This window comes from Helicoverpa zea, chromosome 13 (genome assembly GCF_022581195.2).
Source record: "Helicoverpa zea isolate HzStark_Cry1AcR chromosome 13, ilHelZeax1.1, whole genome shotgun sequence".
NCBI classification, from domain to species: Eukaryota; Metazoa; Arthropoda; class Insecta; order Lepidoptera; family Noctuidae; genus Helicoverpa; species Helicoverpa zea.
In genome coordinates this window covers 11,007,707-11,528,565 of record NC_061464.1, presented here as the reverse complement: position 1 = coordinate 11,528,565, position 520,859 = coordinate 11,007,707, and the positions used below count along the sequence as shown (strand labels likewise).

Here is a 520,859-nt window from a genome sequence, read left to right as displayed (position 1 = left end):
GATTACGTACCTATTTATTTGAGTCATAAGTATACACATGTATGTACAAAAAGAGCAATTCATTTTTATATTTCTCATATAAAACGTGTTTGTAGCTTATCTATTCCACGTGCGGTTTGGCCCTTGTAATGCGAAATGAATCATAAATTAAAATTGACAGGTGTGGGTATTATCGCACCTATTTTAAATCTATCTTTATTTTGACTAGATTCTTATATCTTTTTATTGATTTTATAGCTTAAGATAGGATACCATAAAATGTCATCAACCCGGTACTTATGTTCAAATCTGAGGTATGTTTGGACACATACTGAACTTACCTGTGCTCAAACTAGACTCGTGGGATTGTTCGAAAGAATCACTGCGTCCCTGCGTACACGATTGGCTCAAGAATGAATAGAAGTGAGTTTGAGTCAGCCCCCTAGAAAATAGACCCCTGGATATAACCCCTTTAATGACCACTTTTCAAAGAAGGTGAGGAATCTCTCGCTAAAATGTTTGATAATCTTGCAATTTGTGACATCATTTTGCACCAAATGTAATTCAATTGCTCTTCAAAACTGATCATCCGTTTAAGACTGATCGATTAACATCGCTTTCGCAATTACCCTACTGATATCAGTAACACAGTAAAATATTAAACTGTTCCAAGAATTCTGCTGTAATTTCCTAAGGGACGACCCGTATATTATGCAGACATCAGAAATTGCAATGAAAGAATTGTATAATATTTACGATATTACAAAGTATAATGTTACATTTTCATTTGTGACTTTGAATAGCAGATGGAATATGTATGTTAATAGAATCATTGATCTACTTAATTAAAAATATTGATTTTTGTTACTGGAACAGAAATTCATAATCAAGAATCAATATAACGTAACAATTGATCATGCAAAGATGCTTAACGACTTGTAAGGCTTTTGCCATTCACTCCTGAATGAATTCTGGCAACGGGAGCCAGCCATCCTGTGCTTGGGCAAACTACTATTCTTAGGTACCTAAGTACGTCAAACTAGCTTCTCGGAGCCATTCCACTCGCGTACCGAGGGACCTACTTCCTACTAAATGCTAATACCAATTTCGTTTCATTAATAGAAAATTCGTGACTAATCCAATCTTCAATTAGCCCCTATTTAATCGATATTGTCCAAAAATAAAAATTAAATTTTTCACAAGAATTTTAAGGTAGGTATTAACTTATACATTACTACACTTATGTTAAAAATCGATTGAGATGAATCATTACAAAGTCGTTATTTTTAAGTAACATGGTATAGCAGCAATAAATTAAAACAATCTTTTATAAAAATAATAATGCTTAGCATTTAATAGAGTATCATTATCAGGTATCTGGCATCAGAAATTGTCCTCGTATTTTAATCGATGGAAGAGGTATCGATCTCCATGTCCTCAGTAAAGCCACACTTGGTCCTCCAGGTGTCTTCATCCAGGATGTAATCAGCGGTGATGGAACGGAAGCTCTCGTATTCACAACGGGATCCACATCCAGTTATCTCCAGGTAGGTGATCACATCTTCGCTGGGAGTGTTCAGGTATACTGGCTGGAATATAAAGTAGGCTGGTTAATAGAGATTGTCAAAAAGGTTGATAACGAAGCCAAGGAGTATTAGGTGACCCAGGTCAGTAAGGAGTCGCTCCAAATTAAAACACTGGTTCTCAGCTGAATCCGGTGACAATGGAAGCCGATCTAAACATAGATGATAGTAATTTGTAATTGCTGACGTACCATTAGATACGCGGATGATTGCTAATTTCTTAATTTAGGCTTAAAGTGACATCCTGGAGGAGGAACAATCTCCTACATTTCCAAAATGTTTATAGCTTGCAGAACTAGAATAAATGATTTTTTAGACTATCCTTGACAAATAAAAACTTACCACAACGACATATTCTCCAGTCTCGATCACCTGCCTCAGCTCCAAGGCATACATGGAAGCGTATTTGGGAGCGCCTTGCCTCTTCACAACCCTGGTGACTCCCTCGAAGGAGAATACATTAGCATCATGAGCGGAGTACACCTGGACTCTTTGCACGTCTTCTCCGGCAATGATCTGGTCTGCTACCGTGAAGAACTGGTTGAGGAGAACACCTGGAATAGATTAAATGGTAAAGTTTTGCTTGTTTCATGATAAACTGGTGTTCAAAGAAGTTATTGAAAAAGAAGATGCGGTAGCTGAAATAGTGATTTAAAAAGGTTTGATAACTTACCAGAATCATAGAGGTTCATCTCACTGTTGAACATGTATTCCCAACCGATGCCAGCGATGGCTTCTAGTTGAGGGAAAATAGGTTCAACTCGTGGGTCCAGGGGTATTCCTAAGCTTTGCTGTGGAACACAAAATAGTTTAGATTTTTAAGGTCTTTCTTAACCGACGATAAAGTAATCTCTATTATCGTAAAGCAAAATAATCACTTTGAAATTTTCTGTACTAATAAAATACTTTTACAGTAGGCATATGTCAAAGGATACAACGATATAAGATTTCACTGATCAACTTATAAGTAAGTGTGAGTAAGACTTACCTGGCTAACATAAACATCATAAAGTTGTGTGGCTATCAAAAGATTGCTAGCATTGAAGCCCGAAATGTCGCTCAACTCGTTCAGAACATCAGTATATTGATCCAGTTCAGCTGGGTAAGTGTCATCATAAGTAATTGATAGGGCAGCTGGGCAATTAACTGCCGCTAGATTCTGTAATAAAAAGCAAATCAATCAAAATTCATCGTCATCATCCTCCTGCTTTTATAGAACTTTTATTTGGGGGTTCGAAGAAGCCAAGACTACAAGGGGTTGTAGAGCCAACGGAAGAAGGAGAAGTATTTGGACTCTTCATATAAAAGAAGGAATTAGTCTGATTCTTACTAATGTGTATGCGATGTATATACAAGGGAAAATAATGACTTCACACAACAATACACTGAAATAGTCACTTACAAAGTCATATTTAGCAGGTACAGTGGTGTAAGGCACAGGGGTCCAGTTGACGTCAGCGCTCCAGTTGTCCTCAAGCGCGGGGTAGACGGCAGCCATGGCGGAGAGGACGGTCATCTTGGCCCTGGTGGAGTCGGTGGAGCGGATGTAGATCTCCGACCTGTTGTAGGCGGGGGACAGGAGACCATCGTACCGACGACGCAGGAACTGACCGAGCTGGTAGGCACGACGTCTGCCGTTCTGACGATGGAGATAAAATGGTTCGCCGAATTGAAAAATTTTAAATTCCAGATTGCACTGGTGATATGATCAAGTCTAATGCTAAAGAGATAGCTTGTGAATACTTACATCAGTTAGTTGTCCATATCCGTATCGAGCAGTAGCGTCCTCCAGAGCTTCCACGTCATTGCTGAGAGCGACAGTTGATGATATTGGTGTCCTGTCTCCGTGACGATGTGTCTGAAATAAGAAGTCAAGTAATTAAAGAAATATCACTTTTACGGTTTATAGAAGCTAGATTCTACTAAGGCAAACATTAAACGTTATCCTTTGGATATATTTTTTTCTTATAAAATTATTCGTCCTGGTTCGGAATCTGAAATATTTGACGGTTTTTTTTATTTCAATTAATGGATTTGGATTTTTTAATGGATTTCTTTTTTTGTAACTTACCAAGAATGTGAGCAGGAGCTCGGTACCGTCAGTGACGGAGTCTTGGCAGTAACAGACTGCACTTAGAGATATTAGCAGCACGCAGATGTACTTCAGCATATTGTCGCTTGTACTTCTTGATATTAGTCTACTAGGCCGAGTCAGCTGCTAATATTACTACTGGATATCCACCGTCGAATATATATCTGCTTTGAAAGTTTAGCTTCAATGACTTGCCATAGATAAAGTCAAATCCAAACGGGTCCCACGTGAAGAATAAATGTTGGGATTTTCAAACATAGCAAAACAATGATAAGTTACACACTAAAAATGCTTTCTTTGTTTGTTTAGATAATTCGTTGAACTTTGTATCGGTATTTTGGTGCAGTGTTCTATGTGTAATAACTGCTTATTTGATCTCTTCCATACATACATAATTTGGGCAACAAAGTTGCCTCTTGGTTTATTCTAGTGAGGCAATGGAAAGTGTTGATACCTGTATCTGCAAATGCTTGTGCTCAATAATATGTCCTGCATAGCTGGCTGATATCCATAGATAAAACAGCAGCCCATAATCTTAAATTGATAAAATGATGATTAGTCTTAATATTCTCTTAAATTGTTAAACAATAAAAGTAACAAATATGTGTACAAATGACAGCAAGGTCTAACTAAGCACAACTTAAGGGGCTTTTTGTAACATGGAAATCGCTATTCAGCGACGAGCTTCTTTTGCTCCAACGAAGTCCAAGAAAAAAAAACTTTACCAAACACTTCTATCCGATTTTCAAGATGAGGAATAAATAACAGTTCTATGTGTTCAGTGCTTTAAGAGCTTGATTAAATTAAACACCAAAGACTGCGAATCATTGAGTGGCTAAGCCTATCTTTCCTTCCTCCCTGGTCTAACTCATGCAAGTCTGACGCAGCTGTATGCAAATATCTTTTTTCTCAAATGTCCCACAGGATGACGCCCATAGTCAAAAGTTATTCCTAATTACTAATGCTACCATTGGACACCAATTTCATGGGTAGCCTCCGATAGACCAGCAAGACCCATTCTCCAAAGAATAACAATAAAACTGACGCACTGTTTATTTAGATACCTATATCTATTATTGCCTAATTAAGATCTACTTAAGCTTATACTGAAACTATGATAGTGAATATAGCATGGTGAGGGAGTGACAGATATCGAATAGCTGGGTCAGCATGACAGTCCTATATTTAAACTTGTTAATCCTAATTATATGACTAACGATTGTTCTAGCTGCCTTTTTATCTGTTTTGAGTATTTTGGAAATAAAGACAGAAAGAAATATGTTTTAGGTAGGAATATGATGATGTCTTTGAGAATAGAAAAAGCTGCTCATTCCTTCTCTTTGTGCGAAGAGGTCGGTGTCATTCAGTGGGACAAAACAAATATTGGTATGATTGAGATACTAATTTATAAATCATGTCCCTGACACAAAAAAATAAGTCAGATTTCCTAATTCATTTAACTACATATGTTGTATCAACTACCAGGTGAACAAAAATATATATTCTAAATTATACATAGAAACGTATTCGTTTTAGACATTATTGAACTCAACTCATAACATTATCACACTTCGAAAGATTGATTGATTGAAGAAATTCTTCAATAATTATTTTGAAACAAAAATACAGGAAGAATTATTGTCTATCAAATGCATTCATGAGGATATCATGGATTAATAGATAGTCACGCCCCCAAACAGCTTATCTTCAGTGGTATTATCAGACTGCCGTCATAGAATTATAAAGATTATGTCTGAACATTGACTGTTGAATTTTATTGAGGCTCGTGGCTAACAAGCAAATGCACGATCGATCGATCATAAGGTTAGACGCTTGGTGCTGTGGTTCCGTGGATAGGTGACTATCTAACATAATGAGTTCCTCCGTGAGATTTGGTGAAGGTCTACAGACATTTATTAGAAATAAACATTTATTTTATTAGTTGCTCTGTCAATGTACATAAAATTTCACTTTTGAAACAAACTTCTGGACGTGTTGGCAGAGTTGGAAACTGAAAATCCGGATACGAAAACATAATGTCGCCGTCAACACGGGTCTGTCATCACTAGACAGATAAATTGCGAGGTAATCCATAAAACTTCCTTGTCAAAATGCCTTTATGGATAAAACTCATCTCGGAGGGCCCTGGGAATGAAACGAAAAATACTATAATCTCTATTATGACGAAACCTCCACTGATTGTTAAAGGCGATCCAAACGGTTGAAACACCTGGACCCTTCCTCCTTTCCTATCCGATACATTGACCTTAAAGCACCCGTGCCCGGTGGGTAACGGTAGTGTACTTCGGTGCATTTCAAGCCGCTTCTCAACGAAGCTGCTTCCATATAATTGCTAACGAGAACATAATTGAATCACAATAGTAGGTCCTTTAGAGCTAAATGCAATTTGTGGTTAAATTGTATGTGGTCATTTACAAGGCTATACGTTTACTTTGAAACACTCAACTACCTACGGACAGGACTATATAGTAGCGATGACTGAATAAGGGAAAAGCAGATAGAATGTAACAGAATTAAATTCGAATTTTCATTCAACAGTAAAAGTTTTATCTTCCTTGACAACTTCGTAAGTATTAAAGTTGATTCCAAACTGATGAGGATTGTGTATATTTCGATTTATAATGTTGTGAAGGCAATGGTTGTGATATTAATAAATTAATATAAATGCTCATAAAAGAACAATTTGATAAAGAAGTGACATTTAGATTGCATGATATTAATGTAGTATCGAATTCAAAATTATCGATATACATGAGAGGAGAAACATTACGCAAGCTGATTGTCCATAAAAGAAAGTCAAAAAAAGAAGGGTAAGAATGAAAACAATGGACAACTAGCAATGGTTGCATAATATCCAGAATAGCTTGCAGTAAATGTTTCGAGGATCTCATGAAAGGAAACATTTTAAAATAAGAAGAGAAAATAATTAGCTTGTAAAAAAATCTTTATTTGAGAATCATCATCGCATAGTCTTAAGGTTTATCCATGATTTCCATAATTCCGTAATCTTAATCTACAGAAGAGGTATCGATCGCCATGTCTTCGGAGAAGCCACACTTGGTCCTCCAGGTGTCTTCATCCAGTCTGTAGTCAGCTGTAATGGTGCGGAAGCTCTCGTATTCACAGCGAGAACCGCATCCAGTTATGTCCAGGTAGGTGATCACGTCTTCACTGGGAGTGTTCAGGTATACTGGCTGGAATTAAAGATAGACTGGTTTTAAAAACTGCAAGTTGTCTGGTATCCTTGGGATACTATTGTTTCTGCCAAAATTCTTGGATGTCGAGGATGGCTGTGATTTTTTATTCTGAAGACAAGAAGTTGGAATTGCTGATGATAATAGTGGTATTCTATTAATTACTTGAAGAATCTTTGAGCTAACTTACCACAACGATGTACTCTCCAGTCTCAATCACCTGCCTCAGCTCCAAGGCATACATGGAAGCGTATTTAGGAGCACCTTGCCTCTTCACAACCCTTGTGACTCCCTCGAAGGAGAATACATTAGCATCATGAGCGGAGTACACCTGGACTCTTTGCACGTCTTCTCCAGCAATGATCTGGTCTGCTACCGTGAAGAACTGGTATAGGAGTACACCTGGAATCAAATAGCAAGTCAGGCAACGTTTTTGCCAAAAGGATTTATCATCCATTTCATTTATGGCTGATAATGAGCTCTGATAGAATTTTACAGCCCAACAGAGGAACAGGCCAACTAAAATGAAGTGATATCATATAATGTTTCAAGGGAAAATACTCACCAGCTTCAAAAATGTTGGTTTCATTGGAGTACATGTATTCCCACCCGAGGCCGGCAATTTCTTCAATTTGAGGGAAAATTGCTTCGATACGGGGATCCAGGGGGATTCCTAAACTTTTCTGTAAAATACAAATTCATATTTAAGTGCTTAAATTATTTATTGCCCATCGATAAAATATTTACTTGCACAATATAATTTTTAATAGTACAAAAGTGGTAACATAATATGTTTTATTTAGATAAGTATTTTTTATATTTGTTTTGGGGATCCACTTACCTGGCTGACATACACATCGTAGAGTTCTACAGCATACAACAGTTGAGCAGAGACGTTGTATCCAGATATCTCAGTCCACTCTTCCAGAACATCAGTATACTGCGCCAGTTCAGCTGGGTAGCTGTCACTGAACATAACATCACTGACTGCAGGGCAATTTATCCCTCCTTGGTTCTGTAATAGAACAAAATCTTTAAAAAGTTCTTCTTTATTAAAATTCAATGTTGTTGTAACTTTAACGGTCGTGTTAAGAGAAGGTGGCTGATAATCCATTTTTGAGGTGGCATTTATAATTGAACACATTCACGACTACTACACAAAAAGTATTATATTCAGTTAAAGCTCATTTATCACTTACGAAATCGTATTTAGCAGGTACAGTGGTGTAGGGTATAGGGGTCCAGTTGACGTCAGCGCTCCAGTTGTCCTCAAGTGCGGGGTAGACGGCAGCCATGGCGGAGAGGACGGTCATCTTGGCCCTGGTGGAGTCGGTGGAGCGGATGTAGATCTCCGACTTGTTGTAGGCGGGGGACAGGAGACCATCGTACCGACGGCGCAGGAACTGACCGAGCTGGTAGGCACGACGTCTGCCGTTCTGAAAAGGAACATAAAATAGTTAACCTATTTACCTTCTAAAATAGGCAGAGCCCTAATAGACGGACGGGTAATCTGGCCAAGATCACTAGTAAGCATTGATTGCGGGACGCTATTAACCGGGAAAAATGGTGAAGTTTGTGGATGTTAAGCAAAGGAAATCTCTTAGCTGAAAGGACAACTTCCCCAGACGAAATAAACTAATTTTGCTTCTAAATGTGGAGGTTACTCAAAGTGAGCTCAAATACTTACATCAGTGAGTTGTCCATATCCGTATCTAGCAGTAGCGGCTTCCAGGGCTTCCACGTCATTGCTGAGGAACATTGTCGATTCTATCGGTGTCCTGTCTCCATGGCGATGGACCTTCAAGTAAAAACAACTGATTAATTTAAAGGAACCGTTTCTCTGCTTTCAGAAAATTGTGTCTGAAGATCTCCTTGTCTTCGGGATAATTTTTAAGAGAACTATTTTTGTCATTACTTAGAAACTTACCAAGAATGTGAGCAGGAGCTCGGTTCCGTCGGTGACGGAGTCTTGGCAGTAACAGACTGCACTTAGAGATATTAGCAGCACGCAGATGTACTTCAGCATCTTGTACGAGTCGCTTGTACTTCTTGATATTAGTCTTCTAGGCCGAGTCAGCTGCTAATATGACTACTGAGTGCTCGCAACCGAATATATATCTGCTTTCAAAGTTAAATGACTTGCGATAGATAAATTAAAATATAAACAATTGCCCACGTGAAAAGCTTATGATGAGATTATGACTCAATTATTGAAATAATCAGTTAAATATTGTGTTGTTTTAATGTCTGTGTGTTTTGATGATTTTAGTCTCGTTTTCGTCGAACACTTGGAACACTTATTTATGTACTCCCCTTATGTACTCTCATTATGTACTCCCCTTATATACTTCCTATACGGGGTGTGTCGTACCTAATCACATTAAATTAAATACGTGAATGTACTGGTTAATATATTTTGATTAGCACAAAAAAACCGGCCAATTTTGAGTCTGACTCGCGTACGAAGGGTACCATTATTTATAAAACCGCATCTACTTGTTGCCGTTATCGATATTGAGCAAAAATGAGCAAAAAAATCACGTTTGTTGTAAAGGAGCCCCCCAAAATATTTATTTTATTCAAATTTTCAGTATTTGTTGTTGTAGCGGCAACAGAAATACATCATCTGTGAAAATTTCAACTCTCTAACTATCACGGTTCATGAGATAAAGCCTGGTGGCAGACGGACGGACGGACAGAGGAGCGAAAACAATAAAAATATTCTAAAAATAACTTATTAAGGTGACCAGTGGTTCAGACATCAGGATGGACGGTCAGACAGATAAAAAGGACGACTGACTTTGCTATACGATACTTTTTCATTAAGCTTTACCTCAGCTTACACTCAAATGATAGTGAATGCAGCATGGTCAGCCAATGATAGATATCAAAAATTATTTTAACCAAGTCAGCATGACAGAAGTATATTTATGTTTAATCTATAGTTCTATACTGATATTATAAGAGCCCCCTCACATTAAAGCTTTTAATCGACCGATATTTTGATCGGGCTTATAAATCAGTATGGAGATGAGTGATAGCAAAAACATGTTGAGTTCTGACACTTACGCGAATATTAGACATTGATGGCAACGTATCTGTCATTTTTTTAGGACAAGTGTTCAACAGACGTTTAAAAGTTTTTGTGGTGAGACGGTTAAATAAAACTACTTTTACAGATTTTATCGCGGTTATGTTAATTTAATATTGCTTGGAATAACATCACAGAAATAATTAAATCCAAATCCAAGCCATAAACTGCGAGACCCAAGGATACAGTGAGCTCGTTCTATGTGAATCGGATTGTCAATAATAAACAAAATGTAGGATAGCTGTTTGTAACTAAAATATCAAGACGACCTACACTTTAGTCTGCCCGTAACCAAGGATACTGTAAGGATCCGAAACGTCGGGATTAAGTAATATTAATATAACCGCAATTAAATCCGTAAAAGTAGGAGTGTTATTTAAATAGAAAATAAACAGAAAGAAATATTTTTTTTTTCAGTAAATGAAAACCATAAAGCTTATGAGAGTTTGTGTGCTTGAGTGCACGCGCTTTTTCTAAGAACTCCTGGTTCGATTTGAAAAAATCTCTCAGTTTTATTTTCGTGTGCTTAATGTACGTAAGTGATTACTTGTCTTCAAAGGAAAACCGCGGAAAAAGCAGGTACGCACTGAAAGGGCTTTTTATTCATTTAAAACTAGCGACCCGCCCCAGCTTCGCACGGGATCATAGTATTTCCCCACTATTCAATGGATGATATTATACATATAAACCTTTCTCTTGAAACACTCTATCTGATAAAAAAAACCGCATGAAAATTGGTTGCGTAGTTTTTAAGATTCAAGCGTACAAAGGGACATAGGGACAGAAAAAGCGACTTTGTTTTATACTATGTAGTGGCTAACAAGTGTTACAACAAATTTTTATGAAAACTGTCTGATCTGCTGTTTGGGATTATTCCCTTTCGTTTCTGCCATGCAAACAGCCACATAATACTATTAATTTTTTTTAATAAACTAAATTTAATTTAATAGTCATGCGGAGCCACTGATCAAATAGTTACTTGTTGAGAGTTGTAGATGTTTTTTTCTTTTTTTCTCCTAATTAAGCTTGTTTTTTTTATGTATGATCATCCACCCATATCTCTCTTTTTTTTTGTTGTCTGTTCTCAATTTCGTAATGTAAACGGGAGTCAAACGTTCAAGCTGAAAACCAGCGCTTAGCAACCCTCTTGGGGGACCTAAGCATAAAGCTGACGCTTGAACCTTTTGCTTCCAGTACTATAGTTCTGTGTGTATTACTACTCCTAGCTGCAGTACTGGAGACAATAAACGTTTATTCTATTCTGTTACTCCAAACCGCCAAAAAATTGACAATCAAAATGCAACTTATCCAAAATTACTGCATGTTAAGTCAAGCCCCCAAAACCACCATATCTAATAGAATTAAATCATTATTAATATCGCTTGATCACCTATCTACCGTCATAAAGATATCCTCGAAAATTGCTTGTCTACTTTTATTGCGGATATATGTATTTATTACTTTGTTCGGATAACTGATGAACTGACCACGCGTCGAGTGACTAATTTTTGATGTAACCTTTTTTCTTTTTGTAAGCGAATCTTTGTATGGGAGGATGCATGGATGTTTGTTCCTCTTTCATGCAAAAACTGTTGGATGGATTTTGGTGAAACTTGGCAGAAATATACATATGTATGTAGACATAAGTATATCAGAATGACATATAGGCTACTGTTTGTTCCTGTCTGGGAAGAAGTTTCCTCGGACGTGGGTGAAACCATAACTGGAAATGAGCAATTGATGTGGATAGAATGAGAAGGAGGACGGACCTTTGTTCTTTTTTTTTCTCTGCAGTAAACGATGCGGGACGAGCGGTCTAAAATTTAAAAGATTTTATTTGATTATAAAGATTTTCCTAAATCAATTACAAATTAAATCCAGATTTATGTAATCATTTATACAAATTATTTAAATATGGTCCAAACTCAGGAGACATGCCTTCTGCTGATCTGCTGAAACAATTGGTAGATAAACAACAGACAATGCAAAACAGTCTTTATTTTTAAGTCGTTTAAAAATTTAACCCCCTTACTTATAAAATCTCTAATCACCTTCTAAGCAACATTTTAACTAATCACTACTTAAAGTCTTAAGTAGTGATTAAATGTTAGTTAAGACATGCTTAAGCAACGTTTATACGTAAGATTTTTTTTAAACAGCCCTTAAGTATTACTTATATTTAATTAACGTTTATAAGTAAGGCTGTAAATTACCTTGCATTGTTTTCGTGATAACTTAAGAAACAAATAGGCCATAAATATAAGGCATTATTTGATTACAGGCTTTATATTTAATCCATTTATTACGTCAATTGTTTAAAAAGATTCTCTTAAACAAGGTCGGGCAGGTATAATGACACGCCTCCCCGGTTCATGCAACCCCCTATGGATTGCTAATTCATTGTTTAACTTTACCAATGAGCCATTCTCAATAAATAATCTCCAATAAAATGGGAAAATGAAATCATCATCTGCCTTTTTCCCAACTATGTATGTTGGGATCGGCTGCCAGTCCAACCAGATGCAGCGGATTACCAGTGCTTTACAAGGAGCGACTGCTTATCTGACCTCCTCTACCCTGTTACACGGGCAACCTAATATCCATTATTTAATTTTATATACATACGTAAGCATTTTATGAACAAGTACACCGTGAAGCTAAAACGTTGATTGTAAAATCAGCTCTGTGGAATAAATTGGTCAATTTTGCTTATTTCAGGTCAATTTAGAACAATCCGCCATTACCCTAATTTGTCTAGGCCATTCAATAACCGATTCGATAAGTGGTAAATTTTACCGCTTATCACCATATCGTTTTAGTATCTGGTAAATTCTATGCTTTCAAGATCAATTCAATTTCAAGCCCTGCCGGGACTACGGGATTGTTCGAAAGGGTTACCGCGGACCTAGTACGGTAGTCTGCACATCAGTGGTAACTGTCTGTCATGCACCTTAATTCAATAGTAATAAGTACGATTTTCCTATAAAACTGTTACCACTGACCTGAAGTTGACTGTACATAAAGGGCTTCAGAAGGAACATGATGGGTTTCGTTTTGAATACTTTTCTTAGAAAACAAAGTCGCATAGGTACCTACTTTACAAAATTTTCAAAAGCAAAGAAACGTGTACTCAAATGAAGAATTTATTATATTCCAAAGAATTTCTTTCACTCAAAACAGATTGAATGAAAACTCAACCCCTGAGAGTTGGGCGTGTTGAGTACGTGACAAACATACAAACTGCTATCACTTTTCTTCTTATTTTAGCGAGGTTTTCAGCGTGTCTTCACTTGCTATTAGTCTTGGATGGGATTTTTATACATATCTACAAATGATTATGTTTGGAATGAGGAAAACTCGGGGCGAAATAACATTCCCTCAGATCGATCCATCAAAGTAGGTGTATGCAATGCTTGGCGCGGTTCGTGCAAGGGACCATGTATGTCATATTAGGCCTCTTCCTTCTTTTAGCAGACCCTTTAATCGTGGGTCCTGTGCTGCCGGTCATTTTATTAATATCTTTAGCACTCGTTACGGGTAGTCAGGAGTCAGGAAGTATCTACATATATACTTATCTTACAAAGAGTTTCACAGGCACCTGGGTTGAGGACAGATAGGCAGTTGCTCAATGGAAAATACTGGTACTCATATTTTTGAGAAAGGCCAAGGCAAGGTGATGATATTTTCGAGGTTTTTGCTGCATCACAATATCTTAAACGTGAATGGATGTTTGTTAACCTTTTTCGGAAAACCTACTGAATAAATTTTGAAGACCTGTAAAAAAACCGATTGACTGTTTGAAAGAAGTCACAATTCATTCTGAACTTCGACTATCGCAAATCCGTTTCGATGATAAGCTAGGCATAAGGTATTAATGTGCAATTGGTGAAATTCTACCTAACTCTTATCATTTTTAACTGCTGATGATAATTTTTTACATTACTTCCTCACGAAGACTCAACGTGAGCGTGACGTGAACGACTATGACGTCACGCCACACCCGCTGTTTGGCTAAGCCTTTGTTTCTTGGTAGGAAATAATCAAATGACCCCTCCCGCTGTGGGTGCAGAATGAGGGAGTGTCAGACTCTTACTGACTAAAACCCATCATGTTCTTTCTAGAGCCCTTTGTGTACCAGGGCCGAGGTTATTCTTTTGAACAATCTCGCAGCCTGGAAGGTGTATGGTTAACCCTTTAAGTGAGGTAGTAACTGCCTCATTGGTCTAGTGGTCACATAACGAGACTGCAAATCTCAGGTTCAATCCCCGTGTCGAACAGAAATAGCTTTGTTTGTTTTAAGAATCTTTTAAACAGCCCGGAGTCTGGAAGTTGGTGATTGATACTCCGTGCATCAGAAAGCTCGTTAATGTCAGTCTGTTTAGAATTTTAGGTTAACCAACAAACATACTTATATTATAGTTAAGATAGTTGGTGTAAGATGGTAAAATAGATATAAATTATAAGTGACACAGAAATGAATGAATTTGACGTATGATTTTCGTTCTAAGTAGGTACCTATATTTTGAGCTAGATCTTGGAAAGTTTTTCGAATACAGGTGTCTCAAATTAGCACATTTTTATGTCTAGACTTTATTTCATATGACGAGGCGTGTGAACCTGTGATATTATGTACTGACAGACAAATTGTATTAGTTAAATATTCTAGGAGACTTTTCGTATCCAGTAGCCGTTCCCGCGGTTCCAGGCGCGTCCCAAACTAATTCCCGCATATGGATAAGAATATTGTATATTACTTAGGTATTATTCTTGTGTAAAAGCTGCGAGTTTTATCGTAATCCTTTGTTTAAGTAGTTTTTGGACGGAACAGGAACAAACAACCACTATTTTGGCACCATCGAAAAACATTCAAAGCTGAACGAAGGTCCATGCTGTGTGGATTTACCCATAATCATCGCACGAGCTTGCTTGTTGGTGAGCACACACATAGGTGTACCTATGTAATGAGAATTTATGAAATTTCATATTAAGGCAATCACCTACTAAAATCTGAAACATGTTATTTATTTTATTTTATCGTGTCTACATATTTATCAAGTCATATTGTAAAACAAAGTCCTCCGACGCGTCTGTATCTCTATTCACAATAAACTCATAAATTACTGAATACAATCCGTGGGTTTTTGTGAACAGATAGTGATGATGATGATTCATGAGATTTGTAGTGTTTAGTTAATTATTTGTAGGTTTGGGCAAAGCCTGACGATGAAAGACACATCATAGGTACTGAGCATAGTGCGCCACTAAGAGTCCCTTATGGGGTCCATCTAAGTAGTACCAACCCTTACCTACCTTTCTTTGGTTAGAAATCTTGAAATTACTTCTCTCGTTGTGGGTGCAGCGTGAGGGAGACTCTTACTGACTAAAACCCACCATGTTCTTTCCGTAGCCCGATGTGTACCAGGGCTGTGGTCACTCGCGAGAACAATCCCGCAGCCCCAGCAAACTTCGGCCCTAGGGGTCCCGATAGATACACTGCTGTTTCTTCGCTATATACTTCCTTATGTACTCTCCCTACATACTCCCTTATATACTTCCTTATGTACTCTCCCTACATACTCCCTCATATACTTCCTTATGTACTCTCCCTACAAACTCCCTTATATACTTCCTTATGTACTCTCCCTACAAACTCCCTTATATACTTCCTTATGTACTCTCCCTACAAACTCCCTTATGTACTCTCCCTACAAACTCCCTTATATACTTCCTTATGTACTCTCCCTACAAACTCCCTTATATACTTCCTTATGTACTCTCCCTACAAACTTCCTTATGTACTCTCCCTACAAACTCCCTTATATACTTCCTTATGTACTCTCCCTACAAACTCCCTTATATACTTCCTTATGTACTCTCTCTACAAACTCCCTTATATACTTCCTTATGTACTCTCCCTACAAACTCCCTTATATACTTCCTTATGTACTCTCCCTACAAACTCCCTTATATACTTCCTTATGTACTCTCCCTACAAACTCCCTTATATACTTCCTTATGTACTCTCCCTACATACTCCCTTATATACTTCCTTATGTACTCTCCCTACATACTCCCTTATATACTTCCTTATGTACTCTCCCTACAAACTCCCTTATATACTTCCTTATGTACTCTCCCTACAAACTCCCTTATATACTTCCTTATGTACTCTCCCTACAAACTCCCTTATATACTTCCTTATGTACTCTCCCTACATACTTCCTTATATACTTCCTTATGTACTCTCCCTACATACTCCCTCATATACTTCCTTTTGTACTCTCCCTACATACTCCCTTATATACTTCCTTTTGTACTCTCCCTACATACTCCCTTATCTACTAGGCCGCCATGACAAAAATATCCGCGTCCAATACGCAGGTAGGCTACTTATCAAAAAAACCCTTTTGTAAACATGATTATGAATACCGACATACCAAAGAGTTTGCAATAAATAAATTAGCAAGATTTATATACGCAACCCTTGTCAGTTGGACGTAACTGACAGTTAGCTGGTTATTAAGCAATCCCTGTTTGTATAGATATGAGTAATCAATTACGTAGGTACTTAATAATTATGTTTTGGAGAAAGCGTGGGTTGAATGTTTTTTCAATTAGATAAATTACCTCGAAATATCCAAACTAAAACTAAATAGAACGCAAGTGTCCTTTTAACTTTCCATTTTAATTTTTGGTTTTAAAGTTATTTAAAATTTCAAGCTAATTTAAACTAGAAAACAGTGACGTAAAGTTCAAAATTACATATTCATATGGAATAGACTAGATAGTATAGATACCGTAATGCATCTACGTGATAGATCGCCATCGTCCTTTAGTATAATGCATCGTTTCGCAAAACTTCACACCTGTTCAGATACCTTCAAGCTACTTTCTCATTATAGATAAGTACCTATTTAGCTCGGTACATCCCATCGGCACGATCTGTTGTAGACCCGAGTGACAATTTATCTTGTCTTTTTAATCGTAAAAAAGCAAGTTAAAATTAGATCTAATCTAATATAATAAGGAGGAAACATTTTTTTGTTTCTACCCTGAAGGCCTCGAAACCACCAAACTAATTTGAAAAATATTTCAATTGGGAGGCTACATTACGCCCGAGTAACTTAAGCTTCATTTTGTCCCGGTACGACAAGAAGTTTCCCCGGGACGCGGGTGAAACCGTGGGAAACGGCCAGTAAAAAATAAATCATTAGGTACTTCGGTACCTATAATTACTTTCCTAAGGTTTAAAAAAACGTAGGTATTTAATTAAGATGACTACCTTAGTGCATATTTCTACGATTTCTTAGATAAAATGTAATCACTGTCTCAAAACCGTACAATTTCCTCGGCAGAATGAATTCTCAGTGCCTATGTGATGGGCATAGAAGTCAAGATGTTACTCTGTAGCTTTACTAGATGTGGCAAGGAAAGATAGGAAATTATATAGGCAGCTCAAAAGTTTGAATGTTTCTAGATAAGTATGTTTCCTTGCTTCCGCCCGCGGTTTCACCCGCGTACCGCTATGACTGTTTCACGTAGCCGGATGGCAAATCCTATGTCCTTCTCCTGGCTCTAAACTACCTCCCTGGCAATTTTTAGCTAAATCGATTCAGCCGTTCTTGAGTTATAAGTGGAGTAACTAACACGACTTTCTTTTATATACCTATATCGATATAAAAATTCTTAGTGCCTATTTAACTAAATATTTATTTTAATTCGTTGTAAGTACTAAATATTTTTACAAGTTCCATTTGCATGTCTGTGCTGTCATCGCTGTGAATCATTTTATCACAGCGAAAATTCTCAATCAAAATTATATAACTAATCAAATGTGATAGGTACCTACCATTAAGTAAGTACATATTTTGGTAATTGGAGAGACAATGAAATGAGTAGGTACTTACTTTTTTTAACGGAAATCATCAAATGATCCCTCCCACTGTGGGTGCAGCGTGAGGGATGTTAGACTCTTACCTACAGACTAAAACCCATCATGTTCCTTCTTAAGTCCTTTATGTACCAGTGCCGCGGTAACTCGCGCGAACAATCAGTTCATTTCTATGTGTTCCGGAAGAATGCAATAATTATATAAAATTGTCAAATACGTCTTCTACAATTCTCCATATCAACATACGTAGCATCAAAAAGAATTTTGACGAACTTCTTACTTTATTATCTACAATCAAGATCTTTATAAGTAAAAAGGTTGTCTTTTGTGTCAATAAATAAATTATTATTATTAAATTATTAATCCCGCAGCAAGTACCTACTTAGACAAACAATACATACTTACATGCCGTCTTTTCCCTGCCTCTTCCATTGAATCCACATCTTAGTATCTGAAGTAAAACAAAAAAGGCTCAGGAAATGAGTCTGTGATGGTTCTGGGAGAGCTATCTTCCGCCCACTAAGCACGGTTGCATGCATATGCGACGTTCTTTGAGAGATAAAACCAAATCACCGCTGTATCTATGTGTGGTGATGTTAATCATTGAAGGAAATGACCTATGTATATGCTTTGTAGTTTGGGGAACCGGGGGCCCGATTCTCCTAAGTTAATAATGTCAAAATTGAATAGAAATCGAATCGCAATAGCAGTTTTAACTATATCGGGCATTCTGTTACTAATATAAGACCAATCGTATTTCAACGACATTCGATTGGTTTGCGATTATAAAATGATTCATTATTGAATGACAGAAAAGGATAAAAACGTTTATTTAAAAGAAAACATACGCTTTAATCGTAATTGAGTCGGGATTGGATCTCAGTCGAATGTCGCATGTCGCTTAAGTATAAAATAAGTAGAATCGCGCCCCAGATGTATTTTATAGGCCTCGTGTGACTAGCTAGTAGAGGGATTGGTTGTTTTAATAAATGTCAACGCCTCAAGTAAAACACAAAAACAAATTTAAATAATTTTATTTACTTAACCTTATCATAAATAGTTTAACATGCATCCTCGTACGACTAACATGAAAATAAGCGTCTTTTATGCTACACAAAAACAATTACACAGTATTAAATAAAATTGTTATCAAAAAGTTCTCATACACTGCAGTGCACTCTTATCGACACACCGTAATAAATAATTCGTTAAAAATAAAAATTGTACATTGGACTCACGAAATTATAATAAAGATGATTTTAAACCTAAATATTGATGATTTTGATAAGAGGAAATGCAAAAAATATGAGAGTCAATAAATATTTAAATAGAAATTCTATTTTATTTTGTGTCTAAGTACCTTATTATAAAACGTGGTCCTAAGAAAGTACCGGCTTTAGTACTAGGTATAAACTACCGTCTCGAACACAGTTGAAACTACCTAGTACTAAATAAGTTACTTTTTAAAACCACGTTTTATAATAAGGTGATTTATGTTATAGACAAATGGGTAAAATAAGTCTAATTTTCTCACTGGTACAAAGGCTTAAAGTTAAACCATGTCGTCAATATATGTTTTACAAATGTATTGAGCACAAACATTACTTTAATCGAAAAATTTCATAAAACTGTTCACAAATGAAGCGTTCGTAAATAAAAGGGATACATTTTTTCAATATATTAAATATGGCACTATTTTACAAGTAAATGTAATAAAAGAAAACACTATATCCCTTTAAATAGTTATACAAAAATGTTAAGATGTAAGAAACGTATGGAAGATGACAATGTGCCTAGTTCCAACGCACTCTAAAAATATTTTTACGAACTTAAAAAAAGTAGTTTATTTTTTTCGATTTTTCAAAGAGTTTTCTAGACTTGATACTGTGTCCAGATAATTTACACTGCAAGACAAATAAAATGAGTCTATATTATAATTTACAGTGCACTGAAACTAGCCACTTCTAGAAGTATACAGTTTACATAGTTATGGAGATTTTAACGTGTGAATGTATACATATTATTATTGATGATGCACAAGTGTAAAAATATACAGCCGTGTATCTATAGAACCGGTGACGCACGGTATTATCGTAATATCAAAACACTATGCGATCCAAAACTACTAACTATTTTTATATTTATAGTCAGCGCGAATACAATCCATAGTTAGTAATTGTCATAATATTAACAAAAAGTTTTTATTTTATGTTTTTTTTTTATTACATTTTCGAGACTACTTTTTGTCAACTACTAACTTTGGACATAACAACACACGCCCCGGTGTGCAGTTTTTGTGCCAGCAAGTGTAAACTGTCCTCACTAATCCACGTGAGATAACATCATTTATAATATTGCACGAATCTTGCACTTAGGCCACTTAAAAGTAAAAACAGTCAAAAATTAAAACATTTATTTAAAAAAATACCGATTATTCAAATAATAATAATCATTAATAATATCGTTGTAAAGCAAAGTAATGGCAAGATTAGCATCACTAGATTTCATTTTAATATTTAAATTAAAAAATAACAATTAATTTTAAAATAATGAGTATTAGTGGAATGAAAGTTAATACCTTCTTCAAATAATAAAATATCAATTGTCTTTTTACACTTCAGTGCAAAATAAAGTACATTCTGACCGTGTTTAGTGCAGTTGACAGTTTCTGTCAATTGTCAAACTGGCAGCTGTCAACTGCACATAAAACTGGACTGTAAGAGCGATTTAACATTTCAGATTACAAACCTACGTCTAGTTAGTAAAGCGGTTTTAATATTTACACGATGTACACTCAGCGGCACGGAATTTGGTCCAAACAAAAACAAGCAGATATCAGCCCAGATACCTGTTGTAAATTCTAATTCATACAAAGCAGAAGTTAAGTTTAAATTTTGATAGAATTTAAAGTACTACGCACGTTCCAAAAAAAAAAAGAATTGAAAAGATAAGATAGAAAAAAGTCCGATTTCTCATTTAAATATTGGTTATAATAACCAATGTAGGACCCAAATGTGCTTGGGCCAGATTCCGTGCTGCTGACTGTATTTTAAGTTACGTACAAAATCATGAATTTTGTTTGTCTTACTAAGTACGGAACGCTTGGTGAAGACTTTTAATAACACACAGTGTAAAAACGAGCCAGTGGATCAGATCCAATCACGCAAAATTTCAAATAAAAAAAAAAGTAAATTTCATATTTAAAAAATCCTAATTCATTAATTTCACTGTCAGGGAATGTAATTTAGGTCCCACAGCAAAGAAATTTAAATTTTATTAATATCCTAACTAAATCAATAGATCTAATGCGAAGACTGAAATTTATTATGTTTTTGTCTACCAAAGGTTTTCTAATTAAACAAACATACAAGCATTTCTTAATAACGTATAACTGTCGCACGCTAAGTTAATAATTTAGCATAATTAATTCATCTAAATTAATATTTATTTGTATTAAACATAGTTTTTTATATCAAAGAGGATTCACATCTAATCAAACCTTTCAACATTTTCAAGAGAATTTTAGTAAAAAATTATGAACATTAGGAAAGTAAAATTTGTAAAAATCTAGTATCAGTCGTAATTCTATGTTTTTGGGCGTTAAAAACTAGGGATTGCCACTCAATCGGTCAGTGAGATTCGCATACTCGGAACGTGATTTTTTTAAGTTTTACATTTAGGTATAAATAACAACTACGTTACAACGATCGATATTTTATCATTAATGATTAAAAAAATCATTGCCTTTTTTACAAGAGATTTTTATACAATAATGATAATGCCTTAAAATTTACATTCTACGTGATATATCCTTATCGTTAGCAAAAAATGTAAATTTCGCAAAACGCTTTTGTAAAATAAATAGAAAAAACAAACAAATACCTAAGTACATCTCACTAGATTTATTGCGAAATCTACAATTTTATTTATTTTTTATTACAACTGTGTACTTATACTAGTTTCTGTCAAAATAACACTCGGTGCGTTTCGCATTTCTATCGCATATATCTTAACCCGGCTGAATATAAAATTGAATAAAAATGCATACAGTTTACATTTATTCGGCCGGAAGTGTAATTTCTAGGAGTATATTTTAGTGTAGTAGAAAAAATATTAATACTTAGCTATTTTATGTGTCTTTAGCGATATAGGCCTAGTATGTAACTATTTAAGTTTTTCGTCAAAAGTACCAAATGTAATTAGATCATATTCCTTTATAGTTAAAGCTGATTTTTGCAAATTCTACTTTAAGAAACTGATTCTATCTGCTTCATTGTTACATTTGGTACAAATTCACGTGAAGTCCAAAGTTTTATATTTCATTTGTTTATCTATTGTGTATCTTAACACATACATAAGTAAGTCATTTTTGCAATCCTTTAAGTTTACTTCCGTACGTATAATTTCTTTCTGTCAATTCAATACATTATTTCTTCAGTTGGTAGTTCATATTTGGGTTCATAGTAAAATGACTCTTATGTCCATATTTTTACGCTTCCTTTCAAATGGTATGCCTCTAAATTGTATTTAAAGCAATTGGCATAAAGTTGAAAATGGCATACATTAACGAAAGCTCAAATTTTCGTTCAAAGATGAGTAGGTATTATTTTAGCACACATTTTTTTTTGGTAATGTTTCGAGCACCTATGTATGGCAGTTACCATTGCAGTTCAAAATGAGAATTTACTTATTCCAGTAGTATCAGTATTTGTGAGTGAGGTCGAGTAAAATGAGCGCTAAAAACCGCTTTTATTATCCAATGTGCCCAATTTTACGAAAGGGACGTATGTCAAAAAATAAATCATAAGACTATTACTGAATTTTAGTTCACTGATCAATGATGTTAAGTATACATTTTTCGTTGCCAAGTTTTTTTTTTCTTTATCGACGTAAGTAGCGACTGACAGTTCACGAAGTTCAGCGCCGAGTTTTTTTCATTGTCAAACTATTATAGACTCTTTCTCTATTGAAATAGAATCTAAAATCAATTAACATAATTTTTGTATACAGTTGTTTCGCATAGCTGTGTTAGTTAATTTGAAATTGCATTTAAATATCAATACAGTCAATTATATTACGACAATGTTAAACGATCTTCATCTTTTAATACCGGAGTTAGAGGAGAAGTCTGACACCAGTCTAACCAAGGGATATCAGGTTGCCCGGGTAACTGGGTTGAGGAGATCAGATAGAGCAGTCGCTCCTTGCGGGACACTGGTACTCAGCTGCATCCGGTTAGACTGGAAGCCGACCCCAACATAGTTGGGAGCAAGCTCGGGATCATGATGTTCTTCATATTCAGTGGCGGAGTTAGGGATGTATATGGGCCCCCTATGTGATGAGGCGGGGTGCATGCAGGCCGTAGAGTCGTCTTGCCAGCGGGGGCCGGTGTCGCGGCTCGTCGGTGGCGCGCGGGGCCCAGTCCTGCAGACGCGCCCCGGCGGCCAGGCGATGCGTCAGCCGGTGCGCGATACTGAATCCGCCACTGCCTTCCAGTTGTGTTAGCACGATGATTACTTGTCTGTGGACAAAATTCAACACACATTTTTAGCCAGCTCAAAAAAGATGATTTTTTCATTTATTTTTAAAGATATTTTAATTTAACCTATTTTTATCTAAAAGGAAAGAAAAAGACTTTCAATACGTTGGTACTCGGCACACACCACACCATAATTTGGTCTCAATATTTATATTCGACCGACAACGCTAGAAGAACTTTTGAGTTAAAACTCTCAAGCAGACATCAACTTTATCGTTTAAATACCGTAACAACAAACTTTCAGATCTATAATATTGAATTTCAAAGTAAAATAACTTATACAATACCTCGACAGGAATACTTCAACGCCCAATCAATGTTCTTTTATATACGTTTTTGTTTTCTATATACTATTTTATTTTTAGTAAAGTAGTTTACATTTATAAATATAGTGTACATATTCTTATTTAAATAAATCTGTAAAAAACCTTACACACTAGCCTACACTATTATGTATATTTACTAACCTGTGTAAAGGTGGCACGGAATCGATAGTTTTGAGTTCACCTCTAGTGGACACCACATTGTAACTCTCTTGACAATCACACTTCACGTGAATCCATTTATCTGTGTGACGGTTTTCTACCATCACTACTAGACCTGCCCAGCCCTGGAAATAAAAAAAAACGTTTAATTATCTTCAAGAAATCCCACAACTAAAACTTGCGATCAATTTTTTAACCAACTTCCAAAAAAGAGGAGGTTCTCGAGTCAACTGTTTTTTTTTCTAGTTCGAACTTTTTAAGGAAGTTATCAGACGTGAAATCAGATCAGCCCATAGACTAAATTTATAACACTGAATATCTCAATAAATATTGTTCAGAGAACCTATATTTTTTTTCTTAAGTGTTCTTAATAAAAAATAGAAAGGACAATTTTCATATATAAAGGATACTAAAAATCTTCATATAAAACCAGCTCAAGTCTCCATTTATTTTAATAAATTAACTATAGTCTTAAGAAGATATAGACAGTACAACTTTCTTCAAAAAAAGGCTACATACCTTAGTCAAATAATAGGCAGTCATGCCTTGCCTCCCTTCATGCCTCTGGCCTCTCGCTAGCGTCAGGCCTATTATCGCGTCGGCCAGTATATGCGGGTGTAATGAAGGCCTCTCTACAGAGAGAGGCTTGGACGAATGGGCGGCTAACACGTGCCTAGGCCAGGCCGAACTGTCGGCTAGTTCTAGGCCTGTGTGCCAGTGGTTGAAGGCCAGGCATACTACTAGGTAGAAGCCTTTTTCTAACATCTTGTGGCAGCCGACGAAGCCCCGTACCTGGGAGGAAAAAAAGCACAATCAGTTTTCGAATTCGTTTTCTAAATCTATATTTACACAAAAAAGAAACATAAAACTAATAAAGGACATTGAAAAATTAATCTTCGTCGCATTAGGCTGGCGATATTGTCGTGGTGGCCTAGTGGGCAAAGAACCAACCTCTCGAGTATGAGGGCGCGGGTTCGATTCCAGGTCAGGCAAGTACCAATGCATCTTTTCTAAGTTTGTATGTACTTTCTAAGTATATCTTAGACACCAATGACTGTGTTTCGGATGGCACGTTAAACTGTAGGTCTCGGCTGTCATTGAACATCCTTGGCAGTCGTTACGGGTAGTCAGAAGCCAGTAAGTCTGACACCAGTCTAACCAAGGGGTAGAGGGTTGCCCGGGTAACTGGGTTGAGGAGGTCAGATAGGCAGTCGCTTTTTGTAAAGCACTGGTACTCAGCTGAATCCGGTTAGACTGGAAGCCGACCCCAACATAGTTGGGAAAAGGCTCGGAGGATGATGATGCTGGCTGGCGATGTAAATATTGATTAAGTTTACTTTAATTTTGCGATTTGAATAAATTAAAGCAGTTTTTTTACCAAGGGGTATAGAGTTGCGAAGGTAATTGGGTTAATGAGGTCAGATAGGCTGTCACTCTTTGTTAAACACTGATACTTAGCTGCATCCGGTTAGACTGGAAGCCGACCCCAACATAGTTGGGAAAAGGCTCGGGAGATGATGTCGTGAGTCTTACCTGTCTTTTGCTATGCGCAACCAGTTTCCCAACTTGCGCACTAGGTCCCGACTTCGTACGGAATACGACCACGCATAAGTCTAGCTGCGATCGTTGACTCTTCGCTGAGTTTCTGTAATAAAACAAATTAAGGAATAACTGATAGTATTTTGCATAAAAATGCAAAGCAAGATTTTTTTATGAATTCTTCTCTATGTAATATAAGTACTGAACAAATTTTATGAGAGAACTATTTCTGATGCCCCAATGGCAATAAAAATGGTATCTTATGTCTGACAGCAACCAACTTCAGCGCCCATTTTCAATAAGATTGTGAGTTTGTATAGGTGTCCAAAAACGTGTGATCAAAATTCAGTCTGAAATTCCAAAGCTGTCTAGAAGACTGACTCTTATATATTTTTAGGTTAATGTTAGTAATAATATTTTAGTTAAAGCTTCTTTTCTTTTTTACACACTATCTGCATCTCTGCTTATTCTAACTTTCCCATAACGGGCCTACTGGAAGAGATTTCTTAGGAAATAAGCTGTGCTTATGTACTATGTGTTAATTTTTTCTTCTTGTCTGTATTCTGTGTGTGTACATAAACTATTAAATAAAATAAATAAATGAATACCTCTGTCCCTCTTGAAAGAGCGTGAAGTCTACTTCAGTAGGCTGGCTGGCAGTCAGCAGCAGGCAGGTCAGGTGTCGGGTCGAGGACATGGGAGGCAGGATTCCGGCGAGTCGGACCTCGTGCCAGCCCACACGGACCTTGCATATGTCTATACAGTCGAAGTATCTGTGGAGAGAACGAAAATGTCATTATTTATGAGGTACCTATTTGAGGTACATTTTGAAGGGTGAAAAAGGTTAGTTCAGTGGTGTTTTTTTTGTTAACAACTGTTTTACATTGGTGGATTTTTTGAGCGGAAAATTCGAGCTATATTGCGCGGTTCGTAGGGTTCTTGAAGCGTATTTATGTGATAGCAAACAATTGACAATCGCAGGTTTAAAAATGCTGTTATAAAACCAAGCGATATTATCTCCACGAATTGAGCGGAAAATTTGCTAGTGTGAAAAGTTATTTTAGTAATTAACAGAAGTGTATTCAAAACTTATTATTTTAATAATAATTATTATAAATTGAGATGGAGTTTGAAATGTACAACAAGAAGCACTATCAAATTTTCAATAGATTTTCCTAGTTGCAGGTTAGTTCTTGGATTTTTTTTATTTCCAAAAAGAAAATCTCCCGTTTTCAATAAAACATATCTTTTCAAAGAAAGTGGTGAAGGTTAGGCATTTTGGGGGCTGACTTATGTAAATTCCTGACGTTTAAAAAGTGCTGTCTTGTAGCGAAGTTTGATTAAATGATTTTCAAACAATAGGGTTGTTTCCTAGTATTCAGTCAATTAAAAATTTGTATATGTACCGAATGTTTACAAAACTAGAACCACGATAAGCTATATTATATTAATAATAACTGACCACATCATTTTTAAATAATTTATGAAATTTAAATTTATCGTCTATTACGTCATGCCCTTGAAAACGGCGAATCGGGTCCGATGTCGTCACTTTACATTGACAATGACAAGTATTTGACAGTGACAGTCTATGACAGGTATAAACTGAGAATAGATGTGATGTTTTCTTTAGTTTTTATTTGTATTTGAGCGAAAGAAAGTTAGAAAAGAATTATGGAGAAAGGATTTATGAAAGATGATAGTTTTTTTGTGGCTCAATTCTTTGCTAATAACCAAGATGACACAAATATAACCTCAATAACAAACACAAACTTTACGTTCCTGTGCACAGTTTTATTTTACCCCGTACACAACTCAAAACATTACAGGTATTTTCTTTTGTGCCCAATGTTTAAAAATAATGTAAATGTTTAAAATGTTTGTTTTTGTATCTATATTATAAGAATGCATTATTAGAATTTAAAAATTAATGACTTCTTTCTAATTAGTTTCTTCTCTTTAGATGTGCAAAGTGTAAAGGAACACATAGTATACTCTGACGTCACAGTCACGTGATCGAGCGTTTTCTGGGCAATGTTTTAAGAAAAATAGAAAAAAATCGAATACATAAAAAGTAAAGAGATTTAAGACGCAAAATCGTAGGAGGGGTGATCTTTAAATTATTTGGAAGCTATTTAAATAGATTTTCGAAAATTGGAAACAACCCTATTCTGATAACAAGAAGTAGTATCAAAATTTCAATAGGAGATTTTCGTAGCTGCTGGCAAATTTTTGGACATTGTTTTTTTTAAAGAAAACCTACCGTTGTCAAATTTTAAAATTAAAGGTAAAACCATACTCACTTCAACACATCATCAAAACTGATCCAGAAGACGCCCTGATCCCTATCAATATGGTGTGGCTGCTTGAGCTGGCGCAGCGCGGCGCGCGCGGCCGGCGTCCAGCGCGCGCAGCCCGCGCCCCACGCGCCGCGCCACGTGTAGTGCCCCCACGGGTTGCGCAGCCGCAGCAGCCGCGCCGGGCCCGCGCCCTCCGCCGACACCTCCGCCACGTCCAGCACGGAGTACGCGTGGCGGGGGCGGAGGCCGAGGCGTTGGTATTCTTCTTCGTCCACCTAAGGATGGATGGAAATTAACATTGTAATGTCAATTATAGGAATGTCCAATGTTAAACATAAGTAAGCCTAAATTTTTTTGACGTTACGTTATTCAAGGATAAGTAATCTTCATATACTTTTATTTACATCGGGTGTATCGTCCACAATCACATTAAATGAAATGCGTTAATATACTGGTTAATCTCTGTCGATTATCATCCTCCGAGCCTTTTCCCAATCGTGTTGGGGTCGGCTTCCAGTCTAAACGGATTTAGCTGAGTACCAGTGCTTTACAAGAAGCGACTGCCTATCTGACCTCCTCAACCCAGTAACCCGGGCAACCCGATACCTCTTGGTTAGACTGGTGTCAGACTTTCTGGCTTCTGACTACCCGTAACGACTGCCAAGGATGTTCACTGACAGCCGGGACCTACAGTTTAACGTGCTATCCGAAACACAGTCAATGGTGTCTAAGATATACTTAGAAAGTACATACAAACTTAGAAAAGTTGCATTGGTATTTGCCTGACCTGGGATCGAACCCGTGCCCTCATACTTGAGGTTGGTCCTTTACCCACTAAGCCACCACGACTTAATCTCTGTCTCTGTCTATTAAAACAAAGAAAAATAGGTTAAAAAAGATACAAAATAAATACAATAAAAATGTACGAAAATTAAAACACCATATAAGAGTTATGCATTACAAACAACGGAAATTCTCCCTTGAAAACTAACAACTGTCAACTGTCAACTGTCAAAACATTCAATACTCCTAACTTTATCTCTGCTTTACACATAATGTTGAACACCACGACCACCGCACCAAACGTGACTAAACCACTGAATAGATTAGGTTATTTTTTTACAATTCGCCATAGAATATCATAAAGTATATGTGATAGGATTTAATGTGATTATGTACGACACACCCGATATATGGCACAATGCATACACACCTTCATATTACCCCCGCCACAGCTAGCCCCCATAAGAAAGCAGGCCTGTCTAGAAGACAACAGCTGTGCCCATACTAAGTCTCGGTCCAACTGCTCCAGGGGTGCTCCGCCCCCGGCGCCGCCCGCCCCACCAGCTTGTAGGGAGACAGACTCGCATGGAGCACCCGTCAGTGTGCATAGACCTGGAAATATATAGGTAAGACATTTTTAACGATGTGTGAGTACTTAATCATGATGATGTCGTGAAAATCGAGGAAAAACATATGACAGTTTAAAAAAATTGTGGGATTGTTCGCCTTTGCAACTTTACCCAGAGTACGGAAGCGGAAACGGGTGCGGACGTAGGAACGGACGCTGGTTAATATTAACATTAGCAACAATTATTGTAAAATTATATTATTCTGTGTATTTTTGTACAAATTATATTATGGTAAAATTATGTACAAAGGAAGTTAATAAAAGATTTATTCATTTACAATATGAACATGAAATCGTGGCGATATCGCATCTTAGCACCCGCAACCGCGCCCGAGCATTACAATTCTATGAGCTAGATATATATTTGTTGAGTCGGGTGTATGAAGGAACAATCTGTTGCGCTTCCCAGCCAAATTACTGAACAGAATTAAATGAAATATTGTACACATAATATAATCTTATATGCTGACAAGGGACATAGGTTTTAGTCTGGGTACGGGAAGAAGTTCCCTCGGTATACAAGTGATACCGGGGGAAATAGCTAGTAAAAACGTAGTAAATACCTTCAATAGCTCTTCCTGAGACTAACGCTTCGTAACATCCATGTAACTTAGCAACAGCTTTCTCTATTAGCGGCACCCATAGCTGTTTTCTTTTTGCCTGTAAACCAAAAAAGGAAATTTTGTATTTTACAATAAATTACTTTAGTGCGGAACTATGGACGGGTTTTGAGAATGTCTATTTAGCCAGACAGGGTTTTAATTATGAGAGATATCAGAAAGACATTTTATAGAGGAGGAATAAATGCAGGAAACATTTTTTGTACAGAAATGGTCTTATATAATTCTCATTTATCATATTTGATAGATGTTTTAATATAATTAGAATACTTTTTAATATACTTTGAAAATTGAACGCAAAAACAGTTGTTTTATGAAAACTGACGTTTCTCGATAAATTCGAGCGTTTTCCCAACTATGTTGGGGTCGACTTCCAGTCTAACCGGATGCAGCTGTGTACCAGTGTTTTACCTTTGGCCTTAATATTATTCCAAGCAAATAAGTCTTACCTTTTTTTAACAATGGCAAAAATCATCAAATTACCCCTCCCGCTATGGGTTAGCAGCGGTAAGGGAGTATCAAACTTTTACTGACTAAAAACCGTCGTGTTCCGTCGTAGGCCTTTTATGTACCAGGGCCGCGGCCTTTCGAACAATCCCGCAGCCCAAATAAAACTTACCTGAGAATATACAAGGTGTCCTTTCTTATTAGCCGGCAGTAAGTCATCGACAGTAACAGTAAGCCATCTCCCGTCCTTGCAGAGTCTGAGCTGGTACGCGCCGACACTCGGCTCGCCGCGTACCACTACGCCGCGTACTAACGACGAACGTTCTGCGAGGACGGCTAGAGCTGATAGTAGCCAACAGTTGCCGAGGACGCCTGGGGATGGAAGGTAAGTTGGCATTTTTTATCTTCAAAGAACTTATTTGACGACCTCGATGGCGCAATGGTCACCATGCCGGACTGCCGAACCTGAGGTCCCGGGTTCGATTCCCGGTTCGGTCGACATGTGTGTGATGAGCATGTTTGTTGGCCGTGGTCTGGGTGTTACAATATGTATTTATCAATATGTATATATGTAGCTATATGTAGTTTATCAGTTGTGTTAGCACCCATAACACAAGTTAATTAATAACTTACCATGGGGCTAACCGACTGTGTGTGAAAATGTGTCCAGACATTATTTGTCCAGACATTATATAGAGTTTTAGATCACACTGCAAGCTTTTAGTTGGCTGATAGTTTGCTCATAAATCAATATTAGATTAATGTTAGTGCGGACATTACAACGATCAGGTATCCGGCAGGTTTTATACTGGTTAAGTTTGAGTGGATTTACACTTATTTTCCAAATAAACTCACAGTTGACAGTCTATTTACAAAACTACTGGGTATTAATAACAATACACAAATATTAACAGCACTTTCATACTAGCAGTACCCAATTATTACACGCTATAGGAAAACCAATTATAAGTACCGCTTGACTTGATTTTGGCTTTGGTTCAAACGATGACACTTAAAACCACACGACACGATTTTGATCGAACGTAAAAAAATCGCACGACATATTTTTGTCGTACGGAAAAAAACCGCAACAAAACCAACCTTGCGAGATATCCGAAGGTCGTGGATCCCGGAAGACGACCCACGGCATCCGAGGGTCGGCATCTACGTGTATCTGATGAGGCCGCAGCCACCGCGCTGCCGCTCCCGCCTCCAAGCCTCCCACGTAGTATAAAGACCGAGATGTGGCCGGGAATGTTGAGTCTACGTATGGTTCTCCCGTCTGGGTAGTGGAGATAGAAAAGTGTTTAGTTGAAATGAGATTGAAATTAATAAGAAACCAAAACAATGCATATTGAAAATTAGAATTGAGAATGTCCTCCTTTTTTAAAGAAGTAGAGTTAAAACTAGCCATGTCAAACTAGCGCATGAAGGGTTCCGTTATTTACATATAAAAGTGACAAAATATTGTTTGTGGTCCCAGAAATATATTTACTTTATTCTAATTTTCAATAACTGTTGATATAGCGGCAACAGACATACTTCTATGTGTATTTCATATGTTTAACTATCGTGATACCCTTTAGTGTCGGACAAACGATTAGTAAAAGGGTCCCGTTTTACCCTAAGATCCTGAACTCTAAAGACAATACCGACCTTGCTACCAACGACAGCGTGTTTTAACCGACTTCACAAAAAGGAGGATACTTTCAAATCTCTTCTTACTTTCACACTTACCGAGGCACACTGTGCTAAAACTTCTTGCCATTGCGTCCACGCGTGACTCTCTTCGCTCAGTCTCAATATTTCCATAGGAGTACTCTCTTGTCTTTCTCCGTCTGATCCTTCAGCTAATAAAAAAGAAATATAGCTTAGCTGCAGCTTTAGATTATTTTCTTATCATTATTGTTTTACTGTTGGAACTGAATCATCATATCATTATCCCCTTGGTAACACTAGTTGTCCATGTTTCTGGCTTCTAGCTACCCGTCACAACTGCGAAATATATATAAATGGCAACCCGGACCTACTTATTTATCGATACAAGTTTTCAAAGACTTTCAAAACTGAAGGTGGTCCAAATAAAAGTAATAAGAGCTGTCCTTAACTAATTTACAAACTAACTGTTAAGTTAACAAGGTTATTTGCTGCATCTTCCAATTTATTCAAAACCAATAATATAAACTTAAAAAAACTGATAAAACTCACGAGAATCCTCATCATCCAAGGACGGTTGATCTGGGGCTGCCGGCAACAGCCTCGTCTTAGGCGACTGGCACATCTCACACGACGCCGCAGAACCACTGTTCACGTACGTGCATTCTGAACATGGCCATTCTGTTGTTTCTGGTCTGGAAGTAGAAACATATTTACGTAAATATTGAAAAAGTACGCAGGATAGGTACCTATGCAGCTTTTTAGGTAAAAATAAATAATATATAATTTTCATATATCTAAAGACAATAACGGTCCTTCACATATGCCACAGAATGATCGCTTCGGTGGGAGAAAAAATTGGTTCTTTAGCTTTGGTGACTGTTGGGCCTAAATGAATAGAATAAAGATATAAAATACTAGCTAAAGATAAAATAAAGTACTAATTGTTATTAGCTACAATACACCGTCACCAGTGATCTGAGTTCCTGTTTTTAACATGGTCTTTATTTTAAGCAAAATAGCATTAAAAATCTTTCTCCGTATGTAATCATAGCTGTATTTCTATGCAATAAAATAGACAAGTTAAGAATAAGTTTACCTATTAGACCGACCACAGATACAGCGATTACCCATGAAGGTAATTTCAAAAGGAGGTTGAATATAATATAATGTATGTAACTGCAATTTTCAACTGCGACAAAGGCCAAGATTATTTTAGTCAGTGAAGGTTTGGCACGCATCTCAGATACTCGTTTTCAATATAAATTGCTGTAAATATTACAGCTAGAACATTTATTCTCCTTCTACTAGATAGACAGTAGCTTTTTGCCGATTTCTCAAAAAACTGGAGGTCCTCAATTCGGATGCTGATTTTTATTTTTTCTTATTTAAAATGTTTTCATTTCTTTCATTTTCATTAATATTTTTCTTAAAAAGTCTTTTGTGAATGCAAGGATATGTGTATTTTTTTTTTTGCAAACGTTTTATAAAATAGAGAGAAAAATAGTAAAGAGATCATAACATCAGATTTTACACGCTTTTTATTAGCTTCACCTGTATGTTTGTAGGTTTGTTTGTAACCGACTTCTTTGGGCGCGATTTTGACCCACTTTAAACGGCCAGATTTCGTTCAAACTTTGTAGATTTATTGAGGACCGATGACAATACACTAATTTGATAAAATTATTGCATTTTTAACCGACTTCCCAAAAAGGAGGAGGTTCTCAATTCGGCCGGTTTTTTTTTTCTATGTATGGACATCGATTACTCCGAGGTTTATAGACCGATTTACGTGATTCTTTTTTTGTTCCACTCGGAATAGCTGCCAGTTGGTCCCATAGTCATCAGATCAGGATCTGATGATGGAAACCCTGAGAAATCGAGGGCAACCTTCGAAAGTTGTAGGCATACGTAGGATAAAAACTTGACACTCAGGTGTACGCCTAAAAGCACTATTCAACTGTGAAGATTTGGAGCTGACCTGATGATGAAGACCAGAGAGGGTCGAGAGAACTCGACAACTGAATATGTAAACTACCTCGTGTTTGGGCTTAAATTATTTGTATTGACAAGACCTTTGCAACAGTGAAGGTTTGGAGCTGACCTGATGATGGAGACCAGAGAAAGTCGAGGGAACTCGACAACTGAATATGTAAACTATAGTATGGCCATAACCGCTGTGCACTCCCTGAGGTATGCGCGCGGAGAGACGGAGGGGTGACGGAGGGTGACGCGCTCTATCTAGAGATGGGTAACTAGCCGAAAATTCAATAACTTAACCAGCCGGCTATTTGTAGTGGAATAGCCAGCTACTTCATTGATTTCAGCTACTTGGTTATTGAACAAAAATGGCTTACGACTAGCGTTACCTGGCGACGCATTAGCTAGCTAAGCAGGACTTGAATTGAATAACGCTCAACTAACTGTCCTTGGCATCCGAGTTCGATCCTAACAGCCGCAACAAGTTCGGATGATATAATAATAATATATTAATGCCATAATTTAGTTCATCATTATTTTTATTTTATATTATAATCTTTTGAAAATAAAAAAAAAATAAGACCAACGAGGGGACCGTTCTCTAAACCTATTTTGTGACTATTGTGAGAAAGAGACGTGTGATACGAATATGAAGTAAGCACTCGCTAAGTCTACCACAATTAACGAGCCTCTAAATCTCAGCCACTCGTTATCTTCTAAGTAAACCACTCTAAATACAACTCAGTATAATGGTTATTTTTTAGCATCTTTTTTTGCATGCATTCTAACAGTAAACTTCTAAAATATTATAACCTAAATGTCATCATAAAATATATTTATTTAGCTTCTAATTTTTTAACTCAGTACGTTTAAAATATAAGCATGCAACATGCAGCAAGCATGGCTTCTGTCACGGCTCCGGTGCTGCGGGGCTCCTGCGGTCCCATGCGAGCTTATCGTCGCAGATGGTTTTCACGCTCATCACCGCAGCTTCGGCTTGCTAGCCGGCACCCTCGCCCCTCCGCGCCTAGGCGGTTTTGAATTGCACTCTAGGGGTAGGGCAGACAAGACTATGTGGAGTCGGTTTTGCAGCGATTCGTTTTCGTCACTAACTTCAATTTTTAATACAATGTTTTTTAATTGAAGGTTATAAACGGCAATATGCTAAAAACGAGGCCGAGTTAGTAAATTAGATGACAATGTGTAAATAAGATGGACAAGTCACAATAGTTGATGACCCTTACCTGAAGCTTTCTATAGAATATTTAGTTGGCGTTGTAAAAAAGACGAATTAGTTTATTAGAGGCTATGTCCATTTCCCCGTTGCTTAGTTATAAAATTAGAAGTTTAGTCATGTGTCCAATAAAAATTTTTGTGGCTAGACTTATAATTTCCCTTATTTTTTTAGTAGCCGCTGTTTGGCTATTTATTGGAATAGCTACCCATCATCACTAGCTCTGTCAGCCCGCCGTCAACGATCGTGGTGGCAGGTAGTGTCAATGGTATCGGACCGTCAATGTCAGATGCACATGAGTTAAAAATTCAAAGATGGGTCGTGCGTTATCTCGTGATGTAAAAACCATAATTTTTAAAGTGGCTGAATATTTTAAGAAAAGAAAAGCAGACAGAGAAAGCTTTGAATTCAAAAGTAATGCAAATATTGCCAACATTGTTGCAGAGGCTACGGGGTACTCTAAAAGAACCGTACATAATGTAATTTCTGCGGGTCATTTATCTATAGAAAATTCAAGCCGTTTAAAGTTTCAATCGCCGAAAAAACCAAAAATTATAAAGAAAAAACACGTTGTGGATGATTTTGACCTTGGAGTTATAAGAAGAAAAATTCATCAGTTTTACGAGGTCGAAAAAAAAATACCAAGTGTCCGTAAGTTGCTATCAAGTTTGAGGCAGGATGGCATCTTGAATTGTGGACGAGAATATTTAAGAATGCTTTTACACAAAATGGGCTATCGTTACAAAAAATGCAAATCAAAGAGACTGCTCCTTATTGAGCAGCCTAACATTACAGTGTGGCGGAAAAAATACCTTACACAAATCAGAAATTACAGGACGCAAAACCGCAACATATATTTTCTTGATGAAACATACATCAATGCCAGTCACCATGCCAGTAAATGTTGGCAATCATCTTCAGAATCCGGAATTCATGCTGATATTGGGAAAGGACGGCGATTGGTAATTCTCCACGCTGGGAGTCGAAATGGCTTGGTGGATGATGCATTGACTATATTCAAATCAGATGCTAAAACTGGCGACTATCATGGAGATATGAACGGGCCTACTTTTTATAAGTGGGTAGATGAAAAGTTAAAAGATAAGTTGCTGCCAAATTCTGTTGTTGTAATGGACAACGCGTCTTACCATAGCGTTCAGGTTGAGAAGAAGCCAACTATATCAAGCCTCAAAAAAGAAATGCAAGACTGGTTGCTATGCCATAATGTAGAATTTTCAGGAACCATGACAAAGGCTCAACTGCTACTTCTTATCACAAGTACACAAAAAGAACCCGTGTATAGAATCGACGAACTCCTGAAAGCCCGTGGACACACTGTTCTGCGTTTACCACCATACCATCCAGATTTAAATCCAATTGAGTTGGTCTGGGCTGATGTCAAAAATAACATAGCCCAAAACTATATTAATTCTTCTCTAGACGAAAAGATGATTGTATTGGATAAATTGTTTTCGGAATTCACGGCAGAAAAATGGCAGAAATGCGATGATCATGTCCAGAAAAATTAAAATGATTACTGGAATCGTGATTTTAGGTTCGATAATATTATCGATTCATTCATAATAAATTTGCAAGATTCTGATTCAAGTTCCAATGGCGATACGGACGATGAAGATGATGACGAAATCGAAGATGAAGTTGAAACAGAATCTATGTCGGAATAACTTTACTTTTTATACTTTCTACATATATCTATTTGTTTGTAATTATAGTAAATTTTCGAGAAAACAAATCCTGATTTGAATTTTAGCTTTAGTTCTCATTCATCAACTGCCTAGGTATTTTAGTACAATATCGAGCATAATGTAGATTCCGACCACCGCTCCGCCAAAAGTCTTGCCTTAGAAATGTAAACTGATATCGTCAGATTTGTCTGACGTGTATTGATCTCATGTGAACTTATGCTCTTTTTTCCTCGGCTCCCACCTCGCCTTGCATACCTCAGGGAGTGCACAGCGGTTATGGCCATACTATACCTCGTGTTTGGGCTTAAATTATTTGTATTGACAAGACCTTTGCAACAGTGAAGGTTTGGAGCTGACCTGATGATGGAGACCAGAGAAAGTCGAGGGAACTCGACAACTGAATATGGAAACTACCTCGTGTTTGGGCTTAAATTATTTGTATTGACAAGACCTATGCAACAGTGAAGGTTGGGAGCTGACCTGATGATGGAGACCAGAGAAAGTCGAGGGAACTCGACAACTGAATATGTAAAATACATCGTTTGGACTTATATTCTTTGTATTGATGAGAACTTCCCACTTGTATGGATAGTGACAACTATTCGTATCACTGAAAAGCTTTAAATAAAAAACTTTTTTACAAAAAAATTAAACCGACTTAACGACCGACCAAAAAAACCGACCGAAAAAAAATACTAATTTTAGGTGGATTGGCCTAGAAGTCGGTGGCAAAATTAACTTAGTAACATCCATTAGACACCGACTTCTAGGCTTTTCAATTTGCAAAATATGATTTTTGTTAATTTATATAATTTTTATCTATAGTCGATATGGTAAGAAAATTAATTAAAATTTTCTATAATTTTTCTCTACAGTCGATAAGGCAGGACTCGATGTTAATTTCTATTTCCAATAATTATCTTTAGCCGTTTTCTCTAATATTGACAAATTTTATACTAAAGAGAATTTTAATTCTACAAAACAAATAATAGTTTTAAAACAAACTAAAAAGTAGAAAATAAATAATAGTTTAAAAAAACTAAAAAACACGCTTTTTATAGAAAACCGAACTAAAAAATAGAAAATAAATTTTAATGAATTTAAATTAAGAAAATAGTGTTAAAATTTTCAATTAATATAAATTAATAAAAGTGTGAATAAAAAAAAATATTTAAAAAAAGCGTGGGGTGCTTTTTAAGGTATTATCGAAATGAAAATCACTCTACTCATATCTGTCAATAAAATATTTATAACTATTGACACCATGCACCCCACGCTTTTTTTTTAAATATATTTTTTTTGTATTCACACTATTATTAATTTATATTCATTGAAATGTTTAACACTATTTTCTTAATTTAAATTCATTAAAATTTATTTTATTTTTTAGTTCGGTTTTCTATAAAAAGCGTTTTTTAGTTTTTTTTTTTAAATTATGCACAAGGAGTGGTTTTTGGGTCCAAGGAGAAGAACCAACAAGACACTTCAAACACTCTTTTCAAAATAAAAAAGTTTACGTGTGGCTGGGGCAAGTGAATGACAGTAATGGTAATAATAATGAATAGAAGTAAATATAAGCACAATTTACCTGAGGTTGACGTACTTGGGCTCGGGCGGGTCGGGCCGCCGCTCCGCGCGGCGCCGCGCCGCCCCGCCCGGCCCGCCGCCCGACCCGCCGCCCGGCCCGCCGCCCGGCCCGCCGCCCGACCCGCCGCCCGGCCCGCCGCCCGGCCCGCCGCCCGGCCCGCCGCCCGGCCCGCCGCCCGGCCCGCCGCCGGGCCCGCCGCCGCGCGGGGACGGACTGCGACCCGCTAAACAAAACATACAATGTTACATCATCTGCCTAGCCTTTTATAACTATATCCGGAGAATAAAAATCCCATCTTGGAGGAAACATGCTGCGCCGACCCCAAATGAATTTGGGATAAGGGCGATAAGAATGATGATGAGCCTTTTCACAACTACATATTGAAAACTGGATGCAAGTGATTACCAGTGTTTTACACGGAGCATCTGTCTATCTGACCTCTTCAACCCAGTTACCCGGGTAACCCCTTTAGTAATAAATAGCTTCTGACTACCTGTACCGATAATTCCGAAACTCAGAAAAACTCTTCTTGACATGATGGTCACCCATCCACGGACCGACCCAAGCATTGGTTAACTTTATGATCTTACTGACCTAGCCACGAGCTATGAAAGTGAAGGAATAGTGAGTGCACCCGTATCTGCGCAAATGCTCGTGCACTATAATATAACCTGCGCAGTTGGCTAATGTCCTTACATGAGAACAGCCGCCGTGGCCGATAATCGGTTAGGAAGACATCATATTTTACTTACCAGCGCCATGATTAGCTTCAGTAACGGGTACAGTAAGACCGTGCTTGGGTACGGGCGGCGTCTTGCACGCCAGACATAAACTCGCGGATAACGGGTTTTGTAGAGTACACGAACTGCATGACCTGGAATGTAAAGTGAAAATGTAATATAAAAGAAAGTGATAAGAAATCATTTTCTCCAAGTAGGTTGAAAACTTCTTGGAGGTCAATTTTACTTGTGAAGGCCAATTTTACTTTTGAAGGTCAGTTTTACTTTTGACGGTTAATGTTACTTTCGTATATCAATTATACTTCTGAAGATCAATTTGTTGCTTTATTCGGACTATTTAGTAGATGGTTTATGTGTTTTTCAAAACATTTTTTGTAACAAAATGGTGGACTTTCTATATAGTGAAACATGTATCGCGTAAAATTATTACCAGAAGTTATGCGGCTGCGGTCTGGAGCCTGCGCAAGCGGCGCAGGACGCGGCGGTGGACTCATTGACGAGCGTACACCGCGAACACGACCACGTCACCACTGGGACAGTGGGGGCCGGGGTTGTATCTGAAGGGAGAAATATTTAAAATAAATAGAATATAAAAAATTGGTTGTCTGTAAAGTCGGTTTACTGACGATAGTTGAACGTGACAACGTCATAAGAAAATACTAATGGAATGGTTGCATTTTTCAAAAGAAAATTTTCATTTTATTTGTTTGATAGATATTTTGTATGGATGTAGAGAAGGAGGTTAATGGAAATCATAATTGAACTGATCAAGTTACATTTATTTGTACGCATAAATACAATTATGTCAATTTTTTTTTTAAATATATTTATTTATTTTTTCCTAAGTTCCCTAAGTAATTTCATACTGGCTCAGTGATTTAAAGAAAAAAAATATATTGATTGATTTAATTGAGAAATGGAAATTGGGATGGAATTAGATAATCAAAAGTGTTTCTAATTTAAAATATAGGTTAAATTTTCTGGTTTGACAAGAAAAAACTACTTCGTACCTTGGTACTTTTCTTATTAACATTTTTTACCTCGTTTTTATAAAAAAGAAAAATATATTTTATAAAAATTGGTGTCAATTAAATTGGCCCGAAGTGTTTCGTCGTCCTGACGTACGTCAACCGCAGCTAAGAACCAATCCCGAGTGACGGCTATGACGCGATGCGCTGCGGGCCAATCACCGCTTTACCGCCGCCCCCGCGCTCCCTTCATACCACCAAAGGGACCCAATAAATCACTTCTGCGCAGGTGAAAGTCAGGGCTCGACTTCCGTGCCGGTAACTGTACTTAACTAGCAAACGACAAGTCAGTACATGAACGCGCGATTGATTATTTAAAATGTGTAGGTAGTTATAAAAAGTAATCTCGTAATCGTGATTGCAACTACAATTTGTAGTTAGTAATCAAATTTTTTAACTACTTTTTACGATTATTTAATGTAATTTGCAGGTAAGTAATTTGATTACTAACTACAATATGTAGTTGTAGTTAGTAATCAGTAGTTAGATTTCATTTTGCCCAACACTGGCTATGCTCCATAATTATTTCGATCGAATAGTAAAGCAATTGATTTTTTACTCATCGTGAAATAGTTCTATTACCTTATTATTATAGTTTTGTTATAGCATAACCTACAATCGCTGCACTAGCGGACTGATGCTATTTATTTTAATTATGAAAGCACGAATATTCGACAATATATCACTGAACATATATTTAATATCGAAAGAATCATTACCTTTATCGTCGCAATTATCGTTGCTATAAACAATTTACACCACATTCACTTTTCACTGCACTTCATACTTGACGAAAATATGTAAATATATTATTGAATAGCAGCTCTTTACGCGGACGCATCGCTCACTCAAGTGGGAGAGAGACAGATGTCGAACGCTGCCGAACGCGTAGGCCGATTGTGCGATCGAACGCCTCAGAGCGAGGTAACGCCTCAGAGCGAGGTAACGCCGCATGAGTCATGTTTTTTCGTGCGTGCAGCCGGCTCCATCGATTTATAAGACGTTGTCACGTCAAAAAAATTACAAGCATATTTAGAAAGGTTTCAGACTTTTTGCGACTGCTTGCGCTCAGACCCCGGATATCCCGCGCCAAAAATGTATTTCAGGTGTCTTGTTTAAATCGGTAGGTACTTTGAAATAATTATTTGTGACAACGCAAATGCGATCCGAGTAATCAACAGAAAATTCGCTGGTGTGACAACACTCTCAGGTTCTCTATTCATTTCTTTACTGCTGGATGCTTTATCGTCACTTAAGTACTAGCAAAACTCGACAGCGGTACCTGATACCGATGTAACCTTGTAATACCTTGTAACCATGCGCAGAATGTATTCTGCGCATCGTTTCGCGCAATGTTCCGGGAGGACAAAAAGCTTGGAGTCAGCTCTCTGTTTATCTCCACCTTACTGCTGAACACTACTGTTGAACATGTACAGTAACACTTACCAACAGCAAACAGCAGCTCGTCACTGTTCAGATCATGATCTAGCGAGGCGATCGGCACGGTCAGCTTCTTGGGCTCTCTGTTTATCTCCACCTTACTGCTGCATGCTTCAGATGTGGTATTTGTTGGTCGCGCACTGAAATTTGGAAAAAAACTGATCGTAAGTTTCATAGGGAAATCCGATCATATAATGTATCCTCGCTAAAGGTCTTCAGTCTGTAAGTATTGGATTTTTTGTTGTAGGATTATTCCACAAAAATGCTTCAGTATTCTTGCAACGCTTTCTCTCTAAGAAAAGGCTTATAAGCTCGACCAAAGATGGACAATGTGCTCCGACAACTTATTTCATTGTGACAGATATTTTAAGCTTCCTGTCACTAACTATCGTTCCCAATATTTTATTTACCATTTCATTTGCTGACTAGAAATATAATTTTAACATTAACATTAGCCGCCTTCAAGTACTGTCAAATTCCCATCCCCAGTAAGCAAACCAACAGATAGTTAGAATATTTGGAACGGCCAATACTTATCTCTTCTAGCACGGGTACCTATTGGCGATCTATTAAATAATAGGCTTATCTCTTTAACCCATTGAACTCAAGGTAAAATATATAGTTACCTATTATGTGGAGCATCAACAACATCTCTAGTGGCTAGCGTGACGGCGGCGTGAGGCGGACGGCCACTGCGGCAGACATCGCAGCACCGAGCCCACCACGCGTTGTACGCGAACCAGCACTCGCTGCATTGCCACATGCGGCTCTCACGACTGTGGGGGACAGGCAATGGATGACGAGTTAGTTATAAAAGTCGATCATTAGTACATTTAACCTCTTGTATCTTGCGGACGGTGTGCGGATCCACGCGAGACACAATTGATTTTTTATTGTTCTTTAATTAGCGGCATTAGGTGCCACCGGCATACAAGAGGTTAAGTCTGATTAAATAAAGTCGAGAATTCTTTGAGTGGACAGACCAGCACGTTTGTATGCATTGCCACATGCGGCTTTCACGACTGTGAAAACCATGCAATGGATCATGTCATAAAGAATGGATGAGCAAATATGACCCTTAAGTTTTATTGAATAGAGGCGAAAATTCTTTGAGTGAAAAGACCACCATGTATGAGGAGCCAACGATATTCGCAAGAAAAGAGCAGGAAATAACTTAAAACATGTAAATCTATGAAGTTTGAAAATAAGGTAATCGAAGCTTTAAATATTATATAACGAAACATCAAATGAAAAAGTATGTAATTATTTTCGTATCAAATGGAAATGTAAATACGAAATACTGGTCTTTAGTATTTAATGAGGACACGCTTGACTCCAAAACTGAATCAAGGATTATTACTATACAAAGGATTACATTTCACATTCATAACAGAACAAAAGAAGAATTCTATTCAAAACCAAATGATACTGACCTATTTCAAAAACTCTTTTTATAACATGTGGTAATCAAAGAAAGCAATAGTTTGTACTCACGTGGCTTGCTGTGTTGAAGGCACTTTGTTCGGCTCCCTCGGGTTATGGGACACTTTGCCCACAGAAGGGAGCATGTTAAACACCTTAGGATCCCTCGCCGGCCCTATATGCGACGTCCTTATATTGGAAGCCACTTCATTCACCGGCGAAATGCAGTTCTCAGCACCTAACAACTCGTCTATGCGAGCATAGTCACCGTCACTTATGTCGTTTTGGTACAAAGCCTCGTTCTGCGAGTTACTCATCACCGTCTTCGTGTCCTGAACCGACACATAGGAGTACCTCGTCCCGTTATTGTTCACTTGCAGCTGAAGATTCAAGTCCTTATACTTCCCTTTGTTCGGAAGAGCGTAAATCACCCCTTCCGCGTTCGTATCCCAACTGCACTCTTTATCTATCAATTCGGCACTGTTCTCGTCTATCTTCGGGTCTTTCCGTACGTCAGTCTTCGGTAGACTGCCGCAGTAACTAGCTAAAGACTTCTGATAGTCGTTCAGACTTCTCCGGCTAGAAATAACTTTTCCGACTGGTCTTTCCGCGTTTGTTTGTTCTGAAAAAGACCGTCGGTACGTAGGGCGGATTTCTGGCGAGTTTTGTGCGCTAATTGACCTTCTGAATGACGCTCCTAGCGTTGTACTCCCTGTTGGCCAGTCTGGGACGGTGATCATGACGCCTCCAGACGTAGGCAGTGACGTAGCACCATCTTTGCCCGCCGCAGTCTCATGCCTGCCCAAAGTGGTCACACTAAGACCTCTCGCGTTAGGAATCCTCGCTAAAGGCGACACTCTAGGCGACAGACACGCTTCACAATGCGTCCTGATCCCCGAATTCTCCAGTGTACACTTACTACATGACCACTTCTTCAAATGCAGACCCCTACTTTGTTCCCTTTGGTACTCTTTGACATAATTGAGCTCCCAATTGGACTTGCTTTCGTTACACTTTTTGGGTCTTCTGGTGACCGTATGTAGGCTTCTGAGGAACGACTCTCGGGGATTGCACTGGCCGTATCTTTCGGAGACCATTAAACTCGTGGGTCTGTTAATGGTCCCTCGTCCACTCTCGTCGACTTTCCACCACTTCTGCTGGGAATTGATGACGGAGCCGTGAGATAAGGAGCGAGTCACGCCATGCGCTTGGTCCGTCAACTGCGTGGGGGATAGTCGGAGAGACTGCAAATCTAGGTTCAGTCGTCTGCCATCTGAGTAGCTTGTTGTGGGCTTATAAGATGATGGGACTGCTAGGGTGTTGGACCTTATCATAGTGTTGTCTGAAAAGATGGAGTACCGTATTTAACTTTACTGAACTTTCAATTTTGGATTCTTATATATATTTTCCTAAAATATACCTTTAGCAGACTTTTCCTTGTCCGTCATCCCTGAAGCTTGATCCTCATCATCAGACAGCCTGAAATACAACAATAACACCAATCAGTCACTCAAGTCACTTACTATTGCAAAACCATGTTACTGTCGTAATATTCGCCGTATGTTTTGTTAGATTATTGCTGATCATCGAGACCTTTACACACCAATCGCCGTTCCATCATGCTGTGACAGTAAAGGAACATTGAGTGCGCAAATGCTTGTGCACTATAATATGTCCTGCGCAGATGGCTAATCTCCTTACATGAGCGCAGCCCCCGCGCCGTAGCCGATAATCGGGTAGGAGGACATCATCATATTGCGGAAACTCACGTCAGGCCAAAGGAAATACAGTTGCAAGCCCCGTATGGGCCACAGTAAAGGGAGGTAAGACTATTGTTACCTGTAGACAGGCGCATGTGGGGCGATCGCGTCGCAGGCGGCGCAGCGCCAGGCCGCGGACACGTTGCGCAGCCCGCAAGCGCAGCGCCACGCGCGCGACGCCTCCGGGGCCGAACCCACGCACGACCATCCGCTGGAACAAAGTTATTATGATACTCCACGTAAAAAACCGTCAGAGATTCGAGAAAACACTTTAGGCCATTTGTACACTAGGACAAGTGCGCAGTAACTGTCCGTGCCTTGCATGCCTCACGGTCTAACAGGTTTTTGCTTACCTTGCACTCTGTCATAGATACTAACACGTGTCCCTAAGCTACTTTAGTAAAGGCAACTATAAACTTTTTGAAAGTTTCCTATGTGGTTGGTTGTTTTCAGCGGGTGATACAGGTACGGTTGCCGCAATTTTATGGCAATCTGCATAATTCATCATATACGTACATACTTATGTCAGATTCTTCAGACAGGAAATCTATATTCATTTTATATGTATTTGACTGTAGCAACTATTCAGTACTTATATGAAATGAACTCATTATCCCCACAAACTATGCTTGCATCTGGGGAATGGGTTCACTTGTAAATTGGTTTAGAATAACTGATTTTAAGGGATGTAACTCACACATTACTTGTTATTGATGATAAATAAATACCAGAAGAACATGTGTAGTAAGGCTAAATACTACCAAACACCTTTCTAAAAATGCTTGATAATGATAACGCAAAAATAATGTTTGAAAATGTTGCCAAACTTTAATTTTATTTGAAGTATAACAGCATCCTTCCTTCCTTCTCTGTATGAGAAGAAGCTTGTTCCTAGCAGTAGGACAGTATAAATACTGACAATGATGACAATAATAGTCTAGCAACAAACACGCACATAGAATAATTACTTCAATAACAATTTCCTTTCAGGAACAATAGTACTGAGTAAATTAGTCTACATAATATCACATATCAAATAATGAGCCATTTCCTTTCATTTATTAATTCAATGTTAATGTTTTGCTACTAAAATTTCATAGGTATTATTACATTTAATAATAGCAAGCAGTTTCTCACGGTTTAACCGTGTCCTTTGAAAAGTTCTTCCCGTAAACAAATAAAATATATCTTATGTCACTCTCGGGCAAGATCAAATAAATACGAATTCTGTTGGGATTAATGATTTTCGTGTTCATATATCGATGGAATTTATATAAGGTCAAATGTTTCTGAGTGGGTGTCCAGGGGATAAGTATATTTAAATTATTTAGAAGAATAATATTGCCGCAACTGTGTGAAAATCTTTCACCAAAACATTTATGGAGCTTTTTTAGAAACCATTTTTAGAGCTATTATCAGTAAATCATTTCAACAAAACTGTCTATGACTAAATAGAACATTAAGATTTATGTCATAATGTACTTCATTACAATTTACCAGATATTATGTCCTACATATTAGGACCTTTTTTGAAATAAACTGATGTTAATTGTTTAGTATGCTTGTGAACCACAATGTACAAAGCCTAGAATTATTGTGATAGAAAAAAAATAACATTGATTTTGAATGAAGAGTTACCAAACAAAAGGTTTGTATGAGACTAGAAAAGACACAAAAACAATGCAAAATCTATCTTTTTGGGCCTTACCTGTTTATTATACTGTAAAGTATACTCTTATAGGGGAACAATGGTTTAAAATAGGCATTTTTCACCACTAAAAATTGACGTTTTAAAAAATTAAAATTGAAAATGACTTGTTCCTCCCACACTAACTTACCAACATAAATTACAACACCTACAGGCACTGTTCACATAAATTCTACTTCGAATTACATGAGAATACTAATCAAGGGCCGATCGCAACGAAATGAACAGCTAATCAATCGAAAATGCCCAACAATACATACCTACACACATCGCGATACAACAGCACATACAATCACATATTTAACACAATTGCTGACACACAAATGCCCAAAACTGCACGTTAACATCTAATTTAGTTAATGAACTAGCTTCAACTGCGCACAACAATGTAATACAATAGAAATATAACCTAAAATACGGGTCACGAAAAATCGATAATTTCCTGACAGAAACTGAAAGACGGCGACTTACAAGAAAAATAAAACACACCTGTTAAAGCTATTTTCAGTTGGTATGACGATCGCTTCGGAGCCAGGTGTAGTTCCTTCGCTTTTTCCAGTTCGCGAGGTATATTCCGGTGATGAATCTCGACAATTTTCTTTAAATACTTCACTGTCATGACTCGATACTCGCTTTGTACCACATTTTAAACACTTCACACTCTCTGTTGGGTTGATCTGGCCGCACGTCTGACAATGCCATTGCAGCACCGATGCGATTGAGCCCATTTTAATTCACACATGGCTATGATACCATATCAAGGCGTCGTTTTATGAAAACAAATTCAGATTTGAGAAAAACGAAAACAGCTGATCCACCATGTTGTTTGTGTATAACTTTTTTTTATGTAGGCACGCGACGCGTCGTCGAGATAGGAAATTGTTTTCGGTTTTATCGGTTTTTTTATTCTTTTTTTACAAAGTAATTTTGATTCACATTATTTTCAATAAAGTTATATATTTTATCATACGCGAGGACTTTAAAGTTTAAAATAAATATTAACTTCATCCTAGCTAGTGACATCTATTGATATTTAAGCGAAACATGTGTTCGTATTTAGTGTCTAAAGATGTTAATAGATGGCGCTTCTTTAAATATAAACCTGAAGCCATTTAATGAAATTCGCTTCTTTCGTTACTTAAAATAATACTTGAGAGTCGTTTTGTAAAATATTAACAACTCAAATAAAATGCCTGAAACTTCCTCCTGAGTCTGACAGATACTATGCTGACCGCATCAAGTCGGATCAGCCAAACGTGAGATTATCGCGCACAAGTACCTATACATACTTACCTACGTACCTACGTCCAGGTCAAACTGAGAACCTCCTTTTTGAAGTCGGTTAAGATATATGGTATAAAATTGCGTACTATTTATACATCAAAATAAACTTTTCTCTTGGCTGTGGCCTCTTTTTGTAAGCCAGTGCTCTAGCCTCGCCTAGCCGTCTTCAATCCGTGCCCCGTAGTAGGACTTAGCTCCTAAAATCCATTAAGGCTAGTCGCACAGACAGACTAATGAAATTGATAACATAGAGAGGGTACGTCCCTTTGCGTGTAGTAAAAAGTAGATCATTTATTAATACTAAGATACAATTTTATTTTTAGTTAGTTTTAGGTACTTACATACTTAGGTACCTCTAGGAAAATGAAAGTCAAATTCAAAATATAAATAATCACAAAATATATAAGTAGGTAAGCCATTTTTATTACATGTTGCATTTAATTAAATGTACATAATTAAGAAGCTATAGTACCTACATACAAACAATGAAACTTAACAATAACTACAGTACTTTAAAACCGTAAACCACTGCAAAATAATAATTCGGAGAAAAGCTCCGTTTTAATAATAAGCAACTTTGATTATTATTGATCTCGACACGCAACAAAAGCTTCGCAAAATAAGGCAGGTATTAAAATTAACAGCAGCATTTATTTACACTATCCATCATGAATGATTAAAGGCCCAAAGTTTCATAAAATAGCCGTTCATATCAATTCCAATGCAATAACTTAAAAAAAACCGTCCGTAATATCCCTATATTGCCAGCTGATAAATTTTGAATTATCGTCATTTCTCATAGAGCATTGAACTTACTGGAACCGCAATCACTTCTTGAGGCCAAACCCCTTTATGAAATCGTCTGCCAATTTACAGGATGGGGGCGAGGCGAATCAACAAATAGTGATAGCTTTTTTTTTTAACGACGTCAAAAATCATCAAATGACCCCTCACGCTGTGGGTTAGCAGCGGTGAGGGAGTGTCAGACTCTTACTGACTAAAAACCGTCGTGTTCCGTCATAGGCCTTTTATGTACCAGGGCCGCGGTATCTCTTTCGAACAACCCGCAGCCCCAAATAGTGATAGCTCACTTATACATTTTCGATCACATTGTCACTCACACACACGACAAAATTGACAAACATAAACATAAACTTGACGCACATATACACTCTTACGAGTAGCTATGGCTGACGATCGTACCGTTGGCATGGAAGAATGCATAGCAATGGCGTCTCCGATTAGTTTGATGTTCCAAGTTCCCCCACTACGGTATTACGGAATTACGGATGTGCAAACGGATTTCATAAAGTACTTTTAGGGGGTGTGCACATTTGCGTTTAACGGTTTCGCAATAAGTCTTCAGTTCTTGTTGGTAATGTGTTCCGGGGTGGTTGATAGCTGATATTTCTATGCTTATCGCTTTCCTGGGAAGTTAGATAGGAATTTAATGATTTCTTGTTAAGTTAAAACGGTTTATAAAAACGTCACATGAAAGTAAAGTTACCTATGTAGATGAAACGTTAACTTATCAAAATCTAAGCACATCATTTTATTAGTATCATAATTTTATTTAGTAGGTTACTTGCCCACATATCTACTTACATAAAGTTAAGAAAAAAAACGTTAAGCATTTCAGATTCGTACAATAACACGAAAAATTAATATAAATGGATTTCTTTTTTTTATTTTTGGAAATTAAACCTAAAAAACAAGTTTTCCAAGAGTAGGTAAAACCCATGAACAGAGCCAATAGTTCCCAATGATTGTCATTGGCAAAACTTCACGCACCACAGTCCCTCTATGAAATCCCGAAATCCCATTACCATTTGCATTTCCTTTACCGTTAAGCATAAACGTGATTAAACAACAATTCTGATCTAAGCTTAGAGCATGTAACACATCGGAGACGCCGTTGCTTTACCTTCCCTTCTGTCAAAGAACGTTGATCATAGGTATGCCTTTTACTGAAAGACTGGTAATTGAAGCCGATTTACTGGCGCTTGTCTGCGCTTGTCCATTTTGTTTTTCTGTCATTTGCTTCATGTTGCCTTCATCGTAACCTGGTCCTTTCTTCCAGAACCAATTTGAATTCGGCTGCCAAGTTTCTTTCTTTTTACGATCATACTCGTACTTGCCCAATGTGTACTTTGAGCTTAATTATTCTTAAACGTGGTCACAAGTGTGAGCCGTCATCATTTCTGTGCATTATTAAATTAAATTGGCAACATTTCTACATACAGATTTGTGCTCATAGCGGCTCCTGTTGGTTAAACGATCTAAGAACAATTGTGATCTAACCACGCAGTCAGACCCGCATCAGACTAAGTTCACAGACCGTTAAAGCACGGTTAAAGCTAGTGCACATTATCGTACTGAAGCACGACAATCAGAGGGTATTTCATTGCAATCCAGCAGAATCGTGCAAACAAACGAGCCATTACTTCGTTCCAAATTCAAATTTGTTGTTGGATTTTAAGATGATTTTGATATTAGGATGAATGTGATTGCCTTTGCTTGGTGTAATAACCGGTATTTATCGATTGAAAAACCGATTTTTTTGCAGCAAGTTCTGAATATTTGCACCACAATAAAATTGCTACTACTGGATTAATAAGTTGATATTTTACGGATCTGACTCGTTTAAATCATATACCGAAATACACACAAATCCCTACAAATAAACCAAAACAGCATAATATTAATGTGATCACAGCTTATATTGCAATTTAAGCCGATAATTATGCGCACTGTCCACTGTAGCATACCTAAGTGGATGTGAGAGGCCATTCGCTACAGAACCAGCGATGTTACTTTAAATTATGTCATGCAACTGTCAAACGCATGACGTCTGTCAATGACAGTTATGGCGCATGGCCCACTAGATTTGGTGAAGCGGCCATGTTGCGTGATTTCATGTGTATTAAGGGAGAAGTGATAAATAAAGGTAATTAAGTCAATAGTAGATGGTTTCTCGAGGTTCTATCTGCGTTACAAGGGTACTTACCTACTTTGCACACCAGGGTAAAAAGTTACCGTTCTCAGCATCTAGAATATGTTTTGGCATGAAAGCGTGTCAGATAGATAAGAGCTACTGTCGAATTTATAGGACCTAACATATTTTGTCCATATACAAAAAGTTGTAAATAAATAACTTTTCGTACTATTGGCAAAATGATTTTCAAAATCGGTTACTTAGACCCCCCACAACGTCACAAACTATTTACTTCCAATACCTAACCCATTGGCCCAATTCAATATACTTACATAATTTATTCAAATTATGAACGCTATGAAAAATTATACCACTACGAAAACAGATGGGTATGAATGAAATTTCCCTGTAACTCACAAAGGCTTATTTAATCAATCTTACTCAAATACAATACAGAGTGGGTTTTGCATATTTTTTTATGCCAAAACTAATCTATCTAAAGCCTTGCATGAGGCATGAAAAGCACCTGTGGATTTATTATCCTGAAAATCTTTAATATACTAAAACCAACCTTATTCCTTACACGCTAGAGTTGAAAGTTCATTGCAGATTATTGTTTAGGTTTTCGGCAACCATTTTGTCCGGTAGTATAATCCATCTTTATCAGATGTTGACGCTTTTGTTTCTGCGAGGAAATGCATCGCTCAAAGGGCTTTTTGATATCAAAACGTCATATTTTTGTGAATTTAGGTTATGTAGAAAAGTCACATAAGGACTAGGTAGGTCTAGGCTCTAGGTCTGTTAAGTAGAAGACATTTTCAAATCATCATATTCATCTCCCGAGCTTTTTCCTAACTATGTTGGGATCGGCTTCCAGTCTAACCTGATGCAGCTGAGAACCAGTGTTTTGCAAGAGGAGTGACTGCCTATCTGACCTCCTCAACCCGGTTACCCGAGCAACCCAATACCCCTTGTTTAGACTGGTGTCAGACTTACTGGCTTCTGACTACCCGTAACGACTGCCAAGGATGTTCACTGACAGCCGGGACCTACAGTTTAACGTACCATCCGAAACACAGTCATTGGTGTCTAAGATATACTTAGTGGAAGGTATGATGAATGATATTTATAAATCCCCTCAAAATCCTTAAATCTGATTACCACGAATAACAGGAACAAGCTTCTGCTTCGTCACTGCGGTGTATCGCGTCCTTTTTCCACAATGGATGACCCACGCTTTGTGCAACTGGCCTATATTATGAGCTTTCTTGAAGAATGTTATCAGCATTATAACACTGATTTGTCTTTTTCTGTTTACTAATCGATATGAATAAATACTTCTGACTGTCTACCATGTTGTCAACTGCCTATCGAGTTATGTTAAAACTGCTTTTCTATCTTGAAAAACGGCTCAAAAATCATCTGCTTAGCCTTGTTCCAATTATGTTGTGGTTGATTTCCAGTCTAAACTGACGCAGCTGAGTAACACGGATACTACGTTTAGACACTGAGGGGTATAAATATTATATAGGTACCTGATTATAAAAGAAAATAAATATTATCATACAATCTCGATGACTAAGTTACTTTGAAAAAATAAAGGATAAAATAACATCTATCTAAAAAGAAAAAGAAGCCATTATCTTGATGCAATACACTCAATGTAGGTAGGTAATCAATCATACAATATTGTATTTGTACACATTATTCACATACGGGAATACTAGCTTATTCCCGCTGTTCCACCTGCTTCCCGGGGAATAACATACGTCACTGGATAAAAAGAAGTCAGTATTTTAGTAGGTAGATAGTAGACTTTGTCGATATGATACCGGCTGGATACTTAATCGTTGTAATGAGTGCACTATCATTCATCTCCATACTGATTTATGAGCCCGATCAAATTAGCCGATTTTTTGTTTATTACAGATAGAATTAGAGCCCCATACAAGTCCAACGGGGCTCAGCTTGTCCAAGGCCTGCGGGATTGTTCGAAAGAGTTACCGCGGCCCTGGTAGATAAAAGGCCTACCACGGAACATGATGGGTTTCAGTCAGTAAGAGTCTGACACTCCCTCACCGCTGCTAACCCTCAGCGGGAGGAGTCATTTGATGATTTGCCATCTACTATCTCTGGTATGCAAAACAAGCGATGAATAGAATATTAAAACTAAATAGTGTGCTGTACGTGTGATTTTAAAACTGTGTGTGTTCCCAATAAAATCAGGTGTAAACACCATTGAAGTAGAAAATTACTTGAAAAAAAAAAGAAATTGGTACGGAATGAAAACTCGAGAAAATCGAAGGCGGTACCTATGGGGCGGAAACAGTGATTCTTTCCATTTTGTTGTAAAAGGCTCCGGTGAAACGCTTCGACCTGTGGTCCGCGATTTCTTGGTGTTTATATAGGCTTGGTTTACATGCCTTGAAAAATATTTTGGTGTTTAAAACAAATACATATTTTGATTATAATGTTATGTAAGATATAAGTCCCAAATACCTACATTGAAAATGTCTTAGTCACGAAGAATAAACTTTTAAATAGAGAAATTACGGTGTTTTTACTTAATTGCTTTGTCTAGAAGTCGTTTTATAACATGACAATTAAATGGCCCACGCCAGTTATTCATACTATTGTAGGAGCCTAGAAGAAATTACTTTGAAACCATTTTTATTTGACCTATATCTATAGTTAGGTACAAGTCGTCATCACCTACAATGTCGGTTTCATAATAACAACAAATGCAGTCCACAAAACTATAGTTTCGTGTCGAAACACAAGTGGTATCTTAAAACCGTCATCTGTCAAATCTATGTAGAATCTTCCTTAAGTCTGTGGTATCCCAACAACGACAAAGCTAATCTAAACTTTACTGCTAGGAGTTAAGGTTGAAAATGGATTGGTATACTTGTCTTAAGGGATAAGTCTTGGCCCTCGGTCATTAAAAGGGGATGAAGGGATGATGTATCAGGCTGGTATTAGCCCTTTGTGTTTCAGTGTTACAGGAACAATGATTATAATGAAAGCTTTTTATATGCGGATCGATTTCAATGTCTTCTTACTTACATACTTAAGGAGAATTAGTTTCAGAGGCAATTTAATTGAATGCTGTCCCGTATTTATTTCAATTGTTTACCTTTATTTTATGTAGATTGTGTCCATAGAAAATACAATACATAATTTATTATAGTGCATACAATTTATGAACACAAACAATGCTGTAATCATATAACCTAAAATACAATAGTTTTCAGTAAAACGCAGCCAAGCATTCAGATTTGATTTTGTCGACATTTCGACATACAGCTGTTTACTACACATAGTTTGAATCCTAACGCATACATATTTTCATATTTCAATATTCAACTTATCAAATGATTCATTACTGAATGACAGAAAAGGATAAAAATGTTTATTTCAAAGAAAAATGGCGGAATGCCACATACGCTTCAATCGTAATTGAGTCGGGATTGGACATCATCGGTCATCGTACGATCGCTGTCAATTAGGACGACGCCCTAGAAGAAAAACGCATCGCGCCATCGTACGATCGCTCCCAATTAGGACGACGCCATCCACGGGTGCAGCGTTCTTGATGCGAAGCCTTTTCTGCTTAATGTCATCGAGCCAGGCTTCGTCATATTTTGCACTTTGTTATAATGTCGATGATAAATGAATGTGAAACAGTTATGATAAGTTGAATATTGAAATATGAAAATATGTATGCGTTAGGATTCAAACTATGTGTAGTAAACAGCTGTATGTCGAAATGTCGACAAAATCAAATCTGAATGCTTGGCTGCGTTTAACTGAAAACTATTGTATTTTAGGTTATATGATTACAGCATTGTTTGTGTTCATAAATTGTATGCACTATAATAAATTATGTATTGTATTGTCTGCAAATGATTTATGATTGCAATATGATTGTAGAGCAAACTACCGTATAGACCAAAATAGCAGACCAATCGCAAACCAATCGAATGTAGGATATCGAATCGAACCTAGTTAGAATACGATTGGTCTTATATTAGTAGCAAAATGCCCGATATGGTTAAAACTGCTATTGCGATTAAATTTCTATTCTATTTTGTTATTATTAACTTAGGAGAATCGGGCCCCAGTTGCCATGGCAACTCTATAAGCATCATAGATTCCATGGCATAACAACACAATTGGTTCACAGGTGTGTGTCATAGCCATAGCGAATAGCGAATCTATTGCTATTATCCCTGTGGGGTAATTACGCCCTAGGGGATTCGAGTATGGCAACTAACCGCAGACGTGGTTCCACGGTAATTGGATCTGTAAATATTGCATTGAGATTATACTGTAAGTAAAGAAAGCTAGCAAGAAAAAACTAGCTTCGTTGAGCTTTGTTCGTGAGAACCTTCTCCTTTTTGGGAAGTTGGTCAAAAATGTATGTAAAAAGTACATAGAGTTTGTAAGTGGGGTCTTTATATACAATTCAGGCAAATTATAGACCTATCAGCAACTGTTTAGATTTAAGATTATGTAATAAAATAATAATTAACAACTTATTTATTATTTTTATTTATGTGTCTTTATCAGTTATCTTATATAAAGAAATGAATTGCTGTTCCTTAGACTGGCTGAAACTCGAGAATGGCTGGACCGATTTGGCATTGTTTTTTTCGTTTTAAAATATTTGTAGAGGTCCAGAGAAGGTTTAAAAACGATATGAAGTTCGCGGGATCAGCTAGTTTAATAATAAAAAGAAGCGTGACGTTAGTCAAAGTCATCCATATGGTAGCAAAATACGTTCCGATTGGTCTAAGCCATAAGCATACCCATCTGGCTTCGTCTATCGTATTTACCATAATTCGACGTCCCGATATATCGATTAACCCCACGAGAAAAGGGGTAAATTTATGCAAGTAATATTCTTTAAAGTAAGGGCCTGTACAATAGATATGATAGGATTACCCAAACCACCCCGATATACCCTCGGGGATCATTAGTAGCGATTGAAGGGTAGTTGGCCTTTGGCCGGCTCACCTGGGTGCTAATTTAATTGGTGTATGTATGTGTGGGTGTATTTTATCATAATCATCACCCCATTTGCTTCCTAAAGTGAAGTAAAATCATATTTAATAGCGTCCAGGCGGAATATTTATTTTGACAAGCATGATTAGGCCAAACACTAAGTAACTGAGGCAACATGTTGAGAAAAATATCGGAAACGACATTATTTTCTCTGTAAATACCTGTTTTTGTCTTTCTAAGTATACCTTAGACACCAATGGCTGATGAAAAGGTGAAGGAAAACATCTGGAGGAAATCTGGACTGATTGATTCAGCAAGCGTGGTGATTAACGCTCAATCCTTCTCTGTGTGAGAGGAGGCCTGTACCCAGCAGTGGACGATAAAAAAGCTGTAACAGACAGACAGACAGAAATATCGGTTTATAAACAAATATTTTAAAAAATATTGATTTCGTATTTTTCATATACCCTTAACCTTCATATGGTGAACAGGCTTTGGGATATTTCCTTCCTCCCCATTCTACGTCATCACAAAACACCCAGCGCCAAAAATGTAGTCTTCAGTTCGAATAGGGCTCCCATACAACAAACATGATGTTTTTGTCCGTTTTATAAATTATGGTACATGTATTACACAACAGATTTTATCTCTAATGTTGACGCGTCTCGGGCTGGACGCTAAACGCAATCATATGAGTACCTAAACATAAACCGTCTTACCACAAAAACTTTTTAACGTCAGTTTAAGACTTGTCTAAAAAAATGTCAAATTATGACGTTGACATAAGGTTCATTTTGGAGCCACATTTTTTTTCGACAAGTGTAAAACAGTTGTTAAAGTTTTTGTAGTAAAGCCAATAATGTTATTTCTTGTTTTACATTGTGTGTTCCATGTAAGCCGTCCCTAAAACTTTGGATTGCACAAACACCGATTACACACAGCGTGGGCCGATTTCAAAGAAAAGTGAGGAAATAACAAATTGTTACATCTTATTGGAAAAGGTGCCCAAATAATATTGCACCAAAATGTATGTTTGTATGTAGGTATCTACTCGAAGGCATGTGTTTGGTAGGTGGGACCTATCTATTTCTTTTATGGCAACGTACCAAATTGTAACTATTAAAAAAAAAAAAACATAAACTCTATGGTGTCTTTTTTTAATTCGCTGAATAATTCGAACATAATAATACTTAGGTCCTTAAATCCCTAACATAAGCTGGGAATATGTTACGCAGACTGAACGATACTTAGGCAATTCGGCAATTTCATATTCTCAACACTTTATCCTTAAAATATTCAACTACCTTACAAAGAATCACAATTGTCCGTACCGCTCTCAATAAAAGCTTCCCTCTAAATTATAAATAAAATTCTCAATAGGGATACATGGACACTAGGGAAATGCAGGTAATGCACTACGTAGTAAGGGGATGCACGGCGATGTAAGGGGATGCAGGGGGATGCACAATTTATTGCGTCGTAAACGTCCGATGTAATCCCCTTAAATTGCACGGAGGTGTAGCAAGTGAGGCAATTTGTTTTGTATATGTGTAATTAGCCTGTCCGAGGGTGGTTTAATATTTTTTTAGAAGAAACATAGTTGGGTTGTTGATTTGTGTTCCTAAACTAGAACGTAAGATGTCATATCGTTCATGTGTCAGAATATACTTTTCTATTTCTTAAGAGATATTTTAAAACCTTATTATTCAAAATTACAATACAAATATGGGACAGAAGTTTATTTATTTATTTATTTATTTTTACAACAACATCATCACTATCATTACAGGTTTCCCTAATTCAATAGTGTGGTACAAAAATTATAATATTTTCATTGGCAAACTATCATCATTGTGATTTTTGCGAACTCATTCAGAGAGCAAGTAAAAATATCGATTCTGTCCGCTACCTCGTTGAGTACACGTAATGTACGTGTTAATGGAGCTTTCCCCAACAAGTTCGTCCTAGCAGCCGGTATTACAAACAGACTCGGCCGTCGCCTTCGCGACACGTATTTGTCGGGCACGCACAGTTTAAGTTCCTTTAGAACCCCTGGATTTGATATCTTACCGCGCCATAATTTAAATATGTACGTGGCAAGAGCCATGTCCCTCCTAGTTTCCAATTTATTGTATCCAACCATGCCTATAACAAACAAGGTCGGATACATCAAAGGATAAAAAGGATATACACCATAAAGATTCAGGTACAGAAACCTAGCATATTTATTTTGAATACGTTCCAGCATGAGACTATACTTAGCTTCATGTGGAGCCCAGATGATTGCGTTACTCTCTAGCTGACTTCTTACCAATGTATTATATAAAGCAGATAGTACAGACACATTTGTAAATTCTCCTGCTCGACGAAGTACAAAACCTAGACTCCTATAAGCTTTTTTGCAAACATTTAAAATGTGATTACGAAATGTCAGCTCAGCGTTAATATTCACTCCCAAATCTCGTACAGAATCGGTTCTTTGAAGCGGTGTATCGTCCAGCTTGTACTTGTAGGTTACTGGGGCTTTCATACGACCAAAACTGATAACCGAGCATTTAGACTTGTTGAAAAACAATTTGTTTCTCTTGCTCCATTCAGCTACCCTATCCACGTCTTCTTGAAAGCGCTCACAATCTTGTTCTTCCCTTACTGCTCGTAAGATCTTAAGATCATCAGCGTACAACAGACAGATGGCACCCCTGACGACGTCCGGCAGATCATTGATCATCAAAATGAATTGAAGAGGTCCCAAATTGCTGCCCTGACTTACGCCTGATCTGGTATAGTAGGGCTCCGTAAGTTATAAAAGAATACAGGAATTTATACAAGACAGTCTATAATTGTACATATTTGTATCGGTTTAGAGACAATATACTGAGCTCGAGATAGCTGAAGTAAAATCTTTACACTGTCAACGAAAATACGGGAATTGAACACAATTCCTCTGAACCTTAATTCAATAGAAAATACAATCACACCACTGCGAACCTAATTCAATACAAAATACAAAACACCTGTACCTACCAAAAACAACCTATTCCCGTTCACACTTAATAAGTTAATATTAAACTCACACTAGCCCAAACCAACCGCTTGCAAACTAAAGCGACTTTAAGTATCCTTAAATACGAAAGTAAGCAACCTGGCTACACCTGGACATACAAACTTACCCGTCTTTAAAACAAGTTGTCGCAAGTTACAACTTAGAACATAATTTAGCCTGGAGCGATGGTTCTTGGGTGTTCGTACCAAGTGTTTGAATTTCACAGCTGCATTTTCAGGTTAATATTGAAAGGTGTTGTTTGTTTGTGTGTTTAGTGCATTTAGAACACATAATTGTTGGTTTATGAACAGGTAACTTGATTGTTAATTAATGTTCAAATATCTTGTGCTAAAATATGGTGCCTTTTAAGTTCGCTCACGTGAAATGGTGGCACATAAGGGTGCGTCCACATCTGGCGAATGCGCCGCGAATGCGCAGCACGCGAGCCGATCGCGAGCTGTCCGCGAGCTGCGCGCGTGCATTTTTGTTCGTGCGCCGCTTCTGCGCCGCCCGCGCGCAGCTCGCGCGCGACCTAAGCGCCGCACGCGAGCGGCGCGCAGGCGGCGCGCGAGGTTTGTCATCTTCGATAGTACTGAGCCAATATACGGAACTGTAAGGGCGAGAACTGATTGCGCGCAGATCGCGCGCCGCTCGCGCGCTCTATACGAGCCTTGCGTGAGTTGCGCTAAAGAGGCGCACCGAACTATTGCAGTGACTGCACGCGCGCAGCTCGCGGACAGCTCGCGATCGGCTCGCGTGCTGCGCATTCGCGGCGCATTCGCCAGATGGGGACGCACCCTAAGAATAATTCGGAAGCTAGAAATGACGAAATAGTTACTCTATCTATCACATGACCAAGTCACATTAGTATTTGTCTGACTTAAAATCGAACCCGCACACTAACTTGAGAGGCTACTGTTCTAACAACTAGACCATAAATACAAATACGCATTTAAAACAAAACGTAAAAGGCTTTTCTAACAATCACTTTAGTTCTGATAAGCTAGCAACATTCATAACCACGCGTCAATTCGCAAAACTCATCTAAAAAATGGCACGACGCTACTGGCGCCCAACGTGGGACACAGATTAGTAACACACGGTGTCGCAGATTTATCCAAGTCAACATTTGATAGATCGCGTTAAACCATTTTCAGACTTCAGTCGGTTTTTGAAAACGAAATGTGCCTTACTGCGTTGTAATAAGAACTACAAAAAACCAAGTCCCATTTGGGCGCCAATAAATCTTTTATACGTCTCTTCAGATGGAATCAAATATAGTGGAATTTGGGCAAACTTGTTATATTTGACGTTTCTATAAAATATTTGTCCCGAAGTTATATTGAAAAAATGAGGAACTGCTTTTTCAGTCGATTTAACATCCATTTGGAGAACATGTCTCAAAGTTGGTATGCAAAAATTTTGCTTCTTATCTACAATAGTCGGTCCTATCTCAAATTTTATCAAACCATCTATCTTTAGTTTATCCATGACCTTTCCTTATCCGTATAAACAATCCAAGATGGACGACGAGAAACGTTTCGTGTCAGCATTTCCTGTAACCCCTAAACAAGATATAAACGTAGAAAGGCGATCAATCGTCAATTTATCACTGCTGACTAAGAATCCGTTTATATGACCATTTGTCTGTACTGTGGGGATCATAAAACTATTATGATGGGGGTAATTAGTCTTTGCTAATTCTCGATAACTTCCCATATACTGATTGTAACATGTACAAAACAAAGATTTTCGGTTTCATTCGTCGTCGCGCGAACTCAAAACTTATTTCGAGTGAGCTTTTAATTACAAAATAAGTATTAAAAAAAAAATTGCGATAGTTTCAACTTTTCTCAAATCCGCCAGCATGACATCCTCTGGCATGGAATTTAAAACCTAGAATTTTCAATAGAGTGATTTTTAATAAACACTTTATTTATTGTGCGAGCTGAGGAGGGTCGTTATTTAGTAGTTTTAATACACCTGTATCTCTGTAGTAAATAAGACCATTTGTAGGTACAAGAAATGTTGCCAATTTATTCAGTTTTGGAGTGGGTGAGCTTCTTTGCCTGTGTGAGCATGGAAGCGTATAGTAGAGGCATCCGCATTCTTGAAATAAAACATCTATATACTTATATCAGTTCGATTATGGCAATTTATTTAGCCAATAGCCTACTTTTTCCTTGAAGGATACTGAATAATTATACCCACTTAGAGTTCGGTTATATCGCGTTTCCAAGAGAATTCTTCAAAAGTCCGGGATAAAAACTATCCTCCTATGATCTTTCTCAACTCTATCTCTGTACCAAATTTTAATAAAATCAGTTCAGTAGTTCAGGTTCAGGACAAACAGACAGACAGAGTTACTTTCGCATTTATAATATTAGTAGGGATAATACCAATAGCCTTCTTTTTCCTTGACGGATAGGTAATTATACTAACATGATGACCATACCTAAACACCCCTAATAGAACAACCATGTTTAAATCCAGCTAGAATTAATGAAGTAGACTGTGCCATGCCTGGCATCATGCCAGTCCTCGTGCTAAATTAACGGAACACCTGCAAGGCTTATTGTTTTCAGACACGACTTGCCAGGTTGCCAGGCTGCCACTCTGCCAGATTGTAAATGCTAATTTACAGTATTGGGCTTAGATTTAGGAAAGTATGCCAAGTATTGATTAACTTGTAGTATTTTAGTATTCTTACAGCCTTACTTATAAAAATCTCTAATCACCTTCTAAGCATCATTTTAACTAATCATTATTTAAATTATTAAATGTTAGTTAAGACATGCTTGAACAACGTTTATAAGTAAGAATTTTCTTAAACAGACCTTAAGTATTACTTATTATTTAATTCACGTTTAATAAGTAAGGCTGTGTATATTTTTAAAATGTGCAGTTTAAAATGAAAATTGAGAGATACTGAATTTGATAATATTTTGCAAAAAAAAGATCCCGACGAATTGTGAACCTCCTTCTTTTTGGGAAGTCGGTTAAAAAGATCTGAAAAGGGCAGATTTCTGGTCGGCTAGCATACCGTCTATAGAAAAGATTTTATGTAGGTACTGTTTTGACATAGAAGACAATTTTAACAAATTAACCAGTAATCTATTCAATTACAATAAACCCATAAAAGTACTGTATCAAAATAAAAACAAAAGACTCCTCTTTTGTTTTTATTTTGATACATCTTTTATTAATTCCCGGTAAAATAAATTATAATAATTGTACTTGTAAAATAATCTCCGTTAAGTACTTACAAATTAATATTCAATTGTTGACCCAGAAACCAGAATTATAATTATTATTGTAAAGCTTGGTTGCAGGAAGTTATTGCAAAGAAAATTCCTTTTAATATTAAAACGATAAAAATAAATTTTTGTTAGCGTTAATTCCATCATCCATTTGTTACTGATATAAGGACGAGGGCTTACTGTTAGCGATTTTTTGCGATGAAATGTCAACAAAATTATAATCTACACCTACCTACACATTTATCTACCTACCTACGCTTTTATCTGTCTGTTGGCGATGAATTCAAAAAACCGCAAGAAAATACATGCATTAATTTTTGAGTTCATCGCAAAAAGATTGACAGACGTACAAACGCGGCGTAGGACTTCGAGTAACTTACAATTATATTGACACTTCATCAGAATCAAAACCGCTTATGAACCAACCCGCTAATCGCTGACAAACTGACCAACAAAAAAGCGGGGAAAAATGTATATTTTCTGCTCAATTATTCGGCAGGGGTTGTAACGCAAAATCATTAATTCAAGGGTTGGTTGGTGGACGTTGAAAAATTTGTCAATGCAAATGGACCTTTCAAATGCTTCGCGAGTAACTGACGCCTCGTTTATGTACTGTTGGTTATTTTTATATTGTTTACTTCGTGTCATTTTGGAAATAAATTATAGTCGCTCGTAAAGACGACTAAGGCCTCAAGAAACAAGGGTTGGAAGAATATTAATGACGTTTTAAGAATAAAAGAAAAAGTTTCTCAAAAAATATACATATAGGTACATAATAATAAGAATATGAATACATAGTGTTGTTATTTCTTATGCTCGCCATTAAAGGTAATAAAATATGGAATACGCCATTAAAATATAGAACAGTATAAGGGATTATATTCTGACTGTACACTGATATTTTTGAGTTTAAACTAAAATATAGTTAAATTTAGTATTTTACAAAGCATTACATAAAATTGTGGATTGTTAGATTTTGGCTTAATTCATATCTGAGCTTTTCAGGCCCTAAAAACCAAGTAGTTACTTATATCTTACGTATAATAGTTGTAGACAATTCTGTAAATGTTTGTCATAAAGTCTGGCTTAAGTGAAAATACTCGTGCCTTATCTAAACGAATAATATAAAACTGAAGAGTTTATTTGCTTGAACGCGCTAATCTAATAGCTACGGTCCGATGACAAAAATATTTCAGTATTCGATAGCCCCGTTTATTTTATGAAAGGCAACTTTCTATCTACACGACACGAGCGAAACCGCTGGCAAAAGTTAGTCTCTTCAATAAAATAACTAACCCTTACAAACAAAAATAGACTCAAAAACCAGAAAACCCAAATTTCTTCGAAAAAGAAATAAAAAGGTTTGTACTTATATACACGAGGAAGCACAAAGTCAATCAAAGTGTTCTTGTGTGAGAACATCAAAGTACACCACTATGAACTATGATATTATGTCGAATTCGAATGAAACGCCGCGACCGCGTGCCGACGATCAAAGAATCGCTTCTGCGTTTATTGCTCCTCTCTGAACTTTGAGTGCCGTGTAATCTAATTTTTTACATAGATTATTTTGTAGACGCGACACTTGGTTTTTTGACTGAAGATTTGAATGAAAGGATGTCAATACTGATGTTAATGTCTGTATGTTTACATTTATTTTATGCCTATTGACACGTTAAGGCATTAAGTGTAGAGCAACTAGAATCAAACTTATGTACACACACGTTCATAAGTGTTTGTAAAGGCCGAAATTAAATAAATGATTTATGATTTGACTTTGTCATTACTTAAAGGCATTATTAAATAGTAACCGTCTTACCACAAAAACTTTTAAACGTCAGTTTATGCCTTGTCTAAAAAAATGTCAAATTATGACGTTGACATACGGTTCATTTTGCAGCCAAAATTTTATTAGACAAGTGTAAAACAGGGGTTAAAGTTTTTGTAGTAAGGCCATAATAGTCTACTGCAATAAATTTCAACAGAGTTTCACAAAATAAGTACCTCACTGTTAGAACTGTCTTCTCTATACTTACCAAACTTAATCTATGCCCACAAAAAACATAAAATCTAAAAATACCCTCCACATCGGTGCATTAAACAAGCAGATCATTTACACTAACCGAATTTAATTTAAACGCATCTTGCTTCAAGTAAAAATACTTTTTATTTTACCCTTCCGTGATAGAAATAGTATGCGGAAGGAATGTTAGATAATGTTTATAGTAGACTATCGTGCTTATTGCGTAATGAAAAAAATATGTGCAAGTCCTTACAAGTTAGTGAAACAGTGCTATTACAAAAACTTTTTACAAATAAATTAATAGTTAAGAAACCCCTAGAAAAACAGCATTTTATAAGTGCACTTAAAGAAAACACTTACAAGACTGTACCGAAGTAATAAGGTAATCTGTGACTTTACTAATAAGTCCTAACATGGCTATGATACGATGTTCGATTATGAAGTTCCAGTTCATATCTTCCAGCACCATCACCAGATCGTTTCGACAGTACCCTTTTATTGTATTGTCATCAGAATTACACACAGCTAGCAATTTCATGACGCTACGATCCTTGAAAAATAGTGAAATTAGTTAAGTTACCTACAGGTTGAAATAATAAAATTAAAGACTTCACAAGAGAGACAGAAAAAGAAGAAATAAAACTAATACTGGAAGTCGGTGTCTGCAGGTCTGTCAATTTTGTGAAAAGATTCGTTTTATTGCTGAGAAAATTTGTAAGCTTTAATTATGCCAAAGTGCTAAGAAGGCCAGCCTTACCTCCAACGGAAATACCTAGGTACCTCATCACCCATTTCACCATCTTTAACCGACTTAGCAAAAAAGAGGAGGTCCTTCATACTCAGGTAACGAACTGAAATTATTCATCAAGCTAGCACTACGTGACAAAGACAGATAAATTGCCGCCCTACCGTCAGACTCCAAATTAACTGGAGCTGACAACTAATTTATTAAACAGCAAACAATTAGTGCGACATAGTTACAAACGTGTGCTGAATGAAAACTTCCTATTGGTCTACTGGTGTTGTAGGTGCAGCTCGCATTTTCAATGAGAATGGTGTTTCTATAGGAATATAGCTTGCTGCATATCTATCTATATTCTCTCTACATATCTACTATCTACACTAATATATTAAGAAGAAAACACTGTTTGTTTGTAAGTACCCTAAAGGCTAGGTAATTTTTTAACAGATTTGAAAAAAAAACACTGTTAGGAAAATACACTATCACCGGGTGATATAGGCTATATTTTATCTGACGTACTCACATAAAATTTCGACGAGACGCTTATGAAAATTCTAGCTTGATGTACCTAAACTATAAAGAATAAGGATAACTATAATTTCATGGGTAACCATAGCCATGTATAATTTAGTATGTAATTAGTATTATTTAATACTACGAACATGGTACTAAATATGCATGTTTAATCAAAAGTTCAGTCGGTAAATGTTCCAATTTCTACAAGACAGAAGCTAGACAAATCTATTTTGAATGTTATAATTGACAATCGTCCCAGTAAAAGTTAGTTGAAACTTACGAAGGAGGATCAAAAGACGAATATTTTAAAGTTATTGATATTACGCATCAAAGGTTCTCCTTCGAATACATTTACATAGTTGTGGGTGTCACAGTGTAGTTTATACAGTAAGTCAAAGTATTATTGTACCTCTAGATACACCATAAGTACAGTATACTGCACATTCGTGGTAACTGTCATGCACCTTCACTCTATAGTAATAAGTACGATTTTCCTATAAAACTATTACCACTGACCTGAAGTTGACTCTATATGGTATAACCCTTGGTATGATAAAGCAGGTTGAACTAACATCTTTTGCATAGCGTGAACTTGTAGCGTTGCACCTAGTCTAATATATTGTTTGCTTGAACGCACTATTGCTGGGAACTGTAGGACCAATTTCTAAAATTATTTCAGTGTTCGATAGCCTATCTATTATTTTATCCGAGTGCGCTGAGTAGTTCCCACGCATCGTAGCTAATATTGCTGGCTAGAGCTAGCAAGCGCATAGAATGAGACGTGAAGGTTTTTTTACAAAGCTTACTTATTAGAGGTAGAATTTTACCATTTAGCAGCATAAGTAGGTATATCAAACTTTTATCTCTGGATGGAAAATCCACAAATATATAGGTTGCTGGAATCTGTCGTTAGTAGATTTTGATGTGTCTATGTGTTGATCTTCGCTGACGAGAAGAATTAAACAAAATTGTCCTACTGTTTGCTCTATACTACGTCACCACATTGAAGCGAGACAACTTATAATTGGTCCTTTGTCGAACAAGTTAACTTATATTATAAACCTCATATTTTGAACCGACTCCATTTGTGAGTTCTAAAGTAAACTGTTGTTACTTTAAGAGAATTATATCTCCAGCCTTTGTAGAATACGTCATGTATGGAAAAAGTATTTAGGGTCTTACACAAAATTGATGTCTTACACAATTTCAAAAATGTATTTATATACAAGGTGTTGATTTGCATTTGTGCCATACTTCAGGAGGAGGACATACAATACGTAAATAATCGATTGGAATTACAGTAGATGGGAAATAACTAATATGCACTGCTTTTTTTGTCATTGTAATGTCGTGGTATTTCCGAAGTAATCCAATTTTATGAATGAAATTTATGAGTGATCGTTGAGTATGCTTTGTGTTTGTGTTTGTGTGAGGGTGCAGCACGGTTTTAACGCCAGTAACATACGCGCCAAGTTTAAATAAGGCTAGATGACATTTACGGAATTCCGAAAAAAAAATAAAGAAAAAAAATTACGTACCAATTTTTTTATTGATTTGGGTCGAGAATCATTAGCATAATTACCTCCTTGAATATGGCACGGATGCAAATCAACAGCTTGTATATTTTTATGGAGAATTCTGGGAAACCGCTATCCCTTTTTTAAAAAAAAAAAAACTTTTTATAAAACTGATAAAAATTCTCACTATTGGAAAGCTACACCGTCCCCGTGTAACATATTAGGTTTTATTTTATTTTATCCCAATACGAGAAGTTTCCACGGCACATGAGTCTTTCCAATAGTGCGAATTTTTAATTTTTGAAATCGGTTCAGTAGTTTCGAAGTAACCAATATAAACAAAAAAAAATAATGTAGACATAGAGGTATGATGATGATGATGATGTCCTCCTAGCCGATTATCGGCTACGGCGGCTGTTCTCATGTAAGGAGATCAGCCAACTGCGCAGGACATATTATAGTGCACAAGCATTTGCGCAGACACAGGTGCACTCCCTATTCCTTCACTCTCATAGCCCGATGGGACGGGAATCCGACACGACCGGAAAGAGATCAGGCGCAGGACCGACATTTACGTGCTCTCCGATGCACGGGTGAATCAATCACCAACTTCCAGGCTTCGGGCTGCTTTGTGAAAGTCTTCTAAAACCCAGAAAGCGATATCGGCCCGACTCGGGAATCGAACCCGAGACCTCGTACTCAGCAGCCACACTTGCGACAACTAGACCAACGAGGCAGTTACAAGTAGGAGTTGTTAGTTAGAGGTATAGATAGTATAGAAGAGACAATTTCAACATATCCAACACATGTTAAGAATCTTTTTTCACGACAAAATAAAAAAGCTTATAGCTACTTCCCGGTCCCCACATAATACGCCGCGATACTAAAATCAGGGTAAATTGAAAAGTCTTTTCTTTATTACAAAATGTTCTACATGAACATCAACAAAACAGAATAGATTAGTATCGTAAATTTTTACGTTTTGCAGTAAATTTTTCGAAATTCCTTTTATGAACTAATATGTCGTTATATGCTGAGATTTTAAAAACAACCTTTATGAGAAAGGATATTAATCTAAATTTTATTTTTAGGTTTAATTTTGCTATTAACCAAAGATTTTTGTGATCTTTTAGCTGAAAGAAAAATGGACTGTGAAAAGGTGCTAAGATTTTCGAAATATACAAGCTTTAGACACGTTATAAGTTAAGTAATTATCTATTCAAAAGGCCTACATCTGTCACATACATTTTATGATATAGACATATTGAGTGGCATTTTAGTTTTAGGCACGTGTACCTGGTAAAGCATCCTACTAATATTATAAACGCGAAAGTTTGTATGTATGGATGTATGGATGTTTGTTACTCTTTCACGCAAAAACTACTGAATGGATTTTAATGAAACTTTACAATAATATAGCTTATACATCAGGATAACACATAGGCTACAATTTGTAAACATATTGTTCGAAATACTAAACCTGCGCAGACGAAGTCGCGGGCACCAGCTAGTACCTAATATTTCTTGCACGTTAATATGACTTTGTATTTGAAAATCACTAGGTATACTTACAGGAAAATATATAATAGTAGTTCAAAAACTAAAAAACACGCTAGTCATGCATTGTCATCAGAACTCAGAGCGTGTGCAAAATTTCATTCTAATCGAAGACCGGGAAGTGGGTCCAATTAAGATTCCAAGATTTTCTTACATACATAGTTACAAGTGAAGCTATAAAATATAAGCGTGTTAAAAATAATATTGAAAGAAAAATTACCTACAGACTTCGAGTTCCTACCTAAATACTTGAGCCCCTTAAAAAATAGGTCAGCAAAAAAACTGTACCTTAGTAAGTACAGTCATCATTACGGTACACATTGCAGGGCAGCCCAACGCTCGGACAGTGCGGCCCGCTAATTAACTGCGGCTGCGGCCCGCAACCTTTCCATTAGAGCTGGGAAACCGGCGATTTGGTTTTAGAATCTTTTTTCGTGATAAAATACTCTCGTAGGTATTTGAAGTTACGTTTTTCTTTGCACGTCTGTTAAAATTGAATTTGTTTCTTTGTGTGAGGTTTTCGGTGTAAATGTTTGAACCAATACATGGCTATAGATTAAATCTGTCAAAAGACATACTTTAATAATATTTAGTGGTCTTCTCAATTTTCAGAAATTACAGGAATCGGGTGAGAACCATCTTTAACTAATTAGGCTTCATCATCTTCGGAGCCTTTTCCCAACTATGTTGGGGTCGGCTTCCAGTCTAACCGGATGCAGCTGAGTATCAGTGTTTTACAAGGAGCGACTGCCCTATCTGACCTCTTGAGTCTAATTAAACTAATTGGGCTTAAGTATACTAATATTATAAAGCAGAGACGTTTGCTTGTATGTACTGGAACTATTTGAAAGAATATTTCAGTATTAGATAACTCTTTTATCGAGGAATGCTATATGCTTGCGGGATAGTAGTTTCTACGGGATGCTGGCGGAAGCTACTCTGATTTTATTTTGAATCCATTTGCCAACTATAATCGCGACTACATATTTAGTAAAAGGGTAGTATAATCCGATATAATTATCCCAATCGCTGTGCTAAAAGCCCCATAATACAAAGAGAGCGAATTTAATTGAGTAGCTGTTGAGTTTTGTACAAATTACATCTTCAAAGCGTCCGCGTTCGTCATAATATTTAAATTACGGAATGCACGTAACATTCACACCATTTAATCTCTTTCAAATAACGTGGTAAATGGTGTTTTTAGAATGTTAATCCTATGTATACTTTTAAAATAAAAAAAACAAATGAATGTTTATGTCTTATTTTCACATCTTATTTTCACTGTCCTATCCAATGTCCAATGTAGTTCTATTGAAGTATATATTAAACACAACCTATTTCCCCAGGTCCTGAAAGAATTACTAAAGTCATCTATTTAAAAAGTGTCCTTCCTCAGGTTCTATAGTATTTGTGTACCGAAGTTCATCTTAATCAGTTCAGTGGTTCTGGCATTAAAGCACGACTGACAGAATTACTTTCACATACGTACCTAGTAAGGATTTTCATATTAAGAAAGGATTTCTAAGTTTCAATAAAGTAAACTACGCAACCTAACTTAATAGTACTAGGCTAGACAACTTATTCTTGATCCTACATTCCCAACTTTCACCTGCCCACGTCGAAATTCCCAGCACAAATCAAAATAAAGAACCCTACAGGCGCCAGACTGTAATAAAACCTAACCTTAGGCTCACACTTATAATTCACGAACACGCCTACACGTTTCACCCAGCTCACATTGTAGACCAAGAGCCAGAGACGGTCAGATCTTCGTTATTTTATATAGGTTGTAACTTTGTGTAAGTAGCTTGAACACTTCTTCTTCGCGAAAAGTCGATGGTAATTGAGCTTAAATTTTAGAGGTATTTTATTAGAGTTTATTTCGCTATGCACACGGCATTATCAATTATCAAGTAGATTTAGGATAGGTACCTACAGTACAGTAGTTCTTTATCACTGGACGCCTCACGCATCTGAGTAGTGTTTTGTTAGTATTTTTTTCGATTATTGTTGAGCCAATAGGTTGAAGTTTTGCTTGTCCGAAGGTAGCTTCCTTCGAACAAGCAAAACTTCTCGACAAGGTCTGTACGCACAAATTCGCAAGAAGTCTTTCTAATTACAGGAACGCAAAATTAATTTGCGCGAACTGTTCCTTCACACTATCTATTTTAAATAACAATTTCTCTAAAAAGAAAAAATACTTTACCATTTACAGTTGTTATTTAAGGACGTCTCGTTGTAAAGCACTGATACTCAGCAACAGCCGGTTAGACTGGAAGCCGAACCCAACATAGTTGGGAAAAAGGCTCGGAGGATGATGATGATATATAGAAGTTTTGCCTGTCACAGGCTCTCCATCTATAAGGACACCTAACAAGTCGAGTACAGAATTGTAAGCACTAAGTATAGGCTAGTCTATAACGGAATACCATTGTCTAGTTAATAAGGCGATGGTTATGCCCTAACGGATTGTCTTAAGATGGCTTTGAACTAGTTAGAAGTATTTTGCATTGACAATCGTGTTTGTTATGTAGGTGATCGGTACAGAATTATAATAAGGATTGTACTTATGTGAGTAAAAATAAAAAAGGTATTGAATCTCCGAAAGGATCAGTAGCTAAATCCTAGGGTTGATTAAATTGCTATTTTAGCCTAATATCACATATATGATATTTTTAATACATACACACACCTGTGTAATATGGGTTTGTAGTGTCGTTAGTTAGGGTATGTAGTGCTATTCCATTAGTCTAATTCAATAAACGGCACGTAGTGCAGAAATTATAGTTTTCGGTTAGAGATACTGAAATGTTTTATGAAAACCATTTGCTACACCCACGTATACTCATTTACAAAACAATAAAATACTTATAAACCACCGCCAGTTAAGATTCTGTCTATGAAAAAATATTCATAAACAAATTGAAGTTAAGAACGTTAGTTCCATAAAAATCCGCGCGGCGCTAGTATCGCCCCCAAATAAAACTTAACACTAAACTCCATGACTATATTATAATGAAAAATATTGCTTTCTTGTTACATTATTGACTAGAATTATAGATTGTTTTTCAGGATAATAGGCATGATGACAAATTTTTAAATTCCTTTGTATGATGTAGGTATACGTCTATTTTATATGAAAAATTATTAATTTTAAGAAAATGCGAAGTTTTTTTATCAAATAATTGCATTTTTCTCTGTCCACTTTGAATCCGGCGCGAAAACGCTTGTCAGTGTCATGTCGTCACTTGTGACGTCACGACTGAAATTACAAGACGCAAGTAAACAACGCTCGTGCAATAATTAAGTTTTTTGTGTTATTAAATATGAATTCGAAAGTGCATAGGTGTTGTGGGGTCCCCCAGTGTAAGAACACATCCAAAACAACTCCTGATAAGTTATTTGTGTACGTTCCTCACAATAAAAAAATACGAAACAAGTGGCTTAAACTTGCAAGGCGAGATTCAAAAGCAATATTGCCCAGGGTACATCTTTTTTTTTGTGAAGATCACTTTGATGTAAGTTATTACATAGTTCTCTAGATTCTAGCATAGTTTATAATGTAAATAACTATTTCGAGGTTAGGTTTCATCTCTCATTGTTTTTTAATTAAACTAGTATACTTACATGGAAGTTTTAACATTTCTAAATTCAGCTGAACAAAAATCTTTATTTGATGCCAAAAACTTTCCCAGCATTATGATATCAATTCTAGGCAAATTAGCGCTGTTTGCCTTGATAAATCCGGGCTCCATAACTCGTGTTATAAACAATTAATTAATTAAAAACAAAGATCGCAGTGGAAGTTCACAATAACGAAATGTGACGTTCGCGCTTTCGCGCGAGTTGTTTTGAGAAATGACGTCACGAGCTCTGATTGGTGTTCAAGATATCATGGCGGATTGCCTTATTTCGTAATTTTATTTTATAAAAATACATATTAATCACATTATTAACAAAGAAAACAATGCGCGTTTTATATTCCAAGCTTCAAGTTTAATTTAATAAATATATTATTTTAATGATTTTTGATTACTGTCATCATGCCTATTATAAATATTCGTTTTTTTTTTTTAATATTTACAAGGCCAGATCGCTTCACCGGAACCGCTCGCAAAGTAGGCGAACAGTCCACAGGACGACCTATACCTTACAAAAATACGTTCGCCCTAATAGGACATTGCCAAGAGTTACCAAGGCCCAATAATTTCCTTACTCAATAGATTGAGGCACGAAGAAAATGGCGTGCGCTGTCTGACGTATAGAATACGCGGTAACGAAACCATAGCGCGATTCAGCGGGGTGGTACAACGCCATCTATCGAGCGAAGGGTAAAACTTTTGTTTTAATTTTAGATGTTGTTTTGTTTTATTGTTGTTGTTTACTTTTATATCTCTGTGAATGGGAATTATGATGTGGGAATGTTTTTTAGATTACAAATATAATGATTAGATAATATATTTTTCGTATATGAGATTTCTAACTCAATATGTACCTACATACAAGTTTGAGCCTGTGGTTTCGTTAGCGTCTTCCGTGAGATAACTAATATAATAATGGATAAAATTTAGCCGGACCGTCATCAGGATATAATGCCATCTCATTTAGTTGAGTCATTTTTACTTTGAAAGCGTAGGTACCTAACACATAGATTTACGTTTAATAATAATATTGGCAAGGGTTTTTTACATAGTAATGTTTAATAAATAAATATCATATATTAATCTTAAATACGAGTTTGAATACATACCTAAGCTTCTTTAAATACCTACTATATACCTAAACATAAATAACTTAACTTTACCAATACAAAATCGTAACAATAATGAAAACAAATGATTGTACCAAATACCTAGCCCATTAATTAAATAACTACCCACCTTCGTACCAACTTCATTACCAACCACTTCCGTAGGGTCCAGAGTTCGGTTCCCGGGTCTATCAGTTCTCTTAGTTAGTAAGATTACGTAATAGGTAGTTAAGTAAAAATCGATAAGTTTAACTAAGGGTGAAAGGATCGCAGGTTAATCTTGAATTAGTGGTTTAATGTCTCTTCGGTAGTTCGTTTCTTAGTTTTCTGGCTGTAAGTTTAAGGCAGTTAGGAAGATAGTTATCTTTACTAATATTAAAAATAGGAAAACTTTGTTTGTTTTGTTGGTTGTAATGAATAGGCTCAAAAACTTTTTTAAAAATTCTTTCACCATTCGAAAGCTACATTATCCACGAGTAACATAGGCTATATTTTATCCCGGTACGGGCAGTAGTTACCACGGGACGCGGGTAAAACCGCGGGAAAACGGCTAGTTTTTTATATTTTAACCCGTGTATCTAACATTGATTGAGAAATAATTAATCATATCAGTGCATTAGTTCCTGAAAATAGGAATTAAAACAAATTCGTCAGCTTTTTAATATAAGTAAGCAAAGATATACCTATGCTAAAGTTAACTTTTACACATAGTAATCTGTATTTACTTACTTTGAAGTAGATACATTCATTATACCAATATTGATAATGTTAATTACTCTTTAAAAATAGTAACTCGTGTGTATGTTATTTTATCACATCGGTTAAAATAACTTTTCCGACTTCCGTAAACAATAAATGAGTTTATAAATACTTTAAGTAAATATACTTTTAGAGTACCATTTTACCTCGTCTTACAAGGTCTCAAGAGAAACAAATTAAGTCCAGTTTATGTGCATAAATTGTACACGGAAATAACTAAAAACAAGCCAACTGACGTTTAGAAAGAAAACAGAAGCTTGTTACGGTAAAACTTTCCGGACTTTTGTAATTATATCCGATTTTTATTGTTCCCGTCACATGGAGTTTTCTCTTATTTGCTTAAAGTTTCTCTGAAACTGTTAAAAGGCCGGTCTAATTACTTTAGTTGTTCTATTTTATTTATAGTGTTTTGTATTGTTAGAAATTATGATTCAATTAAAAAGGGTAGGTATGTGAAATTAGCCAGCAGTGTAAAAATAGATGCTTTGGGGATTTTTTTTAAATCAAAAAATTATATATAAACTTAATACTTAAGACACTTTTTATCAGGTTGCTGCAAATATTTATGTATATCCTTTAGGACGCGCTGAAAAGCGCCTGACATTAACCGTCTTACCACAAAAACTTTAAACGTCAGTTTTAGACTTGTCTAAAAAAATGACAAATTATGACGTTGACATACGGTTCATTTTGCAGCCAAATTTTTTTTAGACAATGTAAAACAGGGGTTAAAGTTTTTGTAGTAAGGCCATTAAAGTCGTACCACAAACACTTTTAAACGTCTGTTGAACACTTGTCTAAAAAAATATAGATTTTCGTTTAAATAAGGTCCGTTTTGCACCCACACTTTTTTTTTGGAAAGTGTTCAACAGATATTTAAGTTTTTGTAATAAGGCTGTTATTGTTTGTACTGATTAAATCATTAATTTGTAAATATTTTTAACACTTAAAATTACTTCTATAAAAGGGCCCTTACAAAACTTCACCCAAACCATTACCGTTAAAGATTTAAACCAACAAATTCATTTCACAGTTAAATCTAACCCGACTATTTAACAGATGGTAACTGCAGATAAACCAAATGTTTAACGATACCTTTAATTGGTGGCCGACAGATACAACACAGTTACAGTTAAAGTAATCTGTCTTAGGATTAAAAGGGTGGCTCGTGGTTAAATGGGGAACTGCTATATTTGTGTATTTTTGGTTAAGCTATGCTTTCCATGGTCAATGCATGGATGGGTTCCCATGTCTATTATCATGTAATTTGTGAACAGTGCTGTGGGCTACTAGAGTATTGTTCTAAACTTTTATATTTATATTTCTGTACTGTATACCGTATATTCCAGCTGTTTACTGTTCCTATCTAATAAAATAAAAATTCTACATATATTAAAAATGCAAAAGTAAATGTCTGTATGTCACGCTTTCACCGCAAAACTGCTGAACCGATATAAATAAAATTAGTTTCACAGATAGTATATAGCTTGAAAAAGGTTGAAATCTAGTTTTTATCCGGGTGCGGAAAGTTGTTCCCTGGGAAACCGCGGGGAACAGCTAGTAAATGATAAATGATGCCTGAATTACAAATAATGTCATTGTGAATATAAAATGAATCAATTGAAGTAATTGGTAATTAATTCAATCCTTATTATGATATGAAATGAAATGAAATCGTTTATTTTGCAAGTTGGACATTACATCACTTTTACACGTCATTTTAAGAACGCTGAGGTCGGCATTTCCTAACTGACTGATCCCTGAGAAGAAACGCCGAAACAAACTCAAGGGTCATAGTCTCTTTTAAAGTCCAAACATGTTATAAATCAAGTAATATCATGTGTGAGTGTCACCATGTACGCGGTCTCGAATGGCCTTTTGAGGAAAGAGCCACATCAGGCTGGAGCTGACTAGTCCCAACAGACGGCACGCATGCATCAGTCGTCGTGTATCTCAAACCATATCTTAGGGAGCTCAACGACCTGTCACACGACGATACCAGATCTGCAGAACATTTGCGTAGGCCATTCAAAAATACTCAAACCCGCCAGACAGTATTTATGTTATAAGAATATATAATGTTTCTCGCATACACGATACTCACATTCACAATAATAATAAAAAAATATTTTTTGGGTTCCGCGGTACTGCCTGATTTATGGAGCAGATGGGTAACTCCTGTTGTTAGAAACTGTGGGAGCGACCCGGCTTCTAAGGATGACTGAAACTGTGATGCTAAACAGGGGTGTGAACTTTGCAGCCACTTTAACCAGAAATTGTGCAGTCCATCCGGTCCTGGTGATTTCCAGTTTTGCATCGGACGAACTGCACAGGCTACGTCGGAGGAGGTAATATTGATCTCCTCCATTTCTGGTATTTGTTCACACTTCCGTTCAACATCACGTGTCCAGTCACCCTCCTCGTGAAATACGGGCGTCGACCAGAGGTTGCGCCAAAACGTGTTTGTGGCACCAAAATCCGGCCGGCTCCCGTCCATCACGTATTGCTCAGGTCGCTCCCAAGTTCTATATACCCATCTTTGATCACTCTGGAACATACGATTCTGGGTGTAACGTTCTACCCGTCGTTTATACCTTCGAATACGGCTAGCCCATGCACAGACTTTTTGCTTCAGGAAGTCGATGCGCTCCGCGATACGCGGCATATATTCATGAGGACTGAGTCCAGTCCCCATGAATGCACGTCTCACAAAGCGCATCACCCGTGGTCGGGTATTACCCTCCCTGAAGCAATATAGTTTGCCGATGAGTACTCTGGCCCCCTCGATACGACGCTCAATCCTGCACTGCCAAGCTGGTACCGCTGATTTTGGTCGTGTAGCTCTGTTACTGTCAGGGAATTTGACATTAGCTACACGACATGCCGCAACAGCCGCGCAATACATAATTGAGTGTGTATCAAGGAGGTCTTCGCTGTTTTCAAAATATTTTTCCAACAGCGAATCCAGAGCACACACCAACGCCCTATTCTGTCTGTGCATAGGCAAGATATGTCAGTTATATGCTTGAAAATAAATAAATACCATAAAAAAATATAAAAAATACAATTATAGTATATAAATGTCAATAAACAATGTCATTAATAAAATGTTATCTGATGATAATATATATTTAAATGTCAAAAGTAACAATACACAGGCATTTGAAAAGATATCACTCACTAAGCGAGCAGCTCATTCCCAAGCTTTTTTATCATTTAAATAATCAGATATTTTGTAATATCCTTTTTTCAAAAGTTTGGATTTTATATGATTTTTAAATTTCTTGATAGGCAAATCACGAACCGCTTTGGGAAGTTTATTGTAAAAGCGTATACATTGACCCATGAACGAGTTGCTTACTCTGTGGAGGCGAGTAGCATGTACAGCAAGATTATGTTTATTCCTAGTATTTATGCTATGAACATCTGACATTTGAACAAAGTCAGTTATGTTTTTACGTACGTACATTAAATTTTCAAAAATGTATTGAGAGGCAACAGTCAGAATATTTATTTCTTTGAATTTCTCTCTGAGAGAAACTTTTGGACCCAGATTATAAATGGCTCGAACAGCTCTTTTCTGTAAAATAAATATAGTCTCAACATCCGCACAGTTTCCCCAAAGGAGGATCCCATACGTCATTGAACTATGAAAGTAACTAAAATAAACTATTCTGGCTGTGTCCACATCGGTGATTAGACGGATCTTTTTAATAGCATAGGCGGCGGAACTAAGTTTTCCTGACAGTTTAACAATATGTGGGCCCCATTGGAGTTTGGAATCAACGGTCAAACCAAGAAATACCGTTGACTCAACAGGCTTCAACTCTACTCCATTTAGTTGTACATTAGTTTGTAACTGCCTTACGTTGGGCGTTGAGAATTTAATTAACTTCGTTTTAGACTCATTTAAAAGAAGATTATTGACATTAAACCAATGAACAACCTTAGAGAGTGCATTGTTAACTTCGTCAAAATTGTCGAGTTGGCGCTTGATTTTAAAAACGAGTGAAGTATCATCGGCAAACAACACAATCTTGTGATTATCCCTTATGTGATAAGGGAGGTCATTAATATAAATAAGGAACAAAAAAGGGCCTAGAATTGAACCCTGTGGAACCCCCATGGTGACCGTAGATCCAGAAGACCTCTTACCGTTGACATCTACCTTCTGAATTCTATTATGCAAATAAGAAGTCAGAAGGTCAAGAGCCTTATTTTTGATACCATAGTGGTGAAGTTTCCTGATGAGTATATCATGGTGCACGCAATCAAAAGCCTTGGACAAGTCGCAGAAAATACCGAGCGCATCCTGCGAATCCTCCCAGGCCTCGAATATATTTTTAAGCAATTCCACGCCCGCATCCGTAGTAGAACGACCCTTGGTAAATCCAAATTGTTTAGTGTGCAACAAGTTGTTTCTATTAAAATGGCTCAACAATTGACGTAATATTAACTTCTCAAAAATTTTACTCAAAGTGGGTAAAATTGAAATTGGCCGAAAATTTGGTGGATCGGTTGTACTACCAGATTTAAACAATGGAATTACTTTACTAAGTTTCATCAAGTCAGGAAAAACACCAGATGCAACACAAGAGTTAAACACAGTTGCTAAATAAGGTGAAATTATTTCAATTATCGATGAGATTATCTGAACTGACAATCCCCAAAGGTCAGCAGTCTTTTTTACATCGAGATCTTTATACGCTTGAATAATATCCTTAGAGCTAACAACTGAGAATTCAAAACCTTTGTCACATTCCGCAACACAATTTTTTAATATTGTAAAAGCCGAACTGGAAGACGACATAAGAGTTCTGGTTGTTAAAATAGGGATATTGGTGAAAAAATTTTTAAACTCAGATGCTACCTCCAAGTCCGACTTAACGTCTACATTGTTTATTTTTAAGTGGAAGTCTCGATTCCGTACAGTGGATCGGCCTATTTCTGAATTGATTTTATTCCACGTAGTTTTTATTTTATTACCAGAAGCTTTTATTTTCTGTTTTATGTGTATTGATTTAGCGGAGGTGCAGGCTCTTTTAAATATTTTTGAATAGTTTTTAACATACTGTTTAAATGTTTCATCTTGATTGAATGATCTTTCATAGTATAATTCAAATAACTTCTGTCTACTTTTGTAAATACCCGGCGTTGCCCAATCACTAAATGTTACCTGATCACAAACAGATATGGACTTAGTAGTAAAAACTTTTTTAAATTCACAATTAATTAAGTTGAATAAAAGGGTGTAAGCTTGATCAGGATTATCATGATAGGGCAATTCAGGCAGTTTTTCAATCAAGTTATTTTTAAAATGTTCCAACCGATGTTTGTTTACAGGAATAAAACTTACATTTTTTCTCTGAGCTCTGATAGTTTTCATGGGAAAGGTAACTAATTGACCAGAGTGATCAGAATCTAACACATTTAAAATATGTTTGTTTAAAGGTTTTAGGTTTGTAAAAATGTTATCTATACATGTAGCACTAGTGCTAGTTATTCTAGTCGGCTCGAGAAATGTACTGTACAAGTTGTATGATTGAAACAGAGTTATAAAATTATTAACAATAGCAGTATTTTCCAGTATATTAATATTAAAGTCTCCACAGACGACAACTGTTTTATTATTGTTAGAAATTTTGAATAATACATCTTCCAGATGCTTCTCAAAAATTGTATATGTTGCACATGGGGGCCTGTATACACTCATTACAATGAACTGCTCAAGCTCAACGCATGATATCTCAATTACTCGCTCAACAGAAAGGTTCACAATATCCTTCCGTTCTTTGAATTTAATAGTATAGCGAAGAATTATTAGAGAACCACCACGTATTATATTTACTCTGCTGTACGAGCTGCCTACACAATGGTTCTTGAAGCTAAACATGAACTGATGCTCTTTAAGCCAATGCTCAGTTAAACATAAAATATCTATATTATTACAGTTCATGAACAACTCCAATTCCAATTCTTTACCAATCAAACCTTGAATATTTTGATGGAATATATTCAGATTGTGTTTGTTTCTAGTATTTATACTCAAAGGGTTTGATGGATTAGAAGTAACAACATTATTTGTGGTATTTACATTTGAACATATAATTGCATTTATGTCACAATTCAAAATAATTGATTGACTGCTAGAGATTAGCTCTATTGTCTGGTGGTGGAGTTTAAATCACTTGGAACTAATTCCAAGTTCTGTGAAAAAAATAAACTAGACTGCTCAATAGGAGCAGTATCGTTAGCCAAGCATTTGGCTTTGTTCAAAATACAATAAAATAGCGATTTTGCTATTTGTCCTTTATAAAAATTACAAATATAATAATTATCATTATATGATAATTGGAACAATATAATAATTGTGGTGTTTAATTATTAATTGTCATGGAATAAATTGCACTTTTATTATTATTGTCGGTTAAACGTCCTTATTAATTAAATGTTAAAAGAAATTCTGTATTTCACGTATAAACGGCTCAAACGTTTGAGATTAAATTACGAACATAAGGACACAGAATCCTTGAAAAGATTGTAGAGAAATTATCTAGACATTTTTAATATTTGTAGCTGTTTTCAACCAGGCCCATCACAATCTTTAAAATCTTTAAATCTTTATTGAATCATAAAAAAATATTTGTTTACAATATCATATGACACTGGATCTCACACTAGGATTCCCTGTGTCGCAAGATCCAGTCTCTTCCGACAAGCAGGTTATCACAATACAAAAATAAAAATACAAATACAAGAAAAGTTAAGGAACAGAACAATTTTAGCCATTGCATGTAAGTGTATGTACACATACATTAATGTGTGTAATGACTGTGTGTGTGTGTAAGTGTGTGTGTGTGTGTGTGTGTGCGTGTGTGTGTGTGTGTGTGTGTGTGTGTGTGCGTGTGTGTGTGTGTGTGTGTGTGTGTGTGTGTGTGTAGGTGTATGAGGATGTGGGTGTGTGCAAGTGAGTAGTTTGCATAAACATGTGCTGCCAAGTTGCAGAGTGAGTTTTATTGAAGTCCTTTTAGTGTAGAGAACCACGCAAAAGGTCTTCGGTTTGTGCATACTCAAGAGTAACCAGCCATTCGCATACACATTTTTTACAGCGGGATCTAGTCAAATCTACAATGTTTAGTTTCTTGTTGATCTTTTGGTACAGGTGTGGCCCTTGATTCATGAAAGCTTTATTCCCAAATTTAAGTTTACTGGTGCTACGATTCCATATCCGATGTCTGCGTGTGCGGTGATCTGTCCTCTCAGTGGCTTTCGCCGTTTTATGAAATTTAAGTATGACAGATAGGATGTATAATTGGCGCACCGTTAATAATTTAGTTTCTCGATATAGTAAATTCGTGGGATATCGAAACTGTAACTTGTTGGACACTTTCAAAATGGCTCTTTGTGCACGTTCGACCTTTATTAGGTGACATTTGGCGGCTGCACCCCAACATAATATGCAGTAGCAGAGTATCGACTGACATAGAGTGAGGTATGTCATTTTGAGAGTTTTAGAGTCAGCGATTGCTCGTAGTTTTTTAAATATATAGAGTAGTTTCCTAACTCGATTATTTACTGATGCTACCTGATTGCACCATGTCAAGTGTTGATCGATGATTACTCCAAGGTACTTAATATGATCAACCTGCTCAAAAACAGCGCATTGGCAGCTGCCTCTTATGTTATCTTTGCAAGTGTGTAATTTTACTGCGTACTGTGTAGGTGCAGTCGTCTTTTTAGTAACAGAGAAATTTACCGTTTTCGTTTTGGTGACATTCAAGGTGAGTAGATTTTGTTGCAACCATTTAAAAACTTCAGCCATTCCAACGTCAGCCGCATCGTAAGCCTCTTTCCAGGACTTACCATGGAAGATGATACAGGTGTCATCAGCGTACGCAAATACTTGCGCATTTTCTAGTTGGAGGGAGCAGAGTTCATTAACATACATAATGAATAACGTGGGTCCCAACACACTGCCTTGGGGTACGCCATAAGATACGCAAGCTGGATCACTTTCATACTCCCCTAAGCAGACCTTTTGATAACGTTCAGAGAGATAGGATATAAACCATTCCAAGGCAATGCCCCTTATACCCAGACGTTCCATTTTCTTCAGAAGTATTGGCCTTGAAACGGTATCGAAGGCTTTGGCAAGGTCAAGAAAGACGCCAACACACCTTTTCCCGTTATCTAGCTCGCTGACAATGTGATCCACAACGTTTGAGACAGCATCCTCCGTAGATCTGCCATTACGAAACCCATACTGATTCGTAGACAGTAATTGATGTTTCTCCAGGTATGATAGTAACCTCTTGTTGACCAATTTTTCTAATATTTTAGATAGTGATGAAAGCAGAGATATCGGTCTATAATTAGATGGCACCGTCGCATCACCAGCCTTGTAAATTGGGCAAATATTTGCACTCTTTAATTGCGCTGGAACTATCCCTGATGACAGACTTAAATTGCACAAATGTGTGATGGGACCAGTTAAACATTGTACAGAAAGTTTCAGAACCCGGTTTGTAATTCCGTCCCACCCAGGAGCAGACGCATTCTTTAAACTCATAATAATGGCTTTTACTTCTTCAGTATCGGTTGGTGCCATATAGAACGATTCCACAGGGGAAGGAGTTGTATTATCCAGTGTAGTCGTCAGATTAGCAAGTTCTGCCTCCGTTTTGTCCATTTGGGTCAAAGATTGATTGGCAAGTTGCACGCCAACATCTGCAAAATATCTATTTACCATGTTCAAGGAAGTTACCGGATCAGTATTTGTGTGCAGCAACTTTAAGTTAGTAGATTTGCTTTTACGTAGATCGCATATTTTTTTTATAGCTTCCCAAGTTCCTTTGCAGTCTCCTTTTGATTTGTCAAGCATTTCCTTATCATAGGCATTTTTAAGGTTCTGAATGATATTGTTGCAATAGTTTCTGTAGTTTTTATATTTTTGTTGTAGAGAGTAGTTGTCCTTATTTTCTTCTTTTTTAGCTTTATAATGTAGTTCATCTCTTTTACGTACACATTTGAGTAGATTTTCAGTCATCCAGGGTTTTCTGATAGTTTTTGAATTTCGCAACAGGTCTTTTTTAGATAATCAGTTCAGCCGTTTCATATTGGAAGCAAAAAAAGCAACTAATAACTTCACTATTCACCATAACAGTTTTTGTCTTTATAACAGAATATTTTATCCTAACCAAAACCTTTAGTTAACTGACCTTAGCTTTAACTACTAACCTATTGCCTAATAGTCCTAAATATGTACTTTGTAGGTAATAATTGCTATAATTTTTGCTAATTAACCTTATAGTCTTAACCAATTAGTAGACATAACGTAACTGCCCTACTAACTGTGAATATTGGGTAACGATGATCATTTAACGGGTTAACATGGCGTTGTTGTAAGTTTAAAGTAGGTATATATAATTATTGCTTTGTACATGTTAACTAGTATATAGGTATATAAATAAGTATCAAAAGTTTATGCATAAAGAGGCAAGCAATACGTTGAGATAATAAGTCATTAAAAAACTGTATTTTATCGCCAAATATCACACAATAAGACCACCCATTGTGAACGCGGTTCTACCAAAACTTTAATACTTATAAGGGCAAACAAAACCTGTAAGCTGTTATAAGGTTTTCAATAGTTATAAACTTCTTACATTATCATTATGTACATGATACTTTGCCTTTTTATATAAAACTTATATTTCCATTTTGATATAAAAACTGTATTTCACATAGCAATAACCCTGCCATATAAACTCAAGTTAAACAAGTCAGTTCAACTCACTAACTGGTGGACTGATTCCCAATCATAACATTGAACCATAGATATTATTGACTTAACCGGCTCTTTGATTACAAATAGCAGTCGTTTACCTGGAAATTTCCGGATATATCCGGGAATAACCGGTAATATTGGCATCTGTTCTGCTCCAATGACTATGATGATTTTCAAAGCTGTGGAAGTGGTGATTTGGAAAGCTCGTTGTACTGTGGGTTCCGGCTGTCATTTGTTGCCAGTTGAAGCCAGAAAGTTTAATACTCGTCTTTCCAAGGTTTATCAGGTTGCCCGGGTATCAGTATGTATATTTCCATGCACCCAACTGAAAGTCTAACTAGACTGAAAGGTGATCCCTATGCCTTTAGGCGAAGGCTGGGCAAATTATGATGATGTCTATCTAAATATGGCTAAGAATGATCCTATTTGAAGTATCTTGAGACCTATTGAGATACTAGATAAAACAGTTTTAGAACCGGTTCAGAAGCTTAAAAACTATCTTGTCTTCTTCTCCCTTTGAATACAAATATTTAAGGTTACATGACTCTTAAAGCAGACCAAATCTACCGCTATCTTCAAGAGCATCTATCTAGACATTTAAACTCTGTCATTTAGCAACTAGCAACTAATTAAAATGTGGACCAAAACAGGCATCAAACTTAAACCAAAACATACCACAACCTACCTACTTATGAGACCCGTTGCACAAAACCACAGGCCCCCATAGATATAATACTTAAACACGAGAACATTATGGCATAAAATAAAAGTGGCCCACTGATTTACCGTGTGAATAAAAGAGATTCAACATTTAATTATGCCCCGCAAATGATTTATGGCCAAACTCCTTATTAACGGCACAGTTACGTGAGAGACATACAGACAGACAGAATTGGCAGTGCCGCATGATAATGTATAATTGACTTTAAAGACCGTTAGGCATAAAAAATACAGTTTAAAAAATAAAACCTATATTGTGAAATAGCCTTTTTTAACAAAATAAATAAGCTAAAATGATGACCAAAAACAGTAAAATCTATGAAGTGGGTTATCCACTTCATAGATTTTACTGTTTAGAAATATATAATTAAATTATATAATTAAGTTATTTGGCGATAAAACTGTGTGTACCTCGATACTGTGACCATTTATACCCTACTACGTAATAAGTGTTCTTTATACCTATGCTTAGATAAGCGAGTTTAAAATAACTAGTTGAGGAGTAAGAATTTCTACTAACGAAGCAGTTTTTAGAATATTTTTGTGATAACAACTGTGTCATTATACTTTTAAATTAATATTTTTTACCCTAGTGCCAAGAAAAAAAATTACAATGTAAAGTTAAAAACAACCCTTCTTCAACTTTGCTCTTCATAATTTTTGGACCCCACAAAACATTTTTTAAATATTTAAATCGCTCCCCGTTCTACGCATCTGTATGTCACGGCAACGCATTACATATTATTATAAGTTATTATGTCACCCTTCAGATTTATGGCTAAAGAAATTAAATATTTACAATTTGTTGAAGAATTAATCTTATTGGTACGACGTTAATCTAATACTATAATGAGTTATTACATTTTTTCAAAAGATCCAAAATTACGCCAAGTTTTTAATATTTTATTTCTTCAATTAAATTAAGTGCTGTTAATTGCTAATTTCTATTACAGCAAAGAGATTAATGAATTGTATTTAATTAATACAAAAATAATGTAAATGTAAAACGATTATTTTTACTAACCCTCAGGCTTTTAAACTGTTTTTCTTTTACTCATTTGTTTTAAAAATGTTTACATAATTTTTTTAAACTTTTTTATGACATACATATAGTTGTTTAGTTTACCTAATAGTAATTATTTTTAGTTGTGAACTTCAAGATCCTAAGTTTGTAAAATTAATCATTTCTAGCAAATAAACGTTGGAGTATACCATATGGTTTATTCTTAGTTATATTAAAGGTTACGATCCTAAATAATTATTCAGTTAAAAATGGGCTTAAAAATAAAAACTATTTTAGCCGCAGTGCGCACTTTTGAACTTTTCTGGACGCTGCCATGCCCCCAACCAGATGTTGCCATTCACAAAATATAGCAAGGGGAGTCAGTTTTTATCCTAATGTTATTTTTATAAACAATTTAATTTCTATTACTTGAATTTATATCTTTTTAGGTAGACATAAATTTTAATTGACCTTTCAAATACGAATTGTTAAGACATAAAGTTATTTATGTTTTTTAATAGGCTTGTAGTGATATATTTTGAAGATTTTTACAACTAATGAGTAATTACTTACTGAAATTACTGAATGTTTAAGTGTCTGCCACCAGGCTGTACTTCATGAACCCTGGCTGTTAAAGAATATGCTAGGGGGTTTTTAACATGATTTTTATGGTCGTCCTAAATATAATGGGGCACTAAGGGTAGGTGCGCGAGTTTGACTCGCACTTGGCCGGTTTTTTTCTAATGAGCTTTCTAAAATTACTAATTCAAGCATTTCTTTATTATTATTATCCATTAAACACTCAACAATATTAGGATAGATAAACGATGGTGATAGATACCAGGCTCCCGGTCTACAAGGCGCTTACAAACAATAGCACCGCTTTGTGCCGCTAGTTATCCATGTTACACGCAATAATATATTCATGTTGGTACAGTCAAGTACAGATGATCAGCGGCGGCCCTAGCCATTGCGAGGCTACGTGCGGCAGGTCTATGCGAGGCCCTTTGTCCTACGTGAAAAGTATGTGTTGCGAGAGTAAGCTGGTGTTTTGATTTAGCTAAACGTCATGTTTGAGGAGAAATGGTCAAGTTAAACAAATTAATAAAATTTTATTTTTACTACAGTTTATATTTAAAGAATCACAAAATTAACAAATATTAAAAAACTTTTTTACAAAAAAATTAAACCGACTTCCAAAAACACTACAAAGCAAAAAAAAACTAATTTTAGGTGCATCGGCCTAGAAGTCTGTGTCTAATGGATGTTACTAAGTTAATTTTGTCACCGACTTCTAGGCCGATGCACCTAAAATTAATTTTTCTTTTTTTTGCTTTGTCCATAAGTCGAAAGTTCTCATCAATACAAAGAATATAAGCCCAAACACGAGGTAGTTTACATATTCAGTTGTCGAGTTCCCTCGACCCTCTCTGGTCTCCATCATCAGGTCAGCTCCAAACCTTCACTATTGAATAGTGCTTTCAGGCATACACCTGAGTGTAAAGTTTTTACCCCATGTTTGCCTACAACTTTAGAAGGTTGTCCTCGATTTCTCAGGGTTTCCATCATCAGATCCTTGACCTGATGACTATGAGACCAACTGGCAGTTATTCCGCGTCGAACAAAAAAAGAATCACGTAAATCGGTCTATAAACCTCGGAGTAATCGATGTACATACATAGGAAAAAAAAAACATACCGGCCGAATCGAGAACCTCCTCCTTTTTGGGAAGTCGGTTAAAAATGATCTGATGCTTGCGACTTTTCTTAAGACTAAAATCTTTAATTAAAGCAGAATAATCGAATGAATGAGCAACGTCATTTTCGATCGAAAGAATAGCAAGGGCTGAAAGTCGATCTTGTGTCATCGAATTCCAACATGTTTTAATAATTTTAAGCCTCGAAAAACTGCTTTTTCGATATTATTATTTTATTATTCGAATTCTCAAGACTATTTCAGTAGTGGGATAAATTTCAGTTAAATTCTTTTCTAATATATATTTCAGCACCGAGATAATATTTAGCTCTTCGTATAACTGATTCAGGGCCGTCTCTAGCTCATGTAGCGCCCGGGTGCAATCATGACCGTGCAATCACTTTCATATGAAAACTATGAGTTATTTTCTTGTAAATAAAAGGAGTTAAGGCGGCGCTACCTTCCAGGTTTGGCTAAAAAAGGATGAAAAAAAGAAAACAAGTGGAAAGTAAAGCACCCGCGAGCGTAGCGAGCGCAAAAAATTTTAAGGTTTGGGTCACCAAAGCACCTAAACTTGTATAACAAACAACAGTGCAAGGGGAAGTCGCGAGCGTAGCGAGCGCGAAAATTTTTGAGTTTTGGGACATAAAAGTACTCTAATCAATTTAGAAGGAAAGGTACTGTCAAGTGAACAGCCGCGAGCGTAGCGAGCGCGAATTTTTTTAAATTGTTTATTTAAGGACTCTCAAATTAAACTCGGAATTAAGCAAAAATACAAAAAAACCGTGACTGGATCGAGAGCCAGTTGTGGGTTGTAGCGCGAGGCCCCCCCAAGCGCGAGGCCCTGTGCGAGGGCACAGTTCGCACACCCCTAGGGCCGCCACTGCAGATGATAATGCGGAACTTTGAGTTATAGGAATTAGATAGAATGTGCCACTTGTAATAAATCATCATCTTCCGAACCTTTTCACAACTGTGTTGGCTTCCAGTCTAAGGAGCGACGGCCTATCTGACCTCCTCAACCCAGTTACCCAGGCAACTTAATATCTTTGTAAGATTACCACCTTTATACATGTGGAATGACCGAGTATTGAGATCTGACCAGGATGAACTTAAATCAACGAAATTAAAATATAGTTATATTTTTTTAATTAAGAGCGGATTTATATACTTAGCCACGTAATTCTCTAATAGCCATATACAAATCTGTGCTTGCCCGTACCAATTTACTAGTGGACTGTACCAGTATCGATGAGTACAACAATTTATTATGCAAATTGAGCCGGCCGGCCACAGGCTTGCTGATCTGTGCATAAAAACAACCTGATACTGAATATATTAGTTAATTTGTATTGTTTTACTAGCAGTTTTAACTTGGTTTACCTAGTTTTCTAAGGATTGGTTAAGGGCAGTATTTTAAAATGATATTCCCGAAACCTGTCAGTTCTACGTGCCACCCATGCACATGTAAACATGCAACGATAATATATAATTTAAAAGAATTATCGACCATTTTTTGACCATTTTATTAATGTTAATTTTTATTTATTCTTTAAAGAGAACAAAATACATTACTGTTATTTTTGGCAGTAAGGTAAATAAATAATAATAATAAAAGTACCCCAAACAGAATTTGATGAACTTAAGCATGAATTTTAGTTGGATACTCCGAAAACAGCTGCTGCACAGTCTACCCAGGTGTCATGAAACAGGTAAAAGGACTGCGCAAATATAATTTTAAATCTTATACTTGGCTTGCTATGAATATGACATTGTCATTGTAGTCACAAGCTCTCCGTCTACAAGTGACATTTTATGACTACAACAATAAATAATGACACATTACTTGTCAAGACAACCTGTTCGCGACAGACGCATCCGTGCGCCGCGAGTGCAAAATCATAATGCCTGAGTGTTCGTGTATGCGCGTAACTATTTATACTCTAACAATTTTGTGATGAGGGTAATGAGCAAAAAGTGCCGTGAGCCGCGCCAAGGTATGTTTTTCACGTGCACCCTCCTTCTAAATTGTTATAGAATTGTGTTCAGATTTTGATAGTGATTTAATTTGTAAATTATAGCGTTTTTTGATACCAAATTGTAATAGTCTTGTAGCGGTAACCTTAACCTACATAATTTTGTATAATAAACCTAATAGTTCTGCCGTTTAAGGCCTGATTTACCTATGTAAACATTTCTCGATAGTAAAAATCCTAGACTTTCATTAGTGAAATAGTGTTTAACTGAAAGCCTAGGTTTCATTGTATACAAAATAACTTAATTTATAGAAATATTGTTAATAGTTTAAGTTATAGAGCAATAAATAATGTCTGTGCTTTGACTTTCATTTCACATGCAAATTAACAATACTAGGGCTTAGGTCACATTGTTAGGATTACTATCGCCAGATAGCCCATGAAATGCCCTAACACACACTACCTTTCGTATTGAGATAACCCCCATAGTTTGTTTTTTATCTCAAGATAGTCTTCACCTAAGGGCCGATTTCACATAGTTTTTTATAGTTATTCGGTTATAGTATTTCAGCCCTGAAGGTATGCAGGGTGTGTGTGGTATAGTTCAGTGGCGCACTTCATGGGGCGTCTGACGCTATGTGTCCTGTAATGATATCATGTACCAATTGTTTGTAATACGGCTGTTAAATTGAAAGGTCAATAAAACTGAGTTGGTCAGAGGGACGAGAAATCGAGGTGCTCGTCACGGTAAAGTTTCGAGCTCATTCGGTGCGCAAGCGCCGCCGTACAATCGTAGTCATCGGTATAGATTTTTGATAGTGTAACAAGTAAATAGTGAAAAGTAAATAGTGTAATTATATTATGGTAAGTGCGTCGAAGCTCGTCCCTTCAAGACTCCTGAAAAAATATATGAAGACTTATTATTTCACCGGCATCCCTGAACCTATAGTAGCAGAAAGTCTAAAACCCGTCTAAACGTATTCTTGTTTCTGAAATTCCTGTTTCTCGCCACATCGTAAATACAGTCCACTCGCCCAGACGTCCAAGAACCAGCGACCGACGGGGCGTCAACGTCTCGAAGCCACCCCATAGTACCTGCTTCTGAGCTACGTCCGTCCCGCACATCTGTTTGGTCCTTGCGACCCGGATCGCCTGGGAAGCGAGCCAGGAACTTCAGCTGAAGATACTGAAGAGTTGTAAACAGCAAGTATGCCTGTGACAAGATCGCAAGGAAGAGCCGCTCAAGCCTGGATCATCGACGCCAGACCGGGCCGCCCCACACCCCCCATCGTGCACGACCAGCCGCCGTTCTCTCCAACCACCACCGAGGGGAGTGAGCAGCCCCCCCCTCCCCCGAGGGGGGGTGAAGACCTACCCTGCCCCGCAGCTGTGAGGGGAAGTGAGGCGCCGCCCTGCCCCCCTGCCCCGCGGGGGGGTGAAGACCGACCGCGCCCCCCTACCCCGCGAGGGGGTGAAGAGCGACCAGCGCCGTCGTCGTTGATGCAGACTGAAGCGTCGTCATCACTGAGGCCGCCTGGAACCAGTGCTGAAGAATATAGTTCAGGAGGAACACTGAAGGCTTGCGACAAGACATACAACCGAGCTGTACCGTTGACTACCCGGGTTGACGCCCGTACCGAACTTAAGGCACCGTCGCACAGATCGACGGCATCAAATAGAAAAATTAGAAATGCGCGTGAAGACTTATTGAAGATTAAGTTGGAGCTAGCGCAAATAGCACTTCAGAGGGCCGAGGAAGAATCGGACGACGATTATATGGACGATAGAAATTCCAATGAAGAGTACATCCGTTCCTGGTTGGAGGAAGCTCCGGAACCAGACCCGCAGGACGCCGCCGCTGAGGGAGGACATAGACTACCAGGTACCCTGGACCTGCCCGAGCCCCCCCCCTCCGCGGTTATAGTGAATCCGGTCCTGCGTGGAATAAGTACTGCTCCTGGAAGAGACGCCGCCGCCGAGGGAGGACATAGACTGCCGGGTACCCTGGACAAACCAGAGCCCCCCCCCTCGAAGACCATCGATACTGAAGCCCTTTCATCAATGAAGAAACCAGTTGAAGATACCGCAGGGGGTGAAGGGCTCCGTCCGTTTATCACGGAACTCACCTCCGCCATCGCATCGCTAGCCGGCAATAGAAGCGAAGAGAAACCGGTGTACCACAACCCTGCTGCATCGAAAGTCATCATGACGCTGCCGAACTTTAGTGGATTGCATACAGAATGGCTATCGTTCCGCGCCATCTATGAGACAACGCGACCATATTTCAACGATGTGGAAAATACGGCGAGGCTGAGAAGAAGCCTGCGAGGAAGAGCGCTTGATACAGTTAGTTCCGAGCTCATCGGCAACGCCAGGCCGGATGACATCATGAAGGAGTTGGAGCTTCAGTTTGGCCGCCCCGACTCAATAGCGCAAGCGGAGACAGACAGACTGCGCGGGCTGCCACGCTGCGGAGAAGCACCGAAGGACATCTGCACTTTCGCCAGCCGTGTACGAAGTGGCATCGTCACACTGCGAGCGCTGAAAAAGGAACACTACCTCATGAACGCCGAGCTTATGCGCATCCTCACAGAGAAGCTGCCGAACTCGCTACGTGTACAGTGGTACAAGACATATACTGAGAAGTACCAGTCAACGCCGGACTTGGGTCTCTTCAGCGACTTCATCACCGAACAAGCTCGCTACTGCAGCGCGTTTGCACCGCCTGAAAACATCAGTGAAGCTACTGGACTTAGACGTGTGACGCAGAGAACACACACCACTATAGACAAGAAGCCCGCATCGAAGTGCCGCATCTGCGAGATGGATGGACACCGATCGCTAGACTGCCACAAGTTCGTGAAGGCTTCTGCGGACAAGAAGTGGGAACTTGCCAAGCAGCACAACCTGTGCTTCCGCTGCCTGCGCCATCGTCAGCACGGACACAGATGTCAGAAGAAGAGATGTGGAATCGAGGGCTGCACAGCATCACACCATCATCTGCTTCACTACAAGAAGAAGGCGAGCACTACTGAAGTCGCACAAGAAGCGCAAGAAATAGTCGCAAGTTCACGCAACCACACAAATCAAGCGTTCCTGAAAATCGTTCCGGTGCAACTGTCCGGACCGGCGGGAGAAGTGCGCACCTACGCACTGCTGGATGACGGCTCAACCGTGTCACTGATTGACGAAGAGCTAGCAGACATGATCGGTGCAGAGGGACCAGTCGAGCCGATGAAGATAGGCGCCATCAGCGACGTGACTATCGACACGCCCACGTCGAAGAGAGTTGACCTCACGCTATCGACCTGCCATAGGAAGAAGATACCCTTCAGGGCGCGCACCATACCACGCCTGCACCTGTCGCCGCAGTCAATCAGCAAGGATGACATCGCTGACTGCAAGCACCTGTTTGACCTGGCAGATCAGCTAACGTACAACGCAGGGACGCCGAAGATTATCATCGGGCAAGACAACTGGCATCTGCTCCTAGCAACAGACATCAGAAGAGGGCCCCAGCATCAGCCGATAGCATCGTTAACTCCCTTGGGCTGGGTGCTGCACGGTGCCCGCACTAGGATTCTGGGACAGCAGGTGCACTACGTCAATCAGCTGAACAGCGCCGAGGAAAGCATAGACAAGCAACTTCGTGAATACTTCGCACTCGAGTCACTCATCATCAACCCGTGCCGACCAGCTTCTGACCCGGAGAAGAGAGCGGAAGATATATTACAACGCAGTATAGTACAGCTGGAAGATGGACGTCTTCAGACTGCGTTGCTATGGAGGAGTGACGAGATACAGATGCCGGACAGCTACGCGACTGCGATGAATAGACTCGTATCAATAGAGAAAAAACTCGACAAGAATCCTGCTCTGAAGACTAGATATATGGCGCAGATGGATTCACTAATAGAAAAGGGCTACGCAGAGAAAGCGCCCCTTGAACGTACACCGGGAAGAACGTGGTACCTGCCGCACTTCGACGTCTTCAACCCTATGAAACCGGAGAAGCTTCGTATAGTTCACGACGCAGCAGCGAAGACAAGAGGGATGTCACTGAACGACTACCTGCTCACGGGTCCGGACTTGCTGCAGTCACTGCCCGGCGTGATGATGCGATTCCGACGTCACCGCGTCGCCGTCTCCGGAGATATCACTGAAATGTTTATGCAGGTGAAAGTAAAGCCAGAAGACAGAGACGCTCTCCGATATCTGTGGCGAGGAGAGCGGCGGGAGGGGGCGCCGGAAGAGTACCGAATGACGTCAATAATATTCGGCGCAGCAAGTTCACCGTGTACAGCAATATTCGCTAAGAACTGGAATGCTAAACGCCATGCGAACGAACATCCAGAAGCAGTAGAAGCAATAGTCAAGAATCATTACATGGACGATTACCTGGATAGCTTCAGAAGTATAGAAGAGGCGACGCACACAATCAAGATAGTACAAGAAATACATAGTAAAGCGCGCTTCGACCTAACGAAATGGGTATCCAACAGCGAAGAAGTGCTGCGTGAATTGGTACCGGGCCAAGAAACAACACAGATTGTTAATCTTGGAAATATAGAAAACACAGAGAAAGTACTCGGCGTGATATGGAAGCCACACACAGACGAGCTGAGCTTCAACTTAAAACTCGCGCGCCTACCTACTGGCCTGCTCGACAAGGAAACGCCCACCAAGAGAGAGGCGCTCAAGATAGTTATGTCACTGTATGACCCGCTGGGCCTCGCCTCACCTATAACAATCAGGGCGAAACAAATACTGCAAGAAGCCTGGAGGCGGGGAGTCGACTGGGATCAACCTCTCGATGAAGAACTATCAAGCCAGTGGAGGGCGTGGATAAGTCATCTCGAACAGCTGAAGAACGTAAACATACCGCGCTGTTATCCTGGGTACAGCGAGGCTACAGAAATACAAGTACACGTGTTCACCGACGCCAGTGAGAAGGCCTACGCTACAGCGGTGTACTGGAGGTCAACGACCCGTGACAACAACGTGCACGTCAGCCTCGTCATGGCGAAGGCGAAGGTGGCGCCGCTGAAGCTGCTGTCAATACCACGCCTCGAGCTGCAAGCCGCGGTGATGGGTACGCGCGTCGCAGCCGCAGTGATATATGAACACAACGTCAAGCCCGCCTCCGTGACCTACTGGAGTGACAGCAGAACCGTTCTGACATGGATAAGGAAAGGAGCCAGATCGTACAAGCCATTCGTTGCACATCGCTTGGCCGCCATAGAGGAAAATAGCAGAGTCGAAGAGTGGCGCTGGGTGCCTACAAAAAGCAACATAGCCGACGCCGCCACCCGCGACGTCCCGACGCACTTTCATACCGACCACGAGTGGTACTGCGGCCCTAAGTTCCTCTACGACGACCCATCGACATGGCCGACCGAGTCACCAGCTGACAGTCAACCGACAGGCGAGGAAAAAACAGTCACGCTCATACAAGCAGGCGCAACAAACCTCATAGACGTCGTTCCCGACCCCGCTCGATTTTCAAGGTGGGAGCGATTGCTGCGCGCCACAGCCAGAGTACTACAGTTTATATCGTTATGTAGAAAACAACATACAGAAAAAACGTTCTACAAGCGAACAAGGAAAAACAAAGAAAACGATCCTGATTGGTCGAGAGCGGTGCGAGCGCCCCGCGCGCCCGCCGAAGCTGCGCGCGCCCAAATATACACACGCAAGTTTATTATATTGGACGCGACATACATTCAAAGAGCAGAGAAGCTGTTAGTTCGTGTGGTGCAACAGGAAGCCTTTAAACAAGAAATAGCCAGTCTCGAGAGCAACAAAACAGTCGCAAGTAGTAGCCGGCTGTACCCGCTGCGCATAGAACTAAACGACGGAGTTATAGTACTGCGAAGCCGCATAGCTGCTGTAGATAAAGTCGCTAAAAGCGTGAAGAGTCCACCTGTGTTAGACGGCGATCACCGTATTACACAGCTATATATAGACTGGACACACCGTAGTCTACAACACAGCGGCACCGAGCTCGTCGTGAATGAGGTCAGACAGCACTACTGGATTGTGCGGCTGCGCCCGACAGTCAAGCAAGTCATCGCGCGCTGCCTGCACTGCCGCATACGTCGCGCGCGCGCGCCGACGCCGGCAACCGGCGACCACCCCAAGACACGCCTAGCTCATCACCGCAGGCCGTTCACATACACTGGGCTTGATTATTTCGGCCCGCTGTCAGTCACCGTCGGTCGTCAGCATCATAAGCGATACGTGGCGCTGTTCACGTGTCTCACAACAAGGGCAGTTCACCTCGAGATCGCGCACAGCCTCAGCGCGGACTCAGCTGTGTTGGCGCTGCGCAGGTTCGCAGCGCGACGCGGCTGTCCCACCGAAATCTACTCCGACAACGGCACCAACATGCACGGTGCTGACCGTGAGCTGCGTGAGGCCTGCCAGGAGGAGGCCAGCCGACGCGGCATCGCCTGGCGCTTCATCACGCCTTCCGCGCCTTTCATGGGAGGCGCCTGGGAGCGCTTAGTGCGGTGCGTTAAGACCGCGCTAGGCGCCACGCTGCACGAGCGCCACCCACGCGAGGAGGTCCTCGCGACGCTGCTCTGCGAGGTCGAGTACGTCGTCAACAGCCGGCCGCTCACCCACGTATCTGTGAGCGGCGACGACGACGAGTCCATCACACCGAACCATTTCCTGCTGGGCGGCTCGGCACGCCTGCCGAGCCCCGGCACGTTCGACGAGCGAGACATCGACAGCAAGAAGCACTGGCGGCGCGCCCAGATACTCGCCGACATGTTCTGGCGCCGCTGGGTGCGCGAGTACCTGCCCGAGCTCCAATACCGGCGGGAGCCGCACGCCCGCGGCCCCGCGCTGCAGCTGGGCGACCCCGTCCTCATCGCCGACGGCAACCTGCCTCGCAACACCTGGCCGCGAGGCCGGGTCGTGGCCGTCTACCCGGGCGCTGATGGTGAAGTTCGGACCGCTGACGTGCGCACCGCAGGTGGCATACTAAAGCGTCCGACGAAGAAACTCGTGCCGCTGCCTAAGTAACCGGGCAGTGCGGCATCACCGGCGTCGCGGCGCCCTGGCGCTATCACTGCGCCGTCGCTCACCGGAGATGCGGCATCGCTGCGAGCCAGAGCTACGAGTCATCGCTACGGGTCAACGCTTCGAGTCCCTACATCGTGTCATCGTGTCATCGTGTCATCGTGTCATCGTTTAATAGACTAAATAGTGATAGTGAAAGTGAAAGTGATAGTGCCTACGCTCTGCCGCACGGCAGGAGAGATGTTCGCGACAGACGCATCCGTGCGCCGCGAGTGCAAAATCATAATGCCTGAGTGTTCGTGTATGCGCGTAACTATTTATACTCTAACAATTTTGTGATGAGGGTAATGAGCAAAAAGTGCCGTGAGCCGCGCCAAGGTATGTTTTTCACGTGCACCCTCCTTCTAAATTGTTATAGAATTGTGTTCAGATTTTGATAGTGATTTAATTTGTAAATTATAGCGTTTTTTGATACCAAATTGTAATAGTCTTGTAGCGGTAACCTTAACCTACATAATTTTGTATAATAAACCTAATAGTTCTGCCGTTTAAGGCCTGATTTACCTATGTAAACATTTCTCGATAGTAAAAATCCTAGACTTTCATTAGTGAAATAGTGTTTAACTGAAAGCCTAGGTTTCATTGTATACAAAATAACTTAATTTATAGAAATATTGTTAATAGTTTAAGTTATAGAGCAATAAATAATGTCTGTGCTTTGACTTTCATTTCACATGCAAATTAACAATACTAGGGCTTAGGTCACATTGTTAGGATTACTATCGCCAGATAGCCCATGAAATGCCCTAACACACACTACCTTTCGTATTGAGATAACCCCCATAGTTTGTTTTTTATCTCAAGATAGTCTTCACCTAAGGGCCGATTTCACATAGTTTTTTATAGTTATTCGGTTATAGTATTTCAGCCCTGAAGGTATGCAGGGTGTGTGTGGTATAGTTCAGTGGCGCACTTCATGGGGCGTCTGACGCTATGTGTCCTGTAATGATATCATGTACCAATTGTTTGTAATACGGCTGTTAAATTGAAAGGTCAATAAAACTGAGTTGGTCAGAGGGACGAGAAATCGAGGTGCTCGTCACGGTAAAGTTTCGAGCTCATTCGGTGCGCAAGCGCCGCCGTACAATCGTAGTCATCGGTATAGATTTTTGATAGTGTAACAAGTAAATAGTGAAAAGTAAATAGTGTAATTATATTATGGTAAGTGCGTCGAAGCTCGTCCCTTCAAGACTCCTGAAAAAATATATGAAGACTTATTATTTCACCGGCATCCCTGAACCTATAGTAGCAGAAAGTCTAAAACCCGTCTAAACGTATTCTTGTTTCTGAAATTCCTGTTTCTCGCCACATCGTAAATACAGTCCACTCGCCCAGACGTCCAAGAACCAGCGACCGACGGGGCGTCAACGTCTCGAAGCCACCCCATAGTACCTGCTTCTGAGCTACGTCCGTCCCGCACACAACCCTTTAATTTTTCACCCATACATGTTGACTTTTGCCTGTCGACTGAAATCAGGCTAGACTGTAATTTATGACTAGAATCGGAAAGTGCTAAACAATAGGGTGTTTGATTTATAATTTGTAGGGATGTGAAAATTATAGGGCTTGGGAAATTTCTGGTGTTCAGGTAAAGAGTTTATTTTGAAATGTCTGTTATATTTCAGCGTGTGGTATTAAGTCGCGAATGAAAATAAAGTTACATATTTTACAATAAGTATATAATTCTTTTTGTTTGTTTGCTCCGAAACCACTGAACCGCATTTGAAATGTGATTCCGTCAGGACTTGGGTGAAACCTGCTAGTCAGAAATACATACATATAAAACAAAGGTAATTATTATCTATGGCAGTGTAGATCTCTTTTCACTATCAAGATCGTACTAACATTTTAATGATTATAACACTTAAGTAGATTTTCCAAGTAATATTCAATTCTTGGCACCATTCACTGCCAAGAAATGAAATGAAGAAAATACCTCGAGCGGAAAATTTGAATTTCGGTAGGTAGTTGTAAAATTTTACAAGTGTGACATTTTATTAGTTTAGAAAAGTGAGTATGATTACCACAAATTCTTTTAAACTAACTTTTTCTTAGTTTCATTTATCTTTAAGGCGAATTTCATTGTCATCGGTCAGGCCAGTTTCGAAACCGATACAGTAGACTTAAATACAGGCATAATTATTTTTGTACTAGCTTCCGCCCGCGGCTTCGTGCACGTGGTGTTTTGATAAAGTAGCAGGGTATCGCCTATCTACATACCTAATTTCAACCAAATCGGTAAAGGTTATTAGGTGAAAGAATAACGAACATACATCCATACATTCTCATAAACTTTGACATTTATAATCATGTGATAGTAGGATCTAATAATAAATAATATTTTTTGTAAAAACAAAAGTTCGTTTAGGGCAAAACCTTACTGGCCTATCCCAATACAATTCAACTTGAACCGTTTCGACTGTTGTCGAGACAGCATAGCAAATAGGTAACTAACTTTCGCATTTATAACACTAATATATAATTATAAATACATTTTTGTACTAATAACAAAAACTAAACTGCCTCTGCTATATTGACATACCAATTTTCTTTACCCGACGGCGCCATTTTCCAGACCTCGCTGAACAATGCCTGGATAGTTCCAGATAATTCCAGATTGTTCTGGATTGTTCCTTTGTTCCTATAAACATTAGTCTATTACCTGAATGCTTGAGAAGAAATCGTCGCACTGCAGACAAGGGGATAATAGTGGTGGGCATTGTCCAATAAAAACTTATTAAAGCTATCGATAGAATTGATGATTGTGTATGTCAGGCATTTACAGTGTTATTACAAACAACAGGTGCTTAAACAAACATTCGAATACAATTTCTTAATTAAGTGTCTAAGTTTTTTGTAATAGCGTCATTAGCCTCTATTCTAGAAACGAAACATAATTTATGGATATTAAAACTGCGCAATCTAAATCTATGTACCTAACACCTGTAACCTACACAGTCAATACAATAAAGATTACTCTACTTTACTTTACTTTACTTTCAATCAAACTTTATGCTTTGAAAACTAGAATCCACATTAAAAAAAAAAACAAAATATGTATCTTGTTACTCTTTGGTAAGTTATTGGCAAAATTATATTACGTCGCCAAACGTACTCCACCACCTTCAAGCATCGAAGAAAATATCGACATCTAAGTTTCCTCGAGCATTCCCCATCACTATTACCTACAGTTCAATACCGATGCACTGGCGGTCCCTAGAGAAATACCCCGTTAGACCTCTGCCAAGCTATTTACTCAATTGTTTTGCTGATTTCGGACCTTAGGGTCTATGGAGAAACAATGGGAAAAGAAAAGAAACTAATTGATTGTATTGTGATTGTTTTGGAAAGTTTTAAAGTAGAGAATAGGGTCATTAAAGTTGCATTATCAATGAGAATACATTATGGTGCCATTATAGTTTTGAATGTTGCTAGCTATTTTATTATTTCTAAAGTCCACTTTCAATAGTTCATCACATAAGCCTATTAACGTCACATTGCTGGGCACAGGCTTCTCACACTGAGAACTGTTACTGTTACAGCCTTTTTATCGTCCCACTGCTGGGCACAGGCCTCCTCTCACACGGAGAAGGATTGAGAGTTAATCACCACGCTTGCTCAATGCGGGTTGGTGATTTCAGACTTTATAGAACACTCAGAAGGATTGAGGTTATTAAGATCCATATTTACTTTGTTTGTTTTATTATTTCAACTAAGTGCAATTCAATAAAAATCTCAAGTCCATATTTTCTACTATTATAACAACATATTACTCACTACTCAACTTCAAGCTTCTGAGAAAATCTGCTGAAACCCATTTTATAAAGCCATGTACATACAACATGAACACGAAGACATTGTGAGCCTAAGGCGTTCTATTTCACGGCGCATCAGACACGGTTTTAGCTCAGAATAATCTTAGTAAACGCAGACTGCAAACTTTTAGTCGGCCGACAGTTAGTTCGGGCTCATAAAACAGTATGGAGATGAATGTACCACGGAGAACAAAATGACTAGCGAAGATGTCATAACGCAAAATCTCCTAAGAAAGTAAAGCGCCAAAATGCGGGCGTACGAGGGACGAGGAACGTTACTAGCTCCGAGGAACGCTACTTATACGCATTCTATGGAACCCGTCCATTATTTTGAAAATTCATCAATCACCCAAGACCAATCTCTGACAGATTGATTTTGATTTGACAAGGAAACCGAACGTATCGTTGGTCCTAGTAACTGATCACGTCTTCCGTACGTTGCTTGACCTAGAACAAGGCGCCTGACCTACCTGCATTATGGCATTATCTTCGCTCATCTTTCCTTACTCCGTGGTTAGAACTTACATTATAACGATCAAGTATTTATTAGATTTGGATCAGGTATTTTATTATAAGCTTGTTTAGTTCCAATCACCAAATAAACCAATTTCTCGAGTATATAATATATGGGTGTGGTAAGTTTATATGTACTTAGTATATCATGGACACCAATGGCTGATAAAAAGGTGAAGGAAAACATATTGCGGAAACCTGAAATCACCAACCCGCATTGAGTAATGCTTAATGCTCAATCCTTCTCCTGTGAGAGGTGGCCGCAGCCCAGCAGTGGGACGATAAAAAGGCTGTAACAGTAACAGTTTCAACCCACAATTTCCTTAAAAAACCCATCCATCGGTCAACTGTCAGCCGACTGTTTAGTCTACAGCGTGCGGCTACTCCTACACTGAAATCTAGACTTTCAGTCTGTAGTGTGAGGATGAATATTTAAAATATTCTTCAGTACATTATTTATAGCGCCCTTTGCGAAGTGCCGATTGTGTTAGCATTGTTTTACACTTTTAGACTTTTCGCCTTTTCTTGTGTAGACTGGGGTTTATGTAAAACGAGTGAGTTTTTGTGTGAATGATTTAGGAATAAGTTTTATTTTTTGTTACATAGTAGTGTTTTGTTCTGTTTATTTTTAATCTCCGATGTAAAATGAGCGATGTTGTTTGTAGCGCTGTGTCTGTCTGAAGCACCGTAGTTTTTAAACGGATGAACCGATTTGGATGCGGTTTTTTTGTTGGTGGTTTTCCAACCGTGTTTCTTGGATACTTACGTTTCATCAAAATCTTACCAGTTAAGGCCAGGCATTGTATACATTCTACAATCTATCGCGCTTTTTATTTTGAAAAAATAATACAAAGAACACATGTTTACAAAAGCATTTTATAGGTGTCAGAGAAAAACATTGAAAAATATACTTCTACATTAAAATATTGATTTATACAAACAATAAACAATTCCACATAAAACAGACATTAAAAATAATAAAGAAACATAACGAGACAAGACTAAAACGTATTAGCTACACAATACATAAGTCTGTATGCGGCACAACTACCCTCGGGACGCGATGCACTTACTTGCGGAAATAGCTTCTGAGATCTTCACTAGATAATGATTAAGAATAAAATAATACTTTTATAATATAATGTTACTGTTACGGCCTATTTATCGTCCCACTGCTGGGCTGCGGCCTCCTCTCACACGGAGAAGGATTGAGCATTAATCACCACGCTTGCTCAATGCGGGTTGGTGATTTCAGACTATTATAGTCCAGGTTTCCTCAAGATGTATACCTTTATCTTTTTGTCAGCCTTTGTTGTCCAAGATATACTTAGAAAGTACATGCAAACTTAGAAAAGTTGCAGTGGTACTTGCCTGATGGAATCGAACCCACACCCTCAGACTCAAGAGGTTGGTTCTTTACACACTAGGCCACCACGTATAGTATTATGTGTCTAGTTATAATTCAACTAGAGCTATTTAACACTGAAAGAATTGTTCATATCAGATTCTTGAGATTAGCGTGTTCAAATAAATAAACGAACTCTTCAGCTTTATAATATTAGTATAGGTAGATAGATTGGTTTGTAATGCGGCCAAAACGTCGAGAAAATAAAAAGGTATCGTACTTCCACCATGTGTGTGGATTTTTTATACCCTTTTAAGATATTATAGTAACACATCCAAATAAGGGGGATTTTATACAAATTCTGTAAGTTGTCTAAACAATAGTTTAATACTTATACTCCGCGCATCCGAATAAATGTAAGTACCTACTACACATATCTGTTTACTTTTTCAAATTATTTTAATAGATCCTAAGATTAGCGTATTCAAGCAAACAAACTCTTCAGCTTTACACTTTTTAATATTACATGCAGTACAGATTCTTTCATGAGCATTTTTCCGGCAGATACAACATTTTCAATAAGTCTATGTTTGTTACGTTAAAACTCAGCCATGGGCTCTGTAATTATTACTTAAACAATAAACAATCTCTCAAATTCATCAACAAACAAGATAACTAACTCAAAATTACTCGAAACAAAAGTTAAACTTTACACAAACAGGAACCAAGGATTAACAAACATAATATTTGCTAGAAATCCAAAACAAATGAAAACAAAAATATATATCTCACTTGAACTCCGCTCGTAACGTTTCCAGTAATTCAGTTCTTTTTACAAAAGAGGGGGGATTTATTGAAAAGCAACCAAAGTTTTTAGGGTTCCGTACCCAAAGGGTAAAACGGGACCCTATTGTTTTCGCTCCTCTGTCCGTCCGTCCGGCCGTCTGTCACCAGGCTGTATCTCATGAACCGTGATAGTTAGAGAGCTGAAACTTTCACAGATGAGGTACTATTATTGTTGCCGCTATAACAACAAATACTGAAAACTAGAATTAAATAAATATTTTGGGGGGTTCCCATACAACAAATAAACGTGATTTTTTGTCCGTTTTATTAATCGGTCCGGAACCCTTCGTGCGCGAGTCCGACTCGCACTTGGCCGGCTTTTTTTTTGGGGGAAGTGGATAAAATCGTTTTATAGTGGAGAGAAATGTACCTATGCAGGGAAACTATGCCATAACTACGCCCCGGGGAATAGTTACCTTGATAATAATCACTCTAGTTTTGCAATTGACTAGTATGCAATTTCAATTAATAATCGAAAAGCCTTCAATCTATCACTAAGGCCGGCACATAGGTATATACCTAATTCTTTAAGTTATAAACAGTGGTTCATTTAAACTAATTAATACTATCTACCAAATAGGTACTTTTAGCCAAATAAAAAACCATAAAACTTCACAATGAAAATACAATTCTTTAACAAAATATTGATAAACCTACGTACGGGAGTAGAAATAAATATTATGATGGCTGTCCTATGAAAATATGGGGTTTCCAACATACACTTTAAGTTCTATCGTGACTATGAGTTAGTGTATTCAAGTACCTACGTGTATTTTTTTTATAGAAAACTAGCTTCCGCCAGCGGCCTCGCCCGCGTGGTGTGTTCATAAAAAGAAGCCTATGTGTTAATGCAGGGCATCAACTATCTACATACCAAATTTAAACGAAATCGGTCCAGCCGTTTTTGCGTGACAAAATAACAAACGTACATCTATACATTCTCACAAATTTTCACTACTATAATATTAGTAGGATAGTAGGATTATAGAATGTTTTATTAAATAGCTTGGCAGTCGCTTAAGTTTTTTTTTTAATTGGTAAGGTTGAACGAAGAACAAAGACACAGTAAAATATAGGTGAGTATGTCATTTTACTTTGGACTTAAAAAAAACATAAAAGTCATCGCCATCTTGAAAACCATAAAACTCTGATTATCTACGCTGAAGCTAATTTGAAAGAAACCTAAGGTAATAAATAGACCATTTGAAGAATATCCGCTGGTCCCTAACGACTTGGTTTGATTGCCTTGAATACATGGAGTAGGCTATGAATGGAGTACTAAGAGAAGTATGTAAAAATAGAAAAAAATATCAAGTTGTAAAACTACTTAAATTAATATTATGCTAACCTTAAATTAATCACCCAATAAACCTAGAATGACACGCTTAAGACATGAATATTTCCAAAAAAGGTTATATGTTGAATGATTCACTAAGTTGCAGCCATTCATTCATAATATTAGGCATATTGCCTATCATAGTATCTGAAAAAAAGATGACTTCTATATTAAATCTCACAGATCCATATATGCATAATGTACTTGTCGTCTCTGTGTTCTCCATGCTCCATGTGACTCAGGTAGCATTTCTCTTCATCCCCTCGAGACACGAGGACGTTTAGAAACCTTCGAGCCAGCCCCGAGAGCTCGCGACTCATGCATGTCAATCAATTGCAAATAGATTGTTTGCATTACAAATGAGCTGTGTTGTTTGTGTCATGAAATAACGTACCTGCCTACCTGTTTCTAGTTGAAAAAATAATAACATGCTTGATGTTTTTCTTCTTGTTATTACGGAGGCAGGATTATCAACGTTGTTAGAGGCAGTGTTAAGCAAGATCCATCTGTTGAGACTGGAAGCCGACCCCAACTTAGTTGAGAAAAGGCTAGGCAGATGATGATAAGTCGTAGTGTTAAGGTGTATGCAGATAAAAGGAAAAAATAACTAAGCTAGAACAGGAGGATTATTTTGCATAATTTTAACTCTATTTCCCTATGAAATTCTGTGGTTATTCTCACTTAAATATTTTGCTAAGTAGGGTTACGATTATTGGCATTAACAAAGCATTCCTTACTGTATAAGCTTAAAAATATCCTTATTTTGATCTACATACCACCCTCAAAACTACATCATAAAGCCAGGAACCTCAGGCAAAGCCGGAAGCTATAACTAGCGAATATCATACATAGTTTATCAACAGTCAGTATTTTTATGTCGACAATAAAAACAGGTGATATCGCATGAAACTGCAAGTTTTATGTTGATGCCGAAGAAAATAGGATTCTGCTTTGTATGTGAAAAACAATAGTTTTGTAACCTTGCTGATTTGTGAATATAGTGGTAGGCGGATAAATAGAAATTTATCATCAGGCTTACTATTGTCCCTCTGCAAGACACAGGCCTCATAAAGACAAGGAATGAGCGTTATTGACCAAGATTGCTCAAGGCGGATTATCGATTTGAGAATTATAAAGCCCCAGTTTCAAAGACACAGTCTTAGAAGTATTTATTTGAGTCACAATATAAGTACCGCAAAATAGTCAACAGAGTTTCCATTGATTTCTAATTGCGCAAAAGGCACAGATATCTAAAAGTAATATTATATGTAATACCTATGTCAATGTTGCAAAAAATAAATTCTAAACTTGTAAAAGAACCTCTATAACTACATTGTCACTCCATTTGAGTCCCTACAGAGTTGTAAAGCGGCCTCCAGTCGCGAACACAAAAGGAATCTCAAATTAAATCTGGATACGTCTGATAGTTGTTTCATGGCTACAACTATCTGTATATTATAACGGTTTATAATTGTTGTAGCTGCTATTTTTTTTTTGTAAGAACAAAAATTTACTAACTCCAAATGGATACTAGATACGGATAGTCTTGTCTAACTAAGGTTTATATACCTATCCTCTTTGGAAAAAATATATTTTTCGAAATAACACTAACTCACCCGATAAAACGATTTTGAAGAGTTAGGTACTGAAATATTGTTTCAAATAGGCCCAATAATTCCCGAAATTAGCACGTTCACACCAATCATCTTCCTCAATCAAAAAAATCTACTAAAACTTCGCAAAAAAGTTTTACAAACGAACCTACATCCTAGTACTCTAGCTAGAAATCAGTTAAAGGGTAAAAATCACTAAAGATTGAGCTTCGAACGTGAGCTAAATGGACGCCTCTCGCCAGCCCAGATGATCCCTTGCTAGTTAAAATGGCGGCGAGAGCTGAAAAATCGAACCTATCCAGGGTTTAGACTGGTGAACTAAAAGAGTAATGTCGCTGTTAGACTAGGAGTCAAGGGGTTAAGTGTTTTTAGATGAGATCGATTTAGTTTGGCGTAGACTTTAAAATTAGGTAAGTAAATAGGAAGATTTTTTGACTTAGAAACTTTTGGAAGTACTTTTTTATTTAAAACTAGCCGTTTTCCCGCGGTTTCACCCGCGTCCCGTGGTAACTACTGCCCATACCGGGATAAAATATAGCCTATGTTACTCGTGGATAATGTAGCTTTCGAATGGTGAAAGAATTAAAAAAAACGGTCCAGTAGTTTTTGATCCTATTCATTACAACCAAACAAACAAACAAACAAAGTTTTCCTCTTTATAATATTAGTGTAGAAAAAAAAAACGGAAATATTGAATCCTTCTTTAGATATATGGATTTCAGCTTCCACCATAAAAAGAGGATGTCAGAATGTCGGATCTGTATGCTCGTCTGAAGCATTGTAGCTCCCGAATGTATGAACCGACTTTAATTTATAAAGAACATTTCAGTCGCTTTTCTCTGTAATGCTAGACCAGACCATATGACCATAAAATTCTATAACGATAGAAATAGATCATGAAGGGCGGGCGTTTTGGGGACTGTGATCTTCAAAAAGTGCTGATTTTCAGCTTACTTTGAATAAATGACTTTTTATCTTTATCTTTTCATAAAAGTAGCTTTCAAAATTGTGACTTTAGTCTTCAATTTTGGAATATTTATCCAGTTTTTGAACCCCCACATTCGTACAGTTAAAAGCGTCTTGCACACCCACCAGGTCAGCTAAATACGACGCAGTGTGGAATACAAACAGTAATATTACTACATCGGGAAATAGCAGTCACGTTCGCCATAATATTTATATAAAAATAACATCATACTGATTGTGAGCTTAGAGCATTTGACCAACAGGAGACGCTTGTCAATGTAGTCTCGTTTCCCCCTTTTTTTGGTTCGCTTCTGCCAAGGGTTATGGTCGTATGTGTGCATTAAAATACTTTTGTCTACGTCTATGCTTGAGTTTGCCAATTTTGTTGTATACATGATTAAGCTATCACTTTTGTATTGCCTCGCCCCCCTCTCGTGGCTTGTCAAATCTTTTGCATATCTTTCTCGTGACTTTTTACGCCCAAGTTGACGGATAATACCAATAAACGTCAGTGTTTTTTAAAACAACTGCTTAATACTAATTCCACAAATCATTTTCGAAGTAAACAGTTGTAATAAGAAGAACGGGTGTTTATTGTTGATGGTAAAAATGTGCCCGATGCTCATGGCGTGTCCAGTTAGTTAACCGCTCTAAGATAGCGAGTGCGATTCGAACATTTCTATTAGTTCTGCGGCCATCGGTTTAGTATTAATCCAGCGTTTTGTGGTATTATTCCGAACAGAAATAGCTGAATAGAAACTACGTATTTTAATTATTTATTTAGTCAGGATTATGGTGTACTAATTAAAATGCGTGGACAGGTTCTGAGGGTTTTAATTTACGTGCATCTGTACTCTAAAATAATATTGTAATTACTGTATAGAAAGCTATATGTATACAGGCTATTTATACTCGTGCTTAGTTCCCATACGACGATATGCCTTGGACACTAATACTGAGCAGAGGTGATGGAAAACATCTTGAAGATACCTGGACTTTAATATCTGAAATCGCAATTGAGCAAGCGTAGTGTTTAACGCTCATTCCTTCTCTGTATGAGAAGAGGTTGCACGCAGTCCTGCAATGGGGCAGGAAATAAATGTACCAAGAGAAGAAAGGTTACGTAGCGAGCACTATGCTGAACTTTAGGTAAATACATATTCCACAAAATGCACCAAATATGTTGTAAGCCACTTAATAGTTAAAATCAAGACGAAATTCCTGAGTTACAAGCTTCAAACTGTTGGCTTAGTGTCGCGTCTGCCAACAAAATCACTAACTATCTAAAGTAACTTGTACTATGATACAAATAGTTTAACATCAATAGTTATTACGTAACTTAGGCTAACTATGTTGCTAAGATACCAACTTAGTTTGACGTAGACATACATTATTTTATGGTTCAGGAATTATTTTAAGTTTATTTAGGACTAGCTTCCGATTGCGGTTCGTTCCTTCTGGAGCCATTTGTGTACCAAAGCCGCGGTAACTCTTTCCAATAATCCCACAGCATACTCAAATACCTAAGTGTTTGTTCATTTAATAAAAAAATACTACAAAAGAATTCTTTTAAACTATGAACAATAGTCGATGTTTTTAGTATCTGCTATTAATTAATATTGAGCACTTAAATCTGAGCCAGTAAAATCGAAACCCACTTTCATCGTCGTCCTTTTATTAAAGTTTTGACCTCGGACTATTTTTGGAACGAAAATAAGAACACAAAATTAAGGAGTATAACTTCAAAAATTACGACTCAAAGTTCTCAGAGCCCTTTGTTATTTTATTAGTAAGAATAAAAAAAGTTATTTAGTTTTTATTGGCTATGGTGGGCTCAGACAATGGCCACTACATGAGAGAGAATATTTCAAAATGGCGTCTCGAATTTTTGAACGCAGCCGTTGGCTTTTATGAGGTGTAAAAATATTGGGTGTGAGTTTGTTGAAATTTTAAAATTTCTGTGTTGTATAAAATATGAACAACAACTGTGAAAAACGGGTAAACCATATCACTTGTATAAAAACGGAAATCGCCAATTATTCTTCTCTCGTCTATCTGAGCAATTTTTAAAGTTTATGATTACAGTTATAACTCGTTTATTCAAATTACTAAAGCTTCAAGAAATTTCGTTTACAAAAGAAAACCACTAAAACGCCCACCCTTCATTTAACTTTACTTCCTATATTTTTGGTGAGAAGTGCCGCAACAAACTCCCCGGCAACACATCAAAATTCAAGGAACTTTGTAAATATACTTTTATGTTTGAAGTACACTTGATATTTGTTATTCGTATTATGTTTACATTTCATTACGAGGTTATTACGTAAATTAAGTTAGATACTGTGTAACGTGAAGATCAAAAATAGGATTAGGTATGTAAAGCTGTGTCTACGCGTAGACCCGCCTTTAGAAACAAAACAGCGTTTTTGAAATAAGCTTATAAACGTGAAACGCTTTATCATAGGGGTATTCAAACTAGCTAGGACTGTTAGAAAAAGTGATAACTCTTTAAGCCCTGGAATACAAAGTCTTAGCTATTTCCTGACGGGTTTGGTTATAGTACGAGGCTGACACTTATTGTTTTGGCCATCATAATAGGGCCCAAGTTTACCGAAAACATGAACGTTAGTATTCTTAAAACATCTGTTTACCATGAATTTTTACGTATAAGTTTCAAAGTAAACAGTTTTTTAGTTGTTGAAATTTACTATCCAGTCAAAAGGGTATCTAAACTGTCTTTAAATATAAGGAAAGTTAGAAGGTAGTACCTATTTACTATGTACCACCACTCTTATCAGATTTACTCACTTAAGGCTCCGTCACTTTGTCAAAAAAAAAACAAACCAGCTATTTATGTATTTCTACTAGCTTCTGCCAGCGGTTTCACCCGCATCCCGTGGAAACCTCTGCACGAACCCGGATAAAAAGTAGCCTATAGCCTTCCTCGATAAATGGGCTATCTGACACTAAAATAATTTTTCAAATCGGACCCGTAGTTCCTGAGATTAGCGCGTTCAAACAAACAAACAAACTCTTCAGCTTTATAATATTAGTATAGATATACACCTATAAGCATCGTTTAGTCTGTCTGTTTTAGTTCCTGTCTTGTTCCGTAGCATATAATTGTATTTCCCTGTTAAGCAGTCAGTTAACTTTGCTGAACGCGCTCCGATTTATTTAAAACAAAACAAAATGGAAGTTAGTTGACTAGTTTAATATTTCCTGGTTCTTCTACGGAAGATGGTTCTGACATGTTGTTTAAATTGTTTCGAAGATATTCTGCGGGATTTCTTGAATAGATTGTTTGCTATGTTTTGATTTTAAAGTTCAATGAACTGAATGCAGGAATCGTTGTGATCAATTATTCTTGTAGTATACTATCTATGCTTCTTTAGATGAAATTAGATTTGATGAGTGTGTTCGAGTAAAGAAATAAAAACCAAAAATTATGAAATATAGCTTTAATCATTTTCAATAATGTATCTATTTACATTGGACTTAAAACTATAAAAACTGGATTTCTACAGTAAACATTGTAAAAATATACGAAGTACAATTTACAAAATAAAATAAGTGGAATAACGCGACACGGTATAGCAACACAGGTTTAAAAACAAATGATAAATACAAAAGATTACATTTAACGGTTTTTAATAAACGATTCGTTTCGTTAACGATCCGTTTGTAACCACAGAGGGTATTTGTGAACCATTTCATTTGTACAGGCGGTAACATGATTGGTTTTAAAATCATTTATATAAAAAAATCCTTTTACATATACCAATTTGAATACATTTATACATAATCTTCATTTTGGTTCGCGCCCGTTTTTAAATGCGTTAATTAAAACACTAAACAATTACAACATTTCATGTGAATACAACTTTGTCATGTACTTGTTTAACTTAATTAAAATAAAATTAGTCTCCTACTTGGAAAATGCTTGGAACAAAACTTATGAGAAATATTTTCCATTTTGATGAAAAATCTATTTACAGAAGCTGCATCTTTTATAGCGCATTTTGTTGTTTATGATTTTAAGAACATATATTATGTTCATAGCTACCAGTAGGCAAGAGAAAAATATTAATTATTTTTGCAATAATACATGGTAGGTAGGTACCTAAATTCAATATATTGTAGTTATTTAAAACCCAAGCATTTTCAAGTAACATACTAAAATAGTATACAATTAAAAAAATAAAAATAAATAGACACATAATAAATGTATGTAAAAATATGCACCAGAACTTTAAGCGACCTTGAAAAGGGTTGTTCCCATGCGTTCCAAAAATCTATTTACTGAAAAAAATCCGAACTTTCAAAGAGTTTTTGAGATTGAAATTATTGGGGCGCATGGGAGCAAACCCTGGAAACATAACATGATATTTAGAGCTACGGATAAGCTAACATATGGTTACAAAACTTTTAGGAACTATTTCTCATAATTATGGGTACGCTGGTTGGCATATCAAATTATTGGATAGGCAGATAATTTAAGCCTTTGCAAGTACAATATTTTAATTAAGATCAACATTTTGGTGTCTAGTTGGAAAATAAAACATTCATAATCCAACATGAGATTTAGTGATTGTCCAAAGAAAGTCATATTGAGTAAAAAATCTGTCTATTTACGGTGTTATCTGCCTACCTTCACAGCAAATGTAGTAGACATAATACTACATGATATTATACAATTTATTGTGACTCTATTTCTTTTAATTGACGCTTCCTACGAACTTAATTACAGCAAGAAAATGTCAAAATGTAAGAGGGAATACAATTCGACATTATAGATGAGACTTGCTTTCCATATAATAAAATCAAAATCAATTGAAGTACTAACAAAATTTATTTGTTGCCTATAGCCCGGTCAAAATAGACATTTGAAATAACAAAAATTCTCACAAAGCTGATTTTTGGTGGAGAGCTAGATTTGATCATTATAAATAAAATACTAAAAGTCCCCATCGATCCCATGTGTGCGTAAAAAGTTATTCGAGGTCAAATGTCAAAATTTTTGGTTTTTTGTGTTTTTTTCGAAAACGGTAAGTTTTATCAAAAAAAGACACCAGACCAAAGTTGTAGATCTTTAAATTTTCTACAAGAATGGCATTAACAGTTTTCTCATAAATCTTACCATTCCTGAGATATCGCGATTCAAAGAGTCACACTACACATGATATGCACATACAAGCCACGTATGTACGACGGCTGCCTTTAAGTTTTGTCGTTTGAAATAAGTATAGACAATCTAATAGGTTAACACCATTTATTGTTTTTCAGAGAATTCTCCGCAATATTTAATGCACTTTTGCATGCATTAAACCCAGTTCTTGAAATATTTATTCCATTCTGAAGTGAGGGTAGTCAAATTGGCCGATTTGTATGAGTCAACAGCTTTTTCAGGTGTGCTGAAACGTTTACCACGAAGACTTTACTTAATTTTGGGGAATGTAAAACAATCGTAATGCCCACGGATCCATGTCACGGTATGTTACATGTTGGTCTGCGACAATTAACTGCCGCATAGCCTCGATATTATCTTGGGTCATATGGGGTTTTGAATTACCTTCACGTGGCTTGTCGCTAAGGCTAGATTGCCCACTTTTAAATCCTAAATATCAGCGTACTGCAGTCCTAAGGCATGGTTCTGCATTACTAAACACAGAACAAAATTTTTTCAACCGCTGAAGTCGCGCACAATCCGCTTTTAAAGTGTAGAAAATTATCGCATGCTAATTTTCCTTCGACATTTCCATTTTTATCCAGAAGACTGGGGTTGGAAATTGATACATAATATCTGGACCCTATTAAAACTTTACTCCCACCTGCTCCAGAAAAACTACTGACATTATTTTTTGCAATTGCAAAAATGATTGTAGTATCAAATCATCCTCTGAGCCCTTTTCCCAACTATTTTGAGGTCGGCTTCCAGTTTAACCGGATGTAGCTAAGTACCAGTCCTTTACAAGAAGCGACTGCCCTATCTGACCCCCTTAACCCAGTTACCCGGGCAACCCAATACCACTTGGTTAGACTGGTGTCAGACTTACTGGCTTCTGACTACCCATAACGACTGCCAAGAATGTTCAATGACAGCCAGAACCTACAGTTTAACGTGCCATCAGAAACACAGTCATTGGTGTCCAAGATATGCTTAGAAAGTACATACAAACTTAGAAAAGTTGCATTGGTACTTGTCTGACCTGGAATCGAACCCACTCATACTTAAGAGGTTGGTTCTTTACCCACTAGGCCACCACGAGTTTTTGTATGAATCTGATAAATCTAAAACAATCACAATAATAGTTAACCCAATATAGTTAATATTAATAATGACATCATATTAGAACTTGACGGCAATTATTCCCTTAAACTATCCTAAAATTGTCATGACAGTTAGTGGAGTAGGTCTACAGGGGAAACCACGATAAAAAAAACGCGCCGAGTATACTACCTCACAGGTGGCGTGGAAATGTGTGCATGTCATGTATGGAATATACTTTGAAGCGCGATATCTCAGGAATGGTAACATTTAGGAGAAAACTGTTAATGCCATTTTTGTATAAAATTTTATAATCTACAATTTTGGTCTGATGTATTTTTTTGATAAAACTTACCGTTTTCGAAAAAACATAAAAAACCAAAAATTTTGACATTTGACCTCGAATAACTTTTGACGCACACATGGGATCGATGGGGACTTTTAGTATTTTATTTATAATGATCAAATCTAGCTCTCCACCAAAAATCAGCTCTGTGGGAATTTTTGATATTTGACTATTACTTTTATGTCTATTTTGACCGGGCTACTACTTTGGTTTTCCAGCTGGCAAAATCCCAATTATACATTGGTACACAATTCAATCCTATTAGCGTCATGTATTTTGAAAATGGCAGGCTTGCTTACCAAAATATTGTAGGTTATTTATTTTTTGGCTAAGAAAAAGGCTAGTTCAAGATACTGACAGCTGTGACAGCGCGGGAAAATATACATGACACTGACATAAGTGACAGATGCTGGGTAATATTGTATTGTAGCCTTTTTTGTGCAAACCTTTTTAATTAGCTTCATTGATAGTTCACATTTATTGTGACATCCATATCTTGTATACGGCTGACGTAATTAGCATGCCAGATTTGAGAATACATGGTAAATTAAATATTAGGAAACAGCTACGGACTAAAAACTAAAATGTAGTTAACTTAGAATGTACGAAGTTAAATATTTTAGTGCTGGCTGACCGGAGTTTGTTGAAATATGTTGCACATTTATATGTTAACTAAAATAAAAAAACGTTGTTTTGTGACCTCTTTCGTGATATGATTTTTGTATTTCCATTGGTGGTTGAATGAACACAAATGTACTGACTACAAAACAAATATACAGGGCCCATGCAATAAAATATGCTTGGGTTGAGAATAAAATTTGCCTATAGCACCATTAATAAAGTATTACAGATGTGCAACATACAAAAACAAAAACAAATAGAACATAACAAACATGAAACGCTTATAACAAACTATTGACATCATCAACAGAGTAAAAGCGAACATTTGCCTCAGTCTTCTATAAAAACTATGTGAAAATCATTCTAGCAATGTGAGTCGATGCTACTAAGAATGCTTTAAGGAATGTCAAATTATATGTGGTATATGAACAATTTCAAACAAACAAAAACAATTGTGGAATGATATAAATAAAGATTTCTCATGTCTAGCTTGTGTAAAAAGAAATTCAAAGTTCAATTACAGTTACTTTCCTCTTTCTTTCACATTTGAATAATGCATGTTGTGGAACAAAATCTTCGAGCACTGATAGAATCGAGCAAGGCAAAGCTAAAGATGATAAAACTTTTAATTCAGTCGATGCGACGGAATAGTGTCAGCTTCAAACGGTTCATATACCACAAAAGCGTGTCAATTTAGAGTAATCAGTCTTGGAAATTGATGAAACAATCGTCGCAGCAGAAACCATCAAACACTTACCATCCATGTCTTAACCAAAGAGTACCACAAATAATAAATACTTAAAATCAAGATGAACGCGACGTCCAATTGCGTTACAATGATTATAATATTAAAATGGTCCATAATTTTACGCGACAAGTAAAAAATCTAGCACAAATGTCTATTTACAGGAGCACCGCGGAAAATTAATTGTAAAAACACGTCTTTTCACTGATATCGTGACGTAGGTCTATCTCCTCTCACTAAAAGCTCATTGGCACTTTGGTTAACCTTTAGTCTAAACTATTACACTTCCGTACCGTCCTCTCCTTCGTCCTCAAACAGCGGTTCGTTGGGGTTCACTTCTGTACTCGGCTTTTTCTTCGGCTTCGGCGGTGGTCGTGGAGGGATCTTTCCACTCCTGCCCAAAGTCCCCGACTGGTTCAACGAAGTTTCGTTCTTCTTTGCTTCGTCTTTCGATGGCGAAGTCGGCTCCTCCTTGCTATCTACCCTTGGAATCCTTCTGAGCGATCCAGTCTCTGGCTTGCCTCTTCGACTGAGGGTACTACTATCTGACACTTGGGATTGCGCATCGCTTTTATTGTCACTGAACAGTACTTTCCTGGGCTCAGGTTGTGGGGTCGACGTATTCTTAGCTGTCCAGCTCATTCTCGGGTTCACTGGTTCCTGGGGCCCTGGAGTGGAGAGCTGGTGTGACAGCTGAGAGCTGATACTGTTTCTATTTGCTTGCTGTGGGACTGGTGAAGGAGCTGGCTCTTGTTCTTCAATAGGTGCGTAATATACTGGATGCAAGTTTGGGTAGAGCGTCGGTGTAGCTGGCAAGGGTCTGTTCCTCATTGGCGAGAATTGGGGTTCTAAGCCAGTTTTGTTTAATGACAACACCGAACTACCATCGGCCGTAGTCCTAAGCCCTAGATTATCATACAAGGGTTCTTGAGCTTCAGAACTTGGCAAGATATTTGTGCTCGCTGTACTAGACCAGCTAGGGACTCTGGGTCTTCTCGGGATTGTCACATATCCTTGCCGAGGAGTTACGACGGGAGGAGTAATGGGCGCTGTGAATGGAGACTGAGAACGGGAATAAGGCAAAGTTCTGAAGAGGTTTTGGTTGGTCATGCCGTAAATTGGTGAGTGTATTGGACTGATTGGGTTAAGCTGTGGTGGTAGCCTTGTAGTGTCAGGAACAGTCGAAGCGTTGCTGGCTGCTGGTGATATCTGCGCAGCTCTGGGAGGGAACGAGAGAAGATCCGGAGGGTAGGCTCGACCATCGGTGCGACCGTATTCTACATTGAGAGCATCCTGCGACCGTTTGGATGGCTGGTCGAAGTCTAGCGAGCGTTTCTCGTCTTCGTTGTGGGCTGCAACAAAATTATGAATTAAATACGGTTTCGAATAACCCAGGTTCTGAAAATTTAATGTATAAAGCGGTATTCCACTTTGACGATCGATAAAACTAACAGTTTTGTGATTTCAATTTTGTATCAGTTAAAACCAACAGTAAAGCTCAAGCTTATCGGAAGGACAAGTGCGGATTACCTACATAGCTTTATTGGAAAGCTTATCGCTTTAAGTGATTGCGACTATCAGTCGGAGTGACTGAACTTTGAGAATAAGGGCACATTGCTATGGAAACTGATAATTTTATAATTTTTACGTGTGTTTCTAAATTAGGAGCTGGAATTAAAAAAAAATATCCTTACCAAAAACAGAATCATTGTCCAGCAATGTTTTGTTAAGTTCAGACATCTCGGTCGCTCCGCTGGTGATCGATGGAGGTACGTCGTATCGTCTCGGCGGCTTGGTCACTGGGTTTACAGCAGTAATTAAGCTCTTCTCCATCTCAGGAATCACAGACCCCTCAATCAACGCTTCTCCATTAGAATTCTCAGCTTTCTTCTTGTCGGAACCTCGACGTCTACAGCAGCAGTAGCAGAGAATCACCAGAATTATCAACAAGATTGCTGCGGTGCAAGACACGCCAATAAGCACTGGCATCATGTTATTGTCCATTCCTTGGGGAACCACTCCACTTTCAGGAAAGGTATGTGCTACAGCTAAAGTGAGACTTCTTTCTTCAACACCACCGGCATTTTTAGCGACACATAAATAATCTCCATTGTCAGTGCTACCAAGATCTACAATAGTTAGGTTGACCCATTTAGCATTCTCTGTACTTTCCTGTTTGATGTAGTACTTGCGTTCTCCTTGGAATCTATATTCACTGTCTATGATTTGTGCGTTGAGTACCCAGTTTACTTCAGGCGAGGGGTTACCGTTGACTAGACATGAGAGAGTTATGTTAGTATCTGATGTTCGGATAGTTGTGCTAACGGAAGGGTATACGATGCTGGGTTTGCAAGCAAAATCTTTGGAGTCTAGGTCTTTCCAGAGTCTTCCATTCACTTTAGGAGGCTCTACACAAGATATGGGGGATGTGTAGAAGTTTTTGCTGATAACCCAATTTCTAAAGGGTTGTAGGTAGCAGTCGCATCGCCACGGGTTGTCGTGAACGTCTAAGTTTGATAACGATGTCAGTGCACTCAATGTATCAATTTTAAGATATTCCAATTTATTACCATCCAACCTAAGAATATTTAATTTGGGCACGTTCATGAACGTCTTCATTCCAACTTGTACAATTCTGTTGTTGCTTAAATCTACTTTCTGTAGGAACGGTAAATTGTTGAAGAGCCCGTCTTCCAACTTTTCTATACGATTGTCATTTAGTAGGATCCATCTTATTTTAGCAGTCTCCTTGAATGTGTCAGCATGTAAAGTCTTCAAGTCATTCTTTGATAGATCGAGTTCTATCATGATAGCGAGTCCACTTAGACCGCTTCTCTGGATGGTTATTAGTTTACACTCTTTTAGGATGAGCTTCTTTAAGTTAATTAGGCCGACATCTTGGAAGGCGTGTCTTGTCACCTCGTACAGCTCATTTCCTGTAAGGTCGAGGTTTTGTATCTCAGAGCTGAGGTTTCTGGGAATAGCATCTAGATGTGAATGTGAGCAGTCTGCCTGTTTGTTCCCGCTTGCCCAAACGCATTTGCATTCTTCTGGGCAGTTGGTAGTGAAGTCTGCTGCTGCTGTGGCGAAGAAGATGCTTAATAGCATCCAAACTTTCTTCTCCATTTTGAGGTCATGTGCTTTTGAACCTGTAACAAAGAGAAAGGCGTATTAATGTTTGTTTGGTATTGTGGCTGGATTTAGAAGACGTTTGAGCACGTTCGGTAGCTTTAATGGCAACATTACAAATACTAACGCTACCGTTTTATGTATCAAGAGTTTGTACACTCATTATTAGTGTGAAATGTTTTGTTTGATCTTTGAGGAAATAGATTTTGGTATCACAAATATAGCTAAATGCTATTAACAAACCGTAGCGAAAATATTGTTATTCGATATTTAAAACCATCGCTGCTAAAACAAGTAAAAATATCAGATATTCAAGCAGAATTTTTATCGAAGTTATATTTTTCGATATTAGTTAAAAGCCAATTAAAGCTGAACTCATTGTTTGAACGTAAAATTGTTGCTTCAACAAAATTTGATGGAATATATTTTGTTTATACAAAGGTTACATTTCAGGCTATTATTTTTAATGATATACATACGTATGGAACGAAATCTTTCTGTTATATTATATTATTCGTAATTGTGTGTTATTCTAGGTCATGTGTGTTACCCGTTAGCAGATGGAATATTTTCGCATGTATGGCATGATTATATTTAATATTGCGTTGTTTCTCATATAGCTGTGTCCCCTTGGGTGTCGTGATGGCCAGTAAGGATAACTCTTGATGCTTATTTTTAACATCTTTTTATGTAATTATTATAACATCATTGTTGCCTTCTGAGTAAATGGACGTAATGTCCTTATTCCTACTGACCACCATTAACAATCCTGAAAATGATTCGTCTCTGAATACTTTGAAGATAACAATTATTAACATATGTATGTGAGTAAACAAGTCATATTTAAACGTTAAAGCATAACAAGAAAATTTACTATCCCATTAATAACAATAGTTTATATTAAACAAAATTGACGATAATGGCCGGCAAAATATGGAGAATAAAGCTGAAAAAATTAAGATTTACAACTCAATAAGGCTTCGAAAGATTTATCGTAGTCGAGTCTCGTTAGAGCGACAATTTGGACTCGCGATAATTACAGACAGCGAAGTAAGGGCGCGCATAAACTGCCAGCAATTTGGACGTAAGTGCGTTCCACAGTGTGATCTGTACCTTATGTTCCTTTAGGTCACGTGGTACAAGTGAGAAGGAGGAGCGATTTCGATACTTCTGATGTGGGCTCTATGGAACACAGTGATATCAACTGAATCAGCTGTATGCGGTTATATCGAAAGTCGACCCAACTGGGAAAAGGCTAGGCAAATGACAGATGACGTGGGCTGAAAAGATGTCCGGAAAATGATACCTATTTAGAACAAGTTTCCAACCCCGATACAAATCCATTCAATAGTTTTTGCGTGAAAGAGTAACAAACATAACAGACATTCTTGGAAACTTTGATTTGTTGATTGGAACTTGACTGGATTTCCCATATGTCGCTAAGAACGCTCAAATCGCTTTCCGCTCCTAACTTAACTTCCTTAAAACAGTGCTCCAAAACGCCTAAATGTTGAAGCACAGTAAAACTGCCATCTCTTTCTTATGTACAAGTGATATTGCTCTGCTGTGCCCGCGATTTATATGCGTGAAGATACGCCAGACGCCGTCAAACGGCAAATGTGTGTGTTTTAACTTTAACTTTGAAATTTTAACTTACTTTTTTGGCTTTTTTGGCTGCAATAAAGATTTGAAAGTTGATGGTTTTCTTTTCAGGAAGAAGTTGTGTGTGAGTATGAGGCTGTGACAGTAGAGAATAGTCATGAAACAGTAGTATTTTATGAAATCTGTGGTTATACATAAACGTCTGTTTCTTTAAAACGATATTTTACTATGAACTTTTACGTACAATTTTCAAAGTAAACAGTTGTTTTTTTGAAAGTGATCTTGGGCCATAGTCATAATTAAAAGGACCATAACTTGTTTACATCAAGTAAACATATTTTCATCTGTGTGTTCCTCTGTACTAAGTAAAAAAGTAAGTACTGAACAATGCATTTAGACTTAAACAGCCTTACAACAAAAACTAAACATCTGTTGAACACTTGTCAAAAAAAAGTGTGGCTGCAAAACGGCTATTTCAACGTCATAATCTGACATTTTTTAGACAAGTGTTCAACAGACGTTTAAAAGTTTTTGTGGTACGACGGATAATGACGAATTTTTAAAGAGATTTTGAATGATAACATAAACTTTATGTTGGACAGCCATCTTGCATTTTATAACACTACGGATTGAACGCTTGACATTTAATTTCAAAACCAGACAGAACACATTTGTCTTATTCATGCACATAGACTTTACTACAAACATAAAAGCAATATGCTACATATTTTATTTTTAATTTTAGTCTCAGTATAGTGTAATTTGTTAAAATATATCATTGAATAGAGCAGATATAAAAGATATATAGCTATAGGTCATTGTCTTAGGTTAATCCCTACTATCCCTACTAATATTATAAATGCGAAAGTAACTCTGTCTGTCTGTTACGCTTTCACGTCTAAACCACTAAACTGATTTTAACAAAATTTGGTACAGAGATAGAGATTTCATGAGAAAGAACATAGGATAGTTTTTATCCCGGGCTTTGAAGAATTCTCTTGGAAACGCGATATAACCGAACTCTACTTCTTAAATTTTTTAAAATCTGTAATCAAAAATTATTTCATTCAATAACTCCTGTAGATTATATTCAGGTTATAAGCACATTTTATTCGCGAATGCATAAATATTTAATACGAAACGCGAGTGTAAAAGCAAGGTAATTTAATATGGTTGATATTAAGACCATAAAATGCCCCGAAAGCTACGAAATAGCCTAACACAATAATAACATTTATTTGGCTTATATTTAAAGCTTACTTTAATCTATAACACCTACATACAAGATTATCCCTGACAGCACAACTATGATCATAGAATCCATCATCATCATCCTCCTGCCCTTATCCCAATTTTATTTGGGGTCGGCGCAGCATGTTTTCTCCTTCCATACTCTTCTATCTGCCGTCATCTCACAAGTAACATTATTTCTTACCATACCTACTTTCACACAATCCATCCATCTGCATCGTTTCTTTGGTCTTCCTCTTCCACTATATCCGTCCACGTTCATACTCATCACCTTCCTCACAACATGACTCTCATTCCTCCGCATCACATGCCCATACCATGACAGCCGATCATAGAATCCAATCAATTCACATTTTGATGAGCCCAATGATATAAATTCACTATCTAACCCTATAAAGTTCAATACAGCACACAAGTACGAGTATACATGGTACAAAGAGCCAGTGTGTTAACCCTACAATGGACAGTGCCGTCAATGAGGGCCTGTTGTACCGGGGTTACGCTTTTATTGACCTAGCCGAGTTATTTACGGGTTAGGTGACGTAAGTATAGTGTGGATACGGTGGAGTAGGTTTTAGAATTAGATTTGTATTGTGTTCTGATTTTATTGTGGTTTTATTGAACGGAGAATAGTCTATGAATGGTAAATAACTGATATTCAATGACAGAATAGAGTGCATTTCATTGTCATTTCGTGGTATATTTAGTGACTTATTCTATACTCATTGGATATTGGCGATTAGCTGTTTTGCGCCAAACTGACATTTATAATTATGACATTGTGTACGTAGATTTTGAATAGTAAATTAGTATTGCTTGCTTACTAGATCAATCACCTAATCTTTAGTCAACTGCACTAAAATCAGCTTCCTGTGTTAAAGGGTGTAGCCGAACATCCAGTACGCATACCTATAAATAAAAAACATTATGTGAAAGAGAGAAAGTTCCAGTCTTATCCACACAAATCATACGTCTGTCTGATTGCCCCCACATTTAAGCAAGCGTGTATGTTAAATGAATCAATTCTAACTCGTTAGTGTTCGCTGCATACCATAGCATCGCATCATGAGCTCTTGGCATATTTTTTTATAAACCTTAAGTTTTTTTCTTCCTAGACTTTTCCCGACTAAGTTGGTGTCGGTATCTAGTCTAACTGGAAGCTGCTGAGTACCAGTGCGGTACCTATTTGGTGAATTATTTCTAAAAGTTGTTTTGTAACTGCTTATTACGGGTTTGCTAGTGTCAGTTATTGAAGATCGCTGTTTTCACATCTCATCTAAATCTGAACAGCCATTTACTCTGATAGTTCCAATAAATATCATTTCATCCTCTCCTCTATAAAACCTGCTGTGTTCTTCCTTCTGTGCATTGTTCCTATACCAACTGTTGTACACTACTTACATTATTGAATATAATAAACTATTGAGCATTAAAATATTTAATATTTTATTTTACTTTCATTGACATTAAACCCGCTGACAGTCCACACAAAAATGCTGAAGCCTGAAAAAAATGCTGATCCTATCCCCTATATCTTGCCAGACATGTGGTTCCTTACAATTTCGTAGTACTACATAACATGAGGCCTGACTGGCATGAGGTGGTTCCCGAGGCTGGTGATGGCACTGTGCCAGGGAGAAACCCGACTTACTTACATAGGACATACTGGGAAGTAAAGTTTAGAGAAAGTTTAAGTAAATGAGTTCAATTTGGTTTTATATTTGGAGCAAAACATTTGCGGAAGTGTTTGAAATTCAAGAGTGTTCAAGTCGCAACGACATACAATAATTATTATTTCTTGAAATAATTGTAATAAGACCATTTAAAGTTAGAACGTTCCGAACGTCCAACTAAACAATAAAACGATTAAATAAATAATAAAGAACGAAAAGAAGTTCAGTTTGCATTGCCGTTCAAAAAAGCAAAAAAAGGCATTACGAAATGCAACAAGAAATATTATAGAAGCGACACTCGATCTAATTGTTTAAGAAAATTATAAAGTAAATGTGGGATTGTTAACGAGTATAATTAGAAGATGGTGTTACAAGATCAGAATTATTGCGATCCATGATATTAATAAACTGTTTGATTTCTGCTGTTTCTATTCGTAAATGAATTTTCAAAATCGGTTTTGTAGATACAGAAGTCGTGGTGGCCTAGTGGGCAAAGAACCAACCTCTCGAGTATGAGGGCGCGGGTTCGATTCCAGGTCAGGCAAGTACCAATGCAACTTTTCTAAGTTTGTATGTACTTTCTAAGTATATCTTGGATACCAATGACAGTGTTTCGGATGGCACGTTAAACTGTAGGTCCCGGCTGTCATAGAACATCCTTGGCAGTCGTTACGGGTAGTCAGAAGCCAGTAAGTCTGACACCAGTCTAACCAAGGGGTATTGGGTTGCCCGGGTAATTGGGTTGAGGAGGTCAGGCAGGGCAGTCGCTCCTTGTAAAGCACTAGTACTCAGCTACATCCGGTTAGACTGGAAGCCGACCCCAACATAGTTTGGGAAAAAGGCTCGGAGGATGATGGTTTTGTAGATACCTACAACGTCAGAAATCGGCTATATATAGCTTCTGGGGAACGTTTCTATTCTAAACTATTCTTTATTCTATATCACAATAAAATTAAACGTAAATAAAGCAACTCACCCACCGCAGCGATCGATTCTCTCGATAGCCCTGTTAAATTGCAGCGGTATACAATATTATTAACCGCGGCAGACGGAGTTCACAAGTGCTACTTCAATGGACCGGCTACCTATTTTCAAGATAGAACTTTGGTTTGCTTCGAGTGCTAAATTAAATTGTGGGTTTACTAAAGTAGCAGTTATTATTAAAATCAAGCTGCGTCTTTTCAATACCCGAAACAAAAAATTAAGCATTGCCATCCAACGTGGCAATGCTGCCAGCCTCTTGGGTACACTCCCGGTGGGCAGCGATGATGAGTTTTTTGATGCTATGTAATATGTAATTGTTTTTAGTTGTATTTATAAATAAGATTATTTTTAGGTCATGAAAACATGTGTATTACAATAAAATATAATTAAAGGAAAGTAAAATATATCAAAATGACAGTCGAGATCCAAAATTGAACGTGCCTTTCGAAAAACAGACGTTATAGTCTAGAGGTTTAGAATAAAAAAAACCCTCCTAGCTCAAAAGTAACCAGAATTTAAAGTAGTTCATTTGTGCTCAAAAAGCCTTATTTTAAACAATATTTTAATTTTATAATTTCGGTCACGGAACTTCAAGTCCTATGCCTTACTTCAAAGTCGATTACAAAACAAAAGATATTTAGTAAATAATACAGAGTTCAACTATAAACAAAGCTTTAAGTTTTAAATTATAAACTAGTTAAAATTGCTAAACTAAATTAACACGATCATTTACTGTGCAGTTATCACACTATTGTAAAATATTGTTAAGACGTTTAACATCAGATAGGAAGTCGTTAAGGATTGCAGTACAAATTGATCACAGTAAACCCACTTTGCATGGTGTTCGAATGATCTTCTCTTAAAGATAATTTTATTATATCTATCCGTTCTTCTGTCTGTTTTATCCTAAGCCATCATTGAGACTCAAAAATGTTTATTCAAATTAGGCTGATAAATCAGCACTTTCCGAACGTCGGAGCTAAAACGCATCGCTAAACCGTTTTAAATCCATTTGGGTAAAGTTAGCCTTATGTAAAATATTTTGTTATTATAGAATACAATTGTTCTTAGATCGATCCTTTTTTGTATCATCATGGTAAATAATACAAAATAATAAGATTTTTGACTTTGAAACGGTCTCCGAATCTAATTTAAGAAAAGCATGTTTCTCTCTCAAAACAAAATCAAAACATAATATTACCCAACTTCAAACTACACTATTGCTATTTCTTCTGCATTTCCTCTGCATTCTAATTTGCAATATAAAAGCTAATAGTCCAATGAAACATTAACAGTTTCCGATCTACTGGCCCGTTCTGTATCTTATCATTAAATATAACTGCCAATCAGAACTCGTTAAGAACACTCGATATTGTTAATGATAATTTTATATCGGATGGCCGCCATTTTGTTAGGTGATGTCATGAGCACTGGGGATTAGTAGATTGAGTAGAATAAGCAAAATAAAACTTTAGTTATGTATTTTTTTTATAGACAATGGGATTTATGATAAATATTTAATATTTGCTGGGTTCCTTATGGTTTACCTATTTTCCGTGGGAACTAAATAATGATGAGGCATAGCACTGAAAGATTTTTTCAATAAAGTCCAGTTTTTTCTGAGAATATGTAAACAAACTTTTCAGCCTTATAATACCATAACTTCAGCATTACAGAATAAATATATCGTAATCGAATAGTTGTATCGTAAAATTTATCTCCATAGATCAATTCAATTTTTTTATATTTTATATTTTTATATGCTATCTCCTAAATAATAAGTATTAAACATGTTTTTCTTAGAGAAACTGTTAAAAAGAAATAATAAACTAAGTGGTAAAAAACCTTGTAAATATGCATAAATTACTACCAAAGCCACTAGCAAAAGCTAGTTATATTACATAAACAATAAAACAAGTGATTTCTAAATCAACCCTCTGTACTGTACCCACATGTTCGGCTGTCGGAAACAGGGATATAACTCAGTTCCGTGACGTCACTTGCGTTGTGGTGACGTAAATACTGAACTGTCACATGGCTGTCACATCCTATCTGCTTAACCGAGGAGAAAATACCAATTAACTTGCTGAACACTTCTTTGGATAAAGGGGGTGAATGTTAAGATTTCTACTGAAAAAAAAGGTTGTTTTTTATTGCGATTGGTTTAGTTTATTAAGGACTGTGTTTCGGATGGCACGTTAAACTGTAGGTCCCGGCTGTCATTGAACATCCTTGTCAGTCGTTACGGGTAGTCAGAAGCCAGTAAGTCTGACACCAGTCTAACCAAGGGTACCTACTGGGTGGCAACCCAATATTGGGTATTGGGTTGCCCGGCTTCTTTTGAAGTTTGAATAATATTTTTCGATAGAGGTATACCTACCCCGCCGTATTACCCAGGTCCCACTTGTCACGCTTGGTCAAAAGTAGCCTATATTTGAAACTGATGTTCAAGCTATTTTACTGCCAAATTACTTACTTCTAAATAACAATCCGTTCAGTAGTTCATGTGTTTTATTATTCAAACCAACACAATAATTTTCTTATTTATAAAATTAATGAGTGAAATTAGTGTGATGTGTAAAAGCACTGGTACTCAGCTACATCCGGTTAGACTGGAAGCCGACCCCAACATAATTGGGAAAAAAGCTCGAAAAAAAATTATTACAAACTGTATTTTGATTGAAAACGAGATCATATTCATTTATATTTCCCTTCAGCAGAAGTTTCGTTCTCTTTTGTTTCTCTTTAGCCATTCAAATATTCACCACGATATTCTTTCAGTAGAGTTTCAGACTTCTAGGAATAAGGAAATCGGAAAATTGTTGCAATATTGTTGGAATACAAAGAAATCTTTGATTGTTGAAGAGACATTATTGTTGGAAGCTATTTTGAGATCTATTATTTTGTGGTTATTTTTTATACGAAGATTTGAGAATTTAGTACTTTTGGGAACTGTTTCAGGAGATTTTATTGTTTTCAGAATTTCCGCTGTTGCAACAAGAGCAAGTGTTCCGAAAACTTCATTGTGTGCCATTTTTGATCGACACTCAAAAAAGAGTAGTACTAATTTTACTTTCGAAAGCGAGACTAACATAGCCTCCCATTTTTAATGTATTTTGACCTCAAAATCTAATAAAACAATATTTCGGCCACATCTGGGCACTAACCAACAATTGTAGCAAAAATAAAAAAAAACTACCCTTACAAAAGGAACAAGAACTAAGTTGTTAGGAATTATAACAAAAACGATGGAATCGAAGGCGGAAACTTTACTGTTTCATAAATATTCTATTAGTTGGACGAAATCGTAGTTACAGTACTGTATTATAAGAAGACACTGGGATTATTTCTCTATTCTTAGCGTAAGTTCCAAGTTGAATAGCGAATCTGTTATGGTAATGGTAATTATGACAAATTATACGCTTTACCTATATTTATTTTGGCAGTCAAATAATTTTATCATCCTAGGTTGAAAGCTGAAACTCGGCTCCAACAGGTATCTGTGGAGATCTAAGGGGGAGGCCTATGTTCAGCAGTGGACGTCCTATGGCTGAGATGATGATGATGATGAGCTTTTATATACCTATGGCCGTTGCTTTTATATGGCTTAATCATATTTTTTTCTAGTTTTCCGCAGCAGATGGTTTTGATAGCTACTATGAAATATTTCTGTTTTACCGTGAATGGCAACACTCTCACACTTACATAGCTATATACATCACCACGCATCAGAACGTCAAGCGTGATCGAGTGTAATCTAGCATCCGGACAATATTTTTCATAAAATTCCTATACAATAATCCTAAATCCTCTAAATAAAAAAAAAAAAACAAAAGGCATATTTTACGATTCCGTGTTTATAAAACAACCTCTCCGAACCAATTCACGCCTGAGGGTACCCGGTCATGGTTTACGTCCATTAACTAAATCCCCTTTGTTTAAACTGGTATTAATCAGCTTGTTTGTCTGTCTGTCATGTGCATGGTGGTTGTGAGATTGCAGAAATGGGCTTATAATATTAGGCGTTATTATTTATTTAGATTTGATGTATTTAGAACTAGCTGTTTCCATCCATATCTCGGGACATCTTCCCGAAACCAGATAGAGACTAGCCTGTGTGTATGTATGTACCTAAGTCTTTACTCCTACATAGATAACTAAGGCTCTAGACTATCTATGTACACACTACCTTATCTATGTCTATGTAGAAAGTGTTCTTAATGTAATTTTAAGCGTTTCAGTAGTTTCAATGTGAAAGCGCAACTGAGAGAGTTACTTTAACGTTTATAATATTAAGTAGAGATGAGTGTGAAAAGTCACTAATGGAGCCTTCTTTATTTCACCAGCTATAATTTAACTACAAAATCCACTACAAACGCAAATCCACATGAAAACCATTGAATAGCCATCGGAATGACTTCCAATTTCCCCGTTGACGCGTCAATGTAAATCTGGCGCGTTGGGCGTAATGTTCGCGTTATCGAGTCTACGCGACTGAACGCACAGGTGCGCTTGCTGTATGTCGATGATGAGTTTGAGGATATATTACTGGTATAATGTACTGCTTTCCATACCCCTGTCTCATTGGTCTTCTTGTTCTAAGTTGCCTCCACACATATTTTAAGCTAAATTATTAAGTACATCAATTATCTACAATCACACTTTTTCAGAATCAAACTAGGATTAAAATCAGAAGTTTTAAAATTAGAAAGATAGCCACTTTACCATATTCATTATCATATTATCGCATTGCCAAAAAATCAACATTCAACAGTCAATATACTCATTACTGACCATCATAACCAACATAACAACTTATAAAACTTCAATAAAACCACAAAGAAACATTTCCACAATAAACAGGATTATAAGCAGGTAAACTACTCTGTAACATAACTCAGTCTAGAACAAAATTATCGCCCTATTACCGTAGTTTGTTTTGTGACCGCCGAGTCTATTACGATAAAATAAACAGCCCTTATCTGAGGGTAGCGAGAGATCACAAAGATCCTAATGAATATTATGATGATTTTCGTGGAGTTTTTTGAGTGTTTTGTAAATTAATATAAGTGATAAGTGGTAAGCCTGATCTCTCTCCGGTCGTGTCGGATTGCCGTCCCATCGGGCTATGAGACTGAAGGAATAGTGAGTGCACCTGTGACTGCGCTAATGCTCGTGCACTATAACATGTCCTGCGCAGCTGGCTGATCTTATATGAGAACAGCCGCCGTGGACGAAATCGGCCGTGGACGCCATTATTATAAGTGATAATAGATATTCTGTAGTAACATACTATTATGTTGAACATTTTTAGACGAAATAAATATGATCCTTATGTAAAACTTGCGAATTCATGCAGTTAAATACCTACGCACCTCGAAAGGTACCACAACTGGATGTTTAAGCTATATTAACACGCTTTTTTAGAGTATAGTTTCATCGAAATCCGTCCTGCAATTTTTGTGTGAAACTATACCAACACACATTTTTCAGATATTAAATGATTCTAGACACATCATAAAGCGGAAACTTTCTTTTTACAAGAACATTTTTTATAGTTGCATAAAAAATAGTCTATACTGAAAATGAAAGGCCATGCGACTAGCTTAAACACAACAAAATACGCTAAAACAGACCTCTTAAACATTTCAACGAGTATCTACACTACTTTTCCTCACATACCCACAAGATAAAGAGGCGTCTCCGACTGCCAGAATTCCCGCAAAATGAGGTTCTCGCAAGATAGAACAAGCTTACAGGATCGGCCTCCCAAATAGATAAACATAGTATTTTTACGCGGATTCACTCGCTCTATTGAGTCGGCTGAAGGGTTTTGGGCGTTCCTATGTCAATCAAACGCTTGGTAACGATAGAGGAGGTTGAGGAAAATGGTACAATGACGTAGTAAAATGTATGTTTGATTTTTATCAGTTTCTGCACTGTTTTTTGTGGGTAGAAACGGGAACTTTGGTTGCGTTATCTTCGTATTAGGAGTTGTTAGGTGTACTTTTGAATATTTAATGATCTATTTGCAAAAAAAACACCTAGATTTTACAAAAGCGTCAGTTTCTATCGCTTCCTAAAGAAACCGCTTCTGGTACCAGAATAAAAAGTAGCCAATATGTTATGCTGTTTTATAAGAAATATTATTGTCAAGTTTCGTCATAATTCGCTCGGCTGTTCACGCGATAACTTGTTACAAACACATACTCAAAAACTGTCACCTCTATAATATTAATGTGATATGTACCCGGTTTTCCGGCTGAATCCGGTTAGACTGAAAGCCGACCCCAACATGATTGGGAAAAGGCTCGGAGGATGGATGTACTTGGTTTTAACAAAATTAAGCTTTTTCAGTACGTGGGTGGTAATTATATTGAAATGGCAACACAATTTTAAATTACATTTTAGTAAAGGTCACAGCTATATTGTTTCCCATTGAAATTATACGGTGGACACAAAATAGGTGTCCTAAATACCATGAACTTTGGTATACAGTTAAAATAACTTACCTAACAATAAAAGTAGTGAAAACCTTTTTAATTGTAAGAATGGAAATTCATCATCCTCCGAGCCTTTTCCCCAACCATGTTGGGGTCGGCTTCCAGTCTAACCGGATTTAGCTGAGCACCAGTGCTTTACAAGAAGCGCCTGCCTATCTGACCTCCTCAACCCAGTTACCCGGACAATAGGAATGGAAATGTACCTATACTGTTATTTTCTACATGATCGCCTTCGTACAAATGTAAATATGTATGTTCACAATACCATTTAGAAGATATGAGCTTTCAGCGATTTGATCCAGACAGAAATATCTACAAAATTGGTTATTAAAAACTTTTACGTACAAACACTGTTAGCCAGCGGTTATATCGGAAAATTTAATATAAAGAGTATCAGTTTATTTAAGAAAATCGTGAACCACGTTATAAATAGTCCATTTATGATCAATTTCGTCTTCAATAAATTGAAACATAATTGCTTTTAAATATTCAAGTTTGGTATTAATATTTGGATATTAATAGCCACAAAATGACGATCCTTAAGTTAAATAAAATATAAATATCTTTAAAGAAAAGCGTACGGAAATTTACAAAAAGATGAAAGAGGATAATTCAGTAAATATTGTCTTATTGGAGGTTATTTCTATACATTCTAAGTTCTTATGACTGGAAATTTTTCCTTAAGGTCTTTAGTTGTATGTGTCCTGATGAGGTAGACCTCTTATAGACCGATATTTCTAGCAATTATATCTCGTTCCCAAAGCCTTGCTATAATCTGCCGGTCAAGTTTACTCAGGTCTCACATTAATTGTAGTTACAGCTTACGTTAATAAGACCCATCAACTCATTTACTACTTGAATTCTACGATGTTTTTCTTTGCCTTCAGAATGTGCAATAGCTTTTTAGTAAAACTATATATAGTGCCCAAAAATCTTTTATAAAACCGTAGATATTTTCATTATTTAAACGTATATCTGCATCATTATTCAGACAAAAAAAAAACTTGACAGATCCCAATAAATTGTAAGTTTCCTGTTTAAGATGCAGCTTAAATCCTATTTTAAAATTTCATCTCTTTTAAGAAAACGAACCCACAAAAATGTACTACTGCTATAAAATTCGTGACAAAAACTTGGAAGGGAGCCTAATGACATGGCTGAAACTATAACAAGCTTTCTGCTTACCCTCTAATTACTGAAAGCATGAATGAATAGCGTTCAACCGGCCGTGGACGTTGTAAAATGGCTGGTTTCTGATTTCTATGGCTTCACCAATGAGTTCAGAATAATTTTCGTTTCCAATGATTTTGTGTGTTTTGACCTGTTTGTCGATTTGTATAGTTTTTTTGTAAAATGGCTTTAACGTGTTAATCAGCTTTAATTTGCGGGTAAAAAACTTGAGCCTATTTTCAGATGACGCTTGAGATAAAACAATTACAATATGCAGAAGAATAACACATAAAAAAATAGAAAAAGTGTTCAAATTCTGATAACAGTCTGGGTTTTTTCCTTGAGTTACCTATAACCTAAGTAGTCAACTGCCTCGTTGGTCTAGTTGTCGCAAGTGTGGCTGCTGAGCACGAGGTCTCGGGTTCGATTCCCGAGTCGGGCCGAAATCGCTTTGTGGGTTTTAGAAGACTTTCACAAAGCAGCCCGAAGCCTGGAAGTTGGTGATTGATTCACCCGTGCATCGGAGAGCACGTAAATGTCGGTCCTGCGCCTGATCTCTTTCCGGTCGTGTCAGATTCCCGTCCCATCGGGCTATGAGAGTGAAGGAATAGTGAGTGCACCTGTGTCCAAGCAAATGCTTGTGCACTATAATATGTCCTGCGCAGTTGGCTAATCTCCTTACATGAGAACAGCCGCCGTAGCCGATAATCGGCTAGGAGGACATCATCATCATCAGTCATAACATAGATGTAATTTAGAAGATTAATCAGACAGACAAAATAACCTAAATTCAAAACAGACGTCTTAATTTTAATTATGTCTAACCCTCAACCTGTCTGAAAAGGCTGAAAATTGTAACATTCTCCGAGGTGTTTCAGTTTTCAGTAGGCTGAGAACAATCAACCTTAAGGGCCTTGGGGAAATCTTGGGGTCTTTAAAAAGTAATGATAGGGTGATTTCTCATGGTATTCTTTGCTACAGCCAGGGGTCGGTTTAACAAAATGCAAAAATACAAAGTTTGGAGTCCGTCTATTGTTAACTGGGTAATATGAAAGGACATAACATTGGAACAGATTTAAATAAAATTTAGATTCAGAGAAGATTTTTTTTTTCAGATTATAGCTGACACCGTGACACCTGGCTGAAATCGTGGGAAATATATAGTAGGAGGTATTCAACAAGTAAAAAAATACAGATTTCCAAAATGATATAACCAATCTCATGTTACATTTCACGCAAAAAATGCACGCGCAAATTAGGCTTCGTTAGTTCGACACAAAAACACTTTTTTGAGCAATTTCATTTCTTTATTGCGAACATTTACAAGTAAATTATCATGTTTAGGGTCCGTTGGTATCGGATGCGTACCGAAGTACCCAATAGCGGATATCGGAAAGTCGTCAGGGCAGAATCGTGATCATTAATTGGGAGGTACCCCTATAAGGACACGTTTCCATTTTGTCATGACATCAGTCAGATAGTCGTGCTATTTAAAAATAATGTGCTCAAGAAGACGTTTTTTTGCTATCCGTAATATACGCTGGTTTGAAGATTGCTTGCATTTACCAGTGCCAAAATGTAACCGGCTAGTTTTTAACCGACTTCCAAAATAGGTCAGGCCTTTCTTATCGTCCCACTGCTGGGCTGTGGCCTCCTCTCACACGGAGAAGGATTGAGCGTTAATCACCACGCTTGCTCAATGCGGGTTGGTGATTCAACGTTGATTGATTTGATTTCCAAAATAGAATCAATTTTTGTTGATGATTATCTCAGCACACGATAACAGCGTTAGGTGCTCTCATAACACTTTTTGGTAGGTATTGAAAACAGATTATCAAGAAAAGACGTAGAATTTAAAATGGGACGAGAACAGGATCCCAGGAACGATAGTCATTATCTCCCGAGCCTTTTCCCAACTATGTTGGGGTCGGCTTCCAGACTAACCGGATTCAGCTGAGTACCAGTGTTTTACAAGGAGCAACTGCCTATCTGATCTCCTCAACCCAGTTACCCGGACAATAGACGCCCGACAACAAATGACCGGCACGACATTGGAAACGCATCCTAACAAGCGGTTAATGACCGAGATTGTTATTTCGGGGATAATAAGTCATCTCTGGAAATGGAAAATGTTTAGTGCCTGTTTTTATCTAGCTCATTGATTTACTAGCAACAGATATTGGTATAGCTATGGCAAGTTCATGAAAGACTAAAGGCTGAAGAAGGATGCTTCAAATTAAAGCTCAACTATTTATAGAAGACTAATACTAAATATGAGAATGAAAGAGAGAGTGGAGGAAAAAGGTCCTTGTTTTTCGTTCTGTATAGCTTTGATAAGTAAATTAATTTTCCTACAAATAAATAACTCAATGGCTAAGGTATCCTATTGACAAGAAACCACCGCAGTTAGACACATTTATTTATTTCATAAGCCTAAAAAGAAAGTCCGAAATCCGAAATTGTAGCAAGTCTTTTCACGACCTCTTTCAAGATCAAATCTGTCTTAGTTACCTAATTCAACAGTATATCAAGTTCGTAATATCTTCTATTTGAACTAGAATTCCCAGGGCGCAATTCTTGCTGAAAACCTAAGGCTTGCCTGTCAGTTGTTACGTGTAATACATCTAGTAAGAGTAATGGATCATACAACCTTTGTACTGTGACAGCCTGTCTGTAATACAATTGTAAGAAATATTATACAAACGTATGTCAAAAGACCTATTTTCACTCTGAATATAGGACACTTACGTCCTTTTATTAATGTTTGTAGTTCGTAAAAAAAAATTGTGTTTGATTACACTGCAAACTAAACAGTCGACCGACAATTGACCGTTATTTGTCAAAAAAAAATATTAAAGACCGGCTAAACAGTTCATCTTTGTAATGTGCCATTCATCTTCATACCGATTTATGACCCCAAACAAACTATCGCGCGACTAAAAGTTTACAGTTTGCCCACTAAAGCTTAACGTCAAAAAACGAGAAACATTTTCACTCAACATGATATTCGCGAGAAAATCCCAAAAAATAACAAATGGCGACCATAAGGTCGACGCGAGGGTAAATTCAAGGCATTCACGCCCAAGGCAAGATAAAAGACGGTGGAACCGACCGGAAGATATGACCTATTATAAACATGTACGGGTTTCCTTGTAAGGACTCAACTCGTATTTTTCTCGGAGCCTGCAATTTGTATGAAAAGTTAAGGAAAACAATTGAACAACACACAGTCCTTGCGAACATATTACTTCCTAAAAAATGTCTATGGAGTTTCTTGCCGGCTTTTCTCCATGAGACCAACTGTTTGGAACCGTGCAACTAATGTGACGTTTTATAAGGACCTTCAATGGCCTATTTGGAATAAATACATTTGACCTTGACTTCGATACCAGACGTAAATAAAAGATCAATTGTATAAGAAATCGTAACTTTAGAGCTTCACCCAGACTGAAACCCTTGAGTACGAATTCTTGCAAAGTAAAATTGCGAATACCACTTTCGAAAAATGTTGTAATGTAATGAAAAGCTCTTTTTGAACCAGATGGCAACAAAAGTCGTGGCTAATGTGAATGGAGCTATAAGATGTTGGCAATCACACCCTTTGTACATATTTTAATGGAAAAAAAGGATCAGTTGTTTGGCCCAAGTAATGGAAATAAGAGGTTTCGATATCAAATGGTATTTTTAACTGCTAGATACTTAATTACTTTTTTTCTTACCGAAATATGATAATGCAATAATCCTATGTCCTGCATAAATATATGTCAAAGAGACGCATAATATTAAAAAGTAACTTATCGTATTTTAACACACCAATACACAAGAAAATCTACATACATGTATCCCTTATTATAAATATCTACGTCATCTTCTCCAGAAATACTATTTTGACTAAACAAATATGTATGCAAACACGTGGTATATCAATTTGCATGCTTATTAGTACCTACTGATAACATATTCCTTTAGCACGACTCATGCTTAACCATATTAGACCACTGAAGGGGTGTAGTCATTTACATAAAAAGGTTTACATAAATGCCTTCTCGTGTTTGTACAAATCATATTTTGTAATGTGGTAAGGATAGTTATAAGCAGACTATGAAATTAAGAGGAACTAATATACATAGATAACAAAGATTGTAAGTTTCAGTTCAGTTTCAGTTATACTAATATTTTATTTCGAAAAATTATTTCACTGTTGGGAAGCAGTTTCCCCGAAACGCGGGTAGCACTGGGAAACCGCTAGTTTTTTTTTATGTCCACAAGCAAATTGTGAAGTTATCGTACCATTACTTTTTACCACTGATAAGGCATAAGATACTTATTTAAACCAGACCCCGACATCTCATTCAGCAATCACATACGCACTAGTCAACAAGACAACTATTATACGTATAACTATCCGCTTCAGCTTATAAATAACACCACACAAGAATCCCCAAGCAATTTGTCTCCAATTTACTCTGATAAGAACGAATCTCCCGAGCAACTTATGATAGTAATCCTTCCAGTGTCCACGGTAATTGCGTTAGGTACAATTAATTGCTGGAGGACAGCTCTAAACGCAATCTGTCTAGACTTGAACCTTTATGGGCTAGGTTTAAGGTGACGGGTGAGGTAAGGAAGACTGTTATGTAGGTCTTTAAACAACTGCTTCAGGTCTTTTCACCTTCATAGTATTTGAGGTAAAGATTAGGGATCAAACGTGGAAAGTTTGTTCAAGGATTTCAAAAGTTTTGAAACGAATGTTTATTTTAAGAGATGTACAATTTTGAATAGAATAGAATAGAAATTGAAATGTAAAATACTGTTAACTATGTATGCATAAAGTTTCGACTTGCATAAGTGCAAGTCATGGATAAGAAAAAAATATAACAAATATATATAATGGCATTCACATCCCTTGGGTGTCAGACGTATTTGGCCATTTATAACAAATATCATGTTGAGTTCTAATCTAAATATATTTATGTTATAGGACAGGTAAGTCCTTCTACTGGCTCTATGTTATAAATTAATGGCCGACCTTAGCTATAATCGATTCAAAAAGTCACCGTATACCTCTTTCACTTATAGTTACAAAACTTGAAAGGATCCATGCAATCACCACAGCATCCCAATTCTAGAAACCGATGAACCAGTTCTAAATTCGAAGCAATACCGATCACAGCTCGTAAACCACATCAGCACAGTTATGACAGCTGCCAGTTACTGTACGACTGAAACGGTTTATGTTTCTACACATTTCAGTCCATTTCCTGTTCGAAGATTAGCTGTAATAGGCTCAAAGCTAATTGTAGTGCATCCGAATATACTTGATGTTGTAAAGCTGAATAGTTTTTACTACTCAAGTGATTTGAAAAATAATTTAAATGTTCTTTAAATAGTAAATTTTTTCGATGAAGTCTACATGGTTACAGGTTTATTTAGGTACGTTTAGTAGTTTCCGCTAATCGATACCATGGGCGGAAGCCATTAGAATGTCATAGTGTCATAAATAAATAAATATATAAGAAAAACCGGATTTTAAATACTTCTCACTAGGTATGATTTTTTCTTCATATTCAATTCATTCAATTATACTCGCACTATACAAAAGTAGGTGCAGTATGCATGCAAAACTTAAGGTCGATTTATTCTCACAAACATACGGCAGAGTATGCAAAATATTCTAGAAGCAAATATGAAATGTCTTACACAGTAAAAATCGAAATATTCTTCTCATGATATACAACAAAGACGAGACTAAACATTTGCTTTTGAATATTTGTTCTGAATCACGGAGAAGAAAGAAATAGAAAAATGGAATACCCAATAGAACCTATTGCGTCACTTCAAAAATAAATAACACACGGGAACTTATTCTATTGACTTCAGTAATGTAACTAATTTTGATTTTGCAATTAAACGATATTCTGTTTATGATTAAATTAACATAGCAAATATGTGTTTAATTTTTCATATGTAAATAGTTGTAGATTGAATAAATATGTAAATAAAAAGAATTGAAGTAAATATTAATTGTTTCATAAACTCTTCATCGTATCTATTTCATTATCATCATCCTCCGAGCGTTTTCCCAACTATGTTGGGGTCGGCTTCCAGTCTAACCGGATTCAGCTGAGTACCAGTGCTTTACAAGAAGCAACTGCCTATCTGACCTCCTCAACCCAGTTCCCGTGCAACCCAATACCCCTTGGTTAGACTGGACATCGTATCTATTTAGGTTTAAACATAAACCACGATACCAAAATCTCCATTTATTCACTTCTCCACACAAAATGCAGAATTCAGAAAAGCAACTATTATGAAAAACAAACGGCTCTACGTGATGTTGGTGCAAACTGCTGTCTATTTTTGTAAGCCTAGTGTTTTGTTTCAGTTCTGAGCGAGCGAGATTGTTATACTAGATTGGGTATAAGCTACCTAGTACTACAGCTATTTTTAAACAGCCCAGTGTTTGTGAGCCTCTAAAGTGAAGGTTTGAAGCTAGCTTTTAATAAAAAGTGACTGCATTTTCAAGATAGGACAAAGGATTTTATCGATGGCTTAAATGTGAGGGGTTTCCTAGAATAAAATGTGACACAATATTTCTCTATATAAAACATACCAGTGTTTTACATAGAGAAATATTGTGTTAATAGAAATAGCTGCTTCTGGTATGATTGGGAGCCGAATCAATGTACCTACATTATAAGGTGACAGCTAGGCTAAATAATGTACGTTTTATATAATGAAAACATAAATAGTTTCTTGAAGATTCAAACAAACCTGGTTCACGATTTTTTTCAACAATAAAAGGTTTTAAGCAATCATATTCTGTAACTAAAGTCCCAAGGCTCACGTCATGCAACAATTCCCGGAACATATTCTTTGGCAATTTATTAGACAAAGGTAAGACATAGGCATATACTCCCTAGGGGGGTAAGCAGAGGTATAAGGCACTCTTTTATTTTCAATATGAGAGTTAAGCTCATGTTATGTTTGTAATGTTAATACTGTTCTATTTTTGGCGATCTGCGGGCTTGTAATTAAAAAATATATATTTTTAACCCTTTTAACACGCTTTTTTTGTCAACCTTTATGTAACTATGTAATGGAGTTACATAGCTACATACATCTTAAGGTATCTAATTTAATCATTTTCTTTTCCAAGGATTGTAGCGTCATAAAAATTGACAACTGTATGCAGTTCTGATAACATACGATAATACGGTACTGTCGAACTGATCTGATGACGGAGCGACAGATTCATTCAAGTACGTCATATCATAGCTGCATAGCATTATGAAAGAGTGTGGGGGTTACGAGCACCAAACTCTGAAAAGAAAAAACTTCTAAGTCTGAACTCGCCAATACACCTTGAGCAAGCGGGTTGATTAACGCTCATTCCTTCTCTGTATTGAATATAATATGCTAGAATACGACTAACATAAAAAGAAGAATGAAGAAGATGAGAAGCTGGAGAAGTTACTGCAATCTCCGTTGAAGTCCCCGTTGAAACCCAGTGACTCTCTGGATGAGTGGAAAACACAAACTTACCTGCGAAGAGGGAAGTGGACGGGAAAGAATCTGCCAACGACGGGGCACTCGACACCGGCCGGCCAGCGGGAAACTTCCTCCGTACTTGCTTCAGTGAAGCCTTTCCTCGGGCCTGAGTGATACGGGCACTAGCGGACAGTACTTCAAGCAAGGGTTTTTTTTAGTTTTTTACGGACCACGGGCGACACGTGTATTTTGACAGACCAGTAGGTACCTAATAAATAACTTTTTAATCAGATCTATTGGTATGATATAGGCGTCACAAAGGATGGGCTGACGAGCGCAAGCATTAGCCCCGAGCCTACTCACTTTCAATTTGTTGGAAAAATTCGTAACTCCACGGTACACGAATTGAAGAACATTTTTTTACTCTTTTTTAGCAAGATTTTATTAGATGACTATTGAAAAAGTTGATGTTTTATTTTTGGTAACTTTTATATATATTTTCTATAGTATCATAAAAACTAGAGACGACAATAATATTGCTACCATTAAATTAATTAATTTGACTTATCTACAGTTAAATTAACCAACAGCAAAGGCCACCGATTATTACTTAACGCATGAATAAACTTTAAATTATTGAAATTACAGTTAAATATAGACCGTGTTCTGCGGTTTTTAGGCTTTCTGATTTACCCAAATGCAAAATGTTGTTTTACTATAATTTGCTGGGATCATTTAACTTTGATGTGTAATTAGTTCATATAGAATAATTTTATGTATTCATCTAATATTTAATCATGAATATTTTATCAATAGGACTGGATTCGTTTTAGAAATAGATTTATCATATTTCGTACACCAAATTAATTTGTTCGAACATAGTTATCAAGTGTTGGCTAGCTCCATCGGTGATAATGGAAAAACTTAAATTTACCTACTTATCTTTATTTTCGTTAATTAATAACTTATCTAAAGGTCTTCTTAGGCTTTGGAAGTTATTATCGAAATCTACTTTTTCATCAAAAACATCAAAATCCTTAGCCCATCCATACGTGTACCGCGCCATATATAATAAAATACAGAACAAAGAATAAGGCGCCGCTATCCATCCGAGGAATCCTCGTGAATAATGAATCCTACTGAATTTACTCAACAAAATACATAATAAATTAAATACTCGTGAAATACTTCAAACTTACATATAAATGTATCGTTATTTGAGTGCCTATTAAATGTATTTGGTTAAGGTTATGTCCATTACAAGATTTTTTAGGCTCTAAGTAATTATAATTTTGATCAACTAAGGCATACGATACTTGTGTACTTTTAATTTCCGTAACGCATGGTATTGGAGACTAGTTTCCGCCAGAGGTTTCATCTGCTCAGCAGTCGTATCCAAAAAGAGCTATTTCTCGAACTCTTATGAAAAGTAACCTTTATGATATCATGAGTAGACTATACTACTGGTACCTAAGTTTCATCTCAATCCGTTTAGCTATTTGCGTGTGACGAAGTAACAGACAAACTCTCGTGAATGTCCTTAATATTATTAGTGTGTTCTAAATTGTGTTTTGAAGCATTTTTTTAAACAGTTTCACATTTTTTTTTGAAACCTAAATCAGCTGCGGGTTGTTCGAAAGAGATACCGCGGCCCTGGTACATAAAAGGCCTATGACGGAACACGACGGGTTTTTAGTCAGTAAGAGTCTGACACTCCCCCACCGCTGCTAACCCACAGCGGGAGGGGTCATTTGATGATTTTTGACGTCGTTAAAAAAAAAAAAAATCCTAAATCAGTCAAAGTCATATCATACGGCCATCTTTAAAAAGTGCAAGTACGTATTCTCTAGGTCATTGCTCTATGACATAAACGGCGTCATAGTGACAGATACGAGCTGACCTTATACGGTACCTTGATAAGCGACCCACATCGAGACGTGTGTCCAGTATAGTGAACGTACGGTAGACTGCACATCAGTGGTAACTGTCATGTACCTTAACCCTATAGTAATAAGTACGATTTTCCTATAAAACTGTTACCACTGACCTGAAGTTGACTGTACATGGTGACGCCTTAGTCATTACTCTACAGTTACTGGTTAAGGAATTGAGAGCGTGTGTTATGGATTTGTTAGCTAATTAAGGGTTAGGTTTTAATAATAGTGTTCTAATTAATGTAAATAGGCATGTGATATTGTTTCTTTAGTACTTTTGCAAAGAAAATCCGATGCATGATTTGATTTGATTAAGCGACTCACATCGGGACTCGTGTCCAGTATAGTGAACGTACATGGTGATGCCTTAGTCATTACTCGTGTTACTGGTTAAGGAATTGTGAACGTGTGGTATGGATTTGTTAGCTAATTAAGGATTAAGTTTTAATAAGTGTTCTAATGTTCTAAGTAATATAAATGGGCATGTGATATTGTTTTTTTTTACAGCAGTACGGAGCACTATTTGTATGACATCATTCATGCATCTTTTACAGGAGAAAAGGTATGAGCTAACTTTAGTGCTAAGAGATGAGTGATTGCTGTTATATAAAGTCATCTGTATGAGAATCTTATAAGTAAAAGAACCAGCATGCTGCAGTATAGACAGTTGTGAAGCAGCCAATTTATAAGCTAACTTATAAAACCGATTAATAAACTACAAGTACATATCAATTTATGCACCTATCACCAATCGATTTCCCAAAAACATACGTTCTAAATCCGTCCTGTTCGTTTAGTCTATCTAAAGGCAAGCGTCACAGTTACGTCGTTTTCAAAGCACATTGTACTTGACAGAGTACAACATTCGAAACTCTATTGGCATCCATAAAACAACGGAACGGTGTTGTCCCCGTATTTTCGGTACAAATTCTGAACATAGGTACTGTATCCTTTCAGCTAGGGGCTTAGAGTAACTAGGTGTGACAATGTTTTACCGTAAGAGATTTCATCTGTCTAGACTTTTCTCAAAATATGTCAGGGTCGGCTATCGTCGGCGTCGTCAGTATTAACCGGGTACAGCTGACTAGTGTTCTACATGAAGCGAGTGCCTAACTGACCTCCTCGGTCTGGTAACTACCAGGGCTATGTTATCGCTTTGACTGATATCGGAAAGATTTAAGTTCACATAAGACATCTTTGAGGTATAAAGTAATTCTTCTGTTACGTTGATCTTATCCAGGCAGGAGTAGTGCACTGGAATCACATTTCCTTTGAGTGCGTTTGAAAAACTAACTACAAGACCACTTGCAGTTTTTAAGTAAATTTATATCGCACGCCAAGCCCTGTTTGTTTACGCAGATGAATAGATCACTCTTCAACATCATTCAATACAAGCTGTACATTATATAGCTTAACTTATTTGCTTCCAAAAGCTTTACTGATTCACCGCAAAACCTATAATAAAGTGTTTTCATAATGATTCTGCGATTTCAGCCGATATTGATTGATTATACCTTCAAAACCATCTGTGGTAGCGTTTTTTGCTCCAAATTGAATACGCGGGCGAAATTAAATATCTGGATATATTTAGTCTAGGTTTCTGCGGATGAAAGATGGAATCTTTTTAAAATTTCGCCGCTTTTTTGGGAGTAATTGAGAGTGGGTGGGTGATTTTAAAGTGCTCGAGTGTGCTCAGGGTGCTATATATAAGTACATATATTTCTTCGAGTTTTTCTGCTGCTTATAAGAACCAGATTACTGGTTAGAACCAGTAATAGGACACTAGCATTAGTGTCCAGAATGCATAGTATACAGAATCACTAATAGAGTAGATACTTATATTTAGAAGTGGCTAGGAAAAGTTGACGACAAAATTAAGGAAAAATAAAATTTCAAAGATATCAGGTTACGAACTAAGTACACTGTCAGTAGGCATATCGCTTTCATCTCGTAAAATTCAGGCGTTATATTTGACATTGAGTACACCTACAACCTTCATACAACAGTATAAAGATATTGTTCAAAACAAATCGTACACTACGTTGCCAAAAATTCAACCATTTTAATAAACCATAGAATAAGAATACAACAGATGCGCGATCCCAAGATCCGAGCTGAGCCCGAACTATATGTTATTCTGTTTGTCCCGCGTCGCCCGGGATCCCGGGAAGCCTGGGATTTGGCACATCGCATTTACATATTAGCACCTTGGATGTGCTGATAACTTCGGCTGATTTGTGAAGGTAGCTGTCTACGGGATATTGGTTGGTCGATGGGTTGGTATATTCATTTGGCTGGCGGTGTAATTTTGGGGGCTGTTTCATAAAAACCTTTATTAAATATTTTGTATAAATGTTTATAAGGAGTCTTCCTTGTACGAATATAGGCGAAGGCTGTATGTCAATAAACAAGGCTCTGGTTGTTTATTAGTTTGTTTAGGACAAACAAACTTCCCTATATCTATTGCAGTTATAGATGTTTTAACTCACGAAAGTGGGTGACCCATACCCCTTAGACATCTTCGAGTAACAGGCCATATTTTATCCGGGTACGAGTACCAGTTCCCGTGGGTAAAACCGTGGGAAACTAGCTAGTCTATTATAAATATCAGCACTCCCAATGATTAACGAATTGAGTGATAAAATGCAAAGTTATTAATTACTACACGTAATTACTTATATTTGTTAGTAAATACATGTAATATGATAATTCCGTAAAGTTTGCGGCAAATATAATTACTGTGAGTGGTGTGCTGACGATTTTAATTATTATTTGTCATTTATTTTGTGTCCTACTGTGGTTCTGCGGTAATTAATGAAAACTAGCCATTTTCCAACGGGAGGCGGGTGAAACCGCGGGAAATCGGCTAGTAGATTATAGTACTCGAATGAAACATGACATTCTTTACTCATCAAATATTCAGTATCAATATTCAGTTAAAGTACTCATCATCCTCCGAGCCTTTTTCCCAACTATGTTGGGGTCGGCTTCCAGTCTAACCGGATTCAGCTGAGTACCAGTGCTTTACAAGAAGCGACTGCCTATCTGACCTTCTCGACCCAGTTACCCGGGCAACCCAATACACCTTGGTTAGACTGGTGTCAGACTTACTGGCTTCTGACTACCCGTAACGACTGTCAAGGATGTTCAATGACAGCCGGGACCTACAGTTTAACGTGCTATCCGAAACACAGTAATTGGTGTCTAAGATATACTTAGAAAGTACATACAAACTTAGAAAAGTTGCATTGGTACTTGCCTGATCTGGAATCGAACCCGCGCCCTCATACTTGAGAGGTTGGTTCTTTGTCCACTAAGCCACCGCGACTTCAGTTAAAGTACTAAAAGTACATACACACATAGTAAACAGTGAAAATTGACCTCCATTAACCATTAACCTTACCTACGAAGTTTGTATAAGCAATCCAAAGCCTAATATTTGACCTACTTATCAGACATAAAAAGAAGTTAATTTTCAAAGGCCAGAAGTCGGATGGGTGGCTTCACAACACATGCCTTGCAAACAACAGCTGCCCACCACAATCCCTGACATAAAGATTGTAATAATACTTTAAAAGAAATATAAAATGTACATGGTACATTTCTGCAGTACAATCAGGTACAAAAATCTTAAAATAATAATCCTTCTGTATTTTCATAAATGCGGAAAAAACACCACATTTTTCTATATCTAGGGGATTTGTTTCCTTAATACGGAAAAATTCCATTTCAAGAATGAAATTGATTCGAAGCAGATATTTTTAGCGTTTGCTCATTATTTTTAACGATTACACTGTAATATTAAATACATTATATTCCTGGGTAGGATACATTATTATTTTAGACATTATAATGAATATACCTGAATTTTACTAACATTTGTAAAAAAAAATACAAAAAAAAATATAGCTTTTATTTCTTTGTAATAGGAACACAATACATATAATTATTATTTCCATTCGCTGCTAAGCTGACGCTTGTCCAACAAAAGAATATTTCCGAGTTTGTTTACTGTCCACATCTCGTACATAATAACGAACAATACTCGATAGGAGAATAAAATCAAGATTGTCAGTAATATTGAATCAATAAATTGTTTCCCCTTACTACTCTTTGTTCAGCGAATAAGAAAAACATGTACTGTATATATTGTGTTAGAAGCTGCGGTATGAGTGCTTATCTAATGATATGTGGCTTGGTAATAGACGTTTCTGATAGAAAGTGATATTCTTGGAGAAATTCGGCTAACTGTAATATCCCGGGCTTCGGCTAACTGTATATATATAATAATAGCCCGGGTAACTGGGTTGACTCCGCTTCTGACTCTCGTCGTGTACGGACGTGTCGCTCTGCGCTCGCCCGTTTACGACTTTTGTCTTTGTTACGCCCGACGTAACGCTCACCGTAGTCGCTCTGCCGACTACAAATATATCAATCCAAAGCTGCTTTTTTCAAAGCGGCGGACGATTATCCTGTTTCTAAAACGTTTGTGTCAAGTAAATTCACTTGACCCCTTCTGGGTAAAAGCCACAGTTTCGTGGTTCTCGGTTGAAACCATACGGTGCCAACGAAGCCGAGAGGGTGTTGACCCAATCACACCCGCCGAACCCCTTCAGGGCAAGGCAGTCAATTGGACGGGAGCTCGGATTTCGACCTTGGGGGATCTCCTAGTCGTGCCTTGCATCTGGTTTGCTTTCACAGCTACACACCTGGTGTCGGTTGGGTATCTCTATACCCTTCGCACTAGACTGGCTAGGGCCCGTTCGCACAATAAGACTGGCGAACGGTTTACAAGCTTAGGGCTCACCAATAGGTACTCACCTCCCTGCCTATACCCGGCAGGGAGGATTACACATCCCCGGGCCCATCCACCCGGGGAGATAGGAAATAGGTCTTAGGTTTTTATAATTAGGCCCCCATCTCTTTTAGCTCGGTAGCCCTCTTCCCTCACGGGAAAATGACTACCGAAGTCTATAAATTCTTCTTCGAGGTCCTCCTCAAGGACCAAGACATTGTCGCCAAATATGGAGACATGATCAACAACCTTGATATCAAGGACCCGCGCCTAGCGCGCTATTGTATTATCACCGATAACGGCTCAACAAAGGAGGCCGGCGCAGCTGTGTCGCGCCCCATTGTTGAGCCTATAATCGTCTCTTCGGGGAAAACCGCCGCATTAGCGGAAACGGTAATCCCCAATACAATGGTCGATGCCCAGCTGCACTCGACCATTGTTCCTAATCCCATTATCTCACAGACAATGGAATTAACTCAGGCGAGTGCACCTGCGTCAAACGTCGACGCCGAATGCATGGACACCTCGTCCTCCCGCTCTGCCTCACCCGTCCCAGAGGATGCTCAACCCTCCGAGCCCTCTGACTCCTCTTCCTCCGAAGACGACTTCACCGTCGTACAGGGAGGTAAGAGGAAAAAGATCAAAAACAATGACAAGGCGCGCAAGACCATCGCCCTTGCCGCATCTCCTCTCCCTAGCCCGCCCGCTGCGTCTACAGCATCCCCCGCCCCGTCACCCTCGACCTCGCAGGTCGCTTCCTCCCAAGGTGCCGCTAAGCCCAAAAGCGCACCTAAAAGCAAACCTCCGCCGCCTGTATACTTACAGGACAAGGCGAAATGGACCGAAGTGTCCAAGCTGTGTGTTGACCGTAAGATCAACTACAGATCGGCCTCCAATACCGGCAACGGTATAAAAATCGTCCTCCCTACGTCAGACGACTATAGGGAGATAACTAAAGCGCTAAGAGCGAGGAACATTTCGTTCCATACGTACTCCCTCCCTGAGGAAAAACCTCTCCGGGTCGTCATTACCCGTATTCCGAAGGAAATCCCTTCGGATGACATTTTAAGTGACCTTAAGTCACAAAACATCCCCGCGACGCAAGTCCATAGGATGCACCGCGCCCGCAGCGGCCACGCCTTCGACATGGTGCTCGTAGTATGCGAGCCGTGTCCTTATAAAATCCACCCGATTTTTAACATCAAATCGGTGTGTAATTTAACCGGCATCTCAATCGAGAAGCCAAATAGATCTGGCATTGTATCCCAATGCCACCGTTGCCAACTGTGGGGTCACTCACAGCGCAACTGTTTCGCCCAGCCTAGGTGCGTGAAATGCCTAGGCCAACACGGCACCTCCGACTGCCCGCGACCCAAGGACCGCACTCTGTGCACCGAGCCTCCGAGCTGTGTACTCTGCGGCGCCTCAGGCCATCCCGCCAACTACCGCGGCTGCCCAAAGGCCCCAAAAACGTCTCCCAAGCTGGCCAAGCGTGCAAACGCCCGCCAGTTAAGGGAAAGCCCATTAGCGAGGCTACCTACCGCTCAACTTCCCGAGCGTCTCAGCCCACAACGGCCCTCCCCATGGAACCCTCTCAACCATCAGAGAGCCTTTCCAACCCCGAGGCCAACTCAGCCCCAGCCAACTCCCGCCCCGGTGAATAATTCCACCGCAGCGCCCGCGAGCTTACCTCGCGTCCCTCCCGTCCTTCCCTCCGCGCCCTCCGTGGCTCCTATAGCCGCTAAGCCCGCGCAAGCGCAAGCGATCGCGCCCTCTTCTAGCCCAGTATCAGCGCTCAGTTCCATGAACGTTATACTGAGCACGTTCAGTGTATTCACGAGCGACAGAGCTCAACAACTTTCGAGGGAGATAGTCGCCAGCAATGGCGACCTTATCAAACTCTACTCCGTTATGCAGGAGTATTCAGACGTCGCCCAGGCAGTTCAAAACCTGCCTCACTTTAGGAAATAGAAATGGATAATACATCCAAAATTAAACCCCATTCCCTTAGGCTTGGCTATTATAATGCCAACGGTATTCTCGGCCAACGCGACGAGATTTCCGCCTTCCTACAATCCCATAAGATAGACATTCTTCTCGTACAAGAGACCTTCCTAAAGCCGCGTGTACGCGGCCCTAATATAGCTAACTATAAGTTAATTAGAAATGACAGGATCACACGCCACAAAGGCGGCACGCTTATCTATTATAAAAGATCGCTACATTGTGTAGAGATCACTCCCCCCGACTTAAGCTGCATTGAAGCCTCGATCTGTCGACTAGCCATGTCCCATCACCAGTCGATCACTCTCGTATCGGCCTACTGCCCTCCCACGTCCTCATCCTTTCAGTCCTACGACCCGATCCTTTTCACGAACGATCTCAGAGCCTTACTAGGCCTGAGCGACTCTGTAATAATAGCAGGCGATCTAAACGCCAAACATCCCGCCTGGAATAGCAACACTACTTCTCCAAGAGGCAGGTTGCTATTCAACCAGTGTGAATCCCTCAACTTCGATGTCATCGCTCCGATGCATCCCACTCACTTTCCTAATATAGTCGACCACCTTCCCGACGTTCTCGATGTAGCGCTCCTCAAGAACGTAAACTTACGTTTACATTCGATAGAGGTACTACACGAGCTCACCTCCGACCACAGACCGGTTCTTGTGGAACTAGCCTCGCGCTCAGGCCCACTCGACCCGGATCGCCCTCCTCCCACCCAGATTGTCACGGACTGGAGAATGCTAAGCGAAAGCTTGAAATCCTCCACCGCCCAGTTAGAATCAATTCCCGATGAAATCAACTCAGTCGCTGACATGACGGGCGCGATCGGCTCGTTCACCGAACACGTACAATCCACCGTGGACAAGTGTTCACGTAGAGTTGAAGCGACGAGCTTTCATCGCTTCAAGCTCCCGGATGACGTGCGTGCTCTGGTGACCGAGAAGAACGCGGCTGTCCGTGCCTACAGTACTTTTCCCTGCGACGCTAACAAGTCTCACATGCGTAACTTACAGCGTGCTGTAAAGGAACGCCTTGCTGAGATGCGTCAAACGCGCTGGGACAAGACGCTGAGCGAACTCGAGCCGACTCATCAAGCCTTCTGGCAGCTTCAAAGGAAACTCAAATCCGATGAAGTAGCTTCCACCCCGCCGATCAAACGCCCCGACAATTCCCTCGCCTTCGAGGACGATGAAAAAGCGGAATGTCTGGCCGACAGCCTCGAGGCTCAATGCTCGCCTAGTACCCAACCGGTCGACCCGGCTCACCTACTAAAGGTCGAAGCCGAGGTCGAGCGCAGATCCTCCCTACCACCGCAAGAAGACCCCGACGATCCCTTGCCTCCCGTCACTCCAGACGAAGTGGCAGAGATCATCAAACGTCTCAAACCCCGTAAAGCTCCGGGCCCAGATAGAATAACCAATAAAGTTTTCAAAATCCTACCCGCTTCCCTCGTAATGCTCATGACCGCGATCTTCAATTGCGCCATGACCCATAACCTGTTCCCACAGGCATGGAAAGAGGCAACCGTAATCGGTATTCCCAAACCCGGTAAACCAAAATCAGACCCGTCCAGCTATCGCCCTATCAGTTTACTCAATGTGTTCGGCAAGATCTACGAGATACTTATCTATAAGCGTCTCAAAGATTACGTCGAAGCAAAGAGTCTTATCCCATTAGAACAGTTTGGTTTTCGAACCCATCACTCTTGTGTCCAACAAGTCCACCGCATCGTGGAAGGTGTGAGCCACGGATTCCAACGTGGCCAACTCACCGGTACGATTCTCTTCGATATAGCAAAGGCATTCGACAAAGTCTGGCACAAAGGCTTGATTTACAAGCTCTACCAACTCGGTGTCCCAGACCGTCTCGTCGTCATCTTACGAGACTTTTTGTCGAATCGCACCTTTCGCTATCGCATAGACGGCGCTCTTTCTTCGGCCCACCCTATAAAAGCTGGCGTCCCACAAGGCTCGGTACTCTCCCCCATCCTCTTCACGCTATACACTAGCGATATTCCTAAGAACAAGCATGTTCAATTAGCCCTATTCGCCGACGACACGGCAATCTACTGCTCAGGCCGCAGCCCAGCCGCCATAGTGAGACATCTCCAAGCCTATTGCAACACCTTAGGTGTCTGGACTAGGCTATGGAGAATCGAACTCCACCCCGACAAAAGCCAGGCCATACTCTTTTCGAGCCCTCGCCGTAGGCTTCCTCCCGCGCCCCCGTCAGTCACCATGTTTGGTAGGCCGATTCCTTGGAAGGAGCATGCCAAATATCTAGGTGTAATCTTAGACCAGCGTCTCTCATTCGCCGAGCACATACGTAAGGTGCGCTCTAGAGCAGCCTTTGTGTACGGCAGATTGCACTTCTTGCTCAACTCAAAGAGCAAATTATCTCTTAAAAGCAAGTTACGCCTCTACGTATCGTGCATACGCCCCGTCATGATGTATGCTTGCCCTGTGTTCGCACAGGCAAGCCATCGCCGCCTTCACAGAATGCAGGCCCTTCAAAACCGTGCTTTACGGAAAATCACAGGAGCTCCCTATTATGTTCGAAATGAGATTCTTCATCTCGACTTAAAAATCCCTACCATCCGCCAGTATATGAAGCGTGCCGCCATACGGTACTTCGAACGCGCTGAGAAACACGATAACTCACTTATCGTGTCAGCCAGTAATTATACTCCCTCCCGCATCAGTAGGATTCGCCGCCCTAGGCATGCCCTTCTAGAACCTGACGATGAGATAACTGTCCTCCAAGAGAGTAGTAAACTCACTAGCACCCTACACAAACACAAACCGCGTTCGTACAAACCTCGCCGCCGAGGTCCGCCGCGACGTCCCGTTCTCTGTCCTCCCGACCCTTGCTCATCGAGCCAGCCCGCGAGCTGAGCCAGTAGCTTTAAATTCCCCATTTAATAATAATGATCATATGATCCAGCCTGTCCCTTTGCTGCCTCCCCAGCGACGCCCTAAGCCGAGGTCCGACCCCACAGGGGGTACCCTTAGCGCAGTCGCTTAGTTTATAAGTTGTTTTACGCCCCTGGCTGGAGGCCTTAAATTCTAGGCATCCACAGGGAAAAGTCCGGTTAAGCAGTACACGGCCTCCTAGGCTGAACTGCGAGATGCCATACCAAAAAAAAAAAAAAAAAAAAAAAGGTAACTGGGTTGAGGAGGTCAGATAGGCAGTTGCTCCTTGTAAAGCGCTGGTACTCAGCTGAATCCGGTTAGACTGGAAGCTGACCCCAACATAGTCAGGAAAAAGGCTCGGAGGATGATGATCAATAGCCTTTTCCTTGCCCCACTATAGGGCAAAGGTCTTCTAATTTAGTGTGGGATTTTCATCAAAGAGTGTTTAGCTTGATCAATACATCTCAAAAACGAACGTTAAATAGTTAAGAAATACTGGGATACAGTCTGATTTACCATGGTCGCATACGAAATACAAATTGAGGTGAACAAAAAAGAATAATTAGAGGTAAACTCTAGCGCTAAAAGTCACTATGAAAATCTTAATTCTAAGAACTTTTAATCCTTGCAAAACTTCACAGGTAGGTGTATCATAGAGCGTAGGCACAATTCCCAGCAGTGGGCTTTATAAAAGAAACTTAGTACTGTTAACACCCACTACCCACTGTTTAAAAGAGATCGTTTATTCTTTAACAAAGCGTAGGCGTTTTGCGTGCTATCTCAAAGCTTTGCCTGATTTCAGCAAAATTTCAGTTTAGTGGGAGGAATATTTAGATGAATGAAATATTGACAAGCAATTTCTGAAGAGAGTCAGCACTTTTATAATATTGCTAAACAAATTATATTTGGATTATGTCAATATTTAAACACTCTTTTATACAACCTATTTAAACATCTATCTAGGCGGTAGGTTGACGCTTCTCTTGACCAAAAGCCGCCTATTACCTCGGATAAAGGATCAGCACGGCCATCCAACGAGGTAATGCTGCCAGCCTCTCGGGTACGCTCCCAATCGACAGTGATGCGGATGAATTTTTTGACGCTTTTTAATTCCAGTTTTTTTTTATATATATATTTATTGCAAATATGTAAATGTCAATAGAAATAAAAACTCTTACAAAAAATATCTCAAAAAAAATAATTCTTGCATTTTCTACAACTATTGGGAATAGGAACAGAATTGTATCCGACTGAAATATACACCCACATGCTTTAAGTTAAGAACTTAAATGTACTCGCGAGGCAGCTGCAATAAATTCACTAGTTACGTCGATATTTCCTTGAATTTCATCCAAAATTGAATTCTGGAACGGCCATAATTTTACCTCCTACCATAAATGTACTGAACATTTTATTGTATCTGCTGGGAACTTTAAAAAATACTTTAGTTTTAGTTCGATTTCTTTTGCTAACATTTTTAATCATACTTTATTAGAAAAAAGAAAACCAGATCACCTGAAATTATCAGTTATGAAAATTGACGACCCACAACTTAACACCGTGACCTCTGAACCATTTCCATTTCATACCTTAACACTCAGTCTTAAAGTTGAAAATCGTTCGTTTTCATTTGTTTTAATAAAACCGCACAGAGAACCTAGTATGTCTTCACTCATTTTGTATTAGAATCATCAATTTGACGAATGAACTTTGGTCGCGACTGTACCGGCTTACACCTGGTGTTTCCGCTCAGGTGTTTGATCTTGTGTGCGCGATTGTATTAGGTATATTGCGTGCTATCTCATTCTTTGACCATATGTGAGCGTACAGACACGTAATGTCATAAAAACTAAAGTATAGTTATTGGTGTCCAGTTTAACTTGCCTATTATTTCTTGAAAGAGAGAGATAAACTAGACGAAAAATATCTTAAAGGCATCGGGAACAAGGCTGTTTTATGTAATACGCGGTCATTTACTTTAAATAAGTTTTAAAAGAAATATATATTTTACAGACAATCAATTTCAGAATACGTCTGTAAAATAATACATTTTCCGTATGTATTTCTGGCAAAATCAAATGAAGCCCTACTTATACAAAAATAATATATATATAAAATACATACTTTATGTATATTCGTCGACTATTGTATAAACGTTGTGTCTCTGTCGTTATTTTTTATTCAATACACAGACTTACTCGGCGTTTTTGTATAGGCATTTTGTGATAAAATAACATATAATTTATAGCCAAGCTGGAGCACTAATGGTTTCAGATATGAGGTCAAATCTATTCAAATAAATATTATTTTTTCATACATTTAAAAAATTCTTTGTATGTAAAATGTAGGCTCAGATTTCATGAAATCATTAGGTTTTTTGTGTGGTCATTTTCTCTTCACATACTTTGTGAAGCATTATTTAACTATAACGATAAACAAACCATAAGCCATTTGACAGCTGAAAATTGTTCGGTTTTAGTAGTAAATGGTGTAACTCAAGTACCAATGAAACTTACCAATGCAAGTACCAATGCAACTTTTCAAAGTTTGTACGTACGTTCTAAGTATATCTTGGACACCAATGGCTGATAAAAAGGAGAAGGAAAACATCTTGAGGACAATTGGACTATACAGTCTGAAATCACCAACCCGCATTGAGCAAGCGTTGTGATAATGCTCAATCCTTCACCGTGTGAGAGGAGGCCTTTGCCCAGCAGTGGGACGATAAAAAAAGGCTGTAACAGTAACAGGTGTAACTCACCATAATCGTCTTTTTGTTAAATACAGCCACTTACTATTTATTCTACAAAAATAACTTTGCCTTGATTGAAAACCACTTTAGTTCCTAAAGCTAATTTCTCAAAACCAGCTACTTAAATACTCTTTGTAGAAAATGGATCATAATTTCTTAAAGCCATAAGGTACACTTGAAAGAGAGTCCGTATTTCCTCCTAAGTGTCTATACCCTAAATCTGAAACTATCTGTAACATATATAATGTTTTGGCGAAGTTCCAAGTGATAAGAACATTTCAGGGTGAGTATAGACTATAACATTTATTTGTAACGGAACAACGAGCCGCTCTATGAGATGTTCTAGTGTTTCATCCTTTTACGAACAAAACATCGAGCACGCTTGCCTGTTTGTTACAAACCAACGAGCATATTGGTGTAACATTTCGTCGAGCCAAGTCCGGGCGATGCGCGGTTGCGGGGTGACACGAAAGACTCGCTCGCTGTGAGCATTTACCCATAACATAACGCCGAGCATTCGCACGAACGTTACATTACATGGAAATGCTTTGGAGACTGAGCTTTTGCCTGTATTGTACCATTCGCTAGAATGTTACATTACACATAAATGCTCGAGAAAATGTTGTAGTCTATACTCACCCTTAGGTGTAACTAATGTTTATGTTTTATGAAAGTCCATTAAAACTTGACCTTTAGGAACATTGGAGAAAGCAATGAAAATGGAGTTTCTCAGAAGTTTCAGGTGTTGTTATAAATAGATACCTGATATTGTTCGCTGCAATAAAATGTAGATAAAAATATGACCTTTTGAGGAAAGAAATATTTACTTTTAAAGAGCGTATTATTTACCCATCATTATGTTGTTATAGTAATATAATAAAGATACATTTGTTTGTTTGTTTGTACCCTCAAGGCTCTGACTAACTACTGACCCGAATTGAAAAATTATTTCACTGCGCTGGATAGCTACACTCTTTAAGTAACATAATGAATAATGGCGTCCAAGGCCGATTTCGGCCACGGCGGCTGTTCTCATTTAAGGAGATCAGCCAGCTGCGCAGGACATATTATAGTGCACGAGCATTTGCGCAGACACAGGTGCACTCCCTATTCCTTCACTCTCATAACCCGATGGGACGGCAATCCGACACGACCGGAAAGAGATCAGTTAAGTTACATAAGGTATATTTTACTATACAAATAAACAAACAAAAAAACTGTTTCCTCTCTTTAAATTAGTAAAGATAAACATGAGCATAAAACTTTATGATTTTATACTAAAAATGCCAAAAATATCTAGGATAATATTAAGATACGACCAATGTTTAAGTTAAGTTAACGCCCGTGAAATTACTTACATAGTTTTTGTAACAACTACTTACTTTCACAGGCAATTAGCAGCTTGACCACACAAAACAGTAAAAAAAGTGCTCCACCGTTCTTACAGGAAAAGAGTAAATAATTAAGCCAAGTTTTAAGTACAAAGTCTGGACTTTCTGTGTAAAGGATAAAAGTCTCTACACACGAAAGACTAAACTGTCGGCGATAGTTGGCTAACAGCTTATGTTGAAGGTAATCGTGAATAAAAAAAAAATAGTTTAGAAAACTAAAAAAACCCGCTTTTTGTAACGTTTATTAGCTAGTCATGTATTGTCATCAGAACTCAGAGCGTGTGCAAAATTTCATCTTAATCGAAGGCCGGGAAGTGGGTCAAATTAAAATTCCAAGATTTTTCTTACATACTTAGTTACAGGTGAAGCTAATATAAGCGTGTTAAAATCAAACTTCTACGTCTACTATCGGCCGATATATTTATTACTTGAAAGAGGACATGAATAAGAAGAGAGTGGATGTTAGTATGACGTCTGAGAGAGAAATGGAAGAAACATACATATTGCGTCGACCCCTAATGACTAGACAATAGGACAGGAAGAAGATGGTCTAAAACCGGTCCGATATCTGATCGTTATAGTATGCGCAGTACAATCCATCTTCATACTAATTTATATCGGGTGTGTCGTTCACAATCACATTAAATGAAATGCGTATTAAATAAAATGATTTTTTCAAACAAAGTAAATATAATAAAAATGTGCGAAAATTAGAACACCCTATAAAGGTCAGTCATAAAAAACAACTGAAATTCTCCCTTGAAAACTGACAGCTGTCAACTGATCAAAACATTCGATACTCCTATCTCTGCTTTACACATGATGTTGTAAATTATAAAAACGAAAAATGACTCCTGTGGTTAAACCACTGAATGGATTAGGTATTTTTTTTTTACAATTCGCCATAGAATAATATAAAGTATATGCGATAGCATTTACCTAATGTGATTGTGAACGACACACCCTGTATACCCGACCAACTATCGGCCGACTAAAAGTGTCCAGTGTGAGGGGTCTAAATTCTTTCTTTGGTACTAATTGACATCTGGATTGGCGGGGCTAAGCGATTGCACTGCAGGACTTCGATTCCTGAATAGTGTAAGTAATTGCATTGGCTGCAATGTTATTTGTTTGCCAAAGGCTTTTACGATTTAAGTGAGGTGGAAAATCCCAGAGTTTATAATTACGACTGCATAAGTAATCCTTACAAAAATATAAGAAAATAACTCTTTTTTAGCACTTTCACGAAAAACCTACTGAACCGATTTAAATTAAAGGTACACAGATACAGCTTGGAAAGACATAGAATACTAATTATCGGGGTGCGTAGTTCACTCTGGACGCAGGTGAAACCGCGGAAACAGCTTGTACGTAATAATATTACTATATCAGTATAGGTATCCCAATATTTGGATCATTTCAGGCATTCATGTCCCTACGAGATTCCAGCTCAATCAGCTTATTATTAAACATTTCCTTGGAACACAGGAAAACCTTTGGGGAAAGCTAGTTTGCCGCATATTCTGTCTTTAAATGACACATACCTAAGACAAATGATATCTATCATGTTTAATTGTCATTGATCAGTAGAAATTACGAAGGTACAAAACAAAGGGAATAATTTGGGGAATTCCAGACGTTATAATAAATTCAACGCGACTGACTGTGAGCTGGGAATGTGAGCGTTTATCGCCAACTGACGTGAAGACTTGATTTACTACTAGGAACCTTTACTTATAGGAATGTGCCAATCTACAAGGATAATGGTTGATTGATTCCATACAAATAATACATAATTATATTTATCTAACTTTATTATAGCGTTTTCACATAAATGGAGGTTCCGCGGTGTAAACGAGCGTTCGCGAGCTCTTATGAGTTTGTATCAATGAGAGAAAACATATGGTACTAACATGTAGTAATAATGTGGTAAATACTTATCTCAAGTTTTCACTGGCTTTATCTGAGTCTAGATAAACAAAAATAGTTTGAAAGTAATCGTGAATCCCAAGAAACATTTTAGTCAAACTTAATAGTCGTAATGTGACAGTAATAATGTAATCATAGGTATCAGCCAGCTAAAATGGTTTTCTTATTATTTATCTATATGCTACATTGACGATAATAAAACCGTGATAAGCCTCGAATTTCCATGCGTGACTACACAATATTGTTGGAAAGAGAAAGCACTAAATGATAGGACGTCGTGATTTAATCATATTTACCCAATTACTATATCGTCCGTAATGTCTCTGTGATTGACATAATAGACGGTATACAGCCGTTTTGGTGTTGATTGTTTTTATGTAAACTAAAAAAACTAGGTCTTTTACGGGTTTTTTTAAACAAATAATTTGCTTTTGTATTTTGAGATAGAAGTAAAGAACTTTATAGCTGTGTTTTACAACTTACCTACATGACTTGTGGAATCTCAATACTCAATAGCTTTATTGTATCCCATAGTGTATACAAAGCTGGTCAGCAAAATAAAAGAGAAACAATTATGGACCCTGTCGGGCACAGCAAGTTAGTTTTTAGAGGAGAGGATTATATATAAATGTGTGATGAGAATCTAAGCCTGGACTGGCAAAGATTATTTTTATTATTTTTCATTTACAAAATGTTGCATTACTTGTGCTGTATAATGATAAGTATACACCAATGCAGTCACATAAAAATGTCTACGACATACTCAGAAACTGTCCAATCGTGATGTTTACGATTTACAAACGTGACAGCAGATAAGGATCGCAACATCTTGACAAGCATGATATACTATCTTTTACATTTTGATACTCTTTAAGTAAGACCGTGCTTGCAGTTTAATTCTTATTATTTACCTTAAATACCTAAGTTATCGGTCTGTTAATCTGTACAATTACAGATACGATTTAGATAATATTTGATACCATTCTAATTTGCATGCCTGTGGTTGCCATTATATCACATAGCGCTCAGGCTTAGGTATTACCTATTATAAACACAAGTTGCTGGAAGTTGGTGATTGATACACTCGTGCATCGGAGAGCACGTAAATGTCGGTCCTGCGCCTGATCTCTCTCCGGTCGTGTCGGATTGCCGTCCCATCGGGCTATGAGAGTAAAGGAATAGTGCTCCTGTGTCTGCGCAAATGCTTGTGCACTATAACATGTCCTACTAATCTTCTTTCATGAGAACAGCCGCCGTAGCTGATAATCGGCTAGGAGGACATCATCGACATCATCATTACCTGATTGCGTAACTGATGAAATCGTATCGAATTTTCGTGAATCCAAAAGAAGGTTTTTAATTGAAATTGTATTGTATTGAAATGTATAGTCCATAGCCACTAATACAATACACATTATAGATTTATCGCGCTGTCTGTAGGGTTGTCACGGCATATCGCAATTAGTGCTCCCAAACAGCTCGAATTAAGCGCCATTTTAATTGCAAAATGTTCGTAATTGGCGCTATAGATATTTTTTTCGAAGATCCAGCGTATAGTTGCGATTGGTCGTGAAGCATTGCGTTTATTTTAAAAGTTCTCATCAACTATTTAACTACCCATCACCACCCTATTTATCTAATTAGGTACGTACGTAAAATATCCTGATCACAAAGTTCAAATTTAATTGGCACTTAATAACACTTAATTATTGTGCACTCATCAAATCAATTTCAAATATGATTTTGGAATAATTCACTATGTGGGAATATTACATAGAAAGATACGTATGTACTTGTTGGGGTCTTACCTATTTAAAATTGTTGTTTAATTATTTCAGATGTAAACGAAATGATGGATTGATATTTACCTGAAAACAAACAAAAAATAAAATTAGAATAAAAATCATAATATTTACGTAAGACACTAGGAAGTGATGAAGAGCGTTTTCTGACTGTCTCATGTTCTAGGTATTTGACAGTAGAAACCAACTTTTTCAACTAATTCTGATTTTGAACAGTTGCTAGAAACACTAGACTAACAAAAACACTACCGATTCTCAAGTAAAAATCAGTCGTGTTATTTTTTCCCGTGTCGATAATATGCGCCGTATCTTACGCATAAAATTCCGTGGAGGAAAGTGTCCCAGTTTCATACCGCCCATGTTTTTATTTCAAACCGCAACCGTATTCATACTTTACAGTAAACACCTAGCCGTTTTATTTAAACACATTTTACAGTAGTGTTCAAATTAATGAGCAGAGGAATTTATACAAATTTTAAGCTCTTTAAACATGGGGACTTAATTATTCGGTTGTTTTTATGTGGTAATGCTAGTTGATATTTTTTTAAATTGTGGACTTTTTAAAATGGTAACGTATTTAGTTATATATCTGTCTATGTTTAGGTTAAAAAAAAAACAATAAAAATTTACAGAACACATTACAACTTAAAACATCAAATCATAGAGGTTTAAAAAAAAAATATGGTTGATTGTTATAAAATTAACTAGACGCTTGGCTCTTACCAGGTTCTACAATCACATATTTGATTACATTATTTTAATAACCTTAAACGTAACAGCCAAACTTTCACACTTCATTCTTTCTTAAATTTTAATTGACAACCGTCTACCTCATTATTAGTTCAAAAAACAGAGCAAAATGCATTTTAACCAACAATAGCAAATTGTAGTGACAATAAGAACACAATGAGTTTATTTGCAACGATTTGTAGAAAGTAACACAAAGCATTCTGACTGATTTCTCGCGATCAATCAGACTTTCATCTTAGTTTGACGAATCAAATGCAATTACTTGGAATATTATAGGGTAATAGTTGATTCTCGCAGTGTCAACAGAGTCCAGAGGGAACTACTTCTCGTACTGGGATAAAATATAAATTACCAGGCTTAAAATTGACGTAGCTTTCTGTTGTAAAAAAAAAGTGAATCCAGGGTTTACCCCCTATAACGTCGCAAATACACTTTTGTATCTCTGCCTGTGTCTGCCTAGCTTTCACGCCAAAAATACAGAAGCGATTTAAATCAGTACATAGTTTGTTTTGAGCCTATGAAGTGCAGGATTTTTATCCAGGTGCGGGAAGTAGTTTCTAAGGGACGCTGATGTAACCGCGGGGAACAGCTAGTAAACTATTATATCTAACTTATATAGGTACTTAAGTAATTCCATGTGTCTCCTGTATCGATTGAAGAACTGTCTCGGGTAGGTATCGAGTTACTGGCGTATCGATCTTCGTCTAGTGTCTGTTTTATTGAGATATCATAAAGTGCCATATTAAAGCCGTAAAGACGAAACACACTTAGCTTATGTCACGGGAGACTGTATGAGAGATGTAGTGGTTATATCGAGTAACATAAAACGTTGGTTATTTAAGTGTTTTTAAACTAACCGGCCGCGGCAGCTGTGTAGGTAGAAAAAGTCCGTAAAATTTAAGAGGTTGCTAATTTAAGAAACGGTTAAAATCTGCAATCGCCAATCATTCGTTAGCGAATTCGTAATGTTCATGCATTTTTATGTATAGGGCAATGCCTTCTCCTACTGTGAATACGTATGTCGAAGATTATGATTACAATATGCCTCTATATCTGTTGATGATCTAGTTGGCGGAAACCATTCCTGACAGCCGAACAAGGTCACAGGTTTGATTCCCAGTTCGGTCAAAATTAGCGTGATGAGCATGTTTGTTGGCTGGGAGTTATTAATGAATTAACGTGAAATATAAGTATGTAGTTTATCAGTTATACTTGCACCAATAACACAGGCTGATCAATATCTTACTTTGGGGCTATACTATATTATCGGACCATATTATATTATCTCATGTGTAGTAGCGTATCCTAATGTTGTTAGTTCAATATTACCGCATACGGAACACCTGAAGACGAGTTACGACTCATCTTTACGAGCATCAGTTAATTTCACGATAACGTTATGAACATAAAAAAACTTACCTGTGCTAGAACGTTAATATCATAACACAAGATAGAGGATTTATTACCCGAAGGAAACAGCTAGCACTTAATATAGTTCTAATACTATAATTCGGTTTCACTTGCGTCCTAAAAGAATAACCTACTTCCTTACATCAAGAGGAAATGTTAGTGATATTGTCAGGGGTAATCGCTAAACCTGCTGAACATAACTTACTAATAGAAAAAATATTAGTAAAACAGCTAGTTCATGATTAAGAACCAGGTTTTGATAAAACCTTCTATAAAAGCTATCTATAAAAATTGTGTCATCGAAATCGTTACAGCCGTTTACTGTGAAGACCTCACAGAAAGACGCCCTATACATTTTGAGAATCAAGTACATCGAGAGCGGGCAGGATAGATATAATTTGACCACTAAAAAAACAACTTAATGGAAAGCGCATGTGTCATAAAAATGTACCAAAAACACCGCTTAGGATCCAATGAAGACCATCACTTTTTCTCATAAAATAAGGTAAATAGGTAACACATAATAAAATAAAATAAAATAAAATAAAAATAGCCTTTATTCTCTGACCTTATGAAGTAACATAACAATTCTTCTTAACAAAACTTATAAGCTTATCTAAATCCTTATTAATATATATGATACTATTAATATAATAATATTTTGTTTATTATTCGAAGCTCAATCAGCTACCGGGTCAGGTTGTCTTCCGACATAGGCCTCCTCATGTTCTCTCCACTTGCAGCGATCCAGCGCTATTCTCCTCCACCCTTTCGGTAGATCATCTTCCCACCTTTTACACTGCCTTCCTCTACGTCTTTTTCCATTTCTTGGATACCAATCTGTGACTTTCTTGGTCCACTTCTCCGTTTGTGTTCTCATCATGTGGCCTGTCCATTTCCACTTTAGTATTCGTGTTTTTATCTTAACATCTGCCACTCTAGTGATGTTCCTAATTTTTGTCGCTTTCCATTTATCTATTAGCCTTAAGCCCATCATGCTTCTTTCCATGCCTCTTTGACAAACACTGTGTCTGTGTTTAATTTTTTGTGATAGAGGCCAAGTTTGACAACCGTATGTGAGACATGGTAGAACGCATGTGTTATAAACCTTTCTTTTTTCTACCATAGGTATACTCTTATTTTTAACAATTTCTTTAAGTGACCAGTATCTTTGCCAGTCGCTATGAATTCTTCTGTCTATTTCTTTATGTGCTAGATCTTTTGGAGATATTATTTGACCAAGATATATATATTCATTGACATATTCAATCTCGTTTTCGCATATTTCTATTTTGGTTTTGGTTTTGTTTGTCATTATTTTAGTTTTGCTAATATTCATATATAATCCTGCTATCTGGCTTTCGTATGCTAGTTGTTGTAGCATTTTTTGTAGAGTAGAAGGGTCTTCTGCGAATAAGACGGGTAATAAGACGATAGACGAAATAGGTAACACATAACTATTATCAAAATATTCCATTATGCCAATACAATTTTATGTTCATTTTTGTAGCAGAGGTGTGAAACGACCATTAATAGCCGGCCTATATAAACTAGGCTATAAATTGTGTTTTATTACTATGTATGCATATAAAATAACAATATAGCTATTTGGGTTAGCCTTTATATTGACAAAGTTGAAAGGCCTAGGTTAAAACGCGTTTATATAAAAATGGCAGGTAAATAGGGCAAATAATGATGGCTTTTTTTGGGTGTTAGGAAATAACCTCGTTATGTATAAATAGTAGTTTTTTTATGTATTTTTCTTCCTGAACTTAATAGTACCTTAAATGCGAAAGAAACATCTTCCGTATGCCTTAGGCATGCATATTAATACTGCTCAAAAGATGTTCAGTAAAAAGATTCATTGTCTTCAAGTTCGTGTCTACAATTTTCTAAAGTTACCTTCCATCTCTTGGGAATCCCATTATCAGATTCTAACTCAATAGCAATCAACCAGAGAAATGTAATATTTAAAATCTGTGCAAAAATTATAGAGGAAACAGTGATGCTTATAACCAAATTTACATAGAACCTCTTTAAAGTCGATTAAAAATGATCCACTCTTCGTCTCACAGACGGACCGCGAACCCCTTTACTTGACGTACCTACAGAGAAAGACTTAAAGAGACATTCGAATATACAAAACAAAAACGGACGCAACCACTGCAGGTCACTATCCTTAATTAGCAGACATTCAAACTGAACATAGCTATAAATGGCTGCAGCTCACGTTAATGGCCTATTCACTAGAAAAGATGCCCCTTGTTAAATTGATACACATGTATGCTTCATGTCAAAAAGGACATTGTTCAATTTTGGCCTAAGAACCGATGTGAATATAAATTATACTATAATTTTTATTTATTTTTATATTGTTTGAAACATATTTTAGTATTCCACGGACACTTCAAATAAATAAATTCCAAATAAAAAGTAGGGTCACAATTATTGATGCCTTATAAAATGTTTCCGTCAGCCAGTGCTGCCAGTTTCGGAAGTTTTCGGGATTTCGGTAAATACGGATCGAATTGAGAACCTACTTTCCGAAGTCGGTTATTAAAATTAGTTGGTAACACTTTATTCATTTAAATACCTAAACTGACTAGCTAGAAAAAAGCTAGTATTCTGTATAATGTTTTAAGATGGTTTTGAGCGAATCGCGAATTTCTAGCTTGGCATTCGAGTAGGATTATAGTTTTCGTAATTGGCAACACTGGTGTACTTCAGTCAGTTTGCTAGAAGTCAGTTTGATTGATTTGATTGCTTTGCGACTATCGTTTCTTTTGTGATTTTCTATGCGTTTCATGGTTTTATTCTAACAACTTTGGCTTGATTACGGACTCCGATTAGATTGCGTACTTGGTAGACTCGGCTTTGTGTAAAGAACTGGATTTTACTAGCATTTTCGGATATTGCTGTGTCTGTGATCGAATTTAGTTATATTATAATTACAACAATGGATGCAGAATATAGTATATTGTATAAATTGTGGATCTGCTGGAGGTTCTTTGGTATTAGAAAACGAAGATATACTTCGTTGCATACAACAATGGACTGTTCCCCGTATGGTAAGTGGTCTACGAAAGTGTTTTTCTAATTTTGATAAGAATGTTACTACCTACTTATGTTTTCATAAGCACACAATTTCTCGGTTTTCAAATCAATTGCCACAATTGCAAGTTACTTGATATTTACTAATGATTTTTTGTATTTATTATTACAGGTTGAAGCTCATGACCTTATATGTACGACGTGTTGGTCTGAAGCAGTCGAGCATAATAAGATGCAATGCACTGTTGGACGCAATTGTGTACTTTGTAAGAAGCTCCTACCATCAGGCATACTGTTGCAATTGTATCGTTGGGCGTAGAACAGTGGGCTGTTGTGCCCACATAATGACTATTATCTGGTATTTAAGCTGGGCGAGATACCAAAGCTCAGTTCTTAGATATATTATTGAGAAATATTGATGATTAAAAACCTTTAATTGAATATAAATATTGTTTTTATTGCACATCCTCGAAAACCTCTTTCATTGTTATTGGTAAACCTTACTTTAACTGTTAAATTATTTTGTGTGGTAATGACATTTTTAGTATGGTCTGTGCCTTCTTGGTAATAGACCGCGGGTTCGATTCCCGCCTTATGGCATGTAGATAGCTAGGTAACTGTCTAATATAAAAGTAGTAACAATCATTTAAATAAATAATTCTCCATCGTAATAATATCGATATTTTATGAATTGTGGTGAATGGAACTCTTCCATTTTGGAAACTTATGCGTTTTATCACAAATCCAAAGTGGATTCACTATATATTAAGAAACGTAACGTTGAAAGCAAAAGCGTTTAGGTAGTTGTTTTTCATAAAAATTCTAAGCATTTATGAAAACTAGTCACACGCCCCGTCTTCGCACGGTGGCAATGTAAAACCTTGGTGTAAACCTTCATCTTGACCTACTCTATCTATTAAAAAAAATCGCACCCAAATCCATTGCGTAGTTTTAAAGATCTAAAGCATTCAAAGGGACAGACAGAAAATGCAACTTTATAAAATGATCATTGTCAAAGAATTATCTTAAACTTGACTATTTACTATCTCTTTTCCTAGTATCTAGTAGAGTAGTCTTTTCCTAGATCTAGAAGAGAACATATAGAGCTGTACATAGTATTGTTGATTTTTTGTATAGTGTAGTTTGATAATACTACTCTGATATTTCACGCAAGCTTGGTTATTTTTTATTTATAACCTCAAAATATTAACTTTTTTCGTAATTATTTTAGTTTCCTGAAGTGTCCGTTCGTGAAAACTTATTTCATAGGATTCCATATAATTTTAAGAGTTTATAGAAGTCACTTTCCATTCGAACGGTTCTTAGGCAGAACATGTATGGAGCCGGAACAATGTCCTTTCCGATACTTTACATTCCTATCCGCAATCACCTCTAATGTGCCTACCTTATTATAAAAATCAAAAAAATCCTACTTCTACTTATATTATAAATGTGAAAGTTTGTGAGAATCTATGGATGTATGTTTGTTATTCAATCACTCAAAAACGGCTGGACCGATTTGATTGAAATTTGGTATGTAGATAGGTGATACCCTGGATTAACTCATAGGCTACTTTTTATCAACGCACCACGCGGGCGAAGCCGCTGGCGGAAGCTAGTATATTATAAATGTGAAAGTTTCTGAGAATGTATGGATGTACATATGTTTGTTATTCAATCACGCAAAAACGGCTGGACCGATTTGATTGAAATTTGGTATGTAGATAGGTGATACCCTGGATTAACACATAGGCTACTTTTTATCAACACACCACGCGGGCGAAGCCGCTGGCGGAAGCTAGTATATAATAATGCGATATACATACATAATGAAATAACTAGTCGAACGTAACACTTCTTTAAAGTCGGTTAACCCTAATCCACTCTTCGTCTCACAGACAGACCGCGAGCCCTTTTTCATGCCGAAAAGAGACATTGAAACATTCAAAACAAAAACGTACTGCAGGTCACTATCCTTAATTAGCAGACATTCAAACTGAACATAGCTATAAATTGCTGCAGCTCACGTTAATTATGTATTTTGCTTATTCAGAAAAGATGGCGTTTTGAGCTAGACAATAGAGTTCATTTAGTTGTCTAAAGTAATGTCGGGTTTTGCTTTTGGATGAATAGTATACCTACTTTAGATTTTGTTTGGAATATGAAAAATTAATTTTAGCATGTCGTCAACAAAGAACACTGTATTGTGAATTGACAATTTTTTAAGCAATAATCATTTCACTTAAGTTGTCTCAAAAGGGTTTTAGCTTGTTGGATTTGGCTCCACGTTCGCTTTCCAAAAATCTGGGACTTTACTTTAATATACCGTGGTCTGGTACTTACTAATGGCTTCTTTAAATTAGCCCTAAAACGCGACATACATTTGACACTATAAAAATGTCAAGCGTTTCTATCAACCTTCACAGCACTGAATACCATAAAAAGTACATCCATAGTGGAATAACACGCCTAGGGAATTCAGGGATCGCCTACAAAATCAAACGGTCGCATAACCGAAGGTTTTATGTGCAAATATAAGCTGCGTCCACATCGCTCGGTCCAATTGACCCGGCGGTAGCAACGAAAGGGTTACTCGAAGAATCTTGTATGTATATACATATGTATTTTTGTTTGACGAAATCTGGGGCACTGTTTGACATTGAATTTTTGTAATGATTGCTTTTTGTTTTACAAAGTGGTGTTTGAAGACGAAAACTGTGTATGTAATATGTAATGCATGAATATTTTACTGTTTCTTTGCGTGTTGCAAATACACACGCAATGAATATGTTTTGCACGATTTAATTAACGAAAAGCTCAAAAAGAAAAGCATAAGCTTTATTTTAATTGTATAAAAACAAAACCAGCAATTTACCGATTACAACGTCTCGAAACATTATTTATATAAGTAAGTTTATTTTAAAAACTAGAAAGGTGTACTTAAGCCTAACAAAGAAAATATTCTTGGTAAGACAAAATAAATTAATAATGGGCTAGCAAAACTCGTCTAAAATATTATTACTTGTCCAGCAATTTAATCATACTTTTTGAATACAAAAAACAAATGCTTAAAACTAGTTAGGAGCCTTTACAAACAATTAGACTGGTCGATAAAAAGTTGGCGTGTAAATCAAATTACTTTCATAAAGAGCTTTCATTTCCAACCGCAATTACTCATTAGAATTACAATTGAGAAATCTTCAAAGTCATATACCCCCGCACTCAGAGACATTTAATGATACTTAAGTCAATCCTTAGTGACAGATTCTCATAGAAATTCTGCACTAAGGAACGGCTTAAGCAACCATTAAAGTATCTGAGTGTGTCCATTTGTCTCATAAAAAAATTTGTAACCTACTATAAACTTGTACCAAAAGTAAAAAGTAAACATTAGACGATCCAAAACAACACGGAACTCATAATTTCTTCCTCTCCATCAGAAAAGTCGCGATAACCCTCCAATGCGGATGGGCCAATTCTGGCCGTCCGTTCAACAAACAAGTGACCTTAATTACGCGGTCCGTTGTAATCAATCAGCTGTGCCCGGCTTGTTGACACTGCTCATATTTACCCCGTGCGCGGTGAACGGGTTACGACTGATTTTACAAGCGTTCGGTCAACTTCGGCCGCGTTCGGGTTATTTCGTGTCTACTTAGTGTGTGGTTTTAGATATTTGCATAATGTCATTTGGATTAATTTGTAGACTTTGTTTGTTTGCCTTTAATTAGTATATTTATAATGATTTAGTGAATTGAAATTATAGTATTATATAATTAAACTGCCTTGATGGTCTAGTGGTCCCAAGCGCGGCTGCTGTGCTCGAGGTCTCGGGTTCGATCCCCGGGTTCGATTCCCGGGAAATTGCTTTGTGGGTTTTCTTAAACTTTCACAAAGCAGCCCGTAGTCTGGAAGTTGGTGATTGATTCACCCGTGCATCGGAGAGCACGTGAATGTCGGTCCTGCGCCTGGTCTCTTTCCGGTCGTGTCGGATTGCCGTCCCATCGGGTTATGAGAGTGAAGGAATAGGGAGTGCATCTGTGTCTGCACAAATGCTCGTGCACTAGCGTTTCTCTTCCAGAACTGTATTTTAACGACTATATGTTCACAGCTACGTTTTAATATTCTACATCATTTAATAGTATTTTAAAAGACCATAACATTATTATGATAACGGCTATTAAATTCCATCGTTTTATGCTTGCTTCTGCACTGAGCGATAACTACGCGTATTATGGTGTTTTTATGGCTAACATAAAAACTACTATGTATCGTGTAAAACAGCTTTAAGTGTATCTTTATTATTATAGTAATAATAGTGCAGGTAATGATAGATTCATCAGTTTCAAGAGACAATGTTTATTTGTCTATTAAACTCATGTCACTTATTGTATGAAGATAGCTTGATTAGGCAAGGGAACTGTTGTTATTTTTCCTGCGGCGACACAGTCACTACAATTGCGACTGGGACAAAATAGTTTTTCATCATTATGTAGTAACTCATTGTTACTTTCACAAATCTATTTTTTTTAAATTATATCATGATAGTAAAAATTGGCTAAGTGCGAGTCGAACTTGCATAGAAAAAGTTGCATATCATTATCTACAAAACGGTCAAAAATTCACCGGCGACTTAGCAATAGTCCCGTTTAAACGTCCTTAGAATCGACAAGCATAACGATGTCAGTTCGAAACCATTTTGGACACAATTACAATAGCAGATGTAGGGCCTTTCTCCTCGTATAAAGCAGTGAGTTTCCCCAATATCCCGAATGACTAACAGTTTAATTTGAAAGCGTGACGTGTCTATCACGGCTATCCATTCACCCCACCGTGTGTTGTTTATGTGAGTAAGTAACCGCATTACTTATGCTTTGTGTATAATGTGAACTATAATATAAATAAGGGGTGAAAAAACAAGAATAAGTTATATACGTCAAATCATCTGTCAAGTCTTTTCCGGGCTTGTTTTAACTATGTCGGGGTTGGCTATAAGTAAGTTATATATCAAATCGTTATTTTACTAAATTCCTCTGATATGACCAAAAACCAAAACAAGTTTATTATCGGCTAGGATTAAGTAAGTCCTTTGCTACATACTCAACTCCCTATTTCGCCACGTTTCACTCCAATTACTCCCGGTAACTGGATTGAGGATGTCAGATAGGTTGTCGCTCCTTGTAAAAGAATACTGGTACTCAGCTGCATCCGGTTAGACTGGAAGCCGACCCCAACATAGTTGGGAAAAGGCTCGGAAGATTACTCTTTTTAATCCAAATGACTGTTTGCACCAGAAAAAATTCTACTATACCCCATGAGTATTCCCAGTTTTGAAGATCAATATAAAGATTACCTTCCAACAGACATACAAGTTCACAACATTAAAATCTATTATTAAACTGACTAAACGTATTAGTAATACATTAATAGCAACAGATAACATGGATTTCAAAGCTACTGTGTGATAGAATTTCAAAGGCGATTCAACGCGAGGCAATGACCTTACAGATTGACGTACAAAAACACACACTGACCTAAGATACTGGTGTGCTTCTGTTTTTGATTTTAGTTCTATAAATAGGAGGAGAAAATGTATTTTTGTATGAATTAATTGTGGCCATGTGTTTTTTTTTATAATTCAAAGGAGATAACGCATTTATTTAAATTCACGCGAGCTTTATAGTGTAAAAATTATTAGTATTGACACACACATCATCTATCTACCTCTTACACGCAGTCACACAAATCACAAGTAATCAAAAGTTTCTTGTACCTATTTTTACTCCTAGGTACAAAAATAACTCACTCCTTTGGATTATTTTACAATTTTTTATAAAAATTGCTAAAAACTCGACTTTATAAATCAAAAACAAAATTACTCCCCATCGCCCAAATAATAGGGTTGCCCAAATTCAATAACAACTTTTCACATTACGACATCAATCTAACTTCTTTTCCGCGCTCAGTGAATCCTCGATTACCTTTTTGTCTCTTCTATAAGTTCATAAATCTGTGGTTTTCACTTGTTTATTTTTTTAGTGAAACATGAAAGACTAAATTAGTTAGGTATGTTATGTAGCTCGTTTTTGTAGTGGGTAAAAAGTTAATTTCGAATGAGTGGGGATTTGACGGATTTGTAAAGTTAGTTTAGTAACTCAATAACTTGTTTTTGATCTGTCATTGTTGTTCTAAATACTAGGTAATATTTTAAGATACAATTTAATAACACACATATGCCACGCATATTGACCTAAAGGTATGAGTTTCATTTTCCATTTAAAAATTCAGAAATACATACATTTTATAAGTATGGATAAAATATTAAATACCTTAAAAATATAAGAGAGTTCTATGTTTCGATGAAAATTCAATAGTACCAAACAATCGGTTCATTAGTTTTTATTTTAGTAATCTGATCTCATCTATACAAACCAATATTCTAAACTCTACAGTTCATTTGTCAACCCTGAATCGAACAGGATGTTCACAAACACAAACCTCTGACGTCATACCCATTCCTTACATTCTACATCTGTGTTTTACTTTTTTAAGTGTTTTATTGGTTCTCCTTCCTGTAAACTTAGTTGTTTTATGACTTGTACAAAAGGAACAGCTTGTATATGAGGAAGTGTCTTTGCTTTAATATTTTAATTCAATCCCTTTATGGAATGGAGTATCTTAATTATTGAGTAGTTGTGTCAAGTTAGAAATTTCTTTGATGGGAAGTCTGCTTTTAATTTGAATTGGAATTTGAATTTACTTGCTTTTTGGAGATTTAAGTGTCAAAGTTCGTGGAAGTTTTGCTCGGGATAAAATGTTTTTAAATAATTATTTAGATATAGCCTATTTTATTTTGTGTAATTTAAGAAATCTTAAAGTGATATAGCAATCATCTTTGAGTGTGAGTGCTATGCCTCTATTCTTTCTTGTATGGCCATGTTAGGTGAATACGAGGTTATGCTTAACAAATTCTTCAAGAGTAATACAGTGTAGCGACTTTCGTAAAAACTAACCACATATCGCTTATTTTGGAATCTTTAATAACATTTCCCGGGTTTCCAAAAAATATTATCCTATTAAAAATCAACTAGACAATACTAGGGTATGAATTGTAACCCATCGGGCATGTAACCCAATTACATGTAAATGTGACAGCGTGTGACATCCGGCCGCTTTATTTGACGGGTGACGCCGCAATTTGACGCTGTTTGCGTTGATATCATACCGCCATCGCTCACGCATCGCGGTTTGACGCAAGTCTTAGGAGGCAGCGGGTGACATTTGACGTATTTGGCAGCCAGAAGCCCCGCAAAGCGGTTGAGGAAGACCATTATTGAGGAAAAAGTTAGGTAGGTGTTTAAATACGTTAGCGTCTTAAGCATTCAAAAGCCTGATTGTCTGACTCTCTGTCTCAGGACCAGTCTTAGGAAAGGAATTGAGGATAAAAAAATCCTTTAATGTCCTTTTTCGGCACTCAAAATTCAGTTCACACTAGTATCAGATGACATCTACTAGATAAACTTATGACCGCATTATTTCTAGGAACTATACTGTTTAAACTGTATCGCTGCCTGGGGGAACTACTTCCTTCACCCGGATAAAAAGTTGTTATAAGCCATGTACTGTCAAGATTCATATAGCCCATTCAGACGCGCGATATGTTTAGCTTCCTTAAGCTGCACATATCGGTCGGTACACATACCCAGACACACACTTTGACCTTGATTTACCGCAAAATCACAAACAGTATTCCATAATTAAAAACCAATTAATTTAAGTCGCCTCTTCCAATCCCTTGTGCCACCACGGGACATACAGTCCGTTTTTTTGTCCATAACGGGTCACATATTGGGCCCGTCGCGGGTTGTTTGTGAAACTCCGACGATTTCCGCAAACATAATTGATGAAATGGGTTTGTGTTACAAAACCTACGTTTCTATATACATTTCGAATCGGAATTAAAAACTGTTTTGGTGGAATCCTACTATTATCCTACTTCCTACTAATATTATAAATGTGAAAGTTTGTGGGAATGTATGGATGTATGTTTGTTATTCTTTCACGCAAAAACGGTTGGACCTATTTGGTTGAAATTTGGTATGTAGATAAGTGATACCCTGGATTAACACGTAGGCTACTTTTTATAAACACACCACGTGGGTGAAGCCGTGAGAGGAAGCTAGTGATAAATAAAATTATGAAAACCAATAAAATTTTTCACTAAGTCTTGTCATACTGACCTGATCATACTTTCAGCCGTTTAAAAGTTTGCAGAGTGTGAGGCTCTTTAACTATGATACAGTTCTGCTAACCAATTCATAAAGTTAAAGTAACTAAGTTTTACATGTTAAATCATAATATTTCTTCACGTGTTAAACTTGCTCCGTTTAACAGTTAACTAACTGTTGTTCTTATTTAACCGCTTTAGTTCGGAAACTGAAAATATTTGCCTTTCAAGTAGTTTTGTTTTAATGTTTAGTAGCGCCTGAAGTGTTGGAATAATAAATAAGTAAATATTGCAATATGAAAATTAATGTGAATTTAATATAAAAGGAAAGCCGACCCCAACATAGTTGGGAAAAGGCTCGGAGGATGATGAATATAAAAGGAAAACAGGATTTTTTTTTGTCACACTGTTTATTGATTGCCAAATTGAAGACTTTGAAGTCTTATTTGCAATGTAACTAAAAAAATGTATTTAGAGCGAAAAAGCAGCCTACTAAAAATATACCTTACATATAATGTAATACATATATTTATAATTTGTATACAATCTGAAAATTCAACCTCATACTAATTGACCAATAAACAAGTGTAATATTTTATGTTTACAACAGTAAAAAAATTCGGAAGAGAAAATTGAATTACCTGTTAATTAGTGATACTTTTTTTCGGTAAAATAAAAAAACCGGAAGTTGTCGAAAGAAAAATGTCGGTAAGGTAGAAATTGAATAAAATTGTACAAAAGAGGGTAATCCGAGAAAAAAATCTCCACGAAAATTAATTAGAACGATAGACAGGAAGTGTAGGGGATTTAAAGAGAAGCCTTAAACGTTGTATTAAAGAAAATATCTCTTCTCATTTCCTTGCTTATATTTTTCTTTTCCTTCAATAACCATTTTGTTATTTTACTTGTATTATTTCTGTGTTCTGTGATAATAATAACACAATAGTCTTTAATGTTTAAGGATATTCTAAATTTGGCTACAAAATTATTATAATATCGTATTACTGTCTATACTTGTTCTATTACAAAAATGAAGAGTTTGTTCAAACGCGCTAATCTTTGAGAGTTTGAATACGATTTGAAAAAATATTTCAGTGTCAGTTAACCTATTTATATGGTAAGGTGGTGGCTAATTATTATCTAGGTGCATAAAGCAGTTTCAACACCTAAAGTATAGCTGAGTAATAAGAAAAATAAATAACATTAGAATCTCACCGTCATTTTATGACCATACCCACTGATGTGACTCGAACTACACAAGACCCGGTATTTCCCCAACCAACCACATTTAATATGAAAACTACCCACTTCAGAAATAACAACAGAATAACGATAAGAGCTGGGGCGTCCATAAATAAAGATAGAAAAGGAAAAACACTGATATGCATATGAGGGTGAATACAAATCAGTTTGGGAACGGACAATGTAAGCCTGTGACGGCAACAGTTAAATTGTGGACAAACATGTTCAATAAGTGGTTTAATTTTAAAGCCTAGATTGTAAGGGGTGAAAAGTTTAACTGATGGTGGTTGGTTAAAAATGAGTGCTGTAATGTTTTTGGAAGAAATGATTTTGATGTCTGGAAGTTCTTTCGTGGTTTTAAGAACTAGACCTTGTTTAGTTTTTTATTCAAATTAATTTATTGCACTATTTTTATGTCGAAAAACAGATCGGTACAAGACAATTTATTATATTACACTAAGGGCCGTTCTTTAAGTAACCATTACATGTCTCTGCGCGTGTCCACGATATTATATCAATTGATGCGCACATTTTAATCTCATTCAAGTAATAGTTTAAACAACTTGTGTACCCGTACCCAAAACGTGTAGTACTCAATTCGAATACCTTATGTATGGGATGGGGAAAAAAATGGAAAAGAACAGAGCTTTTGCAAGCTACCCAGTCGATGTTTTAGTAAAAATCTTTTAGTCCCAGTTGGGCGCCAGGATTTTTGGACTAGCGAAAAAGTTGGGTTTGAATTTCAAGCTTCGTGACACCAAGCTCTATTGATGTTAAAAAAGCTTGAAAATTGTTTTTTTTTTGTTAAGACTTGTAAAAACGTCGAGAGTATTCTGTTGTTAAGGGTTTCCGAGTTCACGACTACCAATTTTTCAATAAGATTATCGTTTAGTACCCATGCCAAAAAAACTATAAAAGCATGTTGAAAAATTACATAATGTGATGGATAAAATATCAATTTCTAGTAAAGCAAGGAAGTACCTACACCAAATCATTATTTTCAAGTAGAGGCCTAATAACGTAAATTAATAACAAACACTTATAAATCTATCTGTTTGCAAGTATATTTTATACCAAGAAAATATTTATAATAGATCTTATTAAACCAACAAGTACCCAAGTCATACCATAATTTCATAATGAACAATGTTCTTAATCATTGTAAGTAAGTACATACCATATATTTACCGAGCTCAGCAAACTAAATAAAGCTATATTAATTAGTCTAGCTAACATATCTGTTTGAGCACACAAGATTCTTTTATAAGGCCAAATATTATTGATAGGCGATGATACATAGTTCATTATGTTGAACACTATAAATGTATGCGCAGAAATACATTAGTAATATTCTAAAATGTAATTTCTGTTTTGATGGCTCAATCTATTAATCTCTGAAGGAATGCTACTTATCTTGTACATCAATCAATAGCTGGACCACACATATTTTTTATAAAACGTTCACAGGTAGGTACGTATATCGCCAAATAACTTTAATAAGTACTGGCTCTCCGTTTGGCCGGTCGCAACAGTCACAAGCGTGACAGCCGTGCACTAGGTCTTGCGATCGATTCCTGGGTCGACCCAAAATCGCTTTATAGCCTTATTACCTCTTATTGATTCGGCTGATTCGATTTGGATCTTCGAATCATTCACAGACAGTTGTCAGCTGTTTAGTTTATACAGATACAAATTCTCTCACGATGTGGAATGAAAACGCTAGAATCTGTAGTTCTATTCATTTTATACTTCTGTTAGAATTTCTGCTTATTTCCTAGGATCGTCGTCTTTATACCAACCAATAAGCAAAGTAGAACACCCGATATAATACGTGTAGTACGAATAAACACGGTACTGTATAAACTAATTAAATATACGTATTATCGCTTCCAACGATATTACCGCTTCTAAGGAAGAGTATGTAAAACAGGCATAAGCCAGCGATGAACGCAACTCTTGATCCATCAGGTTATTATACTCGTTATTATATTACTAAGAAGATACTAACATATAAGATACTAGAGTTTGATATCATCTGCCTAGCCTTTTATAAACTATGTTTGGGTTCATTTTCAGTCTAAACGCATGCAGCTGAGTACCAATGTTTTACATGGAGGCCTATCTGACCTCCTCAAACCAGTTACCCGGGCGATATCTTTTGGTATAATCATCGGCAATGATATTGAGCCCTGACCTTCACCTGCGCAGAAGTGATTTATTGGTTTATTGCCTTAAGTGTACAGTGCGCAAAGCGATCCCCACTCTTCCGCCGAGAGCTCATTATCCGTGCCGATAACTATAAGACGTTAGAGTATTTTAATGGATATAATATAAAACAGTTTCAGCAGTAAACAGCTCGGAGGAGGAGGAGTTTATAGACATGATTTTAGAAAACCATTTGTACTGGAATAGAATTTGTAAAAAGAAGAAAGAGGTGCACCCACCACCTCTACTTTGGTGTAAAATAAAGATCATCATGTAGGTATGAAAAGTGACCTTTACACTGACCAAACGGTCCTTTAAAAATCCATTGACCCACTATTATAAAGAACCTTTGACACCATCAAAAAAGGTTTAATCAGCTTGCAACATCACAATCACATAGGACATTATAATTCCTAAGTGCAAGGGTTGAAAACCCCATAGTGTGTGCTAAACTACTTTATCAGACACTTAATAAGTAGTAGAGGAATAGTACCTACTTATATAACGGAGTTAAATGACCTCTTTACTGCTACTTTCGGTTATTGACTCATAAAAAAGCCATCAAGAGTAGATATGGCAAAAAAGGTACAAACAATTTTTTGGGCTAGTTGATACCACTTCTCGATCGGAATTATTTACTAGAATACAATTTTATTTACAAAGTAATTAGTCCTGAATATCATCATCGTCTCATTGGCGTAGCAATGTCATTTTCTCTTTCCATTCATCTCTGTCTGTCATCTCTCAACTAATATTCTCCCTAACCATATCGTCTGTCACACAATCCATAGATATCTTTTCATTGGTCAACCCTCCACATTGATGCTCAAAACCTTTCTTACAATATCAATACGATCTTAATTCTTCCGCATCACATACCCTTACTCAAAGTCCACAATAGGCATGTAAATACATAGAAAGTATATTCACGAAATCAATACACAATTCTCATGGCCCGTCAGCCCACAGAAATCCTATTATTTATGTCCTTTCCCATCGTAATTTGTCACTTTCGGATATCTTTTATCAGGCCCCATGGGGACCGAGTTACGGATAGAAACGTTGCCTTCATTATATCAATTTAGTGAAAGTATATTGAAAAATGTGCTTGACTTTATGTTTTATATAATAAAAGGGAATTTTAGATGAATACGAAATTGAGTAATATTTTTGGAATTTTGTTATGTAAATGTGATGTAGATGTTTTGTTTTTGCAAGAATGTATGATTTAATCTGCTACCCCGGAAACAAAGTTAAGGTACTTACTTACGTAATACTTAAATCGTAGAGGATTATCTCAGGGACCTTGCTCATCTGCTCAAATATTGTACTTGAACCAATCGACTACAACAAAAATAAACAGAGTAAATATAATCGAGGAAACAATGATTTTTTTTTTGGTGTCGACTTCAATCCGTCAAGTTTAGGCCTCTAGAGAAATCTCAGTTCAAAAATCAGTTTGAGGAAACCTAAAATATTTTCCTCGATCTGATATTATTTTCGCGAAAAATCTTAGCCAATACCCATTACTCCCCATTCTCCCCGCAAAACTATCAAAAGTCCTAAATATAAACAGAACTACTTTCAGTTTCTAAACTACAAACTGGTGTTTATTTCCTAAGTTCCTTTGCGTTGATAGAAAAACTTTTTTTATGATCATCATGCCGATACAAATAGGACTCTTACTGTTTATTGCACGGCCAATAATACTGCCTGAATTTGGGCTGTTATTTTTTATTTAACTTGAAGTTTTTGGGCTTAGGAAGGGTAGAGTACTTTTATATTATCATACTAAGTACTTGCTGATGATAATGATTATAGGTCATGAACAGTAGATTGTCATTGCTAACCAAATAATTTAGACAGTAAAGGAACATTCCAAAATTAATAAACAGTTTCCCCGTGGCCATCTGCCCAAAATGAATGACTCATCAAACGAGATAAAAAATCATGATGCAACCCTCGAAAATAAACGTACAATCCTGAATATATATTACAAAATAACCGCGGCCACTAGAGCCAACCAGGGCATAAAATATTTACGCCACAGTGTAAACAATTACAGTATACCAACTCGGCTTTTGAAGTGGACAGTAACAACAAATTAGGTTTGAAAATTTCAAGTATGTTCTGCTGGGACAGTTTGCTGTGCGCTTGGTAATTTTGTTAAATTTTCGTGAAGCTGTAGGCTAGGGGAAAAATATTGAAATATGAGTATGCCAGTTTGAGGAAAGTTTTGATGTGAATTTAAAATTTATTTTATAGAAGACTAGCCGTTTTCCCGCGGTTTCACCCGCGTTCCGTGGGAGCTACCTACTGCCCGCACCGGGATAAAATATAGCCTATGTTACTCGCAGATAATATAGCTTCCTAATGGTGAAATAATATTTAAAATCGCTCCAGTAGTTTATCCATTACAACCAAACAAACAAACAAACAAACAAAGTTTTCCTCTTTATAATATTATAAGTAATAAGTATAGATATTATGAAAGCCTGGATCCCTCTAAAATTGATGTGTAACTAGGATACCTAAAACTGAGTGAATTTGAAGGACTACACTGATTTACTTAATTAAATAACATATGATTTACTTAATTAATCTAAGTGTAGTCCCAACCGGTTTTGGATATCGATTAGGAAGTCTTGTGTTCAGTAATGGACGTCAAATGCTCAAGGCAGAAATGAAGAAAGTCTGAAATCGTCAATCCGTCTTGACCTATCTAAGCTTGTCATCATCATCCTCCGAGCCTTTTTCCCAATCATGTTGGGGTCGGCTTCCAGTCTAACCGGATTCAGCTGAGTACCAGTGCTTTACAAGAAGCGACTGCCTATCTGACCTCCTCAACCCAGTTATCCGGGCAACCCGATACCCCTTGGTTAGACTGGTGTCAGACTTACTGGCTACTGACTACCCGTAACGACTGCCAAGGATGTTCAATGACAGCCGGGACCTACAGTTTAACGTGCCATCCGAAACACAGTCAATGGTGTCTAAGATATTTAGAAAGTACATACAAACTTAGAAAAGTTGCATTGGTTCTTGCCTGACCTGGGATCGAACCCGCGCCCTCCTACTTGAGAGGTTGGTCCTTTACCCACTAGGCCACCACGACCACCCTATCTAAGCTTGTCATACTCACTAAAACTATATCCTACTTTATATGACACTCATATTTTTTCGCCTACATACACAAAAATATTACTCTGTCCCAATTCCTCTTACAAAATCAAGTTTCGGAAAATATCTGACAATCGTATATTAGTGGTATCCGAATATAAATCAAGAGTACGTCGGAATACTTGGCCGAGGGTTCTCTGAGGATACATCAATGTCATAGCATAATGTTTACAGGCCATGGTGAGCTTGGCTAGGCAGAATCCTTAATGGTGGATATTATTTTAATGTAACAACGTAATTTGTTGGGACAGGCTTCAGTTTTGGGGGATTTTTCATGGCTCTGCGGTAATTCTGCAGATTTAGCTAAATAATGCGGTTATTTATGTTGTTAGGTGGAATGGGAAGTGATAAATCGGGGGATTTTTAAATATCTTATTGGAAGATAATGATGCAAAAAAAATAGCTTATCACACTGTTATCTAATGGTATTGCAAATATAACGAAAACAAGATAGGTACAGACCGATGAGGTTTTTATTTTCGTATGTGGTTTTTAATTTTTAAAAGATAAGTAATTTAATGTTATGTTGTATTTAATGTTTCGTTCCATTTCCCATAATCATGATTTCCTAAACAGTAAATATTAACAAAAGCAATTACTTAGAAAGCTAACACCCAGGTTTACCAGTAAAACCGATTAAGCAATGTTAACCGGAGACTTACCATCGTGTCACACCTGGTTAGTATTTCCAAGAAACTGTTAGCAATTTCACTGTTTCGTCGTATGTATGAAAAATAACGCATGTGGTTCTGTAGTCCTACCTACCATGTTACTTTTTACTTATCATAAAATAGGAACCTAGTTTGCTACACTTTGTACGCGTAATCAAAAACTGATTTAACGAAAAGCTAAGTCTTTTTCTTTATGTTCTTTGCTTGAAATAAGTTCAACATATTATTTCGTCAACACAACGCAGTGATCCAATCACTTAAGATACACAGATTAAATAAATGCACAACTTCCCCCGAGTAAGTTTAACGTAAAACCGCGAACTTGGAACATTTAGGTACACATTACAATGAACTCAAAAACTCCATCGTCATCAATCTCATCCCACAACAGTTAAGAATCAATTGGAATGATAGCTCTAGCTGTACAGCATCGTTTGTGTAGGTTATTCATTACACAAATAAGATAAGTTCGTTCCGAGCTAAACAGAGACGTCCGTAAACAAAAGACTTACTATAGCACAAAGTAGAAGCGACAGCGAGTAGGAACTCCCAGAACCACAGATGCTAAGGTTCAAAGATGAAATTCCGATCCAAGCATCTGTCGCGTGCGGTCGTCTATCGATAGGTAAACGTCAATAACAATACACAAAAATACATATGCAGAGTTGCTACCAATTGCTACCCTCGATGTTTTGGAGACATTCAGCATCTAAAGGTGACAGCAATTCTGATATCTGAATTTCTGTGAACTAATGGTAGCTGGTAGCAATTAGGTAGCAACTCTCTATAATTATGTATTTCGAGTGGATCGGTGAGGAGTGACATCGATTCTGACGTTAACCAATATGGAGAGAATGGAAGTTAAACATACCATTACTCTTAAGTGGCGATGAATTAGAGGAAAGTAGTTTAAAGGGAAAGAAATTGTTTTGCGAGTCTGCACGAGTTTCCTATATCTGAAGATCTTGTACGCGTCTTGAAGAAAAACATCGCTCGTCACCCATTAAAAAGTTTCGCTATCGCTTATGCTTTTAGCGTCTAAAACCTCGAACATTCATCAAGGCCCGCCCTAAGACTAATTACACAGAATGATTTACTAACTGCATTCTAAATGTGGATTTGCTCATTTTAAAATGGGTGTTTCAAACTTGAGTTAATCACGTACAAAACATGTGTTCGAGGCGAGGTTGCACGTGGCGGTTTTAAAACAAACAGTGGGATTTTGAGTAAAAAATGAAATGTGAAAGGATTTTAATGGCGTGTATGGTAGATTCTTGAGCAACCGTGGTGATTAACGGTCATTCCTTTTCAGTATGAGAAGAGGCCTGAGCCCTGTAGTGGTATTATGAAATGGCTGATGATTCTAGATTTTGGTCGGGGCTCTGTACTGGTCTTAATTCAGTGAATAGTGATTCGTGATAGGCCAGTTGAGGAAGATATTATTGGCCTGAAGTATGAACGATCTTCAAATAAAAAACTTCGCCGAGCACCTAAAGCTTCTTATACAGGAAGTCGTCCGTGACATATCGATATTCATAAAAGTCTTTGCTAATAAAAATTTAGAAAAGACAGTATATAATCAAAATCGGTATAGCGAGAGAATAGTAACATCACAAAAAGTGTAAGACGACTTGAAGAAGATTGTTTTGACAGAAAAAATATACTTGAACGAATATTTTTATTAGGTGACTAGAGCCAGTGATATGAAACTGAAAAATAGAAATCATCCCGAAGCAGATACAAAAACCAGAGATAAGGTAAACATTAGGATAAGTGTTCTCGTTCTAGTTTTATTCAACAAAAAATATGGATTCTGCGTAAAACTAGGTGCTTTGACCTTTTCAAAGGTTAAAAGTAAAGCTGAAATAACAATCGTGGGATATGGAACACATATTACCTTTTATAACGTTCAGTTCCTTTTTAAAGCATCCTGTATGCTGAAGGTAACATATGAACCTAGCTTCACTTAAAGAATTAGCACAGACTACTTAATAGGTAGTAACATTATTATGGTGATTCAGTTTCTAGTGAGTAAATGAGGTGAGGTGGTGAGGTAAATGAATTATTTCACCTGCATATATATCTGAACTTGACATGTCTGAAATCACCAACCAGCATTAAGCAAGCGTGGTAATCAAAGCTCATTCCTTCACTATACATAGAGAGAAAGAATCTGTTTCAAGAGCCTACAAGCGCTAATGCCATTTCACAATCAAGTTCTTTCAAACAAACTTCTACTCCACAGTCGTTTTCAACACCACATAGTAATATCGCATCAAAGAACCTTTTAACCACAATTTCATCTTCAAAGGTCGTCTCGGTCTAGATTCTGAACTTTCTTCCGTCGATAGTTATTACCGTCGTTTGCCACTTCCCGACCTTCTAAGATTTTACGAGGCGTAACTTTTAACGTGTCTTCTCCAACTAAGGGTGCATCTACACGGTGCAAGTAGCTTGCGCATGTTGAGGCACATGCGCCGGTTACAAAAACGGTGCGGGGCCAGCGACTCGCGCATGTACGGAAGACTGCACATCAGTGGTAACTGTCACGCACCTTAACTCAATAGTAATAAGTACGATTTTCCTATAAAACTGTTACCTACTGACCTGAAGTTGACTGTACCAAAGCAAAATACCCACCCACGTGCTCTTGTCACTTGTCAACTAACATGTTAACTTGCTCCAGCTACATGCGCCTTGTAGACGCACCCTTATGATAGTAAGTGTCTAAAGTGATGTAGGAGGACTGAAAGTGGAACATTTTTGGTGATAGGCGGAGCTGAAATGTGTTTGGGAAGATATGATGATTTGGGTATTGATAGTGAAGCAAAAACTGCATGATTTTTGTGATAAAAGCATTGGCTTGCTTATTAAAGCATTTTGAAACTCCTTATTCGAAAACTTCCAAAGCAAATTCCGTTTGAATTTGGATTCTAGCTTATCATTCATGCAAAAGAGGCTACATTAACCTTTGTAAGTGACCATATCGCAGTCTTGTTAAAAAAATATTGTTTTAGTAACTTAACCTACATTCTTTGCGGTTAAGATCAATAGGCATGATGACAAATTTTTAAATTCCTTTGTATGATGTAGGTATACGTCTATTTTATATGAAAAATCATTAATTTTAAGAAAATGCGAAGTTTTTTTATCAAATAATTGCATTTTTCTCTGTCCACTTTGAATCCGGCGCGAAAACGCTTGTCAGTGTCATGTCGTCACTTGTGACGTCACAACTGAAATTACAAGACGCAAGTAAACAACGCTCGTGCAATAATTAAGTTTTTTGTGTTATTAAATATGAATTCGAAAGGGCATAGGTGTTGTGGGGTCCCCCAGTGTAAGAACACATCCAAAACAACTCCTGATGAGTTATTTGTGTACGTTCCTCACAATAAAAAAATACGAAACAAGTGGCTTAAACTTGCAAGGCGAGATTCAAAAGCAATATTGCCCAGGGTACAACTTTATTTTTGTGAAGATCACTTTGATGTAAGTTATTACATAGTTCTCTAGATTCTAGCATAGTTTATAATGTAAATAACTATTTCGAGGTTAGGTTTCATCTCTCATTGTTTTTTAATTAAACTAGTATACTTACATGGAAGTTTTAACATTTCAAAATTCAGCTGAACAAAAATCTTTATTTGATGCCAAAAACTTTCCCAGCATTATGATATCAATTATAGGCAAATTAGCGCTGTTTGCCTTGATAAATCCGGGCTCCATAACTCGTGTTATAAACAATTAATTAATTAAAAACAAAGATCGCAGTGGAAGTTCACAATAACGAAATGTGACGTTCGTGCGCTTTCGCGCGAGTTGTTTTGAGAAATGACGTCACGAGCTCTGATTGGTGTTCAAGATATCATGGCGGATTGCCTTATTTCGTAATTTTATTTTATAAAAATACATATTAATCACATTATTAATAAAGAAAACAATGCGCGTTTTATATTCCAAGCTTCAAGTTTAATTAAATAAATATATTATTTTAATGATTTTTGATTACTGTCATCGTGCCTATTGCGTCCACCAAATAATAATGTTAAAATAAGCGAAGCCCGAGTCCAAGTCGACGTAGACAACATCAAGTTTAACATATTTCTAAAGCCCGCATATTTTCAGTTCACTATAAAGACTGCAGTATAAAAAATATCTGCAAAAGATTTCCATATACAAGCATGCATCGTGATACATGTAATCATTTTAATGCAAGCTCCATTCTAGTCTAGGAAGCTAAAACACAAAGTGCATTAGTTTTATTGTGCAAAACTGTTCTGTCTATACTAATATTATAAAGTGGTTAAGCTCGTGAAGATGAAGGGGATAATTTCTATATCTAGGTACAGAACCGATTTCTATTTTTTTTTTCACTAATAAAAGGCAGGTTATTTGAGAGCCAAAGCCGCCCCGGCAGGCTTTGGCTCTCAAATGCGGGATTGTTCGAAAGAGTTACCGCGGCCCTGGTATATAAAAGGCCTACGAAGGAACACGATGGGTTTTTAGTCAGTAAGAGACTGACACTCCCTCACCGCTGCTGACCCACAGCAGGTAGGGTCGTTTGATGATTTTACCATCGTAAGAAAGGCTATATTTTATACTGATTCGCGAAGCAGTCGTCATATCACAGGTCAAACCGCAGCCTGAAGCTATAGTTTCAAATAAACCAAAATATTATCTATCTAATCTTCAATTTTCACCATTTGCCGTTGCCAGAAGGCTTTAAGATGATCGCTTAGAATTAATACTTTCGATAATACCTACATTTAGCTGAGCTGTTCATGAATAATGCAAATAGGTTCGTTCTCATATAATCCTTTAGCGATCCTAGATAGATTCTTCAGGGATTTATTAATGGCCGCTGCGGAATTTAGAGACACATTAAAATACCTATTTTTATATAGTGGTGATATTTATCCCTGAAGGTATACAGAGGTGGACCTAAACGTACTATAGAGACACTCGTGATCAACTAAGTAAATTATTGCCTATCTTCAAGAAAGGATAGGTCTTAGCTTTGTCTCGTTGACCTTAAAAATAAAACACTACGATTTCGTTATAGGAGAAATCTTTAAATAGAGCCACACGATGTAAGCTCAAAACTTGTAAATGGCCAATAACAGAGAAGTAAATGATTGATTTTTATAAGTCTCTTGAAGTGGCGAATATAGTAACATCATGTAGCCAATCATAGGATTGCAATGCAGTATGGAATTTACCATCTATATTCCGACCAGAGATTCAAACATAAAACGCTCAACATTAATGCAACCAATAAACTACTTAAACAGTAAACTCAATAGCTTAATAACACAGTAGAACAAGATTAAGCAAGACTGCACTTAACACAAATAGATAATGTACAGAGAAAGTTGGCAACACTCTCACTTTCCTAACTAGTGGAGTGCGAAGTGAACTTAAGTGTATCGATAAGCAAACACTTCTTATGTTACACCAGTCGCGTGTTAGGTGAATTCTGCAAAAGCTGGTTTAAGAAACTAGAGCAAATGCTGCAACAGATTTTTTATTTTTTCTGTATAGTTATCGGCACGAATCTTGAGCTCTGACCTTCACCTGCGCAGAAATAATTTATTGGGTCCCTTTTGTGGTATGAAGTGAGGCACGGGGCGGGCTAAAGCGGTGATTGGCCCGCAGTGCATCGCGTCATAGCCGTCACTCGGGATTGGTTCTTTGCTAATAAATCACTTCTGCGCAGATGTAAGTCAGAGCTCAAGATTCGTGCCGATAACTATTAATATTACAAAGAGGAAAACGTTGTTTGTTTGTTTGTAATGGATAAACTCAAAAACTACTGCATCGATTTTAAAAAAATCTTACATTGTTGGAAATTACACTCTTTCCGAGTAATATAGGCTTTATTTTATCCCGAAACCGGCAGGTAACCCACGGGTAAAACCGCGAGAAATCGGCTAGTTATTAATATTTGAAGTCGTTGCTATTCGTTGCTTCATTGAAAGTGTCAAACAGATCAGGAATAGCAATCAGCTCAAAATGGCGACCACCGGAGCGATAAATACTAAAGAATAATAACTTAACCATCCCAATAGTTATGTTCACCCATAATCATCCTCCGAGCCTTTTCCCAACTATGTTGGGGTCGGCTTCCAGTCTAACCGGATTCAGCTGAGTATCAGTGCTTTACAAGAAGCGACTGCCTATCTGACCTCCTCCCTCAGCCCAGTTACCCGGGCAACCCAATACCCCTTGGTTAGACTGATGTCAGACTTAGTGTATGTTCACCCATCCGTAAACTAACCACGAGAAACACAGTTAAATTCAAATCAACACCAACGCTATTAAACCAGTAAGCTGCTAAACCAAAATTCCAGTTAACTTTTGCTAGCTCAGTTTTTGCAAACAAAACTTTATGATAATCCACAAAAAAGCTAGTCTGACTAAGCTTGGCTTGAAACAGAAAACAGCACAAAACTAATGGATTAAAAAAACTCTAGTACGCCACTCAAAGTAATCAGGCTTCGCTTGTCAGGCATAAAAAACGGCCAAGTGTGAGTTCCCCGCGAATAGCGACGGTTCCGAGCTATGAAAGTAAAATATACATATTAATGTGCTGAATTTCAAACTTCTAGTATGTTTTAAATATTTTTTTTATTGTTATAATATCAAATTTTATTTACATAGATATTTACAATACATATTTACAATAAATATCAAAAACTATCCTAGTAAAAAAAAAAAAAAACTAAAAAGCGTTTTAAATTGACATCTAATTATGTGTGTCATTTCATTGCTATTTAAACTGTGTATGTATGAATTATTATCATAAATATCACTTGCCAATACTTTGGTCAAAAAATGTGTATTGGTAGCCAACTAGAATAAGTACGTAGTAAGAGCTACTAGCCTCTTGGGCATACCCACAGTCGACAGCGATAGGGAGTAATTTTTTACTTTTTTTTATTAGATTGAGCACAAAGTCTATGTTCAGCTGTAACATTGCTGTGTCTAACATCAGCCTACTTTTTGTCATTAACTCCGTGGCATCGGTTTTTCTTTGCATTTTCGGTAGGGAACCCTAAAAACATTAGACGTACGAGACATACTTTAGGACTGTAAAAATGTGATCCATTTCTGCGTATGTAATGTTAGCTGTATCGTAAGTCAAATTGTCACATATTTCTGCCTGAGATGGGTGTCTTGTACACTTCAATATCTTTTAATATCTTAATGTACTATACTAGGTCCTACACACAGTTTTACTTGTACGAGTATAATCATCGGCATGAACGCTGACCTTCACTTGCGCAGAAGTAATTTATTAGGACCCTTTTGTGGTATGAAGTGAGGCGCGGGGGCGGGCTAAAGCGGTGATTGGCCCGCAGCGCATCACGTCATAGCCGTCACTCGGGATTGGTTCTTTGCTAATAAATCACTTCTGCGCAGTTGAAGGTCAGCGTTCAAGATTCGTGCCGATAACTATATATAAAGTACGTTGATGGAAGAAAGAATTATTCAACCTACAAATAAAAGTAGAAAATACATATAATTATTAGAAGAACGAACTTATTCTAATTTGCTATTGAGTTTCTAGGCAAAAACTTACCTTATTTTTATGAAGAATTTCTTCCGTCACGAGATAAGTTCACATCTGAAACGAAAAGAAAACACTACATTTAGTATAAAAAAATAGAAAAAATCTAGTTAATTATTAATACTTTCTAAGCATTACTCACTGACGTAACTGAGAACTTTATTTGTGTTCGTATTGTCTATTTATATGTTTTTATTTAAGTATCGATGATTGGTTTAATTTTGGCAAAGCCTCTTACCATTACTGTGGTTTATTTTAGGTAAAATGTTGTGTCTATAAATAATAATTATACGGGTATTGTGTAGGTAGAAATTACTTGGTTTGCGATCAATTTATGATTTATTTATGACAACTTTATGTAAGAATATTGAGCTCGTACAAACTAAGTTGTAATCCATTAAGTTACTAATAAATTATATTGAATCAAAACTGACATTAATCAATCCTACTAATATTATAAACGCGAAAGTTTGTATGTATGGATGTATGGATGTTTGTTATTCTTTCACGCAAAAACTACTGAATGGATTTTAATGAAACTTTACAATAATATAGCTTATACATCAGAATAACACATAGGCTACAATTTGTAAACATATTGTTCGAAATACTAAACCTGCGCAGACGAAGTCGCGGGCACCAGCTAGTATTATATATTCGTAGCCTTTTACATCCTTTCTAAAACCAACTCAGTCGATCACATCATAAAATTACTTCACTCTAAGAACTTATATACTATGTATGTATGTATATAGAACAGACAAAAAAACTATGAACTCGATTCTTATGGAAATTACCATCCGACTACCAGGGATGGTCCATTCAAGTCCACAAAATTATTAATTAATGCGGCAACACGGTTCAGTGTAATCATGTGCAGGCGACTCCATGGTTTTCATTAGCCAGCTCTCAAAGGCGTGATTTATGCCACTTATATTTTGTAGGAGCCTTTTAAATGCTATGGAGTAGTTTGTTGTGAAGTAATTAGTATATCTTTTACTTAGTATCACAGCTGTATAAAAGGAAGGTCCTATGCGTTTTAGATTAAAGGCGATTCAAAGATGGTTTAAATATGGAATTTGTCTAACGCTTATTTCTTTACCTACTGTACCAACCCATATGTGTTTGTTACGACTTTCCTTGTTTGTCCTATTGGTTTATGTTGGTCCTATTGGTTCGTTTTATATCCAGTATTTGAATGACCCATGGCTAGTGGCTAGTGGCTTTCAAGACACTCACAGACATCAATAATGGTTATATGATCAACTTAAAGCTCGAAGCCAGAGGGATAAATATTAAAATGGCCGACATTCTGAACTTAACTATGGAATCAACCGAGACAGTACCTACATTAGAATAGCCTTCACGAAACTACTTAAATGTGCCTTCGGCGTTCACTAGGCTGCCAGGTCCTGACTATACTTATAAATATTTCGCCTTTACCTACATATTTCACCTGAGCTAAGTTTGACGTGAGCAAAAAATCTGAGACAACTGAAAAATAATAACCTCAATATTACGTTGTAAGGACTATATTTTATCAAGTAACAGACTTTTATAGTATTTTCTTAACCGTTCTTTAAGTACAAAACTAAAAAAGTCATATATGTACTTTTGATAAGACATCGTTTTGACAGTTATAAAATAATATAAGAAGGCAATGTTTATTCTATAACTGACTTTTACGATTTTGCTTAGCTCTAGTTACCTATATTCCGTAATATATTTTCGCAGTTTCGCAGTCGAAATTGATCGCAATAATAGTAAATTGAAGGAGAAAAGATAATTGCTGGACAAAGGCACACTAACGAGCTAGTTCTTTTGAATATAGAGAAATGGTAATGGCCAGGGAAAATGCTTCGAGAAGAATTGTTGTGCAAATTGCTGAGTAACTGCTCGTTTTTTCCTATTGAACTTTTATTTCACGTGTATTTTGATTACGTCCATGATAAAGATATGATAATATTACGTATTAGGAACATTTTTACTGGTGGCAATACTACTCGAGAAGTGTGGTACGTCTCACCATAGACTGAACATAGCGCACTATTTTAATTTCAAGATCTAAATTTTATTTTTACCTATGTTTTACAAATAATAATAATTTGACAAAATAGGGAGGCCTTTGACCAGCAGTGAAACAATACTGTTTAAGGCGAGGAAGTGGTCAACAATAATTCCATAACCGGCACGCGCATCTAAGGCGCCAAAAGGGGTCGGAGCGTCTGAGCGGGGCGAGGATAACAATACGCGCGCTAGCTTATAACTAAAAGTCGTAAGCGACAAAATGGTTTTGTAATTTTAATATTTAGAAATGATAATTTAATAAAAATTCCTACTACCATTTTAAAGAGTATGTATATACTCAACTACTAAAAAAGTTAAGAGGCTTAAATCGGTCCCGTTTGCCCATAATATGTGAATCTCTTTTTAAAAAGAGGTATGTTTGATATATTTTTCTCTGTTATAAAAGTTACCTAATCATGTTTCTACAACTAACAAAATAAGGCTTATATCATGAACTTTCAGGTAACCAAGTTGTATTTTGATCCGTTTTGTATTTACTGAGAAAAATTGACATCCTTGGCGCCAAAAATTCCAATTCGTCCTCTTAAGATAAAAAAATATGTATGAGGAATTTGCGAAGTAGTTAATTTTAGAGATTAACAAAAATCTAACAGGCATTGACGATTACCATATGGATATTAGACTTTTTTGATCTCCACTGCAGTATAGTTTTTCTCTCTACAAAAAAAACTCTCTTAACACATTTTTTGATGAAAATATAAAAATATATCGATAGCTACATAAAAAGAAGCTCTTTCACCAGTTCACAATCTTGCCATAGATAACACATTTCTTTCGCAAATGACTGATGAAGGAAGCACAGGTAATGTGACTCGAGTCAGACAAATCGATTCTTGGAAATTGATGGTTTTCCTTACATTTGCAAAGATAAAATATTCTGAGCAAACAATTTGTTTAGCAATATGGATTTTAGTTCTTAGAATAAAAATTAATGCTTCTTCTCAGTTTTACGGGAATAATATTAAACTGTTATTTTACTTAGAAATCGTGAATAATGTGAGTTTATTTAATATTCAAAATTCCAAGAAAATTTCTTCCATTAAGTTCTTCTACCACCAGAAGAATAAGTCCCCACTCAAAGTATTACTGCCATTTATTACGGAAAGGACTTATTATTTTCTTATCAATCATTCCAAATCTTAAAAGTCCCATCGCATTAATTCCACGAACAAAGTACAGAAGGACCAAATCAATTTACATTTCTAATAGAACGAAAGTCAAAAGGCTTGTTATCTGGGGTCAACGATACACCTTGTTATCTTCCTTCACTAAGACCCGGTGTCGAGTTGTTTGCAAAATGAATTTAACATATCATGAGCCTCGGGCCCCAGTTTATACGAGATCGATTCCATATATTGGCAGCCTTCAGTTTATTGAATACTCGTGAAGACGACGTTTTCGCAAATTGCGTGTTTCAGCGTGCAAGGGATTTTTAAAGCTGAATTTTAGGTGCTTTTTCGTCCTTTGGTACGATTGAACGCAAAAGGGTCCTTTTTTTAGTAAATTGATTCTGTCAGTCTTGAAATGGTATTATGGTACGGCAAACATTGCTTAAAAATAACGGATGTTACTAAACCATGTGTAAAAATGTCAGACCAAATAATAGAAATTCCTGCGTTTTCCCATGAGTTTACGGGGACCCCATATATAAAGAGCTACGTGCCTTTCGCACCTCTTTCACATTGTCCACATTCATTCATCTTTTCACGCATGCGTGCCGATCGCTAGTATTAAGCGGATGTGCGCTTTGAAGTCCTCAGCAATGGCCGTTCGTGCTAACACCATAATATAAACATTTCAGAAAATATGAAAACCATCTGGCAACAATCGGCGAACCGTTCATTCATACAGTATTTCTATTGCCCCTTGTTAATAACGGTACTAATAATTCCCTTCAGATGTCGAATGAATTAACCTCCAATTTATTTGCGGAGCAGAAAACAATCAAACATCTGTTATAATTGATTACTCGTAGTTTGCAGATTATTAATATACCCGACGACCGACATTTACGCCGTTCCTAGCACGGAACAAAGACGATTTTGCTCTCAATACTTTGCCAATTAATCTTGCCTCGGTACCGAAAATATTCGCCCGAAAATAGGCTTAAGGTGGCAAGGAAGTTTCCATGGCTGGTGATTCCGACAAATTAGAACCACCTATAAAAATCTGAACAGGTATCGAAACCAAATTCCGAAGAGGTTTTGCGGTGTTACTTGGAAAGTTTTGAGGAAGAGAGATATCAATTTATGGCCGAAGGTTTTATGGCGATAGTAAAAAGAACTTTTGGGTCATCTCCGGGTATTTTGTTGAAAGTTTCAGCGTTCCGCGGGTCCCGGCCGCAACGGGATATACAGAAATGTCACTTGAAAAGTTTTAGGCTGATGCTCTACATGTTGTTTGCACTAAGTGCACAGTAATGGGTTATTAATGTCATGAAGGCTTTTATCTTTGATGGTTTTCTTCAGCTTCCTTCGTCATACTAAATTACGTTGACACAGTTTGTCAATTTCCCTCAGTATACATCATTAACGCGTGAAGTTCCTACACATTTCCAAGAACATGTTATCATGGATATAAGGAACATGAAGTACAAAGACGATGAAACGTAGAAGCCGTTCAAAGTAATTTCAGCTATAAATATAATATTTTCTGTTCTACGTTTTCTCGTTTGCTCAAATTGGGTCTCTAAAATACGCCCAACATTATTTTTAATGGTGGTGCCATTTCGTTACTTTAATTCACGTCTTTCATAATCAGTTGGCTCGTCAAGATAATCCTCGCAATCGTGCTTTGTAAATGAAACGTGGCGGGAATTTACCAGAGGTATTATACGAAAATGTTGAAGCTTAGTAGCAAACTAAGTAATAGTATAATATTCGTAACCTTTTATATGAAAACGCTGAGATTAAACAGCCGCAAATTTGATATCGTAGAGACTGACGCTAGTCCCTCGGTTGTTTTAGCCGAAATCTTTCCCTCAAGGCTTTCAACAGTAAACCGGAGCACCAGTAAAATATCACTATAAATAAAATCGTAGCTTCATTGCCCTCAAAGGGGTGGGAGATATTGCACTTAGTGAGGCTCGGAGCGTCGTTATTTCATTATGATTTTATTTATTGTGTTCAGCAAGTGTCTCTCTTATTTGATTTTCCTCTCGACACTAAGTTTTATTGGCTTGCCACTATGCAGGAGTGCCTTCTGTAGCGACTTCGAGTCTGTAATGACTTCAAGTAAAGTTGAAGAAGTCGCTTCGTTGCGAGTTTGTCTTGTATTTGAGTGCTAAGAAAAACAGAGCGTTCTGATTGGTTGACTTTCTAAACTGGCAACTTGATGAGGCTGACTTAGTTGTTCAGTTCCGTATATCAATTACTTTAATAACATTGAATGTTAAATGTATTTCTTTGAGTAAATTGAATTCGTTTAACTTTAACTGCCCCAGTGTTTAATCATACTTAGGGCTGATTTTTCAATCATCAGTTAAACTTCTATCTCAGGAATAAATATGGCGGTTTGACATATTTCAAAATCTGTCAAAACGTCAAACATATTCCTCGGATAACAGTTATCTGGCGTTTGGGAAATCAGCCCTTATGAGACTTGTGTTTACGTGGACTTCGAATTCTTTCCTGGGCAAGTTACTAGTCAGGCAATTTAGTTCTACTATTTACATCAACCCCCTATATTTGCATTTAAATAAAGATTCATAATGCACCCTATATTAACTTTGAAAATGATTAATGACCTGTTTGTTCCAGAAGGAAGTTTATTTCCTCTAACAGTTTTTTTGTAAACCATATTTTGTAGGTATAGCAAATAGGATAACATTTAATTTAGATACATGCATAGATTAAATGCCTGCATTACTGAAAATGAAATAACAGATCCCATTACGCATTTCAAACTATTATTTTAATAAACGATTCAATAACACCGGTACTGTTGATTTGTATCTGAGTTGGTTTAAAATAATAATTATAACAAATTCGATTAAACCATTACAGGTAAGGTACGAATTTATTCGTGGAAATGTGCTCTCTCAACTTTAATGTTTCGTGAAATAATATTTTCCTGTAATGTACATACGATATTTCATGATTTTATCAGAATTCAGAGGAAAACTGTAAATATTTGCTATTTATACAGAAAATTTACTTAAAACGCCATGTTGGACGTTAAATTATATCTGTTATATCTTAATCCTACTAATATTATAAACGCGAAAGTTGGTATGTATGGATGTATGGATGTTTGTTACTCTTTCACGCAAAAACTACTGAATGGATTTTAATGAAACTTTACAATAATATAGCTTATACATCAGAATAACACATAGGCTACAATTTGTAAACATATTGTTCGAAATACTAAACCTGCGCAGACGAAGTCGCGGGCACCAGCTAGTTATGTAATAATATATTCTTTGATCTGAAGTGACTTTTGGTTTATTTTATTTATATGGCTTAATTCTATTTTTATGTCTCTTTCTTCTTATTATAACTTCTATTTTTATTTTGAAGCATTTGGTTTATATTTTAAATATCGTTATACATCAAACTTCGCTTATCAAAACTATCAATATTTTTAACTGTTCCTGTGTAACAATTTATAACGTTTGTAATATAAAACAAATGGTTGTGGTTTTTATTGCGGATCATGTTTTATGTCCGTTTTGCTATTGTTTTCGACAGTTATCGACAGGTTTTGGTTAAAGTAATTACTGGTTTACTATTTGTTTTATAGTTTAGTACTAGCTTCCGCACGCGGCTTCGCCCGCGTATTATGTTGATCAATAGTAGTATTTGTGTTAATGCACGGTATCACCTATCTAGATACCAAATTTCAACCAAATCGGCCCAGCCGTTTTTGCGTGAAAGAATAACAAACATACCTCCATACATTCTCAAAAACTTTCACATTTTTAATATTAGTAGGATTTGTAGGATTGTGTTCAGGGTAAGTTTGATTTTGATTATTGTACCTATATGTAGCTTAGACAATTAAGTAATCCAAAGTATATGAACATTCAATTTCTGACATCATAAGTTCTAATCTAGGGCTAAAAACTTACGATAATAGAAATGGAAAGGGCTGCTAATTTATAACAAATCATAACAAAAATACCAGCCTTATGATGTAGATGAACTTTAATAATTAATTACGTGAAAACACTCGTTTGTTGAGAGTGTATTTGTGTAATGAGTTCCTCAAGTTTCAATTAGTAAAGTTTTTGAAGTAAAGAGGTTTCGAAACATGCCCCCTAATTTACTCCATACGGGAATATCAAAACGAATTTAAGTATGGACCAACAATTTCCGATAATTTTGATTCCAAGAATGTCTTCGAGTTTCATCATCCTCCGAGCTTTTTTCCCAACTATGTTGGTCGGCTTCCATTCCAACCGGATTCAGCTGAGTACCAGTGTTTTACAAGGAGCGACTGCCTCTCTGATCTCCTCAATCCAGTTACCCGGGCAACCCGATACCCCATGGTTAGACTGGCGTCAGACTTACTGGCTTCTGACTTCCCGTAACGACTGCTAAGGATAAGAGTTCGAGGTAAGGTTCGAGTTTATTATGTGTTATAAGGTATGTTCAATTTTAGTTATGTTTTGCACAATAGTGCTTAAATAAAATTCAAGATGCTCATTGAGTGTTTCTTCGAACATCGATAAAATATAAATAAAAGAGAATCTCAGGAATCATCTACAAGAGATAAAGATAAATTTAAATACGGAACCCTATCGCAATCAGGTACGGAATCAATCTCAAACAAGGACAAAGTCAAGTCAGTTCTTCAGTCTAATTTGAATAAATGATTTTGACTTTTTGACGAAACCGATTCACTGTTTTCAGTTTTGGAATAACTTGATACTTCCTGAATATTTTAGTTTTAAAGTTCTGCTTATCTGAAAAGTTGGTTTGATTGAACACTCGTATATCGAAAACTACTGGTCCAATTTGAATAACTCTGTCATTGTCGGATAGCCTATTTATTTAGGACGATACATTTTATCCTTCTCCGCAAAGTTGTTTATCACAGCATAGGCGAAACTGTGGGCTAGTTAAAAATAACCTTTATAGCTTATCTTTGAGTTTTTCCTCTGAGAAGCCGCTAAATACATAATACATTTTGAAGGTTTACTTTTACCGTTGGATCTATTTATCGAACCCTTTATTTTTCTAACGTAAATCTAAAATATGTTTGAGACACCCATGTAAAAACGGATTACCATAGAATTGTCGTATGTTAAGGAAGAGGGTATATTTTACTATTTTATGAAAAGTTTTTCTGCAACTGAGTGATCTTAAAATTACTAATTACTTTATTGATGGTTCGTTTTTTTTTTATTGTAAAGAACACATATCTGATCTGGTTTTATAAACATTACCTTTTTTATAACAAAAAAAAAATACGCAGTCTCTTTCAAAACTGTTTTACAGAAAAGCATATAACCCAGTTATTATTTATGATACAAAAATTGCTTACATCTCAAAAACATCTAGAGTGGTTCCTGCAAGAGCTAGTCTAATATTTATAGTGTTACGTTTGCAAGATTCCCGTTGACATCATAAGCTGGGTACTCACTTAGAAGTGTAGCAGGTAACGTATCAGATACGGTATCAACCTGCAAGTGGATACAGCTCGTCCACGGTCCTCGCGAGCACACTGCGAGCCGCCTTTGTATTCGCAGTGAAGCCGCCACTCGGCGGGTCACTGCGAGCTTACAGCGCTCCACGCGCGAGCGGCTCGCATCGGGCTCGTGCCTACGTACTCACTTGATACCGTAACTGATACGTTACGTGCTACACTGGTAAGTGAGTACCCAGCTATAAAATACAATTTCGGAGCACGTTTAGCCGTTGGCAACTTCCCCAAGTGGGGATTACCGAGTTATGGGTGATTAATCTTTGGTAGTAAATATGAGTTATTATAGAACAGGTATTGATAGGTATATAGTTAAGGCTAAGGGTTTGAATTTGATGTTTACATCAAAATTGTTTCCAGTATAGCGGGTGTAAAATTTAAGTACCCAGGATCCAATTAAGAGCGAATTATTACTCTGGTAGAAACTTAAACCATCTTAGCTCGTGGTAAGTAATAACCTCATGGATCAATCATAAGGTTGAGCAACGTTTAGTGCGGTCGGGCCGAGGATGAATGACCATCTATCAATATCATTAAGAGTGTCCAAATGTTTTGGGGAGGCACATAAATCGTCTCTTAGTATTGGTATTACTAGACACATCATCACAATCTGAATTACTTTAAGCCAACTACATTTGGAGCTGGCTTCCAATCTGTCTATATTGTAGTGGAGAACCTTTGTTTTACATAGAGTGACTGCCTATAAGACCTCCTCAAACCAGTTACCCGGACAACCTGATACCATTGGCAATACGATACTAATAAATCTTTCAAAAGCCCCCATAGAATCAGTTACAAATAGATATTCGATTCCAATTAAAAGTAAAATACGTATTTTACAGCCATACCCAAGTTTTTCCATTTCAGGCACATATAGGTACATAAAGTTTAACTCTAACAAGAAGGCTTACACTTAAACCTAGTCATTATAACTTAGTGAAAACCTGAGTTCTAAAAGTTTCAATTCTTGTTATACCTAAGCGTTTACTAGATCTATATTTTAACTAGTTCCTTTCAGTGGTTTCACTCGCGTTCCATCGGTGTAAAAATAGCCTAAAAGCTATCATAAGGCCGGCAATACACGGACCGCTTGAAGCAGTCAGGGGCGACAGCTTCAAGAGTGCACAGTGAACGGCACGATTCTGCTAATTTTACTTATGCGACATACGATTCACATCCGACTGAAATCCAATCACGACTCAATTAATTATTAATAGAGCAAACTACCGGATTAATCAAAATGGCAGACCAATTGTAAACCAATCGAATTTCGTTGGAATACGATTGGTCTTATATTAGTAGCAGAATCCCCGATATGGTTAAAACTGCTATTGCAATTCAATTTTGACACTATTAACTTAGGAGAATCGGGCCCCTGCAGAATTCTATGGACGCACATACACGAATCGCTCGAGCAGTTACAACTGAATCGGGCGGTCGACGGCTTGAAGCCACTGACTGCTTCAAGCGGTCTGTGTATTGCCGGCATAACACTGAAAGGAATTTCTAAATCGGTCCAGTAGTGCCTGAGGTTAACAGTTCAAGTAAAGAAACAAACTATTCCGCTTTATAATATTACAGTTTTTGCCCGCGGCTGTCATTGAACATCCTTGGCAGTCGTTACGGGTAGTCAGAAGCCAGTAAGTCTGACACCAGTCTAACCAAGGGGTATCGGGTTGCCCGGGTAACTGGGTTGAGGAGGTCAGATAGACAGTCGCTTCTTGTAAAGCACTGGTACTCAGCTGAATCCGGTTAGACTGGAAGCCGACCCCAACATAGTTTGGGAAAAGGCTCGGAGGATGATGGAGGATGAGTTTTTGCCCGCGACTACGTTCGCGTGGAATAGTGACTTCCGGCAGATTTTTGATTTGACCAATAGATGGCGCTGTATGTCCGGAATATTTTTTTTTTATAATCAAAACTATCCTATGTCCTTTCTCAAGTTCCAAACTATGTTCCTAATTTCACACAAATCGGTTCAGTAGTTTAGGCGTGAAGAAAAGACAGACAGACAGACAGAGTTACTTTCGCATTTATAATATTAGTTTGGATTAGATAGATATAAATGCGGATTAATTAGAATTATTGAAGGGAGACAGAATTGAAGGATCCCTTTCAAGTAGAATTAAAATTGTGATTTTCGTTATGCGGGTGGACACTTGTCTTGATCAAACCATTTGCTTGATTGGTTCTTTATATTCGACAAAGATATATTTTTTTCTAAAGTTATCCTACCTAATATTACCATCAATTGTGTGGTGTCACCATTAGGTCTGAAATTATGAAGCCAAAATTAGCAATTAAGATTTCTGGAACTTTTAAGAAGCTTATAGGTACATAGAAAATTCAACCATAAAATGCGTAGTTCACAATAAAAAAAAAGTTACAACTACATGAATCCCTACTGTATCATAACTTCGTTTTAAAAAATGCAAACATCAGAATTTAGAACCTCCTCTTTGGGAGTCGGTTAAAAAGGACCAAAAAACTGCAAAACCATAAAGGACCAAACTCACGTAGTAGTTGATAACGAAAAACGTTCGGAAACGTTCAAATAGTTGCGAAGTGGCATCCAAGTAATATAGTGTGCAACTTTCAACTGTTATTCGTAAAGTTTTCTCAGAAACTTATGCATTCATAGCTTGAGTGTACCTACTTTTGAATTTATATACTATAATACCTCGCGTCCCGAAGGAACCATTTTGCGCACTCGGATAATGAAGTCAAATTTAAAAAAAAAATACTTACTTAGTTCTACTCCTGATTCTAAGCCTCCCCACCAATTTCCACCGATATCGGTTGAAATTGGTGGGGAGGCTTGAGTTATAGGGTAACTAAAACGATTTGTCTTTCGGTGATGATGTCTTTAATGTACAGTGTGAGGAGTCTCTAGCCTGAAACATGAACTTTTAAAAGAACCATTTGTATGACATAACCTACCAACCAAGGGGTATTATTGGGTTGCCCGGGTAACTGGGTTGAGGAGGTCAGATAGGGAGTCGCTCCTTGTAAGGAACCGGTACTCAGCTACATCCGGTTAGACTGAAAGCCGACCCCAACATAGTTGGGAAAAAGGCTCGGAGGATGATGATGCGTTTATATGACATAAGACAACTTGATGAACCAAGTTAAATATATTACAATCGTTGATATAAACAAACCATTTCCAAATAAAGACCGACACTGAATTAAAACAAAACATTATTAAACGTTTTCCTTTAACTATCTTGACAAATAAACCTGTTCGACACGTGCCGATCCGCATTGAAAACAATAAAAAACTGTAGTTTATCTCTACCGGTCGATGGCAATACTATAGGTACAGTCGCGGACAGTAGGCAGTCGCAGACTCTAGGTACAGTTAAATTGAATCGGTTGGCCACTGGTGGTATTCTAAAAGTTAAAAAAAATATGGAATAAATGTATAGATTAATCATTGTTATTTTTTAGGTTCCACAAGATGGACGAACGATCTGGCTAAGGTCGTCGGAAAGCAGTAGATGTGGGTTGCTGAAGATCAAGTGGCGAACCTTGCCGCTGGGAAACCACCAAATCGCGCAGCCATGAGAGAGGCAGTACTCAATTAGGGATCCAACCTAACAATTGATCCTTAAAGAGACCTTGGTCCAGCAGTGGACCTCATTCTACTGAAACGAATGAACTTATTAGGATCACGCATTTGTGAATTACGAGAATCCGGTAACTTTGTTAGAGTTCATATTTAATTTATTGTGTGGTCGCGATCGTATTTTGTTTAATACAAAATTGCAGGGTTATGAAAGTGGATTGACCGTTGTCCACGACTGTACTTCTTGCATCTATACCTTGATCTATTGATAGGGCAATGACCGATTGATGAGCATGGAGACTGAGTTAAAGCCAAGATTTTACTGATGATAACCATTGAGAGGAATACTTTTTTAGACTAGGATATATACTTGATAGACTTCTTAAAATGTTTTAGTAACTATTATTAGATAGAAAATATACTTAGCATAGACATTTACAAACACCTATATACACTAATACAAGGTGACCTTAGCTAAGTTCAAAAACAAAGTTATAATCCCCTGATCAAACTCATCTAAGTTTGCACACAGCTTTTCTGAATTACCCTAAAATATCAAGACTCATTTACACGCAAAATCACCTTCATAACACCCCCATGTTTTAATAAAAACCATCTGAGAAAATTGCAAGCAACAAAGAAAAAATATTATGGTCTGTTCTCATGATAAACCATTTGAGCCCTTCGGGTCATTATTTAAATCACCATATTAAAATTCACGCAAATTGTCTAAGATTTATATCGTGTCAGACGTATTTTCGGCCTAGGCTCTATCTTAGAATATCTGAAACGTGAAAATAGGTTCAGAACGTGGGTGGCATGTTATTTTCAGTTGATGTCTGGATAGATATTTTGGATAAGTATTTTGGAGTTTTGGTTACATGTTTGGACAAAAATAGGGTAACGTGATTGTATGTCGTTCAAATTCTGATATAGTTCTGAGTAATAGTTCTGAGTGTTTTCAAAAAGTATTTTGTCGTAATAGTGTCATGGGACCTGCCTCGTTGATCTAGCTGCGCAAGTGCGGTTGCTGCGCACGAGGTATCGGGTTCGATTCCCGAGTCGGCCCGAAATCGCTTTATATGTCTGTCGTATAATATGTCCAGCGCAGTTGGCTACATACCTTACATGAGAAAAACCGTCGACGCCGATAATCGGCTAGGAGGACATGATCATGGGATCTCCTTTTTGCTGATCGAAAGGGATGAATAATAATCGTCTAGCAGTTAACCGATAAACTCATGTTTTTCCGACACAAGTAAATACGTGTGTAACTTGTAGCTAGCTACGGCTATCAAAACTCAAATACTCGTTGAATCCCTTCTAACAGTTACGATAAAGTTAATATTTGACTTTCAGTGTTAGTTCGGCCGATAGTCGGGAATATATTTTTTATTTCTAGGAATTGATCCTGTATGAGTTTACTAACCAAAGTCTATAGTAAACAGAAACGTAATATCCAAAAGTAATAGACGGTTCAACCTAGCTTGAAACAGTTTCGAAATTCGATAGTTTTATCCTGTGAACCATACATGTAAAAGTTTTCTGTATTTTGGAGCCATTTAGTAGGAAAACGAAATATAAGATGCCAAAGGAAAGCAGGAAAGGTGAAAGTTGGCATCTGTCAAAAAATATGCTGATGTAAGCACGTTCAATGTGATAGGAATAAGGTAAAGAAAAGTATCTTTTTAACATGCACTACCCCCTCAACGTCAGATTTGTGTCAAGAAATAATATCCTACAGATATTATAAAAATGCGAGTGTTTGCACGAAAGTTCGATTGTTATTTTTTATCGCAGAAAACACTGCATATACATAGGTAGATTTTATAATACTGTCCGAAGTACAAAATATATTTATGAAAATATCTATTCATATATTTTAGTTATTAATTATAAGACATTTTTGTTATGAAAAGAGCACCGACCATTGCTCAACTGTTACCCGCGACTTCGTCTGCATGGGTAATATAGAATTGCTACTATACATACTGTAGGTATGTTCTTTCATATGACAGCATAATATGTAGATAATTATGCAATTTATCATGACCTATAGGTACGAGCGGGTTCGGCTTACCCACGAGCTTACGAGTTAGAAGCTAGTTATAACATAAAATTGACCATGGACTTGTCCGTCCGTCCGTCAGAGGTGTTTGACACCGCACGTGTGCCCTGCACGTGTAAACAGGAATAGATTGGACGCCGTGACCGATAATGTACTCCGCGGTTTACTGGTAACTCGAGCTTTTAAATAGGTAGGTAGTTTAACTGGGTATAGTGTGGAGGACTCATGTATCTTGTGAATTATAGGAAAATTGGAATTCAGGCATGTGAATCTTGTGTAAGTATAATGTGTGGGTGAAAACCAATCTTGTATTAGGAAGAGGATGTTTTTGTTTGTGGGTATCCTAAACGCTCCTAAATTATGAAAGGGTACCTATGAATATTTCTTAGACTAGTTAAGAGCCCACTGAAAACTTATTCGGCTGATAGCTTGATCGGGCTCATAAAGCAGTATATACCGATATCAGTCACATAGATTGACTTAGTTTGTATTCTTAATCACCTTCAAAATAAACTGTCAACCAACCGCCTAGTCGATAGTGTAAAGTGAGGAGTAAGCGGCTTGCAGTTTACCGTGAAGAGACCAGACCAGTGTTTTATAGTTACCATTGGCAATGTTACAGGCACCCTTCTAAATTACTATACAAGGACCATGTTTTGGAATCTGCAGTTGGATGCCAACAGGGTGACCTCCTTGGGCCGGTCATTTTCAGCTTGGCTATTCACCCCATAATTGAGAAACTAAATTCAAAATTTAACGCTTGGTATTTGGATGACGGGACCCTAGGAGGAGATAGAGAAACTGTTTACCAAGATCTCATATTCCTAAAAGAAAAATTTCATTCGATTGGACTGGATCTAAATTTATCAAAATGTGAAATTTTTGTTCCTGACATCCCGGACAGACAGACAGTCATATCAAAATTTAATGTCATAGCACCTCAAATTAAAATTCTGGACGAAACATCATTGCACCTCCTAGGTTCACCTATTTTGGAAGAAAGTTTCACAACATTCATAGATAACAAAATTTCAAATTTTAATGACATTTCGGATAGACTTTTTAAAATTAATCTTCATTCGGCTTTTACCTTAGTAAAATACTGTTGTTTTGGCCCAAAATTTATATACAACCTTCGCTCCTCTCCCTTATGGAAGCAGCGACATCTTTTAGACAGAATTGACCAAATTATCCGTACTACTCTTACATCTGTTTTTAATTAGCCTTGGACGACCGAGCGTGGCTTCAAGCCACCCTTCCGATCAGATTCGGTGGCCTCGGCGTCCGCAAAATTTCCAGTTTAAGTCTAACGGCGTTCCTATCCTCGGTCTGCGGCACTAAGGAGTTGACCAGCAAAATTTTATCCCCTTCACTGGTCGATTCTGAGGTGCCGTGTCTGACTGATGGCATGAACGCCTGGAAAGTGGCTTGCCCAAACACAGCCTTCCCTGACAACCCGGCTTCCCAGAGACAGTGGGACGAGCCGCTCTGCAGATTGACGAGAAATAAACTAATTGAAACATCTGTCAATACTGCTGAGCGTGCCCGCCTATTGGCTGTGGGAGAGTGGGAGTCAGGGTTATGGCTTCACGCACTGCCGTCACCCAGCGTTGGGACCATGCTGGGTGACACAACATTCCGGCTCGCTACATGCCTACGCCTCGGCGCTCCCACTGCGGCTCCGCATCGCTGTCAGTGCGGCGAATCTGTGGACCGCCTTGGGCACCATGGTCTTTCCTGTAGCAAAAGTGCTGGTCGCATGGCACGACACGCCAGCATAAATGACATTATCCGTCGTGCTCTTGTCACCGCCGGAGTGCCAGCTATTTTAGAACCCAGAGGCTTGGCACGCGACGATGGCAAGAGACCAGACGGGATGTCTATAATGCCTTGGAAGATGGGAAGGTCTTTGGTGTGGGACGCAACCTGCGTCGACACCCTTGCACCTTCCCACCTTCCCAGTACGGCGAGCTGTGTCGGTGCAGCTGCTGCAGCCGCGGAAAACCTCAAACGGCACAAATATGTAAACCTCACCGGCAATTGCATTTTTGAGCCGTTTGGGGTTGAAACCTTGGGACCATGGGGCCCAAGTGCCCACAGACTCTTTCGAGAAATCAGTAAGCGATTAGTGGAGTCCACTCGTGACCAAAGGGCTGGCCTATACTTCGGTCAAAGGATATATCAAAGGATAATGTCATTTAAGGATAGGTCAAAGGAGCCTTTTGGGCACGATCCCAGCTGACAGCGATGCGGATGAATATTTTGATACTTAGTTTTAATATTTCCCTATCATAAGACCAGACCTAATAATAGAATCCGATTCAGTACATGCTATAGCAAATACTAGGAATATACTTTATTTGTTTATAACACATTTGTCAAGCGTGTAACAGGAACTTAACAATAAATACAGACGGACACCAACGACGGTGCATTCGAAGAAATATATCGAAATATCAGACGAATCGTTAATATCGAGCAGTTGTTACCGAAGTTTTGGGTAACGTTACGAAAACGGATAAAGGGTGTCGAATTATTGACGCGACGAAGTTTTTTTTTTCTACGAATTTTCGCGTTCAATTTTCAAAGTAAACAGTTGTTTTAAGATAAACTGAAGTTTATGTCGTCGATGAAAATGGGTCTTAGTAAGATTAATTGTAAATGCAGAAGAAATTGATTTCATTAATAGCCATCATTATTCTCTTGCCCTTAACCAAATTTTTGTTTGTAAGAACGAGTAAACTCAGGAACCACTTTTCCACAAAATATTTCAGAAATATATAAATTTGTCACATTACCATAAAGATATTTAACAAAATTACAAATAAACGAATAAATACATCATCAAATTATCCCGGTATACCATTATCTACATAAAATTAAAACTGATTTATCACCCGGAGCGAGCCGAATGGAAAACACTCGTAATTGTATGCACTTTATCCGAAACTCATTGATTTATGCGTTTCACACAAATAAAATTACGATACATATTTATCAGCCCATATCTTACACTATGAATTAAAACATTACGGCAATACGTATACTACATATACATATACTACATTACATAGGTACATACATATACTACTTTTGTAGATGTTTTTGTAACATTAATTTTAGTATTTCAATTGAAATTTCACACATTAAATCATTTGCACATTGCACATTTTAAATCAATAGGGTAAATTATACCCTGTTTACAAACGTAAGAAATAATTAAAATATCGAACCAAAAAGTTAATAATAGTGTCGAATACTCAGCGAATGAAACTAAACATTAATTTTATCATTATAAACATTAAAATCAGTATACAAAACTGTCAAAGAATATGGGCAAAAACAAACAATAACAACAAACAAACTTCAAAAACCATACGAAACAACAGCTGTCCCTATTCAATGCCACGCAGTGTAATAATACCGAAATTTCAAATCGAAATTACGATCACGCTAAAGTGCATTTTGTTGGGGTTACAAAATGCACTGCAGTGTAACATAGGGTGCGTTTGACGGAAATATAAGGGGCATTTCAATAGACAAATTCTTGGGTCCGACTTGAAGGTGGGGATGCATTTACACCGTAGTTTTTCGGTAAATCAACTATTGTATAGTTACTGTAGTTTTATATTTGAAGGGATTTGTTAAAATATCAGGTAAGAGAAGCTAAGTCAACTCTATGTGAATATATATTTTTTAATTAACTTATGGCTTAATTTGCAAAGCTTTATTAGAGGTAAGTATACTGTTACCAAACATTAAATTCATTGGTACCCTACTGCGCCTACTGCACCTAGTTACACTAGAAAGTCGACCCTATCTTAGTGGGGAAAAGGTTAGACGGATGATTATTTCCAAGTATTCTAAAGATTGCATTAAACTGAAAAACATCATCGATTAAAATTGCAGATAATTACTAAAAAAATCTCTTACCGAATTCCCTCCACATACATCGCCTTCTAAACTATTGTGGTATCTGAAACAAAATAAATAACAATTATTTACGAATATATTAAAAATACATAAACAATCAATTGGACTAGAAAAACTACGTAAGTGTCAAAGTTTATCATTACTTCAATAAAGTGTGGTAACAGTCACTCATTTTTACACTTTATTTTGTTTATTGTTCGGTAATTAATTAACTAAAGGGTATCTAATGTCATTATGACAGTTTTAGTGTTCTGTTATTGGTGCAAGTTAAGTGTGTCAAACACTTATTGGTTTAAGAAGTAGTTTTTAAAGTAAATAATTGTTTCCGTGTTCATTGCATTGTCTTGTGTGTTTAACAATGTTGGTAAAGTTTTGATTAATATAGTATTTACAGTTCTTTATAATTTATTTGTTTAATATTTTATGTACACATTTACACACACAGAACACAGACAAGAAGCACACAAAGGCACAGCTTATTTCATATGAAATCTCTTCCAGCAGGCTTGTTCTGGAAGATTTAGAATAAAAAAGAGTCAAAGATAGACTGTGTAAAAAAAAGAAAATATAATCAATTTTATAAAGAAACTGATGTAGGTTTCTGTTACAGTAATTAGAATGACAATTCTATGGCAAAGTCTACGTACTTTAAAAACAAATGAAAATAATTTAAGTACCTATTTATTTTAACACTTTTAAATTCCTGTTAACACATAAAGTACACTGTCACTAATTTTAGAAGATATCTTAGAATTAATTTTACCATGTAACTTTCGTCAAAAAAATCGACCACAAATAATTTTAACAGTCAGTAACTTTTTCTGTCCAGACCCCACAACGGTGTGACAGACATCCCTTACAAGGGCTGATGGATAATAGGTATACGTGGGGGTAAGGCGAGGGGATGAAAACTAAAATAAAGGGGATTATACGGGAATTACGTTGCCATAGCAACGGCGTTCCCCCGAAACCTAACGACGCTGTTCTTGAATAAAAATAATACGTAGTAGACTTTATTTTGTAAGAAACCTGAATAGACGGTATGAAATAACGAAATCGTTACACAATTTTGTATAATATAATAGGTTTTATTATTGTTAAAATGTGATCTTGTTTTCTATGGAAAGAGCTGGATGGAAATCGAATGTTTTTTTTTTACTTTATTTTATCTCTAATAATTTTGCAAGAATATCCTTTCGTTTTAGTCTTTATTGTCGGGCCAAAGTGGCTTCATAGACATTCAATTTTGCTTTTCCTCCTCGTCTCAATCAATCCTAAGGTTGTCTGGAAGAGATTGCTGTTAGCGATGAGACCGCCCATTATGTCACCTACTGTAACTACATAGATTAAGATCAAAAATGTAAAATTGGTGTACCTAATAAAGAATATCTATCTATCTATTCAGAAATGTTGGATATTCAAATGTTGGCCTAGTACATAGGGCAATAAAAAGTATTAATTATCAATGGATCACGTTTCTTAACTACACCGTGAAAAGAGGGTATAAAAGTGATTCAAGTACCATTTCAATAGAAAAACAACATTTTGTAAATAATTGTACCGTTATAAAAAAGCTTCCTCATTAATCTGAAGTGCTGTCAATTAATTTGGAGTCAACGGAGAAGAGAAAGTAATTATTCGAACCACAAACAAAGATAATTGCAAAAAAAAAATAGCTCTACAAAGTAAGACTGTTGTAAATAAAAATATATTTCAATAGGCCGGATGAGAACTTGTATATTGTCTATAGTTAAGACCAATTTATTATTTACGTGAAAGAAAAATTGCTTTCATACATCTTCAGTAAATATGAGGATTGTCAAAAGGAACTAAGTGCCCGCTTGCAACAGACCGGTGAGCTAGTGGACCTGGTGAAGTATAGTGCTGAGAAGTATGAGGCATTGGCCAATAATCTTTCCTGCAACTGTACACAACCTGAAGCAGTGCCTGAACCCCGGCTTGCAGCTAACCTGCCTGAACCCCCTCAGTCTGTTGAGGGCCCCTTTTTTTACTTACTTTACTTTACTTTTTTTTTTGTTTATTTGTCTCTACCCTACAGGCTCTGAAACTATAGAACCGATTTGAAAAATCCTCTCACATTTCTAAAGCTAGACTCTTTCCAAGTAACACAGCCATATTTGTTACCCCAGTACCGACAGCAGTTCTCACAGGACGCGGGTGAAACCGGCGGGAAAACAGCTAGAACATCATTCAACCTATCACAACGTTACAAGTACTAACTCGAAGTGGCAAAGTTATTTAACGAGACATGCACTAATAAATCCTTTCAGACTTTCATCCTTCATCCGACTCCTCAAAAGCCCATAACCGCTAAACCCATTTTTTACGACCCTCGTAAAGGCAACACAATTAAGTGGATCTCCGTACGTCAATCACGATATCCTCATTGTCCAAGCTATGAATATTTAATACGTGGCCAGATTAACTTGCGAATACATTGTGTGGCTGTAATTACTACCACATGACAAACAGGTAGGAGTTTTCTGATAAAGCTCGTGAATTAAATTATTTTTTGGTAATACCGAAAACGTGATAATCTATAATGAATATTATAATGCTGAAGAGTTGTTTGAACGCGCTAATCTCAGGAAGGAAAAAATATTTCAGTGTGAGATAGCCCATTTATCAAGGAAGGCTATAGGCTACTTTTTATCCTGGTTCGCGCAGAGGTTCCAATGGGATGCGGGTGAAAGCGCTGGCAGAAGCTAGTAGCTAGTACCTAAATAATAAGTAATACTGCTATATATTTACTATAGTTAACTTGTTTGTTTGAAGACTTTATTCTCAGGAACTTCTGGTACCGTTTGCAGTATTCTTACAATGTTAGTAGCTCATTTATTCCGGAAGGTTATGAGGTATTTTTTATCTGGGTGCGCGAAATAGTTCCCACGGGATACGGAAACGTGAAGCCGTTGCCAGGAGCTAGTTAAATTATGTGACGGTTGAGAGATTAGGCCCTGGACACGATTCTTCTTTTTTGGACAAGTTTTAGTCAGAAATAACGCTTTGCGTCAAAAAATCTTCCTCATGGTTGCCAACCGGGAGTGTACCCAAAAGACTAGCTAAATTGCCACGTTTCTATAGCAATGTCTACTACCTATTTTCATTAACTAAAATAATTTTGATTCAAAAATATTAATGTGTATTGTGTCTTGGAAACCTCTGTTTTTCTTTAAGTTACCTATAGTTTTAGGTATATAGAATATTCAATGTGCGTGCGATGTCTGAATTTCTCAGAACCACTCTACAGAAAGCGTTTGTTCCATAGAGAAATGACAAGGTTTGCTCCTAACTTGCAAAGGCGAGCGGCAAAGCTCAGTTACTTCTAGATGTGGCACACAATCGGATTAGTCCTGTGTAGTACGTCACTACGATTGATATTTGAATGTACACCCTTTGAGTCGCATCTAGGAATAACTGGTTTTGTGTTAAACACAGATTTGGTTAGTGTTTGTTACGTACCTTTTGTAATACCCTTCGTGGTAATACCTATCTTATTGTGTAATAGGATTGAAGACTGAACTGGTGAATTGGTGAGTCTCACAGTTGGTAGGTAAATTAATCCGGAGGCTAAACAATTAGTAGAATTTGATACTATTGAACGTTCTATATTATCTTAAAACGTAAATAAAGATGGTACCTACATTACTTAAAGGTAATGTGGCGATTTCTGAAATCAAGTGTCTTCATATTTGTTACGATTTTTATTATACTAACTTATTTATAAAAAAAAACCTTTAAATATCACTAGAAATAGCACTTTTACACCAATGGAAGTTTTCGCTCGCTTTTTTTACACGCGAATATTCCGAGAATATCCTGTCGCGGTTTTACACGTCATCCCTTCAGTTGTCAATTGTTTACCCTAACCACACGTACGATATTCCTCAGTGTGAAAGTGCTGTGAAAGCAAACATACTTATTCAACACAATTAATTTTATAACGAGCGTCACAGCATGAGCTAATAGTCGTGGTGGCCTAGTGGGTAAAGGACCAACCTCAAGTACGAGGGCGCGGGTTCGATCCCAGGTCAGGCAAGTACCAATGCAACTTTTCTAAGTTTGTATGTACTTTCTAAGTATATCTTAGACACCATTGGCTGTGTTTCGGATGGCACGTTAAACTGTAGGTCCCGGCTGTCATTGAACATCCTTGGCAGTCGTTACGGGTAGTCAGAAGCCAGTAAGTCTGACACCAGTCTAACCAAGGGGTATCGGGTTGCCCGGGATACTGGGTTGAGGAGGTCAGATAGGCAGTCGCTTCTTGTAAAGCACTGGTACTCAGCTGAATCCGGTTAGACTGGAAGCCGACCCCAACATGATTGGGAAAAGGCTCGGAGGATGATGTCACAGCATGAGCTAGCTCGTTACTGGCTTCACAAACAGACTATACGTCAAACGCTAACTTCCACACATTTGAAATGTGATGTTGTGTATCGTGGGTTTTATACGTAGCTGGAAAGCTGATTTCAGTGAAATATTTTCAGGTACACTAATATTGTAAAGAGGATTTGATTGTTTGCTTGTACCGTAGAAGCTCCGAAACGACTTGATCGATTAGAAAAAATATTTCACTGTGGGGAAGCTACATTATCCTCGGAGAACACAGGTTATACCTACTTTATCCGGGTACGGGAAGAAGTTCCCCATGAAGCGGTTGAAACCACGGGAAAGGTTATATTGTATTTATATACATGAGTACCTGTAAAATTGTAAACAAAATAACAACTCTAATCAGTCAGCCAGTCAGAACGCTTCTAAAAACTATAAATATCCGAATTGAGGACCTCTCTTGTGAGGAGTCGATTAAAAACTAAGTTCTTAAGTAAAGTAGCCCCGCTTAGCCAGTTGTCTTGAAGATTTAAAAGACAATGATCCTTAAAACGGATTTAAGTTGTCCGAAGCAGATGCACTCTAATTTCAAGCGGTGGCATTTCATTACAAACTTCACGGCACTATTTTGTCTTTGAGGTAAGCAGAATTTCAGTGTAAAACTAGGGTATAAAGACTGTCGTTTGCATTGTTTGGACTAATTATTTGTAAGAAGGAGTTATCTGTAGTTAGAGAAAGTTATAAGTAAGAAGTTCCCTCTTTCTTATTTTTATTAATATCAATCACGATCAAGAAGGCAAAACTGGCAAAGGGTCGACAAAATCATATGTACCTACTGTAGCTAATACTAGCTAAGCGCAAATGTACGCGAATGATGATGTATCATTCACGACGAATATCCTACAGCACACTACTAAACCGTAAAGGCCAAATCGAAAATACAAAAAAAAAAACACCAAACATTGATTAAACTCGACCAAATAAAAAAAGGCTTCCAAAAAGTTCCCCAAACGACCTAACTCAATAACTCTGTCCGAATCAAGACCTCCGAAAGAGGAATAGCCAGTCTTCTAATAAAACTAGCACTTAACTTAAAGATAAATGCTCCTCACATGGACTTCCCCAATTACCTTCATTGGAACTTCAGTCGTTACCCTCGTTTTTGGGGGTGCATCTATAATAACCTCAACTACATTCGAAAAGAAACCTTATGGTGAGGACCTAGTGCTCAATTTGCCTAAGCAGTTTTGGGGAACCATCTGCTCACTTATTAGATTCAGGAGTAAGTTAATTTCTTACATACGGAATAGATCTTGGACTACTTGTGAGGTCTTAAACGTAGGGAATAAATGAAGAAATGTGTTAATTATATTAAGTTTTTGAATTAGTTACTTTTGTGGTAATCACTCCAGTAATGGCAATTGCTATGTTTTTAAAGCTATTTAATTTCTTATAGGCACCAAAATGTTCTTTATTCGAAGAACATTGATCATAGATTACTAACAACTTTGAACTGCACGCACTTGTTCTGTCCAATATCTGACGATGAAATCAACAACATTATCATGATTAACTTAAGTTGATATTATTACCCAATCAAGGGCCAAAGAACATGTTAATTCACCTACTTTACGAAAAATCTTATTAGAGTCAACGCAGTTGCAGGTATGTATGTATTATATTTCAAGCACTTTTCCTAACGTCTCCAAGCATCGCATAACACACCTACATAAGAGCATAAAAATAAATAAAGATGATCCTTTGATATGAGCACGGAAAATTACATTTAGATAGAAGATGGCGGACTGCGCTTTCAGCAATGAGGGTGTGAAGTTGCATTCATTAGCTGCAGTTCCATATTAATATACCCTTTTTGATATGAAGATGGGAAAGGAAGAAAGTAAATTGTGAATAGTAGCAAGTGAGGCGTGAGGATCCTGAGAAGTAAGTTTGATAGACGAATCATAGAATCACAATATGTACTTATAAATATGTATATGTGTAGCTATATGTAGTTTATCAATTGTGTTAGCACCCATAACACAAGTTAATTAATAACTTACCATGGGGCTAACCGACCGTGTGTGAAAAGGTGTCCCGGCAAAAATAAAAAATAAATTAAAAAAAATAGAAGGGGATGAATTAGACGTTTGTTGGAAAAAGATGCGCGAAGTCTCCACTCGGGGAAGAAAGCTACGAAGTTTGTTTACAAAGAATTCCAGTCAAAATGACTTTCTTTTAATGAAATTCTACTTAAACTTTAACTTAGCTTTAAAAACTGTGTAGAGGAATACTACAATAAAGATAGATACATAAAAAGTTTCTTAAAGCACTTAAAGCAGCGTTATTTTTCAACGAAAATATTTTGTCTAAATAAAATACCCTTTAGTGATTTTTAATGGAAAATAAGGCACGGAAACTCTTCCATTCTTCAATAACACAGACAAAACCAAGCGCAAAAGGCTCAACATAAAACTATAGAGACACGCAACTACGCTCCATCGTCCAAGTCCCTTTGACATAAAATACACTAGTGATAACTTAGTTCTGTTTAAAGTTGAAAGTGCCTCGGGCGTGTGATTATGTCGTCTGAATTCTGACTGCAAAGTCTGTCTACAAAGAGCAGAATAAGACCTTTTGTTTACCAATTGGCTGACAATAGCTGTTTGTTAGACTGGCTCTAATGTAGACTAGACAAGAGAATTTTTGGACGATAATTTCGGTCTTTTTATTCTAAAATTTTGGAGTGCAGTGTTTCTGTTTTTTATGGACAAAGCTTCCGCTTTTGGGTAACTTTGTGCGAATTTTTAACATTGTTCTAGTGATGAAGGCTTATGTCATATATGAAAGCTCTTGAAGCTCATTTTATTTTGATTTCTATGGTTCTCAATCTAGATTTTCATCACTGTAAAATGTGGTTATGATATTCATACAAAGGTGGTCCTTTGGAAGCAATCAGGTATTATCTCCATGGGTATTTTAAGAAGGCATAAAATGAGTCCTTATGTACAGTTGTACAAAAATATTATAAGATCGCGCTTATAGTAAAAACCATACAATAGTTTTTTGATTAATGCACAAATTGATGAATATATTGATACCTGCACAGGGCAGGAAGAAAAAGACGACAAGGGGGTCAAAAACCTCGCTTTCTTAACTTGATTAAAAATACTGACTCTTGGTGTTAATATTTCAAGCGAAACTTCAAGAGTTACAGGTACGAGTAAATCCTGTAGGTAGGTACTCTTTGCAACTTCGAAGTCATTATTAAGTACAGACTTCTAAATCGACCGTACGTATTCTTAATAAATACTTTGGAAAGTTCAAAAGTTTTCTATTAAAAACCAATTTTAAAGTTTAGTCATACGACCTTTGGATGCCCTGCTTCACCTTTAAGTTGAAATCAAGGCTTTGGAAGGTTCTCGAAACAATTTGTTCATTTAAAGCTAGTTCGCAAGAATTCACCATCTATTGCGTTTATTTGTCTGATTTGAATTCTTGCTCAAAAGTATTGATGACTTATGATTAGATAAAGGGACTGTTATGTATGCTTTGGAGGAGTCTTGCTAGTCGGCTAAAATATTCAATGTGACATCCAGAATAGTAGTACTAAAAACTATTTCCAACTTAAAGAGGAATAAATTGATATTGAAACAATTCGTATTGCTCACAATTGTTTGCTTTTTTAAAGTCACACGTTTTTATTTTGTATAGACTGATGACAGGTGCATACGAAACTATTTCTATTGATAGCTAGGTGCAAAGTATGATAAAATCCATAGTATGATCATAAAGCAGCCTCAACGTTAATTTTTCTGTCAATTAAGATCATGGACTGCGGGGCTGTAGGCCTAACCACAGCTGCAGAAATAGGCCACCTCTTCTCTCCCAGTAACCTAATCCTGATATATACTCTCAATACAACCACTTACTATTCGCCGCAAGTTCTTAGCCTTAACTGCGGAAACGGTTGCTGCACTAAGAGCATTTAAATATCTGGAACAATCCTGAACACGAAACTAAGCGAAAAAGTTTGCCAAATGATGCAAGGGACGAGGCAATGCCACAAATAGAGATAGTTTACTCATGTATCTTCGATCTTATCAATTGACACACAAGCTTAAAGTTGTTTGATACACACAGTGATGAAGAAGAGCGACCACGATCTTCAGGATTGAAGAATACGACGCAAGGAAGAGGAGGATATACGAGTATGAACTGCGCCTTCTTTGGTTCAGAATGGCGTGTCCGGTTAGCTATATGCTCTAAGTTTACAGTACTTAGTTGCTTGTAGCTGATCGGAACACAAACTTCTGTATTATTGTGATTCTTAAAACTGGCACGTTTTGCTGTTCAATGTGTATGCAGCCTTATTTGTATTGCGAACGGACCGTGCAATAGTTTTGAACGGAAATGTTAGGGTTGGTTTTCAATATTCATTGATATTGTTGTAACTATACTGCAGTTGGTTGAGAGGTGCTCCATTCTATTGAGCAGGTTTGTGGTCAACGGTAAAGTTATATCAATCGCAAGTTTCCTTGTAATCGACATTGCTGCCATTAATGATTCGCTTCCTTGTAAATTGCCAAATATGAGTATTTCATGCAGTTCCCTCACAATGCTCCTAAAATTACAGCAAACAGCTAGTTTTTATAATTCGAGGCTGCACTTATTTTTGTTCTAGTTATAGTTGCCAGCACGAATTTTTCAAGCCAATTTACAATTCCTCCACATCATTATTTGATGGAGACGCGATAACTCCAATTACAGTGCACCAGGACTGGAACGACATTCGGTTAGTTTGTAGGAGAATTTTTTGAAATCTAAAATGTATGAACATGCAAGGAAAGCTATGGTTGAAATAACTACCTATAATAGCAACTTTTCAAAATAAAACATAATTAAGCAGTTGAAGCAACCATACTGATGTGATTTGAGTGTGATGAAGACAGGTTGGTAGACTTAAAAAAGTTAAATAATTTCTAAAAGCATACAAGACCTGCCACGCCCGAAGATCTAATTCATTAAAACCAGTTGATGCTTCAGTTGATGATTGTGTTAACCAATTAGCATAAACAAAACTGGATTATAATAAATAATGAAAGGAGCATGAAGATTTCAGCGTAATTAACACGAACAATTCAAAGAATTAACAAGACAGCGAGACAATTATATAGAATCCATCGACCAGTAAGGGGAATTTGAAAAAATCCAGCTTATAAATAGGTCGTCTGATTGTTTTCATCACGCGAACAAACAGTAAAGTGATTCGCCCTTGTTATTGATTGCTTGTTAATATAAATGTTGTTTGTATAGCATTTTATTTGTGTTTAATTGTTTGGTGACAGATTGCTGGAGCGTGTTATGTCGCTTGTTTCTTGGTAGTAATGGATTTCGGTGTTTTGGTGTTAGGCGAATTGTGGGTGTGATTGAGTGGTCTTTTGAGAACTTCTATAGGTTAGGTTTTCATTGGGTTAGACAGCCTCTGAGAAGGAATGTTACCTAAATCATTTGAATCTTTTCACTGTGTGGTACTAATGCTTTTTTTGCATAGAATAGAATAGAATATTTTTATTTGTAAAACATAGGTATTGACAAAATAAAGATCTTACGTATGTATAATTAGAGCGCTATGTTTTGTCATTAAGACGTACAAATGTAGTAGAGATAAAAAAAGCGTTAAGCAAGCTTTTAGCGTATAAGTACATAATGTTTCTAAATAAACAGAAAATTATAAATCCCTCTGCAATTCCTAATGAGTAAAGAGCTATAATTTAATGTACACCTAAAATACAGCTCATTATAATACTTATTCCATCAAACATATGTGTATTGTTTCTAACATAAAATATGCTGACTTAAAGCACCTCGCTACATCCCAACATCTGCTTTCACAAAAACAAAATAGTTTTGCCAAAACTAGGTTAGTGTTGCACTAGAAATTCCAGACAGCCTTTCATAATCCCGCCCATACGGTCATTGTTTTCATTTGTTCGAGGAATAAAAGCGAACCAGTGTCGTCAGTTGAATGTAAAATAAAAGACTGCGTAAAACGGATTGCATAGTAGCTCTTGCCTGCTTCCGATTCGCTGGACGCCTGTCACCTAAAACCCAGTGGTTTGTGAAAAAATACTACCGGTGTAGAGTATTTTAGGAAGGTTGCAGTTTCAAATTTTGGGTTTGGGAAGTTCGGGGATTTTTGTTTTAGAGATTTGATTGTCAATCTGGTTTTAAGTAAAATCTAACATGCTATAAGAATATGCAAAAAAACCCACATAAATATATATATATATATATATATATCTTAAAGGACAGATCAGAAGGGGTAGACAAACATTAAAAACACATAATTCAAAGACATACAACCGTGCAAGTTTTATTGCTTACAAACATTACTTTTATAAATGATTTAACGATATCAAAACGAAGTTATTAAAAATACAGCATTGAAGATAATTTGGAAATCATGTCAATTCTGAAGGTCTGTCATCGCAGTCGACGTCTTAACTTCTTCTTCTTGCCAGCCTGCTCGGTGCAGGATGGGCGCAAGGAGGATTGACATCTAAAACGGCCGTTCCTGACGGCGTGGCGTCCTCGACCGCATCTTCATCCCCGTCGTTGACTGCACCTTCATCCACGCTTTCGGATGCACCATCATTCGCGTCATTAGCCTCAGGTCTATCTTCCCCAAGGGAACCAGCATGAGGTTGCTCGTATTCTGAAACATATGTGGGAAACATATCAATATTCTGCCCGGCGTCGTGAATAAGACTGAAGCGTACATCTTGAAGAAAATAAAACTTCTTTTTACTTTTAATTGTTACTCGTACGTACCATGGGCGCATGTGTGCACTTCAAGCGCCCACAGACAAAAATGTATAAAAAATTTTTAAAACAAAAAGAAAAAAATAGCTTCAGACTTATCACGAATGGAAAAATATGATTCAGTGCATAGTGAATGACAGAATCCGGATTTCCATCACTCCCCATACACCGCCGGGTGACAGAGGCTCCCAGTTTGCATGTCATTTTACGCCTTCATAGCATAGGCGCGCAATTAAGCCATTTAGGTTGCATACTATGACGACGTGAAACAGAGACAGAGGCTCCCAGTTTGCATGTCATTACACACGCTCATAGCATAGGCGCGCAATTAAGCCATTTAGGTTGCATACTATGACGACGTGAAACAGAGACCCATGCCGTCGCATGTTCTCTCAGCGGCCTCCAGAATAACACCGCCACGGTAACAGAGACCCATACCGTCGTATGTTCTCTCAGCGGCCTCCAAAATAACACCGCCACGGTAACAGAGACCCATACCGTCGTATGTTCTCTCAGCGGCCTCCAAAATAACACCGCCACGGTAACAAAGACCCATACCGTCGTATGTTCTCTCAGCGGCCTCCAAAATAACACCGCCACGGTAACAGAGACCCATACCGTCGTATGTTCTCAAAGTGGTCTAGACAACTGGCACCACCAGTGTGTCAAAGTCAAAATCAAAGAAAAGACCATTTCCAAGCTAAAATTACAGTCAAGGTCAAAATCAGTCATTGAAAGTAGGTCAATTAGATCAACACATCAATATTCATGCACCCTTTCATGGCACGCACACAAAGACTCATGTACATTCGAACGTCCTCAAAGTCCTTGTCATTGTCAAATTGCCTTGCAGCTCTCAAACAAAGCCAAGGAGGTCACATTTCGCTCGGCCACTGCTGACCATTCATTTGAAGGATCTAAGTTTTCAAAGAAATAAATCCATGACTTAATTATAACTTTGACATCATCATCATCATCATTGGCCACATAGCATCTTGGTCAGACGATTGTGGCAGTGCTTGTCTATGCGGTTATTAGTGCCGCAATCACTTTCTTTTATGGCTAAATAAGCCAATAGCTGCACGACACACATAACTTTGACACATAAAATCAAAATAGTAATCCAAAATATCATCGTTACTCATCGTTAATCACGTGCCAACAAACATAAGAGATCAACGGTTAAAATTGACACGTATGCAGTTTTAATCATCTTTTATAAAATAATGGTAAAAGGTCATGATGGGATGGGGTCAACAAATTGAAAGAATAAAAGATCAGACTCCCCTTAAGACTCCATATAAGGTTATTTCGATTGACGTTGCCACCTTACAACACCATGACGACCACCAACAAGGAATTAGCCAGCAATATTGGGCCGCGCCATTCTGCGCTTTACACGTCCTCGTGTAAGTGCACTGTAACAGAAATAATACCAAGGAATATCTTTTCGTTCGGTCACTTCTGACCATAACAAAATATCGATTGGTTGATAGTCCCCAACAGTTCCCCATTCCGTGGACACACTAGAACAAACAAACGAGTACGTTTCCAGTTGTTCGAAAGAACCGTAAGCACACGGTATTCACTAAGTAGTCAGCAAAAACGTAACTCTAAAGGTCGGACGTAGCGAGATATATCTTTAAAGCCACACAGGCACTCTTCGTCGCTTAACTACTAGTAACACTTGCAACTAACAGTAGTTTTTGCATGGGTACTTGCTGCTGAGCATTGATCCAATGTAACGCACAATATTTACCAGTGCCAGTACGAGCCACATGAGGAATTACGAGGACTTAACTACCAGGCCTACCTAAAACTTAGTGAATTTTAACTTAGTCTGTTCCATAATTGAGCTCGGCTCAATAATCTTATTCGTAAATGCATTATTATGTGACGTCATCTCACGGGTATCACAATTCAAATACTTATTTCAGCTAAGAGAAAAATTGTCTCGGATGTATGACTGAATAGCGTCTAAACCAGTTGCTGGTCATAACAGCAATTCTCTCTAAGTTGATCAGCCAGCTGCGCAGGGCACACTATAGCTCACAAGCATTTGGGCAGACACAGATGCACTGTTACTCTCATATTTCGTTGAGACGGTAATCCAATACAACCGGAGAGATATCAAGCGCATGATCAACATTTATAAACTCACTGATGGATAGGTGTCTATCACGAACTTATAGATTTCGGGCTACTTTTGGGAGTTTCTCTAAACCCACAAAGTGATTTCCGCCCGACCCGGGGATCGAACCCGAAACTGGACAGCAGTCGTGCTGTGCGTCTGCCAGACAAATGAGGCCAATGCGAACTCAACTTGAGAACCACATGGAAAATAAAACAGATCACCTGATCGCCTGAATGCATGATATACCAGGCATACTATCCACTCGCTCTCATCATTCGAGCAATGTCGTGCGATGTGCTGACCGTCGGCACTCCGTAAAGCATGCAGGAATAAAGCAAGCGCAAGAAGTGTGAAACTGCAGCACATACGTCGTCAAATTATGTGCTTCTCACGTAGTAAATCTCATTGTGTTTTCTGGTTTCAGTTTATCTCCGATATCTGTAGACAGAAGGTTAAAGAAGTAGGCTTTGGGCCAGATTCAGGCATCTGAGTACTTAAACATGAATTGACGAACTCTCATGCATTATTAGTAAAGAGTATAAGTGAACATAATCATTTTAATAAGAAAGCGAAAACTAAGCTGTCATTGTTAGTCAGGCTTCCAGATTGTTAAGAATCATTGCCATTTACTAGGAGTAATCATTTCAATTAATGCCTTCCTCTAAACAAATCTTACATTAATGCTGTCTTCCATGCCTCAGCTCTCAGTCCTCCAAACCTTCCAGGGACTTTCCCGGGAGGCAACAGAGCAAGAGTATTACAAATATGAAACAGCTCTATACTCAATACTCAATTCTTTAATACACACCATCATGTTTACAGTTGTTGTTCTATAGGTAATTTATGTCACAATTATGGACCCTGTTGGGCACAGCACATACAATAGTAGGAGAGAGGAGGAAGCGTACTGAGTGTTTAATGCTAGCTCTATTCCCGGTCGCCGCGATGCCAATGCAAAGGCCTTACAGGGGTATATTCCGAGTCACTCCTTAATTAAACGTAGGTACACCAAAACATAATGTTAAGTAGATTTATGAGGTTAAATGTTAATAAAGTAAAAACTCGTAACAATTAGTAGTTGGTAATGTACTGGACGTGAGACTTATAAATTTGCTAGAAAATTAAGCTCCCAATTTCAATATTCCAGAATTCGCGCAACTTAGTGCACACTTCTGCTAAGGCCATTGACATTTTCCTTTGTCAACTATAAAGTAATCTGTGGCTAAACGGTGAAGAACCAGTAAGGCTAAATTGTGAGCTTCCTAGCAAGTGATGTCGTAACAACAAACTTGTTTAGTGATTGTGAGTGTGTGACTGTGAGTGTGTTACTGTGAGTGTGTGAGTGTGTAACTGTGAGTGTACGATTGTGACTGAGTACTGAGAAGGTATAGGTAATTCTACACCACAATCTGAAGTCTGACGCACAATTTGAAGTATACTCAGTCAGTGTACGTTATAAATAATAGGTAAGCAATTGCTCAAAACTGGTAAGCAATTGGCTAAAACAACGTAGTTACACTGTATTTTCTGTATTTAGTAGAAAGTGTCATAAATGGGGTAGTATATGAAGCAAATTCATTGAGCTCTGTCTAGTCTAGCTTGCATGCAAAGACATTTAGTTAAATGTGAGAAGCCAAAACATTTCAAAAGCAGATAGAAGATGTATCTCTTTGCTTCTACTATTTAGCCATCATTATTGCAGTTTCCAGTGTCATGCAAACAATTTCGCAAACTTCAAAACATAGGTTTTGTATTAAGAACTAAAATTAATTGAGTATTTCTGGCGCATTTCGAGAATCGAACCCGAGTCGTCGCGCACTGCAAACCTATAAGAGGATTTACCATAGTTGCGTATGACTGAACATAAGAACATAAGAACTGGATTGATCTCACCAGGCATTATCACTCCATGCTTCTTGTAATATCTCTGCAAACAGCGCTAGGTCTTTGCGCTTTATAATCAGCAGGGAGTCACATTATGTGACACCACAGCGAGACAAGAGTAGAGGTTCCTTCCACACGAAAAGCACGAGCGACCTCGCGATATGTTGATGAGCTGCTCCACTCGACAGACAGGATACATGTTCCCAGCTTACGTATTAGATACTATTCTCGCCTTAAGACAAATTAACCACATGAAACATAAAAACACAATAACTGGATAACAACTTTGATATGTCACCATGGAAACCGGTGATTGAGATGAGCCTCTGTCTTCGAGCTTCAGTGCTTTACTCATCCTGAAAAAGAAATCCAAGAGGTTCACTCTAAAACACAAATCTGCTGCTGTAAGGAATCTTCGTAAGATCGAACTGAGGCAGTTCCAGCTGGTGGGCTATCTTCAGTATCTCCAGTATTCGATCGCTTTTTGTTTTACAAACAAGACACAGCAGCTGTCACTTTTCCTCTCGCAATTTCTAGTCAAGACTTCGACCAGTTCTCCAATGTGCTGTCGGTTATTTCGTGGTTGTCTCACAGCACATAGGGATCATTCATAGAATCGCAACGGTATTGGAACTATAACTAGTTCATACTTTTTCATGAGAATACTCTCGAGCGTAAGAATAAAACTTATTTACGGTTGAGATGTAGTTTCAATAACAGAACAAATAATTACTGAATTTAGACGGCAAACGAAACGGTAAAGAACGCGTGGCTATCCCACTTCTGATCTTAAAGGACAGATCAGAAGGGGTAGACAAACATTAAAAACACATAATTCAAAGACATACAACCGTGCAAGTTTTATTGCTTACAAACATTACTTTTATAAATGATTTAACGATATCAAAACGAAGTTATTAAAAATACAGCATTGAAGATAATTTGGAAATCATGTCAATTCTGAAGGTCTGTCATCGCAGTCGACGTCTTAACTTCTTCTTCTTGCCAGCCTGCTCGGTGCAGGATGGGCGCAAGGAGGATTGACATCTAAAAATATATTAAATTGGAATTACACTCTAGACTTATATACCATCAAAATACCTGGTTTCAAACATGTGTTTGAAAATGATAATCATATTTGTTTAAATTGATAATTTCCACACACTCAAAAGCTCTTAAAAATACAAAAACCTTGACAAGTAGCCCTCAATCCTACTACAGAGGAAACTAATAGAAAACATAAATAACTTCAAGAAGGACATAATGGCCGTCCTTGAGGAATTAGGACAAGTCTGGACGGACAGTCTTAGGAGTGACGCTGCGGATTTATAGCTAGACTTCAAGAAACGGAATCAGGACATGCTGGGCTTAGTCATCTAGTTTCTAGAAAAAAGAAAATCAATTTGGTATTTTTATTGGAGGATATAGGACGGCTTTGGTAGAAGTGGTTGAAAAAATCCTAGTTGATGGTATTTCTGGAGTAGCACAGATCAATTTGACCTTTAATGGACAAATAGAAATAGCAAATTCCAAAAATAAAGAGTGAGCGTAAGTGCTGAAAAAATATTAAGAAAGGTGACGCTAATGTTTAAAACTCCGTTCTAATATGATTGGTCCGATCGACCATCCCATAAAAAGTTTGCAGTCAGCCTTCAGTCTTATAAGAATAAACACCACATACAGTTTTGAGACAAGACAAATACCTAACGGAATCTGATATAAAATTATCATAGTTCTATTGTAACAGTTCTATCAAACAATCTCAATACTAGACTTAACTAATAGAGGACATAAATACGAAATTAAACTTGTTTCGCTAACACGAGGTACATACCCGATTGGTTGGTCCAAAACTTTGGGACACGCCACAAGATTAATAAATCAAATAAATCGCTCCTGAATGTTGACGACTGACTTTCGGGACACTTTCAGGACTTGTTAGGAAACTGTTTGTATGCAAATTTTTGAAAAACAGGGGTTTTTGTTTATCTTTGTGAAGGGCGGAGAAAGTTGGGAGCGATACTTCCATATTGATGGTGTAAGCGGAAAAGTAGAAGATATATAAAACAACTTCTACCAACAATTTTCAATCAATTACTCGTCAAAACGTTCTTCTTTTTAATAAAAAGTATGTTCTCCTGTAAATGGCTCTGCATCAATTTTTTACTAGCACTTTATAACGCTTAAAGGACTGACTACTATCCTTATTTCTAGACATCGTTTAGAGAATACTATAGGTAGGGTATTCTTGGCTTTTTGAGATGGAGATGTAGTGGACCCAAGACACATAAATATAATTATAATCTTTGCTATAAAAACAGAATCTGCTATGGAGTTCTGCTAAGATCAGGCATTCTTGAGACCCCCATCCGTATTGGTCCATCTCAAAACTGATGAAGTGTGAGAATGATCTGAACCTTTCAAAACATTATCTCATGTTCAGTCATTTGTCTTTTACTGTTTAAAACAACTGCTTGCGCTTGAATGGCTTTCTCAAAACAAAGGGCAGACAATGGTTGGTTTGTTAAATATTATGTAGGACTAGATTATGTTGTTATCCTAGCGGTGAACGAACTCTCACAGTTTAGTTTTGCTTATAGTTGGGCTTGTTTCTCTGGGCCTTGTGAATCAATTATCGGTGATCTGATTAATAGGTATGGTAATCAAAGTTTGGGAACATTGTAGATACATGACTTATGCTTTGAACACAAACACGTGCTCTTAGACATGTAACATAATTGGTTATTTGTATATCTGAGACTTTTTGTAATAGCTACATTCTAAGCTAGCTGAGTATATTCTATTCTGTTCGTATCGTCAAGGCTATTTAGAAGAGTGATCTTCCCATGATGTCTGAGAAAAATCAGATGGTATGTATTTGCTTTAACAATAATACAAAACTTGGCATCCGGCACTTATTAATAGCCAATTCCCTAAGAAAATTTAATCGAATACTTTTGCTTAACTACATAATACAGAACACAGCATAGTTTTTGTATCTTTTTTTCGACATTTCGATGGTCCAACTAGCTCACATGCTAGTGATAATGTAAACCATTTGTCGCTAACTGGAATTCAGGCAATTAGTTATATTTTGGATCCCAAAATATAACTAGCGTGGTATTAGCCCGGCTTACAAAAGGTTTTCGTGCAGACTAAACAACAAAACATATACCGTCTTACCACAAAAACTTTTAAACGTCAGTTTATGCCTTGTCTAAAAAAATGTCAAATTATGACGTTGACATACGGTTCATTTTGCAGCCAAAATTTTATTAGACAAGTGTAAAACAGGGGTTAAAGTTTTTGTAGTAAGGCCAGTATTGTTTTACTGTGTTAGTAAAGCTTTTAGAATCGGATAAAAGGGAAGAATAATTTGATCAGTATGTCAAACAAATGAAAGTCAATCCAATCTTGTGTATCATGCGAAAGCAATAGCTCATGCTATATGATTTTTTAATCAGATTTTTCCCCCGAGTAAGTTTTTACTATGAATATTCTGATCACGATGCTGAAACCTTAAAGAATGTTTTAAGTTTTATATGATTGAAGAAGAAAGTATGTAAATCAACCGATAACGATTAGTTATATGTCATGTAAAATTAGTTTTATGTAAAATTGTTGAACGAAAACTCTTTCGGAGGGTTTAATTATGTCTAGATCTAGCACATTTTTAGAGACAGCTGGGTCACCCTTTTGAAGGTAAGTAACTAGCTAAGTTGAGTAAACTGAGGTAGCCAGCCGGTATATATCGCTAGTATATAAGGTAGAATTCGCTTTCTGTCCACAATCGTGGAAGTGGAAAAGCCTTCTTTGAGATTCATAACTTTCAAACAATTATTCACAATTTGTATTAACAGAAACTGGAAGAGGGCACTGACTTCTAAAACACAGGTTTTAGCTCAGAAGTCAGGGTTTTCATTGGATTTTTGTAAAAAGTTTCTTATTATTTTATTATTAATTTTGTCATAAACATGAAATGTGACGTCACGGAACTCTTCATCATGTGTTTAGTGAACACGTGGTTCTTACGCGTAGCCCCTCAGACTAACAGAAGTTGCATAACATGAATAATTTAGTTGACAGTGCTAATTGTATGGGTCAAGCAACGGTCGTTATTATGGTGTTTAAGAAAGACGTGCGAAACGGTATGGTGTTTGTTTAGAGTGTTAGCAAGTGAGTTACTAATTACTACTGAGTTAGAGGACATATTGCTGCGGCGATTGTGGAGATTTTTTTATCTGAGTAAAGAAAATTATTACAATGACTGTTCACAAGCCATGATGTTTTTTCGATTACGAAAATCTTTAATCTGTGTAAAGAAATGAATTTTCCCAATTACTGTTCTAGCCATGTTTTTTTTATTCTTCATTTGCCTCGTGCAGTCCTAACTACGTCTCTGTCGTATGTATACCGCATTTCCATTGAACATGTCATATCAGTAAAAAGATATATATATACATCGGCGCAATAGTTTCAATACTGAATCCCATCTCATGAAAAGCGTATATTGATACAAAATTGAATACAAAGACATAATATTCGTTTTACTTTTGTGTGTAAAGTCTTTGTCCTGCAAAGCGACAATTATAGCCTGATACTTCATTATTTACGCTTGTACACTATCATTTCTAAAACACTACACCTTTTTGGTAGAAAAAATATCTTCAAGTTAGACCAGCTGTTTCAGAAATCAGCTTCAACAACCAAACAAAAATCTTTCTTCGATATTTTTTGGACTCTCATCCTCCGAGCCTTTTTCCCAATCATGTTGGGGTCGGCTTTCAGTCTAACCGGATTCAGCTGACTACCAGTGCTTTACAAGAAGCGACTGCCTATCTGATATCCTCAACCCAGTTACCAAATTCATATCAGCTTCAATAACCAAACAAAAATATTTCTTCCGTATTTTTTGGACTCTGTAGCTTTAAAATCACAAATAGCCTACGTCACAGGATTTGACGCAATTAGAGCAAAATTCAGCGACGTACACAAGTAAGTAAGCTGCGGTTCAATGCCTTCCCGTCGTAATGTAGGATTAGTGTCGGCTTACCTCCCCTCCCTTGTCGTGGCGTGTCGTGGCGTGTTGCCGATATGTTTATCTGAGGATGTATTTATTTTATTGCTAGCTTAGGACCGTGGTTTTTCTTGAGGAACTTGCAGTGTTAGGTGGAGTGTGTTATCTTTGCTTTTTTTATACGGTATAGTTTGGGCTGGGATGAGTAGGTACTACTGTTGGATTACGTTACTATCTTATGCTATTAGAGTTTAAACAAAAATCTTACTGGTCAAAAAAAAGGCAGAAGATAATTTTGGAGTTTGGCTCCGAAATGTTTGCAAATGTTTTTTACAAAGCTTCAAGCAAGGATAACATGGTTAGAGGTCAGCCATCCTTTTAGAGGCCTCACACTGTACTGTTGAACCTCATCATCATCATGCAATAAGTTTCAAGTTTTATATGAATGTAATAATTAATTTGATTATGTAATAAAATGTTTCAACTAAAATAAACAAAAATAAAACGAGACAGACTTAACATTTAATTAAATTATAATAAAATACAATGACGAAGCTGTTATAATATCAAATTTTAAGAAAATTTACAAGCACGAGTAATAAGTAACCCTTTTTAAAATAATTTCATTAAATAAGAAAATTCTTTAATTTTTAATTTTCTCGTTTTATTCTGTACTTCTACGAAGTTAAAAGTAATGGAAATTGTGATTACATTTATAATTATTTCATAGACAGCGTAATAAAATAACAAATAATGTTACTTATCTGTTCTTGTTAATATAAAAAGATAAGGGCTTATTTTAATTGGTCCATTGTTTGTGGTATTCAAACAATAGGCTAGTCTAGACCACCCCTTACAACCTGAAAGATAATAAAAACTATGAAAGTCTACTGATCAAAGAATAGGTGTTAATCTTTGGTTACTTTAACTGTAGTTTTGATTAAAGGGGGCTTGACAAATTGGCAAGTAACTACAGTATGTATACAGTATGTTCAATACTAACTTGGCTTAAATTTGGGATAGGTCACAGTTACGATCCTTATAAGAGCTATTTAAAGTAATCGAGGAAACCCGTCACTTGAAAACTTAGCCCTTCAATAAATCCCGCAATTTCACACACATTTACACCAAAGCCGTGACAATTGACAATTCAGTCAGTAAAGCTCGCCATTCATTGCTCTACAACTTCTACACGACACGCATACGATAAACAATCGATGCTACAAAAATAAGCTATGGTAGGCAATAAGTTTATTTATACACTAGACAGGCATCGTCGCGACGCGCCGGTAATTTGCATTCAACCCCCGACGACTGGTTCAAGATAAATCGGAACGGCACACGCTCCGATACGTTTATTTTGTACGAAAGTGAATAGGGAGTTTTATGGATGATATTTTTGGAGAATTTTTGTTATTTAAGTTGGTTTTATGTGAAGGTTAATAACTATTGTAACTAGACGGGTTACATTTGATTCGAAAGCAAATTAGTTAATATTCGTCCCATGCCCCGATCCCAAATTTCAGAATACTGGAATTTTGTTTATATGTTCATGTCTGTGGAGAATATAAGTAAGAGATGTATTTTGTTCATAAAAAGGACATATTTGATACCACGATTTATGAAAAAAAAAGATCATAAATCAACTGTCATTTCTTATGATAGCAGAAAATATGACTTCAATACCAAATCTAATTTTTAAAAGAAATTGGTCTTGTTACGCCTCAATTCAGAATCATGCAACCACTATTGTATTTATTAACTTAGTTTAATTTTCTTTTACAAACGAAATCGCGAGTATTTGGATTCTCAATAGAATTGATCCTTTACTCAATAATTGCAAAACTTTTAAAGCAATTCGATAAGTCTTCGTCGACCGACCGTCTGTCGAGGACTTCCCCAAGACACTCCTGGTTTTTAAATCCCAACTTTATGTCTTAAGAAACTAAGTCGATATTTGACTGTAACTAGTTGAACTACCTCACCAAATGCTGCTTAGCCTCAATCGAGTGTATTGGATGGAGTTCTAAGAAAATTTAATTTAGAGTTTATAAGGATTCTTTTTTAATTTAATTTAACACGATATTGTTTCTTATAGGATATAGTCGTGGTGGCCTAGTGGGTAAAGGACAGACTCGCAAGTATGAGGGCGCGGGTTCGATCCCAGGTCAGGCAAGTACCAATGCAACTTTTCTGAGTTTGTATGTACTTTCTAAGTATATCTTAGACACCATTGGCTGTGTTTCGGATGGCACGTTAAACTGTAGGTCCCGGCTGTCATTGAACATCCTTGGCAGTCGTTACGGGTAGCCAGAAGCCAGTAAGTCTGACACCAGTCTAACCAAGGGGTATCGGGTTGCCTGGGTAACTGGGTTGAGGAGGTCAGATAGGCAGTCGCTTCTTGTAAAGCACTGGTACTCAGCTGAATCCGGTTAGACTGGAAGCCGACCCCAACATGATTGGGAAAAAGGCTCGGAGGACGACGATTGTTTCTTATAGGATAGCGCGATCAGAAGTTCGTTGTAGTGGAAATAATAGCATTACTTAACGGGAGTAAGTCACGTAAAATAAATAAAGTTTTTTATGCAAGTATCATCAACAAACATTTTTCTTCCTATCAATTGTATGTCAAGATGTTTCCTCTGAAAATGATTCACATCAAAATTCACATGATTAACGTCGAATCTTTTTTGTGTATGATCGAGGTATACAGATATATGTATTTCCAGATTGTTGACTTCATTACACTACAATAAGATATACCTACATCTGTGGCATCGTAGCTCCTAAGAAAATGAACTAGCCTTTTATGAAATTTATTTTTAACTTCAACATCTAGCAACAAAAACCAACTTCTTTTTAAGGCATATCCAATACCTAAACCTGAAAATAATTGTCTACATTTTGAAGAACTTAAAAAAGGATTCCTCCCCCCTAATTTGGAATGTCATGACCCCCTAAGATTAAGTGTTGTGTCAGCTGTACAAATTACCATGCCTTTTCCATTGCGTGTAATGAAGGTATCAAATTGTAAGTCGTTAACATGACAGGTAGGTAATAGTTGCTCAATGTGACCCACCCCTTTACCGTAGCGAAGACCATAACCATTATGATTATGCTTACTATTAGTCAGAGCAGTCTTTTGACGGGTATAACCCTTGTGTTAATGAGACAGTGACTTTGTCTGTTTGCTACGGTTCTATAGTAAAATGGCTGAACGGAATGAGACGAAATATAGGAGTTACCGGAGTTACACGATCTTAACGACTTCTTATGCTGTGGAAACCGCAGAATTATCTAATTTTTGTTTTCTAGCGCTGAAACTGAAAGTGCTTTTACAAATAAGTGCTAACGTTGATTACTTATAAAGATCTTCAATAAGTAAAAACACTAGTTTTTTAAGTAATTTATCTCCACGTGCCAAGTTTTATGAGCAAGAAAATCTGAGTTGTCTATAGCATTAGAAGACATTTTTTACTCCCCATTCTTCGACTCAATGCTTAGTCACCACATCCTGTCTACAGAAGCACATATCAATTTAAATACAACCAAAAATATACAATAACCAACCTTATTATGTACGCCGTAAATCCTATTATACTTTAGCAATATCAATCCAAAATCCAGCCAAAGAAATAGTGATGTTATTACTATATCGATTTCAAATAACACTCGCGTGCGAAAAGCAACTTTTTGTGGTACTAATAAAGTTTGAAATCGCGTGATTGAAAGATGTTTGTTTTTTTTTTGTTATAACTAGAAAGAATATTAACTAAGTCAACGATAACAATGCTATTGTGTTGGAAGTGACCCCGTTATTTTCTAGATAGGTTTGTTTGGCCAGTACAGTTGACGACTAAAGTGTTATCGGCAACCTCTAGACGTCCATTAGGATTTTGTTTACAAATTACACAATAATAAATAAGGATTAACATAACATTATTTTTCTTTTAAATAAAAATACCTAAAGACCTGTGTAATAACATGCATTATTTAAATGGATGTGTTTTATGTAAAAAGCTTTTAATGTAAACGAAATCTCATTTCATTTCAACTCAAATCATAAAAATATTTTTTTCTTGTTTTTCTATAAAAAAAAACAGCTTTTTCTAGCAATTTTCCTTAGAAATGAATTTATATGTAGAGAGTCTATAAAAAATAGGAAGGATTATTTTAATGATTTACCACTACAGCTTTATTTTATAACTTACCCAGGAATCATTAAACTGAAAATCTGCCAAGATGAAGTGTTATTTCCTTACCTGGAACAAATAATACCGTTCATTAGTTAAAGCAATTAACTATATCAATTTCTCAGAAGCTATAACTTCTGATATTCTTAACGATACTGAAATGTGAACAACAATAGTTTTCGAAGTAAATTGCAGTTAATATCAGGTTCTAGTTTAATTTAACACAATGGATACCGACCTTGTTAGAACAGTAAGGTTAACTGGGACAGTTAATGTAACTGACAGGTTTAATATCTAACGAATTGTTATTGTAATTTTCTGCGAGAATTTTCTTTAGAACAGTTAATTGTAATTTCAGAATGGCAGAATATAGTTTATGGGTCAGCGTTTGGTTCACTAGTATGGAGATGACATTAGAAGGGAGTATGGTGAGATGAATGATAAAATATACACATAAAAAAATAATAAAACAGAAAAATAAACAGAATTAAAATATGACACGGGAAATAAATTGGCTTCTAGGCAGGCAGCGGATGAAATATCTACAACTATAAACTATTTAATTCGCATCTGTATCACTGCACCAAATCAAAACTTTTTTATAATGCAGCAAAACTTAAAAGATCATGAAATTTGAAAACAAACATCATCCTATCCTGTGCCTTCATAAAAAAACTTTACTAAAAATAATACAAAAAAATCGCCACATTCTATTAAAGAAATATTAACTGGATATAATATTTCGAAGAATTTCTGTATCGAAACTAGAACTCTCAAATGCTGAAACTAGTCTGCACACTTCATACCTGCATATTATATTAAATTGTGAAGACACCTGAAATGTTCACGTTTTGAACAATTGAATTTCTGCATAAGCTGTTGTCTGGATTGTAATATGTTTTGTTATCACGGTAATACGGGTAAACTGATTTGCCTAGTTGAAAATGCTAAGCTATGAAGTTACTCAGATGGAAACTTGGTAGAATGTACTTGAAAGAAAAAAATAGTACCTTCTTAAGAATCTGACCCAGAATGTGACTTTCAAAGTAATCTGCCCAGCTTTTTACCCAATTAATATGTTGGTGTGGTCATTCAGTCTACTCCAATGCAGCTGAGTAGGTACCAGAGTGCACAAGGAGCGGCTGAAGTGCACTACGTATCAAGGTATCATATACTGTTATTTAACTACTGATTCACTTAAAACTATGCTAGCTTCAGTGCCTATTTCTAGTGACATGTCAAAGGGTGAGATTCCTCTGGTCGACACAGACGAAAACAAATGTTTTTTTTTGTCAACTCTACAAGTAAATAGTAGCCAATCGCAGACGAACATTTCCAAAATGTTCTCGAAATTGCAACCCTTTTCCACGAAGACATGCTAACTATGGACTCTTACCGCCACGTACCTACACTTTTTGTGCGCGATATTTTTGATGAATTTCGCCATAAGACCAGCTCTAGTGCTTACCCTACAGAACCAAGCGAGATAGGTATCATACTAGTTAATATCGCACTCGGTAAGCGACCCAGTTCTCTCAATTGACCACGAGCAGCAATGACGACTATCCGACGCAATCCACATCGTATTTTGTTTTTATTCGCTCATCATTCATGTGTGTGTTCATTTGTTTTTATTGAAATGTAATTTTGTTTATTACGATTTAATGTAACAAGCTGTTTTCTGTGGTTTTTGGCGGTACTCAGTGGTATTCAGTTCATGAATTCAGAAAAAAGAGTAACATTTATTTTCATACCAATTTATATTAGGTTAAAATAGATATTATAAATCGGTTAGTATTTGAATATGATTTCTATATGAATTCACATCATCATCTCCCGAGCCTTTTCCCGCATGTATATTATTATATCATATTCTATCCATTAAATATCATTGTATGTGTATTCTTCAAGCACATTTTGTTCTGTCTTACGGTATGGCAACGTCTATTAGAAGTCAGCTTGTTCAATTAAATTGCAGTTTCAAACGACCTTGCCAATGGTCAGTTCTAAGAGACTGTAATTGGCACATGCTATGTCTTTATTAGTACAGTATATAGTGGAATTATTGAGTTTTATCTTAGGACTTGTAGAATATTCGTTTTGAAGATACAATTTATAAAAATAGGCGTAGAGAAAAGGGCATACGCTTTGCAAAAAAGTCCTTCCACTTTTAACTTACTGAACTAATTAAAAAAATAAAATCAATGATTTGAATTCCTTCGAAAAATACTCTATACATATAAAACCCCTGATTTCATTAAAAACACACCTGTTTTGTAAACACCACCAAGGACATTTATGCACAAAAACGGACGTTTACTCACTCATGAAACAAAAAAGCATCAAGACTTTTGTGCTTACCCATACCACATGTGGTGTCATACGTGTCCGATATCTATTTGCAACCGTGAATCATGATACGTAAAGCACACAGGATATACCTCATTAAGATTTCACTGTACAAATACGTACACATTAGTGCATGCATTACTGTTAGTTGGATTTCGGTGATTCACTTTCTGGGTATTTATTTTTGCTCGCAAGTATAATCGTGTGGCTGCGTCATGTTGGATTTATGTGGTTAGTATTCTGTTTTGTTTTTTTGTTACTAACTTTAGTCTACTTTTATTGGTCCATTGTTGCTTTGTATGCCGTCATTAATTCGTACTATATCACTCGGTCTTTACTTTTCCATGACATCTACGGTAGAGGCATCAAATATGATGTCCTCATGTAAGGAGATTAGTCAACTGCGCAGGACATATTATAGTGCACAAGCATTTGCGCAGACACAGGTGCACTCACTATTCCTTCACTCTCATAGCCCGATGAGACGGCAATCCGACACGACCGGAGAGAGATCAGGCGCAGGACCTACATTTACGTGCTCTCAGATGCACGGGTGAATCAATCACCAACATCAAATGTTATCCTACTATGTATATTTAAAGTTCTTAAAATAAAAATAACAAGGATTATACCCACTACAAAGATCCGGGCCACTAGACCAATGAGACAATAGATGTAAATATGATAATATGTACGATGATAGGTCACTTCCACTTTTGAAAACATCTACGTCACTGCGTGTGCGCAAATGTATGACCGACAGATGTGAATAAAACGGCTAATGTAACGAACACTACCTACTACTTTTTGTAGCAATATGCGATCAGATAATATTAGTAACAATCAAAGATTTTTTACTGTCACATTCATTGGAAATGGGATAAATAAATGTAAATTAACAAATGTAGGTACATTACGTTCTAACAAAAAACCGTTTGCTACTCCAAGGACATAGTTCTGGTCGTTTGGACGTAAAATATAATCAAAGTTTATTGCCACTTACTCTGCATATACTCTTCATCTAGTTTTGCCACTGTGAAGTTGGCTACAATTGACATTACCATAGTCCACGTTTAACCAAACACTACTGCACATGCGTCAACAGTCAAATGGCTTTCTTCAGACCAGCAAACTTGTTAGAAAAGTACTGCACATGACGCCTCGACTTCTAGTGACTTCAAACCAGTATCAATCGTCAAGTGACTAACTTCAGACCGGCAAAGTTATAAGACAAGTGCACATGATCGAAGAAGCTGTGTCCCTAATGGCTGATTTACATTGAGTCAGTAACTGATGTCAGTCCACTGACAAGTCAGTGCTGACCCGGCACTGCCATCGTGTAAATTGATTTGAAGTCAGTACAGTACTACTGACGAAACACTGACACTACACTGACTTGGTGTAAATAGCACGCGTCAGTTTTCGGCGCCTACACTGACGTCAGTTACTGACTCAATGTAAATCAGCCTTAAAGGTGTTCTTTTAAAAACTAGGTCAGAACAATGAAGCAAGTAACAGTGCAGCACAAACCGTTACTGTCAGCTGCTAAATATGGATGTTCCCAGCTGACCGATTGTATAGGACCTCAGGGGTTCAAGAAGACGATACGCAAATAGCCTGCACTTTGTATTGTTGAAATGTTTATTTGTTGGGAAGAAAGTGGTGATATCTTTGAATATAGTAGGTACAGTTTTGTTGTAGGTGTCCAATCAATTCTGTTAGATAGCTCTACTGAGAATTTGTGAAGAAAATTAAGTCATTGAGCCATTGGAAATGGGTGAAATTTGACATCGTTAAATATAGTTTACATAACAGCCAGCAAGGCTTGTAAACCACTTTGATTTTAACTTCCATAGTTAAGTAGTCAAAATTATGAGTTTTTTCGACTATTGACTCACATACTGTACGCACTTCTAAAATAGTCTAATAATACAAATTACAGGACCCGTACCGAAACACGGTCGTCTCCAGTCAGTAGCCGATATTACCCAAACAAATGTACCGTCGTAAACAAATTACCGTGGCGTGGTACCCCCATAAAAATAGACATCACGTCCCCCGTAGTCACACCCTATAACTCAGCTCAAAATTGAGCCATACAGCCCCCCCATTCAATCAGGCGAGCATTCCCCATAACATTTAAGAGACGTTTGAGAACGAATTCCTTCACAAATCTACTTAGGAATGTGATGCTGAAGATTTGTATATGTGAGCCTTTTACATAATTAAGTTGGAGATTTATGTTGTTGAAAAGTAATGGGGTGTAATAGGTAAACTGTTTTTCAAGTAGTCCTGGTAGTATGTTATAGTTATTTTTGTTCTTTGGGGTAGTGGTTGTAAGTGTGAGTATCCGGAGTCTGGAAGTTGGCAATATTTCACACTATGTGCCTAAAAGGGCAGGTGAAGTCTTCTAATGCTACTCAGCTGCAAACGTTTATAAAGGCGATAGCCTAAGTAACAGAAAAAAACATGTTTTGTGTGCAAATAGAATAATATCATTTGTAATCACTATTTTTAAGTTTTGTTACTAATAAAGACCTTTAAAAATCAAAATCAAATCAAATCAATGCTACTCAGCAGTAATTGTTGTTACAACTACACGTCAGAGGCCACCTATACGAGAAAACCTATTTCGATTGAACTCTCAAACCTAGAGAAAAAACATCAAACTCTAAACATCTTTAAGATCTATCTATGGTTTAAATAAGGTAATTTGGTTAACTTATTAAATAAATAAGTGTCTGTTCATGTTTAATTCGCTAAAAACCCCTCAAAAGTATACCAGGCGTCGCAAATGTCTCAATAAATTACGGACCTGTAAGTCCCGACTTTAAGGAAAACAACACGAAATGAATATAATCACTTCAGACATGATTTAGTAATTTGAAGATTATATTAATCTTTTGACGTTTGTATTTCCAGGACATCTATTATGATAAGTTATTCATTGGGACATAATTTAGCCGTATAAATTGTTACGTATCTATTTACTTAATATTATAGTTATATAGTTGTGTAGGTATTTTGTTAGTATCTCAAAAAACTAGCTGAAAAACAAACACGAATTTTAGATAGTGAGTACCTACTTACTTTTAATATATTTTTTTTTGCATAAACTATCTCCTCTTACTATACAACGAAATTGAAACCCATAAAAAACAAAATGACAAAATGTAAACGAAATCAATTTCAGAAAAACATTCTCTTCGTCTGATTAAACTATTCAAATATGTATTTCAATTTCATCAAGTCTAAATGTAGTTTGTGTAAGAAATAACAATATCTATACTAATACTATAAAGCTGAAGAGTTTGTTTGTTTGTTTGCTTGAACGCGCTAATCTCAGGAACTACTGGTCCGATTTGAAAATTTCTTTCAGTGTTAAATAGCCCATTTATCGAGGAAAGCTATACTTTTTATCCCGGTACGGGAAGTAGTTCCCACGAGATGCGGGTGAAACCGCTGGCAGAAGCTAGTATTTATATATAGTCTTATTCGGTCCCTGTCTAGACATCATCCGCTACGCCACATCTTTGTAATAAAAGCTAAATATACATCAAGTGAATGTGACTGAAAGCTGGACTAAGATTAAGTAGGCAATGGAGAGGTGGTTTACGCGTTATGGGTGCATGTTTAGAGCTGTATCATAGTAAGGAATATGTTCAGAGTTTGTTCACACTTAAACCACAAAATAAATTAAATACATATTTATGTAAGCAATGCAGTATTGAAGTCAATAAGGCCGCATATTGCGACCGTTTTACTAAGACCGCTTAATTACAGATAAATCGATTGGCGCTTGAAACCAAAAACAATTTTGTAAGTATTAGATTTTTTATAATTATAATTTACGAGTAGGTACTACAAAGCCACACTAGTATACTAAATGAATATGTACTTCTAACGACGTCACACTAATTGCACAATTAGAAATATATAGGTATATAACAATTCTTGTAATAGAAGTACATTTACCTAACACGCTACTCCATTTTCAAACTCCTCTATGGCACAGTAACCCGAGCAGAGTGGAGACACAGAGTAGGGTATAACAGTAACTCAAGTGGGATATGTTCTTCCAATTAATCGCTCGTCTGCGCCGTTTGTCACTAGACTGTGGCCTCACCTCGCCCATTGGTGTTAAGTGCTGGGCTATTTATTGACCTATTGTGTAACTCTAGTGAGTGATGATCAATTTGGATTAAGAGGTTCCTTTTAGGCCCAAGTACATTAACAACATAAATGACAGTTTTCTTAAAACAACTGTTAACTCATTCGTTCGTTACAGCCTTTTTATTGTCCCACTGCTGTGCACGGGCCTCTCACATGGAGAAGGATTGAGCGTTAACTATGAATTTTCAATTTCAATTTTTAAAGAGCCGTTTTGAGAAATTGGATGTTTATGCTGTCAGAGAACTCGGAGCTTAGTTCCTAGGAAGTCATTTTTAACCCCGTATGTAATAAGTGGGAGTGTTATAAGTTTGATCGCTATTTTTGATTATCTACATTCTATATGAGTACATACAAAGATATACAAGATGAAATATCATCTAGAATCTATTTATGTGTGTGTTATCTTATACTTTTGTAGTCCTTATTTGATTTTCTTAAGGACGTAATACTATGGCTTCGTAGAATTTGTTCAACGTTAGATCTTGAATAGAACCTTATTATGTTTCGGTTGATTTAACTTGTTTTAGCGAAATAAAGCTTAATACCTGAAAGCTTCTTTTGAAATGGGAATTTTCCTTTTTTAGGCCGAAGTCCTTAAGATGTTCTTACATCAACATTGACGTTACAACTATTCTCGAAAATACACTCTGACGTTGACAAGTTGGTTTTTTTCCAAAATGAAAGTTCTAGACTTTCTTGGTCTTACTACAAAAACTAAAACATCTCTTGAACACTTGTTTAAAAAAATGTGGCTGCAAAACAGACCTTATTTCAACGTCATAATCTGTATTTTTTTTAGACAAGTGTTCAACAGACGTTTAAAAGTTTTTGTAGTACGACGGTTTAGGTTTTGATCTAGATAGATTAAACCAAAAATCAAAGCTCAAATTCGCCAGTTTAGCTAGAAGTGTGATTCGCTTGATCTATTTGTTAAAAAACCCACCCCACGGTACCGTGAATAGTGTTGCAATAAATGTCGATAGGCGTAGCCATATTGTTCACTAGGGAATGGACAGAGTATCGAACACGGAGGCAGGAAATACAATGGAGTTGCCAAAGGAAGGTAGGTCAGGCGCCTTCCTGTAGGTCAAGCAAAGTACGGTTGGCGTGATCAATTACTACAACTTTTTTTTAACGATGCCAAAAATCATCAAATATCCGCCGCCGCGCCGTGGGTTAGCAACGGTAAGGGAGTGTCAAACTTTTACTGACAAAAAATCCATCGTGTTCCATCGTAGGCCTTTATGTACCAGGGCCGCGGTCAATCCAGCAACCCCGGACAGTTACTAGAACTAACGAGACGTCCGGGTTCTTTCTTAAATCAAAGTCAAACAAAGATTGTTTGATGATTTCATTTTGAAAACAATGTGAGGGTTCCACAAAAGGCGTGTAAGCTAGTAACGTTTCTCGTCCCCCGAATTTTGCTTTATATTCTTAGGAGATTTTGCGTTATGACATATCCGATGTTCATTTCGTTCTCCATGGACTAAACAGAGTATCGAATATCGAGCTCGTGCCACGTCTAGGTAGCCTTGAATAGCTCTGTGTACTATAAGTCTATTATGTGTCACATCTAGTATGAGGGTCTTAGTGATCATATTAATCCCTTGTCGGCCTTTAATGTTCAGAATGGATAAATTGAATTATAGTTTTCTTTAGGGTTGTAATTCTTTTTAGTTTAAGAGGCGAAGTTTAGACATTATATTCAAGTGATATACAAAGTAAATGTCTTTGCGATTTAAAATTTATTTTTTAAGACATTATTGATCTGCATTACGCAATTGCTTTTTTTATTCTCACAGTATCGAAAGTCGTTTAGATCTTAGTTTCAAATACACTCCTACATGCTTACTCTATCATTATCCAGACATACCCACACAACAAAAAATACATACCAAAAGCCAAGACCCCCAACTCCATCAAAAATCTTGTATCAGTTATTTATTGGAAGCCATAACTACTAGTTCATTTTTCACAAAAAACTCATCCGCTCTGAAACTGGGCTGAAACTGAACGACCTTTGACAGGATACGCTGAAATAGTTGACTATAGCGTTTTATAGGAATTTATAGAGGATCTTCATGTAGTTTATTACTAGCTGAGGCACGCGGTTTTGCTCTGTAGCCTACAAGAGTGGAGGTGGAGACTTGTGGAACGATGTGGCTATTGGTACATAAAGGAGAGGAGAGGCTTTCGAAGAAGGATGCGGCATAAGTTGAGGGACACCTATGTATGTTCAAGGATGGACTGACGTAAAATAGGCAGATAATATTGACCATATGTCCTGCAAAAAAGTGTTTTGTGATTGGTCAGCTTTTGAGTGGCATAAGGTAATTTTATTAGATGAAGTGAAACTTTCTTAAGATCACCACAACATTACCTATATGTCTCATATAATTTCCTCTGTTTAACATATATGTACCTCATTCACCAACTCAACAATATGCCTACCAAAAGTAAAAACAATTTCATGACCACCCAGTAATAATCGCATTTACACATACATACAAAACTTCATTTTTTATATCCACTATCCACTTTAAATGAAAAAGTATGGTAAGGAAAGATAAATGGGTACATAAACCATGGGTAGTTACAAAGTCAGGCTCGTGAAAGCTTTGCACCTGAATAAGGTATTTCTGTGATAAATATGGCGGAAAGTGGACGCTCAGGATGTAAGGATAATATCAACGATCTATGGAATAGTGGAGGTTTTGACCCCTGGTGCTCGAGGGTGAATTGGGGTCGTTTGTTTGGTGTAATGATGCAGTATTTTTTGGAGAGGTGGTTTTAAGAAATAACAAGTATGTGGTAACGACCATGGGTACTGTATTAAGATGATATGTACCTACAACTGTCGCAAAAAAAAAAGTAGGTGTCTAACAGTCTATATCTTAGTTTGTCTCCTTCCGTTCAGTCGATTAAAAGTGAAAGCATGGTAAACACACATTTGCGTTTAAAATTAGTACTGATTTCACATCTGAAACTACATTTGCGTGGGCCCAAAAGCAGGACAGTGATCCTCTTAGCATGATTGAACTGAAATCATAACTAACCATATTCGGGTAAAAACAAACGTTACCTCTGACCTATATGATATAATACCAAGGTGCTTAAATTGTTTTTAAAGAACACAGAAATAGATTTAATGGACATCAAAACAGCCAATCAGACAAAATACCAAGAACAGTCTAATACAAAAAAGTTGATCTTAACAATCAAAATGTCGATTCAGATACGACAAAACAAAAGAATTATTTACATAACAAACAAATACTATATGTACGTACCAATTACGTAAATATTTTCTCTTTCTACAAAAGGAATAGTCCCAATACAGTTTTATTCGTGAATATAGGATTTATGCGTAAAGCGTGTACTGACTACCGCGAGTGAGAATAATCTTTGCGAACGGTTTTGTTATGTGGGTTCCGTAGCCCACATTTCAAGGAGGAAAGGGTTAGTTACCGTACCAAGACTTTGCAGACTGTAAGTTTTTAGTCGCCTGATATGTTGTTTGGACTTATAAAACAGTATGAAGATGAATGGTAGAACTCCTATTACAAGGCTCAGGTATTTAGCCGGTATGAGACCGACTAAAAACTTTCATTGAATGCACGATTTTCTAAAAAAAAGTCTGCTGTGTGTGCATAGGTTTACTGTATCAAGTAAAGCCTTTCATGTATAATTTCTATGGAACTGCCTAGTGCTACGCACACAAAACTGAATAATCGCCTTGCCGCAAGACAATAGGTCAGTATGGGAATTACGGCAAAATTCCACTGAAATAATTCAGCATGTGTTCACGCACAAAGTTTGCAGATTCGCGGACATTTAGGTGAGCTTGCAATTTGTTATTGTTTGAGAGTAGACCAGAAGAAACATGCGTCACAGTGCTACACACCGGTGGAATCTTTATTTTTTAAACGATGCTAAAAATCATCAAATGACCCCGCTGTGGGTTAGCAGCGGTGAGGGAGTGTCAGACTCTTACTGACTAAAAACCGTCGTATTCCGTCGTAGGCCTTGTATATACCAGGGCCGCGGTAACTCTTTATTTGTACATATTGCCTTTTCATATTCAGTAGCCAACAGATTTGTCCAAAACCGTTCAAAGTTGGCCAAACATAGTCCTTACAAATCGCAGTAATTGGATCGCGGCGAACATTTCACCGGACACAATGTTCGTAAAGTGTTGTATCATGCAACGTCACGCGTTTGTTCTGTAATGCGTTAAGCGACAGCGACGCGTTACTGCGGGAATATGGTAACCAGAATAATTTGCTGTATATTTCGGGGATTTTTTATTGAGGCGCTGTTCTTTGTCGCCACCGATACCACTGAATCATGTATTTAATAGTTACAATAAACACTTCAGAAACCATGAATAATATTAAGAAAATACCACGCTCTATACTAATATTATAAAGCTGAAGAGTTTTTTACTTTGCTTAAACGCGCTAATCTCAGTAACTACTGGTCCGACTTGAAAAATTGTTTCAATCTTAGATAGACCATTTATCAAAATAAAATAAAATATATCTCCGGGTATAGGCAAATTTATCTCCGGGTTCGTGCAGAAATTCCTTAGGGAGGCGGGTGAAACCACTGTCAGAAGTTAGTGCTAGTGTAAAAATAAAGCAATTTGATTTCGCCTTAAAACCAGATTGCAAGTTACCAGGTTATCATTCTCAAACGACAATAAACATTACGTCTAAATTCAATGCATCAGTTGTACTTAAGGCAGTTCTCGTTTCATGTCATTACCTTTCGGCAGACTAATAAATATTAATCAAGATAATGAGGTGGGGGGAAGATAGGAATTCCTTAGAGTGTGACTTGCAAGTTGCAGCTGAGTGCTGCTGATGAGTTCATTGTTGTACACTTGCGATTTTTTGTAGTAAGATTCGCGTTTATTATTAGGAGAGAACTACAGTTGAATATATTACTACCATTAAAATCTAGTTGAAAGTAACAAACCAAACGTTATTTGGTATTATTACATTATACACTAGCCGTTTGCACGAGGTTTCACCCGTATTCCGTGGGAACTGCTGCCCGTACTGAGATAAAATATAGCTTTTGTCAATGGCTTTTCAACAGTGAAAAAAAAAACAAATCGTTTCAGTACTTTCGGAGCCCTTAGTATACAAAGAAACAAGAAAATGTTTCCTTTTTATTTTACTTATTAGACATTTTCCCATTAGGTACTGTAACATTCTTATCAACACTAGGTACTCTAAAAGGAACACAATCATTCATAACTTCATTTCATAATAAATAATGCGGCCAATAAGTTTAACCACAATAAATGTGCGGTTTATATAAATCCGACGTAATAATGACTTAAATATTCATCTAGGTATTGGTAACTCCCTTATAACAGTTGTAAACAATCTTAGTGATTCAATCAAACCTTTGTTTTAAACAAACAAATAAAACTAAAAATATAGAGGACTACTTTGACGCGCAATGTTTTAGGTATTTATTTTTAATTATACATACTGCAAAAAAAGTGATAATTAGGTTTTTTAAAACAAAATATCGATGTCCATTTCCTACAGCTTTAAGGGTCAAAAACTCCCTTATTTATCACATGTCACGTTACCCGAAAAAAAAAATCAACTGACAAATCTCGCGTCTTCTAAAAGTGACAGGCGTATTAAAATCGCAAAGTCGCAAGTCAGCGCGTTGTCATCCGTGTCTTAGCAGTTAAATTATGCAAAGCTAGGGGGCGAATAAGTGGCGGTATGGGGTGACAACTTAAGGAATATGCATCGCGAGCCTTAATCTTTCCGTATTATCTATCTGTGAATTTGTACTTGGGAAGTTAATTTTTGAAGGCTTGTTTGCCTTTTTTTGTTTTCAAATATTTTGAAATAATGTAACAGACGTACCTACATATGCCAATATTATACACATAATCTTGGCAGATGATAAAATTTGGCTCTTAACATATGCAAAGCTAGGAGGTAAATAAGTGGCGTTATGGGGTGACAACTTAAGGAATATGCATCGCGAGCCTTAATCTTTCCGTATTAGCTGTAACTGTATTTCCGGAGCTGAATTTGTACTTTGGAAGTAAATTATTTGAAAGGTTTGAAACTGTTTTTTTTTTCAATGATTTTAAAACAATATAACAAAGGCACTAATATACAAACTTGTAATATCCCGTCGTTACTGCATCGGCGTTTAGAAGTGCACTTATTAAAAAAAAGAAAATTGCACAGTCGATAAAAGTACCAAACGGCTGTTAACCCAAAGAAAAAACTAGATAACAAACAAAACAAAATCAAAAACTAATATCAAAACAAAATCTTATTTTGATATCATTTTAAAGTTGAAACCAGTAAAGAAAGGCGAAGTAGTGGAACTAACATTTAGGTAAACTTCAGTTATAAGAGAAGTTCTAAACCCAGGTTTGCAAGTCCGATCACGTTTGCAAGTTCAGTCATGGCAAAAGTAGGTTAAGATGAGACGGTTCAAACAGCTGTATATGGTCAGGTAGGCGGATCACACAATGACACGCGATATTCGCTATCTACAAGTAATATTACTGCATGAAAGTACCTACCCACTTAGTTCGCAATAAAGATTTTGAATTTGAAAGACGAAGTACGTAAGTACTTAGGACATAATAAACATTAATTGTTATATGCCCTAAATAATTTACAAAAATAATGTAATTAACAGCAATTTATAAAATAAATAGAAGTTAGAATTTTGCAATTAATACCAGCTAAGAGTGTTGGGTTGTTTATTAAGCGCCCGCCGTGGTGAAATGGCTGAAGTAATTTAAATATCTGATATTGACACCAAAAGGATGAGAAAAATGATGATTATTGGACTGAGAGACAGAACTCCAAAGACGCATAGAAGCTTATTTATCCGTATCCACGCATTTTTACCCTAAGAAAACCAGTCAAAGTACAAGGACGGCCAGTCAAAGTACGCTGACATATTATCGCATCTCTCCGCGTACATACACGCCACATCAGTGTGAGACCCGCCACAACTTGGACTTGCTACAATCAACTGTATATGGTCAGTTAGTCACGATTTAGAAGGACGGAGTTGACTAACTTGGTATTTGTGCTGATCTACGCTCGAGTGGTGTAATGAATCAGTTTGTGAGGTATCTGCAAGAACTTTAATGGTCTGTGGCTTGGAATATGTCGTTTATATTTTAACCAAGGTAACTATGGATCTTAAGTTTTCCAAGAACTCGTCAATTAACTGTGGAGGAATTTTTATTGGAAAAGTGTCAGTCAAGAAAGAGTCTTCATCATCATCATCTCCCGAGCCTTTTCCCAACTATGTTGGGGTCGGCTTCCAGTCTAACCGGATTCAGCTGAGTACCAGTGCTTTACAAGGAGCGACTGCCTATCTGACCCCCTCAACTCAGTTATCCGGGCAACCCGATACCCCTTGGTTAGACTGGCATCAGACCTACTGGCTTCTGACTACCCGTAAAGACTGCCAAGGATGTTCAAAATGTGAATGTGAGGATGTGTGAGTCTAAGAAAGAGTATAGGCTAAATTTTATCTAGGTGCGGTCAGCAGTTTCTTTAGAAGCGGGTGGAGCCGAGAAAAACAGCTAGTACATAATAAAAAGGCATTATTTACAAAAACTTTTCGTCCCAAGGAGCAGCGATGAAAATAAATATAAAAACAAATTGTATTTTAACGACTGTACATTTGAATTACGGGAGGGCATAAACTTTCAATTTGTTTGAGTATTATGACGCCTTGTAATTCAAATAAAGTACTGTGCTTCAGCGTGCTTATGTTAACGATGGGTTTGCCTTGCGAGATGGAAGTCCTGGGTTTTCTGGAGTATAAAATGTTTTAGTATTTTAAAATAGGAAAATTATTTACCAAAAATTTTAGAAAATTTAACTCAATTTGCTTTTAAAATAACTGCCACACCATAGGAAATCCATTTTCGAAATGTAGTGTCAATTTAACATAGGCCATAGTAAACTACATCAAAAGAGGTTTGCTGTCAATTAACCCGTACCTACCACAAATTTCAACCCGTACCTAATAAAGTGGAAACATTTTTTAGTTTGTTTGTTTTTTAGGCTCCGAAACTACTAAACGGATTTTTAAAAAATGTTCACTGTTCGAAAGCATAAGGTACTCCTCCCAAGTAATATTACAAGTTATATTTATCCCGTCAGTAGTTCCAATGGGACGCGAAAGGAAGCGGTAAAACGGTCAGAATATTACAAAAGAAGTCACAAAAGATTAAATCCTAAACCCTACAACTTCTGACACCATCAACAAATCACCTTCTATTCTACCATCAAAGCAAATACTTGAAAAAGTCTACCTGAAAAGAGGTGAAGCTAAAATTGTCTATTGACCTTTATTACCGAACTCTTTGTAATGGGACCTCGGGATTTACCTTTCAATCCGCATTGAGCATGCCTCTTGCTCGAGGTAGGGTTGTCATTGATATTTTTGTACCGGTAATGTTAGCTTTAAAAGGATTTAACTTAGGTATATTGTATCATGTTGGGGATAGTTCCAAAAAAGGGACTTTGTCTAGCTATTAATAGGTTGCTTGTTTGTTTAAATTGCTGGTCTACTAGAAGTTACGAGGTCGTAATTCGATACCAATAGTATTGTCTCAATTTATATCACGCATATTTTTTCACGCGGGTGTGACACATATTTCCCGTTATGTACCTTCTTCTCGTGTCGTGTCTCTTGTTGTAATTTCCGTACTCTGTGTTGTAATTCGTTTTTTTGTTTTATCTAATTTTTTTTTTGTTGTTGTTTTGTTTTGTATTTTTCTTTTTTTTCCTTGTGTCACTCGCGTGAATAAAACGTTTTTCTTTCTTTCTTTCTTTTCTTTCTATATTTTCAGGTACCCGAATACATGAAGTTGTCACATAGAACTTAAGCATTTATCTCTGATTTTTTGTAAAGATACTTTATTTTTTTAAACAAGTTACTAAGCATAGGTTTTGGAATCAGTAGTATAAAATCATGTTTTGCCTTATGATGGCGTACAAAATTTCAAAATTTGATTAAAATAGGTGTTATATTACTCTCTTTTTAGTAGCAAAACGAAATGATTATTTTGTTTATTCACATACAATTTGAAAACAATTTAACCCTCTCTAGGCACTTCGTAATAACCGTAACTTAGGTAACAAATAATAAAGTACTTATGACTAAGTACTGACTAAGTTGTAGGGCGGGTTATGAATTTATAAACAGCCGCTTTGTTTACAAATTTATATCTACCGAATAGATAGGGCAATGTCGTTTGATTTTGTTCTGTAAGTGGGTCAGGATTTAACGTTATTTTGTATGTAAACTTTGTATATTGTTTTGGGTCACATTATGATAGAAAACAATCTATATTACAGAGAGTGAAAGGGATAGTGCTACTTGAAATGTATAGTTCCATCTCCCTTAAACTTTGAAATCGTTTGTAGCTAGTCAATAGACTGACGGCCATCAGAACTACTTTAAATGGAGTAAATATTGAAATAGTTTTCGTAAAATTCATATTCTGTAATAAAAGCCAGCACTATGTGAAGGGCACTCGTTCAAGGGATTTTCGTCATAGATTTTAGGCAACCGAAATAATATCGATAATTCCCATAGTGTTACATCCCTAAACAGCACAGAAGTCGATAACACAAAAAGCCTATCTAATAGACTATTAATTTACCGCCGGATCAATGCGCCCCTGTTTACTGAATAGCTTTTTAATTACCCGCTAAAACCGGTTCGTTTCTTAATCGCGCATGTGGGTTAATGTCGCAACTTTGTACATTAAAACGTAAATCACTTATCTTAAGTGCGTTTGTTTGATGTATTGTGAATTTGGTAAAAGAATGATTTATTTGGGCTCATGAACTGGCTCATGAATGCTCGGATAAAGATATAGTCTGCCACCCTGTGATCTTCTAGGGAAGCGTAAATCCTAACGATATACCTCTCGATGTAGAATGTATCGTCAAAATTAGCTGACTTTTTTAGCTGACTGTACCTGTATAACTGGCTTAATATTTGCAGTATGTTTAAGTATGTTAAGGTGTTTTAGGTGTTATTCAAATGATGATTTAGATTAAAATATGCACCTGTTTATGTCTTTGTTTTTGTGTGTAAATAAAACTGGTACAGTGTGGCTTCGCTAAAAACCCGTAACTTTTGTCCAACCAATATCCTATAAATAACAGCCTAACTTGCTTTTACCACTAATGAGTTTCCTATTTACCTAATTGCTTTTTAATTATTGTGCTAAAAAGTGGCAGCCCCATAAGTTCGGCTTCTAATCGCACATGTGGGGCTCTAGAACTTAGTATGGCAACACTATGTAAACTAAACATTCACAGGTGTTTATCTTTAGTTTTGGTGTAGCAAGTTTATACTTATATGCAGTGGTTGGAATGGCTTTTGTTTACCATGTTTAGAATCTCTATCAGAAACAAAGAATATGGTTGAGGAGGTCAGATAGGCAATCGCTCCTTGTAAAGCACTGGTACTCAGCTGAATCCGGTTAGACTGGAAGCCGACCCCAACATAGTTGGGAAAAGGCTCGGAGGATGAAACAAAGTATATAGTTAAGTGTGTTGTGTACCATACTATCATAATGTAACGATTTAATTAATATATCATTACAACAATGATATAAAACAGTATTTGTAGAGAATGAAATTAGTCTGCCCATCTTGACAAGATTTTCTGTTCACAGTCTTTTGACATACTTAAAAAATACTAAATATTTAACTACATAATTTACCCTTTTAAGGCAGTAAAATCACACACCTACATACCTATTACAGCAGCTAGTTAAGCCGTGTTCACTTACAGGAAAGTTGGTCGTAACTAATGAGGCTCTCAGGACACTGCTTATTTCTTACTTGAGAACAACTTAAGACTTTATCCCGGTGTGGGCGTATTGCCAGGGTCTGTTATCTGGTACCTTCGAGATAAGCAGTGAAGAAAAGCTAGTTTGTTTTGTATATATTTTGGGTCAATAACAGTACATTTTTGAGTAGGTATATTTTTAAACTCTACGTTAGAAAGAAATTATAGAATAAACAGCGTATGACGCAATGCTTAAATTAAAAAACACAGTTTAGTCTCCCTATTTATTTATATCATAATTTTTAAGAAATTGCTATTAATAATACATATTTAACTTTCAACAATAATATCTACTTACTATAATCTTAAGAAGGCTTACATCCTATGCAACGTAAAAATAAGCAAACGCGCTTTTTATCGCGAGCCTATTGAAAAATGAACCTGTCCAGTAAACTTAACGAAAAGGTCTATTACAATATCGCTAGTAGCTAATATTTCAGTATTAGATCTATCATACTGTTATTTACTTGTTCTTCTACATAAGACACTAAGATATTTGTCACAAGTATCACTACAAAGAACTATTATGATATGCCAATCACCCATCGTATGTTTATCCTCTTATATTATGCGGTCTCATTATCAATGACAAGTTATAAGAAAGCTGATCAGGTTTCTTGTACAAGCATATTTGTTTACATCTTAATTATTTTATAAAGGCCGGGTGTAATTATAGGTCTTAATTATGATATGATAAATCAATTAATAAGCTATATGGTGTCATGATTTGATTTGATTTAATTCGTTCTGCCGGCGGTCAATTGCCCATACTTGGCAGTAGTTACTAGTAGTATGTAGCCAGAAAGTGTGACTTTCAGTCTTACCAAGAGGTACCGGGTTGCCCAGACAAATGGGGGGAGGTCAGATAGGCAGTCGCTAATTATACTGCACTTGCACTCCTCTGCATCCCTGGAAGCAACCCCAACATAGTTGGGAAAAAGCTAGACCGTATAAACTCGCATATCAAACAGTCCAGTCCTATCTCAATTTTCTTTATATCTACAACACAAGTTACCAACAACATAAAAAGACTCGAAAAGCCCCTAATATAACCACCTTACTACCCTTTTATGAGATGTAAGAACATGTCACGTTTAACCGATACTTAGTACCTACTTCAGATGTAGGTCCATCACGTTTACTAAGGTGTTTCACATAAACTCTTTTAGTGTAAAAGGTTGCAAAGACATTAGATAACCCTTAACGTTATTTGGAGCATGTAAAAAGGCCTTTTTTATGAGGAAACTACATTTCACACGAAACTACATCCGTGTGGGTTTTTTCTGTTAGCCGCTTTCCGAAGGTATTCTAGTAATCTCTGGGCATTTCGTCAGAATTGACGCAGCCGTTTTGGTTACGGATCAAACAATAAACAATGTAAGAAAATAAGGAGTTTTACATATTTATACATAAAGCTACATATAATGAAACAAAAAATGCTGAAAATATAGATACTTAAAAGGAACCAATTTTTGCACAAAAAATCTCCAATCTAAATCAATAAAGATCAAAGGGAGGTCAAAATACATCGGCTTTGAAATCCGCTATCAATAAAATACACATAATAATATACCGTGGACGCACCCTCGTTGGGATTTTCTCACAAAAGAACTATAAAGGCCCTTCGATACGATCTGTAGGGACGAGGAATGTTCACAGTTATAAGCGGGTGCGATTTACTTAAATCATTCATTTTCGTTAATTTGCTATTGAAAAAGTTACAAAAAGTTATTTTTAGGGTTCCGTACCTCGAAAGGAAAAAACGGAGCCCTTATAGGATCACTTTGTTGTCCGTCTGTCTGTCTGTCTGTCTGTCTGTCTGTCTGTCTGTCTGTCTGTCAAGACCCTTTATCTTAAGAACGCGTAGACGTATCAAGCTGAAATTCACATGAAATACTCGGGTCTATTGTCCCTTTAGGCTGTGAAAATATCAAGCTTCTAAGCCAAGCCAATCAAAAGATACAACCGATTATGTCGATATTTTCAACAAATTCTCGACACTCGCAAAGGAATCAAAACCTACAGGGTACTTCCCGTAAACTCAGAATCTTGAAATTTGGCATGAAGCATTGTTATATAATGCAAATATAGGAAAAATTGCGAAAATCTCATTTTTTTTTTGTTATATAATATAATAAAAATATTTTAATAAAATGAAACTTACTACCTTATTTCTCACGAACGAATAAAGGTACCAAATTGAAATTTATACCAAATACCTAGGTCTATTGTCCCTTTAAGCAATGAAAAAATCAAACTTCTAAGTTAACGCGATCAAAAGATACAGCAGTTTTACCGACACCTTAGACGAATTTCCGTCACACGCTAGGGAATCAAAACCTACAAGGTACTTCCCGTGAACTCAGAATCTTAAAATTCGGCACGAAGCAACGTTATATAGTACAGATAAAGGAAAAATTGCGAAAATGATAAATTTGAAGTTACATAAAATATTAAAATATTATTTTTGCTTACATGACATAAAATATTTTTTTAATAATTATAAACTTACTACCTACCCTTTTTCACATGAACGCGTAGAGATATTAAAGTTTTGAATAAAAAGTGAAATTCATATCAAACACTTCTTAAATATAATGGCCTCTAAACTGTGAAAAATTTTAAATCATTCAAAGGTCATTGGGCACCTTAGTATGAAAACCATACCCACGGCGGATACGAACGAAATATAGCACAGTATAATGATAAAGGCTCTGATTTACTATAGCATTAGTCGCATCAATGTGAACCATGGGAATCTAGAGAAAATCAGGTGTAAACATCAAATATTTTCCTCATTTCAATGGGGAATTTAAACGACCAAGTTTGACGGATCTGAGAAATCATTTCTTTGTAGTGAAAGAGTATACTCGCCGTTTACTTCCATTGTCATCAGGTCAGGATCTGATGATGGAAATCCTGAGAAATCGAGGGCAACTATCAGAAATTGTAGGCATGCATAGGATTAAAACTTGATTCTCAGATGAATGTCTGGTGAAACTATCAAACAGTGAAGGTTTATAGCTTATCTGATGATGGAGACGTGAGAAAGTCGAGAGAATTCGGTATGTTTTAGTTACGTCGTGTTTGGGCTTATATTATTCGTATTGACGAGAACTTTTCACAAAAGTTAAAAATAAAAACTTTTTACAAAAAAAAAACAACTTCTAAAACAACAAGAAAACTGTTTATATGCATCGGTCTAGATCTCGGTGGTTAAATAAATATAGATGCATCCTCTAGACACCGACTTCTAGACCGATGCACCTAACATCTTTTTAATTTCTTTCTTGCTTTTGTTTTCTTGTTGCTTTTTTATATGATTGAAGTTGGATTTTTTTGTAAAATGCTACAAAATAAAATAATGCCGACTTTATAAAACAAAGAAAGGGACAGAATTACACTTTTGTCAAGGCTCTAGAAACGTAAAGCCAGCAGCCCCGAATCCTACTCTCTAGAAGTCGTTGTTACAATTCGACAGCTACAAGTCGTCAGGCGGTTTCGAAAAAAACCTGAAACTGGGGCTCTTTAGGTGATTAATCCCTCAAAAATAAAAGATCCCATTCCTGCAATGGCTGCTTTAACCCAAGTTAGTAGTGAATTCTCATCACCTAAAATAAAATAAGCTCCAACACAAGGTTACGTTATAAATTGTAAAGGAGTTCCCATAACTATATCTGATCTTAGCTGTCGATCCCACAATGGCAGTCAAACCTATCTTTTTGGAAAGTCTTCGTCAATACGAATAAAATAAGCCCAAACACGTGGTAGTTGCAACATACCGTTCGGGAGTTCCCTTGACTCTCTGTAGTCTCCATAATCAAATCAGCTCCAAACCTTCACTGTTTACCAGTACCCTCAAAAATACACTCTCATGTCTGGTTATGACTCGATGCGTGCCTACAATATTCAAGAGTTGCCCTCGATTTCTCAGGGTTTCCAGATCCTCATCAGATCCTGGTCATCCGGATTGGCACCTTCCTTCTTTATGAAATGTCTTTAGCAATAAAAACTAGCATTGCAACCTGTACAATCCTCTGAAACTGCTTGTCTTTTATATTTTTCAAACGATCCTGGACATTCGTCTCCATGGAATTTTAATAAAATATTTATATTCAAAGAAACGTCATACCATTCTCCACGATTTAAAACTACTTTGATTCATGTCCGCCACTTTTTACAAAGCGGGTCAGATATGCCCCATGACCTTTAAGACATAATTAGTTATTTTCAATCAGATTTCTGAATGATGACTATAAAATGTTGTATATAAATAACTTCAATAAAATAACTTTTACAAGGTACTGGCCAACGAATTCCAACCACCGGAGCAGGCTGGGTTTTGGAGCGGATACGGCACCATAGACCACATCCACACAGTGCGGCAGATTATACAGAAGACCGAAGAGTATAATCAGCCCCTGTGTCTAGCATTTGTGGACTATGAGAAGGCCTTTGACTCGGTTGAAATCTGGTCTGTTCTGGAGTCCCTGCAGCGTTGTCAAGTAGATTGGCGATACATCCAAGTGATGAGATGTCTCTACGAAGCCGCTACAATGTCCGTCCAAGTACAGAATCAGCAAACAAGGCCCATACCGTTGCATCGAGGAGTGAGACAAGGGGATGTTATTTCCCCGAAACTGTTCACTAATGCAATGGAGGATATGTTCAAGACGCTGAACTGGAAAGGACGCGGCATCAACATCAATGGCGAACACATCTCTCACTTGCGATTTGCTGACGATATCGTCATCATGGCGGAAACGCTGCAGGACCTACAACAGATGCTGAACGACCTGGCTGAATCTTCTCTACGCATCGGCCTACGGATGAACTTGGACAAAACCAAGGTCATGTTCAATGAACATGTTCTACCGGAACCGATTGCGATACACGGCGCCGTTCTCGAAGTTGTTCGGAAATATGTATACCTCGGGCAGACATTGCAGTTAGGTAGAAACAACTTTGAGGACGAGGTGAATAGGAGAATTCAGTTGGGTTGGGCTGTATTTGGGAAGCTACGTCGAGACCTAACATCGTCGATCCCACAGTGCCTAAAGACAAAAGTCTTTAATCAGTGCGTCCTACCTGTCATGACTTACGGAGCCGAAACGTGGACACTGACGGTACGGCTGGTCCACAAGTTTAAAGTCGCTCAGCGGGCTATGGAAAGGGCTATGCTCGGCGTTTCTCTGAGGGATCGCATCAGAAATGAGGTAATCCGTCAGAGAACCAAGGTCATCGACATAGCCTATCGAATCAGCAAGCTGAAGTGGCAGTGGGCTGGCCATATTAGCCGAAGAACCGATAACCGTTGGGGTAAACGAGTTCTAGAGTGGAGACCGCGCCTCGGCAAACGTAGTGTAGGACGTCCTCAGGCACGGTGGAGTGATGACTTGCGCAAGACGGCTGGCAGGAGCTGGATGCGAGAAGCCGAAAATCGATCTCAGTGGCGTGCACTTGGAGAGGCCTATGTCCAGCAGTGGACTGCGATAGGCTGATGATGATGATGATGAAGGTACTGGCCTACTATTTTAGTTATATTATAAAATAAAAAATATTAACTATTTTGACTGAACGGTTGGCACGAAACTCACTTTTTATCTATACAGCATTTGTACGGAACCCTCGGTGCGCGAGTCCGACTCGCACTTGGCCGGTTTATTTATGTAACTGAATATATCACATAACTATGTATTTTATGTAAAGATATAAAAATATCAACCCTTGTACCCTTGCAACAGCCCTTTTATCGTCCCACTGCTGAGCACAGGCCTCCTCTCACACGGAGAAGGATTGAGCATTAATCATAAAAATATATCAACATTTAAGTAAAATTGGATAAAGATATCTGTGATCAAACACTTACTAAATGTTATTTAACAATACAAAAGAAAATAAGTTTAAGTAATGTTTTAATATCTTGCTAGAATAAAACAACAAACAAATTAATGTTTAACTTGCCAAGCTTTGAGAGGTTAATTAAATCTACGTGGATAAATAAGAACACTATTTTCTTTGCTCTAACGGTAAATAAATAAGTATTTTTTTATTTTCATTTTAAAGAAATCACTTTAATTTCCCGTTTTATATTTCCTTTTGAGGATTTTTACGTCTCGTAGAGATTTAAAAATATCTCGTTTTATGAAGCTACACTTTCTAGAAACAGAAAACATTATTGGCTATAAGCATCTCTGCCAATTTAAAATTATATTTAATAGAACTATGTTTCATCATCATCATCTCAGCCATAGGACGCTGAACTCAGGCCTCCCCCTTAGATCGCCACAGATATCTGTTGGAGGCGACCTGCATCCAGCGTCTTCCGGCGACCTCTAGAAGGTTGTCTGTCCAACTATGTGTATTGCCAATTAAAGCAAAAAATATCCACCCTTGCTTTCTAATTGCTAAAATGTGCCATACATATAATCATAAGCTGACTCGCTCCCGCTAACGCGCCCGCTTCACCCACTAAGTGCCGACCCATTTTCAAGCGCTTCCCTCAATACGAATGAAATGCAATGATTATTACTGCCTGAAGGACTGATGAAAGAACACTTCCTGCTTACATAAAATGCTAATATTTTAGCAAAGCGTGGGTAGAACCAGGCTAATATTTTGTTGGAATCTAAATCCTCTTATTTTTCGGGGTATTGAAGGTGCGTAAATGGTTTATAGACGATATTGAATCCTGAAGTAAAGCTTCGTTCTGGTAGCTTGATTGTGTATAGGAAGTTGTAGAGAGTCGAATGATTGCTTTACTACGAAGCATTCAAAACGTTACTTTTTGAGCAGCACTTAAAATTGCATGATATTTCAGTATTCGGGTGTCGGGAGACATATTCTCTATTTAATTCAAGATACAAGTTTTTATTGAGTAACTCGTAGCTACTATGAGCTGATTTGCTAAACGTTTCTAAAAGCGATTTTTGTATGCAGTGATGATATACTTTTTTTACCTCACTAAGTCAACAGAATATTACCTCATCTAAATTAGTGTCCATGTATACATATGTGCAAGACTCACATACAATTGTGTCCTTTATATACCAATCAGAAGAAACACACATACGTCCTTATCTGGTCACCCCAGGGAAATACCCCATAAGACAAGAAGTAATACAAAACGGATCATAGAAACCCAAGCTATATTAAAAAGGGGTGTTTCTTGAAGGGTAAAATAAGCCAGTGCTATGGTCTAAATTAAGTGTTCAATGCACTTTTATGCAGAACAGGCTTCGTCACTTATAGGGGTTAAAAAAAAAACAATGTTTTGTATTTACTAAATAAAAAGTTAAGGGGAAAGTAAATTGCATTGCATTGCATGTAAAAAAGAAATACTATAGTGAGTAGAGAACCAACCTGTCGAGTATGAGGGTGTGGGTTCGATCCCAGGTCAGGCGAGTACCGATGCAACGTTCCTAAGTTTGTATGTCTAAGTATATCTTGGACACCAATGGCTGATAAAAAGGTGAAGGAAAACATCTTGGGGAAACCTGGACTTTAAAGTCTGAAATCACCAACCCGCATTGAGCAAGCGTGGTGATTAATGCTCAATCCTTCTCCGTGTGAGAGGAGGCCGCAGCCCAGCGTGCACCCAGATTCAAGCCTTTTTTTTTGCCATAACGATAGTCTATTTGACACAGCGTGTTAAAACTATTTACATTATGTCAAATTATTTTACTGTTTAATCATGATAAATAAATACTTGACCAAATAATAATTTGATTCACCAAATAACAACATTTATAAACAAATATTTGCTCACAAAGTTTTTTGAAATAGCAACAAACTGGCAAACTATACATTTTAGACTAGCTTTTTAAATAATATTGGATTTAAATCCAAATGCAATTTCATAGTTTTGATTAAAATTGTGTGTTTTTGGTTTGTTACAAATGGTATGTCGAAAATAATTTAACTTTAAATAACTTTTACTGTAGTATCCACTAAAAAGCTTGTAAACTAATAATATGAGCCACAGAAGTTTCCTTGCCATTTTTAACCGAATTTCCAAAAAGGAGGATGTTCTCAATTCGGATGTTTATATGTTTTTATCAGACTCTCTATTTAAGCTTATCTGTCCACACGAAACATTTTCAGTAGGTAAAATATTGATTTTTTTTTTCAGATTTACTCACGCACGACCTTTTTCAACTCAAACAAAAATGTTTAAACTGATTTACTCCTAGGGTCAAGATACGACCCTAATTACTGGCCACGGACCTCCGAATGATTAAAAATTAAAAACAAAAACTTTCCGGTCCACAATTCCGTTTTAATTAGAAAAGTTGGAAATGAAGGGATATTTTCGAAAAAAGCGAGTTTTTTTGGAAACCGCAACGGGATGGACTGTCGGCCTATTTTCTTATAGACAGTGACATGGGATTTTTGGTGTTGAAATTTAACTAGAAGCTGTGACAGTCATTTGTTTTTGCTGGGGTTCATTGAAACTGTGTGATGGACAGTAATATTGTTTGAGTTAGTTGTTATATTCTAAGCTTCTACTAGACGATGGCAAAGAAGATTGAAAATAATTTATGCATGGAAAAGGCATCAATTTTCCGGACGAATGCCTTTATTATGTCTGAACAATTCTTCATCTCGATTGGTACCTTTTTAAATACAGACCTACACTTCAGAAAATTTAATAAATTGACAGCAAATAACTCACTACATTGCAACAAAAAATTGAATAAAATTTAACTCCAGTCTCGAGCGCCATTTAATCAAGCGAAACACCTCAATAAAAAGCGTATCGTTATCCATTGCGAAAGAAATAAAAATATTTTGCGTCTCATAACTCTAGTTCATCCCCCGACATCACTTTATCGGTGTTCTAGACTATAATGCGCGAGGGATCCACCCCAACTTTGTTTAGGACTTGACTTATTGTACGGGACCCTAAGCAGGGGTACCAAACGTAGGGTAGATTTGAATTTATCGCCGATATGTAGGTATTTATGTGGCACTTAAGTTTGAGTATTGTGCCACTACCGATTTCCGCGATCTATCTCGCGAACTTCGTGGTAGGCAAATCGCCTTCCACACATACTCCCTGCCGGAAGATATCCCGGTAAGGGTAGTCATTAGACGCGTCCCTAGGGAGATCTCCACCGAGGAGATCCTCCAAGACCTCCAGGCCCAAGACATCCCGGCCTTAAAAGTGCACCGCCTACACAAGGCGCGCGGGGGTGACCAGTACGACATGGTACTGGTCATTTGTGAGCAGACCACCGGCCCACACCCCATTTTCAAGATAAAATCGATCTGCTCGCTCACGGGCATTAAGGTTGAAAAGCCATACAAGTCCTCAATTGTAGGACAATGTCATAGGTGCCAGCTGTATGGTCACAGCCAAGGCAATTGTTTCGCCCCTCACAGGTGCGTTAAGTGCCTAGGGGCCCATTCCACGGCGGACTGCCCCCGCCCCAAAGATGTCACGCAATGCACGGAGCCTCCAAGCTGCGTGCTTTGCGGCCAAGCGGGTCACCCCGCCAATTACAGGGGCTGTCCGAAAGCCCCCAAGTTAGCCCAAAGGAGGCTGGCCAAACGCCACAGCGCGCGGCAACAGAGGGAGAGTCCTTCGGTGAAGGCCTCCCAACCCCCCCCCGCCAGACTCAGCCCACAGAGACCGTCTCCATGGAACGCTCTCAATCACCAGAGAGCCTTCCCCTCCCTGCGTCCCACTGCAACCCCATCCATCCCGGGGTTAATGGACACCGCTGTCCCTCCCCCAGTTGCAGTTACCACTCCAACCTTGGTCGAGCGGAGAACCACCCCCGCCCCGACACCCATTGCACAAGCCCCAGGCCCAGTGCGCAATTCCCCTGCCCCCCCCAACGGGGAACGGGCAATAGATGTAATTTTCAACGCCTACAGAGCGTTTTTCACCCCTGCCGCCGATCGCATGGCGGCGGAAGTCAAGGCCGCGGGCAATAATGCCCAAAAACTTCTCGAAATTCTGGGTAGATACCCAGACATTGAACGGGCCCTAGGGGCACTAAATTACGACTAATATGGATAGGTTCCATACAAAGTCGTGTTTCAAACCGCGTTCCCTAAAATTGGCCTACTTCAATGCAAATAGCATGAATGACAAGAAGGAGGAGATCGCAAACTTCCTTTGCGATCACCAAATTGACGTCTTCCTTATCCAGGAAACCTTTCTAAAACCTCATAACCGCGACCCCAGAATTGCTAACTACAGTCTAGTGCGCAATGATCGGTCGCGCGGTCCAGGCGGAGGCACTCTTATCTACTATAAGAATTCTCTGCACTGCATTCGATTAGACCCACCAGTCCTAGAATCAACTCTAGAAGTATCTCTATGCCGGCTAGGCATGACGAACCACCCGCCAGTGACAATCGTCTCTGCGTACATGGCTCCAAAAAAGGGGGAAACGGAAAATCACTCCCTTCTCATAAAGGACCTCACCACTCTCTTCGGCCTGAGCAACTCTGTTATCATAGCAGGAGACCTCAACGCCAAACACCCTGCCTGGAACAGCAGACTATCAAACCCCAGAGGTAAAGTTATTTTCAACCATAGTGGTATACTCCACTTTGATCCGATAGCCCCAATGGAGCACACCCACTTCCCTCATCTAACGACGCGTCAACCTGACGTTCTTGACATAGCTCTACTCAAGAACATTAACCTCAGGCTGAAGCAAATCGAAACCATCCACGAGCTTACTTCAGACCACAGGCCAGTATTAGTACACCTAGAGTCTCGAACGGGCCAAGACCCGGACGCTCCAACTCCTACCAGGGTGGTAACTGACTGGAAGAAAGTAAGCGAAAAGCTGGAATCTACCACGTCACCCCACCTGGATAAAATCCCCGATAATATTAGCTCAGTCGCGGACACGACGGTCGCAATCGACTCGCTAACAGAGCACGTGCAATCCATAATTGAGGATTGCTCACGGGAAGTCCCAGAGTTGAGTGATCAACGATGGAAACTGCCCGTCGACGTACGTGAATTGTTAACCGAGAAGAATGCAGCCACACGTGCCTACAGCGCCTTTCCCTGCGAGGAGAACAAAACCCACATGCGTAGATTGCAGCGTGCTGTCAAGACACGCATGGCGGAGTTACGTTCGAGCCGCTGGGACAAGACGTTGAGCGAACTTGAGCCTAATCACCTCGCCTTTTGGCAACTCCAAAGGAAGTTACGTTCCGTCGAGGACTATAACATTCCTCCCATCACCAGACCCGACAAAAGCATCGCCTTCGAAGATGCCGAGAAAGCGGAATGCCTAGCCAACAGCCTAGAGTCCCAATGCTCTCCCAGCTCACAACCCTTCGACCAGCGCCACCTCGAAAAGGTGAACGCAGAGGTCGAACGTAGAGCAGCCCTCCCACCCATTGATGACCCAGATGACCCCCTACCCCCCGTCACTGTAGACGAGGTAGAGGACATCATCAAAAACCTTCAGCCGAGGAAAGCTCCCGGCAGGGACGGAATCACGAACAAAGTCATCAAACTTCTCCCCGCCCAAATGATTGTTCTATTGGTAGCCATCTTCAATGGCGCCTTGAACAATAACATCTTTCCCCAAGCCTGGAAAGAAGCCACAGTCATCGGCATACCCAAACCAGGCAAACCTAAATCGGAGCCTTCGAGCTACAGACCGATCAGCCTCCTCACCTCTCTCGGCAAAATCTATGAGAGACTTATTCATAAGCGTCTCAAAGATTATGTCGAGAGAAAGAGCCTTATTCCTAACGAGCAGTTTGGATTTAGAAACCAACACTCGTGTGTCCACCAAGTGCACCGTATCGTTGAGGACGTAAGCGTTGGGTTCCAACGTAAACTCCCAACGGGGGTGCTCTTCTTTGACATAGCGAAAGCCTTCGACAAGGTCTGGCACAATGGCTTAATATATAAGCTATACCAACTAGGAGTGCCGGATCGTCTCGTACTCATCCTGCGAGACTTTCTGTCGAACCGCACCTTTCGTTACCGCATCGGCAAGTCACTATCTGACCCACACCCGATCACAGCGGGAGTCCCTCAGGGCTCTGTCATCTCCCCACTCGCCTTCTCGCTGTACACGAGCGATATTCCCAAGTCCCAAAAAGTTAAACTCGCACTCTTCGCTGATGACACGGCCATATACTATACAGGCCGTGACATTAAAACCATCACCCGAACCCTCCAGGAGGCAGTCAACAACTTAGCTGACTGGTTCAGGAAGTGGAGAATCGAAGTGAACCCAGACAAAAGCCAAGCGGTGCTGTTCAGTAGACCACGCCACAAGCCTGGCACTCCCCCCCCTGTCACCATGAACGGCAAGCCTATTCCTTGGAAAGAGCAAGCCAAGTATCTAGGAGTAATCCTAGATAAACATCTCACGTTCGCTCCACACATCAAAGCGGCCCGCGGCAGAGCCGCCTTCGCTATGAGCCGCCTCTACTTCCTGACCAATGCGTCAAGCAAATTAGCTCTCAAGGCTAAACTGCGCCGCTACACAGGAGTGATCCGTCCCATCATGACGTATGCGGGAGCCATTTTTGCCCACGCAAAGCCCCGCTTCATCCACAGAATGCAGACCCTGCAGAACAAGTTTTTCCGTAGAATAACCGGAGCGCCCTTCTACGTTCGTAACGAAATGTTACACGTCGATCTTAAAGTGCCTACCGTGGCGCAATTTCTCAAACGCCTCACCAAGCGTCACTTCGACGGTGCAGTCAAGCACCGCAACCCATTGATCGTATCGGCCGTCCGATACGAACCTTCGCGGATGAGTAAACTCCGCCGGCCAAGGCACACCCTGACCCTTCCTGACGACCCCATCACAGTGCTCCAAGAGAGCCGTAGGGAGACTAGCACTCTCAGGAAACACAAACACATCCGAAAACTTCCGAAACCTCGCCGCCGAGGTACGCGTACGCGTAGAAAATCAAACTCCCCCCCCGACCCTTGCTTAGCCAGCCCGCGTAGCTGAGCGTTAAAGTTAAAACGCCCCTTAAATCATGATCCAGCCTGTCCCTTTGCTGTAGTCAGCGACGCCCTAAGCCGAGGCTCGTACCCCACAGGGGGTGCCCTTAGCGCAGTCGCTTAGTTTGTAAGCTTTTTTGCCCCTGGCTGGAGGCCTTAGCCCTAGGCATCCACAGGGATTTGTCCGGTTAAGCAGTAAACAGCCTCCTAGGCTGAACTGCGAGATGCCATTCACAAAAAAAAAAAAAAAAAAAAAAAAAAAAAAATGAGTATTGTGGGTGGAAAAAGTTGTAACGATGACGGGTGTGAGGGATGATGGTTTCTTGGTTTGGAGAGATCTGAGGGAATGGTCCTATACTTGGTATAGGGATAGTCATTTGACACCACGAGATCAAAATTTCACATAAGAGTTATACGAAACAACTGATAAAAATGTACACAAACAATAACAAGGTGGTTGTGTATATTTTTTTCGCATACTCTTCTGTTCAAAAATATTTGTCATATCGTTACGCATTCAACATATTTATGCTATCAAAATGTAGGTTCAACTCAAATTCCTTCTTTTAAAAATTACGTTGCAATAGCTGTATTGTTCATTGAAAATTCTTCATGCAGCCATAGTAATGACAACAAAAAATTATCCATCAAAGTTATGCCTTCACAAAGAACCTTTTATAAGTAGCATTTCGATTTTAGAATTCATTTTCCTATAGACAGAATTTTGAGGAAAAATATTTTAAACAATAACTCGTTAGCCGAAAGCCACAATTCTTGATACTTGAAATATAACAATACCTGTACGAGGAGAATGCAAGTTATTTATGTGATAATCGCCTTACCAAAAGTCTGGTTCCAAGAATTAATTTGACCACAGAAAGCTAAAGAGTATCTCCGTTATATTTTGATGCAAGAAATATCAACGACTAACAAGGAAAATGTGTGAGATGTTTTTGGAAATATGACAGGAAAATAGTGGTATTTCTAGCAAGTTACATGTGTCACGTGTAAAGTACTCGTAAGTTAACCAGTCGTTAAGATGCCTGTTTTTCTCAAGAATTCCTTTGCCTTTATGAACTCGGCCATCACGAAAATTATATAGGAATATGTTGTAGTAGACCATGTACAGAAACTGATGTGTTATATGCATAAAAATTGATATCCATGATTACTTCTCCGAAAACTCAAAACTAATAAGTTTTGTCATATTTAAGCCCTTCAATTTTCTTAATGATTAATGCTCAATCCTTCTCCGTGTGAGAGGAGGCCTGTGCCCAGCAGTGGGACGATAAAAAGGCTGTAACAGATAACAGAAGCCCTTCAAACACTACGCTACGCTAAATCATGATGAAATTTGGCTACTTAGCAACAACCGCAATAGATTTCAGAATTTCATACAAAGGCACGAGTCGTCAACATTTTGTTTTATTTTCTGCTGCTTAGTATACGAAGGGTATTTAAGTCTTACAGTACGTAGGTACTTGTGTAATCTAGTGTTATCGCGGAACCTTATTACAAGAAATGCATGCGACTGTTGATGTATGTGTAGGGGAGCCCTTATCTTATGTGTTGGAATGTTCACGACCCCTTGTAGCCTTGGGGTGAAAGGGTGCAGTGTAGGTAAAAACAATGAGTGTTCCCTGTCTAAGACTATGACCAAGTAGGTCTTATACTATGGTGTTGATTTTATGGCAATGTTTTCTATCTATCTTTTTTTCTCACGTCTTCAAACTTACTATATTCACCTTTACGACTTTTGACTTAGTGTTTACGCACCAATTTTTTGAAGTATCGTTAAAATTCTGTATGCTTCTATAAATAAATCGAATAAAGTCCTAAGCTGTTCTTCTTAATCTTTTTTATTTAGAAGTTTGGATGACAAAAGACTACTTAGAGTTACGCCTTCTTTTTATTAAACTGCTGATCGTCTGCTTAAAAGTACTCGAGACATAAGTCCCCGAGCACATGGCAGAAATTTTTAATGCTGTCTAAGTAGTTACAGCCAAAAACTCTATTCTCAACTTTTAACCCTTCTGTATTATTAAAAGAGATTACGTAAGCATCCCCTTAATCCCTTACTCAGACAAAATAATACTTCGCCTACAACCCTACTTTTGGAACTTCAACAAAATAGGTGTCTTAAGAAAATGCTGGTTCATCAAAATATATTTTGTCGGGACAAACTAAAGCAATTTTGCAAGACGACTTTTGTTACACTGAATGTTTTAATATTAGGCAAATCTTAGGAACAGATTTAATCTAAGCATGAGTCAAAAGTTTGATCTCAAAATGGATCTTATATCTTTTAAATAGGACTGTTATACCATGTTTTCTTGAGAAGAAGACGTAGCCTAAATATACCTAAGCTATACTTGAGTCAAAGAGAATTAAAACTGGTTCTAAGAATGATGATAAAGATGTATTTTGGGAGGAAAATCGCTGTTTACCAGTAAAGAGGTTTAAGCTTAGCGAAAGTTTCCTCCGAAGAGTTTTGATGGCAATCAGCGTAATCGATGAAGTTCAAAGATTTTGAGACTTTGGGTAGATGCTATCTTGTAAGCATGTTTGGGTAAATTAAATGATGTTTTGGTTGTATGTTTAGTTATTTTAGAAATGATAAAAATCTCGTTCGGATTATCAAGTCGAGTACTAAAATAGTTAGGCTGAATGTCACACTTTGCCCTCTCTGTTTTAGATACTATTTTGAGCATACCATAAAACACCTCTTATTACTCAATTCCATCAGCCTATTTATAGTCCCACTGTTAGGCACATGCCTCCTCTCACATGGAGAAGCATTAATTCTAAAGTGTACTAAACAAATTATTAAAACAGTTATTAACCCACTCCGACAAATATTATAATACAAAACACACATCACGACACACAGAACAATTACACACGACATCATTGTAAAACGGCGGACAGAAACCATCTTTGAATATGAAAAACATATTTATAGACTTAGGAAACCATGCACGTCCGTCTGCGTACACTTGCGATACTAGGGTTGCCACCTTTTTTAAACAAGTATACTTAGTATATTTTATTCAAAAATATAGTATCTACATTAGAAAAAACCTAGAGAAAAAAACTACATAAAAGTTAACCATTAGTTACTCTATGAATATTTTTTGTTGTCACAAAGGTTTTTCGTTCTGAAATATCCGTGCGCGACAGTTGGATAAATGTAGTGTTATATACTGTATTATTTTTCTATAACAGGTACTAGCCGTTTTCCCGCGGTTTCGCCAGCTTCCCGTAGGAACCACTGTCCGTACCGAGATAAAATATGGGTAGCTTATGTAAGTCACAGATAATGTAGCTCTTAATGGTGAAAGAATTTCTAAAGCCAAGAAGGTCAAGTAGTTTTTCAGTTTATCCATTATATACATACAAAATTATTTATTTTCTCTTTATAATATTAGAATAGATATACTTAGTGCAACTGACTTCAATACAGCACTATACATATTTTATAGTCCGCTGGCAACCATACTTGTGGCCATATAAACTTGACCCGCGCATTTCTTTCACCCACAATTGTCACTGACGGAATAAAGTCGTAAGTACAAGTATAGGGGTCGTATATAACTGGTCGTGTTCGAGCGAAGTCACGAACTATCAGAACACGGTTACTTAGATCATATCTGAGTGGATTTATTTAAGTAAAGTACCGTTTTGCCGTAAGATGGCCGGTATGCCAAAGCCGTGCTTTGAAGTTTGAAACTGTATTTTAGAAGCAAAATTACGACTTTGTGTTGTATTTAGTAATATTTTGTGGTAGTTTCTGGGATGACGCTTTTGAGGTTTTAGTTTGCATTTTGTAAAGCTGCAATGCGTACGTTCTTGGTAAATGTGAATTTTGGGTGAAATATACGGTCTATTTACAATGATTTTATAATGGAAATGATACCTATTATTTTTATTAAATATTCTCTCACGTAAAAAATACGCATTACAAAAAGAGCTCCAACTAATATCAGTTAGGAAATAAATCTATATATTGCAATGACACACCATAGTTCAAGCATCATATTCCCCGTTCACACACGCCATTACCCATAAAAAGGTTAAGCTCCCACTAATTAATTACAACAGGGCCCATTTATAATGGCTGCCACTGTAAGTCTGAATAGGCGCCAAGGATAAAGGCGTGTTAATGGTTTATTTCCTCTACAATCGTAATATTTGGCTACTATACTATTAAATCTACTTATAGTACTAGGTCCTGATGGTTTAACTTTGAGGTTTTGTACAGGAATATGGACGTTATGTACTTGATTATAAGGTTCATAATTCAGCTATCTGGATTGTCTACTAGGTCTAGTTGTCTTACAAGAAAAAAAGAAATCCTGATTAAATTAAATGTTTTTATATTTATATTTTTATAAGTTTTTTGATAGCAAAACTAATTATAACTAGCTTAATAAGTTCTTTCAATCCCATTACCATTCAATTTAAATGTTTGAGAAATTCTATTAACATAATTTTATACCGCCAACTTATAATCTGATTGGTGAGCAAGTTGAGAGCGAGTGTGAATTCGATAAGTTAATCATCATAACTCGAATAAATTAGAAAACGCTAAATCGATTTGAACAAGCGAGCGAAGTGATAAATGCATCAACTTACTGAACTGAATAAATAAAAAACATAATGAGCATATGTAATTTAATAATCAAACCATTTATCAAAGTCCACACGAAAATAAAACATTATTTCTTAAAATCTAGACATATGTGCTAAAATTATAGTTGCTTGAACTAGGTTAAACCTGTGTCTCAAGCGAAAATTATAATGAGAAAACACTGCAATCATGCTCTTACGCAAAAAAAAATACAAACATCCGAATTTTCAATCTCCTCTTTTTTATGAAGTCGATTAAAAATAAATCAACTTCAATTAAAGAGAAAAACTGGCGTAGTTTTTATGCGAGAACAGTTTAGGGGGATAGATTCAATCGAAACCGAGCAGCCAACTACTTTCCACTATATACGTAAAATATCCTTCAAAAGAAACCAAAACCTAATTTAACATTGTAAAACATCCCCACCCATTTCCAATTGTACCCAATTTTCCTTGGTTTAATAAAATTGTGGTTTCTCTACCTTCCCCGATAATTGCTAAGAACATAAATTGCCACAGCATTTGCGTGTTTTCTCCATATTCCCTATTATTAAAGAAAAAATAACCCAATATTAATACTTTGTGCACAATAAAGGGTAAAATCTAATTTTGTACCAAAGAAAATTGTTTAAATTTCACTCAAAAATGTTTCTTAAAATTTAGTAGACGGACCGTTTTTTTTGGTTGGGCTTAAACTTTCATTATATTTAAGTGTACTGGAATTAATTACTTCTAACTCTTTTCGTTTATAACTGTAAAGAATTATATTTATGTTACTTTTCTATTTAAGAACGAAATATACATAAGTAGATTCTGAAAGGGTCATTGAACTTAGCCCTGGGCGTTGAATGAATTTGAATTGTCAACGACCTGAGTAAAAAACAAAACAAATGAAATTCGCTGAATAATTTTGAAAATGGAGTTCTTAGAGTACCCTCACACTGCAGTCTAAACTGTTGGCCGACAGCTTGAATTCAATACCTATGGCCTTACTAGAAAAACTTTAACCCCTGTTTTACACTTGTCTAAAAAAAATTTGGCTGCAAAATGAACCATATGTCAACGTCATAATTTGACATTTTTTTAGACAAGTCTAAAACTGACGTTTAAAAGTTTTTGTGGTAAGACGGTTATATAATCTTTGTAATGTGCGTACTACCATTCATCTTCATACTGATTTACGAGCCCAAACAAACTATCGGCCGACTAAAAGTTTGCAGTGCGAGGGTGCTTTTAATTTATTTAAAAGTTCATCATACATTTGAAGTGGAATACAAATATTCCTCAGAAGAATAAGCTTTTGCACTTAATTATTTCTAGTCTAGTGGTTTTTGTTAATTATAAATTCCTCACTAGGAGTTCAGGTAGCTAAACCATTAAAACACGTGGAAATAAATGTCCTGAATTTTATGCGGTAATGTAATTACTAAGGGTCTTTTTTAAGGTTTTAGCGGGGAAACCTCTTTAGGAATTACTTGATTATGTAGTTTTATCAGTGTTACTAATCTACGCTTAATATAGTAAAGAGGAAGCATTGTTTTGTTTGTTTGTACTCTTAAGGCTCCGAAACTATTGGACCGATTTGAAAAAAAAATTCACTGTCTCTTCCCGAGTAACTTCGACAATATTTTATATCAGTAAGGGTAGTGGAAACCGCGGGAAAACAGCTAATCAATAATAATTAAATATTAAGTCCTTAAAAGAGGTAAAAGCTATATGCTTGAAACATGTAAATAGAAATATAAGTGACAATTTAATCATCAGTTCGCTGAAAAATTTAATAAAAAAAACGGGAGTCCATTTTCTTTTTTAAAAAGTTTCGTGAACAATAGTCGTTCGTGTTATCTTGTTTGTGAAAGGAAGATCTTTTGAGCAGTCTGTCCATCCTATGATTACGACTGAGCCGACAAATTAACTTCAATTAGTAACATCTGCTCTAGATGTATCTACTTAGCTTTATGTCTAGTATAAGAATAGGATTTTTTCAATGGGTGATTGACAGTATAAACTTGAGGATATTCTATAATTAGGTACGTATTTTTTATTATATCTGAAGTCATTCATCTACCTATCGTTATCCCAACTATGTTGGGGTCGGCTTCCAGTCGCACCGGATGGAACTGAGTACCAGTGTTTTACAAGGAGCGACTGCCTATCTGATCTCCTCAGCCCAGTTACCCGGGCAGCCCAATATCCGTAGTAAGACTGGTCTAATGTGTAATGTCTTTATATCCTACTAAAAGTGTGTTAAAATGTTAAAATGATCTTGTATAATGCTTATAGATATGTTCTTATGTTAAGTATGTTCTTAACTTAGGTTTCTAGAGCAGGATAAATAGTACGTACGTAGTCTTTTGTTTTGTGAAGAAGGCGAAGAAAATGAATAAGTATGTTAAGTTAAAATGTTGTTCGAAGTATATAAAGAGATTGATGAAGTTTGTAACTTATTTGCTTGTTACATTGTCGTGCAGATCCCATTACGTAATAGAAAGTAAGTATCATCAGTGTAAATGTTTTTGGATCAACGAAATTGAAGAAATAACATATGTATGGAGGTATAGTTTATCAAATCTGGTACATTGGTAGTACGGTAGACCGCACATCAGCGGTAACTGTCATGCACCTTAACTCAATAGTAATAAGTACGATTTTCCTATAAAACTGTTACCACTGACCTGAAGTTGACTGCCTGCTTTAACTGGATATCCAAATAAACCTCACACTGTTCTATAGAAGAACCTATCTACATAGATATCTATAGACACGTAGTAACAACTATTGAGTATCTGTGAAATACATTTACTTAACACAAACAGACAAACGACTCTTTGACAGAGAAATGCAGTGAAACAGAAATCAAAGACCAAATGAGAATTAACTAGAATTAGCGTATCGTATTTCCAGCCAAAAAGTGCTTGCTTTAAGCTGCAAACTTACCGGCTTAGTGAAGCTATGTAGCGCTTCAGCGCTGAATTTCAGCAAAACTTCGGTGTTAACTTACTTGACGTAATCTAGTTAGCGCATGAGTGTTTAAGTACCTGAAACAAAATATTATTTACATTAGTGAAAAGTTTATGCAACTGTTTTGGTAAAATTCTATATAAATATGTACACATTCTGAAACATTGGTAAACCTAATTAATTCTTCTTAATAACAAAATAATAGGTTACAATATATCAAAGGCACATAAAAGGCCTACGAAGGAACACGATGGATTTTTAGTCAGTAAAAGTCTGACACTCCCTCACTGCTACTAACCCACAGCGGGGGGCCATTTGATTATTTTTGCCATCGCAAAAAAAATACGATTAACAATCATGACCGGCTCAATATGATTCGACCAATTTAAAATATAATAATTTGTTAAGTTCCATAACATTTCTTAATTTATGTACTAATCAAGATTTATAAAACCAAGAGTGAAGCCAGTGTATGTATGTACTATCTGCTAAACCCCGAAAACTAATGTTTTACATACATACAGCTATACATACAGCTGCCAAGATGAAAAACTAGCACTTCCAACTATTATTTCGATACATAATATCAGTACCAATTTACAGAAGTATATCTCAGAATCGCGAAATATAAATCACGTCAGTAAAACAAAGGCGAAGACTCAAGATTTTGGTACATCACAGCCAAAGATGGAGTCGTTTGGGGTTGGTTTAGACGCGCAACTATTTGTTGCCGGTAAACGTCGACTATTGTACTTTTTGGTCAAAATAACTTAAAATATTTAATATGTTAAATATCACACATGCTGTTTTTTACTTATAAGATTACAATATCCAGCAAACTGTGTAAACTTCATAAAAGAGCCGCAAAAATTAACAAATGTGTAGTTCCAAATAATACGGTAAAGGATTCTTAGCGGTATATGTTTACAGATAGGCAGTAATGTGTTGTTAATTATAAGTAAATTATGTCAAAAAAACTCCATTATCCACTCAAAACATACGAACAGACACAAAAAAACTAACAGCTATAATACGTTACACTGCACTGCAATAAGTGGCTCGTCTGCACCGAATTTCAATTGCGGCACGAACAGGAATGTAAAGGATTTGTAATATCACACGAATATTGTAACTTACTCAGCGGTTAAGTTAGCGTTCAATTGAATTACACAGAATTACAGAGAATTTGATTGAACACAATTATGTTGTTGTCATAAGGTTATTGTTCTACATAGAATTTTAATTAAATTTCAATACAAGGTTTAACCTTTCGCGGAAATTGGCTAAAATTATTTGGTACACTCGAATTTTATCCACCTATGAATTCGAAGTTATGTTATAGAGAACAAATTTTGCTTTAATAACGAGTATTATATTAATGTTTAATTTTAGATACATAATTTGGTTATAGAGAACAGTATGTTATTGCTATGTAGGATAATAAATATTGATGTAAAGTTCAGTCAAATTCTGTTTTGCTTACATCTTAGGCAGGCCAACTTTCACGTTTACAATATTAATATAATTACAATCAAGATCATTCTCTTAGCACACCAAGAAATACACCTTACTACGCCTATTTAAGGTGAAACCATTTTTCACTTTCCTCAGTCTTTGGTAGCTGTACGCTTACCCACGCTAAATGTTTGACATGCTCTTGTATGGTTTCCGATACCTTTGAGCCTATGACGACAGCTGGTACCTGATGGAATCTTCACCATTCCAAACAAAGTATTCAGTCGTTCTAATACCGTCTAAATCTGATCGTCAGAACCATTGGCACTGCTGGAGTTGCTACCTAATTGCTACCAGTTACCATTAGTTGCTACCTAATTGCTACCCTCGTAGTTTTGAAGATAATCAGCTTCTTAAGGTGACAGCCACTCTGATATCAGGATGGCTGACACTTTTGCCCGTGTGAAGAATATTGAGTTTTTTTTTCACGAAGAGTTGCTACTTTCCAGTATTAAATGGACCACAACCATTTACAAAATACTTACTACATACTACGTCAAATTTAAGTGAAACCATTTTCCACTTTCCTCAGTCTTTGGTAGCTGTTAGCTGACCCCCGCTAATGTTTGACATGCTCTTGTATGGTTTCCGATACCTTTGAGCCTAAGCACGACAGCTGGTGCCACCTGGTGGAAACGCGTTCAAGTGGAAGATAGATAGCAGTGTTGTGTGAATTAAGTGTCTATGTTTTTTTGGGGTAGCTGTTGTTTTTATTACTTGTCAAGTATAATTTAATTTAATCTAGAATGTCAAAGTCAAAAGCAAATCATTTATTTAATGTAAGCTAAGTTTCATTTTAGTATTTCTAACGTTTCCCATTCCTAAAGTAGCTTCCTACAGAGAAGAACAGGCAAGAAACCATAGTTACTCTTTTAACTATAGTACCTATGGTATTATAAAAATAGTTGATAGATGGATTTTATAGTTTACTTTTGAGGGTTGTTCTTTTGAGATCCAATTAATGATGTAGTATTTTTTAATCTTTAACAGTTAAGAGCCCTTATAAGTTATTAATTTCATACGATACACTTCATCATCAGCCAGGACATAGGCCGTTCAGCATCTGTTGGGTCCTGCAGCGTTTCCGCCATGATGACGATACACTTAGTTTTAATCTAACAAAACATTTTTCCTTTTCAAGGATTCATAGGTACATGAAACAACATAGAGTGTATTATATTCTGAAATACGAATATTACATTGTAAGTATCAGTTGATTACAGAAAATATGAGATTACCGTTATTATTCAGACCACGAATTCATTGTGAATTCAATCGAAGAAGAAAATAATGTGGCAATATTGGCAAATCAGAGAAGTAATTTGAGACATTGTTCAAACAAACAAACATCTATGTACTTTACCTATACGGATAAAATCCAGTAGTTTTCTGTTTTTTATCTGCGTCTTAACGCGTAAAATTTTGGCGTTACACAAATGGGGCCAACGTTTTAATGGCATTTTATACAAATAGCATTATTAATGGCATTAAACGTTAAGCGATAAGTCGGGTGTCGGTTTAAGTGTAGCCAACGCGCATTTTTAATGCCCTAAGTAACTTGTAGTTGGCCATTGACATTAACGTTAACGCTAACGCAGATGGAGCAGTAGCATTAAGAAATAAAAAGTCCTAACTTTTACAAACATACACAAAACTTCACTTTTAAAAGATGGTAGAATAAATCAAATGACGATAAAAAGGTATTCACTTTCGTTTAACTAACTTCCAAAAGCTGAATAACAATAAATTATTAACATTAACCGCTCCCTACTTTATAAAAATAATTTAAAAAATACTACAATACCTTATACGAAGCACAAAAAAAGTTTCGAAGTAACTCACAACAATGGCGAGTCTTTTTACGTTAGCACTTTTTTGAGCGGGTGAACACTACGCTTCAGTAAGAGTTATAATAATATGAGGAACTTGTTTGTATGTATGGTCACGTACGTTTCCCCGTAACTGAATTTTAAGCGGTTTTTGTTAAAATATCGTGTAAAATATTCGCGTCATGGATATTACCGAAATAGGTCGCGCATGTGCTATTAAGTCTTAAAATATAATTTTAAGACTATTTTTTATTGTTTGTTTTACTTAATTTTACACGTGGCTTAACTATTTACCAGATATACTATATGGGTACTTTTCTTAATTTCTAGTTACATAATTATTCTTTTTTCTACAATATCCTTTCATCATGACTTGTTCATACGACTTCTTACCTACAAACCACTTTCACAATAGCATTGCTAATAAGCAACACTCATAAGGCATACAAGGCATACATAACATACTGGCATAAATCACACGAAATTCTTGTTCGATATATTGAATGAAACTGCAATATTAGATATCTTTTTAATCACAATGACAACACAATTAATGAAACTTTTCTTCTTCCTGCCGTATTCCCAATTAAAGCCTATAAGTGGGCATTTTTCTTACAAGACAGATACATATACAATAGACAACGCACATTCCTGGATAGCCAATGGCAATTTTCCTACTATTACACCACAATATCGCTTCAGTTTCATCCTATCGTTCTCATAAAATGTAATAATCACCTGATAATCGTCCATTTCCACGCGGAATGGAGTTATTTCATAATGGCTTGAAAAGCGTTCACATTTTTCCAATACTTAGAGCATACTGCATACTAAATAGTCGCCCGACAGTTGACCCGATCGTAAGCAAATTCTTTTTAAAGAATATCTTGATTTCAATCAAAGTATTCAGATCGTCTAAGGCCCTCCGCACATGGAGCTACTGAAAAGGAACTAATCACAAACTCACATTACTAACGAGTTTTTTGAGCGTCACCGCCCATACATTGCCATACAGGTTCGCACACGACGCGACTAGTCATTAACCAGTTAGTAACGCGTTGGCAACTGATCGCGCGCGACGCGTCGTGCCGGTCGCCCAGCTACTAGTTACCCGAGTTTACTATGTTTTGATGTGAAAAATGAATGATCTGTTTATCTGTTTCAACGGACAATCTGCAGTTCACATTATTTTGGATATATGGGTGAATCCAAAATCTGCGTCGATTCCTTCGGCGTCTGTTATGATGATGATATAGTATAATGACATCGTCATCTTCGCTCGATCAACTCGACATTTTTATTGCTGCCAATATTTCCCCTTGCTAGGTTTTTTGCACGTATTTATTTGGTAGTAGAAATAACAGGAGTGACTGAAACCTTGCAATGTGAGTAGCGTCGTGTGCGAAATACAGTTTATAACTAGTTTGTAATTCTAATTACTGATTAATTCCGTCATATTTGAGTAGCTCCATGTGCGGAGGGCCTTATACCGGCTAAATACCTGATCTTTGTAATGTGCATACTGATTTATGAGACCAAGCAAACTATCGGCCGACTAAAAGTTTGCAGTATGCGGGTACTGTTAAGCAGCGCTGCCTTTTCCCGAAGTCGTGGATTCGATTTCCGGACGGAACAAACAATTTGTATGGCTTACAAATAGTCTATACCGTTCTGAAAATGTGTATGACATGTGCTTTCGAAAATGCATTTTACCATACCTGTGCTTCGAAATAAACAAATTGTTTCCGTTTGATAGATAGATCAACGCCAAAAATATTTGAATAACTATCTCGATTTATTTCAGCATCCAAAACATTTTGCGAAACATACATAACGTTCGTACCTCACAAACAATGTACCAAGCTGAAATAAATCAAAGCTTTTAAACATAGTTATGCTTAAATTAAGTCGGAGAACAAATCTTTATTTTGTTGTCTCTTTGTTCACTAAAGAAAGCGAACACAAAAGGCATGGAAAAACGCTCAAAAGAACTGTTTTGTCGCTTTTATAATACAAAATGTTTATCAATTGTAAACTATTTAGCCGACTTCACTCTATAAAAGATTGTGGACGATAAAACTTTATTTTGGTCGAAAAGATTTCCAACGGGAAAGAGCGTTAAAAAATTGGCGCTTTTAAAGAATTTTCTCGACCACTCTTCCCGTCTTTAATATTTTAAGAGGCACTACATTTTTCATCTTGTTTCTTTTTATTATAAGGAATAAAACAAAGAGTGTTGCCGCATTGTATATTGTTTAGAGTCTACTTAAAACTCTGGCTGTTGCAGCAATTTTCCACAACAAGAGAAAAGTTTCCCAAACCCTGTTTACATGATGTGCAAAAATTCGTCGAAGATAAAAAAAAGTGAAGGATCATTCTCGAAGGGTAGTCGGAGACACTTGATCATGTGTCAGTCATCGTGAATAATTGAGGCGATCCTTGTGTAGTACTTGTTGAGGATCTATGGGAAGGAAATGGGTAACTAATTACTATGGTGCTTAAGGGGAACGAGCCCTTAAGGGAATCGTTGGTTATCCCATTCGATAACGGAAGGCGAGTGAATTGTGAGTTGATTTAGTTTCCTACTTAAATTAATGGCGTGGTGAGGCTGATGAAATAACTATTCTGAGTTTACATAGGGGATAGATTGTTAGACCTAACAAAATAAAGGGATGTGCAAAACAAAGCTCTTATAGTGCATAACTAACTGCTAGCCTTTGATCTAGACAGACCGTATTGAAACTAAAACCAGCCTTAAATAATAGAACGTGTTTCACTAAGCAATTAAACATTTGATACGATGAACCAATCAAAAGGGCTCATTCATTATCCCCCTTTAAAGCCATCACGTCGTAATTACAAAACAACATACATTTGAGGCTTAAACCCGAGGCCCAGTTGGGCGCCAACAGCGTACCGGCTTATATCAATATGCATTGATCAAAATTGAATGCAGTTTACTGCACCAGGTGTGGTAAAGTTTCCTTTCGGAAACCAGGTTAATAGCTGCTGTAGATTCGATATAATTCAAGACACCAATAACCTTTCTAAGCTCGTTTTAGGGCCTAAGTTATCTTCATGCAGTGTATGAAAGAAGAGTAATAATACTTCCACCTTTACAAATACCTTGTTGAAGAAAACCTATAGACGTGATCTCACAATATATGGAATGCTATAATTACGTTTTGAAATAAAAACCTACTAATAGTGCTCTATTTTCTTCCAAACACAAAAATCTAAACATGGTTCATTAGTAAAATAAAATTCACTATCAAAATCTACTCAAAAGAACATTCACTCGGCTAGAATTTAGTTCCTTTTTTTTTTCATATTGGAGGAGAGTCGGTGTAAACCTTCAGTATTTTGAATTTTAATTACTGCTTCAAACTGCAATACTTTTATTTCTATTGAGCCCGATGCGAAGTGAAAAAATCTTCACTATTCAGCAAAATTATTGAGGTAGATCTTTCATCTTCTCTGTTGTTATTTAGAATTCATGCATCATTGTATTTACGTTAAAACAATGCCATCTTAGTAACGGAGCAATAAAAAAGAAGAAAACTTGCAAATGCACACCAGAGAAAATAGAGACGAAACAGGTAAATAATGATGATGATTCTTATCGTTATAAAATATCCCTGCACGTACCTACCAATGAAAATCGATTACAGAACGGCAGACTGACATCAGAAATTTGAACTCTCAGACAGCAAGAAGCTTACATCTTATACACTTAAAAATGCCTTCAGCAATGCGGAATTGAGCGCCTTATATTTACTCGAAGCAACAGGCTTATGATAAAAGACTGGAGAAATTCTGGTCCCACAATCCCCAATGGGAAGGTTTCCCGTTAAATTGTTTCCAATCCACTTGAGTTTTTGTTTGTTTAAGGCCCCACTTCTTTTCTACCCCTTTTTGTTTTCATTTTAAGTAAAAGGCTTAGCGGTCCTTTGGTCTCGTCTGATGCAAAAGGCATTAGAGACGCAGACTTTGGAACGAGTTTGAGAACGAAAGCTCGTGTTTCCAGAATTTCTGCCGTATGAAATATTGCCGCTGGCAGTTTTATCATTTTGAGAGAAATATGATTTACGTTGCAATTTTAGAAAACAATGTACACAATTTTGGACAAATATTCCACGTTACATTTTAGGCAGTCACTTAAAATGTTATATGATTTGTGAGTTAGGTATGTAAGTAAAGACAAAATTCAGTTGGGACTACATTTCTGTCTCGAGACGCATCTGGAGGTAGTATAACACGTAGTAAAGCTTCTAGAATGCACTTAAACAATAACAAAGTGCTCACTTAGGGGCTATTCTTCGTGGAAACAAAAGGGGTTTTTGCAACCCTCTTGAAACGAAAGGAATCTCCATTGTAAGGGAGTTGTCGACGGATTTATCAACAATTGACACAAGAGACATTGTTTCTTATTCTTTTTACAATGCGGCGCCTCTAAAATTGTGTTGATCAGATTTCGCGCTTTATGAATAAAACTTTTACGAGTACCTAATATTAGGACAATTTTTTTTGGATGCGTTGCCTGTTGTTATTCATTCCATGCATTCTAAAAATATATCACGTGCAAACAGTATTTGCTCAGTTATTTCATTAAATACGACGCGACGGGAAGAAAGGTGCAATATAATGCTTTTTAGATGTAATAAGCAAGTAAAATCCACGACTCCACGAGTCACATTAGCGAACATTCTTCTCCATTCATGAATTTTACAAACAGAAAACAAATATTCCTTCAGTTTTATTCACTGATCTCAGATTAGCCGCTCTGATTGGATCTCAGATATAAAACAACTGAACATATGAGTTAACAAAAGAAAACTTAGTAGTAAATATTTTTTCTTTTTTTCTTTGAACCTATCTCCGAAAATAGAATATACATGCCTTAATCAATCTCTTTTCGGTGGACTTCTTTGTTCGTTAAAACGGTACCCTCGTTAATTTATTCCTTTTATACGCAGCACACAGTAATGTGATGTTACCTTCTGTTAATATCTTTTGTAAAGCCATTAAATTGTAAAAAGAGCTTTTTGGAACAATTTCCTGTGGTAAACCTTAGGCGACGGTAGGAAATATGTATGAATGAGGTCGGATAGATAATTATTTTAAGGGTAACTTACTGTGGTTTTAGGCAGACCCGTAGATCACATCATACCTACATTACAATTTACAATTTCAAGTCTATGTATTCCGAACAAAACGACCAATTTCAGTTTTTCTTAATAATATTTTTTTATATACTAATCTGCATTGCTTGTTGTAACTGGCGGCATGTGCTGTGGTCATATAATCTGCAATAACAACGCCTCACTTCTAATGGAAAGAAATAAAGGCTTACTAATAAACGTTTACTAACACAAGACTTATCATTCAAACTTATAGATATTGTTTTACCCTAAAATAAAAATTGGTCCTTCTGACCCTTTTGATAAATACAATTAATTTGTGACAAGGAGAAAGAACCCGATCGAACTACTTTCTACCCCAGACTGGGATTAAAATTCTATGTCCGTTTCCTGTTTCTAAGCTAGCTTTCCTGCAATTTTCAGTCAAATCGGTTAAGCCGTTCTCGACTTATAAATAGTGTAAGTAACAAGACTTTCTTCTATGTAAATAGATTTTCTTCTAGACTAATGGAAGTCTTTTAAATGTTAATTTGGAGCAGTTGCTTAAAACATGAGATTTCTTAATTAGACGTTACGTAGAATTTGTGACCGCAAGTCTTCTCACCCATGTAATAAGCTCGTGTCAGTACCACGAATTCCGTCTTAAGTCCTTATCAATGTCTCACGTAAGTAATTATAATGCTTAACTTAGCTAGACACTTTAGTCTGAAAGGTTTCGGGCCTCCTAACACGGATCTCATTAAAGTTTGTTCAAACATGACCAATCAAAGGAAGACTGCATTTGCTGTGATAACCAAAAGATTTTTGATACATCCCTACTAATATTATAAATGAGAATGTAACTCTGTCTGTCTGTCTGTTTCGCTTTCACGTCGTAATTTTCACTGAACTGATTTTAATGAAATTTGGTAAAGAGGATAGTTTTTATCGCAGACTTTTGAAGAGTTCTCTTGGAAACGCGATATAACCGAACTTGACGCGGGCCAAGCCGCGGGCGGAAGCTAGTAGGTACATAATTATTATTGTAAACTAGTTGAGCCCTGCGGTTTTACTCGCGTCCCTCGGAGGTACTTCGCGCATAAGATCATTCTGATGTCTAAACTACGCTACGTTACTGTAGTTTCATCCAATCAGTTCATTACTTTTTGAGTAACAAACATTTAAATTCACACATTTATAATGATATTCTGATTTTCAAACCCTCGCTTTCACTAACATGACAATATCAACATATTAAACAAGAATTATCTTCAAAGGAAACCAGCACACGTTTAGTTTTACAAAAGGATTATTGTACTAAGACGTGAACAAACAACTCGACATACAGTTGCAGATCATATGCATCGTATAATCATATGCATCGTATATGCAAAGACAATTGCATTCAAGATATGCGCATAGGAATTAGTGGCCGTTATATTAGGCAAATAGTACCGTTAGTGGCAATGGGAAATAATGCTTGCTTTGGTAGAATTTTAGCGTCAGTTTGTGTACTGTAAATGTAAAGCGAATGGCAGTAAATCAGACTGTTTGGGTTACGAATTTTTAAAGAGGAAACTAAAGATTTTTAGGGTTCCGTACCCAAAGGGTAAAACGGGACCCTATTGTTTTCGCTCCTCTGTCCGTTCGTCCGTCTGTCAACAGGCTGTATCTCATCAACCATGATAGTTAGAGGGTTGAAATTTCACAGATCATGTATTTTTGTAGCCGTTATAACAACAAATACTAAAAACTAGAATAGAATAAATATTTTGGGTGGCTCCCATTCAACAAACGTGATTTTTTTGCAAATTTTTGCGGTTTTAGAAATAATGGTACGGAACACTTCGTGCGCGAGTCCTACTCGCATTTGGCCGGTTTTTTGATCAACAATGGCTTAGCTTAGTACCCACTTTACACAAAGATGTATTAATGTCGAACCTAGGTTATACGAAGATGCTAAGATACAGCAGCTTGTAAAGGCAATTTCGTCAAAAATAAAACGTCAATACAGGTAAAAATTCAGTACCTTCAGCACTAAAAGCTTCCACGACGTCAGATGCAGTCAAACTCAAAATGGTTCCCGACATCACGTTGACAGGTGACGGTAATGTTCCTCTGGAAAATTCACATTATAGACTGCATAAATGCAGTATCTTATGTAAAAAATCGTTATAGTAATCCTTACTAAAGGATGTCATTAACATACCCAAATGTGTCCATCCGTTGATATGCGATCAGATTGGTCATAATTTAGGTATATTTGACTAATTCAATACCTAATCGTAAAACACTGAATATATACATTATAAACATACGAAATAACGCAGCATATTTAAAATCCCCAAAATTAATGTAATACTCTTTCTGACTAAAACCCTTTCGTGCTCCTTTCAATTAAGCTTTGCGTTTGCGAGGTCATAACTCGTTCGGACAAACCCACAACCTGGGAGGCATTGATCCCTACAGTTACAGACATATTTATACAACTTCCTTCCTAGTTGCTACTGCTACTGCTACTGCTACAGCTTTTTTATCGCCCCACTGCCGGGCACAGGCCTCCTCTCACACGGAGAAGGGTTTAGCATTAATCATCACGCTTGCTCAAGGGTTGGTGATTTCAGACTAGTCCAGTCTCCAGTAGTCTAGGTTTCCTCAAGATATTTTCCGTCAACTTTTTATCAGCCATTGGTGTCCAAGATATACTTAGAAAGTACATACAAACTAAGAAAAGTTGTATTGGTACTTGCCTGAACTGAACACCAACTTCAAAAAGTGACCAACTCCAAAAAGAACTACAATAAGCCTAAAATGGGAACATCGAAAACGCGAAAATGAAAGCCATGAAACAGATATATGGAAACTGGAGTGAACATAAAACTGAACATTGGAAGCCCGCCCATGTCAATGTTGATATCGCACAGGACCAAATGGGATTGGACAGGAAAGTCGATAGAAAAGTGACATTATATTATATGAGAAGTGCATTTTTCTGTTGACCTGTAGCGTCAAAATGGGTTTCGATCGCCTTTTTGTATGAATTGGTGTCGTGTTCTTACTCTTTTAAGTCTTTGGCATATTTATGCTACCATAGAAATTTTATAATTTCCAAACGGGGCGTAACGGCCAATGATATTTAATTCAGAGTTATGACTTTCAACAGAGCACTATTTACTCAACTGGACCAATCAAAGAAATATATATATCTCCATTTCCCAGCAAAGATATCGGCCACCGTAGGAGTCCACTCCACTTTAATCCCATCACAACTGAATATGATATTCTATAGAAATATTCCATTTCCCTCACGGACAAGGCCGATATTGACCCAAATATCAAGAATTCAAGATTGACACAGAGCATATCCGAAGAATACATGATGTTAATACAAATTACTCGCAACCCCAGTTTTAGAGGCAACAGACGTATCGTCCCATGAAAATGGTGTTTACATATTTATGAGATGTCGGGACAGCCTATTTGTCATGGTAAATGTTGCCAAAAATATGGATTAATATATTGAAGACTATAGAAAATTAACTCAGTGTCGGCGTGAATATAACACGAAGCCAATCTTTCTATGGCATAAAATCCCCGAACCTTTCGAGTAATATGTGAGGAAATCATATAAAAGGTTCCAAAGGTTTCATTGTTATACCCAGTATAAATTCTCGGGTTACACGGGGGACCGGGTAATAGTCTAGGTTAGGTTATATCCGCGAAATAGCATGGATGGAAATAACTACATGATAGATGACTTTGAACATGACATGAACGTGACTGAAATAGATGGATGTTGAATCTGTGTTAGTCTTTTGTAAAGAGTTTAAAAGGGCTGTCCTATTTGTCATACGAGTTCTATTCTTGAAAGGAAATTTGAGAACGTTTGTTCCAAGTCAATGAGGATACGTGGTGACACGGGTTGGTAAACAACTTGATCGATGGTTTTAAATGTGGGTCCTGCTTGTGGTTGGTTTAATTAAATTGTGTTTGTCATCACGGTTGTGTTTGAAGGATTACTGCAAACTGAATTTGGAGACAGCTGAATTGTGTAAAGGGTATGACATATAGATAATATTTCTGAGTCATTTTTAATAAAATGCATAAGCTAGGAAGAAATCGAGGCACATAAGCCTGGGAGTAAGTCGAAGGCTCTAAAAGTAGGGCACACACAAAATACTGCGCGGAAGTTGGCAAGACAGCAAGTTGTAAACATCTTAACATCGCGAAATTCGCGAACATTTCTCTTAAAACCTGGACGTAAAAGAATTGCCTCAGCATTCATGAAAAAGGGTCTATCGTGAGAAGCGTAGAACACCTATAAAAACGATTCCTATTCAAGACCCGTAAATAAACCAGTCCAGGTATACCTTTGGCTTGTATTTTTTTAGTCCTAACTAACGTAGTTTGGACCTAAAAGCTTGAAACTATCCCCATTTAGTTCTACGCAGTTCGCTTATTAAAACTTTTAAAGCTTGCATTAGAGCACTGAATAATGGAGAAAAATGAAATATGAGAGAGTTTTCACATGTAATTCGTTGGTAGATGTACAACTTTTTATTTCCGAGCTATTTCCAGCGTGCACAATGAAATTCCTTAAATATTTGTTTCGTGAGAAGAAAATGGTTGATGCCGAATTTTAGACCCTGTTCCAACTTGTGAGGGAAGGTTTTTATTTAGCTTGAAATGGGACATGAAAAATTTGCGACAATTTAAGGCAATTTGTAAGTTACATATGTATTGAGGCTTTGTATGTTTCATACCTGACAATTATGTGAAGTACATCTAGCAGCTCAGATAAATCCTTCGTTCCTTTTTGCCTTTTTTGCGGTCCAGGCTTACGTTTTATGTCAGACTGACCGTAATTTGGGCTGTCTAGATTAATTCGGTGATATCTCAAATATTCTGGGCTGGATTTACGAGGTAGCAAATGAAGCATCTCCTGCAATATTCACTATTTCCTCATTAATCCGTGTTTTACAAGTCCAAAGGTTACCAAGTTTAAAAAGAGTGGAAGAAAATTGTCTGCAGTTATTACTTGGAAAGTGTGGCTACTTTCTAGATATGCAAAGAATAAAAATGCTACTTTAATTAAAGTGATCTCGGTTTTTATAGGGGGAATAAAGAGAAATAATGTTGTAACAGGGTTTTTAATATCATTGAGCTGCATTTCTAGTGTTCAGTAGCTTGGTCGGAAGAACTGAAGATTTTCATTAAGAAACCTTATGGATTTCATTTCTTGGCGCTTAAATAACATAGCCTATCTTAGCGGACTTTCTTTATGTATTCGGATAAAAGTGCTGCTTCTTTTACTACTTGAGTATCTTTGTGTTCTGAATTGGTTCTGACCAGTTCAGTAATTTCAACTTTTTTTTTGGTATTTACGTAAGTTTTATGACGTCCACAATTTATGTTTTCATTCAGAGAATATGGGTTACAGTTAATTTTATATGATTTGATTAGGAGAAGATCGTTAAGATTTAGTTGAATCATCATCCTCCGTGCCTTTTCCCAAGTATGTTGGGGTCGGCTTCCAGTCTAACCGGATGTAGCTGAGTACCAGTGCTTTACAAGGAGCGACTGCCCTATCTGACCTCCCCAACCCAGTTACCCGGGCAACCCAATACCCCTTGGTTAGATGCAAATGCACTTTGGAAAAACCCGAGTGTAAAACTTAGTCTACCAATCAATAGCAGTGGTGTGTGTTTATTTAATTAAATGGATCGTACAAGTCACTTATCGCATTCCTCAGAGCCAAGTCAAGTTGGGGACACAGGTCACTTAGATTAGTACTCAAACGTAAAACCGATTAGGTAGTTACATTATTATCTGTTGAACTTATTATGTACAATGGAAGTGTTCTGATCAGTGTTGCTAATGCTACTTAAAACAAAATTGGATTAATAGTTGTTACTGGTACAGCCTTTTTATGATATGCCTCTCACACAGAGAAGGATTGAGCATTAATTAATTTCTCAGTAACAGCCCGTAGTCTGGGGTAGTGGACCACAAAATCTAAGTTACTATAAATATCTTCCACTACTTGCAATAATTTCCATTTATGAACTAAACACAATTTCGGATAATGTAATGATCCTCTTTTTGTTATCCAAAACTGTTTTTCACTTGGTTTCCGATTGGCTCATCCTATAAATAATGACCGGAAGCCGTGAGGAGAGGAAACAATGTGGAATGCGCTGCCCTTAGAAACCAGGAAGTCACCCAGCAAACAATCTTTCAAGAGTGCTGTGCGGAAGTACTTGCTTAAGAAATCGTTGGCAGAATCATCATCACAATAATTTATTGGTATATTATATGTATATATGTATGTATGTATGTATTTATTGTTATTTGTATTAATATTGTTGTATTTAATTAGTATTTAGTGTTTTATTCTTCTTTATGTTTTCGTTTTATTTTCTAATGCACCTACCATGTTTTTCTCTGCATCACCCTAAGGTTGACTGGAAAGAATGCCTATGGCATTAAGTCCGCCTATGTAATATTTTTGTTGCATAAAGTTTAAATAAATAAATAAACAATAGATCCTATTTATAAATCCGGTTATCTTTTGGTATAAGAGGCTTTTATGCGTCATGAGATCATTAGCCTACATTGGGTTAGGAAAGAAAGATAATTATTGTTTCGAGTATAGACCTACCTAAAAAGTCGTGGTGGCCTAGTGGGTAAAGAACCAACCTCTCGAGTATGAGGGTGTGTGTTCGATTCTAGTTCAGGCAAGTACCAATGCAACTTTTCTAAAGTTTGTATGTACTTTCTAAGTATATCTTGGACACCAATGGCTGATAAAAAGGCGATGATTACTGCTCAGTCCTTCGCCGTGTGAGAGTAGGCCTGTGCCCAGCAGTGGGACGATAAAAAGGCAGTAACAGTGACAGTATAGACCTACAGTTCTGAAGAGGTAGCCTCGAGGGATTGTCATATCTACTACCTACAGTTCTAAATAGTTCACCTAGTTTTGACATTGTTGTAGTTTAATCTTCATTTCGGACAATGACTGGAGGCTAAGCCATGAATACGGCTTTATTCAGCGTGGCTTGTTCATTATTCATTCCTTTTACAAAGTCTAGATGGCTTTACGTAGTTCAAACCAACATCAACAAGGCAGACCATATTATTAACATATCTGTCAATATACTATGTATACAAAAATCGTTTAATTTAATATGTACAAGTATTTAACCAAGTGATAAGTACAAATAAAGTGATAGGATCTTCAAATAAATAACTTTTAATAATGGGAAAAACAAGAATCATCAAATGGCTTCCACGAGGTAAAAACATTTAAGGACTTTGTCGGAAGTAAAAACTTCGATCAAACAATAATAAGCTGAATGGGACTTAATACTTTTATAGCTAAAGTTTAAATAACACTTGATAATCACGAAAAACGAAGCTTTAACTTTCTAAGCGAATATTCTACAAATTTTGATAGGTTTACCATTTTGAAAATTCGACTTCTTGTCGTTACTACGTTGACAAGGTCGGATAGGTAGCTTCATGTAAAACACTGGGATTCAGCTACACCTGATCAGACTAGAAACCGACCTCCAAATAAGTTAGACAAAGGCTAGATGATATCTTTGTCTTCGTGACATTAAGTAGCTTGGGGCTCTTTCACTCATATTCATCATCTCAGCCATAGGACGTCCACTGCTGAACATAGGCCTCCCCCTTAGATTTCCACATAGGCGAGACTCATATTATGTATTTTTAATTTTACTCATTACTAGTGAAGTGGATCAGAATAACCCACGGAATCATTAACCGATTTAGTCTATAATTACATTCGGTAATGACACGAAAAGTAGGGTAAGTAGTTACCGCAGTATCAGCTTAAAGTGACGTAAGTATTAACTATCTAATTAGTTTCAAACTGGGTTATTTGACGATGTTAAGTATTCAAGTAAAGTTAGTGCACCTTATTATAGTATGGATATTAAGTAGATGTACCTAACCTATATGTGATGAAATAATACCTTTAACCAGGTGCGGAAAGTAGTTTCCAAAAGACTCTGATGATATTGCGGTAAAAAGCTAGTTTTTTAGAACAACTAATAGCGAGTTAGGGCTCATAAATGACTTTAAAGTATCTGTAAGTAAAACGTCATACGATGTAACGTGATAATTGTTTCATAATAAATCATTATCATTCACAATAATATCAATGACATAGTAAGATGGTGCTTAGGTCATTAGCTAGGTCAATTGATAATACTATTAAGGTTAGTAATCTAGATTTATAGGATAGCGTTACAGTCTAATTGCTTAGGGATACAAATCTACTAACGTAATGAAGGACGAAGCAGTAAATATGTACCACTAAGAAGTCATAAGAAATAACCTTAAAAGTATATTCTTTTATGAGCATGTTTCCATCTACGTCTAAAGATAGGATAAAGGCTGGAGGATGCACATTTACTTTATAAGCAAACTAGCCATTTTCCCGCGGTTTCACCCGCGTCCCGTGGTAACTACTGCCCGTACCGGGATAAAATATAGCCTATGTTACTCGTGGATAATGTAGCTTTCGAATGGTGAAAGAATTTTTAAAAACTGTCCAGTAGTTTTTGAGCCTATTCATTAGAACCAAACAAACAAACAAAGTTTTCCTCTTTATAATATGAGTATAGATATCACAGTCGCCAAGTTACGTACGTATTGCAAACCATCGGGATAAGTCTACAAATGGGCACAGGTATTTGAATCCAAACATCCCAAAAGCCATATAAACACAAATTGAGTTGTCACATCACATACGGAATCAAAGCAGCAATCTCCATCAAAGCAGATATAAGATAGCAAACCGGTACATTAAGAAAATCAAAAGCTCAATTTGCAAGCGGTTTATCTGTCTTATGCAGTTTTTGCATCGACTCGAAATAGGTGGTGTACCGACGCGAACTGCCTACGGCCTATCAGCATCTCACTATTAACGAGCTTACATTTACCTAAAGACACCCTTAAACCTTAACCATCAAAGTTCAAAATCCTTTGCATGGTCTTCGATAACACAAGTTCTGTAGCCATCAACAACAATACACGCTCATACATTCTGAACCCAACTTTATCCCGTAGCATTAAAGTCCAGTTTTGACTGTAGAAGTTGGTGATAAGTCCTTTTAGATAGTTCAGCGAGAAACCGGTGAGACCAGTGTCTGGCCGTCCGTTCAAAGCGGTTGCTCTGCATAGCGAAAAATAACCACACAACGCTTTGAACTCAACAGTTTAAGTTTCACGTTTGAACGGATAAGGATTTCTCAATTATAAGGAACTTGTATTGTACTTCTTTGTTGTGATAGGCCTTTAGAAAACGTTTTCGTATTATGAAGAGCTGGTTAATCAATTTTGCAAATGTTTTCAACACGCCAAATGAGTTTTGGAATAGGCTTTCCTTTTATAAAAGCTTACTAGCTAACTTCTTGGCTTTTGGATTTTAGGCATCAAAAAAAGCTTTATCACCTGTCTGTAACCAGACAGTCCCCTATGAATTAGCTCGTCAGTAAATCATGATGAAACGGACATGACCTAACAAAAGAATGCTTAACAAACTTTCAAGGTCTCCTCAAAAGTCCAGACATACCTTGTGGTGCAGAATTATTTGGAAACAATGTGAGAAATCTCCTTTTAACAAAAGGTTCCCTGAAAATATTCCGTTTTAATCAAATTAATGAGAAAGGTAAACAGATTTTTTTACTGGAAGAGCAGGAAAATTCCAATATTCAGTGATTATAATAATATCCGACGGAAAAAAATGTATGAATGTGGAATTGACATGTCCCCCATGGGAGGAAATTGAGATTTGTATAAATATTTATGGCTTTGCATGAATCTTTTGCATTTTTTTGGTTAACATTGTAAAGGTGGTCTTATGGTCTACAAATATTCTGACTGTATTGTGCTAATTCAACATCATTACTGTCATCTGCTTCTATATCAATATCTTATTTTCGGTTCGTACACCACAGTTTCTTCCATTCTTCTCTGTCTGACGTCATCTCAGAAGTAACATTAATAGGTACAATGGCTTAGAGAAGAAGTTATTTTAGACGAGCCACTGAAACATTTTTTTACATCGAAAGTTTAATAATTGGTGTTTTTATCAACCAAGAAGTCAGTTTCAACAATCTAAAAACAAAATTGATGAGCTTCAACGCAAAACTAATGTTGAATGGTTTAATTTATTAAACAAACAAATTGTGGTTTTTTGTTATAGTAGAGTTAACAGTTTTGGAAGATTTGGAACAAACTAAAATGTATGAACATGACACCAGTATTGCAATTAGTGTTTGTAATTAACATCGCGTGCATGACAACGTGTAAGCTGAGCATAAGCCTAAATAACCACAATTATCTCGGTCGGTAGCTTATACACAACGAGTACTAGGTTAGTTTAGCTATAGGACTAGTCATGTGATCAAAATCTGCAGTTAATGCTTCAAATATTACAAATCTTTGAACTGTTTTGGTAGTTTACATCAACGTCATACTCCAATTTTCGTCTTCTTCTTCTTTTTAAACCAATTAATTACAAACTAAGAAAAGTTGCATTGGTACTTGCATGACCTAGAATCGAACCCATATCATCAAACTCGAGAGGTTGGTTCTTTACCCACTAAGCCACCACGACTTTTAATATCTACACCAAAACACATTTCCTATATAATTTATCACAGAACACATACAAATATCATCCATCTCCCATCAGAATACCAACTTACATTCCCAATAAATGCTTCCAAGTAGTGATTCAAATTCAATCAAGATGACCACTTTATTTAAGTTGCCATTTAATGGGAAACTTGCAGACAAGGGCCATTCAGTCCACCAGCTCCGTTTAATTGGTCCCGTAGTTGTGGAATTCAATACGAACGTTGATAGTCGCCATAACATTCTTTCTTCCGCGCCGTTTCATCTTAGTGGAGATACTAAGCCCATCCCGTTATATTGCAATGTTATATTGCTATGTCTTTGTGTGCCATTCCGATGGTGTGTTCTGTTTTCGGAAAAGGTATTCTTGTATCAATTCTGCCTTGTTCATAGGTTATTTGTTTGTATCTGTACGGAAAATATAGTCGTTTGAATGTTTTGTAAGCACTTCACTAGAGTTTTTTATAAAGCATAAATTCTCCATTACATTATTTTATTTCCGATCCGTGATGAAAATATTTTTGTTTGCTTTTCAATTGGAACGTATTAGACCTTTGTATTTCAGCTGGTATTTATGTACATAAGAGGATTAAAACTTATCATCGATTCAGGGTAATAGCCCTCAGCGAAATTCAAAAGCAATCAGCACAAACTCATAATGAAATCCTCCAATAAATATAACAGAATAACATTCTTAGAGTTAATGGCTACAAATAAGTCCTAGAAGGCTTTAAAATGCTAAAAGAGCTATAATCCAGATTACTTTAAAGGCACTTTAGGGAATGCCAAGTAGAATTTCAGAAGCGTTTTCGGTAAACGCCAAGAAAAGGCCACATTTCTGAAGATCATTTGAACTGAAGTCTGTTAAATAAATCCTTATGAGAGACTCTCGTTATAAACAAGAGTTCACGTTCAATTTCGTGTAAAATGAAATAATTGCCAAATAACTTTCTGCTAAAGGAAAGTCTATCAAGGATTTTACTGTTAATCAATCAAGCGTAGCAAAGTCCTCGTAACAAGCTTATCACTTTGTTTGTTCAGTAAAACGTTAAATTGTAATTCTTGTTTTCGTTCATCTTCTCAACACAAAAAAATATTGAATACATTTTCATGCCCCATATTTTATAAACAACTAAGCATTTTCGTTTGCTAACATCAAAAGTCATATTGTGCGATGTCAGCACTATATTTCGCAGAAGTTTCAACGAATGCTAAATTCAGTGTAAAACTTCTAGCTGACATTATGACGCATAAAGAATAAACATTTCCCGGGCAGTCGCAACTCTCCACAGTTTTGGTCGACAATTTTCATTTATTCATTCAAAATTCGTATTTAAGCTCAACTGTTAGTGTCCGTCCAGGTGCCGCCGAACTTGTTCCACAAATAACCAAACTTTCATCATTACAATCCTTGGATTCAAGTTATAATGTATATTTCATCTCATTGCGAGTACGAGCGACGCCAGACGCATTCGTAACACCTAATTTTGCAATAAAAATGTAGTCTCATTGAACTTATGCCAATATTCGGGATATTGACCGTTTTCGAAGACTCACGTCCTTTGGAGAGTACTACTTTTTACGCGAAAATATTTTTTATAGTTAGCTAGTCAAAAGAACTAGAGGGAGGAGGAAAGAGAGCACAAAGGTCTTTACTCAAACGAAATTCAACGCGTGCCCTCAAAAGGAACGCGATGCGTACGATACTCAGTCGTAATTGATGGCAAACTGGGGCAAACTTAAACAAAAGAATATAACATAAGCCTGCCATCACTTCATCGGAAATTAATTTATAACTCATACCTTCTTAATAACTTAGTTCTTACACAAACTTCGCGCTATAAAATATTAGACACCATATTTTAAGGGTCTTTGTTTGAGGAACAATGGTGTACCAAGATAGAATCTTCCAGAAAATTGGGTGATACGTATGGAATTGACGAAGTTGGTGAATAACTCGGGTCTGAAGCGGGGCCAAGAAACTTGGCCGTGTGAACCAATTAAGTTCTTCGTAGTGAAGATAAAATATTATTGAGGGAATGAAATACGAACGTTTATACGAAACAATAAATAAGAGGAGATAAAAAAAAATGAGTTGTTTTACTCCTTGAGACGAGGAAGAATTATTAATGGCTAGTCATTTATTGGCATCGCTTTGTTTTTCATAGATGGCCTGTTTCAAGAGTTACTTAATTTATTTAGATGAATCTTAAAGAATTTCTTTTTTTATTATTGTTGCTAGTCGTTGTGATTTACAAGCCTCATTTAATGGAGTAGGAAGAGTACTTCACGTGCGAGCATATTTCGCCGCTAGCAAAATATCCGGTTTGAAGGAGTACCGAGGAAACAAGGGCCGTATCAGCCTGAGTAATTTCAACTTTGCTTCGTGTAGTGCAATGACACGAAGGTATGCTAGCAGTCTGCAGCTTTGCAGAGATAGACGAGAAAATACTGATTGATGCATTATGCAAATTTACTAAATAAGGTAAGTAATATCCGAGCTTTTCAACGAATCACCCTTTAGCAATAAAAAAAGCTCTGATAAAACTCCAAATAAGAAAAACAGTTCAAATTGTATCACCCATTTAACACAATCAGCTCTTAATTAAAGAAAATATCCCAATTGACCTAAAAACAAGGACGTTGGATTAAACAGTTAAGTGTTCACAAGAGCTACTTATTACAATCAGCTTTGTGATAATAAATTCTTGAAGAACAAACGCCCGTTTGATGAGCACTAATATTTAAGATATTAAAAACACTTCAATCCCTACTAATATTATAAATGCGAAAGTAACTCTGTCTGTCTGTCTTTTACGCTTTCACGTCTAAACCACTGAACTGATTTAAAAAAAATTTGGTACAGAGATAGAGTTGACCTTGAGAAAGAACATAGAGTTTTTATCCTGGAATTTTGAAGAATTCTCTTGGAAACGCGATATAATCGAACCCTATGCGGGCGAAGCCGCGGGCGGAAGCTAGTATTGATCATAAAACAAAAATAGCAGAAGTGTTACATATTTTAAAATATCTATGTTTCGCTTTTAAATGCAAAAAATATACAGGTTTAGGAATGGATTTTTCAAACAAAAATGCAACGATTTCAATTCCTGTTTTATTGTGCATGAGTCCATTTCACACTTCTGTTTTATTTGTTTTTGTTTTGTGTGTACTACGCATTTTTTGAAACAAAACAAATCATTTATATAGGTATCTAAAAAAAATAACTATACATTCTACTGCATGTAAATAAAAGTTTTGTATATTTTACATACAAATCCGGGTTCTAAACACTTTTATCAGAAGTTTGTCTATGTATAATCAGCCTTTTTACAGTCCAGCAGTTAGGCTGCGGCCTCCTTTCACACAGAGAATTGAGGATTGAGCGTTAATCACCACGCTTGCTAAACCTTCTACACTTTATCTTCAATTTGTCACTTATTAATACTTCATCTATAAACTTTGCCATTAACGTTATTATTTATTTACAGTTCGTTCTTTTTGTTAGGAAGTAGTTTGCATGAACGGTTCTTGTTTACTTTTAACGGGTTTTTAACTGCTATTTTGTCATAACTTGGATTTGTTTGCTTACTATCTTACCGCGGTAAAAATATATAAATTTGTTTCCTATTTTTTTATTAAGTTTTAAGGTTTTTATAATTTTCCCTTTATATGTAGCTAATAATCTATCTTGGTGCCAAATTTGAAAGTTCTAAGTTTGCTAGAAGTACCTTAGACCAGCGGTTCCCGAATTCTTTTGCCTTCGGAACCCTTTTCGTTTCACCATTTTTCGGCGGAACCTTAGCTTAAGTAAGAAGTAAACTAAAGACGTAAATACACTTAGGTACGGCTCGTGGCGTGTAGTAGCGCACCAAATGGTTATATGGTTATAGACATATTCATTATACTCAGATGTAGCATGGCTATCTGCCACATGGGCCAGAAAACAATTTAGCTGCCCTTGACTTTGTGTATTATGTGAATAGTTTTCAGTTTGAAGACTGACAAAGTAAACGCAAAAAGAAATAGATTGGGTTTGTACAGGTGCGAGGCGAGCGAGCGCGATTTTTTTTAACTATAAGAAGAAGTTCTCAGCACCCGCTAGCATTGAAAGAAATTCAGTGGTGGCCTGTATCGCGAGCGAAGCGAGCGCGATTTTTTTTTAGTTTAGGTACCTACATACACAAAATAAACAAAACCACTGTAAATTAATAAGGTCTCAAAAAGTACAATATCCACACAAAAAAGCAAATTATGCAAATTAATAAGAAGCAGCTAGAGTAGAAAGCGCTATTGCTTTTTCTAAACCAGAGGAATAAAAAATAAACATCAAAGGAAACCTCGACGGAAGAGCGTGAATTTTTTTCGGTGTTGGATACTTGAGCAATTAAACGAATATAAAAGCATCACACGTAACATGGAGTCGCGAGCGAAGCGAGCGCGAAATTTTCGGATTCGCGGAGGTGCAAAAATTGGAAATGTCACACTTTGATTCATGGTAAAAATAGCCACTGGCAATACTGTATGCCGTGTCAATTCACGTCCTGTCAAATGTAGGAAAACGTATAATCCTGGCGATGAAATAAGCCCAAAAAATGCGGTGATTTTTGGCCGACTCGCTACTTACTTTTGCCGATTGCCGAAGATCTGGAGGTATTAAGTTAATCTACAATTTGTAAAAAACGGAATTAAATTATCTGCTGCCGAGGCCTTCCCCGCCACTTGTCGCGAAAGTACGAGAGTTACACTCCCGAGTACAGTACCCACCTACAGGCTACATGGTGCCTAAATGGAATTTTGGAATGCAATATTTAAAACAATTTAATTGAAAATGAATAATAATTTAATATTGTCAACAGTGAAACGATTTACCATATGGAAATCTTGAATTTTCCGCGGAACACCTGAGGGCCTGTCACGGAACCGCAGGGTTCCGCGGAACCCCATTTGGGAACCGCTGCCTTAGACTTTTGATGATCGGTCAGTGATGTAACTTTGATCGCTCATAACTCGTAAACTATTTATTCAAATGTCTTGTGATTTTGAGACTGAGCTTGTTCTAATACTTTCTCTTGGTCATCGAAAACCTAAACTCCTAGCTTTGTTCACATGGAAGATACATTTAGTGTACCTACAAAATATTTGGCTTAATCTACTTATAACTATGCACTATTTATATTTATAAAAATTTATGTTTTATTTTTATTATACGATTTACTTTTTATCCAGGTCCACATAATGCCAGGACATACTTCATACTGCAGAAAGAGCTACCCATTTCATATTATTATTATTTTGAAGGCCCAATCATCAAAATGACCCCCTCTCGGACGAAAAGATAGCCAAATTACTAGGTAACTATCACATGAAGTCCTTAAAGGCCTAATACAATCTGTTCAAATACCACAAGAGACCACACTTCTAGAGTAAATGGAACAATGTCAACAAAACGCATCAACAGCTGCAGACGGGTTAGTTGCATACAGGCCAAACTTTCCTTGATACTTGCCATTGTAACTTCGACCGCTGTCCGATACGGTCTGCTTGTTTCGTTGTTATACTTGTTCGTGTATAGATAGTATAGATTTATTACTACTAGGCTCAATTTCACTGACAACTGAAACGTTGGTTCTTCTTAAAACAATGGTCTACTTTGAAAGTGAAGATGAAAACTATAGCAAACAGATGTTTTAAGAAACTGACTTTATCGCTGACGGTGAAGAGATTATAAAACTTAGTAGAGATTATAAGCCTTAGTAGAGCTTATAAAACTGAAGCTTGTTTGTTTGAACGCGCCAATTTCAAGTACAACAAGACCTATTTGAAATGCCGCTTGAAAATTCCAAAAATCTATCTTGCCTATTTGGAAAATCTCAGAATCACCCAAAATGCTCTTCTCTATTAAACCCAACCTATACCAGTCTTCAAATACAAGATGACGTCACCATGCAACAATGTATATCACAGCACAGAATGCAGGCGCAGTAGCGTGTAACGGACAATCTTGCCTTCACATGATTGACTAGATGGAATTTCACGTTGAAGCTATTGAGTTTGAAACGGTTGTATTGAGACTGGAAGCTGGTATAGGTGGGACTTGGTAAATAACTTTGTCACACTAAGGGACCCTCAGTAACACTGTGATATAGTAAAATTAACAAATATTTTAGATAAGCCTTTTCCAGTCACAAATCAGTGTCAGCAAATGCAACAGACAAAGCTAACATAGACATAACATCCGTAAAAAAATGCATACACCTACAACATCCTGTTTACAATCGCCAAAAAAACACCAAACCATTTCAGGTAGCTCCCAAAACACGCAGCACGCAAAAGAAAACATTTACAAAAAATACTATAGTAAGTAAACAAGAAACTTTGACAGAACCACTAATCGTAGCCAAGCTGTTTTCTTTAGAAGTAAATATTTGGACAAGTCTAGCCATATGTATGAGACCAGGTGCCGATGACTGATTGCATGGCGGAACTTTTACTAATATTATGTACACCTGGTTCAGTTGGTTAAGGAAGAAAAGAGTTGTTCTAGTTAGTTGTTTTGTGTTATTTGACTTCTAGTTTATAGGGCGTAAAATAGTTGAAGGTCTACCCTTTAAACAGGCATTACTAAACAGAGTGATATATACATAAGTTAAAAACGTTAAAAGCAAAACCAGAGCAGTTAAAAAATGATGGTATCTATGGTCTGCTTTTCTCTTTCTTTTGCTGAACCATTCATCGTCATCTTCAGTTTTACTTGCTTTTGCAATTTCTTGCAAAACAATTGAAAATGTCAAGCATTCTCATGAGAAACAGATCCATCATTATTGGCAATTCCAAGATACTTCCGTATACTGCCTTCATTTATAACCACAAACACTATTTTATGACTCAACCGACGTAAAAACAGTTGTATCGCTAACGAAACGTGGGCGACATCACAGTAAAATCTAGTTATATATTTATAACCTTACCTCCTACCAACCAGTTTCAAGGGCGTGTAGAACCCTAGTTATATAAAATGTATTATGCATTACATATTATTTTGATACACAACGAATGAAAATCAAGGATTCATGTCACGTACAATCTTCAATTAGGACCCCAAATCTAGTCTAGTCCAAAAAACTCAATTACAACCACAAACTAGAATCTAATTCCAAACTAAAGGAAGAGAAAATTTTCGCACCTGGCTTAGATCTCCGGATGAAATATACATGGAAGCAATTCCAATGATCTGGCCTACAGCCGTAAAGTTTCCGTAACATTTGATGACCCAACTAGAGGTTGGAGGTCTCAGGATCCCCAATTTGGGCAGGAAACTTTGGCAGACGTGTTTGGGCACAGGTTTAAATTCCGTACGTGTGAATTGTGAATGATCTGAACGATTTATGGCCAGGATAAGGCTTTGGATTTTGGGAGGCTTAGTAAAGCGGCCATGTTGGGTATTGTAATTTACATTCGTAAATATTTGACGGCCAAATTGATATAGGATGACTATTTGAATAATACTGGGCTTTAGTTACATTAATTTAACGAATCGGATTGCTAAGCATTTAAAGCTACTTACGTGAGAATTAGTTTATTATGGACTTAAAGTAAAGTCTAGTTAATAATGAAAAAGTTGTAAAAGAAGAAAGAAAAAATAACAGTCACAATATTCTTAGAACACAATGTCACAATATTGAAAAGAAAAATCAAACAAAGCTATAAAATTATCGTCAATAACAAATACTCAGTAAGGATAAGATAAAATAGCAACACATAACTAACCAGACACGTACTGCAGTAAATAAAGACAACGGGTACAAAGAACCCGATGTAAGAATAAAAATATTGAATCCCTATCATAGATTGCAGACGAGAGTCGCGCAGACAAAGTCATTTCCACTTCATATTTACGTTCCACTCACACGAGAAATACATACATATTGATAAAATGTAACTACACTTGAAACCAATCAATCTGGATATCTGAAATTTTTGCATCAGCAAAAGTATTATATGTTTAGGAATTTAATATTAGATTTTCATACACGTCCCGAGTAGGAGATAAAAAGGGCTAGGTGCCACCTATTACAATGCATTTTCATCTCATTCCATCTTAATCGATTCAGTTGGTTAAGCGTCAAATCTTAACAAGCAAACCCAACCCAAGCCTTTATAATGGACTTTAGAACATAATTCAATTATGCCCATTTAACTTTTTAAAGCTCATTTTATTCCGCTTTTTCAATGTTCACATCAAGTTTAGCAAATATTAGAGGTATGATTTTTATAATTGACTTGGATTCATTGGCTCCAAGAGTACATTATCCTTCGGGAGCTCACTACTCTGCCCAATTTCATTAAAACCGTTTGAGTGTGAATGCACATCAATCTACTTTAGCGTTTGTAATATTTTGTGAACATTTTCGTTCAAATATTTTGTTCCTCTATTTTCTTGCTGCAGGATGGTAATGGACTTTTATGTTAAAAGGTTCATTTTTAAATAACATAGCACGTATAAAAAGCATTGTGGCTTTTATGCCCATATAGGTACTTCAATAGATTTAATTGCAAGATCCCAAACCAGTTTCAAATAGACAGATGATGGGTAACAAGTCTAACAAGAATAACTTAGCAAGAAACTCGTTAGGCTGAGCAACGTAAATCAGAATGGCTTTCAACGGACAGACAGCAAATAGCTTACTCAGCACAACACCCAAATCTAACTTGCACAGTTACGACTTCTAAACTTCATATATCACCTTTTACAACCGTACCGAAATCTTGCGAAGTTCAAAGGGAACTGAGTACTCGCAACGAAAAGCTATTAGCCTTGACCGACGTGGCCTCCTTGAGGAACGTAAAATTAGGCACATAAATGCCACTTCGCCAACCTACTAAGAAGTTATTTCCGAGTGACCTATAAAGATCATGTGTGACGACATGTGGAAGGGAGGACTGGAACGTGTCTTAGAAAGTGGAATAATCACTTTTGGGGTAGTTTGGTGATTTGCGGAAGGCATAAACCGATCGGCCTAAATTCCGCCTACAATGTCTGTGTACACTATTCTCTAAGATATTGATAGTTTGAAACTCTAGAATTATATGAAGATGCCAAGTCATGTTGTAGATTGTATTTATATTCATCTTTAGATAAACCATGTTTTTATTTGCACCTACACATTACGTTCTAACCGGTGTGGTTACGGCCTTTTATGGATTCAACTCGAAACAGAAGTAAAAAGAGTCGCGGTCGGATTACAAGAAAAAGCAGATTAAAATATCCAAGAACAAAAAATGATTAATCCCCAAAATAGATTTTCATCTAAAGTCACTTCAATTACAATTTTAGTCCTAAAATATGACACCGCAGACTTATTCCTAAAAGGACCATCCCCTTTTACTCTGGAATAAGAAATGTCGGCTCAAATAACTGTAAATCACAATTACCATCTTTTATATTTTCAATTTTACCTTTTACAGAGGCGAAGACAAATCTTAATTTGTTTTCTTTGCTTCCAAGGGTTATTTTTCAAGGTACACCATTAACATGATAGGGTTTTCCTCTAACGATCCTTTTGAGTATCTTAACAAATCACGGAGCGAAGAAAACGTGCTTTATCGCAGTTGGAGGGTTGTTAGATAAAAAACTGTCGGGTGGCGCCGCTCTATAGTTTGCTTTCGAGTAGAAAATTTAATAGACTTGAGCTCTATTAATTTCTGTTATAGATTCTTTGTCTAAGAATAATTATTTTTATGAAATAAGTGAGAAAATTTTCTCCCATTTACAAGCGTCATCACCATTATCTTTTTAAACAATTACAGTTGAAGTACCGTTTATTTAATGTCCCTCCCACTCTTTTGTTATTTCAGCCTCTTCAGTTTCAGCTGTATCTTCTTTCACGTAATTTTCTCTCTTCACACTACCGAATTTAAAAGGACAAAAAACAAAACAAATACCTCTTTAATCCTACGTAATGTTTCCCTAATTTTCTTACTTACCGCTAAAGAAGCAAAAAGGACATTGTGAGAACACGTTTTGCCAGATTACATCAGGCGATAGCTAAGCTTATAAGCTATTTTACATTTTTTCCAAGGTTTTGTAACGAGATTACATCCACTTCGTGGGGAAGGTGGCTTGACGGCTAAGTAAGCTTTTATTATATTTTTGGTTTTAATAAACACCCACCTTGAATGTTCTGACGGTTAGTAAAGAGGTCTATATATTGCTTTGCGTGAAAAAAGGGCTATTAAGATAAACGGTAAAAAATCGTTGGAGTTTTTGTTACAAGGTTTCTTTGATATTTCTAAACTGAGTCAACTATATAACTGGAAGTGATTAGGTTTTAGATTGGTATTTCTATTTGTCTTATCTTAGGCTTGACTTGAATACAATCTCAGTAAACCATATTCAATTCATCATTTTGTGGTTTATGCTCTTAGGAGTAAATTATAATCGTTTAAAATTATTTCTAAGAGCTAAAAATAATAGCACGAGCTAAGGAACTTAACAATAATTTTATTATTTATGATAATGAATTAAGTCATGTAAATTGCTTAGGTATTTCCAGGACTCGTCTACTATCTAGGGTTCCTCACGAAATATAATTTAGCTACAATCGTTCTCATTTGCCTTGCGTGTAGACAGGCTAATTTCCATTATTGAAACAGTAGTTTCGTGTTAATGTGATTCTAGAAAATATTTTTGCAGCAAAACTTTTGTTAAACGCTGTAGTTTGTTTGTTGTTGTTTTTAGTAATTTTGGCTTCAAATATGTTAGTATGGAATTGTATTCTAGACGTAAAGTAATTGGTTTATGTCAAACAATAATTAATATTTCCTTATGTTAATTTTGTTGATATGGAAGGCAAGGAGATGGCTCACTCTTTATCCAGACTTAGTAAGTCGGTAAGCGAAATATAATCTCCAATAATTTCAATAGTGGCTTTAATTTGATTATTCCCTTTATCTATGTTCTCTATCTAGACTTTTCTCTATCTATTTAATTAACTGATACAGACTTAAAATGATATCAATTTTATTCCTGAGATAGGGAACCCCAATTACAGGTAAACCTCCCCAGCTAAAACGTTAGAACAAATTTCACCTTGAAACAAAATCTCATATTTAGGAACACGATATGAAAGTCTAATACAGGCGTAACTTACTTTAGCACGAAGTTTCAGATTATATTCCCAAAAAGTTTCAAAGATAAATACAAAGGTTCACGCAACAGACTAATAGTGTTTTAATGTTTTTCTTTGAAAAAATCTACCTGAAAGAATGTTGTTCTTGTTATTTAAGAAAAAAAATACTAAAAACAAATGTTTAGGTACATACCGTATAGATTAAACTGAAGAAGATAAAGACAGCAGAAGTCTTACCTGAAACAGAAAAAAGTACATGTTTAGTAAATAAAATAATTTGAAAAAAAATCTTGCATAATCTTTTGGGAACATATTTGTCGCTTTATTACAACGCAGTAGGGTACAATAACAAAAAGATTTCTGTTGTCATTTCTAAGACTCACGCTCTCAAAATTATTTATACTCATACGATTTAGTAGATGACTATTAGAACCATAATGGCAAACAGTTCAAACCCCATTTTGGTTGGCCAAGACTTTAAAATCAACAGTTCAGACGCAAGCACATTCCTAGCAAGTAAACAGAGAGGGGTAGGTTCATACATGCATAATGTCGCTTGACGTTCTATGAGCAATTGTATACAGATCCGACCCTATTTGAATCTGTCTTGCTGTAGATATTGTGTAGGTCTTAAACTGATTGAATATTACTTTTGGGTGTTTTTTTTTTGGTTTTGATGCTACTAAGCATTGACATTACAAACAGGTTTCACCAAATAGCGTTACTGCTCCGATGTCATACATATTGACTGTTTCGCAGACACTAGTAGCCAGAATCGTAGGAAGCGTTTTGGGAAGTCTTATCCAGGAACATAAAATTAGCAGATATTGATTACTTGCACAATGCTAAAGGTATTCTTTGTAACCTTGCAACCCATTTGATGTATACCACCTATTATTATCTCAGGTTATATTTTATACAGCATATTCTCCGCCTACGGCAGGCGTTGAGCTAGTCATGTTTATCTACTAAACGATATATTATAGCCTAAGAGGCGAGCCTATTGTTATTAGCAGCCACAAATCATAGCCCTAAGCTATTACTACAATATTCCTAGCAAAAAAAACATCCTATAACCTTTGACCCTGCTTAAGTATCTAAAAGGAAATATCACAAATATGCTTTAGAAGATAATATGATCGGGTCTACTCTTTGACCTCCAAGAATATTTTACACAAGTTTTGCTAAACCTTTTTGGTACCCTTCGAAAATTAGCATCGTAAAAAATGTATATGAAGTTGCGTTGTACTTCATATGCTTGTATTTAGAACATAAAGTTGCCCTGAATGCTGTATTGGCATAATTACCAGTGTGAATTAATAGCCTGCAGAAATAGGGCAACCATTATTAATGAGGAAGTGTTAATGTTTGTTTTTCATTCACGCGGGAACGAAACTATGGGCCAATCGACATGATTCATAGGCAGTAGGTACTTATAGACACTGGTGTTTTTGTAATACTATGAGACTATTTTCTGAAATATTTGGCAAGACCTTTGAGATTGGGGACCAAATTTTAAGAATTGGTGAAGCACTCATTTAGAGAAATGGCTGCAATTGAAGCTTTATAAATCTGGAACCTTCCACATACAGTGCATCACCCTTTTGTCAGACCTAGAAAAATTTTCAGCAAACCAAACAAGCAATTCCAACATGGGTCACACGTCGAACCAGTGTATGAAAAATCGACCACAGAAGCAAAACCGGAGACAAAAACTAGCACCAAATAATTTCTAGCTGCCACAATAAAGGATACAATCCGGCACAATTTGGACCTCCAGCATTTTTCTGGCCCATCTATTTATTATCCATTGTGGCCATGGGTCATTGTTGGCGACCATTGTTGTTCAGATATTGGACCAATAACTCAGTTGGGCGGTTTAATATCTTTTGTCTGTGGTACGATCATAAAAATATGCGACAATGCTACACTTCGACGCTGTTGTTTAGGATTTCTGCGGCTATAACAATATTTGAGGCGAATTTAATGTACTGCTTTATGAGTTGTTACTGAGAGATTTTTTGCAGAGAAATTGTAATCGTTTTATCGTATTTTTTGTGCTTCATAATAAAATAAATAATAACAAGATTTTGTAAACAGAACATTGTTAAAACGAAACCATTCAAGACCAACCTAAACTTATTTCACGCTTCAATGAGGTGCTTACAGAGCTTAAAGAAAATAAGAAAGGTTATAAAACTAGAAGAAGGCCAAACGTGTGTTAGGAGGATTATGTGAAAGAGGATATTAGTGAAAAGATACGCAAGTCTGACAACAAAAGCTGATTAAAACGAAATGTCTAAGTATCAGGTGAAGTTGAAAGACCTGGCGTTATGGTGAGAATTTGAGACGAACCTATGTCTAGGCTTGGATTAATCAAAGCCAAGCCTTGGTTGAATGACAAGTGTACTTAAACTAATCACATCAATCACTTAAGACCAACACAAATCAATGGTTACAGTACAGATTAATCGGATGCAACATTAAATAGAACCGCTGAGCATGAGACAATGATGTTTGCATTACATTACGGTTCCAACCATTTGTAGTGGGACTCTAAGTGGTAACGGAAGGTAGATATTATCAGAAGATCAGCGAACAATGGATGGAGGACGTTTGAAAATTATTTGCATGTCAAGATGATTTCCGGGGCTGTTAGATTGTTTTGCTGTGGTCTATGGGCTCTAAAATGAATATGATGGGATTAGGAAGCAAGCAAAGTATACATATAGAACTAGCATTTTCTATAAGCCGTAAATGCAAAAACTATAAAATCATGAGGAAAAACGGGTGAAACGTTTAATAGATGCACATGGAGATGCAAAAGTGAAATTAAACTACAGAACAAAAAACTGTTAAAAATTTTGGTTTGTTTAAATAATAACTGGTATACGGATCTATTAACAATCGATGTAGTTTTAGCAAATCCGATTGAGTATCAGTAATCATTACATAATCCAGCTTCTATTCATACTGAAAGCTTGAATGGTCCTTTTGGTTGAACTTTTATACGGCTTCCAATATAAACGACACATCGTTCGGTTACGCTTGGTTCGTCCAACAACAATCAGTGGTATTGTTGTCTAAAGTAGATCTAACGAGGGTTACTGACCTATCTCTATGAGGTTCAATTGAGACTTTCATAGGTAAGGTTTCCTTATGACTGTTCAATTTGCTATGATAGCCGGGAATCAAATTTTGAATGAGGAAAAGGAGAATGTTTGGCGATTTCAATTGTCATTGAAAAAGATGTTAAATCATATGAAGGAACAAGCGATTTTTCATCAGTAGATGCTTTACAGATACACATGTATGTCAAGTATTGAAGTAATTAAATTCGGTTAGTATAATATAATACGGGTCATCAGATAACTTTACCTATAAACCATTGCCAAAGGCCATACATTGTCATCTTAAAAAACACGGGCACACATCTAAACTGGAAGATAGCAGCATAATTTAACATGAAAAATACCTGAAAACCCATTCACAACACCTGTGACAAATCTACACATAAAACGTGCCAAAAATCTTTCATACGAAAACCTTTTTTATAATAAATCGGCAACCTGTACTAGTTACGAACTCGTAACATATTGTACGCGTAAATTTAAAACGCAAACAACAAAACCCGGGCCTAAAGTCCCCTGACACTCGTCACACTTCAGAAATAAATTGCTTCGGACATCGAATAAAACCTTCAATAATGTCCACTGTGTAGGTTCGGGTAGAAGGACCAGTATTGTATCACTAAAATGGGGAAAAGGACCAACTTATGTATATGAATCCAACTTCAGATTGAGACCAAGATACAGGAAAATATTGTTCTGCTAACAAAAAAAAAATATTATGAATTCAGACTCTGATGATTCAGTCTGGAATCACCAACCTGCATTGAGCAAGCGTGGTGATTAATGCTCAATCTTCTCTGTGTGAGAGACGGTCTGTGCCCAGCAGTGGGACGATAAAAAAAGGCTGTAACAGTATTGTGAATTCAGATCAGTTTTTATACGCTTAGTTTTGCGATATAACTATGACCTCGAAACTTTGCTAAGTAAACAAATTTCCCCTTCGTGGCAGTAGGAAGACTTTGCTAATAATTATAAGTTCTTAATTACAAGAAAACGAGCCTTCTAAACTTATTTTTTAACACTCTCAAGAGCGAAGTCTTAATAAGATTACAAATTACAACGACCTCTACTGGGAATCGAATCTGTGGCCTCGGAAACTAAACACCTGAGCTTAATAAAGTTTACCGCAATTTGGGACCTACAATTTGTATAATTAATTTTTATTTATGCCAGGTTTTGTTTAAAGACCTTGGCTAAATATGAAGAGTCGAGTTTGGGTTGAAAACGGTTCTGCGCAATGCGTAAGTAGTAAATCATTTCTCTATCATTATCATTTGGTGTGAGACAAAGGGAGGTGGCTATAGTATATCAAGTGCTCTGCCAAAATCAGATGCTAACGAATCTGATGTTTGCCGGGATAGTGCTGAAAAACTTAAGCATTACACAATGTATGTCTGTAGATGGCCTTTTCTGTTACATATGTCACACTACTGAGTCTATCCCTAGATCTTTTTTCCAAAACAGAATAATAATACAATCTCGATTGAAGCGTTGGGCCTTTTACTCGGATTCACTTTCGTATAAATATGTATCTTAGATGAAAATTTTACTTGCTCGATTATACTACAACGCACTACTCTCAGGAAACACTGATCCGATTCGAAAAAGTATTTGAATGTTACATAGTCCATTTACCGAGGAAACGGATAGGCTATTTTTATCTGGATACAGATACTATTTCCCTCGGTACGCTAAAACTAGAATAATTTCAAGCTCGACAGCCACTACGCTCTAGTGAACCAAACAAACGAACAACTATCAAAACGGCGCGGTAATCAAATTTATCCAACTTTAATTAACCTAATAACGTTATCAGTCAGATCGGCTACATAAAGACTAACTCCCTAAAGATAAACATTGACCTTTTAACTTTAAACGCTAGTAATTATTCCGTTTAACTTCCTAAGAAAGAGGTGTTTAATTTCAGTTGCTGATCGGGGAATTAAACATGGACTTTATTTTAATTGGCTTTAAAGAAGAGTCAATTAAACAAAATAGCGGTTTTGATGTTTCTTAGTTTTGTTTTAAGGAGTAAAGCGTTTCTTCGAGGTGCTTTCAAAGCATATTTCTATTTGCATACTTATGAAACGCGACGTAAAAGAGCTGTCTTTGCCATTAGAGTTTATTGAAAGTTTGTTTCATCCTAAATGCAGTTAGTGTAATGCTTGAGTATATGTATAATAGTTATTGTAACTTAAAGAGTACTTCCTTTCATGCTTGGAAGGTATAATGGCAAAATATTTTGTTCCAGCTTGAGCATATTACAAAAACCTAAAGTCTTTACGAATAGTCTAAATAAAAGTCCAAAAGGAATTAGGTTTTACAGACCTTATTCCATCAAATCTGTAGTTATTTGGGTTTGCCTATTTACCTAAGATTTTGATTTCAACCCAAAACCGGAATCATTGACCTCTGAACAGCTTTAGATCCAGCCCTTTCCGCAAATCATGTTATAATTTTCATAAATGTAGGATCAGGAGAGCCGAGCGGTACACCATCAGGGTTTGGAGTCCCCATTTTATTGGGATAGATAAGACTTTAATACAAAATAACAATGTTTAATTACACAAAATAATAATCCACACAGTATACAGTTTAAAACAATAAATTAGGTAGACCACGAACAGACCTTACGGTCACAGTTCGTACAGTGGCATAGGCCACCCACATACACAGTATGTTAGTAAATAATATGGCGACACGAACAGACTTTACAGTCACAGTTCGTACAGCGGCGTAAGCCACCCACATACACAGTATGTTAGTAAATGATATGGCGACACGAACAGACTGTACAGTCACAGTTCGTACAGCGGCGTAAGCCACCCACATACAAAGTATGTTTGTAGATAATATGGCGAAACGAACAGACCCTAGACTAGGGTCACAGTCCGTACAGCGGCGTAAGCCACCCAAGTACAAAGTGTATCGTATGCCAATACAGCTATGTGAATATACAGCGAGGCTGTACCAAGGAAACCGACAGTTCTGTCGGGAGCAGGAGCTCTATAATGAGTCTAATCCGAAGATAGACTGATTTCGTCATCAAATGCATGGCCTTTTATAGGACGTTCGAACAATGACCCCTCTCCGCAACAACTCTGTCCAAAGCGCGCGAAAGCGCGCCAAGCGTTTACTTGATACAACATTATTAAGATTTAGCTTAATCTAACTAGATTCTTACAAGACTTTTACTTTGCAAAGTTGTTAAATTATCCAAGAATGCTTATTGTAATTAGACAATCGCATTTAAACGTTAAAATAATCAAAATAACATGTTATTGTTGATATTGACAAAATCCATTTAGGTCCTGTTATTATAATAAGTACCTAGTCAAAAATTCAATTCACATGTTTACAGAGTACTTTATAAATCTAGTTTAGATTTATTAGACAAGAAATTGGCAAGATAACTTAATAATAATCGGTAATAAAAGAATCAAAACATTCATTTGGATATTACTATTGTTCACGAAACAGGGCGCGAACCCATTTTAAATCTATGGTCTTATCTATGGATCTATGGTATACATTGTTGTTTTTTTTTGTTTGGATACAGACAATGGTGATTGACATTGACATCTATCTGTCACATTTTTGTTCGGATATCCACAGTGGTAATTGATCTATCTCCGACACGGCCAGAACTGACATTCTACACGACCTCGTGTGATTCATGAATGTGATTTATAACAGACCATCTAAAAGCTCTCGGAACTATAGGTAAACAACGAGTTTGCCCATTGCGTTGAATCTTACGATATAAAGTTCCCGATCGCAATTCATAGCTTTGGGCAAGATCAGGGGTTAGAGAATTATTTTTGAGTTTAGAAACGATTGCCATGATCTCAGGATCGCGCTGTTGTTCAGCTAAAAGCCAATTATCAGACAGAGTTGTAATATCAACACGTTTTTGCTCCACTTTGTCAATTATTTGTGGAAGTGGATTTCTTGAAAGACAGTCTACGTGGTTCATATATCTACCTTCCCTATAGATAATATCAAAATCATAAGCCTGTAGAAAAGCCCACCACCTATGTACTCGAGGAGATAAATCAACCTTACTGCGTGACGCTTTGAGGGAATTACAATCTGTTACAACAGTGAATTTATGTCCTTGCAAGTAATGATGAAAATGTTTTACTGCATTAACTACGGCCAAAGTTTCTAATTCATAGGAATGATATTTACTTTCAGTTGCAGTTGTTCTCTTACTATAATACTCCACAACGCGCAACTTGTTATCGACTTTTTGAAACAGAATGGCACCATAACCATCTGCACTAGCGTCAGTATGTAATTCAATAGGATATTCAGGGTTGTAAATCATCAAAACTGGCTCATTAGTAAGAATTGCAATTACTTTCTGCCTAATTTTTTCGTGTTCATCTGTCCACTTAAAAGTCTGTTTACCGGTAGTTAAGAAGAACAAAGGCTTCATAATTTTCGAAAAGTTACTAATGAATTTCCTGAAATACGATGCAAGTCCAATGAACTGCCTCAACTGGTGAATTGTTTTGGGAGATTTTAAGTTACGTAATGCTACTATTTTACGAGGGTTTGGGCGAAGTTCCCCAGAAGTGATTTCGTATCCAAGATATTCTACTCTACGCTTTAAGAAAGAACATTTACTGAGGTTTAACGAAAATCCTGCACTAGACAACGATTCAAGGACTTCTTGTAACCGATGTAAGCCTTCGCTGGGGTCTTTACTGGGCACCATGACGTCATCAATGTAAATGATGACATATGAATGGACTAAAGGACCTAACGCATTAGTTACTGCACGTTGGAAAACGCTAGGAGCATTTCGTAAACCAAATGGCATGGCCAAATATTCAAATTGACCATCGGGTGTTACAAAAGCAGTAGCTTCAATACTATCCGGATGAACAGGTATCTGATGAAACCCTGAACTACAATCAAGGCAGGTGTAGAAGTTAGCACCGCATAATCTTGCAATTTGGTCAGCTATAAGCGGTAGCGGAAACCTATCTGGCACAGTATTACTATTGAGCTCACGATAGTCTACACACATTCGATCAGATCCATCACGTTTTTTTATTAACAAAATAGGACTTGCAAATGGAGAACAACTAGGTCTCACTATTTTAGCATCTATTAAATCCTTAATTTTAGAACGAACTAATTGTCTTTGGTCAGGGGTAAGTCTATATGGTCTGCGATTAACCGTCTTATGTGGATCAATAAGACGTAATTTAAGTTCACCTGTCGTGACTCGAGTACGTGGTAAACCTTCTACAAAGGCATGAGAGTATTTTTGAAGGAGTTCAATCAACTGACTCTTATATTCAGGTGGAATGTCAGTGTCAATCTCATTAAAATTTGGAGTCTCAGGAATAGAGCATTGATCAACATTCTTAACCTTTGTGATGGTAAGACTATTTTCGGTCATGTTAACGGCAAAACCCAATTTTAATATCTCACGACCTATCATGATATTATGACTTATATAGGCATCCGGAATTACATGAAAGAGTATCTTTAAATTGTAACCGTCTATTTCTATTTCACTCAGAATTTGTTCGGTACATAATGTACTAGAATTTCCTATTCCCATTATATTGACAACACAACAAATACGCTGGCCAGAGAATTGTTTAGCAAAAGTTTCAGCAATAAGAGAACATTCAGCCCCAGAGTCATAACAAAATGAATACGTCTCACCAGAGTGACGTAGAACACCAGTGCTAGGTCGTACTTCGCAGGCTTCAACTCGCTTCGTGGATGAATGACCGCTTGAAGCCCGACTCCCGGCGCCTTCGCTTGAACCTCCCGGCCGCTTTCCGGTTGTCTTTGGGCAGCGTGGCGCGACGTGACCCGCCTCGCCACAGCGGTAGCAGACAACATTCTTTGCGAGCGACGACTTAGCTGGTCCAGGATGTTTGGTTTTGTCGGCCTTCTTCCGACAGTTGATAGCTCTATGCCCTGCTATGCCACAGTAGTGACAAACTATTGTACTTGGCTTAAACCTTTTAGGTTCAGAAGAGACATGGTCAGTGGAGAACTGAGGTTTCCTCTTAAGATGTGACAAGACACTTAGTTCCTGTTGAAGTTTATGCCTGGTAGGTATTTCGGTAGTAAAAGCTAACCGATGAGCACGAACATCAAATTTAGAAACATGGGCCAGAATAGTGGATACGGCAATTTGTTCGACACTCAGGCTATTCCATTTTGACGTCAGCGAAGTGACGTGTCTACTGGCATATGAGGCTAAAGATTCACCTTCTTTTGGTTGACTGTTATGAAGGTTAATGAGAGTAGCAGCGATAGTTTCTGACACATCGTAACGGGAAAGAAAGATACTTTTAAAGTCTGGCCAGGTCATGCCGGCATACGATACTTGGGAAAGCCATACGGAAGCACTGCCTTTCAAGGCTTTACTAAGGGCAATAATAAGTGGACCGCCCTGAAGGGGTTTTTCAGATAGGCAAACATCAACAGTTGTACTCCAAGATCGAGCATTGGAATCGGGTGAATCGGGATCAAAATCGGGCAAGCGAATTGCATTAGACGGTGTGGTGGGAGTCTTCATTGCATCAATTAGCTGAGCCATATTACGGCCCTGAAGTTCTAACATTGCTCGCCATGGATCACCAACCCCTTCCGATTCCCGGGCTTCACCTTATCCCACTTCTGATGTAGGATCAGGAGAGCCGAGCGGTACACCATCAGGGTTTGGAGTCCCCATTTTATTGGGATAGATAAGACTTTAATACAAAATAACAATGTTTAATTACACAAAATAATAATCCACACAGTATACAGTTTAAAACAATAAATTAGGTAGACCACGAACAGACCTTACGGTCACAGTTCGTACAGTGGCATAGGCCACCCACATACACAGTATGTTAGTAAATAATATGGCGACACGAACAGACTTTACAGTCACAGTTCGTACAGCGGCGTAAGCCACCCACATACACAGTATGTTAGTAAATGATATGGCGACACGAACAGACTGTACAGTCACAGTTCGTACAGCGGCGTAAGCCACCCACATACAAAGTATGTTTGTAGATAATATGGCGAAACGAACAGACCCTAGACTAGGGTCACAGTCCGTACAGCGGCGTAAGCCACCCAAGTACAAAGTGTATCGTATGCCAATACAGCTATGTGAATATACAGCGAGGCTGTACCAAGGAAACCGACAGTTCTGTCGGGAGCAGGAGCTCTATAATGAGTCTAATCCGAAGATAGACTGATTTCGTCATCAAATGCATGGCCTTTTATAGGACGTTCGAACAATGACCCCTCTCCGCAACAACTCTGTCCAAAGCGCGCGAAAGCGCGCCAAGCGTTTACTTGATACAACATTATTAAGATTTAGCTTAATCTAACTAGATTCTTACAAGACTTTTACTTTGCAAAGTTGTTAAATTATCCAAGAATGCTTATTGTAATTAGACAATCGCATTTAAACGTTAAAATAATCAAAATAACATGTTATTGTTGATATTGACAAAATCCATTTAGGTCCTGTTATTATAATAAGTACCTAGTCAAAAATTCAATTCACATGTTTACAGAGTACTTTATAAATCTAGTTTAGATTTATTAGACAAGAAATTGGCAAGATAACTTAATAATAATCGGTAATAAAAGAATCAAAACATTCATTTGGATATTACTATTGTTCACGAAACAGGGCGCGAACCCATTTTAAATCTATGGTCTTATCTATGGATCTATGGTATACATTGTTGTTTTTTTTTGTTTGGATACAGACAATGGTGATTGACATTGACATCTATCTGTCACATTTTTGTTCGGATATCCACAGTGGTAATTGATCTATCTCCGACACGGCCAGAACTGACATTCTACACGACCTCGTGTGATTCATGAATGTGATTTATAACAGACCATCTAAAAGCTCTCGGAACTATAGGTAAACAACGAGTTTGCCCATTGCGTTGAATCTTACGATATAAAGTTCCCGATCGCAATTCATAGCTTTGGGCAAGATCAGGGGTTAGAGAATTATTTTTGAGTTTAGAAACGATTGCCATGATCTCAGGATCGCGCTGTTGTTCAGCTAAAAGCCAATTATCAGACAGAGTTGTAATATCAACACGTTTTTGCTCCACTTTGTCAATTATTTGTGGAAGTGGATTTCTTGAAAGACAGTCTACGTGGTTCATATATCTACCTTCCCTATAGATAATATCAAAATCATAAGCCTGTAGAAAAGCCCACCACCTATGTACTCGAGGAGATAAATCAACCTTACTGCGTGACGCTTTGAGGGAATTACAATCTGTTACAACAGTGAATTTATGTCCTTGCAAGTAATGATGAAAATGTTTTACTGCATTAACTACGGCCAAAGTTTCTAATTCATAGGAATGATATTTACTTTCAGTTGCAGTTGTTCTCTTACTATAATACTCCACAACGCGCAACTTGTTATCGACTTTTTGAAACAGAATGGCACCATAACCATCTGCACTAGCGTCAGTATGTAATTCAATAGGATATTCAGGGTTGTAAATCATCAAAACTGGCTCATTAGTAAGAATTGCAATTACTTTCTGCCTAATTTTTTCGTGTTCATCTGTCCACTTAAAAGTCTGTTTACCGGTAGTTAAGAAGAACAAAGGCTTCATAATTTTCGAAAAGTTACTAATGAATTTCCTGAAATACGATGCAAGTCCAATGAACTGCCTCAACTGGTGAATTGTTTTGGGAGATTTTAAGTTACGTAATGCTACTATTTTACGAGGGTTTGGGCGAAGTTCCCCAGAAGTGATTTCGTATCCAAGATATTCTACTCTACGCTTTAAGAAAGAACATTTACTGAGGTTTAACGAAAATCCTGCACTAGACAACGATTCAAGGACTTCTTGTAACCGATGTAAGCCTTCGCTGGGGTCTTTACTGGGCACCATGACGTCATCAATGTAAATGATGACATATGAATGGACTAAAGGACCTAACGCATTAGTTACTGCACGTTGGAAAACGCTAGGAGCATTTCGTAAACCAAATGGCATGGCCAAATATTCAAATTGACCATCGGGTGTTACAAAAGCAGTAGCTTCAATACTATCCGGATGAACAGGTATCTGATGAAACCCTGAACTACAATCAAGGCAGGTGTAGAAGTTAGCACCGCATAATCTTGCAATTTGGTCAGCTATAAGCGGTAGCGGAAACCTATCTGGCACAGTATTACTATTGAGCTCACGATAGTCTACACACATTCGATCAGATCCATCACGTTTTTTTATTAACAAAATAGGACTTGCAAATGGAGAACAACTAGGTCTCACTATTTTAGCATCTATTAAATCCTTAATTTTAGAACGAACTAATTGTCTTTGGTCAGGGGTAAGTCTATATGGTCTGCGATTAACCGTCTTATGTGGATCAATAAGACGTAATTTAAGTTCACCTGTCGTGACTCGAGTACGTGGTAAACCTTCTACAAAGGCATGAGAGTATTTTTGAAGGAGTTCAATCAACTGACTCTTATATTCAGGTGGAATGTCAGTGTCAATCTCATTAAAATTTGGAGTCTCAGGAATAGAGCATTGATCAACATTCTTAACCTTTGTGATGGTAAGACTATTTTCGGTCATGTTAACGGCAAAACCCAATTTTAATATCTCACGACCTATCATGATATTATGACTTATATAGGCATCCGGAATTACATGAAAGAGTATCTTTAAATTGTAACCGTCTATTTCTATTTCACTCAGAATTTGTTCGGTACATAATGTACTAGAATTTCCTATTCCCATTATATTGACAACACAACAAATACGCTGGCCAGAGAATTGTTTAGCAAAAGTTTCAGCAATAAGAGAACATTCAGCCCCAGAGTCATAACAAAATGAATACGTCTCACCAGAGTGACGTAGAACACCAGTGCTAGGTCGTACTTCGCAGGCTTCAACTCGCTTCGTGGATGAATGACCGCTTGAAGCCCGACTCCCGGCGCCTTCGCTTGAACCTCCCGGCCGCTTTCCGGTTGTCTTTGGGCAGCGTGGCGCGACGTGACCCGCCTCGCCACAGCGGTAGCAGACAACATTCTTTGCGAGCGACGACTTAGCTGGTCCAGGATGTTTGGTTTTGTCGGCCTTCTTCCGACAGTTGATAGCTCTATGCCCTGCTATGCCACAGTAGTGACAAACTATTGTACTTGGCTTAAACCTTTTAGGTTCAGAAGAGACATGGTCAGTGGAGAACTGAGGTTTCCTCTTAAGATGTGACAAGACACTTAGTTCCTGTTGAAGTTTATGCCTGGTAGGTATTTCGGTAGTAAAAGCTAACCGATGAGCACGAACATCAAATTTAGAAACATGGGCCAGAATAGTGGATACGGCAATTTGTTCGACACTCAGGCTATTCCATTTTGACGTCAGCGAAGTGACGTGTCTACTGGCATATGAGGCTAAAGATTCACCTTCTTTTGGTTGACTGTTATGAAGGTTAATGAGAGTAGCAGCGATAGTTTCTGACACATCGTAACGGGAAAGAAAGATACTTTTAAAGTCTGGCCAGGTCATGCCGGCATACGATACTTGGGAAAGCCATACGGAAGCACTGCCTTTCAAGGCTTTACTAAGGGCAATAATAAGTGGACCGCCCTGAAGGGGTTTTTCAGATAGGCAAACATCAACAGTTGTACTCCAAGATCGAGCATTGGAATCGGGTGAATCGGGATCAAAATCGGGCAAGCGAATTGCATTAGACGGTGTGGTGGGAGTCTTCATTGCATCAATTAGCTGAGCCATATTACGGCCCTGAAGTTCTAACATTGCTCGCCATGGATCACCAACCCCTTCCGATTCCCGGGCTTCACCTTATCCCACTTCTGATGTAGGATCAGGAGAGCCGAGCGGTACACCATCAGGGTTTGGAGTCCCCATTTTATTGGGATAGATAAGACTTTAATACAAAATAACAATGTTTAATTACACAAAATAATAATCCACACAGTATACAGTTTAAAACAATAAATTAGGTAGACCACGAACAGACCTTACGGTCACAGTTCGTACAGTGGCATAGGCCACCCACATACACAGTATGTTAGTAAATAATATGGCGACACGAACAGACTTTACAGTCACAGTTCGTACAGCGGCGTAAGCCACCCACATACACAGTATGTTAGTAAATGATATGGCGACACGAACAGACTGTACAGTCACAGTTCGTACAGCGGCGTAAGCCACCCACATACAAAGTATGTTTGTAGATAATATGGCGAAACGAACAGACCCTAGACTAGGGTCACAGTCCGTACAGCGGCGTAAGCCACCCAAGTACAAAGTGTATCGTATGCCAATACAGCTATGTGAATATACAGCGAGGCTGTACCAAGGAAACCGACAGTTCTGTCGGGAGCAGGAGCTCTATAATGAGTCTAATCCGAAGATAGACTGATTTCGTCATCAAATGCATGGCCTTTTATAGGACGTTCGAACAATGACCCCTCTCCGCAACAACTCTGTCCAAAGCGCGCGAAAGCGCGCCAAGCGTTTACTTGATACAACATTATTAAGATTTAGCTTAATCTAACTAGATTCTTACAAGACTTTTACTTTGCAAAGTTGTTAAATTATCCAAGAATGCTTATTGTAATTAGACAATCGCATTTAAACGTTAAAATAATCAAAATAACATGTTATTGTTGATATTGACAAAATCCATTTAGGTCCTGTTATTATAATAAGTACCTAGTCAAAAATTCAATTCACATGTTTACAGAGTACTTTATAAATCTAGTTTAGATTTATTAGACAAGAAATTGGCAAGATAACTTAATAATAATCGGTAATAAAAGAATCAAAACATTCATTTGGATATTACTATTGTTCACGAAACAGGGCGCGAACCCATTTTAAATCTATGGTCTTATCTATGGATCTATGGTATACATTGTTGTTTTTTTTTGTTTGGATACAGACAATGGTGATTGACATTGACATCTATCTGTCACATTTTTGTTCGGATATCCACAGTGGTAATTGATCTATCTCCGACATATTTTTTCTTCATCATAGGCACGTAGTATGTAAACTTAGTCTAAACTCTAAACGATCTGCCTAACGATAGTTGCAGTATAAAACGGGGGATATTGCCATGCTCACACCATGAACCTACCCGTTAGCAGGCTCAACTACCCCATTGAGGAGGAAACTTCTAGAAACTGCATTAGTACGTATTACATTCGTGCCAAATACGACTGTTCTAAAACTGGCAATGTGACACTCTTTTATAAATACGGCTTTGATAATATGAGATGATTTAATTAACAAGAAAATTCCAAAGAGTATTTAAGGCTAGAATTTTTTCTTTCAATTTTATTATTTGCTTTTATAAACAGCGTTAAGCCTGCTAGTCAATTGGGAAGCGAAAATATGAATTCTAAAATAGGAGCAACAATATCAAAAGGCCTTTGAAATTTTTTATTCAGTACCCTGCGTAGGTTTTCCAAATAATATCTAAGCGTTAGAATGTAGGTTGTAACCAATTAGCATTTTTTCAACAACGTGGGTCGAATAATAAGAGAAAAGGCCCGAGAATTTGCCTTCCTATAAAAGTGGGTTCTTCGATATTATTTCAATTTCTTAGAACGTTGCCGTGAGAGGTATTTGTACGTACCTACTATCTACTATCTACCGTATTGCTTTCATCTGTACGACCTTGGGTATTGAAATGCAAATATACTTAAGTAAGCAAGTTATGCTGAAAGAAATAACTTAAGGCAATTTTCTACTGTATATGTTATGGACCATGTGATTAATTCGGGCATTATTAATAATGCCCGAGCATTATGAATAATGTCTAGCTTTATCGGGCCAAGTGATTAATAACTATCTTAACTTCATTATTTATCACATTGCACGGGCATTATTATATTGCTACATGACAGTTGGGCAATTTGATAATAAAGCAAAAAATTGAAGTTAGTGACGAAAACGTATCCCACGTAACGGTTGCCCGGGTAACTGGGTTGAGGAGGTCAGATAGGGCAGTCGCTCCTTGTAAAGCACTGGTACTCAGTTACATCCGGTTAGACTGGAAGCCGACCCCAACATAGTTTGGGAAAAAGGCTCGGAGGATGATGTGACGAAAACGTATCGCTGCAAAACCGACTCCACGTAGTCTTGTCTGTCCTACCCCTAGAGTGCAATTCAAAACCGCGTAAGTGTGGAGGGGCGAGGCGGCCTGCGAGCTGAGGCGCAGGTAGTTTTAACGCTCGCCGACGCGGCTGAGGCTGGCCGGCTGAGCCGGCCAGCAAGCCGAAGCTGCGGCGGTGAGCGTGAAAACCATCTGCGACGATAAGCTCGCATGGGACCGCCGGAGCCCCGCAGCACCGGAGCCGTGACAGAAGCCATGCTTGCTGCATGTTGCTTGCTTACATTTTAAACGTACTGAGTTAAAAAATTAGAAGCTAAATAAATAAATTTTATGATGTCATTTAATAGTATTTTAGAAGTTTACTGTTAGAATGCATGCTACAAATTTAGATGCTAAAAAATAACCATCATGCGGAGTTGTATTTAGAGCGGTTTACTTAGAAGATAACGAGTGGCTGAGATAGTATTATTTAGATGCTCGTTAATTGTGGCTGACTTAGTAATTTAGAAGGCAACATACATTATTCGGGGCGAATAATTATATTAAAAAGGAGCCTGTTTAATAAGCACCCTTTAAATATGACTTTCCTTAACTTTTAAATGCAAAAACTAGTGGATTTTTAAGGCAGAAGTCCTTCATAATTAATCCAAATCATGAGGCTGATTATTTAAGTGGTTTAGTATTTAGTTTATTTTAAATTAAATGGCAATAACAATAAAAAAATGAATATAAATATGTTATTACTTTGCTTGTATTACTTTGCCCAAAAGGTCACGGGCAATATGTATAGTGCCCGGTCAATTTGATTATTTGAATAATTATTATCAAATTGCGCTCTCATATTGGGCATTTTTCATAATGACCGGGCATTATGTATACTGCTCAATTTATCACTTGGTCCATAACATATATATGTTGATCAGAGGCATTACCGAGTGTACGTATTTGGGGTTGCAGATCAAATTATTTAGATTTTATTTCTTCAACAAGAAGTACCTTCTACTTTAGGTTTCGTGACAGGATAGAACAAACTAACGGCGAAGAAAAGCTTTCTTTCTTTATTTAAGACATTAATATTCTATTTGAAGTAAAAGCCATTATCAACTATCAGGACTTATACAGGGTTATTGGTAAAACACTAACAACCTTGCAGGACTCTTACTAACATCATAAACTACAAACTTTTGTTCTATGACTTTTTATAAAACATAATACATTTGCCAAAAACAAACCTACTAGATTTCATTGTTCTGTCTAAAACATTTACCGTCTTACCACAAAAACTTTTAAACGTCAGTTTATGCCTTGTCTAAAAAAATGACAAATTATGACGTTGACATACGGTTCATTTTGCAGCCAAAATTTTATTAGACAAGTGTAAAACAGGGGTTAAAGTTTTTGTAGTAAGGCCATTCAACTCTATTTTGCTGTAGAGATAAAATTTGCACGCTCCTACCATTTCTTTACCAACTAAAGGCCCGATCGAGACCAGTCGAGCGATTAGTCGACCTTAGAGTGTGTGGACGAGTCGAGATTATCACACATTACAATAAATTCGTTTGGTGGAGGGTTTGCATTTTTAGAATGAATGCAAGATCTTTACCTACCCACGCCTCCCGCGCACTATTCTCGTACCTAGTCATACTTTTGAATTGGTAACTCGCTACGCTACGATTTCCCGCCTTTTACGAAAAGGTCAAATAAAAAAAAACAAAATATCGTCTTTTGTACTACTGTTAACCTAACTGACTTCGTAAATTTTAGAGCGTACAATTGAAAATTTGATGAACTAAAATCTGAGAATTATTAAAAGTCATAGAACAGAAGTTTTAGTTTATGATATTAGTAATATGGTCCTGAGCGGTTGTTAGTGTTTTACCAATAACCCTGTATATTAGAAACCTCCACACACATACTTACCTATGCGTCACCTTAATGGGAAAACCTCTTTCCAAACAAACATCGTTTTCCTCAATTATCAAAGAAAGCATTTCATTTATTGCCGACCCACTTGTACATATAATAAACTTAATGTTAGAAACTGGAGAATTTCCTCAAACCTTAAAAAAAGCTCTTATAAAGCCTCTATATAAGAAGGGATCGCGGCATGACATAAATAACTTCAGACCAATTGCACTATTACCAAGTTTTTCAAAAATATTTGAAAAAGTAATATATAACAGAATTACCGTTTTTTTGGAAAAATATAAAATATTAAGCGTTAACCAATTTGGATTTCAGAAAAATAAAACAACATCTTTGGCAATATATAAATTATTCAACACTATCTGGGAAAAAATAAATGTTAAAAAACAATGTGCTGCCCTTTTCATTGATATGTCCAAAGCTTTTGACTGTGTAAAATATGACATCCTTTTAAATAAATTAGAAAGCATAGGAATACGAGGTATAGCTCTAAAACTGGTAGAAAATTATTTAAGTAACAGAATGCAGGCAACAATTATCGAAGTATATAATGAAAATACTAAAATGGTTGAGGTAATTAAATCTGAATTTGAAAATGTATTACTGGGTGTGCCCCAAGGCAGTATATTGGGTCCTCAACTATTTCTTATCTACATAAATGAGCTACCGAATATAATAAACCACCTTTGTGTAATGTATGCCGATGATGCAACTATATTTATCTCAAATGATGATGCAAATGTTACAAACTACGAAATTGAAATAAATAGAACATTAACGACAATAACTGATTGGTTGCAGTCACTAAATTTAAAAGTAAATCTCTCAAAAACCAAATTAGTCCAACTAAGAAATTACAAGAGTAAACCTATGAAACTAAATGTAAACGTGGCCAACAGAACTATTGAAGAAGTAAATCATATTAATTTTCTTGGTGTGACGATAGATCAACATTTGAATTGGAAAGAGCATATCGCGAAAATAAATAAAAAAATATCTAGTGCTTGTTATGCATTATCCATCTTGTCAGAAACTACAAATGTGGACATCACTAGAAATGCCTACTATGGACATGTTTATCCCATTTTAACGTATGGTATTATTTACTGGGGGAACTCGACAAATGTACAATCTACTTTCATTCTCCAAAAAAAATGTATAAAGACAATATATAACATGTATAGTACTGAATCTTTAAGAGATACATTTAAGACAAAGGGTTTCCTAACACTGACTGGAATCTATATACTGGAACTGTGTTTGTTTGTTAAAAATAATATGCAATATTTTAATTTTAAAAGTGACTCCATTAAAAATGTTCGTACACAATATAAGTATAATATTAATTTGCCTTGTATAAACAATATGATTTATTATAAAAGTACATATATTACTGCTATTCGTGTATACAACAAACTGCCATCAGCAATTAAGCAATTAAATGGAAATATGTTTAAAGCAAAGTTAAAGAAATTTTTAATTGATAATGTTTTTTATAATTTAAATGAATATTTTGGAAAAGTAATTTAGAAGTGTCACTTTTGTATTGTCAGTGAATCTTTTTATCTTTTTTTCTTTTTTTTTCTCTACTTTATTTTAATATTGCATGTCCGACTTGGATAAACTGTTGATCTAATTTATTGTATTTAATGAACATCAATATGTACACAGTTATGCAATAAATGAATCTTTATCTTTATCTTTATCCTCCTCCTAATTTCCAAAATCTCCATTTCAAGCAGAAGTAGTCCTACACTTACCTGCCTTACTTAGAAAGACTTAATTTCAAGTAAGTAGAATTCTTATAAACAGTATAACTTAATAAATACTTAACTAAGTTTTCATGGCATTGTAAAAACCAAGCGAGCCAGCTCAGCGTGTTGAAGGATATTGTAGAATTTTGCATGTTAACGACAGACTGCTTTATATTTCATTTGAAAGCTAAGTCGGATCGGTGAAGTTAACTTTGTTGCTGCTTAAGTTAGCGTGAGACGAGATTTTGCGAAGGTAAGTTGAATTTTATAAGGTTTTGTACCTGTCTGTATACTAAGTTGGATATTTTTAAAGAGCATAATTTTCCTTCTAGTTTAAGGTGTTGCTAGATTTAGAACCAGGCATTATTCTTGGTCTATTAATAAAAGCAATGCAGAAAACATTCACTCACATAGTCAAAATTACCTAACACGTTAACGAAAGCGGGTGTTCCATAGATGTGTGTGTAAATGTGCGTGTATATTTACGAAATCCCTATTTTTTTTGGGTTCCGTACCCAAAGGGTAAAACAGGACCCTATTGTTTTCGCTCCTCTGTAAGTCCGTCCGTCCGTCTGTCACCGGGCTGTATCTCATGAACCGTGATAGTTAGAGAGCTGAAATTTTCACAGATGATGTATTCTTGTTGCCACTATAACAACAAATACCCACTGAAAACTAGAATTCAATAAATATTTTGGGGGGCTCCCATACAACAAACGTGATTTTTTTGTGCTTTTTATAAATAATGGTACGGAACCCTTCGTGCGCGAGTCCGACTCGCACTTGGCCGGTTTTTTTTAGATTTCGTGAGATAAAACATCTTATAGAATTAAGGTTTTCGTTTCATCCATCGTACTGCATTTACTATTTTAATCCCCAATCGAGAATTTCAGTCTTGAAGCTACTAATAAAGCCTGACTTTGCCCGTTTCAGTCCGCAGGGAATATTTCCATGAAGACGAAACTTGTATTAATTAAGAACTAATTAATATCGATGGCGTTGAATTGGCTACGAGACATTTCTCCAATATTAAATGTGGTCGTCCTATTGGTTTTATGTTGACTTTTAGTAAGAAACTTGTGAATCAAAATGGAGACTACTCCACTTATAATTTTGGTGGTACATACATGTTTTTTAACTTTTTGTTTTTATTCGATGAAATAATCATAATAGGGCTGCAATTATATCAGAAGAGAGAACACTCATTCTTTTTAATGTAAACATAAGTCACATTTTCTCTACTGCTTAACGATGTTTGTTTAATCTAAACGCATCCAAATCCACATCCAAGTAATTGAACACATTAATATTGAGATAACCAAGTTTTGTCTAGACTATATTATTGAAAGATTTATGTCTTACACTAACCGGTTTCTACCAATACCGTAATGTCTACAATCGTACACACAATATTTCTGTTACCAACCACGTCTTTGGTCAAGAAAAATAACACGTGCATGTAACACTAGTCACAATTTATTGTGCAGCTTGCATTCATGTGCTTGCACTTGCAAAATCTAAAATTGATACCGGATGCAGTGAAATCAAATGACCGATTCTGTGTCAAAGGAATGTTATTCTAAGTAGTCTTTGTTTAGAAGTCAGTTAAAAATTACCGTACGTCTTATATTCGCATCAAATGTTTATAATTAATTTTCACTAACATATTAGTTAAATAATACGATGCCCTTTTATTTTTAAGTTCAAGTCAAGGTTTAATTAAGAACAAATCGCGAAAGTTCAAAAACCTTTAAATATAATTTATTTTTTAAACGATAGCCATTTTCAAGACTATTTTTTTAATCAGTAAGAAAACCAAAAATATTCCTTATAAATTGTTTTTTTTGCATTTCAAGGTTTAATTAAGGCGTAAAGCTTGAGGGCCTTACTACAAAAACTTTAAACCCTGTTTTACACTTGTCTAATAAAATTTTGGCTGCAAAATGAACCATATGTCAACGTCATAATTTGACATTTTTTTAGACAAGGCATAAACTGACGTTTAAAAGTTTTTGTGGTAAGACGGTATGTGGTTATTCCTTGCTTTTTTTGTTCCATAAAAAAATAAGACTTCTAATAGTATCAAACGGATAGATTAATTGATAGAGTAAGGTCCTAGGGTCAGTAGTTTTATGGGTTTACTCGTTCCTGAAGGCATGAAACATTAGTACCGATGCCCACATGAATATCTATGACAGTCGTTACGGCAGTCTAACATTTTAATCCCAGGCAGTTTTTATAAAGTTTCAGTTCATATCTACACCTACAAAACTTAGTTGTTACCAGAAAGTTACAATTGGCATTTGACTACCTGACATTTACAATTTTGTGGGCGTCGGTCTGTACATTTATCATAGCTCAACAAAAAAAAACATACGTACAGTCTCAGACCAAAAACTAGTGTGTCAGAAATTTGTACTTTTTTGGCAAGTACCAGGCCATAATTTGCTGGCCCAGCAGTTTAACAGTCTAGCAATTGGCAGCCAAACCACACGTTGATAGCAAATAACATATAGGTCGTAATTGGGCCCGTTTTGGGCCCTCACACGTACAGGAAAATTGTCCTAATGGGCCGTTTCGTTTTTCTCTCTGGACCTTAATCCGATAAGGGTCTGTAATGGTCCAGCGATTGGTACGAATGACGATTGAAGTAAACGTTATCACCTATGAACAGTTATTGTCTTTTTTTGTCTAGGCTAGATATAGCTCAGATAGAGTTAAAGTGATTTAGATTCTATTACAAAGACCGTTGGGATCAGAATTGTCTCTTGGAATACGCGATATCTTTTTTTCTAATAGGTATGAGTTGACCTAATACATATTTACCTATACAAATCTAAAGTATAATAAGATCATTATATATTGAGGTTATTTGCAAACATGTTGCTATATCGACGATAAGATAACTGTCATCGGTTGCTTCAGACCTTAACAAACACCGCATTGTACGGTTCAGTAATACAATTAAACCTTTGACTCATATGTTTTAACAACCAAAAAGTCAATTCAATACAGAAAGAAAATATATCTGGTACAGATACTGTAGTTACAACAAAAAACCTTATTCACCATCAACTCGACCGTGAAACGTGGACATCAAAATAAAATTCGCGAGAAAAATGCTTTCCGCGAAACTAATTCACTTATTCTGTCCGTTTGTCCGTCATAATAATAGTAATTTCCGGACAAAAAATAACCAGAAACTTGAAGGATCTGGCGTTAAAATTGTTAGGACGTTTCAAAGCTTTTGATCTGACGGGTAAATGCGCTTCTGAACTAACACACTAGCGGATTTTTGTCGCGCTTAAAACAAATGAAAACGTACGACACATTCCGAGATACAAAATTCTGTCGCGCGTCTTATGTTTTCTTTCGCACCGGTAGTGGACTATTATATGCTTTTGGGCGTATACACGCGACAAGAAACAACGGTTACGATACGATGAAAAGCGGAATCGTGCGACAGGATTTTTGTCGCTTGTAATGTGTCGTGCGTAAAGTAAAAATCGAGCGCTAAATCCGCTGATGTAGGAGAATAAAAAATTAAGCAAAGAAGGACTAATTCTTCCATTGTTTATTTTTATTTCGTGTGTGGTAATAAAATAATGTTCAATTAGAGCACGAAGAAGATATTTAAAATATTTGTTTTCTTCACAACAAACGGAGTTCCGAGAAGATTTAACTTCAAAAGAAAATTCTTTTGGCTTCGTTACCGCTTGAGTAACAAGCAACTTTCATAAACTGTTACTTAAAGCAACAGTATTAAAGTTATCAAGTTAATATAGAACTGATAAATTCGGATATTATATTTCTAAAATATAAAAAATATATCTTGAATTTTATCAAGTAAGCTTGGTTGTAATTTTGTACTGAAATACATTTCTATAGGTATAAGTTAAGTAGTCGGAGTTTAACTTAAGTCAATGACCTCACAATACGGCCATGCTTCATAAAGGTACGGTCCGATGGAAAAGTGGTTAAACAAATAATTAAACAATGATTTAATATGGCATTAAAATGATTAGAATATTATTACTGATGTATGTTTTTTTATAAAATTGTATCAAAACGTGCGAGTTCCAAAGTTCAATTAATTTGCTAAATAAAGCATCGAACTGAGTTCTATAATAAACCAAGCTAATCGTATCTACTACCGATTGAAAAGATTGTCGTGATACTCATCAGAAGAAAAAAAATCGTTCAACTATCAACGGTCTCACTCGACTACCAAGAAAAGTATCAAGATCTTTAACTAAAGACATAAACTGTTTGGTGAAGGAAACTGTATTATAACTTTCCGTCTGTCTGTGGGCACATTAATTCCAGTCGCGTTTCTATGTGCTTCGGACCCTCGGGTCCACTTTCCGACGTTACCTCTGCCACGTCAATCTTTGGTTTCCCTTTGTAGGGCGAAATACGACATGACTGAGCATTGTAGTTTATTTAGTAGTAGCTGTTCTCTGCAGTTACCCTCGTGTATTGAGGGGACTACTTCCAGAATCTGGATAAAAATGTACCAGACTTGTTCTTAAAGGCTCTGGACTAACCATTTCGTGTTTCAGTGTGAAAGACAGGCAGTGTTAATTTCACATTTACCTCTATAATAGGCGCGTCTCCCAATCGACTTTACTCACAGTCTATACTAATATACACATGAATCTATATGTAGATAGTGTTATTCTGTTAATATAATGCCCACAATCCCGTAAAAGGTTAAGACGTATATACCACTGGTAAAACTAAGCTTGTCAGTTAGTAAACTTTAGCCGTCATGACAATCCAATACCTACGAAATGACAGTCGGGTTATAACGTGATCTCTGAACTACAGCAACATCAGATTATTACGTATCAATCGTCATCAATCGATAGACTGATAGAAAAGGAATTGTCTCTAAGTATTTAGCGACACAAATACAAACAACTACAAATAGTAATGTCTGCCCGTAACCATGGACTGTAAAGGATCCGAAACTTCGAGATTAAATAATATGTAGTGGTATTAATATAACAACAATAACCGCGATGAAATCCGTAAAATTAGTTTAATTTTAACTAAAAATAAATAAAAGTGACAATAATAATAACAACTAACAAACAATCTCTCGCACATTATAAAGGAACCAAATGCCTTTTCCTACCGCCAGTACCCAGTCGTGACTCAGTACCACTATTGCGGCACCGTGTCCACTGCGTTTTGCAAGCGATAAGGCCACTCCCTCAGAGCACACGCTGTTATCACGTTATCTCTTATCAGACGATACTATACCCGTCGTCGAGTATAATCGATACTGGGAACGATTTTATGGTTACAAATGGAATTTTCTGGATTGTTTAGCGAAGGTAAATGTGGTTTCTTTAGTACTCATCAAATGAATATCTGGTCTCTCCGAAGTTGGTTATTAGACTGCACTTCAAAATACTCGAGGTCTCGTTAAATACTTATATACCTTTGCAGATCAGAAGATGGCCATTTGATACCAGGCATAGTAGTGTTTTGTTTATAAATTTTGGCTGTTGCAGTGTTTAGTACCCAACTTGAAATCGACTAAGTGTAAGTAATATGCCTATCCATCATCTTCCGAGCCTTTTCCTCAACTATGTTGGGGTCGGCCTCCAGTCTAACCAGTGTAGTAGCTGAGTACCAGTGCTTTTACAAGGAGCGACTGCCCTATCTGACCTCCTCAACCCAGTTACCCGGGCAACCCAGTTAGACTGGTGCCAGACTTACTGGCTTCTGTCTACCAGTAACGGCTGTCAAGGATGTTTGTTCAATGACAGCCGGGACCTACAGTTTAACGTGCCATCCGAAACACAGTCATTAGTGTCTTAGATATAGTTAGAAAGTACATACAAACTTAGAAAGTAATGTTCCTTTCCAGTTATTGTATGTCACCAATACTTTGTGAAAGATCTGATATATTCTTGTTTTCAAAACTAATATTATAGCTGTGACCAACAACAAAAATATGCCTTTTTATTGGCCCTCCACCACAGTCGGGTAAAAACCAATTAAAAATAGGCACATAATCTGTTTGTTTACTCTAACAACACAGACAGAATACAAAATTAGTTGAATGAGGAAAGTTGGACATCTTTGGGTGAAACGAGACCGCTTGAATTTTGAACAAGTACCTACCATCACTAAAGGGCTTCACTTACCATGGGTTTTTTGACTTCAAATATGGTAAATATTCTGTTCTAGAGGTGAGGTATCAACAGTTTTTGTACTATGAAGTCTTACCTGTAACAAAATAACAACAATCAATTAAAATTACTATATTGTGTTGAAGATAATTGTAAGAGAAAATAAAGTTTTACATCTAGTTGTCTGACGAAAAAAGATTCACATAAATTTTTGTTAATATTATAAAAACGTAAACTATTGGATCATACAGAATAGATCAAAACAGAATACCCAGAATTCGTAATAGTCTTTCAACTGTTTCTTAAAAAAACAATCAACTAAAGAACTTACAAAGCTCACGTTAATAAATGACAAGCACTAAAACAATTAACTATTCCTTTACAATTCTCAAGCTATCATCCGACCAACTTAGAGTTAGCTTAAGCAAGAAGGATCCCAAACACTTAACAATGTCTTAATCCTCAACTTGAAGTAAATCGCTGTGCTTAAACAGAATTCGTGCTATTTGTGCAGTCTGTCTGCATGGCTATAATCTGGTAGTTACTTAGATATTATTGTAGTAAATATTGTAGTAGGTTTCTGAGATAACAACGTCTGATCATCAAGGTGTCATGACAAGACCAAGCCTTAAAATTTAATGAAAAAGTTCTTATGAAAGAGTCTCACTAAGGGTAAATTAAGATCACATAGAACTAAACCTAGATACGGGCAGCATCTTATAAGTCCACATTAACAAATTCTTTACTTGAAATGCTACAGAGTCCTCTTCTCATAGATACAGAGAAGGAATAGGCGATAGCTATTAACGGTTGCTTAATAGGCTACTAGCTAACCAACGTACAAAACAATATTCTAGTGATACATTCTCAAACAAGTTCAAAACTTATACAAGCTAAAAAAACTACATTTCAAAATCTTCTCAGAGAACAGAAGACGCTACTATAGAACCACGTGCAAACCTTACCGTAACGAAAACCATTACAGACCAGAGTTACAACAAACAAATGAACAAACGGCCTAATAACCTCGTCAGTTTACTTTCTCTATTGAACGCAAGCGCAGGTAAAAATGAAAGGGACACGCGTGTGTCTTTATGCAATTTAGTTAGAAGTAACGGCTAATTCTTTGAAAAAAGATAATAAAATCTGCCTTTTTTAAGCCGTCTCTGTATTGTAAAATATTAATGTCATTGACAAAAAACTACTCAAGCATGTGGTAGTAGTTGCTTTTTGCGACTAAAATAGTTTTTGTATGAATTTAGTATAAATTACAAATTAAGCTCATGGTATTTATTCTTACTGCGCAATATTTACAATGTATTGCAAAACCGGTCTTATGGATATCAACGTATTGATCTCGAAACAAATTGGGACCTCTTGAGTCAAATTGATACCTAGAAAAAGTAGGTTTAATATCATATTTATTTCAATACCAAATTGATTTGTCTGTCTGAGCATCTTACTGTTATCATAGGCGTTATAGTTTAAATTTCTTATTTCACTTGTTTGTTATCTTCTGACCCATTTTCGAGAAGAGGGTCTAATTCAAAGAAAACAAAGCCATAATTTCTTCAAATAGGAGGAAAAACAACACGGCTTATGTTCAACCTCTTGTAACAATGGCCTTAATCCGGACCATGACTCCTTAAACCTCTTAAAGCATAGAGCTTAAATTAAACCTTAAGGATCATTTCTTCGCCTAAGGCAGTTTGGACTTTGGACTCGGACTTATAAGGTATCCTTTCAAAATAATCTTCACTTAACGCTCAAGCACAAAGCAATCTACAATTACAAATTTTGATATTCTGAGATCAAAATATTTACTTCATCTTGTAATAAAAACAATAGTCGTGGTGGCCTCGTGGGTAAAGAACCAACCTCTCGAGTAAGAGGGCGCGGGTTCGATTCCAGGTCAGGCAAGTACCAATGCAACTTTTCTAAGTTTGTATGTACTTTCTAAGTATATCTTAGACACCAATGACTGTGTTTCGGATGGCACGTTAAACTGTAGGTCCCGGCAGTCATTGAACATCCTTGGCAGTCGTTACGGGTAGTCAGAAGCCAGTGAGTCTGACACCAGTCTAATCAAGGGGTATCGGGTTGCCCGGGTAACTGGGTTGAGGAGGTCAGATAGGCAGTCGCTTCTTGTAAAGCACTGGTACTCAGCTGAATCCGGTTAGACTGGAAGCCGACCCCAACATAGTTTGGGAAAAGGCTAGGAGGATGATCTTGTAATAAAAACGACTCCTAAGGCTGATAAACATTACCTTATAACAAGAACTGTCTATTTTACACGGTAGCCTAAACACAAAAGCTTGTATCTTGATACATTAGTGTTCCAAGAAATCATTATAGAGGTCCCTTGCTCCCCGCTTACTTACCAAGTGCCTTAAACAAACCAAACCTCTATTAGTTTTCTTCAGTACACATACACTCATGACAATCTATATTCACATTTTACACCACATCATTTCTCCTCATCATTGAATTTATCTTGATTTCTTATCTGACATTCCATTTTACGCAATCTCACTGTTGATTAACGAGAATTCGGAAGACCTTTCAAGCAGTTATCATGCAAGCATTCAACTGTTCTTAAATAATTGCTGCACATGTGCAAATCATTACTGGTTTCTTCGAGAGATAAAACAAAACTGGTTTGCCAATTTGGGGTTCTTAAATGTCAATGGACCGTGGTGAGTTGGTGATCTTTGACTGTTGGGTGGATCAAAATGGCCGACATTTGAACTGGTGGTTCTTGTAATTGGTAGTCTGGATTGGTCTTATGATTGATTATGTGAATGATGTGGTATTATATTTTATGATTTTTATGTGAGGTTCGTCTTAATAGGTTTATAGAGATTATCTATGCAATGTTTATGATCTTATGTCTATCTATATTCACATGAGTTTATATTTTAATTTTCTGAGATGTTCATAATATTACGGGTGGTCGATTAAACTGACATAAAAAACATGTGTTTTTTTTTCTGAATTACGCAAATATACCATTGTTTTCATAGATATTTATAACAATACATAATAAAAAAACTAACCTAGCAAAAAAAAATATACCATCGTATAGAATGTCCTCATTCCTATTACATTATAATGGAATGATTCTAAAAGATTTTTATAAATATGACCTCGTGGCTTATAAAAAACTTATCTCTTCCGCCATATTTCTGATTACGGTGTTCACTAAGCATTCGATCCATTGGGTTTTATACCAAGAATCGTAGTCCCACTAATTAGGTAGCTGTGTGCTGAAGATAAGAACGCTATTTTGTTTCAGAATATTTTTTCACATATTCGGTTATTGGGTTACATGTTATATGTAATGTGAAATATAATAAGTATGTATTGGTATTTTCTTGACGTTTTATTCAGCGAGAAATTACGTATAGACTGTCTATGCCAATATAATAAAGCGGAAATATTTTTTTTGCTTGTTTCTTTGTACACTAAGAGCTCTGAAACTACTGAAATGATTTGAACAATTCCTTCACTGTTGTAAAGCTACACTGATCCCCAGTTACATAGGCTATATTTTACCCCGGTACGGGCAGTAGTTCCCACGGCACGCGGGTGACACCGCGGGAAAAAGACTAGTATACACGAGGAAAAATTACTTACATATTCTTATGTTAGAGCTTAGTTTTTCTCACTTAGGTACTAAACTCATTCTGATATGAAAAAATATACTTTTAAGAACACGACTTGAGCTTTTAAAACTTAATAGTAGGTATAAAGAAATTACCGAGCTAGTTGCTACATGAAAACTCACAAATGAATTATTTATCTTTAAAACTATCTATCAACAAAGTTAGTTTTCTTTAGAAATGAGACATATAAATTGAAGGAATAGAAATGACAATAGCCCAGTTTGTAAAGGTGTTGACTTACAATTGAGTTAGAAAGTTCAAATGAACTATTGTCGTGAAATATGGAATCTCGAGAAATCATACTAGATTTTACCCGCGACTTTGCTTTACTTAACCTACGTATGTAATGCATTATTTTTCCTTCAAACCACTGCTGATAGGTATGAGTATTGGGTAGCAATTGAGTAGATGATTGAATATGTAATTCAACGACCAATAAAATTTTGAGACACTTTAAAGATAAATCAAGTTAGTGTAATGACAAAATACCAAATATAAATTATGTCATTATGTGTTGCTGGGGAGTTTGTTACGCCATTTCTTCCCAGCAAAACACATAGGAAGTGGTGAAGGGTGGGCGTTTCGAAAGCAGTCTTTTGTAATTTTTTTACGTGTAAAAAGTGCTGTTTTGCAGCCAAGTTTGAATAAATCACTTTTGAGTTTATATTTAGTAATCCGATAATGTTAAAATTCTATGCAAAGCTATACTTTATCAACCACTTCCCAATAAGGAAGTTCTCAATTCATTCAATGAGTAGGTATGCCTTTAGCCGTCCTGAGAGCAAAAAAAGGTCCTGAGTTTTCAAATTTCGACTATATTCAATTAAAAGATATGCAGGTTTAGCTAGCCTTAGCTAGAATATTCTAAGCTTGAATTTGCTAGTTTGTCAAGGAAATTCAGCCTTAAATTATAACAAAGGCACACAATTCGCTCGCTCAGCATCCGAAACTATTTGACTCACAAATTGAGAGCTTGTAACTTTAAAACGGTAATTAATTCGAGCTTAAACATGGAAAGTTGTAAGTGACAGTCTGACGGTGAAGCAACTTGTTTATCTTCTCGTCGCTAAAGGATCAGCAGAAATACAAGCAATAGCTGTGTTTAATGTTTATAATTCTGTTTGTATTTAAATATCCTATATACGCATTTTGTTTGCTCTTAGAACACTCCTAGTGTTTTCTACCACTTTTACTCAAATCTTACGGCATGTTTTAGTTGCTTACTCAGCGCTTATTCCACTTTAATAGGACTTTAGTCTGAATAAATGTCCCTTTTCGCGTTGAGTAAACGTGCCGAGCACTTTTACTCGACTGTTTTTAGGACTTTTATGAACTGAAAGGCGAAAACAGAACGTGTTCTCGACCATTATAGCACGTCTATTTGCGGCTTGGGTAGGGAACGAAGGTAAAATCGCAGGGTATAGCTTATAAGTTTAAAACGGTAATTAATTCCAGCTTAAACATGGAAAGTTGTAAGTGACAGTCTGACGGTAAAGCGACTTGTTTATCTTCTCGTCGCTAAAGGATCAGCAGAAATACAAGCAATAGCGGTGTTTAATGTTTATAATTCTGTTTGTATTTTGTGTAAATTGGGTAAGATTAGTAGTAAAAAAAGTCGTGGTGGCCTAGTGGGTAAAGGACCAACCTCTCAAGTATGAGGGCGCGGGTTCGATCCCAGGTCAGGCAAGTACCAATGCAACTTTTCTAAGTTTGTATGTACTTTCTAAGTATATCTTAGACACCACTGACTGTGTTTCGGATGGCACGTTAAACTGTAGGTCCCGGCTGTCATTGAACATCCTTGGCAGTCGTTACGGGTAGTCAGAAGCCAGTAAGTCTGACACCAGTCTAACCAAGGGGTATCGGGTTGCCCAGGTAACTGGGTTGAGGAGGTCAGATAGGCAGTCGCTTCTTGTAAAGCACTGGTACTCAGCTGAATCCAGTTAGACTGGAAGCCGAACCCAACATGATTGGGAAAAAGGCTCGGAGGATGATGATGGGTAAGATTAGTAGCTTGTTCCGACTTTTTAACATGGCTGTTCAATCAAACAGCTAGCTTTTTCACTAAACAACGCCTGAACCTTACAGTTTTATACAGTTGGTTCTCTTTAAAGCAAAAAGTACTAAACGGATTTTGATGTAACTCAGCGGTTATTTGACATCATTTATGAAGAGGTACGAGAATCAGTTACCTCGGGCCGTACGTAAAACCGCAAAACCTCTTTTATTAGACTGTTAGCTAAGAAAGTTAACTAGAATAATAAGATTATTCCTTCCAGAAGACATTTAAAAGACACTATGGATGCTACTAATAACGTAAAAATCAACCAGGCACAAATAAGGAAAGGACCTTGACAAAAAATTATCTCTCACTTACAACTTACGCCATGTTTATACCACAAAAAACCTTGAAAATCAAAACCAAAACAAGCAATTTCTCTCATATAATTAAATGGCAATGATAAACAATATTATTAAGTAAAACGTGCTTTATAAAACGCGGTTTATTTGAACGTAATGTCGGATATGATCCCTCGCAGTTTCGAGGGACCGAATGGCCAATTTAACCAGTAAGAATGACCTTAACAGACCAATAATATACCTCGAAATGTGTTTAATAATGTATAGGCTTTATTTTATAGACTACCAGCGTCTGCCAGTGGCCAGTGGTGGTCTAGTGGGTAAAGAGCCAACCTCTCGAGTATGAGGGCGTGGGTTCGATCCCAGGTCAGGCAACCAATGCAACTTTTCTAAGTTCCTATGTACTTTCTAAGTATATCTTGGACACCAAAGGCTGATAAAAAAGTGAAGGAAAACATCCTGAGGAAACCTGGACCATATAGTCTGAAATCACCAACCCACATTGATTAAGCGTGGTGATTAATGCTGGTTTCACCCGCGTTCGGTGAAGACTACTCCCCGCATATGGATAAAAAATTCTAAAACTGAATTACTTAAATCGGGATATAGTTCCTAAAAAAAGGAACGTGTATTTCAAACTCAAACTTGAAATTGGACGATATGGTCTAGAGGACATATTATTATTGCCTTGCTGAACACTGAACAGTGAAAGAAAGGGAAAAGTCATATCACATAAGATTTTAAAAAAATTGGGCCACTATGTTAAAAGTGGGCTTGGCATTACAATCGCCAAGATAATGACGGACCTATCTCATTTGTCGATACCTATGTATCGAGAACAACTGAAGAGTATCGATATAGTATCGATTACAGATATGCTTACCGTATCGTAAATTGTAGAATTTGATACGGTGAACAGTATACAAACATAGCAATTTATTGAGTTTACTACTGAAAATATATGGTTTTATTTAAATATCAATAGCGTTTTCGAAAGAGAAACATACGATATGATACCTGATAGTTTCTAGTAGAAAAACAGAACGCCTCCTTTTTCTGAAGTCGGTTAAACAAAAAAATATATTTTGAAGATTACCGAATGAAATGGCTTTCACTTTTTTAATTTTGTTTTGGATGAGTCCTGTGTTAACTTATTACTTAAATGACGCAGATGGTCTACGATTTTGAAGGAAATGTTTTGTGTATGTCAAATGTTCTACAAATACTTAGAATATCGACAAATCACACGATAAAGTTATCATGGGTTTGATTAGATTGCATATCGATTTGATTGTACTTTATTGAGTAAGATGACATTATTTAACGTTCATTTGAAATAGAAAAGAAGAATGTTTATTGACTGGATTCGAATCTATCTTCAAACCTCATTTCATTAGTAAGGTGAACCTATGTTAGTAGCTAAAGAGAAACTAAGTTGAATTCATTTGAACGCGTCAATCTCAGGAATCACTGGTCCGATTTGAAACAAACGTTTGCGTGTAATATAGCCCAGTTATAGGGGAAGTCTATAGGTTACTTTCTATCTTTGTGCGCAAAGTGACTCCCACGGGACTCTGGTGAAACCGCTGTTGGAAGTTAGTCAGCTAAGTATAAAATAGAAAAGTTACTTTCAGTCTGACTTGCTACATCAACCTAGACAATAAAATGAAGATACATCATCCTCCGAGCCCAACTATGTTGGGGTCGGCTTCCATTCTAACCGGATGTAGCTGAGTACCAGTGCTTTACAAGGAGCGACTGCCCTATCTGACCTCCTCAACCCAGTTACCCGGGCAACCCAATACCCCTTAGTTAGACTGGTGTCAGACTTACTGGCTTCTGACTACCCGTAACGACTGCCAAGGATGTTCAATGACAATAAAGTGAAGATAGAAAAGGATTTAATTAAAGACAAAAAACTCAATATGATAATTAACTTTCAACTTGAAATTAACTCTTACAAGTTTTTCTTCAAGAAAAGAAATTGTCCAAGAATATGAATATTCAATTCTCACTTTTCTGGCCGACTTTGAAGCAGGGAAATGATACAACAGACATACATACATATTCGTTTTTATGTCTTTTCGTGGGTATTTTATTTCCTCGTGAGCTCGTAAAATCCTTGACAAAGGGTGATTTATTGTAACATTCCATTTTCTTATATCCTGGCATAGCGTGTTATTCTGCAATTTTGTTGCGAATATGACATTTGGTGTGATAGGTTATTTTTAATTATAAAAATGCGTAAGATAACCGATTTAAAAATAAAAATTAGTTCGACCATAGTTTATTTATTTATTTAGGCACACCAACAACTTATTTACAAATACTTTCACATATATAAGTTTACAATTGTTATAAGTTGTGTAGTTGTATAGTTTAGACTTGTTTACAGCCTGAGAAGGATATCTAGCCTACTTTTTATCCAGGTTCGGGAAGTAGTCCTAGTCGGGCGTATGGAACAGCGGGTAACATCCAGTAATTTTATGAATTTAAGCACTTTTTACTACAAGCTCTTACTTAAGTCATGAACATATGCCTACTACCAAAAACCCATTTAATTAAAAACAATACTGAAGACTTATTTTATGAAATCAAACATGTGTTTAGTTACACAGACCTATGCAGGGAGGCATATGCTGTAAAATGATATGTTCATAAAATTTTAACATGTACATAGGAACATAGTTGTTTGAAGAATAACCGAAGAATTACCGAACCTCGAATAGTAATACCTTAATTGAAATATACCTATTAACAATATGGAATCCGTTCTCCATTTTCATAATTCAATACTCACCCTTATACTTGTGCACTTATAAGTAAGCCTATCTTTCGTGTAAAAAAATATCTTTCAGAGAAAAAAACAATACTTTATTTTCTTAATTTTCATCCACAAAAATAGAATTAAGGACATTTAATTAAAGTCCTATTATCAAACTGGTGGAACCTTTTACCGTTTTTAGGTCAGGCACAAAAACAAATATTCCTTTAGCGGAGTACCTACTTACTTTTTTTTAATTTTTAAGGTCTTCTTGTTTATCCAGTCCCTGGTAGGACTCCACTAATTACCGAGCGAATATTTGAGGGTCATATTTTAAACTTGCTATTTACTTTCAGATTCCAACGGGTTGGGCTTAAACTTTCGTTTAGTGAATATATTAAATATGGTTTTGTTTGAATTTCGTTTTTGTTATTATGAGAAGTGATGTTGAATTCTAGTGATTTTACTATTATGTAAATGTTAAGGAAATTAGTTAGTTAGTCGTAGAATGTTTCATAATCCGTTATGAATTATTAGGTTCTTCAGCATAAAGAATACGTTAAAACGGTAATACGTTAATTAGCCCTATAAGACTGTGAGAGTGAGAAAAAGAGAGTGCTCTTGAACCTGGACTTAAACGAGGCACTATGTCCTACGTAGCTGGCTGTATGCCCTCAGCAGCTGTCCTGGTCAAAGGTATGGACGCCATTACAATAGAAAAAGTTCAGAATATAAAATATTTAAAATCCCGACTCCTAGAACAATAAGAGTTTAGCCCACCCACAAAACCTAAACTTTTTCATTAAAATATTCCACAAAGCAGTCTAATTAAGTCATATTGTTCATTCATACTAATTTAATTAATCTTCATTACTCCTGTCACAGGTCCATTACAATCTTATTACTTCTTTATTAACAGTATCGATTCTAATTTTCATGAAAAAGAACGATCATTCTTTTAATTACCATAAAACTTCTAAAGTTGACCTTATTAATATAAAACAGCTAGATACATAATTTGCACAATTTCGCCCACGACTTTGTAAATGTTACGTGTTTTTGGATTGCCTGTACTTAAGTACCTATATAAGCTTAACTTTATGCTGTTAAAAGTCAAATATTTTTATTTCAAACAGACTTTTTTGTCTTTTCAGGAACTTATGAACACTAGTGTGACGTACACTAGTTCCCAAAATGACCCTTCAAATTCCTATAGAGAAGAATCAACAAGAAACTACATGAACTTTGACTGAGTCAAGTCTGATCATCATGAGGTAAACCATAGGACGTCAACCACTGAACACAGGGTTCCCCATTGATTCCCAAAAAGACAGGTTGGAAGCGGCCTACGACCACACGATCACGTCGAAGGTAGCCATGTTGTTACAGCCTTTTTTATTGTCCCACTGCTGGACTGCGGCCTCCTCTCCCACGGAGGATTGAGCGTTAATCACCACGTGCGCTCAATGCTGGTTGGTGATTTCAGACATAGGTAGCCATGTCATGATAGTATATTCACCTTTTAGAACCTTCCAAAAGGATCAATTGCGACACCTTTATTTGTTCTAAACCTACCTGACCAACTTTACAGTGATAATGAATGTCCTTCCCCAACACTACATTATTTACCAAAAACTTTGGCTCCAACATAAATGATATATGTTCTCGTTAACAGGCCGGCCCATTTTAGGCTACTATTAAACAGTCGGTGAACAAAACTAAAGTGAAACTTCGGCCTAAATTTATTCAGTTGGGTGCTGAAATAATTAAATGCTATTCATATTAATTTACACTTGGTTGTTGGTTCGTTATTTATTCTTTTGGTTTTATAATGTGTCTTTGTGGCAGCGATCTTCAGGGTCACATTCGTGTTTTTATCAATGAAGGATGATTTAGCCAACTTCGAGCGAATTTATGATGATTGGACAATCTCGCCTTTCTTGAAAATGATATACCTTTTTTTGATAAGATAACCAAGGAACATGTACTTACATGAAGAGAAATTCGTTTAGAATAAGAAGGTCACATCATACAATAATGACTATGGAAACCATTCATATGATAACAATCTACCAATGAAGACAACTTCCCAATTATAAAAAACTCATCATCCTCCGAGCCTTTTCCCAAACTATGTTGGGGTCGGCTTCCAGTCTAACCGGATTCAGCTGAGTACCAGTGCTTTACAAGAAGCGACTGCCTATCTGACCTCCTCAACCCAGTTACCCGGGCAACCCGATACCCCTTGGTTAGACTGGTGTCAGACTTACTGGCTTCTGACTACCCGTAACGACTGCCAAGGATGTTCAATGACAGCCGGGACCTACAGTTTAACGTGCCATCCGAAACACAGTCATTGGTGTCTAAGATATACTGAATTATAAAAAAAAAAAACTGTGTTAGAAAAATAAGAAGGAACACGCTTCTATAATAACAGCTACTTAATAAAACACATGAATATAATAATGCATAACAATTACACACGAATTTAAATATAAATAAACACGAACTGTCAGGTCGTGAGTTCCTTTGATAAACAATAGGTAAACACATCATGGCTTCCTTTCAACAAACGCAATTATGTAATAGTGATTGTATTAAGTTGTCACTTAAGGTACGCAATATATTTTTTTAATTCTAAATTATCAAATGACTCTCCCACTATTGGTGGGTTAGCAGCATGAGGGAGTGTCGGACTCTTACAGACTAATATATCCTCCGAGCCTTTTTCCCAATCATGTTGGGGTCGGCTTCCAGTCTAACCGGATTCAGCTGAGTACCAGTGCTTTACAAGAAGCGACTACCTATCTGACCTCCTCAACCCAGTTACCACAGACAGACTCTTACAGACTAAAACCCATAATGTTTCATCTTAAGCCCTTGATATGCCAGGGCCGCTTTAGCTCGCGCGAACAATCTCGCAGACACAAAGGGCTCAAAAAGGAACATGGTGGGGAGATCTTTGTAAACGAACCCTAAGATACGCCATGACACAGGAGTGGAACAAGAAATAGTGCGAGGAAAAAAGACTAATTAATAAAACCACCTTACGCTCACGGTTTCATACGAGGTCAGGTGTAAAAGAAATAGTTTTTTGGGATTACATGTATGTATAGTAGTTATTTTTATTCTTAAGTTCTTGACATGACTTTCTTTCTGGTGCAATCGGATAATTTAGGTAAGACGCTTTAACAGTTTAACATCTGTGTCAAGAATCAAGGCTATTATAGGATTATTAGACTAACAATGTACTCTTGAATATTTTTTCTTATTAGTGGGTCCACCGAAAGTTTGGGACACCGTTGTTTTTCTGTCCATTAGAAACATGTGTTGGTTAATATTGTACCACGATTTCGTTTACAAGGAAGAAACAAAGGAACAAATATACGGTTGAAGGGATTTTTCTCCATATTAAAAAGTACCATATCTCCCCTTTTTCATACCAATTTTAAGTACAGAAATTCAATTAAATGTAAGATAGTAAGTTCAAACTACAGTGCCAACAATTTCTCGACAAAGTTAAGCAAGTTCCCAAGATTTACGCGTGACTCTAAAACTTGGTACTTCGTAGGTATGTCTTGTCAAAGGTATCTCGTTACTGGAGTTTGTATTATTAAAAGCGAGTGTCATAATGCAGAAATAACTTCTAACTGTACTACTTCTGAAAGTTGTGTTATATGTAAAATTTCAACAATATGTTTGTGTCATGTAAAGGTGAGATTACAGCTGTGTGTGACACTAACGCACACAGACGTTTCATGTAGTGTACTCGCTCTAGTACACAGTAACAAATTGTGTGCGAACATTACTCCGCCTTTGTACGAGAATACATGCAATATGGTATAAGCGGCGACGGGTACAAAATTTTGTTGAAATCTCCCCAGAAGGATTTATTAAAAAGTTATGAAAAGGCTTGCAGGTTACGTGGACAAACAAACCACAAAATCCTGTGTATAAAATTCATTACTCCAAGCATATAGTACCATCATAGGTAGACGAAAGGAAGCAAAAGGAACAAGTCACTCTGATGTCGTATGAAATTGGGGATATTCCGAATATAGAATTTTGTTTTTACCAGATATGATACAAAGGGCGTAGAGTAGAGCATACTGCAAATATAGCTAAGACCGTATTTGCTTGTCAAAGTCGTATTTTAATTAAGCCAGGAGTGCCAACCACTGAATCATTAAATTGCAAAAATATTAACGAAGTAAAGAAAAAGGAGCATAGAATGGTCAGGTTTATTTTGACTTTAGTAAAATAAATGATAAGACTGATTTTTGTAATTGTATTTTTTTAATATCCTTACCCTATTACTCTATCTACAAAACTTCCTTGACAAACTAACTTCCTTCTCGAAACTCGTGGAGTCGTGACATAAGATGTAAGATCACTCACTGTATTGATACAGAAAATGGATTCCCTAGTGCACTCTGGCTACCGTTATTTTCATTTTAACTCCACACACGAGGACTTTACATTACCTGTTTCGAAATTCTTTAAATAAATACTGACAGTGGCAGTTTTCATTTTGACTTGTCTACTCTATGTATGTATGTATTGCTTGGTATAATTTAAAGTAATTACAATTTCAATCTAGCACTAGCAATAGTTAAGTAAGGACCGTTGAAGAAAGGGTTTTCAATACCTAATTGATTAGTCTGGAATTCTCTGGTAAGCTAAGCTATATTGGGTTTAACCACAAACCAATTTCCAGTATCAAGCCCAGAATCTAATTCATTCATGCCTTGAATTTCTGATCCTGTTACCCTATTTGGCCCTTCATGAAATAAATAACGGTTTTTACGCTATAAATAACAAAGTAACGATGATTTATTACAACCAAGTTCCCAAATTGTGCCACAAAGTTGGCGTTGTCTAGACTTTGCAAATTGTACTAGATTTTACGCGACTATCCCAAAACTTGTCATCTCAACTTTTCATAAATGATTTCTGCAACAATTTTTCATTTTTAAACGTTTTAATATGTATTTCATTTCGCTTGAAAGCTTCGCATGTTTAATTGAAAACATTTCTAAAGTTTAAAATTATATTTCCAAAGAAAAGCAAGCACTCCAAGTAATATATTAAATACGAAAATTTTCACCAAAAATTACAACATCACAAATACCTTGCTCTTTTGCCTAAAAAATAATTTCGTAGCAAATTACTCACAGTTCATTTGATTTAATTCCAATCTTTTTCAACGCCAACAAATAAAAGAAAGTTGAGAATTCAAGATTCATGATTCGAAATGCGATCTTTCAAGCCTATTTTAGCGAGAAGTCAATTCAGAAGTTGGCTCCTTAAGATGTAAATTTCTCTCCCAGAATTCAAAATTAAGTCAAGTTTTTTGGACAAGAAAGAAAGGGGTACCTGAGGAGGTATTTGAGAGGGCGGTGACATCAGAATCGGTGCTTGAGCACGTCGTGTTAAGGACCCTTGAGGTTTTTTGAGGGAGTGATATACGATAGACTGTGTGGCGCCATGTTTGCCAGACGGGAATTTGGAACCACTCGATATTTATTAACACACTTGATCTGCAAGGGGCCACGCAGATGTCGATTCTGAAGAGGTGTATTTCGCTTCCTCACATCGAACGAAAAAGCAATATAACTCCTTATATTTGAAAATGTCTCATCAGGTACTTAACCAGCGCATTTGATTTACCTTATTCCCTGTTTTTCCGCATCGTTAAGTTAAACACGAGTTAGTTCAACCACAAAATTAGATACGTTTGTACCCAATTAATTTTCGCCGTAAATACATCCGGGTGGCACAGAGTTTCCGAAAAGACAACCGTATAAAACGTGAGACTGCAAATTAAGATCGTCTCGTACGTGCTTTTGACGAATTCATACATGTTAATCAACTTTCCAGCATCTGGCATTCTCATCTTCCCACTTTCCGTGAAAAGTAATTATGTAACCAGAGTCGACAGGAATGTAATCGATTGAGTTTCTTGTAGGCACAGTTTCGCAATATTTTGCTTCAAAACACCTACAATAAGGTATGAGAGTATCGTGTTACCGTGTAACGCTACGTCTACATTTATTTGAAATCAGGTTTCTTATTTCAATAGGTTATTACAACATATGTCTTCGTTTTCACATTGTTTTTCGAAGATTCGTTTCTGTTCAAGCCTCGTATTGGAACTGTGCCGAATTAAAATTGACATGGCACATATGTATGTATGTTCGAACTTAGTTGTAATTAAATTGTCCTAGAAAGAAGTTTGATTGTTTTCGAGAGTTCGGAATCGGACTTTCAGCGTTGCAATTTCATTTCGTACTTGTTTGGCAATTTAGAAAATAGTTATCCGATTTGCATACTATTTTCACGGTATCTTGAGCTATCTTACGCTTTGCAGCTTTCATATTTAATAACTGTTTTTATCTATACTAAATTCTATCTACTATCTATATTTTTAAATGTTTTTTTATTTTTATATTTAAAAATGTAAAATATATGTTTAAAAATTTATAAATGAGAAGAAGTCTATACTAATATTATAAAGAGGATTTGTTTGTTTGGTTGTAATGGATAAACTCAGAAACTACTGGACCGATTTTAAATACTCTTTCACCATTAGAAAGCTATATTATTTGCGAGTAACATAGGCTATATTTTATCCCGGTGCGGGCAGTAGCTCCCAATGGACGCGGGTGAAACCGCGGAAAAACAGCTAGTGTGTCATAAAGTTTTAGTAGGTACTGTTTTCTGACCAAATCTTTAAGTGTGTAAACGCAAAGGATCCCATAGAATTTGCATCCTCATACTTGGTTTAAATGCACCGCAATATGCAGACAATATCACAGCCAACAGATGGTTATAAAATTATAGAACAACATGAATATGGAGAGTGCATCCCACGTTTATTAAGTTCAATATCTGTATTGATTACTGAATGAGGCTCATGAGCTTGTTAAGCCATTAATTATGGTAACTGCTCCATCGGTAGACAATCTATGCGTACCTATAATTCCGAGCCAACGAGTGCTTCTGCAGCTTAATTAAAAGCTAAATGGGTTATTAAAGACGGTGCCTTTGTGCGTTTAACATTCATATTGCGTAGTTGTCTTCCTGTATCATTGGAGTGTTCTTTTTTATTGTGTTCTTTCTATATGGATCAATTATTCCTCAAAGTACACTTATAAGTTTAGAATTTTAGTGTGACTCACTGTGGACTTTTTTGTTATCTATTCTCTCTTTTTTCTCTGTCTCTTTAGGTATAGTAACTAAGTTCATTTGACTATAATTGACATGTAATTGGACATTTTCCACTTCACTTCAAATTGATTCTCAATCAGTTGCAAGTTAAATCTGTTAATAGTCTGGGTGCAATCCTATCCTAACTAAGAGTTTTATCTCAAGAATTTTGGTAAACCAAAAAATAACAGAAACCGTAAACAAGACGATAACAATGTTGCATTTAATTTAACCTGCGTTGGTCACAAATGTTGGACAAACTTCGCCACAAGCTGCATCCTGTATAACAGTTTGTTGCACGTTGGCCCCAACTTCCATCTAGACCAAGTTTAATTTAAGGCAGGTGTTTTCAGCTAAAATACAACGCACTCTGGACTTATGCGGTACAGTGGAGTGGGAGAAATTAGGATTTTGGACCGAGGGAATGGCAGCTATACGTAGGTACACAGTGGGGAGAGATTATAATTACTCAGCCGTTGCCACTTAGTTCTGCATCGCAGTGTAACGAGGCACTCCATGTGATATACTAGTATGCCAAATTAAGCCTTTGACACGTACTAAACAGTAAACAGTATGGTGTATAGATATGGGATGGAACTGGGCTTAATGGAGTATGTATGGCGATAATCTATGAAGCTACTGAACCGATGCATGCTGAAAGTACATTATATCATATTTCTCAAAGGCATATTGAAGTGATATTCCGACAATAGATTCTATATCAATGTACATACGTATAAGTTTGTTTGACCAGCTATGTTTATACGATACTGCAGCCATATCAAATTACATAGCGAGATGCAATTAGAGATGGAAAATGTCTGCCAGAATCGGATCAACTCGTATTCCCGTATAGAGTTATATTGCTTCACGGATTGAACAAAACGTGCCAGAATTCGTGAGGATTAATTAAGGTTTGTATGAACATCGTATGAAGCCTTATAGATCTCCAATGCTATGGAATTTGCTGTGATCATTAAAACTGATAGTAAAATTTTTCTGTTGCGATATTTTCAATCAAAATCCAATCATGACTTTAAGCCAGAAAATCTGGCAATCGCTACAAACTCATAGTCAATTTTGGATCGGATTGGAGTATTTGAGCAGCCATGAAGGAATTTGTCGAATAAGTACCCCGATTTCGTAATATTATTCAAGAAAACTAAACGTTTAGCGCACAGATGTTAGTAAAATAAATACTTAAGACCATCTTGGGGTTTCCTTTCCATTTTCCCAGCTTTTCCGCAGTCAGATTAGTAGGGAAATAAACAACAATTTGGACGATTTTGGAGTTAAGACTAAGAGCTATTCCATGCTTTGTAATTCTTAGAATAATGTGTAAGTTTAGAAATATTGCACTACTGCATTGCGTGTGTATAAAGTAAGGCGAATTTAATATTATTTGTTAAAGGATTTTAGGTGTATGCAGGTTTCAGATTAGCAAGCTTGTAACATGTAACGTAATAGTGTTATATAGGTACGTGTTATTAATCGCGTCGATATCGAAAATCTTTGTCTAAATATCATTAGTGTTGTGTTTGTTCACGAACTTAATTAAAATAGAACATAGGTATATGATGAGTTCAATGTCGTAAACTCGAAGCAGGATATGAGTAGGTAGATGCGGTTTTGCCGTGGTTTGGTCCTGGATAAAACTACATACGTTATCTCTGACTGCTATCTCATAACATATAGCTAAGATGATCTTAGCCATGTTATCACTATAAACGCAAATATGAAACATACAAACAAAAATAACTATATATAATTCCACAGCTATAATATGGAAGGATTTAATAATAGATGAAAAACACTACACGCCACCGCGGCGTGAAAATGCTGAAACCGCAGTAGATTTTACACGGAAATATATCATAAAGGATCCTCAATTTCATTCCAAATGATAATTGAGTTCTGAAATGTTGATTTTAGCGGCAAATATGTGTGATTATGTTATCTCTCACCCTCGGGTTGCCATCGTTTCTTATGGGACGCCGTAAGGGATACGCGTAATTTAATATGGAGTTAGAATAACTCGTGTTCTTAGTGTGTTATTGTATTTCTGGAATTCAAATTATGTGTTCCGTTCAGTCGGTACAGGCATATCGTTTATCGTTTGACTGCAAAATATGGAGGAACTCCCAAAGAAATACTTTAGAAAGATACAAAAATGAGTAGAACCCTAACGGGGTAAGCACAACTTGGCAAAAGAACAAAATCAGAAGAAATACATAATGTGTAACTATGTAAACAAAGAATTTCCATATCCGTTTCCTACTTCCTCGACCCCTATAGGTATCGGTCAATCTCATGCGTCAGGCATCTCATTAGATCTTACTAGCTGTTGCCCGCGACTTCGTCTGCGTGGACAATATTATGTAAAATTGCCAAAATACTTTACAGCCGCACAGATTGACTCATCAAAGTTGTGTTGTGTAAAAAGAGTAAAATTGAGTGAGAGTGACGTTCAGGAAATCTCTGGTTAGTCAACCGAATTAAAAATTGTCTCATTAGATCTTATTTCAATAACTAAATACGCACTTTCCTAGAACGTCATGTAGGTATAAAATTTATCACACTACGCAAACACAAGCCTAATGCTTACAATTACGTATAGCCAGCCATATTGCACACATTGTGCACCACAAACACAAATACTCATGAATTAGCTCGGTTGCCAATTTGGCAGTACCATAACATGAGAAGGAGGCTATCTCAGGATCTGGGACGGTAGTTGAATAATTCGTTTATTCATTCATAGCCAGTTGGCAATTGTGTAGTTTATTGTGAGTGACATACTTTGTTTTTAATGTTCGCGTGGCCACTGGAGTTGAAGCGTACTTTCTTTGAGAAAGATTATGGAAATTTATTAAAAACAATTGATGGCAATTATGTATAGGTGACATTTCAGTAGATCGCACTAATTATTGTGGCGGAAGTTTGTGTGTGTGTGTGTGTTTGTACTACTTTGCGCAAATGGCTGGATCAATTTGGTATGCAGGAAGCTGTAACCCTGAATTAAAACATAAGCTATATTTTTGTGGTGGAAGCTAGTAGTAGATAAATAGTTTTAAAAGACTCCTTGCCTTTGTCATATTCTTAATAGATTTATTTCCGCTGACTACACACTTAAATATTAGACCGTGCACAAAATATGACATACTTCATTCTTATGCAATTCGCAATTCGTAACTGTAGCGGCACTACAACTGTTATGTAGATGACGGTGTTAACAGTTGTAGTGCCGCTACATAACTATTTACGTATACTATGTTATATATGGCTATCTATTGTATGACAAACCCGATCTTTTATTCTACCTACTCATATTACCTTCAAAATATCATGTAGGTATTTCTAGGAAGGTTAGGCCTCTTGAGCAAAAAGCCTCATTTCTAGGAAACGTTACTCATGGCTGTAACCAAAACTATGAGTGAGTACATAGGTAGGTATTTCATGTGTTTCTCAATAGGAATTTTGAGTTTCGATGTTTCCTCTTTACTAGTTACAAAATAAAATTATACTGATGTTTCTCATGAAAATTTTAATAACATGTTATCAACAAGGCCTTATTTATGCCCTAATGAATATCTGTATCTAAAAGCGGAAACCACATGCAAATCCGTTCAGCACTTCTGAGATTATCATAACAAAAGGACAAAACACGAAAATAGCCACACATAATTATGTACCTACTTAAAACTGACTACCTAGTTGTTTTACAGCTTTCTCACCCGCGTCCCATAGGAGCAATTGTCTGTTCCGAGAAAAAATATATAAGGTGCTTTAATATTACCTGCCAGGACTTGAATGGGGGGTAGTATTGCGTTTATAGATTACAATAGTGAAGAAATTTCGATTGAGTCAATTCAATTTGAGACATTAAACAAGTTAAATTAACATTGGCTCTACTCTGCATAACGTGGTTCACAAATTACGCGCGTAGTGTCGCTTCGTCAATGAAAACAACTGCTATCTCTTTCTATCTGTTCTGCAAGAGTGGCAACGCGCAACTTTAGGTTTTAAACTTAAAATAAATTAAGTGAAATTTATACGTATTTTTTTTGTATGAAAAAAAATATGACAAATAATCAATTATTTATCTTTACTATTGTAATCTATAAACGCATTACTACCCCCCATTCAAGTCCTGGCAGGTAATATTAAAGCACCTTATATACCTAGCCTGTTACTCGGGAAGTGTAGCTTACCAACAGTAAAAGATTTTTCAAATCGGTTCAGTCGTTTCAGAGCCTTCAAGGTACAAACATACAAACAAAAAAAAATCCTTCTTTATTACAATAGTATAGAAGTATAGATTACATTTCCACATCCAGTGTTGAATAAAACAAAAGGTCTTATCAGTACACGTGGGATTTACCAACTGAGTGGTGTATTAGTTTAATATTTGATGCAATACTGTGTGTACTGTAGTTCTGATATACTGGGCACACTGTGGGTCTGTGGGTGTTAAACAATGGGCAGGTGACAGAATGAAACAGTTGGTAGTACTGTATTCTATAATTAACATAGTTATGTAGAGGTATTACCTACATTAATTCGTACTACCTATTAAAAAAATTAAGTTTGTTCTTTGATTCAACGTGCTAATCTTAGGAACTATTGGGCTGATTTTAAAGATTATTATTTCATTGTATGATGATAATTCGCCCAATTTATCGGCGAAGGTCTATAGCTGCTGTTTATCCCGTAGGACAGGTTAAATTCTCATAGAACGCGGGCGTAACTGCGAGATTAAATTACTACATTTTATTGTAATATATGTACACTTACTAGGTACATATAATGGAAATAAAATTTTATCAAAAAAAAATTAAACATTAAAACATATTCCAGCTAGGATCACACAAAAAAACGAAAAGTTATCGAACCCTCGGAACCGCTCATGCTAACATTTGAAGTTATTTTAAATCTCTCAGTTAGCGACAAAAACTGAGGTTCAAGGTCAAACAGAGATCGTAAACAGAATTGAAATATCTTAGCGTAACAATGTAATTTACGTGACAATACTCGGAACAAACGAACATAGATTTTATTATGAAGACAGAATACTTGATTAATTGCAGAAAATAAATTATAAAGATAAAATGGCAGTTAATAATAGCGTGATTTAATTGCGAGCAAACATGTGTATTGTAGCGTCAAGAAACTGCATGAGACAAATGAACGTATAAGAATAAAATAGCTATGTGAGTTGGACTCGCGCACGCAAGGTTCCGTACAATGTGTAGACAGAGAAACTTAGCCATGGAACCACTTGTCCCCATATCCAAATCCTACCTACAGATCGATACAAATCGCAAAAAGTTTACTAAACAGCCGCCTAATAATTACACCATTTCATTTCATTTCATTTCATTGCAACGTTTCTACCAACTTTCAACTGAAAAAACCTCGTCGTTTTATCAGTGCAAGAGCGATGCCACGGGTCAAGCTAATAACACTCCTCTTTTTGCATCGGGTTTAAAAACCGAAGGTAAAAAAAGTCCTTTCCTTGCAACGCAACATCACAATCTAGTGATGTTCCCAAAATAGCCACCGTTGATGGAAGCACAGATAAATAGCCAGTCTCACACACTAAACACGGAGAACAAAATGACTAGCGGAGGTGCCATAACTTAAAATCTCCAAAGAAAGAAGCGCGCCAAAATGCGGGTGTGCGGGGAACGAGGAACGTTACTGTATCCTTCCTTATACGCCTTCTTTGGACCCGACCATGTTTTGTAAGACCAAAAATCGTGGACAGATATCTCAAAGAACCCGAACTCCTCGTTACTTCACTCGTTACCGATCGTTTTGGTCATGCCCATCGCACGTATTTGACCTAGAAGGATCGTAACCTACCTGTTACAGCCTTTTTATCGTCCCACTGCTGGGCACCGGCCTCCTCTCACAAGGAGAAGGATTGAGCATTAATCACCACGCTTGCTCAATGCGGGTTGGTAATTTCAGACTATATAGTCCAGGTTTCCTCAAGATGTTTTCCGTCACCTTTTTATCAGCCATCGGTGTCCAAGATATACTTAGAAAGTACATACAAACTTAGAAAAGTTGCATTGGTACTTGCCTGCCACCACGACTTACCTACCTACATTATGGCATCTCCGTTCATCTTCCTTACTCCGTGCACTACAAGCCCGTATTTAGTCAGTGTCTACTTAGGGGAGTTATTTTAGGAGAACAAGTATAGCTTGGACGCGTAACTACTCAGTAATGGTGACTAGATGCGATAAATAGCCTCTAATAGCCATCTAGTTTAGTTATGGGAATTGATTTACATAAAAACAACATGCCGTATATGGTTTTGTGTTTGCTTTTTATAGAGCACTGTGTGATATTATGTTTACTGCAGTTGCAATACTCATACATATTGTTTAACTCTATGAAGGATGGTTGAAAAAATATATTTTGACTGAAATGAAATGAGGGCTTGAAACAATAGCCTTAAAGAGTTATGTCTTTATGATAATTAGATCTATTTATTTTACTGCTTACGGTGTACATAAAGGTTGGTAATCTATGATATGGTACGAACAAAAAGTGAAATATTAAAAGACTAAAAAAGCTCAAAATTCTCGCTTTCTAGCTTTTCAATTAAAGAACACAGTAAAAATAATAAAACGCTTATTGATGCACCAAAACGCCATTTGACCTGAAACATTTTTTAAAAGTATCTCGATTGTAAATCGAGTGGAAGCGACGAGCGAAATCCAATCTTCTTTGATTCATTCGATGAGTAACCGATTCCATTCAGCGATTCGGGACAATCTCCTCACTTTCAGATCTATCTTAGACTTGCAAATAACTGTGGGTTCCGCTGTGCTATTGAAGGAACTGCCTTGTATTGCTCATTTATTTATTCACGCGCCTATATGCTCCTTGCGCGATTTGATTATTTTAGTAAATACGTAAGCGTACGTAAGTGTTTCCGAACCTTATGATAATTACTGGCATTATTTATCATTGTTTTAAGTATCTCAACTTGTTCTCATTGCATATTGAATCCAACCTAAAGTTACTGTAAGTAAAAAACATTTAATATACTCTTCGAAACACATACTAATCGCCAAGTGAAGATACCCGAAGTGTCTAGAACAACATTTTCGCGGGATTCTATTCCAGTTTTACAGCTTCTGTCTGAAAACTTAGTCATTTGGCATGAAGTCAGGCATTTGATGCCATGCGAAAGCGGAGAAGTGAGTGACCAAATTCTGCTGTGCTATGTACAGGGAGTGACTGCCTAATTGACCTCAGCCAACCAATGGCAAAGTTAAATGCCAAGTTGTAAAAAAATCTTGTCAACAATGAACAATCTAAAATCTGTGGTGAAGGTATTCACCTATTTTAATTACCGCACACCTATTTTAAGATCTTACTCAGATAATGACAAAAGTCATTACAACACTGAATGAGACCAACGAACTGATAACGAATACGTAATTATCTTTTAATTTGAAGGAACTAATAAGTACTAAACTCTTTTTCTAATAAGACATGGTCACTTGGTAGATAAAGAAAACTTGGTAAAAGGTAAAGTAAACTGGGTAAATGCGAGTCCGACTCGCAAACTAAGAGTTTACGAAAATGTATGGAAAATAAATTAAAATGTATAGAACGGCTAAAAATCACGTTTGATTTACATATATGAGAGCAACAATAATGCATCATTGTAGTAATAGGGTCCCATTTTTCATTTGCGTACGGAATTCTAAAAAGGAATGAACAGTCGGGAGATTGGGACTTCTAGAAAATTATTCTTTAGTAAAAACAGTATGTTCAGGTTATGAGGTTAAATAGTTTTTTGAATTTATCGAAAGTGCGTTTAGCTTTGTCAATGCATCCATACTTTAATCTGCATTTTTTCCTGTCACTTCAATTAAAATACACTGTTCAAGTCCCATATTTTTATTCGCAATCCAATAATATTTACACTCCTTTGTTCAGGTAAAAATAATACTCCACGTAATATATCAATATTGAAAACCGTTGAATAATCCTTAGCAAAAATAATAATAAATAATGAAATAAAATACCTACCACGTACAGAATCATTAAGTCCTCTATTGAACGTTCTGTGAATTGCGGGTATATTTATTTAAAACAAAAGACTTTTATTTACTCTCTGCTGCAATACTTGAAGAGTAATTGCGTTATTTTAGTTTTAATTAAAAATGAGAATGTTTTTGTTAGCTGTAAATTTTTGAAATATAGAAGAAAACGGAGTATATTTTTTTAAATATACGACCTATAATTTTTCGACAATATCATCATTATAATCGTTCACCATAATCAAAATTACATATTTTCGAAACACACTTCATAGCTCAATTAACACTTTAAATCGGTTTTCATAAATATTCAAGTTAATAACGCAGTTTACTTTTATCATTTTCACACATTTAATACGACAAATAAATCAAATATTGACACTCATTTTCACACACGTTTTTAACCTGTCATCATCATCATCCGGCCATCTCGCCAGTGACATTTTTAATTTTGTCATTTCACACACGTTTTTCATCATCAACCTAGCCTTTTTCCAACTATATTGGGGTCTGCTTCCAGTCTAACCGGATTCAGCTGAGTACCAGTGCTTTACAAGGAGCGACTGTCCTATCTGACCTCCTCAGCCCAGTTACCCGGGCTCCCCAATACCCTTGAAAAGACAGGTGTCAGACTTACTGGCTTCTGACTACCCGTAGCAACTGCCAAAAATGTACAATGAGAGCTGGGACCTACAGTTTATCGTGCCCTACGACATTAATATTTTTTTTAATGTACTTACATATTTCACACACGTTTTTAAGTGTAAAAATCCTATTGTAACTATGTCTTGTAATATCTAGGTACAAACTAAGCCTGTTACATAATTCTCTGCCAACCTAGTTACTCCTGAGAAGCTCGTGTAATCAGGTGTAGAGTAACCAAGTGCGTATGATGAAAGGCCTCCCATTTCCTTAAGTACTGCGGCTAATGTTTTTCCTTCCTCGTTTTCACGCCTTTTTGCAGTTACGTGATCAGCAGAATTTGTGCTCTATGTGGATAAGGAGATATTTTTTTTTTGTGTATAGGAATTATTGGTAAATTCGTGAAATGAATGCTCGATAAAAAAATATGGTGGCATGTTGAAAAAATCGTAGGATCTCTTTACAAAAGGGGTGTTTTTTTACCTACCTATTAAAAGGAGCAGGCAATATGTACAGGGCATATATTGAAACTCAAAAGTTTATTGTAACTTCTTTTTAAACTGTTTCCAATAACATTTTTCTCCTGACTGCTAACTTTCGTAGTTGTATTCTGTAGTAAATAATTACATTATCTCTGAAATACTAAGTAAAGATAGATATATGTACCGAGTATTCTATCCAACTACAGAGTCTAGGGGATAGAGAATAGTGAGGGCGGTGTCTTAGTCAATAAAACTACTTGGACAGAAGGTTCACTTTACCATTTTTATAGAAATAAAAGAATGATTCATTAGTAGGATATAAAATTTAATTGATGCGAAAAGTTACGCAAGTTGGTAGGTAAGTAAATCGAACTTTTTTTTACTAATTTGATATTCAATGCTAATAAAATAGTTTAGTGTTTTTGGTCTAACAATAAAAATCACGTGAAGATCCATATCATAAGTGCAATATGTTATCTATTTATTTTTTTAATTACAACCTTCCGTAATAAATGAAAGTATCTACACGCTAGCTATGAATAACTTTCTATTTATCAAAGTTTAATGTTCCTACTATATTAATTTGCATTGAACCTTCTGTACACTTTGTCTCGTAATCTTGCCTGGATAGTATTGTGTGAAAAAAATCTAATTTTCTGTTCGATAGGTGTAGCTAAATCGACAGTTTCAAGAACACTCCAACTAGATTGTACGTGGCTGGAGCGTGGCTAATCTCTACTAATATTATAAAGCCGGAAAGTTCGTTTGCTTGAACATGCTTATCTTAGGAACTACTGAACCGATATGCATTTTTTTAATGTTAGCTCAATCTGTCGAGGAAGGCCTGCCCGAATAGACAACAGACCCGTGTCGGCGGCGCGCGTTGTTTGTTCAAAGAGATGTCAGCAACCCCAGCGGGGCCCAGCTGGGCCAAGGTCTGCCCGGGCTGCGGGATTGTTCGAAAGAGTTACCGCGGCCCTGGTACATAAAAGGCCTTAGAAGGAACACGACGGATTTTTAGTCAGTAGGAGTCTGACACTCCCTCACTGCTGCTAACCCACAGTGGGCGGGGTCATTTGAACATTTTTGGGGTAAAAAAGACATTCGCGAATTTGTCCGTGAAAGCTTAAGAGATTCAATAGTGGTCAAGTCACCGAGTCATACAAAAACAATGTGCATATAATTATACACACAAGTATGACACACCCGCTTTCTTAAAATAAAACATTTAGCTTAACTTATTAAGATTTTCTTCTCTGTGTACTAAAGTACTGGAATGACGTTGAAAAAGGGTACCCAGTAAATATATGGTTTTAAACCCGTTTCAAGTCTGCAAGTCTGGCTGATATTAATGTGGTACGTAAAATTAGATCTAGACTAATTGCAGAGTCAACATATCAACGTTAATTGTGCTACATAATATTTTGTTTAATGTTACTGTATTAATCGTAGATAATGTTACCTTTGTAATGTAATAATGTAGTGTATGAGAGTACACTTCACGATAATATAATATTATGAACGTGAAAGTGTATGTTTAACGCAAAAACTATTAAACGGATTTTATTGATTTTTACCGTAATACAGCTTGTAAGTAATCAAAATAACATATAGGCTACTTTTTATGCGCGTAGTATTTCCCTCGAGACGCAGATGAAACGACAACAACTAGCTAGGTATGTAGATGGCTTCCACAAGTCGCATATTCCTTTAAAATATCCCGAAGAAATACTGGTTTCTAAATCTAGCAGATAATTAATTATATTCCTAATGACTCAACACATCATTAAAGAGTCAATGTTCCCAAGAAACAAAGTAAAACTTAACTAACATGAACTCGAACCCACATTGTTGCTAGAAATACCTAGGTATTACGGTATTACTAAGGTACCTACGTAATAGTTGCATGCACTATTGCATATCTGCTAGATCTTGGCTTAGCTAGACTTTATGAACTGTTCTCTGTTCTAGTATTAAAGCTGGTAGGTGTTGGTTTTGAGTTAAAGGGTCCTTTATCCTTTATTGTATAAGATCTGTGTTAATAGTTTTGTAGAATACGAACGAAAACAGTACAAGCCGATTTTTTTTACACCTCTGAAATTTACTTCTAACACTTTCTGAAAAAACACTCATAGCGTCGGATACTGTGGCTGACTTCTGCGGTGCAAAGTTATTTGACGAAAACAGGAGAATATTTTTTTCAGAGTTTTCTAAGTCTTGTAATTGTTTGCAAAGCTATGTATTTGGGCCTATGCACACCACGTTTTTTAAACGCACCGTCGACGCGCGTTTTGGGAACGCGCGTCGCCGGCGCGTTTTTATCCTGCAGAGCAGTTTGTTGTCGTTTGTATCGATACAAACGCGCGGCACCGGCGCGTCTGTATCGATACAAACGCGCGTTTGCATCGCTACACACGCGCGTTTGCATCGCGTCTGTATCGCTACACACGCGCGTCTGTATGTATACAGGTGTGCAAAGGTCTACAGGCTGCGTCTGTCTTGCGTGCGTATCGCGTCTGTATCGTGTAAGCTTAGTTGTCATTTTAACAATTATTGTACAGCCTACCTACATAAACTATTGTAAATTGTCTATGACATTGTACTAATTAAAATACAAAGTTAATTATAAAAAGCAAGCAGAGTTGTTATGTATTTATTATTTAGACATATTTTTAAAAATGTGTTTCTAAACATATTTACTATTGTCAAACTATTTTGTTCAAGTTTAGATTTAAGGGATTGTCTTTGACAGATGTCATTAGAGCGCGGCAATGTTTTCGGAGACGAATGGTGGTTCTAAATTTATTATTTGTATCTTGATGTTTTCAAGTGGAATTATACGTATTGGTCATTAAGTTTTGTCGGAGTTTCTTTTCCTACATCCTGCATATCTGCGGCTAGACTAAAGTTCAGAAGTGGTATCGACGAGAAGATTTATTCTTCTCCATCTACGCCTGTGGAAGACAAAAATAAACGTAAGTACTGATTCCATTTGAAAGTAAGCCTGCGGCCGGGTATTATGCAGCGATAGTGACCGACTCATCAAATAATATTTCAGTTTAGTAATACACGGTCAGTGGGTCGTCTTAGGGGCAGAGACACTTAACGAGATTTAATGCGATTTAGTTGATAAAAATGTCGTGATATTTTTTTTTCTGTAATGAAAATACGAAAAACTGAGGACCGTATTTTGTGAAATAAGATTGGATTGCCATAATATGCGGTTACTGAGACCTGTGAAAGTAAACAACTTTTTATTTGATTTTGTTTATTTTAAAATGATCTACTCTCATAATTACTAAGTCATTCAGTGAAAATATGATGGAAATTGAGAAATGTACTGTTACTGAGATTTAGTTTGAAGGTAAAATAATAAAAAAAAGTTACAGGATTGATGAGATTTTACAAGTTAATGTAAGTTTTTTTTTATGAAATGAGATTTATTTATTTGCTAGAATATAGGTACATTATGATGGTAAATACAATAACAAAAAAATGGTTTCACTATATTCAACTTATAAATTAGTCATGCAAATATTTAAGTTTTCCCATAATCTAATAGTTAAATTTCTATTATAATTCTGTTTCTCCTCTAGGTATTCTTTAACTGTATAAAAACATTTGTCAATAAGCCAATTTCTGAGGGACTTCTTAAATTTACTCATAGGTAGTTCTGTAATGTGAGATGTTATCTTATTGTATATTCGAATGCACATTGGGTAACAATTTCTATGGTACAATTCGGTTCTCATGAATGGTAAATTTAATTTATTTGGGAATCTACAGTTAAATGTGCATTCATCACCAAATTTCTTAAACATCATATCTTCATATGATTTAGTAAATTTACAAACTTCCTCTATATAAATGCAAGCAAGTGTTAGGATTTTTAGCTTTTTGAAAAGCGGTTTGCATGATGTCAAATTATCCACATTATAAATAGCTTGAATACACTGTTTTTACATTGTTGAATGAACTGCAATTTTAACCCACAGCATATTCAGGTGAATGAAAATAAACATGTTACCGATAACATGTAAAATTATTTAACTGAATGTAGAATTATTAAAATGTTGAGAGAGTTATGAGTTTAAAACATAAGGTTAAAAGTTTTATGTTATGTGAGTTGATGTGTTGTGTATGTTATGTGAGATATTTTCCTCAAAGCCGAAACTAAGCTTTAATCTGTCAGTTTCAGTAAAATGGATCGTGAGGAGATGAGAAACAAAGGTCATGATGATTCTGGTTCAGACCCAGGGATGTCCAGAGTTCAGGACAAGGGTCGAGGAGCACTGGAATCGAGACACCGAGAGTCCAGTCATGAGACTTGGCCGAGAGGCTCCTCACGCGAGAGGCGTGCTTGGAGACAATGTTCAGAGCAACCAGGGGTATCACGGGTGCGTGATACTGAGGTTGAATATCGTGAGGATCTTGGCGAAGAGCGCCGAGATCGAAGAATGGTTCAAAGGACAGAAGAGAGAGCTCTTCATACACCTGCGAGGTCAATACGTCATCGGTCTCAGAGTGCTGAGTCAGATGCCCATGAGGATCTTCGAGAAAGGAGTTCGAGTTGGAACAGGCTACGACTTGAAGGCCAAGCACATTCGCGTCCGACTCCTAGGCGTGAAAGGAAAAGAAGTCGGAGTTCAACGAGAAGAGATGGTGAGCAATCACCATTTTCTAATTCTAAGAGATTTAAGCGTTCAGATCCAACAGATAATATTTTAAATAGTTTTTTGACAGTTTTGAAATCAATCAAAAGCTCAGATAGACCAAAATTATCTTTTAATACCAACATTGTACCGGAATTCGACCCGATGTCTAAAGAGCAAACTGTTTTAACTTGGTTGACAAAAGTAGAGGAGTGTGCTGAAATATATGGGTGGGATGATAGGGAGACCATCCATTACGCTTTGCCAAAATTAACTGGGGTAGCAAAGTCTTGGTACCAGAATCTGCCAACTATGATGTTTAAATGGACGGAGTGGAAAAAGAAATTAATTGAATCTTTCCCGGTACGCGAAGATTACGCTGAGCTTTTGAGTGAAATGCTAGCTAAAAGAGTCAAATACGGTGAATCACTTGAACATTACTATTACGCGAAAATAAACTTGCTGAATAGGTGTAGGATTTATGGACGTCAAGCTGTTGATTGTATTTTGTATGGAGTTGAAGACAGGGCTATTAAAGTGGGTGCACAAGCTGCACAGTTCTCAGAACCAGAGCAGGTGCTTAAATATTTTAGAACTGTCAAGGTAGGTAATAGCCGAGAAAATCGTGATTTAAATTCGAGTTTTCGAACTGATCGTAAAAATCTGGCTTCTACATCAAAATCGGGAAGTTCATTAAAAATTACGTGCTATAATTGTGACCAAGCTGGTCATCCTAGTTACAAATGCGAAAAACCAGCCGCTAAGTGTACGAATTGTGAAAAATCAGGTCACCTAGCCATTCACTGTTTTAGAAATAAGCGCCCAAATAAAGATCAGAAGGATAGCAATCAAAGTACAAACAAAAATGAACAGCAAGTGGCTCAGTTGAATTTAGTCGAGGAGCTCACTGCTAAATATTTGATTGATATTAAAGTGAACAGCCACGTAGTAGACTGTCACTTAGATTTAGGAAGCCAATGTTCCCTTATCAAGTTATCCAAAGCCAAAGAATTAAATTTAGACATAGTCACGCCGGAGGACTTACCTGTACTCAGGGGCATAGGCGCTAATTTGATTTCACCAGTAGGTATGACTATTGTTTCCATTGAGGTCCAAGGCTTAGAGGACAGCATAAATTTGTACGTGGTAGAGGATTATGTAATAAAGCAATCAGTTCTCTTAGGACAATCATTCACTGAGAAACCAGACATTGTAATCACTAAAACACCAACCGCAGTAATTTTCCGTAGAATTCCTAGTGTAAAAATGCACCTTGTTACAACTAAGGATATTGAGATTCCCTCAAATAATTTACGAGCAGTCCGAGTTTCCGCAAACCCGTACATGGATACACATGTTTATGTAAACGGGTCCGTGAGAGGTTCGCCAGGGGAAGAATATTACCTTCTTCCTGGCGAGTACGAAGTGAAAGGCGGTTTTAGCGCACTTTTAATACATAATGTTTCCCCTAATTCAATCACTTTACAGAAGGGTACACTTCTGACGCGAGTACAATGTAAAGGTGTAATTGATTCTGAATATACCTTAGATTCATACAATGTCACAATCTCTGAGTCGCAAAGTAAAGATACTTTAAACTGTAGTGATAAACTAAGTCCGGAAGAACGGTCAAGTCTACGAGAATTGATAGAAAAATATAATACTTGTTTTTCAACCGGGCTTCACGATTTAGGTTTCACTAATCTGACGGAGATGACAATTGAACTCGAAGATGAAGTACCTATTGTTTATCGTCCCTACCGTATGTCTTATGCAGATCGCGTACTTGTGAGAAATATGATACAAGAAATGGCCGATCATGGTATAATTAGGGAATCAACCTCTGCATTTGCAAGCCCAATAGTCTTAGTACAGAAAAAGACTGGCGAAAAGCGGTTATGCGTAGACTACCGTGCTCTAAATCGCAAAACCAAAAAGGAGCATTATCCTCTCCCTCGAATTGAGGATCAATTAGACCAACTGGCTGGGAATAAAGTTTTTACATCGCTTGACTTAGCTTCTGGGTATTACCAGATACCGGTTGCAGAAGAGTCGCGACATAGAACTTCTTTCGTGACACCAGATGGCCAGTACGAGTATAATAGGATGCCGTTTGGGCTGGTCAATGCACCTTCTGTGTTCCAGCGCACTATCAATAAGGTACTTCTCGAGGCTAAAATCAAGTACGCTATAGTGTATATGGACGACGTCCTTATACCGGCTAAAGATATTAACGAGGGTTTGCAGCGATTAGAAGAGGTCCTAGTCCTCCTAAAAAAGGGTGGCCTTACACTCAAATTAAGTAAATGTCATTTTTTCCTTGACTCTATAGATTTTCTGGGATTTGAGGTTAGCTCTGACGGTATTAGACCTGGACAACGGAAAACTGATGCGGTGTCAAGATTTCCAAAACCTAGGAACCTACATGAATTGAGACAATTTCTAGGCCTTTCGGGGTACTTTAGAAGGTTTATCGCAAACTACGCGTTAACAGCAGCTCCACTGACAGACTTACTTAAAAAGGATGTAAAATGGTCATGGGGCGAAAACCATGAGAGAGCTTTCGGAAAAATCAAATCTTTGTTGGTTGATAGACCGGTTTTGGCACTTTATAATTATACTGCGGAAACCCAACTACACACGGATGCTAGCAAAGATGGGTTAGCTGGTATCTTACTACAAGCCAACTCTGAAGGCATATTCCAACCTGTTTCGTATTTTAGTCGAAAGACAAACGCAGAAGAGCAGAAATTTCACTCGTATGACCTCGAGACATTGGCGGTAATAGCATCACTGAACCGTTTCCGCGTTTATCTAATAGGTATTCCTTTTAAAATATTTACGGACTGCAACGCATTGCGATCGACATTAGTGAAGCGTGATTTAATCCCACGCATCGCCCGTTGGTGGGTGCAATTACAAGAGTATGATTGTACCATTGAATATCGACCTGGGTTACGGATGTCGCATGTCGACGCATTGAGTCGCAATCCCGTAGATACAATAGAAAGCGATTGTTCGACACGCTTAGACGTTCTAGCTGTCGAAAAGGGCGAACAGGACTGGATTTCCACTGTGCAGTCTGCCGATGAGGAAATCAAAAAAATTAAAGAAATACTATCAGACCCTAACTCTGAACAACTCTTAGACATTCATCGTAATTATAAATTGAAAAATAACAGGGTATATAGGATAGTGGGCGATGAAATTAAATGGCTCGTACCTAAAGGCGTTCGTTGGCAGATTTTAAAAATGAACCACGACGACGTAGGTCATTGTGGCTATGATAAAACTCTGCAACGTATCCGTAAAAATTACTGGTTTAATAAGATGCGAAAATTCGTAAAAAAATACGTAGCTTCGTGTCTCGAATGTTTGCATCACAAAACCCCTGGTGGTAAACGCGAGGGAGAATTACACCCTATTGATAAACCTAGCGTACCGTTCCATACGGTTCATGCAGACCACTTAGGTCCTTTCATAAAAAGTAAAAAGGGTAACTGTTATTTACTTGTGTTGGTAGACGGTTTCACAAAATATGTAAATATTAGGCCAGTTAGGGATACAAAAACGGCAACTACATTAAAGGTATTGAAGGATCACATTAGTTACTTCGGAGTGCCTACGCGTCTCGTTACTGACAGAGGCACAAGTTTCTCTAGCTCAACTTTTAAAGAATTTGTTGTGCAGACCGGGATAAAACACATTATGAATGCGGTATCAACACCTAGGGCAAACGGCCAGGTCGAACGATTTAATAGGACAATCTTAGATGCGCTTTCAACGTCCACGCATGGTAAAGACGATAAAACTTGGGACGAACAAATCCCAGACATTCAATTAGGTTTAAATACAACGACACACAAAACTACTCAAAAATCACCATCGGAACTCCTGTTTGGGTTTAACATTAAATGCAGGAGCGAAGGTATTTTGAGTGAGGTCTTAGAAGAAACGGTTAACATAACCTCTCCGGAGGCATTAGTCGATGTGAGACAGGACGCGTGTGATAAAATCAAAGAAAAGCAAAACGACGATCGGGACAGATTTAATAGCCGTAGAAAAACCGCAAAAAGTTATTCCGAAGGTGATTTAGTAAGGGTTGAGAGGCAGGTGCCCAGCGATGGGCAATCACAAAAGTTAGTAGTCAAGTACCAGGGTCCCTACAGAGTATTAAAAGTACTACCCAATGACAGGTACATCATTGAAGACACTCCACTTTCACGCAAAAATAATCGTCGTTACGAAGCTGTAGTAGCGGTCGATAAAATGCAGCCTTGGTTAAATTTTAATAGAGATTTTAGCAGTGGTGAAGAAGACAATTCTGAAAATGATTAACTAGAAACTAGGTAATGTTCAGTGAGTCACAAAACAGTTATTTAGATAATTTATTGTCACTTGACAATTTAATTGTTACTACATTGTAGTATTATATCGTATTATAAACCGATACAATGTGCTGGTTTGTGAAAATAACGTAAGACTTAACGACTTCGAGAATTGTATGGCGTGTAAATTATGATAAGATTAATTAACACTTATTGTATTGAATACTTACTTTATTTTACGTTTGAAAGAATTATATTGTTGCTACATTTTATTTCGGATCTAAGGAAATCTTACATTTATTTCATTTCATTCATAATTTAACTTTAAACTTATTAGGTAGGTAATCTGATCATTTACAATATGTTAAAACAATTCGCGAAGGGACTCGCGCTAGCAGGAAGGCCGAGCTGTAAGCTTAGTTGTCATTTTAACAATTATTGTACAGCCTACCTACATAAACTATTGTAAATTGTCTATGACATTGTACTAATTAAAATACAAAGTTAATTATAAAAAGCAAGCAGAGTTGTTATGTATTTATTATTTAGACATATTTTTAAAAATGTGTTTCTAAACATATTTACTATTGTCAAACTATTTTGTTCAAGTTTAGATTTAAGGGATTGTCTTTGACAGATGTCATTAGAGCGCGGCAATGTTTTCGGAGACGAATGGTGGTTCTAAATTTATTATTTGTATCTTGATGTTTTCAAGTGGAATTATACGTATTGGTCATTAAGTTTTGTCGGAGTTTCTTTTCCTACATCCTGCATATCTGCGGCTAGACTAAAATCGCTACAAACGCGCGTCGACGGCGCGTTTAAAAAACGTGGTGTGCATAGGCCCTAACAGTGTGCAATCCTATTTAGGTACTGAACTCGTAAGAAAACAATAGTGTGAACTATTCCGTTTTTAGGTAATGGTATTTGATAATAGTGTCCTATGTATGCTAACGAAAGTGTGAGGGCATTGAACTGAATCACCATAGAATAATCCATAGTCAAATTGTTGCAATAATCAAACAGATAATTTAATGGTCCTTATTCCTCAGCTATGGATATACATACGTAATTATATAACAAGTAAACCTATAGCACAAATTACTTACTATAGTTCGGCCATTCAGAGAATGCGTTCCTGACACGTCGCGATTGAACTGACGACGTAACTACATTCATTGATTATTGATATAATAATGTTGTTTTAATGCTCCTCAATTGTTAAAACGGTAAACAACCAGCAAAAATATTTTTATCGTAACTGCAACGCCATTGCAAAGTTACGTCGTCAGTTCAATCGCGACGTGTCAGGAACGCATTCTCTGAATGGCCGAACTATAGGTACCTATATGCAGGTAAACTGGAACTCAGAAAATGGGCTTCGTAACATCCTAAGCAAAAGAATGCAGAATAGGATTAGCCTGCATTCCTGCAATACTGTGCATCGGCATAAGGTATGCCGATGCACAGTATTGCAGGAATGCGGACGAGATGCAAATTTGACGGTTCAGGCTGTGGCTGGGAAATGACGACGATTTGATGCAAGCTGATTTGAACCGTTACGTTTGGTAACTAATATCTTATGAACCGTTTAGTAAGAGTTAAATGTTCAAAGTGTTATTTGGGGTTGAAAATTCTTAGATTTCAATACCTCCTACGTACATACTCGTCAAGTCAAAGTCAAAGGATTTTATCGTACGTAGACATATTAATTTAAAGCTAGTTGTACGGTTCCCCAAAAAAGGTTCTATGGTATATAGTTCTATGGTTATATTTTTGGTTCAAGTAGAACTAATGACTGTTCTTTTTATTATTCTAAATTGACAAGTTTTTTTTAAATAATAACCATGCAACGCTAGGTAATCAGTAGGTATTTAACACTGAATAGAATGATGTCATAATCAACATTTATGAATGAATAGATAACAACTATAATAGGTATCATATTACTCATTCAACCTACTTTTAGAGATGTGAATTTTTCAACTTTGAATCTACTTAGCCTACAAGCATACTGCAGACTAAAACGTCGGCCGACTGTTTGACAGGCGATAGGAAAAAATATACTTTAGAAAATCGTGATTTCCATCAAAGTTTTTAGTCGGTCCGATACTGGAAAAATACCTGATCATTGTGGCATGTGTACTACCATTCATCTTCATACTGATTTATGAGCCCAAACCGACTATCGGCCGACTAAAAGTTTGTAATGTGCGCGAATTCTAACAATACAACGAACTTTAAATTCAAAATTGGTACCTATTTTAGTGTTGGGAGATAATAATGGATTATTCAACACTGTTGGACTTTAAAACAGGCTATTACGAATATTCAAGGCCACTTCATTGTATATTAGTACCTACTTCATCTTGCCGACCGCATCAGATTAGATCTCGGGTCATTGACCCCGATTGGCTGTTAATGTAACTTGTAGCTATTAGCTATTGGGAACTTTTGTTAAGTGTTTTAGTGTCTAGTTTTATCAATATTTTAAAGGTAGGTATGATTGATATTTTGTAAAAATCTGTACAAAAGCAAATTAAACGAAAGTGATAAGTGTGAACGTTTAAATGTTTGCCGTCTTACCACAAAAACTTTTAAACGTTAGTTTAAGCCTTGTCTAAAAAAATGTCAAATTATGACGTTGACATATGGTTCATTTTGCAGCCACAATTTTTTTAGACAAGTGTAAAACAGGCGTTTAATTTTTTGTAGTAAGGCCATTGTAGTTTAGGTATATAGGTATTTTTATGCAAAATTTACTGTGAATTCTGCAGTGTGCAACGGTACGCAATTATAATTTTGCATACTTAGTGGCGTTTCAGAAGTTTTTGTTGCCTCGTTGTTCGGAAATTAATCATATTGGAATATTTTTAACCATCCGTAGCAAAGTTAACCTACGTAGGTAGGGTAAATAGTTAGCTTAGTGGAATAAGCCATTCTATTTGCGGGTACATACACCCCATTCATCTGAGGGAAAACCAAAACCTACGCAGTTTCTAAACAAATCAGATTTTACCCTTAGGTAGGTACATTTTACAAGTAGGCGAAAGTCAATTATTACTATCAATAGATAGGGTAAATACGCCAAATGTCGGCCTCCCCCCAAACTTCGGCCGTCTGTACATTTTCAGCTTGCATTCATTCAAAAGGTAATTAAGTGTTAGTTTTGCTCCTCGAATTGCAACCTTGGTTTATACTCTATACGTACAAATCGTTACTATCCGATTCTGTCACTTACTCTTCTCATACTGAGCGTCAGTAGCGATTGCGCCGTTGAAACATCAAATTCGCACGTAAAGTAGCTTACTCGAAGTGAATACTCACATTTTGGGGATTGATATTAGAACGATAAAACATTTATTTATTTTTGTTTTAAGCTTGATTATCACTAATGGGTTATTTTTACTATATTTTAAGATAGTTTTTTCAGCGTTTTGCGTATATTTTTCAAGGAAAAATAGGAGGCCGCCATTAGGACAACAGTTTTGACTTAAAACCGGAGTCTCGGCCGTGGCCGACTTAAAGCAAATGCAGTCTATTTTATAAATTCCTATTGTACTAATTCCGTTGGCTTAACAAGAGAATTTGCAAAGCTTATAGGCAAATAGATCTATTTTACGTTTAATAGCCAAATAACGGCCGGGGTGATATTAGTTGAATCTCGAGAAATAAGGTACAAGAAATAGGGGCCGACATTAGAATCGTAAATAATCGTAATGTCGACCAGCCTCGAACTCAAGCGCCACTATACAGGCTGATGAAAAAATACTTTTATATTTTTTCATTTTCTCAAAATGAAATAGTTTATTTATTATAATTCATTATATCGTTTAGGAGTTAAGTTTAAATGTAGGAGTTGACAGTACTGTAGGCATGTTTATGGTAGCTTTATAGTTTGATACTTGCTATCTATTAAACCGTTCTTATTAGCTTAAAAAATATAAATGGTTGGTCGTGAATACGACTTTTTTTGTTTAGGGGAAACAAAAAAATATTTTACTATAAATTAAACAAATACAATTACAAATGTATACTTAGTATTATATTATAATTCTGCTAAAATAAATCATGTTAATAATATTTGTCACTGCCTTAATTTAAAACAGCCTATACCCGGCCGACATTTGGAAAAAACGCGACCGACCTTGGGCCGTGAATGGCCGACTTTAGGGTTTTTCTGTTCTCGACGCATCTAAGCCTTATTACTTTTTTCTTTTCGTAGAAATATCAATCTTATGCATATAAACATGACATAGATTAATCAAACTATCCAAAACCGCATCAGAAACTATCTTTCGTTGGAAACTGACGGTGCTATAGCGAACCGCAATCAGAAAATCGCTAAGGGGGCCGACATTTGGCGTATTTACCCTACCTAGATATATTTAGTTGGAACAATGCGTATAGGTATAAGAATTGCCTACCTAGGTAAAAAATATCTGTGTGTCATGCTTCGATGGTAAAACAGCTGCACGGGCTGCACCCTTAGCTATGAAATTTTATCCTGGAGATAGACGCGGGATTCTTGTTCATGAAGCAGGTACCTACCCAGTTACTTATTACCTAAGTACCTACTTTATAAGTATTTAAACGGTTTTATTTTTTTATCAAATGAATGAGAAAGTAACCGTGAAAATTGTATTTAGGTTTAGTCTGTGGTCTATTCTAAATTGGATTACCTATGCCATTAAATTGCGTAACTACCTATAAACCATTCTAAAGGTCAAGAAAGAAAATACCTATCAATGCGTTTCACAAGGCTCTAAATCACCATGAATATTTTAATACCTAATTTATAGCCTTCATACGTAATAATTTTCTATTTAGTTGCTACGTAGAACACTAAACTAGACCTTCAATTTATATACGAGAACATTTTAGCGTGTCTGGATAACTATTTTATGCTTAGCTTTTGTTTGAGAACTGAAGATTTACGAGCATAAAATAATTAATTAATGTTCAATCAAACTTCATGTCTAGTAATAAACTGATGTTTTAATATTTATGTACAGTCTATCTATTCGTATAATTAATAATATTAGGTTGGTTTAGTCATCAGATGCCAGTCATCCGGCGCCCGCCATTGTCAGCTGTATGAATCAAGCGAAGGAAACGAGTTATTGAGCCTCTCTATGGTTTGTTACTTGTTACAAAACCTGTTTGGAGAGAATCGAATGAAATTTGGTTATTTCTATACAAACCATCGTGTTATTGTTAATTATTATCATAGATCAGTGAAGTGTTACTGGTTTTATAATAAAATGCCCTCTGGATTAATATGAAATACAAATACCTAGTATGTATTTTTAATGCTTTCAACAAAATTAAGGCAAACAAGGTGCGTGTTTACTCTTTCGGTAAAACCACAGATTCATATTTTTTTAATTAAAAGTTTTATAGACCAATTACGGCCAACTGCCTGCAATCCACCTTAATTTACTTTTTTGTTACTTTAGTCCCGGGAAGACAGTCGGTCGGCCTGTCGTTTCTCGGAAATATTAATCATTGTTACGTAGACAAACATTTTAATAAACAAAGCAACTTTATCTCTGTTATCTTCGAGAAACCTAATTTCTAAATGGCTAAACATTCTGTCTGACGGACAAACAATATAATATGGAACAATAGATTACTTATTCAGCTTAGGTATTCATCACCGACTTACCTTTTATCGCCCTCAAATGAAATTCCTCTGCATTTATTATCTTTTCGGAAAATAACCAGAGTTCACTCGTACTCGGCACACATATTTTTTACCAATACATCCACAATGCGACACAGTAGGTACACAATTTCTTGTCACGAGATGAATCACCAAAGAATGCACTCGTTATTACACAGAAACTAACACAAGAAATCACTGAAACACTTACAGCATCACTTTTTCGATTAAAATTCGTTATTCGGATCGATTTTGCGCTGTTTATCGAAGATATTTGACACAAGATAAAAGTTTTCGACGATAACAACGCGCGCGGCAGCGACGCGACGTACCACGCAGTCTTTTACTGCACGACTGACATACAAGTATAACCTAACAAAATCGAAGGAAGCGACGCGCGTGTAAACGAGTAACAAACTGTTGCTCTCCCTAACTCGGCCAGGTTGCCGCCGCGATTACTATAAACAAAAGTCGAAAAACTTTGCTTGGCGAGTTGTTGTAACGTTACAATTCACTGTTAGTACGTTTGTTTTGGGTTTTGTTGTTAAATTACGTAGTGAGTGCGTGTTAAAACTTGGTTTTGAGCGTCAATAAATAGTTTGTTTTTGTATAAAGTCACGAACGGCGAGCGCAAGCCGCTGCGCTCTGTGATCGGCTTGAAGTTCACTTGATTGATTCGCGTTGCACAGGGCGCACAGAAAGTGCGGCTAACTTCATTCCGTGCGCTCGCTAGGGAGGGGACACTTACCTGCGTTCCTAACCGGTTTTTTGCAGATGGTATTTTTTTCTATAGAAAACATTAACAGTGATCTCTTGTACAATAATGATGCAGTTGTAGCAGCTGTTATATTTGTCAATGCATGTTTAATTTGGTGGTTTTGTGTTGAGTCAATTATTTGAATATTAGGTAGGCACCTATGAAGAGTTTTAGATATTGATATTATTTCACAATTTATAAGGAAAGATAAGTTATAAGGCTAGTTTATAGTAATTATGTAATGGCGATATTTATTAATTCTTAAAAAATATCATCTTGTAATTTTATGTTTAATGTAATAAATTTTATAAACTCTATTTTTAATTCACTAATGAAATAACAGTTTAATTAATTACGTGATAATTGTGTTTGTATATTTTTTGCTATTTTCAAACGATCGTGATATTTTTACATATACTCATAAAGCCTTTATATTGCTGCACAAGGATTTTATTAAAGAGTTTAATTTATTCATCAGACTTAAAAAAACAATCTATTGATATTAGAATATCAATGGAAGTTGGCGATTGTACCTAAACTACTTAGATATAAGTATTGTGAAAGGCACGGTACATAAAAAACAACAGCAACAAATAGTACGGAAATAATCATCCGCTTTCGCATTTGATGAAAGAAACGACTAACAATCAATATAAGTAGTTGCATGTAACACGGTATGTAAAGCATCAAATATAACAAAATAAACTAATTATAATTCGCAGTTTTACTTGTATTTTATTAGAAGTAAATAAGTATCTATATCACAAGCCTGTATATAATCATGTCATGTCCCTGTCTAGGATCTATCTATACATCTTTCTTGCGTTTTTTTTTTCTGTTTTTCTTTGAAGAAAAAACCAGCTTGTTAAAAGAACGAGAAACTTGATCACTGTCACATTTGCTCTTAGAACATACAATAGTATAGGACAGTGCATTAAAATTTAAACTGCGATTTGATTTTCTAAAAGGTTTTGAAGGACATCTCTGAAGCAGATCTCAAGAAAAATCTGCATTCCAACTGTTGCTTTTACAATAAATAATAAAGCGCGCTCTAAGGACTTTGCATTCTGTAAAAGAAAATCTAGCAGATGCCAGCGTTTCCACTAAAATTCTAGGAAAAATAGCTTATGTTCTGGATAAAAAATCCTTTTACTCTATCCAGGTAAATGACATGTATTTTAGTAAATAATAATTTTGTAATAGCAGCACTAGAAAGCTACTTAGTTACTTTTCGCAAACAGAGTATGTTGGTAATAATATTGGAATTTTCCCTTTTTAGATAAGGGCAAAAGAATGATGATGGAAACCATAGAAATCGAACACAGAAAAATACAAAAATAACTTGAATAATTTAAAATTCTTTGAAAGGGAAATCATTATAAAATGGGTTGAAAAGGAAATTAAATTATTAACTTCGGCATTTCCTGTAGGCAAGAACGAGGTAAATTGCTTACTAAGAGTACTTTTTATACAAAATTATGATGTTAACATACAACTTCACAATTTTCTAATCCTATCTCTTTTATTAAGAGTAATGAGAGGCTGTATCAATTACAGTAACACGATGTAAAGTGGGTAGGTTTATGTTTTCGTGGCGTGCTTTTATTTTGATTAGGCTTATCTGCTCGTTAGAGGCTGCTAAGGGTCTTTATATAGTCATTACACAGGGTAATTATGGCACACAAAATGTTCGGTAACCTCGATTACAAGGTGTGGTAACGAGGTCTCGAGAAAATTACAGACTGAGGCCAAAGATTAGTCTGGCACATGTTTTTCGCATTTTTAACCTATATTTTGTCTAGAGGCCATGCCTGGTAGCAATCGTGGTAATATTAAGGTAATTTAAATTCAAAATTATTCCGAAAGCCTAGCCTTTCTACTATATAAAAATATACGACCATCACTTACCACTACATAGAACCTAGGGCTTTTACTCAAAGTGACATCAATATAAGGTGATTAGATTTCAATAAAAGAATCATCTTCATAAAAGCCCCTGGAGATGACGAAAGGGTAACCTTAGGGCTACTTAAGTCTGACCTTTAAGGTCTAATCGTCTGCCGCGTCTGTCTCGAGGACTGCTGAACGTCACTGACTGAGGTAATTAACGCTGAAGCCGTCGTGTCGGTGGTTAATTGGTTATTTCGCCGTTTGTTTCTTGTCAGACATTAGACAGATGGACAGCGTTTTTTATGACTTTATCATTTCTATTACTAAGGGGGATCTTTAACGTTTTTGTTTGATGTCATCACATTATTACTTGTGTGGTTGGTTTTGTGTATCACAAGCCTTAATTATGTTTGACAGAATAATTAGCTATCTAATGTTGTTTAATGTTTATGCATGGTGGGAGACATGCAAAATAATGAAGGGATACAATTATTGCACATCGCAAATTCCCAGCCACATCAGTTTCTAACAATTTAAATGAGAGAAAATCTATTCATCCCTAATTAACTACAGGTATTTAATGAATTATTCCAACAGGATATTCAGTATATACATGTTAATTTAGTTCAGTATGTCACACATACGCATTCAATAAATATCTCATTACCAAGCGACCTGGCAGTGGCTGTTGATTGCAATTAAGTGTAATTAATTTGTGCTATTAATGTTATGTGCTACTTGAGGGACGGGCAATAGATGCTCATCATGATTTATTAGGTGATTATGAACAAGTATTAATTACGAACAGCCTACATAATTTGCACTGATTTAGGTATTGTGTGTTGCTCTCAACATGAGCCGAAATTAGTGTGGAGTGTTATTTCATCACATTTCCTGTCATTCGGTAAGTTTTTGATGTGGAATGGTAATTTTTATGATATGAAAATAAAATATTTGCACTCAGAATTATCTTTTATATTCATTAGTCATTCCATAAATATCGCTTTTTTGTGATATGATTTACTTACCACAGCAAACCGGAAATATAAACAGATTACAATTTATTTTACCTACGGACTAAGAACAAAAGATTACATCTGTCAGGATATTACAGACCCTAATTAGTCAGTCTTGTTTGATTATGAGCTAAGACACACAATATACATACATACCTACCTAATTATATATACAATAGCGGAATAGGATTTGATATCTTAAGTGAAAAACTAAATTAATATATGAAAGTCATACTTAGTGATGACTTCTCATATGTTCAACATTTGGGATGTATTAATCACATATTTATTTAGCTATGAATTTAAGTACATAATACCAAAGCCCAAATAGCATTGTCGAGCGATCGGAAATAAAGAGAAAAATCGGTTTATTAAAAAAAGCCGCGACAAAACCAATGCCAGGGAAATATAAATTATTGGGATCCTCCTGAAAGGGTAATAAATAATAATTGAATATTCTTACCTTTTATTTCTCGGCGCGTAAATAAATACTGCAAGCCAATAGATCCTGCGTCCGAAATCAAATGAGGTTGACACAGTAAAGAGCTCTAAAGACAGGATTATTCCCAACAGCGGAAGAACTAAGACTGAATATTTTAACACATAATATATGACAGCATTTCCCATCTATCATACAGGAATGAATTTTATCCAGTGCGCAAACTTTGTCAACTTATAGTTAAATAAGTTTTATAGATACGTATATTTTTATTTTGTAGTGTTTTAGTACAAAAAAGAAAAGTTATTGATATCGAAAGATGTTTATTTTGTAACCGATAGTACGGTCACAGTCGTCATTGTATGCACGGCGGCAACGCGAAACCGGTTTACTGACGGAGCTCCGCTCGCCGCGCCTAAGAATAGTTGGTATCCATATTTTGCTGATTTTAGGGCGGACAAAAGAATGAAATATTTTTTTTACTGATGATGCAGATATGTTCTGTTAACGATTCTGAACCACCAGTTTTTTTTGCGCACTGCTTAAAATTCATTCCTGTATATCCCGTTGCTATTTCATGATAGCTTAAAATAAAATTGTTCATATCCGGATTTTATCACCAAGTAATATAACTGGCAGGCATCGCGAATTCCGCCGGATATACAAATTAAATACCGTGATAAGAGCAATGAAAAAATATTTGCAAAAAAAATTACACACGCCCGAATTGTTTTGTTTGTTTTTCGTACTTACGTAACACAATTGTATGTTTGTCTTATATTAAACATCTCAAAATAAACGTAGTTATTTTTCAAAAGTACGTATCTAAACTATTTACTTAAGAGGACGAATTGGAATTTTTGGCGCCAAGGATTTCAATTTTTCTCAGTAAATACAAAACGGATCAAAATACAACTTGGTTACCTGAAAGTTCATGATATAAACCTTATTTTGTTAGACGTAGAAACATGATTAGGTAACTTTTATAACAGAGAAAAATATATCAAACATACATCTTTTTAAAAAGAGATTCACATATTATGGGCATACGGGACCGATTTAAGCCTCTTAACTTTTTTAGTAGTTGAGTATGTACATACTCTTTAAAATTGTAGAAGGAATTTTTATCAAATTGTCATTTCTAAATATGTAATAAAATTACAAAACCATTTTGTCGCTTACGACTTTTAGTTATAAGCTAGCGCGCGTATTGTTATCCTCGCCCCGCTCAGACGCTCCGACCCCTTTTGGCGCCTTAGATGCGCGTGCCGGTTATGGAATTATTGTTGACCAATTCCTCGCCTTAAGAATATTTATTCATTTAATTAAATACTACCAAAAAACCAGATCCTCCTATTTAAACATAGGTACATGGTATAATTAAGCTACATATTTTCAGTACCTCACATACATAGTTTAGAAAAGAGAATACCATTTAAATAAATAATTTTGAAAATCGAATTACCGTTTTTAAGGTTTGTACGGTTTTTAACCGGATTTTCTAAATCAATATTTAGAAAATCCGGTTAAAAACCGTAAAAACCCTTCACTAGTAAAACTTGCACTGAGCAAGTCACTAGACATTTTTCTTCACATTATTTATTTGAAAAGACTGTGAGGAATATTGAAATAAAGGACTATTTCTTTGTAAATGTATTCTCACAAGCAAGGACACATAAGTAAGGCCACGTCAACGTCGCTACGGCCAATTGGACCCATACATTATCCCTTGCTCCTTACAATTCAATAGAAAATGGGCATTCCTTAGAACACGCGGTAATGTATTCCGTCCGTCCCATGATTTCTAACTTACGCGCTATTAAACTAATTTATTATATATTTCCCTTCCATTGCCATGTCATCATGTAAATTGATGAGATTGCCACATGTAAAAAATATGTGGAAATCGCCTGTGGGGAGCGTGATATGTAGGGGGTTCTGTATCTTGTTGGTAGATACAAAACATCATCGTCATGGTAGCCATGGTCATTTTTGACCTCTTTATTATTTTATCGATTAGGTAGGTGATAAACTAAGTATGTCGATCGATTTCAGATGTTTTAAAGTATGGTACGGAGTACAGGCTAAACTACGAGTGGTACCTTCATATGCATATTTGAAAGCTTAGCATATATTCATACATTTTTTTAATTATGGCAAAAATCATCAACTGACCCCTCCCGCTGTGGGTTACCAGCGGTGAGGGAGTGTCAGACTTTTACTGACTAAAAATCCATCGTGTTTCTTCGTGGGCCTTTTATGTGCCAGGGCTGCGGTTACTCTTTCGAACAATCCTGGTGGCCCGGAGCCTGTATACCTGCATACCTTAACACTTACCTACAAAATACCCAGTACTTAAGAAATACTTTTTAACTTAGTACCAAAAGCATCTAGGTTGACTCAAGTCCTCACCGACTTACTTCTCTAAAAGTTACAAAGGTTCTTATTCTTTTGCAAGGAATTCCAAAAAACAACGACAAAATGTAAAACAAGACTTTAAATTCGCGTCTCGTACGAGGTAGCCCGTTTCCGCCATTTTGAGAATGAGAAAAAGTGATTTATGAAGCAACCGAGGGAAAGGTTTAAAATTGAATTCGCAAAAGTGTTGAATGTGATTTACTTTCGACATTGATATTTTTTGTTTTGGTTATTATTATAAGATTTCTTTTGAGTGGGAATTATTTAAATTCCGGTGTAGGCGAGTCTGGAATGACTGAGAACTTGGGTATCTTTTTGCATACTTAGCTATTGTCTAAGAAATTATTAAACCAAATCAAATCATCTTTATTTTCAGGCATCAATGGCCCATAGATATATATATACATAAAAATATCTTATACAAAATTGTTAGTAAATAAAAACTTTAGACTATGTTAGTAGCACTTCACTTGTTAAGTCAGCGTCATATTGATTGAGTACAAGTAAGTCAAGTTAGGAAGTAACTTCATATACTATGACTGTAAGGTCTTGTCTAGATTAAACTTAGGCTACCTTTTAGTATTAAACTTTAATAATACTTCCAAATCTAACACCCACCTACGCGAATCCTATTCCGAAACTTATTTAGCAACACGTGACTTCTGTGCAAATTAACTCTTAATCTTCCAACTCCATTGGGAATTACAATAAATAGGGAAAAAGTTAATAATCTAAGATCGTAAAATCTTAATATTACGAGTGTTCCAGAAAAAATATTCAATTTTTCATTTGAATTTTGATTCGAAATAGTACAATGTGCGTTAACGCCTGACTGAATTTTCATAGCAATGTTACGACGATCGTGGAGTGGGTACATGTATGAGTTCGCTTCAAGGCGTTATATAATATTATAGCGTCGCTTACTCTACTGTTTCATCCTTTCTGTTCGTTGGTTTACATAATTGATTAATTATTCATAATTAAATTAAAACGAAATTTTCGAAAAGGCGTCAATTTGTGACAAATTATTGAATTTAATAACTCGAATATTGAGTTCCTGTTTGAATGAATTTGAGGTTGCCACAGTTGAAATGAAAATATTTAGGTTTGTATGTTCCTAGTTCTTTTAACGGCAATTACATGAAAAGCCGTAAAATAAGAGTTATAGCAGGAATTTACACAGGTGGGTTTCCATGAAACAATAAAATGTTCTTGGTACACGAAACCACAAAGAATTTTGTAGTTTAGTACCAACATTGTAGCAACCTAATATTTAATTAAAATGGTTGTAGGTACACACTATAATGGAAAATTTAATCAATTTAATGCTTATTACATATGTCGGAGGCGTCATCAGGATGGCACTATCATCCGACATCAGTTAGGGTAATCGTACAAAGAGATAACTCAAAGAGAACTCAAAACTCAAAAACGTTTATTCAAATTACTAAGAAGAAAAGACAGCCCCCAAAACGCCCGCCCTTCGCCACTTCCTATGTGTTTTGGCTGGGGAGAAGAAGTGGCGCAACAAACTCCCCAGCAACACATGTCTGTCTGTTAGGTTAGGTTACTGACTATCTCCGACACATAATATTAAACAAATACTCTGATTAAAATTTCAATTCTAGGAATTTCAGTAAACTAGACTGGTACCTATCGTACCTAAGATAAAGCTAATTAAAGTAACTGGATTTCAGTCCAAATTCTGGGTAAGTACCTAAGTAATAACACAATTTTTGAGTCAGCATAATTTCGTACTTGTAAAACCCATCTTATGTCCTTGAGATAAGGTTGAAATTGGCATAGCAAGGTACAAATGTTAATTTTATGCAGTGTTAGTTAATTTCTGATGTTATGGTTAAATGAAGCTTGTAACTGAAACGGTTATTGTAAAGAAGCTTAACGTAACTGTCAATGCTTTTTGCTATGAGTATTATCTATGTAATTAGTAATTAGAATTAGGTGTAGTGTGAAATTAATGTGATATAACTGCCTATCATACATATTTATACCTATTTATATTACTATCTAGTTCAATTGGCCTATTGTTGATCTTAGGTTCGATTCCCGGGCGATGTAAGTAATGCTCTTGTAACTCGTCACAGCTGTACTGTACCTATTAAACAAAAATTCTTGCTTCTGAAAACATCCACAGGTTACCAATCGATTTCGATGTTTCATCGACTCCAAACTTACTACCTTCTGCTGCTTAATTCACATAAATAAAAGGCGAAAATTTAATTCCCATATCAATAACAGACAAATAACCTTTAAAAACAAGAGTACCAAAAGTACCTATTTCAGCAGAAACCCATAAAGACTTACAGTATTCTAGAACACTTCACTACTCAGTTATGTGAGAAAAATACATAAAAATTCCTAAAAGTGCAATTTCAGCGGCCTTGGTTCCAAGATGGCGACTGCATAGTTGCAACGCGCATGCAGTTTCATGGTCTTGGCCATGGAGAACAAAATGACTAGTGGAGGTGCCAAAACGGACGAAATAACATACAAAAAAAGTCGTGCTGGCCTAGTGGGTAAAGAACCAACCTCTCAAGTATGAGTGCGTGGGTTCGATTCCAGGTCAGGAAGTTACCAATGTAACTTTTCAAAGTTTGTAAGTATATCTTGGACAAAAATAACTGCGTTTTGTTCAACTTCAGTAGCTGGCAGTCGTTACGGGTAGACAAAAGCCAGTAAGTCTGACACCAGTCTAACCCAGGGGTATTAGGTTACTCAGGTAGTAAAACACTCCTAGTAAAACATTGGTACTTAGTCGCATCCGGTAAGGCTGGAAGCCGGCCCCAACATTAGTTGGGAAAAGGCTCAGGAGATGCCGTGCCATAAAAATCTCCTAAGAAAGTAGCGCGCCAAAATGCGGGTGTTCGGGGGACGAGGAACGTTACTGTCTTCGCCCTAACACGTCTTCTTTGGACCCGATATTTTTTTTAACACCAAAAATCGTTGACAGATGTCTCATAGCACGAACGTCTCGTTAGTTCACTCGCAAGTGATCGTTTTGGTCATGCCCACCGTTTCTATTTGCCCTAGAAGAAGGCGCCTGACCTACCTGCATTATGATATCTCCGTTCATCTTTCCTTACTCCGTGGTCTTGGCACTATTTAGTGGTAGCTATGAAATTTCAGGAATTTATTACGTGGCCATAATTAATTCTTGGATTGTTACAATGTCTTCGTATTACTAGTAGATGAATTTATTCCGTACTTCTGTCTGTAATTTTGTTTATGTGGTTTTTAGTACGAACTCTTAATAATTTATTCATAACTGTTTCTGGTTGTGAAAAAATGGCGTGGCCTGGGAATAAATGGTTTAATAAATGCACTTTAGGCGAGCTAAACTAACTCCACTGGCTGGAGTTATGTGTTTGAATTAGATTCTAGCTTATTTGAAGCGCGGATTATTTGAAACTGTTACCACCAGGTTGTCAACACAATATTATAATATTTTTGTAATAAAGCAAACACCGCAATCACTAGCTAGGCTAGCAAATCATTTAATTCACGAACTAAATACTAAGAAGAAAGAATATTATATCAAAGTTCAAAGATAATTAGATTACTTATATTCCATTGTTTTTTCGCAAACATTAGTTAAGACAAAAGCATAAATTATCCGAATAATTTACATTTCCCGAAACGTTACGTAAATTACGGTCAAATTCGACCCTTGGGTCGCGATAAGGGTGTGTTCATGTTATGTAAGCGAAGCGGAGCGACAAGCGATTTGAACAAATCATCGGATCTTAACTAATGTCCTTATTATAAAATCTTGTTATCTTCTACACATTGGACTTGACATTTAGAGCTATTTGTGAAACCATATCATTTCTAGCTCCTGGCTGCGGTTTCACCCGTGTCCCGAGGTAACTAATTCTAGCACATTGATACAAAATAGCCTACATATTATTTTAATGTTTAAGTTATATTATTGCCAAGTTTCAGCTTAATCAATTCTGATGGATTCTGTAATTTTTGAGTGAAAACCTAACAAACATAAAAAACAAAACATACAAAGCTGAACTTAATACAATGTTGACTTGAATACTTTTTTTTATTTGGTATTGTCTAAGTGGATTGAAACAACACTTGAAAGTAAAGGCCCTAAAGATGTATTAAGTACTATGAGGCTAAACCTCGGTAGGCAGGTACCTACTCCTAAAACACATTTAATGTGGTCTCTCCCTTAAACCCTTAGGATCAATCACGAGATTCTTTGAGCCCCCGACATTTGTCACTATATAGTCGGAAACAAACGTGTTGCTGAACTGTAGGCACATAAGAACATACATACGTATGTAAGTACCTACCAATTAAATGTACGATAAACTAAAATGTAAGAAAAGGTGTTTTTTTTTTTTTGTGAATGGCATCTCGCAGTTCAGCCTAGGAGGCTGTTGACTGCTTAACCGGTCAAATCCCTGTGGATGCCTAGAGTTTAGGGCCTCCAGCCAGGGGCATGAAAAGGTGGAACCGTTGACAGACATTCGTGTTCATGTCGGCTAAAAGATGTATAGCAGAAGAGTCATTGATTGGCGTTGTTTGGGCGTTTCTTGATTGATGCTGTTTTACCTAAGAATTTAACTGTGATAACACAATAATACTGTTTATTATTTAAATTCAGTATTTCTGGCAACAGGGGCGCACACCGTGCACATTTTCTTAGTAGGTGTATGCGTAAACTCAGGAGCCAATAATTCATTCAAAGACAATGTGGTATGTAAGTATATTTACCTACACACGCAACTATGGCTCTTTCCTCAGAAAACATCTGATAATACCACAACATTTAGGTATGTTGTGGTATTATCAGATACCGACAGGTGTTATCACATTAAAAAAAACCTCAGCAACATAATCCCAAATTATGTCAGTTATTTGAAAGGTTCCTAATTTCAACATGGCGACCGTGTAACAAAATATAAATGTTACACCCTCGTCAAGGCTTTGTTTTAAGAGGTAACAACGTAATGTGGCTGAAATGTGTGTCACTTTTTAAGTCTTTTAACCGAAGCTATGATTACTTAATCCTTGCGACTCTATCTGTCTGTTTGTGGCGCTTTCATGCCAAAACTACTGAACCGATTAATTTCCAATTTAGTTCACAAATAGTTTACAGTTTAAGAAAGAACATGGGCTACTTTTTAACCTGATGCGAGAGGTAGTTCCTGCTTTATAGTAGGTACTAACTTCCGCCCGCGGCTTTGCTCGCGTAGAATTCGGTTATATCGCGTTTCCAAGAGAATTCTTCAAAAGTCCGGGATAAAACTATCCTATATTCTTTCTCAAGGTCAACTCTATCTCTGTACCAAATTGTATTAAAATCAGTTCAGTGGTTTAGACGTGAAAGCCAGACAAACAGAGTTACTTTCGCATTTATAATATTAGTAAAGATTGTAATTTTTGACAATCGTTGCCCATCTTAATTTTATGTATAGTTTTAAAGTCCCATAGTCTTTCGTACAAAGCTTTAAGTGGTTCCTTATACAATAAACAAACGCTCAAGATTACCTGAGAGAGCTTTTTAATTCCTTTAAATTAAAAATTCTTAGTACTTTGCGAAGCTGAGAAGATGCTTTTAAGCTTCTTGTTGAGCAAGATTAAATTGCTGTGTATATTTTAAATCTGTTTTGTTCCTAGCTTCCCACTACCCATCTTATGAAAAAATGTATGAACCTATGTATTAAATTTTTTTTTTTCATCGGTAAAGCTTTGAGGTTTATGGATCTTTCAAAATTTAGTTACTTAATAAGTTACGCAGAAAAAATATCAAAAGCTGCCATGGCCGTCATGTGATGTCAAGGTATCTTAAAAGAAATAGTTTTAGTATCTTTTAGTTTTTAGTATATTTTAGTTTCTTAAATAAAAACCTTGTCAACATTCATCTAATCCTTCACCCTTTTCCAGAATCAAAGGTACGGAAACCGAAGTACCCAATAAAACAGACGAACTAACATGAGAAGGGTTTAAAATAAAATAAAACACCAAACCACACTTAACAATATTATTTATTTGTACAAACATTCTGTTTATATTCGTATAATATCACAGACATAGTTATTAACTTCACGCTACCCTTTCATAGGGCTTACAATTCAAGACCCGTTTCAATCAAGTTGTTCTACGCTACAAGAATTTACTATATTTTGTAACAGCGCCATCTATTGGTAACAAAAAGAAGCACTTGAAACATAGTTATATAAAAGTTTAGAGAAGTGTCGGTAGAGTGCCTTCGTCTCAAGATGGTAGGAGGCACTCCTTATAAATTAAATATTGTTTTTTTTTACTCTGCTGAAAGTATTTTTTTTAGAAATCTTATATCATTTTGAAACAGATATTCCATTTTTTTTAAATATATATTTAGAACATTTTATACAAGTAAAAATAGGGCATCGTTCACAAGTTTGTGGATAGATGCTTGGTCGAAATTACAATTAAGTATTTTACAAAGCTATTCATCATATTTTGTAGTTTTTTCAAAACGAGTTCAAATTATTTACGACTTAAAAAATATGTTTTGTGTAGGCTTATAACAAAATTGACGTGCAAGAAAACAATATTTAAGTAGTAATTAAAATTAGACTAAGTAGCTAAAAGATGCTTACCTACACTATTTTTATATTGCATTGATATTTTATTTAAATGTTAAATAAATAGATATGCTATAGTTATGTATACCTTTTACCTATTTAGTCTTCCTCAAAAAAACTACACAACCAAAACTCGACTCTCAAATATATCATGTTCTGAATCAAACAGGCACACAACACAGAAACATACAAACAAACAAAATCGCGGGTAACGCTAGTCAATAAACAGTATAAATTAATTCTACCCATGGAGTAAGGAATGAGCGGAGATGCCAAATTGCAGGTATGTCGGGCCCCTTCTTCTAGGTCAAATTCGCAAGGGACCCACCTTATAGGTAGGTCAGTCAGGCTCCTTCATCTAGCTAGGTTTTTGTAAGGTAGGCATGACCAAACCGATCAGTTACGAGTGAACCAACGAGTCGTTCGAGGCAATTTTTCTACTTAGAGACATGTCAACAATTTTTAGTATTAATTTTATAAAAAAATGGTCGGGTCCAACAAAGGCGTTTAGTAATAATAATCGTTCCTTAGCCCCGCATTTTGGCGCGCTACTTTCTTAGGCCATTTCCCGTTATGACACCTCCGCTATTCATTTTATTCTCCATGATTCTACCTTTTAATACTTCATTCTTAAACTATAACTCTGTTTTGATATTACACAGTTGGTAGAATTCCTTCTCTGGTAATAAGTTGTTCTTCGTTAACTCCTTGAACTTGTCGAAGTCGCAGTGACTAGAAGTTTCACAGCCTTTGATCCTGAGGAGATGGGCTGATGACTCACCAGCTTTGGGGAGATACACCGGCTGCAAAGAGAGAGAATATTTCAAGTTAGTATCAGAAATAATAAACTATGGAAGAGCTGTTCTAAACAATTGTAATATTTTAAAGCTCAAGAGTTTCTTTGATTGTTTGAACGTCCTATCTCAGGAACTTATGGATCGATTCAAAAATCCTAATAATCTTAGATAGCCCATTTTTCGGAGGCAAACTAAAGGCTACCACTATTCATATAAGCACGGTTAAATGAAAAATTACTTCGGTGGCTTATTTACCAGCCCATTTATTTATAGACTTTAGGCTTTAAGGCTTAAAAAGTCGTGGTGGCCTAGTGGGTAAAGGACCAACCTCTCAAGTATGAGGGCGCGGGTTCGATCCCAGGTCAGGCAAGTACCAATGCAACTTTTCTAAGTTTGTATGTACTTTCTAAGTATATCTTAGACACCATTGACTGTGTTTCGGATGGCACGTTAAACTGTAGGTCCCGGCTGTCATTGAACATCCTTGGCAGTCGTTACGGGTAGTCAGAAGCCAGTAAGTCTGACACCAGTCTAACCAAGGGGTATCGGGTTGCCCGGGTAACTGGGTTGAGGAGGTCGGATAGGCAGTCGCTTCTTGTAAAGCACTGGTACTCAGCTGAATCCGGATAGACTGGAAGCCGACCCCAACAGGATTGGGAAAAAGGCTCGGAGGATGATGAGGCTTTAAGGCTTATCGGCTTTGCGGCTTATCCAGGTTTGCGGAGTAATTACAGCGGGACATAGGTGAAACCATTCGCGAAAGCTAGTAGCTATATTTATCCTCTAGTTACGTAGTTCCTTCGAGACAGGGATTAACTTAGTAAAACATACTGACCAGCACACTATAACTCCCAGTACTCCTAGACTTATATAACTCCAACGCGAACACAGCCCCATACTCCGGAATGGTGCTGTCATTCTGGACATAAGCTACATCCATTAGGGCTCCGATGTTGAAGTCGTGGGCAGAGATGGACCGAAGCGGCTGGGATACTGGCTTTCCTGATATGAAGTCGTTGCCGGCTTGGATGAACTGGCTTAGAAGGACTCCTGTGAAAGAATGGCGTATGTTTTAGAAAAATTCAACGTGCTATGAATATAAGTGCGAAAATTAAGTTAGGAACAAAAAACGAAATTTTTAAACGATTGAACTTTAGGATGGACAGGGACGAGAAGGAAAATTTTGGTTATAAAAGATTATTTTGCTAGCTTATAATATTTTTAGAATGAATATTCTACGTTAAAAAACATATTTTGTTATTTTGATAAGGCGTTTTAAAAATGATGACTTAAAGATTCTAGTTATACTGGAGAAAAAATATCGACATTCATGAATATGTTCAAAAAATTCAATTTTGATAATAGTTTTATCGACGCCTATTTTTTGTTCCTTAGAGTAAGAAATTTAGGTGATCTTCACACTGCCCCGCATCACGCTGCATCTTGCGTGTCGACGCACCTACGCGCGTTCCTGCGGGAGTGCAGATCTGCATCATCGTGCGGGTTTTTTGCGCACTCACGCGCGTAGGTGCGTTTTGTAAATTCACGCACGGCGGCTCTCATCGAGTTCCATTTTCAAATATACACGTCACGCCCATTCAAAATCACGCGCGGCACTGCGGGATTCAGTGTGCCATACCTTGCGTCTCGCCCCGCACCTACGCGCGGGGGTGCGTGTTTCTCCGCGTGTATGCGCGTGATCCGCATGAACGCGCGTGGATGCATTTTCAGTGTGTTGGACTATGCGTGTTTTCCATACAAAATTAGATATTTAGGTGATCTTCACACTGCCCCGCATCACGCTGCATCTTGCGTGTCGACGCACCTACGCGCGTTCCTGCGGGAGTGCAGATCTGCATCATCGTGCGGGTTTTTCACGCACTCACGCGCGTAGGTGCGTTTTGTAAATTCACGCACAGCGAGTTCCATTTTCAAATATACACGTCACGCCCATTCAAAATCACGCGCGGCATTGCGGGATTCAGTGTGCCATACCTTGCGTCTCGCCCCGCACCTACGCGCGGGGGTGCGTGTTTCTCCGCATGTATGTGCGTGATCCGCATGAACGCGCGTGGATGCATTTTCAGTGTGTTGGACTATGCGTGTTTTCCATACAAACGGAGATATTTCCATACAACGGAAAAAAACGCATCCACGCACTACGCTGCATCATGCGGGGCAGTGTGATAATCGCCTTACAAGCAACGGAAAAAAACGCATCCACGCACTACGCTGCATCATGCGGGGCAGTGTGATAATCGCCTTAACTGAAACTTACCACCACCAATCTTCTTCATCTCATCAGTCCTGAAATACAGCCTGTAAGCCAGTCTACCGGCTTCACTTAGCCTAGGCAGTATTGGCTTAGCCCAGTCTGGGAGGTCTAGACCGAGACCAATCTGTGGAACAATTGTTGACATTAGATATTGGACTTTAAGTAAATGGCTTAAGGTCTTGTTTTGAGAAATCGTTACACTTTATATCAACATTTTTTTTTTCTTAATTTAGGAACAGCTTTAATGCTTTATGCTTATGTTAGGTATACATAGGGGTATAATTTCAGCTAAGTATGAACTTGATTTAAAGTTATTAGCTATCCATAGCATGTTAGTGAATTAAAATTTGTAGAAGTATATTTACATTCGATGATACATACATTTTCAGGTTTCTTGCTGGACAAAAGAATTAACTGAAAAACTTATTTCCTATTATGTGCGCATTTGTGTATTTAATGCTACCTGCTTAATTTGCCTAACGAATTCATCGGAAACATACATTGCAAATATCTACTATGTACTTTATGATGCATGACAGTGGTATTTGGCTTTTGTTTGAAAATACACAAAGTACAACTTAAATTATGATTTATTAATTATGAATATTAATATTGCATCTGTGTAAATGTCAGTTGTTTTTGGTGTTTAGCGTAAAGTTTGTATTCAGTTACAGCTAAAGCCCGTAGTGCGGCTAAACCTAGGTTTAGGCTACGTACTACGGTACTTTCTTATGTATTACCCCCATGTATGCCCATATAATCTTCCTTATGTACTCCCATACGTATTCCCTTATGTTACGTATTGCATTATACTCTTCCTTATGTTCTCCCTTATGTATTTTCGTATGTGCTTTATTTATGTACTCCCTTATCTTAATTTCACTTAACTGGAGACTGGAAATCGACTATTATAGTTGGGAAAATTCTAGGCAGGTAACTAAAGCTCCAATCTATTTTCTGAAGTTATTGCAGTAATGACGCCCATTGTAAAAAAAATACGAACTTCTTAATAAAAATGAATAGACACTTACCGAACTCCTAAACAGATCATAAAGAGTTTCAAACAGCAGTGGATCTGTCGAGAAGTCTACTCCGGTCTTGTTCTGAATCAGGGGTATGAGATCCAGGTATGGTAAGAACTCCTCGGTCAAGGAAGCTCGCTTTGCTTCGGCCATCAGCGTCTTAAAGTACTGACAGTTGGAGTAGTAGCGGAGCTGAAAGAAAAAAAGGACTTATGTTGCAGGAGACGGCTTTTGATTATGATCTTTAAGTTGGATGGAATACGGTTGAAAATCTGTTTGTCAGGTTGGGCTGTGCTAGAGTTTAGTTCTTGGGGTTTTATGTGTGTCTTTTAGAGAAGTAAAAGACTGGTTTGATGATTGTTGGTCGTTGATGGCAATAAGAGACTCAACTGCCTATATGAGGGTGTGCTTAATATACAAATGTAATGATATATTTATAAAAAAAAAATATTTAGTGTTTCGACTACTTCTACCGAAGTTATTAAGAAAAGTTTCAATGCGGTAAAAGCCTATGTAAGCAATTTGTAATACAGATTTAAATTCCCTTAAATACAGTCACTTTATTTAACACACTATTAAATAAACCTTAATATACGTATTTTGTTTCTTAAACTGATGCTCAAATAATTTGAAACAATTCGAAGAAAAAATATGTCTTAGCCTCGAAATTTTTGGAAGTTAATGCGAGGCGTAGTTTTTAGAATCAAAGGTACATGGAGTATTCCAGGAAAGAAGTCTTAAATGAAATTCCTTTAAGTTTGTAAAAGACAAGACCTTTGTTCAGCTATAAATCTAAGTTACTCTAATTGGATCTAAGATTTTCTGTCCCACAAAAGAAAGGTATACTTACTTTCTTTTTGTGTAAATAGATTAGAACTCACTCTGGAGATTTAATTGTGTTGGTTTATAGCGAAAAGAAAAAAAATGTTAGGTCTAGACCAGGTGGATTATAGACGTTAAACTTATGGTCCATTCATAAAATAGAATTTTTTACTTTTTAAACCTGGATAATATAGTCTGAAATCACCAACCCGCATTGAGCAAGCGTGGTGATTAATGATCAATCCTTCTCCGTGTGAGAGCAGGCCTGTGCCCAGCTGTGGGACGATAAAAAGCTGTAACCGTAACAGCCTAATACGTTCAAAAGAACTTAGCTGATTATAAGATCTGTTATTAATTTAACATGATTAAAAACGTTATTAATACTACATCTATGTACCAAAATGCGGTTTTACCTACGACCTAATAATACACAGCCTAATGTTGATAAATATAATAGGTTAAAACTATTGCACGTTATTTAAAATGTACGCATTTTATTTAAAATGTACGCATTTTATTTAAAATGTACGCATTTTAAATATAGGTACTGATAACAAATCATCTCAATATACCTTAACATATCTGGGACTAAAGTTGATTTCTTTATACCATATAACAATGAACTTGAACCGTTAATATATAAACAAGTTAGATATTGCAGTTATCTTTGACTGATAACTACGCGACTTAACTAAACGTTATGATACCTACAGATTTTGTGATGATTAAATAGTTAAATAGTAAGTACTCTTGGCACTGCTAGTTCATGTCAGTTCAGCGCAGGATACTTCGATAATCATGCTCATTCCCTAGGGTGACATGTAAAAACTGAGAGTTCCTGAGATATTAGGAGAAAATCCTAACAAAACTTTCCAACTACTGACCGATTTCTGATCACCTCTCTACCAGATAAACTTACGAAAAAGATGCTCAGAAACCTTCGATGTCAGGCTTGAATATGAATCCTCATTAAAGGCATATTTACCTAATTGTAAAGCTTAAGAAAGTACATAGGCTACTTTTAACTCAGTTGCGGAAAGTGGTTCTTCAGGGACGTACATAAAACCGAAAAATGACTCGTAGTCATGATTTTGTTAGCCACTTGTACCACAGATTACTTTAAAGTTACTTCGTACTTTTATGTTGTATACCAATTCAGTAATACAGTACCTACACAGATTGACGATGTTCAAAGCAATTAAAAAACAAAAGAGAGAGTTGCTATAGAACTCATTCAAAAAACAAAAGAACATCTACTCACATAATCCTCAGACAACGGCACAGCAGTATACGGCACAGGCTGCCAGACCTTTCCCAAACCCTCGTCCCATTGCTGCTCAGGTTCGGGTGGGTAGGCTGCCGCCATAGCCACTTGTATGGTCATCTTCGTCCTCTCCTTGTCCGTACTCCTGATGAGGATCTCGTTTCGGAGGTACAGGTTTGAGATCAGCTTGTGACCTTGGGAACCGTACCTTTGGCGGTAGAATTTCCCTATTTGGTAGGCTCGTCGTTTTCCGACCTGTTAAGAAGGGAGAAGTTGTTTTTAAGTTAGTAATAAGTATTGGCACATACATAATAAGTTTTGGAAATAATCATTGGTCTCGGTGACTTAAAGTGGCCTCTGACTTGAAGATCATTTTGGTGGTGATCGGTTATTAGTGTAATGTTTTTTTGTTAGTCCGTGCTTCCTGTTTACTTTGGTCAGACTCATAGATAACATTGGAAAATATTTTGCAGTATTAGAAGAATAAAAACGTGCACTCGTCATGATCTCTTCAATCGTACCTATTAGTGGTGTTCTCTTTATGCTAGGATTTGCAAATCATATTTTCATAGTTATTTGATTTCTAGACAGGCTGATTAAAATCATCTTCAAAAGGAGCAATGTCATTTTTAAGTTAGAAAACAGTACCGTTATTCATTTGTGGAGTTAGATTTTCAGATGACGCCAGCGATAAAAACTATGGAAAATGAATATTTATCAAAATGTGCATAGTATGCAATGAATATACTGTTATTTTTCCATTTCGGTCATGGATAACAAAAAATTAGAACGTCCCATCCTATTTGCATATTCCCCGTTCAAAATTTATGATCCGAATACAAGTGCGCACGTAAAAATAATGTTTTTTGCTTTTTGCTAGTTTTAAAATATAATTTTGGTTTACATTTTTTATATAATATGTTTTTGGTTTATATTTGAAAATAACAAAAGTATACATTTTATGTTGAAGAAAAAAATTATGAGGACTGAAAAGTAGGAAGACGAATGAAGTAAATAAAATTGTTCCTATAGGTACCAAGTGATTTCCGTGGTTCAGTCATCTAAAAATGACGCCTGTCTCTAAAGTAAGATTCATTTGTGAAAGCCATAAAACACCAAAGTAGATATTCTCCGTCTTTCTGTTTAGATGCAGATCGGTAGCTAGCTACTACTGCAGTAGATATTATCGGCAGATGCAGTCGGCAGCCAACTTCCATCTCGCACATTTAAAAAAGTGAACCTTAACGAGATAATATTTCACAGAATCTTTTCTCTCTCTTTTTACTGTTTCATAGGGCCTTCGCGCTTGACTGTACTGAGTGTAATTGTAACTAAAAGGTCATGAACAAGTAAGTAACAATGATTTATTTACAACGTTTTACGATTTGTTCCATTCACTGTGGTTTACGAGCGACTAAACTACTCTCGTATAAAATGAAAATTTGTACTTCAAGTTGTCGAAAAGAGAATTGTTAAAAAAATATACCTCCGTTGTGATTCGTTTTCTGGCATATTCATGATTTTTTTTTATTCGTATCTTGCAATAAAATCATTTGAGAAAGAAGTACCCCAGGGCCTATTTTGTCTGGATTTCTGTCTGCTCAAACCGAAATTATGTAACTTGTGTTTTTTTCTCTTTATGATACAGTTTTTTTCTGCCTAAAAATTTGGTTTTTAATAAGTAACTATGCGGAACAATCAGACTGACAGTTTGAACCTTTTATCTTTTAGGAGATAAAAATTATGTTTGATTTCCGCACTTATTTAACACATATAATTATAATTTTATTTTGATCAATTAGTTTCGTGTGCCTAGAGTGTAATTAGCACAAGGATGATCGATGATTTTATAAATTAGGGTAAAAATACAGTAGCTAAACAAAAATTACATTAATATTTTTGGCATTTCATGGTATAGAGCAGCTGAATCAATAATACTCAAACACAAAATTTGGCCAGCTGTCCCAATAGGTGTAAAATTGAAACTCTATAAAAATACAGTAAAATTCAATAACTCAAGAAACCCAAATCACTAAAAATCCATAAAGGTGAAACTCAACAAAATGTTTTGTACCTGTATTTTTGAGACACCTTAAAATTAAAAACTCAAAACCACAAATTAGTCTCGCAAATATCATACGTTGCTTTACTTTCAACATCCAGATATTTCTAATACAAAGTAGGTATCTAAATGTGTTTTAAATTCGTCATCATTTCGTTGTTATAATCAATCTTTGACTACCGTGCAATACTTCATGCTACATTACAGATAGTTGACATTTCAATAGTCTACCTATAGTATAGTGAGGTACCTATTATGACAACCATGAGAATATTGTGAATCAGTAGTTTGTGAACATATAACAAGCGACTTCCCGTGGCCGGTTTTTGCAATTTTCATATGAATGAAAACAATGGTTGACAGTAATTTGCTGTAATTTTTACTGTCACGTGTTTTACATAAGTATGGCGCAATGACGAAGAGGATGGACGAATGATGATGGCATCAAAGACTGAATAATATTTTGGTTTATGTACTTTGTACTTTTTATTTACTACGTCCTGTTTCAAATATGTACGTAAATTTTAGGATACTATTTCGTATATAACACTCACAAATGACTTGTATATGTATGTAGGTATTTATAGCCTTTTCTCAAATGTTATGGGGAACGACCGCGCCAAAACTTAACCAGTGATCAATTGATCCATGTGGCTGCTACTCAGCCATGAGCTCCATAAGTTGTTCCCATTAGTTACTTTTCAAGTACTCTTTTTTAAGAATCCTACTAATATTATAAACGCGAAAGTTTGTATGTATGGATGTATGGATGTTTGTTACTCTTTCACGCAAAAACTACTGAATGGATTTTAATGAAACTTTACAATAATATAGTTTATACATCAGAATAACACATAGGCTACAATTTGTAAACATATTGTTCGAAATACTAAACCTGCGCAGACGAAGTCGCGGGCACCAGCTAGTCAGTTATAAATTCACGTCTACTTACGTTAGTTAATCCCTCAGGTCCTTCAAGGTAGGTGAGGTTCAATATCAGGTCCTGTTGATCTGACAAGGAAAGCTCATCAGCATCGGGAGACCGCTCACCGTGTCTGTTTAACTGTAATGGATAAAAAACAATTGTTATTGTTCTTCTAGTTTGTTGCGCCACTTCTTCTTCCCAGCAAAATCACATAGGAAGTGGTGAAGGATGGGCGTTTTTGAGGCTGTCTTTGGTAAATTTTTGTCAATTTTTGTTTAAAAAGTTCCGTTTGGCAGCCAAGTTTGAATGAATGATTTTTGATTTTGAGTTAGCTGAATTTGGGTGTATCAAATTAAAGAGAGCAACGCTAAATATAATTTTCTTTAAATAAAATGCAGCTTTGCATTTGGTCTACTATGAAGACGCGTTCAAACTTTGGAATGTGCAAATGAATGTTTGAAACATTGCATTCCAATAATTATATCATTTGTTTGTTCATTATTATGATTACAATGTTATGATAGCACATCTATTGTTTTTCATCCTATTTAATGGTATTTGTTTAAGTATTTTTTTTGCTCCGTTGGTCTAGTGGCTGAAAGTGTAACTACTTTTCGCAAAGTTGGATATATTGATATAGTGCCGATCCTGCGCCTGATCTCTCTCCGGTGGTGTCGGAATGCCGTCCCATTAGGCTATGAGAGTGAAGGAATAGTGAGTGCACCTGTGTCTGCGCAAATGCTTGTGCACTATAATATGTCCTGCGCAGTTGGCTGATCTTCGAACAGCCGCTTTGGCCAAAAATAGACCTGCATGCCATTGTCAAAGTGCGTTATATATGTCTTTTTGTATATGCATTATTATGTCTTAATAATTACGTGTCTTTATCCCAAGGGGTCAAGCAAAGTGTCAGATTAAGTTTTATCTTGTTATTGTCTTTTTGAGATAAGTGTGTGAATAATCGTTTACTGATGATTTGCTGACGTTTCAAACTAATAAGGTTGTGACCTCTTGATTAGGGAACAATGTAATTGTCTTGATTTAATTATATAATTGGTGTTTGTTTGTGATTCCGGGATTAAATTGCAAGGGTTTGAAAATACAGTTTATCTTGGGAATAAAGGTCAAAAGGATGTATTTTAATGAATGGCCAGTTTACTTTTATGAACTCTTCTCAAATATCAACATAATGATTTGTGTCTTCTTTACCTATATATCTCAATTGGCTAAGTGGATATGGTACCTAGTGCGTTTTAAAGGTAGGTTATGCAATGATTTAAAAATTGAAAGATTGTAGAAAAAACAACTGAAGATCGAGCTCGTGATGACTCCTATATGGTATAACATGATAGTCCTTACACAGATGATCTAATGACAGTGATAATATACTTTTCCGAAAATGTTTTTTTTTTGGCACAAAAAATCCTACCTAACTTTTGATTTGACGTTATTTCATATACTATAGTTATAACAAGCAGTTATTAGTGCTCAAAATGAGAATGATTAGTAACCGCAAAATTCCTGTTTTATTTACTTTTATATCGATAAAAGACACGCGCCCTCCTTGTGATGAATTCTTGACGTCAAACCAAGTATTATACTATCTTATTACAATAAGGTCACAAGTCAGAATCGTAATACATACGGTTTTTTTAATAGCCGTATCATTATTTACCTATTACCAGTATTTAGTCTCGTTTTCCTTAAATCATTGCATTTATTGATAACGTGACTGTGATAATTTTTTGGTAATTATTTCGCAATAAGAGTCTATCATGTTAAAGTTAGGTAAATCCCCAGGCCGATTTTCAACTGTTCTGGACAACATCAGCCAGCGAGCAATACTGATTGCATAGGTGCTCAAGCATTTGCGCAGACACAGGTGCACTTTCGATTCCTTCACTAGCCCGATGGGACGGCAATCCGACACGACCGGAGAGAGATCAGGCACAGGACCGACATTCATTTGCTCATGACCAACTTCGTAATTCTGGGCTGCATATAATAATATTCATTTATTTGCTCAGAATGTAGGTATTACAGAATGTGGTTACAGAAATGTTGAAGAATCTTAGTACATTCTACCATTTTGGCATGCAAACATTTGATATGATGCAATTCATTATTACACTTACTTATACAACTAAACTGCTTTGTAAAAGTTTCTTAAAACCTATAAAGCGATTTGGGTTCGACCCTTCTTGTTATATATCCTCCTTAAAAATAATAGTTCCCCAAAGAATTGCTTCATATAAGAAGTTTTGTACTTACAACCATCGCAAAGACCAGCTCATGTTCTTCAATAACCTCGTTGGTGATGGGGTTCCCGCAAGAGACGTTGCTCAGGGCTACTAGGTACGCTATGACTAGATACCGGAACATTTTCTGTAACAATGAGAACAAAAATAGGTATTTTGGCCTTCATGAAAAGTCAAAATCATTGATTGAAAATAGGCTTATTATGTTAGAAGTTTTTATGTAATAGTTGCAAAGGACAGCACACTTTTATCACTGTTTTGATATGGCTGAAGATCGCATAATTTTCGAGGATAGAAAATGAAATATTTTTTTTTACGTGGCTAACTAAAAAGAAAGGTTTTGTTTTCAAACCTTATGCTGTTTAATCTTTTTTCATATTGTTGTTAATTCGCAGATGCTTGTGAACATTTTATAGCTATATTTCTTATGCTTTAGTTTACTTCCTGAGGTAAATATAGAAGGTGTATATTATTTATTATGATTAAAATTAAATAAAACAGTTTACAAAAATATAATTCTTTTCTGATTTGATATTGGTTGACTCTTGAAGAAAGACTGTTCCTCTATTTATATAACCTAACAATTAAACGAGTTATAAATGAGACGGAAAAACAAATTATTACTCTTATCTTTTCATAATTTTCCCCATTTCCTATTTTAAAAGAACTTTTTGATGTTACTGTGTTAAAGATTACCTATTTTTGTTTATCTTTCTTGAAAAGATTGTACTTGTGTATTCTTTTAACAAGCAGATTATACTTTGTTTACAGCAGCAATAATTAGATACTCTGTTTGTCCTTGTTTTATGAAGAAAAGGTTTTTAGCGGATGTTAATAACGTTTTATTTTCAGGAATGTATTGTTGAAAGTGGTGGTAGCCCAGTGGTTAAAGCACCAGCCTATCAAGTACGGGCGTGCGGGTTCGATTCTAGGTCAAGGCAAGTACGAATGTAGCTTATTTAACTCGGCCACCAATGGTAGCGTAAAGGTGAAGGAAAACATTTTTAGGAAACGTGGACTTTATTTCTGCTATTGCCAATCCGCCTTGAGCAAGAGTGGTGTTTATCACTAATTTCTTCTCTGTAGGTATGAAAATAGAAATGACCTATTATACCGTGCAATGGGGCGGTGCGATAGTCCTTGTTATATGTTACTGAGTTTTTCAAAATCATATTTAGATAACCTACCGATATCTCTATGTTATCTACCAAAAAAACACCACTAATTTGCAATCGCGGTTCTAGATTGATTTAAAAATGTTCATGCCTTCTCTGCATGAGAAGATGTATTTATCAATCAGAGAGCAAAAAAAAACTGATACCGATGATGAGGCAATACTTAACTTTTTGTATCAAAACAGTAATTTTGTTTACTTACATAATAAAAGCACGTGTCTACTATGTGTGACTGATTGTTTTCATAATGATAAGTTTTTATTTTATTTTAGTATCAAGTGTTGTTTTGACATGCACAATTTAAACACAGTTGCATTGACCGATTATAATTTTAACTACTAGAGATATAAATGTTTTTTTTTTGTATTATCAATTCACGTGGGAGCATAACAAAGTAAACTGCCTTTCGTCCGCGATTTCACCTGGGTCCCTAAATAAGTCTACTTAAAGCCTAATAAAAAAAGCTTTAGTTTAATAAATATAAATAAATAATAATGTCGGGACACCTTTTCACACACGGTCGGTTAGCCCCATGGTAAGTTATTAATTAACTTGTGTTATGGGTGCTAACACAACTGATAAACTACATATAGCTACATATATACATATTTATAAATACATATTGTAACACCCAGACCACGGCCAACAAGCATGCTCATCACACAAATGTCGACCGAGCCGGGAATCGAACCCGGGACCTCAGGTTCGGCGGTCCGGCATGGTGACCATTGCGCCATCGAGGTCGTCAAAAAGTTTGCAAAGAATTTAGATATTTTTGATAACAGCACAATTTTATTTTTGTAGAAAATATCTCAATTTGTTTGGGAATAAAGCTCCATATGGTAAAATATTAGAGATGAAAGCTATACAGACGGTTAAGAAAATAGGTAGGTACTTTGCCTAGCACTGCCCGACAGCCCAATTGGGTATTTATTTCATATATTCACAATACTTTCTTTCATTCTATAGGTAGTCATGTTTGGTTTCTTCCACATAATAATTTCACGTTTAAACAAAATCTAAAAGTAATCTATAATTATCTAAACAAAACATTATTACAATAACTAATAACAGTTGATTATTAATAGCGAGACCTTATTTAAAGTTTATCGGACCAGTCTGAATGTCATTGTGTATCACTTTGACATGATTTGTCATTAATCAATTTTATATAAATCAGAGGCGAATTGTGGGTCTGACAAAAATGTTTCAAGTTTTCATGTAAATATTGTGCGTAGTAAAATACGTAGAAAAGGCCTTTTTTACATAGGATTTTCCGATATTTACTTTTTGATAGGAATCACGATAATCAACCGTATTTTTACCACATATTGTCAAGAAGTTGTAAGTTGGCTTTCCTTTTAAAATTATTTGTTAATTGTTATTTTGAGTTTTGCTTAATTTGAGATTATATGTATTCCATCCCATCTCCCGAGCCTTTTTCACAACTACGTTCTGATCGGCCTCCAGTCTAGCTGGATTCAGCTGAGTGTCTTACAAGGACTGTGACTGCCTATCTGACGTCCTCAACCCAGTTACCCGGGCAAACATTTAAGTGTATGAGGTTGCAGGTATGTATTATTGTTGTAAATATATAAAAGTCATGTTTTAAAATATATTATACTAGTTTTCGTCACCAGTTTCACCTGCTTCGTGTGAACTACCGTGTGATTAAATAGCGTTGTTTTAACAAACAAACTTATTAAACGACACTTCTTCTTTTCTTCTTTTCTTATTAAACGAACTGATTAAACGGCAATTTTAACCTTAAATGTTGCAATAATAATACAGATAAAGGTTTAACCTAATGAAGGATTTTAAGTCAATGTCTCACAGATAACTAAAATTAAGATAAGTTTAGTAAAAACATTAATTATATTATTTTTATTGATGTATGCTCAGATCAAAGAAATAGGATGTATGTGTGACTTTTAGACACGTGTTTTAATAATGAAATCAATTGCAACTTTTTGAACTACACATTCAAATGAAGAGTTGTGATTCCATTACATAATTACAGTTAATTCTCGTGGAAGGTGGAAGACATTTAAATTATCTAAAATTTTTTTTGTGTTAGCTTTGGCGTAGGTATATTAGATAACTCCTTTGTCAAGGAAGACTACATATTTAGTTTTTTAGTAGTATTCTCGTGACCTACATATAAACTAGTATGTATATCTATACTCGGGACAGAGATAAAACTACGGGTGGAAGGTAGCTATATAGATACATATTACTTCAGTATCCTTAATTATTTCGTGCGGGTGAAACCTCTGGCGAAAACTAGTGCTAGAATAAAAATAAAAGATTTTTCTTAAACTAAAAACGTAAACAATAATATGAGTTTTGTGAAACACATCTTTTAAAGTAAATTAATATCTGTTAATTGACTGAGGCTATCTGCATTCAACTCGGGGCCACGCGTTACAGCTAATTGTCACTATTAAGTATTGTTTACTTAGGAAATAGACATTATTTACACAATTTTACATGCTAGTTAGGGAGATAGAACTTATATATATTTTTTTTTGCGATGTCAAAAATCATCAAATTACACCTCCCGCTGTGGGTTAGCAGCGGTGAGGGAGTGTCAGACTCTTACTGCCACACTCAGAATGGATACTTAAATTAGTCTTAATGAGTCCTTAACTAATTATCATTAAATCTGTTAATGAACGATACATCCCAGAGACGAAATTTAAGGGTTCATTAGTTAATGACAGCTTTAAGTATCCGTAGGGCAGAGTATCGTCAAATTGTCTTTAATAATGCTTATCGATAAACGAAAGGTGTAGCCGCACCTTAAAATGTGAAATTATTAAGTAGCAAAAACTGTTATTTAAATACATTAAAACCTTGTATATCAACAATAGAAATAAGAATTTGTTAATTTCGGGATCGTTTTTACGTAAAAACACCTATTTTCATGTAAATGATATAAAGTACATGGACACTTTTTTCTGGTATCACTGTCAATATTGTATTCTCAGTGTCAAGGTTACGTTTAAAATTCTTGTTCCGTTAACCGTCAGGAAAGAAAAGTGTGTGGAAAAGTGTGATAAGCTCTGAAATAAATAGCTTTATCTTAACATATTATCATGGTAAGTTTCGTTTCTATGTACATTAGTAGCTGCACATATGTATTTGAAGAATTTAATTTGTGCTTGTTTCATTTTAGGAGTCTTCAGGAACAAGAGCCCCACGCAAACGTGTGGCTAATTTCACGGCGGACGAAAAAGCTTTGTTAGCACAATTAGTTAAAAAGAGACCAATCGTGGAATCTTAAATAACAGATGGCAAGTCAGTCGCCAAGAAACAAGCAGCATGGGATAGTATAACACAGGAGTTCAATCAGGAATCAATCACCAACTTCCAGACTACGGGCTGCTTTGTGAAAGTTTAAGAAAACCCAAAAAGCGATTTCGGCCCGACCCGGGAATCGAACCCGAGACCTCGAGCACAGCAGCCGCGCTTGCGACCACTAGATCAACGAGGAAGTCAAATAAACTTTGTACTACATAATTGGCCTCTTGTTCAACAATTAAAAAAGTATTCCTCTTATTTTATGGATTTTTATTTATTAAAAATAATATTATGAGAAAAATCTATCAACTATAGATTGTCGCACCAAAAATCCATTGCTGTTGGTTGTGCTTTCACGCCTTTCACTCAGGACAATATCATCTTTCTCAATATGAGGAGATTCCCAGTTCTTTGGAACCAAATCATCAACCTGTAAAGAAATATTATGCAGTGTCGCACAAGCACATAAACAGCCACAACTGTATCCATCTTAATGCCCATGCCAAGTTGGAGACAAGGAAACCTTCTTTTCCAAATGCCAAAGCATCTTTCCACAGTATTCCACATTATATTTTATTTGGCTTCTGTTGTAGTTTTCTTGTGCAGTTGAATTTGGTGATAAAAACGGTGTATTTATATTTGTATTTGGTGATAAATACCCTTTTATATTCCTATAGACTTCTAATGTTACTCCTCCTGGGCTTCTTATTTGGCCCCACTACCCTAAACCTTCTGATATAGTCTACAAAATCAATAAAGTCAAGCAAATCACTCATCTTTACTTTATTGTTAAAACCTATTCCTGAGACTTTTAAAAATATTTTATTTACTTTTATAACCTTAAACATAAATGTCAAAATCAATCATTAGAAAGTTAAGTAAAGGTTTTGCTGTACTTAACTTTAATTGTCATTAAGGGATGGTAACGGATCATTAAGTGTCTCTGAGAGTGAGCTTTTTTAAATCTATACTAAGGAGCCACTTAAGTAACCATTAAATGACTCTGAGTGTGGCAGTTACTGACTAAAAATCCATCGTGTTCCATCGTAGGCCTTTTATGTACCAGGGCCGCGGTAACTCGCGCGAACAATCCCGCAGCCCAGGGAGATAGGAACTTAAAAATATCTTCACCGACGATAATGAAAGACCGTTTTTCTTAAAACAACTGTTTAACTGGAACGGCGCTGTAAGCTGAGATACAGTGGTGTGATTCTGTAAGACTTCATTCTTAACTTCGCATCTGAATCCGCCGTGAGTTTCGTGATTGGCATCCTCAAACTACACTAGCGCTACTCTTGCGAGCGTGTTTGCGAGTTGAACTAAATTAAACTCGAGATTTTGACAGATAAAGTATGAGATGACTTTTAGAACGTTTTGAACCGAATGCGAAGTGAGAGTGAATAGCGAAGTGAAATGCGAGTTGTTATCTGAATTTTATAGAATCGACGTACAGGCTCACGTCTAGTTAGGCTGCAGATGCTAGATACTTCTCTTTTTTATAAGTAATCTGCCAGCCTAGTTTTGTAAGAAGAACTGAACTGAGACTTTTTGAGTAAATAAATTTATTATTTAACTATGAATTTTCATTTTCAATTTTCATAGTCAACTGTTATTTTGTAATTGTTGACGGAGAACTTGGGCCTCAGTATTTTTAATCTTTGTGTGAACTGTGTAAATAAGAATAGGTGTGGTGATAATATTTATAGTTTGTCAACAAAAGAGTTAAACTGTGTAGGACATACTCTTATCATTCAATTTTGGTTTACAAGTGTGGGTGTGTTTTTCACCGATTTCCCAACGTGACAGCGTATCTTTATACCTACATTACCTTCTTAATCACAATAAGCATTTTTATAGGTAGGCCTTATAGCTTTTGTGTTATTTTGTTCTGCTCATGTTGTCTATTTTTTTTTATGAGAGAATGCCTCAATCATAATATAGAGGTACACATTCTATTCTAAAAATAAGGACCTAAAAGTAGTATTACAATGTAAACTTTTCCCATTTTGTTTTTCTGTACTTTTCGCTTGCCTTTAACTATGAGCAGGAAAATTGTTGCTTTTACCTTAATTTTGAGCATATCTATAATCCAGTGCATTTTTAACCAACACAGCCGACCTTTACAATGAAAATTCATACTAAACAATGTCATTCACGTTTTCAACTCGTGCGCATCCTAGGAAGCGCCTCAATAAATGTGAACTTTAGATTGTTTTGAAGCGAACACTTATCTCGTTTCAAAAATAATTCTTATGATAATATGAGCACGTGTCTACGAAATGTACTGAAGATATTTTGTGACCTCTAACTGTAGTTCAGCAAAGAATGATAGTGATCGTGTTCTGTTTTCTAAAGCTTTGGATAGACTAGGCGTTTTGTTGTGCGCCTAGTCGTTTACGCGTAGATAGGAACGACAATTCATCTGCGGAACAACGTTGAAAAGATCCGACTAAAGGTCAAAATTCGCCGGGGTTGCAGGATTGTTCGAAAGAGTTACCGCGGCCCTGGTACATTAAAGGCCTACGACGCAACACGACGGTTTGTAGTCAGTAAGAGTCTGACACTCCCTCACCGCTGCTAACCCACAGCGGAAGGGGGTCATTTTAAAAAAAAGTTCCAAATTCGCCGAAAACCAAACATCACTTTTTTTAATAATTGTTTATTATTTATGAACTTAACCACGTTCAGGTTTCAAACTAAAAAAATTGTTTCAAGAAAAAATGCTTGGCAAAACCGGGTGGAAATTTCGCTGGTGTGAAATCGCTGTAAGGGTATATGGAACGCGTTGTCTGAACAAAGCTTATGTCTAGGAATATTATTTATATCCGTGTTGAATTACGTATTACGATAATGTTTATTAATATTATTACTAGGTAAAGTTTGTTAGATTGTACGTAAACTGTAAGTAAAAAAAAATACAGTTGAACCCGTTGTATCTAATTGGACTATGGTTTAGGAACTCAGACAACGCTAGGGACATAAGCTTAAAAAAAATATATAAAGCTATACTAATTTAATAAAGAGGAAACGTTTTGTTTGTTTGTACCCTAAATGTTCCAAAACTACTGAATCGATTTGAAATGCTTTCACTGTTGGAAAGCTACACTGTTCCCGAGTAATATAGGCTAAATTTTATCTAGCTCCCACGGGATGAGAGTGAAACCTCGGGAAAACTTATTATTTTAATTACTATTTTATTAATATTTTTATTTTATATGTTTGTGAATGCGCTCGCGCAAAGTCAGGGCATTTTATTATAGTTGTGGATAATGTTTGTTTATCATATTACTATCACTCTATAGGTCACAATTATGAAAGCAAGGTGGCAATTATTTCCACTATTATTTAATACATGATCGTCATTTTCTGATTAGTTCGTAATTTTGAAAGGTGTTATATTAATATTTGTATTGACATGCTGATGACGTGTGTATTTTATATGAATCATAAGTTTTCTTGTCATTTTTACTACATTGGATTGTTGTTAGCAAATCTTTAATTCTGGGTTCGATCCTGGTTAACTAAATTAACTTAATTTCTTTTATGTTTCAGAAATAATTTTGAGTCTCTTTGTAATTGATACAAAAATAGACGTAAAATTTTAAACAGCCAAATCTGCAATACTCTTTTTGAAAGTCGGTTGAAACACTTACTTTTTTTTAAATTAAAAACTTTTTTTTAAATAATCGCTGCACTTTCTTTTTTGCTGGCACGAAATTTTTATTACCGTCGAGATGCAAGTACATTATATGTGTTACATGGACGTTTTTCGTCCAAAACTCGTTTATTCGTGTGTGACATATTCTTTTGACGTAACGTTGCATTACACTGCATTCACCCTCTAAAGGACGCCTGGAAGTCGGACAAGCCATGGTTTCGTTAAACAGGAAATATTGTGTCATGTATGTAGAAATAATATTTTGTGCTGACATTATCTTTTGCAGTTTCTGAGATATGATATATTTTATTGGTATCCAAAAAAACTTTGTTGGATGTTTGTTTTTAGTAGATTTTTTTTTAATATGTGGATAACTAATTTCGAAACTGCTATTGATTTTTGATATAACCAAAACATTGATACCAACTTATTGCAGGTAAAGTAGCCGGTTTTGTATTATTTATTTTTATATTCAGGTCAAATACAAAACCTAACTTTAAAATTAGTAGATATTTATACTCCTTGGGACGTATTTTTTATACTATACCATAATGTCTAAGTGTAAGTATTCTATGTACTTACAGCCAGTTTCTTCATCAAAAGTTAAAGCCAAAGTAAAAGTCAAAGTAATGTCTAAAGTAAAAGTAACGGTCAAATTAAATTTTTCTATTAGTTTTGCTGTCACTTTAGCCTTGAAAAAACGTATTTGACCGTTACTTTTACTTTAACTTTAACTTTTGATGAAGAAACTGGCCGTTAGAGTACAATATTTTTTTCAGGGAAAAAAGTCATAAATCTCCAACTTTACAGAGATTTTACTGCCACTAAAAAATACCTGGTAACCAACATAAATTATGCACCTATAATATGTATGTTAATATGTCACAAACCGTATCGTATTCCGTATCAGGTTTGCCAGTAACAATAGTTACTCGATACTTACATAATTAGTTAAGGTAACAACACATTGTTGGCGGTTACGTTTGTTTTGCTACATCGAAATTGAAGTGATATTTTGTCATTTTTAAATTTGGTTACCATGTTTTGTCGGTCACTAATAAAGGTATGATATTTTTTTTGTGATTTTTTTGGGACTGAAAATAACATGATTTTAAATCGTTTTGTCTAATTTATTAAGGTATATAAGGTACATGGATTTAAAATATCTCTATACAAGCTGTTGATTTGCATCCGTGCCATATTCAAGGACGTAATTATGCTAATGATTCTCGACCCAAATCAACAAAAAAATTGGTAGGTATTTTTTTTTTCGGAATTCCGTCAATTTCATCTAGCCGTATTTAAACTTGGCGCGTGTGTTACTGGCCTTAAAACCGTGCTGCGCCCTCACACAAACGCAAACACAAAGCATACGCAACAATTTTTCATAATTTTCATTCATAAAATCGGATTACTTCTGAAATACTACGACATTACAATGACAAAAAAAGCAGTGCATATTAGCTATTTCCCGTCTACTGTAATTCCAATCGATTATTTACGTATTTTATGTCCTCCTCCTGAAGTATGGCACAAATGCAAATCAACACCTTGTATTAATAAAATAAAGAGGTAACATTTTTTTTGTTTGGTTGTGTTTATGCCCTAAATACTCCGAAACTACTGGACCTATTTGAAAAAATCTTTCACTCTTGGAAAGCTAGACTCTTTCTGAGTCACATGGGCTGTTTTATCCTGCTACAGGCAGTAGTTACCTATAAATGACTTTAAGCAATAATTTGAAAATTGATGATTTTAAAGACCGGTGTAAGTGCAATATGGCCTTAATAACCTCTTGACATTCTATTGAATCGTATTGCAATCAAGCTAATATACCTATTGATTGCAATTATACGTATATTGCATGTAATCAGTAAATTAAAATGGGGAACAAATATAATGACCACCATAAAATGCTTTGATACCCTTAGTTTTGCAACCAGAAAAATCTACTGAACACCAGAAAAATAAAGTCTAAAAATGTAATAGTACCAGCTATTTTAGTCACGACTTCACTTTAAATTGTATTCGACCACCAAATTTAGTAAATGATCACCAACTCTTGACGACCAAATTAATGTATTATTTTTGCCTAAATAAGTCACTGTGATTGCCATAAAATGTAGGCTTATTATCAAATAAAGTATTATGATGCCATATTAAGTTATGTGTCCGGCTTGCAATGCATGCGTGAGTGTCAGTATGACGAGTGACAGGGGAAAATGGAAGAAAATGACATATTGCGCCGACCCCAAGTAAAATTGGGAACAGGGCAGGAGAAAGAAGAAGAAGAATGTGTTTCTCAATACACTCCCTCGAAAACACACTCTTATCGCACTGTTTAGAGGCATGCAATAGACAATTTTCCACCCTAGTGCAGGAAAAGGGTCCCCATAATGTAATTACATTTATTGTATCAGGCCGAACTTATTTTTTTGGAGTCAGTTTACTTAAACAGGATAGCAAGATGTAAAAACTTTGATTATCATTTTATATTAAAACGCTGGTATAATTTTGATGATCATTCACTACTTTTGGTGATCATTTACTACTTTTGGGATAACAATGATTTATTTGGACTCATTTTGCTTAAATAGGATAGCAGAATGTAAAAACTTTGGTTATCATTTTACTTTAAAATGGTGGTTTAATTTTGGTGATCATTTACTATTTTTGGCTTGCGCATGATTTATTTTGGAGTAATTTCACTTAAATGGGATAGCAAAGTGTTAAAACTTTGGTTATCATTTTACATTAAAATGCGAGTTTCATTTTGGTGATCATTTACTATTTTTGTCTGCTATTTGTTACTATTTCTGGTGATCAGTTAAACATAAGCCATTAAAATGTACATATGTGAGATGAACTATATACCTTCATAGTTTATGATTAAAGTTCAATTTATATAAATTTTGGTATCATGATGGGCACAGAATTCAGTTCATCAGTTGCCCCGGTAATTGGGTTGAGGAGGTGGTAGTCACTCCATGTAAAACTCTGGTACAAAGCTGCATACAGTTAGATTGGAAGCCGACTGTAACATAGTTGGGAAAAGGCTGGGCAGATGATGATGATATATGAGGTATGAGAAGTTTTTAAGCTTCGGGTAGTCGGAAGCCAGTAACTCTGACGCCAGTCTAACCAAAGATATGGGGTTGCCCGGGTAACTAGGTTGAGGAGGTCAGATAGGCAGTCGCTCCTTGTAAAGCGGGTTACAGTTAGACTGGAAGCCGACTTTTACTTAGTTGGGATAAGGCTCGGGAGAAGAGGGAAGTTTTTAAACTTATGTCTCACTTTAAGACAAAACCATATATTCTACCATTCATCTACCTTCATCCGAATAGTTAGGGAAAGTTAAAATTTTATCATAGAGGAAATACAGGTTCCTCATCTGATGCAAAGCAGGTAACATTTATGAGTTGTCTACTCAAGGCAAACCAGCAACATAAAATTTTCGTCCAATTTTCCTCACGAAGTTTTCCTTATCGTCATTAATTCCCAATTTTAACACCAGTATGTATTAAGTATGTACTTGGGATATTTGCCTCTTTGACATACAAAATATAATAACGATGTTATGAAATGGTGACTTTTTGGGTTAGTCAGACCCTGAGTACTTAGTGCGGGATTGTTCGAAAGAGTTACCGCGGCCCTGGTACATAAAAGGCCTACGACGGAACACGACGGTTTTTAGTCAGTAAGAGTCTGACACTCCTTCACCTCTGCTAACCCATAGCGGGAGGGGTCATTTGATGAATTTTGACGCCGTTAAAAAAAGTTTCTGTGTACTCCAATATTTGATTATCCTTCCCTGTATGAGAGGAGACCTATGCTCAGCAGTGGGACGTTAAGAAGGCTGATGAAGACCTCGATACCCAAGTACCTTCCTATTCTGGAGGGTCTTGGATTATTATATCTATTGATTTGTGACATTATTTATCTTCTAAGGGTGCGTCCACATCTGGCGAATGCGCCGCGAATGCGCAGCACGCGAGCCGATCGCGAGCTGTCCGCGAGCTGCGCGCGTGCAGTCACTGCAATAGTTCGGTGCGCCTCTTTAGCGCAACTCACGCAAGGCTCGTATAGAGCGCGCGAGCGGCGCGCGAGCGGCGCGCGATCTGCGCGCAATCAGTTCTCGCCCTTACAGTTCCGTATATTGGCTCAGTACTATCGAAGATGTCAGACGTCGCGCGCCGCCTGCGCGCCGCTCGCGTGCGGCGCTTAGGTCGCGCGCGAGCTGCGCGCGGGCGGCGCAGAAGCGGCGCACGAACAAAAATGCACGCGCGCAGCTCGCGGACAGCTCGCGATCGGCTCGCGTGCTGCGCATTCGCGGCGCATTCGCCAGATGTGGACGCACCCTAAGACCCACCAACCAACACTTATCGCAAATAAATTGAATTGAATTGGAGAACATATAACCACACTTGATAAAACATTCAAAAATTAAGAAACTCCTCTTTTTGGGACGTCCCGTCGGTTAAAAATTGTAATGTCCAATATTTTGAAATAGTCAATGCACTAGCCAGATTCATTCATTAATTTATTAAGTTCAATAAAAATAAGGAAAGAATTTTGCATAGTTTAGATGTTTTCCAGAAAAGCGTAGCAAATGGACGAATACTCATTTAATTTAAAATGATTGCAAGTTTTATTTTGTGGTGTGGTCAACGAAACCTCAATAAGTTTGAAAAACAATAACAAAAAGTTAAATCAGTAACGATTTGTATTTATCTTGTAAAAAAGTTCAATTACCTGTTCGCGTTTTAAGAAGGACGTTTTTAGTGATAAAAAAGACTTATTGACGCGTTAAGATTTTACTTTATTCCGACCTATAAACTGCTTAAACTTTTCTTTCATACTAATATTTATAATTTAAAATTTGAAAGTTTGTCACACAAAGTTACCTGCTTAAAGTATTTTTGTGAAACTCAGAATAACATACAAAATTATATTTTATTCGGGTCCGAGAAGAATTTCCCTCGAAACTCGTTGAACAGTTAGTAAAACAAAAAGTGTCTACGACGAATGTGCAGTCATGATTGTATCCAAAAAACTGCTAGATAAAATTCCGTCATTTTATCTCAAATTATGGATGCGGGTATCGAGAGCAGGATAATTAATTAGTAAAATGCATGTGACCTACTTTTTTTCAATTTGAAAAAAACTGTTTGACTGTCATTAGAGTTATGGTTATATAGGTAAATGCGGTTTTCCTATAGCATTACTATTAAGTAGGTATCAGTTATCATCCTCCGAGCCTTTTTCCCAACTATGTTGGGGGCTTCCAGTCTGACCGGATTCAGCTGAGTACCAGTGCTTTACAAGGAGCGACTGCCTATCTGACCTCAACCCAGTTACCAGGGCAATCCCTTGGTTAGACTGGTGGCAGTCAGACTTACTGGCTTCTGACTACCCGTAACGATTGCCAAGGATGTTCAATGACAATAGGTATCAGTTATAAACTATGTAAAGCCCAAGTTCATATAAATAAATTAACGAAATAGCCAAAAATAATTACTCTAAAAAAGTCATATTTTTTGTTGATAATAAAATTGGAACGCGTTTAATTGTTAATTTAAAATTAAGAACAATTAGACATATCGACTGTTGTTTCCTACAAAATTATTATTTGTTAAAAGTCAATTTATTTCCTAAACATATAGAACTAGAAAAAAAGCTAACTATTATCATGTATTAATTAAAACCTTTGAATATGATGAATAATTCATATTATTCATACATATATTCTAGGTTAGTTACGATAAGAATAGTGAGCAGTTAACAATATCGATTGAGGTTAAAATTTAATGATTTTATCATCGTCATTAACTGAACGAGTTAAACCTGTTATTTTAACTAATCAAACATAAATTGTTTGATTGATAGGCAGTAAAATTATTGGGGTCATGGGTTTGTTATATGAAAATTGAATAAATACTACTCATTTAACTAATCATTATTTCATGGTTAATTCAGAAAAAAAAAAACATCTGAATTGAGGTTCCCTTTTTGGGTAGTCGGTTTAAAAAGAATTTTTTACTACTACTTACCTTAAAAAATCCGTTACTAAAATACCAAAGTAATTTATTTTACTATCACGGACTTGGTCGAAGTCGTGGTGGCCTGGTGGGTAAAGAACCAACCTCTCGAGTATGAGGGTGTGGGTTCGATTCCAGTTCAGGCAAGTACCAATGCAACTTTTCTTAGTTTGTATGTACTTTCTAGGTCTATCTTGGACATTAATGGCTGATAAAAAGGTGAAGGAAAACATCTTGAGGAAACCTGGATAGTCTGAAATCACCAACCCGCATTGAGCAAGCGTGGTGATTAATGCTCAATCCTTCTCCGTGTGAGAGGAGGCCTGTGCCTAGCAGTGGGACGATAAAAAGGCTGTAACAGAACTATCACGGAAAACTAACTGGTGTTACTACTGTGTCCGTCTTTATTTACTACTTCCAGTCGCCTTGTTATTGTTTAATCTCTCTAGCTATGATAATATAGTTATTGTAATCTCATAAAACTTAAAACATGAGAAAGTATTCATAATAAATATACTTATTTATAATTTCATGTATCTACCAAGAAATTCGAATATACGAGTCAATACTTATGGAGAGTTAAGAAGAAGTTTCAGTTGCCTAAACGAAGGCGTCTAGAAAACGCATCGTAGATAGTAACGACGTCAAAAATCATCAAATGTCCCCTTCCGCTATGGGTTAGCAGCGGTGAGGGAGTCTCAGACTCTTACTGACTAAAATCCATCGTGTTCCTGCGTAGGCCTTTTATATACCAGGGCCGCGGTAACTCTTTCGAACAATTCCGCAGCTCGTAGTAACACCTTCGGCACTATTTTCAATCGACTTCGCAAAAAAGAGGAGGTTCTCAAGCACCCGAAAAATTGATTTAAAGATGTCTTTTTGTACGCGCCGTCATTTAGGTTTCTGAAAATTGTCTTCATCGAAACTCGGCCAATATGTATTAAAAAAAACGTAAAGTTTGTGTATTATTAGGAGGTATAATTTAGCCCTCTGAACTGAAACTGATTGAAAATTATTGTATGAATAAAAACACGTAATTTATAGTGAGTATAAGTTCATAAGTTTTATAAATCCGCATATCATCATCATCCTCCGAGCCTTTTCCCAATCATGTTGGGGTCGGCTTCCAGTCTAACCGGATTCAGCTGAGTACCAGTGCTTTACAAGAAGCGACTGCCTATCTGACCTCCTCAACCCAGTAACCCGGGCAACCCGATACCCCTTGGTTAGACTGGTGTCAGACTTTCTGGCTTCTGACTACCCGTAACGACTGCCAAGGATGTTCACTGACAGCCGGGACCTACAGTTTAACGTGCCATCCGAAACACAGTCAATGGTGTCTAAGATATACTTAGAAAGTACATACAAACTTAGAAAAGTTGCATTGGTACTTGCCTGACCTGGGATCGAACCCGTGCCCTTCTTCCCGTCCTTTACCCACTAAGCCACCACGACTTCACAATATAAATCCGCAGATGATTAAGTTTAATAAAACTATTGTCGACTGTTTAGTGAGTTATAGAACCATAAAATTCAGTAAAGACGAATAATACAAGTGCAATTATAAGTGAACCTATTACAATTTAAATAAAGCTAGTTTTTGCATTAATTAAAATAATAAATGATAGGTCACGATTTTGATGCACTATTCGAGATAATTGCAATGCTGTTTTTTGTAACAAAACAGACTTCAAGGATGTTTCTTATATACCTAAGCAGGTAATTGCTTGCAACTTCATCTTTGATTTATGTCTACTAATACTAGAGGAATTTGTCTTGTTCGGCGCCGAAACTACAGAACTAATTTCAAAAAATGAGTTCTGTAGTTTCGGCTAATTCAAAAAACTAATTATTCAAAAGACTAATTTCAAAAAAGTTACACTATCCCTTCCTCTATCCTTCTCCGTGTGAGAGGAGGCCTGTGCCCAGCAGTGGGACGATAAACAGGCTGTAACAGTAACACTATCCCTGGAGAACATAGGCTATATTTTATAGTGGTAAGTGAAGAAGTGACCCCAGTACATGGCTGAAACCGCGGGAAAACTTCTTATATTTGATACTTTTATTAATTCTTCAGGATATGAACAGATGCGTTTGCAATAATTTTAATAATACTCTTCTTCTTCTTTCTCCTGCCCTGTTCCCAAATTTTACTTGGGGTCGGCGCAATATGTCATTTTCTTCCATTTTCCCCTGTCACTCGTCATACTGACACTCACTCCCTTCCTATTCATATCATCTTTCAGGCAATCCATCCATCTTTTCTTAGGTCTTCCTCTTCCTCTCCATCCATCTACATTCATACTTAGCACACACTTTGTTGCATGCGTATCATCCCTCCTCATTACATGCTCATACCACGACAATTTTAATAATACTCAAGCAGGATTATTTTGATATGGTAAAAAAAAAATATATATATATATTTTTCTTTTTTTTATAACAATTTTACTGGCGTGTAATATTTATTTACATAGATATTTACAATACATATTTACAATAAAAATCAAAAACTATCCTAGTAAAACAAACAACTAAAAAGCGTCAAAAAATTCGTCCCCATCGCTGTCAACTGGGAGCGTGCCCAATATTTAAAGAAAATATATGTTGTTTAAATATTCAATTATAAGTATAAAATGCTAATATGCATTTATCAAAATCCCAAAAACTATACGTAAATAAAAAATGCAAACTGCATTTTCATATCAATTGATTGCCATTTAACTTTGAATTTAATTTGTTTAATTGTTTATGCAAAATAAGATGATGTATTTCCTTAACTTAAAAAATGAAATAACAAAATAAACTTACGATATAAAATTCCGGTGTAAAACACTAAAAACTAAAACTGTGTATTGTCGTATCGACTCGCGGTTTGGCACTGAGCTCGACTCTTGCGCACCGTCTATCTATACCTTACGTTTCTTGAGACGAAACAGTGATAACATACTGACATATCTTACATTGAAATGTTATGATTTTCGCCTATTATTTATACGTTAAGATAAAGTTAGATAATTATGTAATATTATGCGTACATGATAAACTTCGGCGCCATAGGTTTTAATAGTTTTTTTAGATAAGTGGGAGGGAGTGGCGGATACTTCAGTCATGTGACTGAAATACGATTTTCCTTTAAGTAAACCCAGGAAAGGCTGTACAGTCTTCGTCAAATAAGTTGAAATTGGAAATTACTTAATGACTTCAGTTTACCCAAATGTACTAATAAATACTGCCATCCTACTTACAGCTTCGTCAAATTACTATGCCACTGTTAAATCAGTTATTTAATGCTTCACGCGTAAGCAAGTGCAATTGTGTTTTGTTCATACATTTTTACTGTTGATCAATCACGAGATTTAGAATAGTAGTTGGCCGATAATTTGTTTTGGCTCATAAATTTGTAAGAAGAGGAATGGTCGTACGCACATTATAAAATAAAATAAAAATAAAAAAGCCCTTTATTTCTACTACTTAATCATAACATATTCGAACATAACTTAGTTGTACATACTCTATAATTAGTATCTAACATTACTATTTAGTAAATAAATATTATTTACTATTCTTAACTCTTAAGTACTCTTAACTATTTTACATAATAATTTTGCCCTATAATCTTAGATTTTATTTGATAGTAGTAGTCGCCTCTGAGGCGTAGGCCTCCCCTATCACATTCCATGTTTTCCTGTCCCGTGCCTTTTGCATCCAGTCCGAACCACATGTCTTATTAAAAATATCTCGCCACCTTTTCCTTTGTCTGCCTTGTTTCCTTTTCCCCTCTAGAGGGGTCCATTCTGTTACTATTTTTGTCCATCTATTGTTCTCCAGCCTACATACGTGTCCTGCCCAGTTCCATTTAAGTAATCTTACTCTTCGTTTTGCATCTATGAACTTAGTCTGCTTCCTAATAGTACTATTGCTTACTCTATCTGCTATTCTGATACCGAGTATACTCCTTTCCATTTTCCTCTGACAGACTGCGATTCTTTCTTCATCTTCTTTTCTTAACGACCATGTTTGGCAGCCGTATGTTAGACATGGCAGTATACAACTTTCGTAGACTTTCTTTTTTATTTCTAGTTTGATTTCCTTATTCTTCATAATTTCTTTAAGTCCCCAATACTTTTTCCAACTTAGAGCTATTCTTCTTTGTACTTCCCTCTCGGTACAGTTTTCAAACGACAGTATTTGACCAAGGTAAACAAATTCTTTAACATACTCTACTTTTACACTTTCTATTACAACATCGTATGTTTCCCCATTTGTGAGTATTTTAGTCTTACTCGTATTCAACGAGAGACCAACATTTTTGCTTTGTCTTGTTAAATCACTCACCATGTCTTGTAGATCTGATGCATTTTCAGCAAATACTACGATGTCGTCCGCGAAACGTAGGTGACTCAAATATTCTCCGTTAATTTTTATGCCTTTGTTCTCCCAATCAAGTCTCCTGAAGACGGTTTCTAGTACAGCTGAAAAAAGTTTCGGAGAGAGAGGATCTCCTTGTCTAACTCCTTTTTCGACGCGAAATTCTAATCCTTCTCTTTCCAGCCGCACTTTTGCCGAACATTTCCTGTATATCTCCTTTATCAAGTTGACATATTTTTGATGGATTCCTTGCTGAGTAAGCGCTTCCCAAATCGCATCATGATGGAGAGAATCAAAAGCTTTTTGGTAATCAATAAAGCACATGTATATTGTTATCCCATATTCGTTTGCCTTTTCTATTATTTGTGTTGTCACTTGTAAGTGGTCTATTGTAGAATAACTTTTGCGAAACCCAGCTTGTTCTCGTGGTTGACTTTCGTCTAAAGTCTTGTAAATTCTATTCAGAATTACTTTAGAGAATATCTTATATATATTTGTCATGAGACTTATTGGCCTGTAATTTCCTATATTTTCACGATCTCCTTTTTTGTGTAATAAAGTAATTATTGACTTAGACCATTGTTCTGGTGTTGACTCCGTATTTAATATGCTATCAAACAGTAACTGGAGTGGTTTCGATATTGCAAAGCAAAGCGATTTTAGAACTTCATTTGTAATATTATCATTTCCTGGAGTCTTGTCATTTTTCTGCGTCGTTATTGCATATTCTATTTCTGATTTCAAAAATCCTTGGGGCTCAGCTATTTTCTGGTCGACTGAACCGATTGACTGTTTTGTTACATTCAGTGGTATGGAGTTAGAACTATAAAGCTCTTTATAGAACCTGGTCGCCTCTTGTATTATATCAGGACGTCTTGTGAGTTCTCTTCCGCGTTTATTCTTTATAGTAGTGGCCCATTCTGACTTGTCTCGTAATTCTTTATATGCTTTACGTAAAGCTCCCGACTGTGTTATGAACTTTTCGAATATGCTTTGTCTAAACTTCTTATTTTGATTCGAAATGTTTCTATTGATTTCTTTGCTAATCTTAGTGATGTTTGATTTTACTGTTTTAGTCCTTGTTTCCTTATACAGTAACTTTCTCTGTTCCAATAGTTGCATGGTTTCTTTGCTTATACATTTCTCTTTCTTTACTTCACCGGGCAATAATTTAAGGAAAGCCTTGATTTCAGATACGAAGTGTTGGTATTGGCCTTGAACATCTTCAGCTTTCTGTAACGCGTCAGTCATTTTGCGCTCCCATATCCTTGTTTCTTCTTCTGTTAACGCTGGCACGTTCCTTGTGTAGTTGGTAGGCTTTATGGTTCTTCTTCTCTTTATATTATTAATGGATAATTTACAACGAACCATTCTGTGGTCGCTGTTGAAGTTCAGATTATTAATAATGTCGAAGCTTTTTACATTCAGAGATTTGTTTATTAGAATAAAATCGATTTCATTATATAATTTACCATTTGGTGATCTCCATGTCCACTTCTTGTGAGGCTTGCGTTTGTACATAGTATTTACAATTTTGAAATTGTTTTCGAGTGCAAAATCCGTTAATTTTTGACCGTGTGGGCTTCTATGCCCGTATGAAAACTTTCCCATGATTTGATCTTCGAACTTTTGCCTCTTTCCTATTTTGGCGTTAAAATCTCCAAGTAAGATGATGTTTTTAGAAGTGGCGTAGTCCATGGCTTGTTCAATCGTGTAGTAAAACTTATCTATGTCTTCGGTTTTGTAAGCTTCCGTCGGCGCGTAAACTTGGATCGTACGCACATTACAAAGATGTATTTAACTGGCATCGAAACGATGCCATTGAAAATCAAGATTTCCCTTCCGGCTCTGGTATACTTATAGATACCAGATTATACTAGAAGGCTTAAGAAGCCTTTTAGGCTTAAGAAGTACTAAAAGGCTTAAGTAACACTTATGAAGCTGGTGCTTAATTTCTACCACGTCGTTTTGTTTAGTTACTAATTTTAGTCAAAAAAACTACAAATTTCCCGAGGGATGTCGCTGTACTTTGTGATGGTATAAGTATAGGTTATAATCAAGGATCTACGGAACCTTACACTGAGGGTGGCCCAATACGCTCTTGGCCAGTTTTTCATAAGTTGCATGCATTAGTCAAGTGACGCAGCCGTGGCCACTACGACGTTTGAATCATTATCATGCGTTTTTGTTAAGATAATATTAATTGTTTTTACATTATTCGTGTAATTGCGTCACAAATTAACTGTAGGGTTAATGAGTTTAAATTGATAGTTTCATAAAAATAGCTCCTATGTTTATCAACACGAAATTAACTTGTCTATTCTGAAATGCGTAATAATAGGCGTATGATAGTAAAAAATAATGTAGATCTATAGGTAAAAGAATTTTCCATATCTATTTCACAAATCAATCCCTAACAAAAATGATTATAAGTAGGTAAATACACATACCTACACAGTAAGTTTTTTTTTGTAGTTATAAATCACGCTAACCTCCTAAACTACTGAGCATATTTTCATGCAACTCAGATGAAGTCACGGCTGTGTTTGTTCAGTAGCAATTAAATCCACGCGCTTGATTATTGCTAGTCTTAGCACGAGTTTGAGTTACTTATCATTAAATGGCTTCATGACAAACCGGTTATTGCTAACGATTATAATAACAATGTGATTTATGATTAACTACTCATTTCCTTCTGCACCACTCGTAAGAAATTACAAGTGAATATATTTCATACTAGCTGTTTTCCCGCGGTTTCACCCGCATCCCGTGGGAGCTACTGCCTGCACCGGGATAAAATATAGCATATGTTACTCGCAGATAATATAGCTTTCTAATGGTGAAGAATATTAAAAATCGGTCCAGTAGTTTTTGAGTTTATCCATTACAACCAAACAAACAAAGTTTTTCTCTTTATAATATTAGTATAAATTTAAGCCTATCTGTATGATACGTCAGGTCGATTAGTTACCTACCCACGAATATACAAAAATAAAGTGACTCGTATTATAATAAATAATACCATTAAAACAATAATCTATATCTTTACTTCTATAGTAATATGTCATTCAATTTTATGTAATGTTTGTCCCCTAAAGGCTCCGAAACTACATAACTGATTTGAAAAATTATTCACTGTTGGATAGCTACACTCTTCCAGAGTGACATAACGCGAAGTGACAGAACGATAAACCGCAGGAAAACGGCAAGTAAGTATATGTAAGGTAAAAGTGTACCTCTGCCGGGGCTGGCCCTGGAACATAAAAGGCCTACGACGGAACACGACGGTTTTTATTCAGTAAGAGTCTGACACTCCCTCACCGCTGCTAACCCACAGCGAGAAGGGCCATTTGATGATTTTTGACGTCGTTAAAAAAAAAATTACCCTATGCGCAGACTTGACTAGACCAAGGGAGCATTACAAACCTTTTTAAATAAATAGAGTTAAATAATCGACCAATCTCCACGATTACACACAGCGTAACGAATTGAAATTAAACATCAAACGCATTTATGCAATATGCAAGTCACGTTGGAAAAAATGTGGGAACATGGAACACTGATCACTGAATTAGCTGCGCCTTCAATCTTATTAAATTTTGGCCTTGTGTTTTGTACTTTTGAATCGTTAGCTGTTTAGTGACGTCATGATATTACATTTTCCAAGCATTACGTGAAATCGGTGAAATAACAATTTTTGCTGTCGTCTGTCTTTTATAAATCGACTCAAAAAATGTAGGTCAATAATCGATCCTATTATGCAATTTATACAAAAATAGTGCTTGATATAAACTTTCGATACGGTAAATGTCAAAACGCATACTTTAATACCTATAGCAATATGTATATGTTATCCTCTTCGTTCTAATGCAAGGATATAAGCTAATGTAAAAATATATCTCGTAATCAAAAACCTGGTACATATTTTCATATTTTGAATTGTAATTTAAAGCGGCCTATTTTGAATAAGTGAGTTTATTACGTGTTTAATGCTTAAACGGCTGAACCAATTGAGACGCAATTTGGTACGGTATGATATGTTGGCGACGTAGATGAGATACTTTTTATCCGATATGCAAAGTACGTAGTAATGGGACGAAGAGGAACAAACACACGTACCAAACTATAAAAGTAAATAAATTATGCACTATAACTACCAATAAAAATAGTCATAAAATCACCGCAATAACTATTTTATCACTCGCAAGTCATTTTCATATTGAATATGTTAATAACTAGTTCCTTTTGGTTTTTATTAGGTTTTTCAGTGCCAGTCGCTGGAAAATGTTGTAGAACTGTCGCAGAAACTGACCTGGTGATGGTGTTTTTGGTAAGATTTAAAGAGTATTCCTTGCTCGATCTTGTTAGAAAACACTAAAAAATTAGCCCATAGGTATATAGGCCTATAAGGTTAAACAATTTCTTGCTGTCATTTAAACATCTTTGGCTGCAGTCAGCAACCATATAAAGCCTGATGACCAGTATAACCAAATGGTATCGGGTTGTAAGTCTTAACTGGGTTGAGGAGTTTATATAGGTCAGTTACATTCGTTTCGAAAAACGCTAGACGGATACATAGTTCCAAAAATATTTGTATTATCTCAAGCGAACTACCTAATATAAACAATTGAACATCAGACGTTTTTATATGATGACAATCCATCCTTGATGACAGGTTCATCGTCATGGAGACAGATCTTCAGAGAAAGTGCAGCTGTTCCTAAGTGATAATCCAGAGGAGCTGGCTAGGATGTCGGAACCATATGGATTTGGTCAACTGACTGATGTAATTTTCCTTTATATTGTTTTACCTTAAGTCTTTGGTAATATGGTACTGCTGAAAATGGATGTTAGCTTTATGGAAAAACTTCTAAAGACTGCAAGCAATATATGGCTTACACTTTAGGAGAAATATGTGTCAAATATTGAAAACCCACACACTGCTGATTAAAATGTCTGCCGATAGTTGGTGAATGCCCACAGTTGGATCACTATTTATTTTGAAGGTATCTTTAATCAATATCCCCAATCAAATTTTTTAGTCGGTCCCATCATTCATCTTCATACTGATTAGATTTATTAGCCTGACCAAGGCAGTTAGGCTACCTTTGAATTACCAAGTCCAGACTTCATAACTAACCTTCTTCATTTACCCTATTTCCAGTCAGGCAAAGCCCGTAGCTACGCCCTAGGCCAGTACCTCCGTCATCGTTACAATGACCTCCTATCACCATCCTATATACCTTCGGAGATCTTCGTGAGATCCACCGAGTCTGACCGAACGCAAATGACAGCTAGAATAGCTTTGACTGGTGCTTACTCTTCTGAAGTGCTGTGGTCTGAAGATATGGAACTCGTACCAGTTGAGTTGGATGTGATACCGGCTAAGGTTGATCCGGTTAGTGATAAAATAAGTACCTATTGTTATGGTTGTTGTAAAGGATATTCCTTCGTTTAATTCTGACCTTTTCTGTGCAAGATAAGGCAGCTTTAGATAAAGTCCATTACTGGATGGTTAAGGAGACCTAGAGACCTAACTGTACAAATATTATAAAGCTGAAGATTTTGATTGTTTGCTTAAACGCGCTAAGGAACCAGGAACTACTGAACTTTAATTAAAAAACATAATTTAGTGTTAAACAGCCAATTTATTGAAGAAGGCTTCATGTTATTAACCCATGTGGGAGAAATACCTCTTACGGGAAGCAGGTGAAACCGCTCGTTGAATATAGTAGGTACATTTCGTAGTAGCACTGTTATCAGTAGCTAAAAGGAACATTGTTTTTCCTAATAGAAAGTTTTTTTGTTATATATGTACTGACCCAGATCTAGTTAAATATGTATCTTACTTAAATTTAGCGCAAGGACACTTACTTAGTTTACGCATACGAAATAGTAGATAAAATTGTACCTTTACCTTAATTTATTATTATTGTCTTTTTACAGAATTTGTCATTCATGAATTGTCCAAAACTAACGTCCTATTTTCTTGGATTTCAAGCAAAGAATAAAAATGAAGAGAAGCAGGATTATGAAGACGTTTTAGCTGTATTATTTGAAGAGATAGGTTTAAATTTGCCTAAATGCCCTCTACTGATGTATGCAATGGCTGACTGTTTTGCTAGTCAGGTAAATAGTCGAAGAAATATATAATTATAACGTGAATCCATGTGCCTTTTTCGTCTGCAATTTTGTATGTACTTTTGCTCGTTTTCCATACATCTGAATGAAAAACTAATTGTAGTCCATGATACTTTTCTTTACCATTTATTCAAAGATATTAAACTGAAAAAAGTTTGTGCTATTTCAAGATGATAATAATGATTAAACATTTTGTTTTAGGAAAGTGTAGGAATGCCCTTCACTGCTTTGCAACAAAAACTGGGTCCCTCTGTTCGACAGGGCGCTAGGCAGGCAGTGAACTATATGTTCGGGAATCCCGAATACATACCATTGCAAACTGGTTAGTAAGTATTAAAACCATTAAGCCGGTTATAATTCCCATTCATAAAGAGGAGAATTGAATATACTAAGAAGATTAATAATATGTATCTATCATAATCTACTCTCTCCTCTGATGTGTGATGAATAAACTAATTCTCAAAACAGCTACATTATATGGGCTGTGGGATTATTCAAAAGTGTGAGCACCACGGCACTCATAGGTGCGTTTTAGTAGGTAAAATTTTGACAATCCCTTTCGTTGCACCCACAGGTCGTGAGATCACATTTTCTAGCTGCAAAAAAGGGCAATTTTAGACAAACCTTTTCTGAACCTTATAGAACAACTAGTTTCCGCCCGCGGCTTCGCCCCCGTAGAGTTCGGTTATATCGCGTTTCCAAGATAATTCTTCAAGAGTCCAAGATAAAAACTATCCTATGTTCTTTTTCAAGGTCAACTCTATCTCTGTACCAATTTTATTAAAATCAGATCAGTGGTTTAGACATGAAAGCGTAACAGACAGACAGATAGAGTTACTTTCGCATTTATAGTAGGGATGACTAGTAGTTTTAAATTGTGCCATTGCGACCGCTAGTCAAACAGCAGTTCCTTTCCAAGTCTTATTTTTCACAGGAGTACTTCTAAACGAATTCTTCGACACAGCAGACCAGATAGTCTCCGGCGCCAACACACCAAGAGTCAGAGTACTTTCTGGCCATGACTTCAACGTATACTCGTTCCTGGCTGCCACCAGGGCAGTTCCGAAGCAGGGTGTGCCAGAATACTGTGCAGTCTACTCCTTGGAGCTAAGGAGATGTAGGGACAGTGGAGAGTATGTTGTGGTGGTAAGTGGCATTAGTATATTTAATTGAAAGATAGAAAGAAAGAAGAAGAAAAACCATTTATTCTACACACAAATGACGCAAGAAACAACAAAAAAAATCTAAGGACAAAACGAACTGTTGCAGGAATTACTAAAGGTAGCCTATATGTTATTAAAATCTATTCAACAGAAGAAGGAACAAGCTACACACAACGGTATTTTTATTGTGCTCATTTTCTCATTCAAATGACACAACTTATGGCTCGGTATTTTAAATTGTCATTTGTTTTCTATAGAATGAAATGAAGAAATAAATTGATAGACTATAAAGTTTGGTGAGGTTCACAATCACCTTCAAAGCAAACGGTTTATTATTAGCGAGCTTACAGTCAGAAATGCAATATGAAGTACCTCAAAGGGCTGCGGGATTGTTTGAAAGAGTTACCGCGGCCCTGGTACATTAAAGGCCTACGACGGCACACGACGGTTTTTAGTTAGTAAAACTCTGACACTCCCTCTTACCCACAGCAGGAGGGGTCATTTGATGATTTTTGACTAGCTCTAAGTACAAGTTTTTTTTCAGCCAGTCTACGCCAACAGTCCAACTGAAGGTGAAGCATATTTAGAAATAGAAGATTGTGGTACTATCTGCGAGTATGAGAGGTTTAGACGCTTGACATCTCAATACGTGATCACTGAAGACCAGTTAAGAGAAAAGTGCAAGACTGAGGAAACAGTATCTATTGATACGTTACAATCTTTATTTACTTAATAAAGGTAACAAGTAAAAAAATTGTTTAAAAAAAACACGCTAGTCATGTATTGTACTATGTATGTAGTATTGTAATAAATAATAAAGTCGTGGTGGCCTAGTGGTTAAAGGACCAACCTCTCAAGTATGAGGGTCCGATCCCAGGTCAGGCAGGTACCAATGCAACTTTTCTAAGTTTGTATGTACTTTCTAAGTATACCTTAGACACCAATGACTGTGTTTCGGATGGCACGTTGAACTGTAGGTCCTGGCTGTCATTGAACATCCTTGGTCGTTACGGGTAGTCAGAAGCCAGTAAGTAAGGGAGGTCAGATAGGCAGTCGCTTCTTGTAAAGCACTGGTACTCAGCTGAATCCGGTTAGACTGGAAGCCGACCCCAACATGGTTGGGAAAAAGGCTCGGAGGATGATAATGTAATATTGTAATAAGTTGTCTATTTCTTCTCCATAAGACCCACTCTTTAGAACCGTGCACTTAGCTATTGGCGTAAGCACCTTCATAAACTCTATGACTTTGATTGAAAAAAAAAATCAAGTCCCCAGAAATGTATAGATTTTCTCGCTAACCCTTTTGAGTAACTAAAGGTAAGCAAATCCTATGCATCTATCCTGAAGTTCTAAACAGAAAGTCTGTGTGTGGTCTTCAAAATAAACTATAAAAAAGCACTATTTACCAAACTGAAATACTCAAAATAGGTCGCACAGATGCAGTTTTTACACCACAAAAATTCTCGATACATAGTTAATTAAAAATCGTTGTGAATCGAATACTTAAACATCGATTGGTTGGTTTCGTATTCGATACATCGATGTTGCGTCTATTCGACTCACTATCGGAATATTCACAGTCGAATAATTCAGTGGGTGCACGTATGAATTTCACAATGGAACTACTAAGACAATGGAGGTGGCATTATAAAGTCTGATGGTTACAGAGGGCACAGTAGATCTGCATCTGCCGGCTGCTTTGCGTAGCCAGCTCCGAATTTTGAACTCGGCAATTATAATAACCAGTAAGTAATTCCTTTTATGTAGTAAGCGAATTCAGTTACTTTTACATTTAAAATATTTCGTCGGTTTTAAAAATACTACTCTTTTGCACCATATTCATAGTCCATTTCCCAACTATGTTGGGATCGGCTTCTAGTCTAACCGGATGCAGCTGAGTACCAGTGTTTTACAAGGAGCGACTGCCTATCGGACCTCCTCAACCCAGTTACCCAGGCAACCAGTTGTCTTGCCAATTCTACAGGTACATAAGTCTGTATTAAGCCACCTCTGCTCATTCGTAACTCCGGTCGGAAGCTATCGGTAGCTAGTTTACGCGTCGACGAGTCACTGCTCAGCTCACATCGTGTCATATTGAAGGGGTTTTTTCATAACTACTTACATTGGATAAACAAGTGAACCTACTATCACAGTTTTTTAAACATAAGTAGTACAGAAAAAAAAATAGGTTTAAATGGGACATTCTCAAGTGTAATGAAAGTTTGAAGTTCTAAAAGATAATATGATTGTCTTTCTACCTTATCGATTTGTTTGGGTGTAGCCAGATCAGTGTTTCACATAGATCGACTGCCTGTCTGACCTCTCCAACCTGTGCAGTAACTGGACGATACTTAGATAGTTTACCAAGGGCGGATCCAGCTTCGGCGCCAGGGGGGGGTCACCCAGTCATGGTCAAGTCACAAAAAATATTATATTGTAGCGTATACTTCTTTTAATATTAAAAGTAGTAGTATAAATACAATAAGTACGTACGGAGCGAGCTCGAAATTTTTACGAATGTTAAGAAAAGTGTTTTCATGTAGAAAATGGCCCGAGCAGAGTGAGCGCAATTTCTCGTACATATTTATATACTACACACAGGTGCCAAACAAAAAAGCGCGAGCGAAGCGAGCGCGAAAATTTTGTGTTCAGGTCGAGGACTAAGGTTAAAAAAGTTTTTTTATCTAGAAAATGGTCCGAGCTGAGCGAACGCGATTTCTTGGACATAATCACAGATGCGAAATTGAAAAAAGCGTGCGCGAAAATTTTTATTCAGTTCGAGGACTAAAAGTAGATGAAAATGCTTTCTTGCTGTATAACAAATAAACAGCACAAATACAAGAAAGCGCGATCATAGCAAGCGCGAGATTTTTTTCAGGTTGAAGACTTAACGTTTGAAAAGTATTGTGTACGCAGAAAAGGGCGCGTACGTTTTTTATTGCAGCAACAGTAAAACATTTTCTGTGAAAACTTCAATTGTCTTACTATTGGTAAGGGTTCATGAGATTAGGGCCGTCTCTAGCTCATGTAGCGCCTGGGTGCAATCATCACCCAAGCGCCATCTATGTATCTATTGAAAGATTATGAGTAGTACATATTGATCGAAGTACTTTACAAGGAATATAAATAAGAACGTTCGAACGAAAGTCACGTTTTTGGTAGGTTAAAATGTTTCCAAATCATTGTAGGCTCAAACTGTTGGCCAGATTTAAGTTATGAAATTCGAGACAGGACAACGTAATCGTAAAAATTAGCGCGAGCGAAGCGAGCGCGCAAATTTTTTAATTTTGGGACACAAAAAGTTTATGTTTTAAAAATCGCTGTAAAGTAACAAGCAGTCGGAAGCGTAAACTGTTTTGTTTTTGAGGACTCCATTAATATATTTTTTTTGCTATATTTGACTTATGAAGTATTCAAGGCAAGGTAATTATATGTATCCTGCCTTGATAACTTCATATTGCGCGAGCTAAGCGAGCGCGAAATTTTTTGAGCCTACGACACAAAAGCACCTGATTAAGTACATTGTAAAGCAACAAGTAGCCGCGAGCGCAGCGAGCGCGAACTTTTTTAGATTATTTGTTTGAAGACTCACAAATCAGACTGGGAATTACGTACAAATAAAAAGGAACCGTGATTAGAGCGAGTGCCATTTGTGTTCGTTGATTCGGTGCGTCAATAAAAATAATAAACAATCAGAAATACAGCACAGACATAGTCATTTACTCGCGAGCGTAGCGAGCTAGAATTTTTTTCACTTAGTTGGAGGATGTTAACAGTTAAAAATAATCAAAATGATCAATCCAACAAAGCGAAGGCGGCTTTTTTGTCAGTATCATTGATACAATGTGGAACTTCCTTATCGAACGGGTGTAATTTCTTCGAAATTTCCTGGTGGTGGGGCGTCCCGCGGCGCCCCTGAGACCGAGGCGCCCGGGTTATTCGCACACCCTGCACCATAGGTTAAGACGGCCCTGCATGAGATACAGCATGTAATGTAGACAACCCGGACAGCGGATTCTTAGTAACAGGGTCCCGTTTCCTCCTTTTGGGTACGGATAAAGAGTAAATAGAGAATAGAGAGCGAGCGTTGCGAGCACGAATTCTTCAGCAAAAATACTCTACCTATTCACTCGGTATAAAAATTATCTTATACTTATAACAAAAACATCGTGTTTAACCATTTGAATTATTAGTCCTCTTAGGTCCTGAACCTGGCCCAGGGGGGGGTCATGACCTTGTGACCTACCCCCTGGATCCGCCGTTGTAGTTTACTTGGTGGTTTTTTCCTCCCCTTGCAATAGCAGTCGTTGTTAAATATTCCTAGGGTTTGTTCGGTGCTTGGGCCACACAATGAGCTCCAGAAGGAACAAAGCCGCTGCTGTTTAAAATCTATAAATATAAAAGAAAGTCGTGTTAGTTACACATTTATCACTCAAGAATGGCTGAACCATTTAGGGAGATAGCTTAGACCCGGGAGAAGGACATAGGGTATGGTTTTTGTCACCATCCGGCTACGGGAAGCAATCATACCGGAACGCGGGTGAAACCGCATGCAGAAGCTAGTATTTAATCAATCATGAAACTGAATTTTGCTAGAACCTGAAACATTCATCTAGAGAATTCTGCTACCTGTGTAGTTTTAAACCTCTAGTTAAATGTTTGCTCAAAACTTTCTATAACTCGCTTACGGTCTTTACAACAAATTGGAAAACAAAGTGGTAAGGACTTGGGTATATTCCCAGGAGGAAGCGATTTCACAAATCTTACAGAGCTAAGATTTTATATAAGAAAATTGGCCTGTGTTTTAGACACTACACTCGAATAGGACTGTGTGGTTTCGAATCCAAGCTATTGTAGTACGAACCGAACTTAATGGTGCCTCTGGGAATCTACTATGAGTATTCATCTTCCTCTACTCGTACTTATTATATTGAATTCTTTATTTGAGAAAGAATATTATAATGAAAATTAAAATAATTAATAAAAAATATTTTGAGCCAGGAATGGATATAATACCAATGGAAACAACTTCATCTGCAATATTGTGCAGCAATTGTTTTTGTGAATAAAACGGTGGCCAGCGAGGTTACAAAGTTCTCGAAGTAAGAACATGGATTGGTAAAAGCTGCGTAGAACAGCCTATACCTAAGAGGTTGACAGACAACCTAACGTAGATGCTGCAGCTTATTTCTAGCAGTGGATATCCTACCATGACGATTTTCATGATTTTTTCACATAGCGATTTTACAACCGCTCCACTCATGAACATGTTCTCCACTTAAGTAAATGAAACTCCGTTCCCGGGGAGCAGGTTCAACAAATACGAACCAAAATATAACTTGTTTAAAGATTCCCCCGGGAACCGAACTGCATACCGATACTGAATACATGAGCTGTTTGTTACTCAAATATGAGGTTTTCTTACTTACCTGCAATACTTTATTATTTTTCTTGATAAGTGAACAATATTTTTACTGATAATTTCAAACCGAAATAGTAGCCTGCTTTATTGTCTCGTGTATCATTTAACTCCGCCATAATACTTTTAGAACCACCTCAGACGGCATACTTTTAGTCGGCCAACAGTTTGTTTGAGGTCTTAATCTTAATCAGTTGAGTGAAGTGACCTATAAATTATTGCGATCAGGTATCTCCAATTTTAAAAATATCTCTGTTAATTGCGGGGACTTTTACAAGAAAATACAGCAAAAATACTTAGAAATGCAACGAAATACTTCGTTTCTTCTCCTAAAAATAAAGCCATATAAACCTTCAAAATATGTAACAGTTCCGTACTTTTTAATTTTCAATACGTAACAAAAACAATGCCTATTGTTGTTCCCAGCCTTCCTATGTAATGAGTTCCAACGACTAGCTATCTAAAACTTTTGTTCTTTGGATATTAAAAAAGTATTTTCTTACAAATTCTTGCTAATATCTCGGTTATTGAGAAGCTGCTGGATTGTTCTCGCTTGCATATGTTGATTGTATTTTTTTCTTGTTTTGTACTGTGGATTCTTTTCTTTTGCTCTCTGGTTAAGTTGGATACTAAACTCACTATGAATAAAAACAATTCGAAATATTAATATTACAATACGAAATGTCGCAAAAACAACGTGGATGGCTTTTAGTAGCTAAAAATATACCACAAAGTACCTCCGCCGATTATCGATTAACGATTTCATCTACCTGCAATTTCCTGGAATCGAACCCGCACACTCGTACTTGAAAAGCAGGTGCTAACCACTAAACCATCACCAACCACATACCATGATTTACCCTAGTTCCAAATAACTACTGGTCAGATCTGGAATCGAACCCTCACACTCATATTTCGGAGTCCGGTGCTATAACTACTTAGCCATCACCAGTTCTCACGATACACCCTAGTTCAAAATAACTACAGGTGAGCTACGTTGAGTGAAAGCACTATAGGATTACGTCAATAGGATTGCTGAAAGTGGTTCCAGGTAAATGCGTTATATTGACGATGTTTCGTGTTCTACCAGTGTAGGTTTTCAGTTTCAATCAAGGTTTATTTACTGAAACTACTCGTTACACATTACTCTATGTTTAAAGTCGTTATCCAAGTCACTGGAAGCGTCAACTTTACATTTGAGTAGGCACATATTATTAAAAACTCAGTTTAAAAATACATAAAGCAGGATAAAGTTAGGAGTATTGAATGTTTGACCAGTTGACAGCTGTAAGTTTTCAAGGGAGAATTTCCGGTGTTTATAATGACTGACTCCTATAATACTACCTGGTAAAAAAACACTACCTTTCCAATTTGTAATTGGGTATAATACCATACTGTTGCAGACTATTGTCAAGTTTAATTGGCAACTTTAAATATATATCATATATATATACATATTTCTGTTATATCTATCTATTATATATACATATATATACAACATGTAACTTAATTAACGCACATCCTGAAATTAGTTTGTTCAGAATCGTTTACTGAATCGATTTATATCATTTTTAATATAGGTAATTTTTTATCCCAAAAATAATTAAAACTACGGAAATTATTGTCATATTAACTCTGTACAGTCAAAACAAATTCAAATAGACCGTCACTCAAAGTAATAAGACTTCGTGTATTGTCGGCTTTTTCCGTAGTTTCGTTATGTTGTGTCGAGTAGAACGGCGCGCGGCGCGATATTTGCGTGCGTAGTAGTATGACCAAAAAGTTCTCCAAGAATTGGTATAACTTATTTAGTAAATAACAATGCATATACATGTTAAATTAAAAATTCAGTGTATGAATTATGATTATAACATAATATTCTAATTGGGGTGTTTGAGTGTGTGCGTTAATTACGTTACATGTTGTATATATTATATTTTATTTGTTATTGTTTTAGGTATTATTATTTTATATACATAGTGCACCAAAACTACCTGCGATATGGTTATTTCCTTTTTGTCACAATCCATCCAAAGGTTGTCTGTAAGAAATCGCTTTTAGCGATAAGACCGCCCATTGTGTCACCAACTTCAAAATTTTTGTTTGTTCTTGTTGATTTTTAATTGGTGTGCATAATAAAGAATATATCTATCTATCTATCTATCTATAATATTGTGTTTTAATTCTCGCACATTCTTATTCTATTTAGTTCGTTTGAAAAAAAAAAAAAATTACCTATTTTTTTCTTCTATCAACATATATTAACTAGTATATTATCGTATTTAATGTGATTAGGTACGATACACTTTGTATGTCTTATAATCACGTGTCTTCTAACCTGGTATTGAACACGCAAACTTATACTCACCGAGCCTTTTTCAAAAACAAATCGATATAAAGCGCTTTGGAAAGGAGTAAACTAATCAAAGTTGGAACGTACTCGTAACTATCGAATGTTCTAGAATCGAGTCATTTCACAGTCAGACAGGCTGAAAGGGAATCGTTATTGTTGGATAGTTTGTTTATTTTGTTTTCGGTAGACGGAGATTTTTTTTAAACAAATTTTAAAAGGATACGAGAGTTATAAGCTGACGTTTGAAAAAAAAAAGAAAAATGATTTATGAATATAATATATTTGTTAGTAATTCTATGTACAACTTGAAATACCACCTGATTATGGTTCCAAAAGACGCCCCTGAAGAAGCAACTTTATACATTCGAGCCATATTCAAGGACGTAATTATTCTCTAATGATTCTCGACCCAAATCAACAAAAAAATTGGTATGTATTTTAGTTTTATTTTTTTTTCGGAATTCCGTCAATGTCATCTAGCAACTTAGCGCGTGTGTTACTGGCCTTAAAACCGTGCTGCTCCCTCACACAAACGCAAACACAAAGCATACGCAACGATTATTCATAAATTTCATTCATAAAATTGGATTACTTCTGAAATACTACGACATTACAATGACAAAAAAAGCAGTGCATATTAGCTATTTCCCGACTACTGTAATTCCAAATGCAAATCAACACCTTGCGTAATTATTGCTAAGTTTCATCGAAATCGGTTGAGCCTTTTGTGTGTGAAGAAGAAACAAATATACACATTCACAATCGATCTTGTGATTAGGGTGTTTAGTTGCAGTGACGATGATACATATTAACATTTATATACCTGATACATATTTAATTGGTATTGTATGTATACTACAAAAAGCATATCCCTTTTAATCATAGATTAACTACTTACACCATAAATAAACTCCCCCATAATTCAAGACCAAGCTTTAAAGCAAATTCTGAACTTTAATAAACAAACTAATGAGTCCTCTAGCTCGATAAAACGATAGTGTTGTGCTATAATCGATATTAATTCAGGTGACACACCGCCCTCGCGTCGATTTAATAGAGTCTGCACCGCTGCACGCCCGTAAATAGGGAGATTACCTTACAAAGGCGTGTAGGGATGTAACTAAGTATCGATATTTTCTTCTGGATTACCTATTACCTATTTTTTTATTTTGACAGTTTGAGTGAATAACACAATATGGTTGTGTGATCGTTTTGTATAATTGTTGAGGAAAAGACAAGTTCTAATAGAGCCAACTCAACTATCATTAATTACTTTAGATTTGAAGCGATTATCTGGTAATAAAATTCAAAATATTTTGATTTCCTGTACGCTAGCTAATTCGATTTTATGAGGGTATTAATGAAAAAAAAACGAACTCGTTTCTCATTATTGATTACAAGGAAAACAATGTTTTACAGTGGAAAAACACATGGAATAAACTCAACAACAATTTAATTGTTTAAAAAATATTTTCAAAAATATCTATATTAAATTTTTTGCGTGTCCCATCTCTATTCAACTTCAGGGAATTGAGCCAACGTAATGCCGGTATATTGAAGGAAAATATATCTTCGTATAAGAGTGGAGATAGCGACACGCTGCCTATCGAAATGTCTGAATATGCTGTATTGGAAATATAACAAAACTTCAAGGAAAATAGGAATATATAAATAGGGAGTTTGGAGTAGAATCTTTGTATTTCAGAAGGTCAAGCGTTACCTTTGCTGCTATTATGAACTCCAGGTATCCATCTACATATTCTATATATTAAAAAGAGGTAAAGTAAGTTAGTTTGTCGGGGGTAATCTTTGGAACCGCGGGTCGTATTTTCAAATTCTTTTTTATTTCTCTCACTGATAGATAGCTACAATGTTCCTGAGTGCCATAATCTATATTTTATCGCGGTACGGGCAGTAGTTTCCACGGGACGCGGGTGATACCGCGGGAAAACAGCTACTTATACAGTTATTTGTCCTTTAGGACAGGTCGCACAAATGTGGTGGCTTTGGTTTTGGTTAACAGCTTTCAACTTTAATGCAGATGGCAACAGACAGCCATTTTTCGAAGTTTCTCCAAGAAAATTTTAATACTTAATGTTTTAATGACTATAAAAACAATTAAGGTTAACTCGGCCGTCCATTTAGAAGAACGTCAGTATTATAACGAAAAGTATGAATTGTGGGAAGTAAAGTTAGGGTTTTAGACAAATCAGTTTTAAGGATTTTATCACTAGCCTCCGTATTTGGTTTTGCCCGCGTCTCACAGGTAGTACTAGCCTTTCGTTTTTCTCGGTAGGTCATATCAATATGATAATTAATGTTATGTCTTCTTTTGTAAAAAGAGTCTCGAAAAGGTCTTGATGATGGTGACAAAATTAATGGTCTGAATAACTACCTCAACTATCATAGAAGACCCAACTGAATTGGATAAATTCTACACTACCCATCAAATTTTTGCCTTATTTTAATTTAATTATTACCTATATTTATCAGAACATTTTGACAAGAATCCCAACTTAAAAAAAATACTTTCAAAACAACGCTAGCAACGCGAACACACCCAAATCCAGTTGACCCCCACATTAAAACTGCCGACAAATCTGAGCGATTATTTTGTAAACTTCCCGAAATCGAGTTTCAAAAGTCAGACCCATCATAAATTGTTTGAAATAGCCTTAAGTTTCAAATGTAATCGTTGGGAACTCCCTAAGAAGCTATTTGTAACGTTGAGTGGAATTAAATGAAAGATAGATAGAATTGGCGGGAATTATAGAGCGAGTTCAAGGACTGTGCTGCGTTTAGTCTGGGAAGGATTCCGTCGTAGGCCATTTATGTCCTTGCTGCTGTACTTGCATGTGTTTTCTAGTTAGTATAGTGAGGAAGTGTAGAATGCCGGGATTGTGGTTATTGTTCAACAACTGATTTTATTTTTTTTAGGTAGGCAAAACTTAAAAGTTTTTTTACTTATTAAAACAAATGAAACTTTTATTTATAGCTCTATGCCTAACATGTAAGTTTATGAAAACAGGAATATTTTATGCAACATATGGGCATGTAATGCGGAGGAATTACTCATTTACTCTCAACGATGAGTATGGTTTTACTTTTGAGGTCAGAATTAGGCACGCCAAAATAAATAATTTTATAACTGAGCAAGTCGAGTACCAAGCCATACAAAACGAGGCACCATGAAAATTACGAGCAAACTTTCCGTGCGTGACTGACCTGCTATTACCAACTTTACAATATCAGCGCGATAATTTTAGATTACAGTAATTCACGACTTTTCAAAATGTGTAGCAAATAAACTGCTGAAAATAATCTCTATTGCATTTTAGTTCATGTTTGAAAACAACGCCATCTATTGGCGAAACTGTGTAACGTTGTAGTGTGGCTTTAACAAACTAGGTGGCGCTAGTATACTCAAAAATATTTTGCGTACAAGAACATAATTTGTGGAGACGAGTTGTACTGACGTACATTTTAGTAGCGAATGTTCGTGTTATTTTACAATATTAATTTGAGTTTTTCTTCACAGATGTCGTTATAAGTATCAAATTATTCGACGACGACCTCTGTGGAGCAAAGGTCACCAAGCCGGACTGCCGAATCTGAGGTCCCGGGTTCGATTCCCGGTTCGATCGACATTTGTGTGATGAGCATGCTTGTTGGTCGTGGTCTGGGTGTTACAATATGTATTTATAAATATGTATATATGTAGCTATATGTAGTTTATCAGTTGTGTTAGCACCCATTACACAAGTTAATTAATAACTTAGCGTGGGGCTAACCGACCGTGTGTGAAAAGGTGTCCCGACATTACATTATTATTATTGTATTTGAACATTGTATTATTCATACGTCTATTTGTTAATGTTAATAAATGTTTGAGTACGTAGACCATATCATATTGAAAACGAGTTCTATGTCATGTATAACTTCTACTCTTTCTAACATTCTGGACATCCGAAAGAATATTAAAAACAGCTGTCCTGCAACATAACTTGCGAAAAACTGTTACAAAATTCCGTGCTTGTGCAAATGGGGATAAAAGGGGGTGAAACTTGGGGTGGGGTGCATGCGACCCGCGGGGTGCATGTAAATTATTGTCCTCTTCGGGATTGGGTCAAATGCCAAACGCTCTTTCACGCAAAAATAGTGATGGGCACACTTTAGGTACTAGCGTTTTTGCTGTCGACGCTTTTCGGCTATGTGGGTAAGTAATAAGAGATATAAAAAACGGTTAAATTAAAATCCGATAGTCACTTAGCAATATTGCTTGATAAGAAAAGAAAACTTGGAATTAGGGAGTTGTTAAAAAAATAAATACTCCGATTTCCACTGTCATAGGTAGTAAACTACATAGTACTTTAGTTTAGATCGTTTGTGTAACACTATAGAAATCCACTAGGTATAGCAAATCTCTTGCATTTTGCACTTATGATGTAAGTAATTAAAATGAAGCTTAGCTTGGCCTAGGTTGTAAATTCTTCATTACAATTAACTAATGGATTTTCAGTTCATCGATAAACCTGTGAACTGCATCAGAACATCACTATCACAGTCAACATGGTTAATCGTTGAGTTGGCTACATTAATTTTGCAAGTTGTTCCACCGATTTCAGAAGTTTCTCATTCATTGTTAGATTTTTTTCTTCTAAAAATATGGTTTCTATTAGCAAGATTGTTTGTGTCGTAGCCAACTGGTTAGAATAGATGTTCACTCAAAGAGATCCCTCATCTAGTTTAGTAGCTGCGATATGTAAGTATACTAAAACATAATTACATGTTTGCACACTCATAATATATTTTTTTATATTAATTACCTATATGAAAATACACCTTACTATTTATTTTTCAGAAGTAACTTAACTCAAATTAGACTAGAAATAACAACGGTTTGAACATATACTTCCAACCTTCTTTCAGTGATTGTACCTAATCTACACGTGTATATAAAAATCATTTACGAAAAACATAATATGAAGTATTTTTGAATTCACATAAAAATTCCAATCGTCTATCTACGTAGATAACAAAAAATAACTTATTCGCTTACTACCTATATATTAATACGTAAACAACTAGAAAATATAATACTTCAAGAGTTAGAATCAGGTAAATATTTGCAAAAACTGTTATATTGTGCTCTAGTGGCTTCTAATCTGTGTAGTTTTAGACGCCTCGGAAAGGTATTACAAACTGGTTGAGTACTTACTGTCCCTGCGGTTTCGACCGCGTGCCGAGGGATATACTTTTTTAAGACCACGTTCGTATTAAGGTATAGTTATACCAGTTATAGTCAGAGCTCAAGATGCGTGCCGATAACTATAGTCGGTAGAAGTCACTTAAGGACTGATGTCTCCCTATCTCCCATTAAAAAGTACCTATGCTTAATTTTCAGTGACAACCAATCAAAGTATACCAATGTTTCTCCAACTTCTCCTCCTACTATCATCCACTGCCGGTTTCTTCACCATCACAAACGCAGCTAGACCCATCACCGTCTACGGAGATGTGCTTAAAGATGTTGAGTTCTTCACCAGGACCTTTCCTTGGATCATAGACAATATTGGTGGAGATCTGATAGTTGATTACGCGTTGTTGGGCAGTGGAAGGTACTCCATTCCTCAAATGTGTGCGCTAAAGCAGTTGAGGAAGAATACATATCTTCAAGCGGAGTATTTGAAATGTGAGGCCGAAGGTATGTAGCGAGTTCTTATATTTGTTTCTTTGTGCTTAGAATGAAGAGTCTTCTTCATCTCTCACAAGGCAGCCCGGAACCTGGAAGTTGGTGATTGATACACCCATGCATCGGAGAGCACGTAAATGACGGTCCTGCGCCTGATCTCTCTCCGGTCGTGTCGGTTTCCCGTCCCATCGGGCTGTGAGAATGAAGGAATAGTGAGTGCACCTGTGTCTGCGCAAATGCTTGTACACTATAATATGTCCTGCGCAGTTGGCTAATCTCCTTACATGAGAACAGCTGCCGTAGTCGATAATCGGCTGGGAGGACATAATCACATGTGATGCTTGCTCAAGACAATTGCCTATTCGTCAATTTTGAGTTGTTACTATTTTCACTACGGTACTACGAGTCTTACTTAAACCAAACAAAAGACATTAACATTCTTCTTCTTTTCACTTCAGGTAATAAAAACGTTTCGTGCGTTTCTGAAACCGGCATCAACACCCGCATATTGAAGAAATGCGTTGCAGGAGGGGGTCATCTAGCCAGATTGGCAGCAGCAAAGTATTCGAAGCTGAACATCAATTACTCCCCTATAATAGGCCTTGGATCAAAATCCACAGTTTTTGGTGTAGAAGACAAGTTTGTACTGGAAAAGATTTGCACGATATTTGGACGCAAATTACCATTGGGTTGTGTTAAAGCCTGTACTTGTGATGAGGGGTCTGGTCAGAACAGTGAAGAGTCTGACCTTCCAGAATTTTCTACTAAAGGACCAGAGTCTGAAACAGAGTCTCCTAAAGAGAAAGAAGCAAATTCTGAAAATAAAAAGCCGGGATCTAACAGTACAAACTCCTCTGAAAATGAAATGTCAGAGCCTATTTAGAATCTCGAAGTTTAGACACGAACATATTTTATGTCATTCATATATCTGATGAGTACAAATTAATTGTAGCTTAATCGTGTCTTTTGTCCGGACTTATCACTTCGATTTTTAGGCATTTTTGACGTTCTTTGATTTTCGGCCTTGTTTGATAAATATTCAAAACTAAAATAAAACTTAATTTGTGAAAATAAACACATAATCTTCTTTTAATGATTGCACTTGCGTGACCCCTTACATTATCCCCTTGTGCTAGTTTTCTCCAATTGTAACCTGAAGTACTAGTTATCCTGATGCTGCAGAGAGGAACAAAAAGTTGAATAAGCTCAATCACCGGTGAGGGATAACAAAAGCTGTGTCGGGGTAATTGCAAGCTCCACGATTCATGTAGTCCTGTGCACGTGTGGAAATATATGGAACTGTTAATACCATATGTGATGTAAAAAACTTTAAGAATATACAAATGTTTACAGAACTACTATTTCTGTGCAGCAAACGCACTGACTCCCCTTTTGCAGAACATCTGGTCAGCAGAAGAGTTACCTGATGACTGGAACAAAGGCCTTCTCATCACCGTACCCAAGAAAGGAGACCTCAGTGAATGTGGCAATTGGAGAGGCATCACTTTGCTCTCGACTCCTTCCAAGGTGCTCTGCCAGATCATCCTGGACAGGCTGTCGGGGGCCGTCGAGCCTCTTCTGCGTAAAGAGCAGGCTGGCTTCCGTCCCAACCGATCGTGCACGGACCAGATCAACACCTTGCGCATAATCCTCGAACAGGCATCAGAATGGCAGAGGGACATGTACTTGACCTTTGTGGACTTCGAAAAAGCCTTCGACACGCTGCGATGGAATTGCATCTGGGACCGGCTTCGTGAAATTGGAGTCCCCGAGAAGATCACGACCATAATTAAGGCCATCTACGGGAAATATTCTTGTAGGGTAACTCACGACGGCCTCGTCTCGGAGGACATACCGGTTCATGCGGGTGTACGCCAGGGGTGTCTCCTTTCGCCTCTCCTCTTCCTTGTTGTCCTTGATGGCATCATGCACCATACCACCAAGAACAAGCGCCGCGGCATAGAGTGGGGACTATCCAACGTCTTAGAAGATTTGGACTATGCCGACGACCTATGTCTATTGAGCCACACGCGAACCGACATGCAAGCCAAACTGGACGACCTGCAACGAGAGGCCATGGAGACGGGATTAAAAATTAACACCCGGAAGACCCAGGAAATGAGGTGCGGAGTGACGTGCTCATTACCGTTGCTTATCGGCACAGAGGGAGTGGAGAGGGTCCACAAGTTCACCTACCTCGGGAGTGTTGTGTCGGAAACAGGAGGGACCGAGGAGGACATCACGTCGAGGATCGCCAAAGGGAGAGCAACCTTCGCACAGCTCCGTCCTGTGTGGCAATCACGGAAGTTGACCAGGAGAGTTAAGCTCAAAATATTCCGGTCCAATGTCAAAACCGTATTGCTGTACGGATGCGAAACATGGAAGGCCACAAAAGACATCTCGCGTAAGCTCCAGGTCTTCGTCAATCGCTGCCTTCGTCGTATTCTCGGTATATACTGGCCCGAGAAAATCTCCAACATAGAACTGTGGGAACGCTGCGGGGAGACACCGATCGACCAGCAGATCAAACGCCGCAAGTGGAACTGGATCGGCCACACGCTCCGAAGGGACCCCGATCACATCCCGAGGCAAGCCCTAGACTGGAATCCCCAAGGGAAGCGGAAACGTGGCCGCCCTAAACAATCCTGGCGGCGGACGATCATTGCAGAGGCGGCGGCTACAGGCAGAACGTGGAGCGAAATAAAGCGCGAAGCTCAAGACCGAACGCGATGGCGGAGCACTGTGGATGCCCTCTGCCCCATCTAGGGGACATAGGACTCTAAGTCAAGTAAGTCAAGTATTTCTGTGTATCGTTGGATGCCAAACTTGATAAATGATATAATGCAATATATTCTTCTGGACAACTTTCACAGGACACCTTTCACACATGGTCGGCTAGCCAGCTTATGCCAACATAACTGATAAGGTACATAAATAATTACATATGCATTTATAAATAGACACATAGTTAACATAGTTACACATGCTAATGTGTTCTTACCTCCTGAAGACTCTCTGTAATACTTACCTATATCATCCTTTGCCTACCCATTTACTCGCTATTTTAGTGTGTTGAAGTAAGTCTTTCAAATTGGAGCAATTTCACATCATACTTTAACTATAAGTAAAATATGTAGATGTAAAATTATTTACATGCTATGAAATATCTTACTAACGACAACTACCAAAAACATGTCTGTTGATTCGTGTCACACTTTAACGATACCACACATTTTCACTCACAACTCTACACAAATCAAGTGCAGCCCACATCCACGCTTCAGCTACAGAAATGCAACTGCTGCTCCGCAAACGTCCTCGACATGCAGGCTATAATTCCGATGACCGCCGCCATTTTGGATTTTGTGAATGATGTTGTATTCATTTGCTTGACAGCTGTGATGGCGGGTTGCGATAATTATAGGATGGTCCTATAAATATGGTTAATGATAAGTATAAATGGGTTTTAAGCTATTGTGACCTATGTTTTGGTTCCCATAGAAAGAGACGATTCGTGTGGCTTATGGATGGTAGTATTTTTGACATAAGCCTCATAGAACAAAGGCCGAAAGTTATTATTCGGAAGTAGGATGAATCGTTTTGCTTTAAAGAAACCGAAAATTATTTGCGACACATACTTACTTAAATCCTTATATGACAAGAAATTCTATAACAAGTTATTTAGAAAAGTGGAAGAATGATTGCTACTCAATCCACAAGTTTGTATTGATTAAAAACTTACACATCTTCGATTATTTACAACATTACAAAGATCATACAATCAAAGTCAAGTCTCAAAAAAAAAAATATTCAATTATGTTTATCTCCAGTTTTTTAAAGCAAAATAAACCGCAAAAGCATCAGTGTTGGTGCAATCCAGCTTCCCAAACTCAGATTAGGGGAGGTCGCGTGGTATTGGCAGCTCTCATTAATTTGATAGATGAAAGCCGGGCGTTGTTTACGCGCCAAATTAAGTTTGTCTTTTAAAGATGGCCGCCGCAACGGTTTTGCAAATGGCGGATTTTTGGCTTGTTATTTCTTGATGAGTGTTTGTTATTTTTTTGGTGGTAATTATGGCGTCAGTATTATAGTACAGTATTTATAAAATGTGTATGAACTGATAGTAATAAGATGTTTCAAAATGTTTGGAGCCCGGTCCACACACGGAAAAGTACGTATTTTAGCAATTTATCTGTATTTTTTCCGAATTTCTTAGATTTTTCTGGATTTTTCGAGGTAATTTTTCACATTTTGTCAGTTAGTTAAAATATTTTTCGTTTTTCAATTTAGTTTTTTTTTATTAAAAACTTTTTATATCTATGTACTGAGCCTAAGCTCACCGACTACATAAACATTTATTTTCTATACATTTTCAAAGTTTATTTTGTAGGTAACCTTGGGCCCTATACATAGTATACTTTTCTTATGTAGCAACAATTCCTGCTCAGCAATGAAAACGGAAAACCCTCGATGAATACTAAGTACAAAACAAATAAAAAACGCCCCATATTCTTCGTAACACGAGTTCATAATTCTCAATACATATTTTCCCATTGTCCCATTAGGAATGAAACAGAGGGAGTGATAACAGACATACAGACATCTGTTAACAGTCCCGACGGTTTCCCTCTTAGCGGGGAGTACTTGGGATAAAATTTTCGTTAGTCCTCCCACTGTTTTTGATTTATAATCCACATTAAATCTACGAAACGGCTGGCTGGGAGTCTGTAAACTTTGAACGTGTATCAATTTTGAGTTTATTTGTGGCTGTTGTAATTTTCAGGGAGTGCTTATCTGACTGATCTTTACATAAATATAGAGTACCTAGTTTACATGGTTAATTATATCGTCGGTAAGAAGTCGTATGTGATTTCAGTTGCAACTTCTATAAATTAAATGTTTTAAATTAGGATACATTCCTAAATATTGCTCTCACCAAGAATTTTTGAATGAATGCTGCTGTCATTTGAACATCCTTGTCAGTCGTATACTAACGAGACTAGCTCCTGACTACCCTCAGGAGCTAGTCTTACCAAAGGTAGTCGCTCCTTGTAAAACACTGGTGCTTAGCTGCATCCTGTTAGACTGGAAGCCGACCCCAACATAGCTGGGAAACGGCTAGGCAGATGATGAAGATTCATTTGTGGAATTATTTATTCAGTCACGAGCTCTTTTCAAAGGGCATTAAAGGCTAACTGAAGACAGCCCTTTTTCTATAAGTTGCTTAAGTCAACAGTTTCAGTGGTAACCCTAGAACAACTTCGGCCTGTGAATCATTAATGTAATTTAGTGGTGTGGCATTTCCTTGGAAATGATTTAATGTGTGGCCTGAGAAAAAATATCTTCTTCATGTGGGTAAAATGCTGTTAGTTCACATTATTATTTAGTTTACGCTTCAGATTTTATTGATTTTTACATACAGTGAAACCGTTTGAATCGGTTTGAAAACGTTTGGAAGTTAGTTCTTGGTAACTTTATTTATTTATTTATTTATTTATTTATTTATTTATTTCTCAACCTTACCACTAACATTACAGACAGGTACATCCAATGCGTTAGGGAGGCACTTATTTAAAATACTAACTACTTACAAAAATAAAATAAAAAAACAAACAACAAAACACAAGATATTTACACAAAATAAATTTAAAGTGAAATAGAATATAACAATACAATAAAATAAAACAATAATAACAAAAGTATGTCCTATAATGCTAATCTAGTTTATAACATAATATAAACAAAATCATCCTTGCGAGTTCACTGAACTGACACGAGAAAATGTCTATATTGTTCTGGATTTCGTTTATAGTACGGATCGCTCGCGTGAGAGGCGTTTTGGCCAGTAGGTTGGTCCTGGCGGTCGGCACTGACAGCAGTGGCGGGCGCCGTCGTCTCTCCACGTAGCGGTCCGGCACACAGAGACACAAGCACCGTAGTACGCCGGGATTGTGTTCCTTGCCACGGAGTAATTTAATAATATATAATATAAGGGCAAATTCTCGCCGCACCTGTAACTGGTTGTACCCGACCATACCCAGCACGAACAATGTGGGGTACATAAGCGGGTACAGCGGATACACCCCGTACAGTCTCCAGTACAAGTGGCGCGTGAACTTGTTCTGCACGCGCTCCAGCATGACAGAGTACTTGGCTTCGTGTGGAGCCCATATGACACCACCATACTCCAAGTGACTCCTAACGAGTGCGTCGTATAATACCCTTACTGTTGTTATATTCGTAAAGCCCTGCGACTGCCTAAGTACAAAGCCTAGGTTTCTGTACGCCTTCTTGCATATCTTAATAATATGCTCGCGAAACGTGAGCTCTGGAGTGAGATGAACCCCCAGATCACGCACCTGTGTCACTCGCGTCATGGGTGTTGCCTCTGCTTTGTACTCATAGCAGACAGGGCTTCGCGAACGCGTAAAGGATATTACCGAGCATTTGGATACATTGAAGTATAGTTTATTGTCATGACTCCACTTCACCACTCTGTCAATGTCATCCTGGAGTCGCGTACAGTCCGACTCGTCCCTTACCTCGAGCAGTAACTTGAGGTCATCCGCGAACAATAAACATGTAGCATGTCTGACGACTTCCGGCAAGCTGTTTATCATGATGATAAATTCAAGAGGCCCCAAGTTGCTGCCTTGGCTTACTCCAGACCTTGTGTAGTATGGCTCTGACTCAAACCCATTATAGTCAACATACTGTTGACGGTCTTTCATGTAGCTGACAAAGAACTGCAACAGATGTGGTGTACAGCCAATATCAGCCAGCTTCCTCAATAAAACATCATTGTCCACGGTGTCGAAAGCCTTTTGAAAATCAAAATACGCCGCATCTACCTGGACCCCCGCGTCGACTGCCGGTATAACCTGCGCCATGAAGTTAAGCAGGTTGGTGGAAGTGCTGCGCCCCGGCCGAAAGCCATGCTGAGCGTCCGATAGTTGTGCTCGGACCTGCCCCTGTATAGAACTTTGAATGGCGGACTCAAAAACTTTAGCCGGTGTCGACAGCACTGCCACTGGTCTGTAACCGCTGACATCTGGACCTGACTTACCCTTAGGTACTGGAACGACTGTAACTGTTAATATAGTTAGTGACTGTTAATATAGTTAGTGTCTGTAGAAGAGTGAAAGAGTCAAAATGGATGGTCGAAGGAGACCAGCAATCCTGTGGTTTGAAAGAGATACCAAGTCTCTGTACGAAGCAAAGGACTAACAATGAATTGGTGGATTTTAGCTAGTTCTTAAAAGTCTGACACCCACAGCGAAGAATGGGTATTTTGATGATTTTCCATCTCTAAAATGACGTTGGAAACAAGGTAATTTTCAGATTAATGAAGAAAAGAATATCGGTGACTGGTAGTGGTAATTGATTTCAGACATTATATCAATGAGAACAAGGTCCATATTAGTTTAACACCAGAAAAATGCGCTCATATTATCTGCGCTTTCCATTATCTTTCACAAGACATTTTCCCTTCTTAATTTAAATGATCGATTGTCAATTTTATGGCGGAGCCTACAACCACAGTTTAAATATATTCTCTTGAAAACAGTTGTAAAGCTACGTACTAACATTCGTCACAATGTCACTCACACACGCATATGTTCGATGCATATCACAGCACCGATAGCGCCGGTAAAAGCTCGTCAATGCACATGTGTGTGTGAGTGAAATTTTTACGAACGTTAGTAGGTAGCTTCACAACTTATCTTCCGAGCTTTTCCCTAACTATGTTAGGGTCGGCTTCCAGTCTAACCGGATGCAGCTGAATACCAGTGTTTACAAGGAGCTACTTCCCTATCTGACCTCCTCAACCCCCGGGCCCGGACAACCCAATACCCATTGGTTAGACTGGTGTCAGACTTACTGGCTTCTGACTACCGGTAACGACTGTCAAGGATGTTCAGTGACAACCGGGACCTACAGTTTAAGGTGCCATCCGAAACACAGTCATTGGTTTCAAAGATATACTTAAAAAGTACATACAAACTTAAAAAAGTTGCATTGGTTGCCTGACCTGGAATCGAACCCACGCCCTCATACTTGAGAGGTCGTTTCTTTACCCACTAGGCCACCACGACTTTAGGAAGCTTCACAACTGTACACGTCTATTCTGTGCTACAGATTTAAATATGGCGTGTTTATCGATGGTTACATCACTAGTATCGATATATCGATGAGTGATCCGACGCAAGGTAATTAACGCTGCGACGCCGTGCCCCGACTTTGATAAATTACATGCGATGCGGAGAATTGGAAACTTAATGTGGATAAGACGGTGTAAAATCATGGGAAAATTGTACGAAAAAAATAATGAAATTGCCCTTTCTTCATTCCTTTAAAAATACAGAAGTACGACAACAATAATGAGAACACGAAAATTTTAAACAAGCAATAATGTTGTAGATATACAATTTATGTTAATAATGGTATGACGAGTTTTTTAAATTCTGATACTATCATATTTCTGAAACTAGCACAGATCGTATTAATCGATCAATAAATCACATCAAACAATTTAATCAATATTATAAACGCCGCTACAGATTGTGACTATGTTTAATGAGTATGTATTTTACTTTTTAGCCGGATTCGGGGTGTACTTCCCTTAGTTCGAGGAGACTAATAAAAAATATAGTATTAACAATTATATTCCACAGGTAAGTAATAATATCTAACATATACAACATGTAACGTAATTAACGCACACCCTCAAACACGCCAATTAGAATATTATGTTATAGTCATAATACATACACAGAATTTTTCATTTAACATGTATATGCATTGTTATTTACTAAATTAGTTATACCAATTCTTGGAGAACTTTTTGGTCATACTACTACGCATGCAAATACCGCGCCGCGCACCGCTCGACTCGACACAACATAACGAAACTACGGAAAAAGCCGACAAAACACGAAGTCTTATTACTTTGAGTTACGGTCTATTTGAATTTGTTTTGACTGTACAGGGTTAATATGACAATAATTTCCGTAGTTTTAATTATTTTTGGGATAAAAAATTACCTATATTAAAAATGATATAAATCGATTCAGTAAACGATTCTGAACAAACTAATTTCAGGATGTGCGTTAATTAAGGTACATGTTGTATAATTCATGTCCACTATAAGAGTTCGTAATTACAGCACTCTAGATTAAACCGTTGAAGATGTCTAAACACACGTGCTACGAAGATTTGTCGCTCTCTACGAGTTTACATCGCCCACAGGTATTTTACATCAACTTCGTGTAAGTAAACGATAGGTGTCTAATGTCAGTTTGTTAAATTGTTTTTAATTGTGACTGCATCAGTGATCTCGAAGCACTTGGGAATTGTACACTATGGATTTTCACGTAAGATTTTCAAAATAAACAGTTGTTTTAAGAAAAACGAAAGTTTATGTTGTCGGTTAAATGGAGCCTTAGTATAAGTTCTTAAGCTCAAGTTCACCGATGACAAAAGCAATTTTGTAAAACTTACTTTGTGACGAACCAACTCTCCTACTTTATAATGTTACATAGTGTATTATAAATGTATTAGATAAAGGATTATTTGTGGACTTAAAAGTTTAGATGACTGTAATTGTATAAAATCTTCAAGCTAGCTCGTCAGGTTAGATATCTTACTGTCACAAAAAAAGGAAGATAAATCTTTACGGAAAAAATCTAAACTTGAACTTCACATCACTCTATTTATGGTACCTACGACTGTTTTTTTTTCACATAACCTAAGAAGAAACTGTTTCTTTTGCCGTATTTACAGGTAGAAACGCCACAGAAAACACTGGTGTCACACAAAGCATGGACACAAACGTATCAATTTGCTTAGTGTCGCACTTGACCGTGCGTCAAAGCAACGACGCACTCACGACGCGGCGCGTCTATTCTTCTTTAGTCTTTGACGTCTAGGTTACAAGGTTCAAGAGTAGATTAGACTTGTTTCTTGGTTTATAAGTCCATCCATCCTCCGAGCTTTTTTCCCAGCTATGTTGGGGTCGGCTTCCAGTCTAACCGGGAGTAGCTGAGCTGTGTAGCTTTCTTGGTTTATAAGTCGTGCGGCCAAAATGGCTGAGTCGATTTAGATGAAACATACGTTGGATCCTGTAGTTACAGAATAAATTAGGCGTGTGGTTCCTAGGATAGTGATTGTATTCGGAAACTTTGGATGGACTGATGACTGAGATATAAATGTGATGGCAGACGGAAAAGTTGTTAAAAAGAATTTTGAGGTTGACTGACGTGATTGTATTATAAAGTATTTGCTCTCAATTTCCTTTTTCTCCTTTGAATTAATGGTCAGAACTAGTCTCGGCTACTAGTAAGTAGCATAAATAGGAAAACACGATCCCAAGATATAATTAGAGTACTTATTAAATCGCCATACTATTTATGTTGACAGTTGAATGAACGTCGTTATACTACAGTGCGTTGTCCTCCTTTCTTGAACCAAGTCATACGCGTGTATACAAAAGAGGTTCCTAATTAAAGTGGATGATACCGAATGCAAACATTATGGCTGATATTTTCATAGTTTTGTTTTGTTTTCCAAGAGTTAAAAGCTTCATATTGTAGGCATCGTATTAGTAGAATTGGAAATGGTTTCACTAGTCAAACCAATGGGTTGTGGTTCAAGCTATTGTTTCCTATTTTTTACCTTATTTTGTCATCTTTAGGCAACGGTAATGAATTCTTATACCTTCTTTGCTTGGCAGTAGTATTTTAACAAGAAGAAGGGACACTACATTCTTTCACCCATACAGCCATTTTTGGTCGCAGATATGATAAAGATGTAACAAGTCGCAACAGTTTCGTAACTGATACGACACAACGTGATTGTGTAGGGATTAGCTTTTACGAGTTGTAACGGTTCAGTAAAAATGTGACGGAAACTAGATTCAGTAACTTTGTGTGGTCGCTTTGTCGATACTTTACAGCTTAATTTGTAACCACACATTTTAGAAACTTTGCGTTTGGTTTGTAACCAGTGTGCAATGTTGACACAATTGTGTTGTAACTGGGTAGTAACATGTGTAGTCGATGTTCCAGAATACTTTAACACTAACTTGCATATATAAAAACATGACGAGAGCCAGTTATTCTCAAACTGTCTATGTTTTCTGCCATTATCAACCATTTAATGAAATTTAAAATGAGTAAACAACCAAAAACCTTACGTAAATTCCGATGGACTTCAACTTTTTACAGAAGAGTAAAAGAAATAAGTACGTCCCAAAATATCTCAAGTACCTAATTGTACTCGTACACAAGTTTTTTTTTTATTATAATACCTAATATTTTTTTCATGATGTGCATTTTATTGAACTTAAAACTTATTCTTTTCTAGGCCATTTACAGGAAAACAGTACGGAATTTAGTGGAGGAGCTTAGTGGTATAGTCCCTAGTGCCAAAGTTTCAACTTTCGAGCTCCAAATCGCTGTTTTTTCGTTTTCTCGGCCAAAACAAGACGTCTTCGGCTTTAACTCAAGTACTCGGCACAAGCGATATTAATTCTGATGAGCCTCCTTTGGTTAGAACAATGAAAAAAGGCATCTTGACTTGATAAAAACTTTGGGAAACACTGTAACCAAATATTAAGAGAAACCATCTTAAAAATCTAGTAATTTTGTAACAATTTACCGTAACATGTCGACACGTGTCGACACATTATCGTAACTTTGTGACTAGTTGCGACGAGCATATTTTTCATAACAAACATCAAAAATGTTTTTTCATAGTTCATTATTTATCAATTTTATGAGTAACTCTTGCTAAAATAATTTGTATTAGGATTAAAATATTTGATATTGTATTTAAATGGAAGCTTTTAAGCACTCGCTGTGCATAATTTTATATTTTTATTTTATTTAACAAAAGTTTTTCTTTCGCCAGAATTATGAAAACATGATATTACGGTGGCGCGTTGGAAATATCAACATATTCACTTATAATACCACAAGAGCTTCAAAGTTATCGGGTATTTTCCGATAGGTTCGTTGCAAACAAATGAAGGAGTCAAGTTTTTCAGGTTAAAAAATAACGAGCGCGAAGCGCGAGTGATTTTTCCTGAAAAACTTGACGACTTTATTTGTTTGCAGGGAACCTTGAGGGAAATGCCAGATAATTATGAAGCTCGTGTGGTATTCGGGAGATTATTTTTCCGTCCCAAATGTCGGCCACAACCTGTCAGTTTGACGTAGCAACGACCAGAGAAAATATTCAAAAAATTTTCAGTATAATACCATGTAGGTTGTACCACGTGACGTCGAATGGTGCAATTCTATTGGTCGATATTTGGGTCGGAAAAATAATCAAAGAAATTACACAGTAAACTTTTTTTCCCAATAAGATTTGAGCATTATAAACCATATTAATTAATGAAAACTAAAACTTTGTTAACTTACCTTGAGTTCATCAACTCAAGGTAAGTAAACCATCATTATGGGATTTCTTGTATTTTGTATTCGTCGTGTCACTCACGCACGAGCCAACGAAATTGATCGAACGAATGAATGATTGAATGATTAGTGCTAACTCTGGTTAAAATATGGTAACAATGTTACGACACGGCGACGTAAATTAGAAACCAAATGTTACTTGTTTATTGTGTCGAGATCTTCCCCATTTTTAGTTGCAGCGACGGCGCTAACACGGAACGTCGACGAGATTATGTTTCGAGATAGATCAGTGTCGACGCTAAGTGTCGAAACGGTTACGTTATGTTCGCAAAAATGGTTATATGAGTTACTTATGTTTTACGTATATTTTGAGGGACAATCGTGTTGATAGTAATCTGACTGGCTGAATCTGCTATAAATAGATAGAGTAATAAACGGTGCAACTACAAAAATTTGGTATCAAACCAAAACCTGATTCCATTTACCTATACCTAACTCAATTCTCATAACTTTAGCAATAAGTCATTTTTTAATAAATAAATCAGATCTTCCTAATAACAATATCAAATGTGTTGCTGGGGAGTTTGTTCCACCACTTCTTCCCAGCAAAAGTGAAGGGCGGGCGTTTTGGGGGCTGTCTTTTGTAAATTTGACCTTCAAAAAGTGCTGATTTTCAGCCTATTTTGAATAAATGACTTTTTTTTAATCTTTACAAAAATATCCTACCGAGGTACCTCATAAAATTCGAATCAACATTTAATTTACCCATATTCTATTACCCAACATATAACACTATTCCTAGGCAAAGGTATATTACCAATTCCCCGGCCGGCGGGTAGTTCGCACGCCGCCATTACTGTGCCGGAAACGCGGCCATTTTTCCAACACTCACTTCCCGTCGCTGACTTGAGTTAGGGCGGGAAGGTTCCAAGTTTGAAATGCAAGCGATTTATATGACACATTCGTTATTTTGATGACCATCATGTTTAGAGCATCAAAATGACTGGAATCGCCTAGACGACCAATCGCTAGGAAAGGAATGCCAATTCGGATCTGGAAATTGGCAACGCAACAAAATAACAGTGATAGCTCACTCATAAACTTTTGACCACATACTATAAAACTGTCAAACCCAAGTATAAACTTGACGCACTCATGTAACATATGAGTAAGACCGGAGCGGTAATGTACCTTTTTCGAAGGGGAATGCGTGACAATAGCGTCTCCAGTTGGATGAATGATCTAAGCCATAACGACATTCGTACGTGAACGTTTTGGGAAGTTAATTTATATGTATGACAAATTTTTGGGTTCTTAGATTGCGTCTTGATGGTATTGGGGATGGGGGTACTAATTGACTGCCTTCACTGGAGAAGTAGCATGTATGTGGGATTGATTGCTGATTGCGAGAAAATTGCACGAAGTTTGTGACAATTGTATCCGTATCGGTAGAATATGAAGAAAAATCCTAATATGCAGAATCGGCATCTTAAGGAAGCTTGGACTTTAAAGTCTGAAATCGCCAATTTTTTCTCCGTATGGGAAGAGGCCTGTGCCCTGCACTGGTACAATAAAAAGGGTGATAATGATAAATTGAGGAGGAAACTTTTGTACTAAATTTTTTTGAGAAAAGCGATAGATTTTTTACAGAATCGCTTACGCTTGTTCCTTGACCCAACACATTAGTGGAGATACAAGAATTTCTTTAAGAGCTGAATTCTAAACGAAATACTATTCATAGTGCTACACAACGGAGTTGTTTTGGAATTTTTAAAATATGGATGAGGAGATTCCATTTGTGTTTTCAAGATACCAGTATGTTTAACGTTTTGCATGTTTGCTTTAAATTTTGATGTTATTCTTCGTGTTTTGCGAATCATGTTAAGAATGAAGAAGGTTCTGAGTATATGTGTTTATGGAAATGGAGGATGGGCCTATGTAAGGGTAGTGGGAAAGTGTGAAAGATGATATGGCTAAAAAGTCAGTGGTGAGATGACGCCATATAGACGAGTGTTGGGGAAAAAAGACATGCTGCGCCGACTTTATCAGTCTCATTTGTGTGAGTTTGATGACAATAAGGAACAAATTTGGTTGTACCCCACAGCCAGGACTCTGGTATTATTCGTAAGAGCTACTGCAGCTGGTATACACAGGGCTCTAAAATGAACAAAAAAAAGTCTGACACTCACCCACAGCGGGAGTCAGCAGTGTTAGACATAATATAATAATTTCCCATCTAAAAAAACACACTAATTGCATTCAACAGCGCACTCAAAACTATTCACTCGAAACAAAACAGCGCGCAAACTTTTGGCGCCAAACAAAAAACATGGCGGGGCCGCCATCTTGTTATATTTACAGCATAATACAGGCAGCCATTAACGGGCAAGTTGGTAAGTAGAACAATGAAACTTATATTGCATCGCTGGCCGTAACTATTTAAAGTTCAGTCATAAATTTTAATATGAATATGTCGTTTGAACTTCGCTGGGTCCTTAAGTTTTACACCGACGTGGATGTCCAATAAGTATGATTTATTTTTGTGGAAGTTTTTGTTATGAATTTTAGGCGTTTAAGGGCTTTTTATGGCGTATATCGAAGGACATCTGTGCTTATTGACATGTGCAAAATTGAATTGACATTTCATATCTACCTTATAGGAAGTCTGTGGTAAGTAGTACTGACAAAGATAAACGTAGCTAAACTTAGAGACACTCTTACCTATGTCTATGTAAAGACGAATTTTATGAAACTTAATATTTGTAATACATTTATTTGAGTTATTTCATGGAGTATTGTTTTAGACAACTATACCTACTCTCGTTAATAACCTACAAAATCCTAAAACCCTCTAAAACCGCAAGCAACGACTGCCATTATCGGCACATACATATAAAGTACATACTACAGCATACAGTAGTAACCCAAGTAACAAAAGCTTCTATAACCAAGGCGTTTTGTCACCAATCAGTGTTATAGTAGGCCTGTAATGGTAACCATTATGACTGTCTGTACTATAAAGGTTTTTAACAAAGCGTTTTGATTCTATAAGATAAAGAGCATTTAAGTTCTATAATTAAGCTCTTAGAACGCTTACAGGACCATACAAAAGAATCGTTAAAGTTTTGCACTATAATAGATATGTATAAAGTGATTATGGTACTATTTAGTACTATTAAAGACCTTACCGACCCTTTCATGTATCTATTTTGCACTAATAATGCGTCAAAATTATTTTTATAGTACTAGTTTTGTAGTAGTATCCAAAACATAATTACAGGATTAATCTGCACTATGAAAGCACCTTACACAACTATTATGAAACCTTTTAGCTTTTTAAAAGCTCCCTCATTATTACTACGGGGCTAGTTCTGTAAAAGTCATGAAAACCCTTCTATAGACATAACCATTCTAAATAGCACTATTAGTGAGTCTGTGTTACTCATACGACACTAAAGCGTGACATAAAAGGATTAAAATGAATAATTAATGGTCTAATTACATCTATACCAGCTTTTCAGAATCAATTATATGACTAGTATTTCATAAATGGTGACACACTGTCGACACTGTAGCACATGGTTCTGTACAAAATATTTGTTTTGTACCACAACAGGGCTGTAGCAATAATGTTTCTTTTTGTCTAGCCAGGAATAAGGATGAAGAATATAAGAGGGAGAGCACCTCATAATATAATAGCATTCTTAAACAGAAAGTTAATTAAATGTGAAATTGTCTGCATAACTTACGATTCTATGATGTATTTTGTCCCATTATGATAAGGAAAACTAGTTCCGAGTTTAAAAAAAAGACTTAATGTTTCTTATTTGTGTATTAATTATAAACATGATCTATGGCTAGATGTATTTGAATGTATGTATATTCTAAACCTAGAAAAAATAGGGGCACTTACGGTCGACATCACAATAAGTAATATTAAAATAAAACATAACAATTATAGAAAAAAAACACTTCGGCGGGCATAATCTCGACTTCTTGAGAATAACTATCAACAAAAAGATGCATACGCTAATACCACAATTATTGTGACATTAGCGTATGCATCTTTTTATTTAACAACATAATTATCACATCTTTTTTATAAATCAAAAATTAAACATTAAAATCTGTACTCCAATAAAGTCAAATCTACTGAGGAATCTTACAAGATTCCTGTTGATTTTGATGTTCAAATCAAAATCAAAAATTATATCTGCTCAGGAAACAATCCACGTCCATTATATATGCCATCGTTAATTTTAGTATGTTACGACGCAGGCAAAGCACTGAAACAAACGCAATCGTACAATTACTTCCAGCATTATGACAAAAAAAGGTTTATTTTATATTTGGACAACGAACCCTATTTCGTTTTCGGTAACAATATGGCTGCTGTTTTCGGCCATGATAGCACATTAGCAGCACGGCTGAAACCAATGTGTACTATAGCAGCCATATTCGGGACCAGTCCTTATTTTATTAATTTTAATTTAATTAAAACACGTAAATTATAATGGCGCATTGTCAAATTTGAAATCAGCATAATGATTTTATCGATACAATAATTTTCGCAAGAGCAAGTTATGGGAGAGTAAGACCATATCGGTCCATGCATGTTTTATAGTATGTTATGTTAAGCAACAATGGCAAACGACATAAAGCATAACTTACCGATATATTTTGTTTTCTTGAAGAACACTCACGATTCACGATCACAACACAAACAAAATGGTCACCAGTGTGATAAAAAAGATAACTGGAATCGTTTACGGTGCAAAATAGCACTATAAACATGTTTTGGTTACTTTTATAGTGCACTTTTAGTTATATAAACGTTGCAGACAACACCATTTCAGTACTAAAGAGCGTTTCTTGATACTTTTACATTTCAACTAAAGAGCTGACTTATCACCGTGAGAGCCTTTATGTAGTGTCTATAGAATAAATCCGTGATAATACTAGGGCCTAATTGGGGTTTTGTAAATGTTTACAACACCATTATAGTACTAACATGAACACTAATTAGCACGCTCCAAAACGTTCTCAGGACCTTTATAGTATCAAATTTTGTTTCTTGGGAAATCCTTTCTTCATTTTCACTTGAGTAACGGTCCGTATCAGAACGGCACGCGATACAATCATTTAAAGCCATTGATATTGGAGAGACGTATTGCACGTAGGGCTGCCATCTCGAATTTCGCCAAACCCGGACAAACATTAAAGAAACCCGGACATTTGGCGTAAATCGCATTTTTTCCCCGAACGAGTACGATTTTTTTTTTAAACAAAATATTACCTAATTTGTAATCCATTTACTATTAACATATACTTAAATTCAATGAGGTGCTTCCTTGCATGAAAAGTGTCCGGGTTTTCCCCGGACACTTCTTGAAAACCCGCCCGGACGGCCCCCGGACGGCCTCCAAACGAGGACAAATCCGGGGAAATCCGGACGGATGGCAGCCCTAATTGCACGTCACCGATTGCGCCTGAACTAATTTACGATGCAACTAACACCTTCTGCGGTTGCTATTTAGTTTTTGCAGGCGCTTGATGAAATGTGATTTCTTCAGGAACTTGCTTCTGACAGAGATATCACTCGAATCCCACGAGAACTACTACCGGTACCAGCATAAAAATATGTTTCTCAGGAAGAGTGTGACTTTCTAACAGAAAAAGAATTTTCCAAGTCGCTTCAGTAGTTTCGGAGCATATGTACCCAGAGACAAACTAACAAAAAATATCCCTCTTTATAATATTGGTATAGATGTCTTTAAAATTTAAATAAGTGTGTGTATTTTGATTTGGAAAAAAATCGCAAAATCTTAAAAAAAACCTTAGGTTTAAAGTCAAAGCTACTCGCTACTCACCTGCCTAATTTTGTAACCGATTTTCCAAAAAAGAGGAGGTTTCCAATTCGGATGTTTGTAATGTTTCTTCTTTATCAGCCCCATATATTTATCAGTTTTTAATTAAACGTGTGTTTCATTAATTATCTTGTTTTACGTATCTATGTTACACTACGGTGTAAAAGAAAACTACTAAAGTACCCGTTGAATATTGTTTTCTTTCAAACTGTGAAACTTGTTCCGGCGTTAATGGCTTAACCTGTTCACCTAAGTTATTTGTACAGGTTTTTATTAAAAACAACGCCACAATAACAATTTCTTGCGTAAATCGGTGCATGCATCTCATCATACTGAAAACTGTTGACCTATTACCTGATGAGGTTATTTTCTGGTGTTGTATTAGAAAAAGGAGGCTGACAATAATGGGTTTTATATTTTTGATCACAGAGGCTGTTCTCAAATATCTGTTAGATGTACAGAACTAAGGCAGTGCACAAGTATTTGCACAGACACATGTGCACTCACTAATCATTCACTCTCTGCGCCCGATGGGATGGCAATCCTACACGACCGAAGAGAGATTAGGCGCAGGACCGCCATTTACATGCTCTCCGAACGCATGTAATCACCAACTTAGACATTTCGCTTGCCCTATAAAATAGCAATACAGTGCTCTTCATATACCTAAGTGGCGATCACGAGCATCAATAAAATGACAAATTCAACACATGCCGAAAAATAATAACTCACCGTCCTACTTTTTGATTCTGACAAAACAAAATAAAACTGATTACTTCCGTCCAAATAAACCCCACTAATAAACAAACATAACGCCCTCACTTTACCTGATAAATAGTTATTTTATTTGTGTACTTACAGAAGAACATTAGTGACCCGTTACATGGAACACATGTACTTAGTGAGGTACATGGAGAACAAAATGACTAGCGGAGATGTCAAAATGCAAAATCTCTTAAGAAAGTAACGCGCCGAAATGCGGGTGTTCGGGGGACGAGGTACGTCACTAGCTCCGCCCTTACACGTCTTCTTTGGAACCGCACATTATTTTCAAAATAAAATCACCAATCAATCAAGACCAATGTTTCACAAATTAGTTTTGAATTGTATAGGAATCCGAACGTCTCGTTAGTTGTGATCACGCCTACCGTACGATGTTTGACCTACATAAAGGCGCCTAACCTACCTTCTTTTTGGTATCTCCGCAATCTTTCCTTTGTCAGTGGCGAGGTACAATCGCTTACACGGGTCATTTGGCAAATGTCAGGCAATTCTTATATGTTGTATGTTTCGTTTTGCGAGTAAATCGAGGTGATTTTTATTATACTTAGATTGATTGGTATTTATTTTCATAAGGTTTCAAAAACAATGGTTTTGGAGGTAAATACTCCTCTTTACACGAATCAAAGGGCACTGTGCTCTACAATCAGATTAAAAGTTTATAATCTTACGTCTTACTATTTTAATAAAGAGTATGTTTTGTGTTCTATGTTCAGGCTTTATTTTACCCTATATAATACGGCTAATATCAGGCTATATAATACGGGCAGTAGTTACCACAGGACGTGAGTGAAACCGCTGGAAAAAGCTAGTATAAAAGCAAGTCGGTCTCGTCGGTATGAATATTTATCTATGACTCATTTTACAAACAATTTGTATGTTTGGTACAAAGGTCTGTCTAAAGCCTGAAAAAGCACATAGGCTACTTTTTATCAGAGTCCATGAAATAGTTCCTTAGGGAACTACGGAAAACTATTAGTTATATTTAATTTGAATATAATAAATTACCTGGCTATCTTAAACGCTTGTATGTCGCAAATTATAAAACAATAGAAAATCAACTGTGTCTCACGTATATCTGCGCTCCGACATACAACGAGATAATTTAACTATAGAGCAAAGAAAAACGAAGTTTTCAATTACAACTTGTATTTTTACTATTACAATATTAAATACACGAATCTACTATACTACTATACTTCAGCAATTTACACCAAAATGAATTTCTGTTACAAGCCATAGAATTCGAACTCCCCTTCGCTCGATAGATGGCGTTGGCGTCGAGTTAGATCGCGCTATGGTTTCATTCCCTCAGAAACTGTAAGACAGGCCACGGTAACGTGATGAATTTTAACAAACATACATACATACTTATTTTTGGCGGAGCAAACCAGACGGTAAAAACCGGATGGATATCTTTGCTCTGAGGAAACTTGTTAAAACTGTTATTATCATTATTTTCAGGGAAATTACGGTAAGAATTTTAGCGCCATCTGCTGAAATTAATTGGAACTTTTGAAAATGTAGCTGTAGCTCCTGTATTTTAACTATTTCGTGAAAATATGTGTTTGTTATTCCATTTTTTCGTAGAGGTAGATATAAAGATTTTAATTCAATGTAGAGTTGGTAGAAATAGTGTAAAATTGTGTTTTTAGTTGAAACCGCTCCTATTACTTCGGCAAGTATATACTTTATCAATTACTCAGTTAAATTAACTTATTTCATTTGCGGAATATTTGTAAATCTGTTCCGTATACTAAAATAGGAAAAATAAACCATTTCTAGCAATCTAGTTAATTATTATTCAAGTCAAAGTAAGACTGAAGAATTACTTGTTAAATCGTGACGTATATTTTTCATAATTAGTGGGTAATGCATTTACAAACTGTAAGGCTGAGTTTACAATGGTAGGTACAGTGTTACTAAAATAATACGTATGAAAAATTTCAAATTTTGTGGTGTGGTCTGAAGCGTCAATACATTGTTTATAGCCTCATCATCGGCCTAGCCTTTTCCCTACTATGTTGGGGTCGGCTTCAAATCTAACCGGATGCAGCTGAGGACCAGTGTTTTACATAGAGCGACTGACTATCTGACCTCCTCAACCCAGTTACCCGGGCAACTTGTTACCCCTTGGTAAGACTGGTTGTCTGGCTACTGAATACCCGTAACGACTGCCAAAGATGTTCAAATGACAGCCGGGACCCCGCCAATTACTTTACTTCTGGCAGGTTTGAGTAACATTTTGTCGGAGTACATTTTTGAGATTTTTGTGAAAATTGAGACTAATGTTTTACAACAAAATAAAACTAATTCACAAATCATCATCCTTCTGCCCTTATCCCAATTTTAAGAATAACTTATTTCAAACAAATATGTTATCTATCAACCACAACTTGTGAACCAAGCCTTAACTCACAACATTTCTGCAGTCTTATTAAAACGTAATTTGTAGGAACAGCATTATTATTTCCTTAGTAATAAGCGGTAATTATTAAATAATACATGTTAATAATACCTTTGTTACTCTGCAATAGTTTGCTTTGTAATGTTATGGACATTTACTCGACTGCAATGAAAATGACGGTATAAGATTTTGATTAAATGGACACAAAGTACACAAAAGCAAGTACCGTCTTCAAGTGTGCGGGTTCGATTACCGGTCAGGTAAGTATCGATGTAACTTTTCTATGTATGCTGTAACACACTGAGTTGATTTTACAGTCACGCTGACCGCAAACTGACCATCAGCGCCGACGCGTCGGCGTATTTTCAGCCGTCGCGACGGCCGAAAATACATATATGAGACTCTATGAAGCATTTTTGAATGACGTTTAGCTATCAGCGCAGACGATGTTCAAACTCCCCTAAGTACGACAAGCCTCTCGAGTACGATTTTGCAGATTAGGTTCCACTTCCGGGTCAGGAAAGCCAATGCTCCTTTTCTATCTATGCTGCATTACTTTCTAAGAGTTTGATGGACACCAATTGCGAAGGAAAACGTGTTAAGGGAACCAGAATTTCAAAGTCATATAGTCACCTGTTGGTTACGCTCTTGTGGTTAACGACTGAACCAATAAAAATGTTTTGGATCGGATGTATGCGTTACCTTTGAAACACATGTTGAAGGATAAGTGTCCGAAATAAAAAATAATAGTTTAAAAAAACTAAAGACACGCTTTTTATAGAAAAACGAACGAAAAAATAGAAAATAAATTTTAATGAATTTAAATTAAGAAAACAGTGTTAAAAATTTCAATGAATATAAAATAATAATAGTGTGAATACAAAAAAATATATTTAAAAAAAAGCGTGGGGTGCATGGTGTCAATAGTTATAAATATTTTATTTACAGATAATGAGTACAGTGATTTTCATTTCGATAATATCTTAAAAAGCACCCCACGCTTTTTTTAAATATTTTTTTTTGTATTCACACTATTATTAATTTATATTCATTGAAATTTTTAACACTGTTTTCTTAATTTAAATTCATTAAAATTTATTTTCTATTTTTTCGTTCGTTTTTCTATAAAAAGCGTGTCTTTAGTTTTTTTAAACTATTATTTATTTTCTAATTTTTAGTTTGTTTTAAAACTATTATTTGTTTTGTAGAATTAAAATTCTCTTTAGTATACAAAAATTTGTCAATATTAGAGAAAACGGCTAAAGATAATTATTGGAAATAAAAATTAACACCGAGTCCTGCCTTATCGACTGAAGAGAAAAATTCTAGAAAATTCTAATTAATTTTCTTACCTTATCGACTATAGATGAAAATTATATAAATTAACAAAAATCATATTTTGCAAATTGAAAAGCCTAGAAGTCGGTGTCTAATGGATGTTACTAAGTTAATTTTGCCACCGACTTCTAGGCCGATGCACCTAAAATTAGTTTTTTTTTTTGCTTTTTAGTGTTTTGGGAAGTCGGTTTAATTTTTTTGTAAAAAGGTTATTTATTTAAAGCTTTTCAGTGATACGAATAGTTGTCACTATCCATACAAGTGGGAAGTTCTCATCAATACAAATAATATAAGTCCAAACGAGGTATTTTACATATTCAGTTGTCGAGTTCCCTCGACTTTCTCTGGTCTCCATCATCAGGTCAGCTCCAAACCTTCACTGTTGCATAGGTCTTGTCAATACGAATAATTTAAGCCCAAACACGAGGTAGTTTACATATTCAGTTGTCGAGTTCCCTCGACTTTCTCTGGTCTCCATCATCAGGTAAGCTCCAAACCTTCACTGTTGCAAAGGTCTTGTCAATACAAATAATTTAAGCCCAAACACGAGGTAGTTTACGTATTCAGTTGTCGAGTTCCCTCGACCCTCTCTGGTCTCCATCATCAGGTCAGCTCCAAATCTTCACAGTTGAATAGTGCTTTTAGGCGTACACCTGAGTGTCAAGTTTTTACCCTATGTATGCCTACAACTTTCGATGGTTGCCCTCGATTTCTCAGGGTTTCCATCATCAGATCCTGACCTGATGACTATGGGACCAACTGGCAGCTATTCCGAGTCGAACAAAAAAAGAATCACGTAAATCGGTCTATAAACCTCGGAGTAATCGATGTGTATGTGTAACCTCCTCCTTTTTGGGAAGTCGGTTAAAAATGGAATAATTTTATCAAATTAGTGTATTGTCATCGGTCCTCAATAAATCTACAAAGTTTGAACGAAATCTGGCCGTTTAAAGTGGGTCAAAATCGCGCCCAAAGAAGTCGGTTACAAACCTACAAACATACAGGTGAAGCTAATAAAAAGCGTGTAAAATAGTTTTTCTATCATGTCTGGGACCGACCTCAGTAATTCCTTAAAAACACGAGTGAAACCACGTGAAAAGCGAGTATTAAAATAAATTCTCGCATCTGTTAGCACAAGCTGTTTTTCAACGTTATTCAACGCCAAGGGATACAATTTTTAATTATGTTGTCAGTTTGTTCTGCGAAGCGATTATTTTGTACTATTTAATTAAAGTACAGCGAATGTAACACCCTGTAGTGCATTCGGGAATGTCTCTCTTTTAAAATATAAAACACCAGCTGAGAACTTCCAAATTGGGACAAACGAAATTGAATCTTCTTGCTTAGACATAACGTCGATTTTTGCTTGGATTTCAATATTTTTTTGCTTCTGGTGTTGATGCAAAAATTTGTCTATTTTACCTCATTATCATCAGCTTTGTTATTTTCACACTGCTGGGCACAGGCCTCTTCTCATACAGAGATGAAATGAGCGTTAATCAGCACGCTAGCTCAAAGCTGATTTTAGCTACAAATTTCTTTAAAAAAAACTGAAAAAAACTAACAAACACGCTTGTCATGTATTGTGATCAGAACTCCGAGCGGGTGCAAAATTTCATCTAAACCGAAGACCGGGAAGTGGGTCAAATTAAGATTCCAAGATTTTCTTACATACACAGTTACAAGTGAAGCTAATATAAGCGTGTTAAAAATTGCTAATATGATAATTACATAGTTCGGATAGTAGTGGATGGGAAAACCAAAGGATAATATAGAAATTAGAGAGATTGCTCTATTGTATTGTTATCTGAATCCTGATAATTATTAGAATTTAATTAATTATCTCTCATATCAATGAATTTCGCAATGACGGATCGATAATGATAATATTAAATCTGATATAGATATGGTATTGTTAAATTAATTTGCCCAGTCTATTAAGTGGAGATGTTGCGGGTAGTGAGTTTGTTCGTTTTCATCGGATTGGCTTTGGCCAAACACGAGATTTATGATGGGTAAGAGAATCTAAGATATTTTAATATAGAATCAAAGGATGTCAGAAATCTATAGTTTAGCAAGCTGATGGTTACCCAAACAAATTAGGAAGAGGTGTCCTCATTTTTTTATTTTGTTCGTGCCCCATTAAAATCTATACAGTGTAGGGGAAATATAAATATAAAAATTAAATAGGTGTACGATTTCTTACGAAATAAAAACTACAGTATTGATTCTAGAATCTACTGATAATTCTTTCGTCTACTAAGTATAATAACATGATGATAATATCAAAAGATGCTTTACCAACACCCAATATTCCCTTTTTTATTAATCTCAACTATTAGTAGCCATAACCATATCAACTAACATAAAATGACCTCTCTTCCAGACACGGGCTATACAAAGTGACAGTGAAGTCCACGGATCAAACTGAGCTGGTCAACTACCTGAGCCATGCCTTAGATCTTGACGTCTGGTCTCATGCACTGCCAGGCCGTGCTGGGCAAGTCTTGGTACCTAAGGAGAAGAAGGCGCAGTTCCAAAATGAACTTAAAGCCGCTGGAGTAGAGTTCATTGTTGAAACTGATAATATTAAGGAGTAAGTTGCGGATTGAATTAAGTATTATGATTAGGTACAGTCAACTTCAGGTCAGTGGTAACAGTTTTATAGGAAAATCGTGCTTATTACTGTTGAGTTGAGGTGCATGACAGTTACCACTGATGTGCAGTCTACTGTACTACCTTGTCCGTTTCAACTTGTATATTTTTTTAACACAGTTGTTAGAATTGAAGTGTTTAAAGTATAGCTAAGAGAAAAACTGACCATGGTCTTTTGATGGTCTGACGGTCTTTTCGTTAATACTTTGTCAAAAAAGACACAATATTTCTGTCTTTAGTTGATGAAGTTATGATCGTGGGATATTTGAATCAGGGCAGGTTTATTAAACAAATCTAACTTACCTCTGCAGTCTGCTGGATTTGGAAGACAGTCTTCTTTCAGCAGCATCAAAGAAGAACAATGGTTCAAGACTAGACTCTCTGCCTTTCGACCAGATCTACACTTATCATCAGGTTGGTATACTCCTATATAATTAAGAAATTCCTATAAAATATTAAGGTTACGAGTAGACCACGGTCTGCTGTGTGAAATCGTTTCTATGAATAGCTAATATTACTCTTCAGATAACTTTGCTGTTCCGATGTTGGCTATCAGTGACTTAATGATAGTCACAATATTATGAAGAAACTACTGCCATTAAATAATTACATTTTAATAGAATGCTGTCCTGCGATTCTATAAAATTCGATCAACAACTCGCATTTCACTTCGATTCGTAATGTCATTTCATACTTTAGGGGAGGTAGGGGAGGGATGGGCACTTTTTCACATTTATTGCATAAAAAATCAGATTTTACAGATAATCAATTTTATTGCCATTTCTTATGTTTGGCTAGATAAAATCAAAGAGCTATCCTAAAAATTACAATCAGTTTCAACATTACGAGATATTTAAACGGTTTAAATAAAACCGTCGACACGTCAAAATTTTGTTTAGTCTGACATGCTTTAGTTGGTACTTACGTAGTGTTTAAAGTTACTTTTTGCTTTTTATAGGGTTTATCGTTTATAACATTTTGTCATAATAATTGCGTACTTTTTTGGGTCGGGGGTTTTTTTAAATTTATAATTTTATTTTATTTCATGGTTTTTTAAAGGGGCTCCTTTTTCCTTCATTTTTCCTTCTTTTTATGATGGGTTCGCTATAATTATGCGATCTCAGCCAAAGGAAGCTGTTTAACAATCCTCATGACAAACTGGCTCTGGGAGAATTGCACAGATTGAGAAACAATAAAGATGGACCTTTGTTGATCCAGGGTTATATACCATTCTAGGGTTTCATCCGCCACATCCCATTTCCAGCATTAGGTTCTCGTCAATTAGAAACATGAAGAAAACTAGTCAAGACAAATTAAAAAAGCCCAAACTCGATGGGTTTACTAAAAGGCAGTTCAGGGTTACGTCTCCTATCTTCGTGTCCTAACAGCAGACCAGCTCAGCGGTTTCAGAAGACATTAGTATTTCAAATTTTAGATCCCACATATGCTTGCAAGTAAACTGAGCGTGTAACATTCCTATCACACCTAACAAACGAGCTGATGACCTTGAAGACCTGAACCGATTTCCACCAAACATAGCTAAGAACACTCCCGAATGACATTCCTTTTAAACAAAAAAAACCGCATTACAATCGGATCATCCGTTTGGGAGCTACGATGCCACATACACACACACACACACAGACACGTCAAACTTATAACACCCCGTCGTTTTTGCGTCGGGGGTTAAAAAGAATGGTTTGCGACGGGAAATTCCTAAAGATTTAATATAACGAGCAATACAAGAGGTATCAAAAGGTCAAAAAATAAAATTAACAGCTGATAAATATGGAGTCCCTAGATCAAGTTGGCAACGGTACCTGAAACAAGATTCTATAAAGGATTTTTAGCGCAGATTTATAACCTCACAAATTTTCACTGAAGAAGAAGAACAAAAATTTACAAATTATACATTACATGGTATGTCCAAGCCTCCCTACCATAGGGAGCATTGGACACTTTTGACTAAGTTTATAAAAAAAAAATCGGTAAAAAAACTTAAGTAAAACGGTTTTATCTTATGTGCACTGAAAACTAGAAAATAAAAAATAGTTACTTACCTGTCAACCTACGTAGGTGGTCCCGGTCATATTAGACTAAAATAAAAACGTGGGGCCCATAAACTATTGCTGTAGTACCTCTTCTAGAGGTATAATAGGTGTGGATTGCATCGACTTACTATAATCATAACTGGAGATTTTGACAATCAATCATTAATAATAGAAAATACACATACCTTTCATTAGTTTTCTCTTTATAACGATCCGAAACCGCAACAAAATATTTAAGTACTTTTACGAGTGTTTGTTCTTGACAACTCACAGAAATGACAGATAGTCTATGGATGAACACCGTTACCAGTCGGTAACGTAAACTACCCAATAAAAAAAAAAAAAACTATGATCAAATCAGAATAAAAGGACCCCCCTTTTATTCTGATTTGATCATGTCTCCCAACTGCCCATCTCTCCCCTACCTCCCCTATAGATAGACAGATTTTGGCAGATCTGTCAAAATCTCGAGTTTAATTTAGTTCAACTTGTCAACACGTTCGATAGTGTAGCGCTAGTGTAGTTTGACAATGTCAATCACGAAACTTTAAGGTAGAATTCCGTGGGTCACGATTGTCGCAGCCGCGCGCGACAAAAGTCAACCTATGAAAATGTATGGCACCGCTGCCGAGGGCCGCGACAGTCGCGCGCGGACGACGAATTTCGTGAGCCGCTCGCGGCCGTACGCTTCTCAACATGGTCTAGCGCTTAATAACATCTATAGAATTTTAGTAAAACCAGAATTAAATTGTTGACAATGCCGCGAGCAGCTTACGAAATTCGTCGGCCGCGCGCGACTGTCACGGGCCTCGGCAACGGTGCCATACATTTTCATAGGTTGACTATTGTCGCGTCCACGGAATTCTACCTTTAGATCGAAGTCGAAGTGAGAGTGATGTCGAAGTGAGTTGTGATATTTTATAGAATCGACATGCTGGATGTGGTTCGCTCATTCATCGCTGTTTCTTTGGTCCAGAAGTAATCAATGAATGTTTGTAATATATTTTTGTAGGTCGATACTTTCCTAGACATGTTGGCTGAAGCATACCCAGAGACGGTGACGCTGGTGAACGCTGGCAAGAGTTTCGAAGGCAGAGACATCAAGTACATCAAGATTTCTACCAGTAACTTCGAGGTAAAAAAAAAACAAAATTATTTTTCACTGAATGTTTTTCATACCCAAATCAAGACCTGAAAATACCATTCTCATTGTTTAATATCAGAAAAGAATCCCTACTAATATTATAAATGCGAAAGTAACTCTGTCTGTCTGTCTGTTACGCTTTCACGTCTAAACCACTGAACTGATTTTAATAAATTTGGTACAGAGATAGAATTGACCTTGAAAAGGACCATAGGATTTTTTATCCCAGACTTTTGAAGAGTTCTCTTGGAAATGCGGTATAACCGAACTCGACGCGGGTGAAGCCGCGGGCGTAAGCTAGTATGTAAATAATTATATCAATATCAGTCTAGCCTTTTCATGTCTATGTTGGTGGAGTATCAGTGGAGTGACTGCCTATCTGACCTCAACTCAACCTGGGCATAATTACTGTTACAGCCTTTTTATCGTCCCACTGCTGGGCACAGACCTCCTCTCACACGGAGAAGGATTGAGCATTAATCACCACGCTTGCTCAATGCGGGTTGCTTATTTCAGACTATATAGTCCAGGTTTCCTCGAGATGTTTTCCTTCATCTTTATATCAGCCATGGGCATAATTAAGTAAATATTAATCAAAATCCTAAGTTATTTTCACAATCAGTAGTCCACATTTAATTACTGCCCATATCATCAGTTTATCACGCCTACGTTAAAGATTAAAGTAATTGGTTTCCATCATTACGTGGATGTCGCAAAATACTTCATTATCTTATACGAGCAGATTAATTTTGTTATTAGAGTAGGATTTAGACTGATAAATAACAATTAATTAATTGGTGTCATTGTGAGGCATATTGAGACTGGTAACTCACTAATATTAAAATAAGTACATAGGGGGAGTACATAAGGGGAGTATATAAGGAAATACATAAGGGGAGTATATAAGGTGAGTATATAAGGGGAGTACATAAGGAAGAACATAAGGGGAGTACATAACGGGTGTATATAAGGAGAGTACATAAGGAAGTACATAAGGGGAGTATATAAGGAAGAACATAAGGGGAGTACATAACGGGTGTATATAAGGTGAGTACATAAGGAAATACATAAGGGGAGTATACAAGCTGTTGATTTGCATTCGTGCCATATTCAAGGACGTAATTATGCTACTGATTCTCGACCCAAATCAACAAAAAAATTGGTACGTAATATTTTTTTTTTCGGAATTCCGTCAATGTCATCTAGCCGTATTTAAACTTCGCGCGTGTGTTACTGGCCTTAAAACCGTGCTGCGCCCTCACACAAACGCAAACACAAAGCATACGCAACGATTATTCATAAATTTCATTCATAAAATTGGATTATTTCTGAAATACTACGACATTACAATGACAAAAAAAGCAGTGCATATTAGCTATTTCCCGTCTACTGTAATTCCAATCGATTATTAACGTATTGTATGTCCTCCTCCTGAAGTATGGCACAAATGCAAATCAACACCTTGTATAAGAGGAGCAAATAAGGTGAGTACATAAGGAAGTACATAAGGAAGTACATAATGGGAGTACATAAGGAAGTACATAAGGGAAGTATATAAGGTGAGTACATAAGGAAGTACATAAGGGGAGTATATAAGGAAATACATAAGGGGAGTATATAAGGTGAGTATATAAGGGGAGTACATAAGGAAGAACATAAGGGGAGTACATAACGGGTGTATATAAGGAGAGTACATAAGGAAGAACATAAGGGGAGTATATAAGGGGAGCACATAAGGTGAGTACATAAGGGGAGTACATAACGAAGACCATAAGGGGAGTATATAAGGGGTGTATATAAGGTGAGTACATAAAGAAGTACATAAGGGGAGTATATAAGGAAGAACATAAGGGGAGTACATAACGGGTGTATATAAGGTGAGTACATAAGGAAATACATAAGGGGAGTATATAAGGTGAGTACATAAGGAAGTACATAATGGGAGTATATAAGGGGAGTACATAAGGGGAGTACATAACGGGTGGTGTGACTTGAACGGCGCTTCGTTGACCGTAAGCCCTAGACCATTAGGGTTTTTTACAGATCTATCCAGGTTGTAAGGCTGGACGAGATTTTCTGTGAGAGGTTTATGGAAAGCTGCACACAGGACCGATGGGAAATAGGAATCAGTAGGTACTTACAAAGTTCCGCCGGTTGCTGCAACTTGATCCACTCACGCTACTGCACAGATCACTTGTACACATGTAATTTATGGTTTGATGGGCGCCCAGTAACTCCCTGCAGGGGCTTTTGATTAGTTTAAGAAGTTTATAGAAGTTTAGACAGTTTTTGATTTTAATTTGCGGCGCGTTATGGCGGCCGGCGTCGTATTTTTTGGCACTCGCGCGAAAGTTTTTTGCATTGACGGTGGCGCCACGTCTCGCTTGGTGAGTGGCAGTTTTTGGAACTAGGAGAGGGAAATGAAAGGAATAAGGAATGCATGCAAGCTCAAACATTCCCCCCCACTTGAAATCAGTCCAGGGATTTCACAAAATAAGAGTCGAAAAGACTAAAAGATGTGTGTTATGTGTGCTTGAGTTCAAATCGTGCTGAATTACCTAGTAAGTTACGTGATTACGATTCTAAGTTTATAATTTTAAGTTAAAAGTAAGTTGATTATAAGCTACATTAACAATAATTATGGTTAAAAAAAATACAATGGAAAGGTTAAAGTTTAGTTAGAAGTAGGCAAAGGGCAAATCTTGACTACAGGCCGTCGAAGTAGTCCTTTGGCCGTACGTAGCGTGACGACACGCACTACACCATCAGAGCCTGGATGAAGCTCGACAACACGACCGAAACGCCACTCCAACGGGGGAAGATTTTGTTCCACAATTGTAACTATATCACCCACTTGCACATTGACTTGGTCTTTGAACCATTTGCATCTCTGCTGCAGTGTATGAAGGTAATCTCTTTGCCAAATTTTCCAAAAACTCTGTGTCATTTTCTGCAACAATTGCCATCGCTCTTTAGGCGGTAAATACGTATCCGTAAGCGGGATCTCCGGTAATGATACCAAAGGACCACCAGTGATGAAATGACCCGGTGTCAAGACATCTACCTCAGTGGGATCGCTAGACAAAGCGCATAACGGCCGAGAGTTAAGGACGGCTTCTACTTTATTCAGCACAGTCAACATCTCTTCGAACGTTAGCACTTGTAAGCCAACAACTCGTTTAAGGTGGTACTTCATCGACTTAACACCACTTTCAAAAATACCGCCAAAGTGGCTAGCAGTTGGTGGATTATGTTGCCACACGATATTACGCTTTGTACACTCAGTATTAAGTTCTGACTCCTGAGTGGAAAGAAACTGGTGGACCTCGCTTAAGTAGCGCTTGGCCCCGACAAAATTTGTACCACAATCAGAGATAATAAGTTGACAAAGACCACGGCGTGATACGAATCTGTCCAAAGCTGCGATAAATGCACTTGTCGACAAGTCTGTAACTAGCTCAAGATGGATCGCTTTTACTGCGAGACATACCATGACACAGACGTACACCTTGTAAACAGGCGCCTTACGCCTTTTACTCTCTTTCACGATGAAGGGTCCTGCGAAATCTATCCCTATCTTTGAAAAACATCGTGAAGGTTGTACTCGGGGTGCCGGTAGATTTCCCATTATAGGTGAAACTGATGTGGGATTTACTTTGAAGCACGTTACACACTTGGAAAGTCGCGATCGTATTAAATTGCGAATACCCAAAATCCAGAATCTACGACTTATCATAGACTGCAACATTCTAGGTCCACAATGAAGGTGAAGTTTATGAAAATAGTCAACTATAAGTGCAGACAGTCGTGAATTCTTTGGTAACAACAAAGGGTAAATTTCAGAGAGAGGAAGTTTTGAATTTACTAAACGCCCCCCCACTCGCAAGAGTCCTCGGTGATCGAGAAAGGGATTAAGTTTTTGAATAGGACGTGAACAAGTCCTTTCACATTTTACTGACTCTATCTCAGTAGCAAAGTGTTCCGTCTGCTCATGTTGAACAAGCAGGGATAATGAATTTTCTAATTCCTCCACAGTCAAGGTTTTACGATTGAAAGTAAGTTTTCTCAAGACTTTACTAAATCGCAACAACCAAGCTAATGCTCTTTGGACACGTGAAAATGAAGAATAATGACTTAATAATTTTTTAATCGGATCCTCATATAAAGGCACTAAGTCCGCGGAATGAGTTATCACAGGCAAGCTCTTCACCTCAGGCACACCTCCAGGTGGCACGTATACGTCCTGTGAAACTGGCCATACTGAAGTCTCTAGAGAAAGCCAAGATGGACCTGACCACCAGGTATCAGAAGCGATCAGCTGTGAACATGACAACCCACGACTGCTATGATCAGCTGGATTATCGGAGGTCGATACGTGATACCAATTTTGAATCTGTACGAGATCGGTAATTTTAACTACACGATGCGAAACAAAGGTCTTTAATTTATAAGGTTCAGTATTAAGCCAAGATAAAACTGTACTACTATCAGTGAAGGCAATCACTCGAGAGAGCTTCAGGTGTGGATTTAACAAGTCAGCCATGTGTTTCAAGACCCGAGCTAGAAGTACTGCACCAAGAAGTTCGAGGCGATTAATCGTAACTGGTTTTATGGGAGCTACTCTCGACTTCGCGATTAATAATTTAACTGAAATTTTACCTCTACAGACAGATCTTAAATAAATACAACAACCGTAACCTTTGGATGAACCATCACAAAAACCAACGAGCTGGCATTCTACTACGTCTGAGGGCAGAATATGACGAGGAATTTGTACTTGTTTAAGGTAACTGAGCTCAGAGACAAACTCAGTCCATTGATGAGCAATACTGTCTGGCACAGGATCGTCCCAATTTAATTGAAGTTTCCACAGGGCTTGAAGAATCAATTTAGCTTTAAGCACCATGGGAGTTAACCAACCCAATGGGTCATAAATGCGAGCAACATTAGAAAGAATGGAACGCTTTGTAAATTTTGGAGTGAATTCAGATTGAGAATAAGTAAAAAGATCTAGATTCGGGTCCCATTGCAGACCTAATATTTTTAAAGTTTGTATGTTTTGATCGTCACAAAATGATTTTGGAACTTGACAATGTTCAGAAGGAAGTTGTGCAAGGAACTCAGGTGAGTTACTACTCCATTTACGTAGTTCGAATTTACCACAATTCAGCAAATTAATAATTCCGTCTTTCAGATTTAAGGCAGCTTCAACTGAAGGAGCGCCAGCGGTGACGTCATCCATGAACGTGTCATGACGCAGAATGGAAGCAGCTTCCGGCCATGATGCACCGTGATCGTTTGCTAGCTGGTGTAGCGTACGGATGGCTAAAAATGGTGAACTGCTCACGCCGTAGGTCACAGTCTTAAGTTCATATTCACGGACTTCTTCACAAGTTGAGCTACGCCACAGGATATGTTGATACTTGCGGTCCTCAGGACGAAGTTCAATATTTCTATACATTTTGGAAACGTCGGCTGTGAAGACTACTTTGTGTAAACGAAATTTTGTAATAATATCAACGATATCGTTTTGAAGTTTTGGACCTGTGTAGACAATATCGTTAAGAGACATGCCGCTAGATGTCTTCGCGCTGGCGTCAAAAACTACACGCAGTCTCGTTGACGTGCTGTCAGGTCTGATGACGCAGTGATGCGGAATCAAATATCTAAAATCTGTATCAGAAGGTTCAACTTGATGCATGTGATGTAAGTCTTGATACTCTTGCATGAATTCTCCATAATCGTGTTTCAGGTCTTCGTGATGAAGGAACCGTTTCTCCAAATTATGAAGTCTGGATAAGGCCGTGCGATGAGAGTCTCCTAACTGCTCATGTTCTTCCTTGAGTAGCATAGGTACTACATATCTTCCATCTTCGTTGCGTCGAACGAGGTCTGTGTACATCTGTTCACATTTTTCATTTTCCGGGTTGACAATCTTTTGCTTAGGCGGCTCTTCTACCTCCCAGAATCGCTTGACCACATTGTCTAAGGCAGCTGTGGAAGCCAAAAGTGTTGACGTTTCAGCTGGAGGCGAACACTCAGCGTCGAGCCTGCCCGTGATAACCCAGCCGAATACACTATGTAGGGCTACCGGTAGACCCGGGCCTACTTCAAGTCGTTGACCATTATAAATGCTATGGAAAATATCTGCGCCTAACAAAAGATCAATGTCACCGGGTTTATCAAAGTCACTGTCAGCTAGAACCAAGTGCTTGAGGTTAGCTTTGACAAAAGAAGGTATTTCTACTGAAGGCATTTTATGTGTGAGAGCTTCCATGACAACAGCTCGTACCGTAAAAGTTGGTTGATCTGAGTGTAATGGTTGAATCTTAAATGATGTTTCACCTTTGACTTCAAGCACTGGATTCTGTCCTATTCCAACAACAGAATAATCACAACTACGTAAGGGTAAACCTAATCGAAGTGCGCAGGCAGTTGTTAAGAAACAACTCTGTGCACCGCTATCAATAAGTGCTCGAAGATGTGTAACACCACAAGGACCATACGCCCTAACCACACATGTTCCTAATAACACTAATGAGCGATGTTGCTGCAAGTTGCAACTTGTATTCATAGAATTAAGAGTAACTACTGGGTCAGCAGAAGAAGCTGGAACCGCTGGAGTAGCACAAGAAGTCACAGGACACGCTGACGTGGGGCCCTGGTCGCGATGAAGTAGCGTGTGATGACGCGCGTTGCATTTGGTACAGCAAGCTTTGGACAGACACATATCAGCCGCATGATTGGGCTTTAAGCAATTGAAACATAAGCGCTTTGATTTGGCTAAAGATTCACGTTCATTTACATTTTTTGAATTAAACACCGGACACTTATAAATAGTGTGGTGAAAATATCCACAGCATGCACACCCAAATTTTTTATCTGACACTGAGTATGCATGAACATCAGAATTATTTAAATTCTTATTTTGCATGAAATTGTTGTCAATAAAATGCGACCCTGTATTAGAGTTCGACCCTGTATTCAAATTACATTGATTTAAAATTGACTCAAGATTCACATTTGATGTATTATTAAAGTTAGAACTCGCGCCTGAGTGCGGCCCTGCATCTGAGTACGGCCCTGTGCACTCATCGAACGACATCGATGCCGCGTTATCGTTAAAATGCGCGGGAAATGATGATAACTTTGACTTCGTAAAATTATTGTTATTTCTACGTGCCATCGGTGGCAAACTATTGCTCGAATTACATTTATAAGGCTCACTAGCTTCTAATATTTTTAGATAACTTTGTAGGAATGTTAATAATTCGATAAAAGTAGGTATCTGACTTTTGTTTTGACTTTCGAATCGCTTTCGTGTATCAGAGTCTAATATGCGAGAAGATAAATAAAACAAAATAAATTCACCAAGGTTTTCGATTTTAATGGATTTCAAAGCGTTTACGGATTCCTGTAATAAACTAGTGATCTTACGTAAATCGTTAAGATTACTAGATTTTAATGTAGGATGACTACAGATTTTTTCCAAATAATTTACTGCTAAGATTCGCTTATTTTGATACCGATCTATTAGCGCATCGAAAACAATTTGATAATTGTCTGATGTGACCGGAATGCCCTTGGCGATTGATAACGCGGAACCCGTGAGGCAAGAAAGTAAATAATGAAACTTTTCGATATTAGAAATGTTTTCGTTATTGTGCACGAGAGATGCAAATGTGTCATAGAATGTTTGCCAATATTCTATATTTCCGTCAAATTTAATAAGTTCGATTTTAGGTAAACGTGGTTGCGCGAATGGTTTTCGGTTTCCGGTTGCCTCCGATGAGATGGCGTCGCGGAACGGCAATGCGGCTTCACTTTTATCACACTGTAGGTAGATTTCTGCGACTTCGTTGACTGCGTAGTACATGTCGTCAAAGGCATCAACCGTTTTCATGTTTATACTGTCTTGAGGATTCAAAGCTAGTTTTAACGAGTTTATTTCGTTCGTGAAATTTATGTATTCATGACGCAAGTCGTCAATACGTCTATACCTACTCTTAAATGAGCCTAACTTGGACTTATCGGATGTTAGTTGACGAGATAAATCGAATAAAATTTGAATCTCACGAAATACGTACTCACGTTGAGTGACGAGAAGTTTGAGTTTAGTTTCTTTGCTATCCATTTTGTATTGTTTAGAATTCAATGACTAAAAATGGACAACTTAGTACTTTAACGTAATAATTGAGTCGTAGGTTACACGATTTGAACCAAGCACACTCAACAATTAGGTATATTATGCGGCTCAGAAGGATCACTAAAAATGGTGTGACTTGAACGGCGCTTCGTTGACCGTAAGCCCTAGACCATTAGGGTTTTTTACAGATCTATCCAGGTTGTAAGGCTGGACGAGATTTTCTGTGAGAGGTTTATGGAAAGCTGCACACAGGACCGATGGGAAATAGGAATCAGTAGGTACTTACAAAGTTCCGCCGGTTGCTGCAACTTGATCCACTCACGCTACTGCACAGATCACTTGTACACATGTAATTTATGGTTTGATGGGCGCCCAGTAACTCCCTGCAGGGGCTTTTGATTAGTTTAAGAAGTTTATAGAAGTTTAGACAGTTTTTGATTTTAATTTGCGGCGCGTTATGGCGGCCGGCGTCGTATTTTTTGGCACTCGCGCGAAAGTTTTTTGCATTGACGGTGGCGCCACGTCTCGCTTGGTGAGTGGCAGTTTTTGGAACTAGGAGAGGGAAATGAAAGGAATAAGGAATGCATGCAAGCTCAAACAACGGGTGTATATAAGGTGAGTACATTAGGGGAGTACATAAGGAAGTACATAGGGGGAGTACATAAGGGGAGTATATAAGGAAATACATAAGGGGAGTATATAAGGTGAGTATATCAGGGGAGTACATAAGGAAGAACATAAGGGGAGTACATAACGGGTGTATATAAGGAGAGTACATAAGGAAGAACATAAGGGGAGTATATAAGGGGTGTATATAAGGTGAGTACATAAGGAAGTACATAAGGGGAGTACACAAGAGGGGTATATGTATAAGGTGACTACATAAAGAAGTACATAAGGGGAGTATATAAGGTGAGCACATAAGGAAGTACATAAGGGGAATATATAAGGGGAGCACATAAGGGGAGTACATAAGGAATTTATACGTCGTACGACGTAGTCGTAGTAACTAAGACACAAAATTACCAAATCTGACAAATTATCAAGTTCATCCTTAGACGTACTCAATATCTCAATTAAAAGATTTCGTAAACTTTTATAAAATCTTGAACATGTGGTGTTTGCTTGTAATTGGTTATGCATTTAGCTTGTAACTTTTTTGCATGTATCGATTTTTCCTATACATCTATACATATAAAAATGAAACCCGCTCTCCGTTGTCACGACATAACATGAAAACGGCTTGACCGATTTGGCTGAAAATTAGAGGGGAGGTAACTTAGACCCGGGAGAAGGTTTTAGGATAGTTTTTCACCATCCGGCTACGGGACGCGGGTGAAACCGCGGGCGAAAGCTAGTTATGCAATAACTGTTCAGTTGGCATCCCAAATGAATAAATAAATGTAAGTTTTAATGATCAACCATTTTCTTCACCTTTCAGGACACCAACAAACCCATAGTCTTCATGGAATCTTTACTGCACGCTCGTGAATGGATCACCCTTCCTGCTACTCTTTATGCCATCCATAAGCTGGTGATTGATGTAACGGAACAGGACCTCGTGAGGGACATCGACTGGATTATCCTGCCGATCGCCAACCCTGATGGATATGTTCATACTCATGGAGAGGTGAGGAAAGTCTGAGGAATGATGAACAGGATACCAAGGTCTCATGTTCTGCTAAGCGATGGTTGTTGCCAGGGCTCAGAAACATAAAGAGATTCTGCAGGAATATGAATAGGTTTCTATCACAACGTAATAAGTCTGACAAACCATACACATAGGTAGGCATTTGATGATATTTAATTTGCGAAAAAACTATCTGACGCAGCTAAAGTTTTGAAGTAAATAGACCGAAAAGTATAACTTAATTAAGCGGTCTTCTTATGAGTACAATGAAACTATACTTCGGCCGTTCAGAGAATGCGTTCCTGACACCTATCAGTTAGTCACGACTAGTGATGGGCACAACATAACACTGAGTTCGTTACCGTTCCTTCAAAATGAACCGCCGCATTATTTTAAGATTATTTTCGTTTTAAATTGGCGGAATCATTTGTTTTATATTTTAGTTATTTAAGTGGAAACCAAAAAAAGGTAATATTCATATAATAAAATTGTTTTATTTATTCTTTGTTACAAGTACATTGAATTGAATGTGCGAACAGAATATTAATCAGACTCCGATTTGCTTGAGGAGGTGGTGTCTTCATCATCATCTTCGCCTACATGTATAATTATATTATTATCAATAACAGAATCAATCCTGATATCTCGGTCTAACAAAAGCCGGGTAATCAAATAAAAACAGATCGAAAACACTTGAAAAACGTGGTCTATGCGCACGAAACGACAACGGACGACTGTTTTAGCGTCACAAAATGGCGGCCCATAACGCCATTTGGGGTTACCATTTTTAATCTAAGTATAAAAATGCGGTTTGGTCATAGTTTTATTTTTATATTTCATAAAAGTTATAATTAAGCCTTATAGTCCATTATTTTCCAATTCTTAAAAAGAAAATCAAAACGTATTATTTTATATTATAACTGTATAAGAACAGATTACGATACTTGCCTGTTATTTTTAGCACAGCACTACAAAATATAAACCGCTGACATAACCTTGTAATAGCGCAGTATAGATTTAGAAAAATATTGTTTACCAAGTTATTTGACACTCAGTTTGGCACAAAATTATAACATTCATTGATTATTGATATAATAATGTTGTTTTAATGCTCCTCAATGGTTAAAACGGTAAACAACCAGCAAAAATATTTTTATCGTAACTGCAACGCCATTGCAAAGTTACGTCGTCAGTTCAATCGCGACGTGTCAGGAACGCATTCTCTGAATGGCCGAACTATAATACTCATTTTTTTAACAAATGAACATCTTGTCATTTACCAATTTGGTACTCAACATTTATTTTCAAATTTCTGTTAATATTATATTTTCAAAACAGCTACAACACTGATAATTGTTAGAACCGATATGTGGCGGTCGCCGATATGAAAAATTGGACCTCAAATTGTATTTACAAAATAAAATGACGCCTGAAACTCACACGTCACGATATTAAATTATAGGCCAATTAAATAACCGCGACCGCTGCTTCCAAAATATCCGGGAAAAAAAGCGGGATCAATTATGGGGTTTATTTTTTAGGGCTTTGAATAAAATGGGATTTGGGCAAAGGTATACTGTGTAATTGGACTAGCCTCTTCATTTTTATAATTCTTCAACTATCATTTGTAGGAGTGGATATCAAATCTCATACAACTTACCCCTTTTTTTAATGCGCTATTTTGCACGCAATTAAACGAATTTCCTCTGTTTCTATAGGTATTCAATACCTTCTTAGATTTTAATTTCACTAAATCATATTCTAGAATTGACTTTTTAAAATCTTTCCAGTTCCGTCTCTGGCGCAAGAACCGCAGCACCAACTACGGACCCCTCTGCGTCGGAGTAGACTTGAACAGAAACTTCGACATCCACTGGTCCCAAGCTTCCAGCAGCATCGTTTGCAGTGACACCTTCCACGGAGCCTCCCCCTTCTCCGAACCCGAAACTGCCATCATCAAGTCCATCTTCGACCAGTACGGAGACAGGATCGAACTTTTCCTAGACATCCATAGCTTTGGCAGCATGATTCTGTATGGATATGGCAATGGAGTTTTGCCTCCGAATGGTCTGCTTGTCCATTTGGTGGGAGTCCAAATGGCTCAGGCCATTGACGCTGTTAAGATGAGCTGGAATAATGACTATATTGTTGGTAATGTTGCTTTAGTTTTGTACCAGGCATCAGGTAGTGCTGGGGACTACGCCCAAAGTGTAGGGGTCCCTTATTCCTATACTTATGAGTTGCCTGGACATAGATTCGGTATTGGTGGTTTCGGATTCTTTGTAGACCCTGCGTTCATTGAACAGGCTGGCTTTGAGACCTTTGAAGGTATTAAAACTGGTGCCAGATATGTTCGCGATAATTTCAGGAAGAGGACTGTTTAAATGGATTATTGATGGCAATTTATTTTAAAATGTATTCTTCTTTTGTACATATTGTATTTATTTTAAAAAGAACTTTATAAATCTGTGCTGTTTTATTTTCCTCTTACTCTGTATCCTTTTACGATGCAAATACAGTAAGTAAATAAAAATGTCTTTTATTTTTTTCTTTTACAAATAAAATTCAAAGAAAATAATTGTTAATTTCCACTTACTATTATCAGTTTCAACAAATGCACAACTATATAGTCAAATGACTAATTTCACAAATGCGAAGTTAATGGGCCCGATTTACGATTTACGATTTGAAGTATTCATTATACTATATTTCTCATCTATAAATACTTAATACACCCAAAATATTGTCCACGAAGACCTACAATTTCACTCCACGACTCAATCTAAAATGAATTCTAGTCCATTGTTTAACAGATCAATTTCCCTTGCAAGGCAAACAAAAGACAGTCATTGTGTACATCGTCTGATGCATTGACCGCAATAGATTGTAAGTGCAGTTTGTTAGAACCATCAATTTTATAGACGACATACTGTATGTAGTGTAAGTATGAAGTGAAGAGTTCCTTGTGAAATCTTTAAGGTTTTATTTATAAACTAGACTTAATTCGCGTGGGATAGTAACTTTGGGCAGTAGTATGCTAACGTTTTATCGTATTTCATTCGGTATTGCATAGGAAGTTTATAAGGTTGTATGTATCTTTCGTGTAAAAATTACTTAATATATTTTAGTGAAACTTGGCAGGCATAAAGTACATGAATTGAATATAGTCTACTTTCATGTACATTGTATAAAAGTCCCTAATAAAAATAAAGAGAAAATAAATATAGCCTACTTTATACTTGGGCCCACAAAGTGAAACCGTTGGCGGAAGTTAGTACTCTATATTACTGCTAACTTTATCAAAAGCGATTCAGTACTTTTTGCGTGAAAGAGTACCTACCAATTATACCTACATACATTCTTGAAGACTCTCATTTTTAATATAAGTAGGAAGTAGTATAATAAAAGGAACAATCGATACCTAACCCAGGTTTTTACGAATCTACGAACTAATATAATTTTAATAGTACATTTAACGCAGTAATGAAACACCACCCTCGGCGTACGCATAAAATTAATAATAAAACGAAAGGAAAAACCTTACTTTAATTAAAAGGTGTGAACCGTAAATAAATTAATTAACGAAAATATAGATGGAAAGTTGCGTATGAAAATTAATAAGTAGCTTGTAACTTTCATATTTTGGCCAATTCATACAATGTTATGAAAAAGGCATAAGAAAACTGTATGTACAAAAGATTTAAGTGGTTATTTCTGCTACTATAAGAAGAAGTAAGTAAACAGCCTTCCACCCGTGGTTTCACCCGCGTCTTAAGGGAACTACCCCGTCCCGGACAGGGATGAAAAGTACCTAGGTTATATATACGGTATTCTGATATATTACTATAAACTGGGTATAATGTAGGCAAAATCCACCCAGTAGTTTTTGCTGGAAAGAGGAACAAACATTATACATACAAACTTTTCCGTTGATAAAATTAGTAGGATAGGATTATCCACTCATGTGACCCTTACAGATCTCTTAAGTCCAAGGTTTTAAGTAGGTCACTATATATATGTAAAACATACTTGTCTCTATTAGGTATAAGTTACTGGACCAAGCATGCACACTCCTTTACGTACACAAGCGTAAAGAAAACGTATAAGACGGGGACTTCCAGTTATGCTATTTCGAAAAGCTAAGAGCCCCACCACAAGATTTTTGACATCACTTGTCTCGGTATAAAAGAACTTCACATTACAGGAAACTTATGTAAGAGTAGGTATCCGCACACTGTAGACTGTCGACCCGATATAAGGCAATTTTTTTTTGAAAGAAAATCTTGATTCCAACCAATGCTCTCAGTCGGTCTGATACCAGACAAATACCTGATCATTGTTGCGTGTGTACTACCATTCAACCTTTATAACTGATTTATGAGCAAACACAAACTATCGGCCGACTAAAAGTTTGTAGTGCGAGCATACTCAAAAGGTACAAGACTACAGAATATCTATATCTTTAGCTAGCTTATATTAGTAATCTGATATTAAACTATCTGAGATTGAAGCAGGAATCAACATGCCAATTTTATAGCTAATTGATATAAATAAAGAATCAGTCGTATACATATTGCACGATGAGTAGGGTTTGAAAAAATCTAAATAATCATGAATTTACCAAACAAATACCTTAAAGAAAATGTTTCATTAATTTGTTTATTAAACACTTTTGTTTAAAATGATATAGGTGGTCTAGATAATGTAAAATATTCCAAAGTCATTAGTGCTGCTGGGTGACATTATATCTAATCTGCTAATCTACGTGCTGACCAAACAATCCTTACTAATAATTGTAATGAGAAAGTTGGTCTGTCCGATTTTAAATAGAGAGGAATTTTGGGTTGGAGAACATTGGAGAATACTGGGGTATGTGACGTAGTACCGTACCAGGAAAAAACGAGGGAATTAACTAGTAAGCTAGTTGCTCAAAACCATTAAAAACTTTCTTTGCATCAAAATAGGGAAACTATTGACTGTCTGCAATAAGAAAATAATTTATTTTTTTCAGGGGAACCGTTTTATAATTATTTTGTTCAGATGTATGAACCATTATTGGATTAATTTTCGTGTATTATAAATATAAGAGGTGATGGGAAGGACAAAAAGGCGTCATCGTCAATAGTTTTAAGTAGTCTAATTATAGTATTTAAGAATGTTCGACAATCTGATAAACATCACCTGACTTTGACACGTGCGAATTTTATTATCCACTACCGTTTCCTTTGGCTCTACTTATATTTAAACGTAAATACTTTCTGAACCCGTAGAAAAAAAAACTGTTGTTACCCAAGTTTCTCCAGTCCTATTTCATCATGTTTACCTTTTTATTTTGAGAACCTCTCTGTTTCGAGAAATAGTAACAGTAATATTCAAAAAGACAGGGACAGTGGACAGACGACCTTATAAAGGTCGCCGGAAGACGCTGGATGCAGGTCGGCTCCAACAGGTATCTGTGGAGATCTAAGGGGGAGGCCTATGTTCAGCAGTGGACGTCCTATGGCTGAGATGATGAATATTCAAACAAAATTGTGTGATTCTTGCTAAGGTATTAATTCTTATTGATTTTTCAAGTTTCCACGGCAAAACCGATTTAAATAAAATTTTACTTTGACGTTGAAACCAGGGCAAGAAATGACTATTGTTTTTTTTTTTATAACCATGTAATGTCCACTCAATTATTTATTAGCTTTTATCAGAAACTCGGATTATGTAAATAATTCGTATTGATAAGATTAAAATATCTCCTTGATATTGAATTAATTACCACATTCTATTAATGTGAACTTGCTGAGATATTTGTTTTAAAAATGATTTTGTATTATTGTTTAATTTTTCTTTTGAGTTTCGTTGCTGCAAAAAATGAAGAGTACAGAGGGTAAGATTTTTAATTTGTCCTACCTGTGTTGATAATATTTATTTTGATTTTATTGAAATGATACAAAAATGCTTTAATTTATAATTACTACTTTTTATTTGTTGATTATCAATTTACGATAATATTGATAAATATCTTTTGGGGTCTCCTTGTCTGATGGTCTGTCTGTGACAAAATGACTAAAACAATTATAATTACAAGAAATTACGCGACCACATCCATAGGCAATTGGCAGAATCGCAACTGTAGACAGTTTTTTTGTTGTTTTTTTCTCTTCATTTTTTTTTGTTAATTTGTTTCTTGGCCTCTCCTGGCAAATGTAATATGTATGTATTTAAGTATGTATGTATACTGTATATAATTTATTATTATTCATATATTGTATATATATATTTCTTTTGTATTCTTTGTTGACAATATTTTAACAAAAACTTTGCACCTACCACAGCTATTTCTCCGCCACCCAAAGGTAGACTGACAGAAAACGCCTATGGCGTTAAGTCCGCCTTGTACGAAATGTGCAGAAGCATTAAATAAATAAATTACATTTAGTACACAGACAGTTTAAGGCCTGAGCAAGGACATAGGCTACTTTTTATCCGGCTGCGGGACTTAGTTCCTTCGAACGCGGGTGACACGCCTAGTCTACAGCCAATAAACATGCTTATCATAAAAATCTTAACCGTACCGGGAATCGAACCCAGAATCCTTTGTTCAGCAGTTCCTTGGCGTAAACTGTATATTATTATAAACTGAGTTAAAGCCTCCAAAACATTAGAATTTACTCTTCATTAAGTTGAAGCGAGTCTAACAAAAATGTACGTAAGTAATCACATTTACTGCTTATCTGTTTAAAGTCGTGAAACTTAATGAACCGACGCTAAAGGGTAGGTTAAGAACTTTGTGCTTTTCCTTGAAATAAAGTAATTCGATTGTTGGTTCTTGGTAGGATTTTGTATTTCTTTATGTGAATTTATGTGATTTTCATTAATGGATGAATAATTACATAGTTGATATTTGATGTAGTGACTGTATCTAGAATTCTATCTAACTCGGTTCAGCCATCCTACCAGTATAGAATAACTCACACATATACATTTGAATGAACGTTTTTCCATATATTTTGTAGCATCACGTCTTACCTACTATGTAATGATTACATTTTGTTGAATCTGTAACCAAATGGAGTAACCAATAAATATAAAGTATTTTTAAGATAAAAGTACTACTATACTTTATTTAATTGTAAGTAAATAAGTAGAAAGAAAAAAGAAAGAAAGAAAAAACATTTTATTCACAAGCGTTAAGCATCACAATTTTTTCGTATTATTTTTTGAGCAATAAAGAAAATTCCTAATTCTATGTAGGTATGTAAATATACGACAATAACATTTGCATTTAGACTGTAGTAGTGTTGCAATTAAGTAGATTTTTTAATGCACTTATTTCCAAGTGCTACATAATTTGCATTAACTTCACATTACTTAAATTACACAAAGGAGAACAATACATTTACCGTCGTAACGCAAAAACTGTTAAACGTCAGTTGAACACTTGTCTAAAAAAATGTCAGATTATGACGTTGAAATAAGGTCCATTTTGCAGCCAACCATTTTGGACCAGTGTTTAACAGATGTTTAAGTTTTTGTAGTATGGCTGTTAATTTTTAACATCCGATGCATAAATCGGCGTGTGTCGCACCGCGCGCAACTGTTAAAAGAATTAACAGATTTGAATGAATTATTTAGTTGTGAAAAAGTCGTGGTGGCCTAGTGGGTAAAGGACCAACCTCTCAAGTATGAGGGCGAGGGTTCGATCCCAGGTCAGGCAAGTACCAATGCAACTTTTCTAAGTTTGTATATACTTTTTAAGTATATCTTAGACACCATTGGCTGTGTTTCGGATGGCAAGTTAAACTGTAGGTCCCGGCTGTCATTGAACATCCTTGGCAGTCGTTACGGGTAGTCAGAAGCCAGTAAGTCTGACACCAGTCTAACCAAGGGGTATCGGGTTGCCCGGGTAACTGGGTTGAGGAGGTCAGATAGGCAGTCGCTTCTTGTAAAGCACTGGTACTCAGCTGTATCCGGTTAGACTGGAAGCCGACCCCAACATGATTGGGAAAAGGCTCGGAGGATGGAGGATGGATGGAATGAATTATTTAGTTGAAAGTTGGTTTGACAGCGGTGGTTTTAACTTACTATCTAGCCTAGACTTTGAGTCTGATGGTCATCAATATTTCATATAGAGATATCTGAACTCCAGCATCATGTGGAAACTACTTTCCATATATGAATATAAAGTAGCTACAAAGTACAAAGCTATAAAGTAGCTATTGTCATTCTGATTAAGATATAAGCTCTAAATTCATACATAGTAAATATTTACCTGAAAGACTCCTAAGATTTTTCCACGTATCCTTAAAAAATGATACTCAAAAAATTAATATTCTTCTTCTTTCGTATCGATGTCATGTCTTATGGTGAGAGTACACTTTGTTAGCTTGTTTGATGCGCTCATTTGGTCCTGTTTAAATCCATATTTATGATATTAGTACGACAACTAATCTTATTCTTTTAAAATTTCCAGATATAGAGTCTACAACATAGAAGCAGATACGGAATCACAGCAGGAAAACATAGGTTTACTTAGAAGTGATTTAATAGATTTTTGGCGAAAACCAATCTATAAATATGGAGTCATCGGCAAGGCTATGGTGCCACCTTCTCATTTCAACTGGTTTGAAGAACAATTGGAGAAGTTGGGGCTAGCGAGAGATGTTTATATCGAAGATGTATATGAGTAAGTAATAGTAAGATAATGTATGCACCTACATATGTATTAGGTATAGGTAATGTTTTTGTGTGTGTATTTGTCGCCTAAACTGCTGAAGCGATTTGGTCGAAGTGTTGTTTATCTATCATCATCATCATCATCATCAGCCTATAGCAGTCCTCAGGCACGGTGGAGTGATGACTTGCGCAAGACGGCTGGCAGGAGCTGGATGCGAGCAGCCGAAAATCGATCTCAGTGGCGTGCACTTGGAGAGGCCTATGTCCAGCAGTGTTTATCTATACTAATACCTAAAATAAAGGAAAAACGTTTATATGATTCTATCTACCATAAAGTTCCGGAAACTACTTAACTGATTTGAAAAATTCTTACATCTTTGATGGGTTACATTATGCCCAGGTGACATAGGTCATACTTTATCCAGCTACAGTAGTTCCCAACGGTGAAACCGTTCAAAGACGGTTAGTTAGATATTTTTTTTACGATTTTGAAGAATAAAAGTAAATCATGTTTCAATTCACAAACGGAAATAATCAAAGTTGCTGCACGATAATAAGAGCATCATCATCAGCCTTTCGCAGTCCACTGCTGGACATAGGCCTCTCCAAGTGCACGCCACTGAGATCGATTTTCGGCTGCTCGCATCCAGCTCCTGCCAGCCGTCTTGCGCAAGTCATCACTCCACCGTGCCTGAGGACGTCCTACACTACGTTTGCCGAGGCGTGGTCTCCACTCTAGAACTCGTTTACCCCAACGGTTATCGGTTCTTCGGCTAATATGGCCAGCCCACTGCCACTTCAGCTTGCTGATTCGGTTTGCTATGTCGATTACCTTGGTTCTCTGACGGATTACCTCATTTCTGATGCGATCCCTCAGAGAAATGCCGAGCATAGCTCTTTCCATGGCCCGCTGAGCGACTTTAAACTTGTAGACCAGCCGTACCGTCAGTGTCCACGTTTCGGCTCCGTAAGTCATGACAGGCAGGACGCACTGATTGAAGACTTTTGTCTTTAGGCACTGTGGGATCGACGATGTTAGGACTCGACGTAGCTTCCCAAATGCAGCCCAACCCAACTGAATTCTCCTATTCACCTCGTCCTCAAAATTGTTTCTACCTAACTGCAATGTCTGCCCGAGGTATACATATTTCCGAACAACTTCGAGAACGGCGCCGTGTATCGCAATCGGTTCCGGTAGAACATGTTCATTGAACATGACCTTGGTTTTGTCCAAGTTCTTCCGTAGGCCGATGCGAAGAGAAGATTCAGCCAGGTCGTTCAGCATCTGTTGTAGGTCCGGCAGCGTTTCCGCCATGATGACGATATCGTCAGCAAATCGCAAGTGAGAGATGTGTTCGCCATTGATGTTGATGCCGCGTCCTTTCCAGTTCAGCGTCTTGAACATATCCTCCATTGCATTAGTAAACAGTTTCGGGGAAATAACATCGCCTTGTCTCACTCTTCGATGCAACGGTATGGGCCTTGTTTGCTGATTCTGTACTTGGACGGACATTGTAGCGGCTTCGTAGAGACATGTCATCACTTGGATGTATCGCCAATTTACTTGACAACGCTGCAGGGACTCCAGAACAGACCAGATTTCAACCGATTTAAAGGCCTTCTCATAGTCCACAAATGCTAGACAAAGGGGCTGATTTTACTCTTCGGTCTTCTGTATAATCTGCCGCACTGTATGGATGTGGTCTATGGTGCCGTATCCGCTCCGAAACCCAGCCTGCTCAGGTGGTTGGAATTCGTCGAGTCTTCGCGCAAGTTGGTTCGTGATCACTCTTGAGAACAGCTTATATACGTGGCTTAGGAGGGAAATGGGTCGATAGTTCTTCAGCTGGGTTTTGTCTCCCTTTTTGAAGAACAGGACGACAACACTCCTACTCCACGCATAAGATAATAAGAGCATATTGATCAGCTAAGATATTTTCGAAAAATGACTAGCAGTTTTTGAGATTAATCACATACCTACATACAAAAACCGGATACAACATCCGTGTCGATAACGGCTTAATCCTACTTATATTATAAATGTGAAAGTTTGTTAGAATGTATGGATGTATGTTTGTTATTCAATCACGCAAAAACGACTGGACGGATTTGATTGAAATTTAGTATGTAGATAGGTGATACCCTGGATTAACACATAGGCTACTTTTTATCAACACATCCCGCGGGCGAAGCCGCTGGCAGATGCTAGTAAATAATAATTAATCTAGTAAAATAATTAAAATCACCGATGTCATAATTACCGTTATATTGCCGATGGTAAATAATTTCTGGTAATAATTTATTTATTGGGAAAATCAGGTTTACATGTAACAGTTTATAGTATGGTAGACTGCACATCAGTGGTAACTGTCATGCACCTTAACTCAATAGTAATAAGTACGATTTTCCTATAAAACTGTTACCACTGACCTGAAGTTGACTGGACCTACAAGGTAAACTGATGTTTCGTGATTAATATTAATATGTTACATGGATATTGGTTGGTTGTAAATATGTTAATTTACTGGTTGAACATGAATCCGAATTATTGTACTTTTCACTTTGCCCATACTATCATAATTTGTCCATTTTATTTCGATTAGTGTCAAATAATTAAAAGTATCGTCAAGTCCTGTAGATAAAAATTCATTCTTTATTTATTTTGAAGACCTCTGTAGCGTCGGTAATGGTTACCACGGCGTCTGCCGAACTGATAGTGTCGGGTTCGATTCCCGGTAGGGTCAACATTTATGTGGCTGTGGACTGGGTGATATGTAATTAAAAGAATGTATATGTAGAATGTATATACGTAGTTTATTAGTTATGTTAGCGTTCATAACACTAGCTCAATAATAACTTACAATAGGGCTAAGCAACCGTGTCTGAAGGCATCGCGATAATATTTTTTTTCCTTTTTGAAAGAAGCTTTCAATTATTCTTCCAATCTCATAAGTGATATTGTATTATTTCTTCCAGATATTTAAATAAAGCAGACATCGAAATAAGATCTTCAAGAAATGGAAACGATGATGATAATAATGGTGATGACGATGATGATGATCAAGAAAAAACTCCTTTTGATATCAAACGATACCATAGGTATGATGATGTAAGTATAAAAGCCTTGGAGAATATGTCACTATGAGAATGAGTCTAGATTGTTCTCAGAATTAAACCACGAACTTCACAGTGTGCTACCAGCACACTGCAGACTAAACAGTCGGCCAACAGTTGGCCTGATGGTTGAAAAAAAAACTTTTTTTTGAGAAAAAGGCTTATTACATTTGACTAAATTCAGTCGTCTAATTAGGTTTGTCTAATTAGGTTTCTAAATGATTCAATGAAACCTACCTTCCTAAATGCGATTACATTTGACTGAATTTAGTGACTGAACCATTTAGACGACTGAATTTAGTCAAGTGTAATAAGCCCTAAAATCGTGAATTCAAAGTTTTTAGTCGATCTGATACCGATCAAATACCCGATCAAACTGTTGGCCGACTAAAAAGTCTGCAGTGTGTGGGTAATAGTATACATATGTATATCGGGTGTGTCGTACCTACTCATATTAAATCCTATCACATATACTTTAAGATATTCTATAACGAATTGTAAAAAAAAATAACCTAATCCATTCAGAGGTTTAAGCTTTGGTTTCCTAGGAAAGCGGTGCCGTCATATAGCGGCCGTAATACAGCGGTGAATGACGTCACCAGAACGTTGTCTATGTAAACAAAATGGGGCGGTTTCCTAGAGAGCGGTAACTGACGCCGTAACTTCAAAAAGCGGTGCCGCCATTTGCATGACGGCCGTCTTGACGGTGTCAGATAGTTTGGTGAACGTTTTATTGAAAGCGGTGAAACTTTTTAAATACGTATTTGTGTTTTTAGGGTTCCGTACCTCAAAAGGAAAAAACGGAACCCTTATAGGATCACTTTGTTGTCCGTCTGTCTGTCTGTCTGTCTGTCTGTCTGTCAAGACCCTTTATCTCAAGAACGCGTGGACGTATCAAGCTGAAATTCACATGAAATACTCAGGTCTATTGTCCCTTTAAGCTGTGAAAATATCAAACTTCTAAGTCAAGCCAATCAAAAGATACAGCCAATTATGTCGATATTTTCAACAAATTTTGGACACTCGCAAAGGAATCAAAACCTACAGGATACTTCCCGTAAACTCAGAGTCTTGAAATTTGGCATGAAGCATTGTCATATAATGCAAATATAGGAAAAATTGCGAAAATCTCATTTTTTTAGTTATATAATATAAAAAAAAAATATTTTAATAAAATGAAACTTACTACCTTGTTTCTCACGAACGAATAAAGATATAATAAAGATATCAAAGTTTTCATACACCTTGTTATAAACCTACTAAACGCAATGAATCAAGTATTTAATTTTCTATTAAAACTTGCCAAGTAATCATCATTAAAAAGTAACTATTTTTAACTGAGGTATGTGTATGGAACTTGGTACTTATTCAGATCTCACTTCTTTTATAGGCGAAGCATTCCCATATTATCGAACTTGGCAGTCTTTCACATTTTTGTTTTGGGTGGGAGTTCATTTATTTTTGTAAGGTTGTTTATTTTATTTTTTTCTTATGATGAAGTTAGTTAAAGAAATGTCTCATTTATACTATCTTTTAGATTTTTTAATATGCACTATGTTTCTTACAAAGAAATGAACTAGATTAACTATGACTAGATTTACCAACTGACTGACATGACATGTTATCATATATTATGTTCGTGGATCAAAGTTACACATTCGTTATTTTCGAAAGTGATTCACACTTGACCGTTTTCAGATTTTTACTTTACTTTGACTAAATACAAACCTTTGTACCATTCGAAGATATATTATATAAATATAGATAAATTTAGTTCGTTTTAGTTCCTTAGAGGTATAAATTTACACCGGGTATAAAACACCTTCATTATTTTGAAACTCTTTGAAACTCACACTTGGCCATTTTCAGATTTTTCCCTTTACCTTGACATAAAGACCTACCTCCATGCCAAATTTCAAGTCAATACGTCCATTGGAAGTGGTCTAGGTTTTTGATGAGTGAGTCAGTGAATCAGTGAATAAGTGAATCAGTCAGTGAGTGTATAGTAAAAATAGCGATTTTCTGACGTCAATATCTCAAGACCTACAATAGGTATATTAATGAAATGTTGTATTTTAGATAAGTGAGGGGGTCTCAACAGATACTAGAAATTTGATATGCGTAAATAAAATAGATTTTGAGTTACAGGGGGGTCGAATTTGGCCCGAAATGGTTCGTGTAATATAACCCACGGCGGGTGTGTCGCCTTTTTTGCTCGAACTTGGCAGACACACTGCCGTGTGTCTAGATAAAAGATCCCATGAGTAGTGAATTCTCATCACCTAAAATAAAATAAGCTCCAACACAAGGTTACGTTATAAATTGTAAAGGAATTCCCATAACTATATCTGATCTTTGCTATCGATCCCACAATGGCAGTTAAACCTATCTATGTGGAAAGTCTTCGCCAATACGAATAAAATAAGCCCAAACACGTGGTAGTTGCAACATACCGTTCAGAAGTTCCCTGGACTCTCTGTAGTCTCCATAATCAAATCAGCTCCAAACCTTCACTGTTTACAAGTACCCTCAAAAATACACTCACTTGTCTGGTTTTGACTCGATGCGTGACTACAATATTCAAGAGTTGCCATCGATTTCTCAGGGTTTCCAGATCCTCATCAGAACCTGGTCATCCGAATTGGCATGTTCTTTCTTTATGAAAAGTCTTTAACAATAAAAACTAGCATTGCAACCTGTACAATCCTCTGAAACTGCTTGTCTTTTATATTTTTCAAACGATCCTGGACATTCGTCTCCATGGAATTTTAATAAAATATTTATATTCAAAGAAACGTCATACCATTCTCCACGATTTAAAACTACTTTGATTCATGTCCGCCACTTTTTACAAAGCGGGTCAGATATGCCCAATGACCTTTAAGACATAATTAGTTATTTTCAATCAGATTTCTGAATGATGACTATAAAATGTTGTATATAAATAACTTTAATAAAATAACTTTTACAAGGTACTGGCCTACTATTTTAGTTATATTATAAAATAAAAAATATTAGCTATTTTGACTCTCACGAAATTACCATAACTATGATTGTTCTAAACTGAACGGTTGGCGCGAGACTCACTTTTTATCTATACAGGATTTGTACGGAACCCTCGGTGCGCGAGTCCGACTCGCACTTGGCCGGTTTATTTCGGAACAACGTCAAAAATTTGTTACAACTCTTGGAGCAGCGAGGACGACGAAATTTTAATAGATTTCGTTCGTAACCACGAAGCAATATATAATATAAAAAGTAAAGATTATAGAAAAAATCAACTAAAACAGAATTGGTGTCGTGAAATTTGAGAAATATTAAATAAAACAGGTTAGTAAGTATGATACAACTAACAAAAAGTTTATGACGGTGTGTTAAAACGGCCGTGGAACTTTCCACATGTCATCACCGTAAAGACGACCGTCTATTTGCGTCCGTAATATGACGGTCGCTATATGACGGCACCGCTTTCCTAGGAAACCCAAGCTTTAGCCTCAGGAATCATTTTTCGTTTTCATAAACAACAGCATGACGTGCATAACAGATATAAAGTAGTATCGAATGTTTTGACCAGTTGACAGCTGTCGGTTTTCAAGGGAGAATTTCCGTTGTTTGTAATGTCTGGCTCTTAAATGGTGTTCTAGTTCTCGCACATTTTTATTATATTTACTTTGTTTGAAATATGCATTGTTTTATTTTTACGTATTTTTTTTGTGCTAATCGACATATTATATTAACCAGTATTTTAACGTATTTAGTTTAATGTGATTAGGTACGACAAACTTTGTATATATAATAGTTAATAGAAAATGTCAACCAATCAGTGCTTGACTATGAAACAGAGAATTTTAAATTCCTGCCAAACTGACGAAAGCTTTTCCTGCATAAGCAATCGACTTTCAACGCACGAACGAACAATCAAGCAATCGTAGTCACGTAGCGATTGGTGTTAATTCCATCGTACGATTGACAATCCTATCGTTTCTAGCGAAAAGAAGGTTCAGTAGTGAGAGAATAATCAGTTAGACTTTACTTTTTAGAAGCTATTTTGATACTTATCAATTTCAAAAGTTCTGAAAACAATTTTTTGTTGGCCGGAAAGTTATTGGGCGCTTTTTAAGCCACTTAAAAACAAATTCTCTGTTTGACCTGTATGTTTGTGTGATTATCTCAGGTTTAATTGAAGTGATCTTGAATCTCTCAAATGTCATGGTGGCCTAGTGGGTAAAGGACCAGCCTCAAGTATGAGGGCGCGGGTTCGATCCCAGGTCAGGCAAGTACCGATGCAACTTTTCTAAGTTTGTATGTACTTTCTAAGTATTTCTTAGACACCAATGACTGTGTTTCGGATGGCACGTTAAACTGTAGGTCCCGGCTGTCATTGAACATCCTTGGCAGTCGTTACGGGTAGTCAGAAGCCAGTAAGTCTGACACCAGTCTACCCGAGGGGTATCGGGTTGCCTGGGTAACTGGGTTGAAGAGGTCAGATAGTCAGTCGCTTCTTGTAAAGCACTGGTACTCAGCTGAATCCGGTTAGACTGGAAGCCGAGCTCAACATTATTGGGAAAAAGGCTCGGAGGATGGATGATGAATTGAAGTCATCTTGAAGCGGTTTTATCTCTAACATGGAGACCTATGCTAATGTTCATAATGCAATGTTACACCGATCGTTTAGACCTGATTTCAAAGTATGATGGTATTTATGATAACTTCAAAATAAATTACCTACTTTCGGCCGGTTGAGGAAAACACAAATAGATAACTTTGAACACAAATAGAGAAAGCTTCGCAACCCTTTGAGAAAAGCGATGTTGCGCAAATTATTTTCGAGTGTTCCTTAGAAAGAGTCGATTTCAAATAAATACCCCGGATCGAGAATTCTAGGATTCAATTGAGCATGATGACACGTGTAGATTCTCCTGGCTATTGTTATCTACTAGGAATTGTAATAGCGGTTTCTTTTTAAAACTCAAGAATTTGGTTTTATTGTGAGAAGTTTGTTTTATATGGAGAAAAATATTGGCGTCTGATTGTGGTACTTTAAGTTTTAGCTTAAGGCTGTTTATCCACGCAATTATTTATGTGGTCGATATAGACAAAACCATAAAATAATTTTAAAGGTATTACATGAATTTCACAGTGTACCTAGTGATGTCTCTAATTGATGATACTTGAAATTGATGACTCTTTTTCAGATCCTAACCCATCTTCGTGATCTACAAGCAAAATACCAAGATACAACTACAAAATTAAAACTTGTAGAATTTGGTGTGACAGAGCAAAACAGACATCTAGTTTATATTAAAGTTACAAATAATATTAATAATTCAGAAGAAGGAAATAATGCTAAAGAAGAAAGAAAAGAGAAACCAATAGTTCTAATAGAAGCTGCTATTAATCCAAGAGATTGGATAACTATTCCAGCTGCTCTAAATGTTTTGGAGAATATTTTGAAAGAACAGTATTATGTGGAGGATTTAGAATGGATTGTAATTCCAGTATTGAATCCTGATGGATATGAATATACTCATACTAATGTAAGTACATACATACATTGTTACGAGATGTTTAGTATTATAGATAGTTTTTTTGGTTGTATTTGCGGATGATTCCATAACATTGAAAATACAATAATCATCGAAGTCTTTACAAAAACCAACAATATTTATTATGATCAGCATTATGTTTAAAAACTACTTAATGGTTCCAAATTATGTTTGTACCACACAGTCTAGAATAGAATTTAAGATATTCATTTGATTTAACTTACATCATCCTCCGAGCCTTTTTCCCAATCATGTTGGGGTCGGCTTCCAGTCTAACCGGATTCAGCTGAGTACCAGTGCTTTACAAGAAGCGACTGCCTATCTGACCTCCTCAACCCAGTTACCCGGGCAACCCGATACCCCTTGGTTAGACTGGTGTCAGACTTACTGGCTTCGATACTACGGCTTACTAATTTGATTTAACTTACGTGTTTTATTAATTTCAGCTCCGTCTCTGGCAGAAAACCAGAAGCACCAACAGTCACCTAGCCCATATCTGTCCTGGTGTCAACATCAACCGCAACTTTGATCTCGACTGGCTTCATTTCGACTCCAGCTCAAGCCCTTGCAGCCACCTCTTTGCTGGCACCGAGCCTTTCTCCGAAATCGAAACCCAAATGATCCAAAGCCTTATAGAAGAGTATGGTACCAGAATCAAGCTATACATTTCTTTACAAAATAATGGAGGATATATCTCTTATCCTTGGAATTACGAGAAAGCTGCCAGCGGAATGTTTAGACAACACCACCTTTTGGGTTTAGATATGATTAAAACAATGAATGATGCATATAACTTGGATGCAGGATCTGTGATTTTTGATCGAGCTTCAGGAACTAGTAGTGATTATGCTAGAGAGAAAGAAATACTTTATACTTTTAATATAGATGTAGTACATGGTGAAGATGGAGTCTTAATACCTGAGGAAGATATTGGAGAGATTGTTGATGATGTTTGGAAAGCTGTCTCTGTTGCTGCTGATGAAATGATTAGATTGTACAGCTAAGATTATTGCGAGTGTTTGGTTGACTGTTTTATTAATATACTCATTAATTTATATTTATTTTTCATTTATCTCTCATTATCATCAGCCTTGTTTTTTCAGCTATATATACAGCTGTTTCATATTTATGGATAAACTGCTCAATGCTAATCTGATCTTCTCAACCGAATTACCTGGGCAACATGATACTCCACAGTAAGACTGATTTTCAGAGTTTTTGGCTTCTAATTATCCCTAGTCACTACCAGAGTTTTTAGACGACAGCTGACACCCACCAATTTATCGTGCCTTCCGAAATATGGAAGAACTCCACATAATAAGATTGTCCGCAGACAGAATGTGCGTCTCATCTCTTTTGTTTCATTTACAAAATAAATGTAGAACTTATATGGTAGATACGGGCTTCTGATTCAGAATAGTAAATTCATAAAATGAACGGGTTCGATATTGGTCAAAGTGAATATCCACAATCGGCAGATGTAACCAGTTAGGCTTCAATTTGTCATATTCGTTATCCCATATTCAACTGGTTGTTTCTACCTTGCAATATGTAGAATAGCTAGCTCGTGCATATACTGAAATTCTGTGTTCTAAAAGATGAATATACCTACGAATTAATCAAATTCAGCCGCGTGCAATTCTGTTGGTATATAATAATATCTTTATTTAAAATTAACCTTCATCCACAACTAATCTAAAATAACGTAGTTATGAACGAAATGTGGATATTATTTTCATATCCACAGTAGAGTATAAGGTGGAACTGCTAAATATAGTAACAAATGCAGACTCTGACGAGCACAGCAGGTACTTACTACTTCGAAGACATACGTAGATTTTCCTTTAAACACTTAATCTGTATTAATTTTTAAATAGTTTTTCTATCAATATCTAATTAGGCTGACTTACGGAAACCCCAAACATAGACCGTCTTACCACAAAAACTTTTTAACGTCAGTTTAAGACTTGTCTAAAAAAATGACAAATTATGACGTTGACATATGGTTCATTTTGGAGCCACATTTTTTTTAGACATGTGTAAAACAGTGGTTAAAGTTTTTGTAGTAAGGCCATTAATGTTTAAACTTACAGCTATGAATTTAATAATTCAACTACTATCTGATATATCCCCGCAATCTCTATCTCTCTCTATTTTATTATCTGTTTCTTTATAGTGCTCAAAATACTTTTCAACATTTTTATTATTATTCTTTCTTACATTAGTTGTGAATGCGCCGCTCTTCAATTTCTTGTGGACTTAGGAATATCTTGCAAATTGGTTTACTGAACTCTTTCACTGATTGGTGATGTTACTTTGAAAATAGTGGGCAGGTTTAACAAATGGCGTATAAGAGTGGAGCTAGCGTTCCTCGGCCCCCGAACACCCGCATTTTGGCATGCTTCTTCCTTAGGAGATTTTGCATTATGTATCTCCGCAAGTCATTTTGTTCTCACAAAAATGTTTTCTGTCCGTCGAGTCTTTGCTTGATTTTTAGCTGTAGGCGTTATTAGATCGGCCATAACAATTTGGATTAAGTTCTTGTAATTGTTCATATGTACATCATGTAAAAGTGGCGTAAGAAAGTGTTTTTTTGTATCCGATCAATATTTTTTGTGTACCAAAAATCTAGCTCTCGACAAAGCTTCCTTTTTGTTTCACTTTTTTTCCATCACACATTTTTCATTCTAATGACGTCATCAACCTAAATATTCACCTTCAGCGTCATGGGTTTTTTTACTACAATTATCTTAATCAAAACGTTGAAATGTAAATAATTACATTTCTCTTCAATAAATAATCTAAGCGACTGATAATGATTTAGTCATCGTAATCAATTGCGAAGTACGACAGATCATAATCGGTAGGATTAGCGATATTACTTAAAATCTAATGTCTTTATCAGATGATCTTGTACATAAAATGAAACGACTCATGAAATTGTTAGTATTTTATTATAAAGTGGCTTAATTGCCACATCTTTTTAATCATGAAATACTTATTTGTATTCTGTTTGTTTGTGGCTGGGGTGCTGGCGAAACATGAAATTTATGATGGGTAAGAATCAATTTAATTTTTACCTCTATATCCAAATAAATAGATCTGTCGCCAATACACATTTGGATGATATGGGCTTGTCTCTCAATATTCCATATTAAACAAAGCAACTAGATAATGAATTAATAGTTGTCCTGATTTTTCGTTACAAACCATTACCATCCCTAACATTCTTATCTGCCTATTTGCTGAATCGCCCTTTAATAACATTTGATTTACACAAATTTTCACTTTATTTTCAGACATGCCGTTTATCAAGTAGATGTTACCTCAATGGACCAAGTCAAACTGGTCCATGACTTCGAAAATGATTTGATGCTCGATGTCTGGTCTGATGCTGTACCCGGACGCCCTGGCAAAGTCCTCGTCCCCAAATTCAAGAGGGAAATATTTGAAAACTTCCTCAAACAGTCTGGAGTGCAATACAAACTTGAAGTTGAAAATGTTAAAGAGTAAGTTTTAGATGCTAACATAGATGCAGATTAAAATAATGGTAATGAAAAACAAATAAATAAACATAATTTCGATTTCAGACAGCTGGAATTGGAAGATCAACTCCTAGCCGCAGCTGCAGCTAAGAGCAACAGCACCAGATCGCGTCTGTCCTTTGAAAAAATTCACAGTTATGAAGAGGTAAACAAAAGCTTACACTATTGCTGTACATTTTTCATAAGATTCAGACTTACAAAAACAAGGAGAGGAACCTAAATTGTAAATCAAAATAAAATACATGAGCAAGCACTTGGTTTAAACATTAAAGAGGACATACCTATTCATAACAAGAATACTTAACATTAATTTACAGGTCGATGCTTACTTACAAGAGCTTGCAAAAGAATTCCCAAACGTTGTCACCGTTGTTGAAGGAGGAAAGAGTTTCGAAGGCAGATCCATCAAGTACCTCAGAATTTCTACCACCAACTTCCAGGTAAGATTCATTTCAAACCCTCAGAAAAACAATATTTTTTTATAAATCTTAACTTTCGCCTTGATTGTGTAGTTGATATCCAAAACACGTTCAAAACTAAATTCCAACTAAATTTGACAAAACCCTTTTTGTAAATCAAATAATTGATTCGTTTTATTTAATTTGACTCCAAGATTTTGTCTAGATAGAGTACAATACTTTTGTATGGTAAAGTACATTTGTATTTTCCATTTCTAGGACGCCAGCAAGCCAGTGGTCATGATGCAGTCTCTCCTCCACTGTCGTGAATGGGTGACCCTCCCTGCGACTCTCTACGCCATCCACAAACTTGTCATTGATGTCACAGAATCTGACCTGATCAACAATATTGATTGGATCATCTTGCCTGTAGCCAATCCTGATGGTTATGTTCATACTTTTGGCGGTGTAAGTATTCGTTCAAATTGTAGAAGGTTAAATGGGCATGGGTCACTTTGGTTTAATTAGTTCAATTGCTACTTATGCATAGTTGCGTCTTTGATAATTCTCATTTCAATATATCTAATCATAATATTTGTCTTGCCTAACTCTGTAATCTGAATGACACGATAAAAATATCAATTTAAGTTAGTATCTACTAATGAAACTTAGGTACCTGATAATCTTTGGTTTTACCCACGTGTTTTCCAAAAAAAATGTTGACTTTTAGGAAGATTAAGTTAATAAACACGTGCCTGATAGTCATAATAAACACCTTGTAGAAATTATTTATCAATTAGTAGGCAGACAATTACAAAATTATAATCATGTTTTGTAGATATACAGGCTACTTAAAGATTAATTTATTATTACGTAACACAACTTGCAATTTTGTGACGCAAATAAAAAACCATTTGCTAAATTGAAGCCCTCTACAATTAGAAAAAAATCTCACTCTCGCACTTTTACTTTCTTTCGTCCATATCTCACTATGTTTTGCACATTCCAGGACCGTTACTGGAGAAAGAATCGTGCCACCGGTTACATGGCTGGCAACCTTTGTATGGGAGTAGACCTGAACAGGAACTTCGGCATGAACTGGGGCACAGCGTCGAGCTCCAGCGTTTGCTCTGATACCTTCCACGGCAGAAGCGCCTTCTCCGAACCCGAAACCTCCGTCATCAGGGACATCATCGCCGAACATCGCAACCGAATGGCCTTATACCTTGACATTCATAGCTTTGGCAGCATGATCTTGTACGGTTACGGCAATGGTGTTCTCCCCTCCAATGCCTTGCAGCTCCACTTAATTGGAGTCCAAATGGCCCAAGCTATCGACAGGGTCAAATGGTCTTCCAACAAGGACTATATTGTTGGTAATATCTTCCATGTTCTGTATGCTGCGTCTGGTGGTGCTAGTGACTATGCCATGCAAGCTGCTGCCCCATTCTCGTACACCTATGAACTGCCTGCTTATAGGAACAGTGTATGGTTTGATGGATTCCTTGTAGACCCTGATTTTATTGAACAAGCTGGCTTTGAGACTTGGGAAGGTATTAAAGTTGGAGCCAGAGCTGCGGCCGCTGCTGCTAAAGAATTGAAGAACCTCAATACTGCTTAAGATTATTTTATAGTGATTAAATTATTTTTGATACTGCAATTTTGTGGTTTTCTTCGACACCATTTAGGATTTTAATGTTGTTCCCATTGATTTTACAAATCATCGCAGCAGGTATTACTTGACCGCACTCTACCGTCCATTATGACCCGATTGTATGTAGTACAGAATGTGAATTTAGAAGCCGTAGGCAGAAGCTCGTCATTCGTGACATTTCGTCGTTGAATATTTATCATTCATACTCAGACGACTATAAAGTATACTGAGATTTCCTTACTATCCTAGCCCTTTTTAGATGCCCAAAATTCGCTCATGTATCATTTGTAAGTTGAAAGAAATAAAACAAAAATGTGAAAAATTTTAAAGGTACAGACAATTCAATTTTATTCCCTTGAAAACAATACGTGAGTTGAATTTAATCCTGTACAGATTGACTACCACTTATACAATTCAAAGAGATGTGACAATGAATTAATACTATGATATCAATGTGTGCGCAAACAACATTGATGAGAAATATGAAGTTTTGTATGTTCTCAAAACTCGTCTTGACATAGATGGTCACCCATTCACAGACCGACCGCGCCAAACGTTGCTTAACTTTACGAGCAATCGACACGTGCGGTTGTTACTTAGCCAGTAGCTAAAAACATCCAAGGTTTCCAGTTTTCCGATTTGTACCATATATTTTGGGTATTATTTGTAACATTTTGCTAATATAATCTGTCAGGCGTTATGGTTCCACGAATTTCGTCTGGCAAAAATTATCCGCTCAAGGCGACACGGATTTTTAGTTTGTATCTTAAAAACATATTCCTTTCAATGATTTTGACACTATCATCTCTAAAATGTGTAAAAATAAAATAGAATCATATACGTTTTTTTAACAAAAAATCATAGAAGCTATGTGAAAGGCAAAATATCTGATAAGTCATTTATATTTAAAGGTCTAAAATGGAATAAGGGCACAAGAATAATGTTACAATATGTGAGCCGTTTTATATCCTCGTCATATCAGTCCATAATTAAAAGTATAAGGTGGATATTTAAAATAGAATAATTAGAGTTTGGACTCTGATTGGCACACCAAGTAGCACAAGACTTAGAAAAGAGAAAGACGTCAACCATAAGTACAACAACCATGTCTTTCGATGAACACAAATAAATAGTTATTAAAATCTTCATAATATTTAAAGAAACAAAACACTCAAATTTTCTATAAAAGAAATATTAGTCTCCAAAAATTTACATACTTACACCAACTTTTGTCCACGCCCCAAAACCTACTGTTTGAACCTATAACATCGAAAAACAAAAATCCAGCTTTGTTTTTTCAATTCAGGTTGGCAATAACAGGGGAGAATTCGCTTCAGATAGCTCCACGTCTCGGAGTGGGGGGAGGGGGGAAGGAAATATTGCCCCAAGGAGCGACGTGACATGCCGAAGAGGAGTGGACAATAGTGAGGGGCCGTGTCGAATGGATGTTTAACGTCTTATGTTATACTAGAATAAATAATGTGTTAAGAACAATTCTGTTCTGTTCTGTTGCAGCCTTTTTATCGTCCCATTACTAGGCTGCGGCCTCCTCTCACACTGAGAAGGATTGAGCGTTAATCACCACCCTGGTTCAATGCGGGTTGTTGATTTCAGACTTTATACTCGTAGTTCAGGTTTCCTCAAGATGTTTTCCTTCACCTTTCTATCAGCTATTGGTGTCTAAGAGATACTTAGAAAGTACATACAAACTTAGAAAAGTTGCATTGGTATTTGCCTGACCTGAGAAGAATTAGTTTTTGTTAAAGGAACTGAAACTGTTGAATCTATAAAAAAAAATCTTTAATTGCTGGACAGCTACACTATCTCCACGGACTTCAATTATTTCATAAAACTAACTGCAAAAAACATTGTCCTAATGGCATACATTATTATTATTAATTAAAAGTTGATGCCTCATTTATTTATAGTAAAACGTCTAACGGCAATCGGCATGATTCTACAAGGAAGCACGGAAAGATCAAAATAACTCTTTCATTAATTACTATAAACTATGATGTTAATAACCTACTGAAAAAAGGACGTTCTTTCTGAGGTCCAAATTCATTTAAAATAACTTTACATCCACAATACCAAAAATACACCAATGTCCGAAAACGAAACAATTCCATCGATACGAAACATCGATAGCTCATCAAATATTTAAAGTGACATCACTATTTGAGAATGCCTGTCTCGCAAGGTACAGAACTACGTTGTTGCCCAAGAAAATATGTCACACGTAAGATAACTGGGAAATTTCTTATTTTTATCGCTCAACAACCTTTTTAACAATCACATTTATTGTTGAGATTTTTACCCGACTGCAGAGAGTTGTGAGCTAGCTATGTTTGTTTTCCATTTGTAATTTTTTTCACGCATTTGTATCATACTTGAAGCTTCACAATTTCATCGTAATTAGCCATCTGAACTGTGTCTAATAAAGGGAAACATTTTTTATTGCTATTGTTATTTTAACAGCTCCAAAACATGTGAATCGAAGCTACACTATTTCCAAGTATCATATTTTATCCGAGTACGAGAACATATAAAAATGTCCCAAATTCGTCGTGCCCCTGTGTAAGAGATAATACAAATACCTTAAAAAATAAACAAAATCAAAGGTCCACGGAATCAGGGGTCGGATAAGCCACATTTTATAATAGATTACCTTAATAATCAATTCTTATCATCTCAGCCATATTAAATTCTTATAGGTCGAGAGCCAGTCTGACGAGAGGTCGTCATTCGAGAGGGTGCCAGACTTCATTTTTATTTTAAAGTTGGTTTGTGTGTGAACCAAAAGCCTGGATAGGGTGATTTTTTTTTATAATTTAATCCATACCTACTAATGTCATTTGGCTGAGTAGTTCATTTGTTTATAACGCGATAATCTCGGAAGCTTAGTGGATTTGAAAGTGGAGCCATTTGAAAAAATATTTCGGAGTATTTTAGCCCATTTATCGAGGAAGGTTATAGGATACTTTTTATCCAATTTCAACCTTATGAAATATGGGTGATCTTACAGTTACCGGCCCTTGACCTATAAGAGCGTCGAAGAGTGCGAATTTTTTAAAATTAAATCTCTCGATTTTTTACCGTGATTCAGTTCGGGATCTGTTTCCAATTTGTGAAGATTGCCTTAAAAATTTTCTTCGAGAAAAATAATTCGGTATTAAAGAAGTTATTGAAAGATGTTACACAACGATTGTTTTAACGGTAATTTTGAGGATCAAGGAAAGTTTGTGCTCAGGAAAAATGCCTTTGTATCATAGGGAAGTATTTGGAGATATTTGGATATTTTCACTGGCATTAATATTCACTGACAGACTTGTTTTTATTTGTAAGGGTCTTGAATGAAAAAGTAGGAAGGCTTCAAAAAACATGTTTCTATTGTGAATACATAGCCATACACCACCCATTTTTACGAGTGAAAAAGAGTCAGACATTATTTCTGTCATATCTCTAACTCATATTATTTGTATATAGAGACGTAGTGAACATGATAGTGAGGCACTCCACAATTTGCAACTGAAGTTTGTACGATCCAATTTCGTATCTGTATTGATTGCGCCAATTAGACTGCACTTGTGCTTAGAATTTATGCAATTTCAAACTTTATAACTAATTTCTTTATTCGTTATAACTGCCCTATCAATTTCCTTCCGTTTTATGAATCAGGATATAATTTTATTGAGATACCAAATAAAAGCAACATGTAACCGTTTCCAGGGTTACGCTTATTTAAAATGAGACTCCTTCTCAATCACAGTCGGATTTTTGATCGTGAAAGCGTAACAAATGACGATTATGATACACCTCTGTGCCAAATAGCTATCATTGACTTAGAATCAGACATTAACCAAAACAATTATTGATTTATAGATTGGCTCAGAATTAATAATTTAATGATAATATTGACAAAACTAAAGTAATGTATTTTAAAATACGAACCCGACGTACAGGTGCTTTAAAAATTAATTACCAAGATAGCAACATTGAGGAAACGGAAGTAACGAAAATTTTAAGACTACATATTGACGACAATTGAACACGTTTGCAAAAGCTGGGCCAATTTTCATATGCATTATATTGGGGTAAATAGCAAATCTGAGTACCCTGTTTTAGCAGCTTACCATGGTTGGTTACGTTAGCTCTGTTCTCCGATACGGTGTAATATTTTGGGGCAACAGTACGGAAAAAAAGCACGCTTTCATTGCTCAAAAACGCTGCTTCTTTCTCCTGCCCTGTTCCCAAATTTTACTTGGGGTCGGCGCAATATGTCATTTTCTTCCATTTTCCCCTGTCACTCGTCATACTGACACTCACTCCCTTCCTATTCATATGCTCAAAAACGCTGCATCAGGGCTATATTCAACCTATGCGCAACCGGCTCCTGTAAGCCATCTTTTAAAAATAATAAATTATTAACACTAGACTACCATGCATCATCTAGGTATATCCTTGAGGCAGCAGTATTTGTCAACATGTTTGACTACTACACACGTATGCGGCGTAACGATAAACTACGTACGCCAGTAAAACTCGACTATTGCATGAGAATTCAAGTTTATGAGCGAAATTCAATTAGGAAATTCGAAAAAAATATAAAATCTTGGGTTGCAGCGATGCAGCGGTATTCTAAATTCATTGAAAAGTTCCAACGTTCGGATTACACCACATTACCATTCGGTGTTGAAACTCCGCGGCTAGTGCTGAGAAATACGAAATATCGATAAAAAATATTTTCATATTTTATCGACAAACAAATTACAAAGAACTTTGGAGAGTTTTGGGCAACTCAAACTGGATAGGATAGTAAGGAAAACTAAGTATACTCCATAGTCGTCTGGGTATGAATGATGAATATTCAACGACGAAAGGTCACGAATGACGAGCTTCTGCCTACGGCTTCTAAATTCACATTCTGTACTACATACAATCGGGTCATAATGGACGGTAGAGTGCGGTCAAGTAATAACTGCTGCGATGATTTGTAAAATCACTGGGAACAACATTGAAAAACCTAAATGGTGTCGAAGAACAAAATTGCAGTGTCAAAAATAATTTAATCAGTATAAAATAATCTTAAGCAGTATTGACTTTCTTCAATTCTTTAGCAGCAGCGGCCGCAGCTCTGGCACCAACTTTAATACCTTCCCAAGTCTCAAAGCCAGCTTGTTCAATAAAATCAGGGTCTACAAGGAATCCTTCTAACCCATCACCGTTTCTATAAGCAGGCAGTTCATAGGTGTACGAGAATGGGGCAGCAGCTTGCATGGCGTAGTCACTAGCACTACCTGATGAAGCATAAATAGCATGGAAGATATTACCAACAATATAGTCCTTGTTGGTAGACCATTTGACCCTGTCGATAGCTTGGGCCATTTGGACTCCGAGTAAGTGAACCTGCAAAGCATTGGAGGGGAGAACACCACTTCCATAACCGTACAAGATTATGCTGCCATAACTATGAATGTCAAGGAATAAGGCCATTCGGTTGCGATGTTCGGCGATGATGTCCCTGATGACGGAGGATTCGGGTTCGGAGAAGGCTCGTCTGCCGTGGAAGATTTCAGAGCAAACGTTATAGCTGGACTCTGTGCCCCAGCTCACGTCGAAGTTCCTGTTGAGGTCTACTCCGATGCAATAGTTGAATATCATGTAGCCGGTGGCGCGGTTCTTTCTCCAGAAACGGTCCTGGAATATGCAAAACATAGATATATACACAAAAGAAAGAAAAAGTGCAAGAGTGACTTTTTTATGGTAGAGGGCTTCAATTTAGCAAATGCTTGTTTAATTACAAGTTATTACGTCACAAAATTGCATGTTGTGTTGCAATAATAATATAAAGATTATGAGTAAAGTTTTATTGTAGACAATAACTTTAATTTCTAATTTTATCATGTCATTCACATCATATAGTTAGGGAAGACAAATATTATGATTAGATAAATTGCAATGAGAACTATCAAATACACAACTATGCATAAGTAGTAATTAAATATACCAAAATGACTCAAATATCATCCTAATGTACATTTAACCTAAAAATTAAAACCAGTAAGAAATAAACACTATAAAAATGAACACTTTATTATTTACTTTATTTATTTTATTTTCATTATTGACTGTCTCGACTTTTATTGATTACCATTGTTATTATTGTACCATTAGTATAAGTTGTCTTAATCCTGTATTCGACACAGATGTATTTTTGTTCAGAATACAATATACTTACAGCGTCAAAAGTGTGAACATAACCATCAGGATTGGCTACAGGCAAGATGATCCAATCGATATTGTTGATCAGGTCAGATTCTGTGACATCAATGACAAGTTTTTGGATGGCGTAGAGAGTCGCAGGGAGGGTCACCCATTCACGACTGTGGAGGAGAGACTGCATCATGACCACGGGCTTGCTGGCATCCTTGAAATGGAAAATATTTGTAATTTACCATATAAAAAGTATTGCTTTATCTAGACGAAAGCTTAGAGTCAAATTAAATTAAATGAATCAAGTATTCGATTTACAAAAAGAGTTATGTCAAAAGTTTTAATGTAGTTTTGAACGTGCTTTGGATGTCAACTTTGAAATTAAGGCTAAAATTAAGCTTTTTAATAAAATTATTAATTTTCTAAGGATTCGAAATGACTCTTACCTGGAAGTTGGTGGTAGAAATTCTGAGGTACTTTATGGATCTGCCTTCGAAACTCTTTCCTCCTTCAACAACGGTGACAACGTTTGGGAATTCTTTTGCAAGCTCTTGTAAGTAAGCATCGACCTGTAAAATAATGTTTAGTATTCTTGTTATGAATGTCCTGTTTAAAGTTTAGACAAAGTGTGTGCTCCTGTACAATTTATGTTCTACTCCTTTTTTCGTAAGTCGAAATGTTATGAAAAATATACAGCAATAATGTAAGCTTTTGTGTACCGCTTCATAACTGTGGATTGTGTCAAAGGACAGACGCGATCTGGTGCTGTTGCTCTTAGCTGCAGCTGCGGCTAGGAGTTGATCTTCCAATTCCAGCTGTCTGAAATCGAAATTATGTTTATTTATTAGATTTTCAATACCATTGTTTCAATCTACATCAATGTTAGCTTCTCGAGCTTACTCTTTAATATTTTCAACTTCGAGTTTGTATTGCACTCCAGACTGTTTGAGGAAGTTTTCAAGTATTTCTCTCTTGAATTTGGGGACGAGGACTTTGCCAGGGCGTCCGGGTACAGCATCAGACCAGACATCGAGCATCAAATCATTTTCGAAGTCATGGACCAGTTTGACTTGGTCCATTGAGGCAACATCTACTTGATAAACGGCGTGTCTGCAAATAAAGTGAAGATGTGTGTGAAGAAAATTTTGTGGATGGTCATGGTTTATGACGAAAAATCAGGAAAACTATTTATTCATCATTTAGTTTTTAAGTTAAACAATGAATATTGAGAGACAAGGCTATGTCATCCAAAAGTGTCCGGATTGGCGACAGACATATTAGTTTAGATGAGGTAGAAACCAAATTGATCTTACCCATCATAAATTTCATGTTTAGCCAGCACCCCGGCTACAAACAAACAGAATACTAATAAGTATTTCATGGTTAAAACGATGTGACAATTAAGCCACTTTATAATTAAATAGTAACAATTTCTGGAATCCTTTCATTTTATGTACAGTAGCATCTGATAAAGACATTAGATTTTAATTAATATATCTAATCCTGCCGATTACAATCTGTCGTACTTCGCAATTGATTACGGCTACTAAATCATTATCCTAGATTATTTATTTATTAAGGAGAAATGTAATTATTTACGTTTCAAAGTTTGATCAAGATAGTTGTAGTAGGTATAAAAAAGCAATCACGCTTTTGATGAATATCCTTGTTGATGACGTCATTCGAATGAAAAAATCATGAAGTACCTACACTATGACAGATGGTGTAAAAAAGTGAAATAAAAAAATTGCGTGCGCGTCATCTATAGTGCGCGCGGAAGTAGTTGGCTGCGCTATAGGTGGCGACAAGGGTGAGGGGAGCGTTGTTTACTGCACGCAATGCACATGAGATTAGACAGTGTTGACACTATTTTGAGTCCGTTACTCTTCCTTATTCTGACAGCCGACTTTCCAAAGACCCTGCAATACTGTTAAGTCCACCTACATGCAGACGATACTCAGATATATAAGTCAAAACACAGGGATATTTATAGCTTCAAATATACAGCATCGAAAATATGGAATAATATTCCCCCCACCTTTAAGAAATATTAAAAATGCATTCAATTTTAAAAACAAGTGTAAACACAGAAAAATACTTAATAATTATCTATAATAAGCTGTATTTTCAAACTACACATTATATCCCTTATTATTTTACTAAGATCCTAATTTAATATGTCGGAGACGGTCATTAGTACGTACACTAAACGAGACGCAAGCGCGCCCTCTGGTGGCGTTTCCGTGAAACAACATTTTGTCGCGCTTGGCAGAGTTGTGGTGGTTAGCGTGGCGTCCGGGGAGCTCAGTCTTCATTGTGTGTTCGTGGAGTCTTCGTTGAGTCGTCATGAAACTGCCTAGTGTACCTAGTGTTATTGCCTAGCGTTGTAGTACCTTAACTTATTGTAAAGTGTCTAGTGAAATTAAATTTGTGTGTATCGTATGGTATGATGATGATGATGATGAACAGACAGACTTGTGTTGCTGGGGAGTTTGTTGCGCCACTTCTTCTCCCCAGCCAAAACACATAGGAAGTGGTGAAGGGCGGGCGTTTTGGGGTCTATCTTTTGTTCTGACTAATTTGAATAAACGTTTTTGAGTTTTGAGTTTTTTTGAGTTATCTCTTTGTACGATTACCCTAGCTGATGTCGGACAATAGTGCTATCCTGATGTAGCTCCGACAAATATTTAAAAAGCCACGACCGACAAACTTTTTTTCCTATTCTATTTTATTTTCTGTAATGTTTGATCACAGCGTTAAAAATGTACGTTTATCGTTCTTTTGGTGTTACTGTAAACGGGAGTCAAGGGTTCGAGCTGAAAATTTGCGCTCGGCAACTCCTTTTGGGAAGCCTGAGCATAAGCTAACGCTCGAACCTTTTGCTTTCGGTATTATAGGCTCAATGTTAAGTTTTTTTTATGTTTGCTGGAAACAATAAACTTCTATTTTATTCTATCCACGAAGTATGGTGCCTAACTGAGTAATGAGAGCAAGTGCCCTCGCCTCTCCGCCCCACCGCTCACATACCTATACCTAAGGCGCGGCCAACTAGTTCCGCGCGGACTGTATCTATTACAGATAACATGAGAAAGTTATGTCCGTGAAGTGTGTCATTTTATTGATTGGAACACAAATTAATGAAAATTTCAAAACATATCATCAATAGTCTCGTTGAGATAACGAGACTATTGATGATGATGAAGATATTAAAATTACAAGACCTTAATCCAAATTGTATTTATTCAACACAAAAATGACGTAAGTAAAATCTATAATCGTCTGGGTATGAATGATGAATATTCAACGACGAAATGTCACGAATGACGAGCTTCTGCCTACGGCTTACAATCGGGTCATAATGGACTGTAGAGTGCGATCAAGTAATATCTGGTGCGATGATTTGTAAACTCAATGGGAACAACATTAAAAACCTAAATGGTGTCGAAGAAAACCACAAAATTGCAGTATCAAAAATAATTTAATTAGTATAAAATAATCTTAAACAGCACTGACTTTCTTCAATTCTTTAGCAGCAGCGGCCGCAGCTCTGGCACCAAGCTTAATACCTTCCCAAGTCTCAAAGCCAGCTTGTTCAATAAAATGAGGGTCTACAAGGAATCCTTCTAATAACCAACTACTGTTGTTTCTATTAGCAGGCAGTTCATAGGTGTACGAGAATGGGGCAGCAGCTTGCATGGCGTAGTCACTAGCAATACCAGACGCAGCATTCAGCACATGGAAGCTATTACCAACAATATAGTCCTTGTTGGTAGACCATTTGACCCTGTCGATAGCTTGGGCCATTTGGACTCCGAGTAAGTGAAGAAGCAAAGCATTGGAGGGGAGAACTCCGTTGCCGTAACCGTACAAGATCATGCTGCCAAAGCTATGAATGTCAAGGAATAAGGACATTCGGTTGCGATGTTCGGCGATGATGTCCCTGATGACGCAGGTTTCGGGTTCGGAGAAGGCGCTTCTGCCGTGGAAGATATCAGAGCAAACGTTGGAGCTGGACGCTGTGCCCCAGTTCACGTCGAAGTTACTGTTGAGATCTACTCCCACGCAAAAGTTGGCGATCATGTAGCCGGTGGCGCGGTTCTTACTCCAGAGACGGCCCTGGAATATTCAAAACATAGATACATATACACAAAAGAAAGAAAAAGTGCGATGGTGAGATTTTTATTTTAATTGAAGAGGGCTTCAATTTAGCAAATGCTTCTTTATTGACGTCACAAAATTGCATGTTGTGTTCCAATAATAAAATAATCTTTTAGTAGTAGGTATATCTACAAAACATGGTGATAATTAATTGTCTGCCTACTTCTTCTTCAGGCACGTGTTTCATTGGTAGTTAATAACTTTAAATTACATTTTTATCGTATCATTCAGATTATAGTCTCCGTGACGGTCCCGGATCAGAATAGAACCTCCACATCTCTCTCCCTTGGGTGTCGTAAAAGCCGTGAGTGATGGTGATGAGCATGAAGTGGGCGGGTATAGGGGAAGAGAACGACCGAAGAAACGATGCATGGATTGTGTGAAATTGGATGTCATTAGAAAGAATATTACTTGGGAGATGACGGCAGATGGAAAAGTATGAAAGGAAAAAACATGCTGCGAAAACCCCAAATACAGTTGCGTTACAGGAAGATGATATATTCAAATTAAAGAGTTAGGCAACTATCAAAGACACAACTATGCATAAGTAGGAATTAAATTAAATGAACCAAAATGACCCAAATATCATCCTAATGCCCACTTAACCTAAAAATTAAAACCAGAAAAAAAATACTATAAGAATGAATACTTACACCGTTAAAAGTGTGAACATAACCATCAGGATTGGCTACAGGCAAGATAATCCAATCGATATTGTTGATCAGGTCAGATTCTGTGACATCAATGACAAGTTTTTGGATGGCGTAGAGAGTCGCAGGGAGGGTCACCCATTCACGACTGTGGAGGAGAGACTGCATCATGACCACGGGCTTGCTGGCATCCTAGAAAAGGAAAATACTAATCTAATATACAATTTACAAAAAAGGTTTTGTCAAGTTGGAATTTAGTTTTGAACGTGCTTTGGATGTCAACCTTGAAATAAAGGCTAAAATTAAGCTTTTCGATAAAATTATTAATTTTTTAAGGTTTTGAAATGAATCTTACCTGGAAGTTGGTGGTAGAAATTCTGAGGTACTTGATGGATCTGCCTTCGAAACTCTTTCCTCCTTCAACAACGGTGACAACGTTTGGGAATTCTTTTGCAAGCTCTTGTAAGTAAGCATCGACCTGTAAAATAATGTTTAGTATTCTTGTTATGAATGTCCTGTTTAAAGTTTAGACTAAGTGTGTGCTCCTGTACAATTTATGTTCTACTTCTTTTTTTCGTAAGTCGGAATGTTATGAAAAATATACAGCAATAATGTAAGCCTTTGTTTACCGCTTCATAATTGTGGATTGTGTCAAAGGACAGACGCGATCTTGAGCTGTTGCTCTTAGCTGCAGCTGCGGCCAGGAGTTGATCTTCCAATTCTAGCTGTCTGAAATCGAAATTATGTTTATTTGTTTGTTTTTCATTACCATTGTTTCAATCTGCATCAATGTTAGCTTCTCAAGCTTACTCTTTAATATTTTCAACTTCGAGCTTGTATTGCACTCCAGACTGTTTGAGGAAGTTTTCAAATATTTCTCTCTTGAATTTGGGGACGAGGACTTTGCCAGGGCGTCCGGGTATAGCATCAGACCAGACATCGAGCATCAAATCATTTTCGAAGTCATGGACCAGTTTGACTTGGTCCATTGAGGCAACATCTACTTGATAAACGGCGTGTCTGCAAATAAAGTGAAGATGTGTGTGAAGAAAATTTTGTGGATGGTCATGGTTTATGACGAAAAATCAGGAAAACTATTTATTCATCATCTAGTTTTTAAGTTAAACAATGAATATTGAGAGACAAGGCTATGTCATCCAAAAGTGTCCGGATTGGCGACAGACATATTAGTTTAGATGAGGTAGAAACCAAATTGATCTTACCCATCGTAAATTTCATGTTTAGCCAGCACCCCGGCTACAAACAAACAGAATACTAATAAGTATTTCATGGTTAAAACGATGTGACAATTAAGCCACTTTATAATTAAATAGTAACAATTTCTGGAATCCTTTCATTTTATGTACAGTAGCATCTGATAAAGACATTAGATTTTAATTAATATATCTAATCCTGCCGATTACAATCTGTCGTACTTCGCAATTGATTACGGCTACTAAATCATTATCCTAGATTATTTATTTATTAAGGAGAAATGTAATTATTTACGTTTCAAAGTTTGATCAAGATAGTTGTAGTAGGTATAAAAAAGCAATCACGCTTTTGATGAATATCCTTGTTGATGACGTCATTCGAATGAAAAAATCATGAAGTACACTATGACAGATGGTGTAAAAAAGTGAAATAAAAAAATTGCGTGCGCGTCATCTATAGTGCGCGCGGAAGTAGTTGGCTGCGCTATAGGTGGCGACAGGGATGAGGGGAGCGTTGCTTACTGCACGCAATGCACATGAGATTAGACAGTGTTGACACTATTTTGAGCCCGTTACTCTTCCTTATTTTGACAGCCGACTTTCCAAAGACCCTGCAATACTGTTAAGTCCACCATGTAGGTGGACTTAAGGCAGAAGATACTCAGATATATAAGTCAAAACACAGGGATATTTATAGCTTCAAATATACAGCATCGAAAATATGGAATAATATTCCCCCACCTTTAAGAAATATTAAAAATGCATTCAATTTTAAAAACAAGTGTAAACACAAAAAAATACTTAATAATTATCTATAATAAGCTGTATTTTCAAATTACACATTATATCCCTTATTATTTTACTAAGATCCTAATTTAATATGTCGGAGACGGTCATTAGTACGTACACTAAACGAGACGCAAGCGCGCCCTCTGGTGGCGTTTCCGTGAAACAACATTTTGTCGCGCTTGGCAGAGTTGTGGTGGTCAGCGTGGCGTCCGGGGAGCTCAGTCTTCATTGAGTGTTCGTGGAGTCTTCGTTGAGTCGTCATGAAACTGTCTAGTCTAGTGTACCTAGTGTTATTGCCTAGCGTTGTAGTACCTTAACTTATTGTAAAGTGTCTAGTGAAATTAAATTTGTGTGTATCGTATGGTATGATGATGATGATGATGAACAGACAGACTTGTGTTGCTGGGGAGTTTGTTGCGCCACTTCTTCTCCCCAGCCAAAACACATAGGAAGTGGTGAAGGGCGGGCGTTTTGGGGTCTATCTTTTGTTCTGACTAATTTGAATAAACGTTTTTGAGTTTTGAGTTTTTTTGAGTTATCTCTTTGTACGATTACCCTAGCTGATGTCGGACAATAGTGCTATCCTGATGTAGCTCCGACAAATATTTAAAAAGCCACGACCGACAAACTTTTTTTCCTATTCTATTTTATTTTCTGTAATGTTTGACATCTCTCCACAGTACCTGGCGTGTCCGCTAGAGGGCGCCACAGTGTCGTGCACAGTGTCGAGCACGGCGGCGAGCGCCGTCAGTAGCGCGGCGGTCACCGCCGGCGCCGGACGTGTGCCCCAGCAGGCTCTCCACAGTACCTGGCGTGTCCGCTGGAGGGCGCCACAGTGTCGCACGGCGGCGAGCGCCGTCAGTAGCGCGGCGGCTACCGTCGGCGCCGGCGCTTGGTAACAACATCTCCCAAGCTATCGTATGTCAAACTGCTGCATCTAACATCTCTCCGATCGTAGCGGTTCACCGTTCCATCGGATAAAGGGATGTTAGACGAGAGAGTGCTCTTGCGTTTGCGCGTATGTTTGAGCACTGTAATATATCCTGCGCATCTGACTGCTTCCGTATAATGGACCCCGATTTGGCGAAGACTAGTGGCGATAGGTTGAGGTAGAGAGGTTCGGGCTGATGCAACCTGAGCTTTGTCTGAGACCTGCACACTAGCGGCTCTGGGGGTGTGAGTACATGCCGTGGTCGTTTTCTCTTTGAGCTGGGGGGACAGAGGGAATCCGACAGCACCCAGAGCGACAAAGCAGCCCTTTTTAGGGGAGCACTGCTTTCCTTGCTCAGCCTGGGAGGGGGCTAGAAAAGGTGCCCTAAAAAAATGCTCACCCCAAACACTCTTTGGATAGCAGTAACCACGGCTGCTTCCGCATCTTTTTATTCGTGGTCGACACAACAACAGTAATAAACGTAAAACACCTTTACTGACTTTTGGTGCATGGAATGTTCGCACCCTTCTCGACCGCGAGACAAACGCCTGCCCAGAACGGAAAACAGCCATAGTTGCTCGAGAACTCCGCCGCTACAACATTGATATAGCTGCTGTAAGCGAAACCCACCTTGCCGATGAGGGCGAGCTAGTCGAGCATGGCGGTGGCTACACTTTCTACTGGAAGGGCACTGCTGCAACAGAACCAAGAAGGTCGGGAGTTGGTTTTGTGATCAAGAATAATCTTGTGAAGACACTTCAAGAATGTCCAATCCACATCTCGGACCGTATAACCACATCGCGCCTTCACTTAGACGGTGACAATTTCCTTAATGTTATCAGTGTCTATGCACCGACGCTAGGTAGTTCTGACGACATCAAGGATAAATTTTATGAAGAACTTACACAATGTCTCCATAAAATACCGAACAGAGAAAAGATTCTCTTGTTAGGGGACTTCAATGCTAGAGTTGGTCAAGATTATGAAGCGTGGCCTAAAGTTTTGGGTAGACATGGGGTAGGCAACATCAACTCTAGTGGCCAGTTGCTGCTTAGTTTATGTGCTCAATTCCAACTTGCAATCACAAACACCATGTTTCGCCTTGCTGCTAAGCACAAAACTACGTGGATGCACCCACGTTCTAAGCACTGGCACCTCATTGACTATGCCATCACGAGGCAGCGAGACATCTCTCAGGTCCTAGTCACTCGTGTTATGCGCGGTGCTCATTGCTGGACGGACCATAGACTAATTGTCACCAAACTGCGTCTTTGCCTTCGGCGACCATTCAGGGCTAGCAGGAAAAAGCCTCAGAACATAAACATTGAGAAACTCAAACATCCGGGACCCCGAAGCAAATACGCTGAAACGCTGGCATGTGATATACACTCTCATCAAAATACCGGTGATATTGATGCAGACTGGAACGCTTTATCGTCGTCCATTCTTGACGTAGCCATTAACACCATAGGGCTAAAAAATAAACGCAAGCAAGACTGGTTTGATGAGAACGACGAAGTTCTTTCTAAAGCTATTGCCAAACACCGAGACCTTCTCAGGCGCAGTAATAACAGCGCACTTATAAGAGAGTGTGACCGTGAGTTGCGTAAACTCACGAGACACACTAAAGATAAATGGTGGCAAGACAAGGCTCAATACATCCAGTCGCTTGCTGATAGTAATCAGCTCGGTGATTTCTATAGCGAAATTCGCAATCTCCTGGGTACCACCAACTTCATAAAGGTACCACTGAAGTCGCTGGATGGTAAAAGTCTGCTGAAAAGCAAAAATGAAGTGTTAGATCGTTGGGCAGAACACTTCAATAATCTTCTTAATGTAGATCGAACAGCCGATCTACACTACATAGACAGTTTGCCTCAACTTCAAATAGCAGAAGAATTGGATGATGCCTTGTCTAAACATGAGGTGCTTTGTGCCATCAAACAACAGCAAAATCAGCGTGCGGTTGGCCTAGACCTTATACCAGGTGAGCTTCTGAAGTACGGCGGCGAGGAACTGCATTCGCGCGTCTGGGAAATGTTTGTGCTTATGTGGGAGAAAGAACAAGTTCCTGAAACTTTTAAGTTATCACGCGTCAGGGCTCTCTATAAGAACAAAGGCGACCGGTCGGAATGTGGTTCTTACCGCGGTATTTCACTGCTCTCTGTCTCTGGAAAAGTCTTCGCCAGAGTACTTCTAAACCGCCTCAGGAACCTCTCTGAAAAGATTCTGCCGGAAACCCAATTTGGTTTCAGACCAGACAGAGGAACTTGTGAGGCAATATTCGCAGTCCGTCAACTCCAGGAAAAAAGTAGAGAGCAGGGACAGCACTTGTATCTCTGCTTTATTGATCTGGAAAAAGCCTTTGACTGCGTCCCTCGCGAGGCCCTCTGGAAGGTACTGAGAAAGTTGGGGTGTACAGAGAAGTTCATAAGACTCCTGCGACTCCTGCACGATGACATGCAATGTTGTGTAGCGGTTGAAGATGACCAATCGAGCTTCTTCTCCGTCACCTGTGGAGTGAAGCAAGGTTGTGTCCTGGCTCCCACATTGTTTGCATTATATTTCGCAGTTGTAGTCCGGGAAGTATTGAATTCTTCTCCTGAAGGAGTTCGTATTCGTTATCGGACTGACGGCAAACTTTTCAACCTGAATAGACTCAAGGCGACCACAAAGGTGTCCTATGCACATATACAGGACATTATGTATGCAGATGACCTCTGTTTCGTGGCTGAATCCCCTGAAGTCCTGCAACAGCTAGTCACGAACCTTCACAAGCAGTGCTGTACATTTGGTCTAAAAATCAGCATCAAAAAGACAGAAGTAATGTCTTCAGATAATCACGGACGTCAAGAACTGACCATTATGCTTGGTGAAGATGTCCTGAAGCAGGTCGATAAATTTCGATATTTGGGGAGCACTATAACAGCAAAGTGCGACCTTGACGCCGAAATCAATAGCAGAATTGGTGCTGCAGCCGCTGCTTTCGGCAAATTCGACAAGAAGGTCTTCAGCTCCCATGACCTAAAGATATCCACAAAGGTTTCTGTGTATATGGCAGTTGTGTTGCCTTGTATACTCTACTCAGCGGAAACATGGACACCGTACCGACGCCACATCAAGCAACTAGACCGCTTCCACCTCAAATGTCTGCGCAAAATATTAAATATCCGTTGGTTTGATCGTGTGCGTAACACAGAAGTGTTGAGGAAAGCCAATGTAGGTGGCATTGAAGCATACCTCATGAGGAGACAGCTTCGTTGGTGCGGGCATGTACTGCGCATGCCGGATACTAGAGTGGCCAAGCGCATCCTCTATTCCGAGTTGCAGGAGGGCAAGCGGAAACGTGGCGGACAGCTGCTGCGATACAAGGATGTGCTGAAGCGTCACATGAAAAGCTGTTCCATTGACCCGTCTCAGTGGGAGAATCTGGCATCCAACCGCAGAGACTGGAGAAGCCGCGTTAAAGCCAAAGTCTTTGACTTTGAAGCACGCCGACTTTCTGAGTTGGATGCCAAACGAGATGAGTTGAAAGCTCGACCACCTGTAGCTATCAACTACAACTTTGTGGCTGGTACCCTGACATGTCCGCAGTGTGCGCGGACTTTCACGCACAAAATTGGATACTCCAGCCACATGAGAGCACACGCACGCCATTAGGGTCGAAGTGGTCGCCGTTGCCGAAATCGGCGTGGAAGGATTATTATTATTATTTTGTATGTCTCTAACCGACCACGGGACTACAGAGTCCCGGATTTTTGGAAGGCGAACGTGGGGCCGAAGCCAACACGCTGAAGCCCTTTTGAGGCAACTTTAATGAAATGGTAACACAAAACCGACGATTATCCCTGTATACACTATAGAAATGTACCCAAGGACAATCCCCGGTTCTGTGCTAAACTATTGCTAACTATGGATGAAAACTACTTAGGCTATTGTGATGGGATGCTAATGGACTAGGAATGGGGAAACTACGGGAACTATGGCACCTGCCGATGACAATGTATTAAATACATGTTAAAATGGCAGGTGGAGACTCGCCAACTCACTTACTGGGCCCCCGGGAATCAGTCACTGAAAAGCAACAAGAGGGCAACAGGGATTATTATTATTATTAATGTTTGATCACAGCGTTAAAAATGTATGTTTATCGTTCTTTTGGTGTTACTGTAAACGGGAGTCAAGGGTTCGAGCTGAAAATTTGCGCTCGGCAACTCCTTTTGGGAAGCCTGAGCATAAGCTAACGCTCGAACCTTTTGCTTTCGGTATTATAGCCTCCATGTTAAGTTTTTTTTCTGTTTGCTGGAAACAATAAATTTCTATTTTATTCTATCCACGAAGTACGGTGCCTAACTGAGTAATGAGAGCAAGTGCCCTCGCCTCTCCGCCCCACCGCTCACATACCTATACCTAAGGCGCGGCCAACTAGTTCCGCGCGGACTGTATCTGTTACAGATAACATGAGAAAGTTATGTCCGTGAAGTGTGTCATTTTATTGATTGGAACACAAATCAATGAAAATTTCAAAACATATCATCAATAGTCTCGTTGAGATAACGAGACTATTGATGATGATGAAGATATTAAAATTACAAGACCTTAATCCAAATTGTATTTATTCAACACAAAAATGTCTGGGTATGAATGATGAATATTCAACGACGAAATGTCACGAATGACGAGCTTCTGCCTACGGCATACAATCGGGTCATAATGGACTGTAGAGTGCGATCAAGTTATATCTGGTGCGATGATTTGTAAACTCAATGGGAACAACATTAAAAACCTAAATGGTGTCGAAGAAAACCACAAAATTGCAGTATCAAAAATAATTTAATTAGTATAAAATAATCTTAAACAGCACTGACTTTCTTCAATTCTTTAGCAGCAGCGGCCGCAGCTCTGGCACCAAGCTTAATACCTTCCCAAGTCTCAAAGCCAGCTTGTTCAATAAAATGAGGGTCTACAAGGAATCCTTCTAATAACCAACTACTGTTGTTTCTATTAGCAGGCAGTTCATAGGTGTACGAGAATGGGGCAGCAGCTTGCATGGCGTAGTCACTAGCAATACCAGACGCAGAATTCAGCACATGGAAGCTATTACCAACAATATAGTCCTTGTTGGTAGACCATTTGACCCTGTCGATAGCTTGGGCCATTTGGACTCCGAGTAAGTGAAGAAGCAAAGCATTGGAGGGGAGAACTCCGTTGCCGTAACCGTACAAGATCATGCTGCCAAAGCTATGAATGTCAAGGAATAAGGACATTCGGTTGCGATGTTCGGCGATGATGTCCCTGATGACGCAGGTTTCGGGTTCGGAGAAGGCGCTTCTGCCGTGGAAGATATCAGAGCAAACGTTGGAGCTGGACGCTGTGCCCCAGTTCACGTCGAAGTTACTGTTGAGGTCTACTCCCACGCAAAAGTTGGCGATCATGTAGCCGGTGGCGCGGTTCTTACTCCAGAGACGACCCTGGAATATTCAAAACATAGATACATATACACAAAAGAAAGAAAAAGTGCGATGGTGAGATTTTTATTTTAATTGAAGAGGGCTTCAATTTAGCAAATGCTTCTTTATTGACGTCACAAAATTGCATGTTGTGTTCCAATAATAAAATAATCTTTTAGTAGTAGGTATATCTACAAAACATGGTGATAATTAATTGTCTGCCTACTTCTTCTTCAGGCACGTGTTTCATTGGTAGTTAATAACTTTAAATTACATTTTTATCGTATCATTCAGATTATAGTCTCCGTGACGGTCCCGGATCAGAAAAGAACCTCCACATCTCTCTCCCTTGGGTGTCGTAAAAGCCGTGAGTGATGGTGATGAGCATGAAGTGGGCGGGTATAGGGGAAGAGAACGACCGAAGAAACGATGCATGGATTGTGTGAAATTGGATGTCATTAGAAAGAATATTACTTGGGAGATGACGGCAGATGGAAAAGTATGAAAGGAAAAAACATGCTGCGAAAACCCCAAATACAGTTGCGATTTACAGGAAGATGATACATTCAAATTAAAGAGTTAGGCAACTATCAAAGACACAACTATGCATAAGTAGGAATTAAATTAAATGAACCAAAATGACCCAAATATCATCCTAATGCCCACTTAACCTAAAAATTAAAACCAGAAAAAAAATACTATAAGAATGAATACTTACACCGTTAAAAGTGTGAACATAACCATCAGGATTGGCTACAGGCAAGATGATCCAATCGATATTGTTGATCAGGTCAGATTCTGTGACATCAATGACAAGTTTTTGGATGGCGTAGAGAGTCGCAGGGAGGGTCACCCATTCACGACTGTGGAGGAGAGACTGCATCATGACCACGGGCTTGCTGGCATCCTAGAAAAGGAAAATACTAATCTAATATACAATTTACAAAAAAGGTTTTGTCAAGTTGGAATTTAGTTTTGAACGTACTTTGGATGTCAACCTTGAAATAAAGGCTAAAATTAAGCTTTTTGATAAAATTATTAATTTTTTAAGGTTTTGAAATGAATCTTACCTGGAAGTTGGTGGTAGAAATTCTGAGGTACTTGATGGATCTGCCTTCGAAACTCTTTCCTCCTTCAACAACGGTGACAACGTTTGGGAATTCTTTTGCAAGCTCTTGTAAGTAAGCATCGACCTGTAAAATAATGTTTAGTATTCTTGTTATGAATGTCCTGTTTATAGTTTAGACTAAGTATGTGCTCCTGTACAATTTATGTTCTACTTCTTTTTTTCGTAAGTCGGAATGTTATGAAAAATATACAGCAATAATGTAAGCTTTTGTTTACCGCTTCATAATTGTGGATTGTGTCAAAGGACAGACGCGATCTTGAGCTGTTGCTCTTAGCTGCAGCTGCGGCCAGGAGTTGATCTTCCAATTCTAGCTGTCTGAAATCGAAATTATGTTTATTTGTTTGTTTTTCATTACCATTGTTTCAATCTGCATCAATGTTAGCTTCTCAAGCTTACTCTTTAATATTTTCAACTTCGAGCTTGTATTGCACTCCAGACTGTTTGAGGAAGTTTTCAAATATTTCCCTCTTGAATTTGGGGACGAGGACTTTGCCAGGGCGTCCGGGTATAGCATCAGACCAGACATCGAGCATCAAATCATTTTCGAAGTCATGGACCAGTTTGACTTGGTCCATTGAGGTAACATCTACTTGATAAACGGCGTGTCTGCAAATAAAGTGAACATGTGTGTGAAGAAAATGTTGTGGATGATCATGGTTTATGACGAAAAATCAGGAAAACTATTTATTCATAATCTAGTTTTTAAGTTAAACAATGAATATTGAGAGACAAGGCTATGTCACCCAAAAGTGTCCGGATTGGCGTCAGACATATTAGTTTAGATGAGGTAGAAACCAAATTGATCTTACCCATCGTAAATTTCATGTTTAGCCAGCACCCCGGCTACAAACAAACAGAATACTAATAAGTATTTCATGGTTAAAACGATGTGACAATTAAGCCACTTTATAATTAAATAGTAACAATTTCTGAAATCCTTTCATTTTATGTACAAGAGCATCTGATAAAGACATTAGATTTTAATTAATATATCTAATCCTGCCGATTACAATCTGTCGTACTTCGCAATTGATTACGGCTACTAAATCATTATCCTAGATTATTTATTTATTAAGGAGAAATGTAATTATTTACGTTTCAAAGTTTGATCAAGATAGTTGTAGTAGGTATAAAAAAGCAATCGCGCTTTTGATGAATATCGATGACGTCATTCGAATGAAAAAATCATGAAGTACACTATGACAGATGGTGTAAAAAAGTGAAATAAAAAAATTGCGTGCGCGTCATCTATAGTGCGCGCGGAAGTAGTTGGCTGCGCTATAGGTGGCGACAGGGGTGAGGGGAGCGTTGCTTATTGCACGCAATGCACATGAGATTAGAGAGTGTTGACACTATTTTGAGTCCGTTACTCTTCCTTATTTTGACAGCCGACTTTCCAAAGACCCTGCAATACTGTTAAGTCCACCTACATGCAGACGATACTCAGATATATAAGTCAAAACACAGGGATATTTATAGCTTCAAATATACAGCATCGAAAATATGGAATAATATTCCCCCACCTTTAAGAAATATTAAAAATGCATTCAATTTTAAAAACAAGTGTAAACACAAAAAAATACTTAATAATTATCTATAATAAGCTGTATTTTCAAATTACACATTATATCCCTTATTATTTTACTAAGATCCTAATTTAATATGTCGGAGACGGTCATTAGTACGTACACTAAACGAGACGCAAGCGCGCCCTCTGGTGGCGTTTCCGTGAAACAACATTTTGTCGCGCTTGGCAGAGTTGTGGTGGTTAGCGTGGCGTCCGGGGAGCTCAGTCTTCATTGAGTGTTCGTGGAGTCTTCGTTGAGTCGTCATGAAACTGTCTAGTGCACCTAGTGTTATTGCCTAGCGTTGTAGTACCTTAACTTATTGTAAAGTGTCTAGTGAAATTAAATTTGTGTGTATCGTATGGTATGATGATGATGATGATGATGAACAGACAGACTTGTGTTGCTGGGGAGTTTGTTGCGCCACTTCTTCTCCCCAGCCAAAACACATAGGAAGTGGTGAAGGGCGGGCGTTTTGGGGTCTATCTTTTGTTCTGACTAATTTGAATAAACGTTTTTGAGTTTTGAGTTTTTTTGAGTTATCTCTTTGTACGATTACCCTAGCTGATGTCGGACAATAGTGCTATCCTGATGTAGCTCCGACAAATATTTAAAAAGCCACGACCGACAAACTTTTTTTCCTATTCTATTTTATTTTCTGTAATGTTTGATCACAGCGTTAAAAATGTACGTTTATCGTTCTTTTGGTGTTACTGTAAACGGGAGTCAAGGGTTCGAGCTGAAAATTTACGCTCGGCAACTCCTTTTGGGAAGCCTGAGCATAAGCTAACGCTCGAACCTTTTGCTTTCGGTATTATAGCCTCCATGTTAAGTTTTTTTTCTGTTTGCTGGAAACAATAAACTTCTATTTTATTCTATCCACGAAGTACGGTGCCTAACTGAGTAATGAGAGCAAGTGCCCTCGCCTCTCCGCCCCACCGCTCACATACCTATACCTAAGGCGCGGCCAACTAGTTCCGCGCGGACTGTATCTATTACAGATAACATGAGAAAGTTATGTCCGTGAAGTGTGTCATTTTATTGATTGGAACACAAATTAATGAAAATTTCAAAACATATCATCAATAGTCTCGTTGAGATAACGAGACTATTGATGATGATGAAGATATTAAAATTACAAGACCTTAATCCAAATTGTATTTATTCAACACAAAAATGTCTGGGTATGAATAATGAATATTCAACGACGAAATGTCACGAATGACGAGCTTCTGCCTACGGCATACAATCGGGTCATAATGGACTGTAGAGTGCGATCAAGTAATATCTGGTGCGATGATTTGTAAACTCAATGGGAACAACATTAAAAACCTAAATGGTGTCGAAGAAAACCACAAAATTGCAGTATCAAAAATAATTTAATTAGTATAAAATAATCTTAAACAGCACTGACTTTCTTCAATTCTTTAGCAGCAGCGGCCGCAGCTCTGGCACCAAGCTTAATACCTTCCCAAGTCTCAAAGCCAGCTTGTTCAATAAAATGAGGGTCTACAAGGAATCCTTCTAATAACCAACTACTGTTGTTTCTATTAGTAGGCAGTTCATAGGTGTACGAGAATGGGGCAGCAGCTTGCATGGCGTAGTCACTAGCAATACCAGACGCAGCATTCAGCACATGGAAGCTATTACCAACAATATAGTCCTTGTTGGTAGACCATTTGACCCTGTCGATAGCTTGGGCCATTTGGACTCCGAGTAAGTGAAGAAGCAAAGCATTGGAGGGGAGAACTCCGTTGCCGTAACCGTACAAGATCATGCTGCCAAAGCTATGAATGTCAAGGAATAAGGACATTCGGTTGCGATGTTCGGCGATGATGTCCCTGATGACGCAGGTTTCGGGTTCGGAGAAGGCGCTTCTGCCGTGGAAGATATCAGAGCAAACGTTGGAGCTGGACGCTGTGCCCCAGTTCACGTCGAAGTTACTGTTGAGGTCTACTCCCACGCAAAAGTTGGCGATCATGTAGCCGGTGGCGCGGTTCTTACTCCAGAGACGGCCCTGGAATATTCAAAACATAGATACATATACACAAAAGAAAGAAAAAGTGCGATGGTGAGATTTTTATTTTAATTGAAGAGGGCTTCAATTTAGCAAACGCTTCTTTATTGACGTCACAAAATTGCATGTTGTGTTCCAATAATAAAATAATCTTTTAGTAGTAGGTATATCTACAAAACATGGTGATAATTAATTGTCTGCCTACTTCTTCAGGCACGTGTTTCATTGGTAGTTAATAACTTTAAATTACATTTTTATCGTATCATTCAGATTATAGTCTCCGTGACGGTCCCGGATCAGAAAAGAACCTCCACATCTCTCTCCCTTGGGTGTCGTAAAAGCCGTGAGTGATGGTGATGAGCATGAAGTGGGCGGGTATAGGGGAAGAGAACGACCGAAGAAACGATGCATGGATTGTGTGAAATTGGATGTCATTAGAAAGAATATTACTTGGGAGATGACGGCAGATGGAAAAGTATGAAAGGAAAAAACATGCTGCGAAAACCCCAAATACAGTTGCGATTTACAGGAAGATGATACATTCAAATTAAAGAGTTAGGCAACTATCAAAGACACAACTATGCATAAGTAGGAATTAAATTAAATGAACCAAAATGACCCAAATATCATCCTAATGCCCACTTAACCTAAAAATTAAAACCAGAAAAAAAATACTTTAAGAATGAATACTTACACCGTTAAAAGTGTGAACATAACCATCAGGATTGGCTACAGGCAAGATGATCCAATCGATATTGTTGATCAGGTCAGATTCTGTGACATCAATGACAAGTTTTTGGATGGCGTAGAGAGTCGCATGGAGGGTCACCCATTCACGACTGTGGAGGAGAGACTGCATCATGACCACGGGCTTGCTGGCATCCTAGAAAAGGAAAATACTAATCTAATATACAATTTACAAAAAAGGTTTTGTCAAGTTGGAATTTAGTTTTGAACGTACTTTGGATGTCAACCTTGAAATAAAGGCTAAAATTAAGCTTTTTGATAAAATGATTAATTTTTTAAGGTTTTGAAATGAATCTTACCTGGAAGTTGGTGGTTTTTTTTTCTTCTGAGGGTAGTTGAAAAGAGCACAACTTTTATAATTGCTCCTGAGTTTTATTTTGTTTAAAAATACAAATATTGTTTATTTCACTGTGCATATGCACTAAATAGTGGCATTATCCATAGATGCACTCACTTATATAAAACTCTCAGGTGTATCACTATAATTACACTTTCAACATAATATATAACAATGGAGCTCTACACAAAACTTGCTGGTAGTATGAAAGAACTGTCCAACACATTTACATCACGGATGGCAGCATATGAAGAGGAGCTGAAGAGTGTGAGCAACAATGAAGCCCCACATAAATCCATTGCCAGCCTGTCCCGGGATTACACTGACTTCAAGTGTCTGGTATGGAAGACTATGAGTGCCCTCAAACTGCAGATGGAGTTGTTGACGCTGGGTCTGGACAGGCATGAGATGGCCTCACGCAGGCAAGTTCTCCTTCTACATGGTCTTCCGGAAAAGAAGGATGAAGAGTATGTGTCTCAGGCAGTCATAGTTCTTACAGAGAAATTGAAGATGACCAACATTTCTGCGGTGGATATAGCCTCATGTCATCGTCTGGGCACTGCGACGGGTAAGCCACGTCCTCTACTCATCAGATTCCATAGCCTCAGTCTACGCAGTGAAGTGTGGCGAAGCAAGACCATGTTGAAGGGCTCTGGATTGGTCTTCACGGAGTTTCTGACCAAACCCCGACACGATGCGTTCCTTGCCGCCCGCAAGCATTTTGGGGTGAGGCAGTGCTGGACGTCTGAAGGCAAGGTGGTGATACTGCTGCCAGATAAGTCACGGCGAAAAATAGAATCCCCAGATGAACTGCAGCAATTGACAAGGCAGTTTCCGACGTCGGCTGTTTCTGCTAGCGAGTTGACAGTGGGCACACGGGAAAGTCCATTGTCCAACAAGTCTCCATCAGGGAAGAAACCGGTCAGTGGGTCGTCTAAACCGAAAAAGCCTGCAAAATAATATATATATTTTTTTTGTTTTGTATTGTCGGTCACCTAACATTTTTGTTTATATAGTTTTTATGACAACATCTTCCACAGATTACCTCTATACCTGAATTCGTTCGGAAACTATATTTAGATACGAACCTTTTCATCCATGTATTGTTATACTTATTATAACTAGCGAGTGCATCGAGGATGTTTTGAATAGTAGGTTATTTTAATTTTATTCTATTTTTTTATTTTTATTCTATATATATATATATATTTTTGTCAATAATTATTTGTCATGTTCGACAATTTTGATGACAGTTTTGTTTCTTGTTCGTCTTCTTGTGCATCTGACGAGAGCTTTGCCAGTGCGTTCAGTGATGATTCAGTGCATCTGCGTGATCAACTGTTTACTACTTTCTCTCCCTACAGTAAATTTTTCAATGTGGTCCACATAAATGCTCAAAGTGTTCCCGCTCATCATGCTGATCTCCTGTCCTCTTTTGACTCAAACCTTGTTCAAGCTATCCTTGTATCTGAAACTTTCCTCAAACCAGCACTTCCCTCCACCCAATATTCCTTGCCCGGCTACAAACTTGTCCGTAATGACAGAACTGGCAAGGGAGGCGGAGGGGTCGCCATTTATCTACGTGGTGATATCTCCTATCACATTGTGGACAAGTCTCCGAGCGATTACTCTAAATTTGCTGAACATCTCTTTATCGAAATTAATTTTAATGGTGCCAAAATACTTTTAGGTGTATATTATAATCCTTCGTGCACTTTCGACTACTTTTCTTCTTTTGAGTCGAAACTTGAATCTCTCACTCCCTGTTATGACCACACTATTATCCTCGGAGACTTCAACACCTGTTTAATTAAGGATGATGTGCGCAGCCGTAAACTTCGATCTCTTGTCTCTTCTGTCAATATGAACATTCTTCAGCTTAATGCTACTCATCACGCCCCTCACTGTAATCCCTCTCTTCTAGATCTTATAATAGTATCAGACCCTAGCAAAGTAGCCACTCATGGTCAACTTCCTGCCTCTTTCTCATATCATGACCTTTTGTTTCTATCTTATAAGATTCGTCCTCCTAAGCGTAAATCCAAGTTTCTTTTCCTTCGCAGTTTCAAGAACATTGATATGGATCGTTTGATGGAGGATGCGGGCAGAATTGACTGGTCTCCTGTTTACGACTGCACTGATGTGGATTCCATGGTATCTGAATTTAACAAGTTAGTGTTGGAACTCTACGATAAACATGCACCTGTTAAAAAAGTCAGAGTCAAACACCTTCCAGCCCCGTGGCTATCTGACAGTATAAAACAGGAAATGTCAAGACGGGATAAGGCTAAGCGACGCTACAGAAGGGATCCAACTGAGGAGAACTGGTCTTTTTACAAGCAATTACGTAATCGCTGCAGTCGTCTGTGCAGAGATGCGAAGAGACGCCATATTCACAACTCCATTAAAAACTTCAACACAGCACAAGTATGGCAATTTCTTAAGACTTTTGGTATCGGGAAGGTCGCTAATGATAGCGCTCCCGAATTAAACCTCAACACAATTAATGACCATTTCTCGAAGTCACCAGTAACGCTGGACGACAACGTTAAATCGTCTACTCTTCAGTATCTCTCAAAACTTTCTTTGCCTAAATGTACTTCGTTTTCATTCCACCCGGCTACGGAGGGAGATATCAAACGTGCCATTCTATCCATCTCCACAAAAGCTGTCGGGGATGACGGCCTTCACCTACAAATGCTACTTCCTATCCTTAATATCATCATTCCTGTCATTCTCCACCTAGTCAATTATTCCCTCTTCACTAGCTCCTTTCCATCGGCTTGGAAGAAAGCTCATGTGTTGCCCTTGCCCAAAGTCTCCAATCCATCCTCAGTGTCTCAGTATCGTCCTATATCCATACTTCCAATTCTATCCAAAGTCCTTGAGAGTGTTGTCAACAATCAACTTTCTCGTTATCTCTCCTTTAACAGCCTGCTAAGTCCATACCAGTCTGGTTTTCGCCCTGGCCATAGTACAGTGTCGGCTCTCATCAAAATTACTGATGATATCCGGCTGGCTATGGAGAAGGGGCTTTTAACTGTACTGGTTTTGCTGGATTTTAGCAGTGCGTTTAACTCAGTTGATTTCGACATCCTCTTAGGTATCCTATCCTCACTAAATGTATCTCCTTCTGCTGTGGGGTGGTTCAACTCTTATCTTCGAGGTCGCTCACAGTCGGTTCGCGTTGATGAGGCTTCCTCTGAGTGGCGGGAACTCGCTGCGGGTGTTCCTCAAGGTGGCGTTCTCTCTCCATTACTTTTCTCCGTTTTTATAAACGCCATCACTAAGTCACTAGTTTCGCATTACCATCTCTATGCAGATGACTTGCAGCTTTATCAACACTTCAAACTTGAAGAGCTGCCGAAAGCAATTGATGCCATCAATAATGATCTTAGAAACATAAGTCGATGGGCTAAGGATTTCGGACTTCTAGTCAATCCTGCCAAGTCACAAGCTATCATTATTGGTGGCAGATATTTCCTTAATAAGCTGTCTTCTCCACCACCGGTTTCATATGATAGCGTTGCCATCCCATACTCCTCTGCGGTCAAGAACTTGGGGGTAATTATGGACTGTCATTTATCCTGGGGTTCACACATTGCGGAAGTAAGCAGAAGGGTTTTTTGCTCGTTTCAGTCACTCAAACGTCTCCAGAAGTTCCTGCCTTTTCCGACAAAAATTACTCTCGCTCAGTCGCTTCTTCTCCCTCTTTTAGATTATGCTGATGTCTGCTTTCTTGATGCGACTGAAGAACTTCTTGACAAACTCGAGCGTCTGCAGAATTTGTGTATTCGCTTCATTTTTGGCCTCCGGAAATACGACCATGTGTCAGAATTTCGGAGCCAGCTGAAGTGGCTGCCAATTCGGCAGCGTCGAGATGCTCATATTCTATCTTTTCTCTTTTCTCTTCTTCATAATCCCAACGCTCCGAGCTATCTTCGGGAACGTTTTGAGTTCCTTGTTCCCAGAGGCAAACCCTGTCGCTCCTCTGTATCTCTCCTAGTCCGTATCCCTCCTCATACTTCGAGCCGTTATGATGGATCCTTCACTGTGCGCGCTGTGAGGCTTTGGAACGCTCTGCCTCACAGTATACGTGAGAGCAAGTCGTTAGATGTCTTCAGGAGACGAACTAAAGAACATTTCCTGTCAACATGACCTTATTTGTATGTATGTATTTATTTATTTATTATATTTTATGTTTTATTTATAGGTATATATTTTATGTTATGTAGTTTCATCTTTGTTTTGTTTAATGTTGTGCACTTTAAATTTTCTCTTCCCTATCGCATCTCTCTATCGCTCTAAGGTTTGCTGTTAGAGAACCCAGTTCTGGGTTAAGCTCGCCTTTGTACATGTCTTCTCTGTGTTGTGTGTCTTTTTTTTATATGTTTTTGTGTACAATAAAGAATAAAATAGAAATTCTGAGGTACTTGATGGATCTGCCTTCGAAACTCTTTCCTCCTTCAACAACGGTGACAACGTTTGGGAATTCTTTTGCAAGCTCTTGTAAGTAAGCATCGACCTGTAAAATAATGTTTAGTATTCTTGTTATGAATGTCCTGTTTATAGTTTAGACTAAGTATGTGCTTCTGTACAATTTATGTTCTACTTCTTTTTTTCGTAAGTCGGAATGTTATGAAAAATATACAGCAATAATGTAAGCTTTTGTTTACCGCTTCATAATTGTGGATTGTGTCAAAGGACAGACGCGATCTTGAGCTGTTGCTCTTAGCTGCAGCTGCGGCCAGGAGTTGATCTTCCAATTCTAGCTGTCTGAAATCGAAATTATGTTTATTTGTTTGTTTTTCATTACCATTGTTTCAATCTGCATCAATGTTAGCTTCTCAAGCTTACTCTTTAATATTTTCAACTTTGAGCTTGTATTGCACTCCAGACTGTTTGAGGAAGTTTTCAAATATTTCCCTCTTGAATTTGCGGACGAGGACTTTGCCAGGGCGTCCGGGTATAGCATCAGACCAGACATCGAGCATCAAATCATTTTCGAAGTCATGGACCAGTTTGACTTGGTCCATTGAGGTAACATCTACTTGATAAACGGCGTGTCTGAAAATAAATTGAAGATTTGTGTGAATCAAATGTTATTGAAGGGCGATTCAGCAAAAAGGTAAATAAGAATCTTGTGGATGGTCATGGTTTATAACGAAAAATCAGGAAAACTAATAATTCATCATCCAGTTGTTATGTTTAATTTGGAATATTAAGAGACAAGGCCAAGGTCATCCAAAAGGGTCCGGATTGGCGACAGATATATTAGTTTAGATGAGGAAGAAACCAAATTGATCTTACCTATCGTAAATTTCATGTTTAGCCAGCACCCCGGCCACAGAGAAACAGAATACTAATAAGTATTTCATGGTTAAAACGATGTGACAGTTAAGCCACTTTATAATAAAATAGCAACAATTTCTGGAATCCTTTCATTTTATGTACAAGAGCATCTGATAAACATATTAGATTTTAATTAATATCACTAATCCTGCCGATTACAATCTGTCGTACTCGTCGCACTCTTTCAGTAAGTATACCGCCAAATATTGTAATATAAACACCGATGCAGATCTTGGGATGTAGAGATGAAAGATTTATCAAAGTGTTGTGATGTCTAGCTGACATGTGTAAGTTGTCTTAGAATAGAGCATGAGCATGGTTCACTTTCGAAACATTAGGTAGTAGAAAAAATCCTTTAATTAATATTTTAGTACAAAAGTACAGTCAGCACCAAAAGTCGATGAACAGAATCAACATGACAAAACACCTGTTCACAATAAAATGCCATAAGTTATAGTCGCAACTAGGAAACAAAATAGACTGTACACCAGAAACTTACAAAAGTCGTTAAACACGAGTATTTCAAAAGTATCTGTGCTCTAGTATTCCTAAAGTCGCTGTACACCATCAATCCAAATGTCGCTGAACATCATTGTATCAAAAGTCACTAAACAGCAGTAAATACAAAATTAGGTTAACAAAGTATATTTTTAATGTTGCCGTGTGTTAATGTACTTTTGACGCTTATCTTGTTCAGCTACTTTTGGGACAGTACTTGCTTGACCTTAATAATGTTAGTATCTATTTCAATAATTTTAATAATTATTTTGGAAATACACTCTTTTGCAAAAAAAGCGGGCACCTATGCGAAATCTTAGTTTTAAGGACTTTACGTGTATTTCAAAGGGTTTTAATGATTGTAGTATGTTTCTAGCATCCAAAGGGTTAGCCAAGCATGCGTGAGAGTGTATTCTAAATTTGAATTTTGTACAATTGCTAAGAAATTGGTTAAACCTTGTTTTGGACTAATTGCTGGCAGAAATTTCGTCGGTGTTTTGAAAAGTTTTTGAAGTGATTTTCAGAAAACTGATAATGCAGTTTTAATTAATGATTAATGTACCTTTTTGTTAGATAAAACATTTTTGAAAAACTATGCATATTTGATAAAATGTTCACCTGCTCTAAATGGGCTATACTGATGATTGATGGCAATGTTAAGAGTTTCGGTATTTTAGTGTGAAGCGTTCTACTGTTTAAATATTGTACCCACGTGTTTTAAAATATCGCTTTTTCATAATTAAACACTATTTAGAGGAGTATCAGTACATTGGGCTGCGACAAAACCAATTTAAAGTAAGCAGTGCCGATCACAACTCGTCTCCTTTTGGACTTTAACATTTTTTTAAAGCAAATATTTAATAATTTTTTTAAAGAAAATAGCGCATAGACTATGAGCACGAAGTCTTAAGGTCTCGTAATTACTGATTTTCAAACAACCTCGTCTTTTCGGAAACTCCGTAGACCTCCAAAGATCTATGAGTCTGAGCCTTCAAATAGCGTGTTTTCATCCCACTGACATTTTATTAAATAAACTTGACTGCACCGAGATTTCCTAGCATCTACAGCACTTTCCTGCTTAAGTCATAACAATAATTGGCTATCTGTTTATTTCTTAAGAAACATACGTTTGGTCAAAAATTTTGAATTCTTGACTCCCTTTCAGCGAAATCATCGTTTCAATCATCAGCCCAAAGTACTGATACTCCTCTAAATAGTGTTTAATTATGAAAAAGCGATATTTTAAAACACGTGGTTACAATATTTAAACAGTAGAATGCTTCACACTAAAATACTGAAACTCTTAACATTGCCATCAATCATCAGTATAGCCCATTTAGAGCAGGTGAAAATTTTATCAAATACGCATAGTTTTTTCAAAAATGTTTTATCTAACAAAAGGGTACATAAATCATTAATTAAAACTGCATTATCAGTTTTCTGAAAATCACTTCAAAAACTTTTCAAAACACCGACGAACTTTCTGCCAGCAATTAGTCCAAAACAAGGTTTAACCAATTTCTTAGCAATTGTACAAAATTAAAATTTAGAATACACTCTCACGCATGC

The 520,859-nt window shown here is 37.0% G+C and overlaps 15 protein-coding genes and 1 non-coding gene across 16 annotated transcripts; 6 read left to right on the top strand and 10 right to left on the bottom strand.

The window, feature by feature from the left end:
* Nucleotides 1-1,307: 1,307 nt before the first annotated feature.
* On the bottom strand, nucleotides 1,308-3,755 carry LOC124635785 (prostatic acid phosphatase-like). Its single transcript, XM_047171739.1, has 7 exons — nucleotides 3,634-3,755; nucleotides 3,310-3,420; nucleotides 2,965-3,201; nucleotides 2,551-2,721; nucleotides 2,236-2,353; nucleotides 1,905-2,116; nucleotides 1,308-1,568 (listed from the first exon to the last, which is right to left on the bottom strand). Exons 1-7 carry the CDS (start codon nucleotides 3,730-3,732, stop codon nucleotides 1,383-1,385), a joined length of 1,134 nt encoding a protein of 377 aa, XP_047027695.1. The 5' UTR covers nucleotides 3,733-3,755; the 3' UTR covers nucleotides 1,308-1,382.
* Nucleotides 3,756-6,601: 2,846 nt separating this feature from the next.
* Nucleotides 6,602-8,960, bottom strand: LOC124635727 (prostatic acid phosphatase-like). The gene is made up of 7 exons (XM_047171678.1): nucleotides 8,797-8,960; nucleotides 8,557-8,667; nucleotides 8,069-8,305; nucleotides 7,711-7,884; nucleotides 7,435-7,552; nucleotides 7,060-7,271; nucleotides 6,602-6,869 (listed from the first exon to the last, which is right to left on the bottom strand). Exons 1-7 carry the CDS (start codon nucleotides 8,893-8,895, stop codon nucleotides 6,684-6,686), a joined length of 1,137 nt encoding a protein of 378 aa, XP_047027634.1. The 5' UTR covers nucleotides 8,896-8,960; the 3' UTR covers nucleotides 6,602-6,683.
* Nucleotides 8,961-18,869: 9,909 nt separating this feature from the next.
* Nucleotides 18,870-47,310, bottom strand: LOC124636073 (calpain-D). The gene is made up of 21 exons (XM_047172025.1): nucleotides 46,944-47,310; nucleotides 44,826-44,957; nucleotides 44,407-44,465; nucleotides 43,059-44,328; nucleotides 42,191-42,340; nucleotides 41,571-41,704; nucleotides 39,527-39,653; nucleotides 39,109-39,230; nucleotides 38,357-38,579; nucleotides 32,401-32,543; nucleotides 31,930-32,042; nucleotides 31,294-31,474; nucleotides 30,365-30,564; nucleotides 29,689-29,785; nucleotides 28,928-29,109; nucleotides 27,718-27,989; nucleotides 26,023-26,187; nucleotides 25,409-25,520; nucleotides 24,395-24,667; nucleotides 23,858-24,000; nucleotides 18,870-23,372 (listed from the first exon to the last, which is right to left on the bottom strand). The coding sequence occupies exons 1-21, from the start codon at nucleotides 47,180-47,182 to the stop codon at nucleotides 23,183-23,185; spliced, it is 4,527 nt and encodes a 1,508-aa protein (XP_047027981.1). The 5' UTR covers nucleotides 47,183-47,310; the 3' UTR covers nucleotides 18,870-23,182.
* Nucleotides 47,311-72,423: 25,113 nt separating this feature from the next.
* On the bottom strand, nucleotides 72,424-72,571 carry LOC124636105. The gene has a single exon (XR_006985100.1). It is a non-coding gene; the product is annotated as a U12 minor spliceosomal RNA (small nuclear RNA).
* Nucleotides 72,572-90,237: 17,666 nt separating this feature from the next.
* LOC124636072 lies at nucleotides 90,238-96,060 on the top strand. Its single transcript, XM_047172024.1, has one exon. The coding sequence runs from the start codon at nucleotides 90,238-90,240 to the stop codon at nucleotides 96,058-96,060; it is 5,823 nt and encodes a 1,940-aa protein (XP_047027980.1).
* Nucleotides 96,061-114,220: 18,160 nt separating this feature from the next.
* Nucleotides 114,221-363,638, bottom strand: LOC124635607. The gene is made up of 5 exons (XM_047171538.1): nucleotides 363,020-363,638; nucleotides 204,468-204,510; nucleotides 186,175-186,219; nucleotides 116,226-117,680; nucleotides 114,221-115,883 (listed from the first exon to the last, which is right to left on the bottom strand). Exons 4-5 carry the CDS (start codon nucleotides 117,655-117,657, stop codon nucleotides 114,811-114,813), a joined length of 2,505 nt encoding a protein of 834 aa, XP_047027494.1. The 5' UTR covers nucleotides 117,658-117,680; nucleotides 186,175-186,219; nucleotides 204,468-204,510; nucleotides 363,020-363,638; the 3' UTR covers nucleotides 114,221-114,810.
* An 11,906-nt stretch (nucleotides 363,639-375,544) lies between these two features.
* LOC124635862 (venom acid phosphatase Acph-1-like) lies at nucleotides 375,545-404,697 on the bottom strand. The gene is made up of 8 exons (XM_047171810.1): nucleotides 404,555-404,697; nucleotides 387,583-387,696; nucleotides 385,339-385,449; nucleotides 382,322-382,579; nucleotides 380,248-380,430; nucleotides 379,220-379,340; nucleotides 377,777-377,991; nucleotides 375,545-376,947 (listed from the first exon to the last, which is right to left on the bottom strand). Exons 2-8 carry the CDS (start codon nucleotides 387,691-387,693, stop codon nucleotides 376,780-376,782), a joined length of 1,167 nt encoding a protein of 388 aa, XP_047027766.1. The 5' UTR covers nucleotides 387,694-387,696; nucleotides 404,555-404,697; the 3' UTR covers nucleotides 375,545-376,779.
* Nucleotides 404,698-410,386: 5,689 nt separating this feature from the next.
* On the top strand, nucleotides 410,387-414,151 carry LOC124635976 (prostatic acid phosphatase-like). The gene is made up of 7 exons (XM_047171936.1): nucleotides 410,387-410,444; nucleotides 410,790-410,900; nucleotides 411,279-411,512; nucleotides 412,061-412,243; nucleotides 412,457-412,577; nucleotides 413,190-413,401; nucleotides 413,963-414,151. The coding sequence occupies exons 1-7, from the start codon at nucleotides 410,433-410,435 to the stop codon at nucleotides 414,149-414,151; spliced, it is 1,062 nt and encodes a 353-aa protein (XP_047027892.1). The 5' UTR covers nucleotides 410,387-410,432.
* A 12,139-nt stretch (nucleotides 414,152-426,290) lies between these two features.
* LOC124635783 lies at nucleotides 426,291-427,957 on the top strand. The gene is made up of 3 exons (XM_047171738.1): nucleotides 426,291-426,308; nucleotides 426,595-426,894; nucleotides 427,341-427,957. Exons 2-3 carry the CDS (start codon nucleotides 426,618-426,620, stop codon nucleotides 427,763-427,765), a joined length of 702 nt encoding a protein of 233 aa, XP_047027694.1. The 5' UTR covers nucleotides 426,291-426,308; nucleotides 426,595-426,617; the 3' UTR covers nucleotides 427,766-427,957.
* A 23,606-nt stretch (nucleotides 427,958-451,563) lies between these two features.
* Nucleotides 451,564-467,783, top strand: LOC124635574 (carboxypeptidase B-like). Its single transcript, XM_047171498.1, has 6 exons — nucleotides 451,564-451,705; nucleotides 452,077-452,286; nucleotides 452,657-452,759; nucleotides 455,409-455,531; nucleotides 465,128-465,316; nucleotides 467,107-467,783. Exons 1-6 carry the CDS (start codon nucleotides 451,638-451,640, stop codon nucleotides 467,698-467,700), a joined length of 1,287 nt encoding a protein of 428 aa, XP_047027454.1. The 5' UTR covers nucleotides 451,564-451,637; the 3' UTR covers nucleotides 467,701-467,783.
* Nucleotides 467,784-471,048: 3,265 nt separating this feature from the next.
* Nucleotides 471,049-483,698, top strand: LOC124635944 (carboxypeptidase B-like). Its single transcript, XM_047171909.1, has 5 exons — nucleotides 471,049-471,194; nucleotides 473,781-473,993; nucleotides 476,960-477,092; nucleotides 482,293-482,634; nucleotides 483,090-483,698. The coding sequence occupies exons 1-5, from the start codon at nucleotides 471,127-471,129 to the stop codon at nucleotides 483,645-483,647; spliced, it is 1,314 nt and encodes a 437-aa protein (XP_047027865.1). The 5' UTR covers nucleotides 471,049-471,126; the 3' UTR covers nucleotides 483,648-483,698.
* Nucleotides 483,699-485,542: 1,844 nt separating this feature from the next.
* On the top strand, nucleotides 485,543-488,246 carry LOC124635800 (carboxypeptidase B-like). The gene is made up of 6 exons (XM_047171753.1): nucleotides 485,543-485,700; nucleotides 485,943-486,152; nucleotides 486,234-486,333; nucleotides 486,506-486,628; nucleotides 486,866-487,054; nucleotides 487,596-488,246. Exons 1-6 carry the CDS (start codon nucleotides 485,633-485,635, stop codon nucleotides 488,205-488,207), a joined length of 1,302 nt encoding a protein of 433 aa, XP_047027709.1. The 5' UTR covers nucleotides 485,543-485,632; the 3' UTR covers nucleotides 488,208-488,246.
* A 5,040-nt stretch (nucleotides 488,247-493,286) lies between these two features.
* Nucleotides 493,287-496,043, bottom strand: LOC124635939 (carboxypeptidase B-like). Its single transcript, XM_047171901.1, has 6 exons — nucleotides 495,767-496,043; nucleotides 495,354-495,563; nucleotides 495,173-495,272; nucleotides 494,900-495,022; nucleotides 494,479-494,667; nucleotides 493,287-493,937 (listed from the first exon to the last, which is right to left on the bottom strand). Exons 1-6 carry the CDS (start codon nucleotides 495,832-495,834, stop codon nucleotides 493,326-493,328), a joined length of 1,302 nt encoding a protein of 433 aa, XP_047027857.1. The 5' UTR covers nucleotides 495,835-496,043; the 3' UTR covers nucleotides 493,287-493,325.
* Nucleotides 496,044-497,912: 1,869 nt separating this feature from the next.
* LOC124635938 (carboxypeptidase B-like) lies at nucleotides 497,913-500,761 on the bottom strand. Its single transcript, XM_047171900.1, has 6 exons — nucleotides 500,485-500,761; nucleotides 500,072-500,281; nucleotides 499,891-499,990; nucleotides 499,617-499,739; nucleotides 499,265-499,453; nucleotides 497,913-498,569 (listed from the first exon to the last, which is right to left on the bottom strand). Exons 1-6 carry the CDS (start codon nucleotides 500,550-500,552, stop codon nucleotides 497,952-497,954), a joined length of 1,308 nt encoding a protein of 435 aa, XP_047027856.1. The 5' UTR covers nucleotides 500,553-500,761; the 3' UTR covers nucleotides 497,913-497,951.
* A 6,248-nt stretch (nucleotides 500,762-507,009) lies between these two features.
* Nucleotides 507,010-509,860, bottom strand: LOC124635937 (carboxypeptidase B-like). The gene is made up of 6 exons (XM_047171899.1): nucleotides 509,584-509,860; nucleotides 509,171-509,380; nucleotides 508,990-509,089; nucleotides 508,716-508,838; nucleotides 508,364-508,552; nucleotides 507,010-507,666 (listed from the first exon to the last, which is right to left on the bottom strand). Exons 1-6 carry the CDS (start codon nucleotides 509,649-509,651, stop codon nucleotides 507,049-507,051), a joined length of 1,308 nt encoding a protein of 435 aa, XP_047027855.1. The 5' UTR covers nucleotides 509,652-509,860; the 3' UTR covers nucleotides 507,010-507,048.
* A 1,839-nt stretch (nucleotides 509,861-511,699) lies between these two features.
* On the bottom strand, nucleotides 511,700-519,198 carry LOC124635885 (carboxypeptidase B-like). Its single transcript, XM_047171839.1, has 7 exons — nucleotides 518,751-519,198; nucleotides 518,298-518,507; nucleotides 518,117-518,216; nucleotides 517,858-517,965; nucleotides 513,403-513,417; nucleotides 513,051-513,239; nucleotides 511,700-512,356 (listed from the first exon to the last, which is right to left on the bottom strand). Exons 1-7 carry the CDS (start codon nucleotides 518,816-518,818, stop codon nucleotides 511,739-511,741), a joined length of 1,308 nt encoding a protein of 435 aa, XP_047027795.1. The 5' UTR covers nucleotides 518,819-519,198; the 3' UTR covers nucleotides 511,700-511,738.
* Nucleotides 519,199-520,859: the final 1,661 nt, after the last annotated feature.

Excerpts from the sequence above, each read along its gene's own strand:
- LOC124635785 (XM_047171739.1), bottom strand. The coding sequence starts at position 3,732 with ATGCTGAAGTACATCTGCGTGCTGCTAATATCTCTAAGTGCAGTCTGT. Across the intron at positions 3,421-3,633 it reads AGCTCCTGCTCACATTCTTG|ACACATCGTCACGGAGACAG; the intron begins GTAAGTTACAAA and ends TTCTTATTTCAG. Across the intron at positions 2,117-2,235 it reads GATGAACCTCTATGATTCTG|GTGTTCTCCTCAACCAGTTC; the intron begins GTAAGTTATCAA and ends AATCTATTCCAG.
- LOC124635727 (XM_047171678.1), bottom strand. The coding sequence starts at position 8,895 with ATGCTGAAGTACATCTGCGTGCTGCTAATATCTCTAAGTGCAGTCTGT. Across the intron at positions 7,885-8,068 it reads TACCTGCTAAATACGATTTC|AACCAAGGAGGGATAAATTG; the intron begins GTAAGTGATAAA and ends GTTCTATTACAG. Across the intron at positions 6,870-7,059 it reads CTGGAGAGTACATCGTTGTG|CCAGTATACCTGAACACTCC; the intron begins GTAAGTTAGCTC and ends CTTTAATTCCAG.
- LOC124636073 (XM_047172025.1), bottom strand. The coding sequence starts at position 47,182 with ATGGGCTCAATCGCATCGGTGCTGCAATGGCATTGTCAGACGTGCGGC. Across the intron at positions 44,958-46,943 it reads ACTGAAAATAGCTTTAACAG|CGGATGGTCGTGCGTGGGTT; the intron begins GTGTGTTTTATT and ends ACTTTGTTCCAG. Across the intron at positions 42,341-43,058 it reads CCTTCAACACAGCAAGCCAC|TCGTGAGAGCCGCATGTGGC; the intron begins GTGAGTACAAAC and ends TGTCCCCCACAG.
- LOC124636072 (XM_047172024.1), top strand. The coding sequence starts at position 90,238 with ATGCCTGTGACAAGATCGCAAGGAAGAGCCGCTCAAGCCTGGATCATC.
- LOC124635607 (XM_047171538.1), bottom strand. The coding sequence starts at position 117,657 with ATGGAGAAGAAAGTTTGGATGCTATTAAGCATCTTCTTCGCCACAGCA. Across the intron at positions 115,884-116,225 it reads GGACAATGATTCTGTTTTTG|CCCACAACGAAGACGAGAAA; the intron begins GTAAGGATATTT and ends ATTTTGTTGCAG.
- LOC124635862 (XM_047171810.1), bottom strand. The coding sequence starts at position 387,693 with ATGTTCCGGTATCTAGTCATAGCGTACCTAGTAGCCCTGAGCAACGTC. Across the intron at positions 379,341-380,247 it reads ATGATCTGTTTAGGAGTTCG|ATTGGTCTCGGTCTAGACCT; the intron begins GTAAGTGTCTAT and ends ATTGTTCCACAG. Across the intron at positions 377,992-379,219 it reads GATGAAGAAGATTGGTGGTG|GAGTCCTTCTAAGCCAGTTC; the intron begins GTAAGTTTCAGT and ends ATTCTTTCACAG.
- LOC124635976 (XM_047171936.1), top strand. Across the intron at positions 412,244-412,456 it reads CTGACTGTTTTGCTAGTCAG|GAAAGTGTAGGAATGCCCTT; the intron begins GTAAATAGTCGA and ends ATTTTGTTTTAG. Across the intron at positions 413,402-413,962 it reads GTGGAGAGTATGTTGTGGTG|CCAGTCTACGCCAACAGTCC; the intron begins GTAAGTGGCATT and ends GTTTTTTTTCAG.
- LOC124635783 (XM_047171738.1), top strand. The coding sequence starts at position 426,618 with ATGTTTCTCCAACTTCTCCTCCTACTATCATCCACTGCCGGTTTCTTC. Across the intron at positions 426,895-427,340 it reads TTTGAAATGTGAGGCCGAAG|GTAATAAAAACGTTTCGTGC; the intron begins GTATGTAGCGAG and ends TTTTCACTTCAG.
- LOC124635574 (XM_047171498.1), top strand. The coding sequence starts at position 451,638 with ATGTTGCGGGTAGTGAGTTTGTTCGTTTTCATCGGATTGGCTTTGGCC. Across the intron at positions 452,287-452,656 it reads GAAACTGATAATATTAAGGA|TCTGCTGGATTTGGAAGACA; the intron begins GTAAGTTGCGGA and ends TTACCTCTGCAG. Across the intron at positions 455,532-465,127 it reads TTTCTACCAGTAACTTCGAG|GACACCAACAAACCCATAGT; the intron begins GTAAAAAAAAAA and ends TTCACCTTTCAG.
- LOC124635944 (XM_047171909.1), top strand. The coding sequence starts at position 471,127 with ATGATTTTGTATTATTGTTTAATTTTTCTTTTGAGTTTCGTTGCTGCA. Across the intron at positions 473,994-476,959 it reads TATATCGAAGATGTATATGA|ATATTTAAATAAAGCAGACA; the intron begins GTAAGTAATAGT and ends TATTTCTTCCAG. Across the intron at positions 482,635-483,089 it reads ATGAATATACTCATACTAAT|CTCCGTCTCTGGCAGAAAAC; the intron begins GTAAGTACATAC and ends TATTAATTTCAG.
- LOC124635800 (XM_047171753.1), top strand. The coding sequence starts at position 485,633 with ATGAAATACTTATTTGTATTCTGTTTGTTTGTGGCTGGGGTGCTGGCG. Across the intron at positions 486,629-486,865 it reads TTTCTACCACCAACTTCCAG|GACGCCAGCAAGCCAGTGGT; the intron begins GTAAGATTCATT and ends TTCCATTTCTAG. Across the intron at positions 487,055-487,595 it reads ATGTTCATACTTTTGGCGGT|GACCGTTACTGGAGAAAGAA; the intron begins GTAAGTATTCGT and ends TGCACATTCCAG.
- LOC124635939 (XM_047171901.1), bottom strand. The coding sequence starts at position 495,834 with ATGAAATACTTATTAGTATTCTGTTTGTTTGTAGCCGGGGTGCTGGCT. Across the intron at positions 495,564-495,766 it reads AAACATGAAATTTATGATGG|ACACGCCGTTTATCAAGTAG; the intron begins GTAAGATCAATT and ends CTTTATTTGCAG. Across the intron at positions 495,273-495,353 it reads GAAGTTGAAAATATTAAAGA|ACAGCTGGAATTGGAAGATC; the intron begins GTAAGCTCGAGA and ends TTTCGATTTCAG.
- LOC124635938 (XM_047171900.1), bottom strand. The coding sequence starts at position 500,552 with ATGAAATACTTATTAGTATTCTGTTTGTTTGTAGCCGGGGTGCTGGCT. Across the intron at positions 500,282-500,484 it reads AAACATGAAATTTACGATGG|ACACGCCGTTTATCAAGTAG; the intron begins GTAAGATCAATT and ends CTTTATTTGCAG. Across the intron at positions 498,570-499,264 it reads ATGTTCACACTTTTAACGGT|GGCCGTCTCTGGAGTAAGAA; the intron begins GTAAGTATTCAT and ends TGAATATTCCAG.
- LOC124635937 (XM_047171899.1), bottom strand. The coding sequence starts at position 509,651 with ATGAAATACTTATTAGTATTCTGTTTGTTTGTAGCCGGGGTGCTGGCT. Across the intron at positions 509,090-509,170 it reads GAAGTTGAAAATATTAAAGA|ACAGCTAGAATTGGAAGATC; the intron begins GTAAGCTTGAGA and ends TTTCGATTTCAG. Across the intron at positions 507,667-508,363 it reads ATGTTCACACTTTTAACGGT|GGTCGTCTCTGGAGTAAGAA; the intron begins GTAAGTATTCAT and ends TGAATATTCCAG.
- LOC124635885 (XM_047171839.1), bottom strand. The coding sequence starts at position 518,818 with ATGAAATACTTATTAGTATTCTGTTTCTCTGTGGCCGGGGTGCTGGCT. Across the intron at positions 518,508-518,750 it reads AAACATGAAATTTACGATAG|ACACGCCGTTTATCAAGTAG; the intron begins GTAAGATCAATT and ends ATTTATTTTCAG. Across the intron at positions 512,357-513,050 it reads ATGTTCACACTTTTAACGGT|GGCCGTCTCTGGAGTAAGAA; the intron begins GTAAGTATTCAT and ends TGAATATTCCAG.